General features: G+C 44.8%; 2 protein-coding genes and 1 non-coding gene across 7 annotated transcripts; all 3 read left to right on the top strand.

Annotated features, from left to right (window-relative positions):
- Positions 1-73079: 73079 nt before the first annotated feature.
- Positions 73080-315292, top strand: CHST8 (carbohydrate sulfotransferase 8). The gene is made up of 4 exons (XM_028739348.2): positions 73080-73869; positions 133976-134198; positions 308434-308471; positions 311826-315292. The coding sequence occupies exons 2-4, from the start codon at positions 134087-134089 to the stop codon at positions 312972-312974; spliced, it is 1299 nt and encodes a 432-aa protein (XP_028595181.2). The 5' UTR covers positions 73080-73869; positions 133976-134086; the 3' UTR covers positions 312975-315292.
- A 33866-nt stretch (positions 315293-349158) lies between these two features.
- Positions 349159-416119, top strand: KCTD15 (potassium channel tetramerization domain containing 15). 5 transcript variants are annotated; one of them, XM_028739351.2, is made up of 5 exons: positions 349159-350485; positions 357055-357233; positions 394602-394746; positions 404352-404657; positions 412355-416119. In XM_028739351.2, exons 2-5 carry the CDS (start codon positions 357070-357072, stop codon positions 412508-412510), a joined length of 771 nt encoding a protein of 256 aa, XP_028595184.1. In that variant the 5' UTR covers positions 349159-350485; positions 357055-357069; the 3' UTR covers positions 412511-416119. The 5 variants fall into 5 exon arrangements, with proteins under 5 accessions (XP_028595184.1, XP_077787933.1, XP_077787934.1 ...); XM_077931807.1 differs by lacking the exon at positions 349159-350485 and adding an exon at positions 350977-351069; XM_077931808.1 differs by lacking the exon at positions 349159-350485 and adding an exon at positions 351162-351183.
- Positions 416120-427094: 10975 nt separating this feature from the next.
- LOC114603648 (U6 spliceosomal RNA) lies at positions 427095-427201 on the top strand. The gene has a single exon (XR_003708122.1). It is a non-coding gene; the product is annotated as a U6 spliceosomal RNA (small nuclear RNA).
- Positions 427202-543548: the final 116347 nt, after the last annotated feature.

The following is a 543548-nucleotide window of genomic DNA, read 5'->3' as shown; positions in this document are numbered from 1 at the left end:
TGTTGTTGTTTTTAAAAAATAACACCAAAAAAGGTTTGCTGGGCTGGAGGTCACTTTGTCAAGATATATATGCTGCATTCTCCTCAATCTGTAAATATATACAGTTGCACGACAGAAACAAAATGTCACATTTGTTTTGCAGGCAAGAAAGGTCCAGGTTCAATCCCTAGGATCTCCAGGTAAGACTCTGGGAAATGCTGCCTGAAATTTTGGAGGGCCATTGTCAGTCAGCATAGTATTTAGCTAAATGAACCAACAGCTCAATGCACTGTAAAGGCAGTTCCTTAAACTCTTACTGAAGCAAATTATTCCTGTCCCTGTAAAACTTGCAATTGCTTGCTATTCCCTGAACTAGGGTGAGTCTCATTTCAATGGGAATCACTACAGAATATTACAAGAGCAGCAGACATATTTCCATAGAAACAGGGTGCATCATCACTGGAAGTGTTAGTTGAGAGGCTCTGCCACTCAGCGCAGAGCAGGGGTGGTGAACTCTTTGGCCCAAGGGCCATATTCCCTTCTAGGTAACCTTCTGAAGGCCACATACCAGTGGCAAGAAGGGACAGAAACAAAATAGGATGGAACAACAAATGCAAATTCTACCTTAATGCAGTAGGCTGGTGTCTACACTCACACACCCCTATCTAGCCTCTTCTCTGCCAGGAAAAAAACAAGAGAGTGCAAAGTAGAGTTGGTGACAGGTGTGTCCTGGTGCTGAGGAGGATGTGTAGCCTAGTGAGAGCCCCATGGGCTGGAGAGAGAGAAATGGAAATCCGCATTTGACCCCTAGGCAGATCTTGAGGCACAGGAGTTGGTTAGGTGCCTGTGTGGAGGAAATTATTTTAAAAGCATCTCCCTCGCCCACCCAACTTCTTCCCCAAAAAGGCAACTGGGGGTGATTCAGGACAGTGTTTTGGTACTAGAGACGAGTATCAGAAAATCAGCACTGTCATAGTGAACAAGGGCAGTTTGAGCATGTTCTGGTATGAGGAGCAAATTGATCCCGCACAGTTCCTTCTTTTTAGATCAAAAGAGAAGTAAAAATAATTCAACTGAATGTTTACACCCTTGCAACATCTGGTTATTTGTCTAAGAATAACTGCAACTCAAACACACTCAGTAGCAGTTATTATCTGGAGAGACCTGCATGTTTTTCCAATTAGGACAAATTGCAGCTTGTGTAGGCGAGGGAAGTTCAGAGGAAAACAGCTTGTTGGTGGAGAGTATTACTACCTGCACACACACTGTATCCCATTCCAGATCTGGACTGCTTCCAACATATATAAAAATATAACAAAACATTAAGCACTAAAAAACCTTCCCACTACAGGGCTCCCTTAAGATGTCTTCTAAAGGTTGTATGGTTACTTATCTACTTGGCTCGGGGGTCACATAACTCCATACCCTCCAACATCTCTCCAATGAAAATAGGGACGTCCTAAGGAAAAGCGGGACATTCTGGGATCAAATCAGAAATGGGACGGCTTCTGTAAACCCGGGACTGTCCCTGGAAAATAGGGACACTTGGAGGGTCTGGATTTAACCAGCAGTCCCAGGCAGAGCCAACCTGCCCATGAGGCTCAATGAGGCAGTCACCTCAGGCGTCAGGCTCGAGACAGCTGGGGGGCCAGCAGATCTGGGGCCCCGAGCAGCATGCCACTTGGGTAGCAAAGCGTCTTGGGCTCTCCCTGGCCAAAGAAAGGTCTTAGTAGTTATAGCTGCTGCACCATCAAACAAACAAACAAACAAACAGTACTTCAAAAAATATTGTGTCAGCAACATAAAGGGAGAGATACCCATTTAAAAGTAACCTTATAAAGAAAATGTGGGTTTTTTTATTTAAAAGTCCATCTATTATCTTCCCAAGAGACAGCAACAACAGTAGCTGTGGTTTGCTGAGCTTGTACAAGGAAGTGGTTTAATCTCTGCCAAATTTACAGAACTGCTTTTCCCTTTTACGTCTTGCTGGTTAAGCAAAAGTTAATCTATTTTCCGATTCACCGACATCAGCCAGAAACAAAGCACTTGCTGTTCCCAACACACCCACTTTAAATCCAAATGTTGTGTTTCTTTGCTGCTCCTGTTCTTTCGGTGGCTTGTGGCACCTGGCCTGGGCATTTTCTCACATGGCATTAGGCTTATATTGTATTGTGCATAATAGAAATAGAAATACTTTATTGTCACTGTACCACTTGTTTACAGTGAGATTAAATGAGCCCCCCCCCGCCCCCCACAATCTCTCAGTCCTTGTTACACTCTGTGTGCTGTCATACGACCACCAACCCCAAACATCAGCAATGCAATGTTGCTGTCTTCCACTCAGCAGCCTCATGGCCCACAGGTAGAAACTGTTCTTTAACTTGTTGGTGTGGCTTATCATGCTTCTATATCTCCTGCCCGAGGGCAGGAGATTAAAAAGATGCTGGCCAGGGTGTGAGTCATCCCTGAGAACGTTCCTCGCTCTTCTGAGGCAACAGTCTCCTGCGATAACATCTAGCAGACTCAGGGGACAGCCCACGATATCATGTGCTGTCTTCACTACCCTCTGTAGGGACTTTCTGTCCATGGCTGTCAAACCAGCGTACCACACCGTAATACAGTATGAGAGAATACTTTCTATCGTGGACTGATAGAAGGAAATCATCAGTTGCTGTCTAACATTGTTCTTTCGCAAGACCCTAAGGAAATGAAGTCTCTGTTGGGCCTTCCTAACCACCTGGGCTGTATTGACCTTCCAAGTAAGGTCTTCACTAAGATAGACTCCCAGGAATTTAAAGGAGGAGACTCTCTCCACACAGCCCCCCATGATATACAACGGGGCTAGCTCCCCTCACTTCCTCCAAAAGTCCAACACCATCTCCTTTGTCTTGCCAATGTTTAGGTGAAGATTGTTCTCTGAGCACCATGTGGATACCTTTTGAACCTCCCCCCTGTACGCAGATTCGTCTATAAGAGCCTTTTGCTAACCTGGTGTCTTCCAGATGTTGTGGTCTGCAACTCACATCAGCCCCAGCCAGCTCAATGTATAACGCAGGCTGATCCTGTGCCTGATTGCTCATTATAGGCGCACATTTAATTGCTGTGGCATTTTTTAACAATCAGGTTGATTGCAGGATTCTTTTCGTATTGTACCTTTCAACAATTCATATGTATGAGTGAAGAGCGGATTTAATTAAAAACGGTGCGGAGGGAGATAAGTGAATGAATGAATAAGTAAATATTTGTTGCTCATTAATTAATGCAGTTACAAGGGTCTGGTCTTGGGTACGTAATTCTCAACACTAGACTGTGGCAATGCACTGAGGGGGTGGCTGCTCCAGCTGGTGCAGAATGCAGAGGCTAGACAGCTGATGGGGACAAATGGGCGAGAGTATGTGATACCTCTGCTATAACATCTGCCCTTGCTGCCCATATGCTACTGGGCCAACTTCAAGGCTCTTGTGTTAATATACAAAGCCCCAAACAACCTGGATCCATGATACTTTACGGACCACCTGAGCCCTTATTTCCCAGCTCAGTCACTGAGATAATCCAGAGGAGTGCTGATAATTCTCTCCCATGTTACCGAGTCCCCACTGGCTTCAACTAGAAGTTGGGCTTTGTGGGTTCATCTATATTGTTGCTTAATCATAGAATCATAGAGTTGTAGAGTTGGAAGGGACCTTGAGGACCATGTAGTCCAACACCCGGCAATACAAGGAATATGCAGCCCTGCAACATTGGCATTCTCAGCATCACAGTCTAACTCCAGGCTGACAGTGAGCTTCCTGTACCCCTATTCATTCTTCATTATGCACCAGATATTCTCCAAATCACCCGCATCCCACACTTTCCCCTTCCCTTGGTCTGGATTGTCTCACACTAAGGATGTTCTGAAAAGGAGAGGGCATGAGAAAATCCAGACTGAGGGAGGGGAAAGTGTGGGAAGGCAGGGATTTAGAGGAGAACATCAAATGAGCAATGGAGAATTAATGGAGGTGCAGAAAGCTCTCTATCCACATTAAAGGACAGTGTGTATGAGCACCATTTGTCCCCGATCCCATTCTGTAGAATACTGCTCACCAGAGATTTGGAAGGCATTGCCGCTTGCTGATTTCCCAACATCTCTGATAGACCTTTTTATGCCAACAAGCCTAGTCAGCCTTTCTAATAGGAGCCATTCAGTTTTATGATTATTCTGTGTTGTTTTTATGATATTTTATGTTTCATTGCCCTTGTATATATTATTGTACTCTGCCGTGATATTTTATGTGAGTTGGTGGCGTATCAAAAAAATATTATTTTTGTAAAAATAAAATAAATAGCACGAGGAGCAACTCTCCAAATACTGCCATGAATTAATAGTCATGTTAGTGCCCAGAGTGTGGTTCTCCAAGTAAATGCCACCTCCAGTTATCAAAGGTGCAAAGTTAGCTGGAGATGCCCATTTGTGCAGAGAACACAAGCACAGGAGAAGAACCCTGCTGAATCAGGCCAGGGGCTCATCTAGTCTAGCATCCATCCATCCTGTTCTTTTAGAGGCCAACAACCAAATGCCCAATGGGAAACCCACAAGCAGGACCTGAGAACAAGAGCACTCTCCCCTCCTACGATTTCCAGCAATGGGTAAAACCTGCACAGAGTTATGCACATATAAATGCCATTGATTGTGGTAGCAGTTAAGGATGAGATCCCTTATTTGCATGTTGAATGCTCCAGATAAAGCAATTCTAGGCATGTGTGCATCATGCAAGGCTGGATCCAGTAAGTATTTGCAATTGTTCATCTCAAGGCTCAGAAATCATTTGGCAGGAATCTCTCCTTGGCAAGAGTCCCCCAGTAATTGACAACAAAGTTCTTAGATCAAGGCAGATGCTTCCTCTGAATAGGCCGCAGGTGATGAGGAACAGCATCTGTACAATTAAGGAGCAAAGAGGTCCAGAGAATGTCATACAAAGATTAAACAGTTATTCATGTCCTGTCAGCTCTGAGGCTGCTTGGCAATCAAGAGGGGGAAATTAATTTTTAAAAGTCCTAGAAGGACTGTATAAATCAGAGCAAATAGAAAATACAAGGGATGATAAAGCAACTTAATATATTTATATACCACTTTTTCCAAGTCAGGGAAACCCTTCTTCACCAGTCATCCTTTTAACTGTAGTTCTCAAGCTTGTGCAAGAGAACACAGGTTTGCTGCAAGGGGATGGATAGCGTGCTCCTGTAGGCCCAATTTATTATCCGCCCTCAGAGGAGGAGGAGGCTGCCTACAGCCTCTCTGCATGCCACTGGTTTGACCTTGCCCCCTTCCAGTCAGCTTCCACTGGGAGCAGGGAATCCTGCATCACCTCTGCATCAGGTAAGATTTGATTTAAATTGAAGGCAAAGGCACAAAAGTGGTGCCTGTGTCTCTGCATAGATCATTGCTCTGGTCCATCTCTAGCTCAAAGTTGTAATTATGGGACATGAAAGACTGGAAACCAGCCACCTATGATTAGCAAGCACAAGCTGGCCTGTTGTGGACCTGGAAGAGCACACTTGGATTTTCAATCGCTCCTCAATCTTCAACTTGACCCACGTTTAGCAGTGTCGTACATTCCAATCTTGGGCACTTTTGCAAAGGCACACATATTAATACGCTATCAAAAAAAGAAATAAACGATTGCTGAAGGACCGAGACATGTCCTACATCTAGCTGGTCAAGTGGCCACAAGTCAAGCCTTTTAATTTAAAATGGGGGAGGAAAAAGCTTTTTCATCCAAACTGATTGAACAAAAGCGGTTGCCTTTGGCCTCTTAATCATGAAGCAATTTTACACTAAATGTATTCTACTGCATTGATTGTTGGGATCGTGAAATATGACCACGCTTTCCCCAAAGCCTAAATTATTATAAATGACAAGGGATATAAAACAGTGTTACCATTGTCTTATTACTCACCCGGATGAGTCTGGTTTCAGTTTCAAAAATCGAAATGCCCACTCCATCCAAGATTTGAGCACCCAAGACAGCTCCTCACCGCATTGATTGTTTATTATGAATGCTTATTTTTCTTCTTATTGAAACTCTTTCTATTTATATTTTACTGCACAGGAGGAGGGATCCTCTCAAGAGGAGAGTGCTTCGTAAATTATTTCCCAAAGTTGCTTGGAATTTTTGTACAAAGAGTATTATCTATTGCGGAGACTATACTGATGTTTCCCTGGCACCACTGGGTAGCTTTAGGAAATCAATTGTATATAAATTATAATACACTATATCCTTGAAGTAGAAAGGGACCCTTCAACGATTTCCCATAATTTCTTCAGAAGCTGAACTGGCTTTTTCTATGGGTGAGAGTTCAAAGCTTCAAAAGTCTGCTTCCTCTACATAAGCTGGCTGTACTGAGCCAGCTTGATTTTGATGGTCAGTTGCCATCAGTGATCTCCAAAGCTTTGTATATAGTATTCTGGGCAACTTTCCAGGGGCCACAGGCCAAGGATCAGCAGGGCCAGAGAGAAAAGTAGGGAGAGCAACAAATACAAGTCTTACCTTTGCCCAGTGGGCTAGTTTCTACATGCACTACCCCCCCTTTCTGTCCTCTGTCCAGGCAAGTGAGAGCTATGGTTGGAGCTTCCCTAGAACCCACATGGGGAGGCAAGATCTCTGGGGTGTTAATGCTCATCCTGTGCTCAGGTTGTATATATGTGTAAAGAATACCATATATCCTGAAGACAGCACAGTCTCTGTTGACCTTGAATTCTGGGAAAGGGTAGGCACCCCTCATGTCTCTTGCTGCTGAGAGATTGGGGTGCCTGCAACATGCCAGCAGGGCATGTGTGGAATGTCTACCTTGTCATATTTGTCTTGGCCCTCAGTGCAGAGACAGGTGAGGAGGAAGACCTTCTCTTCAGGAAGAGAAGATCAATGTGGCCAGCCAACCAGGCAGGAGGGATTTTTAACAGAGTTCTAGGCCACCATTCCAAAACCAAGCTGGTCCTCATGGCAGCAAGCCAAATGAAGACAGGATAATTATGGGACCAAGTACAAACAGCAGCCGGGTGACTGAAGCAAGCCTTCTGCTCTCCTTATCTCCCATTGTTCCTCCCCTCCCCACCCCAGTGTACGACAATGAAGTGAGAGCCTGGTTGCCATGGATCCTTGATTGCTACAATATGTGAGCCCCTCTAATGCATCTGAGCCTCGCCATAAGCCATGGATGCTCCTGGCCCTTGATGAATACGAGGGGCACATTTCTCAGCTCCTGACTGCCACATATTAGAACACAACTTCTCATTAATGTAACTTGAGCACCTAATCCCCTTTTCATCTGATGGAAAAAATTTTAACCCAGCTGCCTCCCAACTTCAATTTAGAAACAAAGTGGCAAGCAACTGCCCATAAGATGGTCTAATCATATTTTATATTTTCCTGACCAGAGCAGCCATTCCACCTTGGTCCAAAGCAATTATGCCTCCCTGTATCTCTCTGCAATTGTCCCTTGAGACAAACGGTAATGCGAGGAGGCAGCCTGCAAGGAATCAGAGAGGACGGTGTACAACATCTGGTACGAGGTGCTGTGACTAACAAAAATCCTTCTGGATCGGAAAATTCAATTTTTTCCCCCTTTAGCAAATTTCCTTAGATAACTTACCGTTCCCCAAGCTAAACCATGGAAATTGCACTGTGGGGAAGGGCAGATGGAGGAAAAGCTGAGCGGGTCTCTGTTGCAAAGTGGGGAGTGAAAAGGTCCTGGGACTGGGTTTGTGCAATGGCCACATGTTGGTTCTGATCAAGTCAATCTTTTATTTTTATTTTTTATTGTATATTTTCTTTCCCCCTTTTTACTGCTTTTCCTCAATTGATCACAGCACTGTTTAAAATAATTCAAGCAACAGGAAAGCAATGTGTGACACATTCAGAACCAGAGGAACAACACCACAAAGCTATAAACTTAAACACTAAAGCAGCAGAGTGTGGAAACTCAACAAAATGTAATAAAATATATGCCATTAAACATACCTAAAAACACTTGAGAATTGTTTTTAGAAGTGTTTTCCTAGTACCTGAACAATAGCAAAGTAGATGCACTCTCTTGGCGCAGGAGTTTGCTTTATTTTATTACAATCACACACCCTATTTCTTCCATCATGGAACCCAGGGTGGAATCCCAGGGGTTAACCCATTGAGGCCCAGGCCTCCTGCCCTGGCTCCATCCCTTGGAAGCAGTACCTGGACTCTTGACTCAAGGAAACCTGAAAGCATTATCTAAGAAATCTGCACATGGTCTCAGCATCCACTCAAGATACATGGTGCATGGTTCAGAAGTCTACAACCTGCGTTCTAGGATGTATGGTGAGGCATTGGCAAAGACATTGTCCCAATGTTTGACACACCCCTCCTGCTCTACTTTTAAAGAGTGGGGCAGGACCAGTCACTTGCACAGTTCTCCTCCCAAGTGAGAAGACTGGTAACAAGCAAGTGCTCTTACGGGGGGACCTGTTTGTGGCACTGCACATAGTGGCACGTCCTTGGTGAAGAGACCTGAATCCAGGCCTCTGACTCTCCTTCCACCTCTTCTTCAGTTTTCCAGCTACATCCTTGACTACTGCTGGAGCTTCTCTCACTGGAGACAGGTTGGGAGCCTGGAGGCTCCCTCTTCCTTACTGTGACACCCTTAAGCACCCTCTTCAGTGCTTGAGATGTCCCCACCCCAGCCTTGAGATCCTCCTCATCTGGCAGGTCCTGCCATCCTCAGTCTGTCCCAATTGGTGCCAAAGGACTCAAGACACCTGTTGAGTCCAGGTGGTGACTTTGTGTGGCTTCAAACCACACCCCAGGATCAAGTGTCATAAATGCCCTTGCTCTGGTTGCCAAACTTCTCACCTATGCTGGTGGATATACCAGAAGGAGACCTTCACCAAATGACCAATATTGGGACAGGTGTTCCTTTAGGTAACTGGAGCCCCAAGACTCATAGAGCTTCATAGGTAAGCACCAGATTCATTTTCAGGCAATCTTCAATGTCTGAACCAGAGGTTCCCAAACTTATTACACCCAGGGTCCACTTGGGACAGTTGTAAATTGCTGTGACCACTGATCACAAAATGGTGATCGGCCACTCTCAGAACTGTGGAAGGTGGAGCCAATTTCCCCGCCAGCTGGCTTCCTGATGGAAAGGGCCACTCCCTAAGTCTTTCTTGCCTACAAGGGAAAACATATGAGGACCTCATCTATTTTTCTCTGCAGGTGGAAAAGAGGGACTAATTTTGACCGAGAAATCAGTCAGTGCAGAAAGGGTTAATCAACCCCACCTCTTGCTCTGATCAAATGTTCAAGCCACCACAGGCAAACAACAACAACCTAAGTTGAAGAGGCACACATTTCCTGCATCTCCTCTGAACTGCCTCTGAATTTCTTTAAAACACAGAAGTATGGGAACCTACTTGGTGACTGTCTTGTGCTGCTGTTTGTTTGTTTGTTTGTTTGTTTGTTGTTAATTAACTGGCTAAATTTCTTTGTCTGCATCAACACTTTGTAAAATGTGGGAAGTCTCCACTTTGGAAAAGGCTTTTCCCACTGCTTCAAAATCCTCTTTAAAATCCTGGCATCCAAGTTGAGAGAGGCAGCTGATCCCAGCCTCACCATCTCCCCCCCCACTCCCCAATAACCTGCCATCAGTTCTGTGCCAACTTCAGATGCTAGGAGAGCAGCATGGTGGAGGCCTATTGAGAGGCTTAATTTGATTAGGGTGGGGAAGGATTTGGAAGGGAACCTGAGACAACATTTGCAATTTCAAATTTCACTTTTTCACTCTGTGTGTGCCATTCCAAAGCATCTTCCATTTCATGTGGCATCTGTCGCACACGTTGATTTAAAATAATTCAGAGAAGGTTGTCCATCTGTCCCCTACCCTTTCAAATATGGCAATGCCTGCCAGGTGCCATTCTCCCACTTTGAGCTTTGACAAGTGCAGTTTGTTTACTTTTGTGTGAGCAGGAGCATCCCTTGAACTGCTCTCTGGCGCCATTCCATGCCATTCCCCCCTTGCCCAAAAGAGTGAATTTGTTTATTTGCAGAAGACATGCTTACTTCTGTGGCCTGGCTTTCCTTGATAAAAGCTGTCTCTTTGAAGTGGGTGCCAACAAACAACAAGGGACCCAAAGGAGCTGGTGTGGTCCAGCAGGCAATTAGAACAGGCAGGAGATTATGGAACATGCAAGATCCATAAGGACTCAGCAGGTGGGTATGGATAAGGCAGAGAAAGCCCACCAACACCGCCAGCCCCTGACTATAAACACCGGCAGAGGCAAAAACTGGCTGCCCTGAACCCTTGTCATCTTGCATGCTTGACCCAGCAAGATCACCACGAATTTCACCCCCATTACCCCTTTTGTTAGGGTAATGATGCATAGGCAATATTGCGCCAGTAATTTCATGAACATAAGAAGAGTCTGCTGGATCAAACCAAAGGGGGACTCATCTAGCGCAGCACCCTGTTCTCACTATGGGCAACCAGATGCCTAATATGGGAAACCCACAAGCAGGACCCAAAATTCAAGAGCATTCTTCCCTCCTGTGGTTTCCAGCACCTGGTATTCAGAGGCATATGGTCTCTGACAGTGGAGTCACAGCATAGCCATCATGGCTAGAAGTCACTGATAGTCTTCTCCTCCACAAATTTGTCTAATCCTCTTTTAAAGCCTTCTAAGTTGATGGCCAACACTGCCATATATTTGCCACCATATATAGCTAGGCAGAAGGTATCTGATCAGGGATGGCTGATGTCACAGGGGTGGAACTCTTCTCAGCCAACTGGTTTAGTCCCTCCCCTGGATCCATCTCTCCACTCCCTAACCTATTGGCCTCCTCCCCAAACTCAGGCATGTATTGGGGTATCTAATTCACACCCCCACCATCCTACTAGGACCCTCTCAAGGGATATCCAGCTGCAATTCCCTGAGCTCCTCTAATCTTCCAGCATTCAGCTTTATTGGATGCCCCTGAGTTCTAGTGATATTAGAGGGAGAAAAATTGTCCATGTTTCCCACACCTTGTATAATCTGGAATCCCCTACCCTTAATTGTCTGCAGACATGTCCCCTCCAATGTATTTAGATCAGTTTTCTTCAACTGGTCCAGACCTGAGAGCCACCTCTTACTCCTAAGCTGCAACATGGGACTCACTTTCATGTTTTCACTTTTGATTTATAATAGTGCTAACAGGGCACAGCCTAATGGCAATTCACTGAGCAATATGTATAGTGTTATCTCAGCATTGCTACTAAATGAAAACCAGTGCTGCAATATGGCAAGAGAAAGGCATGAGCATGTGTTTGGCCAGAAATATGTATCTTGTTTTTTTTAAAAAAAATGGCTTGTGCCTTTTTCCTGCCACATTGCACCACTTGTGCATCAACAGAAATCTAGTGTCCAGGTCAAGGGAAGTAATAGTCCTGCTCTATTCTGCCTGGGTCAGACCCCACCTGAAATCCTGTGTCCAGTTCTGGGCACCACAGTTGAAGAAGGATATTAACAAGCTGGAATGTGGGCAGGAGAGGGCAACCAAACCTTATGAGGAACAGTTGAGTGAGTAGGAGATATTTAGCCTGGAGAAGAGAAGACTGAGCAGTGATATTGTAGCCACCTTCAATGTCCATCACATGGAAGGTGGAGCAAGCTTCTTTTCTGCTGCTCCAGATGGTAAGCCCTGAGACAAATGACAAGAAAAGAGATTCCAAATAAACATTATGAAGAACTTTCTGATGGTAAGAGCCCTTCAACGGTGAAATCAGCAACCTCGGAAGGTGGTGGACTCTCCTTCACTGGAAGTTTTAAAAAAGAGGTGGGGGGGGGCATCAGGGATTCTTCAGCTGTGAGCCCTGCATTGCAGGGGACTGGACCAGGTCATTGTTGGGACCCTTCCAGTTTCACGATTCTATGATTCTATGTGAACGTTTCATCAGGAGAATGTGTCTTAGTTCAGACATGCATGCAGTGCTCTGTAGGTCTGGTTAGCCAAAGCTGAAATCCAACATGGTGGAAACAGCTTTGCTGATACCCATGTGGTGTGGCCTTGTGACACACTTATCCTGACCTACTAGTTGAAGTCGTATGAGGCAACAGATTAAATACACTTTATTAAAAAGCTTATCAAGTTTTTAATGGTATTTCTCTTTATTGCTAGCTGTCGATTCAGTCTGTCTTAGCATTTTAGCATTGGATTTGTTTTCATTAGCCAGCCAAATCATACTCAAAGTAGACCTGCTGAAATTATTGGACTTAAGTTACTTAAGAAAACAAAGAACAACCAGCAAAGAATGGAATTTGGGGAAGGTATCCAGCTGCCCTTGTAAGCCAATATTTAAGAGCAGACCCCGTCAACAGCAACGTAGCAATAATCTGCTGTACCTGAACTAAAGGTTCCATATTTTTAAAAACAAAGAGCAGAAAAGTACGGCTTCTTTCAAGGGAAACGGCTCAGGGGACCCTGCCAGGTGTTTATGAACTAGATGTGTGAACTTTTGAACTGCATTTCTGGGTTGCCACATGTATATATGAAACAGTTACAAATGATACCAGCTTTGAAAGCCACATTTCAAAATTTGCAGATGAGATCAAATTACAGCAAATCAACCCCCATCTCTTACAGTCTGGAGGTGTTAGATTGATTATTATGCTCTGGGACTAATAGTTGGCAATTGCAGATAAATGAAGACTTTAAAGTCTCAGAGCTGGGAAGCAACAGAAGGAATAGCTATTATATGAAAAGCTGTGGCAGCAATTCTTCCCGGGGAAGATGAATGAGAATCACAATGGGGATATCGTGCCAGTTCGCCAGCATGCATTCAGAAATGAAAAATTCAAACAAGATCAGATTGCTAAAGGGTATGGTAAATAAAGATAAACACACTGGCAATTTTGCTGAAGGCCTCTGGCTGGGTGTCATGGACACTCTGAAGAGTTGTGTGTGTTGCAGGAAAGTATTCCCAAGGTGAGTGTTAGTGGAAGAAGGCTGGACTGAACTTGAGGGTGAGCATGTATCTCTAGCATGTGCAGAGGGCATAATTTTCTCTAATGCTGGAGCAAGTCTGAGCAAGGCAGAAAGGTTTCATGAATAAATAAAAATCCCATCCCATTAAAGAAAATGGCAGAAAATCTGGTGAAAACCCACTTTCTTAAGTCTCAATGAACTTAAGAAAGACAATGTTGTATAGCGGCTAGAGTGTCAGATTTGGGGAACCAGGCTTCAAATCTCAAGTCTCCATGATGTTCATTAAGGCAGTGTTCCCCAACCTTGGGCCTCCAGCTGTTTTCGGACTACAACTCCCATCATCCCTCGCTAGCAAGACCAGTGGTCAAGGATGATGGAAATTGTAGTCCAAAAACAGCTAGAGGCCCAAGGTTGGGGAACACTGCATTAAGGGACCTGGGGCCAGTTACAGTCTCTCAGCCTAATCTACTTCACAGGATTATCGTGAGCATAATCTGGAGAGGGCAAGAAACATATACACCTCCTTTGAGGACAGGTGGGATATAAACACAGTAAATATAGAAATAAATAATCCCCTTTGAGTTGAAAGACAAACAGAGTGAACATATTCTGGAATGCCCCCCTTTGGGCAAGTCTTGAAACATGCAAAGGAGCCCCACCAGAGTGGATTGAACCTGTCAAAGTTCAGGCAGATCCATGCAGGGAACCTTTTAACATTTAGTTATTTTAATGAAAAAACCCACCCCACTCTGACTTTTATATTTTCCGCCAGAACTGGTTGCAAATTGCAGGCACAATCTGCTTCATTATTTGGGGTACACACAAGGCCAACGCACAGCCTTAGTAGACATTGCCCTTTTCCTCCAGTAAATCGAAATGCATGCTGGAACGGCTATGTGACACTACAACCCAAATGACTTTTACAAAAAAAGGTTATTCTCATTAAACCATAAACTCTTCCACAAGTCATGGTTTCTCCAAGACTGTTCCTATCTTTAGCGGTGATTATGCTGTGCATGTTCGCCGAAAGCAGCAACATAGCAGCAATCAAAATATTTCCTCCTTAATTGAGACCTGTCTCTGCTCCCTCACAAAAGTGAAAATGCTTTTGCTGAAGAGTTGACCGAGCAAGAAATAACACACACAAATGGAATCTGAATCAGAGATTACCTGCATTGGGGGGGGGGGGGGAGAGAGCAAAAGAGTTTCCAAGCAGGAACCAGGAACCACATTTACAGGGGGGGGGGTGTTTAAAAGGTTGCAAACTTTTGCAGTGATGGCCACCGGTTTGGAGGGTTTCAAAAGGTCATTAGACAAATTCATGGAGGCTGAGGCCATTCAATGGCTATTAGTGTGGATGACTTTATGTCATCTCTGGTACCAAAGGTGGTATGTTTCTGCTGGGAATCACGAATGGGGAGAGCACTCTGGTGCATATGTGCTGCTTCTGGGCTTACACAGCAAACAAATGAACATTGCATTGTTGCCAGCATTTTGTTTTCAAATCCTCAACTGTTAAACAAGCTGCTGTTTGTTAACAACAACAACAATCAATTTTTCATATTTGTACCATGTTATGTTCCCATCTCTTTTCTTTTTCTCTTCTGGAGGCAGCTGCCATTTTGTGTTAGGCCACACCCCTGGCAGTAGTTATCTTGTGACTGGTGCCCTCGGCGCTTTTTCAGAATTCTAAATGTTCCCCCAGACCCCAAAAGGTTTGCTACTGTGGGCCTAAGGCAGGGGTCTGCAACCTTTAAGACAAAAAGAGCCACTTGGACCCATTTCTGAAGAAAAAAAAACCTGGGAGCCGCAAAACCATTGCGACATTTAAAGCATGCACGCCGCTGCCCTCCGATCTGACAGCGGGCGGGAAGGTGACGTCGGGACAGTGCGTGACTAACGCACGCACCGCCCCCATGCGACGTCACAGCCAGTACAGCGCCCGCCACAGTGGGGAGTGTCGGGGCACAAAATGTGCCTCCTCCCCTCGCTAGAATCTGTCCCGGAGCCGCGGCAAAGGTGTAAAAGAGCCACATGCGGCTCTGGAGCCGCGGGTTGCAGACCCCTGGCCTAAGGGATGGCAAGACTGCATTTTGCAAAGGGCCTGTGGAGAGCGGAGGTCTTGGAGGTGGTGATTATATAATTTGGGAACAGGTGGGTTCCTTTTGTAGGTGGAATGGTTGTGGAGATATGTGGGTGGTTAGCTGCTACATTTTGATTTGTGGGCAGCTATGTACTTCAGCATCTTATTGGTTTGTCTGTGTCATTTGTTCTGTTATATTTTTCTTGCCTCTGTTTCCTTTTTTTCCCACATCAAAAGCTGGACAGCAGGAACAACGGTAATAATGTTCTATGCACTTGTTCCCTAATGCTGCCACTTGCTTCCCTTTTCTATGAAAATATCAAGACTATTTCAATGCTTTAATAAGAACTTCAGAGATACCATTTGCACAACGGAATACAAGCTGGAATCTCGGAAGATTGACTTCATATTTTTGCAATGAGCAGAAGGTAAGTAAGGCAGGGAATATGCACGCTGAACATAATTGACTCATGCATTATCTTATCCAGACTAATGTAAATGGGAAAGCACCCTCTGCATCCTTGCTCTGTGCCTGGTCCAATTTGTATTGCCATCTCTGCAGTGTCTTTCGAAAGGTGCTGTGATGAGGTAATTACTAAGCCAATCAAATGGATGGGGAAGACTTTCAATATCACCAGAAGAAACTGGCGGGCCTTGTTCATTGCTTGCATATATTGTCAACCAGCAGAATACCAGGCTCTGCACACACAGATTGCATTCTTTGTGAGATCCCAGCAAGACCAGCCCAATGCCTTTTGCTGCCAGAGGCAGAAAAGCAAATAACACTACCCCTTTCCCCATCCTGCCTGTCTGCTATGTCAAGTCAAGGTTGAGTGTACCCAGAGCCAGTCAAGCTACTTTTGCAACTGAAACAGGGGGGTGGGGTGGATTATTTGTTTTAAAACAACCACTTTTACTCCAAGGAGCTTAAAGTGGTGGGCATGGTTCTCCTCCTCCCTGTTTCATCCTCACAGCAACCCTGTGAGGTAGGTTAGGATGAGAGATGGTGACTGGCCCAAGGTCATCCAATCAGCTTCATGGCCAAGTGGGGATTCGAATCCTGGTCTCTCAGGTCCTAGTCCAACGCTCTAACCATTGCATCACACTAGGAGCTTGTAAATCAACATACATTCCTCCCTCCTTGAAATTTAAGCTTGGGAAAGAAGGAGAGCAGCAGGCTTGGCAACAGAGAAGACTGGGGGTGGCTGGGGTCAACATGAGCCACTTAAAGATGAAAGTTTCTTGAAAGAGAAGGTTGGCTCAGCTTGTGATTGATCAATTTTTTCTGAGAGCTTGTTTCCAGATTCCAGAGTTTAGGAATTCGGCTTCATCCTGACCCTTAGATTGCTTTGCATTGCAAGCAGCATGCAATCCCTCTCCGCACACTGCAGGGACTGGCAATGTGACAGAAAATATCCCTCAATTTGTTTTATACGCAGGCAGCTCCTAATCTCCCTTTGGATTCCTGCAAACAGGGAAGAGAACATATTAGCAGCATTTATTTAGCAAGAAAGTACCGTATTTTTCGTTCTATAAGACACACCAGACCACAAGACGCACCTAGTTTTTGGAGGAGGAAAAAAAATATTCTGAATCTCAGAAGCCAGAACAGCAAGAGGGATCGCTGCGCAGTGAAAGCAGCAATCCCTCTTGCTGTTCTGGCTTCTGGGATAGCTGCGCAGCCTGCATTCACTACATAAGACACACACACATTTCCCCTTAATTTTTAGGAGGGAAAAAGTGAGTCTTATAGAGCAAAAAATACAGTAAGTTCTCTCTTGATATGCATATGTCCCCAGGTCTGCATTGGCAGAGGCAATGTGAACATTCCTTTCCTGCACGTATAACACACCTTTCTCTAAAAATAATCACTGTGGTGTGAACTCAATAAGACAATGGTAAAATCATAGCTGGTGACCTAAGGAAGCACTTCGGTGGAAGTTGTAAAAGCAGCAGCAAACAATCCCTTGTTGCAAGCAAAATCCATGGAAATGACTTTGCTATTTGCAGGGAAATGAGTGGCAATGGGGCCTGGCCAAATCCCTTGGGGAGGTTGTGGGTGCCACAGCTATCAAGGCCCCGTTGCTAGTGCTCAGCTACCACACCTGTGACAGCAGGGCCTCTGAAATGGAGCAACATGCCCAAGAAGGTTCCTATAGGGGGAGGTAGTTACTGAGATAGTCAGGTCCTATAAAAATGTGAAGAAAAGTGCATGTGCATTTTGCCTCGTGTCTCAAGTTCTGCAAATGCTAGAAACCTAGGACTTATCAGTGCTTCCTCTTGACCTGTTGCTTTTCCCCTGGGGAAACTGCTCTTTAGTGCTCAGTCGGAGCAAACAGCAACTGGGTTTTCCGCAGATTACCATTTGATTTGACTTAAAGCTTGTGGGTTTTCCCTGGGAAAGGAGAAGACTGCTTGGACCTGTGCTTTCTAGGCACAGGACAAATGAAAGTGTGGATGAGCCCTTACTCCCTATTTAAAAAGGAAGTTAGGAATCTGTGGAACTGAGGGCAATGCCCTACTTGTGTCCCCCACGTTCCCACCTTCATGTGAGCTTGGGGACCTTATGTTTGCCTCCTATAATTCTGCCCTTATTTGAGCAGTAAATGGGGCTTTTATTCAGCTGGAACTTGCCAAAACTCAGTTTCTGCACCTTTCAGGTGGGCGTCCATTGCCATTATAAAAGAACAAGGTGAGTATTCATGGTGAGTTCCGTCACCTCTTTTTCTAGAAAAATAGCATTGCTTTTCATGCGGAAGGATGAAGATTCAGTCTCCGATCAAAGATCTCAGATACCAGAGTTACAAGAGATCCTGGGAAGCTGCTCTCATTCAAAGGAGACAAATCTGGTTCAGGTGATGGTAGAATAAGACAGTTTCTCATTTGTGCCACTATAAAGAATTGTGCTGTAGAACACAGCCCTTGAGTGGGCTTTGCCCATCTGCATATCTCAGATTTTTAAGTGTTTGCTCCTCCATAATTGTGCTCTTGAATACGTTTAAGTGCCCATGACAACAAACTACACAGAGATTTGGATGGAGTTGTTCTTTATGTAAGCGCGCATGGGGAGAGTAGCAGCATAGAATATCCACACAATGGAAAGATATTTCAAATGCTGGATGACAAAGCATCTGGGTCTTCAACACAAAGGATAACCTTGCCATATCACTCTGCATAGTCAGTCCCATCTGCTAAAGTGACTTTCCATTTGTCCTATAAATAAATCATTGCAGTTCACAAGACTCATCCAATGAGACAAAGAAGGTGCCTGGTCCTCATAGCGAGGAAAGGGCAAAAGTATGAGTTGTTGTGGAAGCCCATAGAGCTACAGATCTAGCAATCCAATCCTACCTGTGCAGTTGTTGTCTAGCAGCAGGAGGAGGGCATGTGATGTGGCACAAGGCTTCCAGCACCCACACAGAGCAGAGTTGTGTCATACAACTCCAATGCTGTACCCCAACACTGGGCCTGGGGGACATGGTGGTGCTTTGGGGGAATCATGAGAAGCTAAATTCACATGCTCTGCCCCCAGCTTCTCTGGATGCAGTTCTGAGACAGAGAGAGACTGTCCTGGCTGCTATCCCAAAACACAACAGAGGTTCTTATGTGTAAGAAAAACAGCTTTCTTTGAGGCTTACAATGATTCAGATCCATCTACAGTACACATTGCCAAAGGCATGACTAAGAGTTCAAGAATGACATCAGGGATCCAAGCCAGGATGACAGCTGCAAAGATGCAAGGGGATTTGGGAAAGGCTCAGTTGTACCTGTGTTAGCTTTTTGATGTTAGCTAACATGTTGTACGCTCACTGGAAGGACAGTTCGTGAAGCTGAGGCTCCAATACTTTGGCTACCTCATGAGAAGAGAAGACTCCCTGGAAAGACCCTGCTGTTGGGAAAGATGGAGGGCACAAGGAGAAGGGGATGACAGAGGACAAGATGGTTGGGCAGTGTTCTCGAAGCTACCAGCATGAATTTGACCAAACTACAGGAGGCAGTGGAAGACGGGAGTGCCTGGCGTGCTCTGGTCCATGGGGTCACGAAGAGTCGGACACGACTAAACGACTAAACAACAACAACAACATGTTGTACCTTCTCTGCTATTTTGCCTTGTTGAAACCTTGAATAAAACCCTCAGTGTCTCCCCTTCCCAACCCACTCAAACACCTCCAATTGTTTTAAACCTGCCTTCTCTTTTGCTCCCCTAGTCTGCCCTGACTTCATACAAATCCAAGATTGTGATGCAGCACAACAAGCACTCCAGTGCAGACTGTGTGAAGACAATTTAGTGTAAATACAGTATAGAGAGGAAAAAGCAAAAGTGGGGGTGGTGAAATTCCAGCTTGCAAGCATAACTAGGCTCCCACTTTGGCATGTATGAGGCCATTTTGTTCAAGCCACACCACCTGCCCTTCCCCTGGCACCATATGTGATGTGAGTCTGGTAAAGGTGGGGCTTTGGGGGAAAAGGGAGCTTTGCAGACATCACCAATCATCTAACTGGCAGTGCCTGCAAAGCCCCTTGAACAGCCCCAGTGTAATAGTTTGAGTGTCTGTGGCTGAGGGTTACAGTCTGGAGAAATAACACTGTGCATACTGCCCAACTTTTTCATACCCCAAACCAAGATGCGCATATTCCAATACATGTTCCCGGCCCCCAGGGCAAGAGTGCAGCACAAGAGAACATGAGATCATGGCAGCCAAAATGGCCGCCGTGATCTTGTGGAGAAAAATGGGGTGCCTCTTTTTTTCCGAGGCACTTGGCAGATATGTCTGTGGTGTGTCTCCTTTAACCAGGGTTCAAACCATCACAGATCGGAGGCTTTCCTCCATCTGTCCTTATGAATCTCAGCCAGCAAAAGGACCCATTTCCCCCTAGTTCACTCTTGATAGTCTAGATAGATCCCGTGTTTCCATGTTTATGTGTCACACAAAAAGATGGAGCTTTCCATGCCTCAGGCTTTGTAGCGAAACCAGAACCTTTGAAGGAAGTCAAATGTCTCTGCAAAATAGGCAGGAAAATAACCAGTGTTCCTGGGATGACTCAGCCATCTACTGCCCAGAATAACTTCTCTGTGTTATACTTTGCAGATGAAAAGTTAGTGGAGAAGAATGGTTTCTTCATCACTGCCACAGCATTCCTCTCTCTATCTGCCTGTCTTTCTCTTCCAGATTCTGTGTAGCAACCAGAGCGGACTTGTTTGCAGGATATCCAACTGCTCTGCTGGTTCACCAACCTTCTCCTCCATTAACTCCACTAGTGGAAGTCAGCACAATGACTCCCACTAGTGCAAAGGGGCTTCCCCCGTCTCCCCCCGACATACCCCCCTGCACCTCTCCCAAATCTGCTCTGGAGGGCTGAGAGAACCCCCTAAAGGATAAGGGGGTGGAGGAGGAGAGGGAAGATGGTTCTGTCAGGCCAGCAGAAATGAGCACCCTAACAGACATATCTCCTTGGTGCTACATTGAATTCCACCCAGTGTGTTTTTGCTTCAATGAAGAGGTACTTGCCAAAATAATGGGTCCAGCTTTGGGATTCTGCAGCTTGGTGCGTCGTGCCAAAGGTGAACTGCTCTGGAAGTTGTACGTATGTCACCTTGGCACTCAAGATAACCCTATAATTAATTGCTATGGCTTTGAGCTCAAATATATATATATGCCTACTTTGATACACTAATTGGCCAGTTTTGATGGCACTCTTGTCTGTGGGTCTGAGATACTGGACTCTGAGCCCAGACAGGGGAAACATTGGTAATGTTTTGAGTACTGGCCTCTTGTGTTCCCATCCAGTTAGGCCATGTGATGTACAGTATACCGCTTCAAGGCACCTGGCAGATCTCGAACCCCTCTCCCCTAGCTCTGGATTCTGTGTTCAGTTCACAACACTTGGTGGAGTGGAGACTAGGCACGCTTTGCTCCTCTGCCTCAGGCTGTCTTGGGCCGGCCCTGACTGCAGCCTGTGGGTCTCTTGAGAGTCTCATACCTTTTGCCTTGCTGAGTGAAAGAGAGAGCAAATGGGGGAGGTTTATCACACACTTTAGAGAGCCATCCCATCTTGGGATGAATTTCACCTGAAAGCTCACAAGTCAGACAGGCCTGAGGTAGGGCATCAGCAGGGGAGCCATCAAAGTTACGGAATCACTTTTCCTGAAGATTTGAAGAGGAGACTGGGTGATGGACTTGGGCATCTGATGGTGGTGAGGATAACTGAAGCCAATATGTTCCCCTTGCAGCTGGATGGGTGTGAGGTCCCTTCCAGCTCATGACTTCCACATTCCGTATTTCACTCATATTTCACAAAAGAAGCTCACAGCATGAGCACACACAGCAAACATTTATAATTAACACAGAGAAATACATTGTGAGCTGTTGGAGATTTCACAACAGCTGTCCTTTATTCAAGCATTGGATCACAGGCTTTTTAGGGTCAAGGATGTAGTTCTCTGAAACTATATATCATTTCAAGAATATTATTCACAGAGCGGCTAAACAATGATGCAACAGTTTACAATCTATACCCCATAAAGCCCAGAAGCCCCTGATGACACAATAATGACCAGTAACACAATCATATGTGTATTTACTCTGAAACAACAACTCCTTTGTTGAATAAAGCTTACTCCCTTGTAGGGCTGCAGACAATGTTTCTCAGTAGGATTCTTTTTTTTGGGGGGGGGGAGAGACTATTATTTATTTAACCTAGAAAAGGAGTCCTTTGCCAACCTGGTGCCCTCCAGAAGTTTTGGACTACAATTCCCATCAGCCCCAGCATCATGCTGATGGGAGTTGTAGTTCAAGGCATCTGGAGGGTGCTGGGTTGGTTAAGGTTGGCCGAAACCATCCTAGTCACTGGAATAAATATGATAATGTGATGTTCATACACCTCATCTTCAAAATATAGGGTTAAAATTGGAGCTCCAAATGCTTATTTCCTGGTAAACCCCTAAAACTGAAATTTAGCACACATATAGTTGAGGGCTCGTTGTTGATTAAAGGGTGGGGAACCTGTGACCCTCCAGGTGTTGTCGGATTACCATGCCCATCACCACCCCGTTGCCCAATGCTGGCTGGGGTCGAGAGGGTTTGGAGTCCAACAATATCTGGAGGGCTGCTGGTTCCCCAGTCCTGATTTACAAAAGGAGTCTGAATTAGAAGCCATTTCCCTGAGTGTCCCTGCAGACACTTGATGGATCCACAGAGAAGGGAATAGGGATGTGTGCCAATATATTGTCTTGATCCACCTCCATCCTCTGCATGTTTGATGGAAGGAGTGAAGGGGGAGTTTGGATGTGGGGTTAGTCATCACATGGTGGAGTCAACCTCTGGAGGGCTCTACATGTGTTGACTTTGCCCTTGGAAGCCTTGTAAGAAGCTGCTACAGGAGAGGGACTGTGAGCAACATCATGGGACAGGTGTTTCTAGGACTAAGGTGAAGCTGTGAAGCTGCCTGTTATTTTTTGCTATTGGATGCTGCATGTTGCTTAAGTAATCTTGTTATATTTATAGTGCTGAAATTGTGGTTCCTTGTATCTTATTAAATTTTCCCTCTGCTATGTTATTGTGAAATTGCTTTTGTAGTGTTTGTTTGAAGTGTGTTCCTGTTTCTTTGCAGTAGCTGCTCAGAGCATTGTGTGTGTGTGTGTAAAAGCAGCATACAAAATGAAAATGAGTGACTAAGCTCACTGTTAAGACCTTCTTCCAAATATGCAGAGGTCAAGGGGCTGAGTGCATTGGCACTGGGCAATGGGGGCCAGTAGGCACAGACCTCGCCCCCGTCTCTCACATAGCAAGTAAACATACGAGGAAAGAGCTGGAGATGTTTGCAAATCTCTCTCCAGGTGGCTAGAAATACCCCTTCCAAATGTTGTTTTGGCACTTCCACAATGCTAAGATTTTGGAATGAGCATAGCTCAGGATGCATTGATTAAAAAGAGAGTCTGAAAACCAGATATTTCGGGACATGACAGTAAAAACTGGAAGAGTTGAAGCCCAATCCAGCAGAATGCAAGCCAAAGTTGCTGAAAGGATGGAAGGTCAGTCTGTTGGAATTTTGTTGCTTCATAGAAGAGGGACTCCTGTGAGTTTGCAGATCGGTCATGATCCTGCTCACATTATTCAGTAAGGTGAGGTCAGGAGGTTACATGCAAAATTTGGCTGCCAGTGTATTATTGGAATCAACTTGGCATGGCCCACAGTGGCAAGGACCTTACAGGAGGATGGAAGATGTCTCCATGTGCTGTGGGGGTCCGTTCAATATGCACCCGCCCCCTCAGATCTGCCCATTGTGATGATTGATCATATGTATTCAGCATGAATGTTGAAATGGAAGGGAAAGTGAGGCGAGTCTGTCAGCCAGGACAAGTAAGAGTCACAGTCTGGCTTTAAATTAGAGAGGAAGACAAGCATTCTCTAGAACTGCCTGAAATGCAGCAGCAAAACATACAAATGAATTCTGAAAAGCTATTTTCCTTAATAATGAGCCATCAGTTCATCAGGACAAGCTTTTACAGTTCTCCACTAAGAATTAAGCAAAAAAACAAAAGAATGAGGAAAAAATAGGCATGGCTAGAAGAAGCCAGTTACAATAAATTGCAGTGCAGATAAAGCTTTATATATATAAAAAATAGAATATGTGTATGTGTGTGAATGTGAATGTGTGTGAGAGAGAATGTGAGTTTTTTATATTTTAAGCAAACTGTCTGCTTTCGAAAGATCTGCCAAGGGCATAAATTAAACCAGACACTTTTGGGAATAAAATGCAATACAAATGACATGTGTCTCGTTGAAGGCTGGCAAAACAGTAGATAAAATAGAGACATTTTAATGCAAACATATCTAAACAATTTATGGCATCCAGGCTGAAAATGTAAGTGATCAAAAATTTTCTTTTTGCGTGCTGCACATCAGAATGAGCCCAAGTGAGTTGGTGGAGGAAGCCAGCGGAGATAACCGTGGTCTGCATGTCTTTGTGAAATTATTCTGCACCTCTGCACCACTGTCAAATAGCAGGAGAAACACCTCTGCACACTTTGACAGTTTATTATACCATTTACTAAGTTTTCCTATGAAGCGTGCAAGTTTTCCATGAGTCACATTAATGAGACTCCACTGTTCTTGCTTGCTTAGTGACTGTAGCCTTCTTCGGGTTCTATGCCCCTCACATGGTGAGTGGTGGTGGTGGTAAAAGAGTGCAATATCTGCACCTCCTCTATTGCATCACTCTGCCCTTCCCTATTGCCCTTCACACACTACAGGGCAGCATAGGAAACTGCCTTATAGCCAAGTCAGACCACTGGTCCATCTCGCTCAGTATCCTCTATAATGAATGGCAACATCTCCCTAGGTTTCAGGCAGGGGGCTCTCCCAGCCCTATCTGGAGATGTCATTGGGGATTGAAACCAGGAGCTTCTGCATGCTGTCAGGAATGAGCCAGCTCCTAGTGTAACTTCACAGCCTGCTGCAGAACAGAGAGAGTTAGATCTGACACAGGCTGAACAGCGCTTAGTGCACAGTGCAACTCCCCTGCCCCTTGGAATGCCAGTTGCAGAGGAAATGACAGAGAACAGGCTGGAACCCAGCGAAAGCTTTCAGGAAGTTCAGACAGGTGTGAATAGGAAAGGAGACAGTTCGTCGGAGCAAGAAGAGGTGGGAGCTAATCCAATCAGTCCGAGGAGTCGATGAATGGGAGGGTTGCTCGATAGGAAGCAAAACAAGAGATGTAAGGAGTGAAAGTTCAATATATTCTGTCGACATCGGAAACAGTCTTCAGAAGGGTCATCTCAAGTAATAATGCTGGAGGCTTTGTCAGAGCCGTCCAGAGCTATCTGTTTGTTTTTGCAATAAATCCTCCTTTTTAATTACCTACGCTTACTGTGTTATCAAGCTGGGAACCTGGACTCCTGACACATGCCAATTGTGTGTTTTACCTGTTGGAGTTTGGTATATATGTTGCATCTGTTGGGAATTGCAGGTGAGATACTTGTGCAGTGGAAGTTGCTCCCAGTTCCACTCACCACACAGAAGCTGAGAAAGGTTCAGATCATTTACAGTAGCAGAAGATAGTTATCAGTAAAACAATTCTAGACATAGATATATACAGCTTGTAGGCTTTTGTAGATACAGATATATACAGATATACAGGTACAAAGTATCTCTGTTGCTTTAAAAAAGTCCATCAATTCAAGACGTAACACCGAATAAATAACAGTGACTGGTTAACCAACTAACCAACAGACAAACAGCAGACTCACAGACTGACACACAGAACTGACATATATTAATCACAGATATAGTAGGGGCACTGGGCCATTACTATAGCACAGGCATAGGCAAACCTGGCCCTCCAGATGTTTTGAGACCATAACTCCCATCATCCCTAGCTAACAGGACCAGGGGTCAGGGATGATGGGAGCTGTAGTCCCAAAACATCTGGAGGGCCGAGTTTGCCTATGCCGGCTATAGCAACTGGCTTGGTTGACTTTATACCTGCGATTTATGCTCATGAAGGAAATTAATCCCTTCTCGTGTTGAGTTACTCCAACACAATGTGCGGAAAGGAAGGGAATGGAGGAAAAAATATATAAGGAAAGGTTGCTGTATTTGGGACTTTAGAGGAAAGTCAAGATATGATAGAAGTGTAATTATGCATAGCATGGCATGGAGAAAGCTGATAAACGTGTTTCTCCCTCATAACACTAGAACTTGTGGACATTCAGTGAAACTGAACCCTGGAAGATTCAAGGCAGATAAAAGAAAGGCAGTTAAACAATAGAAGTCATTTCCACAGGAGGCAGTGACGGCCATCCATTTGGATGGCTTTAAAAGAGGATTAGACAAATTCATGGAGGAGAAGGCCATCAATGGCTACTAGTCGTATGACTTGGCTGGTGAAATAGATACAGTGCCATGAACTGCTTTAAAACCAAGGCCAAGCCCTGGTTTCAATATGGCAGGACCCTACGCAAAATGAAGGATCTCAACTACAGACTTAGAAATTATCTCAAATTTAGCATGTTGCAGTCCTTACATCCATGACATGCTGATTCCTCAGGAAACACTTTGAAAGCCAGTGGCGTTTCCTCCTGTCAACATCCGATGACTATAATTAGCATTTGGTAGCTGACAGCTTATGGGGTCTTGTTTCCATTTTGGCAGGTGTCAGGGACAATCAAGGGATGCCAACGAGACTAAAGCATTCACACTTCCCATTTTGAATTATTATTATTACCATTCATTATTTCTTTCCTGCCCTTCCTCCTGTAGGCTTTAATACAGCATCACAAATGCATTTCCTTACAATAGCAGCTTCAGTTTGCATCTAAATGTCATCAACGCAGAGAGTGAACTCACTTCCTTGGAGAGGGCATCCCACAGCTGGAGCACTGTCACAACAAAGCCTAGCTTCAAGTCACTACCCTGTGAGCCATATCAATTGGGGGCATCCCCAGTGGGGTCTCAACACGGATCTTAATGTGCAGGTCCAGTAGAAATAGCAGGAGATGTTTCTTAAAATGTGTGGGCAGGCAGTTAGTGACTGTGCCGTATGCCAACCCCTCCGTCAACCTGGGGAGTTGTTCTATCAGCCACCCCATGGGTCTCTGGCTGATGCTAGGTCAGCTCTGAATAAGACCTCCCTCAGCCATGATCTGTGTGTGGACGAGGAGTTCAATCTGGTCTGTATCACTGAGACCTGGGTGGATGTGCCCTAGAACAACATTGCCCACTTTGCCAACACTTTGCAACCAGTTAAAAGTAGCATTTGACAGTCAATAGTGCAACTGCTATGAGGCAGAAGTTGCATTGGGGTGCTGTACGGAAGAATAATGTGTGTAGCTGTCTAGGTAGGCAGGTGTCAAGACACAATGGAAAGTGACACGGAGGGGGGAATTATTCCAACTATTACATGGATTAGCTACAGTAAATGGGAGTCGGGAAGATTGAGATAGGGGCTGCGAGTGTCTGACACATATTAGCAGCAAAGTGTAAATCTTTGAAAGATGTAGGAGATAATGTCAGTAGCTAACACTAAAGTGCCTATAGTGCAGGAATATGAAAACATTAAACACCAAGAGTAAGAACTCAGAGGGGACAGGTGTGAGTTAGTGGGTAGACTTGAAGCAGTAGACTCTTGGTCCAGCTCTGCCTGTAACATTTCTCCCCAGGCCATCAACCATCCAGTTACTGCATTTTGCACCAGCTGGAGCTTCCAAACCAGACCCAAGGGCAGCCGCACACAGAGCACATTTCAGTAATCGAGGTTAGCAATGCATGGACTACAGTGGTCAGGCTATCCCTAGCCAGGAACAGCCATAGTTGGCAAACCAGACCAAGCTGGTAAAAGACACTCCTAGCTGCAGAGACTTCAACCTCTAGTGACAAATGCATGACATTATGAAAAGCACAGTAGGTTCCCACCCTATCCCAGCTGCAGCGATAAATGTAGGACAAGGAGGCACTCAGTGTGACATGCTGCATATTTCAAGAAGTTAGCCTTGCAAAGTCAGTGGTGCTAGGCATGAATTTGGAAATGTGAGTGCTCTTCAAGAGGACTCCCATAGCCACGCCCATTCTAAGAGTCTACAAACAAAATGAATTTTTGACCAGAAAATACATTGTACAGTAGCTTCAATACCAAGCTAGAGACTTCTCAACCTCATCAGTCTAGCCTGATTAAGAGTTCTAGTGGATGCAACAGCTTGCTCACTATTTTGTGAAGTCTTGGTTGGTCGTAAAAAATAGTTTCTGAACTTTTCTCTAAACTAAAAAGTCCCAAACACTGTAAATATTCTTCATAGGGGAGTTTCAGTGCATCTTCTACAAGGGAGGCAGAAAGAAAGAATGATTTATTTCTAACCTACTATCTGACACTATGGGTCTTATAGTGCTATGTAAGATACAACCCACTTGCCAGTTTTAACAGCTAGGAATAGGGTTAGAAGTTAGAAAACCAACATTTTATATGTTTATTTGGCCACACTTCTAGGTTCTGTGCAGTATTTTAACTAAATCTGACTTATTGGCTAATTAAGTTGGAGTAGATTGTAATCAATTTTATGTCACTCTCATATCAATACCTTGGCCCTCTCCGCCAAGTTACAGAAGCAGAATGCAAACTGTCCTCAAACGTTGGCCGCATGCAGGTTGGAAGCTGGCAGAGCAGTAACTCAGTACCCCAATGAGATGTCTTCCCCAGAAGAGTCCAGCCATTCTCTAAGTCGGACCATGACAGTACCTATTGGTTCCCTGGGTGTTTTAGAGCTGATGAAGCTGCAATGATGCAGCTGTAGCAAATTGTCTACTCATCAAATTTGGCTTATCTTAGGATCCTCCTGGGATGCGGGTGGCAACCACTGAGCCTAGGGCTTGCCGACTGGAAGGTCTGTGGTTCAAATCCCCGCAACGGGGTGAGCTCCCCTTGCTTGGTCCCAGCTCCTGCCAACCTAGCAGTTCGAAAGCACGTCAAAGTGCAAGTAGATAAATAGGTACCACTCTGGCAGGAAGGTAAACAGTATTTCCGTGCACTGCTCTGGTTTTGCCAAAAGCGGCTTAGGCATGCTGGCCACATAACCCGGAAAAACTGCAGACAAATGTCGGCTCCCTCGGCCAGTAAAGAGAGATGAGCCCCGCAACCCCAGAGTCGTTCGCAACTGGACTTAACTGTCAGGGGTCCTTTACCTTTACCTTTTTAGGGTCCTCCTAGGATGCCAGACTAAGAAGAGGGGAATTGCCCCAGAGACATTGTATCATGGCTCTTCAGAGGTTTATCACTGTTCCTTTAATGGCAAGATGAGATATGGTGGACAAATCTCTCTAAATGGCAGCTCCACTTCTACTGCTAATTTCCCCTTCACAATGTGCATCTTGCAGAGGATTGCTTGGGCTGTGTTTGAGGGAGCATCCTTCATTCACAGCAGGTAATGGTGAGGTGCCACAGAGCCTTGGGTGACCAGAGTGTGCACCCTTAAATGTGTTCCTGAGTCCTCTGCATGGAGGTGACATGACAGATGTGGCAGGGATGATCTTGGCAGATAGATAGGTCCAAGTGTTTCCTAAAGGCTGGTATTTAGGCAGAGCCTTTGGGAGAGAATTTGTTTTAGCTCTTCGTGCCTATGAAAGAGTTAATGCATCTGCCAGCCCATAATTCCTGGCCCTGTTGAGTATGGGGGGGGGGCTGGAAGAGTAGCAATCACACAATCTCAGAGACCATCACATTGAATATGCACCGAACGCTTTAGGCAAGGCTTAACTGATCTCCGAGAAGTCTCTCATTGCCCGGCAATAGAATTTCATTACTCCCCAATCAAACTTTAGAATCAGCCAAACTGTGAGCATTTGAAAAGGGCTCTCTGCCAGGAACCAGCCTGGCTTACTCTCATCCCAGCAGGACCGGCCCTGTCATTAGGCAGAGTGAAGCTGCTGCCAAGGGCAGCAGATGCTGATTTCGCCACAGGGGGCAGCAGCATGATACTGGAGGGCAGAAACTCCATTTTTGTGTCCGCCCCCACTGCATAACATTTCCTCTCAGAAGAAGGGAAGTGCCACAACCACTTTTCCCATGGGACCTGGCACACATGTCCTCCACTGTCCTGAGAAAACCACTTAATCCCTATTTTATTTTATTCTTTGATAGATTTACAAAAAGAAAAACACACACCAATATATTTTAGAAAAGGTCAAGATTATTATTATTATTTATTTATTTGATTTGATTTTTTAAAAATACAAACATACAACAACAAAAAAACAAATCAGAATAACATATTGAGGTTACTCTGAATCTCCTGACTTCCCCCCAGCCCTTCCATGGGTCCTAATGGTAATACTTACAACTGCATATTGAGGGCACAAGGAGAAGGGGATGACAGAGGACAAGATGATTGGACAGTGTTCTTGAAGCTACCAATATGAATTGGGCAGGGCCTCTGCAGCAGCAACCTCTCGTCCTCCTCGCCCGTTCTGCAACAGCCACTACAAACTTCCCAAGGGAGGAGGCCAACAACAGTGGCCATGGAGAGCCATGGAGAGGCAACAGGATGCTCCTTTGCTGCCAACGTTGCTCAGGACAAGCACTGCCTCCTCCTCCTCCTCCTCCTCCTCCTCCCTGAGCTTGGCAGCGGCAGCATTGGCAGGAGAAATAGGGGCATTCTGGGATCAAATCAGAAGCTGGGATAGCTTTTGTAATTCTGGGACTATCCTTAGAAGATTGGGACATTTGGAGGGTATGCTGGTTGGCCACTCTCAGAAGAGGACAAGAACTGGCGTGGTTCCGCAATTTCTTCTGATGTTTTTCTGAACCCGAAGCAGAGGTCAAAGCAGAGAGAACACAGAGTGAATCAGAAGCAGCATGGATTTGGGGTTTTTAAAAACCCATATTTACAGATACAAGGAATATATTGGGAGTGGCACATGCACCTAGTAACCTCTGGTGTCACTGCCTTACTACTGTAAGGTGCCAGCTTACATTGCTCAAGAGATTAATTTTGAATCCATCTTAATTATGCAAGTTCTTATGTAACAGGTCACTGTTTCCTCTTCCACTAAAAGTTTTGCAATAACTTTTTGGAAACCCGCTGTTGCTGTTGTTGTTTTTTGGGAGGGAGGGATACTCCCTTAGCTATGAATATGCAAATATCCCTTTGGGAAGGAAAACTGAGTGTGTGCGTGCGGAAGACACTTGTTAAAGAAATTAACACCTCCAACAACAGTGTACAAGCTGGGAAAAGAGGAAGAAGCTGATCTGCTGAGCCTCTCACTTGACGACCCAGATACATTCTCATCATGCTTTATCATATGCATATTAATGCCCTTAAAAAAAAAAAAGAGTGTTTTCATTTAGTTTCAAAGGGAAATGCATGTTGGCAAGGCTGGTTGTGCTTTGTGCCAAAAATCAGATGTCTATGCTCCAAACATATTATGCAAACACACATGCATTGACTTGATTTGCATAATGCCTTCTGATTACACCCCCCCCCCTTATTTTTTGCAGAATTCTGAATATATCAACAAGGACTGGTGTGTCCTGTAGAGGTCTGGAGCATGCTGTTGGACATGTTCTCAGTCTGGCTCAGAGAAAGTATCTGGAGGGGAGGAGACATCTCCTGAGGGAACCTGATCACCTCCCCCTCCAACCCAGCACTCTCTTCAGGCCTTTACCTGATTCCCATGCAGTTCTCACCACACTGACTCCATAGGAGCCAGCAGCTGCAGAAGCAGGCTGTGGGCCTTCAAGAAGCAGGTGGCCCCTCAGAGGGGGTGGGGTTAACAGGAGGTCCAGATCTGCCACAGAATCATAGAACTGTAGAGTTGGAGGTGACCCTGAGGAGCATCTAATCATTTTTCATAAGGTTTCAGCAAGCAACTGAGACAACAGTTATTCTGGATGAGTTTCCAACCAGCGGCTCCCACTGTGACCAGCCTGGGTTCTGACTAGGGATAGGGGGAGAAATTCATTTCAGTTCATATGTATTGAATTTGCACTTTCTGAAACAGTATGAGAACCAAAACACAGCCATCCTTTGAAATTCACACTTATCTGAATTTTGCAATGCTCTTGTTCAGCCCAACGATGTTTACAGAAAAGCATATATTAGCGGAAAGAGTGCATAAACCAACACAGTGAAAAATAGCATACAATAAACCATTGTATTAGTGGAAATTGCTTCGCGAAAATGTGTATGCTAGTCAACACTACATACAAAAATGTGTTTATTATGAGAAATTTGGACTGAAATGCTTGGGATAGTTCAGCTGGTAGAGCATGAGACTATTAATCTCAGGGTCGTGGGTGTGAGCCCCACGCTGGACACAAAGGTTTCTGCATTGCAAGGGGGCTGGCCAAGATGGCCCTCGTAGTCCCTTCCAACTCTACATTTCCATGATAATGAATAATTTTCGCGAGGATTTCAAAAAAGAGAGAGAATTTGCAAATTACTGCGGAGATTTAGGGAACTGCATTTGCAACTGAAAAAATGAGAAACTGAGGGAACCTAAACTGACTGATCCTACCAGCCCTGCTTCCGAGTAACTGCATGGGATTGCAGCCTTGGAAGTGACTTGCTACTAAACATTTGCAGAAATTGGGAAATAAAAACAATAGCAGGAGAGACTGTGGGACAGGCCAGGAAATTGGAGTCTGCTGTTTAAATATCAACAGGACACGGTGACCCTGTGCAAGCAGATATACGCTGAGCTACTTTAAAATTGCTTTATTAACCACATTCACCTTGGAGACTTGTCTTTGTTTCTCAAGGTGGTGAGCAAATAATAATTTGAAGATGGAACCATAATGGTTTGCGTTACACCAAGGTAGTATTAGAAGGGCAAAGATGGGCTGCCCTAAAAAATTGAAGCTGCGATTTTCAGAAACTGGGGTATTATGAGCACTTCATCTGGTAGGACTCGGTGACTGCTTAATTGTTACATGAATCTGCACCTTCTATTTGCTCTGGAAGGTTGTTGTAATCTGCAGAGCTCGGAAACCTCAAAAGCATCAACTAGAGCAAAATGGCTGGAATCTCCTTCACCCACGATGAAGATGGCAAGAGGGGAGAGGGACATAGTTAAGGGATGCAAAGGCACACACCACCAAGTGGTGGGACATCAAGACCACATCCACACCGTACATTTAAAGCATTATAGTACCACTGCGACTGTTTAAAGTGGTATCATGGTGCTTTAAATGGATGGTGGGTGGGTGGCCTTAATCAGTTATCTCTGAGTCTTCATTCTGCAATCTATTACACCAACTGAGGATGAGCACATGCATTCTTGGTTGCTGGGTGGAGATTTTTAGCCCAGAGAACTCTCTCTCTCCCCCCCCCCCTTCCTCATTCCATAAGGGTACACACACATAGAAGCCCACTGCCATACACATGCAGACCAAATGCACACCATTAAAACAGTATCATATCACTTTAAACTTGTCATAGATTCCCCCAAAGAATTCTGGGAGCTGTGGTTTCTTAAGGGGGCTGAGAGTTGTTAGGAGACACCCCTATTCTCCCCAGAGAGCTCAATTTCAAGTGGGGTTTAGCGATTATTCATTGTTCACAGGGAACTCTGGGAAATGTAACTCTGTGAGGGGAATAAGAGTCTCCTAACAACTCTCGCAGCGTTTTAAATGTCAGGTGTGAATGTGACCCCTGAGAAAAAAAGTGGTTTGATTCTGCCACTGCAATTGAGTGTTGCTTCTTGCTCCACCCCATTTTGAACCAGTAGTGACATTGCACACACACACACACACAACTTCATGTTCAAATAATGATCATGCACCAAGTGGTGGCAAGGGAACAAATAGCTGGCATTTGTGCAGAGAAAGGTTTAAGCTCTGATGTTGCCTCTACCCCTTTCCTTTGGGTCCCCATTCTTTCTTGTTAGTTCACAGATGGCCATGAATTTTTATAGGAAGCCAAACCTCAGAGATCAAGACTGTGACAAGAAGACTGAACGTCCTTGGAGATTATGATGAGGCAGACATAGCAACCGATTGTTCACGTGGTTTCTCGATTCATTTGCAAATGTCAATCTTATCAATGCAAGAGCTCTTTTGTTTTGTTTTAAAAGGCAGTTCACTGTAATCAAATGTGGGAGTTTGCAGTGCCCACTCCGGCCATGAAACACGGCAGGCTTTCCCTCCTTACTTATCATTATGTGTGGCAGCCTCCACCAAAGCTAGTACCCTCCCTCCAGGTATTTTGGACTGCAGTTCCCAAACATCTGGAGGGCACCACTAAATTGATCAGTTTGACACAATTGCTCAGCATGGGGCAGTGAGCAGCTGAATGCGTGACCTGTTAGGGAAGAGCCCTAGCTCAGGGGCAGAACAGCTGCTTTGCACAAAGAAGGTCCCGGTTCGTTCCCCAACATCTCCATGTAGAGCTTGGGGGAGACCTCTTTCTGAAACCCTGGAAAGTTGCTGACAATCAGTATAGACCAAGGGCGGGGAACCCTTTACACTCCATGGACCAATTTGTAAAGTGGGCAGGACTACCTACGTGTCACTCAGCTGCCATCACAATGATGTCAGGTGATTTGGTACTTTGGAGTCCCAATGTCAGGACTTCAAAGCATCACACACAGCCCAGGCATTGGTTCTCCATGGGGAATTCCAACACCCGTTTGATCCATAAGAACAGAAGAAAACCCTGCTGAATCAGGCCAACGGCACATCTAGGCAAGCATCCTGTTCTCATGGTGGGCAACTAGATGCCTGTGCAAACAGGACCAGATTGCAAGAAGTGTCCCCTCCTGTGGCTTTCAGCAACTGGTATGCAGAGGCAGCAACCATGGAGGCAGCACATAGCCATTGTGGCACAGAGCCATTGACAGCCTTATCTTCTATGAATTCATCCAATATTCTTTTAAAGTCTGGAGACCACCACTGACTCCTGTGAGAGGGAGATCCACAGTGTTATGAGAGAAGGAAAATAACTTTTGTCTATCTGCTTTGTCTGTGCCCTGCATAATTATATAAACTTCTACCTAACTTCTACCTAATAATAATAATAATAATAATAATAATAATAATAATAATAATATTTATACCCCACCCTTCTGGTTGGGTTTCCCCAGCCACTCTGGGCAGCTTCCAACAAGAGATTAAAAATGGATTAAAACATCAGTCATTAAAAACTTCCCTAAACAGGGCTGCCTCCAGATATCTTTTAAATGTCAGATAGTTGTTTATTTCCTTGACATCTGGTGGGAGGGTGTTCCACAGGGTGGGCGCCACTACCAAGAAGGCCCCTTGCCTGGTTCCCTGTAACTTGGCTTCTCGCAGTGAGGGAACCGCCAGAAGGCCCTCGGTGCTGGACCTCAGTGTCTGGGCAGAATGATGGGGGTGGAGACTTTTTCTCTAAAGTAAGAAGTCCCAAATGCTGCAACCTTTACTCAAAGGAGTCCCTCCATCCCCTGATCACTTTGCTTGCCCTTATTGGTACCTTTTCCAACTCTACAGTAACCTTTTGGAGAGGAGGGGACCAAGGCTGCACACAGCATTCCAATGCGGTCGCATCATTGATTTGTATAATGGCATTATGATATCTGCAGTTTTATTTTTAATTCCTTTCCTAATGTTCCCTAGCATGCAATTTGCCTTTTTCACCATCGCTGCACACTGGGTCGACATCTCCATTGAGTTAGCTGCTGTGACGGTAAGGTCTCGTTCCTGGTCAGACACTGCTATTTCAGACCCAACGAGCGTATATGTGGAATTTAGATTCCCACCCACCCCCAACATGCATCACTTTATATTTGTTTACACTGAATTGCATTTACCATTTTCAGAGATCCTTTTGAAGCTCTCTGCAACCTCTTTTTGTTTTAACAACCCGGAACATTTTAGTACATACCCTCCAAAATTTCTATGATGAAAATAGGGATGTCCCATTCCATAATGATAATTTTACTATTTATACCCCACCCATCAGACTGGGTGGCCCCAGCCACTCTGGGCAGCTTCAAACATATATTTAAAAACATAATAAAACATTAAACATTTTAAAACTTCCCTATACAGGATGGCTCAGGGGTTGGATAACTCCATACCCTCCAACATTTCTCCAATGAAAATATTTTTATTTATTGAATTTATATACCGCCCTATACCTGGGGGTCTCAGGGCAGTTCACAAAATAAAATCAAGATATAAGACCACATAATACCTAATAAAAATAAAAACAACAACCCAATAGCCCCCCCCCTCCTAAGGAAAAATGGGACATTCCGGGATCAAATCAGATACTGGGATAGCTTCTCTAAATCAGGGATGTCCCTGGAAAATGGGGATACTTGGAGGGTCTGTTAGTATCCTCAGCAAACTTGACCACCTCATTGCTCACACCTAACTCTAGATATGAGCAAGTTTAAAAGCTCAGGATTCAGCAGACTTTGGCTCTGTAGCCCATCAACAGTAATGTCAAAGCCTGCTTTCTCTGCCCAATGCACAAACAGGGGCACACTGGCTCCCACTTGTGCATTGACAGCCACAACTCTACCTGATGTCACATGAAATCTCAAATGTGTAGTAGGTGGGTGTGATTTGGGGGAAATGGCCTCATGGGCCAAATTTCGACATCAATAAAACAGTTGAATGAGCTCAAAGCAAAAAGAAGGAAATAAAAATATATATCTGGGAAATCAATGGAAAAACCCCTGCCAGAAGTAAAATATCCAATGGCGGTATAACAGTGCAATAGTATAATGGTATTGTGCTTTCTTGAAAGTCATGGTTTTCAGAATGTATTTCTAAAATAGGGTCTTTTTTGAAAATGGTGGGAATTCCTGCAGCCAGCCAGAAATGGCTTGTTCCACCACCAGAATCTCTAATGGCCTTTAGCAGGAGGGCATGGAAACACAAGGAAGATGTGGGAGGAGATCCCACAGACCCCTTGGAAATCTTGAGAAACCCGTCCATAAACAGTTTGAAAACTGGTTCATGAAGTGGAGCAAATCTGTCTTTGGATTTTCTGTGCACCAGGCAATTTCGGATTTTCACAAGGAAAAATTCCCCACAGCAGCAGAACATAGTGAAAAGCTCCCAGACACAGATAAATCAATGGGAACACAAGCGGCAGAAAATCCACATTAAGCCAAGGCATGGATGGGCCCTGGTTTGCACATAATCATAGATAGCTGCTGTTAGCTGGTTGCATTGGATATTGTTTAGATGGTTGCCATGGAGACTTCCAATTACAAGCTTTACACAGCTTTCTCCCTTTATACACTATGCTTAAGAAGGTCTTTATTTAGGGATCCTGGGCCATTAAGTTCAAAATTATGAAAAAGGTGTAGAAATTAGCTGTAGTCTAATGTGCATAAATACCTGGCTGTAAAAATCAGCAGCCAGGTTCCAACACTTCTCCACTGCTTGTTGTTAGCAAATATTAAAGTACAAAGAAATCCAGCCACACCCTTTCCAATAAAACTGACTTTTACTTTGGAAAGAAGAAGACATGTGAGGCAATGTGGTACCTACTGAGAACTTTATATTGTGTTTCATTTATACTAGTTGAGTGATCATTGCAAAAGCTAGATCATGGACCACCAATATTTTCTTCCAAAGACTCCCCGAAGCCTATTCATGAAGGATAAGGCTACACACAAGTCATGATGTCTACAATCTATTTCCAGAATTGGATGCAATATGCCTCTTAATTGGAGGTAGAATTGAAGGTAGTATGCTGGAACCCAACAGGCAGAGAGAGTGTTCTTGTGCATAGGATAGATCGTTTTCCAATAGTAACATTGCAAAATATATTAAGAAATCAGAAATTGAAATGTAAACAGGATGCAGTGAATTTGGGGAAGTCTCTCTGCTTTCCTGTTCATAAGGAAGTCTGTCCTGCTGCCGCAGCTCTAATTTTCAGGAAGTCCCTTTTCATATTTAGGCAAATCATGCTTTACCTCTATTTTGAGCCACCCAATACAAAGTGCTGTGTCTACAAAACCTCCAGTGCCAGATCAGGCTGAGGAACAGCATGCGCAGCACCACTTTGCATGCCTGATTCCCCATCCAGATAGGCACGTGTTCATGGAAGCCTGCCTGTGTCCACATGTTCCCATCCTTCATTGGTGCCAGAGTGTGGCAAAATGGCAGCCTTCAGAACTGGCTTTCCGCAGCATGAAAATGATTAATTTCTTTGCTTTGCAAATTGAAATTTCTATATTTATTAAAATGTATATCCTTCCCCACATAGCAACCAATCTCAGGGACTGGCTGGATGAGGAAGAGCGGTGGGAGCTGCCCGCCCAAGAGCCCTCCCCCCCACAGATGGCACAGATGATGATGACTTAGATACCGTATCCTGGTGGTGGGATACTGAAGAGCAGTCTGCAGAAGGGATGAGCTGGGAGGTGCTGGGAGAAGGGGATTTGTGTGATTCAGGGGAGTCAGGAGAAGGAGGGCCTTCCAGGACAGGGTTAGAGGCTGAGAGTCACAGTGTGAGCACAGACTCAGATAGAAAGGAGTCAGAGGTTGGCCCTGCTAACCAACACTAATGCTAACACAGCAACCGGACAGTCCCAGTCCTGCTGGCTCACCACCTCTTCTGACACCCCGCTTGAGGAGAGTTGTGCATGTTGCTGAGCAATGGGCCAGACAGACCCAGAGGAGGAGCTTGCCCCCTTGTTGCAACCTTTGCCTGCTTGGGAGGAATCTAGAATGAAAGGCTAGAGGGGGAATGGCGGAGCTAGTGGTCAGTTTCAGCAACGTCTTAGCTGGATTAAGGCAAACCAGAGGACTTCACTGTGTTGTTATTTTCTGTTAAGAAAGAGCTAATTGCATTCCGTGCCTTCCATGTGCGTCCCTGCCCTGTGGTTGACCTGGCTTGTTGACAGCTCCTTGACAGTGGGCCGGATTAAAATAAAACAACATACAAACATATAGCAAAGTGAGTCAACATAATAATAAAACCCTATCCTACCCAAATCTTGCAATCTGCTTCCCACAGTAATGTCAGGTGCGATTGAATGAGTCAGACCACCAGACTATACCATTTAGGTATGATGTGGCTTTATTATTTTGAGACACATTTTGTTATATTTGCGGAGTAGCCCCCCCAAAGGGTATGTCACAGGAAACTATTTTCTATACTGAGTCAGACCAGGAGTTCATCTGGCTCAGTCAACATTGACTGGCAGCAGCTCTCCAGAGTTTCAGACAGGGAATCTCTCCCAGTTCCACCAGGAAATGTTGAGGACTGGATCAGGGACCTTCTGTATGCAAAGCAGATGCCCTATCATTGAGCTACAGCAAATGGATGTGTCCACCCATGCCAGATCTTAAACCCACTGCCAGCCCCACACTGCAGGCGCATAATTACACCAGGATTGAGGCAAGCACAAGTTACTTCCCATCTGCTGTACACAAGAGGAGAGCAAGAACTAGGCTCAATGCAAAACAATGGAGACATGAATTTGGTGGAGCTGCCACAGTCACACCAGTGGTGGAGCTCAGGGCCAGCAGGTTCCAGGGTATAGGATTGCTTTGGCCTGGCTGCAGTCACATATACTTACCTGAGAGCATGTTGAACTCAGTGTTGAACTCAGTGTTGAACTCATGTTGAACTCAGTGGGGCTTACATAGGATTGTGCTGCATTTTTCATAGAATCATACAATTGTAGAGTTGGAAGGGATCCCAAGAATCATCTAGTCCAACCCTCCTGTAATACAGGAATCACAGCTCAAGAAACTCTGGCAGATGGCCATCTAACCTCTGTTGAAAAACATCCAGTGAAGGAGACTCTGCCGCCTTCTGATGGAGTCTATTCCACTGTCCAACAGCTCTTATAGTCAGAAAGTTCTTCCTGCTGTTTAGCTGGAATCTCCATTCCTGTCATCTGAATCCACTGGTTTGGGTCCTCCTCTCTGGAGCAGCAGAAAACAAGCCTGCTCCATTTATCATGTGATATTTGAAGGTGGTTATCATATCACCTCTCAGTCTTCTCTTCTCCAGGCTAAACATACTCAACTCTCTCAATCGCTCCTCATCTCAGATCCAGATAGTGAATATTTAAATATACTATGTTGCATAGCCATTTATCAAATGCAGACCTGGGATGGAGTTTGGAAATTGACAATTAGGAGGAGCTGCTGAATTTGTTGCATTCTGGGGGTTTGTAATTTTTGTTGTTGTTTATTGTCACTTACTTCTTTATAGTTTTATTTTTTCATCACATATTTATGCAAACCCTTGAGTCCGGGCAAAGTGATATAAAAATATTTGAAATAAATAAGCAAACAACTTTAAATTTTTACAAGTACGGAACTTGGTTTGAGAATCCTACCTCCCCATCCCTCCCCCCCCCCCCCCCCGATCTTCCTTTCTGTTCTTCTCCACTTACTGGCCAACTATCCCCAAAGCAGATCCTATGTATGTTTAATTTATTATCTTCTCCATGGAGACGCACAACACAGCTGACCTTTCCAGATTCAATAAAAGTGGATTGTGCTGCAGGTCTCCTGTCAACTGCTGCAATAAGCAGCAGAGGGTTCTAATATGCAGAGTTTGGGGAGGGGGGGGAACCATAGCAACACCCCCCCATAACGTTAAAAATAATCATTTTGGAAAGGGTCATGCATGAAATCATTTTCAGCAAGGGCACATCAGGCCATGGTTGAAGAACCTGCAATGCAGCACATACATAAAGACGAATTAGCTCCATTCTGGTATTAGAGCAATCAGGAAACAGCACATGGGAGTGGGGAGGGCATGGGTTGAGTATGCTGACTCCATCCCATCAATCTCCACAAATTAGAAGGTAGCTGTTGGCAGCAGGGAACCTCCAGTCTTTGTGGGGTCCTCAAACTGAGTTTCCAAATCACTCAAGGAGCCTGCTTGAGAGTTCTAGTCTCTAGGAGCCAGTGTTGCATCGTGGTTTGAGATTCAGACTAGGACCTGGGAGACCAGGGTTCAAAGCCCCACTCAGCCATGAAGCTCACTGGGTGACCTTAGGGGCAAGTCGCTGCTTCTCATCCTAACCCATCCTGAAGGAGCGTTTCCACCCCCATCGTTCTGCCCAGACACAGAAGTCCAGTGCTGAGGGCCTTCTGGCGGTTCCCTAGCTGCAAGAAGCCAAGTTACAGGGAACCAGGCAGAGGGCCCTCTCAGTAGTGGCACCCGCCCTGTGGAATGCCCTCCCACCAGATGTCAAAGAGAACAACTACCAGACTTTTAGAAGACATCTGAAGGCAGCCCTGTTTAGGGAAGCTTTTAATGCTTAACAGACAATTGTATTTTAATATTTTGTTGGAAGCCACCCAGAGTGGCTGGGGGAACCCATCCGGCAACATCTGGATGGCACCAGGTTCTGATTACCTGCCTAGAACTCTACTTTTGATCATGTGTCCTATTAAGTTTTTATATTTCTTTATTTTAAATAATTTTATACCATCTTTCATAAAAAATATCTCAAGGCAGTTCACAATAAAACAGGAAAAATATAATAAAAAGAATAACTGCAGCAGCAACAAAGGCCCTGTCTGCACTATACATTTAAAGCACTTTAAAGAGTCATCATTTCCCCCAAGAGATGCTGGGAACTGTAGTTTGTTAAGAGTGCTGAGAGTTGTTAGGAGACATCCTATTCCCCCCTTGAACTACCATTTCCAGAGTTCCATGGGAAGAGGGATTGGCTATTAAACTACTCTGCTAACTGTAGCACTGTGAGGGGAGTTTAGGTCTCCTAACACCTCTCAGTACCCTTAGCAAACTACAGCTCCCAGGATTCTATGGTGGAAACCATGGCCGTTTAATGTGTTGTTTGTTTGTTTATGAATTTATAATCTGCACTTCCATTAACATACAGTAAGGCAGAGTACACAAGATAAAATCAACAAAATATCCATACAAAATAATAATTTAAAAATCACCCCCCAAATTAAGAAATATCAAGAAATACTGATTAAAGTAAATGTTATATTGTAAAGGCCTGTCTAAACAAATATGATGATGCTGTAAATGTATCATGCAGATGGAGCCAAAGTCAAAATGGACCCCTATGCTGGTATTCATGGCCAGAACAGACTGTTAGCTGTATTGATTCTCAAGGGGGAAATGGGAAATAAAAGTTTGCAATAAAACACACATACACAACACATTTTGTGATGCCGGACATTTTGCTAACAATACCAACAACAAGGAGAACAAGAATGTATGGCAAGAGATGGAGCGGAGAATATATGTGCACAGAACTTTCCAGTAAGCAGAGAAATGCTTACAGGTTTGTAGGCACATTAAGATGCTGTCTTTGGCAGCTTGACAAAAGGCAAAGGTTTGGCATGCTGCATTTTCTGCAGAGAATTTTTCTTTTTTTGCTCATCTCAACAGCTTACTGCATAATGGCTAATGGGTGGGAAGCAGGTCTGGGAAGAGAGGCAGCTAGCAGGATGCTGCTGCAAAGAGCCTCACGGTGTGTGGCTCATATAATGGCATCCAAATGTCTTTTTGGGTGTGGCCCCAGGCCAATTGTTAGACTCCACTTGTTCAGAGCCATTGAGGAAAGGGGCTGGTCAACTGAAAGGCAGCATTCATGAAAAACAATTTATATGATCATATGATGCATGAGAAAAGGGACCCGGGTGGTGCTGTGGGTTAAACCACAGAGCCTGGGACTTGCCGATCAGAAGGTCGGCGGTTCGAATCCCCGTGACGGGGTGAGCTCCCGTTGCTCGGTCCCTGCTCCTGCCAACCTAGCAGTTTGAAAGCACGTCAAAGTGCAACTAGATAAATAGGTACCTGTGATGGCCTGGGATTCCGATTCGGAGGATGAAACAGAGGAATCCCAGCCTGCACAGGAGTCCCCGCCTCCAGGGCCGGCTGAACTGGGGCAAGGCCTAGATGCTGAAGAGCCTGCACCTGTGGCAGTGCATCAGGAGCTGGCCCCAGGTGAAACCCTTCTGGCCCCAGAGAGGCTTGACGACTCAGTGGCCACAGGTGAGCCTCCTCCAGGGCCCAGTAACCCTTCGGCCTCTCCTGATCTGCAGAGGCTTAGGGCAGAGAGGCGAAGGGAACTGGTTGCCCCCAGGAGGAGTGCTCGCCTTAAGGCCAGAGGAGGCGGGGCTCCTGGGGGCCGGGACCGCCCCTGGCCTTAGAAGAGGATAAAAGCCCAGTCAGCCCGGCCCCAGGTTGCGGGAGCAACGTCGTTGTTGGCTTCGGACCTTCCTGTGTTCCTGATCCCTGCTCGGCCTCCTGTTCCTGACTATCCGGTACTCCTGTTCCCTGCTCGGCCTCCTGTTCCCGACCATCCGGTGTTCCTGTTCCCTGCTCAGACTCCTGTTCCAGCGTTCCTGTTCCCCGCCCGGCTCTCCGCCTTGGACCTCGCCCCTCTTCGTGTGGACTCTGCTACACCCAAGGTACCTTACCCCCGGGACCAGCACAGTTTGCTCCCGCCACACCCGCACTCCCCCTTCGTAGGGGTGCGTTCGGGAAGAGCCAGAGGCCATGGCTGAACAGGCGGCTGCACTGGTGGCTTTGGCCCAGGAGAACCAGGCCTTGACTCACACCGTGCAGCAGCTCAGTGACGCGGTTGTGGCACTTCAGCAACGCTTGGAAGCCCTACCGGCTCCTGGGGCCGACGCCCCGGCTCCGGGCAAGTACCCAGTGGCTTTGCCTGAGAAATTTGATGGAGCCCCGGCCAGCTTTCCCATGTTCCTGGCCCAGGCCAAGTTGTATATTCAGGGGCGAGCCCGGAACTTTCCTGATGACCGCACCAAGGTGCACTTTTTGATTAGTTTGTTAAAGGACCAGGCGGCCAAGTGGGCGTTGCCGCTACTCAGGCAAGACTCCCCCTTGCGGGCAGACTATACGGGGTTTTGCAATCGTTTGGAGGCCGCGTTCGGCAACCCCCAGAAAGGGAGTCAAGCCAACCGGGCGATTCGGCGTTTGAAACAGGGCAAGTCCACGGTGGCCGCATATACCACGGAGTTTCGGCTGTTGGCACAGGACTTGACCTGGAATGACTCGGCACTGCGGGACCAGTATCTCGAAGGGCTTTCGGACGAGGTACTGGACCAGTTGGCCACAATGGTACGCCCCACCACGCTGGACACTCTCATTCAACGGAGTCTACAAATAGACGACCGGTTGGAGGATCGTCGTCAGGCCCGGGGTCGCCGACACTTCCAGTTCACGGCACCAGCTTTTTCCGGCAGCCCCACGGTCACAACTGATTTAACGGAGGAGCCTATGCAGCTCGGGGCAGTGCGGCCACGCCTTTCCCCCGCAGAGAAGGTGCGGCGTCGGGAGGGAAATCTCTGTCTTTACTGTGGCGGAAGTGGACACTTCGCTCGGTCCTGCCCTGAGAAACGCCAGCCGCAGGGAAACCGCCAACCCCAGTAGCTGATGGCCCTAGCTACCGGGGGTCCCAAACCGTACAGAATGGGCCCGCACCAATGGACTTGCAACATCTTATGGTTTCGGTACGTTTATACCCTCCAGGTGGGCCCTGGATCCTCACCCATGCTTTGGTAGATTCAGGGGCAACCCGCTCCTATATGGACGCTGCTTTTGCCGCCCATCATCAGGTGCCACTTCGGAACAAGCCAGTACCAATCCAGGTGGAAGCGATTGACGGACGACTTCTGCGTTCAGGTGCCGTTACTCAGGAGACCCAGCCCCTGGTCCTGTGTCTCCAGCAGCACCGGGAGTTGCGAACTTTGGACATTGCCTCTATGCCCCGCTTCCCCCTGGTGCTCGGGATGGACTGGCTGGAAGCCCACAACGTTCAGATTGACTGGGTCAAACGGACCGTGCACTTCCCAGACCCATGTTCCCATGCTCAATCCGGAACGCTGGCGGCCGCGCCCTCAGAGGAGGCAGCACCCACGCTCCCAGCCGTGTACCAGGACTACCAGGACGTGTTCGAGGAACGGGGGGCAGACCAGCTGCCGCCGCATCGGCCTTTTGACTGCGGCATAGACCTCCAACCCGGAGCGCCTTTACCAGTGAGTCGCTTATATTCTCTAACAGAGCCAGAGCGCGAGGCTTTGCAGGACTTCTTGCGCAAGAACCTGGAGCGTGGGTTCATTAGGCCTTCCACCTCGCCTACCGCGGCACCAGTGCTTTTCGTTAAGAAGAAATGTGGGGAACTCCGCCCTTGCCATGATTACCGAGCCCTGAACAAAATTACCGTCCCAGACCGGTACCCCTTGCCCCTTATCTCGGAGTTGCTGGAGCGGGTGCAAGGGGCACAGGTGTTCACCAAGCTGGACCTCCGAGGGGCCTACAACTTGATTCGGATCCGAGCCGGGGATGAGTGGAAGACAGCGTTTGGGACCCGGTACGGGCAGTTCGAATATTTGGTTATGCCTTTCGGTTTGTGCAACGCGCCTGCTGTGTTCCAACGCTACATCAACCACGTGTTTCAGGACTTGTTAGACAAGTACGTGGTGGTGTATTTGGATGACATACTGATTTACTCCCGTGACCCGGCTCGCCATGAGGGACATGTCCGGACCGTGCTGCAGCGCTTGCGTGAGCACCGTTTGTACGCAAAGCTCAGCAAGTGCGAGTTCCATCAGCGGACTGTGGACTTCCTTGGTCACCGGCTCTCTCCAGATGGGGTGCAAATGGACCCGGGGAAGGTGACAGCGGTTCGAGAATGGGCGGCACCCCGGAACCGCAAGGACCTACAGCGTTTCCTGGGGTTCGCCAATTACTACCGGACCTTCATCGCTGATTATGCTCATCGCACCACCCCGTTGACCCGGCTACTGCGCCCAAAGACGCCGTTTTCCTGGGACAAGGAGGCAGAGAAGGCGTTTCAGGGGTTGAAGGCCTGTTTCCAGAGGGCACCAATCTTACAACATCCTGACCCCTCTCGACCCTTTGTGGTGAAGACCGACGCCTCCAGTACGGCTCTCGGTGCCGTCTTGTCTCAACAGATTGGTCCTGAAGCACCACTCTTACCCTGTGCCTTCTATTCCCGCCAGCTCCTACCAGCGGAGCGTAACTATACTGTGTGGGAGCGGGAACTACTGGCCATCAAGGTAGCCTTTGAGGTCTGGCGCCACCATCTTGAGGGGGCACGACATCCGGTGGAGGTGAGAACCGACCACCGGAACCTGGAGTACCTCCAGACCACCCGCAAGCTGAACCAAAGACAGATCCGGTGGGCGTTGTTCTTTTCCCGGTTCCAGTTCCGGATCCGCTACATCCCTAGCTCTCAGAATCAGAAGGCGGATGCCCTGTCCCGGAAACCTGAAGACAACGCAGACACGGTACAGCAAGCAGAACCCACCACGATCCTACCTCCGGCTGCATTCCTGGCCACCCAGGAGGCGCAGCCACTGCAGGTTCGGGTGCGGGAACAGCAGCGGGTCGACGCTTGGGCCCAGGATCGACTCCGGGAGCTGGCTGAAGGGTCCAGCCCACAGTATCCGGGGCTGGTCCTGCATCAGGGCCTCCTGCTGCATCACGGTCGTCTGTACATCCCGCCAGGGCCACTACGGCTGGAGGTTCTCCGGATGGCCCATGATGCCCCAGCAGCGGGGCACTTTGGACGGTATCGGACCACCCATCTGGTCAGTCGTGAGTTTTGGTGGCCCCGCCTGAAGGCTGACGTGGCTCGCTACGTTGCTGGTTGTGATGTCTGCCGGCGCGCCAAGGGACCTACCGGGCGACCCCCCGGCCTACTTCAGCCATTGCCAGTTCCACCGCGCCCTTGGCACACGGTTTCGTTGGACTTTATAGTGGACTTACCCTCGTCTCGTGGCTGTACCTGCCTTCTGGTTTTCTCCGACCATTTCACCAAGATGGTGCACTGCGCTCCCTGTCCATCTGTACCCACAGCCAAGGAAACTGCTCAGCTGTACCTTCAGCATGTCTTCCGCTTGCATGGCCTACCTGAGCGCGTGGTGTCCGACCGGGGCGTTCAGTTCACATCCCGGTTCTGGCGAGCATTACACCAGACCCTCGGGACAGAGGTCTGCCTCTCGTCAGCCTACCACCCACAGACCGATGGCCAGACGGAACGGGCGAACGCGGTGCTGGAGCAGTACCTCCGGTGTTACTGCAGCTACCAGCAGGATGACTGGGTCGACCACCTGGCATTGGCGGAGTTCGCCTATAACAACGCGGTGAATGCGTCCACCCAGCAGACCCCGTTCCAGGCCAGTTATGGTTATCATCCACGGCTGTTTCCAGAGGTGCTGCCGGCATCCGCGGTCCCGGCGGTGACGGAGTGGCTTCAAGAGCTCCAGTCCCAGCAACAGCTTTTGGTGGAGCAACTGCACCAGGCCAAGGAAGCGTACAAAGCCCAGGCCGACCGCCACCGCCAGGTGGGGCCGGAACTTCGCGTCGGTGACCTGGTTTGGCTCTCCACTCGCCACCTCCACCCCTCTCGACCTTCGCGGAAGTTGGACGCCCGCTTCACCGGCCCGTTCCCTATCGTAGACCAAGTCTCTCCGGTGGCATTTCGTCTCCGGTTACCCGCAACCCTGAAGGTTCACCCGGTCTTCCACAGGTCCCTTTTGAGTCCGGTGGCCCCACCCGACGAGTTCCACCCGAACCGTCCCCAACCGCAGCCAGTGTTGGTTCGGGGAGAGCCTGAGTACGAGGTGGAACGCATCCTGGACTCCCGATACCGCAGGGGAAAGCTGCAGTATCTCATTGACTGGAAGGGGTACGGACCGGAGGACCGTTCCTGGGAACCAGCGGCCAACGTCCACGCACCTGCCTGCCTCCGAGAGTTCCATGCGACGTACCCCGGCAAGCCGGGTCCGGACCCTCGGTTGAGGGGGGGGCCTGGGAGGGGGGATGGTGTGATGGCCTGGGATTCCGATTCGGAGGATGAAACAGAGGAATCCCAGCCTGCACAGGAGTCCCCGCCTCCAGGGCCGGCTGAACTGGGGCAAGGCCTAGATGCTGAAGAGCCTGCACCTGTGGCAGTGCATCAGGAGCTGGCCCCAGGTGAAACCCTTCTGGCCCCAGAGAGGCTTGACGACTCAGTGGCCACAGGTGAGCCTCCTCCAGGGCCCAGTAACCCTTCGGCCTCTCCTGATCTGCAGAGGCTTAGGGCAGAGAGGCGAAGGGAACTGGTTGCCCCCAGGAGGAGTGCTCGCCTTAAGGCCAGAGGAGGCGGGGCTCCTGGGGGCCGGGACCGCCCCTGGCCTTAGAAGAGGATAAAAGCCCAGTCAGCCCGGCCCCAGGTTGCGGGAGCAACGTCGTTGTTGGCTTCGGACCTTCCTGTGTTCCTGATCCCTGCTCGGCCTCCTGTTCCTGACTATCCGGTACTCCTGTTCCCTGCTCGGCCTCCTGTTCCCGACCATCCGGTGTTCCTGTTCCCTGCTCAGACTCCTGTTCCAGCGTTCCTGTTCCCCGCCCGGCTCTCCGCCTTGGACCTCGCCCCTCTTCGTGTGGACTCTGCTACACCCAAGGTACCTTACCCCCGGGACCAGCACAGTACCGCTCCGGCGGGAAGGTAAACGGCATTTCCGTGTGCTGCTCTGGTTCACCAGAAGTGGCTTAGTCATGCTGGCCACATGACCCGGAAGCTGTACGCTGGCTCCCTCGGCCAATAAAGTGAGATGAGCATTGCAACCCCAGAGTCGGCCACGACTGGACCTAATGGTCAGGGGTCCCTTTACCTTTACCTTTATGATGCATGAGAGAGATGGAGAACAGACCCACAAATGGCTGGTGATGGGGAGGGGCTGTGCCTCAGGGATACAGGACCTGCTTTGCATTCCAAAGATCCAAATTTCAATATAAACATAAGCAGAAACTGCTGGATCATGCCCAAGGGAGCTCATTTAGTCCAGCATCCTGTTCTCACAGTAGCCAACCAGATGCCTCAACGGGAATCCCGCGAGCAGGATTTGAGCTCAAGAGACCTTCCCTATCCTGTGGTTTCCAACAACTGGTATTCTGAGGCATTGCTGCCTCTAGCCATCAGTAGCCACCCAAGTTGATAGACATCACTGCCTCCTGTGGGAGTGACCATAGTTTTATTATGTGTCGTGTGAAGAACTACTCTCCATAGGTACAGCCAGAAAAGTCTCCTCTCTGAAATCCCAGAGGGTTGCTGCTACCCCATAAACTCATACCCTGTTTTTTGTGCTTGAATTCCCTGGATTCCTGCTTTACAGTTGTACCTTGGTTCTCAAACCCCTTGGTACTCGTACGTTTAGGGTCCCAAACACAGAAAACCTGGAAGTAAATGCTCCAGTTTTCAAACGTTTTTTGGAAGCAGGACATCCAACGCAGCTTACGCTTGAGTGCAAGAAGCTCCTGCAGCCAATTGGAAGCAGCTCCTTGGTTTTTGAACATTTCAGAAGTTGAATGGACTTCCGGAATGGATTATGTTCGAGAACCAGGGTACGACTGTATTTATTTTCATATGTTTTTATGCTTTGTTGGTTTCAACCTATATTTTTGTTTTAATGATGTTGCTTGTTTAGAGATTTTTCAAAAAGTCTAAATGGTTTATATTTTTCTAAAAAATGATGTAAATGAATACAGTGGCCATCCTGGTTGGAGCTGATGGAGATTTGTAGTCCAAAACACCTGAAAAGCACCAATTTGGGGGAGGCTGGTTGCAGGCAATGCTTAGGAAACAGGGCGACTGGCCTGATTGAGCCAAAGCAGCTTGCTCCCTGCCACATGCTGATAAATGGTTACATCCTGAAATCAACCACAGCTGGCAAATGTGCCAATGTTTCAAAAGACTAACCCGGAGAAAACATGGCATGAAAGTTTCCAAAAGGAGACGTTTTGAGAGCAAAGTTGTATCAGCACTGCTGGTCAGGGATCTGCTCCTGACTCCTGTGATCCTGAAACAAGCATCCAACTAGCATTTTTGCCCTCTACAGACTTTCTAATGAGCTGTCTGCCACCACCACCACTGCCCCATCTCTCTGGAACACATTCATTAGAGATAATCCAGTTCCTAACAAGGGCTCCTGGCACATCGAGTTACCTATTCTTCATTGGTATGGGTGGGAGGAGATTAAAAAGTGAACAGAATAAAGCAGACCTTCAATAGAGTCTACTCAAATATCAGGGTGGTGGATTAGAAAGATGTTCAGAGACACCAGCTGGATGGAAGCTCAGCTGAGCAGCCATGAATCTATTGGCTTCTAATCAGCTGCCAGGAAAGAGGACAAAGGACTGAATGTTAAGAGCAGCCTTTAAAGGCATTCGAACATTAAATACATAAATAAATCAGGGCTGAGCCACATCTGAAAGAAGACAATGGCAAGCAAATGAAATGTGGAGCAAGAGAGACAGAAATCCTGCAATGGGTGAAATCATTTTATCTGAATCTTTGTCTCCATGCACAGGAATCAGACAATGGTCGCCTTTTTGTGAGGGGAGATAATTGAGCCCAACACATTTTAGAGTTCTGGTGCTGAGACCTCATTCTCATCTGTCTCCCAAATGGTCTTTTGAAGTTGGCTTGATCATGGCAAGCCAGCCTGCAATTGCTCAGCTTGCATTCTCGAAGAGTCTGAGCAGTTAAGTTGCAAAGCGAAACACGGGCAGGCAGGTAACACAACCGGGAGATTGAGTTTGTCATGCTTCATGCCTCCAGATATACTGTCTTTCTGTTTTTGCTCTAAAATGAAGGGGGGAAAACACACACCCCAAAATGCTAGGCAGAGCAGCTAGAAATGGATGCCTCAGGATCGCTGGCCTCCCAAGCCCCTTAGGGCAAGCCATGACTACTCTGACAGGGTGAGAGTTTGCTGGGCCAGTGAAGCAGTGCTTCTGGGCCAATGAGCTGCTGTGGGAGGCATGGGGTTCCTCTGGCTCATGAGAAGATGCCCAGGAGCGTCTTGTTGTGGTTCCAGAGGCCCAGGTCCTAATGGAGGCTGTTCTGTAGACTATCAACTTCAGGCTCTGTGGTCTCCCCATCTCCAGCAGCACTGTCAGATCCACCATGAATGTAGCCCAGGCCCTTAGCTGCAGCCTCTGACTCTGTGGTCATATCCACACCAGTGCTATGATAGCACTTATGGCTTCCCACAAAGAATTCTGGAAGCTGTAGTTTGCTAAGGGTGCTAAGTATTGTTAGAAGGCCTGTATTCCCCCCAGAGAGCTGTAATCCCCAGAGTTGCCTGTGAAGAGGGATTGAGTGTAAAACCACTCTGGGACTGAGTACAATCGTACCTTGGAAATCAAAAGGAATCTGTTCCGGAAGTTCATTCGACTTCCAAAACATTCAGAAACCAAGGCACAGCTTCCAATTGGCTGCAGGAAGCTCCTGTAGCCAAACAGAAGCTGCGGAAGCTGCATCAGATGTCCAGGTTCTAAAGAACATTCACAAACTGGACCATTCCCTTCCAGGTTTGCAGCATTTGGGAGCCAAAAAGTTTGACTCACAAGGTCTTCATCAAAAAAAGTACAGATGTAATCTCCACAGATCATGTGTATTACCCACAATGCCTTAGAAAGGGGTTAGGCTAGATAACCCCTGCGGCATTTTCCAACTCTATGATGATGCTTCAAAATGTGGTCCTCCAACCTTGCTGCATTTGGGGGCCCTCATGTTGCTGAATGGAGACCTGGACTCTTGCCTCAGAGTCCTGCCCTGATTTGGATGCTTATTACTCATTCAAGAGGAGAGAGAGAGAGAGAGAGAGAGAGAGAGAGAGAGAGAGAGAGAGAGAGTCCCCCTCCAGAAGACCTGACTATTCAGGCCCTGGGCTTCCCCAAAAGCTTCAGTTTCAGAGAGGATAATAAGAGTAATAAAGAGATAGCAGCTAATAAATTGTAATTAATATTTAAAAGTGAAGTGTCACCCAGTGTGGGAGGCATCAATTAACACATAGCAGAGCTCCATTCAGGCTGCTAAGAACTTGGGATACAGGAGGGAGCCAGAAAACACAACCCTCTAAATATAGAAGATGCTGGATAGGATCCAACCAGCTACTTTAGGCCTCCTTTGAGGAGCTTTCTGTGGTGGAGGAGCAAGGCTGTTAGGGACTAGCAGGGCTCTGAAGAGTGTGTGGCAGAGCCAGGGGACCAGAGGAGAGACCCAGGAGAGGGGGCATTGATTTGTGGGCTGTCACGCAACCTGCAAGGGGGGAGGGAGAGTCAGGGCAGTCCAAGGCCAAGGAAGGCACACAGGATGTGGCCACGGAAGGAGAGACAGTCCCACAAGCGATCTACGGGTTAGTAGATCCCGCACCTTCTCCTATCCCACTGTATCCTAGAACCAGAAGGGGCTTCTATATACCCTCCTAGAGGGTATATAAGCCAGAGGAGGGGGAGCCCCTCCCCCAGTTACTGCAACTGCTCCATAGGGCCCAGACCTGTGGACAGCTGTCTAGAGGCTAGAAGCATGTGCGTGTGTAAGTGTTTCTCTTGCTAATAACAATAACAATAATTCAATTATTTGTACCCCGTCCATCTGACTGGGCTGCCGCAGCTGCTCTAAGCTGCTTCCAAGAAATATAATAACAGCATAATAAAACATTGAACATTAAAAACATCCTTATATAGGGCTGCATTCAGATGTCTTCTGAAAGTTGTATAATTGTTTATCTCCTTGACATTTGATGGGAGGGCATTCCACAGGGTGGGCGCCACTACCAAGAAGACCCTATCAGTGTCTTCCTTATCTGGGACATTCCATGACAAAGCCCATAGTGTGCCATTCCTACATTTGGGCACTACATTTGGGAACACACATGGGAATTGCTGTTCCCTCACCCTCCCTCACCCTCATCTCCAAAGTACTGCCGCCTTAGTCTGCAATCCTAAGGACACTTTTCTGGGGGTAAGTCCCACTGGACTCTGTGGTGCTTGCTTCTGAGTGGACATGCTTAGGATTGTCCTGCTGGTTGCCTGTTACTTTGGATCTAGTCCATTATCTCAGCCATGTGTCAGCTAGGGATGGGTGCACCTGCAAATGTTAGTCACAATTTCTCATTTTTCAAATCTGTTCACCACATTTCTCCATCAATTTGTATTTAAAAAGTAAAAAGGTCTCTGGAAAACTTATCAGCTTTAGTGCATATTAATAAACTTTTATAGGCAGCTTCTCCCCAAATATGCACATTATTTGTGTATAAATTGCCCCTAATATAATGTGTGCTATTTTCCCTGCTATTTTCATTAATATACACACATTTTTGTTCACATTTGTTAATTGGAGAACTCCACTGCAAAAATCAGAGAAGTATGGGTTTTAAAACACAGCTGCATTTCAGTTCACATATTGTTCTGGGAAATGCAAAGCAGATTATCTATTTATTTAACATCCCCAGAGGGTGATGAGGAATTCTCTTGCAGTCCCAAAATGATACAACCCCCCAGCTGTCAGCCTTTTGGCTCAATTCTGACTGCTGAAGCCCAAAAACCTTTCAGTGGAATTTATATTGGATGCTAGCAATATGGAAGACAATAAATGAATAAATAGACCCGATTGACAATTCATTATAATAATCTAATCTAATCTGCCCTTGCTTTGGATAAAGAATTGATTCTATATTTATTATTAGCCACCAAGGTGGTTATCACAAGAAAATGTAAATATTTAAAGAGATTAAGGAAGGATTTATGGTGTAGTCAAATCTGGTCCATAGCTATCACCAAAAAATTAAGTAAAAAAAAAAAAGGTATATTAGAGGACAAAAAAAGATTTGTCTTCAAATAAGAGGCAAAACATTATTTTATACGTTAATGGTAATAAAAATGTTTAAATGCTTCCAGTGAAATATGCTATTATTGGGAATTCTTAGTAACTTCAAGTCTGTGTGAGAATAATATTATGAGTTTTTGGGTGCCAGCTTCCCCTAAATTCTTGGGTTCAGTAGATGTTAGAAGTTAATCAAGAGTTAACCAGGATGCCAGACTCCTAACCTCTGGACTCAGCTTCTCATGTTCAGGAGATTGCTTGGGAGATGAGCCATTAAGAAAACAAAGGAAAGGTGATGGGCCATTAAGAAAACCAAGGAGAATGGGTTATGTGTCAGACAGCAGTTGGGTGGGACCACCCTCAGCTCAGAGTTAGTTAGAAGACAAAGCCAGAGTTTTGGGGGACTGTGATGTGACCTAGAGGGGGAAAGGTTGCAGGCTAGTAAAGGCAGCAAGCTGGAGAGAGAGTCAGAGCATAGTGGTTGATTTCTGTTTGAATCCAAAACTATGGAAGAAACAAAACCCTCTTGGGATGTTAATGCTGTCAGCACCTCCATTGTAGGCTCAAGTTGTATATATGTAAATACAGTGGTACCTCTGATTACGAAATTAATTTGTTCTAGAGGTCCGTTCTTATCCTGAAACCATTTTTAACCTGAGGTACTACTTTAGCTAATGGGGCCTCCCACTGCCACCGCACCACCGCCACACGATTTCTGTTCTCATCCCGAGGTACTACTTCTGTGTTAGCGGAGTCTGTAACCCAAGGTGTTTGTAACCCGAGGTACCACTGTAAACCATATATCATGAAGACACCACAGTCTCCACTGTGCCTCATTTCCAAAAGGAAACATAGACCCTGGGTAAGTGCATTGAACCCCTGGAATCTTACACTGCTGGGAGATTGGGGTGGTGTGCAACAATATCATAAGAACTTGAGAACAATACCTTGATATTTATAAATAAAACAAATATTCTTTAAAAATGTTACTACCCCAGCACTACTACTACTTCTTCTTCTTCTTCTTCTTCTTCTTCTTCTTCTTCTTCTTCTTCTTCTTCCTAGGGGTGGTGAATGAAACGATCGTAATTTGTATGTGTGTTTAATTTTCATTCAATTGTATTTTTTTCTTTTCTTCTTATATGTCAATGAAGTATATGGTCTTCATTAAATAAATAAAAAGATTTTTTTAAAATAATAATAATAATAGTATTCTGTCCTTGCATCTAGGCTCTGTCTCTAAACAGATAGCAGGAGAGGGAAGTACGGGTGTAAGAAGGGTGGGATGCAGCAAAAGAGCAAATCTAGTCTCCAGAATCCCCCTTTGCAAGATCTGTCATGCATCAGGCACTTGCAAAGGTGAGAAGAGCACCAGAGTAGGGCTAGACTGCCTTTGTGCACCAGACAAAGCTTTGCAAGGGAAGGCAATAATTGAAACCAAAAAAAATCCACACAGACACACCTCCAGATGCCACATTTAAATTGTTTCTGGTTAAAACCCTGCACAATCACATTTTGCAAGATTGTGTGGTGCGATGTACCCATCCTGCTCCTGTTGTAGTTTTTCTTTTCCTGTAAGGTGACCTCATGTGGCCAGATTTATATTTCACTGTGATTTTTTTGATGACTGTAAGAAATATAAGTTGCTAAAGAGGACATGGGGAGGGGGAGATCCACCTGACTCTCCCTCTCTCTGGCATCTTCTCAAGGAAGCTGAACTCTGGACCTCAGGAGCAGGAAGTGCAGATGTGCTTGTTGGTTTGTGCTGAGATTTGTGCATTCTCTCAAATGGGGCACCATGAGGACCCCCCCCCCGCCAGCAGTCAAGAATGCAGTATCTGTTTAAATTAGACATACCAGAAACACATCCAGAGCAGCAGCAAAAGATGACAGAGAAACATTTATTAAGTTAAAGAACTATTGCAAGGAAAAAAGAAAGATTTTTATTTTTTAAAAAAACAACATTATAACGCTATGGCAGCTGAGATCACACATTGATAAAAAGGGGGGGAATGTACCATCCTCCCAAAAGGGGGGCACCTATTTGCATCAAATTTGCATATGCTAATTTACTATTCATCTGTTGTTTTTGATGGCTTTAATCTGTGGGGGGTTTTTTGATATTGTGTGTTCCATTGTAATTTTTGTTTTTGTTTTTCTCCCTCCTAAGTAGCTCTGAATGCTCAGTGAACAAAAGTGCGGAGTAGAAATAGTAGTAGTAATAATAATAATAATAATAATAATAATAATAATAATAATAATACATTATTGTTATTGTTACATTTTTAAAAAATGGGTCTTTGGAGTCCTGGCATCAAAGAAATGAATAAAAATGGGAAGGTTAAGGGTCTCTTCATTTGTGAAATTTTGGGGTGTTGTTCATTTTCAGGATGCTTCACACATCAACCTGGCACCAAACAGGCAGGTGGTCCAGCTGCTAATCAGGCAAAGTCAGGAAGACTCGATTTATTCTTCACAGGTTTTTTTTCCTTTTATTAGAAACATCTAATCCATTCTCCAAGGAGTACAACCCCCCCTTATCTCTGACCACTGACCATGCTGGCTGGGATGGGTAGAAGCTACAAGTCCAGCAACATCTGGAAGGCACCACAGTGGCAACAGCTGGGAAAGAGACTAAAAGACTGCAGTCACTTGTTCCAAAGAGTCTACGCTAATGTATTCGCTAGGTAGCCAGAGACAACCTCTCTCTCTGCCTCTCGCCTGTAGTATGGCAATCATAATGCTAACCTACTTACATCACAGGCTTGTTGCAAGGATTACTAGAAGGCAACGTCTGTCAAGCCTTGTGCAGGTGCATACGTTTCACCAAACAGAGAAACTTTCCTGTACCATGGACAGCAACCGATTGGAAGCACCCTTGTTCTTCTAGGCAGGCCGTGTGAGCAGAACATGAAATCACTAGCTGAAGAGCCAAATGTCCTGTAGACAGATGTGAGAGCCTGTTCTCCATATCGATCCTTTGGCTAATGAAACTATCTACGGTCTTTTGATCTGGTGATGGTGGTGAGGTTGTATTATAAACTTCCTTGTGATCGTCAGATGAAGAGTGGTATAGAAAACAAGTAAGTAAAAGTAAGTAAGATCCACCCTCTCACGAGGCAGCCAGTATTCTGCCCCCTGCCAAAGAATTTTGTTTTCATGCCCAGAGCCTGACATTTCCCCACTACTTGTGAAACCAGCATGCAGAGATGAAATGGAATGCTTCCACAGATGTAAGAGAATCTTTAAAACTGTACTCCCTCTGTGCAATATTATTTCCAGGGAAAGGCATTTCCAGATATCTAATACTTATTGATTTTTGGTGTTTTTTAAAAAACACTCTGTGGTTACTTTCCTTCTTGCATCTTTCCTGTTCCTATGAAAGGAAATATGGAAGCTTCTGGTGGGGATGGAGCAACTGAGAGTGCAAGTCTTTGCCATCTTGCGCACACAAAGCAGAGGAACCATGGGAAATGTGAAGAATCATTGAAGAGTATGATGTGTGGGGTGGGTGGAGAGGGAAAGAAACACATCTCCCATTGACTTGCTTGGCTGAGATTAATTAAAATGATCCCCCCCACCCCCTTGCAATCCCTACAATCTGTTGCCTGCCTCTTCTTGGTGTGCTGATTTCCATTCAGAAGAATGATATTCTCTAATGAAATACAGTTTTCCCAGAGAGAACAGACTTCTATGACATTAAAAAAAAAAATCAGTTCATTTTGTTCTGGCAAGTCTGTGAAAGGTGACTGTGCAGGCATTTCTCTCTCTATGAATCAGAGACTTCTGTTCTTATTGAAATGCGGTTCCTATCAATATTTGATGCAATGGTGTTATCAGTGCAAAAGGCCTGCACTCTGAGAGTGGATGGCTGCATTGAGAGAGATGACATGGGCAGCAACACATCTCTGCTTGTTCCAGAGCTTGAGGTTCAGTGACCTCAAGCATGGCAGACCACCCTTTTGTCACTTTGTGTTCACTAGCAGTGGGTGCTAAAGACCAGGCCCCCACAATTTGTGATGCACCAAGCTGAATGCATCTCACAGCCCTATACTGTGACCTGTCCAATGCTTAGCATATACTGTTTTTGGAGCCTCACATGGGAAGCAAAGCCAAGAATCATAGACTCATAGAATCGTAGGGTTGGAAGGGACCCTGAGGATCATCTAGTCCAACTCCTTGCAATGCATTAATATGCAGCTGTCCCATGCAGGGATCGAACTTGCAGCCTTGGCATTATCAGCACCATGCTCTAACCAACTGAGCTATCCAGGCTGACATAAAGAGGCATCCTGAAATCTGGTGAGAGGTCCTGACCCACTCCTTTCCTGGGTGAACTGGTCAGTTTTTGGTTTCTCTGTTTCCCATTTCCTCCCCATCTTCATTTCAATTCTCCACATTTCCAGGTTAGTTTGTCTATATATATATCTGTCTGTCTGTCTATCTATCCATGTATCTAGTGTGCCATTCAGATTCATCAGGATTTTAGTACAAATTGCTCCTAATATACACCTCTGTATGCATTTTTGTCTAGTATACATATTTTTGTAAAGTAATATTCATTTTCACTAATATAGGCATTCCAGTGCAAAGCAAAAACAACAAAACAACCTATATTTAGATGAGTACCTAATAAGAAGATCCATAAAAACAACTATACCAAAAGGAATTATTTGAAAATAGGAAATATGGCAAGAGGGTGCAAACTATGCCCTTGCTCAGGGCACCATATTACCAAAGTCTGGCTTCTTGTTCTTGGAGGCCTCTGACATCTTGGGCTTGGGGGTTTCTGGTTCATTGCACCATTGGTCTCTCAACCTCAGAGTCTGGGCGATTGCTTAACTTCAAAGAAAATATTGTAGAGTTGAAAAATGTTAACAAATAGACAGCCAACATGAGGAAAGGTTACATTATTTGGGACTTTTTAGTTTAGAGAAAAAGAAAGGAAGAGGTGACATGACCTGGCATCTTGTTCATGGGGATTCAACGCAGTTCCACAGTAGAAATAATTATTCAGACTGGAAAGACAATCTTCAGCTGCGCCGAACATTTCAAACACTTCCTTTTCAACCATTGGTTGGGTGAGTGGCAGTGGCAGATCACACAGAGGCAGGAATATCCCCTCTTGAACTTTTGGAAGTGGGTTGCTTGCTTACTTTACCTTTTTTGGGAGAACCCTGGGGTTTTCCATTTGCTACTTGCTTTTTAACTTTTAAACAAGGCCCCCTGCTGTCCACAGCTGTGCAAAGCTCTCTCCAGACACAGTAAAGTAAGTGGAAACCCTCTTATGAACATTTCAGATAAATCCTCTCCCACTTCCCAAAGTATTAGAGAACTGACCCTTTTTTTTAAAAAAAGGGGAGAATATTTTCAGGAAACCTGGGTAGCAGGGAAGATCTCAGTCCAGCTTTTATTTCAGTGTGTGCGCACTAAACTGCAAAATGGGTGAGACATTCAGTTCAGTTCCAGAAGGGTTTTTTGTTTGTTTGTTTTGTTTTGTTATACTAAAAGAGAAATGTCATTGTTCCAAAACCAGGAGCATCTATCTAGCACTGTATCTCAGTTGATCAAAGAGTCTTGCTCACCTTTGGTAGAGGAAACTGGACAGAGCGACCCTTTGGTTCTTCCTGCTCCTGTGTTCCTTCAAAGTGTGCCATTGAGCAAAGTTGGTGATGACATAAGAATAGGGTGGCTGAGCTGAATACAGTTGCCCTTTAGAGGGGAAAGACACTTTACTAGGCACCTGAGCAGTATGGAGGGAAATAGCAAAAGCAACATTATTTGGTGAATTTAGAAGATTGCTAAACTGAAGCACAGTGACTGAATTCAGATGTAATAATGAATGTCATTATGAGGATGTACTTGTGGTGAGTCTCTGGTTCATATGCGCCAAGCTTCCAGATCAAATTTGAAGCAAAGAATAGCTGCCTTGTTGTTTGAATCCTGAGTGCTGCTTTGTGCAAACTATAATTTGTAATGAAAGTACAATGTGACATGACAATTTGGCTCTAGTTTTAGGGTCCTGGTTTGACTGCATACCGGTAGTTCAGGAACTTATACTGCCTTGGGCTTCTGACTTTTTCTGAACATTTAACATTGGCAACGAAGGTGGGATCAATGAGCTTCCGCTGGCTGCCAGAGGCCCAAGACCGCACCACAGCACTTCGGCAGAATTCAAAGAATTTGTAACCAAGAATGGAATACGCCACATTCATTCCGCTCCTTTTCACCCAGCCACTAGCAGCCAAGCTTAATGCATGGTCCTTACTACCAAAGATGCGCTTAGGTGCATAGTGCATGGAGACTGGACTCTCCAGTTCTTATTGGCTCAACACATCACCCCAAGTGCAGTGACTGGCCAGAGCTTATGGGGAGGAGGCTCACTACCCTCCTTGATCGTATGCACCCCGGGACACTGTGTACGTCCAAAACTATGGGCCCGGATAGGGATGGGTCCCTGGTATCATTGCCCACTGTACAGGTCCGGTTTCCTACGAGGACAGGGTTGGAGGGGGGACTGGTTTGGAAGAGACATCTCCACCAGATCAGAGTCAGGGCACCTCCGAACACGGAACTTCAAGCGGAACCAGAGGACAGAGAAATGGGTACTTCAGGAGATTCTGTGCCCAGGCCAGGGTGGGAACCAGATGGGTTGATGGTGACTGAGTTACCCCAGCAGGGCGACTTCAGGCCGGAATCCTCAGTGGCTCCATCGTCAGTGACCCCTTCAGAGCTGGCCTTGCTGACCGCCCCACTCAAACCGTGGGTACCGGAGGAACCTCCTGGGTCACCCACTTAGGCACAGGAACCACGACGGTCCCAGCGGGAGTGGAAAAGGCTGGCACACCTTGATGACTATGTTTGTTCCTTTTGCTAGGAAGTTGGGGGAGGAGTGTTATGTATTGGGTTTAACACATTTTGTTACAAGCCGCGTTCTAACCAATCGTATAAGCGTTGGTAGCCAAACGTTCTAATGGCAAGTAAGCACATGCACTTTCAACTGTCAATGGTCAGTTCATGCTCGGGTTCATTACTGTGTTGTCCAGTCAGTTTGGTTCTCGTGTTCCTATGAGTGAGCTGTTGTCACTGACAAATGTTGAATAAACTTAGTTGAGGAACTTATACTGACTTGTGCTTCTGACTTTTTCCGAACATTTAACACCTTCATTTGCAAGGAATCGTACAAAACAAAGTGGCACTAATAACGAAAATTTCCAGGGTGGCAACATAAGGAAAACTACAAATGCTTTTGCAGTTCATCAAAACTATCCAGCAATATCAAGTTATAGGAAAACTGGTGCTATTAACAGTGATACTTCTAGTTGGTTAATTGGTTCAGCAACTTCCATGCACATGATGTGTGATGCTAATTATTTCCCCCAAGAGTTAATGATAACTAATCATAGTCAGCTACAGGAGAGCTATGAGATTCAGGTGAGGGTCAGATGCCTTGTCAATCCCAGCAGGTATATAAGAGGATGACCCGGCCTGCCCTACTCTGTGAGTAGATTGCAGTCTCTGGGGAGTTGGCCACCCTGGACTAGATGACCCTCATAGTCCCTTCCAGCTCTAAAATTCTATGATTCTGAAGTGTGTCACTCTTCGAACTTCCTCCTTTTGATCTGTTATTTTGAAGTGGGGGGGCACCTCATGATGATGGGGAGTATGTGTGTGTGTGTAGGTGTCGGATGCTTCGGGATTCTCAAGGGTGCCATTGCATCCAAGGTCACCCCACTGGTGACCTCAGCCTTAGCTCTTTGCTCAGACAACTCTCTTCAAAGCTCAGCCAACAGGGCCATGGGGAGCTGTCCAGGGTCCTGACCTGCTTAGAGAAACTTGCCTCAACCTTTTCGTCTCACCAGACTTGACCCGCTTGACCTGTTTCTTGCTTCTACTTCCCCTGTGAGCTCCAAGTGCCAGAAGAGCAGAACAGGCACCATGTTAGGGAAAGCTGCTCTAGTGCTTAGGACAGAAACACGGCCAGTTCAGGCCAAAACAACAGCTCTTCTCCCCTTATTGGGAAGGTTTCTGCTACAAACGGCCATTAACGGCCTGTGTCTGAGATGCTGCTGAAATGCACTTTTTTATTTTTACCTTGCACACCCTTCGCATTTCATTACGTTTCTTCCTGTCAGATTATTATGAGTGACACAGAACTGCTGATGTAATAATGTAGAGATGTGGGGGAGAAAAACACCAGGCTCCTTTACCTTCCAACCGTCCTTGTAACCTGAATATTCCAAGGAAAGAGGAAGGTGGAAGTGACATACCAAATGCCTGTAACAGAGGCTATTTGTGTCATCAGACTTCTTTCACATATTATAAAGGGTTCCTGGAGATGAACACAAAGTGACATGGATTGCCATAGGACTAGGCAATCTGCTCCTCCATCACTGCAGAATCACAGACGTGGGAAGGACCATGGAAGTCAACCATTCCAGCCTTGTGTTCCATGCAGGATCTGCAACTGCAGCATCCTTTACATCAGGATGCGTGTGTGTCTCCAAGATTCATCTTATAATGGGGCAAGGCTTTCCAAACTATGGGAATTCATAGTCTGAACTCCTGCAGCACAGAGAGATAACATCTTTCTTTCCTGCCTTCTTTTAGTCAGACTCAGGGGAATAAGCAAACCAAACTGGCATTTATTTTTGTGGCTGAGTGAAACAGTTTGACAATCCAGGGAAGATGAATAGCAGCGCCAACATGATTCATTTCTTTCTACATGTGTCACACATCGGGTGTGTGTATGTGTGAGTGTGTTGTGAAATATAGTCTATTTTCCCATTTGTAATAGAACCATAGCATTAGAGAACATAAGAAGAATCAGGCCAGTGGCCCATTTATGTGGTCCATCATCCTGTCCTAATAGTGACCATCCTAATGTCTACAGGAAGCCTGAAAGAAGGACCAGAGCTCAGTAGCATTCTCCACACTTGTATTTTTCATTGACAGGCATTCAGAGGCATACTTGTTCCAATATCGGAGGTGAAACATAGCCATCATGGAGAGTAGGAGGGCCAGCTCAAGGCAGTTTGGCACCAGAGGTGAACAGCAAAATAGCACCTTTTCACCAGGAAAAAGGGGTAAGTAAAGATTTACATCAGCAAGGAGAGGAGGATAAAAACTTACACTGGGATATGATGCCCCTGTGTTGCCTCACCGAGGCTCATGGCTGGGCCAGCTCTGGCTAGTGGGAGAGCCTTATCTTCTGTAAAATTGTCTAATCCTCTTTTAAAGCTATCCAGACATTAAACTAGTTGACGTAGTTCCCAAGTGCCCCTCTGGATCCCTCTTTTAATAACTGGTGTTACATTGTCCACTTTACAGTCCTTAGGTACATAGGCTGATCTTAGGGGAAAGTTGCATCTTTTTGGTACTAGACCAGCAATTTCACATTTGAGATCTTTAAGAACTCTCAGGTGGATGCCACCTGAACCCTGCAATTTGTTGGTTCTTATTTTGTTTCTAAGCCCTAGAACTTCATTACTCATCACCAGGATTTGCCTCAGTTTCCCCTGAGAAAGTTAGCCCATGCAGAGGGATGTGCCTTGTATCTTGCTAGTCAAAGACAGATGCAAAAACAGCTGTGTCCAGGCTGAGCACACCCAGCTCTAACAATCTTTCCTCAATCTTTGTTGCACTCCTTTGGACACAATCCAGTCAATATCCTTCCTATGGTGTGGTGTCCAGAAATGGGCACAGGACTTCAGGTGGGCAATGTCTATTTACTTCTAAGCTCCCCTCCCCCCCACCTCCTGGCATGTGGAGTTTATTCTCTATCTGGCTTTGTAAGAACCTGTTATTTCTAAGCCCATTAACCTTTCCCTTTGTTTCCCTTTGTTTCCATTTTCAGATTTTATTTTATTTTCCCCCCACCAGCCAACTGGCAAAAATATGTTTAGGTTCCTCAGGGTGCAAAGCTTGCAGCTCCATCTCTAATGCTGGGTATATTTGGAAATTATTGTTTGAAAAGTTTACTTGCTAACTTCATCAGAAGTATGATTGTATGTGCTAGCTGCTAACAAAGTTAGATGTATTGCATTTTATGTTCTGAAAGTGGAAAATGCAATTTAGGGCAGCGGTCCTAGAATCAAAGAATTGTAGGGTTGGAAGGGAATCCAAGGGTCATGGGTCATTGCCTGAATGGGTCAATGCCCCATTGACAAAAAGATTGTTCCATCTACTACACCTTCAGCTTGGGGACGCGGGTAGTGCTGTGGGTTAAACCACAGATCCTAGGACTTGCCAATCAGAAGGTTGGTGGTTTGAATCCCCGCAATGAGGTGAGCTCCCGTTGCTCAGTCCCTGCTCCTGCCAACCTAGCAGTTCAAAAGCACGTCAAAGTGCAAGTAGGTAAATAGGTACTGCTCCGGCGGAAAGGTAAATGGCGTTTTCTGGTTCGCCAGAAGCAGCTTAGTCATGCTGGCCACATGACCAGCCATACGCTGGCTCCCTCAGCCAATAAAGCGAGATGAGCACCGCAACCCCAGAGTCGGCCACGACTGGACCTAATGGTCAGGGGTCCCTTTACCTTTACCTTTACACCTTCAGCTCCCTTCAGACTATTGTCTGCTTCTGCTGTAGCTTGTGGGTCTCCTTTTGGGGCATCTGGTTGGCCACTGTGAGAACACAATGTTGGACTAGATGGGCTGTTGGCCTGACCCAGCAGAGCTCTTCTTGTGGACTAGGTGTCAGGGAGAATTTGGAGGAACAAGTGACAGAAGAGGCGGAGCAGGGGCTCGGGGATGCTGTGGAGCTCTTCAACCGCCCAGAGACAGAGGAAGCGGAAGAGAGGGCGGAGATTAGCCAGGAGGAGGAAGGGCTCAGGGATGCTGCAGAGCCCTTCAACTGCCCAGAGGCTCAGGAAGGGAGCTCAGACTCTGGAAGGGAGGGGGTTTTCAAATCAGCACAGACAAGGAAGGAAATGAAACATAAGGGTCAAAGACATCTCGCGTGATTCCCACGCCTACTTTGTTGGCGCGGGAATCGAAGGAAGCCACTCCCCGAATCTGATTCAATGGGTTCAGACGCATAATCCTGAACTGTAGCTGTTTCTTGTACATATGTGATAAAGACAGTAAATATCAAGCTGACTGTGCCAGGGTGTTAATGCGAAGGGGAGACACCACCTCTACACTAGGTGACAGCAAAGTCAGCACTGTGTGGCTGCACCAGAGAAGGCCATCTGGGACTCCTGCACTGACTGGGCTTGATGGGTGGTGGGAGTCCAGAAATCTGGAGAGTAGCAGGTCAGTGGAGGCTGGTGTAGATGTTGATGCTGAGCTAGATGGACCTGTGGCACCTTCCCATGGACCACTGGTTCTCTCAGCTGCTTGCCCACAGCTGTTCCAACTTCGCCCCCAGCGGTGGTGAACTTTGGGCACTCCAATTTCAGTGGTGTCCTATGTGACGCTAAAATTCAGCATGCCTCTACCTCTTGCGCTCTGTTCTACAGCATTATTGTGGCTCCCCCTGCAGTGCCTAGTGCAGCTGAACCAGCCACCTCTGACCCCAGAGTCATGGCCAGTTGTTATAGAACTTCATTGCCTGCCTAAGGGTGGCTAGCACTTCAAGCACCTCTCATTTGGGCCTAACTCTTCAAAAAAACTGGGATATATGTTCTTAAGTTTTGGTCTTGATGGATGAAGTCCTTGCAGGGTTTCCCACCCCCTTCTTCATATCTTTCTTTGTGGGAGCATTACACGGATGAGGCTCCAAATGGCAACTTTTAACATGAGCGAGATCAGAAGAGCAGGGGGGAATTAAATGAAATTCTGTCTGCTTAAAAGGAGATGCAGGATGCTACAGAAGCCCTTGAGACTAATGATTACATTCCACTCCTCAGTTTCTGTCTGAGCATTTTCCCTGCATTAAATAGGAGTGGGCAGGAGGTTGCGTCCTATCAATATTTCAAGCTTAGTTATCAGATCCAGAGGAATCCAAGCCTTTTCTGTTCCAGCACTGCGTTCTCGGGTTTCAGATTTTGTTTTGACATATTATCCCTTTTCTGTGCATTTCTGAGTGCCTAATGTTTTATTAAGTGTTATGTCAGATGGACGGGGATTTTAATATTTATTAATTTAATGAAGAACCAACCAGGTTTTTGTCTTTCCCCCAATTAGAATAAAGAGCCGCACTTATCTGCTATTGGTGGGTTGAAGGTGATGAAGCGATGCACTATGTGCTCCACCACTCATAAAAAAGAGGTTATGGTTAGTTTTACTTGTATCATGCATGAAGAAAAAAACTGCCCTAATAATAATAATAATAATAATAATAATAATAATAATAATAATAATAATAATTTATTATTTGTACCCCACCCATCTGGCTGGGTTTCCCCAGCCACTCTGGGTGGCTTCCAACAAAGATGAAAAATACACAAAAATGTCACATATTAAAAACTTCCCTGAACAGGGCTGCCTTCAGATGTCTTCTGAATGTCAGGTAGTTGTTTATCGCTTTGACATCTGATGGGAGGGCGTTCCACAGGGCGGGCGCCACTACCGAGAAGGCCCTCTGCCTGGTTCCCTGTAACTTGGCCTCTCACAGTGAGGGAACCGCCAGAAGGCCCTCGGAACTGGACCTCAGTGTCTGGGCAGAACGATGGGGGAGGAGACGCTCCTTCAGATATACTGGACCGAGGCTGTTTAGGGCTTTAAAGGTCAGCACCAACACTTTGAATTGTGCTCGGAAACATACTGGGAGCCAATGTAGGTCTTTCAAGACCGGTGTTATGTGGTCTCGGCGGCTGCTCCCAGTCACCAGTCTAGCTGCCGCATTCTGGATTAGTTGTAGTTTCCGGGTCACCTTCAAAGGTAGCCCCACGTAGCGTGCATTGCAGTAGTCCAAGCGAGAGATAACCAGAGCATGCACCACTCTGGCGAGACAGTCTGCAGGCAGATAGGGTCTCAGCCTACGTACCAGATGGAGCTGGTAAACAGCTGCCCTGGATACAGATTTGACCTGTGCCTCCATGGACAGCTGTGAGTCCAAAATGACTCCCAGGCTGCATACCTGGTCCTTCAGGGGCACAGTTACCCCATTCAGGACCAGGGAATCCTCCACACCTGCCCGCCTCCTGTCCCCCAAAAACAGTACTTCTGTCTTGTTAGGATTCAACCTCAATCTGTTAGCCGCCAATATGGATGTCACCACCAAATAGCATCTTCCTGGCCCTTACAGAGGAAAAAATCATTTTAATGATTTTGTCTCTCAGTATTTCCTAATCCTTGCATACGCATGGGACACCTGTGGCTGTTCAGATGCTGATGAATTCCAACTTGCATCAGCCCCTGTCATCACGCCCAATGGTCTCAGATAGGGTGGGGACTGTAGTCCAACAACATCTGGAGGGCCACAGGCTCCCCATTCTTGTGCTGGCAGACCCTTTTATGTTGACTGCAATATGTAGGTAACCACTTGGGCCAGTGCCATTCCTGTCCCTATGATGGGAGAAATTCCCCCTCCCCCCTTTAGAGGAAGAAGTCTTGAAGGACCTCCACCAAAAGAGAGGGGATGAGAAAGGCTTCCTTCAATCCACTGAACCAATCAGCAGGCAACTAGGGGTGGTAGCACCCCCCCTATCCACCCTCAGGTAGTGTGGACTAAGTAGGAGATTCGGAGGCATTTTTAAACAAAGTTTGGATGGCCATCTGAAAAGGATTCTTTAGCTGGAGTTCCTGCATTGCAAGGGGATGGGCCATATGGGGTACCTTCCAAGTCTATGATTCTATTATTACCAGCAACTGGTATTCAGAGGCACATTGCCTCTGCAGGAGGGCAGTGCTATGTATGCTTAGATGGCTTCTCCTGTAGGTTGCAATCCTTCCACTGTGCCTACAGTCAGATTCAACTGCCATAGCTCAGTTGGCTTCTGTATGTGGAATGGTAAGGGGCACCATCTTGCCCTTTGCCTCAGGCATCAAAATATCTCGAGCCGGCCCTGAAAGTTGCCTTGTGTGAAGTTCAGATGCATTTTTACTTTTTGCTAAAGCAACGCAGAGCTCCCGCTGAGAAACAGGAGAACAGCTCACCATGCCAGGAATGGATTTCTTAAAAAAACAAAAAAAGGTCCACCCATTTAGATGAAAGCTGTTGCTATAGATCAAGGGCAGAAAGGAGGACTTGATGTACTCAGAAACTCGTAGAAGACTTCTGAGCACAGTTTCAATGATGCAACACATTTGTGGATCACCTATGCACATGTTGAGGCTTCCAGGCCCTCTCTGTGGATCAGCCTCCACCAACCTGGTGCCCTTCAGATATTTCAGACTACCCCCAGTCCTGGCTGAAGCTGAATCACTGGTGAGGGCTGCCTTGGAGGCAGTGCTGCTCCTGGGGAATCCAGTGGTGGCAGGAGCGGGCTGCTTCAGGGCATTCTCCCTATTTTGAGTCAAAACCAGAAACCCATGATTAGAATCTTGCATAGTTTTTGCTTTGCATCCCCAAAGGATTGCTTTGAAAATGATGACTAAGTGATCCAGGAGGCCCCCAATGTAAATCCCCCTCCACCCCAATTCTGCAAGGGGAGACAGACAAGCGTACCATTCTTTTATTTCCCCGGTGGTCCTTTTGCAAAGTTATGATGGCATAATTCTTCCGCCTGTCTCCACAAAAGATTTGCACTGGGTGTGGGTGCATTAAAATGTCCACTTAAATCCAAGCAAGTCCCATTGGTTTTGATAGGGCTAGATGAGACTAAAAGGATTATGGACAGCAGCCAGTTTTATTACGTGATCTGATAATAATTCTGTTCTCCTTTGGTTTGTCTGTCCCCTGTATCCCACCTCACTCTGCTCTCAGTTCCTCCTAAAGGAGACTCTCTTCTGCATCCCTTATAGAAGCAAATGCAAACACAGCAGTGGTGGAACGATGGGAAAGTCATCAGGAAGCAAAGTAGTGATCGATCTACAATTACCGCTGGGTCTGGCAACAGTGGAAGCAAGACTAAAAATGGCAAAGAGGAAGAAGGGAGGGGAATCAAGCTTGGGGGGGGGGGATAAATAAGGGAAACCAGGAGACTGATGCAACTCTGAAAGCTGCTACAGGATGGACCAGTGGTCTGAATATTCATAAAGGAGCTTCCTATGGCCATCACTGCTATGTTGTGGCCTACCCTGGCTGGCTGGCTGGCTGGCGGTTAGGCTAAAAATGCCACTCTAAGCTCCTTGACAAAAGGGTGTGATACAAGGCTAACAAACAAACAAACAAACAAATGTCAGGGTGATAGCGCTTTAAAAGTGTTTTTAACTGGATATTGCATGGACTGATAATATTTTTAAAATTTGGAGACTACACTGAAGTACATTTGAGCAGAGTGATAAATGAAAAATATGATCAGTGCATACACACATGCCGCATAAATGCCATTTTCTATCAAATCAATGTGGATTATTAATAGGGATATAGGAAGCTGCCTTATACCAAGTCAGACCATTTATTCACCTGGCTGACTACTGTCTACAGCAGGGGTCAGCAAACTTTTTCAGCAGGGGGCCAGTCTACTGTCCCTCAGACCTTGTGGGGGGCCAGACTATATTTTGAAAAATAAAAATAAAAATGAACGAATTCCTATGCTCCACAAATAACCTAGGGATGAATTTTAAATAAAAGCAGACATTCTACTCATGTAAAAACACCAGGCAGGCCCCACAAATAACCCAGAGATGCATTTTAAATAAAAGGACACATTCTACTCATGTAAAAACAGACTGATTCCCGGACCGTCTGTGGACTGGATTTAGAAAGCAATTGGGCTGGATCTGGTCCCCGGGCCTTAGTTTGCTTACCCATGGTCTAGAGCTACTGACAGTGGCTCTCCAGAATTTTAGGCAGGGAGTCTGTTCCATCCCTTCCTGGAAATACCCTTGGGGATTGAAACTGGGACCTTCTGCTTGAAAATATATTGCAGATTATTAATATGTTGCATGCTGCAATCTAATGAAGATATTTTACTGTTCTATATGTTCCCAGCAGGTGCCTGCAATCTATAGTGGCAAGCAAGATTCTAAGGATGGTGCAGGAGAGCAAGTTCATTGCAGCTGCACCCTGGGTACCAGCCAGCTCCTGACAGATCCCTTTGCTGGGACCTCTGACTTGCAGAAGCTGCAGAATGTGGCACCAGGGCCAGCTTCTGCAAGGATGACAGGCCAGGGATCCAGCTCCAGTGGGAGAAGCTGATGGGCACTTCCTGTAGCCATGTTGCACAGTGTTGGCTGGTTGGGGCATCCAGTGGGCATGTGACAGAAAGAGGTCATGTGATTGCTTCAGCATGCATGCCCTGCCACACAGACCATGGCACTCTCAACAGCTTTGCAGTGGCAAAGTTAAATGTGGGTGGGCACATATGGAACCCCGTGTTCACTTTCTGCCACACAGGCTGAGCAGAGGTACCAAAACACCCAACCCACACGTATTTGATGCACCTGTTCAGTTGCGTAGAGTGACCTCAGGTTTTGTCGGTAACATGCACTGCAGGATAGAGATAATCCATTTATTTGGCATCCCGAGAGCAATCAGCCCATGTGCTCCTAGCTGAACTGATCCTACAAGGCATATTTCACTGTGTGAGGCCTTGTATTAAAGATGAGACATGAATCAAAGTCTCCTTTAAACAAACTTATTTACTTTATGACATGTTTTCCTAAAGCAGCTCCTGCAGAAAAAAACTGATAGGACCCTCCATAATCCACAGACCAGTTAAGTGACAGGTCTGTTGTTTCATCAAGGCCATGTTGAATGCAAAGGAGATGGGCTGTAGCTCCTTGGTAGAGCATCTGCTTTGCACGCAGAAGGTCCAGGTTCACCCCCCAGCATCTCCAGGTCGGGTGGGGACACCCCCAGTTTGAAACCCTGGAGAGCTGCTGCCAGTCAGTGGACAATATGGAGGCAGGTGCTCCAAAGGTCTGACTCAGTGAGATTCCTATACAGTGGTACCTCGGGTTAAGAACTTAATTCGTTCTGGAGGTCCGTTCTTAACCTGAAACTGTTCTTAACTTGAGGTACCACTTTAGCTAATGGGGCCTCCCTCTGCCACCATGCTGCTGCCATGTGATTTCTGTTCTCATCCTGAAGCAAAGTTCTTAACCCAAGGTACGGTACTATTTCTGGGTTAGTGGAATCTGTAACCTGAAGCGTCTCTAACCCGAGGTACCACTGTAATGCTGTAGCATTGGGGACTGCAAAATGATGCTTCTGGTGTGAACAGACTTGCTTGTGCATCTTATCTACTGGGTTATAATTCTCCATTGCTACCTGTCCCAGCCCAATGCAACCTGCAAAGGATATGGAAATATCAGGACTATGCAACGTTGCAGTTAAGGCAAGGAGGCTGCTTTTTCTTCTTCTTTACATGATCTGCCAGTGACATTACATAAGAACATAAGGAGAGACCTGTTAGGTCAGGCGAAAGGTTCATCTAGTCCAGCATCCTGTTCTCACAGTGGCCAACCTGATGCCCCTTCAGGGAAGCCCACAAGCAGGACCAGAGCACAGCGACATGTTCTCCACTAACGGGCATTACTCAGAGGCATATTGCCTCTAACAGTGGAAGTACAACACAGCTGTAGTGGCTAGTAGCAACTGAGAGTCTCCTCCTCCTCCTCTGCCTCCTACATGAATGTGTCTGAGCCCCTTTTAAAGTCATCCAAGTTGGTGGCCATTGACGCAATATTGGGGGAGTGAATTTTGGAACAGGACTGTGTGGAAAAGTACTTTGGTTCATCTGTCCTGGATCTTCTAACAATCAGCTTCACTGAGTGCAGGATGGTGGGGCGGGGAAGGGAGGTGGGAAGAGAAATCATTTCAGAACTTAATAGGCTGCCAGATGAAAATTTGTCAGGCAGGGTTCGTGATCAGCATCTCCATCCCTCTCCCTGCACGTGCTAACAGGGGTCACGATCCAATGGAATTTGGGAACCCACGGATGGGTAATCTCTGTATGCTGCCCATTCTTACCCACTAAATGCCACCCTATACCTGGCACCTAAAGCAGCTGCTTCCACCTTCATTGCTGCCTAGGTCCGTGGTTATTCATTTGCAGTGAGGGGCATCCCAGGTGACCTTGGATCCTGCCCCTAGTCCCCACACTTTTGGGGCTGGCAGGGGCCACTCAGTGGTGGTGAGAGAAAGTTGCTCTGTTCATGGTCAGAAGTAGCTGCTCTCATTATTATTTCACAACCCACAGGGCTCAGCTGCATCCTACTACCCCAATGAAAAAGCCCTTTGGGGGTGTCCCCTTGGGGGCTGTTATAGTAAGCCAGGCCTTGGACCACACATCCCAACCCAGCTGCATTCACTCAGACAACAATAAACAAGAAGACACACTACAAGCAGCTCAAACTCCTGCAGGCAGATATCACACAGGTCAAGCAACTGTTGTAGTGCAAACACACTTGTTCCCAGGGAGAGCGGACCAAGCCAGGACCAGGGCAGTGCACAGCCAGCCCTTCCCTGTTTGTCTGTAGGTCTGTGGGTTTGCCTGCTGTGTTCCTATTATGGGAAAGGCTGCAGCTCAGTGGTAGAGCATCTGCTGTGCATGAAGAAGAGCCCAAGTCCTGTACCTGGCATCTCCAACTGGGAGTGCCCCTTGTCTGAAAGCTTGGAGAGCTGCTGCCAGTCCGTACAGACAATACTGGCTGACTCTGTATAAGGCTGCATCCGATGTAGTTACACTGCTGGTGAGTTGAATGCCTGGAAAACGAAGTTGCTTTTCTGTAAAAGGGAGAAGAAAGTCTGTCAACAGGAGCTGCCCATTCTCGATTTGCTTCCTCCAACTTGCCTCCTTCCATCTCTCTCTCAGCCCCACAAATCTGGCCTCTTCCTTTTGTTTCTGCTGCCTTTGCCTTTTCTTTTCAAGGCAGCTAGTCTTGCCTCCGCCCTTTGGGCTCTTACTCACCAACACGCCCCCCCCCCTCGAGGGACAGATCCGGCCTTATTTGGTTTCATAACAATAAATCAAAATTTAGTTAACCGTTAAACTGGGAGGTGGTATTGCGAGGAGAGTTATGTCTGGAATAAAGCACAGCCCATTTGCTGAGGTTTTTCTGCTCCCAGCAAAGACATATTTTTCTGCCCAGGTAACCAGAAACAAACTGCAAATCCACCTGGGATTGCCTTCCTTGGGATTTTAAAATATTTCTTCCATCAATGCATTCTGGGTTATTTTATTCGGAAACCGAGTGGTGAGCCAGGCAAGCAAGGCTACAGATTTTTTTTTTTTTAAGAACAGAACACAAACAAAACCAGCAACATATAAATGATACCACCTCCCATCAAAATTAATTTCCTCTATGGGGAATTAATAATTCAGTAGTTTCTTATATACTGTGTCACAGGGGAGATGGGGGTGGGGACTACACTACAGTGTACACACACACACACACACACACAAACACACACACATATATACATATTTTAAATGTATTTTTTTCTTAATAAACAACCACCCCGCTTTGATCAAAGTTAATTTCCCTGGCACATAATACATAAAAACAGTTCAAGCCCTGTTAATATCTTTTTTGTAATAAGCAAGCCTCCCTCTTTTGATCAAAATTCATTAGATTCTGCTGTAGCCAGTGCGTTGGAGAGTGCGATGCTTCACTCTAAACACTGAATGTAGATGTACAGATAGAATCTGCACATCACTCCGTATGTTAATCCCTCTCTCTTTCTGGATACAGGCAGATGTTTCCTTTGCACCTGCCGAGCTGAAGCCTCTTTATAGAGAGAGTCACACGGACTCAGAGGACAAACTTTGCCTGCATATTAACTTCTCCCAGACCCCCTCCCCGGAATTAACGCCCCTTTCTAACATCTAGTTAAGTTCTTGGCAACTTTGGGTTGAGCAAGACCTAGTGTGTGTGCAAGCGTCTTCTTGTGTGTGTGCAAAACTTTAGAAGAGGAGGGGAAATGCTGCGTCTGTCTCTCCCCGCCGCTCCCCGCCCCCAAGCAGGGCGCTGTCCGAGGTTCTCCCCGCAGGGAACAAGCCTGCTGCCCCGCGTGCCCTGTTCGTCGGAGGGGCGCGTTGCGCGGCGGATTTCTCCGCACCTGCTCCTCGGAGGGGCGCGGTGGCGGTCGGGCAGCGGGGTGGGGAGTGCAGACTTGCCTTCGTCAGATTTGCATGAAGAAGGGAGGCAAGGAAGTCGCTTTCCAGGCGCGGTGCTGCACCATCTTAGCCATCCTGGGCCCCGGAGGACACAGAGCCGCATCCCAAAAGCAGGAGCTTGCATTTTTTTGCGGGGAGGTGGGTCTCAGCGTCAGCCCTATCTTTTCCCTCCCTCCCTCTGGGTGCGGGGGGGGGGGGGTTTGGCAGCTTTCCTACCATGTTGCTATGGCGGAGACGAAGAGGAGAGGGGGGGGGAGGAGGAAGCCTCGCCTCGGTTCTGCCCTGCAGGCGGGGGGGAGCATCACTTCGCCGGGAGCCGCGGAGAAGGAGCAAGAGCAGGAGGAGGAGACGGGGCGGGCGCAAAGGAGGCGGCGGCGGCGCCGAGGAAGGGAGGGACGGCGGGCAGCCCAACCCAGCTCGGGCTCCGCTCCGTTCCATGCGCGCCCGGGTCTCCCGCGGAGTTTCCCCACTCGCTGAGCACCCGGAGGCCGGGCAAGGAGGAGGAGGAGGAGGAGGAGGAAGGAAAGCAACGCGCTGCCCGACGGAGCCAGACCAGGTTGTTGCTGCCGCTCCTCGAAGACGTCCGGGCGCTCGCCGGAGATGCGCGGTTGAGCGCGGGGCTTGCGCGAACAGCGGAGGCGCACAGCTCAGGTCAGTGGCAGGTCCGGGTCGCGGGGCTTTGGGTGCATGGAGGCGCACGCGGACTTCAGGGCAAGTCCTGCGGAGTGTTGTGGAGCTTGGTTCCGGGAAGCGCGCAGTCGGGCGGGCAGGCAGAGGCGCAAGCCCGATCCTCTGCCTATACGAGGTATGCCTCCCTTCCCCCCCCCTCTCTCTATCTCTCTTGAAAAGGATAAGGCTGCGAGCCGGTACCCACTTACTTGGGAGCAAGCCCTTTTGAATTCAGCAGGTTGCGTTACGAGCCCCGTGGGTTTTACTCCCGCGTAAACCACACGTAAGATCCAGCCGGGAAAGGAGAGGTAACGGGACTCATGCTTAGGAGCGAGTCGCGCCACCTGACGCCGGGATCCCTCCGGGAATTGGTGTGGGGGGAGCAACTCTGTACGAGTCCAGAGGCTTGATTCTTCTTTACCCTCTCCCTCTTCTTATTTCTTCCCTGCCCTCAGGGGCTTCCTGGCTCGGGGCGGGGGGGGGGGGGAGAGAAGTTTCTGCAGCTAACGCTTGAGCTTCCAGGGCTGCCCCGCGGCTCTCTCGCGCAACTTTTTTTTGCTGGAAGGCAGAACCGCGCGAAGTGCGCGCAAGACGGTTTTTGCGCTTGGGCGCCCGTTGAAAGGAGCTGGAAGGGGCAAGGAATTTGTTTGAAAAGAAAGTTTGCAACGGGAGCTGGGAAGGTCAGAATGCCATCTACGCATGCTCAGGGACTTTGCGACCATAAATGTTGGTGATCGCTTTATCTCGAGATGTAACGAGCCTTTAGCTCAGAAGGGTCCGATCCATGCCTGCCGTGTGCCCGAGTCTGTGGTGAGGAGGAGCTGATGTTCGGCAACCCGAAAATCTGTAAAATGGGGATGTTCCTTGATGTCTCCAGGAAATATTATTATCCAGGCCTTGGACGAATATCCAGGATCTGAGGGGAAGGCTCCCATTCCGGAGTGTTTTCTCATGGGGTAGAAATTCATTCCCAACCACCAAACGGAGGAGGCAATGCACTCTGATGCTCCCCAGTACACAAATTTGGGAGGGTTTCCTCAAAAGTGCTTATGTCCAATCATCAGAATACTTGGCACCTGTATAATAATTACAGGTAGCTATTTTGCTTCGTTGTGGAAAGGGTTGAAAAGATGGGGGCAAAAGTTTATTTGGAACAATAAAAATGTGACAAAGTAATGGCATTTATGTACTGCACTTTAGAATGTACAGCGACTGTGGTCTTGTCACCCTTACAACAATCCTGTTAGGTAGGTCAGTGTCATTAGCCCCATGCTGCAGATGAGGGTGGCTTGTCCCAAGGCCACCCATTGTAGTCTCTTCCCAAGTTGGTGCTCTCCAGATGTTTGAAACCACAACTCCCGCCAGCCCCCAGGCAGCATTGCCCTGTTAACTGGAAGTTGCAGTTCCAGGCATCTGGAAGTTGTGGAAGACTGAACTAGTGAATTCTTGATGGAGAGTGAAGATTTGAAGCATGCGCTCTTCCCGATTCATCCCTCAGCCTCTTGGCTACTTTGCATATATAGGACCTGCCAGCTAACAGCTGGATCCTAGCGGCATTTACTTAGAAGTAAACCCAGCTGTATCCCAGCACACATGCCATCTCCATGGCTGAGCTTTTCATTCCTAGCCTGTAACCATTCTGAATAAGACATTCCATTGCAACTGTCAGCCTTTTGAAATTCACAGCATGCATCAATGCAAGGATTCAAAATATCTGGGTTCCTGTAAGATGCTTTTTGCAAAAGGGGTATGTCGGAACTTTTAAGGGGTCAGGGCACAACTGGATGGGTGCTGTTTCTCCACCAAACCCAGGGAAATGAATGGGAGATGGGCACAGTGCTCTTGCATAGATTTCACTCATTTCCATAGGGCTGGCACGGGAGAATTTGGGGTGGGGGGGGAGCCTCACCTGACTTTATCCTTCCTTTTAAAGTAACTTCCCTGAATGTGTATTTGCAGACTGCAGCCTCTCCTATCCTATAGGTAGATTTCCCCCCACGAAAAATATGGGCCTAAATCAATACACATTATTTGCAAATACATGTCCCTGAATCCCAGCTGACCTTTCTTCCCTTTTTCCCTCTAAGAAAAGTTGCTTTAGGATGGGGCAATTTAGAGCAAAGTGTTGAGGAGAGGGTTGCTCAAACCCTTTCCCCCACCTCTCTGCTTTGGGTGCAAACAATGTGTTTGGCCTGCATGTAGACTTGGAAAAGAGATGAGGTGGGGAAAGGGTTATTGTGTTCCCTCCTTTTGATGGCTCCGCACTCCAAAAAATGTTGTGTGTGCATTTCATAAGGAGCTGGCTTTCCACTGGCTAACTAGAGGAGAGTTCAGCAGGTTGATTTCAGGAATGTATCTCACCACTGGAAGCTCAAAGCACATAAATCGTCTCTTTTGAGAACAAAGTAGTGTAAGAATTTTTTATATGATCTGGATACATTTATGAAAGGTATTGTGGAGCAAAATGTACAGGGCGTCCAGCTGGAGAGCTGCTGGAGCGGATGAGAGTTGCAATGTATTTATTTATTTGATTGCATCTATATCCCTCCTTTTCCTCCCAGGAACTCAAGGCGGCACACACAATTCTTGCCCTCCCCACTTAAACCCCACAACAACCCTGTGAGGTAGGCTAGGCTGAGAGTGAGTGACTAGCTCAAAGTCATCCAGTGAGCTTCATGGCTGAGTGGGGGTTCAACCCCTAGTCTCCTGGGTCCTGGACTGGCGTTCAGTCCAAAACAGCTGGAGGACACCAGGTTGAGGAAGGCTGTGATAGACTGACAAGTTAGGGCATGGTGTTGGTGCAACAAGCATTGTTGCTTCAATTCCCCCCCCCCCCGCATCCCATAAAGCCCATACTTAAACAGTCTTGCTGCATCATTCAGACTCCTGTCCTTGCCTTCAGCTATCTCACCATGCCCTCACCCATTGCAGCCTTCGCCCTAAAAGATGGCTAGGCTGGCCCTAACCACAGCATTTCTTGTGAGTGGAACCTGAGCGCTTTTATTTGGGGTGTTCTTCTGTTTGTTTGGTGACCACATGTAAGGCAAGAATGGGCAAAAAGTTAGAGTCCTACTTAATTCACTCTTCCAGAAATAAGAAATACAAAATGCAGCCATCCTTTGAAACTCACACTCCTCTAAATTTCACAGTGCAGTTCTGCAGCCCCCCCCCAATGTGTATTGTAGTGAAAAGTATGCACAAAAATGCATGAATTAGTGAAAAAATAACATATAATGGGCAGTGGATTACGGGAGGAAATCACTGCAAAAATGTGTGCATTAGACAAAATTACATACACCCGTCTGTTTATATTAGGAAAAATCCACACTTAAATCCTGACAAATCTTCACGAGATGCTGATGATTTAATTGCAAATTGCTGCAAAATGTGGAGAACTGAATTTAAGATTGGGGGAAAGAATGAAAAATGGAAAGAATCAAAACGGACAAATCCTAAAATGCTGGTGAATTTTCATGAAGGCTTAAAACGAATATAACAAATAGATGCAGAAATAGGGCAAACTGAACTGAAGACAGAAAATGAGATGCCCTAATGGACATGTTTGCCTACCCCTCAGGGAAGCCTGCCTCAGCTCTATGTTCAATATGCAGAGGGGCAGCTCAAGTGTATGGAAAAGGCGCGCCTCATAAAAGGGAGCATTACTGCAGTGTTACCCTTTGTACACCAGAGCCCGCTTGCATCTGATGCATGAAGTTACATCAGTTTTGTTTTTTAGATCTGTGGGGTTTTTAGAGGCTTTTATTGATCGTGTTTATTGTAATTGGTTTCTATTGTATCTGTAACTTGCTTTGAGTCATTTCCATGAGTCAAGGTACACACACACAGTTTGGAATAAAAAATATTGTTGTATTTCATTAAAGAAAAAAAATCCAATCGTTTACTATTAGGGTGCGCTGATTTCATCAACATGATGTTTTTCTCCCTAGAGATATCCAGGGATGGAGATGGATAGTGGGCAAACTGAGCAGATATCAAAAAACTAGGATGGCACTTGTTCCTCAAGTGTCTTGGTGGAGAGATTCTGTAATTGATACTTAGGGTTAGTTGAACATCTCCTAAGAGTTTCCTAGCTTGAGTCATGTGGAGTCTGTCTCATCTAATCTCCCCAGTTGCATGTTTACATGGGCCCCTTGCATTTATGTCTCGTTTGTTCATTTTGTCATGCCAATTAATTCTACTATGTACATTTGACATCTCTCCTGTCTTTTATCCAGCGTGAACAGTGCTTGTGCATGACACAGATAATAGAGGAGATGCATAGCTTTGTTGCAACCTGAGATGAGAGCGCTGCACTGATTCGGCATCAAAAACAAGAGCAGTCGTGTCCAAAGGATGGTGCAAAATATATTTATTTGTTAGAAAGCCCAGTGTGGTTCAAATAATGTGGCTCTGTCTCAGACATTTCCTTCCTTTCATCCTAAAAACATCTTCACTCAAACACTGTCAAGTTTTCTAAATGTAAAAAATACTACAGTGGTACCTTGGGTTAAGAACTTAATTCGTTCTGGAGGTCCATTCTTAACCTGAAACTATTCTTAACCTGAGACACCACTTTAGCTAAGGGGGCCTCCCGCTGCCACCATGCCACCGCCACACGATTTCTGTTCTCATCCTGAAGCAAAGTTCTTAACCTGAGGTAATATTTCTGGGTTAGCAGAGTCAGTAACCTGAAGCATCTGTAACCTGAAGCGTCTGTAACCTGAGGTACCACTGTACTCTTTTTCTCTAGCAGGGACAACCAATGTAGCCCTCTGCATATGTTGTTAGAGTACAACCAGCACAACCCATTGTCAGGGAGGATGATGGGAGCTGTAGTTCAGCAGCGTCAGGAGGTGGAGACAGCAGCGTAGCTAGCCGCTTGGGTGCTCGGTGTGGCGCTCGCATCCAGCAGCCGGCAGCGGGGCGAGCTGCCCATGGGGGTGGGGCGAGCCAAGGCTGCGTGGAGCCTCTCCACAGCCTCCCCCTCACCTGTAGGGCAGCTGAGGTGGTGGTCAGACTCAAGCCCCGCACTGCTGGAAAAAGCAGCGTGGAGCTTGCAGGTAGTCCACCCACCGCCTCCTGCTCAGGAGAGACGCATGGCTCAGGTATGCTGCAGGCCCTGTGGTGTGGTGCCCAATGCCCCCCACATCACCTAGCTACCAGTGGCACAGGAAGGGGGGTGCGTGGGTTGCAGGAGTTATTTTTTTTAAAAAAGTGTTGTGAGCCCATTTTCAAATAAAACACGCCACACATATTTTTGCCAGGGTGGCTGGGGAAACTCAGCCAGATGGGCGGGGTATAAATAAATAAATAAATAAATAAATAAATAAATAAATATTTTGCCACCCCCCTCAGTAATGACACCTGGGGTGGCCAACACTCCACTGGGTGGAGGAGGCACTTTGGCTACACCCATGAGGCTTGGTGAGGTAACTACCTCAGGCTGGGGACAGCTGAGAGGAACAATAGAAGACTGTGCTGCTTGCCGCCTCCTGCCATTGCTGCTGTTGCCACCTCTTCCTCTTCTGGCCACTGTCGCCTGTTCTTCTCTGGCTTCCTTTTTTCTCCCTCACCACATTCAGCAAACCAGGCCTTCCTCAGGCCACTTCCAGTCACCTCAGCCAGTACACCTCGGATGTAGGGGGGAGGGTGGGTGTTATTTTCTGTTTCACCTCAAGTGGCAAAACGTCCTGGGCCAGCCCTGGTTGGCTTTTCCTGTTCCGTAGCATCTTTGGATAAAACTCCTCTTCTTTGTAGTGTGATAGATGGTGGTGATGGATTAGTTTGAAATGTGTGGCATTTGGATTATCAGGGAAGTGATGAGTGGGATCTGCAATGGGACGTTGCAGTGCAACCCCCCTCCTACAAGGCACTTGCAGCCAGCCACTCTTTCCCTTGCCCCAAATTCTATTTTCCTTTCCCAGCTGCCATTCTACACCCCATGGCATTCCACACTCCGTTCCTCCCATCCACTACATGGCTACTTTTAAAGTGTACTACTGAAAGAGCCAGATGGGGTCAGAGGGTTGCCATACAAAAGCTTCTCTCTGCCTTCTTTTAATGCCACCTTAAAGGCATACCCCAATAGGAAGCCTTATTTAAAGGGCAGGTATAAGTAACACGGGTCTAGCAAAGGACTTTTAATAGTGCTGTGCTCTTTTTATTATTTGTATCTTAATAAATATGCTTTTATTATGTTTTAATCCTATTGGAGTTTAATTACTTTTGAACAATTATAAATATGGAAAACGGTGAGGCAGTTCCCAGGGGCAATGTGAGGCAATGTGTTTTCTGAGGGGGCTGAGCCCCCTCAATATTCAGGCTCTGCCCCTGCCTCCTCACGGCATTGTGCACACAATGTGAGGGCATTGCATGACATCATACGCATGACGTAATGACATCACATGGCATTGCAACTCCCCCACCCCCAATTCTATTAAGAAGGTGGCGCCTCAGTATGGAACCCTGCATTATGGGGTGGGTGGCATTTCAGGGGCTTTTGGATACACTTTCTCTTTTTAGTTTGCTCTGAAACAATAGAGTCACACTGACTTCCTCTGTCCGGGTGAAAGAGACTATTGACTAGATGCACAGTAATTTTTTGTTTAACAGTTTCCCGAACTTCTGAGAGCCAAGGCAAAGCTTTCCTACCTGCTTTGAATAATAAAAAAAGGGGGGGGGGAGAGGAGCCCATTGTTGCAGGTTTGCTTTAACTGTTTGCTGTGATTCAGTCAGACACAATGGGCAGCCTCCTCTACGGCAGACCCTCCAAGTGTCCCTATTTTCCAGGGACAGTCCCAGATTTACAGAATCCAGTTTCTGTTTTGATCCCGAAATGACCCACTTTTCCATAGGACATTCCTATTTTCATCATGGAAATATTGGGTGGTGTCTTAAGGCATCCCTATTTGTATTGGAGATATGTTAGTGGAAATGGAGTTCTCTGACCCCCAAGCCTTCTGAAGGCAGCCCTGTACGTATAGGGAGGTTTTTTAATGTTTAATTTGTTAGTATGTTTCTATATATGCTGGAATCCACCCAGAGTGGCTGGGGCAACCCAGTCAGGTGGGTGGGGTATTAATAATAATAATAATAATAATAATAATAATAATAATAATAATAGATAGGACATCCCTATTTTCACAGGAGAAATGTTGGAAGGTATGCTAAGGGCAGGTACTCAATCAGCCGGGTCTTTGCAACAGGGCCAACTGAATGATAAAACCACAAAGATTTTAGCAGGGCTGCCTGCCCTGGGAGAAGGCTGGCTGGAAGGAATCCAGGTCAGAATTGGGTCTTTGTTCAAAGAGGCAGTGTGCCAGTTCGGGTGTGCGTGTGGTGCTCTGGGCTCGCAGGACCATTTAATTATTTAATCTCTTGATTTCTCATGGCACACCGGCCATTCTCTCATGCCACGCTAGAGTATGCACTCGCTAGCACGCAGCCGGGGGAATCACTGACCTAAGCAAAGCTCTCCTAAATTAGAACAGTCCTGGCCAAATCCTTGTTATTTATTGGTGGCGCTGCCATTTGATGAAAGGATCTCATTTTGTTCGACAACCACCTTCTCATCAATTCCCTTCATGTCTGTGGGATTTGCTCTTTATTCCAGGAGAAGGCCTTGAAAAGCTCTCTGTGCTGGAGAATAAGCTCTTTGGAATTCATGGGTTTCCAAATTAAACTTTGGCTGACACCTGCTACCTCACCCAGGAGAGGAGAATGTCACTGTGAGTGTGAGACAGACTGGGTCTCTCTTTCCTAGCAAAGTGCTTTTAAAAAAAGAAAATTAGGCAATTATTCAAAGCAGAATACATACAGTAAATGTTTGAGGCCTAGAAACCAAACACAAGATTTAACAGCTGTTTCAAGAAAGAAATTGAATTGGGGAATGCTTGGAACAATTAACCTTCCTGGATGCCTTATGCAGAGATGCCTAATCGATAGTAATCCAATAAGCTAAGTAAAATCAAACTTATTACAATGTATGTATAAATGAATATTGGCAGCTCGTCCTTTGTCTTGTCTCTCTGACATGTGAAAATTTAGTACGCCTTAGTTCCCACAAGCTCTGAAAGAATTTAGACAGCACCATAACATAAGGTCGAAGCTTAATTATTTACGGGTGGGCATCAATCAGCTCATATGGATGATTTATTTATACATTGCCAGGGCCATAAAGTGAAATGGTGAATTCTGATTTTGCCTTCTTGTTGGAGCAAGGAGGGGCGAGTTCCTTGGCCTTTGAAAAGTGATGGAAGTTATTATTGTTGTTATTATTATTATTAGTAGTAGTAGTAGTATTAATTAAATATGTATACCACCGTATATCCATAGATCTCAAAGCAGTTCATAACATAAAATTACAAAATAATAATAATAAAACACATAATAAAAATAGAAACAAAAACAAACCAATAATCGTCCCACTTTAGGATCCCAATATGAGGGCATGCGGGTTGAATCCTGCCTCTGCTGCCCTCAAAGCAAATATTGAAAGCAACTTACCAGGTGGCCAGCTGTTTATCCAAGAAATAATAAAGACTCCTTAGAATCCTAGGATTAAAGAGTTCAAAGGGACTCCAAGGGCCATCAAGTTCAACCCCGTGCAATTCAGGAATCACAGCTAAAGAATCCCTGACAACTTTTGATTAAAAATCTCCAGCAAAGGCGAGTCTACCACCTTCTGAAGTACAGTAGTCCATTCCGCTGTTGAACAGTTCTTACCCTCTAAAAGCTCTACCTAATGTTCAGTCAGAATCTCCTTTCTTGTATTTTGAATCCCTTTGTCCGGGTCCTATTCTTTCGCAGAAGCAGAAAACAAGCTTGCTCCTTCTTCCATGTGACAGCCCTTTAGAAAGGTGAAGATGGCTGGCATATCACTTCTCAGTCTTCTCTTCTGTGGGCTAAACATACCCACCTCCCTCAACCGTTCCTCATTAGGCTTAGTTTCCAGACGCTTGATCATCTTGGTCTCAGGGTGGTTTAACAAACAATTTCCAGAGTGGTTTAATAATTATAATCACTCCCTCTTCCAAGAGAAATCCGGGAACTGCAACTCTGTGAAGAGAATAGGAGGTCCCCTAATAACTCTCAGCATCTTTAAGAAGCTACATCACTTTTGAGAAAGTGATGACTGTTAAAGTAGAATTATAGTGCTTTAAGTGCATGGTGCAGATGTGACCCAAGTTGGGGAAGGCTAGATGACACAAGGAAGGGAGGAAGAGGAGATCCAGGGGTGCTCTGTTGTTGTAGCCCCACATTTGCCAGAATGCGTCGTTGTTCAACCCATATCATCAGAATATACTGTCTAAAGCCTTATGCAACTCCTTTAAGAAACCCAAGAAGCTGCTCCGTAAAGAACATCAGAGCATTGCTGGAAATCAGCTTTGAAAGACTGACCTGGGGTTTTCTTTGTCAAGAGGTGAAGACACAGCCAGCCTTTTCCATCTCACAATTAACACCCCCAAATCAATGGCTAGCCTCCTTTTTATGCTTGCCTTGGTCGTAAGCAGGAAGGCTCTGTAAAAAAAACACCTTCGTAGCTATCTGGTGAGAAAACAGCATGTAATAAGCTGGCTTTGCCTTAGAACTGCCTTTTGCACAGGGAAGGCTAATCTGGCCAGGCCTGAAGCTGCTGAATCCCACCACAATTTGTTGATTACCTGGGTGCAAGGGTACCCCCATGAGATAGTCTTTAGTTTTTGCTTCGGGGTCATAATTAGTCATTTGAATGAGGTTGACATAGAAAACTGTCTGGTATCCAGGCAGAACATTGGTCTTACAAAGTGTAAGAATATAAGGAAAGCCCTGCAGGGTTAGGCCAATGGTGCATCTATTCCAACATCCTGCTCTCCCAGTGGCCAACCAGATGCCTGTGGGAAACCTGCAAGCATTCTCTCCTCCTCTGGTCTCCAGCAATAGGTATTCAGAAGCCCTACTGCATTCAACTGTGGAGGCAGAGCATGACCATCATGGCTAGTAGCCATCGATAGCCTTATTCTCCTCCATGAATTTGTCCAATCTGTTTTTGAAGCCACCCAAGTGGTTGGCCATCACTGCCTCCTGTGGGAGTGAGTTCCACAGTCTAACTATGTGCTACATCAAGAAGTCCTTTCTTCTGTCTGTCCCGAATCTTCCAACGTTCAGCTTTGTTGGATGTCCACGAGTTCTAGTGTTAGCACGCTGACTGGAAAAGGCTGCCCAGGATTGCAGATGGAGATATGCCCTGCCCAATATGGAGGTGCTAGAAATGGAACCTGAGACCTTCAACACTAAGGTTACCAGATTTTTTTTCAATGAATCCAGGGAAACTTCCTACTAAACAGATGGATTTTGTCAGGGGACTGATTTGTAAATCCGGGGAAGGACGCCTGATAACCTTATTCTACACACAAAGCAGGCGCTCTTTTCCTGGGCTGCAGTCTTTCAAACTAAAAATATAAAAGATTCTAGGCCTCATGGGTCTGAATAAAGAACATGGGAAGGTCTTTTTGTTAGAATTCCTGATCTATGATTGCAGTCATGGGATTTTTGTCTTTCACACGATGTGATATGTTTTGACTCCACAGAGTGGGAAGTGACGAAGACAGGACATTTGTGTTACTGTGTTCCGTGAAGTGGGACTATTGTCCTTTGTTCTTTTCTCTTTGCTGTCTGATGCTAGAGAGAGAGGGAGCCATGTTGCAGTGCTCCGTGTGTGTTTATATGTAAATAAAAGTAGATTAGCCAAAATGCTGAGTTGCTGAGGTCTGTTTCGCAACTGCGCAAACTCTGCGGATCCCTAAGTGTGCCGACGTCTGTTGGCATCAGTCGCTGTGATGTTCGGGCTGAAGAAAGCTTTTGAAGTTCCCGAACGATTGGCCAGGAGGGAGAGAACATGCCAGTTGAGCATGTGTCTCTGCCAGGGTCCTATTCGAGTGTAGGCTGAACTCCTGACAGTTTTATACTGCGTTTTATACCAGAATTTCAAGCAGGGAGACTGTTCCAGCCCTACTGGGGATTGAACTTGGAACCTTTTGCTTTCAAAGTGGGTTCTCTTCCATTGAACTGCAACCCATTTGCTCTTAACATGGAATATAAGACATCAAAAGACATTTCCTCCAGTGAACACTGTGTGAATATTGACTTTCCTTTAATCCCATTAAGCTCCATTGTTTGTCCTTGCTGCTGCTGATACCTTGGTATGGTTTCACCCCTGGCTACTCCTCCATCCTTTTTTCCTGGTTTCCTTTGCACATTTACGGTACCTAGGAGGAAGCCCCATTAAGCTCAGTGGGACGACCCTCTGATTCACCTTGTGTAGGCTTGCCTTTGGTGGTCACAGGTGTGATCCTAACCAGTCAGAGACCACACAGTAAATGGGGTGGCATTACAATGCTATATATCCAATCAGATTTGGCTGTGTGATGATGTCATTGAGGACAAGTGAAGGCAGCTGAGAGTGAGCAACAGAGCAAGTGAGAGAAAAACAAAGGAATGGATAAACATTTTTACAAGGCGGTGGAAAAATCATTTTAAAAGAGGGGGGTTGCTTTGGCAGCCCCCAAAATGTTGAAAAACATCTCCCCTGCCTTCAAACCTTCTGAGGGTGTGATGGGAAGATCTCAAGAGCCACTTCCCCCAAAACATTTTCTTTTAGGAGTGTCACTGGGTGTAATTACAGCGCAGGATTCACCCAACTATCCTCAGTCAATTTGAAATGTGAGCTGCATCTTATTTATTTCCTTGAGCTCCAGAAATGTCAAGATTAAATTAGCTGTGGAGGAGAATGAAACGTGAAGAAAAACCAGGGCAGGAAAGAGGGGGAGACGCCAAAGAGGGAAGCTAGGAAGAGGATCTACAAAGAGAAACACTCTGGTCTGCGCCTCATTTTTATAGCATCGTAAAGCTGGGAGGGATCCTGCACGTCGTTTCATTCAATGAAACACTCATTGCAGGATTGCCGTACATGTCATCATCTCAGGGATGGCCAACATTGCCATTCAGTATGTTGTCCTCCAGATCAATAGTCCAGGGACTCCAAGGACCATATTGCAGCAGGTGGTCAAGCTTTAGAATCATCTAGCACAGGCATCCCCAAACTCGGCCCTCCAGCTGTTCTGGGACTGCAATTCCCATAATCCCTGACCACTGGTCCTGTTAGCTAGGGATGATGGGAGTTGTATTCCCAAAACAGCTGGGGGGCCGAGTTTGGGAATGCCTGATCTAGCACCACCCAAGAGAAATGGCTTCATGGGTCCTTGCTGAGCCATTATTTTGTTTACAAAACTTTTTAAAAAACAACCCATACCCTGCCTGTCATGTCATATATGGCATCAGGTGTGGTAAAGCCGAGGTGTGGACAGAACATGTTTTGCAAGCCCCACTGATCAGCTGGTGGTGCCTGCAAAGTCCCTTGCATAGTTCCACCTGGTGATTGATAGGTGGACAACCTGCAAGGGGGTACGAAGATAAGGATCTGGCGCATCTGCCCAACCCAGTTCTGAATTCATCATGCACATGTATGAATTTTACACAAATAAACTGTGTATTTTATGGAGATATCTATAGACTCGGGGCGGATGCCCCCACTCGCATTACTTGTCAAGCTGCCCCCCCCCATTACCAGCCACTACACCCTAACTCTTCATCTCCTCACGAATTCTTCAACCCTCCATTTCCTCACAGCTCCTTCAGCCCTCCTGATAGTCTCAATTGTGCTCTGTGTCTCTCCATCTCTGCTTTATTCAAACATCTGCTATTGTTTGAAACCGCCATTTAAAAACCTTCTTTCTCTTGTGCTCCCATTCAGGACTTCATGCAAACCAAAGGTCATGATGAGACAGTACAAATCCTCCAATGGAGGCTGTGCAATGACAGCCATCCATTTTTACGTCCATAGGAACCAAAGTTTTTGGGATGGACAGAGGTGGCACTGGGACAAAAGAGTGACCAGGTAGCTCCATATCACAAAGGAAATGGGTGGGCAAGATGCCATGCCATCAGATGAAGAGGCAGAAGCCAGGGGCAGCTTGTGGAGCCAGAATCGCGACAGCAAACTCTGCATGGTGTCTGCCTGCATGTGGGACACTCAGACCTTTGTAGGCTGATGCAGCAAGCCTGCCCCTACCGTAGTAGTGGCAGAGCAGTAACATTATGGTATAGTTTTCACCTGTAAAGGGTGCATCAGAAATGCCTTTGCAAGTCCATATTTCGAGATAAAATATGTTTGGAACTGCACATTTTTAGCAGAAATGTGTTTTAAAATACAAAGTCTGAGGCATATTCAAAAGGATTTTAAAAACAAACAAACAACCCAAAACCAAAGATTAATGTGGAAATGGGATGGAACAGATTTATGATGATTTGTCCATCTCTGGTTCTAAGGAATGTACAAGAGCAAAGCCCAACGCAAGAAGTCTAACTCAGCGCTGCACGAAGAAGGACTTCCTTTTCTCTGACCTGAATCTTTCAGCATTCAGCCTCATTGGATAGTTCCCAAATTCTAGCATTATGAGAGAGGGCGAAAAACTTCTCTCCATCCGTTTCCTCCATGCCATGCACAATCTTAGAAACTTACATCACCTTTTACCTTTTCTTTAAACCGAAAGGTCCCAAACACTGCAGCATTTCTTCATGGGCGAGTTTTCCTACAATATCCGATGCTCTACCACCGAGCTACGTCCCTTCTCCAAAATGTACAGAGGGGTGCCCTGTCCTGTTTCACCACCAGAGGTGGAATGGGAAGCTGGCACCGGCCTCGTGGAACACTCTGTCACAAGAGACCAGGGCCCTGCGGGATTTGACATCTTTCCGCAGGGTCTGCAAGACAGAGCTGTTCTGCCAGGCCTTTGGTCCGGGCCCAGTCTGACCCCCTTCTTTCCATGAAGCCCTGCATGTAAGTGGCCCTTTCTATCGGCCCATATGGGACCAGCACAGGTGACCGGGCTTGCAAATATTTAATATTCCTACCTTCATGGCTGTGATTCGTGGGTTGGCCACTTAATTTTATTTTGATTTTACTGTGATTTTGAGCTGTGTTTCAATCAATTGTTTGATTTTGTGTTTTTAATGTATTATATATTTGGTGTTAGCCGCACTGAGCCCGACCTTGGCCGGGGAGGGCGAGGTATAAATAAAATTTATTTTTATTATTGTTATTAATCTGCCACCACATATTGCCTGCTGTACGTCAACAGCCCCTCTTGTGTCCCCACCAAAGCCTTGCTTACTGGAGTCACACAGCTGAAGCTTCTGGCTTACAGTGAGTTCTTTCAAGAGCCCCATAAGATCACGAGAGCCCTGCAGGATTGTCTGCAGGCTTCTCAGCAATCTCGCGTGTCTCCTGCCTCAGGGACAGGACGGCCCTGTGCCTCCTCCATCCTGCAAGGAACAAAGGGCGCGTTCCCCTTTTTTGTCCTGTTCAGCTAGTGACACGATGCTGTTCAAAGCGGGCATCAGGCAAACCAAGGCTCAAGATGGCAGATTCTGTGGATTAGTCATGGCCCAAACAGAGGATTTCACACCTCCTGCCGAACAGGCGTTAAGGGATGAAACACCACCAAGTGATTAGTGCTGTTCTAATTGAGTGGAATAATAAATGTGCGAGCATTAGTCACCGGCAGGAACTGGCATTTCTGTCTGCCTTCGGATGAGCAGAGACACATACACAGAGAAGTATATTCCAGTCAAGCTGGTTTTTCCAGCATCAGCAAAGGTTTGGGCAAGGGGAGCCCATTGAGAGGGAATGTGTAAGGTTGCACGGCAGGTCTGCTGCAGGATTTGCCTCCTGGGGCAATGATAACCCTGGCTATGTACTTTAGGGCAGCGATTCCCAGCCTGCTCCCTCCAGTTGTTTTGGACTACAGTTCCCACCAGCCGCCGGGCAGCACAGCCATGCTGAAGATGTGAAAGCCCAAATCGTAGCTGGGGTTAAAGGTACATATAAACCGCACTCCAGGAGTCCCCACCAGCTGATGGTCAGTGGAAGGGAGGAAGAGAAGCATCAGGGTGAGAAGGCTTCTTGCCATCATTCTGTGGAGCGGAAGACCATAGCTCAGTGGCAGAGCATCTGTTTTGCATGCAGAAGGTCCCAGGTTCAATCCCCGGTGTCTCCAGGTAGAGCTGGGAAACTCCTGCCTGAAACCCCGGAGAGCTGCTGCCGGTTTAATGTAGAGGCAGTTCTGAGCTAAATGGACCAAGAGTCTGACTCAGTAGGAGGCAGCTTCCTACGTTCCCCAGTAGGAATTGGGTCCTCTGCCTCTATGCTATTCTTCAGGAAGTTGGTATCATATAATGGGTTGTATATATACATACATTTATTACAAATTTCATTTTATTTATATTGAAAGCCACTCGGGGGAGAGGGGGAGTATTTTTGAAGGTTGCTCTACAAAAAGGTAAAATAAGGATTTTCCGTTATTCTAGATCAATTTCTTGGAGATGTGTCCCATCTTTCTGTTCAAGTATTGCAATTTGAGCAAGAGCTTTAAGCTCCAGAAATGATGGACCATCACTATTGTCTTTTAATATTTTGTTGGAAGCCGCCCAGAGTGGCGGGGTATAAATTTATTTTTATTATTATTATTATTATTATTATTATTATTATTATTATTATTATTATTATTATTATTATTATTCCTGAAGCTGGGATGGGCTGTACTTCACTCTCCCTCTGCCCAGCTCCTCCTTCCCACCACTTTTCGAGAAATTAACACATCTGATTGGATTTCTGGCAAGTCCCAAGAAAAAACTGTCTGGGAGGCTTGTCTACATGTATATAAAAAGAAAAGCCCTGGATTGATCTGAGAACTTGGCATATTTAACAAACCTTTCAGCGCCATTTTTCAGATCAGTGATAATTTGATGCCCTGGATGGGTGCCTCAAGCCAAGCTTGTGTCAAAATGATATGAACCAGCCAGTTTTCTGACAAGGTTTATAGCCAAAAGGGCCATTAAATATGCCAAATTGATAACTGCACTACACCTTTCACAACACTTCATTTGAAATGGTTATCTCAGGCCTAGTTCTCATATAGGCTATAAAACTTGCCATAACAATACTTAATAATTTTTGATCCGATGCAAATGGATCTGATCCGCCCCTTTGGGTCATTTTACTCAGAGTAGACCCATGGAATATGAATAGACCTAAGTTAGCCATGGCCATTAAGAATTTAAGAAGAACCTATTGGATCAGGGTTGGGACGCGGGTGGCGCTGTGGGTTAAAGCCTCAGCGCCTAGGACTTGCCGATTGAAAGGTCGGAGGTTCGAATCCCAGCGGCGGGGTGCGCTCCCGTTGTTCGGTCCCAGCGCCTGCCAACCTAGCAGTTCGAAAGCACCCCCAGGTGCAAGTAGATAAATAGGGACCGCTTACTAGCGGGAAGGTAAACGGCGTTCCGTGTGCTGCGCTGGCACGCCAGATGCAGCTTGTCACGCTGGCCACGTGACCCGGAAGTGTCTGCGGACAGCGCTGGCCCCCGGCCTATAGAGTGAGATGGGCGCACAACCCTAGAGTCTGTCAAGACTGGCCTGTACGGGCAGGGGTACCTTTACCTTTACCTTTATTGGATCAGGGTAATGGCCCATCTAGTCCGGCATTCTGTTCTCACAGTGGCCAACCAGATGCCTGTGCGAAACCCACAAGCAGGATTCCAGCATTTTCCAGGAACCTGTTGATTTCAATGGGTCTACTCTGTGTAGCACTAACATTGGAAACAACATTTTGGACTTGTGTGCAAACCGGCACTCGGCCGTCCCACCAAATTTTGCAGTTGTGCAAACATTGTGACACAATTCAAATGCAGCAAATGCGTTTTAAAGTAAACATTGTTGAGAAAAAGATACATTTAGAAATGTGTGCTTGGAAAGAATATGCAGTTGGAGATAAGTATTTAAATGTAATTTTCTGTGCGGTTGTTGCTTTAAATGGCAGATTAATGTAGTAATGGGATGGGGGAATAAAGTGTATGTGATAATACGGAGCAGGTCAAACAAACTGCAATTCTGACACACAGCTGCATTAGAAGGAAGCAGGAAAAAGGAGTCATATCTACAGGATGCTGCTGATATAAAACTACATTCACTGACTAAGCTAAGAGATGCTGGAGGAATAATATGAAGAAGCAGAATTACAAAGGTCTGTCAAATTAGAATTATTTTAATTTCCTTTACTACAAAGAAGGCACAAAGATGACAATCATCAACAGGGCCTGTTTTTCCTTCTTCCCTACACCCATGGGAAACATATATTCATTATAGCATCCTTCACCATCCTGTTGCCTTCCAGCTCATTTTCAAAAGGGCAGCAGATTGGCGGAGGCTGCCTTGGCATAGGAGTCCTCCCGAAACACAAACGTGAGAGAAGGGAGCATCAGATAACTGCTGCATCCCTTCTTGTCATAGGACCCCATTCACCCTCCGCCATCACTTCTGCTGCTTCTGCCTCTGGACAAATCAATAACTGGCCTTATGCCAACACTCGGTGCCACAGAAATAAAGGGAAGAGCCTAATGAGAAGAGGGTCTGCTGCATCCCAGCCAATTCTTGGGCCTGCTGGGTCAGTCTACTGACAAATATATAGAGGCAGGGGGCAAACTGTGGTTTGTGGACTATGATCTTCATTTAGAGCGTCTGCGGATTTGCAGTTAAAGATGGGAGGTGGCACATCAATTGCATTCGGTATTCATATAGTCCCCCCAGTATAATTTTTATTGAGGGAGGTCAAACAAAGCAATATAGGTGACATTCCAGGGATGGTGCATTTATGCAAAAATGCATATGCAGTCGTACCTTGGAAGTCAAACGTAATTCGTTCCAGAAGTCCTTTCAACTTCCAAAATGTTTGGAAACCCAAACACAGCTTCTGATTGGCTGCAGGAAGCTCCTGCAGCCAATCGGAAGCCCCGTTGGACATTCGGGTTCCAAAGAATGTTCGCAAACCGGAACACTCACTTCCAGGATTGCAGCATTCGGGAGCCAAAACGTTTGACTTGCAAGGCGTTCGGGATCTAAGGTATGACTGTACTCAAACCAGCCCCTTGGAATAGCCTCCACACGAGCAATCTTACCTTCTGAAGTCAGTGCGCCAAACGGGTCTAACCCACCTGCCCAAACTCTCTGTCTTGCTAACTGGGCTCTGGGAGGCTCTTCTGAGAGTTTAAAAGCCCTTTCTGTGCTGGAAGAACCCTGATTTTAAGCTCTCTGCTTTCCTTGCATTTAATTTGTGTGAATTTAAGCAGCCAGCCTTCAACTGCATAAAGCTGAAATCACACATATTAAATGCACATAAGCTGCAAGTTAACCTGTACAACAAAAATAATAGAAATACAAATACCAAAAAGAGCAGTGCAGTAATACTTGGAAAAGACATAAATCAGGTAGGTAGAGTAGGTAAAGACCATTAGGGAATGCAAAGATCACGTTGTACCACGGAGAGGGGGGGTCCTGAGTATCTGTATTTGTTGTGTATAGGAAATTCATATTGATTTTTAATTGTATTTGTATTGCTTCATTTATTTTTTTATCTTGTATTTTATGGAATTCAAACTTTAATGCAATACAACAGAATTTTAAAAAATACTATACGATTGCTACAACAGGCAGAAAAATCAATAAGTGGTTTGGCAAGACATGCAGTATTTTTCATGGGGTCAAGCAGATGTTTTCCTCTAAGCGAGTAACACATATATAGCACTAAACTTGCGCTATATTCCACTACATTTCTGGAATTTGCTTTTAAATCATGTGAAAGGTTAACTATAATATGGAAATTAAGTTAGGGAAATGGAATAAACTGAGTCGAATCAAAGTACCCCTCTTTTTCTTGCTGAGGAGCACTATTGTGGGGGATTGGACTAGATGACTCTTGGGGTCCCTTCCAATTCTACAATTCTATGATTGTATGATCGTGGACTTCATGAAATCTAGCTAGCTAGCTCAAAGACTGAAGAACCTTCTTAACCTTCCAAACAGGCGCCGTTCTATTCTTGCCGGAATGTGCTTGTGAAGCTAACTGGAGATTATTTTAGAAGGCTGAAACAAAGATCACCCCTTGACTGCCACATGCTGCCCCCTCAGGCAGGGAGGAACGGTGGGGTCTGATTGGAACAAAAGATCAGATTTACAAATCTATGTAGCCATTTTCCTTCGATGTAACCCCTAACACCCCAGCATGACACAGACTTTGAAAAAGAAGAGATTATTTGCTATGAGATGCCCTGAGGGCTCTTGTGAACCATGTTGGCAGGCTATTCATCCCCCAAATAGATAAATAAACATTTGCCAACAGAACACACTTTTGCAAAGGACACATATACCAAGGAGGAGAAAATCCCTTCCCCGGTCGGATAGATGATACATGATAGTTGCCAACCTGACAGCCATCAGTTTCTATGTGGAACAACTACGTTCTAAAGTACTGTGTTGCTTCGTAAGAGAGATTTCAAAAGGTCTCCGAAATAAGATGCCTTAGGTGAAGGTGGCTTGGGTTTCCCCCGACACCTGGCACCATCCAAGAGGAATGGGTTAATTTTGAACACCACTTTCTGGAAGCCATAAGAGGGGAGAGTGCTCTTGTGCTGGAATCCTGCTCACAGGTTTCCCATGGGCATCTGCTCGGCCACTGTGAGAACAGGATGCTGGCCTAGGTGGACTTGATCCAGCCACCAACTCTTCTTATGTTCTTAGGCAGTGCCGGATTTATGTATAAGCTAAACAAACTATAGCTTAGGGCCCCACTCTCTTGGGGGCCACAAAAAAATAAAGAAAAAAATACCTGGATGTACATTTCCAAAATACAAGATAAAAAACAGAGAAAATAAAACCTACATACAGCAGCAGTGTTTTGTGTTGTGTAGGCTCCTATGATGTAAGTAATGGGCCCCACCTGCTAACCTGCTCCCTAAAATATCACTGGTTTGCTCATTTCTATATATAGGATGCCTAAATTCTGCATGGACTGGTTGCATGGCATATATTCAACACAAAAAACAGCAGCAATTTGTTGATGACAAAGGACAGCTGGATATATAAAGGGCCCCATTACCTTCAGTAGCTTAGGGCCTCATCAGACCTAGATCCGGCCCTGTTCTTATGTTAATGTTGGGGATAGAGTGACTAAGCAAAAAGATTCTTATTAGCCCAAGTTCACCCACTTAGCTTCATCACTGCACAGGACTTCGAACTCAGATCCCTTAAGTCCAAGCTGATACACCCCATTGGCAGGACCCCACAAGTGGTGTAAGAGGGACTTGGTGGTTGGAACTTTGCTTGGAAGCAGGTGCACTCCTGTCTTTCTTTCCTTTGGCAAGAAGCAGCAGGCTGATGTGCGGAGGATCTGCCATTTCCCACGAGTGATAAAATAATTAATTTAGGAAAGGACAATAATTTGACACAACAAAAAGGGAGAAATGGGAAGGTGGAATCCAGGCCAATAAAAGCACTTGCGCCTCGAGGCCCCACCAGAGCCAAGATGTTGCCGTGAGTCCCTTCTTTGTGCTGGGATTTAGAACTGTAATTATATTTTTTTCCTTTTCATTTGTCCAGGTGCTGGGAAAGAAAACAAAAGACTTTTTCATAACACAGCTGCTTGGGTTCCAGGGAGCAAAGCAATATTGACTTGGTTGCTCAAGATGGAAGATTCCTTTAGAACTAAGTCTGGGGGTTTGTCACAAGAGAGGACCCCCAGAATAAGGGGAAGAGCAAGAGGGGAGGCACAGACTGTGGATAGATTGCAATCCTGGACAGGGGATGGATTTGGCATGAGTCTGACAAGGCAGAGAGAGTAAAGGATGCAAGCAGCGAATGAAGAATACCTGAGATTTTTGTGGGGTAGTCAGTGTTTAATTTTGAAGGTGTTAAGTTTGCTGTTTTCAATATTATTTTTCTGCACCTTTCTTTCTAGATCCTATGTTTTGTGTGGGGGTCATTTAATTTTGCTGCGTAGTTTTGATACATTTTTCTTTATTGCTTAGGACTACTTTTGTTATGGGACGCAGGTGGCGCTGTGGGTTAAACCACAGAGCCTAGGACTTACCGATCAGAAGGTTGGCGGTTCGAATCCCCGCGACAGGGTGAGCTCCCGTTGCTCAGTCCCATTGCTCCTGCCAACCTAGCAGTTCGAAAGCACGTCAAAGTGCAAGTAGATAAATAGGTACCGCTCCGGAGGGAAGGTGAACGGCGTTTCCGTGTGCCACTCTGCTTCTCCAGAAGCGGCTTAGTCATGCTGGCCACATGACCCAGAAGCTGTATGCTGGCTCCCTTGGCCAATAAAGCGAGATGAGCGCCACAACCCCAGAGTCGGTCACGACTGGACCTAATGGTCAGGGGTCCCTTTACCTTACTTTTGTTATATTCTTGTAATCAGTGCTTTTTTTAAATAAAAATAATGTTTAGGGGTACTTTCATTTTGACTCAAGAAAATCACCATTTTATAGTTCAAATCGGGGAAAATAAATACAGTAAATGGACAAAGATACAAAGATTCACAAGATATGCGTACCCCTGTGCACCCCCGGAAAAAAACACTGCTTGTAATTATGTAAATTCTTTCATGTTGTAAGCTGCCTTGGGCATGATTTTAAGTATGGAAATGTGCCATTCAAATAAATGATGATGGTGATGAAGGATAGAGTAAGGTGTCTGTGTGTCCGACTTTAAAGAGGGCAGGCCTCCCTCTTTGAAGGTCCTGTTTCCCCTTCCCCAAGACGATGGGCCAAGCCCCTAAAAGTGTCACCCTCCTCCCCTCTACCCTAGTGCAATTCCGAAGCATGTCAAGAGGAAACTGTGAACGATATTTCAATCCAGATGCACCTGTAACAGATTCCATTCAAATTCCATCCAAAAGTGAGTTAAGGTTTCATCCTGCCGTTCCCTGAATATGCTAAGTGTGCCTTCCCCAGGGCTTGGCTGCCATCCAGTCCTTGGCAATTTATAGCTCTCCTCGCTGGTTCTGGCAGCGACCTTGGCACCACAGCACCGTCTAGGCTTTTCTGTGAGCTCCCACACGGTTCTTGTTCGCATTCTTTGATGAAAATTTCAGCAGAGAATCCCCTCTTGATTAGGCAGCCTGCAACTAATATGATGACATCCCCTGTTAAATAAACAGCAAACTCCTCAGGCTACAAGAACTGAGAACAAGACTGGAGAATTATTCAATTTTTTTCTCTCACAGTCCGACAAGTCTTATGTCAGGTAATGAAATAATGAAGCGTGGTGGTTAAGTGCCAAAAAATTACAACCTATATCTGAATTATGAAACGCTTCTGTAAAAGAGCATTTAAATTATACCCGGCTGCAGGATTTTCCTATTGAAAATGCTACAATGGAGCTATAATTTTGACCTCCCATCAACTGCTGTGGCTAAATTTGCCAGAAATGAATGAAGAGGTTTTGGGGGGGGGGGGGATTGATAAATCACACTGTATTATTTGTCTTGTTTATTTACCTGGCACTGTAAGCTGTGGATCTGCTGGAGAACTGAAGTCAACATGACCTCTTTGAAACTCCAGACTAGACTGTAAAATTAAATGAACTGGCATGGGCTGTTGGAGGTTGTAACCCGAAAGATCTAGAGGACACCAGGCTGGTGAAAATGGTTCAAAAACTATGTCCCGGTGGGGCAAAAGTGTGTGAGTGATGATCACACCTGTTCAGCTCTTTCTCCTAGATTGCACAGCAGCCATTGCAGGTAGGACAGTTGTTGGAAAGCAAAGAGGGCAAGGAAAGTAATTATTTGGGGGTCGCTTGTGACCCCTCACCTGGAAAATATCCACCAGTGCTCCATCCCCTGGGAACAGCAGCATTGAAAAACTAGCTCACTGCACAGTAAAGTGTAGTTGTGACTTCAGCAGCCAGTAATCCAACCCTGTATTTTTCTCCCCACTCTTCTGTTTATCTATTTTTCTGCTCGTTATGGCAAACAAAGCTCCCATTGGTAGCAGGCAGTAGGGCAGGGCAGTTGTGCTCACCTGACCTCTGGTCGCTCGTGTCATTGCTGCATACCAGGACAGAGAGGGAGAAAGCCAGTGCCGCAGGTCAGTGTGGGGGCAAACCCACCATCTGCTGTAGCCACTGGTGTGTTTGCACCACACCCACCCCATCATGACTTCTCGTTCTCTGCATGCAGTGGAGATGTTGGTGGCCAGAGGTCAGGTGAGTGCTGCCACTCCACCCCACCATCCACTACTACCTGCCATACAGTGAGCTGAAGCAAAGTGACTCATGCAGTACCTCAAGAGGGCATGAACTGGTATTTGAGTTCTTCCCAGTCTTCATGCATCAAACCAGATGTCTCCTGCTTTTATTTATTGCAGCTCAGAAGGGCCCTCATGCAAATGCGCATGAGTACAATGGTAGAGGCCTGGCCAATGCATTGAAGAAATGGAAATACGAATTGGCCCCACCCCATAGCTTGACCAATCATGGCTAGGAATGGCTAGGAGCTAGGTGGAGTCAGATCTAAAGGAAAGTGTAGACTGGCACACACTGGCCACCTTCTGTTTTGACTCGTTTGTTTTGGGCTCCTCAGAAATACTGGTACCTCAAGGCAAGAAGTGGGTGGGAGGGGCAGCAGCCCACAATGGCACCCACCAGAGAGCAGGGGCATAGGAAGGGGGGGTAGACCGCCCTGGGTGCCCTCACTGAGGGAGGTGACATCTGGCGTGCCACCCACCTGCGACTCCCAAGCCTACCCCGAGACATCAGGGTAAGGGGAGGAGCTGTGCCACTTTGCCAGTGGCACTCCCGCCTTCCCCCCTTCATTTTGACAGCTTGGGGGAGGCTTGGGAGTCGCAGGTGAGTAGCACACCAAATGTCCGCCATGGTCGGCTTGCTCTGCCCCTGGCTGCAGGGCACGCACGCTGCTCTGGCACCGGAGCGGCTATCCCACACCTGGGAGGGCACCCTCTGCACCACGCCCCCCTTGGGAGCATGCCCACCCTGGGCAGCACAGGCATATGCTCTGCTGCTGCCTGAGAGGTGCTGGAACTGTGCTGCAGCATGCTCTGGCTGGGAAGAAAAGCACTGCTCATTAGAAATGTGATCTGAATATCCTCCCTAGATTTCTTGGTATCATATTATTAAACATTGCTCAAGTCTTGGAATAAGGGGGTCAGAGGAAGGAAGGTGGCTTGCAGGACATGTTCTAGGAATAGAGGCCATCCCACTGTTGTTTAGGAAAACTGTGATTTGATTCAGTGTGGCAAAGCACTTGTACTTGGCACCATCTGCATAATCCTGCTCCACCTCACTTCAGATAGAGAAGGATTTTGGGAAGACGCCAGCAGCAGAGTGGCTGAGATTGGCTGATTTTGTCACATCAGCTGTGTGGTGGGGACCTGCGGCCTCCCAAAGGTAGCAACAGGATCCCCCAAGTTATACCCACATGTGTTCAAGCCAACTGGATTGTTGCTCTTGGGGACCCTGAGGAATATGAGCGAATTGTTATTTACCGTTGATATGCCAGGCAGTGTGCTCTGGGCTTCCTGTGCAGCTGTCCAGCAGGCAATGGGATTCTGCCGTTGAGTTGGCTGGATTCCACTCCATTTCTAAGGATAGCAAGGGATGTTGTGCTGGGGCGGAGGGGCGGAGGGGGAGGGATGTTGCATCCAAACAGGTTCTGGAATCCAAGTTCCCAAAACATTAGTCAGTTGTCCTACAGAGATAGCAAATGTCCTCAACAGGAAAGAGGGCTCCATCTGCTGCTTTTTCACCCTTGAAAAGCCTGGATGTTTTCGGAAGATACAGTTCAATGGGCTTTTGTGTGTCATACATCTGTGGAATGCTGCTTGAGGGCCTCCCCCCAAACTCTGCCATTGGGTGGGCCCAGATATTAAGCTTTTCTAGACAAAACAGTCCCACCATTTAGTTGACTCTGTGTGTGTGTGTGTGTGAGAGAGAGAGAGAGAGAGAGAGGGAGGGAGAGAGAGAGTTATTCATGCCCCCAGAAGAGCTTGTAGACCCAGTGGGACAACCCAAATATCAGAAAAGTGTGGTAGCACGTACACTTTGGAAGAAGAAGATGAAGAAGAAGAGTTTGGATTTGATAGCCCACTTTATCACTACCCGAAGGAGTCTCAAAGCGGCTAACATTCTCCTTTCCCTTCCTCCCCCACAACAAACACTCTGTGAGGTGAGTGGGGCTGAGAGACTTCAAAGAAGTATGGCTGGACCAAGGTCACCCAGCAGCTGTATGTGGAGGAGCGGAGACACGAACCCGGTTCCCCAGATTACGAGGCTACCGCTCTTAACCACTACACCACACTGGAACTCCCTGCCTATTGACATCAGGCAGGCACCTTCACTGTAGTCTCATAAGGCTGTGGCTTATGGGAGTTGTAGTCCACCACATTGGGAGGGCACCATGTAAGCTATCCCTGCTCGCTGGGAAAGCTGCATTAACCATATTCACACTTCAAAACAAAAACCTTGCAGCAGAGGAAGGGGAAAAAGGTATTCTTAACATATTCTTATGAAGGTATCCTGCCCCCCTTCCACTCTTTAAAATAAAGGTATTCAGTGTTTCACCAGTCTCGTCACACTTTTTATATGCAAGCACGTTCCACCTTCCTCTTCCTGCCCCACCTGATGCTCCTCTCTGGTTGCCACTCGTTTTGCTTGAGGTGCAAAGTGGAGGTTTTTGTTAGAGGATGGAGGATGGAGAATGAAGTGGTTGCCTAGCAACCAGGGGTAGGGGGCCGTGTGTTTACAGAGCTGGACAGGATCCAAGTTCTGGGCACCCTGTCTTTTACCCAGCTGGGAAAGTATCCGCAGCTTTTCACCTCCCCTGCCCCTGTTCCATTTTGGGTTTTTGCAGTCGATGGCTTAAGCATTCTGATTTCGCATTACTGTCACATGGTCTGCAACGTACTGTGAATTTAGGCTAGGGGTCCTTAATGTTTGGTAGTATTCAAATAAGATACTGATTTGCCAGAAGCCTGACATTTGGTATGGAAACATAGGCACACCAAGAACTGTTTCAATATTCCTGAGCAGCTTACAGAAAAGTGAATCATTCATCTGAATATGTAAAAGTTATCCTAGTATTTGACATTTTCTGGAATATTGTACAGATTCCTTACCAAGTGATGTGCATCACAATTTGGCATCCCCATGACTGAAACAGCTTTCCCTGTCTGCCCCCATCCCTGATCTCTTGGATTGGGAAAATCTGAAGGTGGATTCTAAGTAGGTTTTTTTTTGGGGGGGGGGGGATATTTATATTTTAAGTTTCCAATAGATACAAAACAAGAACAGCTTAAAAGAACAGCTTAAAAAGAGAACGAGGTGGAGGGCGGGAAAGAGTCCTAGGCATGAATAATAAGTGCAGTTGTCTGTGGGTTGAACGTCAGCTTCCAGATTAAGAAAAAAAGCATGAAAATCTTTCCTGTGTGAAGCAGAGTGTGAAGTTATCATTTAACCATCAAGTGTAAGTCCAGATTTGCTGGACTTGTGATGATGGTTGTCTTGAGAATGACAGTTTTGCTGGATAAAAGAAGGATGCTGCACCACAGAGCCTGGCGATTCTTTTTTTAAAATTGTTATTTATTGTTATTTTTAATGTTATTTGTTATTTGTTTTTTAAAAGATGCTGGTGATTTTTAATAAGTGGTTCCACCTATCTAGTGTAAGATCTTGGGCTGATTCTAAGTACTTTTGCCTCAATGTGGTTCAGTCCTTCATGCAACTGGGAACCCTGATAGTTTATCCAAACTGGTACCCATTTGTTCCAGTCAATGTTCATGGGAGAAGGAGGCATCTCCTAGGACATGGTTATGGTTACCTAATTCTCAGCTTCATGGAGAACCTACCAGGCATATTGACAAATCTTTTTGAGACTAAGGAACACATTTACAGTTTGCTGGCCATTTGAAGTTCATGCAGCTGTGATGCACAAGGCCAACACATGCATACTCATTCTCCCTGGTATTCATTCACCCACACCCATACATAAATGCCCCTTACATACAATGCACACAAGAAGCATACAGACAAACTGGTGCAAATGAGCTGGAGGGCAACCAAGATGACCAAGGGACCGGAAACTAGACTCTAAGAGGAAGGGTTGAGGGAGTTAGGGATGTTTAGCCTGGAGCAGAGGAGACAGAAGAGGTGACATGATAGCCATCTTAAATATCTGAAGGGCTGTCGCATGAAAGATGGAGCAAGCTTGTTTTCTGCTGCTCCAGAGGGTAGGACTCAGACCAATGGATTCACGTAGCAAGAAAGGATATTGCATTTGAACACGAGGAAGAACTTACTGAGCGTAAGACAATGGAATGGACTCCCTCAGAAGGTTGTGGACTCTCCTTCAGTGGAGGTTTTTAAACAGAGGTTGGATGGCCCTCTGTCAGGGATTCGTTAGCTGGATTCCATTTGTGGAATGCTGCACCCGGGGAAACATACCTGGTGCCATCAGTATCAGATTTCATACGACAGGCTAAAACCGTATTCATTCCCCATGCTTTTGGTTGCAAACATGGATCATGCTTCTGTACAGTTTCTGGCCTGATTCATAGCATTCATTTTTTAGTAGAGTGGGATAGGATTTGTCCTTTTTATACTTCTTGCTCGATGAGAATTCTTTTCTATTGTGTTTTGGCTATGTATTTAATTTTTAAATGATTGCCAAGCCCTTTTGTATTTTATGGATTCGTAAGTCACTTGGAGACATCTTCTTGTAGAGATGAAATAATAATAATGGTAATAATAATAGTAATAGTAATAGACAGTCACTGGAGTACTAGACACATACTAAAGACTGTGATACGAAAGACCTCCCCACTAAGCATTCAGTGTTTTTATTCATCCCATAATAACTCTGCTAACCTACCTGACTCTAGGAATAATTTCAAGGCAAGTCTTGCCTGTCTTCCTGGTACTTGATTCATATTCGGAGGCAGAGTATAAATTGTGGCTATTGAAAAGAGACTGGTGGAAGGAGAAAGGATCCAGTCTAGGGTGGCAAAGTGGACCTGCCTCATAATCCCTCTTCGATGTTTGTGCTAATGATGTATTGATTATTGATTAGAAGGTCATGGAAGTGTATTCCTTTAATCCAGTTGGTGGGTCTTCCATTTCCAAACATCTCTTTTACATATTTCCCTCTTTCTCTCCCAGTTCTTTAATATCAACAAGCTGCTTCATATTTTACACCTGGGAGGGGGGGAAATTCCTGAGTATCAAATGCACTCGTGCATAGAGTAATTTGTTAATGTTGTGTTGATTTTATTAATATTACATTGAACAGCTTGGCTGTGCCCAGTGGAATGTTTGACTTTTCCTTCTTAAACAGCAGACCTCCGAGCCAAATGGCAAACTGCTTTTCACGCCCCTCCTTTGAAATTTCATAAGAACAGAAGAAGAGGCTGGATACTGGATCAGGCCAAAGGTCCATCTAGTCCAGCATCCTGTTCTCACAGTGGCTAGCCAGATGTCTGTGGGGAACTCACACACAGTTTCAAACAACTGATATTAATAAACATTACTTCCCCTGACTGTGGGGACAGAGCATAGCCACTGTGTCTAGTAGCTTTCAATAGCCTTACCCTCCCATAACTAAACAGTACTTACATCTGGCACCATGGTCTGTGGAGAGCTGGCCTTAAATCTACAAGCATTTGAGGTTTTTGCATTTGTTTGTACACATAGTAATAGTTTTGCGCTTCTTTAGATCCAGATGATAGTATCTTGGGTGAACTATAATCTATAGACCTTCAGTTTTCATTTTGTAATAAAGAGTAAGTTTCTAGCATTTGTAGAACCTGAGATATGATGAACACTATTATTTTCAATTAATTTATTTTTTTGTGAGAAATTAGTCTGCTCCCAGCTTTCATTGTTTTACTCCCACCACCACCTCACCACCACCAAAAAATCTCTATGGGTAGTATTTAAGTTTGTCACAGATCTGAAAGAATGGAGAAATAAAGTATGGCATTGGACTTCCCCACACTCCCTTGACCAGTGGATGTAGAAGGTTATTTGAGTAAGTAACAGCCACAGGTAACTGATCTGCCTGGAAAATAGCAATTTGGATGAGGCCTAATGTCACTAGGGATGACTAAGGAAATTGATTTCTGTGGATTCTAATACAAAGTGACATCCTAAGTTTTTGTGTGGATCAGAACTCATTTATCAGATTTCACTCTTTCCAAATGTTCCAACACCATTCTTGGCTGAAAACTCTCTTATACTGAGAGAAAATATGGTTAGAAATTTATATTTTGAGAGAAAGTATTTTTTTTAAAAAAATACATATTAATGTAATATTGAAATGCAAGTTGGGTGTGTGGCTTATATATATATAAACAAATAAATACATTGCAGATTCATACAGAAATGGAATGGCAAGGGCTTATGAGTGTGAAGACATGAGGAGGTGACGTAGCAAAAAATATATAAATAAAAAATCCATCCCTAAATGTCTTCGGTGGGGAGCATGTCTCATCTCCCCACAGCAGAAGACACCCTGTTCTTAGAGTGGCTGACCAGACGCCCCAATGGGAAGCAGAAGCCGAGTGCAAGAGCATTCCTCGCCCAATCAGGTTTCTAGCAACTGTTATTCAGAAACATTACTGCCTCCAAAAGTGGAAGCAGAGCATATCCATCATGGCTAACAGCCACCAATAGCCCTCTCCTCCTCCATGAATTTGTCTAATCCTCTTTTAAAGCCATTTAGGTGGTAGCCATCATTGCCTCTTGTGGGAGTGAGTTCCATAGTTCCATTGCTACTTTGCATTCTAATCTTTAATTCTACGTTCTTTGCACAAGAGGGGAATGAGGTCAGCCACTGCTTCATGATCCATCCCATGGCCTTGGCAGGATCCATGCCTTCTGAAACTGAAGTCGTTTAGATGTTTTAATCTGTCTGTTCCCTGCATTCCAGCCCCTTTTCTGGACTGTGTTTTTCTTCCTTAGCACACAGGGATGCAACCCCCCCTCCCAACAAGTCTTCGTGCCTGCGTGCGAATTAAGGGTTGAGTTGTGCCAAATTGTTCCTCCAGCTTGTTCCGCACTCTTTACATTTCCTCCGTGTTTCCCAGCAAAATGAAATCATTAAATACACAGCGCAAATTACTAAACCTGTTCCATAATCACACACACACACACACATAATTGACAGAGTAAGAAGCTCAGATTGCAGCAAGGCATGCAGCAAAATGTTTCTGGCTCAGTCTTCTCCTCTTCCCCCCCCCTCCCCCAAGTTTAAAGGTCAACAAGAATATTTTTCTATAATTTGACAGGCACACGAGAAGTAACGCGACTCATTTGTGGTCAGGTAATTCACAAAGAAATCTATAAATCAAGCTAAGAGGAATATTAGATCATGCTCATATCTGAACCCATCTGGCTCGGTTCAAGAAAGAAATCAATAAGAGACAGGACGCTCGGAATTACCAATGATTTATGCCCTTGCATCCTGGGAGAGGAACATTTGCAGTTTGAGAGTCTCCTCCTCTGAGGGATGGCCTCTTTGCCCATGCAGTCATTTGGGGGAAGGAAATATTTTCGAAGGCACCAGTGATGCCATGTGACATCCCAAGTGGTGTGCCCCAGGAGCTCCAACAACATTGCAGAGGGTTTTTGGGTACTCCTCTCAGATCATGTGGCACAGCCATTTGGACAGCATAATGTCTGCAACTACGCTCACAGGGATAGGGTGTGGGTGGGTGCAACGGTAACTGTGCGGTCTCTTACAGCAGGGGTTAGCAAGCTTTTTTACGAGGGGGCCGGTTCACCGCCCCTCAGACCTTTTGGTGGGCCGGACTGCACACATGCGGCAGAGGGGGGCTTCTCTTCCCCCTCTCTCCCAGCCCCTCCCCTCCCCCTGCTTTCCTGCCTCCTCCGCCGCTCTGCCTGCAGTTGGGAGCGGGCGGTGGTGGTTTCCGGGCCAGCTTTCCCAGGCGCCAGGCACGGGGCCAGCAGGCACACCAGGCTCCAACCGAAGCCCCGTGACATGCCCATCATGATGCCCACAGCGTGGCCATGGACAGAGAGGCTGGCGGGCAGGTGGTAAGTCTGGGTGGTAAGCCTCAGCGCATGGGCGTCAAGACTTCAGATTGGCTGGCACCAATCAAAGCCCAGCTCCCTTCCTCCGCAGGGCGGGGAAAAGCCAGGAGGGAGGAGGTGCCGCTGCAGTGTGTGTGTGTGGGGGGGGAATTGCACCCGAAAAAAAGCAAAAAATAAAATAAAATGGCACAGCCCAAATGATCGTGTTGATCCAAGCGGTGATTCCAGGACTGTCTGCGGGCCGGATCCAGAGGGCTATTGGGCCTGATCTTCCCCGCAGACCTTAGTTTGCCAACCCATGCCTTACAGCTTCTGGAGGAGCTGAGCTTGCCACTCTCTTTCTTCAGCCCTAAAAGGCTCTGAGAGTGGCTTACAAATCACTGGAGTAGGGTGGGGTCCTTCCCTCAGGTTTACAATCTGAAAAGACATGACACAAAAGGAAAGTGAATCTGGAGGGAGGAGGAGATAAGCAAATACTGAATGTGTGTAGAAGCTTACTAGGGCCGGGCCATCAATGAGGTGAGGTGACCTTAAGCAGCAGTTGTGGCCACCAGCTGTTCCTCTCTGGCCTCTTTTAACTCTCCTGCTGACATCATGGCAGACAGGGTCTGTGGAGGAGGAGGCTGTGGCAGCAGAAGGACTGTGGAGGAGATGATGGCACAAGCTGGGTGGAGCAGTAGAGGAAGAGGTAGTGTCAGGGGGCTGCAGAAGAGAAAGAGGAGGAGGGTGGCACCCCCCCCTCAAGTCGCAAAACATCCTGGGCCAGCCTTGATGCTTACCCATTTGCAGAACAAGGATGTAGTTTTTCTCAGTGCAGAATCATGCAAACTCATCCTTAATATGCTGCTCTCACTATGGATGGATTCTAGGCCCACAAAGGTAGGTGTGGTTCCTTGATACACATCTGAAAGCCTCTGGGAGGAGGTGTGTGATTCCTCAGCTGGATTAGGCTCAGGACAGGTGAGGGTCACCTGCCTCATCAAGCCCAGATGCTGCAATCAGCATGGAAAGTATAAAAGGGTAGCAGAGCTAAGGGGCTGTGTTTGCTAAATTAGCCACATTGATGGACCTTGACTTGGACCTCCATGGGAATGTGCTTTGGGTTTGACTCTGGACTGTATCCTGACTGCTGGACTTTGCTACTTAAATTGACCCTGAACATAGTTTCCTGTCCTTTGGACTTTGCTTGTGTGGATCAACCCTCAGACTTTGAACTTGCCATACTGACTTGCATCCAGGTAGGCCAGGAGTTCAGGAAGACATGTCACAGATGAATGAAGAAGGAAGTGGCAATTGCAATCTTGATATTTACCCCTTCACAATGTGGACACAACCCCTATTGCTCTGGCCACTTCCATCCATTTTCACACGGGGGCATAATGCGGAATCAATTTCTGTTCAGCTTTTATTTCCAGAATGAAATTAGCTCATGAAAAAGAGCTTATCAAGGGCATAAAATATGCAAGAGACCCAGGTTATGTGTGGACTAGGTAGGAAAACCAAGATCTCAACATGCATTGAATGCAGAATATCATGTATGCAGTCTCAGGTTAGGCTTCTTTAGGTAGAAATTCATCTAATGACCAGCTGGGGTTCAAGGAGCAAAGGGGTCAAAAAGTGCTAGTCTTTCAGCCTGGACCAATGCAGCCACACTGGGTTCCCATATCTCCTCTGCTGCAGCCCATATGCCTTTGTGTGAGGCTGGTTCCCCTCTTTCTTGCCTTGTAGGTGGGCTATTGTCATGCTGAGGCATCGGTAGGGCTGGGAAAGGAGGCTGTCTGACAAGAGCTTGGCATTTACAAATCTATGGTGTGACCACATTTGCAATACAATAGCTCTGTTCACCCCACTTTGAAAATGATACTGTAGCATGGAAAAGGTTCAGAAGAGGGAAACCAAAAGGATCAAGGGTTGGAGTTTTCGGTTTAGGGGAAAGGTGAGCATGGCATGGAGAAAGTGGATGGAGATACCACAGGAGGGAAGAGTGGTCCTGCGCTCAGGTCCCGCTTGTGAATTTGCCACAGGCCTCTGGTTGGCCACTCTTAGAACAGGTTGCTAGACCAGATGGGCCACTGGCCTGATTCAGCAGGGTCTTACTATGTTCTTATCTTGCATATTATTCATTCATTCATGTATTTAATGCATTTATATACCACCTTTCTCCCAAGTTGGGATTCAGGCTTAAACTGTGATGTGCTTATGCGACTATTCAAATATATCTGAGATGAGACGTGATATCACTGGTGGGGGGAGGGGGTAGAGAAAGAGAACACTCTAATTTTGTGGCAAGGTTAGAAAATGTGGTTGGCAGCTGTTCCTGCATCCTGAGATGAGACATTTTTACAACGTATTCACAGGGAAATAAATTTAAAGAGCAGTTTTTGATTACAGTTGCTGGAGAACAGACCATTTGTGCTGTGCCATTCTTTTCTGAATGACTCGGTGCTCTTGGGGCCAAACTGGATGTGACTGGGGAGTTCTGTGACTGGATCTCCTGAGTAGAGAAGGAAGAAAACTCATCCAGTTGCCATTTTAATACAAACTTAGAGAATTTGCATTTCCTGAACCAATATACAAACTGAAACACAGCTTTCCTTTCACATCCCCACTTCTCTGAATTCTGTAAGATTGCAAAACCGTGTGTAGTGAAAAGTGTGTGTAAGAGTGGCTATATTAGTAAAAAAAAAAAAAGCAGAAAAATGCATTCTATGCTTGCAAAAAAAGCATTTATTAGGCAAATGCCCATAAAATACACACACATTTTAAAGCAAACTCTGTTTTCAAAAAAGCTTTCCAATTGATGTAGAAATGGGACAGACTTAAGAGTGGGAAAATGAGAAACTGAAAGAAACTGAAATTGACAGATTCATCCTTCCTGAAATGAATAGGTTCATCCATGCCTAGCTGTAAGTTTTTGTCCCACTTATAAATGGATCTGGCTCACAGAACAGAGCAACGGAGTTTAAACCTTTCTGCCTTCCATTTTCCCAATGAAAACTCACTCCCCACAACCGGCTATTTGTTATAGGCACATCATACCTATGGGGGGGGGGGGAGTGCAGACATTTTAGAAAAAAGGTGAGTGAAGACTATGAAATTATACATGGTGTAGAGAAAGTGAATAAGGAGATATCCCCTCACACTAGTCCTAGAATCCCAGAGTCATCCAGTGATTCTGGTTAGGCAAAAGGAATCACTTATTCACACACTGCATAGTTTAAACTGTGACATTTGCTACCACAAGAACCATTTGGATGGCTTAAAATGGGGATGAGACAAATTTGTCATAATGTCACTAGTCACAATGGGTATAACCCAATCCCAGTTTCAGAGTTGGTATGCTGTGAATGCTTGTTGCTGGGGGTCCTGCTATTGCCCTTCATGTTTTGCTTGTGGGTTTCTTTTGGGACAGGGTGAGGAAAGCCAGGACCACAGGTCAAATATGTGGTCCTCCAGGCTTTTCTGTGTGGCCCACAGGCCACACCCCTCATCAGCCCTGCTCTGTGCCCATCTTTAGTGCTGGAACTGTGATAATTCAGGCCTGAGGGAGGATGCGGACAGCTATTTCTGTGTGTCTTTATATGCAGAAACCTGATCCTTTTGTGTGGCTGAAATGAAGCACGTTGTACAAAGGCACATCCCTTGCTTAGCCCTGGGGATGGAAGGAGCTGGCCATTTTGGTCCTCTCTATTTCTCGTTCTTCCAATCTTAAATGCAGTTCTCTGCATTTCTGCAACAATCTGTTGGTTTCTTTAAAAAAAAAATCCTCATGAAAATTCTTCAGAATTTCAGTACAAATTTCTCCCAGGGAGCACATTTTTAATTCAGCTTAACTGATATATACGGTTTTGCAAATTGTTTTCCCTAACAGGACAATTTTTTGCACATTGTTTTTACCAATAAATGCATTCTTAGGTACACTTTCTTCTATTATAAGCATTTTTGTAAATACTGTAGTGTTTGGCTGGAGAACAGCACCAGAACATTCAGATAAGTGCAGATTTCAGAGGATGGATGTGTGTATTATTTCACAAATCTGATAGATTGAGCTTTGTATGTGAACTGAATCAAACTTATGCCCACTTTTGCCTCTGGAGCCATGCACCACTGGTGTGTGATTCCTGGAAGGATGCTCACAAAGAACCATTGGACTGAAAATGGCCTCAGTCCAGTATACCTGAAGGAGCATCTCCAACCCCATCGTTCTGCCCGGATACTGAGGTCCAGCGCCAAGGGCCTTCTGGCGGTTCCCTCATTGTGAGAAGACAAGTTACAGTTACAAGTTACAAGAAACCAAGCAGAGGGCCTTCTTGGTAGTGGCACCCGCCCTGTGGAATGCCCTCCCATCAGATGTCAAAGAAATAAACAACTATCGGACTTTTAGAAGACATCTGAAGGCAGCCCTGTTTAGGGAAGCTTTTAATATTTGATTAATTACTGTATTTTAATATTTTGTTGGAAGCCACCCAGAGTGGCTGGGGAAACCCATCCAGATGGGAGGGGTATAAATAAATTGTTGTTGTTGTTGTTGTTGTTGTTGTTGTTGTTGTTGTTGTTATTAGTTCCCCTTCTGTGCCATATGAGTATGTGACTGGCCACTGTCAAAGCAGAATGCTGAACTAGATGGTGGGCCTTTGCTCTTAGAAAGCTGGACTTACTTGGATCCTTGCAGTATATTGGCTTTTTTTCTTTCAGTTCTTTTCTTTTTTACTTCAGAGTTGCTTAAAAACAGAATCAGTTTCTATAGGGTGGCAAGGTCAGATTCACACACATACCCCCACTTCAAGCAAAGGGTCCTCCTCCCCAATAGCACAACCCTTCTCAGTTTTAGTTTGCAGGGCACCTAAAAAGGCCACAGGCAGTGTGAACCAATTCACGATTTTCATGTCTTGCTTGTTCCAGGTTAAAGGGGAACCATGGAAGCTACTTTGTCTGAGACAGGGATGGAGAAAACTGCCAATTTTGCTTTTCCTTGCTTTCTTGTTTTTCCAAGCTTCAATTCAGTTCATATTCCAACTTCAGTTTGCCTTAAAAAAAAAGTCCTCACAGAAATTCACCAGCATTTTTTAAGTGTGCCTTTCTCTCAGCAAGACACATTTACCACTTTCCTACAATCATGTGACATACAAATTTTGTGAAATAAATAAGCTTTCTGTGCAACTTGGCCTATGTTCCCTAACAGCGAAAGTTTTTGTATGTTACTTTTGCTAATTTAAGAATTATATGTACACTTGCCCCAGTATACACATTTTCTGGTCGGAGAACTGCTTTGCAACATTCAGAGTACAGAAGCTTTGGGAGGAAAGCTGGGTTTCGGTTTTAGGAAGTACAAATTAGTTAGACTTACATTAAATAATAATACTACTACTACTACTACTACTACTAATAATAATAATAATAATAATAATTTATTATTTGTACCCCGCCCACTCTGGGCGGCTTCCAACAAAGATGAAAGATACACTAAAATGTCACATATTAAAAACTTCCCTGGACAGGGCTGCCTTCAGATGTCTTCTGAATGTCAGGTAGATGTTTATCGCTTTGACATCTGATGGGAGGGCGTTCCACAGGGCGGACGCCACTACCGAGAAGGCCCTCTGCCTTGTTCCCTGTAACTTGGCCTCTCGCAGTGAGGGAACCTCCAGAAGGCCCTCGGAGCTGGACCTCAGTGTCCGGGCAGAACGATGGGGGAGGAGACGCTCCTTCAGATATACTGGACTGAGGCCGTTTAGGGCTTTAAAGGCCAGCACTAACACTTTGAATTGTGCTCGGAAACGTACTGGGAGCCAATGTAGGTCTTTCAAGACCGGTGTTATATGGTCTCGGCGGCCGCTCCCAGTCACCAGTCTAGCTGCCGCATTCTGGATTAGTTGTAGTTTCCGGGTCATCTTCAAAGGTAGCCCCACGTAGAGCGCATTGCAGTAGTCCAAGCGGGAGATAACCAGAGCATGTACCACTCTGGCGAGACAGTCTGCAGGCAGATAGGGTCTCAGCCTACGTACCAGATGGAGCTGGTAAACAGCTGCCCTGGATAACAGATTTGACCTGTGCCTCCATGGACAGCTGTGAGTCCAAAATGACTCCCAGGCTGCGCACCTGGTCCTTCAGGGGCACAGTTACCCCATTCAGGACCAGGGAATCCTCCACACCTGCCCGCCTCCTCTCCCCCAAAAACAGTACTTCTGTCTTGTCAGGATTCAACCTCAATCTGTTAGCCGCCATCCATCCTCCAACCGCTTCCAGACACTCACACAGGACCTTCACCGCCTTCACTGGTTCTGATTTAAAAGAGAGGTAGAGCTGGGTATCATCCGCATACTGATGAACACCCAGCCCAAACCTCCTGATGATCTCTCCTAGTGGCTGCATGTAAATGTTGAAAAGCATGGGGGAGAGGACAGAACCCTGAGGCACCCCACAAGTGAGAGCCCAGGGGTCTGAACACTCATCCCCCCCCCCCACTTTCTGAACACGCCCCGGGAGGAAGGAGTGGAACCACTGTATGACACTGCCCCCAGCTCCCAGCCTCTCAAGACGGTCCAGAAGGATGTTATGGTCGATGGTATCAAACACCGCTGAGAGATCCAGCAGAACTAGGAAACAGCTCTCACTTTTGTCCCTAGCCCGCCGGAGATCATCAACCAGTGCGACCAAGGCAGTTTCAGTCCCATGATGAGGCCTGAATCCCGACTGGAAGGGATCCAAATGGTCCGCTTCTTCCAGGCGTGCCTGGAGTTGTTCAGCAACCACTCGCTCAATTACCTTGCCCAAGAATGGAAGATTTGAGTCTGGGCGATAATTGGCCATCGTGGCCGCATCTAAAGATGGTTTTTTAAGAAGCGGTTTAATAACCGCCTCTTTCAGCAGGTCTGGGAAGGCTCCCTCATGGAGGGAAGCATTCACCACCCCACAAAGCCCATCACCCAGTCCTTCCCAGCTAGCTTTTATAAGCCAGGATGGGCAAGGATCCAGGAGACAGGTGGTTGGCTTCACTCGTCCAAGCAGCCTGTCCACATCCTCCGAGGTAACAGATTGGAATTGATCCCACACAACTTGACTAGACAGAACTCTAGCACTCTCCCGCCCTGGCCCTGCTAAAGGTTATTAAAACAACCTTTTTGGGGGAAGGTGGAGAGGGTAATGGCAGAGCAACTGCCCGTGTTTCTGGATGACACATAATATCTGGATCTAGTTCAATCTGGGTTTGGGCCCAGTTTCTGGACTGAATCCCCCTTGTTCGCACTGATGGATGACCATCCTTGGTGACCTCTCCTCCTACATTGGGAGAGGGAACACTGGGAGTGTGACCCTGCCTATCTCTCAGCAGCCTTTGATACCATTGAGCATTATATCCTCTTCTGAATGGGATGGGTATTGGAAGCAGTATTCCAGTGGTTCCATTGAGTGGTTCCAGTAGCACTGTTCTAGAGTGGTTCCAGTGGCATGGTTAAGTCCAGAGAGTATCTTTGGGGGAGTACTGTTTGACCCCTTGGCCCTATGAGGTTTTGCAGAGCACTAATTTGTCCCCCATGTTATATAACATCTATATGAAGCCATTTTCAGTGATCACAGTGGAAGAACAGTGCCATCGCATACAGCTGTTTCATCTGAATCAGGAGAGGCTGTGCAAGCTTTGGATCAGTGCCTTGATGTAGGGGTCATAGCTGTCAACGTTTCCCTTTTTTAAAGGGAAATTCCCTTATTCCGAATAGGATTCCTTGCAACAAAAGGGAAAATTGACAGCTATGGTAGGGGTGCTATGGGCAAGGATCAATAAACTGAGTTTGAACCCTGGGAAGACGGAGGCTCTCTGGGTAGCTGGTTCCTGTGTCTGGAAGATAGGGCGGCCGCCTGTTCTGGTTGAGGTTGCACTCCTTCTCAAGGATCGGGTAGGTAGCTTAAGGTAACTTCTTGATACATCTTCGTCATTAGAGGCTGAAATGACCTCTGTTTCTAGAAGTGCCTTTTATGGGCATCTGGTACACCAGCCGGAACCATATCTGCGTCAGGATCATGTTTTAAGGTTGCACATTGCCCTCATATATTATGATATGGCAGCGCATAAATACTTTTATGAATAGAAATAAGTGTCAAATAAAACTGAATTCTTTTTCCAAGCCCCCACCCCCAAAACCAGGAAGCTAGCACCATGTAGAAATCCATTAACCTAAATTTTTACATGTCTGCCTGCGATTTTGGGTTGGGTCTTTTCCAGATGCAGGGCTAACGGTGTAAATACAACGATCACACGAGGCCGGCCAGCCTCCACAGTTTGCCATTATTGGTTTCCCTAATCCCCACACCTGAAAAATGTACAGTCCAAATTTAATCCTACCCCATGTCATATCAGACACTGAAGCCTTTTGATCCGCTTCAGAACATACAGGATTTATTTGAAAGCTTTTTGACATACGCTTCACATCTCTCAACTTAATAAAAAAATCTCCAGCTGGCCTCACGTTCAGCCTTCCCAAGAGGCAAAATGAAAAATGCCAAATTGCCTTGGCATATTCTGGTCATGCCCAGGAGACGAAGGAAGAAATGGGCTGGCAGAGGGTGAGAAATTATTCCAAACATTTAGCGTACGCAGGAGGAGGGTGTCTATGAGCTATCATGACAGGGGGAGACAGACAGACACCTGAGAGAAGAGAGTATTCGCATTGTGAAAAAAGGGGAAAGCTGTAAGAAAAAAAATAACAGAACTCTCCCTTTTAAGAAGTGTAAGTTGAAAAAGGAATTAATTCTGATATAATCTTTTAATAACTATTTTAGCCTGGTTTGGGAGTTAAAGTCATTTAACAATTTGATTGTAACTAAGAAATAGTGCCCAGGTTTTCTTCTTTCCTCTTCCCTTCCCTTCCTTTTTACATTTTGTGCCATTCACTTCAGATTGTTAGCTGTTTTCTCATTGACATTTATAAGCTGCTGCCTGGGAGCTACTTATAAGCTACTGTTCTCAATAACCAGGCCTATGCCTTTAAAACTGGGGGGGGTGGTATTATTTTGTTATGTTACGTATTTTTATACCGTAAACCACCTTGTGATCCTCGGATGAAGTTTATATAAATCTAAATCATCATGATTATCATCAACGGGCCTTTGGTCTGATTCAGCAAGGCTACTTACATTCATGAGTTACATGACTCATGATGAAACTCATGGGGCTAAGTCCTTGAAGGGCTGTTCTCTGTAAGCCTTTCAGGTATAAGAAGGAAGTGTTTCTCCAGTATCTCTTAGTGTTTAAGAACATAAGAAGAGCCTGCTGGATCAGGCCTATAGTCCATGTAGTCCAGCAACCTGCTCTCACAGTGGCCAACCAGATGCCTGCAAACCGCAAGCAGGATTCGAGCCCCAGAGCATTTTACCCTGGCATTCAGAAACATCGCTGCCTCCAAGTGTGGAAGTAGAGCACAGCCATCCTGGCTAGTAGCCATCAATAGCCAACCCCCCCAATGAATTTGTCTCATCCTCTTCTAAAGCCATCCACATTGGTAGCCATTACTGCCTCCTGTAGGAGCAAGTTCTATAGTTTAAGTCTGCACTGTGTGAATAAGTCCTTTCTTGTATCTGTCCTGATTCTTCCAACATTCAGCATCATTGAATGTTTGTGTAATGTGAGTGCATGGGGGGGAGGGGGAGGGAGGGAGGGAGGGAGGGAGGGAGAGAGAGAGAGAGAGAGAGAGAGAGAGAGAGAGAGAGAGAGAGAGAATACATCATCTTTCAGATGTTTGTGAAATAATGGCCGTGTCTTTTCCTCATACCTCTTAGGATCAAGATACTTTTTTTTCAGAACACACAAAAAATGTGCTTGAATACAAATGTGGTTCACCTAGAGAGATTTTTTAAAAATGCAATTCCATTTCCTTGGACTCTTGGGATATTTCCAACATATTCTGTCAGGCATGGAAGCTCCAAGTGTCTCTTTCCTCAAAGTTTACAGAAATTTCTCAATTTGTTTCCAGTGTAATGAATACTGACTGACTCTTGAAACGACACCCAGTTCCCTGAGACAGGAGAAGGGCAAGATGAATTAAAGAAGCATCCGTATGTACTGCTCATTTCCTGTAGAGGAGATGATGATCCTGGAAATGAATTGTGCACTTTCCCTCTAGCCCCAGTGCCCAAAACAATCTGTGCGCATCTTTACAACCACATAAAGCCCTTTTCTCTGTGATGCTGCCAGTTGTATTGTAAATACATTGGGGATGCAAGCATGCAAGGATTTGTGGCTTGGGCTGATTGTATCTCTCATACACACACACACACACACACACACACACACTTATATATATATCTACACATACTTTTGTAGGTCAGCTCAGGGTATAAATTTTTATTAGGTCTCTTCTTAAGAATATATTATGGGCTCTGCTTGATCCTATTATTATGAACCCCTTAAGAACAGTGTCATAAAGATGTAACATGCTTCTCTCTGCCCCCTCTCCTGTCAGTTCACGCCAAGGACGCCATCCATCAGAAGGTTTTCCTGGACAGTCCCCACTGATATGAATGAAGTTCTGCAAGAGGTGTGCAGATCCCATTTATTTCAATGGCAATTGTGCAGGAAAGCTATCTAGTGCACTGTATGCTAGCATCATAACTATTTTCTTACCTTTTCTGCCCAGAGAGATGTGAGTTAAGGAACTTGGCATGGCTGTGGAATTGTTTCGGATCTGAAATGAATCAGAGGTGCTTTGTAGAAAGCCAAGCAGAGATGAAGTGGCTGGAACAGAAGGGCTCAGAAATCGAAGCTTTGTTGCTCTGCAAACCATCTGCATTTTAGATGCTGCCCTTTACCTTACCTCTGCCTATTTTGTAAAGATTTCCAGTGGGCTGACTCTGGAGTCTTTTCCTAATAAAGATACCAAGAAGTGGGGAGGGGGACTGGAGGCAAGTGAGAGCAAGCCAGGAGTCAACAGACTAATGTCTGACATTACCTACATCTTTACGCCCTATAGATATTGCTGAACTCCAGCTCCCATCAGCACCAGCTGATGTGACCAATGGTCAGCGATGATGGGAGTTGCAGTTCAGCATGATCTGGGGGACCACAGTTTAGCATTATCGCAATTGGGCATACAATATGAAGCTTACCTGAACTTTTGAGGGCAGGATTTGGCATAGTGATAAAGCAGGAAGGGCTGTTTGCCATGGAGGGTGAGGGATAGCGTATGAAAACCTCCCGTTGCAGCAAGCTGATTTGAGGAAGTAGTTGCTAGGTTTAGAACCAACAAGTGGATTCTGCCAGTTGTAGCTTCTGCCATTGCAGTTTTGACCTGGTATTCTGTTCTGCTGGTTCCCTGGACTCACTAAGTGGAAGCATTAAACAAAGTGGAATCATTAAACAAAGCTTCTTTCAAATCACTAAACTGGTCAGGACCCTGGACAGTTCCCAAGGGTCCCCTTGGCAAATTTTACATATTGATTTGAGCCAACCATTGAATTCATATATGGAGAATAAATGATGTCAAAATTCACAGGAGATAATGTTAAGTGTGTTTTGTTTTTGTTTTTAGTCCAGGGGGCGGGGAGGCACTTCCTTCAGCTCTGCCGTTGCAGATGCCACTGCTGCGGTGAGCTCTCACTGCTGTCACATTCAAGGAAGAATAATTTGGTGGCCCTCAATTGGAATGGGATGCTATTTCCCCGACGGAGAGGTCATCCTTTCCATCTTGTTCAGCCGGTGGTATTTGCTCAGAGCACAGAGATTGGCAGGCTCTTTCCTAATGACAAGGTCTCTCTGCCCTGGAGGGCAGCATCATTATATCTTCGTCAGGCAGCTCTTTTATAAAGGTTTGCCTGTTTTTAAGGGTCGCTATGTATGAAAGGTATATGAAAATACACCAATGAACTTTGGCCCTTCCAACAGCAAAACAAATCTATGTGTTGCAAGAAGGTGAGATGAAGATGAAGAGGAAGTTGGGGGTTTTTCTCCATAGAACTAAAGGTGCTAATTAATTAGTATTTTAATTAACTAAAACTTGAGTGAGAGCTGTGCAGGAGAATGGGGCTTGTGCAGGAGAATTTAGAGGGAGGGAGCATCTGTCATCTCAGATGTTGAGGGACATCTGTACCCCTCCAGATGTTGTTGGACTCCAACTTTCATTAGTCCCATCAGCGTGGAAAATAGTCAAGGATAATGGGTGTTGTCCAGCAACATCTGGACAGCTACAGATGCCTCCCTACCACCCACACACTGCAAGATTGTGCCCTTCAGTTGCTTAATTAGTGGCTACCAATTTAAATAATTATGAGCTAAATTCCGCTGGTTGGGCCCATGCGTTGAGAGCTTCACCTTTTATACCTGAAGTTCTGGGGCATTGCAATAATAGCAAACCATATTCAATATGGCTTTCCCTTCTTGTCCATGGTTCTGTTCAGAAAGCACATCAAATGATGGTTTTCACAACTGAACAATAGTGAACCAGCTGCTTTTGCTCCCCATCTTCTCAGTTCACTCCTTTCCCTGTAGCACAGCAGCCTCTGGACTTTAGGTAAGAGTCACAGCTGTGGTTTGCCAGTCCAGAGACCATACAAACCATGGCTAAGCTTCTCTAATTGTGGTTTGTCACGATGTATGATGAGTCCAAGGGCTCTGTAAATGGCAAGTTATCTTACATCTTACTTTCTCAGAATGTACCTTACTATCTTACACCTTAGTGTCTCAGAAAGGCACTATTATTGAGGTATTATTAATATATATGTGCGTTTGCATTTTTAAGAATAAGGTAATTGATTAATCAGTAAAATACAAGTGTTCAAAACTAAAAGCTCCATTTTTTCCCCTTGCATGAAATCTTTCCTCCACTATTCTTGCACTTCTGGGAGACTCATTAATGAAATATAAAAACTGGTATCTGGGGGCTCATGGTTGGTTTATTTTGGATTGTGGACAAAAATTCACACTCTTCAAAAGCCGATAATTCTATTTGCTAGTTTTGTCTATACTGTATGCTCCAGGATAGGTGCTGCCGTCCTCATTGCGCATTTATAGTGATGACAGTTTCCAGATCGTTTCGTTGGCAAGCTGTGGCTGAATTTTCCTTCAGGGCTTCCTCCCCATCCTCTGCAACTGTCAGGGAACAGGAGGGGCTCGACAGCTTCTGCTAGGCAGGGACCAGAAAGCCTACATGATATTTTCCTCACACTTTGCTCTCTTGCAGAGGCAGTTTGAGAAATGACTAAGATCACATCTGCACCAAGCATTTAAAGCAGTGATGCCCCTTGAACAGTCATGGAAACTTCTGGGAGCGTTGGTTTGTTTAGGGTGCTGGGAAGACTGGCTCTGCGAGGTCAGCACCCTTAACAAGCTACAGTTCCCAGGATTCTCCATGATTGTTAAAGTGGTGCAAGAGTCCTTTAAATGTATGGTGTGAATGTGACCCAAGGAAGGGAGGGCCAAGGATGCAATCCTCACTCCTCACAGTAGCCTTCTGCCCAAGACACCCCACATTTTCCTGGTGTTATAGGACTAGGTGACACTTCTCAGGAGGGTCTCCCATTTGCTGGAGCTTACCACAGCAGAGTATCAACAGCTAGCAAATTCCAAAGGGCAAGTTTGCAGTCTAAGATCCGAACAGTATCCAGCTGTGAGGAAGCAAAGCACAAGTTCTCCAGCTCAGGAGCTTTGAGGTCAGAAGTTGAAGCAAGCAGAGTATGCAACTCTGCTTTGACCAGGTGAGGCAAAAAAACCAAAAAAAAAACAACCAACCAGACAGGCTCCTGCACTTGATTCCAGGCCTGGCCAATCCAGTGTAGTGTAGTGGTTAAGAGCGGTGGACTCGTAATCTGGTGAACTGGGTTCTCGTCTCCGCTCTTCCACATGCATCTGCTGGGTGACCTTGGGCTAGTCACACTTATTTGAAGTCTCTCAGCCCCACTCACCTCACAGAGTGTTTGTTGTGGGGGAGGAAGGGAAAGGAGAACATTAGCCACTTTGAGACTCCTTCAGGTAGTGATAAAGTGGGTTATCAAATCCAAACTCCTCCTCCTCCTCCTCTTCTTCCTACTGTCTGCCAATTACAGGGCTGGATCTGTACATTGCTGTTCCCCTTTTTGCTTGAAGAAGTCTTTCTGAGGCCTGCACAGTCCATGATATAAGTCACCCAAGGGCTTCTGGCTGTGGGACCCAAGTCCTGCCCTCTGTTCCATTGTGAATTTGCCAGAGAAGGAAGCTCCTGGCCCTGCCCTTCAGCGTGGTATTGCAGTGACCAGCTCATCAGTGGCCAAGTGACTTACTTGACCCTTGTGTCAGGTAAGGCTCCATCTGCCTGTCTCTGGTAAAGCTGGCTCACAGCCCCAGAAAACAATCAAAACAGAAGTGGCTAAGGGATGTGGCATAGAGTAAATCAGGGGGAAAATTGGCCTTCAACAGCCATGATCCAGATAACATGCTGCATTTGTTCTGCATAGCATGGAGAAAGTGGATAGGGGAAAGGGTTTTCTTTCTCCTTATAACACTAGAACTCATGAACATCCAATGAAACTGGATGTTGGAAGATTCAGGACAGATAAAAGGAAATGCTGCTTCACGCGGAACATTGTTACACTGTGGAACTCAGCACCACAAGAGGCAGTGATGGCCACCAACTTAGATGGCTTTAAAAGAAGATTTGCAAATTCATGGAGGAGAAGAGTGTGGATGGCTACTAGCCACAATGGCTTTTCACTGCTTCCACAGTCGGAGACAATAATGCTTCTGAATACCAGTTGCTGGAAGTCACAGGAGGGTAGAATGTTCTTGTGAACAAATACTGCTTGTGTATTTCACATAGACATCTGGTTGGCGACTGAGAACAGGATTCTAAGCTAGATGGGCAATTGGCCTGATCCATTGGCCTGGCTCTGTGTTCTAATATTCACAGCCTTTTTAAAATGAAAAAAGAAAGCTATTCTAAGCCCAATAGAACTGTGCATGCTTCATTGCAGCTTTATTGCAGACAATGCAGTAGGAATTGGAGGGTGGGATTTGTTATGTTTGTATTTGAACGTGAACCTAACAAATTCATGCCTCCCCCCCCCCATAAAAAAAGGTAAACCAAAATTCAACTATGCTTTCTCTGACTTTTGCAATTCAGGTCTCCAACCAAAAAAAATGTGCACAAAAAGTGTGTATCTTGGTGAATCTAATAATGGCATTGTGGGGGAAATTATTTCAAAAATATCAAACAAAATGGCAAATATTCCCCCCTTTAAAAATGTGCATAAAAATGGGTCTCATTTTTTTGTGTTGAGGGTTTTGTTTTCTTTCTTTTTTTAAGCAACACCCTCTAAACAGATGCAAAAATGGGGTGAACTAAAGGCTGGGGGAATGAAGAAGAGAGAGGGAGAGAAACCAAATGGACAGATTGGTCCATCCTTAATTGTGCATTGCATGTGCCTGTCCACCTGGCACATCAGAAGATGCAGCCATCCAGTTCAAGGGGGATTGGGTGGGCAGATGAATATTGCAGTGCACATCTGCACCCACCAGTGGCTCCATGTGTGGCAATCTTCCAGCTGCAGGTCTTCCTTGGAAGAAAGGGCATGGTGGAACATGACCTGTTTGTCCTCCTCTAGTTCTCCTCTGACTGCCTCTCTAACTGTGTAGCTAGAAGTCTGTGAAGTTGAGTTGCTGTTTGCTCAGTTTCCTGGGATTTGCATGTGGCTGTGACTCTGCATATAGTGGGCTTAGCAATGGGATGCAGAGTCACACGGCTCCTTGAGCGCCTGGCTGTAAAGTGAGTGTTCAGCTCACCTTCTTTTCTTTGTCCTCCACCATTAATTAAATCTGCTCTTTCCTCCTGGGTGACAATTAAACATCTGCAGGATGTGGGGAATTTTAGCACCGGGCAGGGAAGGAGAACTCTTTGCCTCTTTCTGTTCTTAGCATAATTGCTTGCTTTTTAATGAGGAAGGTGGTTTTTTTAAAAAAAACAAACCCAAATGCCTAACTATTGCTGCTTCTGTATGCAGGATTATTTGCATATCACTTCATCAAGTTAAAAAGGGTGTGAAAATGCCACACTCTTTTTCTACCCCTCTGCTTGGTTTTAATGAAGGATAAAGTTTCTCACTAATGACGGTAGGGAAATTAGTTTCAAATCCCCAAGGACTCATGAAAGAAGCACCAAGGATATCAAAAGGACAAAGAGAAGGGAAAGGAGTGGGGGTGGGAAATCGAGACACCAAATCTCACGAAGGCCTTTGGGCGTTGTCATCCAAGAGACGGCTAAGTTTTCCATTTAATATAAGTATCAGGGAGCTCTACGAGGCTGCTCCGAAGGGAATACTGATGATGAACTGACCAAGAAGTGATGCTCAGAAAAGCACCATATGTAATCAATCTCCAGCATTGTTGATATAAAAATGGCAGTGTTATTCTTCTTATCTTGTATTCAGAAGAAACATGAGTTCTGACAATCTAATATTTTGTTTGTTTACAGCCTGGTCCTTTCTAACTTAACTAAGGGCCAACCCTGACATCATCCCATTCACACAATTAGAAATACCCTTTAATAGTAAATGGCCAGCATAGGACCCTCCAATCCACATCAGGATCCTGACTGGATTGGGAGGAACAAGGGGCTGTTCGCTTTTTCCCCACCATGCTGTCATTTTTGTTTGGTTCCAATCAAGGTATTGCATTTTGTGTTTCTTTCAGGATTTTCTTTTTATTCTACGTTCTGTTTAATGCTACCCCTACCTGCTCACCCAGTGGTCCCACTGATGATGAAGGGAAGTTTAAACCTCTCCACACACCCCAGTGCCATGCCTACTCTTCCTTTCTGCCACTATTGAGAGCCAGTGTGTTGTTGAGAGCCAGTGTGGTGTAGTGGTTAAGAGCGGAGGTCTCGTAATCTGGTGAACTGGGTTCGCGTCTCCACTACTCCACATGTAGCTACTGGGTGACCTTGGGCTAGTCACACTTCTTTGAAGTCTCTCAGCCCCACTCACCTCACAGAGTGTTTGTTGTGGGGGAGGAAGGGAAAGGAGTATGTTAGCCGCTTTGAGACTCCTTCGGGTAGGGATAAAGTGGGAAATCAAATCCAAACTCTTCTTCTTCTATTGGCAAGGTCTTGAGGAAGTAGGGGGGAAATGGTGATGGGGAAGGGTCTGACCCGCCACCCCCTTGTTCCAAGCTGAGGCTTAGCCATCGCTGATATACAAAATTATGAGCAAGGGTGGTTCCTGTCTATCTCAGGAGGCAATGGAAGAGTGTGCCTTTGGGGGTAAAGTCAAACCATTGGAGAATTAAGGTGTGTGCAGCAGGTGCAGAGACTGATATAGGAGAAACAAGTTTTATTGGAGTTGGGTCAGATGAAGGTGTCCGGTTTTGCTGCTACAGGTGCATGGTGGCATTTCTTCTCTCTGCACTCCTCCCAGCAGTCATTCTTCCTGTAGTCGCTACTGTGCATACATGCCCTTACTATCTGTCATCAGGCACTGTGATCATCTGTAAGGCGTTCCCACATGATGGGGTTAATATTGTCAGCCTTTATGTCAAATTTGCAGACATCTTTGTAATGCAGAGCTGGTCTGCCAACATGCCTAGTGCCTGAAGCCAGCTCCCCGTAGAGCATATCCTTGGGGATCCTGCCATCTTCCATTCTGTGTGCACGGCCAAGCTAATGTAGAAATCACTGAGACAGAAGTGCAGACGTGCTGGGAATATGGGCTTGGGAGAGCATATATTTGTTTGAGACTCTGTCCTGCCATGTGATGCCCAAAACCTTTCTGACACAGTGTATATGGAAGCTCATGGTGGGTGTAAGTTGCCTATGGCTCACTTCCATAAAGCAGAGTGCTCAACACACAAGCCTAGTGGACCTTCATCTTTGGTCCAGTATATCTGAAGGAGCGTCTCCATCCCCATCGTTCTACCCGGACTCTGAGGTCCAGCGCCAAGGGCCTTCTGGCAGTTCCCTCACTGTGAGAAGCCAAGTTACAGGGAACCAGGCAGAGGGCCCTCTCAGTAGTGGCACCCGCCCTGTGGAACACCCTCCCACCAGATGTCAAAAAGAACAACAACTACCAGACTTTTAGAAGACATCTGAAGGCAGCCCTGTTTAGGGAAGCTTTTAATGTTTGATGCATTACTTTATTTTAATATTTTGTTGGAAGCTGCCCAGAGTGGTTGGGGAAGCCCAGCCAGATGCATGGGGTATATTATTATTATTATTATTATTATTATTATTATTATTATTATTATTATTATTATTATATTGGCCCTGGGGCTATAAGGTCATAGAAGTGTAGAGTTGGAAAGGGTCCCAATGGACTAAATCACGACTAAATAATTCCTGATAGATGGCCATCCAACCTCTGTTTAAAACCTCCCGTGGAGGAGAGTCCACCACCTTCTTAGGTACATTAGTTTACTGTGGTTTTGTGGATGCAATCTAATGTGTTGATCTTCTGAATGCATAACATCCTGGTTTGCTCTGAGCTCTCCATTGAGAAAGCCTCCTGTTTGGAAATTGGGGGTATGATGCCTTACACCTCACTCTCTTTCTCTCTTCCCTCTCTATGTGACAATGCTTCGTATGCAAGAGGGGTCACTGCAGTTTATTCCTGAACGAATCATTTCAACCCTTGTCTATGCTGCGTGGTGGGTGTGCAAGGGTTCTCTCTATATCAGCTACATATAAATGCCTTTTGAAGATCACACTCAGGGAAAGGTTTTCAAGCACAGTTGCAAAGATGGATAAATAGAGGGTCAGATTCAAAAGCAAAACACACACACACCCTTACCTACCTGCTGTGCTCAGTAGGAATATTATACCTAGTTATGTGGTGGAATCTCAGCACGATTCTCCAGCCACTCCCTGATGTATGCAGGAAGCTATCTTCAGGATAAAGCTGTAATTTCCACCCCAGGGTGCATGCCTGACTCCAGTCATTGTTACCCTCTGAAAAAGGGTACTCAGCTGGCACACTGCTATCTGCAGCCACAGGAGTTCCTTTAATAGCATCTCTGATTTGTGGTATTAAACAATGTGCAGCAACTCACAATGCCCAACTGCTGGATATCCAGGTTGGTCCACTTCACAATGCATTACCAAAGGCTGATAAACGGAGAAAACTGACAGATGAGTGGAGTAGACAAGCTTCCTACAGGAGCAGGCATTGAGGGTGTGACTGGATTCTTCTGCAGGGCAGAGCCCCGGGGAGCAGAGAAATGCTGAAAGCTCCAAGTCAGGCCATAAGAACTTAAACCTACTGGATCAGGCAAATGGCCTGTCTAGTCCAGCATCCTGTTCTTGCAGTGACAGACCAGATACTTGCAGGAAGCCTGCAAGCTGGACAGAAGCACAACAGCGCACTCTCCACCTGTGATTCCCTGCCCCTGACTGTGATGGCCTTGTCTCTCCTTCCCCTTGAATATCTTGGTCGCCCTTTTTTGAACCTTTCCCCAGCTCTGCAACATCCTTTTTGAGGTCCCCTTCTTTGGGCGGGAGAACTGGGTCAAAACTAACAAAATGAATTTCAATAGGGACACATGTAAGGTTCTGCCCTTAGGTGGGAATAAAAAGGTAAAGGTGCCCCTGCCCGTACGGGCCAGTCTTGCCAGACTCTAGGGTTGTGCACTCATCTCACTCTATAGGCCGGGAGCCAGGGCTGTCCGCAGACACTTCCGGGTCACGTGGCCAGTGTGACAAAGCTGCATCTGGCGAGCCAGCGCAGCACACGGAACGCCGTTTACCTTCCCGCTGGTAAGCAGTCCCTATTTATCTACTTGCACCCGGGGGTGCTTTCGAACTGCTAGGTTGGCAGGCGCTGGGACCGAACGACGGGAGTGCAGCCCGCCGCGGGGATTCGAACCGCCGACCATGCGATTGGCAAGTCCTAGGCACTGAGGTTTTACCCACAGCGCCACCCGCATCTAGGTGGGAATAATCAGGTGCATAATTATAAGATGAGGGACACCTGGCTTGCCGATAGTACATGTGAAAAGTATCCAGGTGTCTTAGTAGACCAGAACCTTAACATGAGTCAACACTGTGATGCAGCAGCAGCAGCAAAAAAAAGAAAAGCTAATGCTATTCTAGGCTGCTTCTGCGGGGGGAATTAGATACTATAGATATTAGTTCCAATTAACCCCCATTTGGTAGTTTGAAAAGAATGTGTTGGATACCTATATCCAGAAACATGGGGCTAAATCATGCTCTTTCCAGTAAGAGAGTGCCAGCAGAAATTTAAAAAGGCACAAGAGCCGGTGACATGGTGAAACATGGGGAATACAGGTTGTTAGACCTTTAAAAATACCCCATTTAAAAACAGGTCCAGTGCTTTCCCCCACTCTCCTTCCCTAGCAGTGAACAGACCACATAATTTAGTAAGTTTAAATGGCTTTTATTTACAAAACCTCTTCAAAGATTCCTGCATTACAGGGGGTTGGACTAGATGGCCCTCACAGTCCCTTCCAACTCTGCGATTCTATGAAATGTCATACAGTATTCTTATGTTTATCCATGCTTCAGTAAGCAATAACAATGGTACAAAAATCTTGGGTGTGCAGTGTAGTAAAACCAGTGTGGTCTGACCCAGCAGGTTTCTTTTTTTAATCATTATTATTTATTAAATTTATATGCCGCCCTATACCCAGGGGTCTCATGGCAGGATATTCTGCTCCGAGGGCGGTATATTATGCTCTAAGCCTCAGGGGTCATAGTTAGGGTTCAAACATTTTCCCTCCAAATGACACACACTGTGCTCTGCCCCAGACTTTCCTCAGGCTAACTTGGACTTTATAGAGTATCCAAGTCAGCTTCCTGAAACTTTTACATCGGTCCTTGAACAATTGCCAGGAAGGATGGGATTGCAGTTAATTCTAACATAATTTTTTGTCCAGGGCTGACCTGAGGCATTTTTCTGAGCAGAAAATGACACTTGCAACCTCTCCCCCTAAAAGCATCAAGGTTTCCAAGGCCAGCCAAGTTGCTTTGGCATCTGAGACAGAAAATCCCACAAGTGCCTCTCCTGAGCTGAGAAAATGCAATAGTAATAAATTAAATAGCTAACTGTTCATGGCACCCCAAATCAGCATCTGTCTCACTCTCCCTAATGGTAGGGTCAGGTTTTTTTTTTTGGTTTTTTTTTAGCGGTGTATGTCTCTCACTCCTTTTGACTGAGCACAATCAGCAACAGAGTGCAGCTGAAATAATTTTGAATTCCCTATTACCGAAGCCAGCAGCAGTCACCGTCCTATGATTCATGGGAGGCAGAAGTTTGATCTGAGTGGTGGGAAGAACTGAGACTGCTGCACTGATTTTAAAAATAACCTATGGCTGTAGATCACTTGTTAATTATAGAATAATGCACTGAAAGGCTTAAATTTAGCCTCTCCTGGGAACTTTCCAGCGTATGTGATGTAAGCACGATAGAGTCACGCGAGCTCAGCTTACATTCAGATTTTGGTTGGTGCCAAGTGAGCAGTCGAATCAGAAGTCCCTCACAGCACAATAATGTTGCATGAAACCTTGGAGAGCCACTTCCAGTCCCTGTAGACAATACTGAGCTAGATGAACCAAAAGTCTGAGTCTGTATAAGCCAGCTTCCTATGTTCTGTGACAGCAAATTTATTTACTTACTAAATTTATTTACTTATCATTCAAATAGTCATGGTTCCGTAGCACAACCGGTACTGCAGTGTGAAAATGATGTTAGAAAATAGGACAGAAGCGTTTGCATAATAATCAGGAAAACTAGTGCAATATTCCCCATATCTGTGTGCACTCTTGGTGGAGACATGCACTAGTAGCTGAAACTCTCACGCAACTTGCCATTAGGACTGAGCAGCACAGACAACTCCCATGAGAAACAGGACCAGAGGCAGCCTAGGAAGTAACTGGCAACCAGATGTAGTTGTAGCTGGGTAGAGGGAACTTGCAGAGTTGCTGTGTGCTTGGAAGAGCAGTAACGCATTGTGCATAGTGATAGTGGAGAAAATTCAGTTCAATTCACATTTTAATGTGAGCCTACCTAATATGCACTTACTGAAACTATACCCAAACCAAAATGCCATGACATTTTGTGATCACACCCACCCCAAGGAATACTTGAGACAGTGCTTTAAGTTGGGGGAAAGGGTTATATTTACTATATATAACATTAAGGGGATATTGAGGATCTGCAGATAAAACCCATGAACCCAATTTGTTCCAATGCAACCAAACCAAACAAAGTCCAAGCAGGAAAGTTCCCCAGTTAGAGGGGAATCATCTCCTTCCCAACTCATGAGGTGATGAAAGTGCCCTGCAGTAAAGATTGGAAGGAGTTCTTCCTCCTTGCTACATCAACACTGGACAAGCTCCCCTCGGCCCCAGTGGTTTGGCATTTACCCCAATGTACATGCCCGGTCCCTTCTGAGTTTCAGATACCTGGTCAAAGCTGTCTTACTTCCAGAAGTCTTTGTGTCCTGAATGCTCCTCAGATTTTTACTTGCTCTTTCTTGGAGATTTTGAAATTATTAAGGTTTAAGATTTTTGAGGTTTGATTTAAACACACGGACACACACGAGAGAGAGAGAGAGAGAGAGAGAGAGAGAGAGAGAGAGAGAGAGAGAGAGAGAGTCTGAGGGTAAATGAACTATCAAGAGGGCCTCCTCTGCCAATCTCAGCACCCAAGAAGGTCTGTAGGGAAGGAGGAGATCTTTCAGGTATTTGGGGTCTGAGTTGTATGGGGCTTTCAAATCAGTGCATCTGTTTGAAAACAAGGGTTATGAGATATAAGTGGAACCACAGTTAATAATCTGGTCGCTACATTTTGCACCAGCTGGAGTTTCTGAGATAAATGTCTCATCTCAGAGCTTTAAAAATGTGTGTGTGTTTAAAGAATAATAATTCTATGGGCTTATTATTATCAGTACAGAATAAACAGCAGCTCCCCACCAGGTTTTTTGCTGAAAAGAAATTGAGTGTGCAACAAGTCTTTCATCATAATCACCTTGGCAATGCAAAGTAATTCATAAAAGAAGTAGGGATGTATTGAGATCCAATATTGTTTTAGTCTCGATCAATATTAATAATTGTTTTGCATTTTTAGAGTGCAGTATACAACTGAAAAATGTGCAAAGACCAGCCAGCGGTTGCCAGCACAATAAATCCTCTTATTATACTTAAAGGCACCATAATTTAACTTTCAAATGTTTCTATAAAAAAATATTACAGAAGATGCCATTGATCTGTAGAAGAAAATTGTTATCTTTTATTTATTTGCAAAATGTTAGGCCCTGCTTTAATTATACATGAGCTAAAAAGGTCAGTAACTATTTTATTAAGATCTGCAAAGTGGAACTCAAGAGCTTCATACAAATAATATTTCTGCAGCGCCAGCCTGTGAGGGTCTGCCAAACCTTCAGCTGCTTATGAAGGCAGAAGGTTATGCACACATTAGCAAAGGTTAACTCTGGAGTACCAAGGGGAGTGAGACCTTTCACGTCCCTGACAACAGAAATTGCATTAGAGTTTTCAGATGGGGATTTTTCAATTTGCAATTATGGAAAAATTCTTTACAGAGATGAGCCTTTGCTTGAAAATGCATGAGGAGAATGGGTACTTCAAAGGTTAAGATTCAGCAACTTTTGCTAGTGCTTCAAACTTCAGAAGTTTTATATCTGGGGCTATTTCCTCACACTCTGTTTCAGGCATGCCAGCTTGCCCCCGTGACTGGCACTGCACGATGTGCTGGGGGGGGCAAGTTTCTCCCCCCCCCCCCACAATGACGCCCCTGCTCTGCTTTCAAGGGATGTTGCTGGTTGGCTTGTGAAAGGGCAAAGGCAAAGGAGGACCCAATTGGAAGACAGTTAGTCTCAGTTATACCCTGTTGAAATCCATAATTAGGAAGTGTAAAGGCTAGGGCTTGGGCTTGTTTTCCGTTTCAATGGCCGTGTGGCGTGAAAATGGCCTCCAAAGATTGTAATCCTTTCTAGGCCTTGTTAGATTCTAATCGTCTTTTGTGGGGAGTGGTGTACAACTACTGTTGACAAAGATATATATGCAAAAGTAGGTGGGTTGGTCCATAAGGAGGATTCCAAAATGCAGCTCTTTTCACAAAGCCAATTGCAGCCAATTGCAGCCCAGCCCCCAAGAAGAGAATTTGATGTGGCTTCATATATGATATAATATACTGGGTACTTGTATACATTTAACATTTGCTTCATGCTTTAGAGATCTTAGTATCATGGTTTGTAAGGGGCATTGCCATATCTATTTCTTTTATTATTTCTTTATTGCCTTTACAGTGGTACCTCTGGTTACAAACTTAATTCATTCCGGAGGTCCGTTCTTAACCTGAAACCATTCTTAACCTGAGGCGCATTTTCGCCAATGGGGCCTCCCGCTGCCACTGTGCTGCCAGCACGCAATTTCTGTTCTCATCCTGAGGCAAAGTTCTTAACCCGAGGTACTACTTCCGGGTTAGCGGAGTCTGTAACCAGAAGTGTTTGTAACCTGAGGTGTTTGCAACCTGAGGTACCACTGTATTAGCCCACTTTTTTCTCCAAGGAGCTCAGTGTGGCATGGGTGGTTCTTCCTCTCCTCATTTAATCCCCACAACAACCCTGTGAGGGAGGTCAGGTTAAGAGGCAGTGATTGACTTGCAAGGTCACCCAGTGAACTTCAGGGCTGAGTGGGGATTTGAACCCTGGTCTCCCAAGACCTAGCTCAGCACTCTAACCACTATGCTACACTGGCTATATATCTGACGGTCTGTCTGTAACATATGCACAGTTATTCCACTGAATGTTACTCAAGCAGGAAGAAGCGAGTGCTAAACGTGTACAGGTACTCGTGCTTCAGACTGCCAGTCACTGCCTCTGTTCCTTATTAACTCGTGGGTGGCTGATGTGTGAAAGGCAGAGTGTGTTTTCCAGAGCTCTTTTTAATTGGAGGTTTCACGTTAACAGCTCAAATGAAGATTAGCGGGGGATAGCTCATCTCAGAATAATGCATGCGAATTGAAAATCACCTTGACAAAACAGATGGAGCTCTCAGTCATTAGGGAGAGAGTGTTTGTGCTGTTTCAGTGACAGGCAAATTACTCACCATGACTTTAAAGATTAAGAGGACTAGTATTGGGTGAAAGCAGCCTTGATGCATTTGGGTATGAAAGTTGCTAAGATAATGCAAGGAATTGTACTTTTCTTACTGGTGCCTATCGTATTGCTTTCTTGAAGCTTAGGAAAGCTGTTGCCTTCCCTCTGTGCACACCCCACCTCCCCTCTTGAAGTAGGATAACATAGTGCAAAGGAATATAGGAATATATCCGATAGGATATAGGGTTATATCTGCTTGGAGCAGCCTATGTTTCCTCCTCATCTGTATTTTCCTGAGGATAGTGCAAGGGGCAGGGGTTTTGGGGGAGGTGTCCAGCGGTGGAGCAAGCCGATCGGGCACCTGGGGCAGCGCTGTTAGTATTGTAATGTCTCATTCTCACATTGCATAATGTTGCGGGTTGCCTTTAATTACTTAATTGATGTATGGGTATGGGAACTATTTAAATGTCTCCTCTCTCTCTCTCTCTCTCTCTCTCTCTCTCTCTCTCTCTCTCGCTCTCTCTCTCTCTCTGCTCCTCTGCTGAAGAAGATGGATGTGAGAGTTGTCTTGTTGTTTTGTTATTTGCTTTATAAATAAAACCTTTGATGTTACCATTCAAACCACAGTTGCTTCTGCCGCATTCTGCTGTAAAGGACTGAGTTTACTATCTGCAAATGGGCGTTTAATGCTTGCAGGTGCATGTGTGTCCTGTGTCCAGGGGCAGGACCAGCCACCTGCAGAGTGGGACAAACTGGGGCAGGATGCTCTGCAGGGCCTTGGAGGAGTCTGCCTGCCTCCTCCCACTCAGCCACCCTACAGGTGAGGGGGGAGGTGGCTGGCAGACTGTTTGGGGCAGAGCGGAGCCTGCAGGTGCCCGAGCCACTGTGTCACTCCCAGGAGAGACGCACGATGAGTGCCACCCGGCATCTTGTCACCCCCCTCAGTGGTGACCCGCCCCCACCACACACCCCTTCCTCTGTCCCAGGGAGTGTCACAATTTGAGACCTGCCTTCCTTTGTAGTTGGTTGCAGTACTTTGAAGATGCTGTCGTAGTATTGCAGGTCCACTTGGAAGAGGATGAGCCAGCAGTGAATCTCCTCGAACAAACGATCTGCTGTTCCTTTCCAAAGGATGGGATTGACAATGCTTTGAACTATGCTTTATATTGACAGGGCTACACTTTAGCTGCCTCAACCCTCTTCTGTACATGTTGTGCACATGTTTAAATTTAGGAAAGAGTTGTGCAACAAAGCCCCGGGACTAAGATTGCGGTCCACGAATCAGTGTAATTATTTGCTCTGGGTGGGGTAAAGTTGCTTCAGGAAGTTGCAGTGCCAAACTTGGATGGCATTAAAAGATTAGGCACATTAGGGGATGCGGGTGGCGCTGTGGGTAAAAGCCTCAGCGCCTAGGGCTTGCCGATCGAAAGGTCGGCGGTTCAAATCCCCGCGGCGGGGTGCGCTCCCGTTGCTCGGTCCCAGCGCCTGCCAACCTAGCAGTTCAAAAGCACCTCCAGGTGCAAGTAGATAAATAGGGACCGCTTACTGGTGGGAAGGTAAACGGCATTTCCGTGTGCTGCGCTGGCTTGCCAGATGTGGCCCGGAAGTGTCTCCGGACAGCGCTGGCCCCCGGCCTCTTAAATGAGATGGGCGCACAACCCTAGAGTCTGTCAAGACTGGCCCGTACGGGCAGGGGTACCTTTACCTTTTAGGCACATTCACGGAGATTAAGGCTATCAGTAGCTGCTAACCACAATGCTCATCCTCTGCCTCTGCTGTTGGAGGCAATGTGCCTTTGAATGCCGTTGTGAAGAAAACTGTTGAGCTCCGGTCCTGCTTGTGTTCTTTCCACCGGAATCTGGCTGACCACTGAGAGAACAGGATGTTGGATTAGATGAGCCACTGGCCTGATCCAGCAGGATATTCCTCTTATGCTCTTATGGTGATTAGGGGCAGGGATGCTGGCTCCTGGCCCCTCTGCTAAGCATATCAATGTGTTTTTATGGGGAGACCATGAAAGGGTGCAACATGAACAATTATTTTTTCACATCATAGATCGAAGGTTTTGGTGCCACAATAATCTTTATTACTTTTAGTTGTGACATCTACGGGTTATGTAAGCTTGGGAACAAAAGGTGTGCATGACCCTCTTACCTACTACAACTGCTTAACACAAATACTACATGGAATAGTCAGAGGCATTTTTTTGTAGTACACCATCTGTTCACCTAGGTCACTGGGCAGGCTTACTTGGGCTCAGTTTCACACCACTGCTAAGCCCTTAGGAACACTGAAAACACAAGGCACTTTGGTTTCAAGAGACTGGGGTGCACGTTCTGTTATGTACAATAGAATTTCACAGAAAACACAAGTTACACAGAAAAAAGGTAGTGTGCCACTCCAAATCCTTTGCCCATGTAAGTGCACAGAAAATAGTAGATCTAGCTGAAATGCAACACCTAGAGAGCTGTACTGACCATTGCAATGCATCTCTAATTATTATATAATTAAAAGATTATTGCAAAATCTTAAAAAAGTTGTATAATGTTGGGAGGAGTGTGGCTGTGAGCAGGCATGGCTGTGACCATCATAAAGGGATCCTGCACTTCTGAATTTGCCATTTCACTTCTCTTCTCAACTGAAGAATGTTGCTGAGAGTCCAGACTAACTCAGGACTCCCCAGAACACAGTTTGAAAGCCACAACTGCAGGCCTCAGTGACCCAACTTAACCATAATTTGGGGACTCTGGAAACAAACTCTCATAATTCCAAGAACAGTTTTGGAAACATTTGCAATTCAGATATGCCCTAGAATGGTTCTAGTATTTGTTTATGCCCAAAAGGTTTTTCAAGCATGGAAATCTCCCAATATGTGCCATTCTTATTTTCGTATAATAAATGCAAACTCAACCCTCAAACCCTGGAAGCTACTACTGCAAGTTTAATTTCCATTAAACACAGACAACAGATGATGAAATAACATTCTGATAACATCTATCCTGAACTATGCCCCCAAATGAATAGTGCATTCTTGTTTAATGTGGACAAACAAGAGCAATAAATGTAGATACTTTATTTTCTTATGAGTATAATATTGAGTGCAAAAAAGCTGTAAATTCCTCCTGCAGCTGGGTTGTCCCTTTTTATTGCTGCTTAAAACAAGCCTTGGGATTCCCACTCCCGAACTGCAAAATGTCACTGGTTGCTTCCATGGCCAGCATTAGAGGTGAGTGGGGTTAGGCAATAGCTGTGATTCTTGCATTGCAGGGAGTAGGGCTAAATTACCCTTGGGGGTCATAGAATTTTACAATTCTATGATTCTATTAACTGCTGGGTCTGGAAGACTTTTGAGCAGACCCACTTCCAATCCTCCTCCCTGTCTGTCCTCTTATATTTTATAACTGAGATGTTTTGCCTATGAGTAGCAGGTTTTGCCCAGGTGCTCCTCCCTCTGACCTCCTCATGTTTAGAGGCTGGCTGTCCTAAGTGAAAGCACTTTGTTGTACTTTATCCATCCACCCACCCATAGCCAGGGACACAATGGAACCAGGATGGCGAGGGCCCAAGAGTTCATGAAGTTCTGGAGCGGACTATGGTTGCCTGTTCCTAAAAGGGTGCAATCAGCTTCCACTCCCAAATTGGCAATTCTCAGCAAGGTGAGAGTCCTGATCCTGTCCCTCTGCTAGGACAACAATGAACAGATATGAACTTCCTATGCCTAGAGATGCATATGCAATATTTATTAGTTTTGTCTAAACTGGGGCTGGGGAATCTGATTCAGCCCAAGGGCTACAACATCACGTTTGAAAAATGTTTAACTAAAAGGAAAGCACAACCTTGCAACAAAATGGTATTTGTCTCAATGAAGGACAGGCTGTAAACTGTTTAAATAAATAAGCAAACTCAACCCTACAGCCACCAGAATTATAAAGAAAAAATAAAGCAGCATGAGAATGGAAACTTTTCTAACAGGGAAAGGAGTAATTGGGGAAATTGGAGGACAGGTTTTGGGTATGGCGCTAGGAGAGATTCAGAGTCTTAGTGAGTGTATGCTTCTCTTCTCCTCCCCTCCCAACCCACAGGTGGCCTTCGAATGGAAAGGCAGCTGAGATAATGACCCTAATCTCTGCTTTGGAGGCGGAGCACATTTTCTTCTTTCCCTGGTCCCAAACTGGATTGATTTGAGGACGTCAATGATGAAGCTGACCTGCATGTTCTCCTTCATCCTGCTGTTTGGAGCAGCTGGGCTGGTTGTCTTCATCCACCTGCAGGATCCAGAAGAAATTGTTCATCAGCAAACACCAGGTTAGACTTTGGTTTTAACATATTATCTTCTCATGTTTTTTCCCCCACCTGAATTGTTTGTTTGGACAAAATCATTCTCCTTGGTGAGAAATGTTCATGCTGACCAAGAGGTCTGTATTTGTCTGTTGGAAATGTTCATATTGTCAAGTGAAGGAAGATTTCTCTCCTCCCCCCCCCCCCAGTTAAATATGCCTGCAGCGAGTTTTCATGGAGGGAGAAGGTGCTTCAGAAAAGCACTGTCTGAAGTGCTTCCACCCTCTTTAAAAGGGATTGGGAATTGGAGTGAGCTGAGAAGGAAGGGGCGGGCAAGTGGTGAGGGGATTTGCAAGAAGGTGGGTGAGATGTCAAGGGAGGGGGTTGCTCAGGCATGAGGGAAAGTTGGTTGGCAGTGGGGTTGGTAGGTAGGCAGGGTTGGTGAATGGAACGAGCAGGGTCCGCAGCCCCTTGCTCAGTATAAAAATGAAAACAGAAAAATTCAACACAGCCTGGTTCTCACTTCAAACAGTATGATCTGCCACTTATGCACTACCAAAGCACACAATTGTTCTCCATCAAGTGATACCGGTTTAAAGGAGGCTGATGTGTATGAAGAGACCCAGTTATCCCCTTGTATCCCTCCTTCGTAGCTGAACAGATTTGCACCACTTCCAGATTGCACCTGAACAGCTGCCTCAAAACTAGATGTGTCCTCGTTCTCCATGCATCCCACCTCCTCAAAAGTAGAGCAGAATTATACTCTGGAGGAGAGAGTCATTGCTCATTGTTAATGCATTCAGTCCAGTTTAATTTGGGATAGTGTAGCTTATAAAACAAGGTTAATAAAAGATGGTCTGCTTCCTTCACATTCTCTGTCTGCTCTAGAAAGTGTTCTTTATTGTTTTTAGCCCGAGCAACCACGATACAAAACCCTTGATGTACTACTTAAGCCAGAATAAAACGAGAGTCATAAAACTTTAAGTAATGCTTACATTACTTTCCGTCAGCAAAGTGCTCCTGACAGTAGCTGTTTGTGTTGATTTGTTACCATTCATTTATCCTTTCCCCGTGCTTCACACTGCAACCTAATTGTAATCCTGTACTGAGAAAGCAATATCAAAGTAATTTTCCACAACATTAGTTACAATTTTCTTCTGATCTTTCAAGTGAAACAATCCCATCCTGTTGGCTTCTCTGAGCATATAAACCTTGATTACATTTATCTGTTGGAAACGAAGGCTTACTATATAGATAGATAGATATTCCCCAGAATGGTGGTGGTTGTACTTGGAGCCTCAGCCCGCCCCCTTTTCTGGTAGTTGACAAACATCCTGATACTTAGACTTTGGTACCTGACATTCACTCTTAACAGGAACAGTTTTTGATGGACAGCACTTTGCAAAGAACAAAACAGATTTTGTGAATGTCTGCATTAACTGTGGAACGTATTTTGTTGGCTATGACAAGCGTAGTAGCTTCACCGAGAGCAGATACTTGTAGGGATGTTATTACAAAAGAATGGCGGAATGAAAATTTATAGGGCTGCTCTGAATGCTCTGCATTTCCAGTATTTGCTTCAGAAGCAATATATTGGAGGGAGCTAAAAAGGCTGCCACATCCCACTCCCACCTTTCCTTCTGAATATTTGTATCCTTCTGTCCTGCTTTTCTGGGCTTGCTCACATCTTACACTTACAGAGGTGCGAGCTGTTTCTACACACGTGCAAGTGTTTGTGTGAAAGGGTCTGTATTTGTTGATTTGTACAGCTCAGCCATTGCATGCAAAGACTGTGCAGCCATTGAGTGGAATGTTTGAGAACCCCAGCTGTCGTTTCCTGCCAGTGGCTGCTGTTCTTCCTTGGCCATGGAGGCTCTTGGCTTCTTTCTCCACCCCGATGCTGAATCAAAGGGGCTGTGGGCTTGTTCACAGGTGCCCACAATGTTATTAGTTTAGATCCAGTGCTGTGACATTATCAGCAAAATCTTGGGGAATGCCAACAGAATTAAGTGGCAAATGAGGTGAAGGACTATGAGGTGAGGAAGAAGGAAAATGGCTTCAAGGAGAAGTGCTGTACCAAACCTATGTACATGTCTTTGTAGCTGAGGACATGAGAGAGGAGCGGCGGGGGGTGGGAGGTGCTTTTCAACATGAAACGAGGTAAGACAGCCTTTCCAGTGCTTTCCTAGAAATTAGTTTTGACACTGGTATATATGAGATGGTAATGGAAGTGAAGGGAGTGAGAAAGTAGCATCATTGTGACGGAGGGGGCATTCAGACGTGGGGAATATTGTGTCAGTTTTCCTGGTGATAATGCAAGCACTTTGCTGATGTTCCTTTCACACTGCAACACCTGTTGCATTATGGAATGGTGGGGGTTTTTTGACCGATATACTGGCATGTTGCATGGGTGCAATGCAAAGCAACACCAAATGTCACTGTAGAACATTGCTGCTCTCTCGCTCTTCCCACATAGGTCTGCTTCTGGTCCTCCATTGATTCTCCCATGAAAGCAGTAGAAAGAACTGTATGTGGCTTTACCACCCCACAATTTTCCAGATTAAGGGGGCTGCAAATGTATTTTTTTCTGGAATCAAATTACACAGAAATGAATGCTCAATGTAAGCTAGATTCCATTAGTTTTCCGGAACTGTCTTTTACATCTTGTGAAAGCTCAAATACAATTTTGAAATTAGCCGTTTGGTAAACCTTAGGGAAATGGATTAAATTGTTATGTGAATGCAGCCAGATTTCTGTAAATTCTCCTACCTGCATTGGGAGTCCTTCAGTCCAATGCATAACTATATTAAGTGTCTGTTCTTAAATTTAAAACTGGGGGTTTAAGCCTGTATCTTCAGTGGTGCCTTTCCTTAAAAAAAAAAGGAAACTTTCCTTCCCTTTTCCTTATTTCCTCCATACTTTATTTATTATATTTCCTTAGGTTCAAATCCCACTTTCTTCCATCATGGAACCCAAGGTGGTATGCTGGTGGTTCCCATGCAGTCCTCCATCTACATTACTGAGCAGACCCTGACCTGCTTAGCTTTAGCAGCATGGTGGTTTCATATGGCTTCAGAAGACCTGTAGGGACAATGTCATGCAGTGGTTAGTGTGTTGGAGACTCTAGCTCAGTGTCAAGCTTCAGGGAACTGGCTTCCTTCCCTGCTTTGGCAGAAGATAAGCAGAACGAAAGGAGCCTCTTACCAGTTAGAAACTTTAATGATCACAGCGAGAGAACAAAGAATTCATTCCTAGGAATGAAGCTCCCAATAAAAGGTCCCACCCACTTTCTCCCTAGTCACCCACATCACCCCCGCGTCTTGTAACCTGATCTTGCAACCACTGTGCTTTCTGTGCTGCCACCTTATCTGCTCTTCGTGACCTTGGGCTGAGTGGATGGACACTTTCAAGCGGCAGATAGTCAGTTAACTCCCTCACATTTCTCCTCTTCTTAGCTGTTCCCCAACCAGTACCTCCCAGCTTCTGCCTTCTGAACTATGTCCCTCTGCAAACCACTGTTCCAAATCTATACTGTCCTCCTGTTCCTGGGAGGATTCAGGATCCTGATCAGGAACAGGGGGAGGGGGAGGCTCCCACCGTTCCTTCTCACTGCGGTCCTCCTCAGCGCAGTCCCTGACACTCAGATTGACATTCAGCCATGACTCACTGGGTGGCATTGAGCCACTGTTGCTAACTCTCAGCCTAACCTACCTCACAATATTGTTGTGGAAGTTTGAAACAAGGGAAAGGGGGAATATATCTATACCAACTCAAGCTTCTTGGAAGAAAGGTGGGATATCAATGTACAAAGTAATAAAAAGAAAATGCTTCATGGACTTCATTCATTATTGACTGCCTTCAGTATAATGCACCTCCACCTTTCGTTACTACTCAGGTATTCCATGCATTTGGGGATCAGGCTCAGTGCCTATGCCTATGCCTATATGTATACGTATGCCAAATTTGCATGCAGCAAATTAGACATTGGCTAAGTGGTGGGAAATGTCTAAAAAGTTGTCTAAGGCTGGACAGTTTTTAAAAAAACCTCTTTTCTAAGGAGCAATGAAAGGGCAATTAAGCAAAGTCAGGGTGGGGAGGCAATGAAGTGACAAAGAGGTCTCTGGGGTGGAGAGAGATCAATAGGTGAATGTGCAGGCAGATTTCCCTCTAAGGTTGAGGGAGAGAGGCAGAAGAATAAGAGGAGTCAGGAGCAAACATTTGCCCATGCAACCTACTTGCAGAGCTAAGGAATGCTGCATTCAGGTTAATACCTGTTTTCTAAGGCAAATAGTCTAAAGTTGGGGGGAGAAATTTACCAAACAAATTTGACCTTCCTGTAATGTTTCACAAACTGAAACACAGTGAATCTTCAAAATTTGCCCTTCTCCAAATGTTGTGATTCAGTTCCAAACAATGTATAGAGAAATGTGTTTGTGTACATGTGCACCCACACCCACCCACCCACTCACACACAATTCTGGGAATATTATATATTACTGGGAGTAACATTCAAAAATGCATCATATCATCAGAGGAGAATCCTTGCAAAAAATGGGCATATTGGGTAACATTGTCTACAATGCAATAATGTGCATATTAGCAGAAATGTGGGGGTAAAATGCTGGCAGATTTTTGTAATGACTTCTTTTAAAAAAAATAAATTGTGAACTGATGAGGAATTGTGGCAAGGCCCTGCGACGGCGTGAGCTCCCATTGTTCGGTCCCAGTTCCTGCCAACCTAGCAGTTTGAAAGCACATCAAAGTGCAAGTAGATAAATAGGTACTGCTCTGGCGGGAAGGTAAACGCCATTTCCGTGCGCTGCTCTGGTTTGCCAGAAGGGGACTTAGTCATGCTGGCCACATGACCCGGAAAAACTGTCTGGCTCCCTCAGCCTATAAAGTGAGATGCACACCCCAACCCCAGAGTCATTCACGACTGGACATAACTGTCAGGGGTCCCTTTACCTTTATCTTTAAACATAGATTGTGGAGTGGAATGAGAATGCATTTCGCATCCCATTAGTGTGGGAGTGGGATTTTCCACATCTGTGTTCCTCCAAGAAAAAGACGTACTTGGTTTGACACGGGCTTGGGGCCTTTTCATCAGGTGCTGTCTGCTGCCAATCAGAGAGGGGAGAGGAGCTTGCCTTCTAAGCTAACTCCACACCCTAAACGTTGCAGTTTTCTCTTTGCTGCACCCTCCCCAATGCAGTAGATGCTCTGCTCATTGCCTGTTCAAGGGCTAAGCAGGAATCTTGGCAGGAGTCCCTTCAGTTGGCCTTGGCCTCTTCTTTTTTGCCTACTTCCCACTGCTGGGAGTCTTGTTTGGAGTGGCATTGTTCAACTGGTTCAGTTGGTGGTTAGTATGAGAAGTCAGGGTAAGAGTTAGGGAGTAATCAAATGAGGCAGTGTTGGGTTAAGGGCCCTTTTGTCATCGGGAGGCCCTTATGCTTGACATGCATTCTGTGGTGAATGCTAAAACAGTGATGCCACAGCAGTGGCGTAGCGTGGGGGGTGCAGGGGGGCCAGCTGCACCGGGCGCAACATCTGGGGGGGCGCGCTCGCACTCGCAGCTCTCTGCCCCTACCTGGCTCGCTCACTCTCTCTCACTGCAGTGCTGGCTGTGCGAATCCAATCCGAGCCGCCGGGTCGTCGCCCACTGTGGGGGGGGGGTGCCAGGCGTGCGGTGCTAAAATCCACGGGTTAGGGGGCGCAAATTACTTGCCTTGCCCCGGGTGCTGACAACACACGCTACGCCACTGTGCCACAGTGCATGCCAAGACCAGATTCCCAGGGTGTTTGGAGCAAGGAGGAAGGGTTCCTGCCAATTCTTTCTTCTAACATCACAGGTGAAGCCAGTCAATCTGCCCATGACTCCTAAGGGAATTTAACCCTCCGCTATTTTGATTTGGTTAATTTGCTTATTGGTTTTATTATATTTCAGTAGATACACCCTTTCCCCAAATTGCTGTTGTGTGAATTTCCCCCCAGGTGTGTTGGTAAAGTGGGAGAACCTGGAAATAGACACATTCACCCATCCCTGCCAGGACAACATGGAAGCTTTAGCTTCGGAGTGCATATTTTTCTTCCAATGTTTTCTGGAACAAATCATGTGAAAATCCATCACAGAAATTGTTCTATAGTTAATCCCATTGAATGCACACTGTAAATCCTTAGGGTTAAACCCATATTCTCCTTTGTAAACATTTGGTAGAATGGGCTGTTTATTCGTTCATGCATTAGAGAGCTATTGCCTTCTGTGTTGCTCGTTCTGATTCAAAAACAATGGTAAGGACATGGATAGGAACTTCTGCAAAATAGTTTTCAGGTAAGGTGGAAAACTTGTTCTATTAGGGGTATTAAATGTTGCAGTTCGCACATCTCCTAACAAGGTATTTATATAAGGACATCTTCTGCACAATGGGAGGTTTGGTGCCCAAAGATTTTACATTTATAGCATAATTCTTGGTAATTGCCTGCACTGTTCTCATCCAGGTGTCACGAAACCAGCTAGCACTCTGGACTGGTCATGATTATTGCACTCAGCAGTGAAATCTCTCAGAATAATGACTATCCCATTATAAACAGGGGGAATTTATAATGAATCAATCAACACCTCTCCTTTGCCAGCCAGCTCTGACCCCTTTAGCACACAGACCTGACATGACTGCTGTGCTTAGAGCAATCTGAACAAGTCAAAGCCCCGCTAAAGGAAAGTGAAGAGTTGATGCAAATAATGAAAAAGTGGTCAGCCAGAAACTTTGTCTCACTTTTTAAAGGTTTATTGAGACTCTCGTCTGTCTCGGGTCTCAGCAGGGATCAAGTTCCAAACTCAGCTGGGTTTGCATTTTGATGTGAGCCTACCTGGTGCTTCCTAAAACAACATGTAAACTGAAATTCAGCTCTCTGTTGAAACTCAATTTCCAAATCTTATGATGCATTTCTTGGCCAAGAAGCTGTGCAAGAAAATGTGCACATTAGGCAAAGTATGCAGAAAAATGCTTATCATGTTGAAAATAATATACAGATTGTTGGCTGGTTATAGGGATCATGCAACTCCCTTGCTATAACAGCCCCAACGGTTATCAGTCTGTTTCCGAGCATGATTCAAAATGCTGGTTATCACCTATAAAGCCATATGTAGCTGAAGTCCAAGCTATCTGGAAGACTGTATTCCCTCATACAAACCTGCCCACGTTTTGAGATCTTTATGGCAGGCCCTTCTCTTGGTCAGATATTGCAGCCAAGGCTTTGTCAGCTTTATCCATAAAGTTACAATGCAGGAAAAATGCACAGCTTTCCATGTTCCCAGCATCAGCCTGCATTTTGGTTTTTTGAAGTACTGAGTCAGCTTTCAAGATACATATTAAAATGATATATCTGTGAGCTTGCAGGAAGCAAACAATAAACTCAAATAACAATGATTAGCAAATACTTTGAGCAGGAAATGTACACATCCTATGTTGACTGAACCATAATTCAGAACCCCTATTCATGAGCAGTTGTTTGCACATATGAGTCCCCTTGCAAGCAGCCATGCTCAGTGTGTGGAGCTAGCACAGTGATCTGATGATGCCAGGGGTGGGATGAGGAGTGTGGGCCCACTCTGGTTTAAAATTTTGTGTGCTCTGCACATGAGCAGTGCACAAATAGGGCTTATCTCCAGCTAGGATATCAGCTTTTGCAAAACAGAATATCTCTTCAGCAGACAGTAAGAGTGTGCCCACTTGTTGCAATTTCTATACAACATAAAACAACCTTGGATTGGAATGGATACCACACTTTGTTTGCCCATCAAAAATCTGCAGCATCCTGTGTAAGCCTTTCAAAGCAAGCCAGATGAAAACTTCTGGCTTTAGGTCAGCCTCAGGTCAGAAGGTTAAAACCCTTAAATGTCAAGTATAATCTTGATACATGTCTAAAGAATATAAATCTAGGTTCAGGTGTCTATCTCTGCCCAGTCTCAGATTTGTGTGTGTGCATTTTTCTTTTTGGTTGCCTGTTTATGAATCAATAACTTTAGAGGTGTTTTAAAGTCCATGGAGGTTGAATTTTGTTATCAGCAACCGTGTGCTGTCCTGCCTCATCCCACCCCCAACTCACTGGCTTTGTACAGAATACTGTACTGTAAGAGATTATGAGAGGAACACCTTGGGGGGGGGGGAATCTGAATTACCATTTAAAAAGTTGATTAGAGAGGACTCTTGATTGACTTTATATCCCACTCTCCCTTCTGCCCACAAGGAGCTCAGAGTGGCAGACACAGAGCTGAAAAAGGAAACATTCTAAACCAGTTAAAACATTCTAAAAACAGTTGCAGTTAAAAACATTCTTCCATTCAGTGGCAACTCATGGCCAGGCCTGAACCCACATTGGAGTGGAATTAAATAATCCATGTAAATTAAGAATGCCTGCAGCAGCCTCACTACAACTTTCTCCACCACCATCACCCTAAAGGGTGACTAGTCTTTGTGACTAGTCAATAGTTATTGCAGTCCAAGGCGTCCAGGGCCAGTTGCTTTAGAACTGGCAGTGCCACCACTTAATGCAAGCATGGACCACTCTCATGCAATGAAGCATTAATCATGCTCTGGAACCAACCAGCCAACCCCCTACTGCTAGCCAGGAGGGACAGGGAGCAGGGGAGCATGTGGTTGGGCATGTAGCCTCCAGCACTGTGTCCACATCAGCTGACTGCATCTGCTGAAACTGATCCCACAATACATCACCGACTCTGACATTGGTTACATCATCTGCAACTGCAGTAACAGGTCATCCAGAAGTCCGATGACTTTATCCTCAAAGTGTGTAGCCATATAAATTTTTATGAAACAAACAGTGAGCGTAAGAACATAACACGAGTCTGCTGGATCAGGCCAATGGACCACCTGGTCCAGCATCCTGTTCTCACAATGGTCAACCAGATGCCCTGTTGGGAAACCCTCAAGCTAGACATGAGCACAAGAGTGCTCTCTGCCCAGATGCAATTGCTGGCAACTGGAAGAAGAAGAAGAAGAAGAGGAGGAGGAGGAGGAGGAGGAGGAGGAGGAGGAGGAGGAGGAGGAGGAGGAGTTTGGATTTGATATCCCGCCTTTCACTCCCCTTCAGGAGTCTCAAAGCAGCTAACAATCTCCTTTTCCCTTCCTCCCCCACAACAAACACTCTGTGAGGTGAGTGGGGCTGAGAGACTTCAAAGAAGTGTGACTAGCCCAAGGTCACCCAGCAGCTGCATGTGGAGGAGCGGAGACACGAACCCGGTTCCCCAGATTACATTACTACCGCTCTTAACCACTACACCACACTGGCTCTCTGGTATAGAGCTGAGAGGCCTCCTTCCTGTGACAGAAGCTCACTGCATTCAGGTGAACCTGAAGCAGGTGAACCTGCAAGCAGACCTGGCCCAGGTATTATGCTGCCTGAAGTCAAGGACCAGACGGTGCCCCTTCCCATTATGTGCACAGCATCCACCAGAACTGTCAGTTGAATCTTCTTCTTCACACTGATGAGGGGACAACATTCTCCACTGTACCTGAGGGCAGAAGGCTGCCTAAGGAGGTATACAGCAGGTTAACTGAGCGACTTAGCGGGAAGGGTAGGGAGGCTGCTGCTGCCACCCCCAGCTTCTGCCACCTGAGGCAGAGGACTCAGTCTGTCTAACAGTAGAGTCCATCCTGAATGTCAGCTGTAAGTCTGTACTCCCTCTGTGGGTACACGATCTGTGGGGACCACTTTTAGAATGTAATGTCCTTCATCCTATGTCTGATCAATCAGCCTAGTCTGGTCTGCCTATGAGAGAGAGGGAGAAACAGGGCAGGGAGATTGTACTGAGCCAGGTGACCAGAGATCGGCTCCCTTGCATTTTGCTCCTCTCAGCTTATCAGAGCTGCTTGAGCATCGAGATCTGCATCAGTGCCACTCTGCGATTCCTTGCAATTACTTATTCCAAACACATGCACACATCATGTTAGGTACAAATTACAGAGTGGTGTACACAACTCGGCGATAACTGCTCATCTCCATAATGCTCTCCCACTCTACAATGCACAGCTTGTTATCTTTACAAGGAACTTTAAAAAAGGAAGAAGAAAAAAACATTGACAAAGCAATTGAGGATAAATGGGAAAGCTATATGCAGTTTAGAAGAAAGCTTGTACCCTTTTAAGCTATCAAAAATAAAGGTAACATCATGTGTTGGCTAATGCCAACAATGCGAGTGACACTATCTAGAATGTTCTAAGATACAATAAGAAAGCAATCACTTTTTTATACACAAATCTTATGTTTGTGAAACAGCAACATAAGGCAAGTTTTGGGTAGGTCACGTGATTATTCTTCAAGCACAAATGAAAATCTGCAGGATTAACAGTGTCCCAGAAGTGAGCATGCAGATCCATCACAAGCAGATACAATGCAAATAGTTCTGGGTATTGATGGCAGCTTAACAGCAAACACTTAGTCCAGGGTTTTAAAAACTTATTTAGGGAACCTTGGCCTCATCAGTTGGACTAACTCCACATTGGTGAAGACTCTGTTGAAGAGTCTGCTGCACATTAAGTCCATTTGGGGCACTGACCAGACCTTCTGGGTCTCACTGTTGCCTGGAGAAAACTTAAGAGTGTGCCTTAGATGTTCTGCTCTGACCACAGTTGAGAGTTGACTGGCAGACACAACAGATGTCTGAGAGTGGCTTAGAAGATGGATGTCAGGCAGCATCTGGATGTCAGGCTTACACCTGGATGTCAGGCTTACAGGACCTTGAACAGCTCCTATCACATGGTTTGCTTGAATGGAAATCAAACTTAGGCCTTTTATTGGTGGGTGGGATTACCCTTTCAAGGCTCTGCCTCCTTCCTGAAAAGAGGGAAGTCTTAAAGTCCTCTGGCATGGAGCTTAGCATCCCATCACATCTCAATCACTTGTAAGTTGGATGTGCAGCCCACGGGGAGCAAGAGACCCCCAGTGCAAAGAGGTCTACTTCCTCAGAGAAATCTGGTTCAATGTGGTACTGTCTCCTGGTTTTCCAGTTTGGAGGTCTCTGGCTCAAAGTGATCCTTGCTGATCAGCTCAGCATCGGTGTTCAGCATTCAGCTATTGTTTCCCCGTCTTATGTGCCAGCATCTTAGCTGCTGCTCTGTACTGGGGTCATGATACTGGAACACATACAATACTCTATTGAACTTATAGTGACTGGGAATTTGTCTTTTTGGAGAGATTGCCCACCTACCTTTAAAAAAACTACTTGAGGGGCATCCTTGTAGTTTCACTGCTTATGAATGCTGAAAGTGGCAGCATTTGTACACAATAATATATATTGGAGGGCCCCGTTTCCCCTCACAGAGCTACAATTCCCAGAGTTCCAGGTGAAGAGGGATTGATTGTTAAACCACTGTGGAAATTGCAACTCTCTGAGGGGGAGATAGGAGTCACCAGACAGCTCTCAGCACCTGTAAGAAACCACAGCTCCCAGAATTCATTGCGGGAAGCCATGGCTTAAAGTAGCATTGTAGCACTTTAAATGTATGGTGTGAATGAGGCCCTGGTCTAACAGTGCTCCTTTCTGCAGCATTTTATGCCAGTAGTCAGCTGAAGCGCTGTTGTTGAAAGGCCTGGCGTAAGTTTCATTTGAGGCTTCCCTGCACATTTTTCTCCTTTCCCTGACAGTGCCCTTTGTCTTTTCGACAGAGATTTGTTAAAGAGGTGTTTGTTTTCTTCAGACAATTCTATTTTTAAAACCTTCAGAGGCTGACACCTCTTTGTTGTTCCTGGCAAAATCAAAAGCAGCATGCTGTCAGGCAGCTCTATTTCTGATCGGGCACTAGGCAAGATATCACAGAGAAGAGAAACAAGAGTGCTGTGATGTGTCAAGAAAGATCAACAGTCTTGACTTAGAGGCTTAAAGGAAACATCCGCCTCAAAAAAAGCACCTGCCTTCCTCGCCCTTTCATACTGGTAGTCAAGAGACCTGTGGGGCATTTCTCCTTTTCTGTCTAAAATGCTGGACAAGACCCCTTCACTGGATGAGGGGATAGTATGGATGTAGGAGGCAGGAAATGTGATGAAACTAATACACTGGTACCTCAGGTTAGAAACTTAATTTGTTCCGGAGATCCGTTCTTAATCTGAAACTATTCGTAACCTGAGGTACCACTTTAGCTAATGGGGCCTCCCGCTGCCGCCACCACACGATTTCTGTTCTCATCCTGAGGTAAAGTTCTTAACCCGAGGTACTACTTCCAGGTTAGCGGAGTCTGTAACCCGAAGTGTTTGTAACCTGAGGTACCACTGTATAGGCAACTTCCAATTGCCATGGGGGTTACATTCCAAGGCCCCGCGCATGTAAGCGAAATCATGTGTGTTTGAAACACCATTGAAAAGCCTAGAAACACCTGGTTATGATGTGAATGTGGCCTTAGTCAGGCCCACTAGCCCATCTAGTGCACTATTGTCTATGCTGATTGGCAGCATCTCTCCAGGGTTTCAGGCAGGAGTCACTCCCAGCCCTACCTAGAGATGCTGTGGATTGAACCTGTGGTTTTCTGCATGCAAAGCAGATGCTCTACCACTGAGCCATGGCCCTTCCCCAATTATAGGGTTGTAGGCCATTTAATGCTTAGTGCAGGAGATCCCCAACAGATAGCTTCCCCACCTCTGCTTGAGGAGAATCTTTGCATTTATTCAACATTGCTGCATCAGTTAAATTCAAGAAGAGACTTCTTTTAACCTGAGGCCATGTGCATACACAGATGGGTAAAGAGCTGCTGGGGGCTGGTTGGGGTGGGTGGAGAAAGATGCAAGTGAACTGAGTGAAGCAAGAGCTATAGCAAAGTTGTGCATGCTCTGGTTCCAGAATTAATTTGAGTTAAACTGAAATGGAGTAAGAGTTGAATTCAGAGCCAAGACCACCAGAGGAACAATAAAGAATGGATCAGGGGGCATTGGCTTACCCCTGGCCCTTGTTACCAGTAAATTATTTCCAATATATCTTGTTTTATGACTGTGCTAGTTGGGGCTAATGGGGTTGGACTAGATGATCCTCAGGGTCCCTTCCAACTCTACAATTCTGTGGTTCTATGATTCTATGTACATGAAAATGTACCGTTTAATGGAGCTGTTGCTTCAGCACAACAATTTGTCAGGGGACAGCCCCAAATAAGTAAAGTACCCATATCCACCGAGGTAACCTTTGTGTATGTTCATGCTCAGGTTCTTAATCAACAGCTTTTTAAAAAATCTAATTAGCTAGTTAAGCTTGTTTGATGGCTTCAATTTATTTTGTTCGGGATATGGTTATTACCTTGTAAACAGGAGGCAATCTCTAGGAGTTACATAATTAACACTGGGAGAGAGACCTTTGCGCATATGTAAGATGGAGCTGGATTTCTTTTCTTGATGGAAACTAGGGGTGGCAGGATCTCCTAGTGCCTCATTTTCCCAATCTTAAATTCAGTTCTCAAATCTGCAGCAATTTGCATTAGAGAAACGGAATTGTAAAATTCAGATGAGGGCAAATTTTGAAGGATGGCTACATCTATTGAGGACAAACCTGGTTCAGAAAAAGGAGCACAGTTATATTTCATTTTTCACATTTCCCTGAATCCGCAATAGTTCTCAGCTTTAAAAAAATGTGCATTTTAGGATAAAATGCATGCAAAAATGTATATTTTGTGAAATAACTTTAAAAAGAAAGTTAAATTGTGGGCAGTTCTATATATTTTTAAATGCAGATTGATGCATGAATGTATGGGCAGACTTACAGATAAAATGTGGAAAAGTCATGGACTAGAAATCGACAGATCCATCCCTACTATACACTTTATGAAATGGATATTTCACTCCATTTTCTCACTTAATAAACCACTCTGTGTGAAGTGGCTCTAAGGATAGTCCCTGCAAGTGTTTTAATACTTCAGGGCAGCATGACAGAATATAAGTGTGGACCTTGGGCACCTGTCACGGGAAACCTGAGAGAGTATGTGCAATTCATCTGTCTACATTCTGCACCCTGAATTAATACAGATAATAGATTTGATACCCACCTTTGCAGAAGCCACAGGGCTGTTTACAACAGACAAGTAGATAAAAATCCATAAAATCACACAAAAACACATAACTCGCCACTAAAAACAACTACTAGCAGCAGCAGCAAGAACAACAACAATCAGGTCTCTCCTTCAAATACCTGCTAATAAAGCCACCCAAAACATGCCAAATGCACCTCAGAGGTCAGGCCAGATGCATCTCACAAGGGACAGAGTCCCACATTTGAGGAGCCACCACTGAAAAGGCCCTTACTGGGGGGGCACACACCATATACTTCTGAAAAAGAAATAGGACAAAGTGGGACATGCCATTTTGGTCCCATTGGCCACCCCATCCATGTGAAAAGGCACCTACATCAGCCACCACTGCCCTCACTCACAGAGAGTTATTTCCATGGGAGCATCCAACTCCTGGCATTCAATGAAATATTGGGTACATGTTCAATGTTTGAGTGGCTAATTTAATACAGACAGAAACCAACCAACCAGGAAGAGCAAACAGTGTCTTGAGCATTCCCAGCTTGTGTTTTAATTGCATTCCCAGCTTTTTGACCCTCTAGGAGCTCTTGGAAGCAGGAGTCCTAAAGAAGGTATTGGCTGGATCTTAGATTACAGCTGAGACAAAAGTGTATGTTGTATAGATCGGGATTGGGCCGGTATAATAAAATTTTGAGCCCATCGCTGTTTCTCCTCTTTTCTTCGTACTTCAAATGTAGTGGGATATTGGCAGTGCCATGACTAATGTGAGGAGTAAATCAAGTGTGATTCAAGCTTTGAAGTCAGAGATGGGAGAAAGAGCAAAATTCGGCTTGCTTTTCTCCTGCATAAATTCTATAATTTCATGGAAGAAGGAAACCGTGTGACTGATTTCCCTTCAGAAGATAAGCGTGCTTCAGATGCACAAGAGCTTCAGATGCTGTTATCCTTCCCGAATAAACAATGAAAAGCTCACTTCACAGTGGAGGGGAATATTTCCATAGATTGGGATAATCTATTTCCCCTCTTAATGCCTCAGTTGTGGCTTTTGGGGACAGGAAACATCTTGTTCTCAGCACACGGTGTTCCTTCTCCTCTCCTCCTTCTCCAGTGCATGTGAAAGTGCCACATATCAGGGTACGAAGCTGTGCCCGTGTGTTCCACATTGCACATGTGGAAGTGAAGCAATAAAAATATTACTTAGTTTTTACCACTTGGGACAGTTAAATGGTTCTCCAAGGGGTGGAAATTCCTGGACTTGGAAGACTAGCATTTCAAAGAGAGAGCAAGGTTAGAACTCTTCTCCCTTGCACGCTGTGTGTGTGTGTGCATGCACACATATGTGCAAATAGTGGCACTTGATTATGCAATCCCACACTCATAAATGGTATACTGACAACTGCTGTCATTTACAGGCTATGTACCAGGGCACACTAGTGAGCTGCAAGAGAATTGTCATTATCTTGTGAGAGATACTTCGCTTCTTACGAATCGAATATGGAGGAAGAGCCTGTGCCTTGCTTCTCTGCCTAACTCAGTGCTCTGGTCTTGACTCCTTCTAAGCATCCTGTACTGGGATAGGTACTTCTGCCTATCTCTGCTTCACTTGCAATTGGATTGTACCATTTCTAAATGTACAGATACAACAGTTACGTAGAAGAGACAGTCAGTCAGTCGCATCTCTGCATAGGTCAGTGCACTGAATGCATACCCACATCATGCAGAAATGCAGGTGGCTGCCTCCTTGGAGGGCAAGGACTCTTTCTATGACCCTCTAAAAACAAGCCTTTTAATGTGTAAGACTGAATATGTCTTTCCAGTTTTAATTGATGGGGGGGCATGCTTCAGCTTGCCAGATGTTTGCAAAACACAAATGGAATAAGCTGCTTGATCAGTATACATATTTTAACTCAAGAAGGAATTTTGTCCCAGGCCTAGTTGGTTTGTGGGCTTCTGTGTTTTTGTTTTTTTGTGTGTGTGTGTGTGTTCTAAAAGCCCTCTTAATATGGCTCATTGACTCCCAACATCTTGCCCTTAATATGACAGGGATCACTAGTGTGGCCCCTATTTATTCAATCCACTCTAAGCACATGGACAGATGGATCTCAAGGATAGTCTGCACATCTGCATTCAGAGAATCTTGGCTGGTTCACATCCCATTCCCCATTTTTACCTATAACTTGAATTATCCTCCTACCCTTAAAATAATTGCTCCAGTGCCCTAACAAATCATGGCCGCAATTGAAGTTCTTACCCCATTAGAAGAGGCAATGACACTTGGTGGACCCTGCAAATAACCTGCATGCAGGAGGAACATCAGAAGAGCCCTTCTGGGTCAGGCTGGTTGCCCATCTAGTCCAGCATCCTATTCTCACAGTGGCCAACCAGAAGCCAGTAAGAAACCCACAAGCAGGACCTCAGCATGAGACCACTGTCCCTGCCTGTGGTCTCCAGCAACTGATACTCAGAAGGATGCTGCCTCTGGCCTCCATAAGAACATAAGAACTTGCTGGATCAGGCCAAAGAGGGCCCATCCAGCTTCACATTCTGTTCTCACAGTGGCCAAACAGACGGGCATCATACAAGTGGGACCCAAGCACAAGAGCACTCTCCCCTCCTTTGGTTTCCAGCAACTGGGATCCAGAGACATAGTGACTCCAACCACAAGGAATGACCCTAGGCATTGCCGCATCATCACCCCTTACCACATGTTTTCCACATGTTAAATGGGAGTCAGGTTCTTTCCCCTAGCCCTCGCTCCCAGCGACATCGCAGGCATGAATACGATACAGATTATAAACTCCCTTTGCACATTAGCATTCTTACAGAAAATGATAAATATTAATAATAATGGTGATGATGCCCTTTATTTCCACTGGGCCTCAATTAAGAAGTGAAGCCGAGCGCCTTCGGAGTGCAAGCGACAGGAGCACAATTGAAATATACTGAATATATAATAGGATCTGTGGGTTCCAAACTAGAGGAGGAAGAATGTCGCAGGCATTAAAACTGTTTTGTGTCTCCAAGATTCACACGCTATAGAAAGTAATTGGATCATTATATTGCTGGGGACATTTATTGCCTGCTAAGATTGAGGTTGGCTGTGTTGAAATTTGCATTGGTTCCACTTCTCCTCCTACTGTCATCATTTCATCACCCGTGGGAACTTTTAGCAATACAGTTTTCTGGGCCCACGGTCTGTTAACATTAATTTGGGGATTGCAACTATTAGGCTTCTGTAGCCTAATTTAATTAGGTGGGGTTTTTTCCTCCCGGTTTTAGTCATTGATTTAGTTTTCTTTTAAACATATTTTAATGTGTCTGGCAAATCTAATCTCTATGGATGTGTGTGTTTTATTTTAAAAAAAACATTTTTCTTCGTGAAAAACAAATATTCACAAAAACATTCATTATAGAGTAACAAAGACTGAGGAATATAATGCATGGTGCTTGCAGAGGTGTTTAGGGGATGGATGGATTTGCTCATTTCTATTCCGTGTCCATTTCATCTGCACTCAATCACAGCTCTGTTCTGGGTTTTGTAGATTTATTTATTTTTTAAGGCAAGAAAACAAGCGTTTATATTGTATACATTTTATACCCATTCTTCCCATAAAATACACACTGTTGTATATGCATCCTCCCCACAAAATGTGCACTTTGATGCATTTTTGGAACCCAAACTGTTTTGCAAAATTCAGAGACATGCATGATCTGATGGATAGTTGCATTCCGATTTATATTTAAGCCCAGACCTGGCAAATTAAGTTGGTTCACTCAAGAATGCAGACTGAATGAATTTATCCAGCTTTCCTAGAGTGTATCTTGAACCCTGATATTGCAGAGAGATTAAGCACACATGGAGAACAGAGTGAACAGACGCCTGTGGATTCCCGCAAGAGACATGTGCCTGTGGCCCTTTTCATTGGCTCTGCAGAATTCTCAACAGTTGCAGTGGGTAGGGGCTGCCCACATCTGAAACCAATTGGTCACCTAAGAGTTGGCTGCAGCAAAGCATTGCTCAGTGTTTTCAAGAATGGCATTTTGTAGATAGCAGGGTACCTGTTCATTTCATGATGGTGTTGTTCAACAGCAAGCTCTCCTAGCTCTGCAGCAGTCCAGGACAAGCCTTGCGGCGATCCTGCAAAGCTTCTCTCCCCAGCTATCTGGTATAACTGCAGGCACCCCTAAACACGATCTGAAGCATAAGCTGCCATCACTGCATTTCAGAAGAAAATTCAAAGGGAAGAACTGTTCAATAAACCCTACATGTACACAATCAACTCTTTTCCTCACACATGCATCAGATGTCACTGCAGTGTAACTTGTTAACGAGGTTTACATACAAGCCCACTTGAAATGAATGGAGTGCTCTGGTTCTCAGGAGCATGCAGTCCTGCTCGCTTCTGGAAACAATGATGTTCCAACCTTGGAAAGGAAATTTGTAAATGTAGTTCATTTCCCTCCCAGGCTGGACATAGGCTTTTAAGAAAGGTGATGATGATGATGATGATGATGATGATGATAATTAAAGCCCGCCCGTCTGGCTGGGTTTCCCCAGCCACTCTGGGTAGCTCCCAACAGAATATTAAAAACATGATAAAACATCAAACATTAAAAACTTCCCTAAACAGGGCTGCCTTCAGATGTCTTCTAAAAGTCAGATAGTTGTTTATTTCCTTGACATCTGATGGGAGAGCATTTCACACGGTGGGTACCACCACTGAGAAGGCCCTCTGCCTGGTTGAGGAGTGACTGAAGAGAAGGATCACTTCCCAACATCCATATTTCTTGTCTCCATCTGTTGCCTCTGGTCAAACAGGCTGGACAGGATTTTAAAACAAGACAAAAACCTACTAACTGGAGGTGAAAGTGAGATGGTTGTGTACACATCAGCAATAACATTCCCACCCACAAACACCTTCAGGTTCAGACATCACACCAAACCATGGTTAAGGAAGCTCAATTAAAGTTTGGTGTGAGGTCTGAACTGGCAGACCACCACAACTGTGTTTGCCTCAACATGTGAACAATCAAAGTGGGGGTACGGTAAGACAGGGCTTCCCATGAGGCAAGTTGCCTCAGCCAGCAGATCCAACCACCAAGGAGTATGATGCCTGCTCCTCTCTGGCCTCCTTTTTACTCCCCTGCCATAGGGGTGGGATCTGTGGCAGTGGCAGTGACAGGGGGCTGTGGAAGAGAAGGGGGGCTTGCCTTTTTTTGTTTGCCTTAAGTGGCAAAAAGTACTGGGATGGCCCTGGGTTAAGGACACATGTGGAAGCCTGGACCCACTGTTATTTATAAGGCTCCCTCATTTCAGGGACAGATGTACTCATATTTTAATGAACTTTAATATAAGCCCCCTGCAGACCTTTCCCACTCAACAGAGCCATTGTCTGAGTGAATGAGATGTACAGGGATGATGGGGGTGGGAAGCCATGATTGTTTAAGGTGTTATTGTAGCACATTGAATGCATGGTGGGAATGTGGCCTAAGAGAGAGAGCAGAGGGTAGGACTCTGCACCCATAGGCACCAACTCTTAGGGGCCCAGCTCTTTTGCCCCCCTCCAGTAATTTCTTTGGGGGCTGCTCCCCCCAATGTTCAGAATGACCAGGGGGTGGAGGAGGCCAGGCATGGACCCAAGTGTGGCATGGCTTCAGTGGCCGGCTCCTCCTGCTGCCATAGAGGAGAAGGGAAGGAAGCAGCCCCCAGCCAGTGGCAGTAGCAAGAGAAGGAAGAGGAGGCTCATCCTGGAGCCGAGCGGGGCACGGCATGATGTGGCTTCAGTGACTGGCTCCTCCTGCTGCATAAGGGAAAGATGGGGGAAGCAGTCCCCAGCCAGTAGCAGCGGGAGGAGGAGGCCAAAAGTAAGAGAGGAGGAGCTGCCAGCCATTGAAGCCCAACTGCCACTGTGTTCGGCTCCGCCCCTGGCTCCTCCCAACATCCTGACATCACGCATATGTCATGGCACCCCAATCTTCTGTGCAAGTTGGCACCTCTGTCTTAAGAGCAGGCTGTGTTCTTCATGCATGAGCTCGCCAGAGGCAAGAAGCAAACAGAACCACCCATCCCACCGATGGCCTGACTTCTTTCCTTTTTTCTAGAGAAGTGGAAACTTCCCAGCAAACTGCTGAGCTGCCTGGTGTGGTGAGCAGAAGATGGCTCTAATGTGACACTGATAGAGACACTCCTCTGTCTTAAGTGCTATCCAGCCCAGGAATGGGTTAAAAAACCTTGAGGGGAGAGCCAGCAGGGAAGGCACAGTGTATAGGGGTGTAGGAGAGAGAGGGAGAGAGAGAGAGAGAGAGAGAGAGAGAGAGCGCTACCTTTAGATTGAAAGGTCCATATTAACAAGGCTATTGTATAGCAGTCAGAATCCAATGAACAAAATTGGTCCAAAATTTACTAGTCACCCCTGGGGTGATATAAGAGCAATTCAAGCATAAGAAGATAGTTACTGCAGCAGCAATAATATGTGAGAGTTTGTGGGCTTTTTAATGGAAGATTTATTTTAACAACATCGTCATTTTGAAAACATATTGACTGAGATGCCTCTTAAGAGTGATATTTTTTGCAAAGTGCAGATATATGGGGGGTAAGGGTCCCCTTCCTTGCCCTATTTATACTATATTTAGAAGCATCGTGAGAAAATTGACACAGTAATGATAGCAAAACAGTAGTGACTTCAGCATTTTTTATATCTCTGAGCTCCCTGGACATGGCAGGTTACAAATGATGATCACATAAAGAAAGAAACCGTTCTGGAACTTTAATCAGAACTGTAGGGGTGGGGGTGGGGTGGAATTTAATTCAGTTTGCATTATGAGGCAAATCCACCTAATTCATGCGTTCCAAAACAATGTGCTAACTGAAACACAGTGCTCCCTTGAAATTCACACTTCTCCAAATTTTGCAATGCAGTTCTGTAACCAAAAAGGGTACAGAAAGTATGTTTATTACATGTGAAAAAATAATTAAACACCATTCCTATATATGAAAATGAATGCAAATGTCAACAGGAAAGGAGTGGTCTTCTGCATTGCTCCAGCAATGGATTCAAACAACTAGAAGGGAGATTCTGACGAAACACCAGAAAGAACTTTTTGACAGTAAGAGCTGTTTGACGTTGGAATGGACCACCTCATAAGGTGATGGAGTCTCTTTCCCTGGAGGTTTTTAAACAGAGGTGGATGGACATCTGTCAGGGACTCTTTAGCTGGGATTCCTGCATTGCAGGGGGTTGGACCAGATGACCCTTGGGGTCCCTTTCAACTTTACAATTCTATGATTATATTATTATATCAGGATGGTGGCAGAATGGAAATGGTTACACTCCAACCCACATATTGTAAGCTTAGCAGGGGGGCCCTCGATGTGGTTTCACTACCCTCAGAAGCTCAAGGGGTGGTGACCCAGGAAGATGGTCTTCTCAGTGGTGGCCCAGAACTCCCTCCATACAGAGGTGTATCTTGCACCTTCATTATACAGCTTCCAGAGAATGCTGTAGAAGCACCTCTTTGCCCTAGCTTTTGACACTTGAGAGGTATGTTTTTAGGACTCACCTTATTTCTGTGATTATAAGTTCTTCTAAACCAGGGGTCTGCAACCTTTAAGACAAAAAGAGCCACTTGGACCTGTTTCCGAAGGAAAAAAAAACTGGGAGCAGCAAAACTCGTCATTATAAAAATAACTTTTTCGTCACTTTTTTATTATTTCTTTGTTTGACCCCTCAGAATTACTCCTCCTCATAGAAATAAACGTTAAATTAACAAGTTACCTTTTTTGTGTGTGTGTGTTCTTCACTCCCCTTCAAAACAGTGACCAGCGTACATGCCCCCTTTCAAAGCAGTGACCAGCGTACATGCCCCTTACAATGTAGTGAGCGGGCGGGCGGGAAGGTGACGTCGGAAGGTAACGCACGCACCGCCCCCATGTGACGTCACAGCCAGTACAGCACCCGCCACAGTGGGGAGTGTCGGGGCGCACAATGCGCCTCCTCCCCTTGCTAGTATCCGCCCTGAAGCCGTGGCAAAGGTGTAAAAGAGCCACATGCGGCTCCGGAGCCGCGGGTTGCAGACCCCTGTTCTAAACTGTTGGTCCTGAGGGAGGAGGCAGGTGACTTTCCCTGCCTCTAATATTTCATGTCATACAATAAAGGCTGTATTGTCTGGGCTGTGTCCACTCATCTCAGCATCCTCTCTGTTAAAAGTTTTTTTCCTGTTTTTTGTAATGCTTCAAACACCTGCAAAACCTGTTTAAAGCCAGAAGTAAAGTTGCACCTTGGCTGTGGAACTCCCTCCCCACAGAGGAACAGGTGGTGCTGACATTGTCCGTCTTTTGTTACTGGCTGAAAATGTTCCCGTCCACCCAAACATTTTGGGAATGGGGGCTTGGATTTAAGAGTGTATCCGTGAATAGATGGCACTTGGCCTGCTCTATTAAGTATTCTAATTGCTGCATTTTGCTTATTTTAGCGGTTTTATTGTTTAAAATGTATTTTATTATAAGTCGTGCTGTGATCATATTTTGATGAAGGGAGGGATAGAAATTGCTTTTATAAATAAGTAAGCGCATCATCGTGGTACAGTGCTGGTAATCTAAGCTATCGCCTCCGCGCCCTTACAGTGCAGGATAATATATTACAGCGATGATACCTTTAAACACATCTGAACTAGAATCAGATCAGGGCTGTTCACATGCTGCACTGCATTCAGACACAAGGCATCTGCACCCATGTAAGGAAGTTTGTGTGAATGATTGTATATGTGGTGAATTTCTTCCTATATATAGCTAAATGTAAGGCTGTCATCACACAGCCCCCATTGGAGGATCTGAAGCATCTCATCACAATCCTGGATTTGTTTGAAGTCGGGGGGGGGCAGGATTAAAGGAGAAGGCTGGTTTTAAAAGGGTGGTTTTAAACAATAGCAGAGGTTTGAATAAAGCAAGGATAGAGGGACGCAGAAGAGCTGTGAGGATCTGGAAGGAACTGTGATGAGATGTGGAGGCCTGGGCATGTGGGATTGGCAGGGCTGACGAGCAGTAAGAGCAGGGGCACCATAAACATAAGCAAGTGGATGAAATTCCTCAAAAATGTGGAGTGCAAATTGGAAGTACAGCTACCCACATGTAGTGTGTACCTATGTACGATTATGAGGAGTCTTCTGTTATAACATTTTAGGATAGTGGGGTGGTTGGTTTTTTTTACTATAATATGAGTATTTCACGTGTGTTTCAATGTACTATAGTTGTAATGTATTGTTTTCTTCTGTAACACTCACTACTTTCCACTTACATGGAGTGTGGTTTTCGTGCTCTTTGGGGACCCTCTCCTCTTTCTATGCATATTTGATTGCTCATCAGTGCCTTGCCTGGTCCATGGCTAACAGTATGTGTCCATCCCCATATTTCATTGCTACCCAAGTCAGAGGTCATGCACCATCGAAGTTCAGTACCATCCCACCACCAATGGATTTCATTGTATATTTTTTCTGAACAGTTGCTGCATATTTTATATCTAGATCAGGCCTCTGGGGGCATTTATTCTTTCATCTGGCAGCATCTACTGCTTGGTGGCTTACTGGTTCTTCCCCAGCCTCAAAGCAACTCACACCAGGTTGCCTCCCCCTTCTGTCTCTCTGCAACTCACTTGATGCTTCATGTTGAGCCCCAGCCGAGCATCCTTTGGCTGATCTGGAAGAGGATGGTGTTGTGGTTGCTAGGAGACTGCAGGTGGTAAGCCCCAGTCATCTCCAAGCTGACCACAATCTGGTGGGGAAGATGCCTTGGAACTGCTTATCAACTGCATCCCAGCCTCTTCCTCCCCCAGAGAAGCAAAATGCTAGCCCGGCCAGGCTGTTCTTCAGAGGAGATGCCAGCCACCTGGCTCGCTTTGGCACCCCCTGTTGGAGACAGATGCCCAGGCTCAGCTGTTTGATGAATGAGATAGTTCTACAAAGGGTTTCAAGCAATAGGAGACTCAAGCCTATGAGGTATTCACAGCGTCCCCAGTACACATTTAATTATTACAGGATGGATTCTGTAATTCACTTTGTCTGGATTTGTCTGCTCAGAACCTTCTAACTTTTAAATATTGGGTCTTGAAGAAGAGAAGAGTTTGGATTTGATATCCCGCTTTATCACTACCCAAAGGAGTCTCAAAGTGGCTAATGTTCTCCTTTCCCTTCCTCCCCCACAACAAACACTCTGTGAGGTGAGTGGGGCTGAGAGACTTCAAAGAAGTGTGACTGGTCCAAGGTCACCCAGCAGCTGCATGTGGAGGAGCGGAGACGCGAACCTGGTTCCCCAGATTACAAGTCTATCGCTCTTAACCACCACACCACACTGGCTCTCAAGTGCATAAGAAGACTTAGGAGCAGGAATCATGTAACATGGCAGAACCACGAAGCACACCTGAGAATCAGGATAAAAGATCTTGGCAAAATGATTACAGAGCAACATTAATTTCCCAGAACTGTATAGTCTGAAATTATGTTAGAATCAAATAAACTGGATGTACTGTTGCCACAGTTTCTGGCTCTGCGTGCAGGACAGAGGGAAGGCAAAGGTTCAACAGGTGCAGCTTTCCCTTGTGCTGCCTCTCCATGCTTTATGCTGAACCTCTCTACATCAGAGCTGAAGGCACAGAACTTGTCAGAAAAAAATGGCGACATCCCTCCAGTTGCCCCTTAACCAAACAACAGGCTCTCACATGCATTGACAGTATTAACAATTCATAAATGCACCAAGGAGAAATAAAAGGCTTTAGCAGCTCTGCTGAGTCTTGGAGGCATTGATTAAGCCCTGGACGTGCTGGTCTGTCATTATAGCAGTTACTCAATAAGCTCAGGGTTTGTCTGTCTCTTCCCTTTGTCATTGTCCTGGCTGCCCCGCTCCATCTCAGGCTGGCAGCAATTCCGGAAAATGAACTGCCGCTATGGGATAATCAATTAATAAAGCCGTGGACTGCTTGACCGAGCCTTCTAATGAATGCTAACATGAAAACACTGGTCTGACAAGCTGCAGGCCATGGTGTGTTATGCACTCACTACTTTATGAGCTTGTGGGGGTGGGGGGTGGGGGGGACGGCAGTTGCGGCAGAGGCACAATGAGAAAAGGCTGCCTCAGGTGGTGGGCTTTGCCTGGAGATAAGAGTGGCAGAGTAGGAGACAGGGTTGGCCTGATGGTGTAAGCGGTTAAAGTTTCTGAATAGGACCAAGGAGAGACCAGGGTTCAAATCCCAACTCAGCCACAAAGCTCACCTGGGACAAGCCATTGTCTTTCAGCCCAACCTACCTCACAGGGTTGTTGTGGGGATTAAATGAGGGGGAGAAACACGCAACCACTTTGAGCTCCTTGAAGAAGAAGGTGGAATATAATGTGATAAAGAAATAAAAATAAAAGCACACTTGCTATGGAAGCAGGCAGTTAGATAACCTGCTCCCAAGCTGCTTAGAACTTCAAAGGACATCAACAGCACTTCAAATTCAGGGACACGTCTCTTCCAGTTGAGTTTTTGTGGTTTATTTTATTGATTTTCCAGCTAGTGGGTTTGGAGGAGCCAAGGCCGTGCTTGGTGTGGCAGTGCCCCATTTTCCCAAATGAACTACTTTCCACCAGTAAAGAACTTATTGGCAGATTGTGCTCCATGTTGAGTTGAGTTGTGTCTGTGCTCTTGTTTTATTATTTAAAATTTCTCCTCCCACCCCAGTGACCAAATAAGCTATTCAAGGGTTGTTGATGATGACGACAACAACAACAACAACAACAACAACACACTATCCTCAGCAGCTGAAACCTATGCAAAACCAGCACAATAACACTAGAAAATAAAGTGAAATTCACAAATAATTAGCATTTGCTGGGTTTAATCAATCAAGCATAAATTTGCCCCAAGTAATTGTGCAGTGATTTAAAAACATATTAATATTAATGCAGCTACTTATGATAATAACTGCAGGTATCTTGGAGGAGCATCTTAGGAACCCAGAAAGCTGCTCTATACAGTGTCAGATTGTTGTTGCGTCTAGCTCAGCTGACTGCCAGCCATGGCTCTCCAGGGTTCCAAGCAGGGAGCATTTCCTGCCCTACCTGGAGATAGCAGAGAATTAGGCTTCAGGGCATTGAGACCTGCAAGGCTTCTTTTTCAAGCACAGTATGTTTGCTGGGGGAATTGGCTGAGAGGCGAGGGATTTTGGGTGGGGGTGTTGTTTTGTTTGAAAAATGAGAAAGTACCGGGTTTTTCTTAGGCAAGAAAATGAACTGGGCTCATTCAGCTATTTTGTAGAATAAATTGCAAGAATCAATCAATCAATCAATGACCACTGGGACAACAGACAGCCCTATCGGAAGGGCACACACATCCCACAATGTCAGAAACAGGCCCATTATCATGTAGCATTGTCTGACTTCCCCACTCAGGTAGATGCCAGGCAAACCTGCTGCAATGCCAGAAAAGGTCTTTGTGTTGTTTTCTTTCTGGGTATGCAATTTACTTACCTGTCCGAATACATTATTTGGACTGACTTATGCATTGGCAGAAAGTGGTTTGTTTTTTTCCCCTAAAAGAAATAAAATATATTAGTAAATCCAATTTTGGATTTTCTGCGTGTACACAAAGTGGACTGCTGGAAAGTCGCCTTTTGATTTTAATTGAAATTGATTTTTTAATATCATTGCCACCTCTCTGGAGTTTATGGAACTCTATGATTGACGCAGCTGTGGCCCATCTTTCATTCATCTCTCAGAACCCAGATTTGCAAAGTGTTGATTCATGAATATTTGTGAAATCTAGATGCAGAGGTAATAGTGTTTCCTTCTCCACAAATGAGGTGAGTTTCTGTTACATTCACAATATTCTTTCTTCATCTGATGCATTTACGAAATGGCCACAACTGAAGATTAGGTCTTGGATGGCATGGAGTGTGGTATTTTAAAAGGGTTTTCAGGGGCTACTTTTCTTCTTAACAGCAAATAATAATAGTACCACTTGTCAACATATTTTAAACCCTTCCATCTCCAGCAAAGGGGCTTGAGCCTTTCATATGCAAACCTGAGGAAGATTATGATGATGAACCAAAGGCGGAATCTCCAAGTGACCATTGCAAAACTGACCATTTAATGCTTTATAATCAATCACACAGAGCCTAGTTAAACTATGGAACTCGCTTCCACAGGAGGAAATAATTGCCACCAATTAGATGGCTTTAAAACAAGAAATTTATGGAGGAGAAGGCTATTGATGGCTACTAGCCATAATGGCTATGCTCTGCCTCCAGTGTTGGTCTGGAGGCAATAATGTGTCTGAATATTAACTGCTGGAAGCTACAGGAGGGGAGAGTTCCTGTTGCCCTCATGCCCTGTTTGTGGGCTTCCCAAAGGCATCTGTTTGGCCACTGTTAGAACAGGATGCTGGACTAGATGGACCGCTGGCCCGATCCATGGAAATCATACTTGGAAATTTGCATTTAGAGATGTCTTAAAATGCATATTTTTTCTTTAAATGTATATTTTGTCTTCCCCGCGCAGATCTACAATTCCCAGAGTGGTTTAACAGAGTTCTTCACAGAGAACTCTGGGAATTGTAGCTCTTTGAGGGGAATAGGGGTCTCTTAACAACTCTCAGCATTCCTAGAATTCTTTGGACGGGGGAGTCATGACTGTGCAAAGTGGTACCACAGAGCTTTAAATGTATAGTGCAGATGGGGCTGAATTGTCTACACCTCCAGAGCCTCTCATCTGGGCAGATTCCTAGACACTGAAAGAGGGCTGGAGTCTAATGCAACCTATGCAAAAGGTTATGTTGCATTAATCCTAGAAAGGAGTAGAAGTTTTAGCAAATGTCTCAGGTGTGCTCCTCTGTGTTGCTTTCAATTTTGTGCATAACTCTTCATTCCCTTTCATTCTTAGGAGATGGAGGTCAGGGAGAAGAGCTCCATACGCCATAGCCAAATTTACATTTTGATAACTTTTTTTTTTTTTTTTTTTTTTTTTTTGAGAATTGTACTGGAATATTTGGAAATGTGAGAGTCACCCGTAACTAAGTTCTGTCAATCCAAAGGTGGCAGGATATGGTCATTCTGTGTTGCACTTCATTGTGGGAGATTCTCAGTCAAACCTAACAATGCAAGTTAGTATGTGAAGGAGGTAAGGACCGCAGAGTTCTAAATTACTGGAGTAGACTCTGTGATGTCACAACCCCTCTTCTCCAAGGAGGGAGGAAGTGGGACTTGTTTCCTGTTCCTTGCCCCCCCCCCCCTGCTTGGGATGGAGTTAGGCATGCCTTAACTTAGCTTTGTGCCTCATATATGTATCAGAGGATGCATTACTGTACAGTAGTACCTCAGGTTACATATGCTTCAGGTTACATACACTTCAGGTTACAGACTCCGCTAACCCAGAAATAGTACCTCGGGTTAAGAACTTTGCTTCAGGATGAGAACAGAAATCGCACAGCAGTGGCGCAGCAGCAGTGGGAGGCCCCATTAGCTAAAGTGGCGCTTCAGATTAAGAACAATTTCAGGTTAAGAACAGACCTCCGGAACAAATTAAGTTCTTAACCCGAGTTACCACTGTACTTTTCCAGAACATTTACTTGTGTTTTATCATTGCTCCTAAGGAAAATGCAAGCCTGAGACCTAGTAGCTATAAGTAAAGAAATTTAAACTTATGTATCTTGCAGTCTGTTGTCTGTTTTATTGAAAAAGGGGCGAGGGAGCCAGCTGCCTTAAAGAGCTGGAACATAATAAAAAGATGGTTTAAAACCCTATTCCTATGCTTTACCAAATCTGTCTAACTGTCAGATTTAAACTCTGCTACTGAGGCTCTTTATGTGCGAGCCCTGTATTTCAAAAACAGGCACAAGCTAAACCCCTCACATGAGTCCCTAGAGGATCAAATATAATTAATATATCCTCATGCTGATATCCATCATTCACAGATACTGACTTCCTTGGTCACCCTTAGGGGAGTCAAAGTGGGATACTACAGAGACTATTTGACACTTACCTCACATGATGTTACTTCTCCAAGTTGATTTTATTAAAATACATAACCACCTCTGGAAGTGCTACTTCACTGTGCCAAAATTCCCAGAAATTGGAAACGGAATGTAAATACTTCCTTTATTCTTGCTTTAACAATGTCTTTGGGTCTGACTCATGTTCTTAAAACACACCATTTGTCAGTGGTAGCCAATCTGGTACCCTACAGATGCTGGCTAGACTACACCTCCCATCATCCCTGACCGTTGACCTTGTTGGCTGCAGCTGATGGGAGTTGGGGTCCAACAACATCTAGTGGGCCACCATGTTTGCTACTCTTACCTTAGATGTCATTGTTTTAGAAGTAGGCAACCACTCTCTTTTGCCATAATACCCATACAAGGAAATTATATGCCGCCCAACACTTGAAACTGACAAGTATCTCATTGCTCAGTCTTGCACAATTACTTCTAGGCCATTTTGCACATCTCTTATCACATCTGAAAGCAACACAGTTATTTTTCTTCTTGTATCTTTTAAGCTCTGATCACTGACAGGTCTGCTGCACGTGAAACGTTAACAGTGGAGATAAAACATGTCAGTCATTCCCTTAGTGAGCGATTACTCAATGAATGGAATCATTTGGTGTAACTAAAGAAAAAAAAGGCATTCTGCTTTAAAACTGGAGGGATTTCCTCCTCCTCCCACCTCTCCCCAAGCTCCCCAAACTTCTAATTGATTCAACAAAGCTTTCAAGGCTGTGAGAAGTATGTCTGCCCACTGATCAAGCTACCATTTCAGCTCCAGAAGTTTGTGAAAACAGTTCATTCTTTGGCCCCCTTGAAGTAGTCTTTCACCCCACATGATTAATCTCAGGTAAAGGAGAGCAGGGATGGGCTGGCTATGTGTGTCACCTTATTTGTAGATTTCCATGAGTTGCGGCATAAACCTTTGTAGTGGGAGAGCCTCCTACGCTCAAGAAGGCTCTCTAGCTATGCTTACGCAGAATCCCAATTATGATTTGCAGGATCAGGCCCCCCTGCTTAACATCTCTTAAGCAAGAGGATCTGATCCTGTGTGGTACTGTGCACCTCAATCTTTCATAAGGGTTTAAAAACCATTCTAAAGACCTTTAGCCCTGCCCCCAAATTGTTTCAGCAATGGATCAGGGTGAGGGAGCTGGCCCCTGGGGTGGACACAGTGCAAAATGCCCTGATCTGGGAGCCACAGGTCAAGGCTGCAGGGTGGATCAAGGGGGAATCTCCCTGCACAGCCCTTGTAGACATGACAGTCCATTGGTTTGCGGCATTACATGTTGCTCCCCACATGTTCTACTCAAGAACCATGTTGCCCAAATGAGTGGAAAGGTGGGTATTTTATCTTTACTTTTTTATTAAATAATTCACTTGATGCTTATTTTTTAACGTCCATTTCTTTTGTGGCTTCTCCAAAGCAGTAAACAAACTGGAAAACCCCTCTGAATATTGACTCGTAGTTTGGTGCAATGCCAGCTTGGAATCTATTCTTCCGCCTGCCCCCGTCTCCTCTAGATTCTCACATTTTTTTCAGCAGCTTATATTCTTCATGTGTTTTGTGTTTTTCTGTGGGTGATGCTTGCAGCCCCTCTAGTTACATGCCCAGTCAAGCCCTTCCCACCCCAATCCATTCAGCAGATTTCAGCCTCCTCTGTGATTAAAGTAACATAAGAACTGCTACTGTGAAACTGGCCATCATCAGGCTGGGGAAAGTGTCGGAATCAAGCCTTATCAGAGGAATTGGCCACTCCCTAGGCACCCGGCTTGAGTTCCTTGTTGACCTCCCCGTCTGCGACTCCCGGCAAGATACGGGCGAGATCTCTATCGGCGATCCTCCTCAAACGTGAGAAGAACACACCACTCTTTCCCTCTCCTCCCTGCCATCCCCAGGGAGGGGAAAGAGACAGACAGAAATGTATTTACATGCCTTTATTTCTGTCTTTTGCAGCAGTACAGAGAAACATGTCTGCACTCTCTTAACACCAACTGCAGAGAGAAAAACACCACCCCTGTACTTCCAGTACAGGTCAGATGACACTCTGAGCTAACATCCGGTGCTCAGTACAGTGAATAGACTGTCCCTTTGTTCCCACGGTACAGTCCCAAACATCAACATCCTGTCTGGCTCTCCAGCCAGCTGGAGCTCGCTGCTGCATTGCTCCTTTTTCGTAACAGAATGTGTCCTTCTCAACCTGCTCTCTGTTTAGCCCCTCATTTCTCCCACAAGCTGGAATGGGAACTTGCTTTAAACAACAACAACAACAACATATTTACATCATCATTGCCTACTGTCCTTGCTCTCTGTTGGGGATTAATTCATAGAGACGATATCCGTTGTTGGGTTCCATTAAGGTGTGAGAATCCCTTTATTACAAAGGAATATATTTTCTGGAAGGGATTGGTGATAGCTGTTATGGCTTGGCCTCCTCTCTGCCTCTTGGATGCATGATGCTTTCTGACCGCCGGCTTCTCGTCTCATTCCCATTGTCTCTGTATTGTTACTTAATTACTTAATTAAATGTCAATCCCACCCTACCTTCCTCCAAGTGGGGCCCAATGGGACAAACAACAAAGCAAGAAAATTAATGAAATGTTTAAGAACACCCCAAAACATTTAAAAACAATTACATATCCAGACTGTATAGCTTAAGCCATCTCTGTGTTTCTATACAAATAATTTAGAAACATTTCTCATTTTGGAACCTAGGTTTTACTGCCTGTGTTTTTCTGACTGCTGTATGGAAATGCCCATGACTCTCACCTTTGAAGAGTTTCTAAGAAAACCATTTTCAACTTACAAAGTGTGTGGTCTCTTTCTGTGCTAAGGGAAGTGGGGAACTTTGGAAGCAACATAGAAGGGGGTATTTTAAAGGTCTAACAGCCTATATTTCCACCCTTTGCTTTGCTGCATATTTTAAAATCTTTGCCCCAAACTTGGATCTTAGGCATCCAGGAATTCTCCTTTATGTATACATGTTTTTCTTTTAACCAAAATTCCAACAACACAGAGAATGCCCTTGTGCTCTGTTCCTTTCTTCATGTTTACCAAAGGAAGCTGTTTGGCCACTGTGAAAACAGGATGCTGAACTAGATAGGTCCCCTTTGGCTGATCCAGCAAAGCTGTTCTTAGGTTCTTATGTTCAGCACCAAAGTAATGAAACAATTCAGCAACTAGAATAAAAACATCCTCAACATTTAGTAGCAGGTTCTATGATTTGCGGTGAATTACACATTAGATTTTCTCCAGTCTGTGAAGATGCAGATCCTGTTATTGAGATGCCACTGCATGTCCCGTCGTATTTTCCCCCTCTTTGCAAGATGACGTGTAGCGCTGTGCTCTCAAGGTCTAGGGAGTCCCAGGAAGGGTTAAAAAGAAGCTTGTCCCTCCTCATCCTCCCCCACTTATTTTGTGAGCATGAATCTTGTTCACGGAAGAACTGTCAAGTCAGGCAGCAGCAGAAGCTTGCTTTGGTCCCTAGATAATCCCCAACTGCTGTTCTCCATGTATCCTGCCTGACAGCAGCAAGATGAAAATCGAAATGAATCGCTCAACAAATGAGACACTTTTCGGCTTCGACTTTCCAAATGTGACAGTGGTGTTTGTTTTCTCTGTCAGCAACATTTAAAGACTTTCACAAGCTCAAGCTGGTGTTAAGAAGGGGCTTTGGTAAGAGGGGTGCCAGGGTGAGGCTGTGTGTGACTGAAACACTGCAATCCAGAGTGTGCGTCTACACTTTAAACTGCTCTCCGGCATCACTGACTTTCAAGGACCCAAAGCCTCAAACTCTCCAGCCTTCTCTCTGAAGCACCTTTCCTCATTATGCAGTGTGGTATGGGCTTTTCTAGTCGCTAGTCTGGGGGCTGAGAAGGAAGTTTGTGGGGAGCCTCTGATTGGTCTTGAGACTCCTCCTTTCTGCCCAATCCACCCTGCTGGGAGTCCTGTTCTTGGAGTGGCATTTTTTATTGGTTCAAATTGGCTTTCAATCTGAGCAAGAAAGACAGGTTAATATCTGTTGGGGTCAATGGCTGAGACATTATTGCATTAAGGGCCCGCTTTGTCACCCTACATTGCTTGGTATTGGGTCCTTTGGGGTCCACCTTTAGGCTTGGCAGGCTCATCGGAGTGAACACCAACCCACTTTTCAGGTTCACCATTCCAAGCTGCTCATAGCAAGGAGGAATAATTCCTTCTAATCCTTTTTTGTGGGGCCACAAGTGGAGCCTGTAAACATGCCCAGGAATGGGAAGGGATCCAATCTCTTCCACCTTAGGGAACTTTCCTACCTGGACTATGTTTCAATTCATCTAATTACTTTTGTTTGGTTGTTTGCAGATCCTCTGTGCTGTTATATTTGAATAAATATACCGTATTTTTTGCTCTATAAGACTCACTTTTCCCCTCCTAAAAAGTAAGGGGAAATGTGTGTGCGTCTTATGGAGCGAATGCAGGCTGCGCAGCTATCCCAGAAGCCAGAACAGAAAGAGGGATTGCTGCTTTCACTGCTCAGCGATCCCTCTTGCTGTTCTGGCTTCTGAGATTCAGAATATTTTTTTTCTTGTTTTCCTCCTCCAAAAACTAGGTGCGTCTTATAGAGCGAAAAATACGGTAACTTTTCCCACCACAGTTATGGTTTCTTAAGTCTTTAACACTTGGCAAGTGTGAATTTCAATGGATAGCTGTGTTTCAGTTTGTGTATTGGTTCAGGAAGTGTGAATTAGGTAGATCTGCATTAACAAATTTTAATTTGAACTTAATTTGCATTTGAAAACAGGAAAAAAAATATTTCCCCTATGCTTAAGTAAATGTTGGGAGTAAAGCAACAATGCTTGCAATAAGCTGCCTGCACAAGCAGGGAGGGAGTGGGTGATAGATGGAGAGGCAATCTGTTCTTGCTCCTCACTAATTCCTTCTCTTTTATTAAGTACTTATTAAGTTGGTAAAGGAGATTATTTCCTTTCAGACTTTATTTCTTTCATGCTTCTTCTCCAAGTCCAGGTAGGATAAGCTAGCATGTGCTACTGTTAACTTCTTGGCTCCATCTTGGCCACATGTGAAACCTAGACTTAGAATGATTTTGTAAACTTTAAACTATCATTATCACTTAACCTCAAGTTAATGACTTGCAAACCTTAAGTTATCTTTATCTCTTCAGCCAGCAGCCTTTCCAAACCATTTCTTTTTGCACACCACAGCAATATATTTACCAAACTCCAACACTGACATCTCTCATTCTACCATCTGCAAAGCCTCATTGGAATGATGCTTGGTGTGTGTGTGGGGGGGGGGGGAAATGGTAGCAGCAGCGGAAACAAGGTAAAATAAAAGGGATGGACAGCTGTTGTATGGATCCCACAAACTTACTAAAAAGAAAAAAGAGTTCCTTCTGAACCCCCCACCCCCCTTTCCCCCTTTAACTCCCTCCCAGTTTAATTCAACCCAGAAGTTCTCAAGTGATAATTACTCTCCCTCCTCAAATTGCTACTTGCTTCCATATGCATGCAAAAAGGAAGGGAAAGGGTCTGCTTTTCTAAATTCCCCTGAGTCACCTGAAAACAGTGCTACTGTTTTCTTTTGAAAAACCAAAAGAATAACATTTATATATATAAAAAGAAAACAGTGCTTCTACAATTGAAATACAAAATATTGCTTTGTAATTTAAGTCTGCAGAAGACAGCAAGTTATCCTATGTTAGAATTAACGTCTATCAAATCAGCACTACCACCTTACATTTTCCCTTGGGTATCTAATATCCAATATGTCCCAAACTTCTCCCACTGTCTGTTAAGCATGATGAGTGTCTTTCCCTTTATAAAGAAAGACCCACAGAATTGTGGGTGTGCCTTGCTAAATTTCAGGTGATCCAGGCTGCCTAAGAGTGTTTCACCAAAAAATTGACCAGAATTGTCTGCTTCACTCCCAAACTCCCATAGATCCCCCTTGTCACCCATCTTGAACACCCATAGAGAAGCTCCTTTTGCTTGTTTTCACATGGAAGAAATAAAACATCCATTGGTGAAGATGCATATTCAGGCAAAAGACCAAGCAGTTGGAGATCCTCAGACATACAGTATTACATTGCGTAGGTGATTGTTCATTTCGAAGCTGCACCTAAACCAGACAGAGACAAAACTCGTTTGGCAGCTTCCCAATATCAGCAGTTGCCATGAGGCTAATTAACTCACTCACCTGTAGATTCCTCAATTCATAACCTGCCAAGTTTCCCAGCCAGCTGCAGAGAACCTTGCTCATAAAAAACACCAAGGTCAACAAGTTGGATGTGATTGCTATCCAGGTCCAGAGAAACACAGGATCGCTTTATTGTTTGGAGCCTAGTGAGAAAACTTGTGATGAGCAGAAGGATGTCTTTAAAAATCAATTTATAAAAACAACAATACAATACAATATGTGAAAACTGAAAAGGGGGAGAATACAAGAAAAGGGCATGCATAATATGCAAGGTGCATCATGATTTCCTCAAGGGATAAAAAGTTCTACAGTTCATGTTACTGGTGTCAAATGCTCACAGCTGCCATAAAAGCCACTCCCGTGCCCATGAAGCTCTTTAAATATTCCACACACCAAAATCATCCCCCAGTTTCAGGTGGTTTAACAAACACACACCCTATTTGGGCCAAAAAGGTCTTATTGGAGAATGTTTAGCTCTGCCTTAGCCCAAAGGCTCTTTTCTGTATGTGATGTGAAATGGCTGCCCCTTTGGAAAGTGAAAATATGTAGAGATAGGTTGGTATTCTTGCCTGCAACCTGGTTCATGATGTTATTCAGCAGCATACGGGAATACATGTTTATCTGACTCATTAGCTCGGTGCTCTCAAAGATGCTGCTTTCTCTAAGTAATGCGTTTATTGTCTCTCGAGCTGCTGTTAGAGATGTTTAAAAAGAACAGAAGCACAAGCACAAGCACACTCTTTGGCCAGTGTTTTAATAATTTGAACATTAGTGTGAGTTATTAAAGAAGATTATGAACATCAGTTGCGCAAAGAAGGGTGAAGAGAAGTCATTCTGCATGGAAGATAACAAGGAGGCTTTATAACAGTTCTGTCCCTGCCTCCCTGGTTTTCCCCCCCTTTGATGTGTGGCTTGTGAAAAACTTTGCATGAAAAGAGAGAACATTATAAATGAGCTCCTGCCTCGAATCCATACATCAAATGCATCTTCCTCTCATTTCTTCATATTCAAAGGAAGAGACTGTGTGTGTGTGTGTGTGTGTGTGTGTGTGTGTGTGTGTCTGTTTGCAAGGCTTTGTGCATCTCCCCCCTCCATTCCCAATATTTCTGCTGTTGAGCTGGTAGCCTTATTGTTTCCTTATTCAGGAGAGGAGGGGTGCATTCCCAATGCAGAATTCTAAAGATACTAGGCCCTTGGGCAGAAGCAGGAAAGTGGTGGCCATGTGGCTCTCTATTGAAAGGGCAGTGATAGGACCAACCACTTGGTGAAGTGTTGACTCATCCAAGGCCCTTGTAAAGGTTAGGTGCCCCAAGAAGGGAGAGCAGGAGAGGGCCTAAAGATGTCTACCAACAACCAGCACCTGGACAGCCGATTGAGCAGGCACTTGGGTTCCCCTGCTCACCGTCTGCCCCACTACTGTGAGACGTACCACACTTCTATTTAAACCAGGCATGTCCAAAGTCTGTTTCAGGGGCCTAATCTGGCCCACTGGTCAGTTTAATCTGGCCCCTGTGGCAGTTTATATCCTAGGGTAAAATAATTATTTAAAAAAGCTCAACAACTTCAATCCTAAGAAAAGGTTAACAACTTTGGTCGGCCCTCACAGCCCTTCACTTCATCAAATCTGGCCCTCTTTGTAAAAAAGTTTGGACACCACTGATAATAGAAATTACTTCTAATTTGCATCTATACATGTATATTTGCATATGTAGATTTTATGGAAATTTGTGCCCTCTTTTGACATCTTTGATAAGGCATTTCCTCCTCTTAGAAGGCAATGTTGCCGTAGCTATCACACAGGGACCTTGCACTTCTGAATTTGCCACTACACTCCTGGGAATAATGGAAGGAGAATCTGAAGGGGGTTGAAGGCAAACGAGGTACAATTGTGGGCCTCAAGTACAATTTCGGTTTTGTTGGTGTTTTAATTTCTGTTCCACTTCAAAATGCCAGAAGTTAAGCTAGTCAGGTTTTTTTGTTTCCAGAATCAAAGCCACACTGAATGAGATAGCTGGGATGTGCTAAAAATAGGACACCCCACCCTCTCCCTGCCAGACCTTTTGGCCTCTTCCCCCTACACCACAGGGCCTAATTACCAGCCCAGCTCTACGTGCATCATCTGTTACTGGAGAAAGTTTCACTCTCTTGCATTGATATAACAGCTCTTTGAATTTGGCACCTGCCATTTGGAAACCCTCCTCTAAGCCTCAATATTTGTGGATCTCAAAATGCTAAGCAGATCGATAAGATCTGAGGCTTTGGTTCAAGAGGAATAGAGGAAAGGGTGTTCCAGCATTAATTGAGTCATATGATGGACAGCTAATCATTGCGCATGCAGTGCTCAGAATTCCACAGATAAGCTCATCTTGTTTTCCAGCTAATCCTAAGCAGAAGAGAGATGTTGCATCAGAAATCCTCCTCTTCAGCATGTCCTCGTTCATCAACTAATATTTGGATAGATGGAACTGAAACAAATTGCACCCACCCCATTTCTCTTCTACCTCCCCCATCCCCCAATTATCATTTGTGAGTGTAGCTCCAGATCTTGGTTTGTATTCAGCTATGTCCTGCACAGAGCAGACCCACTGAAATGTTTTAAATAAAGGTTTTTTTATTAATGTTAAATCAAATTTACAAACAAACAAAAGTATAATAAAAGTTACAAAACAAGAGCAGTACAGAGTTTGCATATAAATAGAAGGCAGATAATGCAGAAAAGTAAGACCAGCGTAACACATCATGAAAGCCAAATTTTGCAAGTCTGGGGGTGGGGGGAGAGAGTTTTGTGTATCTGAATTTGACACATAGGAAATGAAATCCCACAAATGGCATAGAAATGAACTGGGTGTCCTGTACCCTTAGAAATATGTAATTTGTGAGTTATTTTCCCTGTAGTAGCCAGAGTCGACATATTATTGTACCACAACAAGGCCCATTGGAAGTAATGAACCTAAAGCGAGTCATGTCCATTAATTTTAATGGCTCTACTCTAAGTAGGACCAGCATTGAATACTATTATCTCAGGACTCAAATAATTATGCAATATTTACCAGATATTTTCTGTGTTTGATAACATATGGAGTAGACATATACTTCTGTTTAGTATTGACATATTTAATAGCTGGCAAGCAATTACATTTATTTTCTAGCAGGGTTATAATTTGTGCTCCCAGCTTCAGGATTGGCCTATGAAACAGGGCACAGCTTTCATTCTCCCCCCTCCCCCCAAAAAAGAGGAGTTAGCGATTTTGGGAGCTTGGAAATTGAGAGTGGGGTGATTGGTCTAGCTTGGGTAGAGTCACTTACCAGAGCAATTGTGTAGCATCTGTGTTTCTTTTTAGGTGATTTTAAATATGTCACATGGCAACCCAACTCTCAGGTAGGAGTGGACAGAACAGGCCAAGTCTATTCTGTGTCTGTTCCACAGGCACTCAATCCTAGCTTCTTACTGTCCCATTTTTTGTTCAAAGAATCATAGAATTGCAGAGTTGAAAAAGACCCTGAGGGTCATCTAGCCCAATCCCCTGAAATGCAGGAATCCTGCCAACAGCTGTCTGTGGGTAGGCTCAAACCACCAACCTTTTGATTAACATTCCCAATGCACTGACCCATTGTGCCCCTGGTGGTTCCAATCTCCAATGGAATTCCCCCCAAAATCAGCATGTAAATTGTATGAATTTTGCATTCTTTTTGCACGCACTTTTCATAAAATACAGATTTTTTTCCCAATGGTTCTCCCATTTCCAATTTTATTACACATTCACACACACTATAAACAAAAATGTTTTCTATTAGGAAAAAATTGTATACAAACATGTTTACAGTGGTACCTCGGGTTAAGTACTTAATTCGTTCCAGAGATCCGTTCTTAACCTGAAACTGTTCTTAACCTGAAGCACCACTTTAGCTAATGGGGCCTCCTGCTGCTGCTGCGCCACCGGAGCACGATTTCTGTTCTCATCCTGAAGCAAAGTTCTTAACCCGAGATAATATTTCTGGGTTAGTGGAGTCTGTAACCTGAAGCGTATGTAACCCGAGGTACCACTGTATTAGGATACATTTGCATGAACATGCACAGAAGGGCCCCACATAAGAGGGGCCCTCTGGGCATGAACTGCCTTCCCTACTGTGGCATGACATATCCCCTAACTGAGGCCAGAGACTCAAAGAAGAATCTGGCCAAATCTCCATCAGTCGTCTCTCAAAATAAGCCCTTTATATTGGCATCAGTAAGAAAAAGGGTCGATCCACTTTGTTGCAAATATAGTGCTTGGGAAGAAATCTGGCTCCTACCATTTCTGTTGCAGCAGTTAAAAGAGAGAAAGAGAGTCTGTTTTATTTGCCATCAGGCTATAAACAAGGAAATACGATTCTGTACCAGTCACATTGCTATAGGTTATACATAATCTTAAATTATTCACTCCCATTTAGGATTATTTTTTTAAAAAAAGAAAATGCTACCCAAGCATAGCGCAGTTACCATAGCAATAAATTTTTAGGAGGGGGATACATTTTCCATGAGAACATCCTCAGGAGATTTCCCTTTGGCTCTTGGGCTCCTCATTAAAGCCAGGAGCAGGAGTTATGGGGCTCTACTTAGCCACATCTTTCTGGATCCTGACTCGCTCGACAGGAACACTCCATCTTTGGGCAGAAGCAAAAGGGCAAGGAGGGAATAAGGGGCACTTCTGCACCACTGTTTTTTGGCAGACACGACCGGATCCGGGGCCAGGATTGCTGGAATGAGCCCATTGAGATGCTGGCAGCGTGTCATTGTCAGAAGAAGAGGCAGCAGACTTTGGCACATAACACACTGGGCTTGGGAGACTGAGGGGAGCCTGAGGAGAGGAAGGCCACAGTCACACCATACATTTAAAGTGCTACAATGCTGCTTTATAAACAGACATGGCCTCCCCCCAAAGAATTCTGGGAGCTGGAGCTTGTTATGAGTGCTGAGAGGAGGCAGCTTCCCATTCCCCTCACAGAGCCACAATTCCCAGAGTTCCTGCGAAGAAGGATTGATTGTTAAACCACCATCACAAGTGTGTTTTTGTACTCATGCCCTGTGTCAGGATTTCACTCAGGCATCTGTGAGGACAGGGGAATGGATTGGCTTCCAACCTAGATGGCTTTAAAAAGAAGATTAGACAAATTAATGGAGGAGATGGCTACTGAAGGCCACTAGCCCTGATGGTTGTGCTCTGCCTCCAGAGCTGGAGTCAGTAATGCTTCTGAATACCAATTGCTGGAAACTACAGGAGGAGAGACTGCTATTGAGCCAAACTAGATATTATGTTGTTTTTATTAGGGCATGGGGTCTGCAAGGGAAGAAGCAGGCCAAGTCATGCAGAAATAGATGGAAGTCAGATCCAGCCAAATATGTCTAGTCCAACCCAATGCAATGCAGGAAGCACAGCTAAAAATTCTATTGGAGATGCCCGTTCAGCCTCTGTGAAAAACCTTCAATGAAGAAGAGTCCACCACTTTCAAAGGATTCTGTTCCACTGTCAAAGTACTCTTACCGTTAGGAAGTTCTTCCTAATGTTTGTTGTAACAAACAACAAACTTTGTTGTAACTTGAATTCATAGGTTGGGGTCCTACTCTCTGTAGCAGCAGAAAACAAGCATGCTCTCTCTTCCATGTGAAAGCCCTTTAAATATTTGAAGATGGCTATCGTATCACCTCTCATCCCTTTCTTCTCCACACTAAACATACCCAACCTCCTCAACCATTCCTTACAAGGCTTGGTTTCCAGACCCTTTGTGTTGTAAGGCTATGGCAATGTAGGTCAAGACAGGTCCTATTATAGCAAGTTAAAGGTAAAGGTAAAGGTACCCCTGCCCGTACGGGCCAGTCTTGACAGACTCTGGGGTTGTGCGCCCATCTCACTCAAGAGGCCGGGGGCCAGCGCTGTCTGGAGACACTTCCGGGTCACGTGGCCAGCGTGACAAGCTGCATCTGGTGAGCCAGCGCAGCACACGGAATGCCGTTTACCTTCCCGCTATAAAGCGGTACCTATTTATCTACTTGCACCTGGGGGTGCTTTTGAACTGCTAGGTTGGCAGGCGCTGGGACCGAACGACGGGAGCGCACCCCGCCGCGGGGATTTGAACCGCCGACCTGATGATCGGCAAGTCCTAGGCGCTGAGGCTTTAACCCACAGCGCCACCCGCATCCCCTTATAGCAAGTTAGGTCTGGTCAATGAGGTCAGCCCAAAGACAGCAGGGTTGAGGTCTTACAAGTCAGGGGAGGCAAAGTTTCAGTACAGGCTTTGTCAAGGCAGGTCCCAAATCAGGACCATGGTTAGCTCCAAGTCACTGAACTCTAGAAAAGGACTATCTCAGCAAAAAACCACACCTTAACAAGTCCTGTAACTCCATGTTTCCTTTTGGGTGTTACAGTTAGACTGTCACTCACCCTGCTTTATCTGTGTTTCAGATAAGCAAGTAAATGCATCAACAGAGTTCTTGTCATTGTGACTAGTTTGACACTTGGGCTGAATGGTCTGTTCCATAGCCTGGATGGCTCACTCTTCTCCTGAGTTCTGTGAAGTTGTCTCAGGTGATTTTTGCTGAGGAAGAACTTTTAGGATTAGTGCAGCAAGGCTCATTAGTTTTGTTTTTAAGTGGTATGTTCTGATGTAGAACTGATGGATGGTTGTGATGACTGCAACTGTGAATATTATATGTTGCAGAAATTATCCAATATTTGGAAAAGCTCATCAAAGCAAGAGTTTGAAAGAAGACGTGTGTGTGTGTGTGTGTGTGTGTGTGTGTGTAAGACAGAACTGCTATTGGAGTTGCTAGGAAAATGGCTTTTCAGAAGGCCTGCCTCCTGTAACTAGGGGTGGAGGAGAAATACAATTCAAGTCACACTTAAAGGCAAACTTACCCAACTTACCAAATTCAGACTTTTCAAAACAATATGCAGACCCAATGCAACCATCCTTTGAAATTTGCACATCTCTGATTTTTGCAATGCAGTTCTCCAGTTAGGTAATGTGTACAAAAATCCATATATTAATGTAGAGTTTGTATAAAAATGCACTAGTGAAAATAACAAAAAATGCATTATTTTAGGGGGAATTGCTTTGCCAAAAAATGTGTATACTATGAAAAGTTGCAGAGAAAAATAGATATATTAGGAGAAATTCACCCTAACATTCTGAAGAATTTGAATGAGGACATTAAAAAACTGTTTTATCATAAACTGATATGGAAATGTGGAAATGTGGAAAAATGAGAAATAGATAAACCTAAATAAACAGATTAATCCAGCCCAACCCATAACACCGAGAAAGGAGGTGAAGGTGAATTGGGAAAGAGCATGCTTGGATTTCTGAATTGTTCTCTGCCCACACCCAGTCCCAGAAATCAAATCCATGAAATGATCCCATATTGCATCAAGTGGCTTGATCTCTTTAAAACAAGTCAAGTGGCTATGAAACGGCACAAAATCTGCATCGCATCCAAAACCCAACAAATGCAGCTCTATGCAGCTTTGCTGGGGTGGTGGGTGAACTGCAATCTATTTAAGGAGGATGTGGGCTAATTAAGGATATAATCTCATTAACAAAACTCATTTTAAAGGGTTTAGCATGTAAAATAACCAGGAGGGGACTTAAGCAGCTGGGTATGAGAGGTGAGTCTCAACGGAAACAAACAGAAATACAAAAATTAGTGTGATTAAATACAGGGGGAAAGGTAGCTTTAAAAATGGTCCAATTGCATAAGCCACAGCTAGGCAGTCTGATTTGCCACTCCCCCTTAAAAAAGAAACCCACATCTTTTTTTCTGATTCCCCCAAGACCTTTGCCAAATTGGGTGGTCATGGCAAAAAAAAAAAGTCAGAAAATAAAAAAGAACAGATTGGTAGTTTGATGAGTGGAGAGAGGGCAGTAACGTCTTTATAAACGACTTGGATGAAGGAATTTAGGGGATGCTCATCAAATTTGCAGATGACACCAAACTGGGAGGGGTTGCTAATGCCACAGAAGACAGAATCAGAATTCAAAATGAACTTAACAGATTGGAGAACTGGGCGCAAGCTAATAAAATGAATTTCAATAGGGACAAATGTAAGGTTTTGTGTGTAGGCAGGAAGAAACAGGTGCACAGATATAGGATGGGGGGCTCCTGGCTTACTAGCAGTACATCTGAAAAGGATCTAGGGGGTCTTGGTGGACCACAAGCTTAACATGAGTCAACAGTGAGATGCAGCAGCAAAAAAAACCAAGCTAACGCTATCCTAGGCTGCATCAACCGAAGTATAGTGTCCAGATCAATGGAAAGTAATAGCACCACTCTATTCTGCTTTGGCCAGACCACACCTGAAATACTGTGTCCAATTCTGGGCACCACAATATAAGAAGGATGTTGACAAGCTGGAACATATGCAGAGGAGGGCAACCAAGATGATCAAGGGTCTGGAAACTAAACCTTATGAGGAGCACTTGAAGGAGCTGTGTACATTTAGCCTGGAAAAGAGGAGACTGAGAGGAGATATGATAGCCCTCTTCAAATATATTAAAGGCTGTCACATGGAAGAGAGAGCATGCTTGTTTTCTCCTGCTGTGGAGGGTAGGGCTCGAACCAATGGCTTCAAGTTGCAGGAAAGGAGATTATGACTAAACATTCGGAAAAGCTTTCTGACAGTAAGAGCTGTTTGGCAGTGGAACAGATTCCCACAAGAGGTGGTGGACTCTCCTTCCTTGGAGGTTTTTAACAGAGGTTGGATGGCCATCTGTCATGGATGCTTCAGCTGAGATTCCTGCATTGCATTGGGGTTGGACTAGATGACCCTTGGGATCCCTTCCAACTCTAAGATTCTATGAGGAGGGGTGTGCACATGTGAGTGCCTGCCAACATTGTGTCTGTGTACACCCCAACCCGCAATGCTGTAACTGTTTGTATGTGACCCCTGAGATGTTTGGCTGAGGGTGAATCCTTAGGTCAGGATAGCATGACCATCCCTGCTAGAGTTAAGAATGTTGTATGTACCACTGCAGAAGCATTGTGGTCACTGCTGTGCAAATATACATATACCCAATAATTGTGCAGGGGTTTAAGATTTAAACATTCATGTCTATTTATGTGGTACATTTTCTGCATTTTGGGGGACTGCCAACTGGAAATGCTCACCAGTAAGTTTTTGTTCTGGTTTTTTTTTTAAGGATTGTTGCTTACCATTCTCTCCTCCTCCTCCTCCTCCTCCTGCTTTTCAAAATCCATCACTCCAAAAATGCAGCATGTAATTTATGAGCTGGAGAGGGCATATCTGTGAATATTTTACTGTGTGGAAGTGATTGGTTGGAAAAGTTATGTATGTCCAGGATGCAAAAAAAGTTTTATGGTTTGTATCTGGCACAGTTCACTCATTATATCACATCCATTTTTTTCTGTTGAGTTATTTGCTGAAGATTCATTTCAAGGGCAGCAGTTTATGGCAGCACCTGTGGAACATCCAGCATTATGGGGGTCTGCTTTGAATGCTGTAGTGAAGAGAGGTAGAAAATACGTTTTTTGGAGGTGGGAGTTGTCCGTATGGAAATAAAACTCTCTTCCACATGATACACACTCATCTTAATGCTTTACAGGGCACGGGCATTAGAATTAATGACCACCTGAGCTAATTCAAGTCTCCGTCCATTTCCTATCCCAGCTTCCAGAACCAGCAGGAAGAGGTGTGTTGGGTTCATTGCTGAGACAATGAGAGCTAGACTCTGGCTGCCCCACTAGCCTGGGACAGAGCAATGGGCCAGGAGCATGCAGAAAGGAAGTGTAGTGTATTAGTTGGACCCAAGACCTAGGAGACCAGGGTTCAAATCCTCACTCAGCCATCAAGCTGACTGGGTGACCTTGGGACACTGCATCTCTCACCCTGATCTACCTCACAGTTTGGTTGTAGGAAAATAAATGGGGAGGAGGAAAACCATGAAGCCCACCTTGAACCCCTTGGAGGAAAGGGGGGATAGGAATGCAATAAATCAATGAAGACAGAGCAAAGCAGTTGTCTGGAGAGAGTTTAGAACTGTTGAAGAAGAGAAGGGTGAAGGATGATGAAATACCCCTCCATCTGACCAATGGTCAACAGAATCAGTTGCAAACACAACCAAAGTTTGTTTATTTTAGGGGGGGGATATTTTTTTTCAATGAAGTATCTTTTACCCATAGATAAGCTGCCCACCACCACCATCATCGTTTTATTTGTTATGCCGCCTTTCCAGAGCTGAAACTATGCACAAGGCGGCTTACAACATGACAAGATTTACATAATTACAAACATAGCAGAAGGCATAATAAATAAATAAAATGCATCAAAAAGTACACAACCAAATGGAAACAATTTCCACAAAAATCATAAGATCTAAATCTAAAGATACAACAATAATATAATAACAGAAACAAGCTCTCTCAACCCCCCCCCCCCATAAACAATACTCCAGCCCAAGAATTTGTTTAACAGCCTCAGCTTTTGTAGCTGGAGTCAGTCAGCACTCCACTCTCCCAGGCCAGATGGGGGAAAGTCAGCAAGGCAGGGTGGAGGTCTTCCAGGGCTCACAGCCAACCAAGATGGTCTCATTTAAAACAGCACAGATAAAATTTAAAAGAGGAGCCCTCTCTGCTGAGCAGAAGCCACAGTCCTTGTGAAGCATGTCAAGCCAGGTGGAGTTCAAGAGTCAGAGCCAAAAGTTGCAGCACCATTGCATGACATCTCTTTCTGCCACCCCTTTCCCAAGCCCCACACTGTCTCAGTTGGCCATTACCACTGCCACCCCAAGTATAATTAAATGCTCTGGTTAGAATAAGCTCCAAATCTCCTAACAACTGAAAGTTGCCACAGATTAGGGAGCACATTTTGGTGTCCCTTTACAATTCCAAATATCTCAGGAACATGCCCTCTTAATGACACTGTCCTTTGCCTGGTTCATCCAGCAAGGGAACCCAAAAAAACTGTGGCTCTGAGTGGGACCCCACCAACACCAGCAACACCTGTAGAACTCCTTCCCATTGAGGCTCTACAAATCAAGAGCCAGAGACTTGCTTCTGTGGGGTAAAGCTTTAAATTGGGAATGAACAGGGAAATCTAATTCAGTTAAACAAAATTGTATTATTTCGGGGAGGGTTGCTTTGTTACACATCAAAAAAAATTGGGCACAATGGCCTAGCTGTAACCATGGTGGGAACACTTCCCCCCATCCCAGCACATGCATCTTTATGGTTGACAGAACAAATTTCATGTGCAAACTTTATCTTTCCTCCCCAAAATAGAATGTTGAGGCTAAATATTTGAATTTTTGCTGCATTACGGCTTTGAAGTTCAGCAGTAATGAGTGCAATCAGGTGCCAAGTGATTCAGCTCCTGGGGGAGCCATAATCTAGCATGTACAGTGGCAAGGCTCCAAAGAACTGAATCTATAATACAATTAGTATAAACCCACATTTTTAGCACAACGTAGTAATTATGCAATTTGCTCAATTGGCTTAGCAGAGAGAGCTTCCCATAAAACACTTTTAAAAGCAGCCTAATTTGATCAAAATTAGAACTGAATTATCTTTGCATGTAGCTGTTCAACATTTGATTTGCTGGAAAATACAAATCACCCTCACAAAGAGGGTGGTTATTTGGGAGGATGTTGCTGCAACATGATTTACAAATTACGGGAAAATAAACAGAGAAATGGCGTGATACCAGTGGTGTGCTCTCCCTTTGTACACAACATAAACACACACTCTGCCTTGCTTTGTGTCTAATAATAGATCAGTTAAGAGCCATTACAATATTGGCGAACCTTATTGCAGGGGGTGGGGAAAGCTCAGTGGGAGGGTGCACAGCCTCCAGACAGAAGGTGTCAGATCCAAATTCCCGAATCTCTCCAGCTAAAAAAAGAAGACTAACCGAGATGCCTGAGAAATGTGTGCTAGTGATGAACCAATGGCCTGAGTTCAGTACAGGTTTGGTGGCCAGATTGTTGACTGGAGCTGGGTGATCTGAACAAATAGCACCAATTCTGGCATGACTACACTGGCTACCAAGTAGTTTCTGGGCTCAATTCAAAGTGTTGGTTTTGACCTTATTCAGCTGAGGACCCCAAGGACCACCTCTCCAGACATGATCCAACCTGGACCCTGTGTTCATCACCATCATCTGATGCCCTTCTTCATGAGCCTCCTACATGGGAGGTGGAAGGTAGCAAACCAAGATTTGGATTTTCAGAGGAGGTTCCTCACTTGCCGAATGCTCCCCCCAGGGAGGCATGCCTGGTGCCAACTTTACCTACTTGTAGGCACCAGACAATGACTTTTTCCTTTACTTGGGATATTAAACCTTAGTTTGAAGGGTGGTTCTGTGGCCTCTTTTAGTAGATCCTGATCTGTTTCATCTGTGTTTTTAGAGTTTGATCCAATGTTTGTAATTGGTTTTAATGTAAATTGCTTTGGGTCGCTCTGTGAGAAAAAGGACTTAGCAAATAAAAAAACAGGTGGTTTCAGCTGGAGTTGGGAAGACTGCTCTGGGCTCCTGTCAGAGTGAATAGGGACAGGAGATAAATTCAGTTCAGTATACATAAAGCTGGATCTATCAAATTTGCGGTTTCTAAAACAATATGCAAACCAAAACACAGCCATCCTACAAAATGCCCACTTATCTGAATTTTGCAATTCAATGCTCCAACCAATGTTTACAAAAATGCATAGTTTATGGGAAAGTGTGCATAAAGATGAAGTTATTCATTTGTACAAAAATGTGTTATATTAGGGGAAATTGCTTGAGCCACATTCCACCTGTAATAGATTGTTTTGTGAGGGTCTCCCTTTTTTTTTTTACAATAAATATTGGGCTTCCCCTGAGCCTATTGATACCTCTGCTTTCTCTACAGGTCATGCCATTTGGATACTTAATGTTCCATATGCAGATAATTAATCTTGGAGCTCCACTTTTTTCATTCTTCTTACCTGGTCAAAAATCCTTCCTTCTTTTGCAGTGGCAGCCCAGAGCTCGACGGAGCAAGCTCCATATGGTTTCAAAAGTGCTCCTCCTCCCGAGAGCATTTCAATTTCATCTCAGATTGCACACAGCTCCTTATGGAAGATAATAAGATGTGCAGCGGCCTGGCTGCCTTCTGTGTTTCATGCTTCTTTATTCCTTAATGCACAGGTGTGTGTCTTTTGCCCATGTGGAGATGGAATGTCAGAGAGGCCCTGCATCCATGAGTTAACTTAGAGAAGGGGATGCCTGGGGACCCGTGGGATGTGGTGGTTGCTAAGACAACCGCCACACTGCTGCTTACCAAGTCCGTGATCGCGCAACTCATCCTGTCATTTGCTCACTGGTTACTCATTTATATAAACAGGGAGGAAGAGTGGGACCCCTCCTGTGCCCCACATGACAATACCTGGCGCAAGCAGGTAGCAATTGCTAGTGCCGAGGGATAAATGGATGTCTCATCTGGTCAGGAGGAATAGAAATCCCAGGTGCTGCCTCCTGCAGGCTGCCCAGGTACAAATGGCAGACTTTTAAAAGTGCATATTGGGTGTCGGGGGCACTGGACAGGCAAGGCTTGTTCTTTGCATTCCATCTCATTGGTACAGGGCAGGAAAAGGGGTATTGCTGGAAACTGAGGCATGACACAATCTGTTTCTCAAAGCAGAATAAAATCAAGGGGCATACAATGTGGCATCCTCCAGATGTAACTGGAAAGGGATGATGGGAACTGTGGTCCAACATTCATCCGGAGGGCCCTGCGTTGCCTACTTCTGGATTAGATTGAGCATCCTGAGTTGAACAGTGGCCACTCAGGTGCCTTTGGGAGGAGCAAAAGCAGGGCAGAAAGGCAACAGGCCCTCCTATTGTTTCACACATGACACTCAAAGGTGTACTATCATGTCAAATAATCGCTGATATCTGCCTCTTCCTGCATCCTTTTCTTCCTGCATCCTTTTAAAAACAAACAAAATGCTCATCTTCACATCTTGTGGTTGAATTTTGGTGGTGTTTGTTTTATTTTATCTGCTGCTGGTGTTCTTAGTTATTTGTGTGTGTGTTTTGTTTTGTTTTGTTTTGTTGTTATTTCGGGCCTTATTTGTTTTTGCAAACAACATGAGGGTCCACCCTGAGAAGTGGGTAATTAAAAACATGAAACAAATACAATGGTAAGGAGTAAATTTCATATCTTCCAAGTGGATGATGCATTGCATGAAGGAGGGGAGGGTGGTACATCGGGGGGGGGGGCATTGTTTGTGAAATGACAAGGGGAAAGGAAGGAAAGAGGAATATCTGTGGCTATTCAGTTGTAGGATATACTAAGAATTACCAGTTCATTTCTTTTGGCTTGTTTACTTCATTTCTATCCTGCCTTTCTTCCGTTGAAGAACTGAAGGCAGCCTACAGAGAGGAGGGCTAGGTTTCATTTTGGGGAAGATGTTTACTCCCTGCAATATAAGAATCCTTTTGCCCCACCACCTCTTTTCTGTGGAGCAAGAGAACTTTGCAAAACAACATATCATAATTTTGCAGGACCTCGCAAAGTGTTTGTGCGTTCACATTTACCTCTTGTAGCTTAAAGAGGTTGCCAATGAGGGGTCTTCCTTGAATCCTAAAAGCATTTAGGGGCAGCCCCGTGCTCGCTCCCGGTGGCAGGGAGCTCTCTGACACCAGCTTCTAGCCAGGCAGATCTTCCGGGAATGTTTATAATCGAGAAATTTCACCTGGCTTTCTGAGGCAATCTTTGCTTTGCTCCCACACTCCCTTGAAAGGTTGAAAAAACTGCTGTGTGAAATTTTGAAACAGGACATCTCCCATTTGGACACGGACTAGGCATGGCCACACATTGCTTCAACAAAAGGGCTGCATCATCCAGGCCAGTTTTCTAACACACTGCCTGCCTTCTGCTATATAGGTGGCTGATTTAAGCATTTGGCCAGCTATGCAATCAGTCTATTCACTTGGTTTACACAGGAGGGTTCCCATCTCATTCCCACACTAATCTGCATTAAAACTCACATTTGAATTGCATATATCTTAAATGTGTTTTCTCTCAAAACACACATTTCTAAATGTATTTGCTTTCACAATATGCTTTCCAAAGTGCATTTGGCTTGACAGTCTGCTTGGCATGTTTTTATATGCCTCCATATGTCTACAATGTTACGAATGATGCTTTTATTGTTTAAGTGTATTGGATTTACGAAGTGTTCTGTACATGCTTCTGTACTGAACAGGGGCATCTGCCTAGAGGAAGAGTGGCCCAAAGTCATTTCTAATAAAAATATATATAAACTCTACAATTCTATTATTATATGAGTGCCCACTTGCTTGCCCAATCCCAACACTCCATGCTAAGAGCTATGTCCACCCCACTCTTCAAAAGGGAGGTGCAAGGTGTGTGTCACTTGTTGGATCAACATCTTAGCTTGCACTTAGCCATGCAGTTATACCTCTTGTGTACCTGCCGCTCCATGTAACCTGACCTTGCCCGCACACCAATTTGCCTGATGCATTAAACTATGGAAACGGAGTCCACAGTTCAAGTTCCTCATCCAGCAGTAAGGGCTGGGAAAAGCTGGGCTATACTGGCGGAAGCTGTGATCAGAAACCATTAAAGGGCAAAGGGCTGCTGACGAAAGGTGTAGATCTCACCTTTCAGGATCTCACAAGCTTTCATCCCCAAGGATAACCCATCCTCTGGTGTCTTGGGATGACTTGTAAAGGGCACCCGCACCTTGTTCCTCATTCCGTCTTGCATCATAATAAGACAGCCTCCATGTGTTTGAGGGATAATTAGTCCAAACCAGACGCGTCTGCGTTGCCGCTGATAACAAGCATCTGCAAAGGGAAGACTGAAAGGGTGTCATGGATTAGAGCTGTAAAATCCTTGTAGCAACAAGACTGCTCCTCTTAATCCAGAGCTTGCGTTTGCAGATCATGAGCAAGGAGGGAGGCAATAAGCAAGGACTTTGCTTCTTCCCATGTTTTCGTTTGGACAGCGACAAAATATGTCCTCTCATCCGCCCCCCCGCCCCGCCCTGCGAGGAACAGCCAAAGAGATTTGCTCCCCTCATTACGATGCCCCTCTGCAACGTTCCACCTGCTTATTTTCCTTACAATGCGAGTGAAGCTTACAGGGGATATAATACGAGGGTAACATGCTTTGCATTATGAATGATGCATCATCAGGTGCAGCTCTGAAGTCTGAACGGTCCCAGTGACCTTGTTTCTATCTCCCCCTTATTAGCCTTGAAGAATATGCTATCGGGGTGGGACGTGGATGTGCAGGGGCCTAGTTTGCCACAAGTGCACATGGAAAGAGAGCTGGAATTCCTCCCCCAGCCCCTGAAAAATTCCCACCTGTGAATCTGGATCATGGATACGCATGGAAAGGCAGGGAGGTGGATACCATTGCTTATAAGAAACTGTCTTATACTGAGGGATGGACAAAAGTGTAGTTCTGTCCTGTTCCAATTCCTCATAGATGCAAAAGTGGGTCTATGATGCCCTATCTATCTATCATCTATATATCTATATCCATCCATCCTTTGGTCCATCAAGCATAGTGTACACTGAGTGGTGGCGGCTCTCTGGAGTCTTCAGACAGCAGTCTCTTCCAGCCCTAGCTGTGGATGCCAGGGTTTGAACCTGAGGCCTTCTGCATGCAAGACAGATGCTCAGCACTGAGATACGACCCTTCCCCCCCCCCATGGGAAAGGTTGTGCACAGACTGCAGCTCACCTTTCTCCCGATACGGTTGTTAAATGGTAACCCTCGCAATTGTAATCACCCTCCGCCGCTCTGGCAGCAAGCCCTGTTTATTAATAAGCAATACAGCAAACATGGTTCCTGCCGGTGCTCGGAATAAATAGGCTGCTTTCAAAGTGAATAAAGGATGCCTTCTGTGCCCCTGAACCATGTGACTGGTTTCCCAGAGGAGCAAGCTCTGCTCCTTCTACCTGGCTGGCAATGTGACGGTGATGCATGTTGTCACAGATGGTATTAATGACTGTCTATTTTTGTATAAAGACAATGGCTGAGCCTCTCCTTACCTGCCCCTCGAGAATTTGGTCTTGGCCTGCTTTCTTTTCCAACAGACACAGCAAAACACGGCATCCCGATTCCCTCTCTCGTTTTGTAGGTGTATAAAGCAAACCAGATGCAGCTTGATGCAATTTGTGTTTATTAGCAAGTTTCCTGCCTTCCTAATTTGTTATGCTTAACATTCCGCCGTGGAGCAGGAGCCCTAATGCAAGCTGGCACTGCGCGATCCATTTAAGATACACCGTCACGTCTTGCTAATACCCTTGACTGGCAGCTTTACAAAGAAAAGAAGAGCAGAGTAGAAAGAGCAGCATCCACCTGAAATTCCTCCCCTCCCACCTCTGAAATGAAGTGAAATGAAATGTTTGGCAAAAGAATCATAGAAGTTGGAAAGGACCCCGAGGCTCGACTAGTTCAACCCCCTGCGATGCAGGAATCACAGCTAAAGAAGCCCTGGCTTCCAATCCATGTTGAAAATGCTCCAATAAAGGAGAGTCTATCACCTTCCAAAGCAGTCTGTTCTACTGTCAAACAGCTCTGACCATCAGAAACTACTTCCTAATGTTTAGCTGGAATCGCCTTTCTCGTCATTGGAACCCACTGGTCCTGTCCCTTGGAGCAGCAGAAAACAAGCTTGCGTCATCTTCCACGTGGCAGCCTTGTCTTCTCCAGGCTAAGCATACCCATCTCCCTCAGTCATTCTACATATGGCTTATTTTCCAGGCCATTGATTGTCTTGGTGTGAAAGGTATGGTATAAACTGATGATGATGATGGATAATTTATTATTTATACCCCACCCCACCCACCTGACCCATCTGACTGGGCTTCCCCAGCCACTCTGGTAGTTGTTGTTCTCTTTGACATCTCGTGGGAGGGTGTTCCACAGGGTGGGTGCCACTACCAAGAAGGCCCTCTGCCTGGTTCCCTGTAATTTGGCTTCTCGCAATGAAGGAACTGCCAGAAGGCCCTCAGCGTTGGACCTCAGTGTCTGGGTAGAATGATGGGGGTGGAGATGCTTCTTCAGATATACTGGACCGAGGCCGTTTAGGGCTTTAAAGGTCAGCACCAACACTTTGAATTGTGAATAATAATAATAATAATAATAATAATAATAATAATAATAATATATTTGTACCCCGCCCATCTGGCTGGGTTCCCCAACCACTCTGGGTGGCTCCCAACAGAATATTAAAACAGAATAAAACATCAAACATCCCTAAATTTCTCCTTCAGCATCAGTGGTGAAATTAGCAAGGTCCCTAAATTGGAATACCAACTCAAAATTGTTTTCTTATGCCCCCTCACTTCTTCCATTCTCAGGTTTTAACCTCCCAACCAACTACTTGCTTGGTGGTAGAAGTGGTGTCAGTGGCCGCCTCGCTGCTGCTCTTCTCCTCCTCTGTGGCAGCTGTGCCAAGGGTGGGAGCAGCTCTCCTCCTCCTTCTCACGCTACTTCTCTCTGATAACACTAGAACTTTTGGCCACCCAATGAAGCTGAATATTGGGAGAATAAGAGCAGACAAAAGAAATTACTTCTTCACTCACTACATCATTACACTATGGAACTCACTCCCACAAGCTTTAAAAGAGGATTGGACAAATTCACGGAGGAGAGGGCTTTCAGTGGCTACTAGCCATGATGGATATGGTCTACCTCCACAGTTGGAGGAAGCAATGCTTCTGAATACCAATTGCTGGAACCATAGAAGGGGAAAGCGCTATTGTGCTCAAATCCTGTTTGTGGGTATCTCCACAGGCATCTGGTTGGCCGTTGTGAGAAGAGGATGCATGACTAGATGGTTCATTGATCTGGTCCAGCAGGGTTCTCATGCTCTTGTGTTCTCTTCTTTCCCTTTCTTGATACTTGGTGCCTTGCTAGACTAGCATTCCAGGTGCCTGGAATCCTGTGACTTGCAAGTCCTCACCTGGGGGAGCATTTGCCCAACTCATCACTAATTGAAATGAATAGGAACCAGGCAGGTAGATGGCAGCAAAATGAAAGAGTATGATCCGCCCAGCACCTCTGAGATGACTGGACACTGCAGAGGATGCAAACAGCTTAATCCACATGGAAATCCTTGTTCGTTACATTAATTATTATGAGGTTTGTGCTGGAGGGGTGGGCTCAAGCCCCGTCTCCAAATCTCATTTTCATTAGCAAGCCCACTGTAATAATCTCCTGCCTGTGCACCCCTTAAGATGACCTGCTTTTCACCCAGACGTGTTCTTAAGTGGTCAGAGATGCAAATGCCTCTTTCCTTTGTTTGGGGAATTAAGTCTGTTCCCTCTTGCTAAAGTGCTTTCCTGTCAATCTCATCCATTTGAAGGGAAAAGGGGTCATGAAAATTCATATCCGTCTTGGGTATCCTCTGTACTGGATGACATTTATCTCCGCCGGGTCAGTTGAGAAACAAGTTGATATGAAAGTGAAATAATGTTAGGAGCTTCAGGAAGGGCAAAGGGGGGAAAAACTGCAAAGGGAATAAGATAGCGGAAATGATTCTGTTAAGAAAATGCTGCTCAGAGGCATCTATCTTTGGGGAACTGTTATGTTATGAGGAACAAAGGAGCTTAAAAATGCAATTAACGGTTCCTGCCATCCCACTATTGCAAGGAATAAAACTTTTGGAAGCACGAGAAAGTATTGCAGCCACCCACTGAATCTTGCTGACCTTGATGAACACGACTTGGAAAGGCAGCATGTAACTCAGGCAGATTGTCAGCTGAGCCTCAGAAGCCTGGTGAGGTGGATGGCAGCTGTGGGTGGGGCTGGAAGATAAGAAGAGCCTGCTGGCCAATGAACCATCTAGTTCAGCATCCTGTTATCACAGTGGCCAACCAGATGCCCCAATGGGAAACCAGCAAGCTGGACGCAAGCACAGGACCACACTCCCCGCCTGCAGTTCCTAGCAACTTGTATTCAGAAGCATTTACTGCCTCCAGCCATGGAGGCAAAGTCACCAGAGCTAGTAGCTATGGATAGTCTAATGCATCACTGTGGGAGGGTGTGATGCCCACCACTTTGAAGGAACCCCTCCTAAAGATGCTCACTCCAAATCTAGAATGGTTGGATAGCTATCACCCAGTTTCCAACATGCTTTTGGGGGGGGGGGGTAAAGTGGTCAAGAGCACAATGGCCATCCAAGTTTAGATGTACCTAGATGAAGCAGGTTCTCTAGACCCATTTGGTATGACTTTAGGCCTGGGTGTGGTACCAAGACAGTCTTTGTCACCCTGAAAGATTATCTTTATTGGGTGAGAGGTAAGGGAAGTACTACCTTGTTGCTTCTCCTTGAGCTCTATGTGGTCTTCAGTACCATCTTTCTGGAATGACTCCAGGTTCCGAAGACCACATAGAGCTCAAGGCAATGTTTTGCAGTGGTTCCACTCCTACCTGCAGGGCTGTTAACAGAGAATAGCATTTGTAGACTATTCTTAGGGTGAATAGCATTTATGCCATGGGGTCCCTAAGGGTTTGATCTTGTCTCCCATGCTGTTTAACATCTATATGAAGCCAGTGGGAAGAGCCGTCTGGAGTTTTGGAGCATGGGGGCATCAATATGCAGGTGATACCCAGTTTGATCTCTCCATTCCATCTGAATCAGGATACCATCTGTTCAGATGCCATGCTAGGGTCTAGAGGTAGTGATAGGATGGATAAGGCCAATGAAATGAAGCCGGATCCTGACAATGATACAGTACGTGTGAGTCAAAGTCCTGTTGCAGCTTATGCACAATGACTGTAGAATGCAGAACATTAAGTTGATTTATACACATGGTCCAAAACCTGCTTGAGATTATGTACATTGACTGGGAAATGTGCACACTTCCCTCTTCAAGGCCAGATGATGTGCATATTCTCCATGAGGCAAAGGGAATGTGCACATTGCCAATCATTTTGCACATCAAGCACTCATCTTACATTCCCCTCAACATGTACAGAAACATATATATTAGGATAAATGTGCACTAAAAGGCTGATGAATTTCAGTGATGACTTTTTAAAAAAATGCAAACTGATTCACAAATGGAGCAAACTGAATCTAAGGCTGGAAAAACAAGAAATGGAGAGGAACTGATATCAATAGATTTGTTCGTTCCTGCCAAAGAGGAAACCCTACTCCTGGTGAAGATGAACCTTGAAAATGCAAATGAGTGATCCCTTCTGGGTGGCCTTGAGTAAGCACTGCATTGCAAAGGAGCTAAAACAACTGAACAAAGAAACAATATATGTTTTACAGGAAGCCAATCTTGTGCCAATGTATTTTCATAGGCAGTGTCGTCAAGAGACTTTAGAAGACAATCTGTCATCTGCCTATCATAGCATGGGATTTTCACTCCTTCTTGCAGGTTGCTGTGACTACATTAATCACACTATTTTCTTTAGGAGTCCCCAGGAGTCTTATTTCAACTCGAATCCTTTCCCTTCTCTGCTGTGGTTCTGAATGACTTCATTCTTCTGCTTCTAGCACTGGCAATTTTGCATATTAGAGAAAGAAGCAGCAGAAATCAGCATTTAAGGGACTACATAAAAGGAGGCAAAGAAAAAGCAGGCCATGTCTCTCACCCTCATTCATAGAGTGAAATCAACACACAAGACACAATGCGTCCTCTGCCAAGAAGGTCACCCACTTCCTTCCCACCAAGCTAACTATGGTCACCTGGATGGCGCGCAATCCACTGAGGTCAATCCTGCCAACCCAAACTCCAGTGCAAGAAAGGAAAATTACACAACTTGATGTATCAAGCAATTAGCTGTGGGGAATAAGGGTTCATGCCACAAGACATGTGCAACTCCAGCACTGTGACCCTCTACAATAACAAAGGTGAGCACTATGACCATGGGATCTCCCTGCTGAGTACGGTGGAGAAAGCCTTCACCTGTGTAGTTCTCAACAGATTACAGTCATTCACTGACAGGATCTATCCTGAGTCCCAATGCAGCTTTAAAGCTCAGAGGTCAACAGTCAATATGATTTTCTCACTGCGTCAGGTTGTACATTGCTTCATAGACCTGATGAAGGGCCCCTGTGGGCCATTTTGACCAGTGGGTGGGGCTTTCCACCTGCCAATCACATGGCATCATGGTGACATCAGAGAAAGTGTTTTCCTTGGCCTGCATGATTTCAAATCAAACTGTTCAGGCAAATGCACAAGGGTTTAGAGGTGCTGCCACCTGCACACCCCACTTTTGGCAAGGAGTTGCATCTTCATCTGCCCCACACCTGGCACTTATATGGGGGGAAATAGCCTTGTGGGTTTACGCTGGGCCTAATTAGCCTCATGAGCCAGAGGTTCCTTCCTGTTGTTTTACCTGGAGAAGACTCCCAAAGCTTGCTTTAAATGTTGCTTCGGGTGAACTTTCAGTGGTAATGGGCTCAGTGAGCATCACAGTCAGGCAAACAAATAAAAACAAAATCCCTAACCCTCACTGATCTGAACTTTGCTTTGTTTCCAATAATGTCCATGACAAGCTTGAGCTGGTTCTGCTACCTGAACAAACCCTTCCAGGTTCATGTGGACAGTAAAGGTAAAGCCCAGCTGTGGGCTATTAATTCAAAGCTGGCATTGGGAGAAAAAGGTTACTGGTAAGCGAAGCACATGCTCACATTTACACAAAGTGAATGCTTAGCTGTGGATGCCTTCTGGCTCTGCAATGTGCTGATATTTTATGGAAAGTAAATAAAATGGCCTGCTATTTTTGTTCGGCTACCAAGAAGCAGTCCGTTCTCCATCTTCGATAGGCTTTAGCTTATGATTGTTGTGATTATCCAGTGTTTTTCTGCGTCCTGTATTACTGGAATCACTCCCCCACCCTCTGATTTACCAAAGAGCACTTGAGGGTTCTTTTCTATGGATTTTCACAGGCATTTCTTCTTGCGATTGTTTTTTTTTTCGGTGTCAGGTCAATTCACATGACTTACTAACTCTGACAGTGTCACTTTCCATTATGGGCAACCCACCAAGTGGCTGCTTTTGCACATGTTCCATATGGGTCATTTTAAATAAAAATTGACATCCTCAGCAAATCAAGCCGAGTGACATGAAAACAGCCGCTGAAAGGCCCTGGTTATAGGCACGAAGCAATTTCAGACAGCAGGAGCCAGGAGGAGAAAGGACGGCGAGAGAAAAAAGAACAGAGGGAATTTTCACTTAGTGGTGCTGGACTCCCCTACTGTTCCTAGAGTGGAAAATATAGAAACAAAAAGGCCAGCCTAGTACGGGGTCACCGCCAGCCACAAAAGCCATCCATTAAAAGAAAAAATCAGCCCAAATTGTTAATCTTTAATACCTCAGAAAACTGCTCTCAGACTCAGATCAAGCAGATCCAAATTGAATAGTGAACAAGCCAGGTTGTTTTCAAGGCTCCCCCAAAACCAGTAGTTTTGTGGCAAATTCAAAAGTGCAGGGTCTCTTCATGATAGTCACAGCCACACCCCCTTATACAACTTTCTAAGATTATGCAATGAACTTATAATTATACAGTAATTATACTTAGGGATGGATTGTGGTTGATGAATGCCGATCTCCATGTGTTGCATTTCAGCTAAGTCTACTATTTTCTGTGTGCACGTACGTGGGTAAATGATTTGGAGTGACTTGTGTTTACTGTGAAGTTCCATTGCATGTAACCAGGGGCACCAACTTGGAGAAAATATTGAAGACAATGTTGGGGGGAGGTGACCAGACAAGGACGGTGATATGGGGGCAAGGAGGGACAGCAGAAAAGAAACTTGAAAGTAAATGGGTCATATAACATGTTGCATGTGGTTGGAATTGCAAATGTGGGAGGGGTTTAATTAAGAGGAGCCTCCAGCTGGGACTGTAAATGGGAGCTTTTCTTGTTGTTGGAAACAGTGCATTTTCGGGGGGGGGGGGAATGTCAGAAGCTCGTCCTACACTCCATTAGGACCCTGGCAGAGACACATGCCCAACTGGCATGTTCTCTCCCTCCTGGTTGTTCATTTGGGAGCTTCAAAAGCTTTCTTCTGCCCAAACATCACAGTGACCGATGCCAACAGACACCGGCACACTTAGGGATCCGCAGAGTGTTCACAGTTTGCATAACAGACCCCAGAAACTCAGCATTTTGACTAATCTACTTTATTTACATATAAACACACCTGGAGAACTGCAACATGGCTCCCTCTCTCTCTAGCATCAGATAGCAAAGAGAATGAACAAAGGGCAATAGTCCTACTTCACAGAACACAGTAACACAAACATCCTGTCTCCATCACTTCCCACACAGTGGAGTCAAAACATACACCGTCATGTGACAGACAACAATCCCATGACTGCAGTCATGGAGCAGGAATTCTAACAGGGGACACAGGGGTACGCATACCCCTAAACATTTTGTGAATCTTTGTACTTTTGTCCATTTAATGTATTTGGTTTCCCTGATTTGAACTGTAAAACTGTGATTTTCTTGAGTCAAAATGAGAGTACCTCTAAACATTTTTTTTTTTGGGGGGGGGGGATCACTGGTTGGAAGTATGTGTGGCAGGCAGACTGCATTATACCTCCGACTACCAGTTGCTGGTAAGGAGGCAAATAGACCAGAGAGGCTGGCAATGGTGGCTTGTGCCCATTGAGACTGGCAGGGAAGAAGGCAAGGAGGCCCAAGCAGCAGGTGGAACCAGAATCAGTGACAGGTGAAGTCAACTCATTCTCATTTTGTCCCCCATCCTCTCCCCTTCTGAGTTATTCAAGGGCAACCTTGAGACTACAGAGGAAGAAGCTGACAGGCAGCCACTCTGTCGCCAGAAGGTATGCAGGTGGGGGCTGACTGAGAGCAGAATAAGGTTGGTGGTGCAGTACCCCAATTGTTCTAATGGACAGCTTCCACTGGAAGCTGGAGAAGGAGAAACACTTGCTTGGAGGGGTTTGTTGTGTTGGTTGGAAGTGAAGGTGAGAGAAGAAAAGGGGGCTGGGGAAATATAGGGACTGGGGGGGGGGAGAGGCACAAGATGCTCTTGATTTCCCCGTTCAACTGAATTAAGTAGTCACATGATTGGCTGTCTCTCCGCATTGTGCTTCTCTTCTTTAACTGTCAAAAGAGTTTTCTACAGATGCTTTTGGTTAGAGCTGAAGCTGATTGCCCCCAAGGAAATGAAAACTCTGAATCTTCCTCTCTGAATATTCCTCAAATATTCTCTAGGTGTGCAGATATTCTGAGAATACTCGATATTCATCATTTGACCTCAGAAGATTTCAAAGTGACAGTCCATTGATGAGAGTATATGATGGGTTAATTGCAACAGAATTTGGCAAACTGCACATTAACTTCATTCATTCATTTGTCCAGTCATAACAGTTAAGTTTCAATGTAGTTTTGGAATTTGAGTATAGAGCTCCTGCATAACATTCCTTTACACCTAGTTGTAAAGCTTTTGAAAAGTTAGGGGCAATATCTGGGAGAACCCTTTTCCATCCCACACACAGCAGATACATATAAAAATTAGTCATCTGTTGCACCTCCAGCAATTTAATTCACTGGAAACCCATCAATACTGTATCTAGTACCCTTCATAATTCTGATTTAGTAAGGTTGTGTTTATGTCATACCTTTCCTAAGTGCTCAAAGCACCTCACAATCACAAACATTATCACAATAATCTTCAGCCTCATATTAGTATCTCTGCAGTGAAAGACCCATCGTGATGGCAAGTGTGAGGAAGGTCTATATATCGCAGGAATCCATGTAGACCTCCGTGTGCTTTCATGTCCCTTTTGCTCGAGAGCCTGGTCTTGGTGTCCCCCAGTGTTTAGAAAGAGCTCCAACTTTTGACTTTCAACTGAGCTTCAGATTGCAGCCCATCCACTTTGTCCTATAAAAAATCCAAGGTGACTCTTGCTTGATCAAAGCATTAGGAGGGATATAAGAGATCTAAGATGCAAAAATAGTTTCAGTTAAACTACTGGCATTTCTTGGGAGATGTTGGAAGGACAACATACATCCTCTTCAGCCATAACCAGTGCCTTCTAATTCACCTTCATTTCGAACTTATTTAGATGCTGGTGCCCACCAGTGCTTTAACTTGCTGTTTCTAATAAATACAGTGTAGGCGAATGAACAGATTGACTGCAAAGGCTGTTGCAACCAACTCTGGTGGTAAGTGCTGGAACAGAATGTTTTTCTACATCCAGCCAAGGATTCCAGCCACCTCTACATTCTAATCAGAATGTGCTGCATACCAGGTTTTGATTTAGCTAGGTTTGCAAATGGTCTTCCTCTTCTGTCCCTCCGAAGTTATTTTTGCTTGCTTTAGAAATTATCAAGAATTTACCTGCAATATGAATCAGTTGATAGCTCCGAATCTCCTTGCCAGGCTTTTTTACCGATTAAAGTAAGGACAGTTTCTATTTAAGGCTTGCTTTTATATCCTGTTATCAAAATGATGGATTTGTTGCAAGCAAACAGACAAGACTTGGCAAGAAAGAGACGTATTTTGCAACAGGCTGAGCTCTGTTAAAGGAGGAAAAGTTGGTGCATGTTTTACCACACGCTGCTGCTGCTGCTGGAAGCAACTTTTTTAAAGAACACAAGAAGCAAAGTTTGTATCTCTTGTCATTGAACAAATTTTCTAAAAACGAAGAAGCTGAATATAGCCTTGAACCGTTGGAGCACATGAGCAACACCGTATTAGTAATAGCAGTATTTAAGATTTATATATGGCCATTTTTCAAAAGACTACAGGGCAGTTTGCAACACAGAACTTACTAAACAGAATGGTATAAATGCATATCATAAGATCCAGCTGGAAAGCCTGCAAGCTGGTGTATAGTCTCTGCTGCTGGAAGGCCCTCTGTTCTTCTGAGGTCACTTGGACTTTCATAGAAACAAAGCTGGGTCTCAGAGTGCAACCCCATTCAGAAAAAGTTGAAAATACACCTCCCTGGGCAAACAATAATCCACCAACAGTATGCTCTGGAATCACTGAGCTTCTTGGGCTTGCCAATCGGAAGGTCAGTGGTTTGAATACCCATGACGGGGTGAGCTTCCATTGCTCTGTCCCAGCTCCTGCCAACCTAGCAGTTCGAAACCACACCAGCACAAGTAGATAAATAGGTACCACTGTGGCGGGAAGGTAAACGCCATTTCTGTGCGCTCTGGTTTCCATCATGGTGTTTCATTGTGCCATAAGTAGTTTAGTCATGCTGGTGACATGACCCAGAAAGCTGTCTGTAAACGTACGCTGGCTCCCTTGCCTGAAAGCGAGATGAGCGCCGCAACCCCATAGTCACCTTTGACTGGACTTAACCATCCAGGAGTCCTTTACTTTTTACCTTATGCCCAGAATTGTCAGCTTAGCTTCAGGTGATTGGCCCTCATCCCAATCATTTTGAAATATAGACAGGCACACTCAAATATCCACCCCTTGCTTTGCAGACTGCAGAATTGGCGTGAACTGAATATCCATCACTGGACACACAGAATATCATTGGGAATGATATTCCCAATTTCTGCACTAAACAGATCCAGATGAGGGGAGAGAGAAGCTGAAATAAGGCTGCATGTTCATGGTCTTATGCTCTGCACTATCTGCGTCCATTGTTTTGCCTTTTCATTGGTTAGTTCTGCTTCAGTGCTTCCATTGGCAGAGCAGGCTAGTGTCAAGCAAAAAAAATTCCCCTGATAGGTACGCTGAAGATACAAGAAGAACCAAATTAATGTGATCCAGTCAAGCAGTAAAGACCGCCATGTTTGTGCCTGCTAAAAGTTAAGCCAATATCTTCCTTTGCGAGATTTGAACTTCTTAATGTGTAGCTTAACAGTGGTTTGGGGTCATTGTGGGGTGAGGTGTCTATGGTGTCTTTAGGATAAATTGTTTTATTTGCACATATACAGAACCTAAGCATAATATGAAGGGGCTCGCAGCATTAACAACACAACAGATTTTGCTTCTCCATCGGGCACAACTTTGGATCCAGCACAGAGCAAGCATGTCTCTGGGTCCCCAGCCTCCAGCCTGCTTCCATCTCTGCTCACATATGCAACTCTGGCTATTGTTCTACCTATCAGCTAGGTGAGGGAGGAGAGACACATCCATTGTTTTACATCACAGTGTAACTTCTTTTGCTATGCTAATCACCAACCCAAACCATTACCTAGACAAAGGGACAGATTTTGCAAGCTGGCTCTCATACATTCTACCCGCACAGATACAGGATCCCAAGAACTGGAAGTGACTCAGGGCATCATCCAGACTGACCCTCAAACTTGTAACCATACTGAGCTAGATGGACCAAGGATGTGACTTGGTATAAGAAGTTTTCTGTGTCTCTCCCAAGGCACATTACTTAGTAATGAAGGGTGGAGTGGAGTGAGGGGAATTGCTTCTATTGTTTGAAATATCGGAGACCTTCTTTTCTTTTCTTTTCCTAGGTTCACTGTAGTGGTGAACCAAATTGTGCAATTTAGTTCTGCCAGGGAGAATGAGAAAGCTGGTGGATGGATGGCTGTACCTTGCTGCAGGATTTTGACTAAATGGCCTTTGAGCCCCTCCAACCCCATGGTTCTATAAAAGACACTGAAATATTAATGCCATATCTACTGCCTGTTTCTCTTCTTTATTGCAGAGTCTGTCAATAGTTGCATATGGAATTGCAGAGGCTCTGCCTGGCTAAAAATAGTTTTATGGAGAATTATTCTGACCCTAGCAACACTGAAAGCCAACAAACTGGCTCTCAACATGCAAAGCAGGAACCCTGAGAGATTTTTATCTGAAATTTCTAAGCTGTTTGGTACCTGTGATGGCATCTCCATCCCCAGCAGGTAGAAAGAGCAGATGGCAAGCAGTCAACAGCTTTAGCTATTCTAAATTAAATGAATCAAGATTCCACTTGCTCCAAGTAAGTGAGTGGTTAATCACATCCGTAACTTTAGGTCGCTGACAGATAATGCACATTTTGGTAATAAGCAAGCCCAGGAATGCTGCAGGATATGAAAATCAGTTTGAAATTCAGGAGGAGTGGTCAGCATAGCATCTGGAAACTCTCCCAGCTGAAGGTGCTATGTGCAAAAAAATTGAGACCAGAAGAAAGTAAAGAGGAAGGGGTTTTGGTGTATTTTTGCAGCAGAGCATGCTGGATAAGGTGGTAAAATTTCATTATTGTCCCTGGTCCATCGAAGTGCGGGAATCTGAGTGGTAATGTGGTCACAAAGCTGGTATTACGCTGCCTTTTCTACCCTTGGCCTCTGCATCCTCTCTCTTTCCATCCCTGGCCTCTGTCCCTGGTTCCTCTGATCCTGCACTGTCAGTCCATTCTAAACCAGGCAACATCTGTGCTGGTTATTGCTCCCTCCCGAATGTCCATATTGACTCCCAATCATTTGTTTTCAGGCCTGTTCCACAACAATATTTGCCCATTTCATTACAGGAAGTGTGATGCTAACTAAGCATGCAAGTAGGCCTGAGAAGAAAGAGGGAGTTGGAAAATGGCTGCTGGTGTCACAAAGCCAGTGGGGCATCTCTCAGGTGGAAGGACAATTTGGAGGGGCTTCCTCCTAGATGAAAGATGTCAAGTTCTCCTCCAATGCAGCCAGTTACCTCCCCCTCTCTCACCTTTCGGATGGCACCTGAAGGTTTTTCTGCCTTTTGTGTAATACCACAATTGGGACCATCCAAGGAAGCTGAGTGTTGCAGGATTCAGGGCAGACAAAAGGAAGTACTTCTTCACACAGCACATAATTAAACCGGAAGTTGCTACATAAGACATGGTGAGAACCATCTACTTGGGTGGCTTTAAAAGAGGGTTAGACAATATCATGGAGGAGAAGGTTATCAAATGGCTACTATGCATGATGGCTATATATTACTTCCAGCATCAGTACCAGTTGCTGGGGAGAGTGCTGTACTCAAACCAGCTTTCAGGTTTCCCATAGGGGCATCTGGTTGACCACAGCAAGAACAGGGTGCTGGACTCCATGGACCTTTGGCCTGATCCAGAGGGGCTCTTCTGATGTTCTTGCCAACAAAGCAATTCAGCAGGAAAAAGTAAAGCAGTCAAACCTTCTCACAGAAATATGGGACAGGAATAATTCAGGGATGTTCATGAAGTAGGATAGGAACATAAGAAGCTGTCTTGTACCATCAGACCATGGTCTATCTAGCTCAGTATTGTCTACACTGAACTGGCAGCTGTCAAAGAACGGGACTCTCTGACAGGCAGGACAGAGACAGAGACAGTGGAAGAATAGAGGGAATTCCTTAGAGAAGGGGGGGAGCAATTAGCCACAGGAATTTGACCTTTGTACTCGGGACACAGGTGGCACTGTGGTCTAAACCAGTGTTCCCCAACCTTGGGCCTCCAGCTGTTTTTGGACTACAACTCCCATCATCCCTCGCTAGCAAGACCAGTGGTCAAGGATGATGGGAATTGTAGTCCAAAAACAGCTGGAGGCCCAAGGTTGGGGAACACTGGTCTAAACCACTGAGCCTAGGGCTTGCCGATCAGAAGGTCGGCAGTTCGAATCCCCATGACAGGGTGAGCTCCCGTTGTTCAGTCCTAGCTCCTGCCCATCTAGCAGTTCGAAAGCACATCAAAGTGCAAGTAGATAAGTAGGTACTGCTTTGGCGGGAAGGTAATCGGGATTTCCATGTTCTGCTCTGGTGCTCCAGAAGCCACTTAGTCATGCTGGCCACATGACCCAGAAGCTGTCTGCTGACAAACACCAGCTCCCTTGGCCTAGAGAGCGAGATGAGCGCCGCAACCCCAGAGTCGTCCGCGACTGGAGCTAACGGTCAGGGGTACCTTTACCTTTACCTTTACACACAGAGGAAGGAGAAACACAGAGAGCAGGAATACAGCTGCAGAGCTCAGATAGTAACGCAAACACAAATATAGTGGGAGTACAATTTCCCAGATCTCGTAGAATCATGAGATTAAACGAGAAGCAAGAAACTACCCGGAAGAGAAGGTGGCATTTTTCCTGTTGGGGGAAAGGGGGCGGAGCTTAGTTCCTGTGCAACTGTGTCATCAGAGGAAGACTGAAATTAGTGTAGCTCCAACTAGGGCTTTTAAAAGTGCCAGTAAATCTGAAATAATTAACTGCTAGAGCCATCTTGGGGGGGGGGGGAGAGACCCAAGCCTTACAGCAGCAGTTCTCCAGGATTTCTGACAATAGTCTCTCCCATCCCGATCTGGAGATGCTGGGGACTAAAATTGTGGCCTTCTGCTTGCAAGACAGATGCTCTACCACTGAACTATGGCCCTTGCTGGCATGACACCTAGAGGTACGCTGCAGCATCAGCTCTGATATGCACTTCCTTGTGGAAACTCAGCAGCCCTGTAATTTTCAGTTTGCACAATCACCATCATAATTAGCATATAGTATTCTGCTAGATTGATATCTTGCCCTGTGGCCAAATAGGCAGCTCATAATTAGCACTTTAGAGTGATGAAAGTAGATCTTGGATGCTCCATCTAACATTTGTAAATAATCCTGTAGGACCAGCCAGTATTCTTATTCCATATTGTGTGGGTGCAGACTGGGGAGATGGATGGTGGGGTGCCATCGTGGCTGCTCGCCACCCGCACTGGGCAGCACGCCATGCCCCCAGGACGTGCATCACACCTCTGTGGGTGGTGTGCCACGCCCCCGGGACACGTGCCAGCCCCGCCCCCACCTGCTCTCTGCCCCCCCCCCCCCAGTGCCGGAGCATGAAGCTGGGTCCCCCTACAGGTTGTCCCCTACAGGTCCCCTACAGGTTGTATGGTTCAGGCAAGATTTGACTCTGGGGCTTCCTTGTTCACAACTGAGTTATCTTAGCTGCCACGCTACAATGGAATAACATCACAGAATGGGCAGGACTTAAAGGTGAAAGAGAATAATATTTTTGAAAGTTCCTTTCTGTGAAATAAACTCCTCCACAGTAGAAATTTGGCACAGAGGAAGCAGGCGGGGCTATAATCTAGCCCAGGGGTCAGCAAACCTTTTCAGCAGGGGGCCGGTCCACTGTCCCTCAGACCTTGTGGGGGGCCACATATATTTTGCGGGGGGGAGGGATGAGCGAATTCCTATGCCCCACAAATAACCCAGAGATGCATTTTAAATAAAAGCACACATTCTACTCATGTCAAAACACCAGGCAGGCCCTACAAATAACCCAGAGATGCATTTTAAATAAAAGGACACATTCAACTCATGTAAAAACATGCTGATTCCCGGACTGTCCGCAGGCTGGATTTAGAAGGCGATTGGGCCGGATCCGGCCCCCGGGCCTTAGTTTGCCTACTCATGATCTAGCCTAAACTGCATGAGTTACAAGATTCAGCAACAGGATATGATTAAGATACAAGATTAAGCAACAGGCATGCATATAAGAAAATGTGACTAGGAATGAATCACATCCCTCCCCTATGCACACATTAAAAAGAATAAAATCAGAAAACAAATGTCATCCATCTAATCTAGACTCAGAAATCTCCTGAGCATGGAAGTATTTTGAGAATTCACTGTTATAACTCCCTCTCTTGCAGTCAGACTTGTAAGCTGTGTCGGGCATCTTTTCACATGAAGTGGGATTAGCCCAGGAAACTCAAATGTTCCCTTTCCCAGTCAGCAACAATAATAAAACGCAGTTACAAGGAGTATGCAATTGTCATGAGAGAGAGATGCTTCACTTGCGTCTGAAAATCAGGCTGGTTTTTGTCAGGTTTCCCCACCGGGCTCTCAAATCACTAGTGTGCTGTGTTTTCTGCCCTCGTTTTTGTTAAACATCCCCACAACTGAAGTGCAAAAGCTTGGAAGTCATAGACAAAGACAAGGGGTGAATTTTCACATGGCCAGAATTGGAGCAATTACTGCATGTGAAAAGATACATCAGGATGATATGCTCTTAGAAGTTAAATCCAGCTCACACAGCATATTTTACACAGCACATGAGTTAAACCATTCCTGTATGTAATGATGGCCACCAAATTGGAGGGCTTTAGCAATAGATTAGACAAATTCATAGAGGATAGGGTTATCAGTGGCTACTATCCATGATGCTGGGTTCTACCTCCACTGTCAGAGGCAGCATGCCTCTATATACTGTATGTCATTTGCTGGGAATCCTTGTGGACTTCCCATACGCATCTAGTCAGTCATTGAGAAATAGGGTGTTTAGAAAGGGATGGTCTTATGGCCATCTTCCATGTATTCAAGAATCCCATTTGCACATATGTTTGGGGGTATACCATTGGGCTTTGTGCAAAGAGGACCCCTAAATGACTAAAGGTTTAGGGGGTAGTAGGTTCAATCTCATTTGGCTGGGACTGATGGGATTTGAAGTCCAAAACATCTAGAAGGCACCAGGTTGTGGAAAGCTGCAATTCAGCTTCCACTGCCCAGTGCAATGTTTTGGTGAAGGGGAATGATTTCACCATGAAGAGGAACTGTGTATTTCTGCTCATGCCTGCTTTGTGCCATGGAATATGAAGCCTGGAACCCACTACCATAAATGCTCCTTAAAAAGCTATTGTCTGTTTCCAGCTCAAAGCTACATGACTGTAGAGGAGAGCCGGTGTGGTGTGGTGGGTAAAGTGCCAGGACCTAGGAGACCAGGGTTCAAATCACGGCTTGGCTAGGAAGCTCACTGGGTGACCTTGGGCCACTCACTAACTCTCAAGCTAACCTGCCTCACAGGGTTGTTGTGGGGATTAAATGAGGAGAAACTGAAGCATATACACCACCTTGTGGAGTAAAAAAAGCTGGGTACAAATGCAATAAATAAATAAAGCCAATTGTATTAACTCTTCCCCATGAAAGAAGGTTGAAAGAAAAAGACAGATCAGAACTCAGAGGCACTACTAGGTTTTTGTGATAGATGATAGATAGATAGATAGATATAGATAGATAGATGATAGATGATAGATAGATAGATAGATAGATAGATAGATAGATAGATAGATGATGTGCTTTTTCTGGGGGGGGGCTGCAGGGGTACGCATACCCCTAAACATTTTGTGAATCTTTGTACTTTTGTCCATTTACTGTATTTCTTTTTCCCAATTTGAACTATAAAATGGTGATTTCTTGAGTCAAAATGAGAGTACCCCTAAACAATTTTTTTTAGAAAAAAGCACTGGATAGATGATAGATAGATGATAGATAGATAGATAGATAGATAGATAGATGATGATAGATATAGATAGATGATAGATAGATAGATAGATGATAGATAGATAGATAGATATAGATAGATAGATGTGTGTGTGTGTGTGTGTGTGTGAGAGAGAGAGAGAGAGAGAGAGAGAGAGAGAGAGAGAGAGAGAGAGATGTTGATGATAGATAGATATAGATAGATGATAGATGATGATAGATGATAGATAGGTAGATAGATGATTGATAGATAGATAGATAGAGATGATAGATAGAGATGATAGATAGATAGATATAGATAGATAGATAGATAGATAGATAGATGATAGATAGATAGATAGATAGATAGATAGATAGATAGATAGATGATAGATAGATAGATAGATAGATAGATAGATAGATAGATAGATAGATGATAGATAGATAGATATAGATGATATAGATAGATAGATATTCCAGTCATCTCTGTCAGAGTCATTTGGGATCTTGATCAATCAAATTCAGACATAGACCAACGTCTGGAAAGGGAATTACTGCATTATAAACAATGCTTGATATCTGCAATTATACATGAGGGGAACCAACAGGTTTCTTTGCATTTGTTTTCAAAGTCTTCCTGCTTTCTCTTCTTTCTCTTGTAATGAAGAAGCGTCCCCCGCCTTGAATGCTTTTAGCCTGTCACTTTGCTTTAAGCTCAAGAGCCGTTTGAATAGCTTCAAAACTTTTATTTCCTGAATATTTTAGTCCTCCCCTACATTGGGAGCTTTGTAGACAATTCAAAGAGGAAGATGTTATCAGCTTTGCAATAGCATCCGTTACATTAACTCCAACAGAACATTGAAAGTAATGCGTTCAAAAAACACAGGAGAGGTGATGATGCTGGGGATAACTTCCAGGTGCTCCAACTAAAGAGGGGCCAATTTGCCATTTAGATGCTGATAAGCAGCAGCAGGTAAGATAGGATGAGTAGCAGTATGATGGCAATGGAGGAGATGATGATGACTGGACCCCAACAGAGTTGGTTGCAAATGACCTCTTGAATATTTCCATCCTATCTGAGGGCAGTTAAAGTGCGCAGAGGAGAGGGAACCCTGTATGCAGGCTGGAGCTGGGGATTGGCAGGCACCCACATTGTTAGATTGCATTGGTGTGGGGGTTTTTTCAGTCCAGCAAACCTACCAGGTTATATATTTTAATGCTAAGCACATTTTTGTTTAGGCAAGCCCTTCCAGATATGTCGAACATCGACTTGTGTTTCTGTCTGGTTTTTAGCTTATACCTTGCATGCAGAAGGTCTCTGGTTCAATCTGCACCATCTCCAGTTGGTCTGAGAGGCACCGCCATACAGTGAAGACACAATTAGACTAGATAGACCAATCATCTCACTTGGTAGAAAGCAGCTTTTTGTGCTCCTATACTATCCAGGGCTCAGGAAAAGGGACCACAAAGGAGTATCACTCCATTTTATTGTCAAGATTTGTTATTATAAGTAATACAAGAATCTACAATGCATAATTCAATAAAGTTAAAGCAAGTGGGAAACCAGCCATAAACAGTAGCACTAAGCAAGCCAGTATCATTTGTCATAGTTACACTAATCATCTATATCATTTTTGAAATATCTGAGATGATGTCTCCTCTTGCTGCAGCATTACTGAGGCTTCTGTTTCCATCAGGAGCAGATGGACAATTTTGTTTTGAATTGGCCAGAATATAAACCAGCCTTCTTCAAGCTAGTGCCTGCCAGATGTTTTGGACTACAGCGCCCACCATTCCCAGCCAAAACAGCTAGGGGAGTGTCCCAAGGGACAGGTAGAGAAGTCTAGAGGATTGTAGGCATGAGTTTCCCCAACCCATGTTGTAAAAAATGACACAACAAGTTTGAGGAGGTGCACTCCTCCTGTGGGGAGGAGACCTCATTATTGCTTTAAGCTGGTATCTGATATCGTATTTTCAACAAAGGAATCAGAAACAAGCAATTTGTTGCATTAACCTGAGAAATCCTGGTGTTATTCATGGCATTCATTTTTATTGGAGATTTTGTATGTGTTTGTAAAACATTTGTGTTGCTGGCCTTTTATGTTTATATACTGCTTGCATAGGTTTCAGTCTCTCTATTGATAGTGTGGATTGCTGGGAGACCCGATGGATCTTTGTATGCCATATGGAACATAGAAGTACACATGGCAGGAACATGTGTTCTAGCTCAGTCATGGACATCAGCAGTGAGTCACCTACTCAAGCCTTGGATTGCTGCTTTGGAGACATGAATGGTTTTTTGTGGCCATGTGGCCTCACACTGCAGCACTTTCCCTATTAAAGCAGACTCCTCCTTGTCCTCCTTGTTTTCTTTATGCAGTGTGATTGTGCTATTGTTGACAACTTCCCACCATCACTAGCCTTGCAGTTTGGAACAGCTTGTACCCCCTCCTCCACTCTCCAGGATATCATCACATAAGCAGGAATGGCTGTCCTGGCTCCCACTAGATAAGGAACTTGAACTCAGATTGCATTTTCTACCCAAAGCTTTAATGCTTGAGTCAGTCTGGTACATGGGCAAGCCATGCATCATATGCATTAAAGGTGTGATGCATGGCTAAGCAACCTAAGATGTTGATCCAGCAGTCAACACACACCTTGGACTGCTGTTATAAAGGGGTGGAGGAAGGCATGCTTTAGCCCAGCAAGCAGGACACATCCTTAAAGTGGACGAGCAAAAGAAAATTCTTCTATTGAGTCATTTGTTTACATATTGGCACAAACATCTCTAGGTGACGGAGGAAGGGACAGTGCCAGATTAGATTTAGACTTGCCACCTACCACCTCCTCTATAGGTAGGAGCTCACCAGCAAGAAGGGGAGGCCCATTAGCAGGAGTGGACAAAAAGGACGGTCCACCAAGGCAGGAGGTGTAGTAGGGGTTTGGGCAGGATGCTGTTGACTGGCCCAGCAGCAGTCCCTAGGATCAAACTTGCTACCCACTAAGTCCTCAGACAACTCAGTTTCCTCACAGGGCCCAGGTGCAGCCTGCTGGGTCCCTCCCTGGTCTAATTCCTCAAACTCTTCCCACTCACTATCCTGGACGGACCAGTCTCTTCAGGATGTTTCCATGGGACTCATGAAAATGGCATAGGATGGGGTTGCACCAGAGCAGCAGCTTACATATAGAAAGCATCGGCCTCAGGACCATGGACAGCTCCCTAGTGGCCACAGAAGCAATTCTATTCATTTGAAAACGTGACTGCTCACATTTTATTATGCATGACTGTTGCAAGGGACACCGCTGTTATGACGGTTTAGATATGTGCTCCAAGAGCCACTTCATACATTACATTTGGACCATTTCATTGGTTTTAGGGTGTGTGTTTGTGTGTTTCTGTTTCCATTTTTGCAAGCAACCAAACTGCAGAGCCACAAATGTTCTGCAAGGGCAGTGTCTGGATTCATTTAAGTCAAATGACAATGGATACAGTGTGCTCTCCTTCTGAATGTGGCTTAATAGTTGCAAACAACAGTGACTTAAAAAACAGATACTGCTTCTAACACTGGCATCTGTCAAAAGGAGAAACACAAGGACTTACATCTTCTATTAGGTTAGGGACTGAAGTGTTGGAGGAAAGATCAGCCCAGAGAGATGGTGTTTAAAAATACATCATTAATATCTTTTATGCAAAGTTGATGCAACCCATAATTTATGCTGCCTTCTCTCTCTGAGGTACTTCTTTTACCTTGAGTGTCTGACACTCTTTGAGTAAGCAAATAACTTTTCACCATTCCACTGTCAACAGTTCAGTTCAACATGAATACCAAATGAGGGAAATACCATTTCTGCATAACTTGAATTCAAAATCAGAAAATATTGGGTACATTGCAGTAGGCAAGATTCCTGCATAAGGTCTCTTAGAATGAGCGGGGACTGGAAACTGGTAGGGATTCTTCAGTGGCAAAGTGCCAGTCAGATTCTAACTATTTTTCCCTGTTTAGTTCCATTAAAATATATATATATATTCTGAGAGATCCATTTTGGGAACAACATTCAAAATATTGAATGTATTTCAATGTGAAAACTTGAATGTTCATTTTGAACCATTAATTGGATATTTATTGGTAGTGGCCAGGTTGGCAATTGCCAGATTTTGGAAGGGGCAACAAGGTGTGTTTTTTAATGGTGTTTTCTTTACCTGTTAAAAAAAATTAATAACATTCTGATAGAGACTCTCCTCCCTGCAAGAGAGGGGAGTGGTTGTGGGCGGGAGCCGAGCACCGCCCCTAGCAGGGGGCATTAGCCCCCTGCCTCCATCTCACCTGGCTGGCGCCCACGCCCTCGGCAGGCATCCAACCAGGTGCCTGAGGGGGGGCGTGTTCAGCAGCCTTTTGCTGCGGCGCCAGCCTCTCCCAGGCCTCATTCTTTGTCGTCTCGCCGCGAGTCACCCACCCTCCACTCCCTTTGAGTTAGGGCTTAGGTCATTGGCCTTGCTATGGACCTTAGGTTGTTCGCCCTGGTTGTCTAGGGCAGTGTTTCCCAACCTTGGGCCTCCAGCTGTTTTTGAACTACAATTCCCATCATCCCTGACCACTGGTCTTGCTAGCTAGGGATGATGGGAGTTGTAGTCCAAAAACAGCTGGAGGCCCAAGGTTGGGAAACACTGGTCTAGGGGGCCTGGTAGGAGTTTTTCCATTTGGCATTACGCTTTTTGGTTTTTTCGCCTACCTCGTAGCAATCGTCACAACTTTTGTGGTATTGGTGGGTAGGTTAGGCATTGGAATAATGTGTTGTGGTGTGTCAATGAGCTAGGTGTGGCCATCGCCTAGGCCTTCAATTTAGGGGTATTCCGTTAAAGGAATCTGGCGGTCGTGTATTCTGTCCGATGCCTGCTTGGCGGGAGGCCATGGCACGACCCTCGGTGACATCAGGGGAGAGCCTATAGTTGGATTAGCATCAACAGGATCCACCTACTGGTGAATAAACCCACTTGCTTGAGAGATCCAATGCCTAAGCCAATACCTTTTCACTGCTGTAATCAATAAAGTTGTGGCCTTTCCTTGCCCATTAACCTTATATAACGTGTCCTTGTGTATTCTTTCAACATTGCGGGGGTCGGGTCCTCGAACCACAACTGTAAGTTACATGGCGTTTGAAACTCAAAAGATTCGGGGGCTCTACAATTGTGGAGTAAGCTAGAAGTGCTGGGGCACAGCTGGTCTCATCTGTACAGAACAAAGGCATCTGAACAAGAGCCACACTTTATATATAAAATTGTGATTCACCTCTAAACTTTGCAAATGTCTTTAAGGAAGATGGTGGATCGCAAGGGTAAAGCAAAGGATATAACATTCTATACAAATTTCAATGTCAGGTGAACATATCCCTTTTAATCAGGTCTTTGGCTATTAACAATCAATGGCCTTTTTTGCATGGGTGGAATGTTTGTTTTTATCCTGGTTTTAATATATGTATGGGGTTTTTTTTCTTGAAATATTGTAAGTCGCTTTGAGTTGCTGTGGCAAAAAAGTGACTAATAGATTTAAGAATTGATAATGATGATGATGTTGAAATAAAATTCAATATAAGGGGGAGCAATAAAAACACAATTAAAAAGTGTGCAATATCAAGCACACAGCCTTACATTTGCTACAGCAGGCGGGGGGGGGGGGAATTAAGTGGTCTGCTGAGACTCTCAGCAATCTTTTCCATAGGAAAAAGAAGTTTGGGGGCCACTTTCCTTTGTCTATAGAATCTGTGGAGGTGGTGGTTCTTTTAGCAAGGCCAGAGTTTACACTGTTGCATTCTCAATTCTTCCTACCTTGTCCCTTCCTTGAGAGAATTTACATGCACCTATAACTCCATTGCTGCTTGAAGCGTGGCAATGAATACAAACCTGCAAGACGAACGGGTGATTTGTTTTCACCCATAAATTGCATTTCCCTTAGAAGTTTCATATTTACCAAGTCAAAAGATGGTGCTGTTAATCATTCACTTTGTAGATGTTCTGGAGTAATTCTGTTGCTAGGGAGCTGATCTCGGTGAAGATTTTCAGGGTGCCTTTTCCATGTGAGAAGATAAGGCAGTGCACAGAGCATGAGAAGTATCATATGAGACCAAATGACATGGCCAGTAGTGGCCTGTGGGACACCATAGGTGGAGCACTGATGTTCTCCAAACAAAGTGTGTCATTATTTATACAGAGCTGATACTCACCCCTAACTCTTATATTCTGTCCAGCCACACATTCTTGGCATGGGGAAATCCAGCATCACAAATGTCTGCGTTAATGTATTTATATCCAGCCTTTCATCCATTGTAGCTCAAGGTGATGTACTTGGCCCCTCTCATTTTATCCTCACAATAAGGTAGTGCAGGGTTAGACATTAGGTTAGGATAAGAGACTGTCCCAGGGTCCTTGGAGCCAAGTAGAGACCTGAACCTGGGTCTTCCCCAAGCTTTGAATGATTTAATAAGCACATATTTTAAAACAAGGAACAAAGAAGGTTACAGAGGGAGATGGTGGAGGAGAGAAGAAGCACAGTTTCCTGTACTGTGGGCAAGGATTATGGGAAGCACAGTTTCCTGTATTTTCCATGATCACAGTTAGGTATGATGGCTGAGGGTCAAGTTGCTAACATTCCGGATATTGAAATCCTTCGCTGAAAACATGACAAGCAACTTCAAGAGACTGCAGATTTGATGTGAGGTATAGATGGACTTGACCCTTCCCCCCTTCCCCAAATTGGGCTCTACTAATTGGTTTTCCAACCACAGGGGAGGAAAAAAAACTTTCTCTTCTGGCTACATGGGTTGAAAGAATAGACTGGGAAGGCCAAATTTGATTTGAGTTCGAGGAATGGCAGGAATGGAAAGGGTAAAGTACCTCCTCCCCTCAGTGACTTGCTCCTCTGATCAAATTTGCAGCCTCCTTACGATACCTTTTCATTTAAAAAAATATATTGGGAGACTGTTATGCATTGTAATTTCTTGTTTGAGCCAAAGGGGTTAAGCCTCATGGGAAAATGTGAATTTTGAGAAGGAATGTGAAAGGAGAAGGAAAGCACTCATATGGATATTCAGGAGGAGAGTTCCATGCAGAACTACATGACCGAAAAATCTGCACCAAATTGAGATAAATGATGCCAGCAGTCACAGATACGCCACTGAGTCACCTTGCAACCTTTCTGAGCACTCAAATATGAGTGCTGATTTTTTTTATATATTTAAAAAACCTCTTCTTGTAAAGCATAAAGACCACGAGTCTCCTCAACTCCATTACAAAAAAAGGTGTTACAGAAAGGGTATTAAAACATGGCATCATTCCTTGGGATCAGACGAAACTGGGATCTCTGCTCTGTAATAATTTGGCACCTGCACATTTTGAAAAGAAGCAATCCTTAGTACCATTGAATTCAATTCAGTCCAGTATAACAAACTCCCCAATTAACTTCTCAGCATCACAAAATTCTCCCTGCCCCATCCCAAAGAACCCATTTAATTCAAAGTTGTTGGGTGAAGGAGAACACCATCAAAGGCAGCCCTTTAAAGATCCTATTCAACATGTTACACAACTTCCAAGGGCAAATTATCTTGGTTCTCCCAGTTCTTAGAAAATACAAGATGGCATTTTGTTAATACACTAAAGCAAGGGGACAGATTCCTCCCCCCAACAGCATATGTTACAATATTCACCAGCTGGTGAGAAAGCATCCCAAAATGTGGCCATAGGTGGCCATGTCTCTTCCTAGCTGTGCTTTCTTGCAACTGTCTTTCCATTGGCTCAGACACTTTGAATTTATTTTTGTAGTCACTGCAGATAATAGAATCACAGAAGTGTAGAGTTGGAAGGGACCCCATCTAGTCCAACCCCCTGCAATGCAAGAATCACAATTAAAGAATCCATGACAGATGGCCATCCAACCTCTGTTGGAAAACCTCCCATGAAAGAGTCCCCCTTTGTCTTTTCTATAAAAAAGGATAAACATACACATGAATAAACATGTGTGTATAAAGACCATGCATGTATAAATTATAAGACTGGCAGGTTGCCTAGAACATGGATAGATAGCAGAAAACCATCTGAAACAACTGCTGATTCACTGGGGTGCACATCTGTCATGCCAACTGGGGAGCCACAATGCAGTCAGGACAACTCTGTGGGTGAAGAGACTCCTGGTCCTTTTCTTGTCTTGTCACATTTCCCCTTTATTCCTATGGCGCACAGGTGACAATGTATTCAGGGTGAGTGACTATACCAAATGCAACATTTGTGTGATCTTTCTTTTTAACTTGGAAAGAAATTGTGGTGTAAACTGAGATCTGTTGAGTATACAGAAGAGCTGCAAAATATATGCATCTGTGCCCATGTTTTGGGGTGTATGGGGTATTAGGGGGCAGGCAATGCCTCTGGTGGGGGACACATCATGCTCTTTCAGGTGTAGTTTGTCCACCTTTGGTTTTCATCCTGCACTTAGCTCTCACGTGAGGCTCCTAGAAGCTGTCAGCATGCAACAGCCGTTACACCCTAGGAAAGGCTTTGACTGGCTGGCTAAATCAGCTGTGGGTTGCTAATGGGTCTCAAACCCACAGTGAGTTAGGGACTTCCCTTGCATGTGAATACAGGCTCTGGTGGATTGAGCAGATGAGACCAATAGCGGGTCCAAGGATCTAGAAGGCGATTTCTGCACTTGCTGTAGAGCAGAGCTTTCCAAACTGTGTGTTGCAGCACGTTAGTGTGTTGGCTGCAGTGTGTAGGTGTGTTGTGCAAACACTCCCCACATTCCTCCTAGGGCTGGAAAGGAGTTAGTTTAACCTCCGGTTTGCTAGTAAAACTGAATTACTGTGTCACAAAATAATGCATGTCTAAAAAGTGTGTCACCAACATGAAAAGTCTGGAAAGCTGCTGTAGAGAGAAGTGAGGGACAGATGAGGCTTGTCAACCTAGGAAGGTAGCCCATCTAGGAATAGGAAAACTGTGGTCCTAAACCTTGTGGGATATCTTCAGGAGAAGAAAAGGATAAGGGGTAAACCCTTCACAAATCCACAATGGAGTCCCTAAGACGGTTGGATGGTGCCATGTACACTTCCTTCCTGCAACTCCTACAGCCAAGCTAGTGCCAAACATATTGCTCTGCTTTCCTTTGAACCATGTCAGAGAGGCTGAGAGGGGGGCCTCTGGGCAGCTCAGGACCTCCATACACACTGCTCAGATTTGGTGCTGCTAATTCAGGGGTTTGACTTCACCTCTAGAGGCACACTCCATTGTCTCTCAAGACAGACAAATGTCAACAACCAACAACAACAGTGCCCACATTCCCCTAACATATACATTTTAATATTTGGTTGAAAAACTGTGCTACAAAATCTAGTGAAATGTGGATGTTGAAAGATAGTGGAGCTTCTGTTCATGTATTGTCTTGGGAAGTACAAATTAGGTAAATTCATATTTAAACAATAACCTAACCAAATCCTGCAGCCCAACCTGCCCTAGCGCTGTCCCCCTAAACAGGAGCAGCCAACAGTTTTACAGGCAACTGACAATCAAATTTATATTCAGAAGTGGGGAGGGAAGGAAATAACCAGTTGCTGATGGCTTTGGGGCAACTTTCAGACTGTGAAATATGTAAACTGCTAAACAGACTCTCCGCAGGAACTATAGCATTATCTTTTCCAAATTAGCAGACTTTGCCATTGCAGCTCTTTGGTATTTTAGATTTAATTAAGACCATCACAAAGAAGACACTAAAGCATTCCAGATCTAAAGCATTTTGAAATGTGGCAAAAAGAGAGAGAGGATAAAACAAACCATCGTTTCTTTTATGTCTATTGATGCCACAGTCAAAGCCACAAATGCTTTTGTGTGTAGCTTTTCTTCTCTTCACAGTTTTAAAATCTGGGGAATCCCATATCTTACATCAGGCTTCTCTCCCCTTTGTTGGCGCGATAGCAAGAAATGGATCACACAGCGCTCACTTTCAAAGTCTGTTGTGTCTCCTTTATGTTAATTTGCTGTTGAATTTCAATGCCTGGAGCCAGAAGGCCTGAGGCAGTATAGACTTTAGCACTGAATAAAAACCTATCATTTTTTTTTCTTTGACGTGAACTCCCTGAGGTTCAAAACATTCGTTTATTTTTAAGCCACTATTCCCTGTGCTCCCACAGCACCATCCATCAGGAAAGGGGCATAATCCACCAGGGACTGTTCTCTTGCACTGTTCCACAGTTGTTGTTGTTGTGAGGTGAGAAGAAATGAGCCAAAATTGCTCCCAGTTCCCTCCCCCCCAGAAGTGCCCAAATCACAGGCTTTGCCAGTGATTTCTAATTTGCAATACCAACCCTTGCTCTCACTCAGGGTGGACAAATCTGTCAATTTTGGTTTATGTCAGCTGCTCCTCTGAATCAGAGAATGGTAGAGTTGGAATGGGCCAAAAGAGTCATCTAGTCCAACCGCCTGCAACGCAAGAATCACAGCCAATCACACTCTTAACTTAGATTCACCCCATTCCTGAAGCCGTTTCAATCTGACTTTTGTCCAGTGGTTGATAACTGTTCTGGATCTAAACCTCAACAGTGTTGTGGCCATGAATGCCTGCCATTGGAAGGATTAGCAGCAACAGCAGGAGTTATGTTCCATGCTTATGGTAATATTTTATTTTCTTGCTAATTATGTTATTTTAAATGTACATTTTATATTTGACTTTCTCTTGAAATGTTTAAGATAATTTTCAGTTAACTTTGCTGTGTTAAATGTGCATTCTGTAGTTGACCTCCTTTGTAATGTTCTATTTTGAAATCTTTAAGATAACGTTTTAGTTTCCTGTTAATTATGTTGCTTTGAATGTATGCTTTATATTTGACTTTCTTAAGTAATGTTTTATTTGATGTTTTGAGACTTTTTTCTTTAAAATATAAAGCAGTGTATAAATTAATAATAGTAGCAGTAATAATAATGAAAATATAACAAGATTACATAAACATTGTCCAGCATCCAGCAGGAAAAATAACAAGGGAGCTTGACAGTTTCACCATGGCCCTAGGAACACTCCTCCCATGATGTTACTCAACTATAAAGGTAAAGGTAAAGGTACCCCTGCCCATACAGGCCAGTCGTGTCCGACTCTAGGGTTGTGCGCTCATCTCACTTAAGAGGCCGGGAGCCAGCGCTGTCCGGAGACACTTCCGGGTCACGTGGCCAGCATGACGGAGCTGCTCTGGCGAGCCGGCACCAGCGCAGCACACGGAACACCGTTTACCTTCCCACTATAAAGCGGTACCTATTTATCTACTTGCACTTAAGGGTGCTTTCGAACTGCTAGGTGGGCAGGAGCTGGGACCGAAAGACAGGAGCTCACCCCGCCGCGGGGATTCGAACCGCCGACCATGCGATCGGCAAGTCCTAGGCGCTGAGGTTTTACCCACAGCACCACCCGCGTCCTGTTACTCAACTATTCTTACCCCCAAATGCCAGTTTCACTGGGTAGTAATGGGGGGGGGGGTGTTATTGCTTGGAACTAATTAGCGGAGTTCCCCAGGAGTCAGTCTTGTCCCCTGACCATGCTTTTTAACTTCTATTTAAAGGCTGGAGAGCTTATAGCCCATGTGTCTAAGCAGAGCCCACCCATTTGGAGCATTAATTTAAGGTGAGGATTGTATCACAAAATTCAGAGAACTATAAAATCTGAAAGCTAACTACCTTCCGGTTGTTGTATTCATCTGGGACGTGCCAATTAGGCTAGCCCACTTGTATCCCTAATAGAACGCCATTAAGACTTCACAAGAACAGTTTTTAAAACCATCTTCTAAATTGTGGATCAAACAAAATTCTCCTCCACCCTTAATTTATAGTAGTTGTCCATATGCACAATCAGCAAGTTGGATGAAGCCATGAGACATGGAAAAAAGGGGGCTCTCCCTATTGCATCCAGGTTAAGCGGAATATCTAACACTGCTTTGCTTTGGAGGGGCAGAAAGAGGTGGTGTTGGTCATATTAATTCAAAATGAGCAGAGAGTGGGGTGGACTGCTGACACTCATGTTGAAGTACTGCTGCACCTGTTGCTGTTGTTGTTCTTTTAGAAAGAAAACAGCAGCGCAAAAGCATAAGCATGTAAGAAGAGCCTACTGGATCACCTCCATGAATTTATCTAATCCTCTTTTAAAGCCATCCAACTTGGGGGCCACTCCTGCCTCCTGTGGAGGAGAGAGCTATTGATGGCTGCTAGTCATAATCTATACTCTGCCGCCACAGGTGGAAGCAATAAAGCTTCTAAATACCAGTTGCTGGAAACCACAGGAGGGGAGAGTAGTCTTGTGCTCAGGTCCTGCTTGTGGGCTTCCCACTGTGGTATCTGGTTGGCCACTGTGAGGACAGGAAGCTGGACTAGATGGAACAGTGGCCTGATCCAGCATGGCTTTTCTTATGCTCTTATGAGAACGTTCTAGCCATTTGGAGCACAAAGACAGTAGCAGAATTAAGAAAAAGAAGCCAAATGCTGCACCGCCCACCTTCTATCCTCCCTCCTCCTGCATTAACTCAGAAACCATTAGGAGTGTGAGCCTGATGAGATATGGAGACAGCAGCCTTGCCCATTTGCGTAATGAGATGCCACTAGGGAGGGGATCACAAAACGCAAGCTTCGAAGAGAGACACCTGCCAGACATTATTAAACATTTTCTTTTGACTGCTGTCTGAAGAACCTCCCCTATTTCTTCATGCAATGAAAATTTAAAAGAATGTGATTAACCTTCGCTGTGTCGTTAATAGAATAGCTAATCTGGGAGGAGGTACTGATGAGTTTCCACAAAGCTGCCTCACCTTCCCTAGCCATTGGGCATTTTCCATTGACGGATGCCTGTAATAAAAGAGAAAATGCTTTAAAATCCAGTGGATATGTTTCACATGCATGTGAGACCTCTTTTCCACTCGTCACATAGAAGAATGACAGCAAATCGCTATCTGTAGATAACAGGTTGGAGAGCAGCGTCTAGACATATTCTGTGAACTAACCCAGAAAAACCAAGGGCACCTCAACCAGGGCATTCAGCTGATGAATAATACAAGGCTCAATATAAATCCTTTTTGGAAAAAGCATCTGCACTCCATTTAATATATACCAGATCTGAGGCAAACCAGCAACAACAACAAAAATGTTTGTCTAAATATGAAATCACAAAACTGGCATTTCAGATCCATATTTTTTCAAATTCTTAAGAATGGGAGAGTTATGTTTTGAAGAATGATGGGATCGGTAGATGGTTCACTGCAGCCTCCCCTAATCCTGGTGTCTTCCAGATGTTTTAGTCTACAACTCCCATCAGCCAGCTGCTGGGGCTGATAGGAGTTGTAATCCAAAACATCTAGAGGGCATAAAATTTGAGGAGCGGCTGGTCTAGCTGCCAAAGTCTTAGCTTGCCAAGACAACCATCTTGTTAGCAGTGCCTTATCTGAGTGATGCTGATTCCCCAATTGCCATCTTGACAAATATTTTTATTGGTTACACAGCTATTACAATTAGAAGTCAGAGGAGTATCCATCAGGTGGCAGCATTAAGAAAAGCTGCAGAATAATTTATGATACTCTCCCAGAGTACATTATAATGCTGAAATATTTCTAGAGGTGCGCCATCCATTACTCTGGTGCTAATGCAACCCACTGATCACTATAAATCACGAGCTGGTGTTAATGAAAGTTTTTGCAGGCCATATAACTACATGGAAATAAATGACACAGGTATGTTTCAGGTACATAAACTAATTGCAATAGCTTTCCCTTTTCCCCATGCCATCTCTCCTTTGGAGCCAAAGTAATGATCTGTGTTATCACTAAAGTGCCGCCACTAAATCTTTTGAAATGTCAGACGAGAGCTAATATTTACATCAGAATAATAACTACAATTACTTACCCACTTTCCAATTCATTTGGAGTCAATTATTCCTTAGTGCAGTACGAAATCAAGCTTTACTGGAATACTGGAATGAGTTTAATTAATCCTGTTCCACATAGGGCAGGCTGATAAATGAAATTCAGCTGGTAATTTGAGAGCTTGGGGGGAAAGTATGATATGAAGGGGTGCCCTGAGTGATTGACAGTTTAATTCATTACTGAGAACAGCTCTTTTTCTGAGTGTGGCATTTATCCCACTTAACGATTTTAACTGGGGGAAAGATCTCGGTTCCTAGAAGACTTGTCCTGCTCGATTTTTATGGACTTCCCTTTTGTCATCTCCTATTATTTATTAAACACTGCTGGCTTTCTCCTTTCATAAAAATGTGGATTAAAGGAAGGACTGTAAAATATCAGAAGTTGTGTTGCAAAGTTTTTAAGGATCTGAGGGATATGATAGATTTATCGAGTGGCTCTTTCTCCTGGCTGATATATTTTCATCATCAGGGAGGGGAGAGGGGATAATTGGATTTAAATGTCAAGTTGCTCCCTTGGTAGAACTGAAGCTTCACATCTATTTTCTCAGCTACTGGGGTCATGTGAGAGGGAGGTGTTGCATTTTTGTTTTGACTTATGTTTATGAAAATTGGAACCACTTATTGCTCAAGAAGATGGGAAGCAATGCCCTCCCCAGCTGTGCTGAATCCAACATTATAACCTCAAGGCGTCACACGCTGTCACAATTGGAATCACCTTACCTTTGTCTTTCTATCTACTCTAAGGATACAGCTACATATTGCACTGATGGTGTCATAATCAAGCACATTGTGAGTTATTTGAAATTAAATACTAAGCGTGGGGTGGAAGGGATTTAATCCTTTCATCCTCAGCTGTGGTCTTGGCAACTCTACCATCAGCATGGCAACCAGCATTACATAAAAAGAAGGACTTCTTCACACACCCCATAGTGAAACTATGGAACTCACTGCCACAGGAGGAAGTGATGGGCACCAGCTTGGATGGCTTTAAAAGAGGACTGGACAAATTCATGGAGGAAGGGGCTATCTATAGCTACTAGCCATGATGGCTATGCTCTGCTTCCACAGTGAGAAGCAATAACGCTACTGAAAATTGGTTGCCGGAAAATGTTCAGGTCTTGCTTCCAGGTTTCCCTCAGGCATTTTGGAGGATGCCCAGTTTGGCTTGGAGTCTGAAACCAAATAAGCTTCAGGAAAAATGAAGCTTCAATTCTCCCCATTAACTATTATGGGGAATAAAAAAAAAATGGCTATATAGATTTTTCTTTTTGACAGAAGTGGATTGAATTTTCAGGCATTGTAGCCCCTCCAAAGTGGATAGAGCTTGCCAAACCACAGATAAAATAACCAGGGACTTTTGTGCTAGGGATCTGGCCCACACAGTTTTGCAGGGAATTGGTCTGAGAATTACATAAATGCAAAAGGTAAGAAAATCGTCAAACTGCAGACAAATAGATTCAGTGGGTTTTTGTGTTAGATACTTCAATGTCTACCCCCTGCCCCCAGAAATCTTTTTAAAAATGGGAAGGGGAAGAATTTGATAGAAATTTCAGGTGTAGTCCCTCTTCTCAGGAACTGAATCATGCTTCTTCTAGGATACTTACCTGCTGCAGCCAGTGAAAAGAATAAGCATTCTTCAAAACCAAACCAGAAAGACCTCACAGCTTTGAGTGAATGGATGGGAGCTAAAAGCAATCAGTCATTTTAAATTGGCAGATTTGCTCTCCAGCAGAATTACCCACATGGCCAGGGTGTACCTTACCAACTTCCCTTTGTATTGAACCCCACCCCCACCACCCCCAAAAAAGTCACTGACATCTCATTTTTTGAATATCCCAGCAAGCCCCTCCCTCTGCAGAAACTTTACTCTGGCATGCAATTCATGTGCAGGGCAAGAGCAGGAAGATCCATTATGTGTTGTTAGTAGGAAGGGCAAGTTCAGTCTATGAAGGACTTAATAAAAACTAATCATGTTTACCAGTCTGTCCTTTATTGAGGTGTCCCAAATGAAGTGCATGGTTGAGAGAGGCATGTTGTACATCTGCTAACCATGACCTTTATCTCACAACAAGCCCCCGTGAAATGGATTCACAGGTCATTCTTATAGCTACATTTTTGAGTCTATTGCAAGGCGTAATGTCAGTCAGGTGTTTATTATAGTCAACTGACCAATCAGAGGATAAAATAAAACACATGAGTTCAGTGCTAGGTTCCCCCACCTCCCCCTGTGTGCCCCTGGTTTCTACAGGGGAGAACCCCACCAGAAAAGTGAATGGGGGGGGAGGAAAGGGGAAATTGTTCCACCATGCAAGCAGAAATCCTTGCACCAGTGGCACAAACTGCTTAGCGCTACACTGAATTCTTCCCATAGCCTCAATAAAACCAATTACTAAAAAAATGGCAACCTGCTATCTAACAATCACAGGAAATGATAGAGAAGCGTCAACATTCAGATATCTCCCCCCCCCCCTAAAAAAGAAGGTACTCTGAAGGGTCTCTAAAGATTGACCAGGAAACCATCTCATCTGACAATCTGTTACACATTCTCTAACCTCCTGAGGAAAAACTGCAGTAACTGAAGAAGGTACTTTGACCTCTGAGTGGCTCCATGGACAGTATCTGTCTTCAATGTGAGCTCTAGCAAATCTCCAATCGAAACGCTTTGAAGGGAAAATAAGGGCTTGCAGTACAAATTAAAAGTTTGTTGGAGGAATGCAGGAAATAAAAAAAAAGCATATCTTTTTTCCACTTTCACTTTTTGGTTCATGGGAAGTTTATTTTTGCAAGAAAACACTTGCAGAAATCCTCTGATGCTCTGTAGCCACAAGTCTTCATTCACAAGTCTGCTGCACCCTGTTGCTGGATTAATATGCAAATTTTCTAAATGAAAAAACAGCATGCAAAATAATATCTAAATGCATGTATTGTTTTTATTTCTAAACATATTTTATCATAAAACCCACATACTCGTTTTTCTTTTTGAGTTAAAAACTCCATCACAAAATTCAGAGAATGGAAACACATTGAGGATAAGAATGTCGTGATTTTGTATGTTACCATAGGAAGTTTAGAGAACGTCAGTTTATTCCAGAGCTTGATCCCTCAGGAATCTCTACCTGCTTAGCCTTCTGCCTATGGCTGATTGACAGAGCAGGAGCTTCTGCCTGCTCCATGGCCAGCTCAAGCAACTCACCTCAAGGACCCTGTGCTGGAAAAGACATGCCATAGGCATGCCTGTGAATCTCTCTACCCACCCGCCATTCCCCAGGCCACCTACACCTCTCCACCTAGGAGCTTGTTTCCTCTTCTCTCCAAGAGAGCTGTCTCTGCAGAAGAGTGAACATTGGCTCTGACATGTTTCCCAAGTTGCTTCTGTGCCTTTGATCAGGCAAAATGGATATCTGGTCTCAAGCTTTTCTCCCTTGAAATTAGCAGGAAACCTCTGTAGCAGAGCAAGTCAACAGACATCTAAGGAACAACAAACTCATTTAACTCTAATTTCATGCTTGCCCCTTCTAGGCGGCTCATTAAACAACTGCACGGTGTCTCAACTTCTTAGGTTTAGCAAGAACATCTGTGTAGCTCAGAGTAAAGGTCATTTTGCAGGTCATCTTTGCTCTGAAAGCTGTCTCTGATGCGGCCAGCTGTTCTGTTTCATTTTCCCCAAACTCAGAATCTGTGGCCTTGGTGTTGTCATTGCCATGCATATTTGTTCCCCAGAATCACTTCTAGAGTGGTTTGTCACTGAGTTCCATGTCAGGATCGTGTTTGCAAACTGTACAGACTTCCCTTGGGTCAGTGCTTTGGTCAGAATCGTCTCCATTCTCATTATTAATAAGGCACCAAGGCATCCTCAAATGGGGATGTAAAATATTCATGTATTCAGTATGTATTGTTCAGCTGTTTATTACAAATGATGGTTCTTCTGTCCCAAACGTCATCTTCTCTGGAGGTGGTAAATGTGATCAGACGGCTTAATAATCAACCCAGACTTAATTCCAATAAGACTGATCAGTCGGGGAGTTTCTGTTTGTTTATTTGTTAGGCAGCAAATACTACACAGCATTAAACCTTTAACACATGCACACACCCTGAAAATAGTGCTTACACATCAACCCTTTTAAAAGTAACTGCCTTGGGAATTCTGCACTGATTATACTGCAAGTGCAATTACTGTTCAGCTAGATCCTCTTGGAAGAATTAAAGGTCACCCTCCTGGTATAAGACACTGTTCCATCTGTTCAGCAGCAGGTTGTGCAATATCTGGCTTGAGGCTAATGGGAGCATGTGGTTCTTGATGATCTCTGAAAGGCAAGATGACCAAAGCAGCCTTCGCTAACCTGGTGCCCTCCAAATATTTTGGACTACAACTACCACCAGTCCCCAGCCAACAGATGGAGGGCAACAAACTGGGGAAGGCTAGTATATGGGATTATACAGTCACAATTATCTGAGAGGGGCAAATGCCAAGGTGGCAATAACCAAATCTAGAATGTAACCATTTAGCATTGTCAGCATGAGGAAAAGAAGGGCATGCAGCATGGGCCATGGTAGAATTGTAGGTGACTGTGAGCTGGTTTGCATGTAGTGCTAAGCCAGAGAGAAGGTTCAGCTTGCTGCAGTCCTCTTCTCCTCCCTCTGCTGCTGTGCTGCTGAGAGCTAAGACATAGGGCTCAGCTACATTAGCAAAGAAAAGGTGCTTTATATGAGTTATAACACTGTGACACTAGATGGCACTCTGGAGTTCTGCCTTTCGCCAACGGGATTTCCCTCTATGAAGTTTACACCACGTTTAAGTGAATCGCGTTTTTGATGTGTCTAGATCCAGCCATAGTTTGGCTTCGCATGTCCTGTAAACCTGGGCTTGTGGGTTGTCTCACTCCAGACAAACCATGAGCTATAACCAATGTTTGTTCTTGGGCTTACAACTCATGGTTCGTTTGAAGGACAACTCTCAGTCAAACCAAGGCTTAGCTTACAGCAGCATTGGAGAAGGAGTGCAGTGGCTGTGATGTCTCTGAGAACCCTCACACTCATGCATTCATGCTAGCCATAGTTTGCATAGTTATATCCAAATTCGCTCTGTGTGTCTTGCATGACATGTACACCTGCTAATCTTTTTGAGGTAGAATAATATTTATTGCAAGGTGACTTCATTGCATGTATAAACTGAACATTAGAACATAAGAAGAGCCTTCTGGATCAGACCAGTGGCCCCATCTAATCCAGCATCCTGTTCTCACAGTGACCAACCAGATGCCTTCAAGCAGGAGCCAAGCACAAGAGCCCTCTCCTGCCCTACAGGTTTCATCAACTGGTATTCATAAACGATCCTGTCTCCAACTGTGGAGACAGAACATAACTGTCCTGGCTAATAACCATTGATTGCCTTACCCTCCAGGAATTTGTCTAATCCTCTTTTAAAGCTATCCAAGTCTGTGGCCATCCATATGTCCTGTGAAAGGCCCCCAGATGGCAAACACACAAGCTGCAACATCCTGAAAACATATAAAGTCAGTCCTTTCACAGGATACCAAGAGGGAGCACTTTCGGAAAGTATTTCTGAGAGCCTTCAGTTCAGGATGTAAAATGAGAGCCATATTTTTGTGAGCTTGGATTTTTGTCTTGAAACAGTCAAGTCCAGTGATGGAGAGTTTTTCCCTGAACACCGTTTCTCTGTTTTTCATCCAAGTCCTGAATGCTGACCAGAGCTCACAAAGAGGTGTGCAAAGGCCCTCTGCCTGGTCTTTGCACAGTTTTGGAGGTGGTCTACAATACACAGTTGGGGGAGTGAAGGAGCTACACAATCCCTGATCTCATAAGAACAAGGAACTCCCAAATGGATGGAGCGAAAGCTGTCTGCTGTTGCATCATCAGGGAGAGCATGGAGGACTTACAAAGCAGCTCCGCATAGGATTTTGGTGCACAATCTTGGAGGTTGCCCCATTCCCCTACTCCCAAGGTTTGGGGCTTCTCTGAGCTGTGTCCTTGCCAATAGCACAGGGACTGCATCATCAGAGCCGGCCCTGCCATTAGGCAGAGTGAGGCGGCTGCCTCATGCAGCAGATGCATGGAGTGGTGGTCAGTGCCATTAGGGTTGCCCTGTGCTCCCTAAACTAGCCTGCTACCCTCAGTGATGGCAGAGGACACCACCAAGTAGTATTCAGCTGCTAGTCTGATTGGCTACCACACATGGAATGGGGAGGGCATCATCTTGTCCTTTGTTTCAGGGAGCAAAATTTATTCCTGTGCTGCATTCCCTGGAACTTTAAAAGCCAGACTCTGAAGGCACATCATAAGATGAAATTGATTTTCAGTTGAAATGGTGCTAAACATATGTTTTTTGGCTCAATTCTAGTTAAACTCAACTTTAACAAGTTTCCATTCATGTGACAGATGAGAATTATTATTCGCTTTTAATAAAGCTCATCCCACCCCAATGACTCTTCCCATGGTTTCTTGGCATTTCTAGTAGAAATGTTCACTTGATGCATCAAATTGCCCTCTGATGTCCTCACCCTTAATTGGCTTCTTGTCTTATCACACAGCCAAGCCTGATTGGTTATGTAGGGTTGTGACATCATCTGAGTCGGATCATTAATGGGGCAAACCCAGGAAAGAGCAGCAACATAGAAAAGAAACTGTTGCTGAAACATCATCCAGAGAAAACAAGAGCAGCAAATGAATATTTGCAAAGCAGGAATTTCACACCTCCCCGTCTCTCCCTCAGTAATTAGCTTCTAACCAGTAAATGAAAGTAAAAAATGTCTGTTGCAGTCCCAGTTTTAGCTGCAGGTGGAGGATGGGAAAAGGAGAGAGCTGGCCTTTGAACATGGATCGGTGCTCAAAGATGTGTTGAAGGCATCTCCATCACATCTTCTGTGCCTTCTTTGTTGCCCTGGAGAGAGGCCACTCAAGGCCTTTGCATGGAAGATCCAAACCACAAAAGGTAATAGACAAGGCCTGATGACCTGAGAGGGTGTCCTCAGTCTTCACACACACAGAGAGGGGGGGGGGAGAAAGAGAGAGAGTATTAAGCTGATGAGACTCCAGCAGCATTACCATGGATATGCTCCCGCTTCTTGCCATTCAAAAGCTAAAGGTCAAAATAGTGTATTTAATGCCAAATGGGTTTTGCGTCTGAATATTTCTCCACAGTATCTGGAGCTGCTTCTCTTTTAAAAAAAAAAAAAGATAAAGTTCTTTTGAGTAATGCTTAATGAATTTTTAAAATGTGTTATTGCTGGAAGCTCATACCAATTTATTTTCGTTGCTCTCGCTATTAGCATGTGTCATGGTCTCTCTGTTTCAAACCGATGTTAAGTTTGTTTGACTGTGCTGGTATCTTGGCCATGGTTCAGTTACTCTTATCTCTATGAGGGGATGAAGGACCAGGCCAAGCTTGGAGTAGCCTGAGCAGTGGATAAGGAATATTGCTGGCTAGATAGCTTGAGGGCTGACACACTTTTGGGGTCATTAAAAACACTTAGAACATGATATGATCTGAAGATGCCCATGAGTCCTTCCTGAAGCTGAGTCATAGAATTGTAGACTTGGAAGGTATCTCCAAAAGTCATCTAGTCCAACCCCACCTGCAATGCAGCTAAAGAATCCCTGACTGATGGTCACTCAACCTCTGTTTAAAAACCTCTGATGAAAGACAGTCCACACCACCTTCCAATTTAGTCCATTCCACTGTTGAACAGCACTTACCATCAGAAAGTTCTTCCTAAGGTTTAGCTAGAAGCTCATATGAACCACGTGCACGCTGTCTTGGGTCCATTATTAAAGAAAAGCAGGACATGAATGTCAGGATAAAAAAAATAGCATGCACATCTAACTTGAACCAGGGGTGCTTTTGCTACACACCTTGCTAAGAAGGACAATGCAATGGAATTCTGATTGGGAGCTGGATTCCATCATCCCTGGCTTTATGTGGTGGGTTTTATATTCCAGTGCCACCCATTATCCCAACCTCATCAGTTTGATCACTGTAGCCTATGCATTAGTAACCCCAAGACTGGATTACTGCAATATGCTATGTGTGGGGATGCCATTGGGCCTGGTTCGGAAACTTCAGCTGGTGCAGAATGTAGCGACCAGGTTGCGAATGCGGACACAGTTGTTAAAATATCTGCACTGGCTGCCCATCTACCACTGAGCCAGGTTTGAGGTCCTTGTGTTAATTTACAAAGCTCCGAACAACTTAGATCCATTATATTTCAGAGACCACCTGAAGCCTTATATCCCAGCTTGATCACTGAAGCTCCAGACTTAGCTTTGGGTCCAGCACAGAGCAAAACATGCCTCTGTTTCTCCATCTTCCAACATCAGCCAGAACACACACTTTGCCTATTGCCCTCCATCCTATTGCCCTCCTAGAGTGACAGTTCTCAGAGTGCTTTAACAATCAATCCCTCTTCACAAGAAACTCTGGGAATTGTAGCTCTGTGAGGGGAACGGGCCTCTGAACAACTCTTAGCACCTGTAACAATCTAGAGAAGCCATGACTGTTTAAAGTGGTACCATAGTGCTTTAATGTATGGTGTGAGTGTGGCATTAGCTGAGTATCACCCATTGACTCTAACATGTGAACACTCCTTGTTAGCTCTGAACGTGGTTACATACTTGTAAACGCAGATGCAATTAACAGCTTTTAGTTTAATTAAAATTATTCATATACTTAGGTATGAGAATATTGAGTGTCTGGAAGTATTTCCTGAAAGCTTTCAATTTCCAAAACAACTTAGGAACCTGCCATACTGAGTCAGACCACTGGTTCTCCTAGCTCAGGAATGTTGACAAGGACTGGCAGCACATCTTCAGGTTTCCAGACAATCCACCTTCCCAAACATTTTTTTTAAAAAAACCTAAATCAGAATAAAGAAACACAAATAGTCTTTCTGTTAGTTCAGACTGGATAAATGAACCCTGTTTCTGAACTGCAGAAAAATCCAGATATGGCACGATTTAAAACACTGGAAGAACAGACTTCCCTAACTTGGTGTCCTTCAGTTGTTTGGAACTACAACTCCCATCAGCCCCAGCCAGCATAGCTGAGCTTCTCTGGGCTGATGGGAATTGTAGTCTGACTCATCTGGAGGGCACCAGGTTAGAGAAGGCTGCTTTAGGTTTGTAACTGGAGAGAGAAAGCATTAGAGACTGCAGGTGTGCTTCTCTGAGACTGGTTAATGAAGTCTGCCAGGTAATCTCTTGCTAAAACAATTAACCTGTCAGCCTAGGTAACACAGTTGAAATTCCACTGATGAGAGGTGTTTTCAAAATGTGCTTCAAAGTTCTGTATTCATTATGGTGCATTTGCTGTAATGTCAAAGGGGTGGGGTGGGGGGAACTGACATGGAAGAAGACACAAGCATACTGCAATGAAAAGTCAAAAAGAAAGAAAACAACAACACACAACATCTATTCCACATTCCATGCATAGCACTCAGTATACATGTCACATTTTCTGCTAAAAATATCTAGTTGCCGAACAGTGCTTCTTGAAAAATGATTCTTTGATTTATCCCAGAGTATCCCCCTAAATCTCACCCAACTTCCTGCTGAAACCTTTTTGCCCCCCAGCTATGAATATCTGAAATGCCCCTTGTGCCCTTTAGGCAAAGACACAGCGGCTTAGCAGTTGTTCCTTGTGAACCATGAATCCAAGCCTTGTTCTCTTCTGTTTTCCAGTCTTGCATTTCCCTTATCTAAACACAGATGCTTTCCTGCCCTGTGGAAATCCTGCACTCTCCATTCTGTGTGAAACTGTGCCCCCCCCCCCGAACTGCATAGTGCATTTAAAGCAATATCATGACACTATGAACATTTCCCCAAAGAATCCTGGGAGGTGTAGATTGTTATAGGGCACTGAGAGTTCTTAGGAGACTCCTACTCCCCTCATTGGGCGATGATTCCCAGATTTATCTGTGAAGAGGAACAGGCAGTTAAACCACTCTGGGAAACCACCCTTTCCAGACCTCATTATGGTGCCCCTTTTCATCAGAGCATTTCCCATTTACACATGGAGGGGCTACATCTGGAAAGGGCTGTTTCAGCCTTCTCTCCAAGGGTCTTTTTCTTTCGTTTTGTTTTAAGCACATCAAAGACAATGGTGGGTTTTGTTGTTTTTTTTGCATCATTTGCAAAGTGCAGCTCAGTAACAAAATATCTGCTAAAAATATTCCCACCTGAAGTGCTGGTTTGAATGGCTTGCACAGTCAGGACACCTTTAATCTGCCCCTCTCTCTCCATACACACAGACACACAGCTGCTCTGCCACAGAAGAGAGCACACTTGTCACATCATTTGAGCATCACTCAAGGTGATAGCGAGGCTGTGAACTTTGAGCAAATTGGTAGCTGCCCAAGACCAATTCCAGATGCCTGGAAACTGCAGGCAGTTGACTTTTCTTCAATGAAGAGAGCAACCTGCAAGAGCTTCCAATCCCAAACGGTTCATCTTATTTTTTTTTCCATAGGAGGAGATGATTCTTTCAAAGACAGAAAAAAATGGTCTTCTGTACTCATTTTGTAGTGTGGTGCTTGCTGCCCTGCCGACTTCGAGAGCACTCCTGCCCATCCTGCTCACGGGTTGGGGGGGGGGGCTTAAGTGCTCCATCGACTTTTCATTAATTCTGATGTCAAGAGCCCCAGTCAGCCCCAATGGAAACCTGTGTGCTGCCTTGAAGACAGATGTGCATCTACCCCAGGCCTAGAATTTGACTCCAGGTATCAGGTGATTTTGGCAGGTGACAGAGGTGACATCTATGATGCATTAGCTGAACGGAGACTAGCAGTTAGGATGCAGCTGGATTGCTTTGCTTTTGAAAGTTGGAATGTGGAGTGGGGAGGTCTGGTAAGATGGGGTGAAGGTGACAGAGGAGGAAAACACAATTCTGTTGCTTCACTGAGCAGAGAGCTTTTAAGTCCACCTCCCCTTCCTGGAGCATACAATAATTGCAGTTTGCTGGAGAAGCAGGAAAAAGAGATAAATTAGAAGTAAGTGCTACTGCAAAGGCAAAAGAAAAAAGAAGGCAGCTTTCATGTGCCAGGCTCTAATTCATCAGGAAAACAATATGCAAGAAAAAGTCTTCTCCCAACATGACAAAAGCCACAAATACATTTCCACTGCATTCTCAATTTAGAAAAATGTTAGTATTAATGTTGTTATTATTCTGCAAATGATACCATAGTGCCAATTAGTTAGCTAGCTTTTGCATTTTTATCCTACCCTTCCCTCACAGAGTGCAGGGGTGGCTTATAAAGTTCCTCTTCCTCCCCCTCCCCCCCTGCAACCGCCCATTCAGTCAGCACAATCCTGAGAGGTATAAGAATTGTGCAGGCAGGAGGGTGGCTGACTGCCATTTCCCCAGATAGGGTCAATGTGACACAGTCCCTTTTGTAGGCTTCCAGACTGCAGAGAGAGAGGGCTTAGGTGCTCAGACTCCGAATGCACAGAGGGGAGTCCAGAGGTGCAATTCCATTTCCTCTTCCATCCGTCCATCTCTATACTGTATGTTAATACTGCTGCTGTGACTGGCCTGAGGTCACCCAATGAGTTTCAAAGCAGAGTGGGGATCTGAACATGGTTCTTTCTCCTGTAGTTTCCAGCGGCTGGTGTTCAGAAGCACACAGCCTCTGAACGTGGAGATAAAGTATAGGCATTATGGCTAGTAGCCAATAAAAGCCTTCCCCACCATGAATTTCTCTAATCTTCCATTGTAGCTATCCAGGATGGTGGCCATCCCTGCCTCCTGTGGCAGTGAGTTCCGTAGTTTAACCATTCACTGTGTGGAGATGTTATTTCTTTTATCTGCCCTGAAACTTCCAACGTTCAGCTTCAATGGATGTCCATGTTATGTGTTATGAGAAAGGGAGCAAAACTTTTCTCTGTCGACTTCCTCTATGCCAGGCATGTCCGAAGTCCGGCCCGGGCACCCCCAGGCAATTTTGAAAAAGCAATCTCCTGCAGCCCCCAAGCACCTGCCCACCAATGCCATTTCCTTTTTGCAGGCTCATCACAAGCTCTCCCCTCTGCACGGGGGTGGGGGGTTGGCGAGCCCCCGTGCCATTAGGGAGTCCCCAGCTGCATCACTCCTTGGGTCGACCAATCTGGTTGGCCGGGGGCGTGGCGTGGCTAAATAAATAAATAAATAAATACTACAGTACACGTTCGGGACATTGATGCTGCAGCAATGGCGGTGGCAGAGGGGTGGCCACCGCCTTGATGCAGTGCCGGATTTATGTATAGGCTAAGTAGGCTGAAGCCTAGGGCCTCTAAATCTAGGGGGCCTCGCCAGCCCGCCCTCTTCCCAGCAGGCAGTCTCCCCTCTCCCAAAATTGCAAACCCAAGACTTCATGTGAGGGCAGGGCAACTCTAAATCTAGGGGGCCTCGCCAGCCTGCCCTCTCCCCAGTGCCGCAGTCTCCCCTCTCCTAAAATTGTAAACCCAAGACTTCATGCAAGTGCAGGGCAACTCGGGCCCAGCAACTATGAGACTCAGGGCTAGCCAGTGGGGCCCAATTTGAAGCAGTGGGGTGCAACTTTGTTTGTTTGTTTGTTTGTTTGTGTAAGGCCCCAGTTCACAGCCAAAGTCTGCAAAATCTTAGATATAAATAAAATCCATCTAGATTGCCCTGCTGCGGGGGGCCCCTTAGGAGCGGCATGCGGGGCCCAATTTGGCCAAATTGCTCCAATTGGCTTAAGGTCAGCCCTGATGAGACTGTGTAGGGGTTGGACTGACAAGCCCTGCACCTTCTAGGTCCCTGGTGTCACTATTCAGAGTACAGCCGCAAGGACTCAATCAGCTTGTCTAGCGGTTATTTTGCTTTATTAGCAGTCCGCAGTTACACGTGTTAGAACATTTTTGTGCAACTTGTAGTTAGAGCAAAATATGAACCAAGAAAATGCCACACATACCCCTTTGCTACAAACTTTAACTGCTGACCTTCATTATCCTTAATTCCTGGAGCCAAACTTTGTTGATTTCTCTATTGAAGACCATTCTCTTCCAACAAGCCTTTTAAGTGGTAGTATTTCATCCAGTCAGCATCTGTTCCGGAAGTGTTTTCCTATGTGGAATTATTGTTATATAGGGAATTGTTGTTAATTATTTCATATATGGGACCATCTTTCATAATTTTCACACGGTTTAATGGCTGTAACTGTTTTACGATTGAATATCCATTATTGTGACTTGCCCTGGGACCTTATGGTAAAGGGTGGGTAAATACTTTTATAAAATAAAATAAAGGAAACAACACAAAAGCATTCCCATAACAACATGTGTAAGAATATATATGAAGATTCTGCATTTTAGGCAAGCTCTTCATAGGCATTTGGTTTCTTCAGAGTCTACTCGGATGCACCAGCCCTCTTGGGGCTTCTGATGCAATGGATTAACTTCTTTATGTACTTAGAGCTTCAAAATAAATGCATCAATAATGTAGTCAAAGAAAGTTCATAGCTCTTTTTGCCTCTTGGGCAGTGGGAAAGATATCCCATCGCCCCCACATCTAGAGGACTATAGCAATGATGTGTGATGCACTTAACTTTGCCTTTTCTTTGTTAAAGTGACCTTTTGCAATCATCCAATGCATGGGGACGCCTCTGGATTCAATTCTTGTACATATTGCTATGGGAATGCTATTGTGTTGTGTCAAGCGAGGAGATAACCATCTCAGTCTAAGCTTTTGTATAACTTAAGGAGCAGCAAGTACTTCCAGCATTGCTGGAAGTTCCAAGAAACCAAAATATACTGCGATACATGAATGGCTTTGCCCCTCATTTATTAATGAATTGTTCTTATGTATTTTCATTCTAATAATGTTGAGTAACGTATAATACACAAGTGTACCAAATTTGGTTAAAATCATTGCAGTTTTGAAAGGTTCAGTCTGCCATCTTGATTCAAAATGGCATCCAGAATTTCCTCCTTGTTCTCAGGAACCATCTCTATGACAGAAACTGGAGACTTTTAACCCCATGCCTTCAGAACCCCACTAGAGCACTGCTGTAGACCCTCTGGATTGCCTGGGGAGTTTGGGCCACTCATGAGGAGCAGTTTACTCCAGAATAGCCCTTATTCCCAATGGGCACTCTGGCATCCAGTCTTCACCTTTCAGAGCTCACACTCTCCCAAACTTGATGGTGGCTCAGCCCACACCTTCAAGGCTGGCAGAGCCCTCTGTGTCTTGTGGAGAAGGTTGAGGTACCATTACCCCTGAAGGCCCCAGCTCCCTCTGCTCTTTCTCTCTGCCCACAGACAATATGCTCCTCTGTAGCATTTGCTTTGAAGAGTATCAGGTCCTTCTGTCAGTAGGATTTCTCCTGAAGGGGCATGAAAGTTGTGATAACTTAAAAGTTGTCCAAAGCAGAGGACTTAGGAAAGTTTCGGTCTGTCATCTTGATTCAAAATGGCATCTGACTGTATCCACACATAGACCCAGGCCTGCTCCTCAATCTCCACAACTGTCATGCCAAATTTGGTGGTGATGTCTTCAGAGGTATCCAAAGCGGTGTGGTCTGGAATGGTTTAGTCCATCATCTTGATTCAAAACAGTGTCTAATGTAATTGTATCCAAACATAGACAAGAACCTGCTCCTCAATCTCAGGAACCATCATGCCAAATTTGCTGACTGTATCTGAAGAGGTGTCTGAAAGCATAATTGTATGTACCTAGATAAGAACATAAGGCCTGCTGGATCAGGCCAAAGGAGGCCCATCTAGTCCAGCATCCTGTTCTCATAGTGGCCAACCAGATGCCTGTGAGGAACCTGCAAGCAGGTTTCTAGCACCTCAGGTATTCAGAAGCATTGTTGCCTCCAACTGTGCTAGCGCCAACTGTGGAGGCCAGTAGCCACTGCTATCCCTCTTCTCCATGAACTCACGTAATCCTCTTTTAAAGCCATCTAGTTTGGTGGCCATCACTGCCTTCTGTGGGAGCCAGTTCTATAGTTTAATTATGTATTGCAATAAGAAGTACTTTCTTTTATCTGTCCTGAATTTTCCAACATTCAGCTTCATTTGATGTCCACAAGTTCTAACTGATCCTCACTTCCCTTTTTTCTTCTAAACTAAAAAGCCCTGGATGTTGCAACCTTTCTTCTTATGCAAGCTCTTCTGACCCCTGGAGCATTTTTCATGGCCGTTTTCAGAACTTTTCCAGCTCCACAGCTCACTTGTGGGTCAGAGTTTGACATACAGTGTTACCTCTGGTTACGTATATAATTCATTCTGGAGGTCCGTTCTTAACCTGAAACTGTTCTTAACCTGAAGCACCACTTTAGCTAATGGGGCCTCCCGCTGCTGCTGCTGCTGCGCTGCCGCCGCCACACAATTTCTGTTCTCATTCTGAAGCAAAGTTCTTAACCCGAGGTACTATTTCTGGGTTAGCAAAGTCTGTAACCTGAATCGTATGTAACCTGAAGCGTATGTAACCCAAGGTACCACTGTACACACCCAGTGGAAGTCCACTGAGCCAAAAATATGACCTAGTGTTTGTTGCTTTCCTACTTGTTCTCCCCTATAAACATCCAGTGTCATGCCGAGTTGTATCCAGTTATTAACCTCCATACAACCCCACCCAAATCCTGAAACAGAGTATAGATTGCAAAACAGTGGATTGACTCATCTCCCCAGGAGCAGGAAAATCCAGCTGCCATGTAAAAGTAGATCGTCCCCAACTTGTTTTCCCTTGTTGGATCAGGATCTGTCATTTGGCACTGCGAATTGCCTCTCCTCCCCTACCACGAATATTAATAACATCATAATCTTCATTAGTATGCAAATCTTTGCCATCTGACAACCTTCTCTTTTCTTTTAGTAGCTCCTTTGTTGTTCCAACTGCATGAATTTCATTATGGAACTAGATTATTATCTAGCGCCGTGTGGGTGAAGGAGGGAAGAACCGAGAGCGAGAAAAGGAATGTCATGGAAATTTCAATTTGTGCTTTTAATAATGTATCCAGTTACACATTGCAGGGCTGTTTGTTGTTTTTCCCCCTTCACAACAGGTGGGCCCAATAGAAATTGGGGAGGGGTGTGTGGAATATGCATATATATGTGCACAGAGATGCAAAACGTTTCCTTTTTTTATTATTGTGAGACATTCACGGGCAGATTCCCTCAAGATAGTCTCCTGCAGGAGTCTCATTGAAATTAATAGGTCATAATTTCCAACAGGTCTTGTGTAGGTGAAAATGGAAGCGTCCTGGATTCCCAAGCATTTGGCTCATTAAAACTGAAAATGTCACTCCAAATATCCTTCACCTCCTCATAGGAAGGAAGAATGGATTGGTCACTCTGTGTCCTGTCTGTCTCACTTCAGCATGTACAAATTCCTGGGTCCGATCCATTACAGTTCTGTAGTTATCTGTCATTTTAAAACCCAACAAATGCACACACAGAGGAAAAGACTACTTTTATTATCACAAGGTGGTCTGAGGCCTGCTGGTTTTTGTTTTTTTTTAAGGTTTACATTTTTTAAAAGTTTACACTTAAAAGTTCAACCAATCTGCATGTCATTGTAGTCAGACTTCAGTGGGCAATTGATTGCTTGATTTGGCCCATGGGGAGGAATTTAAGACTGACCTTTTCTGCAAACTGAGAGGAATGGAGGGTTTTTGACAAAGCATCCAAACCACTTGTAGCCACTGGCGGAGGAACGGGGGGGGGGGGGTGGCAAGGGGAGCGTACTGCCCCCAGCACCATTGGGGAGGGGGGTACCATCATGGGCGTCCCCTCCGGACACGCACCATGCACCCCCCCCCCACCGTGCTGGGCGCCACTCCCCCAGGACACACGTCACACCCCCAGGACACATGCCACACCCCCAGGACACACGCCACACCCCCAGGAAACACGCCACACCCCCAGGACACAGGACACCGCCCCCAGGACACACGTCACGCCCCCAGGTGGTGGAGCATGCAGCTTCACCACTGCTTGTAGCCTGACATCTGACTTGCAATATTAACAGAAGCCCACATTTCAGGGCTGCTGTAACTTTCCTTCTCCCTACCTCTCGTATTCCCAATGTGCAACAGGAGTGTCAACCCTCTGGGCAATACTGCAGGGTTATTTTAAATCACTCAGAATCTGACTTGCAGTATTCCTAAAGAAATCTCTCCCGTGCACCAACCTGCAAGTCTTTTATATGCCAATCTCTCTCAACCACATCACCTTCCAACCTTATGATGGAAGAGGGTCTTTGGGGCATAAAGGTACAGAAGGGTGGTTTATACGGAGAGTGTTTGATTTGAAATTTGCATTTGCATTTAAACAAAAAAAAAATCCCATTAAACATTCATGGCACCACCAGCAAAATCTGTTAGGGCTCTGGTGTTCCATTAAAAACCTGCCGTGCAGGTTCACCCCACTCACACTCCTCTGTCTTCAAATTTCCTGCTTTTAGCCCCTTCAGTGGTGAGGCTTCTTGCAGCTACATTTCCTCTCCTAAGGCTTTCTAAGTATTTCCCACTAATGGCTTTAGATTTCCACGTTTTGTTCCTTTCTCTTGCTGGAAAGATTCACCACTGAGACTTAGATGAGATGCTTTGATCAGCCTTGACCACGGCTTGGCCAGCAGGGGTGCTCATATGTCCTGGAGTGGTTTTCATCCCTGACATTTGCAGTAAAGGTAAAGGGACCCCGACCATTAGGTCCAGTCATGGCCGACTCTGGGGTTGCAGCGCTCATCTCGCTTTATTGGCCAAGGGAGCCGGCATACAGCTTCCGGGTCATGTGGCCAGCATGACCAAGCCGCTTCTGGCGAACCAGAGCAGTGCACGGAAACACCGTTTACCTTCCTGCTGCAGCAGTACCTATTTATCTACTTGCACTTTGACATGCTTTCGAACTGCTAGGTTGGCAGGAGCAGAGACCGAGCAACGGGAGCTCATCCCCTCGCGGGGATTCGAACCACCGACCTTCTGATCGGCAAGTCCTAGGCTCTGTGGTTTAACCCACAGCACCACCCGCATCCCCGACATTTGCAGTAGGCTTTTGTTTTTGTTTTGTTTTTAATAATATTTAATAAATTTCCCATTTTAACAATCCAATAAAAGCCACATTAAAAACATTCCAAATTATAATATAATCAAACAATCCAAATTTTATGCCAAATAATAAATCTTTGGTTGCAGTAGGCTTTTGGTGGGGCTGCGCCTTCAGATTGTAGAAGAGAGACTTATGATTTTCCATAAATAAATATTTTTGCCTTTCCACTGTAGTGCATTCTGAATATTGCCATCAGTGTGACAGTTCGTCTATCAAGCTCATTCAAATCAGCATCAGATCAATTAATTAATTATACAGAGCTGGGACTGCCCAGGTGTTAATAAATGTTATTAGCAACTACATAGAGACTCATCAAATTGTGTGACTGGATGGAAGTAGCTGTTATCAGAGGAGGAACCTGATCCCTTTAATCCTGCAACTAGTGTGGGCACCAGGGATATTGCTTCCTCAACCATGGCACTGAAACTGTGTCCTCCAAGGTGGCACAATGTGGCACACACAGCTCATCTGCTACTGTTTCCTAGGATTAGCCCTCTGAGGTGGCTACCTCACAATGCCCAGTGTTAGGGTTGGCCTGATTCTCACATGCCAAAGCCCCTTCCACCTGCTAATTCTCCCCTGCATGCACCCCCACTCCATCCTCTCATCTACCTTATCTTAGTAAACGTGAATTTGTAACGCATACACTTGATAAGACATCATGCATTCAATTACTTGTTTTTCCCCCCCACAAAATTTATACACCACTTGACTGTTAAAACAAACAAACAAACCCTGAAAGCAGTTTACCAAAAAGAAAAAAAGGGGGGAAATTAACAACAATAATTTAAGTCTCAAAAAGTTAAAATAGCAATAAACTAAAAACAGTAAAAGACTCCCTGGAAAAGACCCTGATGTTGGGAAAGATGGAGGGCACAAGAAGGGGACGACAGAGGACGAGATGGTTGGATAGTGTTCTCGAATCTACCAGCATGAGTTTGACCAAACTGCTGGAGGCAGTGGAAGACAGGAGTGCCTGGCGTGCTCTGGTCCATGGGGTCACAAAGAGTCGGACATGACTAAACGACTAAACAACAACAAAAGCAGATTAACACCAGCTTTCGCAACATCTGGACCATCTTATGTAAACTTTTTTTATCTTTAGCTGGTGCCGAAAAGGCTACAGTGAAGCTGCCTGCCTGATATCAATAGGCAGGGAGTTCCAAAGTGTAGGTGCCGCCACACTAAAAGATCAAGTTCTTACAAATGTGGAACAGGTATTGTGTGGCACCTGTAGCAGGGCCAGTCCCACAGTTTGAAGTGGCCACATGGGCATATTTGGGGTAAGACAATATTAACTGGTCCCAACTTGTTAAGGGTTTTATTTGCTAATAGTAACTTCCTGAGCATAGCCCGGTAGCAAAACAGCAACCAGTGCTGATCTCTGAGCACAGGTGTTATATGCTAGCAGGGTCTCGCTCCTGTCAGCAATCATGCTGCAGCATTCTGCATTAACTGCAGCTCCCAGATCAAGCACATAATTCCGCTCTTAGGCCGCAATTCTGTACACTGTGACTTGGTAATGTGTTCCACTGAACACAGCAGGACTTAAATTACTGGAATCGCTCTGCTATTTTCTTGTCAATGGCTAAGCCGGGTGACAAAATAGAAAACTATCCCTTTCATTTTGTAATTAAAGTAGATTTTAATGATGGAGAAAGGAATTTCATGCCAAGGGTATCATTTTAATATGTGGGGGAAGGGACATTCTCATTTGAGGTCTATATTTAACAACTATTACACATCACCTTTTCAATAAAACCTTGGTATTAATATCCTGCAGTCTGAAACTATGATCATGTTTCACATTTTTAATATCTAAAAGTATATGATGAAATTGTTAATTATTCAGAGACCGTTATCGGCTGGATTTGTAAGGCCAGGCAGAGGACTCGTGCGGAATTCTGAAAACGCATTGTTCCTAGCACATTTTAAAACAACTTAAATAGGAGTTGGCAGAGAGCTGAAAAGGATATAGACATGTACGCTTTCGTGTCATTCCGTAGTACCAAATTAAGCTGAAATACTTTATTGTTCATTCCAGAAACATTTGCCCCAGTCAGGAAATTGTGCTCAAGTGCAGGAGTTCTGGTGCATGCAAAAGAGTTCCCTCTGGAGAACACACTGAAGTTTGGTCTGCCCATTTAAACTAGGAGTGGGGAATCTTTTTCGCTCTAAGGACCATGCTGCCTTATGGAAAACCTTCTTGGGTTGCATGCCAGTGGTGGGCGGAGCCAGAGGCAAAAGTGGGCGGAATAACAAATATGATTCTTACCTTTGTATGGGAGGTTATATTCCAGCCAAGCAAAAGTCAGAGGTTTCTGCACATGGAAAGATACACCTGATTTAAACCAAGGGTTGAATGTATTTTTTGTAATTTTTTTTGTTTATGAGCAACGTTTATTAGCTGCCACACAGGTTCTCTGAATGTTGTAGAGATTTAACAGTAAAAGTATAATCAATTACTAAAACAGAGTGGGGAAACCTGATAAAACTATAATTGGTTTGGTCTATGGCCTTGGACAAGCTGGAGAGTAGATTTTCACTCCATGCCTGTTGGGAGTGCACATATAACTTTGAGCCTCCTCCTCTTTCTCCTGGATCCAGGTGCCTGACTTTCCATTTGAAATTGTTTCTCTTTGTGACCCCATGGACCAGAGCACGCCAGGCACTTCTGTCTTCCACTGCCTCCCGCAGTTTGGTCAAACGCATGCTGGTAGCTTTGAGAACACTGTCCAACCATCTCGTCCTCTGTCATCCCCTTCTCCTTGTGCCCTCAATCTTCCCCAACATCAGGGTCTTTTCCAGCGAGTCTTCTCTTCTCATGAGGTGGCCAAAGTATTGGAGCCTCAGCTTCACGATCTGTCCTTCCAGAAAGGTCTGGTTACCCTGAACTTAACCCTGACCAACAGAGAAGAACTCTTTGGTAAAGTTGAAAGTGGAGGGTACCCTTGAGGGGAAGCAAATTTGTGGTAGCAAGAGACATGAAAACCGAGTGTAGTCAGACACATACACCAGACTTTAAGAATATTGATTTCAAAAACTCAGGGAGGAAAAACCTGGATAGGAAGTTTTGAAGGCGAAAAGAGTTTGAGTGGAAAGGCAGGTTTTGAAATACCCATGGCACAAACAGAAAATATCCCATTGAGAAGGGAAAATGGGACACCCTTGAACAAGCTGCTGTGGTTGTGCAGGGAGTTCTCTGATGAGCTGAAATGGAAGGAAGGACATAGAACCAAGAGCAGCACAATGGAGATGGCTGAACCTGTAATGATGGAGGGTAATGCAGTATAGAGACCTGAATGAGCTGTGTGAGATGTTAAAAGCCACAAAAGGGGCTTCTTTGGCTATGATCTCAGCAAGAGGAAGAGCAAGAAAGGGCTGTAGCCACTCCTCAGGGAAGATGGTGAAGTATTAACAGGTGGCAGAGAGAAGGCAGAACTATCCTGTTTTGCCTTGATCTTCTCTCACAAGGGGAACTGTGTTCGGCCTGGAAATAGCAGTGCAAATGATATACAGGGAGGCTTGCGGCTAAGGATGAGGGAGAAATTCAATTCAGTTCACATTTAAAGGCTGGGTTACTGTAATTCGCTCTGTGTCAGGCTGCCCTTGGGTCTGGTTCAGAAGCTCCAGTTGGTACAGGATGAGACAACCAGGTTATTGATGGGGACATCCGGCCAAGAACGTGTGACACCATTGTTAAACCTTCTGCAATGGCTGCCCACTTACTGCTGAGGCAGGTTCAAGGTCCTTGTATTAATTTACAAAATCCAGAAATAACTTAGGTCCAGGGTACCACAGGCATTGCCTGAAACCCTTTATCCCAGCTCAGTCATCATCTGCAGGGCATTGTTGGTTGTTCCCTGACTTGGCAAGGCTCACTTGAGAACAATAATAATAATAATAATTTATTATTTATACCCCGCCCATCTGGCTGGGTATCCCCAGCCACTCTGGGAGGCTTCCAACAAAATTTTAAAATACAACAACAAATTGAGCTTTTAGTCATCGGCCCAGTCCCGTGGGATATTCTACCAACATAGATTCAGCAGGCACCTTCTGTTTTAACTTTTAAATGCCTGCTGGAAACTATTCTATTCTGCCAGGTCTCTGCAGGCAATTAAGAATACATCTTTCCACTGTGGTTAATTGATGTCTGTTTTTTAACCTTTTAATATGGTTTTTACCATATTTTTGTATTTTTATTGTAAACTGCCTTCATATTCTTTATGAAATAGTGGTCTATAAATACTTTTTTAATAACTAAATAAATGTGAAACTTTCAAACGCAGCCATCCATTGAAATTCACATTTCTCCAGGTTTTTGTAAGGGAATTCACCAGCCAAGTAATGTTTACCAAAAAAAAAAATCCATATGTTAGGGGAAAGCTTGCATAAAAACACATGTATTAGTGAAAGTAACATACAAAAATATGTGTTATATTAGGGAACGTGGTATACAAAAATATATATTAGGAGACATTTGCATGAAATTGCAGCTTGGGGCTTGTGAGAGTGCACCTCATTATATTCTAACCTGCCGGTGTCTTAAGATCTTCTACAGAGGCCCTTCTGCTGATACCTCCTTTAACAGAGGCATGCTATGTAATAACATCAGCCCAACAGCTGAGGAGCCCGTATTGCCCTGGTGGTTTGAATTTAAACTGCTAAAGTGGAGGGGGAAGCATCCATTTTAGCAATGGTTTCACTGCTAATAACCTCTTTGTAGTGGGACGCGGGTGGCACTGTGAGTTAAACCACAGAACCTAGGACTTGCCGATCAGAAGGTCGGCGGTTCGAATCCCCGCGATGGGGTGAGCTCCTGTTGCTTGGTCCCTGCTCCTGCCAACCTAGCAGTTTGAAAGCACGTCAAAGTGCAAGTAGATAAATAGGTACTGCTCCGGCAGGAAGGTAAATGGCGTTTCCCTGCACTGCTCTGGTTCGCCAGAAGCGGCTTAGTCATGCTGGCCACATGACCTGGAAGCTGTACGCTGGCTCCCTCGGCCAATAAAGCGAGATGAGCGCCGCAACCCTAGAGTCGGTCACGACTGGACCTAATGGTCAGGGATCCCTTTACCTTTTACCTAGTGGGCAGTGGGAGCACACTTTTCTCCAACAAAGGAACAATCAGGAGCTCACTTCAGGCTCCCCATTGTTCCTTTGTAGCCACGTTGGTATCTACACCATACCTAACATCACCTGGTGCCAGGTATGGGGCAGATGGTCATGCTTTGGGGGAAATGGACTTGTGGGCCAAAATGGGGACCCCTGCCTGGCCAGGTCCCCCACCCTGCCTTAAGAGGTGAAGGCATGGAGTTTAGGCTTCTGTCTTAAATATGGCACAGTCACAGCACAGAGGTTACATTTTGGGGATTGTGTTTATATGCAAAAATGTGTGTATACTTGAATCGCCACTGTGGGAGCCTCCTTACCTTCTACGCAAAAGATGTGATTGTACTGCATTAACTGCAGGAACTGCTCAATGTTGCTCATTCTGGCATCAAGAAGTTCCTCTCCATGTCTTATTATCTTAATTCTACCCCCAAATAAATTGTTTTCTAACCATAAAGTATTCTCCACTTCAAACCTTGCCACTCAGATGTACCATTTTCTCACATCTTCCTATTAAGTAAATCCAGATATTTTGTCAGATGGAAGTCAAACAAAAAGAAATGTATACGTTCCCTTTGTTCTGATACTCATTAAGGAAAGAGCTGTCATTAGGCAGATCCATTTAAAGCTGGCATGGAAATGTGTTTGGACTTTGATTATGGCAATTAAAAAAAAGCGGCTATTCATAGGCAGTGGGTTTTATTATTTAACAAACATTCCCCATTCCTGGAACACATTTTTACTAAGGGAGACTGTTAAATTAGGTGATAAAAGGTTACTTTTGTCTTTGAAGTTGAAATATGTAACCATTATTTCTTATCTGTCTTGAATTAGAAAGGCTTCCGTACCGTATATTTTAAAGCGCTCATTATCAAAATTCCCCAGACTTCATAAAACAAACAAATGCTTCACTTCTTGGCCTTGTTTAATCCCAACTTGATGATTTATTTTGTTTTGGTTTTTTGGCTGGGGGGGTGCAGCTGGAGAGGCGGGGGAGATGACTTTTTGAAGTTTGACAGGGAAAAATATCTTTTCATTTCAAAATTGCACAAAGTGAGGTTGGGAAACTGTAGCAGCTTCCTTTTCATACCATGAGAAATGGGGACAGTTGCCAAGGATATATTTTAACAGAATCCGTACATAAAAAGGGAAGACAAGCAGGGCTCTCTAGTTTGTTTAAACTCAACAAGGCTGGGATGGAATTGAAAATTACCAGCTAGGTCAAGTGCCTGATGCAACTATTCTAGATGTCAGTCCATCACCTGCCTGCCTCTGAATTTGCCCCGGAGAATAAAGGCAACTGGTGATAGATGGCCATGTGCTGGGACCTAGAGTTTGTTCTGCCAGTCAACTAGATTTGTCTCTGGAAGACTCTGGTACAGGAGAGGGAAGCGACACAGAGACGCAAGTTGAGGCAGGAATGCCAAAGTGAGATGTTTATGCCAGATTACATGGAATGAAGGGGGTTCTACTGGATTCTAAAGCCAGGGTAGGAATTGGCTATTGTTGGTATGCAGCTCCCATCATCCCTGACCACTGGTCACGCTGGCTGGGGGTTGGGATCGAACAATGTCTGGAGGGCACCAGGTTGAGGGAGACTGATTAAGAGTCTGGGGGGTGTGTGTGTGTGTGTGTGTGTGTGTGTGTGTGTGTGTAGAGTTGTGTTTGGCAGAGACTGAAAGATGTGTTTTGGCCAAAACTCCAAGTTCCTCCTAGGAGAGGTTGGTGGGGCAGGCTGAAAAAAGGTGCTGTGTGGTAAGGAAAAGAATGGAAGCCCAGAGCTCCAGGGGCTGAAAGGAGGGTGCAATGGAGAAGAAGGCTTGAAGTGAAGGAAGGAAGAAGGCAATGAAAAGAGATATGTGGCAGGGCAGAGTTAAACTACGGCACTCGCTCTCACAGGTGTCAGTGGCGGCTTTAAAAGAAGATTAAACAAATTCCTGGAGGAGAGGGCTGTTGATACCTATGAGCCATGATGGCTGCGCTCTACCTCCACAGCTGGAGGAAGCAATGCTTCTAGATACTGACTTAGTGAAGCCAGGGAGTTCATACATATGCAACCTGAAGCTGCTCCCACAGCCCTTAGACCCCAGCTTGACTTGGACATGTAATGGGTAAATGAGGAGGAGGTGGAAGCTAAGAAAGTGAATAATGGTCACTTCCTGGTGCCAAACAACCACCTTAGAATTGGCCACGCAGGCCACAAAACGATAAGGATCCAGTCACAAGGATCACACACAAGCATATTTTCAGCCAGGCTCTCTTGGGCAGGTTGACTTGGAAGCAACACCCACAGTGCTCCTAGGGACTGACTCCCAGACGAGGATGCCAGCCTCAAAGTGCATGGGTGGCAACTAACAAATTGAGGTTGAATCCTGACCAAGGCAGAAGTATGGTTTTGGGGGTACAGGCGGCAGGTGGGTGTGGGGGACTCCCTGGTTCTGAATGGGGCAACTGTGCCCCTGAAGGAGCAGGTGCGCAGCGTGGGAGTCCTTTTGGATTCACAGCTGTCCATGGAGGTGCAGGTCAATTCTGTGTCCAGGGCAGCTGTCTACCAGCTCCATCTGGTACGCAAGCTGAGACCCTACCTGCCCGCGGACTGTCTCACCAGAGTGGTGCATGCTCTAGTTATCTCTTGCTTGGACTACTGCAATGCGCTCTACTTGGGGCTACCATTGAAGGTGACCCAGAAACTACAACTAATCCAGAATGTGGCAGCTAGACTGGTGACTGGGAACGGCCACTGGGACCATATAACACCGGTCCTGAAAGACCCACATTGGCTCCCAGTACGTTTCCGAGCACAATTCAAAGTGTTGGTGCTGACCTTTAAAGCCCTAAATGGCCTTGGCCCAGTATATCTGAAGGAGCATCTCCACCTCCATCGTTCTGCCCAGACATAGGGGCAAGCTGCCCATAGGGGCCTCCGGAGTCTGCCTGCCTCCTCCCACTCAGCTGCCCTACAGCTGGTGGAGGAGGCAGTGGGCAGACTGTTTGAGCAGCGCTCCCAAGCCACGTGTCTCTCCCAGGAGAGACACATGGCTCAGGCGCGCTGCAGGCCCCATGATGAGTGCCGCCCAGCATTTTGTCACCCCCCCCAGTGGTGACACCCGGGGTGGCTCGCACCCACCATACCCCCTTCCTCCACCCCTGCACTGAGGTCCACCTCTGAGGGCTTTCTGGTGGTTCCCTCACTGCGAGAAGTGAGGTTACAGGGAACCAGGCAGAGGGCCCTTTCAGTAGTGGCACCCACCCTGTGGAACGCCCTCCCATCAGATGTCAAGGAAATAAACAACTATTTAGGGAAGTTTTTATGTCTGATTTTTTATTGTGTTTTTAATGTTCTGTTGGGAGCCACCCAGACTGGCTGGGGAAACCCAGCCAGATGGGTGGGGTATAAATAATAAAATTATTATTATTTATTTACAAGGCATGGCTATTTGGAAGTAAGCCACCTTGGATTTACAGCCTAGCAAGTTAGCATAGCAATTGTGGGCGGGGTGAGGGGATATGCATGAGAGTGAGTGTTATGCAATCCTACAAACTCCTGATTGACTTTTATCCTGGATATAGGACAGACATGACTTTTCTGCCAGACCCGGTTGCCTCTGTCATTGCAGAATTGTTATCTGACAGCCAGAGGTGTTGTTGAGACTGGGCTGGGCTGGGGGAGTGCTGAGTCTGCAGGAGACCCTGGATCTCCGGTCCCTGTCCCCTTGGTAAGCATGAAAAAAAATGTTGTTTTTTTACTGTGCTCATAGAGCTGCCTGGCACACTCACTGCACAATGCAGGGCATCACCCACCTTAATTTTTCAGAGGTTTACATTTAAAGCTATCCAATATAGGTGCAACTTTAGATCAGCCTGCACCATTTTATGCAAATTTGTGTCACGGGCCTATGCCTTGAGCCCTCAAAGTACCTTGCAGTCCTGCTGCTAATTATAAGGTGGCAACAAGAATCAAGGAGCTGTTCTTGGGGCTGAGCATCTGAAAAATTTGCATTGGTATACATTAAGCAGCCAATTCTCTGGCTGCAGGATTTCAGCACTTTAATATTCTACGAGGAAATATTCCGCTAATGTCATATTATGCAAATAAAGCCACATTTACATGGACGTGGTGCCTTTCCCTATATTTGTGAACATTGTTTAGTTCTTTAAAGCAGGCAAAATTAAAACAATTTGCAACTCGTTTTTTATTGCTGTTGAAGTACAACATTGCTCTTAAATAGACCATTATAGCAAAGATTATAGTGTGGTGAAGATTTATTGTTTGCAATAGGATCCAATGCAAGAGTCACATCTTAATTATTTCTCTTTTTGTTTTAAAGTGCAGAAAATTCTCCAAGCCCAACATATTTCATCAAGAGGGTGACTTTTTTGCTCTCAGAATATATTAAATAAATCAGCACAAATGTGCTTGCTTTGTGTAAATGTCTCCCCATGCTAATCTTGACTTTTGAGGTTTTGTAGTATGGGGATGGAGGGCAGGAAGTTTTCCGTTTCTATTTTCCATCCAGGAAGTAAATGTATAGATGTTTACATAAAACAACAGGCGATATGAGTGTTGGTTAAGGGGTTGTAGCTAAAGGGTATCATGGAAAGACATGCAGTATGAGGGGTGGGTTAAATGACGCCCTTACATAGTGAAAGCATCCATGACAGGACCATTTGGTCATGCTTACTAGCCCAACTCCTGACAATGGCAGTCCTGACAGAGCCAATTTTGAGGGGTAGGGGGAGCAGGGGGGAGCCCCAATGCTCTGGCAGAAGTCCTCGCTCAGGCTTCTGTTGATGGGACTAGTGAGTTGAATCTGGCCCTCTATGTGTCCACATTGGTATGTAAACAGGGCCCCTTCATACTGCTTCTGAATGGGCAGCCTGTACTTCTCACTGCAATCTGCTCCTGCTGGAAGAAAGTAAGCATCTTCACATTCCTTCCTTCTGATAGTTTAGCAACAGTAATTAAGTGACCCAGCAAATCTGTACCTGCCTAGTAAGCTTTTTATAATGTTGAGTCCACATTTTGTCTTCTAACTTTCTTTACAGAGATTCAATTGACTTTTGAAAAAGAAAAGCTAAGTGTCCAGGCCTCCTGCTGCTTATGAACACAAAAGGGAACTAGAAATCTACCCCAAAATGAACTGAATTAACCCAGAAATTAGGGGAACTATTTCAGCAATTTCTTAACTAGTTCAGCAAGGCTTGTTCTAAGACAATGGCCCTCCAGTAGAGAAGATCTCCACAATGTCCAATAACCACATTAACTTCCACCTCAAGTTGAGTATGATTTGATTTGCAAATGACATAAATTTGCATATGACTCAAAGAAGTGTGAGTTACCCTCTCCCAGACCAACTCCTAAAGCGGTGATGGAGAGCTTCAAACCCAGGGGCCAAATATCTCTATCTGGCCCTTGGGATTCTTCCTAAGACACACCTCCTCACTGATCTTACTTTACAGCCTCTTTGAGGGTTTTTTCCTGACTGGAAATGGGACCTTGGACTCTGATAATGCCTGTGGCTTGGCTGGACAGAGGTACAAGAAGGGTGTATGAGAGCAAAGAAATTGGCCTACTCTGCAAAGGTAAAAATCTACATTCCGCTCACTTTTGCCTTCCTCTCTTCCTACCACTGGCATGTGGCCCTCATAAGGTTGACTAGGAGGGTGAGCTACCGTTGCTCGGTCCCAGCTCCTGCCAACCTAGCAGTTTGAAAGCACCCCCCCCCCAAAAAAAAAGTGCAAGTAGATAAATAGGTACCGCTCTGGCGGGAAGGGAAATGGCGTTTCCGTGCGCTGCTCTGGTTCGCCAGAAGTGGCTTAGTCATGCTGGCCACATGACCCGGAAGCTGTCTGCTGACAAAGCTGGCTTCCTTGGCCTATAGAGCGAGATGAGCGCTGCAATCCCAGAGTCTTCCACGACTGGATTTAACTGTCAGGGGTCCTTTACCTTTACCTTTTTCCAAAGGTAAAAATCTACATTCTGCTCACTTTTGGCTTCCTCTCTTCCTACCACTGGCATGTGGCCCTCATAAGGTTGCCTAGGAGGGATTGTGGCCCTCAGGCTAAAAAAAAACCCCTGCCTTAAAGTCACAGGCATTGTTATGGGACCCTGAGCGCTTTGCACTGTTCCCTCCATTGTTGTTTTTTAATGCTGTTCTTTCTTTTTTTTACAAAAAGAATCACATTCCTTCCAGGGCAACTGGGGACACTGCACAATTATATAAAAATTACCTCCTCCACCCCAGATAACCTCTATTCATCTAAATTAGCATATGTATGTTTTATGCAAATTTGTGCCATGGACTTGTGGCTTCTAATTCCTTGAGAGAAGAAGTCAATAGTCATAGCTTTTGTAGCCTGGAAAGAGAAAGGATTTGGTGGGAAATGCCATTTCATTGATGGCTCAGTTCATATTACAGGAAGGGAAAATGGATGTGAAGGCTCATTCTGTGTTTCAAAGGCAACATGTTTAAGGAGATTATACTCCTTGGCATCACACTTCAAAGAGAAGTCTGCCTTCAGAGCCTGTATTTATGACCCGAAGCACCTTATAGATTTTCCTGCCTTCGGTTGTCGCTGAATTGACTTGTCACCCAACTATTCTGACCTCCCCCCTTGTTATGGTTTCTACTTTGTCTATTAGGCACTTGAGAGAGGACAGCTGAGGATGATGAACCATTCAGAATGGAGTGAAGGCAGCAAGCAGGTCAGCATTAGAGGCACAGCTCAGCTGCATCTAATTCCTCTATGTGCCACATTTGAAGGCACATAGGTTTGTCTGCATGAGTTTCATGTCCAAGGACTCGCCTTCTGCATCCTTGATGCCCACACTGTTCCCCAGACCAGTCTTCTTCAACCTGCTCCCCACCAGATTTTGGACCACCACTCCAACTCCCACCAGCCTCAGCCAGCATGGCCAATGGTCAGGGATGATGGGAGTTGTGGTCTAAAACATCTAGAACTCACCAGGTTGGGAAAAGCTGCACTGGACAGTAACCTGGGAGTAGGCTGCAGGAGAAATTAATCCTGTTTGCATTTTAATGAGAAGCAATATAATTTGCACTTCTAGACCCAATACACCAAGTGAAGCACAAATATCCATGGAAACGTGCATTTATCTGAATTTTTCAATGCAATTTGGTGTCAAAATATCTCTTTAAAGGTAAATTAGAATACATTTATTGGGAATATCATTTAATATGCTTTATATTTTAGGAAATTGCTTGTAAAGATGTGTGTTTTAGTATCCAATGCATACAAAAATCGGTACATTAGGAGAAATTTACACTAAAAATCTTTGCAAACGACTGTGGAAATATGCAGAACTGAATTTAAGACTGGGGGAACTGTAGTGAGAGATTTGTCCATTCCTAAATAGAAGGAATAGCCAATCCCTTTCTGGCTCTTTGGTCAGCATCACAGTCATGGGACATGGGCCCTTTGGCTTTTCAAGAGACCACTTATAAAATAAAATAAAGGAAATGTGTGGGACATCTCACTGTCTTACAGCTTTGAAAATAATATTCTTTTCTGTAGAAGCAAAACCATCTATAAACTCTGCGCTCCCACCTTGAATAAAATTTGCTTGGATTGCCAGCAGCCAGAACAACTTCCCCCGGGGACAGATCCAGCCTGCAGGCTGACAGCTGGCCATCTCTGTCAAATCCAAAAGCAGCTGGATATTTTGACTTGATGCAGAGCTTGACATGTTGCAATATATTATTTATATGTTGGTCGGCTAAGTGCATATCCTACCTTTCCATTCATGTATGTGGAGAAGCATCTTCTAGGCTAACTACTTGCTCACGTCATGCGTAACCCAAAAGGTAACTGGGTTGGATGGGCTGCAGGTGAGTAAGGGTGGGGCTGTTGAGAGACTTCAAGCTTCCAGACTCCTCCTGATGACTTATAAAGACTCAGCAGTTTATACACCATCTCGCACTCATGCATACACACCACACAAAAACCTATGTGTGCATATCCTCAGTACACACACCACATCCCCATTGCAGGACTGGGCTGAAATTTTGTATGGGGGCTGGTGACTCACCTGAAGTGACTTGGTGGGGTGGATCTGGCCCACTAGCCCTGGATTTGACACCCCTGCTGTAGAGTAAGGAATTTGCAGCCTCTTACGAGCTCTGTATGAAGGAGCTGTGTTGCAACATTCTGCCTGGTAGTGGATTTGCAGACTAGGATGTGCTGCAAGCTTGCAACAGCCATTTGATTATGACTATCTGGTTGAAACCCAAATATTTTCAACATAGACTCCTTCAATTTTCCACAGATCCAAGAGAGACAAGGCATTGGAAGTTCTTTCTAGCTGTCTTCCCTGCCTTGGGCCTTGTTTCATTCAAGCTTCTTTCACCCTCAGAGTAAGATCCTGTTCATTGTCTAAGCAGGTGGAATGGACACAAGAAAAGTGCATGCAATATTGTTTTGCCCTGTAGTAGAACCAAGCTGCGCACTTGAAACAGTTATCTAATAATTCAGTGAGCAGAGATGCGTTTCAAACTGCTGACTGTCCAACTCCAGAAGTGGCTAGATGTATCTTTTCCAGAAAATAAAACAGAACATTAAGTATTCATGCAGCAGAGCTCTTTAGGAGCACAGTTTACTCTTGTGTGCACAAAGAGTATGTTGAATAAGGTCAGTGCTGCTGAGCCACATCTGGAATTACAACCATCAGGACTGAACCAAGGTAAAACCAGAAAGCTCCAGGAGCAGCACACCTAAAAAACAAAGCAGCCCACAGAACAATGATAGGCTGCGATTAATGTTATAGAGACATCACCTTGCCAACAAAGGTCCATATAGGTAAAGCTATGGTTTTCCCAGTAGTGATGTATGGAAGTGAGAGCTGGACCATAAAGAAGGCTGATCGCCAAAGAATTGATGCTTTTGAATTCTGGTGCTGGAGGAGACTCTTGAGAGCCCCATGGACTGCAAGAAGATCAAACCTATCCATTCTGAAGGAAATCAGCCCTGAGTGCTCACTGGAAGGACAGATCCTGAAGCTGAGGCTCCAATACTTTGGCCACCTCATGAGAAGAGAAGACTCCCTGGGAAAGACCCTAATGTTGGGAAAGACAAGGAGAAGGGGACGGCAGAGGACGAGATGGCTGGACAGTGTTCTCGAAGCTACCAACATGAGTTTGACCAAACTGCGGGAGGCAGTGGAAGACAGGAGTGCCTGGCGTGCTCTGGTCCATGGGGTCACGAAGAGTCGGACATGACTAAATGACTAAACAACAACAATGTTATAGAATTATGCAGTTTAACTGACCAGCTGGCCCCTTAGCACATTCACATTCACCAGGCCTTCATGGAGAATGTGCCCATAATCCATCCATGAGAGGGGATTGTGAAGAATTAAAAGTAGTATTTACTTACAGCAGCAAAATGAAGGTAGGTTAAAACTATCTAAGTTACAAAAGTACAAAATCTAAGTTCAAAATGGTGTCTGAGCTGCAGAGCTCACACATGCACATGTGGTCAGCTTGGAGGCAAGCTAAAGAGAGAGCAGTGCCCAGGCAGGAATCAAGTTTGTAGTTACAGATAGGTAGCCGTGTTGGTCTGCCATAGTCAAAACAAAAAAAAAAATCCTTCCAGTAGCACCTTAAAGACCAACTAAGTTAGTTCTTGGTATGAGCTTTCGTGTGCATGCACACTTCTTCAGATACACTGAAACAGAAGTTGCCAGATCCTTCTATATAGTGAGAAGGTGGGGAGGGGTATTACTCAGAAGGGTGGTGGGAATGGGTGATTGGCAGATAGCTGTGATGAGCCTGTTGACGACTCTTAACGACTGCAATAGGTCTTACAGGAAAAAGCAAGGGGTGAGAAGGTGAAAAATGGCTTTGTCATGTATAATGAGATAAGAATCCAATGTCTTTGTTCAGACCAGGTCTCTCCATGGTTTTAAGTTTGGTAATGAGTTGCAATTCAGCAGCTTCTCTTTCCAGTCTATTTCTGAAATTCCTTTGTAGTAAAACAGCTACTTTGAGATCTTGTATAGAATGTCCTGGGAGATTGAAGTGTTCTCCTACTGGTTTCTCTGTCTTGTGATTCTTGATGTCAGATTTATGTCTGTTTATTCTTTGGCGTAAGGTTTGGCCTGTTTGTCCAATATAGAGAGCTGAAGGACACTGTTGGCATTTGATGGCATACACAATGTTAGACGATGAGCAATTAAATAGTCCCGAGATGGTATGTGTGATGTTGTTGGGGCCAGTAATGGTGTTGTCCGGGTGTATGTGGCAGCAAAGTTGGCATCTGGGTTTATTGCAGGCTCTGGTGCCAGTGTCCGTGTTAAGTCTGGTTGTAGTATTATTGTGGGTTAGGAGTTGTTTAAGATTGGGTGGCTGTCTGTAGGCAATGAAAGGTCTTCCTCCCAGAGCTTGAGAAAGAGAACTGTCATTGTCCAGGAGAGGTTGTAGATCTCTGATGATGCGTTGTACTGTTTTAACTTGGGAGCTGTATGTGATGACTAGAGGTGTTCTGTTATTTTCTTTTTTGGGTCTGTCTTGCAGCAAGTTCTCTCTGGGTATCAGTCTGGCTCTGTTGATCTGTTGTCTAACTTCATCTGCTGGGTATTTTAGTTCTAAAAAGGTTTGCTGTAGATCTCTTAGGTGAGAGTCTCTGTCTGTAGAATTGGAACAGATACGGCTGTAATGTAGTGCCTGGCTATATACAATGGACTGTTTGGTATGTTTGGGATGGTAGCTAGAGGCATGTAGATATGACCGACAAACATACATTTTTTTTGTTTTGAAGTTTGTAGTGTTACAGCTTCCTGCTGAGGCAGACAAAGGAAGTGTTCTCACAGAGCTCTCTAGCAAATTTTACAGGAAAGGTCTGTGAGCCTCAGTCCCTTCATGTGCCTATCTAGCAAAACATGAATTGTTGGTTTGACTGCAGTAATGCTCCACAGGCAGGCCATGGCTGCTGTAGCAATGCACCTCTCCTGACGTGCAACTGGTCAGCTGAAGGCATGAGCAGGCAGGGGCCCAGGCCTCTGAACATGAGAAGAGTTTGGTGCATCAGGCCAATGGATCATCTAGTCTAGCATCCTGTTCTCATAGTGGCCAACCAAATGCCTGTGGGAAACCCATAAACAAGATTTGAGCACAAGTGTGGTATGTGAAACACAAGAGCAGTCAAGTACAACATTCCTAGAGTAAACATGTTTACACATGGGGAGGAATGTTTGTCCAGCCAGCAGGTAAACTTCCTGTTTCCTTCTGGGCTGGGGCAGACTTCCTCTGCATGTGACTAGAGGTGGACGTGGCCTGACCTGTACAGGTAAAGACAAAAGCACAGGACAGGACAGCCATCTCTCTCTCTATGACTATTTTCATTGAAGAAGCAACATCTGCTTAGCCAAAGATGTTCTCTTGGCTCCCAGCCAAGAGAGGACAAAGGGACTGTCTCTTTATGGGATAGTTTCCAGGTGTATGTTACTTTTCTAAGATAAGTCCGCCTTCTGGGATCCGATTGTGAACAGAATGTGAGTAAACTCTTTTTATACTTTTATAGAAGACAGTGTTGTGTCTTATCTTTTATGAGGGAATAAGGGGAAAATACCAGAACAGTTATTATAGAGGCTTTAGCGAGCCTGAGCAAACGCATCAGCTGTGAGTTTAAAAAGGGGAATGTTACTCTGCTAAATTGTGAGCTTGTTAACACAAGTTGGAAAGGCTATAATCAAACAATATATCCTCTCCTGGATCCCTGAAAATTCCCACAACAAGCACACTCTCCCCTCCTGTGGTTTCCAGCAGCTGATATTCAGAAGCATTACTGCCTCCAGCAGTGGTGGTAGAAAATAGCCATCATGGCTAAGTAACCATCAGTAGCTCTCTCCTCCACAAATTTGTCTAACCTTCTTTTAAAGCATCTAGATTGATGACCATCACTTCCTCCTATGGAAGTGAGTTCTGTTGTTTAATTATGCACTACATGGATAAGTCCCTTCTCTTATCTGTCCTGAATCTTCCAACTTTCAGCTTCATTGGATGCCCATGCTTTCTAGTGTTATGAGAGAGGGAGAAAAACTTTTATCTGTCCACTTTCTTCATGACACACATAATTTTGTAAACTTGTATCATGTTACCTTTTCTCTAAACTAAAAAGTCCCCAACACAGCTGGTTCTGCATGTTGGAGGCTAGAATAAATCCCCCTCAAAAATAAAAAAAAATTCTGTCTCTGCTCCTGTGGCTATAATGGCAGCCTGGCACATAGCAATTAAGTGGGTGAGACTCTCCTTCCAGGAAAAGCTTCCCTTGTTTAATGTGAGATGAGTGACTGAGAACTGAACATGCTGGAAGGGAGTCTCCTGGAAGGGAAAGTGTCACATTTTACAGAAAAGAGAGTTTGTGACGCCTTCTCTGTGTTCTTTTCGAGATTCATTTCATATTGTTCTGACAGCTGTGGGACTGGGTGTGCTTCAAAGGAAATGGGAGAGTCATTCATATCACAGTGTCCCTCTGTTGCAGCACAGACATACAAACAGAGACACACACAGCTCTGCAAAGATGGCTCTCCATGAAACCAGGCTGACACAATATTTACTAAGCAATTCCTAATTTTCAGGATTTGAGCTGAAAATTTCACGGTGGAAGGCGAAGCAAAATATGCACATCGCTTTGGATTTCCACTCCCTCCCTCTCTGGGCAGAACAGCTCAGTCAGTGTGATATACATTTATTTTAAGCATTTCTTGCCTGCAACTTTACAGCAGGCTACAACTAAAATGTGTTGATTGGCAAACAGCGGGTTGAGGGGGGAGGGAAATCAGCAGGTGGAGTGCTGATAGTTACACCTGTTGGGTTTCTGCCTATCACCCACCAGCTAACGGCATAAAGCCATGGTGGCAACCAAAACCTCCACAAATGAGAGCTTTAAATGGTGTTCAAAAAGTCTGTCCTCTCCAAGGTGGAGGCCCTTTGCTGTGTCCTTTATCTTCACAGATTAGGCAAGGGTACCAGGGATTAGGGATGGGGAAGAAATTTGATTTTGTTTATGTTTTAATGAGAAATGAACTAATATGCACTTCTTGAGCAAATACATGAACCCAGCCATCCTTCAAAATTTGTCTCTGAATTTTGTAATCCAATCACCAGATATGTACAGAAATCCATATATTAGGGGAAAGTGTGAGTGAAAATGCATCTATTAGTGAAAATAACACGAAAAAATGTGTTATTAATAGGGGAAATTGCTTGCAAATATGTGTATAGGAGTCAACACTTCATACATAACTGTTTATTAAAATAGATCCACACAAATGACTGCAGAAATGTGAGGAAGTGAATTTCAGGTGGGGAAACTGAGAAACTGAGAGAAACTAAAATTGCCCATCCCTGCCAGGAACAAGGGCTTTGACTGCCAAACTAGGAGAAGGAAGAGTGAGGCCATGGCATCAAATGTGTCATGCAGCTTCCAGTGGATACATAGTTCCCCCCATTCACACACACATCTTGCCCAAGAGATGTTGCCTAGGCTCATACACTCCCCCCCACCACACACACCCCAGCCATCATGGGATGACTTGTTCATGTGTTTCTCAGTCACATGCTTTGTTATCTTGTTCACAGAGTGATATTAGTTCTATACAGAGGTGTAGTGGTCCAGCATCCCCGGCGGTGGGAGGGAATCCAAGACCCATTGCTATTTCTCCAGTGTCCTAGAACCACCCAATGAACATGAAAGGGGAGCTTTTTTTGGCCGCTAAGAAAAAAGTCATCTCACTCTTTGTTCTAATTGGAGCCAATCAGAGTGAGTCAGCCAGTGAGGATTGGCTCCTAGGGTCACTCTGGAGAAAGCATGTGGGAACACTGGAAGCTCAAGGTGCTTCACTTTCAAGAGGACAGTGTGCAAGTTCTGGACGTACAGTTGAATTTCAAGGAAAGCACAACCGCAACCCAACTCTGAAAGAAGATATTTGAGCACACCATTTGCCCGTGTTTGTGCACAGAAAATATAAGATCAACTGAAAGACGACACATGGAGATTTGCACTGATCACTGCAATGTACTCCTGATTTTTATTGTGCAATTATAAGGTGAATGGGTATGGCTAGGAGGGGTGCGTCTGTGATGACCAGGAGAGGATCCTGCTAAATTTGCCACTATACTACTGGTCTCTTGCCACCAGTTGTGTTCCAATCTTGCAGCAGCCTGGCTAGGCACAGTCCCTGGGAGTTCTGAACTTGTACCTCCAGCCAGTTTTGTTTTGCATTGTTGGGAATACCAGGCTTTGTGAGGAAGCTGGTGTTGCTTCTTTTTCAAAAGCTGGGTGCTCTTTTTTTATGCTAAAGATTCATTCCTAGCTCACACCAATTGATTCATATTACATTCATCCTCGTCATCATCATCATCTGTTTATTCATAGCCCACTTTCCCACAAGATTGTGCCCAAAACAACTTGCAACATAGTAGATGAACAATAACAGTTCGAAAAGAAAAGCATGTTAGGAACATTAGAAACAATCGTAACGTCAATAAGTAAATACAAAAAAAAATCAATTCATACAACATTGTGGAAAACAATACTCAGTAGCTAATTTAACAGCTTACAGCTAAACATGTTATACTAGCGGCATGAAAGATGGCTATACTTTGAGGAAACTAAAAGTACAATATTGTAGAAATGTAAAAGCAGCTTATAAAGAAAACAAAGGCATTAAAGACTTTTTGTAAAGAAAGAACATATATGAGTACGTGAGTACATTGCAATATAATTTTATTTTATTTTATTTTTGGTAAACCACTTAGGGAGCAATTCAGTGCACAAGAAGCTGGCATAAAGCACGCCGGTGTGAATTAAGCCAGTGTAAAGTTACACTAGATGCAAACCAGAGCTAGCAGGGTGTAGTGTTTAGATTAGAGAGTGTTGGGCTGAGACCTGGGAGACAAGGGCTCAAATCTCCACTCAGCCTTGAAGCTCACTGGGTGGCCTTGGGCCAGTCACTGCTTCCCAATCTAACCTACCTTGCAGAGTGGTTGTGGGAATTAAATGAGGAGGGGAAACAGCAACCTTAGAGGAAAAGGTTGGATAAAAAATACAATAAGCCTGATTCGGTAGCAGGATGGTGGCTGCTGCTGCTCTGACTGGCAGAGGGGAAACAAGCCTTTAAAACAGTGTTCTGTGTTGGGTTGCTGGGTCATGTGACTGATCTAAATGCGCTTAGGATCCAGCCTAAGTTCCCTCAAACCTTCCCCCCCCCCAGTCCCACCACGTCCCCTCAATTCCCCTTCTTTGGGGGCTTACTCTGGACAAGCAAGTTACATTGGCATGCCTTCAGCTGAGCCAGGAATCAGCCAGCTGGGCTGGAGATCCACTGCACCACAAGATGCTCATTCTGACAGATCAGGCCACAGGATCACTTCTTTCGAGGCTCTACTTACAACCAAGCAATATAAAAATGTTGTTAAATGAATACATGCATATTTTTAAAAACATACTTAAAAGTCACGCCTGTTGCATCACCCACCACAGTCCTGTGGCCCCTAGAAAGTTGCCCATTGGTGAACTGAACTGAAAAAGGCCCCCCAACCCGGCTTGCATCTTTCAGACATCAAAGAGGTCACCAGGGTTGCCACCTCTTTGCACTGGCCCTGCTCCTGTGCCTTTAACTGCAGCCTTCCACATAGGCTGCTTCTTAGGAAGAAAAACTGGAGAATGTGGACAGCTCATTGGGCAAACCTGTAAGAATTTGAAAAAAATAATTACAGTATTTACTTCAAATCAAAATTCCCTGGCTGCCTTTTAATGGGCATATTTACAAAGCCATGAATAATAATAAAGTTATCTGTAATGATGTTTGGAAGTGATGTCTTTAGTGTTTGGAGATTTGTCTATTATATCTCCTAATAGATTAAGTCTAAGCCACGCTCGGGTTTGAAGCAGCCAGAAAAGGGGCTTTATCTGTAAGTAGATTCTGTGATGCATTTTGGGGGTGGGGGAAGGGGTGCAAATGAAAAGAGGCTGATTGGCTGTTACATTTGGGTGGGGAGAGGTATTTCTTGTTTGCTCTGTTTTCTTGGCTGGTGTCCTGTTAGTGCTTTTGCTTTTCCTATCTCCAGGTGTATGAGGTGTAACCCTCAGTAACTTGGCAGGCAATTTAGAAGTGTTTCTTAGTTATTTACTCCATTGTTGCTCCTCCCTTCCACCTGAAAGCTTAAAGCTATGTAAATAGTTCCTCCCTCTTTCTTCTCAGCAACCCTGTGAGGTAGGCTAGGCTAAGAGATATTGACTGGACCTCCCTGGTCCTAGCCCAACACTCCTTCCCATGAAAAAGCTGTTTACTTCGATTTCCAAACTCCTCGCATCCCAGCAGGGAGATAAACTGGACTAGAATCTTTATTTCTGTTGGGCTGGTTTTCTCCATGTTTGAAGGTTTGATAGCTGTCCTCTGTCATCCCTCCCACATTCTCAGAAACAGCAGCACAATGTATTTAAGCAACATGGCACAAATCCTGAGCATTGAATTATTTCACCCAAACATTTCTTTGCTTTCAAAGCAAGCACCATGGATAATAAGCAAGACAACCATGAAAAAATATAACAAATTGTATTGCAAATGGAAGAAGATGCACGCATGATGGAGAAAAATAGGCTTCTTTTGAGAGGCTCCAAATGAGCTGAGCGCCATTATCCCACCATTCCCCTTTCAGCATTAATCAGCCCCCATCACCTGTTTGTTTTGGCTGCTTTCTTTCATGTGGGTTTTGTTTTTCCTCCCACCCATCTGGCTTTTAATGGCAAGAATGTTGTTTTCTGCACACTGCAGCGATGTGTCAAGCATGTGCCTGACTCGACGTGCTCACAGAAACCTGGGCAGATCTTGTGCAGCCCTGTTAAGAAACCAGCAGCTGTTGCATCAACTCTCTATTCCACAAGGAGGACTGTATCCAGACCACAGACACCTCACACTCTTGATCTTTCCCCTACAAAACAACTGACTTTTCCCTTTCTCTGAAGTCTCTTCCAGACATGAATGGGTGAATCTGACCATTCTGAATTTTCTCAGTTCCTCGTTTTTCAGATCTGAAGTTCAGTTCTCCCCATGTCCACATCAGTTTAAAATCATTATGTTTTTAATTCCTCATGAATATTCAGCAGCATTTCAATTCACATATCTCCTAATGTACATTTTTTATGTAGTTTTGACTGATATGCACTTTTTTGCAAAGCAATTTCTCCTAATATAAGGCATTTTATATATTTCTACATATATGCATTTTATGCACAGTTTGCCCTCATACTGTTTATGCATTTTGCACCCTTTTTAATGGTTAGAGAACTGCGTCACAAAATTAGGAGAAATGCAAATTCCAAAGGATTACTGTATTCCAGTTTCTGTACTGTGTTGGGAAATGCAAATAAGGTAGTTTTTTCATGAAGATTCTAGAGGCCAAGCCTTATGAGGAATTGTTGAGATAGTTTGGGATATTTAGCCTGGATAAATGAAGACTGAAAGGTGATGTGATAGCCATCTTCAAATATCTGAAGAGCTGTCATATGCAAGAAGGAGTAAGCTTGTTTTCCCCTGTTCCAGAGAGTGGGACCAATGGATTCAAATCAAAAGAAGGAAGATTTCAACTAACATTAGGAAGAATTTTCTGGTGGAAAGATCTGTTCAACAGTGGAACGGACTACCTCAATAGGTAGCAGACTCTCCTTCACTGGAAGTTTTTTAACAGAGGTTAGATGGCCATCTGTCAGGAATTCTTTAGCTGGGATTCTTGCATTGCAGGGATTGGACTACATTACCATTGCAGACACTTCCAGCTCTACAGCTCTATGATTTTATGAAGCCCCTACTTCTGCCAAGTCCACAGTCACCACAGGCAGTTGTGAGATTGTTGTTAAAGTAAAGTTGTGCTCACCACCACCACAAAAGGCAACAAACACTGAAAACTGGAGTGATGGCACCCAAATTCATCCTATGTATACAGAGCTCATCTGCACTATACATTCAAAGCAGTATCATACCACTTCTTAGCTTCCCCAAAGAATCATGGGAACTGTAGCTCTTTTTGGGTGCTGAGAGTTTTGAGGAGACCCCTGCTCCAGCCCCCTCACAGAATTACAATTCATTGTTTGTATATAGTCATCTGACTAGACTATTCATCACAGTTTTTAAGATTTTAGAATTATATAATCCTCTTAGCTGAATGTATTTGTTTGTTTGTTTGTTTGTTTGTTCATTTATATTCCACCTTACCTCCAGGCATGTCAAGGGTGCCATACATAGTTCTCCCCCATTTTATCCTCACAATGGCCCTGTGCCGTTAATTAGGGGTTGAGAGGTACAAGGTCCCTGTCTCCCGAGTCCTTGTCCAGCATTCTAACTCCTACACTGTACTATCAGGATTGGTATTTCTTTTATTGTGCCAGGAACAATCTTCTTCTATGTATTGTGTTTATAACAGAGGGGTTGGGCTGCTTTGAGATCCGGTGGTGCATTTAAATTTATGGTATTTGTGATTCTATACGTTTTTGTAAGTCGCCTACAGTTTCCTGCAGAGGTGACACATGAATCCGATAAATAATAATTAAATAATAATAACACTCCCACTTTCACTGATGCAAATTGTTCCCTTTTTAGCAATGGTCTCAGCAGTACAGAAGAAAGACTTCATTTGTACCACGGACAGCTCCATGCAGTGCTCAGGCTGGAGAGACTCCACAGAAAGCAAATCCCTGATGTTGCTTCAGCACCAGCCGTCCTCCAAATGAGCCTTAAATGGGAGCTGCAGATCTATCTCAGTTGCTAGCTCTGCCTTCGGTGACAGGAGTCTCTTCATTTAAAGGAGTCCAGTCTGCTTTAGCAGTTATTGAGTCCCGCAGAGCAGAAGAGACTGTGGTTCCACTAGGGCTTCTGAGCTGCAGTGCTGTCAGATAGAGAAGGGCAGAACTGCATCCTTGATCTGGAGAGGCACTGACGCAAGGGTTAGGGTTCTTGCACAAATGCTCCTCATCATGCCACTTCTCCATAGCTAAAACTATTCTCGAGGTAGCTTACTACATAAATGGATTTACGTAATTACAAAAAGATGACAAAAGTAGTCATAGCCAATCAATAAAAACATCGGAATGTACACAACAATATTAAACAATCCCCATATAAGTCATAAGGTAAAGGTAAAGGGACCCCTGACCATTAGGTCCAGTTGTGGCCAACTCTGGGGTTGCGGCACTCATCTCGCTTTATTGGCCAAGGGAGCCGGCGTACATGTGGCCAGCATGACTAAGCCACTTCTGGTGAACCAGAGCAGCGCACAGAAACGCTGTTTACCTTCCTGCCAGAGCAGTACCTATTTAGCTACTTGCACTTTGACGTGCTTTCGAACTGCTAGGTTGGCAGGAGCAGGGACCGAGCAATGGGAGCTCACCCCGTTGCAGGGATTCGAACCACCAACCTTCTGATCTGCAAGCCCTAGGCTCTGTGGTTTAACCCACAGCGCCACCTGCGTCCCTTTATATAGGTCATAAGGAGGTTTAAAAACAGGGATACAAAAAAGTAATATCAATAACAGCAAAATTAATATATCCAGAATTAAATCTTGACCACAACAAAAAATGCTAAACGACACTCCACACGAAGAGTCTGTAGGTAGGTATTGATGGACTTGCAGCAAAGATGGTCATCATCTTTGGCTTTTTCAATTGTCTCGCTGGTTATGTACATCTGAAGCAAATTCCCCCTTTCATTCTGAATCCCCAGCCTTATCCTCTGAAGGTGGGGAGCTTCACCCCAGAGCCATGGCACTAAGCAGATGTTGTAGGTTTTTACATTATTTCAGAAGTAATTGTTGGACAAAAGAAACATGTCAATCTTCTGTCAGAAGTGTAACTTCTCTCAAACCACACCACTCTCATGAAAACCTTTCCCTGTCTGAGAGCCCAAATGGATGGGTCCCTTCTTGCCTAATCATACTTTCCAGACAATATTCATGTTTTTAATCATGTTAACAATGACTCCTTTTTGCTCTCAATGGACTTTTAAAAGCTTTTATGCCAGTTTGCCTTTCAGTGTTACCATAGAAGAGTTATGCAGGGAGGGCATGGAAGTATGCAAACGTTGTCCATTTTTCTGAGTCATTACCGCTGCAGCAGCAGCCATTAGGAACGCCTGTGAAACTATTAAATAAGGTTTATATTTATCTCCTGCATCTAAAGGATTCTGGTGGATGTATTTGTTTATTGCTCAGCTACACTTTAAGGGCCAATGTTCCGGAAGATTCATTTTATATTCAGATCACTCACTGGGGCTCCTGCCATTTTCCATCAATTTCAGTGGCAATACCCCAGCAATTAGCGTGGTACGATGGAGTCACGCATGTAATGTGAATGCTTTACCCCTTAATATATTCAGAGTAGTTAAAGATGAGGAAAAGGCTAGATTTCTTTTTTAAAAATAAAAATAAAAATTAACATAGCCTTTTGGTGATATGAGGATCTAAGTCTGCTTTCTGCGGTGTGCTCCCACCCTGTAGGATATTTCTTGCAACCACAGCAGCAGATTGTGTGAGTCTCACCTGTTCAGCCGACACTGGAAATGCCAGCACCAGGTCCAAAAAAACAAACTGCAGGGAGTCATTAAAGTCCACCAAAATGAGTTATCCAAGCCCCAAAATTGGTTTGGTTTTTGTTCTGAGCCAGAGGTGAACTACTGAGTTCTCCACTTGCTACTTTCACCTTTGCCCAAATGTGACCCTCCAGACGCCTCTATCCAGCCCACAGGACTCTCCTTTTGCCACATACACCAAGATCACATCTCTCACTAGCCTGCTGCAAATTTGTGCCCATCACTGTCTCCTGTTTAACTATGTGCTGTGTGGCATATGTTTGGCTCCGAGTTCAACTCCAGGAGGTTTTGCTCATTAAGCTGACACCACTACAGGTGTGTGATCTTGTGCACTGATTTCATTAAAAAGTGACAAACAGACATTGATGCTAAGCACGGCCATCTGAAAAAAAAAATGCATTAGTCTGTCCATGCTCACCATCCCAGTATCTACTGAGCTGCTCAGATGATGATTTTCACTTTCACACCATTTTTTTATTGACTGAAGTACACTTTCTTGTGTGCAGGCAGAAACGTGGCCACATTAAAACCTCATGAGAGAGTTAGGAAAAATTAGTTTCTAATAGTATTCTTTGTCCTCATCTCAATTTCACATAAAAGCAAGCAACCTAAAATGAATGTTGTCAGGCTACACTCCCAAGGCAGCTCTTAAGCAGTATAGAGGTTGAAATGTGCTGGTGTGTATGTGTGCAAATTATTTTGCTCAGACTTTCTTCTACGTACTCAAGAAGTGATTCAGACTCCCCAAAAGGTCCATGCATCTATAAATGTTGCTTTCCATTTTATCCCTGCTTGAGGATGTAAGTTTTTAGCAATTTAAACTCAACCTAAAGACCAATTGTTCCGCACCTACATATGAGCTCTATCTTTGAAGATATAATGTTCTCTCCTATAAGACCTCTCACTGCTTGGCGTAACATTTGTTCCTTTTTTTTTCATAAATGAAATTCTGCTGGCTAGTCTGAACATGGCAGAGGTGAGGAGAAGGAAGGAGGAAAATCACGCAGTATGGATATTTGGGTCCAAATTAAGAATGGGGAATAAATTTGATTCGACTTTCATTTAAATGGGAACTTACCTAATTCACACTTTCCAAAAGCAGACACAAACTGAAACAGAGCCATACTACTCTGAATTTTGCAGCATAGGTTCTCCAGCCAAGTAGTGTGTACAAAAATGCAAGTCTCTGAGGAATATGTGCATATGTTGGTTTAAAAAAAAGCTCATAAAAATGCATTATGTTATGGAAAATGGGTTTGTAAATGCTATATATTAGGGGAAATTGCATGCAAACATGCATATTAATTTCCATGAGATTTTTTTTAAAAGTCAAACTGATGTGGAAATGTGGAGTACAGGATTTAAGACCGGAAAAATGAGAAACTGAAATAAGACGGGTTTGCCCATCCCAAATTCAAATCTAGCATTGTCTTTTGGATTGAAGAGCCAAGAACTCACAAGAAATGGCCCTGTATTTGAGAGGCCTGTATGCAGAAGATTCTTGACTGTAGCATCCTGTAATCATCCCTGTGGTCACCCCTGGAAAGTTGTGCAATAGGGAATACTGAAAAAGGACTCTCCCCGCCCCCCGCCCACTGCTGTATTGGATATGGATGAAATTCTTCTTATACGGCTGAGCTGGGTTTGGGAAATAGCCCTAGGCTGTGTGCCACTAGCCATTCCTTCCCTTGAGCCAAGCTGTTTAAGCTTAATTGGAATGAGCGGCACTCTTGCGGCATTTCTCTGCAGTAAACATTTAGGAACAGCCGAGTCGCCCCTTTCAGCTTGACTCATTCATTTCCATCGTGAACTTGATCACTGAACCCAAGTAGAAGTGTGAGGAGCGGAACCGGCTCTTTGCAGTCAGTAATTCCAAAGGTGATAGTATCCCTTCATCCTCCTGCTGGAGCAGGAGCTTGTAATGGGATTTGAGGCCTTTAATCTATCAGGTCAGTGGTTCAGATCCAAGGCAAGCCTGCAGTAACTGCCAGCCATTATCACCCGATAGCTCCTGCAGAACGTTATTTCAGTCTCTTCTGCAAGGAGGTGGGGGAGCTCTGCTGACCCACACACCCCACCCTCTCCTTGTGTATGACATGAGTTTGCATCTGAATCGCCTGCGATATTGCATAGGGTTGTAGGGTGCATCTCAACCCCTTCATCAGCACCACCACTTTAAACATCCTCAAGTAGGTGACTGGTGTAATTGTGGCAACCCAGGACACATATTTGGTGGGGGCATTTTCTGTATTAGAGCAATGGGCTTTAAATTCTGTTCCAGGAACCACTGGGTTCTTTGAGAGCTCTGCAATGAAAATATCAGTAACGGTGGACATACTGTTGAAAGACAGCTGGTCTTCATTACTGATCATTCCTTATAATGCATACAGAACCTGCACAGAAAGCAGCTGAGGCTGAATAGGCATAACTGTGACGCTTCTATGAACAGAGCATGTACATTATAGAACTTTTCCCAGCATGCCTTGCAAGCTGCAGGGGTTCTGTAGCGGATACATCAATGTGGAAAGGGATATCTGCAACTAGAAAGTTTGAGAACCACTTGATGGTGTCATTTTGCCACACGCAAAGATTCGTTTTGATAATTTGGGGTGCATACAAGCTTTTGTTGTGCCTTTGATCTTTTCATGGTGGGGGTGTTGAGGGTGGGGGTGTTGAGCTGTCACTCTTTCTTCTCTCATTTGTTGCTGTTCAATATGTTGCTGAACAACAAATGATCGAATTGCCATTCTCTGCATAAACCATGTCCTCCACTAATTAAAGGCAAAGGTATTGCTTGTGTTGTGTTCAAGGTGAAGAATGCCAGTTATTTTATCTGAATGTGCAGCAAAGTTGAGTGATTATGGCAGCCCCACCACCATTTGACCCCAGTCTGGAAGGGAAGATTTCCAAACTGAAACCCCCTTGATTCCATATTGCAAATCAGAAGAAGTCCCTGGAATCTTTTGTTCAAGCAGAACCAAAGAAGGAGCAACAGCCAAAGTGGAGATAAATGCAAAGGTGATAAGGAATTAATGGCACATGAAAGCATGCCTCTTTGCTCTGTGACACGAGCCTTAAATCAAGGGCATCAGTCAGGCATATTGCTGGAAAAAAAGAAGGGGGTGATATTTTGAAAGAGAGAAGCATCTAGGGAAGGAATCTGCAGTGGGTTGGAGACATGGAGGATGATCATAGCTCAGAAAGCTACACATGACTAGATTGACTCATGACCCAGAAACAGAATGGGGAAACCTGACCTAGGTAGGTTATACCAGTGACATTGTCCCTTTAAAAGTGGGTGGAGGACTTTTTTTTTTTTTACCACTGATTGTCAGAAATGCAAATGGAAAAATAACTGTGCTGAATTTTATCTGTCCTGAATATTTTATCTGTCCTGAATCTTCCAATATTCAGTCTTCATTGGATGTTTACAGGTTTTCGTGTTATGGGAAGGAGAGAGAGAAAATTTATCTACCCACTTTCTCCATCCCACGCATAATTTTATAAACCTCTATCATGTTACCTCTTATGTTTTCTCTCCCAGAAGTAAAAAGCATGGAGACTTCCTGTAGCTTGGTGTGTGGGTGTGGGTGGGTGTGGGTGTGGGTGTGGGTGTGGGTGTGTGGGTGTATATATATAGACGTTGAAAGACGGGGCCTCAAATACCCTCAGAGTCTAAACAAAATATACAGGCACTTTTCTTCTCAGTGTTTGGTGTTTTACTCCACCCATTCAGCTAGAAGGATTCCTGTGACCCGCCCCCACCCCCATGATTTAGGCTAGGCATAGGCAAACTCCGGCCCTCCAGATGTTTGGGACTACAATTCCCATCATCCCTGACCACTGTTCCTGTTAGCTATGGATGATGGGAATTGTAGTCCCAAACATCTGGAGGGCCGGCATTTGCCTATTCCTGATTTAGGCATTTCTCTGGGTTACCTCTTCCAACTCAGCTCAGGTGGGTGGCTACCTGGGGAAATGCAGATGCAGATTGTCATGCAAATTTCTTTTTTAAAAAAATAAATGAGTAAATCACAAACTGATGCGGAAATAGGGATAACTGAACGTTACATTGGAAAGATGACAAGCAGAGAACAACTAAACTTGGCAGATTTGTCCATCCTTAGCCACACTCCAAACTGAGTTCTGAAATGAAGTCATGGTTATCATTGTCATCTATGAGGAGCAAATATATTTCCTAAAAGGATGTATGTCATGTTCATTCTGGTTATTTCCTCAATGCTAGCTCGTCTGGCTCTGTGGAAATGGAAGGCAAAAACCAGGCCTTCCTGGTTAAGCCTCAGTGGTCCCAGAGGATAATACCGAACCGGCGCTGAAATTATTTTTAGTAACTTTAATACTTCCTTCTCTAGACACCTCCACAGGGTACAGCTGGGAAAAGAACAAAGTCAGTTCAGTCTCTTTTTGGATTCATTATTTCCATTTTCAAATAAGTATCTTGTTGCATTCTCCGGGGCAGCTGACAGCAAGAGCCAAAAGCTACAGCTTGAATTTCTCATAAGAGGGGAGATCAATAACCGGGCTGTGACTTAGACACAAGGCACATAAGCAACCACTGGATTTCAGGCTAGTATTTTTGGACAAATTCTATACACTCTTTGTGCAGAATGGATGAGCAGAGAGACCCATTCATAGAATCATAGAATCTTAGAGTTGGAAGGGACACCAAGATCATCTAGTCCAACCCCGTGCAATGCAGGAACCTCAGCTAAAGCATCCATGACAGACGGCCATGCAACCTCTGTTTAAAAACCTCCAAGGAAGGAGAGTCCACCACCTCTTGTGGGATTCTGTTCCACTGTTGAACAGTTCTTACTGTCAGAAAGTTTTTCTGAATCCACCTAACAGTAACCTCGTTCAACCCACATTTTACCAGCTTCCTCAAAAGAATATCATGGGGGACTTTGTCAAAAGCCTTACTGAAATCAAGATACACTATGTCCACATTTCCCTGATCCACCAAGTTTGTAACAGCGGAAGAAGATTGGAAAAAATTTAAGGACTATTTAAAGAAATATTGCAAAATTAATGAATGTTAGAATGATGCTGGATTAGAAAATATGTGGTTATTAGCGGTAATGGATAAGTTAAAAAGAAAAAGAAAGGTCAAAATTAAGTGAAAAATAAGGGAAGGATTTGCTGAATAAAAAATTAGAAATTGGAATACAGAAAGGGGAGGTAAGAGGAAGTCGGGGAAGTAAGTTATAAGAAAATAAGGGTTGAAATTATATTTGTTTTTTATATTTCTTTTTTGTTTGTCATTTTTATTGTATTGTTTTGTTTTTGTTGTTATAAAAAACTTTGGAAACTTTAATAAAAAAAATTTTTTTTTAAAAAAAAAAAAGATCCACCAAGTTTGTAATTCCATGAAGAAGAAAAAATCAGATTGGTCTGGCATGACTTAATTTTTGAGAAACCTATGCTGGGTTTCAGTAATCACAGCACAATTTGCTAAATGCTCACAGACCGACGGTTCTAGGACCTTCCCTGGTATTGATGTCATGCTGACCAGTTGGTAGTTACCTGGGTCTTCCTTTTCCCCTTTTTGGAAGATGGGGACAACATTTGCCCACCTCCAGTCTGTAGGGACCTCACCTGTTCTCCAAGAATTCTCAAAGATAATAGACAAAGGCTCTGAAATTACATCCACAAGCCCCTTTAGTACCCTTGGATGCAGCTCATCAGGCCCTGGAGATTTGAATCCATTTAAAGTACAGTGGTACCTCAGGTTACATACACTTCAGGTTACATACGCTTCGGGTTACATACTCCGCTAACCCAGAAATAGTGCTTCAGGTTAAGAACTTTGCTTCATGTTGAGAACAGAAATCGTGCTCTGGTGGCGCAGCAGCAGCAGGAGGCCTCATTAGCTAAAGTGGTGCTTCAGGTTAAGAACAGTTTCAGGTTAAGTACAGACCTCCGGAACGAATTAAGTAGTTAACCCAATGTACCACTGTAGCTAGGTGTTCCCTTACTACCTCTTTTCCTATCTTGGTCTGCAGCTCCCTCCTTACATCATTTATTCTGTTATCACCAGGTTGGGCATCACTTTCCTTTTGGGTGAAGACAGAGGCAAAGTAGGTGTTGAGTAGTTCCACCTTATTCCTGTCACCCAATAGCATTTCTACTTGTTCCCCACACAGGGGACCTACTACTTGCTTGCTCTTCCTCTTACTTTGGACATAGTCGAATAAACCTTTTTATTATTATTTTTAACCTCTCTTGCAAGCCTGAGCTCCTTCTGAGCTTTAGCCAGCCTAACTTCCCCCCAGCAACTGTTGGCTACTCGTGTATATTCCTCCTTTGTGATTTCCTCTTTCTTAAATTTCTTATACATGCCCTTAACTCTCAGTTCATCTGTAACCTCTTTATGAAGCTACACCCATTTCCTCAGATGCCTCCCACTTTTCTTTCTCGTTGGTATTGGGCCTTCAGTATTTCTCCTTTTATAAACTCCCATCCTTCTTGGACTCCCTTCTCACTGAGTATTTCTGATCATGGGATCACATCCAGTAGCTCCTTCAGCTTTTCGAAATTAGCCTTCTTAAAGTCCAGAGTTCATGTCCAACTACACTCAGTTTTGCATGTCAAGGCCCCCAAGCCACCCCCAGGAGAATAAAGGCACAAGGACACAGAAATTTAGGTTAAATGTTAATGGGCAAAATTTAGGCCACAACTTTATTGGTTACAGAATGTGAGCGGTATTGGCTTAGGCATTGGCATCAATAGACTATATCTGACTCCTGCCTTACTTGCAGGAAGTCTGGTAAGGGTAAACCTCCAGTGGGGGGGGGGCGCCGATGTGGATTGACTCGAGCATCCCCTGGGTTCCCGATGGGGTCGTGGCATGGCCCTAGTCCCTCCCCGGGCTTCGGACAAGATCCACGCCCCTGGATTCCTTTAGCGGAATACCCTTAAGTATGGAGGGCCAGGTGATGGCCTCCCCTCCCTTCCCCGACACATTGCTATTCCAATGCCTAACCACCAAACCTTACAAAGTTGTGATGATTGCTACGAGGTAGGCGAAAACCAAGTGGCTGGTGCCATTTTGCCAAGTGGAAAAAGTCCTACCAGGCCCCTCAATGGCGACCAACCAAAGTCCATAGCAAGGCCAATGATGCAACCTGGAAAAAAGGGAGGGAGGGCAGGAGATCCGTGGCACTCGGCCAAAAGAGGAAGTCTCAGAGTCGTGCTGAGGCTTAAATTGTCCCCGGCCACGCCCCCCAGGCGAGCTGATTGGCCGCCTGGCATCCTGACATGGCTGGGGTCTCCCCCAGCGTGATGTGGGACACTGTCCCGCCCCGACACTGAGAGGAGTGGCTAGGGGGCCGGACTGCAACCCAGCCCCACCAGAAAGTGGACCTGATTTCCCTTGCCTCTGTATCTTGAAACCCAGGAGAACATGATTACTTCCTCCCAAGTTTCTGAGCGCTGCCACTTCATCATTCGTTTGCTGCTTTTCCACAGAATTGTACCCAAAGAGACTCTCAATATGTCAAATGAGCAACAATATAAACATTACAATTCAAAATACCTCTTTGGAACAATTGCAAATAATCCTAACTTCAAGAGGCAAAATACATCATTAGAAAGGTTAGATCATTGTATATAAAATGGAGCAGATAAACTAACCCAAAATAACAACCTAAGACTTAACAGGATAGAGAGCAAAGCCTGGTGCAGAAATACAGTGGTATTATGTGGGGGCAGTGGGGTGAAATCCTTTAACAGGGTGCTGCCATAGAAATGGATGGTGCTGATCCTACCATTAGGCAGAATGAGGCAGATGCCAGAGGGAGGCGGTAGCAACCAGCCCAGCCATTCTTCTCTATCAGAGAACAGAGTCCTGTCCTGTCCCACCTAAACTAGCTTGCATCCCTCAGGTGCACTAGAGGGTGCTATGCCATTGCCATTCTTGGTGTGAGATGCACCTTCCCATCCTGTCGGCCTCTGTACCTGGAATGTGAGCCTAGCAAATGTACACCCCCAGTGCCAATGCATGGGAAAGGAAGCACAGCTATCCTTTCAAATTTGCACTTCTCCGAGTGTGGTGTTACAAAACAGGTGTACAAAAAACGTTTTTAACAGAAGAAAGAATGCACGGAAATGCTTCTATTAGTGAAAATAATGTGCAAAGGGGGTAATATTAGGGGAAACTTCATAGAGAAAGTGTTCCCATTGGGTGAAATACACACAAAGTTCTATACAGATTTTCATGTGGACTAGATTTTAAAAGTTAACTGATGTGGAGATGGGGAGAACCGAAGAGAAGACTGGAAAAATGAGGAACTGAGAACACCAAAATGGACAGAAACCTCCTTCCCTGGCTACCACATCTTACCCCAGGCATGGATCCTTTAAATCTCCAGCTGAAACAAGGGTGATGGGCAGACATGGTCCTCTGTGGCCTTTCCATATAGGTCCCTCTTCACCTGTTGTGTCAAACAGGCTTCCAGGTGTGCTGCATGTGAGGCAGGCGGATGGAAGCATGATGCACACACCAAAATCGCCAAATGGGGAAAAGGGGGTGCAATGAAAGAACACTTTCCATGCAACTTGTTATAAGGCTTAAAGCATCCACCTTTCCTCAGGAAAAGAGTCTGGAGGAAATTCTTACTCTCTTTGGTGCACCAACCCCCCCCCCTCCTCTCTTTCTCTCTCTCTCTCTCTTCCCACCTGCTATTGGGAGCATGGAAGCAGCATTCAAGTACTGAAGTGCCATCTCTGAGGTGCCGTTTTCCTTTCCCTGTTAATTGCAGGCAGCAGAGGCTTGTGCCGTAGTTTGAAATTAAAAAGAAGGTCATGACATTCTAGGGGGCTTTTTGCCATTTATGAAACTGTCACGGGCCTTTCAAAAGTCAGATACTTGAGTCACTAGGGGGGAAGAAAGCAAAATGTGTATGGGGCTTCTGGGGGAAATTGCCTTAATTTTTTTTTTCATGGTGGAAGTCTTTTATGGCACACTTTGAGACAGCCGAATGGTACCCACAAACGTCAGTAATTGATCCATATAGTCCGGGCTCTCTGACGACTTGCACAGTGTGCAATGCATAGAAAGCAGCTTCCGTGCCTGTGATTACGTTGCTGCCTCCATGCAGAAATCATGTAATGAGGAATCCATGCTGTGAACATCCAACTCTTTCATTGACGGGGATGGCTCTGTCACATTTTTTTAAAAAGTGACAAATTTGCAGAGAGAGTGTCAAAGCATCCCTCAGCCACAATGCCTGGCAGTTGTCCATGTTGCTATTTCTTAGCAAGCTCTGTGTGGATAAATGGCAGAGGAATCACGTGAGTTAAAGCTGCATTTTCTTCCGTAAGGGTAATGAAGCAAATCATATTTGGAAGGAGGAGGGGGAAAGCAAACTCAAGTTCAAGTGCTTAGTTAAAAATATGGATGGGAAAGAAATTCAAATCTGTTTGCATTCACTCACTTTCAAAAAGAATGTGCAAACTGAAACACAGCCACCCTTAAAAATGTGCACATCTCCACATTTTGCAATGCAGTTATCCAGCCAAGTAACGTGTACGTGAATGAACATACAAAGGAAACAGTGTGCATTAAAATGCATATGTTAGTAAAAATAGCATGCAAAAAATGCATTATATTAGGGGAAGTAAGCTTTACAAAAAGTATCAGTTAGGCAAAAATTGCATTAATAATAATAATAATAATAATAATAATAATAATAATAATAATAATAATTTATACCCCACCCATCTGGCTGGCTTTCCCCAGCCACTCTGGGTGGCTTCCAACAGAATATTAAAATACAATAGTCTATTAACCATTAAAAGCTTCCCTAAACAGGGCTGCCTTCAGATGTCTTCTAAAAGCCTGGTAGTTGTTTTTCTCTTTGACATCTGATGGGAGGGCATTCCACAGGGCGGGTGCCACTACCAAGAAGGCCCTCTGCCTGCTTCCCTGTAACCTCACTTCTCACAGTGAGGGAACCGCCAGAAGGCCCTCCGCAGATGATAGATATATAAAGACATTCACATTAAATTGCTGATTAATTTTCATGAGGACTTTTAAAAATAAAAAAATCATAAACTGGTGTGCAAATGTGGAAAACTGAATACTGGAAAAATGAGAAGTCAAGAAAAATTGAAATTGACAGTTTTTCCCATTCCTATTTAGTTACAAGTTCTTCTAATGCTCAGCTAAACTGGAAAAGTTCAAGGACAGGAGACTTCCCAAATGGCTGGTCTCTCAGTTCCAGTGATTTATTGGCCCTGCATCCCTTTCCTTCCCTCCTCTGCCGCAGACTGATGGAACGGTTAGAGTGAGGAAGAGCCTCCTGCCCTACCCCCAAGGAACCGTTATGACATCGCCTTCTGGGCCAGGGATTGTTTAGAACAGAGAAGGTGGCTATTCAAGGATCTTAAAATGTTATGGCTGTTTGAACAGAGAAAGCACACTTTAATACGGGCCAAAGGTTTATTTTCATCAATGCATGCATTTCCTGACTTTTAAGCAGAACCAGCCTGTTCTTCAAACTATCCCAGACCTGGCCTGGCTATCAAACCTTTGGAGGAACACCCTGAATCCTGATTTGTATGCTTTTCACCTCTATATATTTGGGGATTGGGGTGCTTTGGGATTTTTTTTGCTTTCTTTCAGACATCCACAATAGCCATTGTAGTCATCCATTCCTTGAAAACGAAGTGTGTTTGTGTGTGCGTTTCAACTGTTGTTTTTTGTTGTTTCTTCGGTTTTTTGTGTTGTTGTTTTTTTGCCCTCTCTTTTCACACCCACAGGAACAGAAATAACAAATCAGTCACCCCGAGTAATTCCAGAAAATGAACAGGAAACAAGCACAAAATTCAGACAAACATTTTGACCTTTGCTGTTGGAAGCCCATTTTCTCCATTTATGTCCAACTGCTCACTTAGCACACCCACTATGCTCCTATCCTTCTTTTCTTTAAATATGTGTGGTGCATATTTGGGGGAGAAGGATCTGAACATTGACTGGTCCTAAATACAACATCTAAAAAGCTGGCATATATATATGTGTGTGTGTGTGTGTGTGTGTGTGTGTGTGTGTGTGTGTGTGCGTGTGTGTGTGTGTGTGTGTGTACATACGCACACACACACCCTCTTTCAAGGCCTGCCCCCCCCAGGTTAATACACTGTTTGCTTATAACAGCAAGTCACAGCAATAAGTTTTACTTACTAACTAACTTTGAAAGATTATTCGTGGCTGTGCTTTCACAAAAAGGATTATTATCAAAAATTTACAGGATATTGACGGAGTTGCAGGGTATTGATCTTCTGTAGACATCAAATGGGGAAATAATTCTAGGCATGAACCTCTAATGTATGGTGGTTGCATATCTGTATTGATGGGTTTCATTATTCTATTGAAACCAGTTCTGGAGAAAATTCCTCAAAGCTGTTATATATGTGGTATCATACACCATTAAGAATTCAGTTCATATCAGTCAGTTCATAATGACAGATCTGTAATTCTATCAAGGCAGACTTGAAGCTTATCCAATGGTCACGTGAAGACAGTAGGTTGGATCCAGGCTAGGAGAGTTACACATGGCTCCTACTAGAATCAGTGAAACTTATTTAATCATGATTAACCACATTTATTTCAATGACACCTGGGGACAAACTTGGTCTGGACCTGATTCACTGAGAAATTCTGGAGAGACATAGCTGTAAGTACAAAACAGAGACTGATCCATTGTAAGCCAGCTCCAAGGGTCTTTTGGCGGTTCCCTCACTGTGAGAAGTGAAGCTACAGGGAACCAGGCAGAGGGCCTTCTTGGCAGTGGTGCCTGCCCTGTGGAACGCCCTCCCATCAGATGTCAAAGAAATAAACAACTACCTGATGTTTAGAAGACATCTGAAGGCAGCCCTGTTTAGGGAAGTTTTTAATGTTTGACGTTTTATCGCTTTTATTATTATTATTAATCTTCTGTTGGGAGCTGCCCAGAGTGGCTGGGGAAACCCAGCCAGATGGGCAGGGTATAAATTATTATTATTATTATTATTATTATTATTATTATTATTATTATTATTTGCATTACCAAGTTCTGGGGCAGGCTGCCACTAAATATACCATTACCTGGAGATGGAGGTGGTTGCCCCCATGTCCTGCTTGTGGGCTATCAGAGAAAACTGATTGGGGACTGTGATTGGCCAGAGATTGGCTGGCCATCTGTCAAGAATTCTTTAGCTGGGATTCCTGCATTTCAGCAGCTGGACTACATGACCCTTTGGTTCCCTTCCAACTCTACAATTCTTTGAACATCACTGGGATACTAACAGTATTTATTTTAAGACCCCAGCCCACTTCCCCACCCTAACCCCGAATCATTGCTAAATATTGCTGGCATATTAAGAAAAGATTTGATCATTCTGCAACTCCATATGCATCCTAACTAAATTTGCTATGCTTCATTAGCTTTCTTAAAAGGGGGGGGGAGCTACATTTTAGAACAGATTGTGTTCACTGTATACTGAAGAATTCAATATAACTTTTAAAAAAGGAAAGAAAGAAAGAAATCCAACTACATTAATCCTTTACAGCAAAAACAATCACCCCTCGTTGCCTGATTTGCGTGGGTTATGGGCAAGAGGAGGTGTGATTGTTTTCCAAAAGGGAAATCCTAGAACTCAGCTAGGATCTAATTTCCCTGCAAGGCAGCATTAAGCAGCTCTCATTTTCCTAGGAGAACTTTCACCAACATCCAGCTTATTTTCTTTGGGAAGGAAGATGCTTTGAGAGTTGATGCTATTATAGTCTCAGAAATAGTGTGTGCTATTAAGCAAGTACCACTTAAATCCTAGGCTGGGCGAAAAGCCAGCTTCTGGGCTTTAATCATCCCGAGCACACCTGCAGCACATAATAATGAGATGTAAAGTCACCCCAAACAATAAACAGGAAGTTTAGGAAATGGGGACTGAGGTAGATGGGGAGCCGCTTGTCTGGAAGCAATTATTTTACGACAGTACGGAAACGATATCCGGAGCACTTTGTATTGCAATGAGATGTAGCCCTGGGTTGGGGGATTAAAGCTGTCATTTTCTAAAATGGCACCTTGCCTGTAGACTGGTGTATCCATCTGCAATAACTGTCCATCTTCTAGCTGCACCCAATTAAAAGCTGTTCTTAATGCAAATGTGAGCCCCAGGTTCACGGTATCTGCATATTACAGCAACTCCCCCAAACCACTTTGTAACCAAATGCCACCAGTTTGTAGAGAACATTCCAAAATTCTCCGCATACAGATCTCTTCCTAGATTTTGGAGTTCTGAATTGCAAAGCAGACTTGTCCAATTAGGAATTTTCCACTGTTATTATTTCAACAGATCTCAATATTGAATTAGAAATTTTGCACTGAAAACCAGGTGAGAATAGGGGCTGTGGCAGTGCTTTTTTCTGAGGGAATGCAAGGGTATGCATACCCCTAAACGTTTTGTGAATCTTTATACTTTTGTCCATTTACTGTATTTATTTTTCCTGATTTGAACTATAAAATGGTGATTTTCTTGAGTCAAAATGAGAGTACCCCTAAACATTTTTTTTAGAAGAAAAAAAGCACTGGGCTCTGGTAAATTGTGAATTGACAGACGTTTGGAGCCACTTCTTTTTGTTAAGGGCCTATCCTTGTACCTAATTACTGGAATTCATGTTTCACAGGTCTAATTTATGTGGTCTCAGAAAGACCACAAAGAAATGAGGCAAATTGAATTCAAGCTAAACTCTTGCTGCTGTAAGGCTCGCAACCTCCTCTGTTTAATATCTTCCTCCCGCAAAAGGTTAAGAATTATTTCTTCCGTAATTTAAGCATCAGTTTACCTTAAAAATGGAGCCTCATCTTGGGGAGTCGTCTGCAATTTCCAGCCAGAGTTCACCAGCACATGGGGGGTACAATTGATCTGCTCAGCTGTAAGAGAAAGTGGAGTCAATAAACCCTACAGGAGACCATTTCAGTGGCCAGCAGGACAGGGCTCCTATGACTTTGGCTCCAGAATACTTTAGCAACTGAAATCCATCAAAAAAACACAAAGGGTTGGGCAAGAAATAGGATTGAGTGAGACAGAAGATGCCAGAAGGGTATGTACATGTCTCCAAACTATAAAATGGTTGCAGTGCATTGTGGGTGTTTTGACGCTTCAGTGGGGGACTTGGTGAAAACCACTCCATCTTCTTGTGTTCCAGGTCTGCCAAATCCAAACTTTGAACTTTGGACAAAAATGATTGTTAAATGTGTTTTCTGTGGGACATGCAAAATGAAGTACTTATTCAAGCAGAGCATAGTTAAATTATAGAACTCACTCCTCCAGGAGGCACCAATGACCATCAACTTGGAAGTGAGAGCTGGACCATAAAGAAGGCTGATGGCCGAAGAATTGATGCTTTTGAATTATGGTGCTGGATGAGACTCTTGAGAGTCCCATGGACTGCAAGGAGATCAAACCTCTCCATTCTGAAGGAAATCAGCCCTGAGTGCTCACTGGAAGGACAGATCATGAAGCTGAGGCTCCAATACTTTGGCCACCTCATTGAGAAGAGAAGACTCCCTGGAAAAGACCCTGATATTGGGAAAGATGGAGGGCACAAGGAGAAGGGGACGACAGAGGACGAGATGGTCAGATAGTGTTCTTGAAGCTACCAACATGAGTTTGACCAAGCTGCAGGAGGCAGTGGAAGACAGAAGTGCCTGGCGTGCTTCCTGGGGTCACGAAGAGTCGGACACGACTAAACGACTACAAAACAACAAATGATCTGCCTCTACTGTCAGAGGTAGTCTATCTCTGAGTACCAACCCTGTCAGCAACTGGAGGAGAGAGTATTCATACCCAAATCATGCTTGAGAGTTTCCCTGTGGCATCTGGGTGGCCATTGTGAGATGCTGGACAAGATGGGTCATTGGCCTGGTTCGGCAAGATGTTCTTACATTCCCCAATATCCCAATTGCATGGGAAGCAAATCTCCAGACTATGTGAAAAAGGCTGATTATTCAGCTCCTCCTTGGCAACACTCAAATTTCTGCCTTTAATTGTAGTTTGAATGTTTCCTTTCTTTTTCCTTTTCTTTTAAGTGACAAAGAGAGGTAGCAAACATGTCATAACAATCTTAGCATTAAGAATAAACGACGACGGGCGGTGGGGGACAAAGACACATTTTCAATGATTTATTATTAAATTCTTCACTAAAAAACCAGTAAGTTGAATTTTCCTATTAACGCAATTGAGAATGTAATGAGCTTCTTAATTTATGACTTCAGTAAGTTTCTCTGATTTGAATTATAAAACTATCATGCATGCAACATTCTAATTGCCCGAGTGTGTCTGAAGATGACAGTTTGTTTGGTTTTCATTCCGGCATCTAATCTAAATAAATTAACAAATAGCAGACAGTCTCTGCCGCAAGTCATTGTGATATGTGAATAAATGGGTTTGCTTTTTTTTTTTTTAATGGATAGATTCTAAGTTATTAAAATAAGAATAGTAAACATACCTCTTTCTTAGACCTCAGAGAGTTGTTCTTCTTCATGGATGACAGCTTTGGCCTTGTTTTTAGCCACAGGGGTATCCCTAAATCAAAATAGATGAGGAGCATTTTTCAGAAGGTTTCACCCCAAACGACAGAAGTTGTCCTCCTGCACCCCACTTCAGAAGATCTTAAACAGAACGCAAAAGGAAGCTCACCTGATTCAACATCCTATTCTCACCATGGATATCCAGGGGCCTGTGGGAAACTCACAAGCAGCATCCAAGCACCACAGCACTCTCCCCTCTGGTGGTTTCCAGAAACTGGTGTTCAAAGACGTACTGGTGGCCTCCAGATGTCAGGAGCTGGGCAGAAGAGGAATGGTGGAAGCAGCCTCCCCAGCCTGACCCTTCCAGAGAAGAAGAAGACACTACAGAATAAAACAGGGGTTGAGCGAGGTCACAGCTCAGAGGAAGATGAGAGGAAACATTGGGAAATAATGGGAGAGGGGGAGGAGGAGACAGAGCCGGAACAGCTGGCTGACAAGTTATCACTAGAAAGCATTCCAGACCCACCATCTCCCAGAACCCGGTGAGCCTTAAAAGTAGGAGAGCAAAGGGCTTGGAGAAGGATGGCCCTAAGCAGCAGCCGTAGGTGTGGTGGTGCTGTTGACAAATGAAGAAGTGGAAGAGAAGGGGGGTGGAGATTTACACAGGACAACGCCATTATTCCAAGAGGCTGCATTCCCAAGCCTCTCTCTGTAAATATTGGACAAAAGCAGATGGTAAGGACTTTTCCTTGTCTTATCCATTCCTGGCAACCTCACATGGGGGTTGGTTCCTATGCCAGATTGGGGGCCATCAATACCTCCTGTGGGAGCAAGAGCTCTACTGGAGTCAGGGCCAGTCTTAGCATTGGGCATATTGTGACAAGCGCCTCAGGTGAAAGAAGCTTGGGGTGGGGCAATGACAGCTGCCCCCTGACTCCTCCTGCTGAGTTCCTGGCCATTCCCTTCTGTTGGAAGAGATGTGTTGCACAGTCTGCCCTCCCTCAGTCTGCTTGTGATACAATTTTCTCGTACTGAAGTAAGATTCAATTGTCATCTCAATCAGCTTCTGTACATGGAATGGAGGAAGCCTCTTTTTTGGATTTGTTTTACAGTGGTACCTCAGGTTACATACGCTTCAGGTTACAGACTCCGCTAACCCAGAAATAGTGCTTCAGGTTAAGAACTTTGCTTCAGGATGAGAACAGAAATCGTGCTTTGGCGGCGCGGCAGCAGCAGGAGGCCCCATTAGCTAAAGTGGTACTTCAGGTTAAGAACAGTTTCAGGTTAAGAACGGACCTCTGGAACGAATTAAGTACTTAACCCGAGGTAGCACTGTATTATAATGTAGCATAAAAAAACTTCCTTATTTTTCCATTTCAAAAATATATATGGGTTGGGTGTGTCATCTTGTCCTTTGCCTCAGATGGGGAAATGGCTTGGTGTGGCCCTACATAAAGGTAAAGGTACCCCTGCCCGTACGGGCCAGTCTTGACAGACTCTAGGGTTGTGCGCCCATCTCACTCAAGAGGCCGGGGGCCAGCGCTGTCCGGAGACACTTCCGGGTCATGTGGCCAGCGTGACATTGCTGCTCTGGCGAGCCAGAGCCGCACACGGAAACGCCGTTTACCTTCCCACTAGTAAGCAGTCCCTATTTATCTACTTGCACCCGGAGGTGCTTTCGAACTGCTAGGTTGGCAGGCGCTGGGACCGAGCAGCGGGAGTGCACCCCGCTGCGGGGATTCGAACCGCCAACCTTTTGATCGGCAAGCCCTAGGCGCTGAGGCTTTTACCCACAGCACCACCCGCGTCCCATATGTGGCCCTGCATGGATATGGCCAGAGGACCATCTAGTCCAGCATCCTGCTTTTCACAATGGCCAGCTTGATGCTTCTGGGAAGCTCCCAAGTAGGGAAGGAGAGCAGTTACCTTTCTGAGGGCAACAGGCCCTTCCCTGTTGTACATCCTCAAGCATCCGGTGTTCTGAGGTCTGTGCCATCTTTGAACAATAGCACCTCAATTAGCAAAAAGCTTGTTGGCAGCTATTCGGGCTAATAGCTTGTGCATAGACCCCTCTTCCTCCCTCGGTTTGCCTCATCACCTTTTAAGCTGGTGATAGTCTTGTGACAATTTCATGGCTGCTCTTGTAATCCCCTCTAATTTCCCTCAGGGTTCAGTCAAGAAGGAACAATATGAACACAGCTTTAGACCAAATGAACACATTTATCCATCAAAATGGATGCAGCAGACCCTCAAAGTTTCCCTGTTTTTCAGGGACAGTCCTGGATTTACAGAAGCTGTACACCTGCTTGCTGGGGCTGATGGGAATTGTAGTCCAAAACATCTGGAAGGCACCAAGTTGGCAAAGGCGGCTTTAATGCTTCTGAGATTACTCCAAGACACCCTCTGCCCCATCACTTTCAACAGCTAAGCTTCTGGTGCTGCTGATCCGAATGGCTCTTTCCTTGGCACAGACCAATGACTGTCCCTTTTTTTAGAGGACAGGATAATGGCATTTGTCAAGAGCAAACTGTGGTGAATATCAGGCCTCCTGCCCCTACATAGGCAGAGAGCGAGCCGGCAACCTGAGGTGGCCAGATCAGAGGGAGAGGAAACCACTGTGTCTAACAATGCAATTTGTCACTGCCTAGACTCGCCGGCAATGTGGGATTATAAAAGAGTACATCCGAAAGGTTAAGGATTTGTCTGCAGCATTGGAAAGTGATATCAAATTGAGATCGCTTGGGGGAAATAAACATTCACGGCTGCGAGGAAAAGGAGCAGGCTTTTTGCTACAGCCAGTTACATCACCACTTGTCCTTGCTATGAGTGTCCATCTGCATACCCACAGTTGAATGCTTGGGGAGGGGCTGATCTGGTGTCCGTGGGTGGCCTGCGCTTGGCTTGTGGATCATCATGGGAAGCCAGGAATAGCCTCATTCAAATCTCATCTCAGACACAAGGAGGGATGAACGGATCTGCCAATTTCAGTTTCTCATCAGTTTGCAATTTATTTATTCAAAAAATGTTCCCAGGGTTCAGTCTGCAGAACTGGCACTGTTGCAGGTGCCACATAATTCTCATGTCACACTTGTAAGAAATCAACCTTTTTCCGTGGCAACATCTATACTTTGGAACTCTCTGCCTATTGACACAAGGCAGGCACTTTCACTGTACTCTTTTCTGCGCCTGCTAAAAATGTTGCTGTTTAGGCAAGCTTACCCAGATAGGTGAAATGTTTACATGTGTTTTAATCTCTTTTTAGTTTATGATTGATTTTAAGTATTTGTTCAGTGTTTAAAATAGTTAATTTAACTTTTTTTTACTGAGATATCTAATTGTTTTATTCTATTTGTAAACCGTTTTGAGATTATTATTTTTTATAAAAGAGCAGAATATAAATTTTATAGAATACTAAGAAATAAATAAATAAATATTTTATAGAATACTAAATAATTAATAAATAAATAATGATAGTCTTTTAGAGCACTTTTTCCCCTAATACAGTGGCACCTCTGGTTGCGAACGGGATCCATTCCAGGGGCCCGTTCGCAACATGAAAAAAATGCAACCTGCAGCAGCGCATCTGTGTCGCGTATTCCACGCGGCGTTTTCAGCGAAGCACTAAGAGTTCCAGGTTTTTCAGTGCAGTCCTTTTAATGTGAGCTATATACAGGTATTTACAAAAGAAACAGTCCATACAGAGTACTTACAAACGAATACTCTCCACCACAGCACCACCACACTACAGCACAACCACCAAACCACTGTTAAACAGGCTTTCCTTTTAAAACAGGTGATAGCCAATCACACTAATCACACTCCTGCTGAGTCACTATGACCCAGCAGAGTATTGCATCATCCTGTTGAAGCCTGCAGACTTATCCAGTATCCTGCGAATCCCAACACTCCTCCTTAAGTCAAAGGCTTGAGACCTAATAATTCTCTTAAGTCTCGAAATTTAGGAGCATCCAAACATTTTGTATACAAATCTGCCACATTACATTTTGTGTTACAGTGCTGTACCTTTAACACATTTCTTTCCAAAGCATTTTTCACATTTCCGTATCTTATAGCAATATGTTTACTCTTGCTTTTAAAGTTCTGTTGGTTGGCAAGCTGTTGTGCAGCCATGTTGTCACTTAACACAGTGATTGGCATTTCTGAAGGTATTCCAAGCTCTTTTGTTAGGCAAGCAAACCATTCTATTTGTGATACACATTCGCTTATGGCTGAGTACTCTGCTTCACAAGTACTTGTGGCAACAAATGTTTGTTTCTGGGATTTCCACTGAACCAGGGCATTTCCAATATATATGGCATAGCCAGTGGTAGACTTTCCATTTTCTCTGTCCCCCCAGCTGGCATCAGCATATGCATACACTTGCTGATCATATCCTGTATCCAGCACCAGTTTGTAATCTTTTGTGCCTTTTAGATACCTTAGGATTCTTTTAAGTGCTACCCAATCTCTCAGAGCCGGGTCTGCACTTCTTTGGCTTAACATGTGCACTGCCAATGTTATGTCGGGTCTTGTCCAACAACTTAAATATAACAGAGAACCCAACAGAGAATGAAACGCTGTTGCATTCTCACATTTTTGCCCTTCTGGTTCATTTTTGTACTGGGTAGTTATGGGAGTGTCAACCTCATTTGCCCTCTCCATTCCATATGTCTTCAGTAACTTTTCGATTTTTTCCTTCTGACTCAGAGAGTAGACGCCCTCTTCATTTCTCTGAACCTCTACTCCTAAGTAATTCTGAATCTCTCCCAAATACTTCAGTTTGTATTTGTTACCTAGGCTGTTTATAAACCAAGACACTTGCTTTTGTGCAGTTGTTATTAGACAGATATCGTCAACATACAAAAGTAAATAACAAACACTTCCTTGCACCATTGCTGAATATAAACAGGAATCAGCCAGGCTTTGTTTGAATCCCATCTTTTTCAAAGTTGTGTCTATGCATTCATGCCATAGACGTGCACTTTGGTGTAACCCGTATAGTGCCCTTTGCAGTTTTAACACCATGCTGTCTTTTTCCAGCTCATAACCTGGTATTTGCTGTAAATACACCTCGGCATCAATAGGAGCATTTAAATATGCTGAGGCAACATCAAAATGATTAACTTTTAACCCTCTCAGACTTGCCATTGCTAAAACTGATTTTACTGTTTCAGCCTTTGCTGTTGGGGCAAACACTTCATCATAATGTATCATTTTCCTCTGTGTAAAGCCCCGTGCAACCAACCTGGCTTTCCTCCGACAACTACCATCAGCCAGCTTTTTCACTTTAAAAACCCACTTACAGCTTATGGGCTTTTTACCTTCAGGCAATTCTGTAGGTACAAAGACATTGTTGTTTAGCAGAGAGTTATACTCTGCCTGCATTGCCTTTAACCACGCCTCTTTCTCTAGAGTAGGTAACTCTTGCACTTCTTCAAAGTTTTCTGGCTCAGTTACACAAACCTGGTTTATGGTGGCTGGGAACCCATAACGGTCTGGAGGTTGACCTTTATTACTTCTTGCAGACCTCCTTGGTTCATTAATCTCACCCCCTGGGCTACCTTCAGGACTGCTTTTGGGGTGGATTGACTCTGTAGATCTACCTCCTCCTGTCCCTGTTGCACTTTCTTCTCTCCCCTGCTCCATGCTAGCAGCTGGAGAAAAATGCTCAACCTTTACCTCCTCCCTTTCAGTTTCTCTGGGAGAGCTGCCAATTCTCAGCTTTGTTTCAACTGCCTTATCAGGTATGCTCGGCAGTAAAACTTTTTCTGGCAGCAGGTTTGCATGTATTTTGGGCCAATTTCTTTGCTCATTAAAGCTGGCTGATCGACTATAACTCAAAAGATTTTTATCATCTTCAAACCTGTAGGCTTTTGTACCACTTTCATACCCAAGAAACAGCAACTGCTGTGCCCTTTCCCCACCTTTTCTTCGGTTCTTTACAGGTATGTCAACCCATGCCTTTGTCCCAAAGATTCTCAAATGTTGCAAACTGGGACTTTTGTTATAGAGAATTTTATAGGGTATGTCATCTAGTACCCTTGACCACAAGCGATTCCCAATATAATTTGCGGTCTTAATACTCTCAGCCCAGTACTTAATTGGAAGATTTGCATCTGCTAACAATGCTTTCATTTGTGTCTGCAAGACACCTCCCCTATGCTCTGCTACCCCGTTCTCCTGAGGCGTCGCCACATTGGTAAGCCTATGTTTAATCCCTTGGGAACGCAACCAGTTTCTTAGGGAGCTTGCCATAAACTCTCCTCCCCTGTCTGTCTGAATAGAGCACACCTTTTCGCCAAGTTGCCTTTCTACCCTTCTTACCCAGAACTTCAAAGTTTGGGCAACGTCAGACTTTTGCTTTAATGGATAGACCCAGCCAAATCTAGAATAGTCATCCACTAGGATCAAACAATACTTATTATGGGAGACACTTGGTGGAAAAGGACCAGTTACATCAGCATGAATCAACTCCAGTGGTTTTTTGGTTTCTCTCTGGCTTGCTCTTGCTACTGGGCAAGCCCTGCTTTTAACCTCCTTGCAGATATTGCAGTCTAAGTAATTATCACAACTTTTAATGTTTTTCATCCCCCCACACAACTCCAATGTTTTGTTCAGCACCTTATAGCTTGCATGAGCCAGACGCCTGTGCAGGAGATGAATACACATATCATGGGTTGGGACATTTTGCACATTCGCAACCTTAGACTCACACTGCAGTACATACATATTAGTTCTAAGGTTTGCATTTGCCAACACTGCCCCATTTTGCTTTATCTGGCACTGATCTCCCACAAAGTTTACTTCGAAGCCTGCTTTTGCCAAGTCAGGAATGCTCAGGAGATTGTTTTGCAAACTAGGCACACACAACACATTCCTGAATGTGTGTCCCAGCTGTGGGAACACAACCTCCCCCTCACAAACCACATTAGCTTTCTGGCCCGTAGCAAGACTTACATGTTTTTTGTTTGAAGCCCTAGCATCAGTTAGCAGTCCTTTTCTTTTACAAAAGGTTTGAGAAGCTCCACTGTCCAGAACCCACAGCTCTTCATTTTCTTGGCCATCTGCAGACACCCAAGCGGTAGACTCTCTCTGCTGCCTCTTGTGCTTCTGCTGTTTTTGTTGTTTTCTTGGGCAGTCCCGCAGCAGATGTCCACTGGACTTGCAGCAAAAACACCTTTTTACTTTGTTGACCACCGGCTGGTCTGCAGCAGCTCCTCCTGGCTGTTTCTCCGGCTCCCGACACCTCTGCTCTTGCCGGCTGTTGTTCCCTCTGGGATGCTCCAACAGCTGGGCTGAGGTCATCTTTCGCTCTGCACGCCTGTCCTCCTCTGCATACAACCGTCCGGTAACGTATTCCAGAGTCAGCTTATCAGTCTCTACCGACTCGAGGGAGTTGACCAGCATATCATAGCTGTCATCAAGGGAACTCAGGACTATAAAGACTTTGTCCTCTTCCCCCACAGGCCTCCCTCTTAAGGCTAGCTCCTGGAAACAGCCTGTTAGGAATTTTAGGTGGTTTACCAGGGAGTCCCCCGGTTCCTTCCGACACCGGTACAGTCTCCTGGTCAGTGTTATCAGTGAGCCAGCTGTCTCTCGCACATGGACAGCCTTGAGCGCATTCCACGCCTCACTTGCCGTCACCTTATCAGCTACGTAGACTAGCTGGCTGTCGTCCACTCCAAGGATGATCGTAGCCAAAGCTTTCTCATCCTTTTCATCCTCCTCAGAGGGCTGCGGTGGATCTTCCACCACCTTCCACAGGCCCTCACGCTTGAGGAAGTGTTGCATGCGGACCGACCAGATGCTGTAGTTTGTGGCCGTCAGCTTCTCCAGCAACACGCCAGTTCTGGACTGCTCCATCCCTGCAGCTCACCTCCAGCACCCACGGCTAGATAACTGCCACCTGTACTCTTGCGCAGCGGAAGCGTGCTGGGCCCATAACCCTGTCGCGTATTCCACGCGGCGTTTTCAGCGAAGCACTAAGAGTTCCAGGTTTTTCAGTGCAGTCCTTTTAATGTGAGCTATATACAGGCATTTACAAAAGAAACAGTCCATACAGAGTACTTACAAACGAATACTCTCCACCACAGCACCACCACACTACAGCACAACCACCAAACCACTGTTAAACAGGCTTTCCTTTTAAAACAGGTGATAGCCAATCACACTAATCACACTCCTGCTGAGTCACTATGACCCAGCAGAGTATTGCATCATCCTGTTGAAGCCTGCAGACTTATCCAGTATCCTGCGAATCCCAACAATCTGCGCACACCCGGGTGGTGGTTCGCCGCTTCTGCACATGTGCATGAAGTCATTTTGCACTTCCATGCATGCACGAATGGCAAAACCTGGAAGTAACCCTTTCCGGTACTTCTGGGTCGCCACGGGACATAACCTGAAAGAATGTAACATGAAGTGGACATAACATGAGGTATGCCTGTAGTTGCCATGTTGCCAAATGTACATACACGTTCCAGCAAGTTCTGCTGATATGCTGCATTTTGTGTGTTACAGTAATGTGCATTTTTGTACACATTACTTGGCTGGAGAACTATTTCTAAGTTTGGAGAGGTGCACATTTTAAAGGACGGCTGTGCTTCTGTTTGCATGTTGTTTCAGACTGTGGTAATTAGGCAAGCTCAGCTATAAATGCGAACCAAATCCAATTTCTACCCCAGACCTACCTGTGAGATGCATCTGTCTCACTCATTATTGACTTTCAGGAGGAATCTGAAAAACATTCCTGCCTACCTAGTCATTTGATGCCTGGATGATACTGTTCTTGGCAACCCTGAAATTACTGGATGAGAGAGCAGTTTTAACGTCTTCTTAGAATGTTTCTGTTTTTGGAATGTTTTTCATTATGTTGTTATTGATATGTTCGCCACCCTGGGAGGAAGGGTGAGGTATAAAATTGTAGTTGGTTACAATTAGTTACAGTGGTACCTCAGTTTTTGAACATCTCCATTGGCAAACATTTTGGTTTTCGAACGCCATAAACCCGGAAGTAAATGCTTCAGTATTCAAACACACCTCAGAAGGTGAACATGCCACACGGCTCCCCCAAATGCAAGACTCTGAGGCCTAGCTGTCGGCTATTGAGTTTTCGGTTTTCAAATGTTTCAGAACTCGAACAGTCTTCCAGAATGGATTACATTCAAAAACCAAGGTACCACTATAGTTAGTTACCGGTAGGTAGGTAGGTAGGTAGGTAGGTAGGTAGGTAGGTAAGTAGGTAGCTAGTTAGTTAGTTAGTTTAAAAATATTTCCACACCGCTATCCATTAAAAATATCACAGTGGATTACAACAATAGTACATGAAGCTTTACAATAAAAACCATATTAAATAGTTAAAATAAGAGATTGACTAACTATTATGGAAAGGCCTTCTCAATTGCCTGCATAGGCCTGACAGAATATAAATGTTTTCAGCAGAAATTTAAGTATTGGAAGGTGCCTGCTGAATATTGACAGAGCATACCTTCTAACATATTGAGTCCCAAAATCAGGACACACGTCTTCCTGTCCATGCTCCTGCGCGAGTCATGTGACCAGCACAAGATCACAGAGCCCAAAAGTTGTGCTTTCTCTCAGGGCCACACTCGCATGGCACTGCACAATAGACTTTTTTCAAAGGGGAGCACTTTTTCGGGGTGAGATCTCGGCACAAAACTGTGCAAGATCACAGCACCCAAAATGGCTGTGGTGCTCTCGTGTGAGGAAACAGGATATCCCATTTTTCCCCAGGATACTTGTGGGGTATAATAGAGTATTCCACAATACTGGGCACTTTCCCCTAGTAGACACACCTCTTTACACATTTTTTTCATTGCAAAACTAGTTTGTGAAAGCCATAGAACTTTGAACAATATCTGAATTTTGGTTTAGGTATGGTTTTGGGAAGGGACGCGGGTGGCGCTGTGGGTAAAAGCCTCAGCGCCTAGGGCTTGCCGATCGAAAGGTCGGCGGTTCGAATCCCCGCGGCGGGGTGCGCTCCCGTTGTTCGGTCCCAGCGCCTGCCAACCTAGCAGTTCGAAAGCACCCCCAGGTGCAAGTAGATAAATAGGGACCGCTTACCAAGCGGGAAGGTAAGCGGCGTTTCTGTGTGCGGCTCTGGCTCGCCAGATGCAGCTTGTCACGCTGGCCACGTGACCCGGAGGTGTCTCCGGACAGCGCTGGCCCCCGGCCTCTTGAGTGAGATGGGCACACAACCCTAGAGTCTGTCAAGACTGGCCCGTACGGGCAGGGGTACCTTTACCTTTTACCTTTATGGTTTTGGGAAGTGCGAATTAGGTAAGCTTGCGTTTTAATGCAAACCAAATTCACCTCTATGAGCAACGTGCTGATGAGGAAGCTTTAGCCAATCTCCTATCTCTCAGCCTGAGCCTAGGCCATCTGCACTATTATTTTTTTAATTGAGCATCATTACATTTTTACCCTGCAATTCCATCAAGGAGCTCAGCCTTTTGCTCATAGACTCCCTCCACTACTTTACCCTCATGACAACAATATAAGTCAGTCAGAAAGACTATGACTGGCCCAAGGCCACGCAGTCAACGTATTGGCTAAGCAGGGATTTGAACCCAGGTCCCCTCGGCACAAGGAGAAGGGGACAACAGAGGCAAGATGGTTGGATAGTGTTCTCGAAGCTACCAGCATGAGTTAGACCAAACTGCGGGAGGCAATGGAAGACAGGAGTGCCTGGCGTGCTCTGGTCCATGGGGTCACGACTAAACAACAACAACAACCCCTCTGCTCTAAGTCCAACAAGCCTGGGCACTGTAAGAGCTCTCTTGAGGCAGAGAGAGCAACAATAGTGGTCTACCTTACAGCACTGTTATAAAGATTGCTTAGATAATGTACCTGAAACACTAGGTATGTCTGTGGCCAGGGAGGCCTTCTAAACTTGGAGGAATTGGTATGGTTTGTGGGGATTGCTGAATGCAGCAGAATGACGAGCCCCCTCTACTTGCGATACAAAAAATTTATTTTATTTATTTATTTTAAAAGCTCATAGTTGGCTGTACGGGTAAGCTGAGCTGTCGTCAGCATTTTCCTTTTTATATCCACCTAATGACATTTTAAAGAGCTGTAGATCTGCAAAAATCAATAAAGAAATAATGGGCTACAAGTGAAAGCATAAACCCACTTGGCGCCTTCAGATGCAGGCCGTTAAAGTAATTTGAGCACATTACCAAAAGTTGACTGTAACCGCAGATCAAAACTCAATGCAATTCATCCCGCCTGGGGGGCGAGGGGCAGTTGTCGTTTTTTCCTATGGACAGCACCGCTGCTGAGCTGCCTTTTCTGTTGGAAGTGTTGGGATGTAGCTCAGCTTGTATTAAGGCTGGTGGGTTTGCATGGGGGAAAGGTGGATAGCAAGTGGAACCTCCAAGCTTCCTAGACTGCCTTTCTGACCTAACCAGTGCTGACCTTCCTTCTGAAATTTGACTGCTTAGGACTGCTGACCTCGTTTCCAGCTCCTCCCTTCTCTGTCCTACCATGAGAGAGGAGACATCTCTGTTGAGTTCATGGACCAAACATAGTCCCCTGCTTCACCAACTTAGACAGAACTAGGAACTCTTTGCATAACTCTTAGGTCAGCTTCCAGGGCTGGGCCTGTTGTCTAGGGAAAAATTCTTCTTATACTAAGTTCTGGCACTTTTGAGGATCTGCCTCAGTAGGATTTACCTCCTCCTGTAACCCCTCAACTGAACCATCAATCAATCAACAAAGCAGGCATTTCTTTATATTTGGGAATAGCCAAGATAACCAGGTCAAATAGATTTGTGACAACTAAGGAACATGTAGAGCCTGGAATGATGCATGACAGCGATGCATTGGACATGAAGCTGCTTTTGAAGACAGCCCAGAAACAAGGAATAGCCAAATCTCTTGATTTTGGTTTATGACAGTTCCTCATTTTTCAAGTGGAAATTCATAGGCATTTCTGTGTCTCACGAGGCTTTCAAGAGCATCGTGGTCAGACTCACTCTCCAGGTGAATTACCCATTCAGTCAATAAGAGACATCAAGCTAGATATATAAGTGTTCAAGGTAGCCAAACTCATAAAAGCAGTACTGTCAGGGTTCAGCCCTGTCCAGACTTCAAGCTACCTCATGAGCCTTTCTTGGGCAAAAGGCAGCATAGAAATAAATTACAGGAAACTCTCAATTTACACAGTGGTTACGGTTTCGGAATAGTGTATAAGGCCAAAATCATGTGTGGTCAAAACACATTGGGTTCAGTGGCGGGTGGGATTGCCAAATGTGTGGTTTTTTTCCTTGATGCCCATTCCCTGTTTGCCCACTTTTATTTTATTTTTTAAATTTGCCAAATTCATAAAGCTGAATGTGCACAAGTTAAATGTGCATTAACTTGTGAGTTGCCTGATTAACGAATAAGAAATAGAAGCAAGGGATGGACCTCCAGCATCTATATCAGTTCCCAGTCTGAGCTGCTTCACTGCTAAAGCAACGTCTCATTCAAAGTTTCTCCATGCCACACTTTCCAGTTGACACTTCCTTCATTTGGTGAAACTGCCTGTGGTCTTTGCAAACATGCCACAATAAATTTCCTAGTCTTTATGATGCTACAAGATTATTATTTTTGTTTTGCTGCAACAATAGTTTTATTTAGCCAGTGTGGTGTAGTGCTTAAGAGCGGTAGACTCATAATCTGGTGAACCGGGTTCACATCCCCGCTCCTCCACATGCAGCTGCTGGGTGACCTTGGGCTAGTCACACTTCTCTGAAGTCTCTCAGCCTCACTCACCTCACGGAGTGTTTGTTGTGGGGGAGGAAGGGAAAGGAGAATGTTAGCCGCTTTGAGACTCCTTAGGGAAGTGATAAAGCAGGATATCAAATCCAAACTACTACTCCTCCTCCTCCTCCTCTTCTTCTTCTTCTTCTTCTTCTTCTTCTTCTTCTTCTTGCTTTTAGTTTGCTAAATTTGAAATCTTTTCTATTTTATCTTTTTTCTTCTCTTATCTTATTGTACATCACTTTGGTAACTTTCCCTGTGAAGCAGTTTATCAGTCTGCAAAGATGGCAAATACCTCATAACAGAATTTTATGGGGAGGGGAATATATTCCATTTGGAACACTCATCCTCACGTTACCCAGAAAACAGAATTCTTTCCATTTTGATTCTAGTTCTATCTCTATGAAAACTTACTTTATGCTGGATTTGAAAGCTGCTCTGCAACATTAAACAAGAAAAGTTCTAAAAACTGGCACCAAAACCAAGTATTCTACCAAGCAGAGAGAAGATTTGGAGTCTTTTCCCCAAGACCACAGTTGGGGAAAGAAGGAATATGCCTGTTTCATAGATATAGCTGAAGAAGTCATAAACTATCAGTCCAAGCTAACAGCCAAGCTGGTTTTGGAAAACAAAGACGCTCATTTGATTTCAGTTAAGAAGGAGCAGGAATTGTTCTCTTAGGAGAATTGCAAAGAAAATTCATGCTTTGTACAATCACTTTCTCATTTCCTGTGATCAAACTATTTAAATTTAAATTGGTGGGGAGGGGACAAATTATTTCTTCCTTGTATGCAAATCCTGTACATCTTGATGTATTTGGGGGCCTCCTATTTAAGGCATTCTCCAGGAGCTTTCTAGGAATACTGACACATATAAACAAGGCTTTCCCTCGGTGGTTTCCAGTTTTTAGTTTGCAGAGCTTGGCAATCACGTCTGAAGTTCCTGACAGTCATTACAAGGCTCACCCATGTGGCATTTGCCCAACACATTGCTGTCAACTGGGTGGTTATTACCGTCTTATTAATGTAGGGGAAATGAGGAAAATTTGACATCTTTTTGCTAGTAAATTTCTATATTTGAATTTGCCATAACTCAGATGCAAGGAGAACTAGCAAATGCATTAACAAGGAGGTTGGTCAGAGTTTTACTATCTCTGTATCACATGTTTAGAATGGTACTTTCCAACAACAATCAAGTTATTCTTCTAGCAATTTAAATAGCACTGGCAATGAACATGACTGCACATGTGCCCCAACTCCCCCAGAATTCAGGACAGATAAAAGAAAGTCTGTCCTCAAGCAGTGCATAGTTATGGAACTGGATCCCACCGGAAGTAATGATGGCCACCAACTTGGATGGCTTTGAAAGAGGACCAGACAAATTCATGGAGGCTGTCAGTGGCTACTAGCCATGATGAAAGCTATGCCGTTTTGCACTGTGGAAGGCAGTATGTCTCTGATGACCAGTTGCTGGAAACCAGAGGAGGTGAGAGTGCTGTTCTGCTTGAGTCCTGCTCTCGGGTTTCTCACAGGCCTGTGGTTGGCTACTGTGAGGACAGAATGTTGGCCTGATCTAACAGGATCTTCTTATGTTCTTAGAAAGATCGACTTCAGCCAATATAGCCCTGTATGTAGCAACACAGTCATATAAAAACTTTATTAGGCCTAGTTTAGACAGGTTCAGATTCATTCAGTGTAGACAAGTAATTCATCTCATAATACAGTGGAACATTGGGTTACGTACCGTCCTTCTTATGAACGCTTCGGGTAACAAGCTCTGCCAACCCGGAAGTAGGTCTCCTGGTGGCGAACTTTGCCTCAGGATGCGAGCAGAAGCCATGCGCTGGTGGCGCGGTGGCAGCAGGAGGTGAAAGCACACCTCAGGTTAAGAACGGTTTCAGGTTAAGAACGGACCTCCAGAACGAATTAAGTTTGTAACTGGAGGTACCACTGTAAAAACTTTAGGTGGCAGAGAGAAAGTTTCAATGTTCTTCATAGAACATGAAGTTCTCCATGCATAAATAATAGCATTCCAGGTAGAAGCATATCATAGTAAACTGCTTTGATGTTATTTTTATGAATTTGGATCTAAGAGAAAGAGAGAGAGAGAGAGAGAGAGAGAGAGAGAGAGAGAGAGAGAGAGTAGCTATGCTTTGGTATAAAACCAAAGAAACAAACATTGATATGCAAACATCCGTAATTAAAATACACATTACAGCAATCCCCTTAGAATGCTAAAATATAAACATCCATAATTAAAATATGTAGTGAAACAATCCCGTTAAAACAAGACAGCAATTAAATTATTTACATTATTTATATAAATGATTTACACAAGGGGTTTCAAGATATTCTTCTGAAGGACTGTGAGGTGAAATGTACACACATATAAAAAACATTCTGAAAGTGCTTTTTTAAAAGTGTTTTTTAAAATACATTGAATTTTCCATAAGGCTTACCATCTAGTGTCGCATTGTATATTGCACTTATAACACACTTAAAACATTTTATTTGCAGCTGTATAGCTGACTCCTGAGTTTCACAACTCTTACATTCAGAGCAATATACTTATTCACTTTTTTGCACACCCATTTCAATACCATTTTATATTTCGTGTGAGCAGTGTATATCTCCCTTGCATTTCCTGAAATTTTATTTATTTATGTATTTCACCAGCTTTATATACTGCTTGATTACATTAAAAAAAACAAAAACCTCAAAGTGCTTTACAGAAACTGCTCTACCCCAGGTATTACACATTACTCCAGGAGTGGGGACGCTTTGGCCTCCAGAGATGTTGCTGAACTACAACTCCCATCAGCCCCTGCAGCAAGCATGTTTTCATTGTGATTATCATAGATGATGATAGATGATAGATAGATGATAGATAGATAGATAGATAGATAGATAGATAGATAGATAGATAGGTGATAGATGATGATAGATAGATAGATAGATAGATAGATAGATAGATAGATAGATAGATAGATAGATAGATAGATAGATAGATGATAGATAGATAGATGATAGATAGATAGATAGATAGATAGATAGATAGATAGATGATAGATAGATAGATAGATAGATAGATAGATAGATAGATAGATAGAGATAGATAGATAGATGATAGATAGATAGATGATAGATAGATAGATGATAGATAGATAGATAGATAGATAGATAGATAGATAGATAGATAGATGATAGGTGATGATAGATAGATAGATAGATAGATAGATAGATAGATAGATAGATGATAGATAGATAGATAGATAGATAGATAGATAGATAGATGATGATAGATAGATGATAGATGATAGATTAGATAGATAGATAGATGATAGATAGATAGATAGATGATAGATAGATAGATAGTTAGATAGATAGATAGATAGATAGATAGATATAGATGATAGATGATAGATGATAGACCATTAGCATTTAATTGCACTTTAATTATGTTTGTTTTCTTTGTCTTTACCTATAAGCTTCCTTGAGTCCCTGTCTAGAGTAAAAGTGGGATATGAATAAATATACAGTGGTACCTTGATTCTCGAACGGCTTAGTTGTCGAACAAATCAGCTCCCAAACGCCTCAAACCCGGAAGTAAGTGTTCCGGTTTGCAAACATTTTTTGGAAGCCAAACATCCTACGCAACTTCCGCTTGAGTGCAAGAAGCTCTTGCAGCCAATCGGAAGCTGCACCTTGGTTTTCGAACCATTTCAGGAGTCGAATGGACTCCTGGAACAGATTAAGTTCGAGAACCAAGTTACCACTATAATAATAATAACAACAACATCTGGAGGGCCAGACATTCCCCACATATTCTCCACCCCGAGTCAAATCCTGCCCCCAACACTCATTTATTTATTTTACAGACTGCTTTACATCCTGAAGCCATGGAAGCACTAATCATAAATATAATAAAGATCAATTGTTTAAAACAAATGAGGAAAAAACATCAAAACTGCAAATTCTAAAACAGCAACATCCATCTCTACAAATGCTAAAATCAATAAAACTACTTCTAACGTAAGAACATTAGGAGAGCCTGCTGGATCAGCCCAAAGGGGGCCCCTCGAGTCCAGCATCCTGTTCTGACAATGACCAACCAAACGCCTCCATTGAAAACCCGCAAGCAGACCCTAGCCCAAGAGCCCTCTCCCCTCCTGTGACTTCCAGCAACTGGTATTCAGAAGCATTGCTGCCTTACTATAGAGGCAGAGCATAGTGGTTGATGCTAGTACCTGTTGATCTCCTTATATTCCATGATTCTACCCAATCCTCTTTAAAGCCCTCCATACTGGTGTCCATCACTGCCTCCTGTGGGAGCGAGTTCCCTAGTTTAATTATGCACTAAGTGAAGAATGACTTTCTTTTATCTGTCCTGCCTTTTATCTTTCACATCAACAGTTGTACAATTGATATTCAGTAAGTGGCTGGGTCACACTTCAGGGAAATCCTGCTTAAGCAACCTTCTTCAGTAGGTGCCGAAACATCACATTTTTCCAGCACGGTCCGCTCTGCTCCCTCCTTCCTCCCTTGCAGAGGATGCTCTGAAGTGCCCCATTAAAAGCATTTAGCTGAACATGCTTAGAATCAGATAGCAAAGCTGGTTCCTGGTCATGGAGAAGCTTGTACGTGTGTTCAGCCAGGATTTAGGTGCTTTCTTCTGTGGGGTGGGACTAGTCCTGCACCACCTATTCCTGTTGTCATTGCTTGCTCAGGCATCGTGCCCAAATCCAATCCTGTACAGTCCTCATACACCCCTTTCTGCAGACATTTTGGCACCTGAGGTGAACCACAAAATGGTGCCCCCTTCCCCACCAGGGAAGAAGGGGTGCGTGAAGATCTACATCGGGAACAAGAGGGGAAGAAAGATCAACATCTTTGTGAATCCAGTGGGTTCTGCTATCTGAGGCCCTGCCTTTCTCGCTTCGATATGGTTTGTTTGCTTCCAGAGCAACCAACCCATGCCTCCACCTACTTGGGGGGCATTAAAAGAAAACTGGACAAATTCATGAAGGAATGGTAGCTATCAGTGGCTACTAGCCATGATGACTATGCTCAGCCTCCAAGGTCAGAGGCAGCAATGCTGTCTTAAGCCTTCTTGTAGGCATCTGGTTGGCCAGAATAGATGCCAGACTATATGGGCCAGTGGCCAGATCCAGCAGGGTCATCTTATGTTCTTGTGTTCTCCTTGTCGCTGTATGTTAGGCATTCCAGAGCAGCTGAAGCCAAGGCAACATGGTACATTTGTTTTCAATGTGACCACAAGGTAACAAGACCACAACTTGTGTTGGGTCAAAGAGGTGGGGGGGGGGAGTACATCGCAAAGATGTGGACTGTATTGACTGGCAAATGCAAGAGAAAATATTTATCAATAAACCTAATTGATGCACTGTAAGTAAAGGAACATTATAGATTAAATGTGTTGGGAACAGAACATGAAAGTTAATCTATCACAATTCAACTCGCTGTCTAACTCTGATCCCTCTAACAACATCAAAATTAACCTGTGTGTATCCTTTACTGTATATCAGTAAGCATAAAGTAGGGTAGCAACCCATTTTACTCTGCAACTTTGGCCAAAGATAGAGTTCTACTTATTTCTTAAAACTGGAACGTTCACACTGTCCCTGCATGCAATCAATTCTGAGCTGGCTGCTAATTCAACCGTTGCAAACCAGTGAAAATGGTGAGCACACCCTGCAAGAGATTATTGGCTTGTACTCAACATTGCAAGTAACCCTAATCAAGGAAAAGCTGAGGGTTGATAGAAGGAGGATATCCAGGTTTTTTTCCTATTATTATTATTCATATTCATATTATTAAATTTATTACCAGCAGGTCTCAAGTTGGGTTCCAACAACTGAAAACTGAAAACAGTTGGAACAGAATACAGTCACCAAGGATTGGGTGGCTACTGAAAACACATCTTAGACTGATAACCAGACACAGCTCCTTATGTACACAAGAAGCAGGCATCTTGTTCCTGGCAAAGAGAGAACAGACTCAGCAAATCTCTATTTGACAATATTAAACCCAGAAACCTTAGCACAGTCTCTGCCAACCATCAGCTCCCATCAACTACAGCCAGCACTGCCTTGCTGATGCCAAGCATTCTGCATGAGGGATTCCCTCCTGCAAAGCTTGACAGAGATGCAAAGTGATATTGTTGAAAAGCTGATACAGATAGGTGTTGATTGACCTCTCTGAGCTGCAAGCTTAGGGGGCTTGTGATGCGTACCTAAAAGGAGAATGAGAGCTTTACAAGTCCAATATTCTTCTCTGACTTGGATTAAAATCTGAGCCTTAGAGGAATACCCAATTTGCCCTCCAAGCCACCAAACCTCACTCTCTAGCCATGGCTGGGCTTACCATTAGGAGGAGTGAGGCATCCCTGGAGAACCCTTGAAAGGGAGGTAGATCGCTGGAGAATACTTGAAGGGGAGAGAGCCCCACCCTGCATTCTAAGTCATCCTGGCTGCCCTGTACCATCTATTTTTAAATAAATCCCAGGCACTAATTGTCTCAGAAATAGCTCAGACACAACTCCTCCCTCCGGAAGATTTTGTAAGTCTTCAGAGAGTCTGAGCTCTGACTGAGCAGCAGTCAGTGTCCAGGACTTGCTCAAAAAGTAGAGTTGCATTTAAAAAACACTCTGTACATATGCGCAGGATGTTGTTTTAAATTCCAGGCGGTAGGCGAGTTTTCTGAAAGAAAATACTGGTTGATTCATTCTACACCAGGGCATTACAAGCTGAGCAAATCCATATTTCAAACAAGGTTATAATGAGGTTTGGAAACTTGTATTTTAAAACAAAACAAAAAAAATGCTTGCCATGCCCTGCCACAGCCACTTGGGCAGCAGAGCTGTGATACACCAAGGTCTCTCTTCCTCGGTGCTGGGCTCCAGGTTTGCAACCATACATTATTAGGTAGGTATTAGGTAGGCCTCATGAGCACCACGTTGCCACAATCAGCCTTAAGGTTTAATCAATATTCCATTGCATACCATGAGGAGGTATTTTTAAAAAGCAGCAATATTGAATTGCCTTGTGTAAAATACACACTCGACCAATGGAGTGCTTCATCTTTTAAAGAAATATCTCTGCCTAGGAAGAATGTCTGACTGGTAATATAGTGTAGCAATGCAAATGGCATTCGGGAGTAGCATGCAAGAACAGAGCTTCTACAGGTAGGAGCAGTACAAACAAGCCATTACCATAATTACCATACAGTGACCAACATAATAAAATGTGAAAGCCATGTTACTTTTCTATAATGTGGAGGGGCGGGGAGCCTTCACAGGCACCTGGAGACTAAATTTTACAGGCTTTTTGCTGTGAAATGGGCATAGGCTTTCATCCGCAACAACCTATTTAATCAGATGTGAAGTTGTAACTGGGGGAAGTGTGTGTGCTTGCCATTTATCTCAGAGCAGGAATGGACAAGATTTTCTCCATCAATAATCACTTGGTGATAAGTAGTGGAGAGAGGGACACAGTTTTCTTTCTCTCTAAAATGGGTCCTATCATTTCCCCCTTATTGCCTATGTGAGAGGTGAAGACTTCATAGCGTGTTCGTGTCAGAGAGGGAACCTTTGAACTGGCCAGGACTTCCAAATTCACAGCTCCTTCCTCAAAGAAGGAGAATCCGAGAGTGACTGTCTAAACCATGGGTAGGCAAACTAAGGCCCAGGGGCCATATCTGGCCCAATCGCCTTCTAAATCTGCCCCACAGACAGTCCGGGAATCAGCGTGTTTTTACATGAGTAGAATGTGTCCTTTTATTTAAAACGCATCTCTGGGTTATTTGTGGGGCATAAAAATTCGTTCATTTCCCCCCCAAAAATATAGTCCGGCCCCCCACAAGGTCTGAGGGACAGTGGACCGGGCCCCTGCTGAAAAAGTTTGCTGATCCCTGGTCTAAACTGTATAAATACAGTTGCTCTAGAGAAAATGCTGTGCTGGCTGGTGCTGATGAGGAGTCATAGTCCAAAACCGCTGGAGGGCACCAAGTTGGGGAAAGCTGGTCCATTTCTCTCTTCCTAGCGAGTGACAGTCCCACGGGTGCTTAAGCAAGGGGCAGGTGCTTTCAGCTGGACTTATTCACAAACAGATGGGCACAGGCATGTAAAATATTCTTGTGATTACATAGCCGAAGGAGTCTTAATGGGGAAAATCTATCACGCACCAAAGGCTGATAGCTTTGAATTCCCCCCAGTATTCTCCTTTGCAATGGCAAAAAAGGATGCATGTTTCACACTTGGCTGAGGACGCTAGGGCTGGATTCTGCCTCTCTTCATCTCACAGCTCTGGCCCAGCCTCCTTCTTTATCTCTGCATCTGTCTGGGCTCTACTTTGATGGGCAGTTGCATCTCCCTGAAATGGATTGCTTGCAGCAGGTGAACTGGATGGCAATGGGCCTTGGAGGCAAGTACCTGCTTGGTACTTGTCAGTCCAGAGCTTGGGACTGACATTTGCAGAGCAGAGGCACCAATGCAGGGGGAAGGCAGCCAGGAGGATGAGGATGCCTCCCGGAAGAGGCCTTGGAGCTGCCACCTTGGTGATGGAGGCCTGCCTGGTGATGTGCCTCTTGGCCCCAGCAGATGTTTGGGAAAATAATGACATCTGACTAGTCTGCGTTCCAGCTAGCTTTGGCGTTCAGGGGAGGCTCTCACCACCCGGCTCATCTCGCTCGCCCTGCTTTCTCCGTGGCAGAATACCAGCCAACTCAGCTATGCAAGCAAACACCTGCAAAAGGCTTAGGCACCGGAGAGCAGGTGCTGCCAGCCAGAGTAGGCGATGCTGCACTCGATGTGCAAAAAAATATATATTGTCTGACCTGGTGTAAGACAGCACTTCACATTTCTATAGGCCAAAGTACTGGTGCAGAGCAGCTTCAGGAGAGAGTGGTTTGTAGAGGGGGTGGAGGAACAGAGTAGTAACCCTTCCTTGTCTGCTTGTCTGCTACTACAAGGAACCAGCAGACAGAAGGAAAGCCTGCAGCAGCCAGGAGGTCTTGCTGGAGGGCATAGGCAGTGGCGGAGCAACATGCTGCAGCCCCCGGAGCAGAGAACAGGCAGGGGCGTGGCTGGCGCAAGTCCCAGGGGCGTGGCACATCATCCAGGGAGGCATGGTGAGTGTTGCAGGGGCGTGGCATGTCACCCGCGGGGGCGTGGCAAGCGGTGCAGGGGCATGGCGCATCACCTGCAGGGGCGTGACACATGTCCTGGATTGCGCAGTATGTGGCGTACGTCCCGGGAGGGTGCAGTATGCGTCCTGGGGGAGTGGCCGTGATGGCAACCTTTCCCCAAATGGTGCCTGGGGTGGTGCGCTCCCCCGCCTCCCCCCCCCCTTTGTACGCCAGTGGGCAAAGGGAGGACTTTATGCCATCATTGCCCCCTATATCTCTAAACCCTGCTGGAAAGCCTAAAGTACATTGCCTTCAAGCTGACTCCTAGTATAGGCCACAAGCATCTGGGGCCCGTGAGAGGTTTTCAGCACTCTCCATGAGGACAGGACACTGCCAATGGGTCAGTAAGGAGTGAGGCAGAGCTCCTCTAGTAAGTAATATAAAGACATAGCTAAATCTTTCCAGTCTTGCTGCAGACCCAGGTCTGAAACAGAAAGAGCCTTGGTAAGTTTGGTGGGTGACTTATGCTGGGGAATGCATGCAAGTGGGGAGTCTGACTCTGTTGGTTCTCCTGGGGCTCTCAACAACTTTGACAGCATCAACCCTTTGGATCTTTTTCTTGTATCCTTTTGTCTGGTTTGGGACTGGGAAGCATAGTGTTATGGTGACTCCGATCCTTCTTGGAGAACTGGTCTCAGAAGGCCGTGCTGAGGAGTATCTGCTGGACCACAGAAAGTAGGGGGTATTGGATGCCCAGAAGCAAAAGGTGGTGGCAGAGGTAGCTTTTACACTCGCTTCTCTGTGCAGCTCCTTTCCTGGCAAGAAGCCAGGCTCATGACTCCGCCCATTATCCCTGCCTGTACCAAGAAGGGCCAAAGGGGAGCATTTGCTTCCTCGCCCTTCCAAGCTGTGCCTCCACAAGCCAGTCTAGGCTCTGCACAGGTTCCAGTTAAGACCGACAGTTGGGTAATAAAAATAGTAATAACCCGAAGGAAGGCTGGTGCCTTGTTAGAGTCATGCTTTCTCAGAAGGCTGTCTTTCTGCAAATATCAAATGTGACAGTGGAGAATAACTGAAATGTGTTAAGTACAAACCCCAAGTACGGTAAGTGCTGACAGAGCTTGAATGCTAATGATGCTAATTAGTGATATTCCCAGAGATAGGGCCATGGTGGGACTGGGGGACAGAAGAGCCTCAGCCTGGCTTTTCAGCTCTCATTGCAGAATTCTTAGTAAATATCAATTAAGTCTAGGAAATGTCACTCTCTCATTAGGATGCCTAAAAATGTAAGCAAGAAAAACAAACAAGCTGTGGTATCTGCCAGGAAGCTTGTCAAAGTCTTTTAATTAAACTTGCCCATGTATGTTTTGAGTAGTCCATCTTTAACTTGTGTCATGTATGAAATACGCTCTGTTTTCAGGCAGAAAATAGCAATTTTGATGGGACTGAAACTTTTCTTTCCCCTGTTAATCACATTGGTGAGCCCAGCCAATCAAGGATCACACCATGAATAGGATTGTTGTTGCTATTATTATTAATTACTCGCCCTTCACCCTAGGGTCCCAGGGTGGGTTACAACATTTAAACACAATATTAAATAAATTATGTTTATAGTATTATAATGTTGATTACTAATCAGAGTTGAATGCCTAATGGCATGATTGGGTGTAATTAAGTGCAAGGGAAATTTAACTGATTCCCCCCCCCCCAAAGAAATGCTAAGAACAACATCAGTGGAGCACCCATTACCAGCTTTAGTTTGTTCACCAGCTGCAACCAGTTAGTCTTACCACAGTGGACCATGCATTCGTAACCTTACATTTAGATGGTTGCAATGCACTATACGAGGGGCTACTTCTTGCATCTGGTTTAGAAGCTGTAGCTAGTTCATATGCAACTGCTAGAAGCCCAGGGGGTGCCCAGTTTCTCACACATTGGTTTACTGTTGAAAGAACTGCACTGGTTGCCTGTCAGATATGGAACCTTCTTCAGAGCTTTGCTGTTGAAATCTAAGGCCTTAAGCAACTTGGGACCACTGCTTCCCTCAGCACACACCAAGATGATTTTAAGATTATCCAAAGAGACATTGTTGGTCAGTCTACAACAGAAGTATATCTTCTCAGTGAGAGCACTCTGGGATACCCTTGAGAAGTCAGTAACCAGTTTTAAACAGGTTGATGGGGCTGATGTGAATTGTAGTTAAGCAAAAGTTGGATGATCCTAGTTTAGCTATCCCTGGATGAAAGAGTCCTTCTTTGGGAAGGACCTCCATCCAGGAGGCTGGGCTGGCAGGATCTTTCTTCTCCATTGCCCCTGTGGTCGTATGTGCCACTGCTTGCCACTGAGCCTAACACTTAAGTCATATTTGATGCCCGTTGCTGGTGCTGTTGAAAGCCCTTTGTAGCATACCACCTGTCAGTGGATCTGACCAGCAGGACTGGTACCCTCCCATCAGCTCTTTGCCTCCATCATCCCCGCAAATGCTCCCATTCCCTTCATCACTTCTGGTTTAGCGGTAAACTATATTTTCTTATTACAACCAACCCACAAAACTAAGCTTTACAGAAGCCATAATCTGTCTGCAAACCAAGCCTGCAGACAACACCTAATCCTGCTTTGTGGGTAAACTATGGTTTGTAGAAATCATAACTTGCACAGTTTGGCTGCAATAGCAGATGGTGGTTTGTCAATAAATTGGAAGGACATCAAATCATGAAATGGGAGCTGGAGGTGAATAAACTGAAGGCTAATTCACAAGGCACTTACCGTATTTTTCCGTGTATAAGCCGTAGGTTTTTTCCCCTAAAAAATAATGTCAAAAATTAGGGGGCATCTTATACACGGATACATCTCCCCCCATTTTCTTAAATCTGAGTCCCCAAAATTAGGGGGAGTCTTATACATGGGGATGTCTTATAGACGGAAAAATACGGTAATTGTGGGTCAGTGTTGCTTCTGAATAAGTAAAGAAGAAGAAATGAGTACCCTGTTTCAGAAAAAAGAAACCAGATCTTGGGTTTGAAAAGGTTTGACTTATTGCACTGTGCTCACTGTTGCAACTTAACAAAATATTCCTGGGAGGTTAGTCCCATCCACTCAATTGAGCTTGGTCCCAAGAAGGATGCTTTGGACTGTAGCCTAAATATTATTATTCCTGCCCTCTCCACTTTTCATCAGCAGAAAATGCTCCTAGATTCCAATTCAAATGTTAAGTAAACTCTATTAAAGAAAGAAAAAAGATCCTCCCCAGCGTTTCTCACAGGAAGAATGCAATAAAAAGGAAAGCCTCTGTGAGAATTACCAAAAAAAGGAAGCTGTAAAAGCCTTGAGTAAACAGCAAACATTAATAACTTGCTCTGAAAGGAAAACAGCCGCAGATTACATCTGCTGGACAAGAAGTTCTTTGGGGCCGGCAAACGTGTTTCAGGACTTCCTCAACACTGCTGCTGCTTCTGCACAGGGAAATAAGAGGCCTCCTCATCTGTGATCATCTTGCACTGTTAATGTAATGTGTGCACAGGCTCAGGGACCATAAATGTCTTAGGGGGCAGCGGGAAAATCCCATCACAGAATCTTAAAATAAAAGGGTTCCATTGCGACATGCAAAGGACCCAAACTATAGACCTGTTCTGCGACACCCACCAAGCCGTAGGAAGTTGGTGGCTGCTTCAGGGTCTGTGCCCCTGGAAAGAGAATACTTACTCAGAGTAGACCCCTTGAAATTGATGGGCCGTGGCTGGAAGCAGTAATGCAGCTGAACCACTTTCTGGAAGCCACAGGAGGAGAGAGTGTCCTTGTCCTCCAGTTCTGTTTGCGGGCTTCACTTTATGGCATCTGGACTAGATGGACCACTGGCCTGATCCAGAAGGCTCTTCTGGTGTTCTTCTGTTCAGTGGAAGCTGCCTTCCATCAGTTTCTCCTGAGGCATTTTTATCATTATTTTAAAGACACATTGTGAAACAGCCTCTCCATGGAAATGTCACTGGCCACTTGAAATGACACTGAAGGGTGGAGGAGATGCAGAAAGCACTTTTTCCCCTTTCCTCTGATGAAAGCTCTGTGCAGGCCCTTCTGGATCCATTAACCTTCCTTGCTTCAGCCCATTAATTTCCTCTACTGCATCCAAAGTGGGCAGCCTGCTGGTGGTTGTGACTGCTGGGTTTCTCCTATCAGTAGAGTGGAGGGCTTGCTTGTCAAGGACTAGACTGGCAGGTCAAACACAAACCAAGTCAGCGTTGGTCATTAATCAAACCTGCTTTCCAGCATGTTGAGGTCCAAAGGCTGTTGAGTCAGTACCTGGTTGCATTGAAAGGACAAGGTTCTGGCATGACTGTTCCCCCGGACCAAAGACGAGCAGAACCGGGGGAGATATACCAGACAGTGACACACAACTGGTTCTCCAGTAGCAACTGATAAGAGCATAAGAAGAGCCTGCTGGATCAGGCCAATGGCCCATCTAGTCCAGCATCCTATTCTCTGGGTGGCCAACCAGATTCTTGTGAGAAACCTGCAAGCAGGATTCAAGCACAAGAGCCCTCTCCCCTCCTGTGCCTTCCAGCAACTTGCATTCAGAAGCAGCTGGTCAGGATCATCACTGGCGCAGGGGGATTCTGGGAACTGTGGCAAACTTTGGTCTTTGAAGTAACCTGTGTGTGGTCAAAATTTGGTCCCACCACCGCCACCTCTCACCTTCCATTTTACTCAATTCACTAAGTTCTTGTTGCAGAGCTCTGCAGCACCCTCTGGTGTTGGCTCCCAGTGCAGCAGAACTGGTCACACTGCCCAAAATCTGCCTCTGTTAGGTGTTCTCGCTTCCTCCTCCAACCAGTGGCACGGGAAGCCTGATATGCCATACCCCTGCTCCATGCCTTACCTCACATGATAACTACAACCTTATCCAAATCATTCCCACCTTTCCACAGTCTTCAAACATTCCCCAAACTTGGAACGGGGCAGTGGCATCATGCTGGCCTCCAACGTTTTTAAAGCTTCAGGGTATTGTTATTTTAAAAAAACAAAAACCCAAACCACAATGCTTTTTTTTCCCCTTTAAGCAACCAAGTACAGTTTCCTTCCTGCTGCGGGACTGTTTGTTAAAAGAAGCCAGCCTTTCTTTTTTCGAAGGGGCATGCTGTGATATGCTAGAGAAATTCAGAACTAGGGGGAAAATGCAATCTATTTGAGTTTAAGTTAACTTCTATTGATGTTACCTTGTTTTACTTTAATTCTGTTAATCCTTTCTTTTGTGAGGGTGGCCGCATACACAGCCTACATTTAAAGCACATTTAGAGCACATCACACACACACCCTAAATAATGGTGGGAACTGTAGTTTGCTAATGGTTCAAGGAATTGTACTCTGTAAGGGACAAATTAATGGGATTCTTTGGAGGAAGAAATATGCTTTGAGAGTGTGGTAGATAAAAATAAGATGAAAATAAATCTGACTCCACTGTGGGTCTTGGGGATGGAAGGATCTCCTGAGACATGTAAAGGAAGCCCATTTCATTATCCCACCAATGGGTTTAGCCTTCCTGAAGCAGCATGCCATTAATGGAATTCCTTCCCCTTGGAAGTATGGGTGGTGGCTTCATTTCTGGGGGGTTCCATCATCGCCCGAAATATGTACTTTTTGACCCAGATCTTTGATGAAAACTGGAAAGACCTGCTGCAAAGGAGCTTACCCATTTGCTCTGACAAGGTGGTTGTTTATATTCCGTGTTTGTATCAATTATTTAAATGGTTGTTTTATTAATATGCATCATTATTGCTGAAATGGGAATATTATAAGGTACCCCAGGAACCTGACTTACGGATGGCACTTTAGAAATGGAACAAATGAATAAACACATTGAAGGCATCCATGGTAAAGGGTGGAGACACCCATCCTCAAAACAAATGCCTCAGAATGCCATCCACTTCAGAATGGGTGGCTGTCTTCATGGCAAACAAGGCTGTTATTGAGCAAAGCTGTCAAGAAACCTGAGTGGCCAAAAAGTAGAGTACCATCTACTACACTGGCTCCCAGTACGTTTCCAAGCACAATTCAAAGTGTTGGTGCTGGTCTTTAAAGCCCTAAACAGCCTTGGCCAGTATACCTGAAGGAGCGTCTCCACCCCCATCATTCTGCCCGGACACTGAGGTCCAGCGCCGAGGGCCTTCTGACAGCTCCCTCACTGCAAGAAGTGAGGTTACAGGGAACCAGGCAGAGGGCCTTCTCGGTAGTGGCGCCTGCCCTGTGGAACACCCTCCCACCAGATGCCAAGTAAATAAACAACTACCTGACTTTTAGAAGACATCTGAAGCAGTGGCGGAGCTTCATGCTCTGCCACCGGGGGGCCAAGAGCAAGTGGGGGTGGCGCTGGCACGCGTCCCGGGGGCGGGGCGCATGTCCTGGGGGTGGGGCGCACCACCTGCAGGGGCATGACGCATATCCTGGGGGCGGGGCATGCTGCTTACAGGGGCATGGCACCCAGCACGGGCGGGGGGCAGCCGCGATGGCACCCTACCGGGATCACGCTGCCGGGGGCGGTGCACTCCCCCTGCACTCCTCTTCCTCCACCAGTGATCTGAAGGCAGCCCTGTTTAGGGAAGTTTTTAATGTTTGGTGTTTTATCGTGTTTTTAATATTTGGAGCCTCCCAGAGTGGCTGGGGAAACCCAGTCAGATGGGCAGGGTATAAATAATAAATGAGTAGTAGTAGTAGTAGTAGTATATCTGCTGGTGCTTTTTCAGTAGATAGCCAGAGTTTCTGACTCCCAGAAACTTCTGCACACTAAAATGCTGCTGGGTTTTTGTGAGGACTCCCCCCCCCCCCCAAAAAAAAAAAACTCATGCAGAAACGTGGCAGACTGAACTTAAAGAGTCGAAAAATTAGAAACCAAGAGAAACGAAGATTGACAGATTTGTCCCTCCCTCCCAGGGGAGCTCTCAGCATGGCAGCATCACCTGACACCCAGCGCACAAGGCAGACCTGCTGCTTTGCATGGGAGCCACATATGTGTCGCGATGCTTAATTCCAGACTCTGTGGTTGTGGGGGGTGCAAGAAGTGGAAATAAGATCAGAAAGAAGCATGGTACCATCTGAGGGTATCTATCTCATGGAATGCAACACTGGGTGCAGCTCCCAATTTGTAGCCACACCCTAGGGTCATCCAGATTCATGTGGCTTTGGAGGGGTAACAGGTGTGATCTGCCGCTGGTCAGGTTTCACACCCACAGCAGCAAGACCAAAGAAAAGTGCCTCCAATTAAAAAACGTCTGATAGGACTGAGCTGCAGCCTAGCTCTTCCATCAATAGGCTATCATGCTGTTGTGCAACAGCGCGTTGACCCGCGGTTCTCCTTGTCAAAAGTCTAGAGATTGCAAAGCCCCATTAATTAAACTGAAGCTTGCTCAGGCAGCGCTGACAGTGACAAGTGGCCGTATCCTTACCAGAGAGATGCATAAAGAAGCCAGCCAGATTGCATAATCCTCAAGCAATTTAAGTCACACATTCTCTCCATCTCTCTCTATCTCTTCCTGCATTCACTTCCAAGCAGCAAATAAGGGATCTTGGCTTTGTTAGCACGCTCCATGCCTGCATTGTAATAGACTAGCAGCCAGCGAAGCCGAATAAGTAGAGGAGCGTTGCCTTGTGTGATGCTGCCACTGCGTGATAGACATTTGTTGGCACAATATTATCCCATTTATATACAGGCCAGTTTGTGTCTTTGAATGGCCCTGGATGATGATCCAGACTCTGGGATAATTAGGTGCAGGTAGGATGGAAATGCTGTTTGCAAAGAGATGCAAAATGACAAGAGGCTGGGTGAGAAATGTGCTTGCAAAACAAGGGGCTTTCTTGCATTTGGAAACCTCGGGAGTTGGTGCAGCATGCCATGCAGGGCAGGAAAGAGGTCCCCCAGTGCCTTTAGTCGTCCCCCCTCACCACCACCAAAAAAGGTTCCCTTTGGTGCTAATAAAAGCTTTCCTCCCAGGGCTAAGAGTAGTGGGGGGGCTGGCAGCACTGGTGGAAGAAGAGGAGTGCAGGGGGAACACGCCACCCCCAGCAGTGTGATACCGGTGGGGTGTCATCTTGGCTACACCCCCGCCCGCACTGGGCACCACGCCCCCAGGACGCATGCCACAGCCCCAGGACACGCACCACGCCCCTGCAGGAGGCGCACCATGCCCCCAGGATGCAGGCCACACTCCTGCGGGCAGCATGCCCTGCCCCTGGGATGCTCACCAGCCCTGCCCCACCTGCTCTCTGCCCCCTGGTGCTGGAGCATGAAGCTCCACCACTGCAACAGAGGGTGGGGAGGGGGAGGGGCCTGGACCTGCAGAATCCACTGAGAAGTCTTTCATCCTTTGTACTGATTGGAACCAATCAGAGTGAAAGGAGACGAGTTGGCCACTGAGAATTGGCTTCTAGGGTCACTCTGAAGAAGGCGCTGAGGAATTGTTCTGTATGCGCCAAAGCGAAGCATTTAGGAACACTGGAAACAAAAAGAGGCTTCCATTTCAAAAATAGCGCACACAAGTTGTATTACTTACAATGCAACTTCAAGGAAAACACAAGTCACTCCGAAGGAAAATATTGAAGCACCTTTCCCCACGTACCTCCACAGAAAATGGTAGATCTAGCTGAAAGGCCGCACATGGAGATCTGAACTGATTGTTTCAGTGCATCCCTAATTATCATTATTATTGCATACTCTTAAAAGGGGCTGTGGCTATGAGGGGGCGTGGCAGTGACTGTCCTGAAGGGACTCTGCAGGGCTGAAATGGCCACTAAACGACTGGTCACTGATCCCATGCTGCGGAATACTCTTCCAGCAGAGATTCAGCAGACATGCTTGAAGCTCATTTTTAGATGTGTCTTAAAAACCTCTTTTGTGCTTTTCAGGATGAACCAGTTGTCGTTTGATTAATTTGTATTGTTTTTATGATATTTTATTATTTCATTGCCCTTGCGTATTTTCTTGCACACTGCCTTGATCTTATATATGAGGGAGCAATCTGTAAATATAGATTCAAGAATAGTTAATAGACGTAATTGTGAATGAGTTTTGATTCAGTGCCATGTTACGGTGTCCACACAGCCTATTTAGGGAAGTTTTTAATGACTCATTTTTTAATATATTTTTAATCTTTTGTTGGAAGCCGCCCAGAGTGGCTGGGGAAGCCCAGCCAGATGGGCGGGGTATGTATATGTGTGTGTGTATATATAAAAAAAAATAGGAAATTTGTAAAGTAATAATAACAACAATTCAAAATTTACTTTAATTTGAAGGGGGAGGAATTGATACACCCCACTGACACAGCAAAAAGAAGTTGTACATTTCTTGGGGTGTCTTTGTAATTAGATGTGTTTGTTATTGCTGGGACCTCCGGTTTCTTTTTCACCTGTCAGTTACCCACCCTATAGGTCTGTTATGGGGTGGGCACTTCCAGAGTGTATCATGTCCTCTAACTGCGAACTCTCATCAAAGGCAAAATGAGGTGACTGAGAAACAAGAGGAAGGTGCCAGTGTGTTCAGGGAACCCACACTGTTTGTGGAAGTGCAAAAATATATTTTTTATAAAATATATTTTTTAAAAGGGGGTAGCCTAATACAGGACTGAGCATGCTCAGAAACCACAGAATGTTGACTGACAGCTGAAAAATAAAATCAAAAGTGGGGCTGCAGGAGGAAGAGAGGGATACGCCTGCTGTAAGGGAATGGCAATCTGGAATCCTGATCACACACACTCTGATTAGGCACGAGAAAACATTTTGTTGCAAGTTCCTGCTTGTAATAATACTTTTCTTTCTTTGTTCAGGTTTGAGATATAACACGGGATCACAGCAACCCAAAAAAGTAAGTTGCCTCTTTTGAAAGGTTTTTAGGGAAGCTGCATAATCTGAATCATATCTGAATTACAGGGTGTTGGGAGATGCACGCGATAGCCTTAGAGACGACAGAATGATTGGAGGAAGAGAGATTGAAGAAGGCAGGAGGCGTCACAATTCCCCAGAATACAGATGTTCTTATTAAATTCTCTCGATTTGTTAGGCCAGTGCAATGCAGCTTTGTTGGTAGCTTGTTAGGATGGATAAATCTGATGCACTTTGCCTGGGAACATTTTGCATATCCACATTATGTATCAAACTGAACTAATAAAAATCCACTTTTAAGTCCTTTAGAATTGCCGGCATGAAAAACCTTGGAGAGATTGCTCCATCTAGTGGCTCTTAGTTATTTGCAACGGCATGAGCTGCCCTGTAAAAACCCCTTTGACATTTATGGGAGCGTTGCGCAGATTTTACCGGCACAGGGAGAAATTCAGTCGCAGATATCTGCTGATCGTGACATGCTAGCGGTGGGTTTATAAGCAGAGTCATGATATATTGCAAACCTGAATGCTCCTGAACTCTGCATAATGACCAGCTTATGGTGTCAGTAGGTGTCAATTTGGTTAAAAGCCCGTCTGCACAGATGGCTCACATCTTTCTAGAGCAATAAACTGGAAATGCATGGGAACTCTGGCAGAGTGAGCGATTCAAGAAAAATCAAATGAAACGAGGCACAGGAGAGGGACCAGACTGCACATGTAAGCCTGCAATCCTATGCCCCAACCCTTGCCAACCACCAGATGTTTTGACTATGACTGCCATCGACCTGACAGCTGCTGTACACACACATAACCCCATTACTGCTGTGTTGTCCACGTTTATTAAATACCCACAAATCTTCAAGTTCCATAAAACAACTGAGTCCATACAACTGAAGGGGAAAGAATCTTTCGAAAACACAAGAAAACCACACTGCAATTGCAACCCTAAAGGGGAAGGAGAACCACCAAGGGGAGCTGAGCCTGTTTTCAGAGCCCTGCTGGGTCTTGTTGGCAAGGTGGGCAGGAGGGCAGAGGTCCTCCATCCATTTACACTTCCCTGCTCAACGTACTGTTAAAATTGTAAACCATTTGTCTTGGGTTATTTCATTGTGGTTCCTCCTTTGCAGGGCATTGCACTAGAAGTCCTTTGGGACCCCTTCCAACTCAATGATTATATGATTCCATGAATGATCACAAGACAAATAAATCTGAATTTCTTGTCTCTGTAAGAATTGCACAGTGGTTAACACATGTAGTAGTTTCTAACTCTTCACTGTGCACACGAACAAGCACAGTTCTCGTATGCAATGCTATTCAATCTTTCTTCCAAAATTGCTGAGGAAAGTAAGCCCAACAGAACTTGACTGGTCTTAGTAGGCATGTCTAGGATTTCAGAAGGCAATAGCTCAGCCTAGTGGTACAGCTTTCCCACAGTGAAGGTGTCTGGGCAACTCTATGTGTGGGTGAGTTGAATATCTGAGTCATGGTCTAGGGCAGTGTTTCCCAACCTTGGGCCTCCAGCTGTTTTTGGACTACAACCCCCATCATCACTAGCTAGCGAGACCAGTGGTCAGGGATGATGGGAATTGTAGTTCAAAAACAGCTGGAGGCCCAAGGTTGGGAAACACTGGTCTAGGGCTCCGCATATGCAAAGGCTTCCCATTTTGTTTCACAAGAGGTATATTCTCCATGCACAAAGTCACTTTCTACTGAGTTGAGTGCAGCCCTCCTTATTGAACAGAATGAATGGCAGCAGGCACATCTGGTAAGAGCAGGCATAGGCAAACTCAGCCCTCCAGATGTTTTGAGACTACAACTCCCATCATCCCTGTTAGCTAGGGATGGTGGGAGTTGGAGTCCCATCTGAAGGGCCGACTTTGCCTATGCCTGGGTAAGAGCCACCAAATCATGGTGAGGTTTCTCTAGTCTTACTGAAGGTGCTTCATCCAAGCAGGAAACCCCAAATTCACCTTATAATTAGAAATAAATAGGAGCAGCACCATATCATCCAGCTAGGCTTTCCCAGTACTTGCTTGTGTTTGGGAGCAGATATCCTCCAGACTGCATCTTCAAGGTGAGGCTGTCCTGAATGCTGCCTGTGGGGTGCTGAAGTGCTCTGAAGGAATTAGCTTGGTTTTTTTGCAAGCAGAGCAGTGGGTGTTGTTGTTTTTTATCTACAAGTTAAAGGAAGCTTTTCCGTTGATTTTTTGTATTTAAAAAATCTGCTGCTACTCAGCTTGAACAAAGCAAAAATTTAAAAATTACCAAGCACTCCTTGATGGTCCACCAGGAGCATTTAGACAGCCTCGCTTCTCACAAAGCCCATGGACCGAGAGTAGAGAAACACAGAGACACAGAAAAACATAGAATTCTAGTGTACAAAACAGAAGAAAGTATAGAAAAACAGAGTGGGAGGCTTGGGAGGGGGGTGCTCATCTGACTCAGAGTGCTTCATTGACATTGCTGTTTGACATAGATAGGAATGAAATTACCCCATTCATCTCATCATTCAGCCCCAATACAAAGTGGTTCTACACTGCTAGTATTTACCGTATTTTTCCGTGTATTAGACGAGGATTTTTTACTCAAAAATCATGTCAAAAAACTGGGGTCGTCCTATACATGGATAGTGCTATAGGGAGGAAGCTGTGGGAGGCCCATGCTCTAGGGAGCTTCCCGCCCACAGTGCTGTGGGGGGAGCGGTTGCCCACTTTGCCAACCCCCAGCAATGGCCCTGCTGGGGTGATGGCGTGTGTGCAATTCCTCCCCAAAAAGCTCAACAACTTTGGGCCATCTCCCCTCATTTTCTTTAAATTTAGTCCCCTTATACATGGGGGCATCATATACACGGAAAAGTACGGTATTTCCACTTCAGCACTGAATCAGTGTCAAAGCATACCTTGGGATACAACTGTGAGCAGGTGGTACCCTCTAGAGGAAAACCTTTTGCAGTCACACACAAACTTACTTATTTATTGAATTTCTATACTGCCCTTCATCTGAGGATCACAGGGCAGTTTATAGTATAAAACCAGGGGGAGAATCTAACATAGTAAGAAACAATATTAAAAAAAAAAAAACCCCAAAGCTGTTTCCTAGCTGAGTCTTTCTGGTTTGCCCCTAGAAGTGATGCTCAAGTGAAGAAGAATACATTCAAAAGCAGAAAGGTGAAAAATAATTACTGCAGCGCCAAAGCTGCGTGCAAGACAATGCATTTCCTTCCATAGTTAAGCTGAGCTAAAACGGTACAAATAGCATGAGCCATTAAACACTGCAAGCTGTCCGTGGTGATGAATGCTCTCTCATTTAGTAATTTCTTGGGCCTTTTCTTCCATTAGGACTGCACATCCAGCAACAATCAGGACGGGAAAATGCCTCTGTATGCTGCTGACAAATTCCCAATCGCGAACCAGAAGGCTTCGCTACACCCCGTGCCCAATGGAGCTGCCCTGGAAGAAGGCACAAACAGAAAGCAGAACATCCTGGTGGTGATTAAAGACCATTCCCAAAAAAGCGCAGGAGCTAATTCTGCCCGGACTCATAAACGGAGGAGGAGGTTTGTGATCAAAAAGAGCCCCATCCTGATAGCCGTCAACAGCTCCTTCCACAACCTGCCCATTTTGAAATCGGAGGACAGGAATGACGTCAAGTGGAAAAGCCTCTACAAGACCCAAAGGGAGCGAAAGCAGATCATGAGAGAGACTTGCTCGAAATACAAGAGCAACAACAAAAGGATCATCACACCTTATCACGTTTCCAGGATCTTCGTTGAAGATAAGTACCGAATTTTATACTGCGAAGTCCCCAAGGCCGGTTGCTCCAACTGGAAAAGGGTCCTCATGGTCCTTAATGGACTGGCCTCCTCGACCAAGGTCATACAACACAACACGGTGCATTATGGGAATTATCTGAAAAGGCTGGATGGGTTTGATCGCAAAGGGATCAACCACAGGCTGAACACTTACACGAAGATGCTCTTTGTCCGTGAACCTTTTGAAAAATTGGTCTCGGCGTTTCGAGACAAGTTTGAGCATCCCAACAATTACTACCACCCAGTTTTTGGCAGACCTATCATTTCAAGGTACCGCGTCAATGCCACGAAGGAGGCTCTGAGGACAGGTTCTGGGGTAACCTTTAAAGAGTTCATTCAATATCTTCTTGATGTCCACCGGCCTGTGGGCATGGATATTCACTGGGACCATGTCAACAGGCTCTGTAGCCCGTGCTTGATAGACTATGATTTTATTGGTAAATTTGAAACCATGGAGGAAGATGCTAACTTCTTTTTGCATTTAATAAATGCGCCACAAAATTTGACTTTTCCTAGGTTTAAAGACAGGCATTCTGATGAAGAGAGAACAACCACCCAAATTACACAGCAATATTTCAAACAGCTCTCCCCTTCTCAAAGGCAACGTAGCTACGATTTCTATTACATGGATTATCTGATGTTTAACTACTCAAAGCCTTTTGAAGATCTGTATTGACAGTGGCAGAGGCACTGGGAGCTACTGTTGTGGTTCCCCATATGCAAGTCTGTGTAAAATAAGTTCCAAATAAACTGTACCCATTGGCAAATAAGCTAAGGACATATCTACACCACAGGTACTTACACTGGTCACACAGGGGAACCTGGGAAATGTGTTCAGAGAGGGTGGGAAATAGGGACTGTTGACAGCAGGGACCCCAGACTACAATTCCCAGGATTCTTTGTGGCAGAAGTCAGGGAAGTTAACCTGTTATAACACCAAGACAGGTTTCTAATGTAGAACCACCCTAAATTTACTCCCACGTTCAGGACAATCGTTGCTACACTCTGGAAGCACAACGTGCCCTTATGTTTTTCAAGAATCATCAACCTTGCAGTAATACTCCTATCCATGTTGTTGGGTTTTTAAAAAATGATTTTGGAATTAATAAATATAAAGAAAAATTGTCACCTTCAACTTATTCTTCAGTCTGCAAAGCTTGATGGCACATGCTAGGCAGAGCTATGGAACACTCGCAGCATAAAAAAAAGAAAGTAAGATAGGACATAGCTAACAATTAGGGAAGAAAGACAAATCGGATTTAAATGGGTTTACATACAGAATTTAGAGGTTCTGATCCAATCAAGATTTGTCCCCCCAACCACCTCTTGCATCAAGCACTCACCTATATCCAAGCCACTAGTGCATTGTTGGGTTGTGAAGTGCATTTTTTTTATATATAAAAAACTCTGGCTAATTATATGCAAAATTATACAGAAAATTATATACATATGGAAGAGTCACATTCCATGTGGTGCTATATTATCTGCAGCATAATTTGATAAGTATCCATACATAAGTATATTTATATAGTAGTATGTTTATGTGCCGGTTGCTATAGAAAATGTGTATATACATATCATATTATATGTATAATAATGCATATAGAATTGTAGAATTGTAGAGTTGGAAGGGACACTGAGGATCATCTAGTCCAACCCTCTGCAATGCAGGAATATGCAGCTGTCCCATATGGGGAGCAAACCTGCAACCTTGGTATTATCAGCACCGCAGCCTAACCAAATGAGCTATCCAGGCTCAGTTTTTTAACCAGTGATCATTGTTCATATCTTTAATGGAACCAGTAAAACAATTTGTTCACTTTTCATTGAGATGAAGGAGCAAGACAAAAATTAGAAAAAAGATCTGTGGATAAGTTTGATACAGACATTTTCAAATCATTCCACCCCTGCTTGCACTTGGTTATATATACACCCCTTAATTGTCTCCATCCCATTATAATTTTATCTATTATTTCCCCCTTTGGTATATTTCTACATCCAATGGCAGGGCTTTCGCACATGGGGTTGAGGGGGGGGGGGAAGGTTCCAACAAGAGTGTAGGTGTTTGTTTGCATCACACAGATACAAAATGAGAAGGGGAAAATATAGATGGTTTTGTGATACTCTTTTTTGAGAAGACAGAGAAATAGGATTTTACAAAAATATGGTTAGTAAAAAATAGCTTTATGGAGCTGTTTTCAGTTGCCTTCTGGGAGTACAGAGGGTGAAGGGAAATCTTTCCATATTAAAGTGTGATTTCAAGGATGCACGAATGGAAGGCAACTAATATTTAATGAACACATGAGTGCAAAATTAAGCCAGATGTTACAATTTGCAGGATATGAATACATTCTCTTCCATCTACAGCTCCCTTATGGCACATTCATCTGCAAGAAAATGAAACACAGCACATTTACATCTTTATGCACACTATTAAAATTCTTTTAATCCTTGGCATTAACATAAATCTTTAGTTTAATCTATGTAGTCTCAGGGAATATCAAATGTTGCCTTTAAAGTAGCAAATAAATTTAGATTCCACTTCCTGCCCATCAGGGTCCTTTATTTTTAATGGTTGCAAACAGTTTATTGCCCCCTTACAAGCCTCGGAGCACAGTTCAAGGTGTCACTTTTGTCTTATAAAGCCGGAAGAGATTTGGCGAAAGCCTCTTAGCACATCTGGGTTGCACACCCACCTAACACCCTGGTTAAATCAAAAGCACGCGATGACTACAGATGGCTGGATCTGTCAATTCTGGTTACTCTCAGTTTCTCATTTTTCCGATCTTCTGTTCAGTTTGCCACATCTCTGCAGCGGTTTGCAAGTTAAGAAACAAACAGTCCGCTGACAAAAATTCACCAGCATTTTAGTGTGCCTATCTTCCGATAAGCCATTTTAATGCAAATTTGCCTAATAAACACATTTTTGGCGAGACATTTCCCTAATATAATGCATTTTTAGGAGTTCCTGTTTCCAGGTCCCAGGCCAATTCTAGATCTTCTTGGACAAAGATGACTTTACTCCTTTACTCCATGTTATAGCTGCCATACATCCATTACCTGGATTTCAAAGGCAGAATTGACACCGGGGGGGGGGGGATTTCCAAAATGTAGAGCTTTGTCCTGTATCTTAAGCTACTGCCGTGCCCTCTATATGGGGCTTCCCTTGGAAACTGTTTGGAAACTGCTGTTGTTGCCGAATGCAGTAGCCAAGATTTTGACAGGGATGGATGCAAGAATGCATATGACATCTGGACTGAAGAAACTGCACTAGTTGCCTATTAGCTTCCAGTCCTAATTCAAAGTGCTCACGTTGATATTGAAAGCCCTTAAAAAATCTGGGCTCCAAATATATGAAAGAGCATCTCCTTCCTTATAAACCAGCCCAGGAATTAAGATCAGTAGAAGAGGACCTCCAGGCGGTTCCGATATTTTCAAATTTGGGGGGAAGAGTGTTGTGAGGGGGCCTTCTGGGTGATGGTCTCAAAAATGTGCATCTGTCACCATCACTTTGCAGCAGGAGTTGGGAGCTGGGACCTGCCTTCTTATTTCCACCCCACCCCCCACCTCACACACACACACACATGCTAACTTTGACAGGTGGGCAGAGCTGCCCATCCATCAAAATTCAGAAGGGTTTGCTGTAACTGTCAATACAGCAAATTCTTTTTGAAGCCCATTTACAGGAGCAGTTTGAGTCCCAACCGAGGCTGAAAATCCAGCAGAGCTCTCTTAATGCTCCTCAAACAATCCAGAGAAAAAAAAAGAGAAATGAACCCCTTTAGAAGACGTTTGTTGTTGTTACGAAAAGAAGTTCTCTAATAAAACAGCAGCAACAGGACTGAAGAAAGGAAGTTGTGTTTGAGTAGTGATTTGAGTACTGGGCTGATCCTTCCAGGTGCTGAGTACCTTCAAGTCTCTTCATGTTGGGGAGAGAGAGAAGCTCTGCAACCTGCAGAGCTGGGCCCTCAGGGGAGCAAAGAAACATGAAGATATACAGTGTGGAGGATTTGTTTTAATGGGAAGAGCTTTCATGCAGACGCTGATTCCTACATCCCAAAGTTGTGTTACTTGAAACATAAAAGAGCGCAGGGACCCTCTACTGAAGCAGTAGCCACAATAGTCTTATAAAACAGGATGTTTTATGCATGTGGTTAGATGTTTTTATCCATTTTTTTTACCTACTTTAGGAGATTCAGTTAGGATTGCATGAATTTAAACTAAATATATTATGCTGATTGCTGACACTTGTGGAAAGAGATTTCTCTTACTCTTTTTGCTGTGCCAGCTCCAGGTTGGTGCAGCAGAAAGGCCTGGATGTTTGAATACTCCTCCATGGAGTAGACAGGGATGAAGGATCTGGCAATTTCAGATATCTCAGTTTCCCATTTTCCCCAACTTAAATTCCATTCTACACATTTGCTCATTAAAAAAAAACCTAATGAAAATTCATCAGCATTTTTGTGCAAATTTCCCCGAACAAAAGCATTTTTGTATGCAGTTTTGTTTCTGCAAGTAATCTATTCTATTACTTTCCTTAATATATTCATTTTATGCACGCTTCTCCCTAATATATGCATTTGTGTAAACATTGCGTAAACAGTACACAAAACATTGTGTAAACACCGTATTGAAAAATTTCGATAAGTGCAAATTTCAATCGATTGTTGTGTCTCGGTTCCCACGTTGTTTTGGAAAGTGAGAATTGGATATATCGACTTTTAAATGAGAACTGAATCAAATTTCACCACCATCTCTAGCCCTGTATAAATTGAATATTAGCGCACTGGAAGGGGGAGGAATCTATGGTGCAACCTATTGACTCCCATTTTGTACATGCAGAAAAACAAGAGGGTTTCACACAAACCATTCCTTCCCCCGATCTTTCAAATGGGGCTGCCGTTGCCAGGACAGCCAGGTTCTGCCACCATTTTGTGCATCCCCTTGGTTGCAAAAGGTTCCAAAGGTGAGCAAGGAAGGATCTGCCTCAGCCTTTGCCAAGTACCAGAGGGTTGCTGAGGACTGAGCTGGCTGCTGCACAGAGCAAATCTGCTTGTCAGTTCAGCACAGAAATTCTCCACTGACATGGTCAAGAGAACTTCCTGATCAAAATCCCTGAGCTTTCATCATTTCTATTGCCACTGGCGCCTGACCTTGCTTTCTGGAAAGCTGCCTTAACAGCCCTTTCATCTCAAAATGTTCCTTTCCAGCAGCACCTTCTTATCTCTGTGAAAATACATTTGGGTCCCTGCTTCCTGTCCTTGTTCTTGTTCTGAGATGGTCAATTTATCATGAATGCAAGGGAAACTAAAATGAGCATTAAGTTGTTTCTGGCATGATATATTCCACAGTGAAGAATAATGTACACCCAGGACTTACTGAGGCACAGCTCCACACGTTAAAGCAGGGATTGGCAACCTAAGACCCATGGGCCACAAGCAGCCCATGGGGGTCGTTTAACTGGCTCATGGACCCCTGCCTCCTCGGGGACCCCCACTGCCCCCTTGGCCAGCTCCTGTGAGCCACGCAAAACCGTTGCGGAGCAGAGCAGGGACCGGCTGGCCGGCTCCTGCAGCCAATGAGAAGCTGCGCATGCCTCCTCTGTGCCAGAAGGAGCGCTGGAAATAGCAGGACCGTGAACCGGCCCAAGCCACAGAAACTTTGCCAACCGCTGCATTAAGGCTTTGTGTCCAAACACTCTTTTCCCCCCTTTTTGCTGCAGAGCTTTCCACACACAAAACTCACTCTTTAACATGGAGCTTTAAGACATGGAATGTGCCTGGAAAGCATGGAGGACAGGTAAGTGTGGCTAAGCCCTTGGTGTGTTAGTCCTCAACAGTTTGAAAGACCCAGCAACTGGAGGAGAGAATAATGCAAAGATCTCGCTGCCAGGAGATGTCGTTCCTAAAACTGTTGATCATTAGCCAAACGGCATAGATCAAGATCTTTTTAACCAGCAGCGCTGCAGTAACTGGAGAGGGCGACTAAAGTCAGCGATCACAATTTTTCCTGTAATTACTGCATAATGAAACTAATTTCTTTTCACCCCAGATGCCTTTCACCTCTTGCCAGCAGCACATTCCTGTAGAATATGAATGCTAATAATGAAGTGGCTGGAGACAGGCAGTGCTTTCAGATTGGAGAGCCTGACTTTTTAATAGTGTTCTGAGCGTGATGCCAAGAATGCAGGGATCGTGCTACTACTGTCCCTCGCAGAATCGTTTGGGGTGGGGAGAAACAGGTCACAAAATGAATTTAGGGCTCTGCGGCATTTTTCTATATGTTCCTTTTCATCTCTGATTTTGCATTGCAGTGAAGGAAAGGATAACGTTCAATCTGAGCCTTCCCATTAGATTTTCTCTCTCTCCTAATTGCAGTGTCTTGGGAACTCCTTTCAGTGATGAGCCAGGAGTTCTCTTCAGATGAAATGAATTGAAAATGGGAAGATGTATATCATGCCTCACTTCTTAAAATCATAGAACTGTAGAGTTGGAAAAGGTCCCAAGGGTTAATCTAGTCCAAACCACTGCAATGCAGGAATCACAGCTCAAAAAACCCCTGACAGATGGCCATCCAATCTCTGTTCAAAAACCTCCTAGGAAGGCGAATCCACCACCTTCTGCTCCACTGTTGAACAGCTCTTACTGTCAGGCAGTTCTTCCTAATGTTTAGTCAGAATCTCCTTTCTTATCATTTGAACCAATTGGTCTGGGTTCTCCTCTCTGGAGCAGCAGAAAACAAGCTTGCTCCATCTTCCATGGGACAGACCCTTTAGCTATTTAGATAGCCATTTTTAAAATTTTAAAATTTATTATTTATACCCCGCCCATCTGGCTGGGCTTCCCCAACCACTCTGGGTGGCTTCCAAAAAAATATTAAAATGCTGTAATACATCAAACATTAAAAGCATCCCTAAACAGGGCTGCCTTCAGATGTCTTCTAAAAGTCTGGTAGTAGTTGTTATCTTTGACATCTGGTGGGAGGGCGTTCCACAGGGAGGGCGCCACTACCGATAAGGCCCTCTGCCTGGTTCCCTGTAACTTGGCTTCTCGCAGTGAGGGAACCGCCAAAAGGCCCTCGGTGCTGGACCTCAGTGTCCGGGTAGAATGATGGGGGTGGAGACACTCCTTCAGATATACTGGACCGAGGCCATCACATCATTTCTCAGTTTTCTCTTCTCCAGGCTAAACATACCCAAATCCCTCAACTGTTCTGCATAAGGCTTTGTTTCCAGAACCTTTATCATCCTGGTCACCCTCTACTGCATACATTCCAGCTTGTCAATATCCTTCTTAAATCAGTGGTGATGGAATTTGTTTTCTGCCACCATTCAATATCCCAACATACCCACTGGGACTGACAAGTTTTTACCAAGGAATTATTTTAAGGTCTGCTGACCCAAATCTAGTGATGCTCAGAGAATCCCCACCCCCCAGCTCAATTTTTCCACCTAGCCTGAGGTTCTATATGACCTTCTCTTACTGATAAATGCACATTGATTCAGCTGTCCAGCAAGTAAGCACTTAGCCCCTCTTCTCTTTCCCAATTTCCTGTCTTCCTTCAGACCAGCCTTTGCTAACCTGATTACCTCCAGATTTTTTGGACTCCAACTCCCACCAGCCCCAGCCAGCATGCCCATGCTCCAATCACACATGCCAGCTGAGGCTCATGGGAGTTGTATTCCAAATCATCTGGAGGTCACCAAGTTAGCAAAGACTGATACATGTGGAGGTTGACGCAGCTTTCAGCTTGTGCCTTTTTTCCCATTATTGATATGCAGGAGTGTCAGTGTTGATTGATTAAAATGCCACCGGAAGAGGAATCTTTATGTGTGGGTTTTATTAATAGGCTTCTGCAAAGATGCAGCCATTTGTAATTGAGTTTGATCTCTTGCATTGAACGCAAGAAAACTAGGGATTAGCCAAAAGAAATTCAGCACAAGTTTCTGCTTGAAATTAGTGATTTCATGGTGCTGAGGTGTAACTCCCCCAGGCCCCTAATTTCTACCTTTTTTATGGCTGTTCTCCCATGTTCATAGCCAATTTCCCCACACACACCTGGTTCATTCCTCCAGAAGTGATCCCAGCTAATCAGGGATCATATACAGGATGGCATGATGTCATGCTTCTGTGTAGTCGGAATAATATTTGACTGTTTCCAGATACCAATAGAAACAAAATGAGCTTGGGTATATTGAGGACAATACAGTCCACAAAGGTCACACAAATGATCGAAGCCAATAGAGGATACCAGAAGAATCATTTGTGTCCAGCTCTTTCGCAAAGATCCCTGAGAAAAAGTAACGACAGGGGAGCCCTTTTTCTATTATTATTCTACTGAAGATTTTCGTGAAATGCCCCCTACTTTGCTCAGCTTTAATAAAATCTTTCCTAAAGCATTTTGAACCGGTGCGTTTCTAATCCCTTTTTAGAGATAAGAATAGTTTACAAAAACTTCTAAGTGGAGTTGAGCCCGCTCCAAAGCAATTATACACATGTTCTAAATATGCACTTACAGAGATGGGGCAAAAGTGTAAACAGAAGTTTTTCCAGTTATGAATGAAAAAAGTTAATGGGAAACAGCGAAAAAATTAGAAGTAATGAATATAATGGGAGGGGGGAAACGTTTAACTGTTTTCAATGTACAAATAGCAGGTTTTAAAAAATTTCAGATGTTATAAAAATAAAATTTAAAACATCCCAAAGTTAGATGGCGACGTATACAATCAAAATAATGTTGCATTTAATGTAAGGTTAAGATGGATGAGGCCACCCTAGAGGATGGGGGGACAACATAGCCAAAGGAATGTTCCACTTTGTGGGGCTGGTGGCAAGGCAGACCAGGATTGCATCTTTGCCAGAAGATGACCCTCCAGCAGGGGCTTCTCTGACAAGTGCTCCCTGGGCTGCCTCCCCATTTGCAGCCTGCATATTGTTCACTCACCTCTCACTCGTGTGTGTGAGTCAATGAGAGGGAGAAGGAGTGTGATTTGGAATACAGTCGTGCCTTGGAAGTCGAACAGAATCCGTTCCGGAAGTCCGTTTGACTACCAAAACTTTCAGAAATCAAAGCACGGCTTGTGATTGGCTGCAGGAAGCTCCTGCAGCCAATCAGAAGCCGTGGAAGCCACGCCAGACGTTCGGCTTCCAAAAATCATTCAAAAACCAGAACACTCACTTCCGGGTGTCAATCGTTCAGGAGCCGATTTGTTTGGGAGCCAAGGGATTTGAGATACAAGGTGTGTCCAGTTATGGTCACTTCAAAAAGGATATTGTAAAATTGGGAAAAGGCTCAGAAAAGGGCCACCCAAACAATCAAGGGGATAGAGAGAATCCCTGTGAGGAAAGGAGGCAGTGTTTGTGACATTTTAATTTAGAGAAAAGGGTGAGGAAGAGGCAACATGAGAGAAGAGTATAAAATCATGCATGGTGTCATGGCTGGCTCAAGACATTTTGCTGCTTAAGGCAAAACAAAATCTATCTATCTTTCTTTCTTTCTCTCTCTCTCTCCCTCACACACACACACACACACACACACACACACACACACACTGCTGCTGCTGCTGCTGCCTCCTTCTCTGCCTCTCACTGCCCTACCACCACCCAGCTTCCTCCTCCTCTGCCCTCGCCAACACCTGAATCTACTGGAGGCAGCAGGGGGAAGCCCCGATGTGCTGAAGGTAGCAGGGAAGAAATGAAGGAGGCCAGAAAGGAGCAGGTGGCAGCGGGAGATGAAGGAGGTGGGCAAAAAGTGCAAGAGTTGCCAAGAGGAGTGTTCCTCCAGGACTCAGGTGTACTCCAATCTGCTGTCTCCAACCTGCCTTGCCAAGCCTCATGGGTGGGCAGCCCTGGATGGCACATTGGAAGTGGATAGAGTGCTAAGCATCTGGGTGCTTCGTTTTCAAGAGAACAGGGAGCAGGTTCTGTTACACTTAAGTCGTTCAAAAAGAATATATTGGAGCACCGCAAATCATTGGCCCATGTCTTGTTCTTGTTTTTATTATGTATTTTGTGGTATTATTCTGTATTTTTATACTGTGAACCACCCTGAGATCTTCGGACGAAGGGTGGTATACAAATTTAATTAATTAATAAACAAATAAACAACAATAATAATAAATCCTTATGTAGGAAACAGTAGATCTAGCTGAAAGGCAACACATGGAGATCTGCATTGATCATTGAAATGTATCCATTGTTGTTGCTGCTGTTGTATAATTCTAAGATGATTGCATAATTTTAGAACGCTGTATAATCTTAGAAGAGGGTGTGGCTGTGACTACCATGAAGGGGCTGTGCACCTGAATTTGCCACAACACCTCTGCAGGTGGGTCATTTGGTGTTCACTGCCTGTACCTACATTTGAGGATAATTTTGGAGCCCAGGGCAAGGAGCAGGAAAGGTCCTCCCGCCACAGAGAAAGCCAACTCAGGTAAATTGTACCACAGCAAAGCTGCCTGTTCTGTGGAATTATTATCCAAAATGGTTCCTCTGTGGAGAAAGGACTTTTGCTTGTCCTGGGTTTCAAAGTGCATCTCTTCTTGCTCTCCCTGATAATTTATGGAAAGACTAATAGACCAAGATCTATGCCACAATAAATCTGTTAGTCCTTAAGGTCTCACAAGACTGGGTTTGACTTCTTCCTCTCTTTGCCTCAGAAACCGGGAGAAGCAGGTGAGAGAAGTGACTGGAGAGCAGGGAGCCTTGATTCCAACCCTCCATTCCTTCCCCAGGAGTTGGAGGGCTGTGGCAGCAGCTGAAGCTTTTCCTCCTACATCCTCCACTAGACTTCCTTGCCTGAGGGAAATGCTGCTCTTGTCTTCTCCCTGTTTCCATGGCAGTGCCAGAGCCTTCCGGCTGAGTCCGTGCTGTGTCTGAGGGGCCTCTCGCAGCTCTCCGGCAGCTTCCCAGGCAGAGCTTTTTGTGCGTCTGTGTGGTTGTTATTGTCCTTCGGTCTCTTCATCTCCCTGTCAACACCTGAAAGAGCACCTGGATTGCTCTGTGTTTCTGACAGCAGCAGCCATAGATCCCCCAGATTAAAACAACAGGGGGCGAGTTGGGTAATAGGAAAATGCAATATGATGCGACCATTTCAGAGATCAAAAATGCTGATGACTGTGAACAGGGGAGAAGACACTCTGTAAGTTGCTGTTATTTCTTGCATTTATATCCTACCTTTTCCTGCAGGGATCTCAAGGTGGTTCTCCCCCTACTCATTGAATCTGCACAATGACCCTGTGTGGTAGGTTAGGCTGAGAGGCAGTGACTGGCTCAAGGTCACCTTGTGGGCTACATAGCTGGGCAGCAAATTGAACCCTGGTCTCCCAGGTCCTAGTCCAACACTCTAACCACTATGCAGCACTGCCTTTCTAGGGATGGGTGAATCTGTTTTGGCTTATCTCCGTTTTCCCACTTTATATTTGGTTCACCACATTGTCACATCAGTTTGTGAACTTTCAAAAAAAATCCTCACAAAAATTCACATGCAATTTTCGTGCCGATTTGAGGATCACAGAATCGTAGAGTTGTAGCGCTGGAAGGGGTCCCAGGGGTCATCTAGCCCAACCCCCTGCTTTGCAGGAATCTCATCGACTTGTATTATTTATTTATTCAGACATTCATTTTATTTACATCCTGCCCTTCAACCTGGAGGTTCCCATGGCGGCACACAACAATTCATCAAATGCATACATCAATACGAAGACCATGAAGCCGACAACTCAAATAAAACAGAAATTAAAACATTCAAACAGCAAGTCAAAAGGGAATCCAACAACACTCACACATACTTGCATGCAATTTTGCCTAGCTATGGGGTGCCTGCTTGCTCCACTTGCCATACCCCCATCCCTCCTCTTCCTCCATTTCATTTCACCCCCACCAATGATATCAGCCCCATCTTTTCTTCCTCCTTTTTCCCTTTGCCCAAGCTTCCCCCAAACCACCTCAGCTCCAAGGGGAAGGCAAAGAAATCACTACGTCAACTGCTCTTTCACAGTTCCTGGAAGAGAGAAGCGCTTGATTTGCTCCGAAGCCAGAATTTTCCCTCTTGGGGAAGTGTTGCTTGCAAATAAACCACCTGAAGATTATTTTAGGTCATCCCATACACACTTCCACCACAACTGACTGGATAGTCTCTCCTACCAAACACCAAATAAATCCCTTACTATGATATTGGGGATCAAAAAAGGAAGCAGATTTCTAAGGAAGGAAGGAATATTAAGACATTCTAGTGTTAAACATGAAGCAATAGTGGCATCCAGTGGCACAGTTTCATTCATAAAACACCACACAAAACACTCGAAATGTTACATTTTATTGAGCCACCTGTTCTGACAAGGCCATTGGTTCATGAGCTGGCCTGGGTACTGTTTCCAGAATCCCTGAAGAAACATTTTGCTTCAACGACTTAACTATTAATGGGTCTCAAAGGGGAGGTGTGGGCCTCCTGATAAAAACACAGGTAATGATGCTCACTGCTTGTGCCACCACAGCTGTTCAGCCATCAAGATAACTGCAGCCCACCAGATATACACAGGCCTCGCTAGGTGTTTGGTTATGGTGAACCTCTTCTTTTGCTTCCTTCTTTGTTTGACAGAAATAGGGTGCTGTCTGTCAGGCAAGGCTGGCGTGGGCTGTGCTCAGCTTTCAAGCCCCAGGCCCACCTGGTGTTCCAACCCAGCTTTCGTTGGACTACAGCTCCCATTATCCCCAGCTAGCAGGGACAGTGGTCAGGGATGATGGGAGTTGTAGTCCAACAACAGCTAAGGACCCATGTTTGAGAACCACTGCTATAAGGCCTATGAGGAGCCAGTGTGACCAAGAGGCCCCAGATCTTGGCCTGGGAGGAGCTTGTGAGAAAATGATGATGATCACACTTAGGCTGCCTTCACATAGCAGTTTATTCTGTTTCCCCAACATTTCCCTAACTGTTAGTTTTCGTATCACGTTTCACGCAACGTAAAAGCCGCTTCTAGAAATCTATCAAAATGCAGTTTGCATTCAGCTTGAACTTCTGTGTTAATTGCTTCCAGAAATTATTTCCTTATTTCGTAAGATTTAGACACTGCTCAATTGTAAAGAAAAACCCTCAAAGCAGTTTACAAATATTTACAATAAAATTATCAATACAAAAGAATTAACAGTAGTTCAAAACTTTCGAAACATTAAAATAACAGTAGACTAAAAACAGGTTAAAACCTACACCAACATTCTAAACATCTGGACTAGCTTGTTGAAACAAGAATGTTTTTAGCCAGCACCAAAAGAGTACAGTGAAGACGCATGCCTGACATCAATAGGCAGGGAGTTCCAAAGTGTAGATGCAAAGTGTAGCTGCCACTACACTAAAATATCGTGTTCAACAGCACTGATAGCAGTGCTAATTACATTGATTGAAGTGGTCAAGTTGGTGTATATAAGGTGATCTTGTAGGTAAACTAGTCCCAAATTGTTAAGGGCTTTAAATACTAAGCCCAGTCGCAAATGGGCAGCCAGTGCAGAACTCTGGGTGAATGGGTGAATATTTAGTGCAGCCCTACACTGCATGTTTACATTCCTGCCGCTCCTCTAGATCTCTGCAAATCAGAGCACGTCAGAAAATTAACTTCCGTTGAAACAGTGTCTGAGCCAGTGTCTTAATAAAATGTTGGACTTTCTTTGCCACTAAAGTCCACAAGATGGCAGCAGATACATTGTTAGTACTTGTAAGAAGTGGGTGAGCAATAGAAGAAAAATGGTTACCGTAGGTTAAAAGTACCTTCCTGGATTTTCAGGGAGAAGAGGATTTTTTTTTTCATTTTTAGATTCAATATCTCCAGTCAGTGAGAACAAGGCTTCCCTTCCTGATATTGCTAAGGAGCTGGCATGGAGGCTGGTTAACTTACGTCCATTTCTTCATTGTCACTTAAAGGCATCCAGTCACTGAAATAAAGAAATAAACATCTCTACTCCTAGCTCTTGTGAGAGTGGCTTAGGCCTTAAGATTAGATAGAGAATGGAGGCTTATTCTTGTTACTCTGTAGCTTCTTGAGAAATGCTCCTGTTCCATGCGCTTTCCCTCAAACCAGCTTCTATCCGATTTGAAAATGCATCGCACAGTTAATCTGAGGTGTGTACAGTTCAGGCAGTCATCGCACATGCCCAGATAACACTTCAGCTAATTGGAATTTTGCATGAGGAAACCAATCAGGTAATGGGCACTGGGCGAAGACATCCCCTCTCTCCCTGAGCAATCTGAGTCAAGAAGGTAAAAAAAAAAAGTGTTAAACTTGCATTAGATGCTGAAGATATGTTTTCTCCTCCAAATCGGCCTTCATAATCTAAGCAACTGATGTCAACTTCAGTCAATTTTACTGGCACATTCCAGCAGATTATAAATGCAGTGGTGCCTCGCAAGACGAAATTAATTCGTTCTGCGAGTTTTTTCGTCTTGCGAATTTTTCGTCTTGCGAAGCACGGTGTCGGGAAAGTTTTGGAAAAGCTTCAAAAATCACCAAAGTCTTCAAAAAAGGCTACCACACCGCGTGCTATGAGTTGCTCCTCGAAGTCAAGTCGCAACTGTATTAACGGTTTTAAGAAAAAGGAAACAAACTTGCAAGACGTTTCCATCTTGCGAAGCAAGCCCATAGGGAAATTCGTCTTGCGAAGCAACTCAAAAAACCAAAAACCCTTTCGTCTTGCGGGTTTTCCGTCTTGCGAGGCATTCGTCTTGCGAGGTACCACTGTACAGTGGTACCTCGGGTTACATATGCTTCAGGTTATATACGCTTCAGGTTACATACTCCGCTAACCCAGAAATAGTGGTTCAGGTTAAGAACTTTGCTTCAGGATGAGAACAGAAATCGTGCTCCGGCGGCGCGGCGGCAGCAGGAGGCCCCATTAGCTAAAGTGGTGCTTCAGGTTAAGAACAGTTTCAGGTTAAGAACGGACCTCCGGAACGAATTAAGTACTTAACCCGAGGTACCACTGTAATGGTGAACTCATCCTTGTGATCCACTATAGACCTATAAAAGATTATTGATAAAGAACCAAAATGGACCAAGGATGGGAAAGTCCTTGCTGAAACAACTGCCACAGGATTCAGTCTTCCTGATTTGGGTGATGCAGTAAAGACCCTCATAGATAGGAAGCAGAAATACAAGAAGCTAAGGAAGACTAAGGAACAATTAATTCAGAAATAAGTTGGAGTGAAATTGAACATGCAGGTGGTGGTTGTTGTTTTTACTATCACAATCATCTGTAACATGCCACATAACGTTCTCTGGTGGATTGCAAGAAATGAAAGAATAGAATACAATATTGAAATACAAGAATGGAACAAATAAATAGCAGCACAAAAACTTTCAAATCCTGCAATCCTCCAGTCCCTAGGAAGCATATTTTCCTCTCCAAAGGCCAACAGAGAGACCCGATGTGAAACACTGCTCTCCTCATTGCAATGGAAACTACCTGTTCTAAATGAGAGGGGATATAGTAAATGAAATAAGTGCTCTGCTCTTACTGCCTCTCTGCCAGCAGCACTCCAACAGGGGATTGGCCAATGCAGTTCCACCACCTTAGGTTCCCCGTCTTCTACTCTTCAGGATTGGATCATAATCCTCAGAGTAAAAGACAAAACCAGTTATATATCAGACACATCAAGAGCCCAGGCAGGCATAGGCAAACTTGGGCCTCGAGATGTTTTTTGGCCTACAACTCCCATGATCCCTAGCTAACAGGACCAGTGGTCAGGGATGGTGGGAATTGTAGTCTTAAAACATCTGGAGGGCCGAGTTTGCCTATGCCTGGCCCAGAGCTTGAGTTCACCATTTAAAAAGAAAACACCCTCCAATTTTTCAACTCCACTTTTTGGAAATTAGTTCAGATTTGGTTGCCCTGTATTTCTGGCCAGCTGTCTCGCAAAATGAGATCACAAAGCTGTGATAAGGCACTTAATGAAGCCAGAATTCTGGCTTAACACATATAAAGGCAGCCTCACTTAGTGGATTCCAGGGATTAACTTTTGTAATTCTACAGGATGGAAGTGCCACCATTCCTATTTACAAGACGGGAAATGGAAACCATCCTTGCAATGATTCCCCCTTTACTCAAAGGGTAACATAATCACAAATTGTGCTGAATTCCTACTACAGAGAGTAGAAGACTTGAAAGCAATAAAAAGAACAAGTTGGATTTCGTGTGGGCTTCTGCATCACAAATAATTGCTTTATTTCGAATCATTTTGTCATCAAATGTTCTGTGCTTCTGTGCTGCCTTTCTTGATCTGAAGGCTGCCTTCAGTTCTGTAAATGAGGAAAGACTGCGCTCCAAGCTTCTAAACACCAACTTGGATACTTGATGCTGGAGCTGACTTTAAACTGCTGCTGTTGCAAGGCAGCAAATGGGCTTCACAGGTGGTGAAGTGGGGTGCTTATTTCGCACTCTCAAACTAACAAACCTTTTGGAAGCGAAAGATGCAAACGTGCCTCCCGTTTTAACCCAGAAAATAAGAAGAGTCAGCTTTTAGAAGTTTGGGAAACACTGCGAAGGTGCTCTGATAAGCAGCACGACATCTGCTGTGAATACAAACCATATTATAGGCTGGGAAGGCAAAAGGTTTAAAGGGCAACCTAATCGCATTCCTTATTTTCAAAGGTATGAAAACAAATGCAAATGAGCCAGATGATCGTGTGCCAATTTGAAAAGTCATCCAAGTTTGCAAGAGAATGGTCTTGAAGATGTCCTCCACTGATTATCTCTCTCCACCAGATGTCACACTTTTCTTTTTTGCCTTTCTTTCAGCCTTGATCATTTGCTTTTGCCTGCATATCCCATTCGTAAACGGAAGGGTACAATCCTTCTGACTCCACCTGATATCTCTTTGCGCTGGCAAGTACTTGAAAACAGCCGTCCTTGTGTTCCAGCCTTACATAGCACCCCAAACACCACAAGAGCAATTTGTGAAGGGGAAGGTTTTCCAGCTGAAGAAAAAAAGGGTTGTGCTAAACAATTATCTGGAGAGAGAGAAAATGAGTGGTGAAACCTCTTGAAAGGCCATCCCCGGAATCTGCCCAATTTCATTACTGCCGGAGAAACTGTCCAGCAGGGCGGCAGAATCACAAATACAGAATGTTAAGCAGGAGGGATTTTGTAACTTCATCCAAGGGAACAAAGAAAGGAACTAATGTGGTATTTTATGAAAGAGGATATTTTGTTCTGATACCTCAAATGAAGCCAAGAAAGGGGGGAGAGTTTGTTTTCTTGAGCTGAAGCCCCTTTCCAGGTGTGGGATATTTTATTTGCTCCTGACCTGTTTCTGGGCAGTAAAACGAGGATGAGATGAGCGGGGATGCAGTTAAAACCATAGAGACCCAATCCAGAAAAGTTTATTTGTGGACTGACTTAGGGTGGCATTCAGTGCTAGTCCTACTCAGAGGAGACCCACTGAGGTGAATGGCAGTGACTTGTGTTAATCTCAGTGGGCTTACTCTGTGTAGGGATTAATTGCATAAGAACAGAAGAAGAACCTGCTGGATCAGGCCAATGGCCCATCTAGCATCCTGTGCTAACAGTGGCCAACCAGATGCCTCAGTAGGAAATCTGCAAACAAGGCCTAAGCACAAGAGTTCTCTGCCCTCCTGTGGTCTCCAGGAACTGGCATTGGGCGGCATTAGTGCGTCCGACCTTGGAGACAGGGCATAGACACTGCAGGTAGTAGCCATCAATAGCTTTATCCTCTGTGTACTTGTCCAGTCCTCTTTTAAAGGCAGCCAAGTTGGTCTCCATCACTGCCTTCTGCGGGAGTCAGTTCCATGGCTTGAACTATGTGCTGCATGTAGAAATACTTTTCCTTATCTGTCTTGAAGACAACCCTTAGTCACAGTTTCCTTAAGAATATTAGGAATCTTGCTGGATTGGACCAAAGACCACTCTAGCCCAGCATCCTGTAAGCCACAGTAGGCCTACTAGGAGAGAAATGTGCACAGTATGACATGGAAATCTCCTCCTATTTTTGTGAAGTTTGATGTTCTGCCAAATACATTGCTAAAGTCTCATTGCTTTGGATGGGATGTCCATCAATGACCAGTGAATCCCTCCCCCTTTGTTCAATGAGGCTTAATCTCCAGTAGTCCTTTTTAGGACCCGCTCTCGGCAAAGTGTCATCCTATGCATAGCATCCTCTGTGGTGGCCCCTAAGCTGTGGAACTCCCTTCCCAAAAGTGCATCTGGCACCTTCATTATACATCTTCCGGGTGGTTCTGAAGACACAACTCTTTATACACCTGGCTTTTAACACTAGAGGTGTGTCTTTTTATCACTGTAAGTTGTTTTCAATGGTTTGTAAAGTTGTTTCATTTTGTTGGTTATTTAATAAAATGTAAGGTGGTGGCGCTGTGGGTTAAACCACTGAGCTTAGGATTTGCCGATCGGAAGGTTGGCGGTTCGAATACCCGTGACAGAGTGAGCTCCCGTTGCTCGGTCCCAGCTCCTGCCAACCTAGCAGTTCGAAAGCACGTCAAAAGTGCAGGTAGATAAATAGGTACCGCTCCGGCGGGAAAGTAAACGGCGTTTCCGCGTGCTGCTCTGGTACGCCAGAAGCAGCTTAGTCATGCTGGCCACATGTAAGGTGGCCAGTAAAGCGAGATGAGCACCGCAACCCCAGAGTCGTCCGCGACTGGACCTAATGGTCAGGAGTCCCTTTACCTTTACCTTTAAGGACTCCAGGGTTGTGGCACTCATCTCGCTTTCAGGCTGAGGGAGCTGGCATTTGTCCACAGACAGCTTTCTAGGTCATGTGGCCAGCACTTCTGACACAATGGAACACCATGACAGAAACCAGAGCACACGGAAACGCCATTTACCTTCCCGCCGCAGCTGCTTGATTGTACGAGAAACCTCACAGCAGTTTACAAAACGGGTAAAGCAATAGAATTGTCACTAAGAACAATTTACAGCAATAATTTAAAACGTACAAAAAGTTAAAGCGCCACAATAGACAAACAAAAACTCGCATCAACTTTCTGAATATCTGGGTAGGCTTGTCCGAACAAGAGCATCTTCAGCAGGAGCCAAAAAAGGATACAGTGTAGGCGCCTGCCTGATATCAATAGGCAGGGAGTTCCAAAGTGTAGGTGCTGCCACACCAAATAATCAGGTTCTTACAAATGCTGTGCAGGTATTATGTGGCCCCTGTAAAAGTGCCAAATCCACCAATCAAAGTGGTCAAGTGAGCGCATGTGGAGTAAGGTGATCTCGTGGGTCCCAAGACTTTATATACTAATAGTAACACCTTGAACTTGACCCAGCAGCAAACTGGCAACCAGCACAGATCTCTAAGCAGGGGCATTATATGCCAAGGCCCCACTTCTGCCAGCAATTGTGCTGCAGCATTCTGCACTGTCTGCAGCTTTAATGCTGCAACCTGCCCTGGGACTTTAGGGTGAGGGGGGGGGGGTGAGTCAGAAAGTAATCATAATAATCTTTACTCAGAGATGCGGTCCAATCCACTCAATCAGGCTAACTCCCAGGTAAAGCTGCATCGGCTTGGGGCCCTTAAGGATGACCTTAAGGCAAGCATGAATAAGACTCTGCTGGTACCCTCCTCATTTCCTGGTTTCTAACTTCACATGCTTCCTTTCCCAGTTATCTGACAATGACCTATTTTTAGACACACATCACCATGACTGGGAATGTCACTTGATAGAATACCATCCTGAAGATTCAAGTCTGTCACAGATAAACACGCACAGCAGACTGGTACGTGGAAGTTGCCTCTGAGACCTGCTTTCCTGTCCGTTCCAGGATGCAGGAGATGAAAATCATTTCAAATGAACAGCGACTGGTCCCTGTCATGTCTCTTGAGTGAAGACTGAACATTATATTTTAAAAAAAACAACGAAAAAGAAAAGATGAGCTTTTTTCAAACTGACAGTCTAAGGAAGGTACCCGAGGAGCAGGAGAAAGCCAGACCTTTTTCTCAATGTGGCTTGATATCGATGCTTTCCTCTGCTTCCATCCTCCAGTCCTTGCAAGCTGCAGGTCACCAGAGTGTGTGAAATGCCATCAGATTCATCTAAAACAGACACACACACACACACACACACACACACAGAGAGAGAGAGAGAGAGAGAGAGAGAGAGAGAGAGAGAGAGAGAGAGAGAGATTCCATTTTAAAATATGTTAAATGCATTAGTATTTTACATGGAGGTTGTCTTTTTCTGCAGAATCAGTGTCCTACTATAGCAATAGTGACTCCTACAATGGACAAATTGCTTTATCATGTACAGAGCAAGATCTGGCTGTTTGCTACCATTAAGAGTTTTCCCTGTCTCTCTACTTTGTCACTTGCCATCCAAGGCCAGCTTGCCAGAGGCTCTGGTGGTTCTGACCTCAACAAGGCAATTTTCTCACTGTCTGCTTCAAAACATTACTCTCCCCCTTCCCCTCTCACACACAAATATTGAAAGCTTTGATATATCTGCAAGTTCCATCTCTCTAAATATGATGTGTTTGCCATCAAGGAGGAGATTTTCCCCGATTTGCCTGGCCCCACCCTCCAGCCTGAAGCGAGTTGCTTAATATATATATATGACATAAATGTTTATGCATGTTAAACGTACTGTTCGTTGCTGATCATCTTTTTATTTTAGTTTATTTTGCCGTGATATTATATGACTTACTATGTATTGCTACTGCATTATTGTAATTTTGCAGACTTCGTGTGCATCGTGAGCACAGTTTTACTTGTGGGAAATGAGGTATGTTGATAAATTAACCATTTATTTAGTTATTTCATCACATTTACACCCACATTTTACTTCAAAGAGCTCAAGGGCATACATGGTTTTCTTCATCTTCACAACAACCCTGTGAGGTAGGTTAGGCTGAGAAGCAGTGACTAGCCCAAGGTCTCCCAGTCAACTTCATGGCCAAGTGAGGATTTGAACCCTGGTCTCCGAGTGCATAGTTCAACACTCCAACCACTACACCACAGTGGTTCTCAGTGACAAAAAGAAGTGGGGGGCAGATCAGGATGTGGCTACCAAGGAACCTTTGAGAGCTTAAAGGTAGCTCCAAATTGTTCTATTCCAAGCTGGGTTTACTGGCAGCAAGGGATGAGCAAGCAGAGAGCAGATGAGTTCCCTCAGTGTGAGAAGTGAGGTTACAGAGAACCAGGCAGAGGGCCTTCTCGGTAGTGGCACCCACCCTGTGGAACGCCCTCCCATCAGATGTCAAAGAAATAAATAACTATTTGACTTTTAGAAGACATCTGAAGGCAGCCCTGTTTAGGGAAGTTTTTAATGTCTGATGTTTTATTGTGTTTTTAATATTCTGTTGGGAGCCGCCCAGAGTGGCTGGGGAAACGCAGCCAGATGGGTGGGATAATAATAATAATAATAATAATAATAATAATAATAATAATAATAATAATAATAATAATAATAATATGTTGTTGTTGTTGCTGCTGCTGCATGTGGCCATTGACCAAATTCCATGTGGGTCGCCAGGACAGCATAAAAGGAGTGGTGGAAGGAGAAAAGTCCTTATGTTGCATTTTGAACACTAGATGTCTTTCATTATTTCTTTCTTTCTTTCTTTCTTTCTTTCTTTCTTTCTTTCTTTCTTCCTTCCTTCCTTCCTTCCTTCCTTCCTTCCTTCCTTCCTTCCTTCCTTCTTCCTTCCTTCCTTCCTTCCTTCCTTTCTGAAGAATAGCTTAGTTGGTTAGTGTGTGGGCTAGCCAATGTTTTTTTTCGGGGGGCACAGGGGTACGCATATCCCCCAAAAAAACATTTTGTGAATCTTTGTACTTTTCTCCATTTACCGTATTTATTTTTCCCAATTTGAACTATAAAATGGTGATTTTCTTGAGTCAAAATGAGAGTACCACCCAAAAAAACTTTTTTTTAGAAAAAAAGCACTGTTGTTGTTGTTTAGTCGTTTAGTCATGTCCGACTCTTTGTGACCCCATGGACCTGAGCACGACAGGCACTCCTGTTTTGGGGGATAGCTGTATATTCCTGCATTCCAGAGGGTTGAGCTGGGTGATCTTCAGGGTCCCTTCTAACTCTACAGTTCTATGATTCCATGAGCCCTGGTCTTCTGGAGCCAGACTCGGCTTGCTCTTCCATCAGTTCCATGTGTTAAAGCATCTTAAACAGATGGAGGGAGAGGGAGAAATGCAAACAACTTCACAATTCACAATTGTGGTGGCTGAGGACAGAGCATCTATTTCTGGGAAGCCAAGTGTCAGTACAGCTCGAGCAGCCCTCCCGAGAAATTCAACAGTTGAAAGAGGTTCAGTGCACTTTGCAATGCAGCGTGAAAACCCAGAGCTGGCTGCTGTGGCGTTGAGGTTGCTGGATGTTTTCAGCCCTTTTTACAGGCTTCATTTGGGTCCTGAGGTCTCTTCACTGTTTCCCTGCTTCTGTGGAGATCAGAGGAGAAGGAAAAGAGAGCTTTCTATTAATTACAAAATGGAGAGTTTCTAAAATTAATTTTATAAAAAAAATATTTTAATGAGCAACGCATTCTGCATAGCTAGCAAGTCATTGTCACTCAGTAAAAGCCCCTCTCATTCTATGCAATGAAGAGCGCTTATAAATAACCCCTTGAATGCGCGTTGAGGGAGGGGCTATTTTTGAAGAGCAGCGCAAAACTGATATACAGGAAAATAATAAGACTCCGGTTTAGCTGAATGTTGGGAGATTCAGGACAAACAAAGGGGGAAATGCTTCTTCACATGGCACTTAGTTAAAATGTGGAATTTGCTCCCACGATATACAGTGATGGCTCCCACGTTTGACTGCTTTCAAAGGGAATTAAACAAATTCGTAGATGAGGATCCGATCAATGGTTACTAGGCTGTAATTTCTGCATTTCAGAGGGTTAGACTAGATAGCCCTTGGGGTTCCTTCCAACTGTACAATTGTATGATGGGTATATATAGTCTCCAGTATCAGAGGTCTCTGAACACCAGTTGTGGAGGACCACAAGTGGAAGAGGGCTATTCCATTCATGCCCTGTTTGTGGGCTTCCCAAAGGCATTAGAGTAGCTAATGTGACAGCAGAATGCTGGTTATGGTTTTCATGATCACATTTCTCTTTCTTGCAAGGAGCTCAAGCTTGGCTTAGACTGCGAGACGATGACTGACCAAAGGTCGCTTCAGAAGGCTCTGGTTGCCAGGTGAACAGCCTGTACATTCAGGAGGTTGATATGCTTTCACCTGGTGTCTGGGGGCCAAGTAGCACTTATTGTATGGCCCAAGCAGTGTGTGTGTGTCACCAGCCTGAGATGGATGGGCCAGTTGTATCAGTGATGTTGTGTTTGGAAGGGGTCATATTCCTCCACAATGGATCACCGAAACCCAAGCACATGTCGTGTGAATATGGTGTCGTGCTTAGAGTGTTGGCTTGGAGCATGGTTCAAATCCCCACTCACAGAGCTATGGCTCCCCAGGTGGTTTAATGGTCAATCCCAAGGAAAGGTAGCTCTGTGAAGGGACTAGGAACCTCTGAACAACTCTCAGCACTGTTAACGGAAACACAGCTCTCATAATTCTTTGAGAGGTATGATACTGCTTTCAATATATAGAGCAGATGAGGTTCTGGGTGGCAGACTGAGCAGGCAAACAAGTCACCTGGGCTCAGTTTTCTCCACTAAGATCAGCTTTTTATTTAAATTATAGCGATGATTTCCAAATTTGCAACTAACTCTGTAGATAAATTGGCATATGCATGTTCCATGCATTCTTGGGGGCAATGAGTAAGCTGCTAACCCTGACAGTTTCTGAATGATGAAATTGTCAAGCACACTTGCTTTTCTGGTATAGACATCGCTAGCTATAATGGAGGGGGGTTGTGTTGTCCCCTCCTTTCCTTCCTCGAGTGCTTTCTAATTAATGAAACCCAACAATAGAGCTTTTGCTGTATATTTTAATGAGAGGTCACAGGCAGATGACCCATTCTGCTGCGGAACAACTGCACTTATCAATTAAAAATAACAAAAAAGAAAGATTCCTTCCTATCCCCCGGAGGCTGGTGCCTTGATCAGAAGGAAGATACTGGCAAGGGGCGAAACAGCAGGAGACCCTCGTTCTCAGCCGGAGCCGAACCGCCGTAGTGCCATCTCAGGCACAATTACTGCCACCATCAGGTATAACTGCTAAAATATTCCTCCCTGAGCAGGTAATTTAATCTAAGCAAAGCAGCTTGACCTACAAGTGACCCCTGGATTCTAACTCTCCACACTGCTCCTGTCCACAAAAGCCAAGATACTGAGTTGCGAGAGCCACCCACCTTCGTAATGTGGCACTAAGGCTTTGTTGTGGCTCAAAAGTTGGACTCGGGGCTTGATTTCAGTCCAGGCTGGCCCACAAGGGAATGGACCCATTTTTGCTTGTCTTTAAATGCCAGGGTTCTCTCTCAAATACATGGAATAAATTGTTGTTTCATTGGGACAGTAGGCCATTCCAGCACTGACTTCTTTTGGATGAGAAACAATGGTGGTCTCACCATGGGTGAGGTCCTCTCAGCTCACATGAGGTCTCAGTCCCAGTCACCCACACCCAGTGGTTCAGTGGCCCATTCAAAAGTGCAGAGTCTTTTCATGATAGTCACAACCACACCCCCTCACAACCACACCCCCTTCCAAGATTATGCAGTACTGTACTAATAATTGGGGACATGCTGCAATGATCAGTGCAGACGTCAATCTGTTGCCTTCCAGCGAGATCTACTATTTTCTGTACCTGGGCAGATGATTCAGAGTGCTGCAATATCTTCTTCTGGAGTGACTGAAATTGTGCTTTCCTTGAAGCTTCATTACAAATACAGTGGTACCTCGGGTTAAGAACTTAATTTGTTCCGGAGGTCCGCTCTTAACCTGAAACCGTTCTTAACCTGAGGTACCACTTTAGCTAATGGGGCCTCCTGCTGCCGCCACGCGATTTCTGTTCTCATCCTGAATCAAAGTTCTTAACCCGTGGTACTATTTCTGGGTTAGTGGAGTCTGTAAACTGAAGCGTCTGTAACCTGAAGCATCTGTAGCCCAAGGTACCACTGTAACAGAATTTGCATGCCATCCTTTCGAAACCGAAGTACCTTGTCTCCCAAGTGTTCCCATATGTTTAGCTTTGGCGCATACAAAACCATTCCTCGTTGTTGTTCTTCCTGAGTCCCTTTTCAAGGGTGACCCTAAGAGCTAATCCTCCGTGACTGACTCGCTTCCTCTCACTCTGATTGGCTCTCACCAGTGCAAAGGGTGGGAAGACTTCTTCTTGGTGACATTAATGCTGCCTGGTTGGCTCTAGGACACTGAAGACAGGGACCCTGCTACAGAAATAGTTATAGGACCTTGGCCCCCTGTAGACCAGACCACTACGCTTCTGCCTCCACCTTCAAGGGCCTGATTTGCCCCATAAGGTTGGGGGGGGCATAACTCAATGGTAGAGCATCAGCTTTGCATACAGACAGTGCCAGGTTCAATCTTTGGCAACTCCAGGTAGGACTGCGAATGTCTCTTGCCCGAAATCCTGGTGAGTCACAGCTAGGGATAGGGGAAGAAATTTTATTCAGTTCACATTTATAGGTGAGTGCACATTCTCACCTATAGCACATACTGAAACAACATGCAAACTGAAACACAAGCATCCTTAAAAATGGGCACATTTCTGAATTTTGCAATGCCGTTCTTCAGCCAAGCAACATATACAAAAATGTATCCACTGAGGTAAAATGTGCGTATGAATGCTTATATTAGTGAGACTAACGGACAAAAATGCCTTATATTTGAGGAATTGCTTTTCAAAAGTGTATATATTAAGAGAAGTTAGCACTGAAATTCTGTTGCATTTTCATGTGAACTTTTTAAAAAAATAAATTAATCACAAACCAATGTGGAATTATGGAGAACCAAATTTATGATTCAAAAATGATAAACAGAGAGAAACCTAAATTGGCATATCCTCTCATCCCTAGCCACTGCCAATCAGTATAGACAATTCAGACCCAAGTGAATTGAGTTGAATTTCTTGATGAATTGCAATTCTAATGTTTCACACTGGAGCTTCCATTTTAAATTCTAAGCAAAGCTTCCTTCAGATCAATGGCAAAGTGTCTGGGAAGACTGAAATGTTCTCTTACTGGTTTATTAATATTGCCATTTCCTGGTGTCCAGTTAGAAGGAAAATGGAACCTTCATTCATCAATTCGTTCATTCATTCGGCCATTCGTTCGTTCGTTCATTCATTCATTCATTCATTCATTCATTCATTATTACAACCCCAGACCTTCCAAGTGTCCCTATTTTCCAGGGACAGTCCCAGATTTACAGAAGCCATCCCAGTTTCTGATTTAACCCCGGAATGTCTTTTCCTTAGGGTAACCCTATTTTTATCAGAGAAATGGTGGAGGGTATGGTGTTATGCAACCCCCGAAACAAGGAGATAAGTAACCGTAAAAGCTTTAGAAGACATTTGAATGCAGCCCTGTATAGGGATTTTTTTTTTATGTTTAATGTTTTATTATGTTTTTATATATGTTGGAAGCCACCCAGAGTGGATGGGACAACCTAGTCGGATGGGTGGGCTATAAATAATAAAATTATTATTGTGGTTATTATGGAATAGGGCGTCCCTATTTACATTGGAGAAATGTTGGAGGGTATGCCCCACTTTTCACCAGCAGGTCCCAGGGCGCGTTACAACAATTTAAAATTAAAGCAGATCATAATCACGGGAACAGGGTGGGTCTTATCAACAAAGGAACCCTGACTCCAGCCTGCTCAGCCCTGGGCAGCTCCAAACGTCTGCCAGCAAGGAACATACAACAACACCGCGAGATGACTGTCTTGGCACAACTGCAAAGAAAATAAGGCATTATTGATGGAAAACAGACAACATTCTAATGCGATACTTGCTCATTTTAAACGTGCCTTATACATAAAGGAAGCTCTTTGTGTCAGAAAATCAATTTCCATTCGTATCCAACAGGAAGTCGAAGGAGCAGAATGTTAAACTGAGTAATAGTTCACCGCATATTAAGTTTTGCCTCCGCCACAGAGAAGGGAACTAGTATAATGTTGCTAAAATGGACATAAACATTAACGGGTAATTGTTACCATAAACTTTGTTTAATAAGCGGGCTGTATTGCACCCAGTAGCACCAAATCATTTTTATTTCAAGCTAAATTTACCTGCTCTGTTTATAGACTATTACTGAGCTCCACATTTCAAGCATTGATTACCGAGTTAATGCAGAATATTAAAATGGTTTCTTGTTTGAATAACCTTCCAGGTAGATGGCTTTGATTGACAAGAATGCCCAGAGAGTGACATGAGAGTAAATATATATGTATATAAAGGGCTAGAAAGAAAGCTAGGCAAGCAGGCAAGGGGAGGGCAGGAGGAGGCAGACTACTCGTCTGCAAGACATGATGACCTTTATGTTTTTTTCTCTGCCTGTGCTTGGCTCCCAAAGAACGCTAAATAAAACCAGGTACATGGAGCCAGGTAAGAAATCCATGTGCATATTTACAAATACGTGCAGGCAAGAGAAAATGAAGAGTTTGCTCTCAGATGCATACATATTAACAAACAATAGATACTTACAGGTCTTGTGTGCAAAAAAATAAAAATTGTGTGCATTTTTGGAAATATTTATTAAACGAAAGCATGAACAGAGTCTGATGCTTACAAGCCTTGTTTTGCTCTATAGCGGTGGCTCCCAAAGTGGGCGATGCTGCCCCCTAGGGGGTGATAGGATTACCTAGGGGTCGTGCTAAGAGGTGAGTGGGAGGCAGGGGGGCACTGAAGGTGTAAATGACTATCAGTCTTTGAAAAGCTGGCAGCACTGGATCAAGTTCATTCATTTTGCTGAATTAATTAAACAAAATAGCTTTAGTTGAAATTTGAATAAATGTGCAACTAATTGTTAACTGTTGATTTATTTATTTATTTATTTATTTATTTTTAGATTTCTATACCACCCTTCAGAATAAGATCTCAGGGCAGTTCACAGAGTAAAATACAGGATAAAAACATGACTAACTGTTTCTCATGTGGGCACAGCTGAACCCTGATGCCTACAGACACAAAAACACTGGCCTGAAGTTTATGAGTGTGCACTCGGTTTGGACACTGCATGGCCTCTTCTAGTTTGCATTGGCTTCTTTGTGGTGTTTAGATGTTTGCTATCCATCGCAGAGGTGCCTTTGGCTGTTCTGAAGTGTGGCAGATGTTGCCAGGGGTTGGTTCTCTAAAGCATGATGCCATACTTTGTAGCGTTGATGTAGCCTGCAACATACATACTTTTATTTTCTTATTAGTAGTAAATTTCTATACTGCCTTTCCTCCGAGGATAACAGGGCAGTTTACAATGTAAAGCACAAATACTGTACAGTGGTACCTCGGGTTAAGTACTTAATTCTCTCCGGAGGTCCATTCTTAACCTGAAACTGTTCTTAACCTGAAGCACCACTTTAGCTAATGGGGCCTCCTGCTGCTGCCACGCTGCCGGAGCGCAATTTCTGTTCTCATCCTGAAGCAAAGTTCTTAACCTGAAGCACTATTTCTGGGTTAGCGGAGTCGGTAACCTGAAGCGTATGTAACCTGAGGTACCACTGTATACCGGTATATCATATTGTAACAAAAAAGATACCCGCCCCCTTCAGTTTAAAAGGCCATTGATTGTTTAATTTGTGAAAGGCCTGGGAGAAGAACAACGTTTTTGCCTGGCGCCTAAAGATATGTAACAAAGGCACCAGGTGAGTCTCCCTGGGGGAGAGCATTCCACAAGCAGGGAGCCACCGCAGAAAAGCCCCTTCCCACTGGTTTCCCTAGTATCTCGACTATTTTCATGAATATATCCTTTGAAAACTTGTGAAGAATTTTATTAGGCACTTTAATCTTTTCATCACCTCCATTTTGGTTCTGTAAGAATTTGTTACTTAAATTGGTTGTACTGTTCTCCATTTTTTACAATGTGCTTTTTTCCTTCTAATCTATACTCATTTAAAAAAAATGTCCACTGGTAGATCTTATTTTGCTACTGATAAAATATTTTGCAGCTGAGAAATGTTTAAAACAAGCAAACCCCACTCCTAGCTGCCTGTTCTGTAATATTCAGAGCATCCTCTGCCAGCAACCCATCTACAAATTTCTTATGTCTGCTGGGGCAGATTGATAGGAGTTATAGTCCAAGACATCTGGATGAATCCAATCTGGGGAAAGCTACACCAGTCCCAAATCCTCAGCAGGAACGGCCAATTCTAAGCATTCAAAGTGGATAGGGAACCCACTTTTGCAGAAGTTCTTAAGAAGTAACACAGAGGGATTCGTTTTCCTTTTTTTGGTCCTTCTGCAATGTCGTCTTTCAGATCTTTGCAAGAAGAAGCAAAGCATACAACTCACTTCAGATGTGAATCCAGCAGGGAACCGGCGTCTGCCTACATGGGATTTTACACATAATTTGGCTAAGTCAGCAATCCAGCTGCAGACTCAGGCTTCGAAGGAAACCATGTCGATTTGTGAGAATCCCTGGAGGACACAAGTGTCTACAGTAGAGCAATGACTAGATCACACCCTCCATGTTTGCACTTATTTGATTGTGAAGATGTGTATATGTTGTGCAAGTATATTTGTCTATAATCATATATGTTTTTAATTATAGCAACTCTTCATTTGATTAACACAGGACTCAGGCGAGGCTTCCATTAAAAGTCACTCATAGGAATAGAAACTTTGGGGCTGCATTAACAATTGCAGATCAAAGAACATGGAGCAGTTTCGAGTCAGTACAAGGCTAGGAGCAGCCAAGATCACAAGCTCTAAAGTACAATGCCCAGTAGAATAATAGAGTTGGAAGAGACCCCAAGGGTCATCTAGTCCAACCCCCTGCATTGCAGGAATCACAGCTCAATAATCCCTGAAGGATGGTCATCTGACCTCTGTTCCAAAACCTCCAAGGAATGAGAGTCCAACCACTTTCTGAGGAAGGCCGTTCCATTGTCAAACAGCTCTTACCATCCGAAAGTTATTCCTAATATTTAGCCAGAATCTCCTTCTTTGTTATTTGAATTCATTGGTCCAGGTCCTACCCACTGGAGCAGCAGAAGTCAAGTTTGCTCCCTCTTCCATGGGACTGGAGGGCTGGAGGAGATCCATGTGAGGATGAAAACAGAGGTAAAAGCTGAGCCTCTGGTGAGGACCAGATGCAGAAGTGGACAGGGCAACAGGTGTCGTACCTTTTGGACAGTAGGTTACATTCCAGCTATGCAGAAGTCAGAGGTTTCTACATATCTCTCCAACCTTCATCCATCCAAAGAAGAGGCACCATCATCACCGTTCAAGGACACTTTGCAGCCAAGGAAAAGCAAGGAAAAGCATGGCGTGGAGCAGGGCCCTTAAGGGGGCATAGCCTGGAAAGGGGTGCGGCATAACAAGAGTTGCCAAGGGCCCCATCCGTGTAGAGTTGCGGTTACTCCATCTCAAAAAAAAAGATGGCATGGAGGTAGACAAAAAATGCAGGAAGAATAAAGCAATCAAAATGGTCAGGGTTCAGAGCACCTTTTTTTTTACTAGAAGGGATGAATGATCAGTCTGTTTCTGGTCCATGCAGACTTGCATGAGGCCATTCATAACTCCATTCCAACCCATGTCCATATTAATTTCAGATTTATTTTTAAAAAGCCATATGGATGTTCATATGCATTATCATCTGTATGAATTATTGTATGCTTATTTATTTATTTATTTATTTATTTATTTATTTATTCCCCGTTTGCTGCATTTTTGAGCTGAGAATTCAAAGAGAAAACTGAAAATTCAGAGAAGGGCAAAATCCAAAGGATAATTGTGTTTTGATCAGTGTATTAGTCCAGAAGGTGCATATTAGGTCTACTAAGCACAAGGAAAGTCTAAAGGATTTGGGGCTTTCTAGTTCGTTTGTTTTTAGAATGAGAACTACAAGGGCAGAGTAGAAGTCTGTGAAATTTTGGGTCATAGTATGGAGCAGACAGGATAATTAACACTATAGTTTTGGGATCAGGCAATAAAACAGATTAGTGGTACTTCACACAAGAATTCATGGCACAAGATGTGATGAAGGCCATTAGCTTAGATCAGGGGTGCCTAAGCTGCAGCCCTCTGTATGTTGTTGGACTCCAACTCCCATCAGCATGGCTCAATGGTCAGGGATGAAGTGTGATGCAGCCTAACAACATCTGAGGCTGCAGGTTTCCCACATGCAGTTCAGGTGGCTTTGAGGAAGCGATGAGGCACATTTGCAAAAAGGGAGTTCTGTCAAAGGTCATTAGCCATGCTGTCTAGAGAGATTCTCTACTGTTAGAGGCCTCAGACCTCTGGCTCCCAGGTACTGGGAACAAATGGTAGAGGAAAGCCCATCACTGCTTTCCCTTGCATAGAGAATTTTAATGGGCATCTGAGTGGCTTCTCCGGGAAAGAGAATCTATTTATAAAAATATTTGTACTGTGCTATTCATAAAATAAAATAAAAAGCAAAGTGGTTTACAAACATATGTATACACGATATAAAAACCATGCAAACATTTAAAATCAGAGTGCAACTAACTATTACCTATACTGGCCTCATCCTGTCCTTAAAGTCAAACCTTACATTACACTGAAATAACTTATTTACAGCAATTCCACAGCCTCATACAAGTGCAAAAAAACTTTGGAAGGGGGGAAAAAACAACTACACTGAAAGATGTTCCTATGATAACATCTTTCATGGTGATATTCTGCTGCTAAGATCACAAGTTTCAAGTCATTGTGAATTTGCATGTATTTTCTAAAGGACATAACAGTTCTGCTCGGAAGTAACGCTTCCTTTTAAAATTGTTTCTTTTTTCATGGTTGCGACATAATATTTAATATTTTTCCTTTGTACAGTTTTTAAATAGTTGGGCTTTAAATTAAACTCTGGTAGAGGGGGAGGGGGGAACCTACAGCACTTTGAGAAAGATTTTATTTTTCAGGGTCACAAGTACCACAGTGCGATTTCTTTCTTAAAACAATGACACTTTAGTATCTCTGTAGTTCTATGAATACTTTTGAAGTGTCATATTAAAACCAATCTCTTGGCCTTCAGGCAAAGAGAAGCAATTAGTCTTCGAGTTGTGAATAAATAAAAATCCATTTATATACCCGTCCTTGACATGTACCTTGCAAATCTTAGAAACTTCATCTAGTGGGAAAAGAAAATGTTACCGACAGAAAACAGCAATACTGAATCACATTGCAACGCTGCTTCCTGGTCTCATTTAGTTTGTATTGCGTCTTTTAAGTATTAATTCATATGTATGTATTCACACGTACTGAAACCCAGCCACAGAAAGACCCAGACAGGACTCAGAAGAAAGGAAAATCACAGAATAATATATAGGCTTGTATTGCAGGAAAATATGCATCATCAGATCATAGGAAGCTGTCTTGTACTGAGCCAGACCATGGTCCATCTAGCCCAGTACTGGCCGGCAGCAGCTCTGCAGGGCTTGAGGCAGAGGTCATTACCAGCCCTGCCTGCAGATGCCATCAGAGAATGGACCTAGGACTTGATTCAAGCAGAGCTGGCAAACTACCATTTTCTCTGAGCAACTTTCTTTCTTTTTCTTTTTCAAAAACCCCCCACTCCTTTATTGTGCATCTGGTTTGTTGCAAATACCTAAGCAATTTTGCATAACACATATTTTTCAAAACCAACTGCTCCTGTGTCCAAAAGCTGTTTATGTTCACTTGATTCTAAGTGAGATCAACTCGCCCAGAGGGTTAAAATACTGTTTTATTACTAGTTTGTACGACAGAGGTAAATGTAATTTTTGGAAGTGGCATATATAGGCAGAGACGTGTCATTGGAAGCAAATCTCTTTTCCATCGCTGCCTCCTTTTTTTGTGCCGATGGCGACCGCTCGTAAAGTTTAAATCTCTGTGTGGCTTTTTGGTAGCCGCCCTTTCAATCTGGCTGTTGAGATAAGTAGCCTGAAGTAGAAGCCAAACTGGCCCAAGGCCATTTTCTCTATGTTACCCATAGGTATAAAGGGAACTTACCTTAGAGGGAATCACAGCATAGGGCAATCCAGCTCAATAGTTTTTACACCAGCCTTGGCCAACCCAGAACCCTCCAGATATATTGGAATACAGCTCATGCTGGGGCAGGGGCTGCTGGGAGTTGTAGTCCGAAACATCTGGAGGGTGCCAGGGGTGGCCAAGGCTGGTCTCCAAAGATTAGCAGAGGCTTTCCAGGATTTCATAGAAGGAACATCCCCATCCCTACCCTGGGGATCAAGCCTGGGACCATCCAAAGCAGATGTTCCTCTATCACTGAGCTTTGCCATCACAAACTTAGAAAAGACCCAGAAAGGCCAAATCAGCAGCCTTGTCTAATTGCACCTAGAATCTGCTGGCAAGCAGGATGCTGTTCAGAATGCAATTCATGTTTCAGATCGGATCCTGCCTTCGAGTGCTGCATTTTTTTTTTCCTTTCTAAGTCATGCCTCTAGGGCAGGAATGGGGAACTTTTGGCCTGCCAGATGTTGTTGGACTTCAACTCTCATCAGTCCCAGCCAGCATGGTTGGTGTTCAGGGATGATGGGAGTTGTAGTCCAACTATCTGGAGGGCAAGGCCACCGGTCCTCTTCATAAGGTCAGTGGGCAGCTGATGACCACTGACTGTCTCCCAGAGCTGGTTGGGATGGACAAAGCAGAACCAAACAGGGAAATCTTGAGCTGGATGCAAATCTCTCCACTGACCTAGTTCTTTTTTTTCTTTTCTTTTCTTCTTCCCCCCTATTTCAGAAGCTGAACTAAAAAAAAATCCATAAATTAAGGAAATTAACTGATGGAGCCTCCAGCATCTTTGTAAGCTATTTAAATCTTTAAATTTACAACATCTTCTGCATATATCAAGTAATTGAACTAACTGCAGGGATGTAACTTTAATGAGAAAATTTCCCTCTTCTCCTGTAGTTTGTACTTGGGAAATAAATAAATAAATAAATTCCCCTTAGGAAAAAAAAACTTTCTGTTTATCCTTGTTACAGAAGATAACTTTTTTTTAAAAAAGCCAAAAAAAACACAAAAACCCTGAACCCTCAGTATTAAAGAGGCTTTGCGTCTTTTCCTTTGTATCCCTTGGTAATGAGGAGAAGGATCAGGAAAACCAAGAGTGGGTAGACCAAAATTATGTGGCCTTGACTTTTGTTGGAAAAGTTGAAACAGGAAAGGTGATTCTCATTTTCCTTAGCCATTTCAGAACAATAGCAATGATGGGGGGGGGGGGCAGAGATTGCGTAGTTTTTCTGCAGTTGCTCCTCCTTGTGGCTAGTAGGCGCTAAAGTTTAAACTTAGTTTAAATCCAACAGACATATTTCTTAAAATTTATTTATAAAAGTATTTGTATACCGCAATGTAATAAAAAATAAAAAGGTTTACAGCGATAAAAACATTAAACCATACAATAAAATCATAAAAAATTAAAAGCAGACATCAATTAACCATAGTGGAAGAATGTGTTCTTAATTGCCTGCACAGGCCTGGCAGAATAGGCCCAGCAGGCATTTAAAAGTTGGCACAGAAGGTGCCTGCCAAATCTCTAGTGGCAGTGTGTTCCACAGGACTGGGCTGATGACACTAAAGGCTCAGTTTCTCATTGTTGTCAAGCCAGCCTTGACAACTCAGACCCTCCAGCAGATGATCTCAGTGATCGAGCAGGGATAAAAGGGATCAGGCGATCTCTGAGGTACCCAGGACCCACGTTGTTTGGGGCTTTGTAAATTAATACAAGAACCTTAGCCTCTGAACATACAGTAAGGTTGCAAATTCCATGTATTTAACTTGTGCATATTCAGCTTTATGCACCTGCCAAAAAATTTAAAAAGGGGCAGAGTTCCAGGAAAAAATACTTTTGGCAATCAGTGCACCATTGAACCTGACAATACACAAGTTTTGCTTTAGGAATGATCCCTAGAGTATAAACCCCGTGTAGAGTATAAGTTGAGGGCTTACTGTACAGTGGTACCTCTGGTTACGAACTTAATTCGTTCTGGAGTTTGGTTCTTAAGCTGAAACCATTGTTATCCTGAGGCACACTTTCACTAATGGGGCCTCCCGCTGTGCGTGCACCTCCAGTGCGCAATTTCCATTCACATCCTGGGGCAAAGTTCACAACTGGGAGCAGCTACTTCTGGGTTAGCGGAGCTCGTAACCTGAAGCGTTCGTAACCAGAAGTGTTTGTAACCGGAAGCGTTCTTAACCAGAGGTACCACTGTACTCAAAAAAAGATTTGGAAAGTGAGAATAATATTTGGAAAGTAAGACGGGGGAAGGTGGTGGCAGTCAGTAATACAAAATCTCAAGAGAAGGAATAGGGGATCAACATCCCAGTTAAGAACTGCTACAGAACTCACTGGAATTGCAGAGAGGAACACAGGAGAGACTTAACATGCTTGAAGGTGGAGGCGATGCAATGTGCTCCAATAGACCAGAACTGTTCCCAAGCTTTGCCCTCCAGATGTGTTGGACTACAATTCCCATCAGCCTCAGTATGGAAAACATCTGGTTGGGGAAGCCAGGGTCAGATGAATGAATACACACACACACACACAAACAAACAAATGGATATTTTTCTTAAAGTTCTCTGCCCCCATATTTTAATTACTGTAAGTGAATAATTGAGGTCTCCTAGTTATGTCTGTCAATTTCTTGAACTGCTGTATTCTATAACACTGACACACATTTTAATGTCCTTAGTGCAGATTTTACAGTAAAGCTAAAAAGAAGGATATTCTGGAGAAATTGTACTAATAATGGAGACTTGCAGTTAACCATTGTAATTTGAGAGGGCAGCGAAGGGTGGGGACGCACGTCTCCCATCAGTTCGGCTTGGTCTAATTGGAATGTGTGCGCATGGAAAAGTGGTTAATGGGAACTTCTGGAGGGGGGGCGGGGCAGTGGAGAATGATGTGCGTTTTAGTTTGGATGATTGGCCGACAGGGATGCTATTTGTTCCTTCCAGGAGAGGAAATAAACGTCTGCAGTTGCAACTGATCACTGGCAAGAAAGGCTGGAGGGATGGCGCTCATATCTGTGAAATTGACAACGTACAGGCTATCAAATAGGAACTTCCCAGGCCAACCCCCTCTATCAAGAAATGCCTCTCCAATAATTTGGAAGGGGGGAGAAGCCCGGGGTAAGATTAGTCGTTTTGCCTGGCTTGAGTGCAATCCCGCGCACGTCGAAGCCGATGGAGAGTCCATTCTTTCCTTCCGCGGGAGCACATTGAGGAGTTTGGGAGGCCATGAATGTTAGGAAGAAAGCAAGACAGGCAGGCAGGCAGAAAGTTGCTCCTGCCAGCCAGCCAGCCAAGGGGAGGCAAGCGCGCTCCTCATTGGGGCGCCGAGGGCTGGAGGCGGTTTCCCCCGGAGGGAGCGCGCTGCACAAACGCTTGGCCCGCAATCCGACCTGCTTTTGTTCAAAGTTTATGGCGAAGGCTGGAGGCGCAGGGAGGAGGCGGAGAGAGAAAGCTTCCAGCAGGCGGGGAGGGGGGGGCAGAGGGAGGAGGCCCGGCCAGGCTGCTGCGGCCGGGCCGGAGGAAGCAGGAGCGCCCCTGGAGCTGCTCGCCTGCCTGGGCAAAGCCTCGGTGGCGGCGGCGGCGGCGGCGGCAGACATCTCCATCTCTCGCCGTGCGCCATCAATGGAAATGGCGCATTTGGCCCGAGGCGGCCTGCCAGGGCGCTTTTCTCCCGCCGCACAATGCCTGGCCGCGGACGTCATTCGCTTCCAGTGGCCTGCGGGGCATTGGGGGAGCGTTTGCAAGCCGAGGCGCGGGGGGGGGGGGGGGTCGGGGAAGAGAGAATAAAACAAAATCGGATCCCCAAAGAAGAGCAGAGAGGAGTCATCGAAAAGGGGAGGGAAGGCTTATTCTGCTTGGCTCTCCGTTTGAGCCCCTCGATCGCTGAGCTCGTCTTGTAATTAAAAGAAGGGGGGAGAACCCGTCTCCAAAACTTGCTCCAGTTTATCAACAAGTGCAGCAGCGGCCCGGGTGCTCCCCTCGTTGTAACGAGGGAGGACTCTAACGATGTGCAAAACGTGCCCTGCCTGACTTATTTGGGAGCTGCAAATTTATGCCTAGTTGGGAAATGCCCCGGGAAATATTACATCAGACCAAATGACAGTGATTAAAATCAGCTTTGCGCTCCCCCTCGCGCGCGCTCCCTCCCTTTCGCGCCCCCACCCCCACCTTTTCCTTCTTTTGCACTAAAGTCTCTCTGGAAGGGACGTGGCCCTGAGGACTCCGGCGGCGCCAAACCGTTATCCTCCCCCCCACCCCACCCCCAGCCAAGAAAGACGAAGAGGCAGGACCGTTAGCAAAAAAAAGAGGCGAGATTTCGACACAGGACCCAAAGCTTGGTGCTCGCGAGGAGAAAGGGGGGGGGGGGGGAGAGAGCGATTTTGCAGGGGGAAGTCGGTGCGACGGGGAGGAGGCAGATTTGCAACAGGATTTTTTTTTCTTTTTAAAAATTAAAGCAAGACACAGAAAGAGTTAATTTAGAAAAATAAATAACAACAACAAAACCGGCGGTGGGGAGGGCCGATTTTGCAGAAGGTTGGGGCCAAGATCGGCTTTTCCTGCGAAACTAGCCCAGGCGAGAGGAGAGCGAAAAGGGCTGAGCTAATTGCAGCCTAACGTGGCGGCGGAGCCGGAGGCGTTTTTTCAGAGCCCAGAGCGAGAAGCCGCTGCTGCCGCCGTCTCCCTTTCGCGGTTTCCTTTCTCTCTCTCTCTCTCTCCCCCTTCTTTTTTCCCTCCCTTTCCCCCCTCCTCTCCCCGCGTTATTTAGAGAGGAGATTATTGCCTTTCTTCTCCCGAGCAGCCTCGGCTCCTCTGTTTTAAGGCTCTTCTCTCCCCGATCCCCCCCTCCTCCTCCTCCGCCACCCCGCTTTCCTCCCCTCCCCGCGCAGACGAGGCAAAACAAACAGAAAAGAAGAAAAGAGAGAGAGGAGGAGGAGAAGAAGAAGCCTGGGCAAATAGATCTACAATAATATTGCATCGCGGCAGGGTCGGAGGCAGCTCAGCCAGAGGAACCTACAAAGGCGCCCCGAGCTCCCTCCGCCTCGCCAGGCGAGCGGCGCGCAGCGCGGAGGACGGGGGGCTTGGCCCAGCTCGTCGGCGTTTCTTCTTCGCCGCCTGCGCTCAAGGTAAGGCGGGCGACCCGGGCGGGCTGGCGGGGGAAGGCGGGCGGGCGAGCGGGCTCCTCCTGCTTCTCCCTCTCTCTCCCTCTCTCTGCTTCCTCCTTTGGTTTGCACCGTGCGCGCCTTCCAAAGCAGGGGATCCCCCCTCCCCAAGTGGTTCTTGCAACTCAACTCGGATCTTGGGTCTTGTGTGTGCAGCTGCCTTTTTTAAAGCTACAGTGACACTTCCAGCCAAACCCTTCCTTTGCACCGTGTGTGTGTGCACGCGTGTGCACGCATGGCTCCGTGCGCGCGCTTGTTCCGCGCGGCCGCGCGTATGTGTGTAGCTTTGCCTTTTATTATTATTTTTTTCTCCCGTTAAAAAAAAAGAAAGACAAAAAAGGCAGGAGGCAGCAGCGATGATGGCCAGCTTGGCTGGAGCCCCTTCGCCCGAGGCTGCTCGCCTCTCGCTGCTGCCCTCCTAGCATCAAGCTGGAGAAGCGGGAAGAGGGGTGGAAAGGGGAGGGGGAAAGGATCCGGGGCCAAGGGAGCTGCGGCTAGCGTGGAGGGAAGCGCGCGGCGCTCGCTGGGGCCCCCGCGGCGTTTGAATGGTACATGCACGAGCGAGCGCGCCTTGACAGCCGCCGCGGCTTTGGAGGGGGGGGGGGATAGGTGGTTGGGGTGACGATGAGGGGCGCCAGAAAGGGCTGCCGGCTGCTTTGGGGGTGAGTGCGGGGCGGGGGGCAGCATTGGCGCTCCTGGTGCTTTCCGTTTTCTCCCCGGCTGGGGGAAAAGGGGGGGGCGTCCCTTCTTTAGGAAGCCCCCTTCCCCGAGGGCTGGTTCTGCACAAAAGGCCAAAGAAATGGTGAGGATGATGAAGGAAAAGCGCTTGGGGGGAGCGGGTGAGAGGGGGAGCCAAAGCCCCAGGCAGGCAGGCGGGCTGTGAATGAAAGTCTGGCGCCAGCGATTAAGAGAGGGCGGCGAGCCGAGCCGGCTTGGCCCAGGACTGCCGGCGATCGTCGGTTTGCGCTGTCGGTACACGCCGCGCGCGGGGCTCCCCAAGCCCTGCTCTGGGGCTGGAGCTCCCCTTTCTAGAGGGGGGGGGGCACTACTCTCTGCCTCTTCCATCTGCCTGCTTTGCTGCTTCTGTGAAAGAAGAAGAAAAGGCGCCATGTTGCTCTTTTAATTTAATTTTATTCTTTGATTTTTGTTTGTTTGTTTGGGGAGGGGGGGCTGCTTCCCGCTACTGCTGGGAGCTTTTCTTTGGCAAAGCCAAAAGTTTGGAGCGAGCCTCCCTGAATGCTGTTTAGAGGATGACCAGCACTCAAAAAGGAGACCGGCGCGGGGTGTTTGGATGTGTTGGGCCACTTGCACTCTGGCGAGTAGATGGGGATGCCTGCTTGAGTTTGTGCAGAGATTTAGTCTTAAAGACCCCCAGGCTGCTCTCTGATACAGAACTTAACCTGGGGCCCATTCAACATAATGGGATGGCCCTCCAGGTGAGCCTACAGAAGACTGCACTTTCAATATAGAGGGAAGTTTCAGCTGGGACCTGTGCAACTTCTTCCTGCGGAGGAAAGTGCAGGCTTGTGTGTTGTGTTTGTTTGTGTGCACACATAGGATGGAGGGACAGAAAGCACCTTGCAGACCAAGTTCTGTGCTTAAGTGAGCTGGGAAATTTTTTAAGGAAGCCACTTCCTAGCAATAGCTCTGGCTGAACTCTCCATCCACTCCCATAAAAAACCTAGGCAGATAATGACAGGAGGCCATGAACTTGCACCCCAATACACTCCTAATGACCAGATTACACCTCAGCTGTCAACTCCCTGGCTGTGCAGTTGTTCCACCTCCTGCATCCCTGGCTTTTTAAGGCTCCCAACTGTGGAGAGATGAGCATCTTTTGCACAGACAATGGTCCCAGGCCTTCTATGTCTTAACCCACGGGCACATTTTCTATGGAAAGGTTAAAAGACTTTTGCAAAAGGGAGGGGAGCACTAATATTCTCCAAAAGCTCTTGAGGACAAGGACTTACGGGGCAGAAAAGGTGCTGTGAAAAATGCTTATATCCAGCTGCTGCCCTAGACCTGCCTTTGACCAAGAGAGCCCAACGTAGGGATGGTCCAGAGAGCAGGTTTTAGATTTGACCTGATAAAAGGCAGGAGGTGCAGCCCAGGAAGGTCTCCTGCACAAGCTCCCTTGATTCATTCCAGGAGGACTCCTGCAGACTTCCCTGCTGGACTCTAGTCCTTAGCTAGAGTAGTTTGGATGCACTTGAAGCTTTTGATAAGCGGCTGGCTGGCTGAAAGGAAGATGTCCCTTTTGCATCCTAGAGAAGGGCGGTGTGTGGGGGGGAGTATATTGCACTGTTTCAAGGCATCTCTTAAAAACCCGCAGTTTTCATTTCATCTCTTAAATGGGCATGAAAGAATTAAACTGCATGAGTGAATAACAGCATTAGTTTCAATTAATTTTTTTTATCCTGGCAACAATAAACTTTGGAAACAAAAGCGTTTTTACATCCTTAATTAGTCTGGCTTCCCATCTGTAGGCTTTTAAGTGTCTGTGTGCCTTGATTTAAACTTTGTCCCTCTTTTGGAGCTCCTTTCTTTGCCTGCTTTCCCCCTTTTTGGTTTTGTTTTTAATCCCTGCATACCATTTGCTGTAGTTTCCTATTGTTTGCAACCTCTCACCTTCCCTCCCTTGGCCTTGGCCGGCTTTGCCTTTTAGTTTCTGCAGTTGCTTTCAGGTATACAGATCTATATATATATATTTCTCCCCTTCCCCTCCAAAAAAACACAACCCCACCCCATCATCAGCAGTATTGGTTACTATGGCCCCCCAGGGTGCGTATGTACAAAAAAGGGAAAGTTTTATCCATCCCAAACTTATTTTGCACTTTTGAAGTCTTTTTTTTTTTTTACTAGGATTTCAAATTGTAGCATCTAGAGTGTATATTAAATGAATAATATTCCTGTAGGCTTGTATGTGTGTGAGAGAGAATGAAGACAGAGGCAACACCCTGGAAATTTCTGCAGTCTTTCAGCATTCTCTGCCCCAGGGTGATAGCCCTGGGCATGGAGTTGAATGGAGCTCTTACAACTGCCTTCTGTTTACCTTTTATGGTTAAAATAACAGCTTAGCAAAGAAGCAACTTCATGGGGAAGCGATTCGGTGAAATCATTGCAAGCTGTAGCAGCCTAGCTAGTTTAATCACCCCTAGAGAGCGGAACAACTGTGAGCTCAATGGGACACAAAATCATTTTGTGTGTAAATGAGCATAGGATGGTGGTTATTTCACTTTCCACGGGCAAATAGTTTTTACAAGCAGCACTTAGGCAGTTAGCACAGGAAGGCGGGAAGAAATAAGCTGCCTTTTGGAAGATCCTGGTGAGAGATGCTAGAAAGCTGCTCTGCACACCAACATGGAGGCAGTTTGGGTATCAGGTCTGTTGGTTGTTGGCATCATCCAATGAGATTTCTTTTGAATGAGAGCATTGCAAGACTGCCCATTCATTTCAAGCAGGGCTGGCGCAGGAGAATTTCCCAGTGAATCAGTGTCTCTGCCTTCAGCAAACTCTCAGAGATCCTCTTCCTGTGTAGACAAACCACACAGGGATAATTTGAACTAATACAGTGTGCTTAGTTTACACACACACACACACACACACACAATTCTTAATTACTCTGTAAAAACTTTCACTTGAGACTGCCTCAGAATATGTCAAAAGTTCATTTCAGAAGCAGTAAACCAAAATACAGTTCGATTCTTTCAGTGTATTCTTCAGATACAAATACAAAAATATTTACCTTTCTCTGAATACTTTTTGATGGTGTAGATACAGTGCTTGAGAAAAAATGTCATCTTAAGTGAATGAGAGCAAAAGAGTCAGTCACACGTTTACAGTTCAGCTCATAATATCCATCTTCTGTGACAAAAACAAACAAAAACCTGGGTGGTGTTTTTGCAATCTGCGTACCCATCTTTCTAGTCCACTCTGAATTCAGATCTGGGTCCCCATTAGATTTAGATTAGCATCTGCTCAATTTTGTGGACTGCAGACTTGAATATATTTTTTTCTGCATCTAACAAGTGAGAGACAGCAACAGTGCACAGAGGTAATTCAAAAAGCCATGCAAGGGAATAGTATAAATTGCTACATTGCACAGTTGACATCCAGGATGAGAAATTAATGTTGTAGCCCTATGCAAAATTGCTGGAAAGTGAAGCCCATTGGAAACAGATGGACTTACTTCTGAGTAAAAATGCTTGTGATGGAGCTGTGAGCCTGCAGTCCTAATCCCTCTTACCAGGGTTATGCCTCAGAGTGGAACTTGATTCCAAGGAGACATATTTTGGATGAGGGACCCTCAGACAGAGATGTTGCTGTTGTAGGTTAGCTAGAACACTTGGACTACACTCATTTCTGTAAATTCAGTGGGAATCCTGCTTCTGCAAATCGGAACAGTCTGCGCCTTCTGCCTTTATCTAGCGGCTGTCATTTCTTGCCAGAAGTCTCTATTGCAAGATAAAACCAGTGCAAAGTAAGAATTGAAGGGCTTTCTCTGTGCTAAGATTTCATTCTGAAGGAGGAGGAAGGCAGAAAGGTGATTATTCACGAAGGAAATTGCTGCCTTTAGTTATAGGGACTTCCTAGGCAGCTCCTGTAACACTATTATTAGGGGATAATAGGCTAGCTGGGGTCAGAACAAAGACAGGCAGCGCTGACATCAAGCTTCTAGCTGGAGACCCCCAAAAATTTAAACCCAGGAATCTAGTACGTATAGGAGCTTATTGTGTTCTTTGGTGTTGGGATAATTTGTAGGCATCTGGGGAGATGGGGCATCTACAAGCAGGAAGAAATGGCAGAAGACAATGGGGCTGACACTCTTAAATTATTTGTTGAAAGCAAGTAGTTCCCTTGATGATGTGAAATAGTTGCTTAAGATGGCTCAGGGCAAGAAGCAAGAGTCATTTGCTCTTTTAAAGAATTCAGCCCCTCTCCTTGAAGGTGGTGCTATTGTCAAAATGCTAATGATGATTTCCTGCCAACTGGCTGAAGTTTCTGGGACAGCACTAATCTTTGGGGTAGCGCTCAGGTTAGATGTCCGTTCTGCACTCCTGCGTGTCAAGACAGAAAAGGATGTGGATCCGTAATGGGGTGATGTATTTCTGGTGGCAAAACAGTCAATTAAACGTGGAGTTTATATTCCTTGTACCAATCTCCCAGAATTACTTTTCAGTCAGTTTCTATGCAATTCGGAAAAGCAAATGTTTTCTGCCTGTTGGGGTGATTTTGTCCAAGCTAGTCGTATTGTTGCGATGATGTTAAAAAGGGAGACTTTGGATTCTGAGAAGTACGGTCAAAGGAGTCTGTAAGAAATGGAAATTCACTGTGAAATATTGCATAGGGTGTGCCTGTCGGATGTTAGCAGAATATAGATGCTCTGTGTTGTGACTGCAAATAAAAATACCAAGTCAATTAAATTATTCTCTGAAATGTTTCATAGCTGTAATATTTGGCATATTTTGCTGTAATGAGTGGGTGGGGGGTGTTTAGAAATGAAGTTTATAGGCTGTGCCACTTGGAATGTCTTGCAAGATTTTGTGTTGGTTGCCTATATGTGTGACAGTATTCTTTTATCCAGATTATTATTTATTAATTTATATACCACTTACGTGTCGGAATAGCTTCTAAGCATTAAAGCAAACTGAAGTACCTGCTGCCTGTCAAAGTTTAAAATCTGATTGTTATTCTCTCGAAGGCTGAGGGCAATCAAAGTTTCTTGACATTTTCATAGAAATCTGAATTTTAGTGAATAAATTTATGGAAAGAAAGTCTTTTGAGTTTAAACTCCTTTTTTATATATAAAAAAAAGAACTGACTATAAACAGGATTGTTGTCTGTATGCCTAGATAGGTCTGTAATATATGACTTCTGCTGAGAACACAAGATATTTGGAAATGGTATACAGAGGGTAACAGTGGTCACTTTTTAAATGACGTTTTTTGTTCTAGCCTCCTCTTCAGCTAGAAGGCTTTTCCTCTAGATAAAAAAAATAGGTATTAGTAGTTGTGTTGTGTAGGTAGTTTTTTTAAAAAAAAATGTTCTATGTTTGATGCGAATTTTACTACATGTCTAAATGAAATGCCTTAGGTACTGAGGAAGTCACTAATTTAGAGGTGTCTCGTTACTGAGACAAACTTGCAAAAACCCCTGAATCCCAATTCACAAATTGGTTATTCGTTTGTCAGGGGATATTTCACATCTAACACATAAGCCCGCGACCTTTAATTAGAATTTTGCAGTTTGTTTTATGCCCCTTGAGGCTGACACCTTGAAAAAGATCCCCACCCCCACCCCGCTTGATTTCTTATTGCTAATAAGCATCTTTTCTCTTTGCCCGCTGGTCCTTTGAAGAGTATGATGCAAATACACTTAATTACGAAGGTGGCAATAATTTGTTAGCTGAATATGTGATCAGGCAGATGCAAAAATGATCTTATTAGATCTGTGATCTCATTGGAATCAAGGTAAAGCACAGCTGTGCTTAAGAGGATTTTTCTTCTTCTCTTTTTTCTGTCGGGGGCTTCTAGGAGGAAGGCAGAGCGATGTCCCGGCTGTCTTTAACACGGTCTCCGGTTTCTCCATTGGCTGCCCAAGGAATCCCTCTCCCAGCTCAGCTCACCAAATCCAACGCCCCCGTGCACATTGATGTAGGAGGACACATGTACACCAGTAGCCTGGCCACCTTGACAAAGTACCCAGATTCCAGGTAAGGTCAACACTTTTCCTGGCAGCGTCCAATGCATGGAACTTAACACTCTTTGATAGCAGGAATTCACCCGTAAGACGAGTAGAGTCGGAAACTGAGAAATGCTTGTGCTGTTTCCAGATTGAACCCTCCGATACATTCCCCGCCTTCCGTCTTGCAACCTTGTGTTTGAAGCACCTGTTGCGATTGCTGTCCGCCCTCGCCAGTACCGCTGCTTTGTAGCTAAATAAATGTGCCCGTTGAAAGGTGATTTTAACCCAGGTGTGTGCACACACTTGACAGCCCCAAAGAGAGTTCGCAAAGGGTTGTGCCTTTTCAGTGAATTTGTCACCGGTGGGAATTTGCTCACTTGTTCTCCAGTCACTTTTGTTTTGAAATTGTTTCGATGGAGCTTAATTTGCAAGTCTGTTTCATCTGCAGTAATCCTGAGCTCAGAAACAGAAAAAAGGAAGTGCAGCTGAAAGAAATTGTATTCATATGCGAATTAATGTGCTCAAGGTTGACTTGAGAGACAGTAATTTGTTGACGATTCTCCACTGCATTGTCATTTCTTGGTTCTTCCAGTTTATTTGGAAATAAGTCCCATTTAGGTGCAATCTTTGCCTCTAAGCACCTTCTTACAGGCACACAAGTCCAAAAGAAATTAATAAGCAAACGTGCAGCATTGTACTGTTTGCTGGTGCCTTTCAGGGCAAACATCTTCTTCGAAGCTGCGCATAAGTTTGTTGCTGCACATATCTGAATTGTGTACCATTCTAGAGGTTAGATGCTAAGGACCCACCTATCTTGTAAAGCTTGTTGTCAAGATGCTGAGTTTCTGGGGAAGAGACTGTCCTGGGAAGGTGTTTAGATTAAGTTTTAGGGGTTCTCCCCAAAAAACCTGAATGATGGATGGGATTTAATTTTTATGTGCATCAGAATATGTTGGCTTCAGATAGAAGGGGGTGTGTTGCAATTCACTGGTCCAGTTGTGTGGTGTAATGGCAATTAACAGAGGCTTGGTTCATACTTTATAATGATTCAGAGACTCACAGTTGAAAAGAGAGGGAGCTATATATGCAAAACTTTCAAAGCTCTCATTATAAAAGAAGATCCTTCAGGTCTCAAAATTGGTACCAGGTCTGCAGACTGAGGGATAAATCTGTTAGAAAGATTCCTACGCAAGCCCAGTGCATGGTTTCTGTGCTGTTGAAAAAATCCTCAATTGCTTTTTGTAGGTTCATTGTGCAAGAACTTTCCAGTGAATGTCTTCCTGGGTCTGTCGATCTGACTCCATGTTTGCCTTGGCTGTCAGAGGTTCTGCTTCACACATTATAAGTGTGCACCTAAACATGCAGCGTATGGGTGAGACAGGCACATGATTGCTAACGTAGATCACATAGGTTCACTGCTCAGAAGGCCAGGATTGTCTGCAGCTTCCCTGTCACTGTCAAGAGTACACTTGGTAGCAGGGTTTGTTTTGGTGCATAATGTGTTGGAACACCTAAGTGGAGGTCTTGCTGGGCTACAACTCCCATCATCTGTGGCTATTGGCCATGCTGGCTGGGGCTGATGGGAACTGGAATCCCAACAACATTTGAAGGGGCACTGGTACCCCGTCTCTGCCTAAGCAGTTAAAGTCTGGCTGTGAGATAATACATGTATAATACATGACCTTTACTTCTACAATATGGAAATAGGATTTCTCCTCAGAAAGATAAAGTGTTTGCTGAAAGCTCAATTTTTTTGTGCAATTTCTTTTTGAATGTGAGTTTTTTTTGCATTGATTCTGGCAAACCTCTAAACTCAAAGTAGAGATATCCTGCACTATGGCTGCGATTTCGTTCCGGGGTAGATGGAGTGGAATACTTTAATGACCTGTAGAAAAGAATCATGGCCTGAAATATTTATCATTTAAACTACGAAGATGATTAATTATGCTCCCCTGCTGTCTGATTTCTAAGGGGATGTTTATTTGAAGGTGCTGATTTGAAGTTTATTGCGACAGCATCAGCCCAGTGCATAAATACGCTTAATATAACAGCGCAAGTGAGAGATTTGGGTTGTGAGGCTTTCAAACTGGGTTCTTCAAAAACTCTTCTGTGTGGGGGTAGCAGACCCACAGGTCATATCTGCCCCCTACAAACGTGCCTCCCTCATTTGCCTTTTTTGCAAAGAAAAAAATTTTATTTTTGTTGTTAATCTGTGTTCAGCTTGCTCCTCTTCCTCACCCTTCGATAGCTGTTGTTGGGCTTTCTTAGGTGTCCAAAACACCTCATGTCTCTAAATCAGTTGCCTCTTTTTACCTTTAAAGGGGGCCTTTTTCTCTCTCAGGGGTGCTGCTATTGTAGGAAGGTCTTAGGAAGAAGGGCTCCTTTCTGTTTCCCAAGATGGTGGAGACGCAGAAGAGGGAGGAAAGGTAAAGTGAGGACTTTCTTCCACCCCTGAACTCCATTCTGCTTCTTTGCTAATTAGCAAAAGAGTGCTGGGGTCTGAATATTGTGTGTTCGTCCAAATGTGTGTATGCACATCTGTGTGTTCATGCGAAGGAGGCATACAGCCTTCAGGGTTGGCCAGCCCTCGTTGTGGTCCTTGGGTCAGTAAAGGTTAGCCACTCCTGATATAACTGGCCACATTCACATAATACACACAAAGTGCTGTGATATCACTTTAAACGGTCACGGCTTCCCCCAGAGAATTCTGGGAGCTACAGTTTGTTAAGGGTGCTGAGAGTTGTTAGGAGACTCCTATACCCCTCACAGAGCTACCGTTCCCAGAATGGCTTAACAATCAGGCCCTCTTCCCAGGGAACTCTGGGGATTTTAGCTCTGAGAGAAGGAATAGGTGGCCTCCAAACAACCCTCACCCAGCTTAACAAACTACAGCTCCCAGGATCCTTTGGGGGGAAGCCATTTCTGTTTAAAGTGATAGGACACTGTTTGAAATGTATAGTGCATTTCATTGGGGCCTCATAGGGCAGCCTTTGTCGACCTGACACTCTCCAGATGCCTTGGACCACAACTCCCATCATTCCCAGCCACAAGGAGACCAGGAAGATAGAAGGGAGCAGAATGATAGCTTGGCCCATGTCGACTATGGCTGGTCTCCTACCAAGTCATACTGAAGGGTGTATTGTAGGACATGCTTTTAATTCATGGTGCTAGTAAGGGCCAACTGTGCCCTGCCTGAACTCTACATGTGCTCTGGAACACTTCTGTAGCTCCATGAAAGCACATGCCTCACCTAAAAAAGGATATTGTAGAGCTGAAAAAGCTTCAAAGGGCAACCCAAATGATGAAGGTGAATGAATGAAAAAATTAAAATAAAGGTGATGGAGTGACTCCCTTATAAAGATAGGTTTCAGCATTTGGGACTTTTTAGTTTAGAGAAAAGGCGAGGAAGAGGCAACATGGTAGAGGTTTATGAAATTGTGTATGGCACTTAGGAAGTGGATAGAGAAAAGTTCTTCTCCCTCATAACACAAGGACTTGTGGACATCCAACGAAGGTGAATGTTGGAAGATAAAGGACAGAGAAAAGAAAGTACTACTTCACACTGATCAAACTATGGAACTGGCTCCCTCGGGAGCAGTGATGGCCACCATCTTGGATGGCTTTAAACAGGATTAGACAAATGCATGGAAGACAGAGCCACCAACGGCTACTAGCCATGATGGTTATGCTCTACCTCTGCAGTTGGAGACCTCAATGCCTCTGAATACCAGTAGCTGGAAACCGCAGGAGGAGAGAGGGATCTTGTTCTCGCGTACTGTTTGTGGGTTTCCCTCAGGCATCTGGTTGGCCACTATAGGAACAGGATGCTGGACTAGAGTAGATGGGCCAGGCCTAATCAGCAGGAATGTTCTTGTGTTCTTATGCTTGGTTGTACAGAAGGTCCAAGGTTCAGCCTCCATCATCTCCCTGTAGAGCTGGAGAAGGCATTTTCCTGGAGGGCGGCTGCTTGTCAGTGTGGTCAGTCCTGAGCCTAATGGGCCTATGGTCTGATTTAGTGTAAGGCAGCCTGCAGGATTCCCATAATCCCCGGCAGAATGCAGTCCATGTCCATTAGCTGCAAAGCCAATGTTGGAAGAATTGCTTGAAGGCAGAAGGTTTGGAAGCCGCTGATATTATGTACGCAGAAGTTCAGAGAAAGTGCTGCAGCCCCAAACATCTGTTTCATGATTAAAGGAAAAAGCGGGAGTGGGGAGAAAGAAGAAAGAAAGGAGGGAAAATAACAACTGGAAATATTTAAAGTATTATCCACACTGGAATTGTTGAAGAGAAACGAGTATGAAACATGGAAAAATGAGACTTGAGGAAAATTAATTCCTAAGTTTAATTTAGGTGTGGTGAATCATAGAATTGTAGAGTTGGAAGGGACTCCCAAGGATCATCTAGTCCAATCCCTTGCAATGAAAGAATCACAACTACTAAGTTTACAGTACAGACCTCTGGGGGAGGACCAGTCAAAGAGGATGATCTGTTTGTCTGAATATCACAGTCAGAGAAATGGCAACAGGGAGTGGGACCTAGGGCATGCTGAATTTTTCAACTTTCAAATTCCAAAAACGAGGGGTTCTAAAAAGTTGTAATATGACTTGGGAAGTCAAAAGATATTTTGATTACATTAATTTTAATTTAGCTTTGCCTTGATAAGTAAAATGTGTGTAAAATTGCATAGAAATCATTAAAAATGATAGCCAAGAACTTGCAGTATTATATTATATTATATTATATTATATTATTATATTATATTATCATAATATATTATCATATTATATTATTATAATTATTTAGTATTACTCGACATTTCAAAAGGTATAATGAAAATGCTTTGGTTTTCCAAGAGCAGTTAATATGCTTTTTAATCAAACATAGATTTACCAAGCTAAATGTTGTCCAATCACAACAATAATAGCAGATTTGAATAGCCAGACTCCTCACTGAAGAAATTTGCAAAAATTAAATTTCATCCCCTAAAATGACACACCCTAGCAGGACGCTGTATCTTAATATTCATGGGTAGCAGCAGGAAGGGCATTTGCAGGGCCAAATTGGTGGTGGCAGTGCAGGGGGAGCTTAACCCTTCCACTGATTCTTCCCTAGAGGCTCCCCCCCTTTTTTTTCTTGGTTCCAAAGTGGGAACTGGGCCCAGTTTTTGAGTAGAGAGAGGGAGGTTTAAGAGGGAATCACAGGGCACTGATACTCCCTTCCTGTCTTTGCATGATGGCTAAGTAGCAGACTTACTGACAATGTAATTTGATGTTTGCACTAAGTGTAGCAACCTAAGAGTTCATAGAAGTTCAGAGGTGGTTTGTGTACTTCCTTTGTTCTCTTGATACATTAGCAAAATATGTTGCACGTTACCCACTCTGTACTTTGCTTTTGTTATTGGGAGCTAAACGATGAAGGATGAATCTTTCTCACACGATACCTACGACATCGCCTTACCCCATATATGCCCACTTAACCTCTTCAGCAGTTGTACTGGAACTGATATAGGTGCCACAAAATACCCATTCTGCATTTGTAAAAACTTTGGAACTCCCTGCCTATTGACATCAGGCAAGTACCTTCACTGTACTCTTGTCATGACCTGCTAAAAGCTTTTTCATTTAGAGAAGCCTACGGAGGTGTTGAGAAAGTTGATGCAAGCGCCAGTCTTTTTTAGTCTGTTGTAATCTTAATTACTGCTGTTAGTTTTTTCTTATTGATTATTTTACTGTTTTACATATTTTTTTTGTAAGCTGCTGCTTTGATGGTTAACCACCACCCCCTCCATTAAGCAGTGTATAAATTTTTATGAAAATAATAATAATAATAATAATAACAACAACAACAACAACAACAACCACAACCTATTAGGATGTTTGTGAGATAACGTTATCTCAGGAAACAAACCTTCAAGGCAGGTCACACTTCTTACCCTTGTGTCGGGTTGGATGTGGGCTTGTCCCAGCGAGCTCTGCATTCAAATCCATCCTTGGGCAAGCCATACTCTCTCACCCTAGCCCACCTCACAGGGTTGCTGTGAGGAGAAAATGAGATCCCTCCAGCAATCCAGATCTTGCTGGGCTTCCAAGCCCCACCATCCCTGACCATTGACCTCGATGGCTGGAACTTATGGGAGTTGGAATCCAACAACGTTGGGAGGGCCACAGGTTCCCCACCACTGGTATAAAGCACCTTCTCAGTGGTGACTCCCCTCTTGTAGAATGTTTTCCCCAGGGAGGCTCTCCTGGTGCCCTCTTTGTCTAGTTTAGGCACCAGGCAAAAACTTCTCTGTTTACCTGGGCATTTGTTTTGGCCCTTAGGTGAAGGGGCTTTTATGTGAATTTGGTCTTTTTTGGTGGGACAGGATCTTCTAGACCTGCCTTTTGTTTGTATAGATGTGTCCGTTTAGATTTTTTAGGCTTTTGTCAATTGCATTTATTGCAATGGCTTTTAATATTTCTCTTGTGGTTGTAAGTTGCTTTGAGTCGTTTTGGAGTAATGCAACGAAAATAAATTCTTAATGATGATCATAACAGCAACCAATGCAATAAAAATAGTAACGCATACAGAGCATTGAACCCAATTGGCAGCTCTGTCGTTTAAACTCCAGAGGCAGGGGTGCTTGAAGTTAATAAGCAAGAGGTGAGAGAGAAAGAATGGGGAAGGAGCAGCGATTTGAGGATAATTCAAAAGGAGAGAGCAGTGACCCTTTAGCCAAATAAGGAAGAGGAGGGGAAATGTACAGTGGACATAAAAGCCAGCAAATTGGAGAAGTAAAAACATTCTAGGTGCAAAGTACATCTAACCAGGGTAGCGTGGGAAATCTCATTAGTGAGGTAGACTGAGAGGTAAAGAATGGGTTAGCAGCAGGTGAGAGAGGAAGAGCCAGATATTTTGCCTATTCCAGAGGGGAGCATATGTTTGTATCCTCTTTCAGTGGCTCTTAGAGGCATTGATACACTTCCCAGATGCAAGGGTAACAAGAGGAACCACTTAGCAGTCTCCCTTAGAATTAGGTAGCCGAAATACACCAGGATTCTCTTGACTTCTCGCCCTGATCATCTAAAGGTGAAAGCCAACTTGGACTTCAAGGCAAAGGAATCTCCTCTGTGACAGGGAGCTGAGGGGAACCTATTCTTTACTGGGTCCCCTTGAGCCTTAACTGATTAAGTATAAAATTGATAAGTACTGAGGGGGGCAAAGGAGAATTAGGGGTGCAGGGAGGTGGAACAAAGCCAGTATGGTGTAGTGGTTAGAGTGTGGGACTAGGGAGACCAGGGTTCAAATCCCCACTCAGCTATGAAGCTCACTGGGCTGACCTTGGGCCAGTCACTGTCTCTCAGCTTGACCTAGCTCACAGGGTTGTTGTGGGGATTAAATGAGGAGGAGGAGAATCATGTACACCACCCTGCACACTTTGGAGGGGGAAAGGTGACACATAAATGCAGTACAGTGGTACCTCGGGTTACAGACACTTCAGGTTACAGACTCCGCTAACCCAGAAACAGTACCTCTGGTTAAGAATTTTGCTTCAGTATGAGAACAGAAATCGCGCGGCGGCAGCAGCAGGAGGCCCCATTAGCTAAAGTGGTGCTTCAGGTTAAGAAGAGTTTCAGGTTAAGAACGGACCCCCAGAACAAATTAAGTTCTTAACCCAAGGTACCACTGTAAACAAACAAACAAACAAACTGCTTGCGGTCTACAAGGCCTCAACATTGTTTTATGTTTGGGGTTTGGTCCTCCAGAGTTCGGAAATACGAGAGAAGGGGTTTTCCTAGAACAGGGGTGGAGGGAGAGAGGACTTGCAGGACTTCAGGCTTCTCATGGGTGGTGATCACAAAGGTGTGTGGTATGCAAATAGGGTCTTCAGGCAAGCATCTTCTCTTAGGAAGCAACAATGCTCCTGAATACCAGTTGCTGGAAACCACAGGACGGGGAGAGGTTTCTTGAGCTTGAATCCTTTCACATTCCTCACAGGTTGGCCACTGCAAGAACAGGATGCTGGAATAGATGGGGCATTGGCCTGACCCAGCAGGCTCTTCTTCTGTTCTCCACCAGAGCTCTATGACAGCCAATTAGCAGATACACACTTTGGCTGGCTTTGTATCAGGAACCAGGGAGGGAGGGAGACCTCAGCTTATCCTGAGGTTTTCTCATACCTCTTGGCACAACAGACGAGAGTCACTCCTGTTAATAATGCAGAAGCAGATGTGGGGAACCTTTGGGCCTCCAGATGTTGTTGGACTACAACTCCCATCATCCTTGGCTGTTCTTGCTGAGGTTGATGGGCATTGTAGTTCAGTAACAGCAAGAGGACCAGTGGCTCCCCACACTCATTCTAAAGAATGGTCTTGCCTGCGTCCCCTAAACCTTGGCTTGGTTCACCTTCCCAGATAAATATGTAGTTGCTAGAGGATATTTAAAATGTCTTGGAGACTAAGCTTCTTAGCAACACCTTTCATGACCAAGATGGAAGCCAACTCGTTTTCATTGAGACCTACAGTGGGTTTAAATGACAAGAAAGGAGATTTTTTTTACTAAAGTGTAGGAAGAACTTTCTGGCTGTCAGAGCTGTTCAACGGTGGAATGGACTCCTTCAGAAGTGGACTCTCATTCATTGGAGGTTTTTAAGCAGAGGTTGGGTTGCCGCCTGTCAGGAAATCTTTGGGTGTGATTCCTTCATTTCAGGGGGTTGGACTAGATGACCAAGAGGTCCCTTACCATTCTACGATTCAATGATTCTGTCACCAGCTTTTGTAGACTGAAAGAAAGGTAACAATGCTTAAGGTTCCTATGTGGTTGGTGGAGGCGTCTGTTTGAAGAAATAAGGTGGGAGGGATTCTCCTTACTTTTTTAAGTTCTTACGCACATGCACTTAATTGGGCAATAAGGAAAAAGCCCTCTGGGAAGTAAAACTGGAATACATGCAGGTCTTGATCCAGGTCCAGGGCACTTAACTTTCCTCCCACTCCCCACCTACATTGCTCGCCCTCTCCATTATAGCCTAAATTTCAGTTAGAGTGCCTTGACAGTTAAAAATATCCAGCCTGAACTGCTTGTAATTAAGCCCTGCTGAGCTGAGTGGGATTTTTATTTTTCCCCACTGGGGACAGATGCATTGCCTGTAGCTGCAGTCCTTATATATACTCATCCAGGAATAACTCTTACTGAACTCCTTGGGTTTTACTTACAAGTAAACTTGTATAGGACAGGAAATTATCTTTCCAGTAAAGTCCCAAGTAAATCTTGGGTTTTTGGATTTATCAAAACCCTTAAAAGAGATGGCATGCTCCTGGTCTTGAAAGGTGTTTTACGTCCAATAATTTTGTTTAGTATTTAATATTTTTTAAGCATGTGTAACTGAAATAATTGCCCATCCTTGCCTTCATTACCTCTATCTCTACCTATCTCCTTTTTCTCTATGGTTTCCCTTGTGTCAAATTTTAGATTGTAGGCCCCTTGGAGCTGGGACCTGACTTGTGTACTCTGTCAGGCATTGTGCACAACAATGGCAATGTATAATAAATTATAATGTAGGGCTGTATGCAGTTATGCTCTACTCAGGGTAGACCTGCTGGAATTACGGAACCGATGTTATTCATGTCCATTGCTTTCAATGGATCTACCCTGAGTAGGCCTGGCTGTAGATACAACCCAGTCATTCCCTAATCTCTCTAAATGGCAAACTCATGAAATTCTATTTTTAAAGAATTCATCAGCCTGAAAGTGAACTGTGAGCTGAGGTAGTAATAATAATAAATAACAGGAGCTTTAAAGAACAATAACTGTTAACAACATTAAATCTTACATGTATTACCTTTCGTACAAAGACAGCATTTTTACGTCACAGTAAACAATGGTTAGTAGTTTACCATCAGAGCAACAGACTATGACTCCTGGCTTAGCATTACATCTGAACCAGGGGTTGTGCTTTGCTTTTCTTCGGCCAAACCACAACATTAAGCCAAGGTTTATACTTGGCTTGCCAGTCATGATTTATCTGAGCAAACAGTTTGTTGCTCTCGGAAAGGATCTCTGTGTTTGGTCTATCCCATTGACCACAGTTTACTGTGATGGGCACCTATCCTGTAATGGTTGCCCAGCCCCAGTGTGACCCTATGCATGTTTACTTAAAAGTAACTCTGCACAGTGCAGCTTATTTCCAGGAGTGTGCATGCAGGATTGCAGCAAGAAATCGGACTTCCCTCTCACATCTGCTTCGTTCTGTTTTCTGTGTCTTCTGCCTCTCATAATGATTTATAAAGCACAGGCAATTGGCCCCTTATACTTTATTGATCCATTCATAATGCCTTCAGAGATGTTAGTTAGTCCATAATCTCAATGTTATTATTGTTGCAGATCTCAATGTTATTGTCAGATGTTTGCTGCAAAAATAATATTTAGAGTTCTGAGGGCCTTTCTCCATTTTACCTGATTTCTGTTAATCAGATCTTCCAGTTGTTACCTGCTATTAGATCATACAGCATAAAGGCACTGCCACTTTGGCATATCAGGATGAAATTCCCCTAACCAACCTCACATATTTAGTCCATCATCCCCTGAAAATTAACCCAATCTTCTGGGGTTTGGAGGTGAGGGGGAGGAGGAGTCGAATTTCTGAAAATATATGGAAATAGAACCACAATTCAGTAAAACAAAGCAATTAATAAATAAGCAGTAAAGATCAATAACAGCCGTCTCCAGTTAAGAACCGCCCTGAGATCTTCACATGAAGGGTGGTATATAAATTAATTAAATAAAATCATGTTCCCCAACTGGTTTTTGCTAATTTCCTCAAAATTGAGAGTGAGCTACTCTAGAGGAAGAGGTAACCCATGGTAACCCATAATTGATGGCTCTGGAATATTCAAAACACATTTTGGATGTGAATGAACAGGTCCATCCCTCAGTCTGTTCCCCATAACGTACCACCTTTGTCAGGCTGTTTTGCCAAAACACGCCAGGTTGGCTTATCATACTTCGCCAGGAATGAATTAATTGTGTCACAATCAAAGCACAGTTTGGCTGGTTTGACCAGATTTTTAAAGAAGCTAGTTCCATTGCATTAATAGCAAGTGAAGCTACTTTTCATGTCAAGAATGCCAAGCTTATCATCGTAAGGGACCACTGCTCATCCAGATGTTGTTAGACTCCATCTGGCCACTGCTCAGCACGAAGGACAACTGGGGCCCCACAAGTTTAAACCTCTGGTCCAAGCCATTGCTTCTTCCGATTCAGCCTCATGTGGGTGTCAGAACACCAGAAACTAAGAATCTGGTGGAAGATTCATGGCAGATGAAAGAAAGTACTACTTCATTCAATGAAGAGTTAAAACTACGGAACTGCCTCCCACAAGAGGCAGTGCTGGCCACCAATATAGTGGAGGAGGAGGAGGCTATCAACAGCCACTAGCCACAATAGCTGTGCTCTGTCTCCACAGCCAGAGGCAGTAAATGCTTCTGAAAACCTGTTGCTGGAAACTACAGGAAGGGGAAGTACTATTGTGCTCACATCCTGCTTTTGGGCTTCCCTCAGTGATCTGGTTGGCCACTGTGAGAACAGGATGCTGGACTAGATGGGCCGCTGGCCTAATCCGGCAGGCTCCTCCCTACGATCTTACCCATCAGTCAACGTTCTGGCCTACTTCACACATCACGTTAAACCATGGTTTAAAACAAGCTATGATTTAATGTGAAGGGGGAGCGTACTGATATGCGCTGCTCAGAACCTCCCACAGCACGTCTCCCCAGTTGCTGCTGTGCAGTGGATGAAACAAGCCACAATCTGGCATGTTGTGTCATCCAGGCTTGTGGTTTGTGTCACTCCAAATAAACCACAGAGTTCGTTCTCAGCTTGCCGTTCATTGTTTCATCCAAGCAAAGCACAAGCCCGGGTTTGGACAGCAGAATAAGGTTTGTTTTGTCTGTGGTATGGCGGCAGCAGCAGGGGAGAAGCACTGTGGGAACTTTTGAGCAGCCTGCACCAGCGCACTGCTAATTCACGACCAACTAATAGTTTGTTTTCAGCTATGGTTTAATGTGGAATTCCCAAGATGATCTTAGTTGAGCCATAGCTAAATCTACCCTCATGTCCAAGGTGGAGATGATAATATGGATCTGCCTTACAAGACTGTTTTAAAGTTTTACCTAGATAAAGGGCATGAGCTCTCAAAAGTACCATGTAAAGATAGTAATTTGCTACATTGGTTATTCCTTTATGCTACAACTCTGAATTACTTTTTCCTCTGTTACATTTTCTTGGTGTCTAATATTATTATTATTATTACGTGCTACATAAATAATAATCATTGTAACATAAAGCACCAGAGCTGAAATCTCAACATTTCTGCTTTCCTCATTTAAAGTGGTGGCTATCAAAGTTTCTACCTTTGGGAAACATTTCTCCATTTACCTGTCAGGCAGGTAAATGGGTCTGCTGTAGGACCATGGATGGTGCAGAGGTTTCTAGGGTTAGGATGGGTCCTACCACTAGGCAGATTGAGGTTACTGCCTCGGGGTATGAAGGGGACAGAAGCGGTAGCCCCCCCCCCCCACCCAGGCATTCTTCCTGAGCTGGCCCCACCCATGGCTGTTTCCCTTTGAAGGGGTCAGAGCTGAATGTGCTGTTATGTGCAGACTGCCTTTGTTCTGCCCCCATGTTATCCCGATGTCCTCAGATGTAGTGAAAAAGCTGTCCTATCACCAGCAGTTGAAGTAAGAGTTAACTCCCAGTCTACTTGGCTTCTGCAGATGGAATGGGGACAAGGCATCATGTAGCCGTGTAGTGTAAGATTCATCAGTGCAGAGTCCCTTTGTGATAGTCACAGCCACACACCCTCATAACCACACCCGCTTCTAAGATTATACAATCTTCTCATTGTTGTTGTCTTATCTGTCTTGGGAGACAATGGAGACGCTGGCTTGGTCATGTCTACAGAATGGAAGATGGCAGGCTCTGCTCTGGCTTCAGGCACCAGACCCATTGGCAGACCAACTCTGTGTTACAAAGATCTCTGCAGACATGATGAGACAACCTTCTAAGATTATACAATAATAATAATTTGGGGTGCATTGCAATGATCAGTGTAGATCTCCATGTGTGGCCACTCAGCTAGATCTACCATTTTCTGTGCACGTACATAAGCAAATGATTTGGAGTCCTCCAATATCTAACTTTGGAGTGACTTAAGTTGTGTTTTCCTTGAAGTCCCTTTGTACTTTACAGAATTTGCACACCATTTTCTTGAATCTGAAGCCCTTGTGTTTTTAGTGTTCCTAAATGCTCCGTGTTGGAGCATACATAGCTTTCCTCCTCAGTGTACTTCCCCAGAGTGACCCTAGTAGACCATCCTCAGCAGCTGACGCATCTCCTTTCACCTTGAGTGCCTCCAATCTTCCTGACAGTAAGAGCTGTTCGACAGTGGAATTTGCTGCCAAGGAGTGTGGTGGAGTCTCCTTCTTTGGAGGTCTTTAAGCAGAGGCTTGACAACCATATGTCAGGAGTGCTCTGATGGTGTTTCCTGCTTGGCAGGGGGTTGGACTTGATGGCCCTTGTGGTCTCTTCCAACTCTATGATTCTATGATTCAATCAGCACAAAGGGTGAGAAGAGTTCTTCGTGGCTAGAAAGCGCCCCTTTCATGCTGATTGAGTGGCACTAGGATGCTGGAGACAGGGAGCCTGCTGCAGAAACACACACACTCCGACCTGGGCAACTGTACCTCTGAAGCCATGTTGTCTTTCTCTAAATCCAGCTACCTCTATTCTAGAACACATATTTGGTTTACACAGGGTATCACGTTCCCCAGTCTAAACTGAAGGTGCGTCAACATTCCGCAAACTTTCTGCAACTGCAGAATCCAGGAGACCCTCATAAGTTTCTGAGGAACCCCAGAGTTCCCCTGCCACCCCGTATTATGGTTTGAAGACCTTTGCTTTAAAAAGCAGTATCGCATCTGGGGGGGAGGGGGTTTCACCATGCTTTCCACAAGGATCTAGTTAAAATGAATGAGCTCCATTCCGCTTGAGGCATCATCCAGGCCACCAGGAGCCCACACCTAAGCAAACCCCATGGAAATGAGTGGAGATTTCCTCTGGGAAGGGCTATAGCTTAGTGGTAGAGCACCTGCTTTGCATGCAGAATGCCTCTGGCAGCATCTCTAGGTATGGCTGGGAAGGCTTCTTTTTCTGAACCACTGGAGAGCTGCTGCCCACCTGTGTAGACAATGCTGAGCTTGGAAGGCCAAGCATCAGACTCTTTTTCAGGCAACTTCCTATGTTCACAGGAGGGTGCCTATTCATTCCTCCCTTGCTAAACTTGTGCACATTCATTATCCAGGCACCATTCATTTCAGTGGTGCGCACAAAGAGGTTCCAAGAGCTAGTTCTGGCCTCTCTCTGAGTTCAACTCTCCCAAGAGTGTCTTTCTAGAGTTGCCAGGCTAATGCTGTGTTTTACAAGGCAACACATCAGAGCGTTGGTGTCTCGGAGCCGTCTCCTCTGGGTTTCTCATTCATGTTTTCACCCTTCCTAACACAAAAGAGGCCATATTACACATTGACACCTGGGTGGAGATTTACATGACAGACTGTGATTGCTCTGAGAGAGAAAAAACCTGCGAAGGCTCTAGCAGCATCAAAGGCGACATTTTAAAATAAAAAATAAAGAACCCAAACCCCACAAACAACTCAGCGCATATTACGAACGCACTCTCACACATATGATAATTTATCTAGGTGGATAAATTCACTGGTGGCAGTTGCTAAATAATTGCAGACATGCTCTGTGTTTGTGTTGCTGTTTTATTATCACATATTCCTAATGTTTTTTAAACCAATCTGTAGCCTGCGAATGGGACGGGAGGGACTTGGAAACCTCGGCAGCCAGCTTTCCGAGTCTTGATTGCAGTGCGGTGTAACAAGTTTAAGTTGAAAGGCTTTATTTTTCATTTTTAAATCGTGATGCATCTCTCACACATGCACACACAACTCCCGTTTCTTAGAACGTGCTTTTCTTGAGGAAGCCATGTTCTGTTTCAATAGAGAAGGGGCTGCGGAGGACTCGATCCAATTCAAGTTGAGGGAGAAAGCCTTTAGGGAGTTCTCATGTAAAGGTCAGCAATGTAAAGAGTTTCCTAGAGGACAATAGGAACGAAACATGGGAGGGGTGGGCAGGCAGTTAGGCAAAAGGGTAGAAGGGGAAATACAGAAAACCTCAATTTTTTAAATTAAAACAAACACACATTCCATTTCAGTTGCTTAGTAGCATCACCTGGAAATACTTAGGTAATGTATATACCTGTGCAATTAGTATCTGAGAACTCCAGAAATATGAAGACAAATTAAATGACAAAAAACCCACCCTGTTAAGTGCAGAGTTAAAAGCACGAGATTAGGACAATTTGAGTGCTGCAAAGGCAGGCCGTGCTGAATGGAGCAATTCCTGCCCCCAGGGCCAAAGATGGCCGCCCTTGCTCCGTGCTGCAACACAAGGAAATCAGTGGAATGAGGGCCTCTGGAGAAGCGAGAAGAGGCCAGCTTAGCCATCATAACAAACATGTGATTTCACACACACTCACACACCATTTGTTTAAACCCAGTTGGGGGGGGGGGGGGGAGCAAACACACAGGCACATCACAGTGCATTGGATTTTGAGTTTCTGCTGTTCAAAGGTCAGAGAAAGGTAACGTGGCTCAGTTTCAGATTTATATTATTTTGGCAATAAGGTCGCACTGTCAGACTCGTGCATTTCGTTGTGGAACTGGTTTTCTAGACTGCAGATCTGTTAATTTTAGGTCTGGGGTTGTGGCTTCTAAGGCAGCCTTGCAAATCAGACTTCCCCAACCTGGTGCCCTCCACACAGCCAGAGGGCACCAGTTTGTGGCAGCTGCTGTAGATAAGGCCACAAGAATGGCTAGCTTCAATGGCAGACAATTTACTCAGAAGGAAATTCCATTGTATTCAGCAGGACTTGAGCACTGGGGATGGGGGCGCATTCCTCTCCCTTTTTCTGGCAGATGGGCAAGGGCTTGCAGGAAGAGAGGGGCTGATGCTGCTTAGTTAACTGGTCCTTCATTCCTGATGCGTCATCATCCTGGCCCAGGAGGCTGGTGCCTGTGGCTGGAAGTTTCTAGCAGTCTGCACTACGGCCATGTCCGTGCCTGGTTGCTGCCCTTCTGGGCCACCTGAGCCTTGAAGGCAGCAGGAGGTAGCCACTGTCAGTGGGCTCGGCGTCTCTCTGCCTCTGCAGATTCTCCTGGATTTCAAAGGGCAGCTTTTGCTGTGCCAACACCACTACCCCCAGGCTGAGGCCTCTGAGTGGCGCATGTGCATCCGCTTCTGCCTGCCTTGTTGCCTCCCATGTCCATCTAGGCCAGTGTTTCCCAACCTTTTTTGGGCAAAGGCACACTTGTTTCATGAAAAAAATCTCGAGGTACACCACCATTACAGCCCCGTGACGTCAGCGCGCAGCGTCACGCCGGGAGGGACGCACGAAAGTGTAAGATTCAATTTTTTCCCCTCCCCCTTGCCTTCCTTCTGTGCCAACCGCCAAAAAGCCAAGAATCGCGGGACCGCCGGCGGAGGGGGGGAGGGCGAGCGGAGGCAGCGGCGAGCCCCGTTCCTCCCCATCCGCCCCATTCCGTGCAAGGAGCGCGAACAGGTGTGAGAAGGGGGTCAAACCTGCGGGTCGGCGCCGGGGAACCTCCAAGCTTTGGGGGTGGGGGGGAGGAGGCAGCAAAGCGAGGCAGGAAGGAGAGCGCGGCTTGGCGAAGTACTCGGCGGCGAAGGCCAGCAGGTTCGGCGGCCGGTGCCGCAGCACCTCCACCGTGTAGCCCTGCAGCAGCTCAGTCAGACCCGGTGGGATCTCGATGCTCATCTTGTAGCCGAGGCGCGCGGGAGACTCAACGGACGGGCCCGGGAGAGAGAGAGAGAGAGAGAGACACGACGGAGAGAGAGCGGGAGTCCCTGCTCGCCGTCGCCACCGCTACAACTACTGTGGCGGTTGGTCGTGGTCGCCGCCGCCGCCGCCCACCTCTATCTATCCCCCTCAGCTTTCTACGCGGGCCTCGAGCCGGAGGTGGGGGGTGGCCGCCGCCGCTTTCTCCGCCTCCACGTCCTGCCTCCTCCTCCTCGAGCCCTCCGTCAGCCCTGAGGGAACCGCCGCGCTCGCACCGCCACTCTCTGACACGCGAGAAAGAGAAAGGAACGGAGCGGCGGGGTAGTCGGGGGAAGGAGGGGCCGGAATGGAAGTGCGAGGCGAGCTGCGCATGCCCAGCAGGAAGCGGCAGAGAACGCCACAGAGAGAGAGAGAGAAGCAAGGGAGGGCGGGGAGTGGGCGGGAACACGCTTCATGCGTCACAATAACGGACAAGAGGCGCTCGAGGGATAGATTAGGACCTAATTTGACTTTTACAAAAAAAAAAAATCTTTCGAATTTTCCCCACGGCACACCAGGCAACATCTCGCGGCACACTAGTGTGCCGCGGAACAGTGGTTGGGAAACACTGATCTAGGCATCCCAGTCAATGCTCCCCACCATCATCAAATTCCTCACCTGCCCTTCATGCCAAGCCAGGGCAGCTTTCAACAATTAAAGCACAACGTTCAGAACAGTGGGTCCCAAAATGGGCAGTGGGATTACCCAGGGCTGCTGGGTAGTGAACCAGTATGATCCCCAATCTGTCCCGATTACCCAAGGCCACTCCACATCCCCCACTGTGTTCCAGCATCACACCTGAACAGAAAATGCCCTCCTGTGCAGGAGCCACAATTGGCACTCACCAGCCCTGCTTGCTTAGTTTCCCACCATCCCTTATTGAGCATGAAAGCGCTAAAGGGGCTTTAGCTTGAGTTCAAGTGAATATGTGGCAAAGTCAGTGGGGTGATGTACACCAAGTTACCAAAATAAATATATATGTATAAGTTGTTGGGGGACTGTCCTTCCATGTATGTCCCCATGCTTGATGATTCATGTCTTCAGGTAACTGCCAGAAAGCATCTACTCTGAGCAAGGTGGATAAAAATCAATGATTTAAAAATAAAAAATAAAAATCATATTTTTTAATTTAAATATGATAAATCAGATTTTTTTTATTTAAATCGGATGTTTAAAATAAAATGCTTTTGGAGGAAAAATCTTTCTAAAGATAGTTTTCTATTTGAGTTACATTATAGCCCAAAGGCTATAATCAGGAAATAAGGATTTGTTTAATTTTTTTCATGTGTGCTAAAAATCAGTCAATAAGTTTTTTTAAAAAATCGTTTAACCACATCAGTTAACAAACATGGATACATATGCTATGATGTTATTGTTTTAGTTAAATAAATTGTTATTAAGGAAATGATTGTTTTTCTCCTTCCAATAAAGAACAGCAGAAAAGTTGTCCAAATATAAACAATAATTTCAGAATTACCTGTCTTTGTATGTCTGATAGTATAACCAAATCAGTAATTTTTGATATACCGGAAGTGAGTGTTCTGGTTTCCGAACGTTCTTTTGGAAGCCGAATGTCCAACAGGGCTTCCGCAGCTTCTGATTGGCTGCAGGAGCTTCAAACGTTTTGGAAGTTGAACGGACTTCCTGGGCGGATTCCGTTCAACTTCCAAGGTATGACTGTATTCAGGCTTTGACATGGCAGAATGTTGTTTGACGTAGCCAAACTGTCCTTGTCTCAGTGATAAAAGCCAAATCCCTAACAGTCCATCACACTCTAAGCCAGGTGACCAAGCTATGGAACCTTGGTCCTGTTATGCAGATAGGGGGGTGGGGCTATGCAGATAGGGCGTGTCTCACTTCTCAAAAGGTTCCCACCAAAGCCCCTTTCACCCCTCTCACCACTGCTGCCTATTCTCCTCTCCAAGGGTGTGAGCAATGTTGAGAATCAGAGGAAGGATAATCCTGCTCCCGCCCTTGGTTTCCATTGATGTCTCCTCCTGTGCCGTGCTGGGGACTGGGTGCATAGTGAAGGGGGCATTGAATGGGCAGTGGTGGAAGTGGCAAGGAACGCAGGGTGGTGCTTGCCCAAGAGCCCTGCTTCCCTCCCCACCCCCAAAACAATCTGGAACTGATGCTTCTGGTGGAAGCAGATCAGGTTTTTTTTGTATAGCAGGCAAAGCCAGCTGAAAGTGTTTTGTCGGTGTGTTCGCTTACAACAGCCGGTTTCTGCTCAAAAGGAAAGGGCTTCTCCCTTATTGATTTTTTTGTTTTAATCCTTGCATCTGGCAGTCTCCTGGAGGAGGTATAAAGAGAGAGAAAGATAAGGTGCACTTTGCTGGAAATCATGTCCCGAGGTCACTGTAAAAATGCAAGAGACGCAGCGTTACCGCTTGATAGTTGGGCTTTGAATGTGTTTTGCAGCAAGACTGTCTCCTCCACAAGTTGGGTTTTTGATAATGCACAGAGCCCTTCCGAGTGCAAAGTGTGGGTGGGGACTGTGAAACAGAAAGCGGTGCAGACTCTTGCAGCGTTTGTAGGACATGAACATCTGGGTGCTTGATGTGAGATGACGCAAATAAACCCATGCCGGTCCAGACCGTGGGTCTGCCTGTTCCAGCACTCTGCTTTCAGGCAGAGCAGGCCGGATGCTTCTGGGGGCCCCAGCAACACTATACATTTAAAGCAGCATGACACCGCTTTAAACAGTCATGGCTTCCCCTGAAGAATCCTGGGAGCTGTAGTTCATTAAGGGTGCTGAGAGTCGTGAGGTGATCCCTGTTCACCCATTCCTCATACAGAGCTGCATTTCCCAAAGTTGTATAAAAGCAAGTCTCTCTTCCTAGGCAATTATAACTCTGTGAGGGGAATAGGGGTTCCCTAATGTGTCTCAGCACCCATTGCAAACTACAAGATTCCTTGAGGGAAGCCGTGTAAATTTATTAGCGATGATTTTATTGTTTTATCTTTTTTGTAATCTGCTTTGAGTTTTTCAGGCGGTATGTACATTTTAATTAATAAACAAATGCCTGTTTAAAGTGGTGTGATACTGCTTTCAATGTGCAATGCAGACCAGGGCTGGGAATTGCACAGAGAGGCAGTGTATGAGTGCAACCATCTTCCCCCGTTATTTGAGGTAGCCTCTCTGCCCAGTAGCCCTTGAAAGCTTGAATTTGCCTAATCTCCCTTTAAAACCATTGAAGTTGACAGCCATTGCTACCGAAATGCTTTAACCCAGGAATGAAAGCGCCTTTTCTACCCTGGGGGCCACATATCTAAGGTGGGCATGTCCAAGAAGAAGTGAACATGGCTATACTCTCAAGCCATGTGTGTGTGGACATACAGTTCATACACATTCAGATGATACCTATATACACAGTCTTGCTCACATGCACTCTCCTCCCTCTGGCCAGACAAAAAGAACCTTTGCTTTCTTTTCAACCCTGGTTGCTTGAGAGGGAAGGGGCAGTCATACCTTGGTGACAGAGCGAGCATCTGGCTGGGAATAATGGGAGTTGTTGTCCAATGACAAGACTGCCATGGAGACATAGAGGAAAGTAGAATGTTTTAGGGGAGCAATGTGGAACTTCTTTGCTACTGCTGCAGAAGAGGGGAAATCTGGAGAGAGAGCAATGAAATAGCAATGGGATCGAAGCAAGAAGGGGGACTGTTTGAGTTACAATTTTCAAACGGATGAATAGTGTAGGCTGATCCTTCCAGGTGCTGAGTGCCTTCAAGTCTCTTCATACCGGGAAGAGAGAGGAGCTCTTCCCCCTGCAGAGCTAGGCCCTTAGGGGAGCCAAGGAACACGAAGATGTTGGTTGAGGGATTTGTTTTAATGGGAAGAGCTTTCGCTCAGACACCAGTTTCTACATCCCAAATTTGTGTTACTTGAAACATAAAAGAGCGCAGGGACCCTCAGCAGCAGCCACAATAGTCTTCTAAAACAGGATGTTTTATAGATGTGATTATATATTTTTTAATCTTTTACCTGCTTATGTGATATTCAAATAGGACTGAGTAAATCCTCATGGAAACAGGCGTACTTGTGCACAGGGCCCCCATGTCTACGTGCGGTTTCTGCTACTCGGGCAGAGCTCATCTAAAGGCAGCTTCCATGCCACTGTGTGGGGTGAAAAGGTGGGCCCAGATGGAGCTGTGATGGCTAAGGCAGCATGCATAGGTGGCATCAACTGTTTGGGATGGAGGGAACAAGCCTGGGATACTGAGCACTTCCCCAAAATGGGAACAGTTGGCAAGCCCTGGCCACAGAAGGGATGTCTCATTTTATTTATGAACATAAGGAGAGCCTGCTGGATCAGGTCAGTGGCCCACCTAGTCCAGCATCTTGTTCTCACAGTGGCCAACCAGACGCCTGTGGGAAACCCACAAGTAGGAGCAGAGCCCAAGAGAACTCTCCCCTCCTGTGGTTTCCATCAAGTGGTATTCAGAAGCATTGCTGTCTCTAACCGTGGAGGCAGAGCATAGCTAGCAGCTGTTGATAGCCTCCTCCATGAATTTGGCCTATCCTCCTCCCAAGCCCTCCAAGTTGGTGGCCATCGCTGCCTCTGGAGGGAGTAATTTCCATAGTTTGCCATGCATCATTTTATAAATGTCGAATCATTTCACCTCTTGTTCACCTCTTCTATAAACTCAGGAAGCGTGTGGTGCAGGTCCAGTGAGCAGTGTGTTCTGGGGAGTATCCAGATACAGAGGCCTAGAGGGCCTGAAGTTCCCCAGTCCTGTTTTGCCCCTTCTGACCTGCTACCCAACCATCATCCTCTCTGTCTCTCACATTCCAGATTCTCTCCCCCTCCCCCTTGGAGTTTTGTTACCATCTACAGTACATGTGTTTTGAGTAGGGATAGGTGGATCAGTTTGTTTGTGATCTGTGCTCGGTTTTGCACCTGCTCATCCATAAGTCCCTCATTAATCTGCAAAGGAACCCACATGAAGATGTGTATTAAAATACACATTTTAGCTCCATGCATATGTTTTTGAATGTATTTTATTCTAAAACTACACAGTTCAGTGTTTTTATGAACAAAGAACTGTATTGCAAAATTCAGAGGAGTGTGAAAATCTGAAGAATAATGAATTGGATCAGCTTCCGTTGGAATTTCTCAAACATTCTGTTTTGGCATGTGGATTTCTTTCTTGAACATATGAAACTGCCCTGCTGAGTTACACTAGCCCAGATACTCTTATCCAAACCTGCATTGTTTAAGGAAACACAGCTTTCTGCAGTTCTCAGCCAGGGGGTTTCTTTCGTAGCCCTACCTGGATTGAATTTAGAGCAAAGCCTATTCTCTAGTACTTGAACTTTGCCATATTAGATGCTTCAATAAATGTGCTAAGTGTCCGTTTTGCAGATAGAAGTGGTTAAGTGGGCATATATGGAGAAAGGCGACCCCACATGAAACTGTATTGATAAAAGGTGTTCTGAGCATGAACATGTGATGCTTCTGTTGCCATTGAGTAGCCAGAGCCTATGCCAGCCTTCCCATCCTGATGCCCTCCAGATGTTTTGGACTGCATCTCCCATCAGCCCCTGCCTGCACGGCTGTGTGATGCTGAGGGTTGATGAGAGAGCTGTAGTCCCAAACATCTTGAGGCCCCAAAGGCTGTGTCTTCCCCAAGTTTGGGGCCTGAGTCTTGACCCTTCTTATTAGATAAATCAAGCTCTCTTTATGACGCATGCATACATCTGTCTCCTTTTCCTCAAAGGAATGGCCTCTCAAAAGTGGCCTATTATGGATGATTAGTATGTTTGATGGTTCCCATCTGTTGTCCACTGTCTCCGTGGTGCTAGAATTGTGGGGTATTTTTCTGCTATTTATTTATCAAAACGTTTCTTAACCTCTTTGCATGTCAGGTTTCAAGGCTTGTGTGCAGTAACTTTAAAAGCATAAGCAACTTTTAAAAATCAATAAAGGTTTTCTAAAAATGTAGCTGATGACCCATAACAGAATTAAGGTCACAACAGCACACTAAAATTAAGCACTCTCGAAGGCCCTGGAAACATAAATATGTTCTTAAGAGGCACAGCGATGTCATCAGTGTTTCAGTTTATTTGAATGCCACCTCCCCACCCACCCTAAAATGTGGCCAAAGTATCTCACAGTTTATCAAATGAACAATCTGTATAACAATTCAAAACACATTAGGAATGGCTATAAATAAGTACCAAAAATAATAATACATAGTGTTGTGTAAAACAATACAGATAAGCTGAATAGCTTAAATGAAACAATACAAAGAAGCCAATGTAACTAAATAACTGAAGCTAAGCAGAATACGAAAACGGAAGGCTAGCATAGGATGCACCACTCTGTTCCAGATGATACACCTGTATCAGGTGGTTTGGTTCCAAGACTGCATATTCAGTATCCCAAGGACCTCACCCCCATCTCCCACCTGGAGTAGTGCAGACACACACACCCTGGCTTTTACCATGCGGCAGCCAGCAACTTTCCTTCCACACTCTCCCACCAAGTGACACACATCGAACCAAGCTGGGGGTTGTCATGAGTCTCAAGGTGTCTCCTGGCTCAGGAGTGGAGTGTCAGGCAGCGACGGGTACGGAGGGGTAACTGGAAGATGACATGGGAGGGGCTGAGAGTGGGGTACAGAGGCTGGAGGAGGTGGATACTGTCCCCTCTTCTGTCCTGGAGAGAAGAGAGCACCAATAGAATCCGAGGGGCAGTGGGAGGCATCAGTCCACCACTAGGGATGGAGAGTCAGAAGGGAGGGGCACAACCTGGTCACCCAGGACCCAGCAGTACTCCCATTGCTGCGAACAGGCACATCCTCCCTGATGCAATGAGCTCCTGCGCATGTGCAATCTCACAAGGCCTAAGAGTCTTGTGAGTAAGCGCAGCTTGGCTTGGCTTTCAAAGCTTGGCAGGTGGGTGTGTCAACCCATTGGAACAGCTTCATTGCTTCTGTGCCGCTCTCAACTCATTGACCTGATCTTAAATTTGGACCGCTGCTGCTTGTCCAGCTAGCCTCACCTCTGCCTGTTGTCAAGGCCTAGCATAGCGGCTGCTGTGACCCATTGCCCGTTGCTGAGCCGAGATGTCTTCTCTGCGTCTATCAAGATCTCTGCCTTTTTCTCAAGTCAGTGCTTCCGTCATCTTGGTGGGAGCTAGGGCAAGGGCTGTGAAAATGGGCTCAGGGTAGTACCTCACTCTATTGGCGACCCCAAAGTGGCAACCTCAGAATGGCATTTCACAGCAGGGATTCTCCACCCACCCACAAGCCAACCACTGCCTGTACTGTGCAACTGGAGCTTCTAAGAAGAAGACTCACCAGGATGCAACAAGGGGGGCATTCAGATGTGGGGAATGTTGCGTTAGTTTTCCCGGTTATAATGCTAGTGCTTCTGTCCCATTTTCTAATGTCCTTTTCACACTGCAGTACCTGTTGTGTTATGGAACTGTGGCTTTTTGAATGCTATGCCAGCATGTCATGCTAAATTTCATCCACACCAGTGGCTGTGATGTGACACAACAATGAGCATCACTGAACTGCATCACTATTCTCCCACCCCTTCCGCACAGGCCTACTGCATGATTTCCCCCATGAAAACAGCAGGACAGAACTGCCTCTCCAATATACTGCCCCAACTTTTGTCACTTTAACTCCTGCGATTTTCTGGATAAAGGGAGCTGCAAACAGGTATTTTTTCTTTCTTTCTGGAATCAAATATCATGGGAATGAGCACAAAACAAGCACTGTATTCCATTAATTTTCCAGAAGTGGCTTTTGCATCGAGTGAGAGCTCGGCTATGATATGGAAGTGAACAGTTAGGGAAACATTGGGGAAATGGAATAAACGGTTGTGTGAATCCGTGGTGTCTTCCAGCAGGGCTGGTGCACTCTGCCTTGTAATTTCTTTCATTGCAGGGCCTGCTCACCCCAAGCCAAACCCCACCTCTGCCATCCAAAAGTGCTTTAATAGCAGAGACCTGCCCTGTTTGATAGCTGGCAAACGTTTTTGTCCAATTTTCCCACTTGATTTGAGTTGGATCAGCATTTGTATCAGTCATGGAAAAAACCCTAATTGGATTCATTATTCAAATTCAGGAGCGCACTGCGTATACTTCTCAATTCTCTTTCATCCCCTCATCCGTTGTTCCTGGAAGTTTGACACACACACACACACACACACATATGCATGGGGAACTTTAAAAGAGATTTCTCAGCGCAGCCTCTCTTTGGTACATTGACTTTTAAAAATATGTCTTGATTGCATACAGCCAGCTCCCATCTTTGGCAAAAAAAAAAAAAAAGATATTCTCATCTGCACTGAAAAATATAAAAGTATTAAATCTCGGCGGTAGAAATAGATCCAGTCATTCCTCCAGGTGCTTAATAGTTAGTGGATGTAATATCCATCAAAAGCGCTGAAGAAGTAACATGCTCCTGTGGCACTCCAGCATCAAAGTCAAAAGGTAGGAACACAGTGTTATTACAGAAATTAGAGATGGAGAAAGCCTATTATTTTGTGGGACCAGTCAGGATTGCAGTGGCTCTTAGAACGCAGTCTCTGCTCCTCTGCATCAGCCCACGCTGCCATATCTGACTCCACGCGTTCCAAGGTCTTGGGTAAGAGAATTTTCACCTTCCCTGTCCCCATCAGCCTCTAGATATGTGCGAAAAGGAAGTAAGCATCCCCTTTATGCAAGGGCAGCCCACATGGTGCCCACCAGATGTTGCGGGAAGCCATCGCTGTTCAAAGTGGAACAATACTGGTTTAAATGTGTGGGGCGGGTGAGGACTTTCTCTTAGGTATATGTGCAAGGAAAGGAAGTTTTCGACTGTCAGGCAAGGTGTAATTTATTCAGTGGGAGAAAGCCCCATTAAGTGCAGAGTTTGTGCATAAGGTTGGGATAATTTTAAAGTTCCTAAAGCAAGGAAATGCAAATTGAAACCATTCCTGCCCTTGGGGGGCGGGGGGCAACCAGAGAAGTCTTAACCTTGCACGGTGACACGCAGGAGTGAAAGAATCCAGAGCACTTTATATCCTACCATTAATTGGATCACTACAATTAAAGGTCACAAATCAGGAAATAAGGTCATGGTTTGAAAGTAGGCAAACCCAACGCTATTACTGCCTGATAATTTCAGCCGAAGCACACAAGGCACACTCACATATTCATGTTTGTTTGACATCTGCCCTTAATTTTATCAAGGGGTCCTTTTATTTATGTAAGCAATTTGTATTCCACTCCTCTTCAGCAGACCTCAGTGCAGATGAACAGGGTTTGGCATACAAAAAAATAAAACAAAAATCTAAGCATAAAATCACAATATAGCAGTCAGTCTAAATAGCTCTAGTGCCCTGCATATGGCCAGAGATATCTAGGGTGGGGAAAACTCCACTTGCGTTTCTTGGCTTTCAAGAGAAGAAGTGATCAAGGGTCATTTGAAAGACACACTTTTTGTGGCTCCGATGTCTGTGGAGGTGGGGACCACGTAGCAGGTACACAATCCATACCTGAGCCCTTTGCCAAAGAGGAAGGCGAGATACATCACTTTAAAATGTTTAGGTTACACCTGGCAATAATTATGCGCAAAATAGACTCATAGAAATTGATGGATAGGACTATGCCACATCCATAGCATATGCTTAAAGTTCTATGATACCAGAGTTTCACCTCTCCCCCACAGCCCCCAAGAATTCTGTGTGGGAATGTTCAGGGTGGCAGGAGAGGATATACCGTTTACTAATACCCTTCCTAACTTGCGCTAGCAAGTTCCTTTACTTAGCAGAGTGCATTCCCCTTTACACAGCAGAAAACTAGTTGCAAACCCGTGTGAGTTTCTTAAGACAATACGCAATTCAATCTGGCTTGTCCAGATTGAAATGTGTTCTATTATTTTCCTGGTGAGACCCCTTGAATCTCTCCTAGAAGAATAAAGACACCACAGTGTTATGCATAAGCAATAAAAAGAAAGTTTACTCATGACCAGTCAGAGCACAGTGTGATCCCTGAAGGCAGGCTTAAGGCTTAAAGTTACAAATGTATAAAAACAGGTTTACCCCATAAGGGGGATGACCTGAGGGACTGCTTGGCTGGCAGCCAGCAGTTCATTCCAGGAAGTTCACAGGACAAAAAGAAGATGGAAAAGAGGGAGAGTGGCAGCATGGCTTGGCCTTTTACCAGGTCTGGAAAGGTCACACCCACCCACTAATCACATGCAAGGAAGGATGCTCCAGCCCAGGAGGAGCAGGAAGTTTTGACTGGCTGGACCAAACATCCCCTTGCATGTCCCCTCTAGGAAAGCCAGGAATGTTGTATTTGACTGCTCCCAGTGGATTACATCCCACATTCTGTAGTTTGTTAAGGATGCTGAGAGTTGCTTTTGAGACCCCCTACTCCCCTCAGAACTACAGTTCTCAAGAACAGTTTAACAATCAGTCCTTTTCCCAAGGAACCTGTAAGGCTTTTTCAACGTATGGTGCCAGTGTGACCTAACTCAGGTCCATTCATTTCAATGGCTCTGCTGTGAATATAATTTAGGTGGCTGTAGCCCTGCAAATCTGAATAACTATTTGGGGAAGGGCTGCAGCTCAGTGGTAGAGCATCTGCATTGCATGCAGAAAGTCCCAGGTTCAATCCCCAATGGCATCTCCTGATAGGGCTGGAAGAGACCCCTGTCTGAAACCCAGGAGAGCCTCTGCCAGTCTGTGTAGACCATGAGTAGGCAACCTAAGGCCCGTGGGCCAGATGCGGCCCAATCGCCTTCTCAATCCAGCCCGTGGACGGTCCAGGAATCGCGTGTTTTTACATGAGTAGAACGTGTCCTTTTATTTAAAATGCATCTCTGGGTTATTTGTGGGGCCTGCCTGGTGTTTTTAGATGAGTAGAATGTGTGCTTTTATTTAAAATGCATCTCTGGGTTATTTGTAGGGCATAGTAATTTGTTCAATTTTTTTCCCCTTCAAAATATAGCCAGGCCCACCACATGGTCTGAGGGACGGTGGACCGGCCCACGGCTGGAAAAGGTTGCTGACCCCTGGTGTAGACAATACTGAACTAGATGGACATATGGTCTGAGTCACTATAAGGCAGCTTCCTACATTCCTAAGAGCAGGCAGCTGGGTCTGGATTGCTTTTGGGTGCAAGCAGACTCATCATTCACACAGTCGCTGGTCCTTAAATCTGATGGAATCGTGCACCCCCTTCGTTTATTTTGTTGGTTAGGCATGCCTCATACTTAACGATTTGCAGGCTGCGGTGAGATTCAGAAAAGAATGTTTCATGCAAGCAGTTTGGAGCACATTTCTTGGCCCCAGGAAAGCCCTGTGGCAATTTCTTCGGCATAGCTGGGAGCAGGCGTTGTTGGGAAAGTCTCGATAACTGATAAAACTGCTGCTGCTTCCTCACTGGTTTCCTTGAGGCAATTCGCCTACCCTTGATCAGCACCAGGTTTGGGTTGGTTTTTTTTAGTTTTTTACTGAGCAACTCAAGGTTTCAGAGATATGAATGAGAGACTTGGGGATTTGAGAGAAGAAGGCCAGGGGCGGAACCGCTGCTTCTGTCATTCCAGTTCCACCACCTTATGAAAGTTGGGTTAACCGTTTTTGGAGACTGAGAGCTGAGGCCCAAACCATTTCTAATGCAGCCTGGTGTTGTTGTCGTCATTATTATTATCATTTGCCCACCTAAGGTCCCAAAACGGGTTGCAGCCATTATAACACAATTACAATTACTGGGTTGCAAAAATACACATCTTAGGTATCAAATTGTTATTCTTTATTTATTTATTTATTTATTTATTTATTTATATCCCGCCTTTTTACCAGATGAGGACTCTGGGCTGTTTTGCCACTTCAAAATCCCTGCAAGAGTTCTCGGGGCACAGCTCTCCAACAATACAGTGCAGCTGACCTGACTTTGCAGGTTCATTCACAGGCTGTGGTGTTTCCCATCTTCCGTCAAGCCTTTGAGGAGAGCTTTCAAAGGCTGTGAAGCTCATTATTTGTTGGGAAGGGAACAAGGAAACTCATTCCTGCATTGCTTAGAACACACTATTTTTCTCCCTCTCCTCACACACTCTGCTGTGGAATCTCTCAGCACAGCGCTGGAAGATAAGAGGAAATACTGCTACATCGCTCAAGCAGTCGGTGGCTTCTGCGGCTGTGAAATTTGTGAGCGGCCACAAAGGACAGAATGAGATGATCGGGTCGGGTGGAGGAGCATTTGTTTCCACAGTCCTACAATATTTGGCCCATCCCTCGCTGGTGTGAGAGGTAGTGTGGCATATAGGTTAGCGTCTCAGGCTTGGACCTTGGAAGGCAGAGTTGAAATCTCCACTTGGCTGTGAACCTCCCTGGGTGGCCTTGGACCAGTCACCATCTCTGAGCCTAACCTACCTCACAAAGTTGTTGTGGAAAATGGAGGTGGGGGGGACCACATATGCCTCCATTTTCAGCTTCTTGGAGGAAAGATGGGATAGAAATGTAATAACAACAACAACAATAATAAGCATGATATAGCTGTTGGGCCAGCCTTGTGTGGCTCTCAGACGACAATGGAAAAAAGCCCCCTGTGTTTCTTTTCCCTGGCTTGAGGGGGGGTGCGCTTTTCCTCCCACCGAGATCTTCTTTCCAGCTTGGCGATGTCCTGATTTCCTACCTCTGCCGCTTGAGCTCCACGTCTGAGCCGAAGAGCAAAGCACAATTGACAGACTCCATATCAAGTGCCGAGAAGGCCTCAGAGATCTTGTCAACTTCGCTTTGCCCTTCCTGTTGTGTCTGGGATCAAACAGCCGGAGTGTGGAGAAAAGCACCGCGGAGCAGGGGGAAAGTGGAGCGACAGAGCCATGCGAGAGCCCTGCGCTCGGGGCGCCCAGACAAATCAGAATCCAAAAGGACACCTTTCAGGGCATATTTTCCATAAATGCACAATTACGAAACAATTTGACACGGGGCAAGGGAACTGTCTACAGCATCCATTTTTAATGAGTGTAAACAGATAAATTATAAATAGCACAAATATTACGAAACAGTTAAATATTAATTGCCAAAATTAATGTTCTCGGTGCTTTCTTCTCCAGATGCCGACTTAAACACTGCTGCCATTCCAGCAGACTGAGAAGCTGCTAGTAAAAGTGAGCAATGTGAGCAGGCTATTGGGGTGGGGGCACGAGGGGAGGACCAGAGAGGAATGGGGGTTTAGGGTTGCCCTTTCCTGACATATCAGGGAGAGCTGAAACATTTCCAGCCACCCAACCCCCCACAGAGGTGCTGCTGGAGTTTAGGAATGCAAAGATAATATTTGTCCTCCACTTTGTCTGGCAAGTAAAACTGTGATGTCCTCAAGGGATTTTCTTGTTATAATTCTGGTGTAGATAAAAGAGCCTAAGAAAAGCCTGCTGGATCAGGCCAATGGGCGATCTCATCCAGCATCCATGTTTCACAAGGGCACTGTCTCCTGCAATTTCCAGCAGCTGATATTCTGAAGCATCCCTGCCTTTGACTATGGAGGCTAGTAGCCATTGGTAGCCATAAATGTCAAAGTGGTCATCTGCACAGCCAGCACAAAATATTTTTCCACCCTCTATATAGCATGACTTTAGAGGTGTGACACAACAGCCTCAGGGCTATATCAGATTCGGGGGGGGGTATATACCTGTCTGAGCACACACTGATTCATTGCTCGGCACCCGTAAAACAGTCACCAGCTGACTGCTTGAGCATAAGAAGAGTCTGCATTACTTTTGAGTAAGGCCTGCCCCAAATGCAGATCAGCTTCCAGAGACACTTATCAAGTAATAAAACTTCACCTCTCTGACTTTCGTTGCATGGTGCTGTTAGTATGGCCATTCACACAACTGCTGAGATCACATTGTAATGAGTGGGATATAAATTCCCAAAATAAAGAATATAAAATTAAAACCTTTGCACACTGGCAAGTCAAGTTGAAGATATGTGTGCAATCTCTCTCAGTTTGGCATAATTGCTCTGCAGTTATTGTCTACTTAATTTATCCCCAATTTGTTAGTCCGGCAGGGCCCTGGGGGCTGGGCCATGAATTCTTGCCCCCAGTCACTAGAAATCTTTTTCAGGCCCATCTCTGGCTCCAAGGTTCCAAGCAGGCATTGACCCCACATTTTAAATTAACACCTTCACAACTGTAAGGGCTTAAGACTTTGGATTTTAACATCAAAAGCGAGAGTTCTTTGGATATTGGATTCTACTCTGTTCTTGGCCAGTTGCTGCATAAATTCAGCCCTGAGTTCCTCCCTGATAATCCTAACCTTATATAGCCACGATCAGATAAATTGAGCTTCAGGAAACAGGGTTTATTGTGTGTGTTTTACCCATTGCTAGTTAGAGAACAGGGGCCGTATCAATCCAACCCTTTCAGATCAAACAGTCATGTAAAGATTCCCTTTTCCTACTTCCTATCTCCATAGCATTGAAGGCATACAATTCCACACGGCCACATGTGGTTTTCCTAAATCTTACACTCTATAGCTACAGTAAGTTGCTTTTTTGGCAGCTGAGGCTGTCTGGATTTGATTTTACATCTATATTCTTCTGGCTACTTTGCAGTTGCAAGCATTATCGTATATTCCAACAATCTGCAACCTAGTTTACATACACGAAATGTTTGCCATAAATAATAAAGTCCATTGTTTGTGGCAGAATTTAAACCCATCAAATAACTTGCAGTTTTGTATCCAAAATACTTTGCCTCTTCAATCATCCCACTCAAGAAGTGCATATTAAGAAAGGGAATACTTTGTCCTCTGTTCTAGTCATTTGCAAACTGCTTCCACTTTTCATAATGGTTGCTTATTATGTTTGCCGTTTTATATCCTGGATGGAATTTGGCCAAAGGTGTCTATTTAAACGCCAAAAGGAGCGTGCCCAACCAATCTACTGAATGGGAACGTACAACATTTCCCCATATGTTGCTGATGCTTGATAGGTTTCTCCTAGTTTCTTATTGTAATGGTGTTCATATATATGTCATTGGGGACACAGGGTGGGTGAGTTATTTGGAATTGGCTTCTGGTCACCTCACTTCCAAGCAGATACTATAGGACTGGAAAAGGTTGAAAAAAGGGGCAACCAGCATGATCAAGTGGGTGGGGCAACTTGCCCCATGAGGAAATGTTTCTGTTTGGTTTACAGAGAAGGCAAGTAAGAAGTTTGTAAAATTAGACATGGAATGGAGAAAGTGGATATAGATTCTCCCCCCCCCCCTTGCAGAGGGCGTGTATTGAAGCTGAAGATTGGAAGATTCAGGACAGGAAAAGTTCTTTTTCCCCACTCAGTGCACAGTTAAACTATGGAACTCACTCCCGCAGGAGGCATTAATAGACACCAGCTTGGATGGGTTTAAGAGGATGAAGCAAATTCATGGAGGAAAGGGCTATCTACGCCTACTAACTTGTAACTGAGGATCGTTAAAGGTTTTTGGAAATAACTGATCACAGATATGGGGGTTGAAGTGAGGATGAATGAGCTCACCTGCATGGAATTTCTGGGCATCCGTGGCTTTAATACTGAGTTAGCAGGGATCTGGGCAGGGCATTCTCAGTGGTGGTGCTGTATCGTTAGAGTTCCCCTTCCATCTTTGGGGTGGGCTTCATTTCTACTTAGGTTGTGTTTCGATCAACCCTAACATTCTTGTTCCACTGCCAAGCTTTGGCTTGATTTTTCTTCTTCTTCTGCTTCTTCTGTGTTTTGAGATTATTTTGATCGCAATGTTCTTAAACCTAACTTACTTTGAAAGTCGCCTGGTGAGAGCTCGGCCCTAAAAGGCAGGACTAATAATAATAATAATTTAGAAATAAGTAGACAGAATACTTTTGCTTTACTCGGTTCTTCAGCACACAGTTGAGGATTTTTTGCAGTGAAACCGAATTCATAGAATCGTAGAGTTGGAAAGGACTCAAGGAGTCATCTAATCCAACTCCCTTTCTTGAAGGAATCGCCACTAAAGATGATACAACACCCACAGGTGTGAACTTCCAGTTTGCCCTGTTTGGTTATTGGGTGTTTGGTCTGAAGGTACAAGAGGCCATCACCTTGCTGAAGCTAAGCAGGTCTGGATGTGGTCAGTGCCTGGGTGGGAGACTGCCTGAAAACCCCCTGGGGTCCATGCTGGAAGAAAGGTAGGAAAGTGTAAGAAAACGTAAGAAAATAACTAAGTAAAAAAATAAGTTTCCTGTCCACCCAATAATGACTTGACTGGAAAGCTTTCAGCCATTAGACCTTGTAGAAGATAAAGCTTGTCACTTCCTGAGTGTCCTTGGCCATGGTTTTTGGGGGGCAGGAGTTTGACAGAACTGAGTTCCTTTACCCTTTTTAATTAAATAATAATAATAACAATAATTTTTTCTAGGGAGCTAGAACAGATATAAACCCAGTGTCTGAGCAAAAAATCCACCCATAGTCGTAATCAATAAAGTTGTGGCCATTTCTAATCCAGATCATTGTCTGCTTGAGTTTATTAATCCCATTTTACATTTAGCCACTGCCCAGCAGGTGGGGAGCGGCACTGCGACTGGGCCCGCAATAAACAAGCAAACTTGATGGTGAGTTTCCCCCACCTTTCTTTCCAGAAAAAAAACACTGGCCTTGCCCCATTTCAGGCTGTGTGCAGTCAGTCGGTAGGTTGCCTTGAAGAAAAATCAGGAGGAAGGAAACATCTGGAGATGCATGGCAAAAGGAGGCAGGAAAGGGCAGGCACAGAACACCAGCAAAACAGCTCGCCCACATTCATAATTAAAGTCGTAACTTTATGGGAGTCCCAGCAAACATCTAATCTACTTTCATCACTACTGTAAATGTTCTTGAAAGCTACAGCATTGCTCAATTAATTCAGTACAAGATTGAGCACAAGTCTTATCAGTGTATCCCCCACTAATTGATTCCAGTTTTAACCAAAAGGAAGAAAGAGTCAGTGGAATTCCAGTTCCAGTCATGCACATAGTTAACCCTTTCCTGACTCTCAAGATCTAAGGCAGTGGTTCTCAAACTTTTTTCTCTGGGCTACACTTTCAGAATAAAGAGTTACTTGCACCACACCTTATTTTTATTGGTAAGAAATACATTGGAAAACAAAAAGCAACAACTCATAGTAGTTGCTTGATTTATAACATAGAAAGCAGAAAACAATGGACATGAATCACTCTCAAAATATAATTATAAACGAGCCTCTGACATACATACCTTTACGTATGTATAGAAATTCAGTGCAAGGTATGAGGTTCCACACTGAAATGTTTAAATGTTTCTTTGATTGTCTTTGAATCTTCCCTCCACACTTGCCATCCTCTCTTGCCACACTCTTTGAGAACCACTGATCTAAGCTGGCGTTCAATCTTCAGGTTGCTAAAACAACAGAGAAGAATCTTTGGGGATGCAAAGTACTCGGATATTTCTGAATGTGAAGATCATTTGTTGGTTAAGTTCTTTACCTAAAAAATAATGCTGTTTTGTTTTGTTTTGTTTTGTTTTGTTTTGTTTTGTTTTGTTTTGTTTTGTTTTGACAATGTCATCCCAAGTCAGCAGAGCAATAGACCTATGGCCTAAGGGCTTCCCCTGAGCTGAGAATCAGACAGAAAGCAAATGATCTTGAGAAAATAAGGATGGCTCCAGAAACATTCTCCATAGGCAGCACATCAAGTGACATAATCCTTGTCTTGAAACCTGCATGCGCATGCTGGGAACTCCAACATTCCCGGGGTTGTGAATGCAAGTCACAGGCAAGCCATCCACACAAGCTGTTGTGACGGAAGGCCGCCGTGCCGAGTTGGAGCTGCCCATGTTCCAGGGTGCCACAGCAATTGCTGACCCCGGCTTGTGTAAGAGGAGAAATTGTCACCGAGCTGCGGAAGGGCTGTAGCTCAGTGGCAGAGCAACCACTTTGTATGCAGAACCTCCCAGGTTCAGTCCCCGACATCTTCAGGTAGGGCTGGGAGAGAATCTCATCTGGGACTCTGGAGAACCACAATTCTGAACTGGGCGGACTCGTACCTGTGTTCCATGTAGCATGTGAATGTGCCTGACATTCTATACAGGCGGCAAACATTTTCTGTGCGGGTTCCACCCCTGGCTACCATGCACATAAGCCTGCCCCATTCTGCCCTCTTCCAGGTCCAAAAGTACCAATGCATTTGTGGTCACACATCAATTACGAACAAAATAGTCGCTACCTATATTCCTTAACTGAGTTGCTTTATTTGATACTGTTTCATAATAGCTGTGGCTTAGTGGTTGTGGTGGTGAGGAGAGGGAAGGGGAGCAGGAGAGAAACAGACTGTGCACTGGGATTTGCAAATACATATTGGACAAGTATCTAATTAATTCAAATGCAAAACAATTCCATGTATGTGTCACCTGCCTCGGTTCTGGGGTGGTGGATCCGTAAACAAGACAGGGAGTGACCAGCCGCAAATGGTGGGTTCCAGAGAAGGGTGGGACCTTCCGTTGGCGTTCAGCAGGGAATTGTGTGAGCTCCAGCAACTTCTGCTATCTCTGTAATTAATCCAGAAGAGAGTAGATGGCACACTAATGAAATCTGCAGATGATTACTAAATTAGAAGGAACTGGAAACACCAGATTTAGGAGCGATAGTGGAAAGAAAATTATACATGAAGTGGGAGACCAGCGCAACATCAAAAAGAGCCTTTTCCGATCTGGGCCATGCAGGGAGGCAGGCAGCTGCCTGTCCCCAAACTACCCGAGTGGAAAAATCACACCCCAAACTCTAGCGATTCTGGTGGGACCTTTGTGGTTCCTGAGAGATGCAAACAAATTAGGAGGGGAAAGAGAAGGAACTAGAGGGATTCCTTCTGCAAGGAAGGCAATGTAGTCTGAGATGAGGGCTCTTTTTAGGATTCAAAGCACGCTTTGCAACAGCGCGACTGACAGGAGAGGATGACAGATTCTTTGAGGGTGTGCTTTTACAAAAGTGAATACTTTGGGGCTGTCTGGGTCATGGCTGTGGTGCAGAATTCGGCGGCCAGGTTGCTCACTGGGATGTGACGGTTTGAACATACAGTGGTGCCCCGCAAGACGAATACCTCGCAAGACAAAAAACCCGCTAGACGAAAGGGTTTTCCGTTTTTGAGTTGCTTCGCAAGACAAATTTCCCTATGGGCTTGCTTCGCAAGACGAAAACGTCTTGCGAGTCTTGCGATTTTTTTCCGCTCCCCCCCCCCTTTTTCTAAGCTGCTAAGCCGCTAATAGCCTTTTAGCCGCTAAACCGCTAATAGCGCTAATCCGCTAAGCCGCCAATAGGGTTGCTTCGCAAGACGATAAAACTGCTAGACGAAGAGAATCGCAGAACGGATTATTTTCGTCTTGCGAGGCACCACTGTATTGTGCTGATCCTGACCCAACTGCAACCGCTGCCAGTTAGTTTCCGGGCCTAATTCAAAGTGCTGGTTTTTACCTATAAAGCCTTAAACAGCTCAGGACCTCAATACCTCAAGGACCGCCTCTCTCCATATGAATTCACCCAGACACTGTGATCATCAGCTGAGGCTCTTCTTTGGGTGCCTCTCTCACGAGAGGTCTGGAGGGTGGCAGGCCTTTTCTGCAGTGGCTCCCCATTTGTGGAATGGCTCTCCTGGCACCTTCATTACATATCTTTAGGCGCCAGGCAAAAACATTTATCTTCAACCAGGCATTGGCTGATTAATATTCTGTGGTGTTTTAAATGTATCTGTATTGTTTTATTTTTGTTTTATTATAATATTTTATGGTTTTAATTTGTATTTTAATTTGTATTTTTATATCATGAATTGCCCTGTGATCTTACTACCACTACTAGGTAAAGCTAAGGGACCCCTGACCATTAAGTCCAGTTGTGGACAACTCTGGGGTTGCAGTGCTCATCTTGCTTTACTGGCCGAGGGAGCCGGCGTTTGTCCACAGACAGCTTCTGGGTCATGTGGCCAGCATGACTAAGCCGCTTCTGGCGAAACCAGAGCAGCGCACGGAAATGCCACTTACCTTCCGGCCACAGTATACTACTACTAAAAATAATAATCATAATTTTGTGGGTAATGGGCAGCCTTCCCCTTGTGGGAAATTTGGGTTAATCTTTGGGGTTACCCTAATAATGAACTCACCATAACAAAGATAGTGTTGGTTAAATGGGGGAGTGTGCTATACACAGTTTACTGTGCATTGTGAACTCTATTTCTGTCAGCTCCTGTCTTGGAGTTTGAGGTTGGACTAAGCCACCCTTGGCCAGCCTAGTGCCCCTCAGGCATTTTGGACTATAATTCTTGTCAGGTCCAGCATCCAAAATATCTGAAAGGAACCCTGATGGCAAAGGGTGGGCCAGGTGACCATAAAAGAGCCTTCTGAGATTCAGCAACAGATCTGCTAAACTACTGTCTTAAGATTCTGTGATTCTCGCAAGATCATGTGACCATCTACTCCCATTTTGTGCCCACCCCTTTTCCTTTTTCTCCCCCTCCCAGAATAAGCCGTCTGTTTAATGGCACGGAACCTATTGTGTTGGACAGTTTAAAACAACATTATTTCATTGATCGAGATGGTGAAATTTTCAGATACATCTTAAGCTTCTTAAGAACGTCGAAACTGCTGCTCCCAGAAGACTTTAAGGTAAGACAGGCCAGAAACCTGTAATCAGTTTGTTCTCTTATTAAGCCATTTATTTCAGAGTGAGTTTGTATTCTCCGGTGTACTTTCCCTCACTATGTTGAGGCTGGAAAAACGCTGCCTGCATGCGTCTGTGGTCTCCTCCCCTTTCCATCCCTTTCAGTTTTGGGAACTAACTGTGGTTTACTCTCGGTATGCACCAATGTTTAGGTTAGCCATAGTTTGCTGTAAACCAGATTAGAACAGGGTTTCCAAACATAGTTAGGAAACTGTGGGGTTTTGTCTGCACATGACCCAGATGTTGCTGGTGTTATTGTTAAAGGGACTGCTTTGCCAAGCCCGACTTATGTTCGGTTTTTCCTTGGGTCTGATGTTGTTAGAGCAACAGGAACTTGCATGCTCTGTCAGAGGGTGCCCTTTCTGTTCTTTAAGGTGCTTGTCGGATGCTAGGCTGCAGATGCAACAGCTTAAGAAACAGGCCCACTAGTTGTCATAGATACCAGAAAGGGAAAGGCATCGGCAAAGCACCAGGCAGGATCAGTTTTCTAAGCCAATTTTACTTCCTCATTTTTAGCTTATTTATCAGGATCTAACAATTAAGAAGAAGCACCAGAAGCTGGCCACATACTGCCTTTTTTTAGTGGTTTTGGTTTGATGGAATTCAGAATGTGCATAGCCTGATCTAGAACCAACTTCAAATCAGCTAGAAAGGTCTTGGTGATTAATGCCTCTGTGTAAAAAAAAAACCCCAGTGAATTGAAATTACATCTGGATTTTTCTGTTTGACGAGTGCCACCAAGCCTCTCACATTCCCTGTCACACACAATGCTCCATCCATACAAATTCCAGTACAAGAACCCCATGAAATCTTTTTTTTTTCTTTCCCCCAAATACTCAGACAAGGGTTGGAAAATATATTGTCCTCTGGTATGTTTTGCTAGCTCGTTGCAAAGCAGGAACTGTGTAATTATTTCATCATTGTGAATGAATCTGACAGAGGCAAGCAATTGTGCTTTTCCAATTATGCCAGTAGATTCATAAACTTGAATGGCAAATTCAGAATTCCTCATACTTTTGGAAACACAGTTCTCAATAGTAGTTGACATATCAACTATTCTTCTGCAAATTGTCTCGTCAGACAAAAGGAATTTCCATAACTTGTCATTCAGCATCATCACCAAACAATTTTTTCCACAATCAAGCTGCAGGCAAGCTTAATCAATTTTTCAGCTATTACTGTTATGTAGTTTTGTCTGTTGAGCAATCAAGTCAGCCACTTGGTAAGGTATAATTTACATCTTATCTGAGACTTTTACTCATTTTTTAAAATAATAATAATAATAATAATAATAATAATAATAATAATAATAATAATATGGTCGTTGGCATTTCTTCTGTTCCAAAGGCCTTTCAAACTATTGATGAAATATTTGCCAGATTTCCATGTTTTAACAACAGGTGTATTTTCATATTGTTTGGGGCCATATTGGAATTGGAAAGCTTCTCACCACAGATCAAACACATAGGCTGAGGGACATTTTCATGTGAAACTGAGACTCAGATAGCTCTCCACATATTGCCGACCAACTTTTTTGGGGGGAGGTTTGCTTGGGCCTGCTACTGGTGTTGAATTAAACGAGTCTTCTCCAGCACTCTGTTTGAACGGCAGTTCTGAATCACAACTAGGATTGTCCTCAGTATCACTTGATGTTCTTGCTCTCATTTTGCAAAGGTACCTATCCATATTCTGCAAATAATTTCCCCCCCTTTTGATACTGTACTATCTTATGCTACACTATGCTACACTGAAATGTTTAAATGTTTCCTTGATTGTCCTTGATTCTTCCTGCCCGACCAATGGGACATACGGCACCCTTTGAGAACCACTGTCCTAGAGAAATGGTATCTGCAGTAGGATCGTGCAGAAAGCAGTTATCCATTGGATATATAAGGAGTGAGGCAATCGTTGAGGCATCAAGGTCCCAGTCTATGCCAGCACTTTGAATCCAGCCCAGTAGCTAATTGGCAGCCAGTAGTTTCTGAAACATTAGAGAGTTAAACAATACAAAAAGAGAACATGCAGTTATACCTTAGAAGTGGTGGAAAGTTTATATCCAGCTAGTCAGGCCAATAATACTCCCCCTCCAGCACCCTGGACAGCTTTCCCAAGAACAGTGGGGGAGGGGGAGAATGAGAGACCTTCCTCCTTAACTGCAGAGTGACCTGAGGGCTGCTACTGCTGCTCCCACCACCAGCTCAGATGGGTAAGGGGCTTTTACAGAGGAGGGGCTTTGTGGGGAATCGGAGGAGCTGAGGTTGCTGAAAGGGAGGGAGAGGAAGGTGAGTGTGGGACTTCCAAAGTCAGAGGGGGCCCCATAAAAAAAAAACCTCTGCTATTTCCATTTTTTTGGAAGTCACCTGTCTCCACACAGAATTGGGTTGCCCCAGGCAGGGAGCCAAGCTGCACAGTTACGTGCTGGTTCCCCATGGCTCCGATGATCCATATGAGTTTGTTTGTTTGTTTGTTGCATTTATATCCCACCTTTTTCTCCAAGGAGGCCAAGGGGGCTTACATGTTTCATCAAGCCCACACCTCAATTAATCCTCACCATGATCATGTGAGGTAGTTTAGGCTGACAAGTGGTGACTGCCCCCCAAGGTCACCCAGTGACCTTCATAGCCGAATGGGGATTTGAACCCTGGTCTCCAAGATCCTAGTCTGGCACTCTTAACCACTACACCACACTGGCTCTATTTTAGAAATCTGCCTGTAGTTAGAAGTGCAGGAGAGAATTAAAAAACGCTGAGACCAGAGGACTGCAGAAGTATTTTTGTGTTGGCTAGGAGGCAGAACGGTGTAAACCACACAGGAAGTTGTTGATCCTCAGATTTCGGCGGGACCGCTTCCAAATATATACTTTGAGAATTTCTGCCTCTGAGGATTGCAATTTTTAAGTGTTGTTTTCAGGCTGAGCTACGGAGGCAGCTGCATATGTGTTCCTAGCTAGCGAGTCTCTATTATCGCATCTGACTGGTGTGTTTACAGTGAATATTAACTACAGTTCCAGTTGCTAATAAGATGAGACTTGAAAGTGCTCTACCTTTGACAGCCTCCCCCCACCCCTTGAGAGCACCTTTTCCTAATATCTAATACAGTTTTCATGGGCTTGTGAATTGTAAATACAGCAGCAATTACTGGCTCAGGGGTCCTTCCTGTCGCTCACTGCTGTCGCTCCATTGAGTCAGAGGAGTGCGAAGTTGTTTCATGTAGCAAGCAGAAGGTATGGGGTGCAGGCTTGGTTCTATAGGCTTCTCTGTTCCCCCACCCCCTGCAATTCACCTAGCATGCGCCAGTCACTCTACATGCGCTGAGACCCAGGCACAAGCCTGCCTGTGCAGAAAGAGTATTGTTAAGTGCCATCCCAGCCACCGAGTTGTAAGAGGCTACAGGAGTTCCAAGCACTTCCCCCAGGGTTTGGTTTCCTTGGAACGAAGGTCAGGGGAGACTGTGGTTTCTTTAGGACGCATGGTTTTATTTCCACATACAGTGGTACCTCGGGTTAAGTACTTAATTCGTTCCGGAGGTCCGTACTTAACCTGAAACTGTTCTTAACCTGAAGCACCGCTTTAGCTAATGGGGCCTCCTGCTGCCACCGCGCCGCCGGAGCATGATTTCTGTCTCATCCTGAAGCAAAGTTCTTAACCTAAGGTAATATTTCTGGGTTAATGGAGCCTGTAACCTGAAGCGTATGTAACCTGAAGCGTATGTAACCCAAGGTACATAACCTATGCATTGGATGGAGAAGCTGACAGCATTGAAACCCCAACAGATCTTGCTTCTCCATTTGATTTCCAGAGAAGCCCCAAAGCTCAGCTTAGGCCTACCACAGAGCAGGACATGTCTCTGTGTCTCCAGCATCCAGCTTTCTACTCTCACGCACAACAACTTATCTAGCTATTGTTCTTCTACAGGCCAGCCGGGTGGGGAAGGCCCAACCCTTTATTTCTCTGACAACGGAACTCACTTAAGATGCAGAAGTTGGGTACTTAGCTTGACATAAGAAGAGCCTGCTGGATCAGGCCAACGGCCCATCTAGTTTAGCATCCTGTTCCCACAGTGACCAATTAGATGACTGTGGAAAACCTACAATTAGGACCGGAGCGCAAGAGCAGTCTCCTTTCCTGTGGTTTCCAGCAACTGGTATTCAGAAGCATTGCTGTCTCCAACTGTGGAGGCAGAGCATAGCCATCATGGGTGGTAGCCACTGATAGCCTTCTCCATGAATTTGTCTAATCCTCTTTTAATGCCGTCTAGGTTGGTGGCCATTGCTGCCTCCTGGGGAAAATGAGTTCCATAGTTTAGCCATGCACTGCATGAAGAAATAGACAAAGAGACGGGTTTGACCAGTCCAACAGGTTCCCTCTTATACATTCTAGCCTCAGAGATACAGGATTGCAGATTTGGAAGGGACCCAGGGTTTCATCCAGGCTGATCCCCCCCCCCCAATTGATAATGTCTACTCTGAAGAAGAAGGTCTGTCCCGGACCTACAAACGCCCACAGAACAGCTTCCCTGTAGAGATTGCATGATGCCTCCAGGTACATTTGCCCTCACACATGGACATCCTAGGAGTCCAAGACAAATGAATATGGGGCTGCCATACTCTTGTGGGGCTTCCATTCATTTCAGAGAACAGACTGGTGCATCCAGCCCAATTGGGCCACCCTTAGTAGCCCCCATTATCTGTTGCTCAAAGCAGCTGTTTTTCTTAGCCTCCTGAACAGGGATGTCTCTGGGCAGGTAGCCCAATCCCAAGAGCAACCTAGAGCCACAGGAGTCCCATAGCCCACACTAAGGACTGGTGGCTGTCTGCATATTACAGTGGCCAAATCTGCCTGGCCACCCTCTTGTATTTAAGATTCAGTCATTTTTAGTGTAACTGGTGGAGCAAGCCTGGGCATCTGTTTCTTACACAAGATCCATTCAGGTTTTCATCTGTACATGAGAGGGCTTAAATTTGGGGCAGGGGGAGGTGGCAGCCAAGGTCTCCAGGTGCCTTGATACTTGTGCCTGTTGAGTGTGAAGGAATATCTTTGCAGGGTTCCTTAGCTGCACTAAGAAACCCTGCACAGACCTTCGTGTTAAACACAGGAAGGCATAAAGCAAGAACATCTCTCAGCCAAGAGCCATATTCAGGGGAGCACCATTGGCACTGCTGAGAAGGCTGGAATGGAGGGGCTCCGGATGCCTGTAGCAGCTGATAGAGCTACTACAGCCAAGCAGAGGCTTCTGTGAATGTGTGCCTCGTATGCAGACTCCTGAACCAGAGAACTGTTAATGTTAGCAGCCACTGAACACATCTCAGCCAGTTGGACTCTGTTAGTCGATTGAGTCTGTGGGTTGCCATTTGCCCCTTGCAGGGAGCTGCAAAGAAGGTGCTTCAGGTTTCCTTGCCATTTCTTTCCATGTCAGCACTTTTCCAGGCTGGAGTCTGTCATTTTCTGCCCTAAGTCATCAGAACAAAGTGGGAGTGAAATCATGCCTGTATCAGATGAGCAGCATCAGATTAGCAGGGGTGTTAGCAAACTCCCGGGTGCAGCAAGGCTGGGAACAAAATCTCTCACCTGCCTTTCAAGACTGTTTTGGGTGCTGCCCTGTCAACATGGACAAAAGGCCCTTCTCTTGGGTGAAAGGACAAAATTAAAAGTCACTGGTGTGATAATCAGGCATCCGGCTCCTTTTCTGAACAGTGGGTGTGGCATTAGGCAACTGGTCCTCAATGGGCATGTGGGGCTCCTCAAGGAAGGGTGTAAAGTTCCAGGCCCTCTGTTCTGCCCCACCACCCTTCAAACCTCAGATTAATGGGGCATTTGAAGAAGGGTCTGCTCAAAGGACTGTAAGCTGCAGCTAGGTACATATGGAGAAAGGGAATCCTTCAGGAACCAAGGTCTTCGTGGGTCAAAGCAAGTTCTTTGAAGAGGGGCCAGAAACAAATTGGGAGCAGCTTTGAAAACTTTGCATTACTGGGAGAGGCTGCAACTCGTTTGCGCGATCAGTAGGTGAAAACTTTTGAAGGTATACTGAAGGGGTTTGTGGGGGTGGGCATGAATTGGCAGACTATTCAACCAAGAAACACCACCTTCAAGGAAAGCGTCATATATATATATATGTTCTCAAAAGGAATGTTGAAAAAGATCAAAATGAGGAAGTCATAGAATTGTAGAGTTGGAAGGGACCCCAAGGTCCAACCCCCTGCAATGCAGGAATCTCACCTAAAGCTTCCATGACAGATGGCCAGTCAACCTGCTTTAAAACCTCCAGTGAAGGAGAGTCCACAGCCTCCTGAGGGAGACTGTTCCACTGTCAAAATCTCTTACTATCAGAAAGTTCTTCCTGATGTTTAGTTGATATCTCCTTTCTTGTCATTGGTTCGAGTCCTGCCCTCCAGAGCAGGAGAAAACAAGCTTGCTCCATCTTCCATGGCTGTCATATCTCTTCTCAGTCTCCTCTTTTCCAGACAAAACATACACAGCTCCTTCAACCACTCCTCATTAGGCTTGGTTTCCAGACCCTTGATTATCTTGGTTGCCATCCTCTGATTTTCCAGCTTGTCAATATCCTTATTAAATTGTGATAACCCAGAACAGGACACAGTATTCCATGTATGGTCTGACCAAGGCAGAATAGAGTGGTGCTTTGGATTCCCTTGATCTGGACACTATACTTCTGTTGATGCAGCCTAGAATAGCATTAGCATTTTTTGCTTCTGCATCACACTGTTGACTCATGTTAAGCTGGTGATCCACCAAGACCCCTAGATGCTTTCACCTGTACTACTAGTAAGCCAGGTGTCTCCCATCTTATATTTGTGCAGCTAGTTCTTCCTGCCTAAGTGCAGAACCTTCCTTCCTTCTCATTTTCTACCAGGACCCTAAGATTGGCAGGGTCTTAACAGGATCCCAGAATGTAATATATCTGATGCACAAAGAAAAGCCACCAGAAATAATTTGCACATTTTTCTTTACCCCAGAGAATGAAGGAAAAGCCAAGTTTTAAGACAGGCTTCTGCTAACTTAAAGCAGGCTTCTCTCAACACACTCAAAAGGAAGTCGGATGCTACATTGGACTAATGATAAGAGTTGCAGTCCAAAACTTCTGGAGGGGTTAAAAGAAAGCCCAGTGAGCCCCAGTGAGATCTTTGGCTTTGCAACTGACTCTTATCATTGTAGATATTAAGATGAGACTTCCTGTACTCTGTGGGTGTGGTTAAGTCAAGCTTCATTCAAGTTCTTGTCGTGCCGTAGGGCTGGCTGCCAAGTATTTGAGGAACATTGTGAAATGCTTTGCCTGAACACTGTCCTGTAGTGGGGAATTCCAAAGGATGGCTTTTTTTGCAGTCAGCTTGCTTGCCAGATTTCCATGGGCGGATGAGTGTTCTTTTTCCATGAGAGCTCATTTAGCATAGTAACCAAAACACACACAGCTAAGAACCAGGAAGTTTCAAATCACACCTGTACAATGAACCTCCTTTCAGCAGCTTCCCTTTCCCCCAGCCTCAGCCCCCAACATTCAAGGCATAGTAGCACCTTCCCTTAGGGGGATTGTAAAAAGATCATGAGAGAAACGGTATTGAATTGTGCTTGTAGCCGTGAAGACTGTGACGTGAAATCGTCAGTTGTTCAGGGAATGATTGCTGTCCATCTTCTGTGAGGAAAGGAGAGTTGCCAGTTTGGTTGGGATTGAAATATTTTACTACGAACAGAACTGAAAAGAGGTTCCCCTGGGACCCAAGGAATTGAAAGGATGGCACTCAGAGGCAAGGAAGTACTTATGGTCAGGAGAGGGGTGTGTATGTTGTTGAGGGAAGGAGAGAGGAGTGCTGGGGAAGTTGGTCAAGAGAAAGGGTGGCTCAGGAGAGTGGGACAATTTAGGAAGGGGCCTGAGGACACAAGAGATTGTGGAAACTTAAGAGTTTTTGAAAGGAGAAGCCAAGGTGCAAATTGAACAGGAGACTATTAGGGAGCTGTGTGTTGTTGCCAGGAAAGATGCAGGCAGGCAAGGGGGAACTAAGGGGGCTTAGGGTGGCTGGGTTTGGAGTCTAGATCTTGAATTCCATATGTTGACTTGAACTGAGCAGCCAGCTCCTTGGCTTCAGACATCCAGTGTGTTGCATTGGAATAGTCTTTATTAAGCACTGTTATTTCTGCTACGGGTACAGTGGTCCCTTAAGGTCCTCCCATTTCCATGGTTTTCAGAGCTGCGGTGTGCATTCAAGCAGGGGCACCATCCAGCTCAAATGGTTACAGAAAGGGCTGGGGCAAGGATAGCCTTCAGGCAGGCTGTTTCAAGCAGGGCTGTGCTTACCTCAATCCTCTCCTCTACCTCAAGGCCCAGGTACTTCCCTTGGAGCACAAGAAGGAGGCAGCTCCTCCCTGGTGGAAGCGATGCATTTCCCAGTACTTTTTCCTGTGTGGGTAACCCTTCCTGGTGAACTTTTCTTTCCACTAAAATCCCCATGATGACGGATTCCATGCTGTGATTGAGCTTTTACCTCAGTTTAATAGCAGCATGGTGGAGGGGGGTCGTTTCTGTCAGGTTTGTAGGATGGGACGGGTCACATTTTTCTTCTCCCTGCAGCCCCCCTTGTGCTGCTCAGATGACTGAGGAACAATTGAGAGTGGTGGGAAAAGGCTGGACTGCCAGAAAATAACATTTCTGGAAAAACCGCCCCTTCTTCTCACTGCTTGGCTGATCTGTGAAGGGGGTATTGTGATACCCGTAAGATCAGGAAGTGGACAGAAGCAGCCTGCAGGATTCAGATTGCACAGTTCTGAACTAGAGATGGAGGCAATGCTTTTTTTTTTTTTTTTTTTTTTTTTTTTTTTTTTTTTTTTTTTTGGAGACTGCACATTGACCAGAAAATGTACAAAATTCAGTTGAGATATGCACATTCCCCAAAGCCCTTTGGAGATTACATGCATAATTTCCTCTTCACAGACAGATTATGTGTATAGACAGGGTCAGCAAACTTTTTCAGCAGGGGGCAGGTCCACTGTCCCTCAGACCTTGTGGGGGGCCGGACTATATTTTTTGGGTGGTGGGGAATGAACGAATTCCTATGCCCCACAAATAACCCAGAGATGCATTTTAAATAAAAGGACACATTCTACTCATGTAAAAACATGCTGATTGTCCGTGGGCTGGATTTAGAAGGCGATTGCGGCGGATCTGGCCCCCGGGCCTTAGTTTGCCTACCCATGTGTATAGATATAGATACAGCCGTACCTTGGATCCTGAACACCCTGGTACTCAGACGTTTTGGCTCCCAAACACAGAAACCCGGAAGTGAGTGTTCCGGTTTGCGAACATTCTTTTGGAAGCCGAACGTCCGACGGGGCTTCTGCAGCTTCTGATTGGCTGCAGGAGCTTCCTGCAGCCAATCAGAAGCCATGATTTAGTTTTTGAACGTTTTGGAAGTCGAACAGACTTCTGGAACGGATTCCGTTCGACTTCAAGGTACGACTGTATAGATATAGATTTGGATTTAGATATATGAAATCCATAAGTGCTGAGATACATAAGCTCTCTTTCTCTCCTTTTTTAAAAGGATTTTAATCTTTTATACGAAGAGGCCAAGTACTACCAGCTGCAGCCGATGATCAAGGAGCTGGAGCGATGGAAACAGGAGAAGGAACAAAGGAAGCACTTCCAGCCCTGTGACTGCTTGGTTGTAAGGGTCACTCCGGATCTCGGGGAAAGGATTGCACTGAGCGGAGAGAAGGCATTGATCGAGGAGATCTTCCCAGAGACAGGGGACGTCATGTGCAACTCGGTCAACGCAGGCTGGAACCAAGACCCCACCCACGTCATTAGGTTTCCTTTGAACGGATACTGTCGGTTGAATTCAGTGCAGGTAATGGGCCTCATCCGTTCTATCATTTTCTTTTCACGTTCAGTACTAAGCAGATGAGTCCCTTCTACCCAATTGCCTCTGTGTCACTGGAAGAAGGAGGCATTTTTTGCCTGGTGAGATCATGGGCGTTTTTCCTCTCTCTCCCTTTCCCTTTTCCCTTAAGTCTAAGTTGTTGGTGGGGGAGAGAAAGAGAGATTTAGATTTTTGTGTGTGTTAGCACCATGCTGATCTCATAATGGCGTTAGGCTGACAAATGCTAATTTTTTTTCATCAGCTCATACCCCGCAGTCCTTTCTTCCCTCCAAAGTGCCCCTAGGAAGAAAAAAGAGTGTACCAAAACTACAAAAAAGAAGAAGAAGAGGGGAAAGGAGGAAAGGAAGGAGGGGGAGCCGCTTCTCCATGCCACTTTATAGAAAACGCAACAATGTGTAAATGCATAATTTATGTCCCACTCATAATTAAATGATAGAGCCTCCGGGATGGACTTAAAAAAATGATCTCTGCACTTTTTTTCCCCTCCAAGAGGATGTTCTATAAAAATTGCCCAGAGTATTTTAAACAAAATGTGTTCCACTTTATACTCAAAGGTTTTTATGGGGGTTTGATTGAGTTAGTTATTTTTTTCCCCTTTTATTTCTTTTTATTTTTTATTTAAGATTTTAAAATTAACATATGAAACAAGGAAAGACGGATAGGTGGGGTGCGGGAAATGTAAGTTTGTGATTTGGCAAACCCCTTTGAGCAGCTTTCTCCCCCCTCCGCCCCAAATAGGGGAGCTTGCCCATGGGAGGGCTACCCTACAGCAGACCTTGGCACTGAGCAGCCTTCATGGTTTGACACTCATTAGCGAGGACCAGAGCAATGAGGGCATTTTCATTGGGAGAGTTGAGCATCCAGCTGCCTGTCTCTGGATGTTTGGCAGGGGGCACGGGCAGGGGGGAGTGAGCGTGGAAAGGCCTCCATTGGCAGAGGATGTTTTGGGCAAATGGGCTTCAGGCTACAGCGAGAAACCAAGTGAAGTCAGTTGCACAACATGTCACTGTGGCACTTTGGGTGGTTGGGATTTTATTGCTCTAAATAACTGGCCCAGGTGAAGAGCAGTGTGCAGTTCAAAAAGCTGGCTTATGGCCTTTAAAAAATAAAATAAAATAAAAAACATTGTGGTTTTGTCAACCCAAACAAGGCACATCGTTTCTCCAGTCTGTTATCCTTTATGCAAGAGCAGGGATTGCCAACATGGCACCCACAGAAGCCTTCACTGGCACCCATAGGGCCCCCCCCCACAGAAAACACCTTTGAAAGAAGTGTTTTATTGCAGCCAATAGAATAGGTGGGTGGGGATGGTGCCCACAACAGCTTCTCCAGCTTACACCTGTACCCACATGCCCAAAAAGGTTGGCAACCTCTTGGGCTAGACCATGATAGTGAGGTCTCTCTTCAACAAGTTGTAGGGCAGAGCTTCTTGTTTTATACCCCGGGGTTGTTCCCTGCCCCATCTAAATCTAAATGGTAATTCATTTCAGGTTAACAAACATCCCAACCCTCCATAGTGACAGAGTCTTCAGTGTTAATCTCTGGCTTGCTGATATTCACTCCTATTTTGATGGTTAGGCAGGGGATTTGAAATTGTGACAGCAATCTGTCCTCGAGGTTCAGGACAGCCTTTGCCCACACAGTGCCCTCCAGATGTTTCAGGTTGCAATTTGGCTGGCAGAAGTTGCTGTCGAAAACATCTGGAAGGTGCCAGGTGTTGGCAAAGGCTGGCTTAGAATTTTGAAGGTCCACATTCTGCATCTGGATACTTGCTTAATTCTGAATTCCATTTTACGATTTTTAATTGGGGGGGCGGGCGGTAACCAGACAGGCTTGAATTCATAACTGGAGAGAGAGGACTCGCCCCACATCCTAGTCACAAATGCTTTCTCAGAAAATGGAATCGTTAAGCCCTGGACGACCTTTTTAAAATGCACGGCTCTTGAACGAGAACAGAGGATGGAGTTCGTGCTGTTCTGTTTAATGAAGACGCACAACACCCTCTGCTATGTATAGACTCTTTCTCGACGACACCTGCAAATTTTGTCTGCTGCAAACATCAGGTGTTGCAAATTGTGGTGTCGCAGAAGCGGGTGCTTGCGAGCTTGTTGTCCATTTTAGCTGAAAAATAATTCAGGATCTATGTTACATTATCCCGTGATGCATTTCAAAGACTATTTTCAGTGGCAAAGTGGCAGGCACACCTTACAGAACATTGCAGGGCAGAGAACTAGAAAGAAGGCGTTTTCTGCCATTTGCCCTTCCCTGTGGGGTGTCCTTCCTTCTGATGGAGGCAGCGTCCATCAGTTGCGTCCCACATCATGTGAAGACATATGTCTTGGCACAGACTTTCCCTGGCCAATGAGATTCAACCTTGTTATTTGTGAATTCCTATTTTTACATTTTTTTATAACAAAAAATAGAAGTGCTTTTAAGTAAATAAAACCAACAAGGCTGATGAGGTAAACTTACCGCAGCAAAGGTCGGTCCATGTTTTAGACCGGGGGGACATTTTGAAAGAGTGCTGTAGACGCCAGTCACAAAATGGCTGCCGTGGGGGACATGACATAACACAAAACCAGAGAAATTGTATTTCCATGCTAGAAAAGACTTAACCTATAGGGTTTTATATTCCACTTCTTTCTCCAAGGAGCTCAAGGTGACGTACACAATTCTTGCTCTCCTCATTTAATCTGCACAACAACACTGTGAGGTGAGCTATGCTGAGAGGCAGTGACTGGTCCAAAATCATCCGGTGACCGAGTAGGAATTTGAATCCCAGGTCCTAGTCTGACATTCCCACCACTATACTACACTGGCTCTTAAGAATTATGGGGTCAGGGCTTCACATTTTTGTTGCTAATTCATGACTTATTGTCCTGAACATTGCTAATGTTAATGGCTGGAAAGGACCCTTTTTCTTTTTTGGTGCAACATGCATCCCTCCCATTGTAGGTTTTCTGTTAAAATCACAGATACCAGAAATGCCATTTTTCCTTGCAAAAACATAATGACCGTAAGCATCGTTACATCGATAGCAAATTCAGCCATATAACACTGTGGTTTAAAAGGCCAAGACCTCCCCCAGTTTATGACAAGAGATGTTCTGTTTCCAAAACTTGGGAAATCATGCTCAGCTCGCCACAGAGACGATCTCTTTTAGAGTGTTTCCTTCTGGGTAGCAGCACACTTCAAGAAGGCTTTGAACAAATTGGGAGAGGAGAGCTATGAGAATGATTCTAAAGGGATCTGTCTTGAAGGCAGTTTCCGGGAGGGAAGACTGGCAGAATTGGAGATGTTTAGCCCCAGAGAAACAACGGGAGACGTCTCAGTTCTGAACACTGTGAACTTGGAAATTGCTCCCATTGATTTCAGTGAAACATGCGTCAAGGGGAAGCGTGCTCTGGGTTGCTTGCAGCCTAAAAGTGTGGCAAGGGAAGGGCACATAAGAAGAGGCTGCTGGATCAGCCAAATGGCCCCTGCAGAGAGCATCCTGTTCTCACATTGCCCAACCAGATACTTCTTCTGGGAAACCCACAAGCAGGACCCAATCAGAAGAGCACTGTCCACTCCTGTGGTTTGCAGCAGCTAGTATTCAGAAGCATATCTGCCTGTCTGTGGTCACAAAACATGAATTAAAGTATTCAAATGCCCTGAGTTGCTGAATCAGCCATATTCATTCATAGGCCAAGGTGCAGTTGGGGGAGGTCCTCAACCATGTTCCTTCTTGCTTACAAATGAAATAAAATCAGACCAAACAAGTACGGAATCATTCTTCTTTCTTTCACATCTAAGGACTCTCAGCTTATTAGTTAGTTTTTCCAGCATGTACCAAGTGGTAAGGTGGGCCACGTCTAATTTTCTCCAAAACTGTGCGATGGTCATTCCAGGTGCTTTAAGCAGGTGCACTGTTATCTCTTCTCCCCACCCCTCCTTTCATTTTTTTAAACTTTACAAAAAAAAGGGGTATTTTTTCTCTCTAGGCCTTTTGCTCGTTCTCCCTCGGGTCCTTTCACATTCTTGCATTGCAAAGTGATACAAGATCAGGGCAGAAGTCGGGGGAATGAGGCAGGGCCAGTCTGTCCCAGGGCCAGTCAATGCTCGCAGGGTTCAAGAGAAGCCATGAGAAGAGATCAAAGCTCAGCTTTGCCTTGCATGACTTGGGAAGCCCAAGTGGCTGGCGGAAAGGAGGCCTGTCTGTTGCCTACCAAAAGAAAGTGAAAAGGAGACTTTGGAATTGAAAGCAGGAGGGAGAACAGAAAGGATGGAGGAGTTCACCGAAATATTTATAATCACCTCAGGCAAACCATATAATCTGTGCTCTGTAAGGGGATTCAGTAGCTCTAGGATTCTGGGGAGAGCACTGAACCTATGAATTTAAGAAGAGTCCTACTGGATCAGGCCAATGGCCAATCTAATCCAGCACCCTGTTCTCTCAGCAGTCAGCCAGATGCCTGATGGAAACTTGCAGTCACTAACCTTACACCAGCTGGGAGCCTACGGCTTCCTTGCCCGTCCTCCCCTGGATGGAAGATAGAGAGGCATGCCAGTGCGTACAAAAGCTAGCCTGCTCTACTAAGGGACATGTATTTTCATTGCCCAGCCCTCAAGTGCAAAAAGGTTCCCAGCCTTCCTGCTTTAGTATATTGGCAGCCAGGGCAGAGTTGGGGAGGCATGGAATGAGGTGTATCACTTTTGACACAACGACAGCTTGTATTACTTGATAATCCCCTTGTCGTGTGTCGCTACGTTGCTTATGAATTTTGTATTCTGGAGTAACTGAATTGCCTCGTTTGTTCTTAAGTTGTTGAACCAAGCATTTATTTATATGCCTGTTGTAGCATTTTATTGTCAGAGAATGTTCATCTTGCTTGGCTGTCCTTTGAAACAGTGACATTTGCGCTTCGTATTATATTTCTTCATTCAGCACATAGTTTAACAATGGGACCCACTGGAGGGAGTAATGGCCACCAAAAGAGGGTTAGATGAATCCATGGAGGAGAGGGCTATTGATATCTACTAGCCACGATTGATATCTACTGCTATCTTCACGGTCGGAGGCAGAAATGTTTTTGAATACCAGATACTGGGGACCACAAGAGGGTAGAGGGCTCTTGTGCTGGGGCTCTGATTGTGGGATTCCCAATGGGGCACCTAGTTGGCCACTGTAAGAACAGGATGCTAAACTAGATGGGCCTTTGGCCTGATCCAGCAGGCTCTTCTCATGGATGCACGGGGGAAACACCCAGTTTGGAGCCAAGTAGGAGCTTGCAGTTCTGCTGGGCCATGGAGGTGTCCTTGAACCCCTTCAAAGCTCAGGTTGATATCACAAACCAGGTGGCATCCCAGAGGTGGAGTGCTGAGCAGCCATTAGCAGTGAGGACTTACTTTAGGTGCCTGGAGGGCACAGGCAGGAATATAAACACAGGCACATTAACAGCACACATACACCCTGAATACCCCAACCTGTTTGGTAGGAAAATCCCTTAGCGGCCAGAATGGTTACACCAGTAAAGAAGATGCTCATAACAGCCTGCTGCTTTTTCTCCCCCCATCTAGCACAGCATATTAATGATGAGTTATGGCCTCATTTTATGATGACTGAAGCCCCAACGTTGCTTTTCCTTAAGAGGTAGCATCAATATCACTACCAGCCAGTATTTTACTCCATAATGTACTGAACTGCCCTGCAGAGTGCTTGTTTGTTTGATTAATATTTGGGTTTTTCTGCAGAGGTTTGCTGTAAGCAAGACTTTAATCACGCTGCAGTCATTTAGGAATAAGTTATAGAATTATCGCTGCATAATATGCTGGGAGATCCTGAAAAGACCAGAAATGTATCATGCAGAGTCTAGCTGGCTCTCGGGGGCCCTTTTCACCACCTCTGGACCACGAGACCAAAATACTTTGCAGGGCAACACGCACAAATGAAATAGTCCAGATAGCGTCCATCTGCAGGAAGCTGAGATGGCTTTGAAAAAGGAAAGCCAGTGAGTAGGGCTGGACACAGAAGGCATGAGCTCAAGTGCGTCTTCAGCTGTGGACAAAATGGATAGCAATTTATAAGTCAGACTCCATCCCTGAGCATCACTTTCCTCCTAAAGTTGGCCTGTTTCACAGGGTTGTCGTCTGGCTGGACAAGGAAACATTGTGCATAGAAGGCCATGGGGAGACCAACCTGGCCCCACCCATTAGCCAGTGGAGCTCCAAGGCTGCTTTCCTCCTCCCACCCCATTCCTATTTCCTTTCGTGTCGAATCTCTTAGATTGTGAGTCTGTAGCCAGTGACAGCATTTGGAAGAAATTCAGGTAATTTCTTCAAAGTTAGGTAATAATACAAACCTTTAGCCACAGGGGGAAAGTTGAGCTACAAATCGCCTTTGTCTAACATTTTACTCCAGTGACAACTTTACTGTATAATGTGGGGCTTTCCTAAGGGTGAAATTAGATGTGATGTGGAAGCTCCAAACATGGAGCTTTCAAAAAGCAGCTGTGCAGAGTGTTGCATCCAAGTTAACTCACCCCTTCCCCAAAACTGCTATTAGCCACAGGCTTCTTCTCTTCAATGTGTGAACTGCCCCATCTCATCTGGAGGGAGCACCCAGGGCAATTTTGATCAGGGCCACAGTGCAGCAAGAAACCCCCTTTTTGGACATGCTGCACCCCTGATCTATTCCCCCACCCAAGGCTGCTGTTTTGGGGGAAAGAAAAAGAGTCGGAACGTTCGTTTTATCACCCTTATGTCATCTCTGCTTTGATCCTTACCCCGAGTCTGACTGCTGGTCCATCGTATTTAATATTGATTGTCACTAGCTCTCTAAAGCAGGCTTTGCCAACCTGGTGCCCCCTGGATCTTTTAGGCTACAAGCCTCAGCCAGTGCAGCTGTTTGCCTTGGGCTGGCTGGCCATTTTCTGTTTTCAGAGTCTAAGGCTGCATTCACATGGCAGTTTATACCATTTCCTCACCGTTTCCCTAACCGTTAATTTCTGAATTATATTTGCACTTTCACACAGCAATACAAGCTTAGCACTCATTTCCATGTTACTTGATTCCTAAAAAAAATTATATGCTTGGAGCCCCTTTAACCCAGAATATCATGGGAGTAAAGTGATGAAATTTAGGGCCAATTAGCGGCATACAGTTTTTCTTCCTACTGCTTTAATGGGGGGAAGAGAAGCACACATCTGTGTGGAAAGGGTTGGGGGAGCAGCGACATTGTCCAATGTGGTTTGCTGTTGTGCCCCCCCCCCCACGCCCACTGGTGTGAATGAAACTTAGCTCAACCTGCTGGTGTATCGGTAAAAAAATAATCATAACACAATTCACAATTTCAAAACACACCAGGTGTGAAAGGACCACAGGACAGAAGCACTAGCATATTAAGCAGGAAAACTAATGCAATATTCCCCATGCCTGAAATGCATCCCTAGTTGACACGTGCGGAATCTTATATGTGGGGCTGCACAGAGACTTCAGCAAAGAAGTAACTGTGTGTAACCTTTGCACTGTCACCCATTAACCTCATTGCATGTCCTGGCTCCCACGGGTGGATATAGGACTCGTACTTTCACTTCAGTTCAGTGGCATTCCTTTGGTTCTTTCAGAGTCATGAGCACATTTGATACGGAGCCTTCTCCAACATTCACTGGTGTTTTCCCCCTCAGGTGCTTGAACGGTTGTTCCAGAAGGGCTTCAACGTGGCGGCGTCCTGCGGAGGAGGCGTGGATTCCTCTCAGTTCAGCGAATATGTACTATGTCGTGAGGACAGGAGACTGCAGCCCAACACCACAATCAGGATAAAGCAAGAGCCCCTGGACTAAAGACACCTCCCTTCCCCCCTTCCTTTGTGAACGTAGAAGTGTTTTTAATAGTCTCGTGTGGAAACACTAAGGATTTGCAAGACAGTATTAACCTGGGCGATGTTGCCCGAGTGGTATCTCTCTGAAACTACCTGTCACCATTGCCAGCCATGAACTCTTTATCTGGAAGCAAAAAGACAGCATACAAAATGATAATGATAATGATAATAATAATTTCATTTGTTTTATTAGTCAACTGCTGGGCGGCATGCCCAGCGTCGTGAAGTTTTGTGGGATTGTCCTCTCGGCAGGAAAGCGTGCGGAATGGAGACAAAGCTTCAGTGAAGAACTGGCCTTTGATTGGACTTTGGTAGAAGGACCAATTTAACGCAAATCAAATATGCCCATTGAAGGAGTGCACCATCCGACTTTCTTGGGGACCTTCTCCTCCTCCCTTGGTGGGATCAAGGACAAGGGAGCTGCCCAAAGGGAGACGGTATCGTGCCAAGTGTCTTCCCCGCCCCCCTGCCCCCGATGAATCCCATGTCCTTTCCTGTCTGACAGGCTTTTGCATCGCCATTTGTCCACCCCCGTTACCCTTCTGTGGTTGCCTTTGCGCATTGTATCAAATGGCTTATTTTTCTACGACGCTTCCAGTTGTCTGTGTACAGAAGCCACCCCAAACAGGGACCAATTTGTATTCTTCTGGTGCTGAATGAACTCTTTGCAAATTCTTTTCAGTCCCGCACAACCCACCTTTGAGATAAATGCAGTGGTTTGAAGTTTGCTGCCTTGTCTGCCCACAACTGACGAGATTGAATTGCAGCAAAACATTTGCAAAAAAAGCAAAACAAACGGAAATGGAGACTCAAAGCAAGTTCCTAAATAAGATTGTTCAGCATTAAACAGGCACTGCCATGGAACTTGAGTTAAGGTTGTGGCGTTCTTTCATTCATCTCAGATTTTAAGTTTGGAGGTCATCCAGAAAGTGGAAATGGGCCATGCAGCTGCTATGACCTTTCTTTCCTCACCTAAAACCCAATGTTATTGTTGCTTTGAGAATATATAGGACACAAACAGAACACCTTTTCTGCCTGATTGTCTCATGAGCTCATTTCTCTGTGTGATGCATTGCAGCAGTCTTCACCAATCTGGTACCCTTCAGATGCCAGCCATCCAGCAATGTTGATAGGAGTTGTTACCCAAAGGATGGGGAGCCTAGTAACCTCCAAATGTTGTTGGACTTCAACTCCCAGCATCCCTGATGTTGGCGGTACTGGCTGGGGCTCATGGGGTTGGAGTCCAAAAACAGTTGGCAAGGGAGCACAGCTTTTCTGTTCCTGCATTATAATAAATGTTTTAAAAACTAATGTTGTTTGGGACTCCAGGTTCAGAGGATGTTAGCTTTCCATCACTCAGCAGAAATTGCATTTCAGCATTGCAGATCTGATGACAGAAGCATGACAAATGAATGTGCAATCAACATGTGGGTGAGGAAAGCAGAATCACACCCATTGGCCCCACCCCTGACTTCCATTCACTGATTGTGGCTCATGAGGACTGTATATCCTGCACAGGCTTAGTTTAAAAGACAGTAGGCGGATCCCACAGCTGTGATCCTATTGATCGTATCCTGATTGCACAGGGCTCTATAATGGCGGGATTGACGTTGCACCGGCAGATTAACTAAAAAAAGTAATTGGAATTGCAACACCCTTGGAAACGTTACAGGAGCTTCAGTGTCAGCAGGACAACAGGAGGGTGGCTGAGTCCAAAGCCTTCCCAGTCCTACAAGGTTATAGAGTTATTTAGTCACACTCTTGACTTATGGGAGGAAGGGTGAAAGAGGAAAATTGCAATGTGAAGCATTTTTCTGCTTGAACCTGGCAGAGCATTGGATAAGGTGGTGGAACCATCTTGGCATCTCATCCATATGCCTTAGGATTGCACAGCAAGTCACATTGTTCATAGGACACATTCGAACCACATGATCAAAGCAGTATGAAGCTACTTTAAACCATCACGGCTTCCCCCAAATAATTATGGGAGCTTTGGTTTGTTAAGAGTGCTGAGAGTTGCAGGGAGACCCCTATTCCCCTCTCAGAGCTACAATTCTGGGAGTTCCCTGTGAAAATGGATGGATGGGTGTTTAAGCCACTCTGGGAACTGTAACTTTCTGAGGGGAATAGGGGTTTGCTAACAACTCTTAGCCACCCTTACCAAAACTACAGATTCCAGGATTACCTGCTGAGAGGAAGCAGCCGTTTAACCTTTTGCAGCTTGTAGCACAAATGTACACTGCCTATGATACGCAGATTCCATTCAGAAGAAAATACAAAAGTACTGATAAGTCACAAATATAAAATTACATCTTTTCTGTAGTATGCACAGAAAAAAGGTGTTCTGGTGCAGTAGACATGGCTGTAGCCAACCAAATTCTACTCACTGATGAGCCTAAGTTAGTCATGTCAATCAATTTCAATGAGTCTACAGTGGTACCTCTGGTTATGAACTTAATTCGTTCCGGAGGTCCGTTCTTAAGCTGAAACCATTCTTATCCTGAGGTGCGCTTTCGCTAATGGGGCCTCCCACTGCTTGTGCGCCTCTGGTGCGCGATTTCCATTCTCATCCTGGGGCAAAGTTAGCAACTTCCAGCTTAGCAGAATTCATAATGTAAGGTTACCAGACCTCCCCGTTTCCCAGGGACAGTCCCTGGATTTACAAATCAGTCCCCATACAAAATCCATTGAAGTTGAAAAGTGTCATTGAACAAAATCTGGTAACCTTATCGTAACCTGAAGCTTTTGTAACCAGAGGTACCACTGTACTCTGAAGAGTATTAATACTTGATCCTCCCCTGATTGTTATGATTCTGTCCTTGGAAGTTGAAGGATATGTTGTAACAAGCTACCAGGAACCTCCTCAGGACTCACTGGAATAAACAGGCATTGCTCCAGAGCTCAGCTGAGCTCTTGGATAACTCCCTCCTGTTGATTTCAGGGATGCTTCTACAGAACTGCACCAAGGAGGTGCCAGTTCTTTGTACAATGTTGGGTTGCCAACCTTGTAGCTGCACTTTTAAGAGCAGTAGTTATAATATCAATCTTTCTATCTCCATCCTGTGAAAAGCCTCACCTGCTAACTTCTGTGGATCCAGTTGTTAAAAGACACAAGAACTGAACAGACCTGGGGGTGAGAGTGGGGTAGGTCAGTTGACAACTGTAGGTAGGTGTTCTGAACACCAAGTCTTATTGATGCAGCTAAAGTTGAGTCTCCAGATCCAGTCATCTCTTTTTCCCAAATCTCCCCAAAAGCTATTATTGGTCTACGTTACCTATGCAGAACAATTGCTGCACCTGCAGAGAAACCTGCCACTGTAAAATGCATTTAATTAACATCTTTTCTACTTTTATGGCACTCTGAATAAAAAAAAGACTACGTCCTAAGGCCATCATTTTTGTATGTAAGATGCCTGTTGAATTGTATAGTACTGTATACACTTAATATTGTATAACTTCCCTTGCCCTTACCTCAAGATTTTTGCAAAACTGAAGATCATTCTGTGAGTTTATAAACAATTTCTTTGCTGTTTATTATGTCACAGACATTCCTATAAAGTCAAAGATCAAATATGCAGAAATCTTATTTTACTTTTACACATTTGTCAGCAAACCAGGAGTTCAGCTTCTTTCACCTCAGTACCATCCGCTGAAAGTTTCCCTCCCTGGAAACGAGAAGAGTAACTGCTGTTGCACATTCCCTGTTCATCTCCAGTGATCCTTGAGTAAGAGAATTTGGGAGATCATCCCCTTGTGTCTTCGTACAAAACTGAGGAAAGCTTCAACCGTCAGCAACCCTTTCCCCAGAAAATTACAGTTGTTCATTTTTTAATGGCAGGTTCTTCAATTTGAGGGTTTCCCCCCCAGTATACATTCTGAAAAAAGTGTCCTGTTTGGGAAACTAAAAACTTGTAGGCGCTACATGATTTATGTCTCTCATCACAGAAATTTGGGACATCTGGGGGGTTTTTTAAACAAAAGGATATGTACTCAAAACTTCCAGAGAGGTAGCCCTTGCAGAAAAACAACAACAGAGAGTCTTGTGGCATCTCAAAGATGGTATGAGCTGCTATTGCTTCTAGTTATTACATTTGTGTCCCACTTTTCCAATAAGGATCGCCCCCTCCCCATTTTTATCACAACAGCCCTGTGAGGCCAGACCAAGTCACCCAGTGGTCTTGTGCCAGTCTGAGGATTTGAACCCTGGACTCCCAGATCCTAACCCAGCATTCTAACCACTACACCACAGTGGTGTAGTGGATCAGAGTCCACTTCAGACTCAAGGTAATACCCCATGCATCTAATAAAGTGGACTCTGGTCCACAAAAAAACTTTAGGCCAACAGAAATTTGTCTGAACAATCCTTATTGGATAAGTGAGGGTTTTCGTTGAGGAACTTTCTTTGCATCTACAGGTGACTTTCTGTCAAGACTAGTATGCAATTTGTGCAGCGGTGATGGTGGTGGGGAATCAGAACTGTTGCACTATATTCCGTTCAAGTCCTGGGCACAAACTCCTGTGAAAATGTTGAGGCAGCAGTAAAAAAATAGATTAAGCATGGAAGTATGACTGGGGGCGTGGGGCGTGGGAGAGAGAGACCAAGTGAGATGGATCCTGTCAGCTGATCCAGAAGCAGAACTAAGGCTAGGAAATAATAACCTGCCCAAGTTTAGCCAACAAGCCCATACTTTATTTAGTCACTTAGGCCAGCTCTATATGATCTCCCAAACAGGCACAGGATCCATCTGAATCAATCAGAATCTGGCAGAATCTTAGCTCTGTATTTGCTTATAGATGCAACAGGGAAGATACATTTGACCATGTGTGAAGATCTGTGTTTCTGGGTGTACAAGCGCTGAGAATCTGCTCCCAATTACAGCTCCCAACATGAGATGCGCATCCAACCTCGTCATGCGATACCTTCCCTTTCTCACCATTTAGGTAAAACGTCATGTGTGAAGTGGCCCCAAGCCTTCATACTTTTCTCAGAAGGCCCTTTCAAAATATTTGCAGCCCTACTTTATTTAATTTTGATGTCCTCAGGGTTGTTTGGGGGGTGTTTTTTAAAAAAAGTATTTCCATGAATCAGCTTCAGTTACTTGTTCAGTTTGGGGAAGGTGGCACCATAAATGGTTCCAGCCGATGGAAAAGTTTGAGCCATGACATCATGGCACTTACTTGCAAAACAGCAGTTTAAAAGGGGGGGATGCCATGTGGAAGCAATCACTGCGCTGAGAGACGGAGGCCCTCCCTGGAAAAGAAAACTTAACATTGGGACGTCTTTTTTCACTTAGAGATTTCAGGTTGCCGAATTGAAGTTTGTTTCAGTTGCATGTGATTTTTTAAAAAAATAATGTGCATTTTCGAACAGCAATATCAGTGGCAGCTGCCCCCATCCATTTCTTCCTCTCCATTGTTACACCGCAGCAGACTGCGCCCTACAAAACAAAGAGAACCGCCAGGCTGTATCTCTAGCCCAACTGGTGCTCAGAGAGCAGAGGCATCTGAGTTTGAAGGGAAACAAAGAGTAATTGAATCCGACTTGGAACCATGCAGATTGGATGCCTTTTTTTGCTGAGCACGAGGTCCGAAAAACAGGTATTCCACCACCCCCACCCCACCCCCACTTCCCTAGGTCCTGATCTTCAAGCTGTTGCAACAGAATGAGCACCTCGAATGAGCACTTTGGGTGGCAGCCCTGTTAGGAGTACCAGTGATGTGCTGTATTGTTCAAGAGCAACGGTCCCTCGCAATGGTGTGACAGATGTTGGACACTGCTTTCTCCATATGCACAGAAGCATAGCCAGCTCCTGTCTTTGGGGGGGGGTCTTTGGGGAAGACACCCTCCACGGACACCCTTCCCTCAACAAGGTCTGCCTCCTCACTGCCATGATCATTCTCCGTTGCTGCCCCTCCATTTGCTCATTGCTACTGCCAGCTTTCTGGCTGGGCAGAGAGCTAGTGAACAGGGCAGGGTGCGGCCTCCACTCCTCCCTCCCAGCGCCAAGCCTTATCTGAGCCAGAGCAAGAGCCAGGTGAAGAAGCAAGTAGGTTGCAGTGGTGAAGAAAAGGAGTAAAACTAGGTTGGCAGTGGGGCTCTTCTCAGTGGTCCAGCTGCCAGGGTGTGCCACCGACTTCCCACCCACCCTCCCAGCCTGTCCATGTTACCCCTGCATAGCCGTCTTGGGTAAGAGCATCACTCTTCCCCATTCCCCTCCTCTTAAGATAAAGGAAAAGGAAACATTTTGCTGGGCATCTTGGGAAAATCTGCTTTAAGCCAGAAACGGTGGGAGTTAATTGGCTGTGTAAACAGCATCCATGTTTGTTGACAGCTTTACGGCATGTTTGGCAAGAGCAATGGCAGAACGTTCAGAGCTCCGAGTTATTAATACATCTTTGTGGGTATTCTGTTAATATTTTAACACGAAATGTTTTTGATCATTGCTTATGACTACACGACAATGTGAAGCGAGTCACTTCCGATGAATTATTTGTCACTCCAGTGTGTTCTTTCAGTAAACTGTTTTATTTCTTTGCCAAACATGTACAGACAAGGCGTTTTAAGTTTACTCCAAATGGAGGCATTTCCAGTAATGTAAAGGAAAAACACATCAAGACAACTTAAAACTAATAAACAGAAGGAGTTTGTAAACGCTATGTACAAACAATCAATATATTTAAAGGAGAATTTTGTATTTCCTGGTCATACGAAGCGTCATTTGGGCAAATAGACGTTTCTTCTACTTTTCCCTTTTCTGTTGCTTGTCATCTGTTTGTTTCAAGCTGTAACAAAAAAAGCATACTACTTTCTCCACAGCCCTCCTGAAAATTAATAATGATGGGGCCGGTGCACCTCGCTATGGAGGGCATCCCACAACCTGGGAACTGCAATCAAAAAGGCCCTGTGAACCATCAATCTTATTCAGCAGAGCTCTTTCTCTGCTCTTTAGTAGTTAATAATGTTATTTTTAATTTATTCATTACCTGCTCTTCACCCTAAGGTCCCAGAGCACGTTACAGTATTAAAACACAATGTTAAAAGCAATTTAAAGCAATTCACAACCATCAAAATAAGGTGCATCCTAAAAACATACACCTCAAGTGTCAAAAGCCAGGGTAAAGAAGTGCAGCTTCAGCATCCTTCAGAAGCTGTACCATGAAGGTGTTGGTCACAGCTCTGCGGGGAGGGAGTTCCACAGCTTAGGAGCCACCACAGAGAAGGCCCTTTCCCAGGAGACCACCTACCATGCCTATGAGGGCAGAGGAACTATCCCTGAGGATTTCAGCACATGAGAGTGTCTGCAGGGAATAAGGAGTTATTTGAGGTTCTGCAGAACTACCAGCCCTGTGCCACAGCCCCCTGAAATGTTCTCTCCCCCCCCCATCATTTATCTTTCAGTCATAGTCCCCCAAGATTGTGGTCATTCTATGCCAGCCAGCAAAGGGCTGGGTTGGTGCTGCCCTCAATAGGTTACCAGCCAAAGCTCTGCACAAGATGGAGGCTTGTGGGCTGGGCTGGCTTCACACATGCCCTCCAACATTCCCCTGATGAAAAGCGGTATGCATATCTTTTAATGCCACACTGTCACACAAGTCAGCTGACGCATGCGAGAGCACAGCACCACTGCAAGCATATCCCCAGGACATTGCAGGATCAAATCAGAAGTCCGGGTGGCTTCTGTAATTCTGGGAATGTCCCCCAAAAATAGTGATGGTTGGAGGGTATGGCTGCACAACCCTCATTGGCCACATCCCAGCAAGCCCCATCCAGTTTTCGGGCAACACAGCCTCGCCCCTCTTCTTCTCGCCTAAGGAGGTGAAAAGCCAGTTTTATTGTGTCCATTGGAGAAACGATGGCTGCAGTTTGGAAGGAAAGGTGAGTGGAGCTCTATTGGCCTTCAGAAGGGCTCCACTATCAACAGTTACTAGTTAATGAATAATAGAAATTCTGCACACAAAAATTGTTGATTTCTGTAGCTGGAAATCCTTGTGCCTCCTGTGATTTCACCCGATAAAAACCACATGCTTTCAAGCTTATATTTGCAGGACCAGAAGAAGAAGAAGAAGGCTGAGATTCTTGGGAAACTGAAATCTGTGATTAATGACAGGTTTTGGCTTCGTGCATAGTTGTATCTCTCACCAACATAGCCATCCCTCCCAGTAGTTGTTTGCCCCAGCATTCTCTGAGCTGCTAGCCCTGGATTTTAATGGAGGGTCCACCCTAGATTACGGGCTATGGGGAGCATTCCCACAAATCAGGTGTGCCCTGCATTTCTGCTTTTGAAAGCAGATCTCAATACTGCAGCTTGGAAGATTCCAGCCTTCTTCAGGCATTCAAAAAGAACACGAGAGCTCAAACTCGCAGGGGTGCACACATTGACTGTGCAGATCCAATGTGCAGGAACATTATGAGGAGGGGCAACCATGTCCACTCCTCCTCCTCCTCAGTTTGAGCATTAGAGAGCTTCTGAAACCCCTCCTTCCTTCTGTTGCCTTGTTCTCCATAGATCCCAATCGTGTTGCTGCTTTCAGAAGACACAGCACCAGGGAATAATACTATTTTTAAAAATCCTATTCATTTGACTAACCAGCTGCTCCAAATGTGCAAAAGGCTGAGTAGCTTTGGAGAACAATTGGTCACGACTCAAGGTAATTCAGCTGGGACGCGGAAGCACACATTTCATGCGCTTAGGATTTCATTCGGCATATGAGCACCAAGCTGCGCCTGGAGAAGTCCCCAGTGGAAGTCCCCTGTTGTGGGACCTCCTTTGGCTCTCTGGAAGAAAAAGAAGAGTCAAGGAGAGGATGCTTATCAGAAATCGTATCAGCTATGAAAATAGACTTCATTCCGGCTAAGTGTCAAATTGGCTAGCAATAAATAGATATTTTAATTTATATGCAGCTCTTGGAGATAATTTTTTTCAGTGATTTTTTTTTAATGCATTATTTGCAATTGTAACTTTTTAAACTGTTCTAATGTAACATGCCCTAGAACCTTAGGTTGAAAGGCAGGAAATACATACATACATACAGTCATACATACATACATACCAGAATAAAACCACACAAGAATGAAATACCGCATTGGCCTGAATATAAGCCACACCTTTTTCCCAAATTCCGACCATGAAAAGTTAAAGTGTGGCTTTTATTCGCAACCTTACGGTATGCAGCCAGGAGCAGTGAGGAAGGAAATGGCTTATATTCAGGTTTCCCCCCGCCCCCTCCAATTTTAAAGGTGCAGCTTATATTTGGGAGCAGATGATATTTGGGCCAATACAGTAGCTGGATAAAATGAAACATTAAAAATGTCTCATGTGAGAGGAAAGCCAGAAGTGAGCAGATGATGCTCCCAGATCAGACCACAGGTCCATCTAACTGAGTGATGCCTGGAGACTTTGAGGAAGGGCCAGAGGTCAGTTTGTGGAGCATCTGCTGTGCGTGCAGATGGTCCCAGGTTGAGCCTCCGGCATCTCCAAGGAGAGCTGGGACAGTCCCCCATCCATAAGCCCGGAGATCCACCACCAGTCAGCTTCTGATGTCTCTCTTGACACTGACTGGCCAGCGCCTCTCCAGGGTTTCAGACAAGGAAATGTAAGGGATGGAATCTTTAACCTAAGATCTTTGCCTGGCACCCAAAAGTACATCAGCATGTATCAGGTGGGCCTCTTCTGAGTCCCTGGCCTAACGCTATAACCACTAAGCAGCACTGCCTCACTGTCGAGCTTGTCACAGTGGAGAAAAATCATGGTTTGCATGAAGCACTGAAAACTGCTGCTGCTGGGTTAGTGCAGCAAAGCCCCCCCCCCCCCCCCAGAAAGGATTAGAGCACAATCCATATCCTGATTTTATAGGCTAGTGGGGGCAGGGGGAGTGGGGAGGGAGAGAAGGTGCTGTACATAAATGAAGAGGTTTTGATTGCGGTTGTCGTAATAGCTTGGCTGGATGGGTTTATGAGTCCAGAAGAAAGCCTGACTTCACCCTCGGGGCTTTGGAGACAAAGGCCTAATGCGGTGCCAGATTAAAGCAATCTAGCTGGAGGCCACGCAACAATCCACAGCTGGTAGATGGACAGAAAAGAGGGGGGAGAAAGAGAGAGAATATGAATCAGGCATGGGAGGAATCGCCCAGCACTGCTCCAACATTATCCTCTGAAGCTAAACAATGCTTCTGCGTGTCGGGTTGGCCCTTTACAGAAAGGAATTTTGCTTTTTATCCTGGTATTATTTTATTATTGCATTTATACCCCACTTTTCCACCACAGAGACCAAGGTGGGAAACACCTCTCCAACAACGCTGAAGGTAGGTTAGGCTGAGATATGGTGACTGGCCCAAAGCCACCCAGTTTGCTTCATGGCTACATGGGGATTTGATCCCTGATCTCCCAGGATCTTGTCCCAACGCTCTAACCACTATCCTGCCACCCTCTCAGACTGTCTCAGGGTCAGGATAACACCCAGTTACATTAAAATCAGTGCAACTGGCAGCATTGGAAGTGGTTCGAGGAGATTTCGTGTGGTCTGAACACTCATTTATTTTACTTTATTTTTTATAACAAAACATACATGAACAAGCATTCAAAATATAATTAGGGATGGAAAGGGATATGCAATTTGTGTTCTCTTAGTTTCCCAATCTTAAATTCAGTTCTCCACATTTTGCAGCAATCTTGAATTTATTTCTTAGAAAATGATCCTCATAAAAATTCATCAGCACCTTAGTGCAAATTTCTACTAATAAACACATTTTTGTGTGCAGTTTTGAATAATGTACACATTTTTGCAAGCAATTTCCCCTAATGCAATGCATTTCTGTGCATTATTTGTGCCAATATAGTCGTTTTTATGTACACTTTCCTTACTACATGCCTTTTCGTAGGCATTGTATGGCTGGAGAACTGCTTCGCAAAATTGAGATAAGTGCAAGTTTTGAAGGAAGTTTGCGTTTCAGTTCTCATCTTGCTTTGGAAAGTGGAAATTTATTAGATATGGCTTCAAATGAGATCTGAATCGAATTCCTCCTCCATCGATCCATTCAATACAGTTGTCATATTTGAAAACAAAAAACCCCACCTATATCATTAGTTTCCTTTAGTTCTATATGCATAAATGTATATGAAATCCATTATAAAGTTCCTTTTATCGCACCCATTTCTCTCCTTTATCACAGCTCATTGAACAGGTTTCGCAGGGTTCTGGGGATGGTACAAAAACCTGCAGAACCGATTTCCCACAGCAGCCAAGAGCAAGAAGTGGACACCCCATAAGCAACTCACTTTCAACTCTATTGGTGGTGAGGAAATGGCTCCCTCTTTTTCATTTTGGGTTAGTGCAGCAAAGCCTCCAAATCCATCAGAAAGCAGGTTGCTCCATTCTTGGATCTTCGTGAATCAGGATAATTATTCGCTCAAGGATCTGCACGCAGAACAGGGTCCTGTCTGGCCAGGCAGTCTAAAAGAGAGCAAAACTATTTTAATGCACAGTTGCATATTTTCATCTGGTTTTTAATGTAGTGTTACACTGATATTTTGCATTGTATTACTTGCACACCAATCTGGGACCCAATAGGATGAAGGACAGCCTAAAAGTATAGTGAGTTAATTTATAGATTGGATGGAGCAGATTGTTGTCCATGAAAACGAATAGACTTTCTTTAGTCTTTCAGATGCTTGAGACTGTGTAGTCTTTTTTTAATCCCCAAAGGTTTAAGAACATACAAAGAGCCCTTTTGGATCAGGCCAATGTCCCATCCACCCCAGCATCCAGCTCTCACAGTGGCCAACCTGATGCCTCTTCTGGGAAGCCCAGGACTGGAGCATGATAGCATTAAAAAAAGAAAAGGGAAACACCAGCCAACTTCTTCTGAACAATGTATTTGCCCCTGGAATGAATTCCTTGCAATCTTCTATATTGTAAGCAATTGCTCTATGCAGGGCTGGCCTGAGGCTGGCCTGGAAGGTGCAGCTAGTACAAAATGTGGCAGCTCAACTGCTCACTGGGGCAGAATGTTGCACTGCTACTGAAAGAATTAAACAGGCTGGCAGTTAGATACCAGGATATGCTCAAGATGCTGGTATTGGCATGCAAAGCCCCACACAGCTTGGGACCAGATTACCTAATCGATCATCACACACCCCTTATATACCCAACTGATCACTGTGTGCTGCCAGAGAGGGCTTCCTGCAGATACCAACTCATCAGAAGGTCCATTCTGTACAATACAGGAATCTGGACATAAGAACATAAGAAGAACCTACTGGATCAGGCCAATGGCCCATCTTGTCTAGCATCCTACTCCCACAGTGGACAACTAGTTGTGTCTTTGGGGAAACCCACAAACCGAACTCTGTGGTTTCCAGCAGCTGGTATTCAGAAGCATTGTTGCCTCTGACCATAGAGGTAGAGCAGAGCTATCACAGGCATCATCACAAGCATGGAGGCACCGACTGCCCACTGGAATGTCCTCTTCTTACATATCATACATGCACTGTTTTGGTTATATTTCTGCCTATTGAAGATCTTCTGTTTCCAGCATGCCTTTTAAGTGGAGAATTGTAAATCCAAGTCCATATACAGTGGTACCTCTGTTTACAAACTTAATTCCTTCCGGAGGTCCGTTCTTAACCTGAAACCGTTCTTAACATGAGGTATCACTTTAGCTAATGGGGCCTCCTGCTGCCGCTGTGCCGCCGGTGAGCGATTTCTGTTCTTATCCTGGGGCAAAGTTCTTAACCTGAGGTGCTACTTCCGGGTTAGTAACTTGATTGGACTTGAAAACTGTTTCTATGTATGTTTTAATGGTCAGTGGGGGTTTTTAATTGTTAAATTGCTTTGCGGCATTTTATGGGAAGCAGTTTATATATGAAATAAATGAATTGAAATTAACTAATACAATTTTAACGATCCAGGAAAAAACAAACCTAGTTTTAAAACTGTCAAGAAAAGCAAGCTGAAACAATGGTTTGTGAAAATACATACATGCATGTGTATCCATTTTTCATTAAATGCATGTCACTGTTTTTTTCTGTTACCATAGCAAGTAATAAGAGCAAATATATATATTGAAAGCAAATGACTGTAAACTGTTTACGTTCCATTATTTCATTCTCTGCTGCTGTGCTGAGTGTTTGATGGAATCAGATGTGGAGAATATCTCCCACCCTTTCTTTAAAACCTCAGTGGAACCTTGAGAGACAGGACTTGTTCCTGAGTGGCCACCATCTCGGCCACTATGGCACAATTTTCTCACAAATTCCCTTTCATTTCAGTGGGGTCTCCACCAAAAAAACTTCCCTGCTGACTGCATACTCCAAGGAAAGGAAAGGAAAAGGAAACCTCTCAAAATCGGCAAGCTGGGGAGCAGAACATTTTTGGTGAAAGTAGACTTGCTCTGTGACTGATAGAAATGATAAAGACTTGATCAAAATTTCATGGGCATTAGTATGGTGCCCTGCCTCTCTGCTGAAGCCAAGAGTTTGGCTCTGAGAATGTGTTAGATGAATGGAATAAGTGTCACATTCTGACTGGCAAGGTAAAAAAACTTAACCTGAAATTTAGCCTTAACAATGGTCAAAATGTGTGTTTCTCCTTTTAGGAAGCCAAATTACCTCTAACTGCTCATAGTTGCAAAGTATTTTGATTAATCCAGAACGGCTGGGCTCTTTTCATATGGTTAAATGAATGTGCATTACTTTCACTTTCCACCTCTGAGAAGAAAGGGAGAAAAATCTATGGTTTAAAAAATAATAAATTAGAGAACTGTGGAAATATGCTGCAAGATTCTTCTTTCAGGAAAAACAAAAGGCGAGGGCAAACAGGAGGCTGCAGTTAATATTTTATCCATCCTTCCGTTACCAGAAAGAAAGTCAGTCTTGACATCTATCCTTTGAACACAATCTTGAACTGAGGCTATTGCTTCTCTGTGACCCAGAGAGACAAGGCAATAATGATAAAACAGACTGGCTTGTTTCTTTCCAAGCTGCGTGGCCCATTCTCATGGCAGATTTACCACTTCCAGCAAGAGCCCAAAAGCAAGAAGCGTGCAGCCAAGATGCAGAGATACCTCCCTGGATCTTGGTTGTCATGTAGCGGTTGAAGTTCAGCCCTGCCTTGCCGCATACAGAATGTAGTATTGGCAGGAGGGGTGAGCGAGAGAGGGAGGGAGGGAGACGGAGAGAAGGTAAGTATTCCTGACATATGGAGGCCATGAGGGGAAAGGTAGATGGCAGAAAGTTACAGAGAGCATTATCACTTCATCTTCCCATACGCCCAGGTGGAAGGAGGGCAGGCCAGTGGGATTGCTTGTCTGGACCCATCAAAGATGCAAAGGTACAGGGAAGACAGATGAAAGCTCACACAAGTTCAAGGGGCCTCCAGTCTGCAGATCCACAGACGAAAAAGACAATAGGACGGCAGGTGGGGGAATGTAAGAAGAGCCTGTTGGGTCAGGCCAATGATCCATCGGGTCCAGCATCCTGTTTCCACAGTAGCCAAGCAGGACCCGGCCACTGTGGTGTCCAGCAACTGGGATTGAGAAGCATTTATTATGTGCTTGCTTCGGCAGCACTTATACTAAAATTGGAACGATACAGAGAAGATTAGCATGGCCCCTGCACAAGGATGACACGCAAATTCGTGAAGCATTCCATATTTTTGCTCAGAAATAAACAAGCAGATACTGTCTTTCTCAGTAGAATCTTTATTAAAAGTTTATTTTTATTTTTTTTAAAAAGAAGCATTTATTGCCTCTGACTATGGAAGGAAACAGAGCATAACCATTGTGGCTAGTAGCAGATTCAACTGCATGATGAATACCTCATTTGCACATTCAGGGCTCGTCCACACTTCCGCTTCTCTTGCTGCTTTTCTCCAGGAAAATAATCTGTTCTTTACTGCTGAATTGGAGCAAACATCAGTAGGGTTTTCTGCGGAGTGACGTTTGCTCCAATTCAGTGATAAAGAGCGGGGGGTGGGGTTCAGGGAAAGTGGTGGGGCAAATGGAAAACCACTCAGACCCATGCCTAGAAAGGATGGGACAAGTGGGACCAATGTTTTCTAGGCAGAGGACAAGCAGAAGTATGGATGAGCCTTTCGTTTGTGATTCAGAAGTTTCGTGAATGTCTTCCACATTGTCAGATTAGTGTGACTTTTTAGGACCATTCAGATAAGGCCTAGGACTTTTATCTTTTTTTTAAAAAATTATATTTTATTAATTTTCTATCCAAAAAAAAAAAAATACAATTCACACCACATTACAACTTCTACAAATTTTCTCGTTTTTAGACTTCCTTCAGCCTCTCTGCCAATCATCCGAATTAAACTTTTTTAATTACACATTTCCAAATTTTCCTAGGCCTAGGACTTTTATCAATCAGAACAAGAAGCAATCTTGGCTCCAGGTTTGGGGGAGGGTTGTGGGGCAAGGCACCTTCCATGGGCCGCCTTGCCTCACTGAATCTGCCTGCTTACAGCAGTAGGCCCAGGGAGCTCTTCATGTGAGGCTATCCTTGACGACGGTGTGGAAACTTCAGGATGAATCAAAGCCATGCTCATAGCCAGCTCCTTCGATTTCAGTGGGTCTGCTGTGAGTATGACTTAATTGGATACAAACTTTCAAAGAGGGCAGCACACAGCAGCCCAATTATTATCTGAGGCCAGTGGTCAGGAGCTCATGGCTCCCATGAGCCCATGTTGCAGGACTGGCACTCCTTGCCCACCTGTTTGCAGTCTCAGTTTGAGGTGCTGGTTTTTGGCTTTTAAAAGCATAAGCAGCTTGAGGTGCTGTTCACTTAAGGGATGAGCTCCTCCCAGGCAATCCGCCTTAGATCAGTGATGGTGGTTGTGGGGCATGCATGATTATTATTATACATTTATTTATACCCCACCTTTTTCTCTGACAGGGACTCAAGGAAGCTTGCAGATAAAATAGGAACGGCTAAAAACATGGGGGTGGGGTGGGAAACAACTGTAATGGTTCTAGGGGTTGCTCGTGCGTAAGCCGGTGCAAACACCTGGCTGGGTTGCCTGAGTGAAGCTTTTCTGTCCGGACAGCCACTCACCCGTGGCTGTCTCAATCGCTGGCAGAATCCGTCAGTGGGCGTTTCTTAAACTTCTTCCAGCAAAGAAGCTCTTTGACGCCTAGTCTCCTCCTACTCTCTCTGCGCGAAAGCCTTCTGCGCAAGGAGGGCGTAGGCAGCGGAGGACCCCTACTCTCCCCGCTGGTCCCCGGCAAGGAGTCATGGGACCGCCTCGCCGCTTCCCCCATCTGCCCCCCTTCTCCACTGGTGCTACGCTGATTCTCTTCCCCAGAAGATGGGCTGCCTCTCCCAATCCCGGGACGCTCTCTGGAATCCCTCTGGATCTTGCTCTCTCCCTCCGGCACTGATGGCAGTTCCCTGACAACAACCATCAAAAAAAAATTTTAAGAATTTATAGAATTAAAACTATATCTATCTATCTATATGAGATCTATTAAAAAACATGCAGGTAATTACAATATAAACAGCATGGCACCAGCCCTTTAATTAAAAGCAGTCAGTTCCCAAAGCTTGTAGGAATAAGAAGGCCAGCAGAAGGACAGCAAGGAGGGAGCCACTCTAACTTCTCTAGGGAGGGAGTTCCAAAGCCTAGGAGCAAATACCGGGAAGAAACTTAATGGGTCCAAACCAAAGATGGAAACACTTCTCTTTCGGGATGCATTTGCAGCTGTGTAAGATCAGTTTTAAGCTACGTTGTTTATGGGATTTAGGGTATTGCTTGAACTTAATTTATGTTTATTATTATTATTTCATTTTTTACTTATTCCCATCCTTTTTTTTAAAGGCAGGCTAGAAATGGAAGTTAATTATGACTGAAAGCACTTTGACAGTGTGATTGAGGCGTGTCTACTCAAGAAGTAATTCCTAGGGTAACTCCCAGACAAGTGTGCCTAGGATTGCAACCCCAGTAGCTTCAGAGAGGTAGTGCCCAGATTGCAAAATGCTCAGCTCATAAAAGAAATAACAATCGGAAGAACGCAGGGTATGGTATGTTAATTAGCAGATTCTGCAGACAACGGAGATGATTCCAGGTGATATTTTTGTAACATTCTCTTTTGAATGGAAAAAAATGCAAATCTCGGTTAGCAGTACTTATGTACAAAACTGGTTCAGTGTGCAAGCCTGTCCTTTCCTGTTGCATTGACTCCTCTACTGTGAGCAACTGCTCCTAAAGACTATTTTGGCACACACTCTCTTACTACACCCTCTTGGATGCAAATCCACCTCGCTTCCTCTAGGCATAGGAACACACCCATCACCCCGCAGTCAAATGATCATGGGGGGGGGGGGGACTGATTTGCACGAGTATTTACAAGTGCCTTAAATACCAACACCGTTGCAACATTTCACAGATGTGCTGCAGTCATTTTTAATGTTATGAAATGTGGAGAAGGCTAGGCGTGCTGGAGCCACAAATACACACAAAGAAAGAGAGAAATCCCTCATTAAATTTGTTCTGGAACACTTTTCTGTTTGTATCACATGATGTGGCTCCGCCGGAGTTGATGCAGCGAGAGAGAGTATTCCAGAGTGTTGCTTCCATGTGAAAGACAGATGTGAAGTCTGACTACAACAGAGGCAATGTGTTTCACAAAGCAACTTCAGCCCAATGAACCTTCACCTGGAAGGATGTGCTCTATTGTGTCTTAAAAAATCATTGCCAAAATCGCCTGCAGGGCCCAGAAACAAAAGCGAAAACCAGCTGATGAGCTGAACTCTAAAGGAACACTAGCAGGACTAAAATCTTGAATTTCTTTGAGGCAGGGGCAAGTCCAAATCCAAATCCAAATCTCATTTCACTTACAGTCCACCAACCAGAAACAAAATGTAATAGTTACAGAATATTAAAAAGTACATTAAAAGGCAGGGGGAATTAAAAAGCAAACATAAACTGTCAAAGTGAAATTGCTGCATTTAGGAATTTTTGCAGCTTGCTGTGCCATTTAAAAATAATAATAATAATAATAATAATAATAATAATAATAATAATAATAATTACAGATTTTCTAAGATAACCTGTTTCAAAACTCCCGAAGCTTTCTTATTAGGTATTGTAGGTCAAGATTTGCCAAAAGACAAGAATCTATTTATGTACATGACAACAGCGGCCAGAATGCTACTAGCTCAAAGATGGAAAAGCGACGAAATACCAACAAAAGAACAATGGCAAGAAAAGTTAATGGAATATGCTGAAATGGTGAAGTTAACTGAGAGACTTAAAGATAAAGACAATAATGACTTTTAAAAGGATTGGGAACCTTTTAAGATATATATACAGAAGCAATCTGTATATATATCTTAAAAGGTTCCCAATCCTTTTAAAAGTCATTATTATACAGAAGCAATGGGACGCGGGTGGCGCTGTGGGTAAAACCTCAGTGCCTAGGACTTGCCGATCACATGGTCAGCGGTTCGAATCCCCGCGGCGGGGTGTGCTCCCGTCGTTCGGTCCCAGCGCCTGCCAACCTAGCAGTTTGAAAGCACCTCCGGGTGCAAGTAGATAAATAGGGACCGCTTACCAACAGGAAGGTAAACGGCGTTCCGTGTGCTGCGCTGGCTCGCCAGATGCAGCTTGTCACGCTGGCCATGTGACCCGGAAGTGTCTGCGGACAGCGCTGGCCCCCGGCCTATAGAGTGAGATGAGCGCACAACCCTAGAGTCTGGCAAGACTGGCCTGTACGGGCAGGGGTACCTTTACCTTTACCTTTACCTTTACCTTTATACAGAAGCAATGCATTGAAATGAACTCACTTGCAGGATTTGAGTAATACACTTAACAATGAACAAATACAAACAGTAAACACAAATGGGGACTAAGAGGTTAAGAATACATTAGGAAAGAAACTTACTTTAGCATAGAAGGTATGCAAAATTATATGCAGAACAGAAATTATATACTCTAAACCAGAAAGGGAGGTTGGGGGGAGTCGGGGGGGTGTAAATTGAAAATGTAATCTGAATTTTCTGAATATGTTAAATTTTGGTGAAAAATCTCAATAAAAATTATTCACAAAAAAGAAAAAGAAATAAAATTACAGATTTTCTCTAAGATGGGAGAATCTGTCAATTTTTGTTTCTCATTTTTTCAATATTAAGTTCAGTTCTCCACATTTCCACATTTTTTTTAAAGTTCTCTTGAAAATTCATCAGCATTTTAGTGCAAATTTCTATTAATATGCACATTTTTGTATGCAATTTTGCCTAAATTACACATTTTTGCAAAGCATTCATTTGCAGGGCAGTTATATGGCAATATGCATTCATCCCGATTTGCTTGTGCAGTGTTTATGCATCTTCATGTTAATCATTTATTAATCCCACACTTTCCAGTACTCATCGCCGTCGCTTTCTAACCATAAAAACTATCTGTTTCCCCCCCGAACATGAAGATTTGTTGCACTAAGGGATACATGTGCTTTAATCCCTTTTAATTGTACAAACCTAAATTCCAGTTTGCCATTGAATCCCTCCTGCAAAACACTGACAGCTGTAGGCACCCTGGCTCCAGTGTCATCTGAATCACCATAGGTTCTCCATCATTTGTTAAATATTTATTTTACTTCTTAAATTAAATAATATCAAGGCTTAGATGTATCAAATTATTTTGAATTGCTCCCCAATGACGTGTATTATTTTTTTCTGATTTATTTGTCGCTTGCTCCATAAGGAGTAAGGGACTAAAATGCATGGCACTTTAGCTGAAGAGCGCAACGCTCTTATTCCATATTTCTGCATTTCTCTCATCACTACTGAGCCATTTGTTCTCTGCTTTCTCAGGGTGTAGCATCCATTGGATGACTACAACTTTGGCTACCAAGGGAAGAAACTTCTTCTTCTTCTTCTTCTTCTTCTTCTTCTTCTTCTTCTTCTTCTTCTTCTTCTTCTTCTTATTATTATTATTATTATTATTATTATTATTATTATTATTATTATTTTATGTATTTATTTATTTATACCTCACCCATCTGATTCAAGAAATCATGCCCTTAAAAATATAACTTTGAAATACTTAGGTCTCACTTTTAGAACAACAGTTAATACATTTGATACCATTTAATTGTTGTGTGTGTTTTAGCAGAAGTGTGCTGCCTAGACAAAGAGCTATATCCTACCAGATGAATTGTGTTATTCTGGAGCGAACATGAAGACAGTTGGAGGTGTTCCTTCTCCCTTTGTCTCTCTAGCCCTTTCCACAAAGACCTTCTAACACCATTAACAGGAAAGGAACAGCATTCTCAGAACTGTATTAACTAGGGACAGCCCCCTTTTCTGGATTAAGAGGGTCAAGTCACTTTAAAATACTTAGGTGTAGGTAGGTAGATAGGTATGAAGCTCAACTGAGAAAGGGACCACTTGGGCCAAGTGGATGCCAGCATACCTAGTGAGCAGTAAGAAGCTATGAGAGATAAGGCTTCCTTCAAAAAATGGAAGCTCACATTTAAAGTCAAATCTATCAAATCCACACTGGGAGGGGGGCATCCTGTTTCACCACCTGAGGCAAAATGGGAATTTTAGATTCCCACCCTCCCAAAACTAATAGATTTCCATTTTCCGAGACAATATGAAAACTCAAACACAAACAACCTACGAAATTTGCACATCTGAATTTTGTGATGCAGTTCTCCAACCAAATTATTTTTTACAAAAAGGCATATTTTAGTGGAAAGTATGCATAAGAAAGAATATATAAGTGAAAATAACTTACAAAAATGCATTATATTGGGAGAAATTGCTTGCAAAAATGTGTGGATTATTCGAAACTGCAGACAAAAACATGTTTATTAGGAATAATTTCCAATAAAATGCTGAAGAATTTTTAATGATGATTTTTTTAAAAAATGGAAATTGTCACAGAAATGTGGAGAACCGAATTTCAGGTTGGAAAAAATGTGAATCTGTAAGAACCAATACAGACAGATCTTTCCATCCCTAGTTGCTGTTATGCACACTGGAAATTGTACAACACTGAATTTCCCTGGGTTGTTCCCTGAAGGAAGTTTTCAACATTCTCAATCAGATCCTGAAACTAGACATTGGAGTTATTTTCAGGTCTGCACCTGCTTATTTGCTTGATTGCTTGCTTGCTTGCTTGCTTGCTTGCTTGCTTGCTTGCTTCTAAAACATATATCCCACCCATTGTCACAAGACCCCCCCAAGGGAGGTTTCAACATATAATACATGATAAAACACGCAATTAACAAATGAAATGAAAATCTGCTGGTTTCCCACCACCCAGACCAAACTTACAGTGTTAAAAAGGCTAAACAGAAAGGTAGGCTTAAATTTAAATTGATTTCTTTATGTCTCCATTTGCTGGCGCAATTTCAAGTGTGTTTGTGCTCCAAGATTTGCCCTTTGCAAACCTCCATTCATACATCTGCACAATATAAATCTCACATTGTTGCATTCATATTTCACCTGGCAGACAGCTTCAAACTCTTCAAGTATTAATGAGGCTCTACTCATTTTGGAGTGCTGATCATGCAAAAAAAAAAAAATTACATTTAATCTTACTGGATTGTGCTAATCAATCTACACTTTCCTCTTTTTCAATGCTATTTTCTTGCCCACTTCAATCCTGTTCAGGCACGCTGCACAATGATGCTTATCTCCCCAGCCACCCATGGGCATAATCCAACAGAGTTAAGTGTGTGAAAAAGCCCACTGGGTTTCCGTGGGCTAAAGCCCATTTACCTCTATGTTGGATTGCAGTGAATGAGTCCAGTGTTCCCCACCACTATGACTCTCATTGGGTTGTTCCACCTTGGAATATTTCCCTGTGGAATTGTGGGCGCTCAATGAAGCTGAATGTTGGAAGATTCAGGGCGGATCAAAGAAAGTCCTAGTTAGTTAACCTGTGGAACTTGCTCCCACGGGAGAAAGCGATGGCCACCAATTCAGATGTCTTTAAAAAGAGGACTGGATAAATGCACGGAGAAGAAAGCTATCAACTAGCCATGATGACTATGCTCTGTCTCCACTAGCAGAGAAGACCAGTTGTTGGGAGGAGAGGCTGCTCTTGCACTCAAGTCCTGCTTGAGGGTTTTCCACAAGCAACTGGTTGACCACAGTGTGAACAGGATGCTGGACTAGATGGACCTGATCTAGCAGGCCCAAAGGTCCACAGGCCATCTCCTGCAAACTAACTGATTTTCTGCTTGATGAAAGAGTTTGGTGAGCAGATTTCCAAGGGTACCATTGGCACTTCATCCACCACAGCAACTGATACTGCGTATCCTGATATCTACAGCCCCGGGAGGCTCTTGGGGGCAGCTTCTGCAGAGCCCTTTGACTGCCTTTGAAAGGAACCTTCGGAGGAGACATTGAGCTGCTAATGAAAGGGCTGCTTCTAGTCGCTGTCTCTCTCGCTCATGGAGGTTTCTCTGAAAGCAAGACAAATGAAGAGCATCACGGCTCCAAAGCCTGCAGGCAAAAGGAAAGAAGACGGACTACCCTGGGCTTTCAAATTTCCAGATTTCTGTGCTCATCTCATGATTTAAAAGGGTTCACTCAGAAACACACTGGAGCCATAAGGCTCTCCCTCATCCAGCCTAGGTCTAACAGCAAGCCTTCCTTGGCAGGAGCTTACAGCTGGTGGCAAAGAGGAGGAAAGAACTGAAATGATTGGGATGGTAAACCATCCATCTTTTTTTAAAAAAAAAATCACTGCCAAAGCACGGCCACATTCAGCAAGGAGTGCTGCTTCTTCCATGGAACACCAGCATGTGGGGTTCTTCTGGAGTGTGGGGTTACCCTTGTTCCAGGGGGCTATGGGCAAAACTTTGAAGGGATCTCATCCTTCACTGGGGGGCAAGCCTTCTCTGGATGATAGCTCCACCAGCTCCAGAAAGAAGAGCCCCCAGATCTGAGCCAAAGGGAAGCCACCAAACTATCTTCTGCACGAGAGAGAAGCTCTGGAGAGGTGAGCATGTATCCTATGGAGCAGGAAACTCAATCTTCCAGAGTCTGCCACCTTCTATGAGATTGGCTTCAGAATTAGAGGTGGGCAGTTTCCGTTAAAAGGGCAGTACATCAGGAAAGAAGCCCACTGTGGTTTTAACCAGTGAGGTGATGAATGTCAGCCAGCAAGCCAACCTATGCACTGCACACCTCATTTCTATCTTAAGGGAGGGGAAACAACAATGCTTGCAATAAGCTACCTGCTCCAGAAAGACAACCAACCAGTTCTTCCTCCTGATTCCTTCTCTTATGGTAAGAACTTGTTGGTAAATTAAATCACTTCCTTCCAGGCTTTACTTCCTTCCTGCTTCTTCTCCCAGTTCAGGCAGTATATGCTAGTGTTAACTTCTCAGCCTCATCTTGGCCACATGTAAAACCTAGGCTTAGGCTGCCTTTGTTTGCCATGACTAATAAACCTGACCTTATCCCTCCAACCAGCAGTTTTACCAGACTCTTTCTTTCTGCACACTGCTGCAGAATATAGTTACTGGAATGACCAGCAGTCAAAGACACTCCCTTACACAAGGAAAGGGGATAAATTGGTGCTGTTCTCATTTTAATACAAACCTACCCAAGTTGGACTACAAGAATCAATACTTGCACCAAGAGGTAGCTATCCTTTGAAATCTGCGCTTTTCTAAATTTTGTGATGCAGTTTTCCAACCCAAAATTGCATTATATGAGTGGAATTTGCGCACACACACACACACACACACACACACACACACACACAGTGAAATAAAACATTAAAAATGCATTGCATGAGAGGAACCCCCTCATTTTGCAGCTGTCACTCGCCTGCCTGGAATTCCTGGTCACCTTTGGCAACCAGGCAAGTAGTCAAATCCAAGGCTGGTCTAGACAAGAGACAGACAACTCTGTTGCTTTCTATGGCTATCTTTATACCCTTTTCACAAAAATTCTGCGCTTATGGCGTCTGAAGGAAAAGACCTAAATTTTCACCAGTGTGTGAAGACATCAGCTCATGAACTACAATTCTAGTTTTTCACACACGAATTGTTTGAATATGTTATTCAGTGTTATCTTGAGGCACCGACATAAAGTGTGTAGATAAGAACGCTCGGAAATGGAGCCCAAAATAGAGGCTGTTCTCAAGTGATTTTGTTTAAGATGCAAATGGCATGTGGAAGTCTGTGACTTGTACAAGTAAATGCCTATAATGCAGGTTGCCAAGCTTATATGATGAAGCCTTTCCCCACCTGAAATCCTCCATATGTTTTGGACTGAAACTCTCAGCACAGCCAGGACAGGTGCAGTCCGAAACCTCAGGAGGGCAGGAAGTCTGAGGATGGGTCACAGCTCAGCAGTGTTATTTGTTCATTTATCAAATGTATATCCTACCCTTCCACAGGCAGCAAGGGTGGCACAGAAGAAGTGACAAAACAATAAAAACGTCTTGGAAACAATTCCAATACAGATGCAGAGTGGGATAAGGGTCCCAGCTTAAAAAACATGGTTGGAAGAGGGCAGTCAGTGCAGACAATACCAAACTAGATGGGCCACTGTTCTGACTTAGTATAAGACAGTTTCCTATACTCCTACAGGAGCCAGTGTGGTGTAGTGGTTAGAGTGCCAGGCAGAGGACCTGAGAAACCAGTGTTCAAATCCCTGCTCATCCATGAAGCTTGCTTGGTGACCTAGGGGGCCAGCCACTGCCTCTGGGGTGGTGGAGGTGTACACCGTCTGGCGTTTTGGGGAGGAAAGGTGGGATATAATTGTAACTAATTAATTACTTAATATGTTGCAAAGGTTGAGCTTGTGGGATGTATTTCCATTTCATCAGCTCTTGAGCCCGGGTAATCCAACAGGTGCTATATCCACATTTCTCTAAGATGAAAGGGTCATTCGAAGAGCCAGGAGTGCCTATTGCAATCTCAGTGATAGCACTAGTCATCTGTTTGGGGCCAAGGATGGAGGGGTGTGTGTGCTTAATCTATTGTGTGTGTGCTTAATATGTCCCAACTTAAAACAAAAAACAACACACACACACACCCCAATTCCCTTCCACACTCTTCCCCATCTCCACACACCAAATAAATTATTTGGTGCTATGGAAAAGCACTTGATCAGGGCAGTGTTTACACAGCTTTGGATTGTGGACTGTTTTTGTTTTTCCAGTTCTGGAAGAACATTTATGCTGCACCCTTTCAAAGGCACAATCAGGAATGACAATCTGCAGCAGTAGGATGGTGAATGAACCGTAGGAAATATCACGCATATCCCGTTGCCTCTGGCTCCCCCAGCCTCTGGTACAAGCAAGTTGTGACTTATTTCAGCCATACACACTATTAATTGCTTGCTTTGTGTCTACTTACCTGCATGTGAAGAAGAGGGAGAGGAGGGGGAGGGGTTAAAGGATATTGCAGTTGGAAAAGGTTCAGAAAGGGGCAAACAAAACAATCAACAGGATGGAAAGGCCGCAGTGTTTGGGAATTTGGGAATTGGCAAGTAAAAGACAACATGATGGAAGTTTATAAAATTATGCATGGCTTGGAGAAAGTGGAGAGAAAAGAGCTTTCCTCACACTCTCATAACACCAGAACCCGTGGACATCATCCAGTGAAGCAGAACATTGGAAGATTCAGAACAGATAAAGTCCTTCTTCACACTGTGCATAGTTAAACTATGCAATTCACTCCCACAGGAGGCAGTGATGGCCACCAACCTAGGTGGTCTTGAAAGAGGATTAGACAAATCCATGGAGGACAAGGTTATCTATGGCTACTAGCCAAGATGGCTATGTTCTACTTCCACTGTCACAGGCATCTGGTCAGCCACTGTGAGAAAAGGATGCTGGACGAGATGGTCCTGATCTAGCAAGCTCATCTTATGTTCTTAAAGGAGGAAAAAGTGGCATTGTTCTTTGAACTCACCCCCAACCTATTCCAGGAACAGCCCCCTTGTTGCTTGAGGGTGCACCAACCTGCATCCTCTAGGTATGCATGAGCTGAAGAGGAAGATGTTGGTTTCCAGAAGTACCAAAATAAACAACCCATGCACTCAGAGCACCAGCAAGTTCTCTTCATTCCAGTGGGCTTCTATGAAAGAGGAGGTGTCCAGCAGTTCAGAGGCAAGAAGTAGTTATTAATTTGGAGGGGGAACAGACATGAAAATCCTTTTTCCAATATTTAACGTGATGACAAGCTTAATGAATAACAGATCTGATGCATACCTCACTGTATAGGTAAAGGGAACTTCAGTTTTTCATTTTCTGCAAGTTCGCCCCACCATGTAAACATTCTTCACCCTCGATTAAAATTACTCATAGTGCAGTTCTACAGGCTCTTCTAGATTGGCACCCCGGAGCTGAATCCCGATTCACAAACAAAACAAAGCATCTAATTACTGGAGCTTCATCATTCTTCTACTACTACTGCTAGCCTTTATTGGCATAAGTGAAAACAGTAAAATCATACAAAGTCATCCAAATACCGGTACATTGATAATCCAAACACATATAATATATAAAAGACTAGATAGCCACCATTGAATAAATCAGGCGACTTTAAATTTAGCTTTAAAGATCTTCGCTAAGTACCCTGAAACAATCTTGGTAGTTTGGGAGTATCATCCCTCAACAAATATTGGATTGCAGACTCGTCTTCTGAGGGAGGTAGACATTTACCAAAATTACCAGTTGGTTATTCATAGTTAAAAGGTAAGCCTGGGCTAATAGAAGATAAATGCCAAGAGGAGTTGCTTCAAATGGCAGAGCAGATCTGATTAAGATCAATAGGCCAGCTTTGTGGCGCCTTTGGAGAATTGTCTATGAGCAGGTAAGTTATATGAAGAAAACCCAAAAATGGTTACCTCAGTTGCTAACTCGGGTCCTCCCTTAAGGAGGGTGCGTATTGCGGTGAGAGCTGGACAACCGACACCCTGTGTTGTGGGTGGGTATGTTTGGACAGCCACAACACCCGATTGGTAGGTCCCTTGAAGCTGGGTGCAATCTGGCCAATGGGATGCAATCCAAATGGTTCGAGGGACCTATTTATGCCCATGCACATGACCCAGAGCTTCCTCTTTCAGCACGTGCATTCAGAACACCTGCCCACCTCTCCCTACTTTTAGGGCTTTGCGCTTGACCTTGCTATGCCGTCGTGTGTCATCAGGGGCACGGCAGGAATTTCCCCCACTTGGCTGATTGGCTGTTGCCATTTGAGTTTCACCTGCCACGTAGCAAATCATCACAACGTGTAAGGTTGCGGATAGGCTCTGGTTCAGATAATAGAGATGGGAGAACGCTCTCGCCATCCCTATGTGAAGAGTATTCCATTAAAGGAATCCAGGGACTCGATGGTTTGCTCAACCCCTGAGAGGGAGTTGTGCCCGTGCCTGAGTCCAGGGGGACATTTGGGTGGCGGAGTTAGCCCATTCCCAGCTTTCCGCTTATCCAGGTGTTCACCATTGGCTGACATATGCTGGAACCCTGGGTCAGCGCTACCTGCATGGCAGGGAGCTAGTCAAGCCAGAGCCTATGCAACCAAGTCACTTTCTGTAATCAATAAAGTTGTGGCCTAAATTCTGCCAAAAACCAAAACCAAAAATTTGACCCATGTGTTATTTAGGAGGGAGGTTTCTGGGTCTGAACAGGCAACCAGGTTTTTTGAAGTAATATACAATAAAAGCTTTTAAGATATTCTATGAAGTCTGGGTCACTGGCTTTCTGCCCCTCATCCAGCAATATTCCAGGAGATGAGGCAAAAAAATCCCAATATGGGCACCTGCTTATTGCCAATCAGGTTCTACAGTTTGATCCAAAGGTCTATGACCATCCAAAGGGACATAGTCTTTTATATCAGGGGCACTAGGGAGGGTTGCGGTAAGTTCCATATCCTCTGAATGCAGGTCTATCAGTGGGGTTTGAAATTTCCAGTTCAGTTGCGGGGATTCTTGGTTTTCAAGGAATAAAAACTTGGCACCATTGCTTTCACCAGTTTGATTTCCCTCAATTATTGAGGGTATTAAGTTAAGTGTATTATCTTTAGATCTGAGAAAGATGTTGTTCTCAGTTTGAAGGGCACTGCTGAGATGTTCTGTTTAATATTTGAGTCACAGATTGGTCGAATCATAGATGGCTTTAGAGGGTTTGGAGATTTTTCTTTACTCGTGGGTAGGTTTTCCTTTAACAGGTCATGTTTTGCTATAATTCTCTGCTGTTCCTGCCCAGAAAGGGTCTGTGAAGGTTCTTGGAGATTTTCTTCCAGGGTCTCATTTTCCAATGGCATGTTTATACCCAGGCCTGGGTCATCTGGTTGACCTGCCCAGGGAGCATCAACCTTTTGGGCAAATTCTATAGCACTCACCTTATCCCTGTTAGTAGTTTCTGGAGGGTAATCTTTGTCCCTTTTGGCTGGAATCGCAAAGCAGTTGGAAATAAAAGTCTGTGGTGGGTAAAAGTCTTCAATTCTTAGCTGTTTAGCAGCAGGAAGGATGTAATCATCACAAACTTTCAGGCGTTTTAATTTAGCTTTAGTTTTGTAACGATTTAATCCATGTCAGTCCCAGGGCAATGCATTTTTTTTAAGGTTTGCCCATTTTTGTTGCAGCTCAATGTCATTATTTTTTGCTGTTTCATTACTCGAGGTAGTATCTGGATATCCAATGGTTTCAGTCATTGGGTATATTATATTCACATTTGTAATCACTGAGCCTCTCCTATCTAAATTGGCCACCAGAGTAATTTCCTTTTGTGTTGATCCAAATTCCTCCTCATCTAGGTATCTCATTTCTGTCCAGAGCTCAGGATTTATCATCTGCTGAATTGTTTATGTTGCAGGAGGAAGTAAGTTTTCCTATTTTTTACTTCATACATTATTTTTTGATAACAGATTTATCTCTGCCATAACCCTTTGCTGTGCTGGGTCATTTTGGGGAATGATCTGGCCATTCACTGTACCATCATCCATCTCATCTCTGGGTTTGACTTTCCTGGGACTTGTTCTCCCTTTCCCATTTTTTATCTCCTTTATCACTTGTAACTTAAATTACTTTAATTTTAATCCCATTTCTTCTTCTGCGCTGCACAAATTAAGTTCTGTTAAACAGCTTCTCGAAGGGGTGAGCTCCCGTTGCTCTGTCCCAGCTTCTGCCAACCTAGCAGTTCAAAAGCACACCACTGCAAGTAGATAAAAAGGTACCACTGCGGCAGGAAGGTAAACAGCGTTTCCATGCACTCTGGCACTCATCACAATCCTTCGTGCACCAGTAGCAGTTTAGTCATGCTGGCCACATGACCTGGAAAACTGTCTGTGGCCAAATCCGGCTCCCTCGGCCTTAAAGCAAGATGAGCGTCATAACGCCATAGTCGCTTTTGAATGGACTTAACTGTCCAGAGGTCATTTACAGAGTCCTGTTAAATAGCTTCTCAATAAGTCTAGCCTTTCCGGGATTTCTATTTGGGCCATGGTTGGCAAAATCCAGTATTGATGCATTAAGGCTTTCTCTTCTGAAGTAAAATTTTCTATCCACTTGATAGCTGAGTATTGTGGGCTGTGTGTAGGTGGTATCTTCCATTCTGGTTTTGATGTAACTTGGGCAAGGATTCTTGGGTCCAATTCAAATCTATAAGGTTTTCATCACTTTGGTTTTGAAAAATCTTTATCTTTGCACTCGACAGCCACATCACCGCTGACATGGGCACTGATCTAGCAGATTTCACCAACTTGGTGCCCTCCAGATGTTTTGGACCACAGCTCCCTTTGGCCCCCAACCTGCATGACCAGGTTGGCTAAGGCTGTGCTGTAGTATGATGAAGAAGGATCCTTGATCTGAGAACAGAAGGATGCTCTGGGCCAGCCAGACTGCCTCGAAGGAGACAGACACCTGTCCCTAAGATAAGAGGAGAGTATCCACTCAATAGTTTCTCAGATTGATTCTCCCTTTAGGGAGGCCTGGTGTCCCAGCCCATACATGGGAAGTCACTTGACTCTACATCTCCAGTCAGAAAAATCACCATGGCTGACCACGAGCTTGTGGGTGCCCTTCAAGGGAAAGGCCATAGCTGAGTGGTAGAACATCTGCATTGCATGCAGAAGATCCCAGGTTCAATTCCCAATGGCATCTCCAGGTCAGGCGAGCAGAGAACCCTTCTTGAAACCCTGGAAAAGTGCTGCCAGCCAGTGTAGGCAAGACTAAGGTAGATGGACCCAATTGTCTAACTTGGTTATAAGGCAGCTTACTATGCTCCCACTGTCCAGCTCTGCCTCCCCGCCCAACACTTCAGCAGACGACAACAATTCTCACACAACACAGCAGCCCAGAGCAGCTGAGTTTCTCAAGTATGAAAAATCCATGCCAGACATGGTCACTGCAGACAGAGGGAGAAAATGTCACCGTTAATCATTAAGAATAATGCCCTCCTCGAGCTCCCCACATCTCCTGAGGCAGTGGCTTCGTTGTTTGTCATCTTGCCAAGGTGCTGGGGGGCTTTCAGGACCGTTTGTGCAGAAGGACGCTTGCCACAGCCGGCTCTAAATGGAGGCCATCCGACTGCCAAACAGGGACGAAGAAATCTGCCCGTCCCAATTTTTCATTTTGCCAAACCTATGTTCAGTTCGCCACAATTCTGCAGCAGTTTATTGTCTTCCTTTTTAAAAGGTTCCAAAATTTTTTTTTTAATCCTCAGTATTTTAGTGTGCAAAGTATTTCTTCCTCTCTCATGACACTGGAATTCGTGGACATCCAATGAAGCTGAATGTTGGAAGATTCAGGACAGATAAAAGAAAGCCCTTGTTTACACAGAGCATCATTAACCTGTGGAACTCACTCCCACAGGAGGCAGTGAGGGCCACCAAGTTGGATGGTTTTAAAAGAGGGCTGCACACATTCATGGGGGATAAGACAACCTTCTGCTTCTGATTACCGGTTGCTGGAAACCACAGGAGGGGAGAGGGCTCTTGTGCTAGAGTCCTGCTTGTGGACTCCTCGTTGGTTTCAGGAGTTCAGCCTACACTCAAGTAGGACCCTGGCAGAGACACATGCCCAACTGGCATGTTCCCTCCCTCCTGGTCGATCGTTCGGGAGCTTCATAAGCTTTCTTCTGCCTGAACATCACAGCGACCGATGCCTACCGACACCGGACACTTAGGGATCCGCAGAGTTTGCGCATCATGCGTGTGACAGACCTCAGCAACTCAGCATTTTGGCTAATCTACTTTATTTACATATAAACACACACGGAGCACTGCAACATGGCTCCCTCTCTCTCTAGCATCAGACAGCAAAGAGAAAAGAACAAAGGACAATAGTCCCACTTCACGGAACACAGTAACACAAACATCCTGTCTCCATCACTTCCCACTCTATGGAGTCAAAACATGTGAAAGACAAAAATCCCATGACTGCAATCAAAGATCAGGAATTCTAACAGTTGAGGCATCTGGTCAACCACTGTGAGAACAGGATGCTGAACTGGATGGGCCCCCTTTGGCCTCATCCAGCAGACTGTTCCTGGGTACCGGTACTTTTCCTAATGCACACATCTTTGTAAGCAATCCCCCTAATATAACGTATTTGTGTGTGTTATTTTCACTAACAATACAAAACACACCACTAACAAGGTATGCACCTTTTCCCCCCAGCCACCCTCATATATATATTTTGTGCACATTTTTTAGGTTGGAGAATTGCAGGTTTTGAAGGCTTCCTGCATTTCAGTTCATGTATTGGTTCCAGAAGTGCAAAGTTCATAATAAAATGTGAACTGAACTTAATCTGCCCCACCATCCCTATTGGTGAGTACTAAATACGAGACTTCCTCAGTGATCACTGAGGCTTACCCTTTGCCCCACTTTTTCTAGGCGCAAGTCCGTGCTTAGAAGCCCCATGTCCAAGTGTTCTTTCTGTGCCCCAGCGCTATCCATGCAAAAACTCGCTGTTTAAAGGAAAAGCAAAACGAATGGCATTTCAGGTGTTCCACGGATTGCTGCTTGTTCCAATTGAGCTTTAAAGAGCAGGTTTTTGCAGGAAAAGCTCCAGAGCAAGGGGGTGGGGAGGCAGGGAGGATGCTCCAATATGGAAGTTTAAAGCTTGGACCATTCCTGGAAAGAGCAAAGGAAAGCTAAGTGTGGCAAGCCCTGAAAAATGTCTATTCCCAACAACAGAGGTACCAGACAGTCTGCAAAGCTAAACCTTGTTTGTTTGGGGAAGTGGCTGAGCATCTGCTTTGTGTGTAGAGGGTCCTGGGTTCTGTCCCTGGCAGCATCTCCTGGTAGGTCTAGGAATGCCCCATTTGTAACCCTAAGAGTAAATGTCTGCCAGTAAACATTGACTGTACAATGTCCATTGGGTAGCTAAGTCAGCTTTCTGTGTTGGATGTTTCAAGAAGGCCTCGACCGGATGTTTCAAATCATAAAGATGAATTAGCTGCACAGTAAAGATTGTGATTCAGTCTTTCCAATAAAATAGAATAAAATAAAAATCAGACAGAATCTGAAAGGGGGAGAAAAGGAGCAATGGCAGGTTTAATCATTTCTCTCTGCCTCAGATCTTCTTCGCATGTAAAGGGCAATTATTAATTAGTTGTCTGTGACAAGTTGTAATGTCGCTCTCCTTTTAAGTGCTGGTGTTAGAATCCCAGATCTCTAATAACTACGGGTTTGACCTGGGTTATCCCATTGTATGGCTCATGTGGTAGAGCAGGTGATGGTGACTGGCTCCATCTAATGCTGTGACTGACTGGTGGACATTATTATTGTTATTATTATTATTATTATTATTATTATTATTATTATTATTATCAAGGCAGCTTATACAGATTAAAGTGACATAGATAAAAAGCTAAAAACATATTAAAGATAATAGTTAAAACACAATTAAACTTTAATAGAAGTAAAACAATGTAAAAAATTCTATTGGAAATACTGATAGTAAAAACAGCGCAGTACTATTAAAAACTCTTTCCTTAAAAAAAACACACACACAAAAACACGTTCAGTTCCCAAAGGCCTGTCAGAATAAAGCAGCCTTCACCTGCCAGCAAGACAACAAGCAAGTATGGCTGTTCTGGCTGGGACTGATGGAGCTTCTGGTTCAAAACATGTGGATGGAACCAGGTTGGCAAAGGCTGATTTAGATGCTGCAGAAATATAGTTATCAACAATTCTCCACTTATCCCCCGAAATGTTAAGATGCACATACAATTCTTTCCCATTAAACAACAACAATAACAACAAACAGAACATCCTTACAATGATTTGCCTGCACAGGCAATCACGGAGGCTGCTACTTCTATCTATTTAAAATCAGGCACAATTGTATTGCACCAACTTACCAAAGTATATAAAAATGATTTCCATTTAAGAATAACAGACTGAGAGGTTTGGCAAGGGAACCGAGGACGGGCAGAAGATTTAGACAAAACCAGATTCGCCTTCCTGAGGACATCTCCACGGCTATTTCATATACTTCAAGTAGTAATTAACAACAGAAACGTTTGGAACCCAAGACTGAGGCTCGGGCGTTTGAGAAAGAGCTAACAGATGTCCTTCAGAATTCCTCCTGGCCCTAAGAGCAGAGCTGCAGTAATTTACTTGATGTGGTGTTTATTTAGCTGCTGCAGACATATAGAGTTATCATAATCATGAACAGGCTATATTAGGCATAAGAAATGCTGGGCAGACCATTGTCCAAGCGGTATCATGTAAGGAATGCATTAAGGCAAGCATCTGCAGAAGATCTCTCCAATACCTACCTGAAACACACAGAGAGAAAGAGAAAGAGGGAGGGGGAGAGAAACACAGATATAAAGTGCCGCAGATAATTTGAATGATTTGGGGATATTTTTAAAAAGAATAATTGTGTCTCAAGTTGTGTGTGTGTGTGTGTGTGTGTGTGTGTGTGTGAGAGAGAGAGAGAGAGAGAGAGAGAGAGAGAGAGAGAGAGAGAGAGAGAGATTCGAATCAAATCACTAAATCCTGGCATAGCTCAGTAAGCTCTCAGTGCAGCATAGCTGCCTCCCCACCACCTTTGAAAAATGAAAGAATTAGATTCAAAAACAAACAACTTCAATTTAACACCAAACTACAGGATCACCAATCTTAAAAATGTCAGATTGTAATGGATCTTAATACCCATATAAAACACAGGCGTGCTCACACGCAGGAAGGGGAAAAAGCAGCCACATTGTTCCTTTGGTAATCTATAGCAACCTCACAGAATTTCAGTGAAGGGGAAAGCAGGGAAAAACACCTTATTACTTCTAACTCCTGCGAGCCATTTTGGTCTCCAAAGGTTTTAGACAGCCGGAGGCCATGTGTCTGCAGTGTTTCGGGAAATGACTTGCCTTCGCACGAACACTGCTCTGTTCTGAAGCACTCCTGCCCCCCAGCCATCCCCCGCTCTGCTCCCGGTTAACTCTTCCTTACCTGCATCGCATCATCATCATGCCAGCTGCCTTGTTGGTTTTGTAGGATTTCAACATGGTTTAACATGGAGAAAGAGGCAGCCCTCCCTCATTCTCTCTCTTGCTCTTCCCGCTCCTATCTCAGAGATACAAATCAACACAGAGGATGCACCTCTCAGGGAAATGCCCTTCCGATATTTTGACTTTACTAACAAAGTTTCCATACATCTTGGAAGTGACCAGGTTGTGGTTTTTTAAAAAAATCTAAGTAGAAATTGGGGGGGGGGGTGTAATTAAGTACAGTGGTACCTCAGGTTACATATGCTTCAGGTTACACGATTTCAGGTTGCGCACCGCTCCAAACCTGGAAGTGCCAGAACAGCTTACTTCTGGGTTTCGGCGCTCGTGCATGCGCAGAAACACTAAATTGTGCTTTGCGCACGTGCAGAAGACCGAATTGTGACCTGCACGTGCACAGACGCGGCACTGTGGGTTGCGAATGCTGTGGGTTGCGAACGTGCCTCTTGCACAGATCACGTTCGCAACCCGAGGTTCCACTGTAGAAGCATTATCACCAGACAGATGAGGAAGGGGGAAAGCGACAGATTTCTAGAGGGAAATGTATTCAACAATATTTTGTCTAGTTCTTTCATTAAATGATAGTGTTTTAGGAGACTGAGCTATGAACTGGCAAACCTCTCTACCTCCCTCTCCGCCATCTGCAGGGGTGTCGTAAGGATACGTGAGATTTGTAAAGCACTTTTTATAGAACTATGATTAAATTTTTCACTTTTATCTATAGTCCAGTTTCAAAATAACATCCCCTAATTGCTTAAGTGCAGAGAGAAGTGGACATCCCACAGCGAGAGATGTAGGAAATCTAGAGAATGCCGGAAGGGAAACAACTTATTCAGAGGCGGATTTCGGGAGTGCAACTGGTTCGGCCGCAATGTGCGTGGAGTCTTGGGGGCACCACAGGGGGTGCTGCAACTATGATGTAGAATGGAAGGTGAGAGGCAGGGGGCACCAAATTTTGGTGTCACTCAGTGCGCCACTGAAATTTGAGACCCTGAGGTCCGCCATTGGCTTACTTCTCCTTTATTGTTCCCCTTTCAAAGAAGATAGCAAAGAGGGCTTATCTAGGGACTCATCCACACTGTTGTTTAATGTGGAAAGGGAGCTTCCTGTACCTCTATTAATTCTCTGTTGTCCGCATTACATTCTTCCTCCAAATCACTGCCATTCCACGTTTTCCCCTTCATCAATCTGGGTTGCCTCAAAGTGTGAGAATGCAGTGATTTGGAGGAGAACGTCGTATGGGCAATGGAGAATTAATGGCGGTACAGGGAGATCCCTATCCACATTAAATGAAATTGTGGATGAGCCTGAATGCTGGTCAAAGTGCACAAGAAATACAGGCAGTCTCTTTGGCAGTGACCATAGCACTAGGCTCACCAGTGAAGAAGTGTCCAATCCAGTGCTATGTTGGAATGCTGGGCATGCAGTTGAAAACACATTCTGCAACATGAAAAGGCATCCTTCCTGGGCACCCTCTCAGTTGCTTGAAGCAGCAAAATGTCCCCAAAACAGCCCTAAGAACAGATACAGTATCCTCACTTTCTCTCCCCAACTGCAGGGGTGTGTGGGTGTGCGGGTGTGGGTGTTCAGATACTGTATCAGTTTCACAGCTCTTTAAAACCTCTGGAAAGTTCTAAGTCAAGGTCACAGCCAACAGACTAAAAGATGTGTGTGACAGGCCACAATGTTTCTTGGTGTCAAAGCAAACAGCACTAAGACAAATAGAAATAAAACCCAGCACTTCTGAATGAGAAGAACTGAGGAAAAAACAGAGAAATGAGTTTAGCGGCTAAGTGGTTAATGCAATTCCTAAGTGTTCAACAATCATTGCAATTTAGTGCCATTTCGATTATTACACAATAAACAGACCATGTTGTCTGGAAGCAAATTTTTATGAGAATAGCTGAAGGGCCTGCAACTTATTTAGCTGCTGAAACTCCAAAGGAAGGAACAATTCTGGATGCTAAGACTACAGATCAAAAATGCCCAGGTACAAGAGAGAGGTGACTGTGGGGTCAGTACTATGGTAACCAGCCACCCAAAACCTTTTTTTAAAAAAAATTAAGTGAGTAGTTAAGATACTCTTTGCATTCAGCCATTTTAACAAATGAAGTTACACGTTCTGTACCGCAAAATATGTTGCAAAGCTGTGAGTTTTTGACAAGAACATCACATACATGGTACGTTCAACCTGTGAAAACATGTAAACAATTTTAAAGTTCTGATTTAATAACAAAAAATGCACATTTCATTAAGGAGCACTGGTAACCAGCTAAGAATTCCTAAATGTGATGGATGGAGATTTAGGATAATTCCATTCCATTTATTTTATAAGCAAATGCATAGTCCAGTACGCAGGCAGATGACAAATAAGAGAAAACAATGCCAACACATAGCCAAACTTGTGTGTATCCTGCAAGTCTGTATAACCCAAATGTGAGTATGAGGTGTAACAGCAACTGGGTTCTGCAGCAGAAGTAGTATGTCTACCATCAAAATTCTTTAAGGCAAAGAATGGGGGTGGAATTGGGATTGGAAGATTAGAACATAAGACGAGCTCTGCTGGATCAGGCCAATGGCCCATCTAGTCCAGCATCCTGTTCTCACAGTGGCCGACCAGATGCCCCAATGGGAAGCCCACAAGCAGGACTCTAGCATAAAAGCTCTCCCCCTTCCTTTGGTTTCCAACAACTGGTATACAGAACTATTTCTGCCTCCAACCATGGAGGCAGATCACAGCCATCACGGCTATCAGCCATCAATAGCCTTCCTTCTCCTCTATGAATTTCTCTCGTCTTCCATTATGGCTATCCAGGTTGGTGGCCATCACTGCAAAGGCAGTTTTAGGATGGTGCACCTGTTGCAACTGGGTGCCTTCCTGCGGGGGGCACCACAATAATGCTGTAGAACGGAGTGGGAGAGGTGGGGAGGCTACCAAATTTTAGCATTGCGCAGGGCACCACTGAAATCTGAGAGCCCAAAGCCCACCACTGATCACTGCCTCCTGTAGGAGCGAGCTTCATAGTTTAATGATGCGCTGCATGAAGGAGGGCTTTCTTTTTGACTGTCCTGAATCTTCCAACATTCAGCTTCATTGAATGTCCGTGAGTTTTAATGTTATCAGGAGGGGGGGGAACACCTTTTCTCTCTCCACTTTCTCCATGCCATGCATCATTTTATAAACTTCTATCATGTCACCTATAATGAATGACAGGGTAATGAAAAGAGGTCATGGGCTCATTCCAATGAAGGAAAGCCTGCAGCAACACTCTTTTTGTGATTCCACCCAACCATCATTTACCCTACTTGACAATACCTGCAACCTCCCAAGCTGCAGGTCTGAAGGCCATGCGGTAGAGGTTTACTGAAGCTAAGGAGGTCTGCGTCTGGTCAGTGCCAAAACAGGAGATCACCTGGGGCCCCTTGCCTCCACTCCCAATCTATACTGCCTGGAGTTTCATCAAGGAAGGAAAATGGGATAGAAATGTAACAAATCGTAAATACATAGCTTGTTTTGGGAATGGCTTAGAAGGCGAAATGACAAAAAGCCAATTCGTGCCTTCAATAGCAATCACCTAATAGAAAACACCCAGGCCGTAATACGCTCCTCTAGTTCTAGAATGGCTCTGAAGATTAGGTAAGTGCCTTAGGTCATGAGAGGCAGTGAGCCATTAGGACCAATGAGAGCAATTTCAAATTATTATGTGATAACTGCAATTATCATGTGAATACCATAACATATCTATTAGCAACGTGAAATCTCCTTAAATCAAGATGGCATTTAAGAAACCCAGTTATTTTCTGCAGGTCCAGATGCTATTAAAAGTATGGCACCCCAGGAAACCAGACGTGAAGATTTTTTAAAAGATGGTTCGATGGGCACATGTGCCATAGGGCTTTCCCAAAACAAACGAAAGCAAGGTTCTGTCCAATAGTCGTGCAGCTGTTAATCATTTGCTGCTTGCCACAAATCAGTCTTCCTCAGCCTGGTGATATTTTGGACTACAATTCCCAACAGTCCCAGGAAACATGGTTTGTATATTGCTGGAGCTGATGGGAGTTGTGGTACAGAACATCGGGATTGTTCCAGGTTGGGACAGGCAGCTAGCAAGGCAGAATCCTTCCTCAAAGTGATGCTTCTGTTGCAATATCATTGCCTTCTCCCAGAACTCAAGACGTAATATTTTGTACCAAGGAACACTTTCCTAACTGGCAAACCTATTGATACTTGGAGTGGTGGTGTGTGGGTGAAATATCATGATTGCCTGTTATCACAGGACAATTGTCAGGTAGGAATATAGGAGCACCCTTGCTGGATAAAACCAAAGGCCTATCTAGCCTGACTCTCACTCCACGGTGGCATACCAAACACTTCTGGGAAGCTATTCATATTATAGAATCATAATATTATAGCTCCTGTTGGGAGGATGGAGCTGTGCTCACCACTCAGCCTGACCTGGGACCCTAAACTCGCCTGCTGCAATGGAGGACCCTATCCTACCACCAGTGCTGAGGTCACGCTCAACCACCAGTCCAGTCATCTTCTGGAGTGGGGAGCAGGGCACCATCTTGTCCTCTGGCTTGAGCAACAAAATATCACAGACCAGACCTGCCCACTGTGACACCATTCTCTGTGAAACTTCGTAAAATGATAAGTAAAAAGACCATTGGTCCATCTACTACAGGAGTCTAGAGTACGAATTCATATTTTGAGAGGAAAATACGTTAAAACGCATGTTTTAAATATGGGTTTCCTTGCAGATTTCTTTTTTAAAAATTCATGGATTGATGTGGATCCAGAAGAGACGTATGTGTGAGCACACGTGAATGGAAGCCCAGTGACCTCCTGCCCTTCATTCTGCTCATGGAGAGGGTGGGTAAAGGGTCAACAGCTTAGAAAGCCATATCGCTGAATGGGGCTCTGCTCACAGGCAAATTCTTCCATCAACACTTCAGTTTTTCCAAGCTGAACTTTACCAGCTAATCATCACCTTTGCTAACTGAACAGAGAAAATCATTTACTTTGGTTCAATTTGCTTGTTTCAATTTTTCCTTTGAAAATTAATCCAACTCCTACACATCACCTGCATCATATTGAATGCAACTTCTTGAATGCCAAGAGTGTAAAATAAAAGAACTGGAGCCTTCGCTGTTTTGAAAACCTCCAGTCTACAAATTAGTTTATATTTAATTAGATAGCAGTGAACAGCTCTCTCTATATATATATTAAAAAAATTACTAACAGAAACAAAATGGCATTACAACATAAAACAAATATATTTGTACACTGCTATCAGCATCCCTTAATAATTCAATTTTTCTATTCTGAAAGTTTGCTAATATGCAGAGGACCACACCATTTATTCTTCGTGTCCAAGAAAGATTTGGACTTGCATTTTTGGATTCTGTGGTCTCCCAAGGTGCATGGCAAACCACTTTTGAAACTGAAGGGTTCCTAAAGGCAGTTTGCAGAGCAGCAGAGCAATCAGTTGTTCAAAGACAAAAGGTCAAAAGTACTCCTGCACTCAACAGGAGGGACAGTTGCTCAGTGGGAGAGCACATGCTTGCTGTGCAGGTGGTCCCAGGTGGTCTCTGTGGCAGGGAACATGCCCGCTAAACAGCAGGCACACCTTCACTTAATGGACCTTACACAGCGGGCAGAAAGAGGCCTTCTGCCTGGGACCAGCTAGAGAGTCACTCCCAGCTTTTTAGAGAGCGCACGGCAGTGGCGTAGCGTGGGTTGTCAGCACCCGGGGCAAGGCAAGTAATTTGCGCCCCCTAACCCGTGGATTTGCGCCCCCTAACCCGTGGATTTGCGCCCCCTAACCTGTGGATTTGCCCTAACCCCAGATGTTGTGCCCGGTGCAGCCAGCCCCCCCCCTGCACCCCCCACGCTACGCCACTGGTGCACGGTCTAGGCAGACCAACAGTTGGAGCTCCATATAAAGAAACCCTGCTCAAAGAATGCACGAGAGCAGCAAGTGAGGCAGGGGACTAGAGGTACATGTGCTGGCCCCACCCCGGAATCATCCCAGTTCTGAGCCGGTCCACCTTCTGGTCTTCCCTTACTGAGCAGGAAGATCTGAAGGGTCTCTGAGCTAGTGAAGCCATCTAGGCATCACACACACAAACACCCTGCAAAAAAAAATTAGGGCAAAGAGGGCACAGATTTTCATAATGCATATCCTGATTTATATGTCTAGGTGATGTACACAACATGCATTTTAAGCAAACACCTGCAAAAAAAGAACTGCAGTTCACCACATATGAAGTTATAGTTCCCAGCACGCTTATTAAACTACAGTTCCCAGTGTTCTTTCTTGGGGGAGGGGTTCACATCTGCTTTAAATGCATAGTGTGTACACACCCTTAGAAATAATGTATCTGCATAAATAATGTAATACTTTCCTGCCCCACCCCTGCACTGCGGGAGGTTGTGGCCTGGTAACTTGCTGTGTTCCTGTTCAGTCTGCTCTCCTGGTGCTCCTTGCTAATTGGCAGCTTCCAGGCCACCCCTGTAGGTCCTGCCTCCTTGGGGTTCTTTAAACTAGACTTGGACCAGACAGCCCTGCAAATAGAGGGTGGCTTCAAAGAGAGATCTGCGATACGGGACATTTGGCCCTGTAGTTGTAAGGCACGCTTGACAGAAGTCACTTCAAGTCTTCCTACAATCAGGAAGAAAGCATAGAATCCTAGAATTGTAACGTTGGGAGGGATCCCAACAGTAATCTAGTCCAACCCCCTGTAATGCAGGAATCACAGCTGAAAGAATCCCTGGCAGAAAGCCATCCAAGTTCTGTTGAAAGATCTCCAAGAAAGGAGAGTCCACCACCTTCCAAGGTCATCTGTTACCCTGTTGAACAGCTCTTACCACCAGAAAGTTCTTCTTAATGATCACAGTGGTGTTGCTAAGCAAATTCAGGAGACGGGCCCCTCTGGCCCTATTTGTTTTATGACCGGTAGCTAACATGGCTGCCTCTGGATGTTGTGGGGCTCCAACTCCCACCAGCCCCAGCCAGTATGGCCAAAGGTCGATGGGAGTTGTAGCCCAACAATAAACATATGGAGGGCACAGAGTTGGTCGTGACTCCTTTAAGCAGCCGTCCATACTTTGGATGCTTGAACATGGATTAAGGTGGCTTCATATGTTCATGAGTGAGTTTCTAGATAGATGAAGACTGTCTTTGGACACCATTCTCTGTGAAACCTTGCAAAAAGATAAGAACATAGAAACACAGAAAGCTGCCTTACACCGAATCAAACCATTGGTCCATCTAGTACTGTCTACACTGACTGTCAACAACCGATGTCAAGATGGCTTCCGCCCTAAGTTTTGATCCTCTGCTGGTGCTTTTCAGAATTGCTTCCCTCCATGCACTCAGTCATGGAACACTTTGGTTCCTGCTATCATTAAATCAGTCTTTTTGGTCTCTTCTCTGATAGTAGAATAAGTGGGCATTCAAAATTGAGGCTATCTAAGAAGGTTGGGACATAATTATTTCCTTTTCTGGGTTCAAAGGGTTCCCCCCCCCCCCATAAACTGGATGACTTTTAAATACTTCATAGAGCTATCACCAGCCAAATCATTTTGTAGAAGCCAACAAATAAGGGTTTTTTTTAAATCACCTTCAAAAGAATTAGAATGTAACCATTTAACATGTTCCTGTCATACAGCCTTGTCCAATGAAGAGGGGAAAATATATCAGGAGAGGCAGCAGTTGCAAGATGGGCTTCCTAATAATTAAAAAATCTGAGAGTAAAATAGAAAATATTCACTGTAAGATATAATTTCTACTTCCTGTAATAAGGTGTAAGAAAAATTAAAATGCTCTGATCATTAAAATAGATACAGAAACAGATTTCAACACACTCCCCCACCCCCAAGCTGGGCATAGATCTCTTTTAATGCAACAAAACAGCATTGCAAATCATAAAACCTAAAAAGGATTGTCAAATGCACAAACTTTTTTTAAAAATGTAGGTTTTTTATTTTATTTTATTATTAGATGTTATTCTTAACTTGTTAAGATTGATCAAATAGAAAGCTCCGAATAGAGGGGGGGAAATTAAGCCGACTAGAAAAGTGTGACTTGGGTTTAATATTTTATAATTGCCAAGGGACATACTGAGATCAATGAATTTTTGCCCAAGATGAACGTCAGAAAGAGATGTACTTCAGTCTTTTAGGGAACATTGGTCTATTTAATTCTTCTGTCTGATGCATGTGAAATATGCGTGCCTTGGCCTTATTTTGGCCCTCGAGGCTATGCCTGAGGTAAGCATTACCACTTTTAATAGGCCGCCATCTGAGGGAATGGCAAGGGATCCAATAACCCATCGACTCTAATGGATTTTCCTGTTTATTCACTTCCACCTTTTTCCCCCCTTTGCAGCTAATTTTAGTTTTGCATGCTGAGTTGCTTCACTTTAAATTAAATGAATAGAAACAAAGGGGGAAAGACTGTGCAGCTAATAAACCATGATTATTTGTGAAGTTCTTCTCAACAGGATCCCCCATATACCAAGGTATATCATTTGTGAATAGAGCCACTGCTGTGCTTTTCCACTTGTTGTCAAAATTAACCGAGCTGCTTTCAAATCGAGTGCAGAAAAGTAGGTTATGGTAAACTCTCGTTTATATTGTGCTGCAATTAGCTTCTAAGAGAGGATCAAGCCATCCATAATATTTCTAGGCCCCTGAAAAGAGAGGCAGGGGGGAAAGACCACAAACTATTGCAACATATACTATTGCACATATACATGTATGCATCCAGGTCCATGTACATGTCAGTGAGTATAAACATCACATTTATAGTCCAAGACGAAACGTTGCTTGATGAAGAAAAACAAACAATGTTGATTAGATAAGACACAGTTAATGCTTGGGGGGAAAACAGATTTCCAGGAGTGAAGATATTCTGAATCATGGATTGAGGCAGATATAACCATGGTTAGTATTCCTTGGCCATGGATGGCAAATCAGGCCTTCCTCTCCCACAACCTCTCCTCTCTGCCATACAAATTTGCTTTACTCTAAGCAAATCCTGCTGAGGAGTCATCTTTGATGAGTGATAACATTTACATGATTGACTGAACTGATTGACGGAAGTGGGAGCCTTTTAAGGCATTATTTCAGGGCCACATCCTCCCCAGCATATAACAACGCAAAATACTTAATCAAAACACTTGTAATATAGCCCAAAAGAAAAGAGGGGGAGTCCCTCTTCATAACAGTAAAACAGAAACAAGTATAGCCTTCCATCCAGCATGGTTTCATTACAAACAGATAAAATAATTAAATTACTTCAGCATCAGTTTAGTCAACAGCTGCATAATTTATTTTAGGAGAAAGTGACTCAAAACAGGAAAGTCTCCAAGACTATTTTGAAGACCACTAAAGATGGGGCCATATGTACCTCAGTTGGGAAAGCATTTGACAAATGTGAGGCCATCACCAAGATCCCCTTCCATATGCATGCCAAATGGATTGATCACATTGGGTTGATCACTCCTGAGGCTGATCTCAAATGTCAAGCAGGTTTGTGCTGGTGAACAGGGCTCTTCTAATAGCCAAGTCCCCAAATGCTTTATGGCAGGCATGAGGGACCTGTGGCCACAGGGTGGCCGGCAAAAAAACCTGGTGCAATATTGGTGTCACATTATCTGACTGACCTCACCCCCACCATCACCCAGACAGCCATGTTCTGCATCAGTTGAAGTTTCTGAACTATCCAAAGCCAGCCCCAGTTAGAGCATGCTACAGTAGTCTAGCTCGGGTGTCACTAGTAGTAGTGCCAGGGTAACAGAGACCTGCGGGTATAGGGTGGTATACAAATTTAAACAACAACAACGAGACAAGCTCAGGCGGGTGTAGAGTTGCAGGTGGCTTACCAGCCTAAGGTGGTAAAAGGCACTTTTTGCCACTGCCACCACCTATGTGCTCACTGAGAGTGCCAAATACATGAGAAAACCCAAATTGCAAATTTGGTCCTTCAGAGGAGAGCAACCCCATCTAAGAACAGTTGCAAACTCATTCGGAGATATAATGTTGCTGCAAATACAACAACTAAGTAGCCAATATTAAGGCTAGTTGGGGAGACATGGGCTGGGGAACCTATGAGAGTGCTGCTTTCTTAAAAACTGGGCAGCACAATGTCTACACTATTCCCACCAGGTAAATCTCTTGGAACAGTCCCTATATGTTTTTAGAAAGTGGTTTCTGCCAATAGTGTTCCTGGTACAACTAATCCCTCCCCTGCTAAGACGGTTTGGAAACTTCAGCTAGTGCAGAATTGTGGCCCAGGTTGTTCACCGGAGCTTAATACACCAATCCTGGTCTGACTGCACTGGCTACCAAATAGTTTCTGGGCCCAATTCAAAGTGCTGGTTTTGACCTATAAAGCCTTAAATGGCTCAGGACTGCAATACTTCAAGGACCGCCTCTCTCCATACCTACCCAGACCCCAAGATCACCTTCTGAGGCTCTTCTTCATGTGCCTCTTCCACAAGAGGTCTGGAGGGTGGCAAAACAAAAATGGGTATTTTCTGCAGTGGCTCCCCATTTGTAGAATGCTCTCCTCAGGGAGGTTTGGCTGGCGCCTTCATCATACACCTTTAGGTGCCTTGAGAAAGCGTTCCTTTTTAACCAGGCCTTTGGCTGATTGACATCTAATGCACTTTAAAAATGTGTTGTGGAAGGGGAGAATTATTGAGTTGTTTTTGTTTTTATTTATTATGTATTTTGTGGGGTTTTTATATTGTAATTCTGTGTTGTGAACTGCCCTGAGATCTACGGGTATAGGGTGGTTTACAAATTTAATAAATAATAAAATAATAATAATATTCCTTTTTCAATAATATAGATCATCTCTGCATGATACCAATATGTAGGGATGCTGACGTTCAGGAATGCATTCATGATTTGGTCCTTGAAATGATTTTCCTGATAGCAACTTACTTATTGGTGTTGAACAGTAGGCGCCCTTACTCACTAGGTCTCAAGCAACTACTGTTTTTCCAAACTGATAACTTATATTGACCTTGGGTCTCATTACAACAATGCTTCCATCTTAAGCTTGAGATGTCATTGCTTGCGTGGGGTGATTCCCGCCTGAGACAAGAGGAAAGATTTAAACTTACTGCTTACTTACAGCCACCCATGTATTAAAAAAAATATGTCAGCTTGTGCCTGAGAAGGCAGCCATGTCGTAATGAGACTCAGGGTAAAAATAAGTCATCTGCTGAAGGTTACAGTTACAAATCCATTTTTAAAAAATCAAAATTGAAACTCTTGGGCATTTCAATTCAGAGCAAGGGATACCTGCATGGGTGAAGACTGGCTTCCTCTTGCAAAGGCTGGGTGACAGAGCCGGCGGTGTAGATTTCACTCTGAGAATGACCAAGTACTGCATAACTGCACCTTCCATGTGGCAATAAAGGCAGTGAAGAAGTCTTAGTTTGCTGATTCTATTGCATCCTCAAGGAATAATCTGGCAGAGTTTTTTGGGTTGTCTGCAACCTGGTCTCTCCCTGGAGGCAACAGAAGGCTGCTGTGACCATCTAGCCCATCGTTTTGAAAATAAAGTCACTCAACTCCACAGCAATTTTGATGCTACCATCATGGCTATAGTCCCAAATGAGGTGTCCAGTGTTACCTCTTTGCTGACTTTTTGTGGGATCACTTTCCATTTATGCAGCCTGTTGACATGGACAAGGTGCTTGTGTGGATGTGCCTGACTACTTGCCTTCTTGATTTCTGCCCATCATGGTTGGTGAAATTGAGCCAGAGGGGGTTCAGGGTGACCAGGTGGGTTCAGGGTGAGGGGAATGTGCCTTTCTGTGAGCAGGTGGTGCCTGACACCTTAAAGGCGGTGATGGTGTGGGCACTTTTGGGGGGGAAAGGCAGCCCTGGACTCACCTTTCTGGGGAAGGTGATTATGTGGGTAGTGGTGGAGCTGTTGCAGATATTCCTGGATGAAACTGATTATCTAGATCCATTCCAGTCTGGCTCCAGGCCTACATTTGGACCAAATACACCTGGGATGCCCTGATGGATGATCTTTATAGAGATAGGCAGAAAGAGGGAGTGCGACACTGTTCAATCTCTCAGTGGCTTTTGATACCATGGTGTCCTTCTGAGTCAGCTCTGCAGAATGACTCCATTCTTACCTTCAGGTTCATGTCCAGAAAGTAATATTGGGAGGTCGCCCCTTGGCCACGCCGCAGTTTAAACAGCCTGCGACCATGCCTATCGGACAACCGGAGGTGTGACGTGGTCAGGAATCCCCATGGCGTGGGCGGCATCCCTCTGCCCCCAAGCCGGGTCACTGGGGGTCCAGGATGCTGGTCCGCAACACTGCCCCCCCCCCCGGGAAGGGGAGAGGACGTGCTATTCAACATCTACAGGAAGCCATTGGGATCGGTCATTAGGAGTTTTGAAGTGCCAGAAATGTGGAGGACTGGATTTCAGACTGGAAATATGAGAAGCAGAGAAGCCAAAATGGGAATTTTCCTCCATTGCTTCTGAACAAGGCTCATTGTTAACTAAGGCTCCAATCCTAAGCATGCTTGAATTGGGGTGTGTGGAATTAATATGATGTGCTTCTGAGTAAAAACAAATAGTTTAAATTTTCAGGATAAAGTATAAATGGATACCTGAAACAAACTTTGGAGCAGCCAAATTGTTTCCCAATTAAAACTGGAATTCCTGTGTTCATATATGGCTGTGCAAGGCATCCCTGAGGAAGTGGTAAGACAGAAATATAAAGAAATCAATAAGATTATATTTACAGGCAGTTAAGAACATCCACCTGTTATAATGTGTGTGTTTTTTGCAAGCGCATGTTAAATCTGAATTATTTCTCAGCCAAAAGCCACCGTTAAGTCTGCCAAATCTGAGGCTATAAACTATTTTCTCTTTTTAAAAATTCCATATCATGTTTGCAGACCTGGATGCTAAACTCCCAGACACCAGTGAACAAAGAAAAATGGGAACAACAGTCTGAAGTTGGGATTGATTTACTTCATTAGCTGGGATTACAAGTTTAACTTACAAACCAGAGGTCAAAATTTCTCATTAACAAGGGGGCCATGGATGGCTGCAGGGCTTGGTTCAAGAGGAGACCACTCTTATTACTAACTACACATTTCAATCTGTCTTTGATGTTCTCCTTCTACCCTCCTCCCTTTTATTTTTTGGCAGAGGAGTTGATTTTAATTGTAGCTATACAACACAGCTCAGTATGCCTGAGAGCCACCCTCCACATCTGCAGTGTGTGCTGTTCTAGTGATATTGGGTGCAGTCCATCGCTCTGGGCTAGTTTTAATGGCTCCCCTTTTCATACAAGGCTCAGATTGTTTTCCACGTGATTCCGGTTAATTTAGCTGCAGGAAAGGGCATCAGTTTTCCTTGTGAGTTTCTGATCCATACTCCTCAACTAGGGGAAATGTATTAAAAGAAGAGAAATGATCACAAAAACGAGAGAGATTTGCTTCTAACTTCTGAAAGGAAAACACCAACAAGCTATCTCATTTCCCCAGCACTCCAAAGTGGGGGGGAATAATATGGTTTAAATAGCTTGTTTTTACATCATCAACGTATATTTTGATGTATCTTTTTTATTAGGTGAAATGCTGCAGTGAGGCTCTTAAATATACTTACGGCTTTCCTCTATAATCTTAAGGTTAGAGCAGGAACAAAGGGAGCGAAACTCATGGGGGGGGGCAGCTGTTTTTCATCACCTCTGGACACAGGCTAAGATTTTGAAGTGCATTTTACAGAACAGCAAGAAACAGGGAAATAGAACAACCCTGCAATCCTATACATGTCTCATGAGAAGTAAGCCCTGTTACCTTCAGTGGGACTTACTCCCCAGGTAAGTGTGGGTAGGATTGCAGCCTAAAAACCTTCCTCCCTTAAAAAAAAAATAGATGGAAGCTGAAAACTGAGGTTTCTTTCACACTGAATACAGTATTATTATTCTTTAGAGACCAAAAGGCAACAACAGAGAAACTATTGAACAGTCTATATACTGCCGTGAGTACAGCTACTTTAACAAGCAGGTATCTTCCTCTCACGATTTGGGCACCAAGACATTTCCAGATGATTGCAGAGTATGTGTGTGTTGGGTTTGCAATTGCACTTTTGCTCAGTTGCTACTCATTTGTCCTAATCATCTTCCCTGAAGGCAATGCTTCCGCTGGAGGAATCACATTTTCCCGGCACACCAATCGATATATGTTGATACTAAGAAAGGGCAGCTCTTACCCCAACAATGAATGGAGCCCCATACATCACTATTGCAAGCATTCTGTGGAATGGACATGTGTGACTCTGCCCCATGCACCCAGCTAGAGGGAGCCTGTGATATCCCACTGGCAATGAGGGAGTGGCACAATTCATCTTCCCTGTTCCCACAACATTCATTGACTTCCTTCCCCACCCCAGTGGCCATTTTATTTCACATTTCACTATTTTGCTTAAGCTGATGCAAGAGTTAAGGGCTCTCCATGTACCTTTCCAACAAAAACAACTATCTTTTGACTTTTTTTAAAAAAACCAAACAGCCCAGAGACCTTGGTTGAATAGGCAATAGCCAACTGTAAGAAATAAATAAAAACAAGTAGCACCAAGCATACCTCCTATCTCTACAGCAATTACCCCTTTGTTTTTTCAAAGCAAGTGAAGGCATTGTCTTGTTATTTGAGGATTCTCAAATCTCGTGCACTCTCCATCTTGTGCCTTGCGGCACTTACCTTCCACAGTTTGTAAACTGCTTTAATCTAAGCATCAAAATCGAGTGGGGAAACGTTTTCAACCTGATAGCCACATTCCCTTCTGGGCAGTCACATGCTGGTGGTGGGTCAGTCCAAAGGGAAAGGTGGGTGGAGCAAATTAATATGAAATTTTCTTTGTACAGTAGAGTAGATTCTGCGCGCACACACACACACACACACACACACACACACCTGCCCTTCTCTATCCTCCATCCAAACAAGAAAGAGGCCTTATTAGATTTCAAGGACACCTCTCATTGAGGTGAAAATATTTAGGGTGCAAAGCAGACAGTGGTATAAAAGGGGCGGTTGCCCCGGGCATGAAATTGTTAGGGGCAAAAAATTTCAACACCCAGTGCTGCCTCAATACAGCTGCACTTTGCTGGGCTCCACTGAAAATGGCTTCTCCATGCGAACCAGGAAGTGACTTCTCCTGACAACGGAACAACCCTGCTTTCCTTATCTCTGTGGCTGCCCCCCCAAGGATCCTGGGAATTGTTAGGAAACCCCTATTCTCCTCACAGAGCTACAATTCCCAGAATTCTCTGGGAAGAGGGATTGACTGTTAGACCACTCTGGGAATTGTAGGTCTTTGAGGGAAAGAGGGGGGTCTCTTAACAGCTCTCAGCGCCTTCAACAAACTACAGCTCCCAGGGTTCTTTGAGTGAACTCATGACTGCTTAAAGTGGTGCAATGCTGCTTTAAATGTAGGTTGCGGGGGTGGGGATAAAGGTTGTCATCACACCAGTGCCACAGATACCCCTTGTGCTTTCCATTCAGCATCAGAAATCCTGCTTCAGTTGCCATTGACAACTAGAAATCAGGCAGTATCTTCCAATGATGGTGGCACCATGCAATACCCTCCCCAGCAAAGTCTGCCCAATACTGTGTGTGCTTTTCAGATGCCGGTGGACCATTTATTAAATCTACAAACTCAACGTATACAGAAAGTTTGGCAATCACATGTTTTTTTGTTGCCTTTTGTTTCTTTATTTTACCTTTTCCTGCACCTCACTCTTTTTGTCCCTGACGTTAGGCTATTTTGGTGCTGAAATAAATTTTTTTACTATTATTATTATTATTATTATTTTATTATTATTATTAGCAGACACATCACATGGAAAGAAAGAAAGAAAGAAAGAAAGAAAGAAAGAAAGAAAGAAAGAAAGAAAGAAAAGCTTAAATGAGACATGTTTTCTTTAAACTATAATTATGGTAATTCAGTCTAAGTGTTGATGATTTGGAGAAGCTTTAAGATTCTAAAGACGAGATATCCAGACTTTTTTATTTGAACATCCCCAATGGGTTCCCAAGGTAGAACACTTATATTAAAGGTTAGGCGTTTGGAAGAGGATTAGCCGTGCTTAGCCAACTGATACGCTGAAATCAGAGTGTGCCTTTGTATAGACCTCTGTCATAGGAAAAAGGAAATTGGGTTGGATCTGCTTTGCCAAAAGAGATAAAAAGCATGTCTGAGTTGAAAGGCGTAATAGTAGTAAAAAAAGGGAAACTCAGCTCCAGAATGAAACAAGAGAGCTGGCTGCCTTGGCACTGTCCTCCTGCACTGCTTCGTGGTGAAACTAACCCTTTCAAAAAATTGAATTCTGTAATTTGCATGTTACATTATTATAATTCATATTATTACTAAAAGGGCAGCTGAAGAACAAGGAAGTTGCAAATCTCCCCTTTTTCTTCCCCTTCATCTGCGTGAAGATTCATTTCCAAGCCTCCCTTTCTTCCTCTGAACGTCGCCTGCCTTTTGTTGTTGTTTTGTTTTGTTTTGCTAAAGAGTAACTTTTTCTATTAATGCTGCTCAGAAATAAGGATGCTTTAACGAAACAAAAAAGAAAAGAAGCACCCAAAAAACTCTTTCAGGCGCAAAAGGAGATGGCTTTCAAGAGATTATTTTACATATTTACATATTTTACCTTAAGCATTTTGTAGTCACTGCCTACTGGTGAATCTATCCGGTTTTTACACACACTTTCAAAATGAAGCTTTCTTTCTTTCCTTTTCTTTTTTTTGCTTTTGAGTCTCTGGCAAAGGGAGGAAATGAATTCCAAGTTTTTTCACTTCATTTTCACATCCTCACATTTCCTTATTTCACATGATTTAAAACAAAATGCCCGTAGCGCTATTTTTCCTTTCTCAAGAGCAAAGTGAATGTGACTTTTCTAAGGGGGTCACAGGATGCCTGTAAGGCCTGTGGGTGTTGCTGGACGGCTGCCTGCTCTCAGCTTAACTGAAGGGCTTGTCAGAGTTTTCATCTCCTAAGAAATTAGCTGCAGGCGCTGGCCAGGAGCGGGAGAAGGCAGCATTATGAATCCCACGCTGCTTCTTTCCCACTGACATCAAATCCTGAGGTTTTTAAATTAATCCCACACAAAGGCAACCCTTCATTTTGGTGCCACTTTGAAATTAGACTGGAGTAATGACCTTCTTAAGGCATCTCCTTCTTAAGATAACCGCCTGTTTAAAAGGACAGGTAGCCATTGAATGCTTTCTGGGCTCTTGAGATCTGAGAGGAATGGTTTTTTAGCGTTGGGGGGGGGGCAGGGGCAGTAGCGATTCAGGGGGAAAACAAGGTAGCCAATAGGCAGCCCAGTGCCAGCATCTCAGAGTTCATCTTAAGATCCCAAAGGAAACAAAGACACTTTTTGAAATTTGCAGCTCCCCAGTTAGTTAGAAGGCAGGAAATGGATCCTTCCACGAGGAAGGGGCCTGACCACTTCCAGAACAGCAGTAAAGATTCATATTGTTCAGCTTGCAAATGCGGTCCTCTCATCACGAAGTGCTTTCATGCAAGAACAAAAGGGAAGTTAAGCATCAATAGCAATACTATAAATCATTGTATTGTAAAAATGAAAATGGGTGCAGGTCTGAATATTTGTTTTTTAATATTTAAAGCTGGCCTACCTTTTTAGGTGTGCATATAACAGACCCTCCAAGTGTCCTTGTTTTCCAGGGACAGTCCCGGATTTACAGAAGCAATCCTGGTTTCTGATCCCAGAATCCTTTGGATGTCCCTACAGTGGTACCTCGGGTTAAGTATTTAATTCGTTCCGGAGGTCCGTTCTTAACCTGAAACTGTTCTTAATCTGAAGCACCACTTTAGCTAATGGGGCCTCCCGCTGCCGCCGTGCCGCCAGAGCACAATTTCTGTTCTCATCCTGAAGCAAAGTTCTTAACCTGAAGCACTATTTCTGGGTTAGCAGAGTCTGTAACCTGAAGCGTATGTAACCTGAAGCGTATGTAACCCGAGGTACCACTGTATTTTTATTGGAGAAATGTTGGGGGGTATGGAATTATGCGACCCCCACCCCCCGAGCCAAGGTGATAAGTAACTATACAACCTTTAGAAGACATCTGAAGGCAGCCCTGTATAGGGGATAATTTTAATGTTTAATGTTTAATTATGTTTTTATATGTTTTATATACAAGTCAGATAGGCAGGGTATAAATAATAAAACTGTTGTTGTTGTTGTTGTTGTTGTTGAATAGGGTGTCCCAATTTTCACCAGAGGGTATGCTACTGGAACAGGGCCATGCAATGGCAGGAGGTGCCTCAATGTTTAGAATCATAGAATCATAGAGTTGGAAGAGACCACAAGGGCCATCGAGTCCAACCCCCTGCCAAGCAGGAAACACCATCAGAGCACTCCTGACATATGGTTGTCAAGCCTCTGCTTAAAGACCTCCAAAGAAGGAGACTCCACCACACTCCTTGGCAGCAAATTCCACTGTCGAACAGAACTTTAGTTTTTCTAAAGTTCTACGTGAAATGAATTAATGTAATTGTTCCTGCCCTTCCACCTTAGGGTATTGTATCATAAGCCTGCATGCATTCACCACAGGCAAACTTGCTTTTCATTAAAATAATAAATAGGTTTCCATCCAGAGATTGTATCTCTTTTTTTTTTTTATAAAATTTTTTATTGGTTTTACAAAATTTTTAAAAGAAACAAACAAACACTAAAAATGACAAACATACACGTATAGTTTCGAACATATTTTCATAAACCTCTTTTCTTGGACTTCCCCATACCCCCCCTCTCTGCATCCCAATGTCCATAATTCAACTAGCAACTCCCCATTGTTACTTTCCATTCTCTATCATCTTAGTCCTCTTTTATAATTCTAACCTTATATCCCTGTACCCCTTTGTTTCTGGGAACCACAACATTTTAACATTCATTAAGTTTATAGTAGTCCTTAAGATAACTTTTAAATTTTGTCCATTCTTCTTCCACTGTCTCTTTTCGTTGGTCACGGATTCTGCCTGTCATCTTGGCCAATGTCATATACTCCATCACTTTCATCTGCCATTCTTCCAGAGTGGGTAGATCTTGTGTCTTCCAATACTTTGCGATGAGTATTCTTGCTGCTGTTGAGGCGTACATGAAGAAAGTTCTATCCCTCTTTGCCACCAATTGGCCGACAATGCCCAAGAGGAAGGCCTCTGGTTTTTTAGAAAAGGTACATTTAAGTACTTTTTTGATTTCATTATAGATCATTTCCCAGAAGGCCTTAATCTTCGGGCATGTCCACCAAAGGTGGTAGAAGGTACCTTCAGTCTCTTTACACTTCCAACATTTGTTATCGGGCAGATGATAAATTTTTGCCAGCTTGACTGGGGTCATGTACCACCTGTAAATCATTTTCATTATGTTTTCTCTTAAGGCATTACATGCCGTAAACTTAACACCGGTGGTCCATAACTGTTCCCAGTCAGCAAACATAATGTCATGACCAATATCTTGTGCCCATTTAATCATAGCTGATTTCACCATTTCATCCTGTGTATTCCATTTCAGCAACAAGTTATACATTCTTGATAAATTCTTAGTGTTGGGTTCTAGCAGTTCAATCTCTAGTTTTGATTTTTCCACCTGAAAGCCAATTTTCCTGTCCTGTTTGAAAAGCTCCATTATTTGATAATATTGAAGCCAGTTTTGTACTTTATGTTTCAATTTGTCATAGCTTTGTAATTTCCACTTATCTCCATCCTGTTCCAAAATTTCCCAATACTTCGGCCATCCGACCTCCATATTGAGTTTCTTTACTGCTTTAGCCTCGACTGGTGACACCCATCTAGGGGTTTTGTTTTCCAACAGATCTTTATATCTCATCCATACATTAAACAATGCTTTTCTAACAATGTGATTTTTAAAGGCACTATGCTGCTTAATTTTGTCATACCATAAATATGCATGCCAACCAAAAACATTGTTAAAACCTTCCAGATCCAAAATGTCTGTGTTCTCGAGGAGCATCCATTCCTTCAGCCAGCAAAAAGCTGCTGCCTCATAGTACAATTTTAAGTCCGGCAGGGCAAACCCCCCTCTTTCTTTGGCATCTGTCAATATCTTAAATTTAATTCTGGGCTTTTTGCCCTGCCAGACAAATTTCGAAATATCTTTCTGCCACCTCTTAAAACATTCCATCTTGTCAAGAATCTGCAAGGTCTGAAACAAAAACAACATTCTAGGCAATACATTCATTTTGATCACTGCAATTCGGCCTAACATTGACAATTTCAAATTTGACCATATTTCTAGATCTTTTTTAATTTCTGACCAACATTTTTCATAGTTGTCCTTGTACAAATTCAGATTTTTAGATGTTAAGTAAACCCCTAGGTATTTCACCTTCTTGACTACTGTCAAACCTGTCTCCTCTTGAAATTTCTCCTTTTCCATGTCTGTTAGGTTTTTCCCTAAAACTTTAGTTTTTTGCTTATTCAGCTTAAATCCAGCTACCTGGCCAAACTGTTGTATTATTTCTAGAACCTTTTTCGTACTAGTGTTTGGCTCTTGCAAAGTCAATACTAAGTCATCTGCAAACGCTCTTAACTTATAATGTTTAGCTCCGACCTGCACTCCTTTGACCTGCTGGTCATTTCTTATCATATTCAGCAACACCTCCAGAACTGAGATAAAAAGTAATGGGGAGATCGGGCACCCCTGTCGTGTTCCTTTTTCTATCTTAAGTTCCTCAGTCACAACATTGTTTACAATCAGTTTAGCTTTTTGTTCGGAATATATTGCAGCCATACCATTCTCAAAACCCTGGCCTACCCCCATCCCATGAAGATTCTTCCTCATAAAACTCCAAGAAATATTGTCAAAGGCAGAGATTGTATCTCTGCCACACAGTCAGAAAAGATGTCTGTTACAGAAAGGTGAGGAAAAAGAAAACTAAAGCAAGCTTTTTTCACAGAATTTTGGTTTGCATACTTTTAAGTCAACATCCTCCTCCCTCTCCACACCCCACAATATCTTTACTTCACTCCCAGGGCAAAGGCAGCTCTATGGCACAAACCTCAAGGGTAAGAATGTGGATGAGGCTTTAAATAAACCAGATAAACCATGGTGAAAAATGACTTTTTGCCAATTTCCCCCAAAATATTATGTCCCCAATAGCAAAGAACAAAGTAGAGGATATGGGGTAGGCTGGGTGTTTCCTGCCTATCTCCAAGGCCCCCCTGGCATTGCTGGAGATGCTGTGATGTCACAGAAGCCTGTAGGTCAAAGCTGCTGCCAGTTTCAATTTATTTAGATGAGGCCCTCTGGCAGTTGGCTGAGCTGCAGTGATGCCATGGGATACTCACAAGTATTTCAACAGCTCTGGAGTAAAATGTGAGCACAAAGGACCTAGGAACAGGGGGTAGGGCTTTGTGGTGTCATTCAAAGGCTTTACTGCCTCCAACTGTGGAGGCAGATCATAGCCACTGTGACTAGTAACTATTCAAAGCCTCTCTCATAACATTAAAACTTGAGGACATCCAATGAAGCTGAATGTTAGAAGATTCAAAACAGATAAAAGAAAGTCCATCTTCATGCATAGTTAAATTTCGGAACTTGCTCCCACAGGAGGCAGTGATGCTTCTGAATACTGGAAACCAGAGGAGGGAGAGTTCTCTTGAGCTCAGGTCCTCCTCCTTTTTTCCCCATTGTGAGAACAAGATGCTGGACTAGATGGGCCACTGGCCTGATCCAGCAGGCTCTTCTTATTTCTTATGCTTTGGCCCCACCTACCAGTGGCCTAGGGACATGGGTGGCGCTGTGGGTTAAACCACAGAGCCTAGGGCTTGCCGATCAGAAGGTCGGCGGTTCGAATCCTTGCAATGGGGTGAGCTCCCGTTGCTTGGTCCCTGCTCCTGCCAACCTAGCAGTTCAAAAGCACATCAAAGTGCAAGTAGATAAATAGGTACCGCTCCGGCGGGAAGGTAAACACTGTTTCCGTGCGCTGCTCTAGTTTGCCAGAAGCAGCCGGAAGTTGTACGCCAGCTCCCTCGGCCAATAAAGCGAGATGAGTGCCGCAACCCCAGAGTCCGCCACGACTGGACCTAATGGTCAGGGGTCATTTAACTTTACCTTTACCAGTGGCCTACTGCTCCAGAAGGTGAGCTATGAGGGGAATGTTAACTAAGGCTGAAAAAGGTTCCCCACTTCCAGGCTACAGGATAACTTTAGCGGAAGCTAAATCACTAGCAATATACAAGGATGAGGTAGATCACTAACCTCAGTTGAGAACCGTGAACTGAACAAGGGTCAAATACGCTATACGAGGCAGCTGGTGGTGTGGGTTGAGAGCTACATAATAAATTACCTTTCCCTGGATTTGGGTTGTAGCTACAACAGTTTCTAAACGTGCTTGATATCATCCAAGTGAACTTGGCATTCCATAATGTCTCACTTTTGAGAGTTTGATTTGCCCAAAACACATCCACATCATGGTTCATCATTAAGTTTCAGAAAAGTCACATGGTGTCTGATTAGCTATATCAGTGGTATTTATTAAAGTTGTCCTGGGGAAAGTAATAGTCACAATGCCAGAGGGACATAGTATCATAGAAATGTAGAGTTGGAAGGGACCCCAGAAGCCATCTAATCCAGGCCCCTGTGGGGCTCCACATCCACAGCTCTTGTAGAACAACAAAACAGGCCACCCCAGACTGGTCTTTTATTTCAGGGAATGTGTGCATGACACAGTAATAGTGCTTTCATGATAGATTTATTACACTTTAGTTTGGTTTTGCAAGGTTCCCCAGTGCTATCTCATTACAGTGGTACCTTGGTTCTCGAACTTAATCTGTTCCGGGAGTCTTTTAGACTCCCGAAACCATTTGAAAACCAAGGCACGGCTTCTGATTGGCTGCAGGAGCTTCCTGCAGTCAAGTGGAAGCCGCATCGGACGTTCGGCTTCCGAAAAACGTTTGCAAACCAGAACACTTACTTCCAAGTTTGTGGTGTTCGGGAGCCAATTTGTTCAGGAGCCAAGCCGTTCAAGAACCAAGGTACCACTGTCCTACTATTTGGAGGGACAAAAATAAAGCAGAACATTTGTGGTATAAAGAATTGTGGCATTTCAGCAAGAAGTTGCAGGATCTGCACTGACTGGAAGTGAAGCAGTGTAAAAGCCCCAAAACCTTTGCAGGCGGAAACAGTATTTGATGGAGGGTCAGCACCAGAAGCATCACGAGCACAAATCACCACAAATGTGCAATTAAAAAGGACATCTGGAGGGGTTCATAGTTCAACCTAAAAGTAACCCCTTATTCCTATAGATGCTCTGTATAAACCTATTTCCCTGTAGTTGAAAAAAGAAGAGAAGGCTTTGAAAGCAAAATTAAAAGTGCTGGCCTCTTGCTTCAATGGTCCCTTTGTATTTTCGTTCATATCAACAGGCATGGCTTCATGAATGAGAAAATGAACAGAAAAACCACTTGTTGGGTACGGCCATTGCTAGGGGTGGGCATCTGCTATGTGCATCCCCTAAATCATGAGGAAAATCAGGGTGATTGCAGTAGTGTTTCATGTTACCAAGCTGGATTGCGCTGTTTACAAGGTGCGTCGAGGCAGCACAGGGGGTGAGCAACTTTTGTAGCTCTGTTACCTCAGTTTTACCATAAAGGCACGTCCATAAGAACATAAGAAAAACCTGCTGGATGAGGCCATGAGCCATCTGGCCCAGCATCCTTCTCACAGTGGCCAACCAGATGTCTGTGGGGAACACATAAGCAGGACCTGAACACGGGACAGGCATTCTCCCCTCCTGAAATTTCTAGCAATTGGTATTCAGAAGCATTTCTGCCTCCGATTGTGGGGGGCTATTAGCTACTGATAGCCTTATCATAACTTTGTCCAGTCCTCTTTGAAAGCCATACAAGTTAGTGGTCCTCAATGCCTCCTGTGGGAGAGAGTTCCACTATGCACTTTCTTTTATCTGTCTTGAATCTTCCAACATTCAGCTTCATTGGATCTCCTCAAGTTTTAATGTTATGAGAGAGAGAGAGAGAGAGAGAGAGAGAGAGAGAGAGAGAGAGAGAATATTCTCTACTTTCTCTACCCTGTGCATTATTTCATAAACTTCTATCATGTCACCTCTTAGAAATTCCCACCCCCCTTTTTTCCCTGAGAAATTAAACCCGGAGCTTGATAGCACTTGAGAGGGGATGGAAAGGGTGACCTTTCATTTTGATGAGCTGATCTAGTTTTTAATCATAGTGACTTCATTTCCCAGTACATTCCAATTGCAGTTATTGGGGGGGGGGCAATGTTGAAGTAAACCCACGGGTTGTCGTTCTCCCCTGAGCTTTGGCTCTGAGAGCAGGGCATGAGCAACAGAGCTGGAGCAATTTTCAACCACACTGTATATGAATATGGGGAAAGGAGTTTGCCATTTTTAGATTCCCCGTTATAATCAATAGGGGCAAAACAGTGCTTTGGACTTAAAATATCAGATTTCAATCCCAGTAATGAAGTGAATCAGAGCCACACAGTCTAGCTTAACTCCATTAATTTCAAGGGGGCTTCTCTGAGCATGACATACAGTATAGCTAGATAGATCTCAGATGATTTCACACTGTTTTGGAGGTTTTTAAGCAGAGGGTGGATGGCCATCTGTCATGGATGCTTTTGTTGAGATTCCTGCATTGCAGAGGGCTGGACCACTAGGTATCTTTTCCAACTCTATGATTCTATGAATGCAAATTCAGGTCACTTTATTAGTCAATGTCAGGGAACTGCCATCAGTACTGGAGGGGGAGAGCGAAAGCCAGAGGGATTCCAGAGAGTGTCCAGGGATCGGGAGAAGCAGCCCATCTTCTGGGGAAGAGAATCAGCGTAGCACCAGTGGAGAAGGGGGGCAGCTGGGGGAAGTGACGAGGTGGTCCCATGACTCCTTGCCTGGGACCAGCAGGGAGAGTAGGGGTCCTCCGTTGCCCACGCCCTCCCTGCGCAGAAGGCTTCCGCGCAGAGAGGGTAGGCGGAGACTAGGCGTCAAAGAACTTCTTTGCTGGAAGAAGTTTAAGAAACGCCCACTCACGGATACTGCCAGCGATTGAGTCAGCCACGGGTGAGTGGCTGTCCGGACAGAAAAGGTTCACTTTGGCAACCCAGCCAGGTGTTTGCACCCAGCTGGGGAGATAGGCACCTGCTTACGCACAAGCAACCCCTAGAACCATTACAGTCAACAAACAGAGAGGAACAGGGTCCAGAGTTTTGGTTTGCCAGCATCTTTCAGGTTCTTGCACTTTGAAAACATGATGTCTTGAAACTGAGTAGTCAAATCTTTTCATGGCATCAAGATGTGATGGTGGGAAACAATTTACATTTGGACATTCTGCCTGTAACTCAGGTATCGAAAGCACAAGAGCTGCTGGAAGAAAAGTCAGCATCCATAGAACAAAAAGTGCATAAGCTCTGAAAATATATTTTCAACGTAAAGACAGGAATGAAATACTACATATGTTGTCTGTATCTGTTTCATGGTCCTGTTTGCCTCCATATGAAGAATGCTGTGCAGCTTTTCGTCCAAACCAAATTCTCAATAAAAACATTTCCTGCATATTTTCTCCCCACTGCCATGATTAGGACATTTTTTCAGTTCAAAGATTATGATTTCAAGCTAATTGTGAAACTTTTATCCTGGATGTGCAATGCACAGCTGGACAGCATGGAGCCAGCTCTGTCTAAAAATTAGCAAAGGCAGCCAACTATTACATGAGGCACATTAATTTAAAATACAGTACTTCACAATCAATACTAATCACGACCTTTTCTCCCCCCTTCCAATTCAGATTTCAAACTGTTCTTATAACTTTTCTCTCTCTCTCGAGGTAACAAACCAGCAGCACCTGAATTCATTACAACCTCATTAATTATGCTGCTTATATAAAGGGGAAGAGACTTCAATCAGATGTGGTAACCTTCTAAAGTACCTGGGCAGTCACTTCCCAGAAAATCAACCCCAAGAATCACACATCATCTATCCTCTTAGAGATGGCTTTTCAATTATTTAGCATAAATGAACAAAACTGCAGCTGATTAGGACAACTAAAGATTATTATGCTTATTTTTGAAGTGGCAAAGACATGATGAGATTGAGGTGGAATAATTTTGCAGAGTGGATACTTTTCACTAATGCATCATGGGTGACGACTGATTTTTGCCATGCCAGGGAGATTGTTTGGGGATCAAGGTCACCCTGCATGTGACAAAAATGTATTGCTGTCTGGGATTTCCATCTAAATGCTTTTGGCTCTGACTATTCATTTATTGTGGTGTTGCCCAACTGGATAAAAATGTGGCTAGCCATAAACTCAGGGTTGTCTAGCTAGATAACCTTCAATCGCACCTTTAGCTGTGATTCCTGCATTGCACTAGAATTGTTGACAGGTGGCTGCCCAGCCTGTTTAAAAACCTCATACGAAGGAGAATCCACCACCTTCTGAGGTACTCCATTCCACTGTCAAACAGCTCTTACCATCATAAAGGTCTTCATTTTTTTTTAGTCAGAATCTCCTTTCTTGGAATTTGATTCCATTGGTTCAGGTCCTATCCTCTGGCGCAGGAGAAAACAAGTTTGCTCCATCTTCCATGTGACAGCCTTTCAGATATCTGAAGATAGCTGTCTTCTCACCTATCAGTCTTCTCTTCTCCAGGCTAAACATACTCAACCCCTTCAACTGTTCCTCATAATGTTTGGTTTCCAGACCCTGTATCATCTTGGTAACCCTCCTTTGCACATGATCCTGTTTGACAATATCCTTCTTAAATTTTGGTGTCAAGAACTGGACACAAGACTTCAGGTGGGGTCTGGCTTCCCTAGATATGAAGCCTTCCCTAAGACTTCCCTAGATATGAACATTATACTTCTATTAATGCAGCCTAGGATAGCATTCCCCCCTGACTCTTTTGACTGTGATGTTAAGCTTGTGGTCTACTAAGACACCTAGATCCTTTTTCACATGTCCTGCTGTTATAGAAAAGTTGGCCCGGAAACATCACATTGCCATAAGAGAAACATGTGGAACCCTTTGAAGTAATTGAATGATGCTGGTTTGAATGAAAACGGGTGGACTGCTAAATCTGGGGACTCTCTTCTTCTGTAGTTTATATACTTTCACTCAGTGTAAAATGTGCCCAATATGGGGACACAAAGGTTTGAAGTTCCTGAAATGTAGTTTCCGTGACAAGATGAAGAAATCAGAACATATTGGGAAATGTCACATTTACATTTTAATTAAAAAATCTGAACTAGGTTTTTTCCCCCCTTCCATTCTTTCGTTCTGGTAGAAACTCAACATTTAGCCAAATCAAAACTGCACCACGACTTGGGATGTATACTGAGAAAGAAATACCTTTCAGAACACGAACACACACACACGGTTTTGTTTAAGTGGGGTGGCCAGTCTACTCTGCTCTGTCCACTCACCCAGTCCGATAAATTTCTATAATGACTTATCCATTTTAGATTTCCCATCTGCAAGTTCTTACTGTCAGTATGAATTATTCTCTATGATGCGATTCTCCCATCAACTGAGACAAAGTATGCCTGTTGTAGTGTTCTGTTAACATGACATGCTTCTCATATATCTGTATTCCAAATGTCAAGATGATGGGCTACAGCCAGCCAGAAGTGTTCCATTATCAAGATTTAGGGGAACAATTCACGCTGAAAGAGTGGGGTAGGTGAAACCTTTTTGTTTGATCTGCCATCTCTAGCGCAGTGTCAGTTCTGAACAAGTTCTTTATGTGATGGAAGCTTTCCTTGCAAGTAGACTCAAAGGTGTTTAGGATAATTTACTGTATCTGAGGCGGTTTGACTGGTCTGTTTAAGGTGATGTTCATTCCAAGAAGGGTACCTTCGTCCCGGAAACAATGGCCCACTGGAAGGCATTTTTTCCCCAAGAGGAAAATAGTGTTGGTAGGTTGATAGATTTATTTAAATATCTATGAACTGTATTTCCATAGAAAAACAACAAGGAGGCTACAACAAGAAAACACAATACTACAGTCATAACACCACTTAAAAGCATTAAGCACATATTATTAAAAATGATAAGCACTATAATTCTCAAGATGTTCACAACCATGCTCGGCTTACTTAATTGAACCATCCCATAGAGAAGTAACTGTTGCTTGGCAGATCTTGTACTTTAGCAAGATTTATAGACCACTTTATAATAATAATAATTCTAAGTGGTTTACATAAAACAATACAAAATATTCATTAAAAGTAGTGATAAATACAAAATTTTAAAACTGCAGACATAATAAAAGTATCAAAATATAGACAAAAAATCAATCACTTTAAAAGCAAATGTACATAATAAAATTACATGTCAAGGTAGGCATGTCTAAACAAAAAAAAGGTTTAAGCAGGCATCAAAAACAGTACAATAAAGGCACTTGCCTAATATCAATGGGTAGGGAGTTCCAGAGAATAAGTCCTGCCACACTAAAGGATTGCCTTTATTATAACATCACAAGGAATATAAAGTTACAATCCTGATCTGAGTGGCTCCTCCTAAATATACATCCTACTTTCAAACAAAGGAAGAGTGCCACCAAATTACATTACAGTGAACTTCCAAGCTTTGATGAATGTTAGCTTTCATGCCTGAAGAATAGCAATCCCATTCGCAGATGAATTCCACACACACATCCAAAAGAGAGAGAGATTTTTCACACTCTTGAGTTTTCAGACTTCATCTGGGGCTGCCAGCATGCACTAAATTTCAGACGTTCACTGTAACGTACATGTTAATTAGTTGGATCGAAGGACGAGAAAGTTAGAATAGATGCTTATACCCTGCTTTTTTATTACAGTAATGCACAAAATGGCTTACAATACAAAACAGAAATGCAATATAAAATACTGAATGCAATACAAAATATAATACACAATAGACTAAAGATTACATAATAAATACAATAATGTCAAGAACAATTATCTTCCAGCTGCTGGGTTTTTTTGTTTTTGCTCTCCTCGGTGCAGCAGAGGATCCCACACTTCAACCCAGATCCCCCACAAGACCTCCCCAAATACTTTCTCCCCCACCCAAAGTCAGCATTAGCCCCGCACATCTGGGCGTCTCCCAGCCCACCCATCTAATGTTCCAGGTGATCACCCTTGGTCAAGAACCTCCATGCAATCTGAGAGAAACTGTATTATAGCAGTCTCCCCCAACCTGAACCGCAACTCATATCAGCCCCAGCACCATGTAATTGTGCTGGCTGGGGCTGATGGGAGTTGTGGTCCAAAGCATCTGGAAGGTACCATCTTGCAGGAGGCTGCCTTATAGCATTGCAAAGGATGCTGGGATGCCCCCAGCCTTGTCCTATGCCATGATAACACAGGGTAAAGGTTTTGCTCTTTTTCCACATTCATTGTCTCCATTTTCAGATAAATCACAGGTGTAGTCTGTTACACACATGCATTCCACTTCTGGGCAGTGAGAAGTTTTAGTGGTGCCTTTTCCTTGGAATGGAGTTCACTGGAAACTGATGGCGCTTCTATGAAAAAAGGTTTTATTTATGCATAAATACATAGTAAGGATCAGATCGTGGCATTAACACTCCACTACAGTGGTACCTCAGGTTAAGTACTTAATTCATTCCAGAGGTCTGTTCTTAACCTGAAACTGTTCTTAACCTGAAGCACCACTTTAGCTAATGGGGCCTCCTGCTGCCGCCGCGCCGCCGGAGCACAATTTCTGTTCTCATCCTGAAGCAAAGTTCTTAACCTGAGGCAATATTTCTGGGTTAGCAGAGTGGGTAACCTGAAGCATATGTAACCTGAAGCATATGTAACCCGAGGTACCACTGTAGTTACTTCTTTCCCCATTACATTTTAGGAGGCCACCAGCACCGTCAGATACTTCCAGGGATCAACTAAGCCTATTGTATTTCTTTGTTCATCTCAGAATTACAGGGTTAGTGTCAGGGGTTCAGGAGCAGAGGGACAGGAAAGGGAGGAATTAGAGACCGAGGGAGAGGGTTCGGAGGGAGAAGTCAGCGATGATAGCCATCCGAGGTCTCTAAGTCTCTCCAGTGAATCAGAGGATTCACAGAAAGGGGCTCCAGTGGTCAGAGCCGGGGGGTTGCCAGAGGGAACACCCCAGGAAGGAGGGGCCAGAGGGGACTCAGAGAGCAGCAGCTGGAAATCGGGACCAGCTTCTCCACCGGAGAGCAGTAAGGGGGAGGAGTCCCAAACATCGGCAGCAGGCAGCATTCCGTCAGCGGAAGGACAGGAGTCAGGGTTGGCCACGCCTGCATCAGAGAGCGAGGTAACGGTCAAAAGGAAGGTCAGGGGCAGCGCGCGCACGCCAAGTTCAAATGTACAAGAGGGGGGCGCAATGGGCAGTCCGGAGAGAGAGCCGGGTCCCAAAGCCCGCCAGAGAGAAGGGGAGGAGTCCAAAGGGTCCGCTTCCGAGGCATCCAGGAAGGAAGGCACCCAGGGGGGTAGTAGGACCCAGAGGAGGAAGGAGAAACGTAGAAGGTGGAGTAAGGCTAGAGTCTTAAGCTGGTGTACAGGGGGCGGAGACTCAGACGAGGCTTCGCTGGTCTAGGGTCTAGACGTAGAGACGCACGCTAGTGCTTGAAAATGGAAACTAAATGTCAATAAAGACTTCTGTACAGTTCTACTGGCTAGCGTTGGTCTTCTGTGAGCTGAGACCTGGAGGCAGTCTCTGACAGTAAGCCTCGTCTCACGTATCATCGGTTTTCTTCGCCTCAAGCATCGCTAAGGAAGCGAGGCAGGGAGGGTAGAAGACTGGTGCCTTGCGAGCTCACAAGAGTCAGGCAAGATGACTACAGAACAGAAAATAGCTTCCCTGCAAGAAGCGGTGACACTACTCAACGCTGAAATAATCGCATCCAGGAAGAGAGAGGAAGAAGCGGCAGCTGCCTGCAGAGATCTTCAAGTCAGGTTGGAAGGGCTTGTAAAGCAGGGGATCCCAGTACCCAGATCCGAGGGGATCGGTTTGGGGAAGAGAGGAGGCAGCATTGTATCTCATTTTGATGGGAATTTGCAGCAGTACCCCAATTTCCGAGCAGATGTGCTGTTTGCGCTGCAGCTGCTGGAAAGAGACTTTAGAGATGAGCGGGAGAAAGTGGGGTTTATTTTGTCTCATCTGCATGGGGACGCGAAAGGATGGCTGCGCAACCTGTGGAGGGATAAGGATCCAGCGCTCCAAAGCGCAGATGCGTTCATTAAGGCGATGGACTCCTGTTTCTTATCCAAAATAGACCTTGACATTGCCCGGAGGGACATATTTGGGCTAAGACAAGGGAAAGCCAGCGTAAGGCAGTATCATTCCCGGTTTTTTGCATTGGTCAACGCGCTGAATTGGGATAAGGATTCTCCGCCGGTTAGAGACCTTTTTTGGGAGGGTCTGAATGCACAGATCAAGGATGAGATGGCAAGGGGAGAGAGACCCACAACCACTCAACAAGTGGTTGAAAGAGCGTTGTCTATTGGGGTGAGGCAGGAAGAACGCCCGTGGAGCAAAGAAGAAGGGCGTTGGGGACGCTCACCAGCGAGAGTGCCCTCCCTCTTGCCCAGAGAGGCAGCGCGTGCGCAGTCCACGCCTCCACAGGGAGGGGGCGAGGAGCAGATGGAGATTGGCGGTGCTAGGGCTCACTCAGCTACCAGAGCCTTAACACCGGGAGCAGTAAAATCGAAGCTGCCTAGAAGGAACAGGAAGTGTTATATATGTGAGAGTGCAGAGCACATGGCGAAAGAGTGTCCCCAGAGGATCTTCAAGCACACTGCAGCTTCAGTGACAGTATTGGAAACAACTCAGCAGAGAGCACCACAGCAGGGAAACGACCAAGTCTGGCTGGAAGAGGAGGCACTGGGGCCCAGCCAGACGAGTCAGTGAGGAAGTCCCCAGAGATTTTGCAGCCCACAGACCCCCTCCCACCCAAGCCAGTGGTGCAGCTAACCGCATCGCTTCAGCTGCCCAATGGACTCACCTTAGAAGTGCCTATTACAATTGACTCTGGCAGTAACGCAGACTTTATAGGATTGGAGTTCATTCAACAACACAACGTAGCATTACTGCCAGCCACACTGCCCCTGAAGGTTGTCACGGTGGATGGCAGGGAACTGCTAGGGGGGCAGGTGGTGCAGCAGACGCCGCCTATGGTGATGCAAATTGGGAATCACCGGGAAGTCATCAGTTTCAATGTCACCCAACTGTCCGACACGCCTATAGTATTAGGCATGAGTTGGCTGCACAGACACAGCCCAGCATTGGCTTGGTACCAGCGCCAACTGACTTTTGGCTCCTCCTACTGTGCAGAACACTGCATTATACCCAGCCCAGAAGGGGAAGAGGAGGACCCGCAGTTACAGTTGGGCACGCTGCAAGCAGTACCCCACAAGTATGCGGAGTTTTTGGAGGTATTCTGCGAGAAGGAGGCGGACAAGCTACCCCCTCACAGACCCTATGATTGCAAGATTGACCTCCTGCCGGGGGCGACGCTGCCAACTGGGAAACTGTACTCCATGTCTGAGGATGAACTGCAAGAACTCAGGGAGTTCATAGATCACAATTTGAAGCGTGGGTTCATCCGGGAGTCGAAAGCGGTGGGAAGCAGTCCCGTATTCTTTGTGAAGAAGCGGGACACGCCCCAACGGAGGCTGGTGGTGGACTTCAGAATCTTAAATTCGAAAACCAAGCCCTCAGCTTTCCCCATGCCCAAGATAGACGACCTGCTCGCGACGGTGCGGAAAGGACGCGTTTTCACCAAGCTGGATCTACGTGGGGCGTACAACCTGATTCGCATGCGCGACGGCGACGAGTGGAAGACGGCCATGTTCACGCCACTGGGCACCTACGAATACAGAGTTATGCCCTTCGGATTACAAAATGGCTCTCACACTTTCCAAGCCTTTATGCATCACGTGCTGGCGGGGCTCCTTTACAAGAAGTGCGTATGCTTCCTGGACGACATCCTGATTTTTTCAGAATCGCGAGAGGCGCACGAGAGGGATGTCAGGGAAGTTCTGCAGAGACTGAAGGAGCACAGGCTGTACGCCAAGCTGGAGAAGTGCCAGTTCGACGTGACGGAGGTGGATTTCCTGGGCTACAAGTTGTCGGACAGGGGGCTCGCCATGGACAGCGCCAAGGTTCGCGCAGTTTTGGACTGGAAAAGCCCACGCAATCGGAAGGAGGTCCAGCGGTTTGTCGGCTTTGCCAACTTTTACCGCAAGTTCATCAAGGGATTTGCCATGCAGACAGCGGCCATCACCGACACGCTCAGCTCCAAGAAGAAGAAATTCATCTGGACGGAGCAAGCGGAGCAGTCCTTTCAGAAACTCAAGCGTCTCTTCGCGTCCGAAGAGCAGCTGCTGCATGTGAATCCCAGCAGACCCATGAGGGTGGAGACAGACGCCTCAGACAGAGCCGTGGGAGCTGTCCTGTTGCAACAAGACCAGCAGGGGGACTGGAGGCCGTGCGCCTTCTACTCGAGGAAGCTCAGCAAGTCGGAGCAGAATTACACTATCTGGGACAGGGAGTTGCTAGCCATACATGCAGCATTCAAGGCATGGAGGCACTTCCTCATCGGAGCCAGACATACAGTGCAGGTCCACACGGACCACAAGAATCTGGAGTACTGGCGCACGGCTAGGTTCCTCAACCAGAGACACATTAGATGGGCAGAGTTCTTCGCGGACTTCGACTTCAAGATAGAGTACATCCCAGGCGACAACAACGTGATGGCGGATGCATTGTCCAGAAAGCCGCAATACCTGGAGGAGGCGGCACCGTCGGCGGCCAAGCACATTTTCGCACCGGAAGCGTGGGCATGCGCGTCGGCAACCGTGGACCTGGACGCCGTACGTCGCGCGCTGCGGGAAGACCCCTTCGCACGGGCCAAGATGGAGGAGGTGCACAGGGGCACTGCGAGGGCCGACGAGTTCCAGATACGCGATGGGTTGCTCCTCCACAAGGGAGCACTCTACGTGCCGGGAGACGACCTCCGCGCAAGGGTCCTGCAGCAGCTACACGACGCTCCCACCGCCGGGCACTTTGGCAAAGAAAAGACTGTCGAACTCGTAGCCAGAGACTTTTGGTGGCCCAAGATGCGGGGGGAAGTAGCGGATTACGTCTCGAGATGTGACACCTGCCAAAGGGCCAAGTCAGTTCACAGACCGCCGGCGGGACTGCTGGAACCGCTGCAGACACCGTCTGAACCGTGGGAGAGGGTGGCCCTGGACTTCGTCACGGATCTGCCCAGCTCGAGGGGAAAGACAGCAGTGCTAGTGGTGGTGGACATGTTTACTAAGATGGCACACTTCATTCCGTGTGCGAAGGTAGCCACGGCAGAGCAGACCGCCAAACTGTTCATAGACCACGTGTTCAAAGTCCACGGTCTGCCACGGTCTATTCTCTCCGACCGGGGGCGACAGTTCATCTCGAACTTCTGGCAGAAGCTGATGGGCATTCTGAACGTCAAAGTCAATTTGGCGTCGGCGAGACACCCACAGACCAACGGGCAAGCGGAGAGGGTCAACGCCATCATGCAGCAGTACCTGAGATGCTACGCCAATCAGCAGCCCACGACATGGGTGGACTACCTGCCGCTCGCCGAGTTCGCTTACAACAATACGAAGCACGTGTCGACGGGGGTGACGCCGTTCTTCGCCAACAACGGGAGGCATCCCAGAACCTTCCCGGGTTTAGAGAGAGTGGGGGAGGGGGAGCCACAGGCAGCGGAAGCCTTAGCGTCGGAGTTGCAGGAAGTCCACGAACAACTCAGGAGGCAGTTAGAACTAGCAAAGCAAGCATACAAGGTGCAGGCTGACAGACACAGAAGAGTTGGGGAAGACATACAGGTGGGAGACTGGGTCTGGTTAGCAGCGCAAGCAGTGCCGACCAGATCGTTAGCGAAGAAGAAGCTAGGGCACAAGCAGCTAGGACCTTACCAAGTCCAGGCACAGGTCAATCCAGTGGCCTTCCGGTTGGCTCTTCCGGAGGGTTCCAGAATGCATCCGGTGTTCCATAGATCGGTGCTCACGCCCTACAAAGCACCTCATAGGTTTCAGGAGCCAGACACAGCACCAAACCCGCTCAGAGAAGGGCCCAGAGAGGGGGGGTCGCCTAGGAGGGGGCACATCAACGAGGTCACAGAGATTTTAGACTCGAGATGGGGGGAAGAGGGAGTAGAATATTTCCTAGCCAGAGAGGGTACCCCGGCCACTGCCAACAGCTGGGTACCGGACTATGCCTTGGAGGAGCCTCTGCTCAAAGAGGAGTTTCATGCCATCTTCCCGCACAGGCCCATGCCAGCAGAGTATTTCGACGACTGGCTCTTCACACCCACTCTTTCAGCCAGCACATTCCTGGGGTTCGACTCGGACGAGGAACAGGCACCAGTCCCCAGCTCCCAGGTGGGTTCGCCACCGGGGTCTGCCTCAGACCACTCGTATTGGTGGGACGATCAACCAGAGGAGCAGTGGCGCAGGAAGTGGCTGAGGGGTCCTTGGATGGGACCACCCAAAGAGGGGGAGAGGGGCGAGACGCATATGGACGTGTTGGGGGACAACGTGGGGTTCGAGCACGAAGACAGAGAGATGGAAGCAGAGGAGAGTGACGTTGACGAGTACATGGGGGACGAACTGTATCCTGCAAGCACCCCCGCTACGACGGAGCACCCAGTACCCGCACCGGAAGAAGGGGAGGGGGGAAGGGGGGGCTTCGAGGGGGGGATGGATGTCAGGGGTTCAGGAGCAGAGGGACAGGAAAGGGAGGAATTAGAGACCGAGGGAGAGGGTTCGGAGGGAGAAGTCAGCGATGATAGCCATCCGAGGTCTCTAAGTCTCTCCAGTGAATCAGAGGATTCACAGAAAGGGGCTCCAGTGGTCAGAGCCGGGGGGTTGCCAGAGGGAACACCCCAGGAAGGAGGGGCCAGAGGGGACTCAGAGAGCAGCAGCTGGAAATCGGGACCAGCTTCTCCACCGGAGAGCAGTAAGGGGGAGGAGTCCCAAACATCGGCAGCAGGCAGCATTCCGTCAGCGGAAGGACAGGAGTCAGGGTTGGCCACGCCTGCATCAGAGAGCGAGGTAACGGTCAAAAGGAAGGTCAGGGGCAGCGCGCGCGCGCCAAGTTCAAATGTACAAGAGGGGGGCGCAATGGGCAGTCCGGAGAGAGAGCCGGGTCCCAAAGCCCGCCGGAGAGAAGGGGAGGAGTCCGAAGGGTCCGCTTCCGAGGCATCCAGGAAGGAAGGCACCCAGGGGGGTAGTAGGACCCAGAGGAGGAAGGAGAAACGTAGAAGGTGGAGTAAGGCTAGAGTCTTAAGCTGGTGTACAGGGGGCGGAGACTCAGACGAGGCTTCGCTGGTCTAGGGTCTAGACGTAGAGACGCACGCTAGTGCTTGAAAATGGAAACTAAATGTCAATAAAGACTTCTGTACAGTTCTACTGGCTAGCGTTGGTCTTCTGTGAGCTGAGACCTGGAGGCAGTCTCTGACAGTTAGCTTGTCCCCTCCCCCCAGCCAGGCGAGGGGACAAAAGGATGAGTCTTCCTCTCTGCACAAACACATACACCTCTCTCTTCCAATCACAAGGGTACAAACTGAAATAATAACCACAAGCTAACACTGGACATGCCTGGGCACTTAATTGTCAGTGCAGTTCCCACACTCTTGCTGCATCTAGATATTTTACAGTCAAGAGTCACCGGGTTAGAAGAGACCCTCTTCTCATTCAGACCTTTGGGATGTGAGACAAGACCTTCAGTTCACATTTTTAGGCAAACTAGTACGCCAACCAAAAGATACCCTTTGAAATTTGCAGTTCCCTGAATATTGCAACGCAGTTCTCCAACCAAGAAACGCATGCCAGAAAACATATGTTGGGGAAGAATAACAAACACAAATGCATATGTTTGTGAATCTAACATACTAAAAATGCAATATATTAAGGAAACATTGTCTGCAAATATGTGCAGGGGAGCAAAACCCAAACTGATGCAGAAATGGGTCAAGAATTTCAGAGTAGAAAAACGAAAAACTGAGGAAAATAATAATTGACAAGTTCATCCATCTGTGTAATCAGATCCACCCTCAGACCCACAACACTACAATTAATCCTTTCACAGGCACCTATGATCAGCAGAAGGGCTCAAGTGTGTCCATTTCCTTCTGGGGAAAGTTTTCACTCCACTGCCTTGAAGATGTCCCAAGTGCCCACAGCCTCATCTCAGTTCCCAGGTCAATCTTCTGGGTCCAGAAGGCAATTACCTCTCTGTATGTATGTCGTTTGGTATTTCGTCTTAGCTGATAGCCAGGGGGGCTGCTGCAGTGCTGTCACGTTCTCCAGGCTTCTGGGTTAAGAAGCAGTCTTGGGAAAGTCAGCTCCCAGGTACCTCCCAGGCAACCCCAATAGTTCCTGCTTTGGAACTTGGTCACAGCATGGGAAGGCAAGTCTCGTATACATGTGAAGTATTAGAGCATGCTTTTCGACATATAAAGCTTGGGACCCAGATATCTGGAAGTCCACTTGCTCCCTTATAGACCTGCCCAGCCCCTAGAGGCACTGGGGGATGCTCTTCTCATGGTGACGCAGTTCTCTCAGGTACAGCATGTGGTGACTCGTGAGAGGGTGTTCTCAATAGCAACAAACACATCAACTATGGAATGCCCTCTTCTTTCAGGTGTGAGCAGCACCACCATTGATGACAATTAACCACCAAGGATTTGACTAAGATGGTGCCCCTGGCTTGGTTGATGCGGTTATATTGCTAGTACACTGTCTGTTTTTACACTGAATTGAATTTACACTTATTTATTTCATTTATTTATTTCCTAAAATTTATACAATGCCTGATTGTAGAAAGAAAACCTCAAAGCAGTATACCAAAAGATAAAATAAGAAAAGCAAGAAAGATTTGCAGCCATACTTTTAAAAACACAGAAAGGTTATTACTAAAACAGATTAAAATTACCTCAGCTTTCTAAGCATCTGGGTAGCCTTGTCTAAACAAGAATGTTTCAGCAGAAGGGTAAAGTGAAGGTACCTGCTGGATTTCAACAGGCAAGGAGTTCCAAAGTGAAATACAATTTTCTTGTATTGTTTTCATGGGTTCTTTGCTCTAGAATGGTGTAAATCAGGCTTCCTCAACCTCGGCCCTCCAGATGTTTTGAGACTACAATTCCCATCATCCCTGACCACTGGTCCTGCTAGCTAAGGATTATGGGAGTTGTAGGCCAAGAACATCTGGAGGACCGAGGTTGAGGAAGCCTGGTGTAGACAATGAGTAGCATATTATATTTTTTCTTTTTTAGGGTGAAGGGCAGAGGGAGGACAAGAAGATTCTTCAACTCCCACAGCTCTGCTGCCATCACCAGAAAATGGCAGCCGCCTCTTTGGGCACCCTGGCTCCAGCAAGTTGAGTTTCCAGAGATATTCAGGCCAACTCCTCAAAGAGAGGCTTCCTAATGGCTCCAAGCAGCTCATTTGCAGCACTTATTTATTTTTTTCATTTTCATTGGAAAAGAGCATAAATGAATAAGCAAGCCTATCTCCCTCCCTTGCTGTCAGGAAGAAGAAAAGCCCATCCTTTCTTACATAGGGAAGTGACACTGTGGATTAGCCCCATAGCCTAAGAAGAAATCCTCCTTGGCTGACATCACTACTCCACATAAAGCAGGCTGCAATGCCGCTGTCTTTTTGATCAGGGGGAGGGGGGCAATCCCCCACCAAGGCCTCTCTTCCCCTGACAGACTGCTTGTCCTTTTTAATGCTACATGAGAGCACCAGCCGGAGTTTTCCTCCCCTCGGAGCTAGTGGCACTGATTAGAGAGGCTGGTGGATGCCTGGGGGGGACTCACTTCTCTGGCCAAAGCAACTCACTCTGTCAGGCTCCCTTCCCTTTTCACATTATTGTTATTATTATTATTATTATTATTATTATTATTATTTGATTGAATTTATATACCGCCCTATACCCGGAGGTCTCCTTTATAGGCTGGGCTCCCCCTCACAGGTCTCCATTGCTCGGCTGACCCTGCAATGCCAGTTCTCCTAAATAAGCATCCTCTCCGTGCCTCTCAGGTCCTCTCCTTAAACCGCTACCCAGTTTTGTCCCATCCAGTCTGGGAGCATCCTCTTTGACTGCAAGACTTAGAGTCCAGCGGGGTCAATATGTTAACCTTCCAACAGATCTTGTTTGCCCATCTTGCCCATTAGATTTCCAGGAGAGGCCCAAAGTCCAGCACAGAGCAAGTGTTTATTTTGACTCACTAGCATCCAGCATCAGCCAAACTCTCTCTCTCTCTCTCTCTCTCTCTCTCACACACACACACACACACACACACACACACACTGCTCACATACACAGTCCCTCTTGACCTATTGTTCTGTCTCCTGGGATAATGTGGCATCAAGCCAGCTGAGGTGAGAAAAGGCTCACCCATGTGTCTCTATGGCAACCTCTTTAGGCTTGTGAATCGCAGTGCTTAACCGGCCAGCCAAAGACATTAACAAGGAACTGGACTGGCCGATTTCCTCTTATAGATTCTAGCCCATATACACAGGATCGCAGCATTGGAAGGAACCCAGGGTATCATGCAGACTGATCCTCCAAGCTCATATCGATACACTTCTAGATGCTGGCAGAATGCTCAGATTGTTATGTAAGCGAGCCAGGGTAGTGGTAGAGAGAACCTCGTGTCTTGGCAAATTTGATGTCTGAGCTTGCTTCTTTTCTTCTTCCCTTCCCATCCCCTTTTCCTTTCATGTCAGGTCTTTTTAGATTGCAAGCCTGAGGGCAAGGACTATGTAATCTTTTATTTATTTGTAAGCTTCTCTAACTGTATGCTCTGAATGAATGAGTAAATAAACACCAAGTTACTTCACCCAATCTGCAATTCCTCACCACAGAAAGAGCAATACTATACATTTCACTTCTTAAACTGTCTAGCTTTCCCCCTTATATGGGACCAAGAAAGCAGCTGCAATTAGATTAAATAAGTTAATCAACTAAAGTGATAGTTGATTAACTGATGAAGCTGATGTTAAATGGTGAGGGAATGTTTTAATCAGTGTGTGGGTACAAATTAAAAGTACCCGTTTATTTTCTGAGATTTTAATCCATCTGAATTACTTTAGCAAGAAATAAAGAAGGAGGAATTATAAATGGCTATTTCCAACTTGTATTTATTAAATTGCAAGTTACCTTTCACATACCAGGCAACTTTATTTAGGGTTTTCTTCTTGTTTTGTAAGATGCAGAGCCATTTCAAAATGATTGATTGATTAATCAATGACTTGATTGCACAGCAGATGATTAATCAGTTAAAGTTATTTCATTCTGCTCACTTTCCACATGGATGTTCTCTTTGCACAACAGAGCCCTGGCCAACAATGCCTAGTTGTTGTTTTTATCCAGTATTTCTTGAGAACTTGTTCCCTACTGAGGCAGCTGTGACCTTAGCTAGTGAAAACCAGCTTCAAATCCTTACACACAAGGACCCAAGAAGAACCTGCTGGATCAGACCAATGGTTAATCTATTCCAGGGGTCGGCAAGCTACGGTCCCCGGGCCAGATCAGGCCCACCTGGGTCCTAAATCCAACCCACACCGCGAAGCCGGAACCCACCGCGATTCCGAGTCTCCCGGCGATGGTGATGGGAGGAAGAGGCCGAGCGACGGCAGCTCTGTCAATCAAACGCCACGCCTAGTTTACCTCAGTGTGGTGTGGGGACGTCTCTGCCAATCAAACACAGCACCTGGTTTACCTCAGCGATGTTTGATTGGGAGACATGCCCGCACCATGCTGAGGTAAACCAGGCATGGCATTTGATTGGCAGAGCCGCCACCACTTGGCCTCTTCCTCCCTCTGCCGCCACCGCTGCCGCCACCCTGGTGCTCCTGTGGGCCCGAGAGTGGAGTGGACGAGCTCACTCTGCCTACCCACTTCACAAGAAACAGCAGCAGCAGTGGTGGCGGTGGTGGTGGCAGCAGCAGCCCCTGGGAAGGTAAGTGCAGCGCCTTCTTTCTCTAGGCAGGGAGGAAGCCCATTTTGTGCCACCACCACCAGCGAAAGAGGCAGGCAGCAAACTGAGAAGGCTGCTGGGGCTGGGGGTGGCTATGTGCAGTATGCATAGGAATTCAGAGAGAGAAAGAGAGAGAGAGAGTCCGGCCCTCCACAAGGTCTGAGGGACAGTAGAACGGCCCCCTGAGGAAAAAGTTTGCTGACCCCTGATCTAGTCCAACATCCTGATCTCACAGTGCCCAACCAGATGTCTGTGGAAAACCCACATGCAGGACCCGAGCACATGAGCTCTCTCCCTTCCTGCAATTTCCAACAACGGGTGCTCAGAAGCATTAATGTCTCTGGGCATGGAGGCAGAGGATAGCCATTGTGGCTAGTAGGCATTGATAAATTATCCATGAATTTTTCCAGTCCCTTTTAAGCCATCCATGCTTGTGGCCATCACTTCCTCCTGTTTAAGAGATGGAGTGAGGATTAAATCTGTGGATTAAAGTACACCTCCTATCCCACGTGTGTAAAAGAAATACAGTATGAAAAGTAAGAGGGCTGTGAAGCCTTTTTAGCAGGGTAAAACACTTCTATGTTTTGCAGCTTACTAAAGCTTAGGAGTAAGGCAATTACACCTCTTTATCCCATTTATTTGTGCTCTCCTGACCTGCCCCTCTTCCCCTCAATTGCAGAGAATGAACCACGTGTTTTTGTAAGATAAACAACATCAACAAAGGTTTATCTACATTTCAATGCAGGCAGCAAATACAATACAGGTAAGAAAACCTCTCAGGTACAAAATACCAAAGTACTGAATTTGTTGTGTGTATCTGGAGCCCCAAGACACTCACCTGATTAGCTTGGAAGCATGGTGGAGAGACAATTTCCTCAGAAGCAGTAAAAAGTATAAAAGATTATCTGCTTTGTTGCAGAATTCTTCTTTGTTACAGAATTCCTGCCCAGAGGAGGAAGGGGAAGTGACCACACAGAGGATCTTCTCTAGGAAGCTTAAGAACTCTCCATGTAGTAGCCATGCATAATTTCATAAACTTCTGTCATTTCACCTCTTTGGGGCTTTTTCTCTAAACTGGAAGGTCCTATATGCTGCAGCCCTTCTGCACAGGGGAATTGCTCTGCTCCCTTGATCAGCTGACCTTGGCTGATCTTGTGAAGCTCATAACTTCTTGGCCTGACCTACCGTCCTTGAGGAAAAGCTTGTAGCTCTTCGGGTACAGCATCTCCTATACATGTAGAAGGTGCCAGAATTGATCCCTGACATCTTCAGGAAGGACTAGGAAAGCCTCCGTCACCTGCTGCCAGTTAGTGCAGACAATACTGTGTCAGATGGCACCAGGGTCTGACTCTGTGTTCAGTAGCTTTCTCTGGTTATACTGGGACAGAGCTTTGCCTTCAGAAAGTCCCAGGTTCCTTCCCTGGCATCTTCAGGTAGGAATGCCTGGCACCCTGAAGAGAGGCTGCCAGTCAGTGTAAGCAATACTGAACTAGATGGATTGGTTTATGTCACAGGGTGACAGAAGAGGAATGGCACTTTCAGGGATTTGCAGGACATGCTACTTCTTTCCTGTGGATAATTTTTCTTCTTCCTATCCCCTGAAACTAAAACATGGGTGTTGTTGTTGTTGTTGTTGTTGTTGCTTAATAAAAGTGTTTGCTCTTTGCTAAGCTTCAGCTGCAAATTCCAACAAAATCCCTATGCCAAGTAGCTGGACAGAGCCAGGCTGAGAGATTGGGTAGCCCTTCCTTTGGTATCCTAGCAACTTGCCTCTGCCTGGAGGCAAGAGGTAGTTTTATCCCAGATGTCCACCAGCACCCCAATACACACACACCCTGAGGGGAATGGACCAGACTGTGGATCCACCATGAAGAAACGGCATTTTAAAACGTTTGCCAATCGAGAGAAATCGCAGGGAGAAATCTTATTCCCTCCCAAAGTATAACAACTTCTGGCATAGGAGATCGACTCTAAAACGCTGTTTCTAACCTCATGCAAGTGCATTTGATCTGTATCCATTCATGGCGATGCCTTAAGAAAGAAATGCTGGAAGAAGCAGAGAAAGAAATCCTCTCTGCCCGTGCCCTGCTTCTGGGTTGTAGGTCAACTCTGCTGTGCAGTCAGATGGGATCAGCTCCTCTTGCCGCCGTCTCCACCAGAAGAAGGAGCCCACATGGCCTTGGCCAATAAAAGGAAATGATTAAGATCACTGAACCCCTGTCAGAATGCTTTGCGCTCTGCAGCACAGAAGCAGAAAGACAAGAGGCAGACCTGCTGCTCCAAAGGGGAAGGAAAGAAGGCAGGGGCTGGCACTAGGCTAGAGTTATGGGATTGTAGAGTTGGAGGGGACACAAAGGGTATGCTAGCCCAACCTCTGCAATGCAATCACAGCTAAAGAATCGCCATGGACAGTTTCTAGCACAGTAAACTGACCATTGCTCCTAGTCAGAGGAGCACTACGCAAAAACTGCTCCTTACTTACTCAGAAGTAAACTCCATAAAGGGTTGCCATACGTCTGGAATTTTCCGGACATAGTCAGGAATTGGCTGTCGGAAAGTATTCAGGCAGAAATCACTGAAATATTGGGGAAATATCCGGGGAAATTTTGAGATTTTGCAGAAAAAGTTCAACAACTTTGGGCACAACTAAAAAAAAAAAAAAAGCTTAGCAACTTTGCCCTTTTACCCCTCCAGGTAGTCACATTTTAAAATATGGCAACCCTACATAAAGTCCCATGGAGCCTCACATAAATATGAAGCAAGGCATACCCTCAGAGGAGGGGGGAAATGCAGATTATGAGGCAAAACAGTTGCTGATTTATTTTGCAAAATTTCAATCAATCAATCAATCTTTATTATGGTCCAGAAACCCAACAGATCATTACAAAGCAATACACAATTCAGACAGCCTACCTCCAGGTTAAACCAAAATTTTGTTCAGATTTAAAGATAGGGATCATTGGTTCTTGCAACCACCGATAAAAACTTCACCACTGCTAATGTTCTAGCATTTGTCCGGTCTTCCAATAGGAACCTGACATAACAAGCCTCTGATTTTCCCTGGAAAGGTACCAGCAAGGGTAATATCAGTTCAGCCCTGGCTTGCTCGTATTTTGCAAAAATTATAAAAATTATAAAAACGCTTCACAACCCAAGATTAATGAGATAAAATGCAAAATAAACCAAAAGCATCAGGCAGGATTCAACTAATGAGTCCTATCAGCAGAAGCCTGCACAAGCTTTACACCCTCTGCTGCCCCCACTCCAGTTTATTTACTTATTTATTTATTACCCACCCTTCACCCCAAAGCACTTCTTTTCATCTGTCCTGAATCTTCAAACATTCAGCTTCATTGGAGGCCCACAAGTTCTTGTGGTTATGAAAGAGGGAGAAAAAAATTTCTCCACCCACTTTTTCCACACGAGGCATCATTTCATAAACTTCTATCACATCACTTCTTAGTCAACTTTTCTCTAAACCAAAATGTCCCAAACACTGCAACCTTTCCTCAGAGGGGAGTCACACCAACACATTGATCATTTCTGGCAAGGAGTATGTCACTGCAATCATGCATGTTGTTGCCGGGATTCCAAAGGATGGTGGAATGTTGGGGATGGATAGATGAGAGGTAACTGATGGTCAGCATCTTCTCTGAATGTTCTGTGGGCCAAATTAGATGGGACATGTGGTTTCCTCTGATGCTTGCTGTTCTTTTTCTTTTTCTTTAATTAAAAGCAGCCTTGGATACAAAAGTGGTCACAAGAGGGACGGTTTAACCTTTACAAAGCATCCATAATCTTGCTCTGCAATTAGACACCCAGAGGGACACTATTTCAGTAGGTGGGGATGAGATCCTCAACACAGTTTAAAAGTTTCCTCTTCAATATATCAGAGACCAAATTCATCGAATCATAGAATCGGAGAGTTGGAAGGGACCCTGAGGATCATCTAATCCAACCTCCTAAAAAACAGGAATATGCAGTAGTCCCATACAGGGATTGAACCTACAACCGTGACATTATCAGCACCATGCTCTAACTAAGATTGCTGTTGTTTAGTCGTTTAGTCGTGTCCGACTCTTCGTGACCCCATGGACCAGAGCACGCCAGGCACTCCTGTCTTCCACTGCCTCCCGCAGTTTGGTCAAACTCATGCTGGTAGCTTCAAGAACACTGTCCAACCATCTCGTCCTCTGTCGTCTCCTTCTCCTTGTGCCCTCCATCTTTCCCAACATCAGGGTCTTTTCCAGGGAGTCTTCTCTTCTCATGAGGTGGCCAAAGTATTGGAGCCTCAGCTTCACGATCTGTCCTTCCAGTGAGCACCCAGGGCTGATTTCCTTCAGAATGGATAGGTTTAATCTTCTTGCAGTCCATGGGACTCTCAAGAGTCTCCTCCAGCACCATAATTCAAAAGCATCAATTCTTTGGCGATCAGCCTTCTTTATGGTCCAGCTCTCACTTCCATACATCACTACTGGGAAAACCATAGCTTTAACAATACAGACCTTTGTTGGCAAGGTGATGTCTCTGCTTTTTAAGATGCTGTCTAGGTTTGTCATTGCTTTTCTCCCAAGAAGCAGGCGTCTTTTAATTTCATGACTGCTGTCACCATCTGCAGTGATCATGGAGCCCAAGAAAGTAAAATCTCTCACTGCCTCCATTTCTTCCCCTTCTATTTGCCAGGAGGTGATGGGACCAGTGGCCATGCTCTAACTAAGCTATCCAGGCTGATTGCAGGGAAATGGTATCCTTTAAGCAGATGCATTGCATTTACTGCTCGGAATAACTTCCAGTTCAGTTCTACCATTTCTGATGGGCAGCAGCTCTCCAAGGTTTCAGGCAGGACCTTCCGCATGCAGAACCAACTGCTTGAATCGCTCCTTGACTTGCAGAGAGGCTCCCAGTTCTGAGGGCAGAATGAATTTTTTTGCCCTGTTCCATCTAAAGGAATCCCACTCCCTAAGAGGAGGATGCAAGCGGCTTCTCTGAGCCCTGACGAGAGGCAGGATATCAAGGCCATGCCTTGCTGCAGCTTTTATTTTGCAGGCACAAAAGGGAGGATTGAAGTCTGGGTTAAGGGATTCGGTTTGAAAAGCTGCTGCACTCCCTTTATGTGAGGAGTTCATTGTCTTTATATCTGCAGCGCTCGTCTTCCGCGGATGGCAATTCAATGAACTAGCCCCGGAGCTGCAGATTGGAGCTCAGCATTCAAAAGCCATCTGTGCCGGCAAGTACCAGAAGCAAGGCCTTCTCTGGGCTGCCGGAGAGTTAAGCCAACTGTTATCCTCTCAGATACTGTCTTACATATGCTGGGTTTCTCGTCAGCCTCACCAAGTCATTGCCTGTGGAGCTGGACTGGTATATGCACCAGATTCATAAGAGCATAAGAAGAGCCTGCTGGATCAGGCCAAGGCCCATCGAGCCCAGCATCTTGTTCTCACAGTGGCCAACCAGATGCCTGTGGGAAATCCAATAGCAGGACTCCAGCAAAACAGCACTCTCCCTTCCTGTGTTTTACAGCAGCTGATATTCAGAAGCAATGCTGCCTCTGACAGGGGAGGCCTAGCAGCCATTGGTTATATTGTCCTCCATGAAAATGACCAATCCTGTTTTAAAGCAATCCAAGTTGGTGGCCATCTCTGGCTCCTGTGAGAGTGGGTTCCATAGTTTAATTATGAGCTGGGTGCAGAGGTGTCTTCTTTTGTCTGTCTAAAATCTTCCAGTGTTTAGTTTTGCTGCGGGTTAAACCACAGAGCCTAGGGCTTGCCGATCAGAAGGTTGGCAGGTCGAATCCCCGCAACGGGGTGAGCTCCTGTTGCTCAGTCCCTGCTCCTGCCAACCTAGCAGTTCGAAAGCACGTCAAAGTGCAAGTAGATAAATAGTACCGCTCTGGCGGGAAAGTAAACGGCTTTTCCGTGCACTGCTCTGGTTCGCCAGAAGCTGGCCACATGACCCGAAAAAACTGTCTGCGGACAAACGCCGGCTCCCTCAGCCAATAAAGCGAGATGAGCGCTGCAACCCCAGAGTCATCCGCGATTGGAGGGGTTTCAGCTCTTGGAAAAGTTGGCAAGGCAAGGCAACAAATGAAGGAAATTGTGCACAATCAAGAACCTTGTGAAAGGCTGCAGGTAGGGATGGAAGGATCTATCCATTTCAGTTCTCTCAGTTTCTCCCCTTTTTTCAATCTTAAACAAGTCCTCCACATTTCTGCAGAGATTTGCATTTTCTTGGTTTTTTTAATCCTTGTGAAAATTGTTCAGCGTTTAGTGCAAATCTCTCCCAATAAACATGTTTGTAATTTATCCTAATATGCTTTTTTTGTATGCTTTTTTCATTAATACACCGCTTTTTATGCACACCTTCCCCTAATCTATGCATTTCTGCGAACGTTGGGTGGTTGGAGAACTGCTTGCAAAATTTAGATAAGTGTGAATTTTGATGGATGGCTATGTTTTGGTTCCCATATTATTTCAGAAAGTGCAAAGGTGATAGATAGACATGTCTATAAATGTGAACTGAATATAATTTCTCCCCGCATCCATCCCTGGCTATAAAGTGTTCAGGCAGGGTGAGGAATAAGCACACCATGATGTAGTGGTTAGAGTGTTGGACTAGGACCTGGGAGAGACCAGGGTTCAATTCCTCACTTGACCATGAAGCTCACTGGGTGACCTTGGGCTGATCACTGCCTCTCAGCCTAACCTACCTTACTGGATTGTTGTGAAGATTAAATGAGGAGGGGAGAGAACCATGTGAGTCACCTTGAGTTCCTTGCAAAAAAAAAGGTGGGATATGAATGCAATCAATCCAATTTTCAGCCCAAAAATCCCTCTGAATGTTCCCATTGATATTTCTCAAAAGCTGGGAAAGGGGTGTGGAAGCAAACTCCTCCTTAGCCTCTCTCCCAGAAAAGTAGAACTTTCAGAGCAAACTTTCCAAAAAATATCACAGTGAATTTGCTTAGCATGGAAGATGAAGAAAATGTTTGGGGTAGCACTCTGCTCCCCCCCCCCATGGTAGATAACAATCCAATGTACCCCTGGGCAGGTTACCTTCTCTCTCAACAGAGGTGTGATAAGCTATAATGGCTGCCCCTTTTGCCTTTATTATTAGAAAATACCCCATTGTAATATGAAAAGGACTGTATTCCATATTAATGCCTAATGTGCAGTTCCAAGCAAAGCAAAACGAATTATGTGAAGAAAGAAGCCCAAGCTGTACTGTAGGCTGGCGGTGGGATCAATTACCATAACCCCCCGTGAATACAGAGTATTTTCTGCCTTCCCAGAAGCAATAGATCTTTGCACTAAAGATTCTCACCTCAACCCTACTGTTATACATCATCTGCAAAACATGCCGCTAATGTAAGCATCTTAAAAAACACTTACATGTACACAAGTAAATACTGGAAGGAAAAACAGGGAACAAACCAAAAAACAACAACAGCTGATGTCTGTGACAGATCAAGAAAAGTCTAACTTTTCAAATATATGAAGAATGAACTTCGGCAAAGGGACAGGCTAAGTCTTCACCCTGTCCTCGGAATTTGTAGTCAGTGCATCCGATTCATTCTGCCTAAAGTGACAGCGTTGCAGAGCAAGGACCGAGGCATCAGCCCATCTCATTAACACCAAGCCTGGGTTTCTTGCACTTAAAATCCTGCAAAAGACTTCAAAGGCTGTTCACCTCTTTTAGCAGGTCTGAGTGGCTGATGTGCCACAAGTAGGTTTAACAAAGGGACAACGGAGAGGAGGGTAAACACATGCTTTAGGCATGCATAAAGGTGGTTTATGTGTACACCTAAAAAGGTAAACTCTGAATGCAACATCCCACATGTACTGTATTTCAGTCAGGAGGCAGGGAGCGACCATCTTCAGGTCAAGCTGATCCACCTAGACTACCCAAGTCATCCCTGTTCTGAAACCAGGGTGAACACCAGATTTGGGAGTAGGGGAAATGTAAGCTTGTTCTGCTGCTGTTTCACATGGCTTCTCTTACTAATTTCAGCATGAAGAATGTTTATATTATGCTAAAAAAATAAATAAAAGCAACCCAAGAAGCCTCAGGGAATAAAATAGCAAAAACACAATATGGGTAATACATCTGTAGAAAAGATGGCCAAACTGCGGCCCATAAATCACACCTGGCTACTAGGAATGTTTTAAGGAATTAAAGAGTAGTAGCCTGAGTCCCTGGTATACACAGAGGCTACAGCGGAAACTTGTTTAATTACTTTTATTTATACAGGTATGTGCTGCTTCTAAGGTGTGGCTCCCAGACCCTAACCAGACCGAGATCTGCTTAGCTTTAGAGAGATAGTAGCCCCATGGAACTTCAGACCATGTCCTGCGGCAAATTTTGGATACCAGTAATTACTAAATGCAGTCGTCTTAAAAACCGTTTTAAAATTTGCTCCTCTTTCCCTCCAAACACTTCTCTCAGGAACACTGACAGAAAATACAGATGTCCCACGAGGTAAATTCCAGCAAGATTCCCATGCCCTGGCCATATAGTTTAGTACACCTTATTAGGAAAAAAACAGGCTCATTGTGTTTCAAGGTTTCCCTACTCACAACTATCCTACTTGCAGCTATCCTGGGGGCAGTGGGGGGAGGAAGAAAGGAAAATTAGGTAGTTTTGTGGTATCAGGCCCTATGCAAGATTTTGGAGGGGGACACGGGTGGTGCTGTGGCTTAAACCACAGAGCCTAGGACTTGCCGATCAGAAGGTCAGCGGTTCGAATCCCTGCTACGGGGTGAGCTCCCGTTGCTCGGTCCCTGCTCCTGCCAACCTAGCAGTTCGAAAGCACGTCAAAGTGCAAGTAGATAAATAGGTACTGCTCCGGCGGGAAGGTAAACGCCGTTTCCGTGCACTGCTCTGGTTCGCCAGAAGTGGCTTAGTCATGCTGGCCACATGACCCAGAAACTGTACATTGGCTCCCTCGGCCAATAAAGCAAGATGAGTGCCGCAACCCCAGAGTCAGCCACGACTGGACCTAATGGTCAGGGGTCCCTTTACCTTTACCTTTAAGATTTTGGAGGGCAGTAAAAGAAAAGCAGCTGCTGTTCTGCTTTGAGCACTGGCTTCAGCACTATGGAAGTGTGACGTAGCATTCATGGCACCCTGGACAGCTACAACGGTTCATAAGAACAGAGCTTGGATGTTGCTTCAGCAGCAGCCACCCTCAAACTGAGCCTTAAATAGGAGCTGGCTCCTTCTTCTGTGGGAGGAGCCTCTTTAAAGGGGCCCTGCCTGCTTTAGCAGCCGTTGGCTCCAATGGGGTGGAGGAGGCTGTGGGTTCCATTAGAGCTACTGAACTGGAGATCAAGTCAACCTCTGCAGACCGGAGAGGCAGGCACACAATGGACTCCTCTTGTGCCAGTGCCCATGGTTCAATATGTGTAGCCGGGGCCAGCAATTTCTTCTCTCCCCACACCTTGGAATCTCTGGTGCCATCATCTGGAGAAGGGGAGCCTGGCCACAGGGTCACGACATTTGCTTCTGTTTTGTCAACTCTCAGCCACCTGGGATTTGTGGCGTGTGGCTCTGGAGGCTCCTGGGGGCTGGCCAGCCTGGGCTCTCAGGCAGCGCAAAGGTCTGCTCGTGCCCTTCCCTTTGCCAACTCATATTAGGTTTTTAGCTCAAATATCTTTGGCTCTTTTCCAGATTAAATGCCAGTTAGACAGACCTGCCCGCTTACCCTTTCGAGGAAGATAGCAACAGTGGTGAGCTGTAATCATTTACAAAGGTCATGATCGGAAGCTAGCCCGTAAGCAGTCATTTAAAATTCGATTGATCCCTATTTGTAGGCAGGGAAGGAAAATGGACATTTCAGCTGTATTGTAATTATGAGGCTTCCAGGCAGCTGTAAATAGATGTGTGAATCCCTGGCACTGTCCAACACCTGCGAGAAGAAATTATTGCCATCCTCTAACATAGAGATGAGAAAAGGTTGGAGATAAAAACGGCATATAAAAAAGATGAATCATCTTTTCTGCTAATTTGCCACAGTCACCAGCCTCAGAAGGTTATCACAATTATCCCAAGTCAGCTGAACAGCTAAGCCAGGGCCAAGTGCCTTGGAACCATCTCAGAAGAGTGGGGAAGACAGTGTGCATAGAGGAAGAGTTTTAATTTCCTGGGAGGTGAGGGTCAGAAACACAGTATGAAAAGTGAAAACATTGACAGGCCCTGAGTGGAAGTGGTTCTGGCACGATTCACCCAACTTGGGTCATGCCCAGCTCTTACAAAACACAGCATGGGTGGGCAAGAGGAGTGGGGAGAGACATCCTCACCCTCTACTTGTTTTCCTTACATAGACCACTGATGGTCAGTGGGGTGACTTCCAGTTTTACAGCCCCACCTGGAGAAAAAAATGACTGGTGGAAGGGAGCAAGAGCAGGAGAAGATTGGGGTTGCCCCTCCCATTGCTAGATATCACACATTAGATGACAGCACAGCTGGCTATTCCATGAAGCGGTCTGAAGTTACCTCAGCATGGCACCCTGAGAAGAGGGAATGAAGAAGCCACCACACCCAAAGCAGTGAGGTGAGTTGGGGAGCTGCACACCCTGCTGCCTCACAGCTAACGGCACCACTCCCCATAGCATCATGCCTCCCCACTTCACAAGAGTAACCAGCACCTAGCACTTGCCACTGTGGGGCACTCACCACCACTGGGTATTTGCCACCTTGTGCTTCTCTACTTTGGTGGCTGCAGCAGTGCACTCATGGAGGGCGGTGGCAGTACGTTCCTTCACTTACCCCTGGTCCGCCATCTTCCTCCTGCTCGTCCTCTTCAGGGCAGCCCAGGATTGAGTAGAGGAGTGTACCGATGATATCCATGACCACGCTGCCACCAGGATCAAGGAGCGAGAGGCAGCAAGCGGCAGTGTGTGCCTGGCGGTGGCAAGTGCCAGGTGGCAGAGGACAGGAGGTGTGGGGCAGTGCTGGAGGGGTTGCCTCTAGCTGCAACATGGCTTCAACTCAGCCCCAGAAGGGCCATTGGCCTGATCCAGCAGGCTCTTACGTTCTTAAGATTGCTTGTACAACTGTGCCAGCCTGGATATACTCTAGTTTATCCCCATTCCTCCCCTCCCTTTACCTCCTATTCCACATCCTCTTGAACTGTGGTCTTGTTGACATTGTCCTCTGTGAGGACTGCTCCTTGCAGCGCTTCTTGAACAGATGCAACATAAGTTTGTAAAGCAAGCACCAGCTAAATTCACTTTTGAATATGTTTTCACAGCCAGAATTAATATGTTGACCTGTGAAAGGAATACACCTATTAGGAGACGTTTACTGAACCAAAACAGGTAACTAATTGAAAGAACCCCCTTAAATAAATGTAGTACCTGTTAACAACACACAACAGATAGAATAAATTATCTGAGTAATGATGTTCTGTAATTAGCAGGTTTTAACTATTAAAACAAGAGCTACTATATCAGCCAGTGCGATAGACTGACTTGACTATCAGCATGGCTACAGGAATGTGATCCTGCCGCTCCCCTGAGCTCCTGTTTCAGAGTCAGCGAAAAAGTGAAGCAAACTCTCAGTAGGTTCCTAGTCTTTGAACAACTGCACATTAAATATGAAAACGTGAATCACCGCTCCCAATAAAATCAGGAAATAGACTGTGCATTTCAGTACCCTCATCCCAAATCACCCCTCCATCCCTACCACACCACAGTTTGCACAGGGCTGGCCCAAGACGTTTTGGCACCTGAGGAAGACCCCCAAAATGGGGCTCCCCCCTCCCCACCAGGGAAAAAGGGGTCAGGGAAGAGCTACATCAGGAATGGGGAGGGGGGAGAAAGATTGACATTGGGATCTGCTGTGCCAGTCACCTCACCTTGCCTCACAGGTAGGCCAGCTCTGAGTTTGCTCTCTGACCAGCTCTCTAGCCATACAGAAATAATGTTTTCCCCTTTTCTTCCTAATGTAGCACTAATGTCTCAACAAATGAAACTGATACTGTAGAAAATGTAATTTGAAAAAAGAGACATTGCACATACTTTTGTAAACCAAGAAATCTTTAATAAAAAAGATGTTGTTAAAAAAGGGGGGGGAGAAAAATCATGTTTGTTTGTTTTTAACTTACCTAAGCACTGCCTTCCACTCAGCATCACTTTCACAGTTCTGCCCATCGCGGGGAAAAAATGGGTACCGAATTTCTTTAATTTAAACGGTGATAGCCTACCTTTCAATCAAATTTATGCAGGCACCTTACAGATGACACTGAAAATAGACCTCCCCAACAGCCCAGCCAGCAGCGATGCCTTTCCAGAGAAGAGGACTGGGGCTGATGGGAGTTGTAGTCAAAAACATCAGGATCACACCAGTTCAGGGGAAGCTGTTTTTAAGTGCAGGCTGTAAGGTGCCTGGATATTATTTTATTGAAAGGTGGTATATAGACTTTTGACGCAGGTGGCGCTGTGGGTTAAACCACAGAGCCTAGGACTTGCCAATCAGAAGGTCGGTGGTTCGAATCCCCGCTACGGGGTGAGCTCCCATTGCTCGGTCCGTGCGCTGCTCTGGTTCGCCAGAAGTGGCTTATTCATGCTGGCCACATGACCCGGAAGCTGTACGCCGGCTCCCTTGGCCAATAAAGCGAGATGAGCGCCGCAACCCCAGAGTCGGTCACGACTGGACCTAATGGTCAGGAGTCCCTTTACCTTTACCTACATAGACTTCTAGAATTTATAAATAAACAAACAGTTCTCATGCTAATCGGCCCCATGGCAGTAGTAATTTTAATACAAATTTATTACTGCAACATTGTGCTTTTATTTTGTTTGTTTTTTTAAAGTTTAAAAGCTGGACTGAGTGACTTAGGGCCAGTTCACCATCTCTCAGCCCAGCCTACCTCACAGGATTGTTGTGAGGATTAAATAAGGCAAGGGAGAACTGTATCCTTGAGCTCCCTGAAAGAAAACAGTGATTGGTTAAGGGCAGCTGGCTTCTTCCTTTTCATACTCGGGATTCACCTTTAATCCCAAACCACAACATGGGATCCACTTCAAAAAACAATCACTCCCAGATATTCTGACATGACAGCATATCTCCAGTTGCCTCTTTCTCTCTTATGCAGAGAGCAGAGCCAGTCTCTTTTTAAAGGGCTGCGCAGAAGAGGGCATTTTGGCATATATATATATATATATATATGCAGGTTTTGGTGTCCTCGGGTATCTTCCCGTGTAAAAGTTGGGGTGTCTAGGCGACGTTTCGACGAGGTCTCACTCGTCATCTTCAGGCTGGTGCTTTCGGCTTCTTGTTACTGGAACAGAGCAGGATCTCAGTGTTTGAGTTCCTATAATATATATATATATATATATATATATGGATTAAAATATTCATTGTGAAGTAAGAAACACACTTCGTTTTTACATACACATGTACAGTGGAATGATATTATTATTGTATTATTGCAGTTTTGATTGATGTGAACCAAGTTGGTATTCCCTGAATGAAATGTGTAATAGTAATAATAATGATAAGAATAATAATAGATATTTCCTCCTGTACAAAAGAGGGAAATGCCCCTTTTAAAATGGTGTCACTGCCATCTGCAGTTTTTATATGTAGTTGTATTTTAAAAATAAAATAATGAATTGGTCAATTTTTTAAAGATACAGTCTGCATCTGTACGACAATTGTTTTAAGTAAGTTTTTTTATTATTTGTTTACTTTTTATTTGCTGACGGGCTTCCTTTAGGAGGAAGAGTGGGATATGAATTTGATAACTAAATAATAAATGACACATTTTAAAAATTGATTAATCCCCCCCAAGTTGGTTAAAAAATTGCAGCCCCAGTAAAACACAAGCAACCCAATATCCTGATGCTTTAGCCTTGTCTCCCCCCCCCCCCCATTCAATATGCACATAATTTATGTAGTATACAGATGGCAGAATTCAGCAGAAGGAAGTCATACTGGAATCAATCAGATTGTGCAGATCAACCCCTTTTTTTTTTTACTCCCAAGTCCTGTTGAATCCGTTGTGCAATTCAGGATTTTTCTGCAAACTTGAGTTCAATTGATTTCAATTAAAACTTTGCATCATGACTAATGCTTGGCAGACTGTAAGAGAATAATCATGTTTCCCCGTTCCGAGTAGGTTAAATCTTGGGCTATACCAGGTGAGACTCTGTCCCCAGGCAAAACTTGCATGCTCTGTGACATTGTGCATCTGAAGGCTCCATAATAAACACACACACATACAAATAAAATCTTCCTCCAACCCCAACAATCAAAAGCATGACAGCTGCTGAAATCTCTATGGCATGCGGATGGTTTTCCTCTTCAGTGATTGGGAAAGCAAATCCCCAGAGAGAAAAGAACGAAAGTGCATTGAGATCTACGAAGGTTTAATATGGGAAATGACAGAGGTTCTCAATTTAGCAGTAATTCTAGAATATATCTCTTCCATCTCGCACATACACAATCTAATTACAATATATCACTTTTTGTTTTTTGTTTTTATCTCATAGAATTGCACTTCTGCATACATTCAACATAGCTATGGCACAAGCTGCTTTGACAAGAACAATCTCTAACTATCTCTCTCTCTCTCTCTTGTGTTTTCTTTCATGATCTAGAGCAGTGGTTCCCAATTGGTAGATCACTAAAGGCATGTTTGAGTTAAAAGTGGGTCATGGGTCTGAAAAGGTTTAAGATACCTAAACTTAAGATAGGCATTCACTATCACTTCTGTATCCAAACTCTTGACTGGAAACAAAAACATGCTTAGAACATCTGTCTCTCTTTCTGTCTCTCTCCCCCCCTCCCGTTTTAAGAAGATCTACCATTTTTCCCCCTTTTCTTTTTTTTGGGGGGTGGGGTGTGTGGCTGAGGAAATAAGAAGGGGTGAAGGAAGTTCTATCGTTTCCTAATCTTAAATTGGTTTTCTTAGCCACGGTTCTTGTTTTATTTGGGTGTGAATGGACCTTTTCTCGTACGCTTTTGTCATTAGTCACCCCCCAAAAAATCTCTCTGAGACAGGGAAGCTATGATGCTGAGGAATCTTTTCTCTCTTTCTCTTTCTCTTTTACTTTTAAGTTTGTGTCTCCAAGCAATTACAGAGACAATCCCATTGTGCTTCTTCTCCGTCGCTTCCTCTCGCTCATTATCATGCAAAACAAATGATTGCATCATGTAAAGACATGCACACAGAATCTGCCCATCCACACGCCAGCGGTCTGTTTCCCAGAGCGGCTGCTCACACTTCTGCACAATAAGGCATCCTAATCATAAATGGTTTGACAGCTTGGCAAAGAACATGCTCGGTGTATAATTATTAGAGGCCACTGGGTCCAAATCTCAGTTTGCTGAGATCAAAAATCGAATGCTTTTCTCCCCTTACAACTGATAGACTAAGACAGCCTATGCTAACCGCATGCCCTCCAGATGCTTTAGCGTGCTGGCTGGGGATGATGGGAGCTGTAGTCCTAAACATCTGGAGGGTGCCAGGTTAGCAAAGAATGTGGCCGTAGTCCCAGTTCCCACTCACAGCAGCCCTCCTGCACAGTCTTGGCCTCTGCAAAGATTCCTGTGTGGGAAGGACTTCCCATTCTGCCCCACAAGCCAGCCCTGGGCCTCTGTGGCTCCTTCATGGATGCTGCAGGCTGGTTTTCCCACCGCCTGCTCTGAGTCCTGGGAGTGCCTCGCGGGAGCACTCCTGTAAATAAAGACGATAATGTCAGAGGCAGCCCTCAGCCAAGGCAAGCAGCCCTCAGCCAACCCTCTCACCCGAACATGGCTATAACAATGCCGCCTTGCGAAGGTTGTTTCTATGACAAATAGGAAGTTTTCAAACTTTAAAAAATGAGGACGGCAGTTCTGGAAATATCAGGCCCATGGAGGTCGTTCCTCCACCCGCACCTCTGGCAACGCAGCCAAAGACACAGCCCCAGACACACACACCTCAGCTCTCAAAACATGATGATTGCTTGGCGCGCTTGTGCTTTCCCCGTTTTTAAAACCACCTTCAGGCAGAGACTGGGCTGGGAACATTTCAGCCCCCAGGGGGTTGTTTCACAAAGTAATGAGCATCTGAATATTGTTTGGAAGCCTCCGCTAGGGCAGACTCGCTTCCCAGCAAAAGTGTCTGCTCCCAAAGTGCTCTGCTCTGCCTCCTCCTCTTTCCTGTACTTAAAATGTGAGATCAACAAGGCTTTGCAGACCTTCTGTTCTCTTGCTTGGAAGGGCAGGGCTCTACGACACCATCACAAGGAGGTCAAAGGCTTCATTAGGCTATTTGGGAGGCTCTCCCTTCAAAACTTGGGGCTTGGGGAATGAAGTAGTTTAGCAGATTAGGTTCTGAGAATCCCCAGACTGGCTGTGTTTGGCAACTTTAACAAGTTTGTCTCACCTATGTTTTATTGATGGCTGCTTTCCTAAAGCCACACCCATGAGCTCAATTTTGTTATAGTTTACCTTTGACAAATTTTGAAAGAAAAAGATTAGTAGCTGGGCTGCAAAGTTTCAATGGCTGAGTTAGGTAAATTTATCAAGTGAAGTTCTGTCTTATTTCCACCGGTGTTAGCATGTTTGAATCACTGTTAATCCTGCTTTTAATTGGTAGTGATGTGAGTTCAGAGCTGTTGTTGATTGTTGTTGTTGTTCTTGTTATGGCAGCAGCAGCAGCATTTTACAGCTGTGTTGCATGACCCAAGTCAACAAAGCCAAAGGACTATTCTGCCAGGCCTATGCCGACAATTAAGAGCACATCTCCCACAATGGTTTATTGATGCTTGTTTTTTTTACTTTTTTGCATTGAAATTGTTTTTAATTTTTTTAATGCTTTGATTGTATGTTTTTTATCTTTTTAATGCTGTAAACTACTTTGCTTTGTGTGATTTAGTAGTGTAGAAATCATTTTATAAATAAATAAATAAACTACAACTCCCAACTCTGGAGATACGTATCTTTAACCTAAAAGGGAATGGGAAAGCACAGATCTCCAGGAACTCAATCAGCTGAGGACCTAGTGGATCCATGGGTAGTGCAGTTCTGCCCCACCCCCATAATGCTCCGGCGGGGGGGGGGGGGCTCTGTGATGGGACCATCACCATCAATAGCTTATTTACCAACTGCACATTAGGCAGGAGAAATGGTGGGCTCCACAGATGCAGAATCACCACCACAATCACCAACAAAGTCGCAGCAGAGCAACCCCTCTGGCCTAATCCTAACCCCTTCCAAGAGAAGTGATTGGGGGTTAGGATCGAAGTCTAACAACAGCAGCTGAAATCAGCCTATCCACAGAATAAAACAGACCCAGGATCATTCAAAAGCTGGCCAGAATAAAAACGCAATTAGGGTTCTCCTGAAAACCAACAGAGCAGGAGCCAGACATATCTCCAAGGGGGGAGATTTCAAAAGTGATGGGGCCAGTGCAGAAAGGGCCCTGTCCCTGATACTTACCCACTTAACAACTCTTCCTGCAGGACCAGAAAGCAGGGCTTCAGAATCTGAGGACAAGGCTTGGGGAGATAGATATGAGTGCATGTTGTCCTTCAGATGAACTGCTCCCCAACCATTTCCTTCAAAGCACGGCAAGGCAGTAGTTGCATTGCAAATTTCAAAGAGCTCACTATCTATCTCTAAATAATTCCCAAATCGCTTGATAATCCCAAGCAACCTTTTAAATTGCTTGTCTGAGCCAGATGCTCAACAGCAAAGCAACTACTTTGCATGCAGAAGATCCTGGGTTTCTGCCCAAATCTTTAATGCTTAGATCAGGCCTGAGCAGTTTGTTCATGCTGGCGCTGCCATCTCTGTGACCTCAGAGACGGAGGGGGAGTCAGTGCCCACTTGGCTTCCAAGTTGACATCAAACACCTTTTCCGGAAGAGACGGCTCACGTATTTCATATCTGAAGTGCTTCCCACACTTTTGAGTAGGTAGCACAGTTCACCCAGTTAAAGAAATATTTGTTCATCGGCTCTTTAAGGTAGCTTTAGTGGATTAATCAATGAATTAATCTACAGAATCTGCATATGCATCTGAGCAAATTTCTTTGTTTTAAAATGGTGTAGGCGGGTCCCACATGCTCCAACAACTTGGCTTCTAAAATATTAGCTATGTTGACATAAAAACGGCAGAAAAGGCAGGGAGCCCCAGGCAAATGAAGTGTATAAGAAGAGGCAAAGCATCTGTATTTAAAACTCCCCGATGAAGGACCTGAGATGTCCCAAATGCCTGGGATATTACACTTTCTCTTCTACCCCTTTGCTTTCTGATATAAAAACTGCCGGGACTTTCTTTTTTATTTCTGCCCTCTGGCTCCCAAGGGACCTCTGTGTCTTGCTTGGGGCTGGAGACAGGTCCAGGCAATGGCTGAGTTTTACATTTTCACAACTAAGAGATCAGCCATAATTTGCTTCTTTGTCCCAGTGATTGTAAGCACAACCTGAAATCTCTACTGAGCCTTAAGAGCCTAGTGAAATAAGGCAGCAATCCTATAGGCCAGGGGGAGGGGATCTTTTTCGGTGGCATCCCCTTCTGGGTGACCTTGGGGGGGGGGGACATGCCAGTTGTCTGGTGAGTGACCGTACCTTTGCACGGTCACTCACCAGAAAAGTACAGTGGTACCTCAGGTTCAGGTTACATACACTTCAGGTTACAGACTCCGCTAACCCAGAAATAGTACCTCGGGTTAAGAACTTTGCTTCAGGATGAGATCAGAAATTGTGCTCCAGCGGCGCAGCAGCAGCAGGAGGCCCCATTAGCTGAAATGGTGCTTCAGGTTAAGAACAGTTTCAGGTTAAGAATGGACCTCCGGAACAAATTAAGTACTTAACCTGAGGTACCACTGTAAAAGCCATGATCAGAATTCAAGGACAGGCAAAAGCACTCAAGGATAATGAAAGGTGTTGCCTAGATGTTGAGAGACAACACAAATACCTGGAAGTAGGCCCCACTGAGTTCACTGGGACTTACATCCGAGTAGATATACATAGGCCTGTGCTGTTAAGAGTGTGAACTTGGCCTGGATAGCTCAGTTTGTTAGAGCATGGTGCTGAAAACGCCAAGGTTGCAAGTTCGATCCCCATATGGGACAGCTGCATATTCGTCTCTCGATTGCAGGGAGCTAGAAGATCCTCAAGGTGCCTTCCAACTCTATGATTCTGTGTCAACTCTGCAGTATGCCCTATGGACCTCAGAGGGTCTTACTCTCAGGTAAGTGGGTTTAGCACTGCAGTCTTCATCTCCTCATATGCTCCATTGTAAGACCGTGACTAAACAAGGACTAAAAGAAAGTGCTTATTCACGTAACTCATTGTTAAACTATGGAACTCACTCCCACTGGAGGCAGTGATTAGACAAATTTCCACATCCTGCCACATGGACTGAGGTATGGTTCCTTGGTCCTGCAACCCTTTTCTGGGAGGATTGTGATGGTGTGTTTGTGATTCCTGCATTGCAGGGGGTTGGACTAGATGACCCCTTGGGTTCCTTCCAACTCTACAATTCTCTGATGTTATGATTGTCTGGTATGGATTGTCAAGCTATCTACAGGAGGAGCAATTTCAAAAAGTTTTCACAGGGTCATGCACCTCAGGAAAGCCCGTCCTTCTTGGAGATGACGCAAACAGGCACCGACCAAATCAATGTTCTCAACTTGCACGCCTATGCTCTTTACTTTCAGGAAGCGCTTGCAAACTAAGGTTGCTTTGAGATGTCAGTGCACTAGATCTGTTGCACTTTAAAAACAGAGAATGGAGCCAGAAAACACACAGTCTCTTAAGCAGATGCTTCTTTCGAACAGGAGAGCTTCTTTTCCTTTTACTGGGAGGTGTGGGTGTGTGGCAGTTGGGAGCCTTGATTTATTGTGTCATTATTTATGTCTGAAAATAAATGAGGCATAAGCCTAAAAACACGAAAAAAGAAAATTAGATTCCACCTAGATTCTCTGACTTTTCTGTAGCGTATTTACATGAAATGTACAATTTTCTGTTGTGTTTTTTTGTCCGTGACACGGGGGCTGTGCCTTTGTTGACCGTGTCTGTCCGCCAGGTCTGGGTGCTTGTTTCCACTGGCTTGTCATGTTCACTAATTAGAGAGCTGCTGCATGATTCACCTTGTTAATTAGAGGGACTCGCACACACAAAGCCCCTTCGGGCAGTGCGAAAAAAGAGCCTCGCACCAGTGCCCTGAGAAAGCTGCAGCCTGTGAAGTAATTCTTCTCATCTACCTTCTATTTTTTATTTGAAATGAATAAATCATTGAGATTTTCCTTGTGGAGTGAGAATGCAAGAATTCACATCTTTGTAAGATGTAAATTATATGTGATCAATAGAAGGATGACTACTATATTGTACTTAACAAGCCTCCCTAATTTGCTGCTTGTCAGTCTATGAAAAATTACTTGAAATATTTTGTCCCGATACTGAGGGTGATTTCCCCACCACCACCCTATCTTGTCTGCCCCCCCCCTTTTTCTGCCCTTGATGTATAAAAGAAATGAGTGATAGCCAGTTTCGTATAGTTGAATCTGGACTAGAAATTATGTAGATTATTTAAAACTCAGGCTAGCTTTGCATTCCAGGGAAGCAACGGGCACTTTGCAAAATGGGACCCCACTCCAAGGCAACACTCACCCAGCTCCTTGTTTGTGGCGTAAAGGGGTGGGGGAGGCTGTGTGTGTGTGTGTGTGAGAGAGAGAGAGAGAGAGAGAGAATTTTTGCCTTGTCTCTGCTCTACTTTTGCCATGTCTTGCCAGGTCCTCCAAAATCAAACGTACTCAATGCAATAAATTAAAATTGTTTTTCTCCTGCCACCGTGACTTGATCAAACCATCATCCAGACTGCTAAGGAGCGTGTGGCACTAAAAACGGCGCTTGCCACATTTCCCATCTGTTTAGGAGGCTCTCAGAAATGAGCTTCTGTGGCTTTCTCTATAACTATTTGATTAAAATTACTTAATAAAGCCAAATGATTTTTAGTGAATTGCTACACTTTTGTCATTTATGCAAATGAGGTTTGATGCTTAGAAACTCAAGCAGTCCATAAGAATAGAACAGAATTGGGAATAACAATAAACCAAACCCTCCCAGTCTTGAAGGAACTGGGCAATAATAGTTTTTCACTGGGACGTCATAGCCTTTATGCTCAACTCAGGCCCACTTTGCACTGGCATGTAGATGGAAAGTAGGGCAGGGAGCGTTGAAGCCCCACGAGGGCAGCAGGTGCAGCCCAGCAGCAAAGGGGGGAGGCCCAATCTTAAAGAGGCAGAATCCACGGGAAATATAATTAGAAAACTGGAAAATATAATTGACGTATTATTGAAAAAATATCCCTCCCTCATAACAGCAGAACTAGCGGACATCCGATGAAGCTGTATGTTGGAAGATTCAGGACAAATAAAAGGAATGTCCTTCTTCATGCAACGCATAGTTAACCTGCGGAACTCCCTCCCACAAGAGGCAGTGATGGCACCAGCTTAGGTGGCTTTAAAAGAGGACTGCACAGATTCCTAGAGGAGAAGGCTTTCAATGGCTACTAGAGTGGGAGGCAGCAATGCTTCTGAGCGCCAGCTGCTGCAACCACAGGCGGGGAGAGTGCCCTTGTGCTCGGGTCCTGCTTCAGAGGCAGATTTAGGGGAGCACAACCAGTTCGGTCATATTGGGGGTGGAAGCTCGGGGACGCACTGCAACTATGGTGTGCAATAGAAGGCAAGAGGCACCAAATTTTGGCGTCACACAGGGCACTGCTGAAATTCCCAACCCCAAAGCCCACCACTGCCTGCTTAATGGCTTCCTACAGGCATCTGGTCGGCCACCATGAGAACAGGATAGGCCTGATTCAGCTTAGGCTGAGACCTCTTTCAGGGACCTGCCTCCCCAGTAACATCCACTTGCATCCAAAACACGCATGAGCAAAAGAAAACAAACCAGCAATGTGCTCATGTGGTGGAAGATGGGAGTGGAGGAGAGAGAGAAAGATTGCAGCTGGCAACTGGCCTAGAAGCAGGGAAATCAAGCTGGCTGCGTCTGCATCTGGAATGTAGGCTCACCTAAGGCCACTTTGGGGGTCCCCTCTTGCTTTTGCTCAAACCTCCCAGAAGACCCTCTGGAAGGAAGCAAGAAGAGGCGTTGGCAGCCTGCTCATTCACTTGCGCTGCATTTAGACTCTGCTTTTTGCCCTTTTGTTTTCAGTGTCCCTAAATGCTTCACTTCAGAACATACAATGGCCAAGAAGCTCCCCTTTCATGCTGACCGGGTAGCTCTAGGATGCTAGAGGCACAGACTCTGAGGCAGAAATAGCAAGGGGACTTCAACACCCCATGACTCTGGGCCACGACACCACTGGTTGTGAGTGCAGTAACCAGCCTACAAAAGTTAACATTCACATTTGTTCCTCTGCCCATTTTTGCCTCTGGCATCCTGAAAGTTTGCCCAGATGAGAATCAGGTTGGATAATGTTCCCCATCGCTACACTAAAAAGGTAAAGGTAAAAGGACCCCTGACCATTAGGTCCAGTCGCGGACAACTCTGGGGTTGTGGCGCTCATTTTGCTTTATTGGCCGAGGGAGCTGGCATACAGCTTCTTGCTTCCTTCATGGTATGGTTTCAATAACTTTCCCCTCCAATCCCTCTTTGTGAAGATCTGACCCTTTTCGGCAGACCCAGCCCTCGCCATTTTGCCATGCCTCCGTTAACATCACCACAGCAGAGGAGATAATCGGCCAGCAAGTGAGCAGTGATCTGCCATATGCACCAAGGCAGCGTTCTGCAAACCACCTGTCAGAACCTCTTATTATTTCGACGGCCATCTCAGGAGGGACTTGGCTTCTCAAAGCGTGGTGCTGACACACTGGCAACAGAGTCCCTCTCAGATGACAGGCAGCCGTAAGAGGGAAAATGTCCGGGGAGAAAAACATCAGATAAGATGACTGACAATTTCAAGGGGTAAAGACCTTCTCTCTCTCTCTCTCTCTCTCTCTCTCTCTCTCTCTCTCTCTCTCTCTCTGTGTGTGTGTGTGTGTATTGTTGTCTCAGCACCTCCAACAAAAAAAGGCCTCCAACACAGATGACAAATTAACACCCATTTAAACTGCCCACACTACGTCAATGTTCAAACTAAATCCCACTGTAGAAAAGAGTGCTTTAGTGTGAGATTTGAAATGTGCATCCCAGAACCACGTCCAACAATAGATAAACATTTAACACAACAAGCCTGTCCATGCCTACCTGGGAGTAAATCTCCTTGAGCATGGTGAGTCTTACTTCTTTTCACAATGCTCTCTTTGCAGTTCAGGTATATGGTTAACCTTTCATGGTTTCATGTTCCCGAGTCAGATCAAGGCATTCTGAAGACGATCCAGGAGTACCCATCTTTCTTAAAAGTCTCCGCTTTCCATGAAGTTAAATGCATGACCATCTCCCTCATTATTATTTTTTCTGAGAAAGGAAACAAAGCATGGCTGACTGGGGAAATGCCCAGAAGGGGAGGAGAAGGAGAGGGTAGAGGGATGGACAGTTGTAATCACAATGAATGATTTCCCCAGGGCACTCCCAACACAGTCATTTGTGGGTGGGATAATAATAATAATAATAATAATAATAATAATAATAATAATAATTTTTATTTATATCCCGCCCTCCCCAACCGAAGCCGGGGTCAGGGCGGCTAACAACAATCAAATAATCCAACATTCTAAAAACATTTCATTATAAAAATTAATTAAAATCAAAGTTAAAGTCAACAAGAGGGTCATCATTTTCCTCTGAGTTTTCTGGCCATGAGCAGACAGTGTAGACTATTAGATGGATCTGCTTCTTTCCCAATCATTCTTCCTCCAAACAAACAATTCCATATCATAGCTCTTTCTCACTTTTGGGAGAAGGAGTCCTTCCAGAACGGGATGGGTGAGAGAGAAAACTGTGACTTCACCAGGTGTTTTTTTTTCCTAATGAAGGTGAAATCATAAAGCACAAAAGCCCTTGAATCTATTTATCTGAATTTTGGCAGGTTTCTCACCCAGAGGTACCTCCTTTGTGTCCCCAGTTTTCAAACTGATTTCCCCACCTCCCACAAAGAAAAACAACCACCAGGAGGGGGAATGTGATTTCCTCTTCCCCCATACCATGAGGTCTGCCCTTGTGGAAGAACTCACCAGTTTCGGTCTAAATTATTTATTTTTGTCATGTTCCATCTTGCAACTATATTGCGCATTGCACCTTTAAAAAGGACAAGGATGATGAGACAGAACCTGAAGTGAAATGTTTAAGTAACCATTTTATGGTACAGGCAGTCATTAAATGGTCACTTAAGATCAATTGTGTAGCAAAGTACCTGACAGAAATCCAAAAGTCATCTTCCTGCCTATAGCTAGTTTCTGAAACATGTGAAATATATAATGGCACTCAAGGTTGAAGAAGCATGCCCTCAGTTATTCAAAAGAAATTCTACTAGATGGAAGTAAAATGATAAAATTCTTGATTCTACAAGAGGCAGAATCACACTTTAGCAGAATGCCACTTGAGTCAGCATGAACAGGCAGTTCAAGAAGTCTGGATCCAGGCTGTCTGCATTGTGAACCACACGATGTTCATCAGTTTCTAGTCCTCATGGTCATGAAGAAAACCTTTAAACATGTGCCCAGCCCATATTATATTTGTAGCAGTTTTTATCTAAACTTTGCAGACTTTAAATATATTTGCATCTTACAGCAGCCCCATCTTAAATTTTTGTCTTGGTGCTGAGATGTCAAAGACATCCCTACTGTAACAACATCTGCAACACTGGCCACATTCACATCATACATTTAAAACGCTGTGGTACTCAGCTACTGCTTCCCACAAAGAATTCTGGGAGCTGTAGTTTGTTTAAGGTGCTGAAAGTCATTAGGCTGCTATTCCCCTCCCAGAGCTCCATACCTCAGAGTTCCCCATGAAGAGCAATTGATTGAAAAGTGATCCCGACATTAATTTTCACTGGAAACACACACACACATATATATATCCAACTTCCAAAATGATCCAAGTTATTTCAAAACAATAAAGTAGCATTTATTTAATTTTAAAAAACCATCAACTGTGATTCTCCGAAAACATAAGGAATTATTTCTGCATCAATCATAGTTCAAAATGTTAGGTTTGGGGTTTGAGCTTCCTTTTATTCGGGCTTCAATTCAGGCTATAAAGTAAGACATATGTTAGAAATTTAATAAATGTTAAAGCTAAATGATATGTAATACAATTTACAACGGCCCTATCAATCTCACCTTCATTTCATACATATTTCTTATTAACAGAACATTTTCTATCCTGACTGTCTCCCTGAATACAATTAGCACCTGATTTCAGATTTATGTTCAGTGCAATTTCCCATTTTGTATCTCTGACACCTCCCTAAAGCCTACTTGACTTGTCTGACACATTTTGCCAGATATTATGAGCACTTTCTTTTTTCTTTTTTCTTTTTTCAGGATGAATATTTCTTAATCTTACCTTTTGGGGGAGTCAATAGATTTTCATGTGATTTGACATGCGTATACAGCCTTTAGCCATCCTGGGGGCAGAGGGTGGGGAACCTTAAAATGCAAAGCCTCTGATGGCATGTCAGAAAGAAAAGATGGAGAACAGCCCCCCAGGAAGTGCTCCTGCACAGATTCATGTTCTTGTGCTCCTCTTGTTCAGCGGGATGGGAGAGAGACATGACAGGACTCTTCAAATACCTGAAGGTGCTGTCACAAAGATGGGGGGCAGGACTGTTGCTGAGAGAACAGCACCATCACTACAGGGCTTAAGTCATGGGGCTGAGTGCATAGATTCCAGCTGAACATTCGGAGAAGTTTCCTGATGTTAAGAATGGTTTGACAATAGAACCAATTAGCAGGTCCAGAGGGCTCCCACACTGGAGGTCTTCAAGAAGGCACAGGGCACCCACCTCTTGGTATATGTGCCACAAATCCCATGGAGATGCCATGGAGAAGCTGGTCAGATAACAGAATCATAGAACTGTAGAGTGGGAAAGAACGCCAAGGGTCATCTAGTCCGACCCTTTGCAATGCAAGAATCACAACTAAAGAATCCCCAGGCCATGCCCCTCCTCCAAATCTCCCCTGCACCTTCCTAAATTCACATTTATCCAAACTCTGATGCAGTTTGCCAACTAAACAATGTTGACAGAAATGCACATTTTCATAGCTGTCAACCTTCCATTTTTTGCGGGAAATTCCCTTATTCCAGCGCCCTTTCCCGCTGCTTCCTGCTGCTATCCCAGATTGTTAGATACTGTCCCCGGGATAGGTGAGGCTGCTGATCCCTTATTTTCAAATCTGAAAGTTGACAGCTGTGCACATTTTAGCGGTAAAGGTAAAGGGACCCCTGACCATTAGGTCCAGTCGTGACCAACTCTGAGGTTGCGGCGCTCATCTCGCTTTATTGGCCAAGGGAGCCAGCGTACAGCTTCCGGGTCATGTGGCCAGCATGACTAAGCTGCTTCTGGCGAACCAGAGCAGCACACGGAAACGCCGTTTACCTTCCCGCCAGAGCGGTACCTATTTATCTACTTGCACTTTGACTTGTTTTCGAACTGCTAGGTTGGCAGGAGCAGGGACTGAGCTCACCCTGTCACGGGGATTCGAACTGCCGACTTTCTGATCAGCAAGTCCTAGGCTCTGTGGTTTAACCCACAGCGCCACCCGCGTCCCTATTTTATTTTATTTATTTATTATTTTATTTTAGCAATAACTGTGCATAAAAATGAAGATGTTACTGAAAATAACATGCAGAAATGCATTACGTTTTGCTTGGATTTTAAAAAATGAGGATTTTTTTAATAAAAAAAATCAAATTGCTTCAGAAGTGTAGAGAACTGAATTTAAAGATTGGGGAAAATGAGAAATGGAGAGAACTGAAATACACAGATCCTTCCATCCTTAGTCACACAATAAGTTGCCAGCCTCTTATACGGTCTGCATGAGGAACTCCTCAGGGAGCAAGAGAAACAAATGTCAACAGGGAAGGCTGAAGTTCTGGATCTCGCTCTTTTATTTGTGATGAAGAGAAAAGGCTTGAGGTTTTTCTGAGAGCAGGGCTGAGCAGGGAACATGCCCCCCCCCTCCACACTGAGTGGGCAGAGGAACACAAGATGAGTGAGGTGTGTCCCAACCGCCCCGGGTGACGTCACATGACTCAGAGCGCCTGGAGGAACTGGGGGCAGATGAAAGCTGGCAGCTGTGCGCAGCCTGGAGCAGAGATTGCTGGCAGACAGGGCTTGCCATCAAGGCAGCTCAGTGCCAGAATAAAAGCCCCCCTGCTCCCCAGCCAACCTATGGGGCTGTTTTCCTCCCTTTCCTGTGCAGCAGAGGGGGCTGGGGAGAGAATGAAGGGTCATGGGCTGTCAGTCCCCAACTCAGTTCTTGACCCTTTTTCTCAAGGGTAGGAAAAGGCAAGAAAACACACAGCACCCTGGGCCACATTCAGGGTTTGTTCTGGATTTTAGCCCAAAGATGTGGAAAATACAGGCACAGTGTCAAAGGGCCACTGGCCCCAACCCCTGTCCTTGCCTTTAAGCCAAAGTCAGGGCCTCAGACTGGGGGGTTGAAAGTGGCCCTCAAGCCTTCTCTATCAGGCCCTCATGATTCTCCACAAGCAACACCCCTTCCACAGAATAGGGGCAGCCACACTGAAAGCCCTGCTCTGAGTTAGTGTAGCACATGTTGGTGATATTTTGGTACCAAAATAATAATGTGCTCAGAGATCCCAAGGCTTTAGGTAAAGGTAAAGGGACTCCTGACCATTAGGTCCAGTCGTGGTCGACTCTGGGGTTGCAACATTCATCTCGCTTTATTGGCCGAGGGAGCTGGCGTACAGCTTCCGGGTCATGTGGCCAGCATGACTAAGCCACTTCTGGTGAACCAGAGCAGCGCATGGTAATGCCGTTTACCTTCCCGCCAGAGTGGTACCTATTTATCTACTTTCACTTTGATGTGTTTTTGAACTGCTAGGTTGGCAGGAGCAGGGACCGGGCAATGGGAGCTCACCCCGTCGCAAGGATTTGATCTGCGACCTTCTGATCGGCAAGTCCTACATTTCTGCCTCGGTTGCTGCCTTTGATATAACCCAAAATAGAGTACATTGTCACAGGTAGGTTAAGAAGGCCATTATTAAAATCCTGGGGAGGGGGGACTATTTTTATTGATATCCAAACTTAATAGAAATCATGATAGCAGGTGCGAGCATTGTTTTTAATTGTATAACTTGCTTGTCTGTTATTCTACATGGTGCTTTTGCAACAAGTCTCATATTTATCACCAACCCCCACCCCCATGGGATAGGAATTTCTTGGAAGCCCTATAGTCCTAATTAACAAATTAATAGCAATGCTTAAATAAATAAAAATGTTCAAAATATTTACAGTACTTAGGGTGCCCCGTGTGTGTTCATTGAGCCACTTGACTTGGGGGGCATCCAAACTGCCTGGATAATCAGATATCCAGATAATTGGAGCCATTTCTGCGCCCGTATTTGGGCTTTCAAAAAGTTAAACCGATGGAGACTGTCTGTTCATCACTTTGACAGAAACAACTGGCACCTGCAATGACAGTCTATACAAATGTTTTCATTCTTAATCTAAATGCAAAGTACCAGACAAACAGGCTGCAATGCTTGTCGCACCGGATCAGATGCCCAAAGGGGGCATTCTGTTAATAATAATAAAAGTTGGGTGTGTCCATCTACCAAATGGTTAAACCCATAGACAACCTTGCAAGGTAGTAAGATGCGTTAATCACAGGCACCGACATGACTTTCCAGTAGTGACACAGTTCACCCATGATGCTCAGCCACTGCAAGGATGAGCCAGAGCGAGCCTCAGTCTCAGATACACCAAGTGTGAAAAGAGCTTTTAAGGTCTCTGGATTGCTTGGTGGGCAAGACCTGCAACCCCATGTGAAAAATGCAACTGTGCTGTATATGTGTCTGTCTCAGCCCTCAACAGTATGTATGTATGTATGTATGTATGTATGTATGTATGTATTTATTTATTTATTGGGGGGGGGCGCATTTGAGAACAAGACAGAATTAAGAAACAACTTGCTCTGCCAGCATCAGAATCACAAAAGGGAGCACTGGGTAGCTTCAGTGTAATTAAAGGAAATAATTGAATAACTATGTAATGTTATATTGCAACTGGTTGATCAACTACCTGTAAATGTATTTAGCTTTAAAGGCCAATCTATGGAAATGGGTATTTGAGGAGACATGCAGGGTGGACAAATTTCTCAGCCTGTTTCTCCCACATAACAGCAAGGCTACCACTTGTTACATTTGCAAGGTCCGCCCCATGCGATTCCTGCCCATTGTTTGTCCCGATAACATGAATTGTAAAGCTAAAACAAGGAACACTCCATATGACCCAAACATTGCGACACTGAAAAATGCTAATTTTAATATTTTGTAGTAAGAATTAATTTTTTAATGTTAAGTAATAGGAAAACAAGTGCAATAATGGCACTTCAGATACTCATTTTCACTTTTATTGTTCCAGATGTTATCCTGTTAATTGATACAACTTATTTATTCACAAATAAATTTATTCAGAGCAAAAATATGGATAATCAAATTTGATACATCTTCCTGCCAAAAATATTTTAACTCCACTATATAGGGTGTTTTTTTAATTAATAAATAAATAAATAGCCACAACTAGCTGAAACAAATCAATCTTAACTGATAGTGTTGGTTGTGATTTCTATACATTTATTGTTGTTGATGTTCCAGCAGTGGACAATTATGGGGCGAAGCCTCTCACGGTGATCTCAGTTCCTCATGAGATGCTGTCAGGGACTGGAAATCGGAGGAGGAATGGTGGAGACCCTCCCCTGCCCGGAAACTTCCAGAGAAGAGGGAGACGGTATAGATTTACAACACTGGTTTGCAGAAGGTCGCGGTTCTAAGGCAGAAGAGGGACAAAGCTGGGAGATAATGGAAGAAGAGGAGAGGGGGGAGCAGAGGTAGAGCAACTGGCTGACACATTATCATTAGAGAGCATTCCAGACCCCCCCCCCCTTTTCCCAGAACCTGGCAAGCAGTGAAAGTGGGAGAATAGAAAACAAAGAGGCAATTGGCCTTCACAGCCACCGTAAGAGGGGTAGTGCTGTTGACGACTGTGAAGGGAGGGGAAGATTACTTGGAGCAATGCCATTAACCTGAGAGGCAACATTCCTAAGTCTCTCTCTGTGAACATTGAATAAATACCTTGGAAAGAATCAGTGGCGGAGCTTCATGCTCCAGCACCGGGGGGGGGGGGACAGGCAGGGGCAGGGCTGGGGCATGCCCTGAGGGGGGGGCGCACCACCCGGAGGGGCGGGGCGCACATCCTGGGGGCAGGGCACCCAGCACAGGGGGGGCAGCCGCGATGGAACCCTGCCATGATAGCGCTGCCAGGGGTGGTGTGCTCCCCCTCCACTCCTCTTCCTCCGCTAGTGGTAAGAACTTCTTGTCTATCTATTACTGGCAGCCTGCCGTGATGGGGAGGGATTGTATTCCCTGAAGCCCGACAGATGCTTGGTTTGCACTGTGACATTCAAAGCAAGATGCAACTCTGATCCAGTTGTAATAGAATGAACAGCAAAATGGTTATAAGCCAATGGAGAGTGGGGGAACAGCATTCTGCCCTTGCAGCAATTAAGTGACAAGGACTTAACTTCAGAGTCAACTCGCACCCCCAGCAAACTGTTCCTGGACTATACTAATTCAGGTAAGGATGGAGGAGAAAGTCAATTCAGGTCTCCTCTGAAGCCGCATCTATCAAATGCACATTTTCCAAAACAATATGTGAACTGAAACACAGCCATCCTTCAAAATTCACACTTTTCCAAATTCTGTGATAGAAAACACTGTTTACAGCAATGCACATTCTAGGGGAAAGTGTGCGGGGAAATGAAGATGTTAGTGAAAATAACATGCAAAAACAGCCTGGCACCCAGAAATCTCTGTGTAGTCACAATTGGACCCACACCAGTAGCAAAACGTGCCTGGTGCCCAAGGAATTTCAAAAACTGCAACTATCTAAAGGGCTGTCACATGGAAACTTGCTTTCTGCTGCTCCAGAAGGAAGGACCCAAACCAATGGATTCAAGCGATGAGAAATAAGACTCCAATTAAACATGAAGAAGAACTTTCTGGGGATAAGAGCTGTTTGACAGTGGAATAGAATCTCCTTCACTGGAGGTTTTTAAACAGATGTTCGATGGCCATTTGTCGGGGATTCTTTAGCTGTGAATTCTACATTTGGACTAGATGAGCCTTTGGGTGCCTTCCAACTCCACAATTGTATGATTCTACCCTTCCCGACGCTGCCAAACAACCCTCATGCAAAAAGAGAGTTCTGTGGTCTTTGTGCATTTTTTCAGAAATCATTTTTTGTTCAAAGCTTACCTGGACTGTTAAGGATAATAAACACGATAGGGTTCTTGTGTCTACAAAGCAAGTGTGCACATGCATAAATTAAATGTGCAGTGTTGTGAATATGTTGCGATATACGCTTTTATCTCAACGCATCTCGGCTTGGGCAGCCACCCAACTGGATTGCTTTCCTGGTGTCTGCTCTGCGCTCCTGCAATGATGCAACATCCTTAATGCAGAATGACACGCTGCTGTCTCCAGCCAGCTGTGGGTTCATGCCAAGTTCTACAGCTACACAACTTCCAATCCACCGCAAAGGAAGATCAGGTGAGGCTTCTCTGACTTCGCCCCTCCAAAAACAGGTGAAAAGCTACAACTGGCAGCAAAAGCATCTGCAGGAGAACTGACCAACTCAAGACCCTGTAGTCAACCAGTCAGGAGAGGCACTGTATCATAATGGTTAGCCTTTTGGAAGGCCAAATTCAAAGCTTTTTGCTCTGTTGATTTATTTATTCATTCAAACATCTGGCCCTTCAATCCAACCAGAATCCTCAGCCTGACATTTGGGGGGAAATAAAACCTGAAATAGAAATGGATAACGCTAGAAACAATAGCAATCTAACTCACAGCAGGGTAGAGAGAGGAAATAAACATAGGATGGAACACTGGGGGAACGGGGCGCACACCCCAACTTAGCAGCTTCCATGGATTTGGCTTAAGAGACTCACAGTCACATTTTCTTAGGGTAAAGGATAATTTATTACTGGCCAGTCAACAATACTGGTAAGAACATACAAGCATAACAAGAGCCTGCTGGATCAGGTCAGTACCCCATCCAAATGCAGCATCCTTCTCTCAGATTAGCCAACCAGAGGCCCATGACAAGCCTGCAAGTCAGACCCAGGGATTCTCCCACTGCACAATGGTCCAATTCCACCACTCGTTCCTTCATAGCAGAGTCCTCTCCAGTGCCATGACCCTAATTAACCAAAGGCAAAGTAGTCTATGAAGTCTGGGACCATCTCAAGCTATGAGGCTAAAAAAAAAAAAAAAATCTGCATGAGATCAACCTCAACCCTCATCCCTCCTTCCATCCTCCATTCTTTTACTTTCAACTTTGTGATTCTAATGCCCTAGTTAATGAGCCAATTTAAGGAGCAATCGTTTCCTTAATTCTTTTGTAGATGACTTTTCATCTTTCCCACAAGCTGGAAAGTTTGATTTGAAGTCAATTAAGCCTGGAACATGCAGGGTAGACCATCTACCTCACACTAGTTGAAAGGATAATGCCAATGGATTATTACCATCTGGAAATTTAAGCAACGTATGAACAGCATTAAACCCAAATGAGCAGCGTTTTTTTCTTTCTTGATCTTGGGGCATCTACCAACATCACAAAACTGGCTCGAAATCAGCAAATTGAGGAAATTTGAGGGCTTGATTTGTGGCATGAAAAAAACGGGGATCCATAACACTTATTGATGGGTGGTCTGCCATTATTCTGAAACAAACCTAAACTAGGAAAAATAATTCCTAATGAGGCAGCAGCATAAAACCAAACAAAAAAAATCAAGAGCAAAACACTTTATGAACTTAAAAATCAGCCCAAAGAAAAATTCAAAATCCTGAAGATGTTAACAAAAGCAATCATGAAGATGTTAACAAAAACAACAACATAAAAATTGAGTTGAACCTTATGGTTAAAAAGGACAGAGACAAGAGTATGTATATCCAAAAAATTAAATACCATATATGAAAACTCTTTAATACCATAACTGAAATAGATGAATCCCAAAACAGAGCATGTATCAAAACAATATATCCATCCGAAGAACCATGCAATATTGTGAATAAGAAGAAACCCTTAAGCACATGAGATGTCCTTTAATCATTTTCTTTAGATAGCTGAAACACCAGCCCTCACATGCCTCCTGCACCAGAGAGTTCCACAGTTCAACTATGCCCTCTGTGAAGTAGTACTTCCTTTTTATCTCTCCTGGATCTTCCAGCATTCATCTTCACTGAATGTCCTCAAGTTCCAGTGTTAAGAGAGAGGGAGAAAAACTCCTCTCTATCCGCACACTCCATGCCATGCATCATTTTGTAAATGGTTAAACTCATATTAGTAGCTTCGAGAACACTGTCCAACCATCTCGTCCTCTGTCGTCCCCTTCTCCTTGTGCCCTCCATCTTTTCCAACATCAGGGTCTTTTCCAGGGAGTCTTCTCTTCTCAATGAGGTGGCCAAAGTATTGGAGTCTCAGCTTCACGATCTGTCCTTCCAGTGAGCACTCAGGGCTGATTTCCTTAAGAATGGATAGGTTTGATCTTCTTGCAGTCCATGGGACTCTCCAGCACCATAATTCAAAAGCATCAATTCTAGGTTTGGGGTTTTTTTTAGAAACCTTAGAAGGTAGGTTTCCTTTATGCTTTTTTGCTGGTGAAAGCTGTGAACATCAAATAATTCACATGAGCCTGTTTCCTGTCACTTGCTGGATCTGCAACTGTGGCTCAATTTTTGCGCCTTGGCAGACCAGGCCAAGAAGGCTGCATCCTTGACCTACCTGTGAGTCAGCATGGATATAGCCTTGCAACTGCATTTACAGATTTTGAGAGAAAGTGGGATGCTTTGAGCTTCTCAATTGCATTGGTATTTTTGTTTCTTTATTGGAATAAATATTCTTATTTGGCCATTTCTCAGGTGGGTTGGTGGGTCGGTGTGGAGAAAAGCTACCCAGGCATCCAAATTGGGATCCCAGGTTTACCTAGGTAGGGGTTTCAGCTCCAGTGGAGTAGAAGAAATAAAATATCCCCCAGGCATTTGCACCGGCCTACAGTTCTGGCTCAAGAGTTACACTTAACATAAAAGAACTTTGGTGTATACGCCTGCAAAATAGTTGGCTCTGGGCATTTTTCTGCTGAATGCTGACCATGCATGCATAAAATCTCATTTTACATAACAAGTCAGAGAAGAATTGCGCGGGGGGGGGGGGGGGGAGAGAGAGAAAGAAAGAGAGAGAGAAGGGTGCTTTATACATAATATACCAGTGCATTCTAAGCTGAATAATCAATGCCATGTAATAAAAATTTGGCAACATCATTTTCCATTATATGTAAACTTCACATTTGAAGTGTCAACATAATTGAGCAGATAGGACAGCTCTCCAACACTTGGTATGACACTGGTGAGTCACTAACATGTGAGCTCTGTGTCATCAGAAGTTCTGCTCTTTGGAAACAAAAGAAGAGCCCAATAGCAGTATAAAACCAAAGGCCTATGGCCAACCAAATTGAGCAAAATAGCATCCTCCCAATTCTGATACCCAGCAACTGGTATTCAGAGTTATGATGCATAATAGACAGCCATTGTGACTACTAGCTCCTGATAGTCTTATCCTCCATGAATTTGACTAGTCTCCTTTAAAGAAGCTACCTTATACAGAGTCAAACCATTAGTCCATTTAGATCAGTACTGTCTGTAGTGACTTGCAGTGGCTTTCCAAGGTTTCAGGCAGGAGGTCTCTCCCAGCCCTGTGCCTGGAGATTGAACCAGGGACCTTCTGGGTGCAAAACAGATGCTCTACCACTGAGCTACAGTCCTTCACTATGGTCTGTCAGCTAAGCTATGCTCTGCCTCCATGGTTGGACGCAGCAGTGTTTCTGAGTGGCAGCTGCTGCAAACCACAGGAGGGGAGAGTGCTGCTATTCTACTCGGGTCACACTTTCTGAAACAATATGCCAAACCCAAAAGCAGCAGTCCTTTGAAATTCGCTCACCAAATTTTGCCGTGGAGTTCTCTAGCCAAGTGGTGTAGGAAATACGTATGAAGCTGCATATATCGGTGAAAACAGCGTACGGAAACGCATGACCAAACAGGAAGTTGCTTAGCAAAAAGCGTGTATATTTGGCAAAATTCCATGGAGAGGTGTGTATATTAGGAGAGATTCACACTAAAATGCTGCAGAATTTTCATGAGCACTTTTTTTGGAGTGTGGATCGCAAACTGGTATGGAAAGGTAGAGAAATGAACTGAAGAGCAGGAAAAGGGCACACTGAGATGAACCAAAATTGACAGATTTGCCCTTCCCTAATGGCCTCATCCAAACCTGATACCACCAGGTAATGAACTTACCGTTTTCCCTGCAGTAGGCACCCTTCCTTCCCCACTTAGCGCTAAATCTGCCGCTGGAAGCTGCTGTCTGAGCAAGTCCTAAGAAGGAGGGATTACGGTTTGATCCAACAGACATTTTACTCTTTTTTTCACCCTAAGAAACACCCTTAGCACAGCAGGAGCCCACAGTGCTCCCCATCAAACTGAAATAAGGTATCGTACTGTATCAGTAACAATTCAGATGTTGTTTTATTGATTATCTTTGCACAACAAAGCTGGTAAGAAAAAAAACCTACTTAGACTATTACAAGAAAAACCTATATAACTTTAATAATTAGAGACACCCGCTGCTGAACACCGTTTAGCTTTTTAAAAGTGGCAGCATATCACTTGGATGTTGCATTTTACAAGACAAAGACAAAGGGGGCCCGTCTCCTACCCAAACTAAGCATTGCTGCCGTCAACAACCCAACAAAAGCGAAAAAGAAAGCTACCTAAAATGGAAATGGAAACATAATGTATGGAAATATGCTCTCATAAAATCTCCTTAGGCTTCACATGTATTAATGTATTAGTTTGCAAACATTAAGATCAAAGGCAAAGCAACAAATACATCCTAAAAAGTTTTTAGTCAGATTTTTATTAACGATATACAAGTAGCAAGGCATAAAAAATTAATATGTTCGAGCCTTGAAATGTCAAGTGTAATGATCTCTAGCGCTGCTTACCTCCTTGCTTTTTGTTTCAGTCTAGCTTGCTCTGGGTCTTCTTGCCTAAAGCAACTCTGCATTAAGAGAGAGAGAGAGAGAGAGAGAGAGAGAGAGAGAGAGAGAGAGAAGGGGGGAAAGTTTAACAGATGGTTAAAGAACCCCTCATCTGTTGCAGCAAGTTAAAAAAAAATATCAACGAGAAGTGAACAGGATAAAGGGTGTCAAAGATGGGGTGGTTAAATTCATAGAAGTGCAATCTTTAGCCTACAGGCCTCACCCAAGACACTGTTAAATATTCAGCTGTAAATAAAATCTACGAGAGACTTAAAGAGAGAACACTTGGGTTATTACTAACGTTAACGTTTCGAGACCCGATTGCATTCTGGATATTTAATGATCATATTTCCTCCTACTCCCAATATTGCATGTCTTGCAAAGCACCAAGCAAGCAAATTCACTGCAAACATGTAACTGGACTGTTGTTTTTTAGCATATGTGTTTTTTAACATTAACTGCAAGAGCCTTTCCCAGCCTGGTGCCTTCTAGACGTTTTGGGCTGCTGGGAATGCTAGGAGTTGTGGTCCAAAATATCTGGAGGGCACCAGTTACGGTGTCAAATTCTCACAGAGATGATAAACCCAAGTGCTGCTTTTCAGGCCTGTAAAGTGGCCTATAGCACTCATTTATGGAGTCTGTAAAGCATCATTCCACTTCTGGAGTTGAACAGGAGAGTTGGCCAGCCAGTCTGAAATAATGAGCTGTGCCTTCTTCTGGCCTGGGGAGGGGAGGCCTGCCATCCAGATTTTGCTAATATTCCCTGTGAGTGCTTACAAAACCCACCGAGGTTCCAGCTCACAAAATCCTGCCCTCCATTTCTCATGGCATAGGACCTGTAGCCCACAAGCATGCATTGCAAGCCCACAGCTTGGCTATTTCTGCCTTACATATCCATGTTTCCTATTATAGCATGTAATTGTAGCATATGCTAAAATGCAAGAGAGTTCCATGCCTTTTCATAGCTGGAGAAACAGCTTTTTTGCTGCTGAGCAGAGCTGAGAAACCAATGGTTCGCCAGGATCTTCTTTTTTAAAAAAATGTTTACCAGGCAAATATTTCTATTACGTTGGTTGTCTGCAGAAAACATGCGGGGTTCTTGAACAAGGCTTGTGAAAGGCAGGCAAAATAAAATGTGTGTGTGCGTGTGTGTCTCCCTTTTTATAATAAATAAATCTATTTTATTTTCAGGATCTCATTTTCTGTTTTCTTCCTCTGCGCTCCTGTTAAGAATGTTTGTTCAAAGCTGACAAAAGAAAGAAATGAAAGCTGTGTTCTGGGGGTGGGGGAAGCCCAGGCTCCAAGTCTGCAGCAGACATATCCTCAGGGAGCTGTGAGTAACTCATAATAACACAAATTATTTGGCACATAGCACCAAAGCTTGCTGTATTGCTTCTTCGGTGGGGTGACTTTCTCAGTAGGTAGATATTGCATATATGTAAGAACCAATGTGAACCTAAGGAAACGCCTGCTGGATCAGGCTACTGTCCCGTCTACAGGGGCGGAGGATGGTCTTTCAAATTTCATTGGCATCATGTGCAAAGCCAAATGTGGCGGCGGCAGCACCTGCCTCTTACCTTCCTTTCTGCTCAGTTCACTATGACATAGTTGGGGTGCCCTACGGCGCCCCCTAGGTTCTGTGCCTAGTGTGGTGGCCTAAATCCGCCTCTGCCATCTGGTCCAGCATCCTGTTCCCACAGAGGCCAACTAGATAGCTCTTCTGGGAAGCCCACAAGGAGGACCTAAATGCAAGATCACTCTCCCTTCTTGTGGCTTCCAGCAACTGGTATTCAGAAGCATTGCTGCCTCCAACCATGGAGGCAGAGCATAGCCATCATGGCTAGCAGCCCTTGATAGCTTTATCCTCCATGAATTTGTCTCATCCTCTTTTAAAGCCATCTAGGTTGGTGGCCATCACTGCCTCCTGTGGGAACGAGTTCCCTTGTTTAACTATGTGCTGCATGAAGAATAACTTTATCTGTCCAGGATCTTCCAACATTAATTTCCCCCTGCAATTTGAAAAACAGACTCTCAACTCTTTGGGCCTTTCCAGATAGTGGGGTGTGTGTGTGTGTGTGTGTGTGTGTGTGTACAGTGGTACCTCGGGTTAAGTACTTAATTCGTTCCGGAGGTCCGTTCTTAACCTGAAACTGTTCTTAACTTGAAGCACCACTTTAGCTAATGGGGCCTCCCGCTGCCGCCGCACCGCCAGAGCACAATTTCTGTTCTCATCCTGAAGCAAAGTTCTTACCTGAAGCACTATTTCTGGGTTAGCGGAGTCTGTAACCTGAAGCGTATGTAACCCGAGGTACCACTGTGTATAGATAGATGATAGATAGATAGATAGATAGATAGATAGATAGATAGATAGATAGATAGATGATAGATAGATGATAGATAGATAGATAGATGATAGATAGATGATAGATAGATAGATAGATAGATAGATAGATAGATAGATAGATGATAGATAGATAGATAGATGATAGATAGATAGATAGATAGATAGATAGATAGATAGATAGATAGATAGATATAGATAGATATAGATAGATAGATAGATAGATAGATAGATAGATAGATAGAGTGTTGGGCAACATGTTATTGACACAATAATAGTGCTAGATTTATTCTGGACTGTCCACACATTATTCTACTTTATCAGTTGTTCTTCAATGCCTCCTCAGTGTTATGGCCTTGTTGCTGCTTAGAGGGGCACACCTGAGCTATAGTTTATTTCAGCCTTCCCCAACCTGGTGCCCTCCAGATGTGTTGTCCAGAATGACAATTGGGCTGGTGGAAGTTGTAGTCCGACACATCTGGAGGGCACCAGGTTGGGGGCGTCTGGTGCCTAAGTGAGCCCTCCTCCCTTTGCTCTTGCTTTCAGTATTGCTTCAATCATGGTCATGCTATACGTTTTTTAAAAATATTATACCGGGTGATTCAGAAACCCATCTCTCTGACTAAATGAAGTACAGATGCCACTGTAGGTGACATACCTTTGAGAGTCACCATGGTTCCCTACACTTTTAATTTTAAGGCTGTTTCCCCCAATTGATGGCATTAGAACGGCACCCACGGCTGAAACGGTTTACAGTCTTCACTTTTAATTAAATAAGTTAAATTGGCAACATGAAACACTTTTGCTTTTGCATGGCTTTGTTAATAAAAAGTGTAAATTGAAAGCAATATAGCTGAAGGTCAAAGCCCCGGTTCAAAGTCACAGCCACATGACCAAGGAGTGCGCCAAAAGGAATGGAAAGCGCATAGGGGCCGCACACGCAGATTAAAATATTAGGATTGAGTAGAAATAATTAAATGACTAGAAGATCATGTGTTCACTGATGGCTGGCCCCTTTCTAAAATCAGTTTTGCTTCTCAGACTATACCAAATTTGGTAGATTTAGGATTCAACAACAGGAAGGTTAAACGCTTATTCTAGAAGCAAATGGAAGCCAGTCTACAGGAACGGCTGTGGATTTCTTTATTTACCTAAAACAGAGGTGGGGAACGACTGTCCCAGGGGCCACTTTGCCCGCAAAGCCATTTCCCCAAAACCACACTCAATTGTCCACCAGCTAATGTCACTGGATAGCAGCGCTGGTGAACAGAGAGCTCACTCTTGCCGGTGCTCCCTTGCCAACACCTTCCCTGTGAGAAGCGCAATGGTGAAGCGGGACCACTCACCTGTGGGTCACCTGACATTATCATCACATTAGCTGATTAACAAGGCAGGAGGCCCCGGTCACCTGCTAACATTTGCCCACAGGAGAGGCAGGCGATAAAGATCTGACCCCACCCTGACTTAAAATATTGAATTTGCACTTTTCCAAATTTTGCGACGCAGTTTTCCAACCAAAGAATGTGCACAGAAATGCATCTGCTGGGACAAAGTGCCTACAAAGATGCGTAAATTGCCGAGGTTGTGGACTCTCCTTTCTTGGAGGTTTTAAAGCAAAGGTTGGGTGGTCATCCGTCACGGATGCTTCAGCTGAGATTCCTGCATTGCAGGGGATTGGACTAGATGACCCTTGGTGTCCCTTCCAAGACTATGATTCTATGAGTCTCTAACATACCAAAGTTCATTATATATGGGGAATTTTCATGTTAGGGAAAACATGCAGTAAAATATTGAAAAAGAGGACTTTTTTCAAAGAGGACTTTAAATAAAATTGCAGAAATGTGAGAGCTGAATTTAAGACTGGAAAAATAAGAAAGTGAGAGAAAGTGAAGCTGACAGATTCATCTTTCCTTATCCGCAAGCAAGCAAGGATGCCTTTTGTTCTTCTCCCAAGTTCCGCTAACCTCTCCCAGTGTGACTTTTGACCTTTCATAGTCCTAACTTCCCTTTGCTTATATGTCCAAGAATACACTAGTCAAATATACTCGGATTCAACATCTGGAAAAGAACAGCAGGTTATAAATAGACACAGATGAAACAGAAATTTTCATCCTTCTCCCTTCAGATCCATTTTCCTTTTGTGTCATGTCTTTTCAGATTGTCAACCTGGAGGCAAGGATTGTCTTGCTTGGACAGATAGGTAAGCTGCTCTGGGAGTTGCTGTTTGTTTGGTTTGTTTACTGAAGAGTGAGATGAACATTCAATGGATTCGATTGATTTAATAGATGAAGAGATAGGTGAGTGGCTCCCCTTAGGAAAGGGCACTATTATTTTGTGAGCACAAATATATGAAGCTGTTGGGAGGGGTTATGAGTAGATTGAGGACAAGGTGTCATCAGTGCACTGGTGATGCACAGCTGCATTTGTCTTTAAAATACAGTTCAAGAGAGGCCCTGCAGGCCTTGAACTCAGAAGTGGGCTGGATGAGAGCAAACAAACTGACTGGCAAAATGGAGGCACGGTGGGTAGGTAATGCCAGAGTCTGGAATTGCCTGCTTCGTATAGGATCCTCCTCCCACTGAAAGAGCAGGCTCATAATCTGGGATTACTCCTGGATCCATTTTTATTCCCAGGGGTGGACTTTGGCAATATGGTGCCCTCAGCGAGGACAAAATTTGACAGCACCCACCCCACCCCCCTCCACCCTGGGGGAAAAATATTATTATTTTCATAATAATCTCTTTTGGTGCAGTTGCTTTTTATGAATCTTCTCTGTAAGTATCAATATAAATATTCTGTGCCCCCTTGGCTTGGCACACTGTACAGAGGAACTGCCCGCACGGCCCTAAATATGGCATGGCCCATGTCGGCAGTGTTATATTTGGCGATTTCCTTTTAAAAATAGCTCAAAAACTTCTTTTTTGCAAATTTTCCAAAGAAAGCTCAACAATTTTTACATCCGGATTTGAAATGTGGCAACCCTATGCACTGGTAACATCCAGACTGTTTGTGGGTCTGTGCTTGATGTTGGTATGGAAGCTGTAGCTAGTGCATAATGTAGCATCTTGGCTGCCCACTGGGGCAGGATATTATCGGGGGGGCATCAGATGTTGCCAAAAGCCACCCCAAAAGGTCTTGATGGCCAAATGCAGCCCTCATTGGACTATCCTGCTCTAAATGATGGCATTATGCTCTGTTTTAGTGTGAGAGGATCCGTCATGTAAAATTCAAGGAGGAATGTTGCTGTAGAATTGTAGCTATAAAGCATAGCCAAACTTTGCATTTCCTTCCTCTGCTTAAAAGCCAAGCTTTAATTCTAGAAGCACAAAGTTTCTCACCCTGAATGCTACAACAGCAGGACAGAGTTGCCTCTATACTACGGCAACACTATTAATAGGATGATTAACATAACTGTGTTATTGGGAACATGAGCCTGTGTTTTTGTAGGAAGCGATCGCTCCTGGTGAACATAGCACAGGAGGTGATAGAGTCTTAACAGAAATCTGTCTCTAGCTGAACAGCAGCAGCAGCAGCACCAGCAGCAAAAGCAAGGAAGAATTTTGTGCCACCTCCAAGACTAACAAATATACAGCTTCTGTGGGCTTTCAGAGCTGGGAATGGGGGAAGAAATTCAGTTCCGTTTGCATTTAAAGGCAACGTCTGCAACAAAAGACGAACCAAAACACAGCCATCCTTTGAAATTCACATGTCTCTGAACTTTGCAGTGCAAAAAAATCCAGCCAAAAATTGAGCACAAAGATGCAAATACAAGGGAAATGTGTGCATATAAATACATTGGTGAAAATAGCATATGGACATGGATTATATTAGGGGAAGTTGTTGTGGGTGAGAGGCTGTCAATAAGCAAAGACTGCACTTATACCCGAGAACTGTTGAGAAGAAAGATGGGCTGTATATCTTTTATGAGGTCCTGGAGAGCTCTGAGCTAAGAGTTGTAGGCAGCAGAGCAAGTGGGGCACTGCCCCTGTTATGTACTGAAGTTCTCACCCTGGGTCAGCAGGGGGATACTGTAGATATGCAAATGAAGGATCGAAAAGTGACGTTCAGTGATTGGATAGTTTTGTATGCAAATGAAGGATCGAAAAGTGACGTGCAGTGATTAGATAGTTTTAGAAAATGGCAACAGTTACAATTGTTCTGGAGCTCTATATAAGCAGGCTGACTGAGCCCCTCAGTTAGTTCTGTTCTGACATCTGAATAAAGAAGAGCTGTTTGAAGAATCGCTGTGTCGTCTGCTATGTTCGCCCACAACTTAACAGCCCCACAGAACTCAGGGCTACCAAGGGGGGGGTACAGAGAGCACATATGTACTAGGTCCCAAGCCAGCAGGGGCCCAGGCTCTTAACTTTCATCTAAAAAAAATACACATGTTAATTGGACTCTTATTTTAAAAAGTTATAAAGCAAAATGTGCAGGCAAGTCTTAAACTTCTAAGCAGCTTCTGAGATAAGCTGGCTTGGCTTCTCCTACCTTTCATTGTTTTTAGCCAATGAGTTAAGTGGAAGCTATTACTGATGAGTGAGTTGTATGGACACCAGGAATGTCTGGGGTCCTAAAGAGCTGGTGATTGTTATTTTTTTACCTGCACTTTTCTTTCTGGCTGGTGGCTTCTGTTTCCTTGTAATCTCCATTTGTGATCAGGTACTGCCTGGGTTATATTTTTGTACACATGGAGGGTAGCAGGATGCTGGCATAGTTGTATTCTGGTCTTTGACATCTAAAGCTACTGTTTAATGGTGGAGTGGAAATCCTTGGCATTTGCCAAGGGGATCTTTTACATGGCTCCTGAAGATGAAGATGTCAACAATGTGTCTTAGCAGAGAAGAATCTCTTGGGACCATAAGTGTTAGCATACTGTAGATCTGTGCAGATACTCATAAGCATGACTGTTTATCTGAAGGTACAAACTGTTCCCAAATCTGAAGCACCTGTGGGAAAGGACACTGTGGCCAAGCTTAGGTGTACCATTACATAATCAGCAATAACAGGCTGCTGGTCCCTTATTTTCAAATCTGAAAGTTGACAGCTATGTCTGGAACTGGTCACTTGAAGTAGGCTTCAATTCAGTGCACAACAGAGAGGACCCCGAGCGTACAAGCTTGGTCAGCTCTGATGTTTTCCCACCCTCATATACGAGGGTATAGTAGTGCTCCAAAAAGTCCCAGGTCCTCCCAGCAGCTGCACAACAAGCAGAGCACAGGCGGCAACTTGCTTTGCAAGCCTCCTTCTCCACAAATTTCCTTAAGCCTGCCCTGGAGGGATCCCCTCTTAAAATGAGGTAGGAGCTCTTCCATCTAAAGAGCTCGTTTCATTCCTGAAAGGTAAGGTGTCAAAGGGAAATGTGCCAAGATGAGCAAATGCCTGGAAGCAACTGGTGTATAACTGCCAACAATATAGGGAGGGCCTTGATCCATCCTCTGCATGAGAGACCACTATGGGCAAACCCTGTGTGGGAGCACTGAGAGCCCCATAGGAGGGTCAGAAATGGAATCATCACCTGCCAACCTGCTAACCAGACCAACTAGCCAGCCTTTATACAAAAAATAAAGGGACCCACACCTGACATTTGAAATGGAGGCAGACAGAACTCGCCAGAACTCAGTTCTGGCACCTCTCAGGTGGGCGCCATTGCCATTATAAGAGAACAAGGGAGGTGTTCATGGTGAGTTCCGGCCGGTGCTTTTCTTCTAGAAAAACGGTGTTGGTACTCATCATGAAGTAAGTGCCACATTTTTCACCAGTGCTTTTCTTCTAGAACAGAAGCTGCCAGTACTGAGTACCTTTGAGTACTCCCAGAAAAAGCACTGGTTCCAGGACCTCTTTTTCTACAAATATAGCAGCAAATATATTTATCTACCATGGACAAGATGGCTGGCTGGCTGGATCAACAGATAGACAGATAGATAGATACGGATGAGTACAGAGGAAAAATAGTAAACTAGCAAGGGCAATGATCTCTCTTGTTCTGTTCTGCCTGTTTCCTAGCTTGAGATGCAGCAATAAAGACTTTATCCAGTCTTTCAAATGTGGCCACCTCCAAGATTTACTTAATGGCATTATAGCATTTGACATTTGATTTTCCTTTCCTAATTTATTTATTTGTTTATAAGTTTTCTTGCTCAGTCCTTCACCATGGGTTCCCGAGGCAGGCTACAACAATCTGAAAACAGATAAAACCAATACAATTATCAAAACAAGCAATGCCATCCAAATTGAACAAAACACCGTAGCAAAACACTGGAGAAGCCTGCTCACACAGATGGTTGAGGTACAGATGGATAGATCACGGCAAATGACCTGCCCCTGTTCTTAATCCGCTTTGGGTCAAGTGGAAAATAAAGGCAACCACCTTTGTTTGAACATCTGTAGTTATTGAGGTGTTCGACAAAAACAAAGCAGGCAAGATCATAAAATATAAACAGCTTCCTCCAGAAATATCTGCCAGGAAAAGCTACACAGAATGTTAAGCATTTCCATGAAGCTTCTCTTTTATGAAAAGGGCCCAGATAGGGACAACGTGGAAGAACAAATATCCAGGTGAAGTTAATGAAAGCCAACTTTGTCAGGGCCACCCCAAGCCATTTTGCTGCCTGAGGAGAAAGAGAAGATGATGCCTCCTCCCCATCCTGGGGACAGAAGGCAACTGAGCTGGCAGCTGAATCTTGCCTCAGGTACTGGTGACGAAATAAGCATCCTCCATTGTACCTGAGGCAGCAGGACTGAGAAGGCTGTGTGGGAACAGAGGGGAGTAACTTGGGACTCAGGACTAACAGCCACAGGTTGCTGCTTCACTGCCCCAGCAGTTGCTGCCTGATGTGGTTACCTCACTCTGCCTAATGGTAGGACCTGCCCCAACTTCTGTGGGAGGTCACATCATAAGATGTTAAATAACCCGAAATGGAAAGGGCTTGCATGGTATGTCCCAATACCACGCCTTCTTCTCTAAAACAGGAATGTTCCAAGAGAACAAGCTCCCTAGGGTGTGGAGAGACCCTTGGGGAGTAAGGAATTCACCACCAATCCCAGAAAAAAGCTGAGGTGGCTTCAGAAAGGCTCTGCAGCACTCTCATCCTCCACTGGACATGTATTGCTCCAATAAGCAAGGCCAGAGAATCACATACTGGATGGAGAACATTTGCCCCCAGCCCACCACGCTCTTTCCTCCCAACTCAGTGCTACTACATCAGGTGTTGGGAGCTTTTGGCCCTTCAGACATTGCTGAACCTCAACACCCAACATTCCTAGCCACTGGCCATGATAGCTAGGGCTGATGGAAGTTGTAGTTCAGCAACAACTGGAGAGCCAAAGGCTCCCAAAATTGTGCTTGTATCTACATCTCTTGGCCACCTCTAAAGTGTCTTCTGCCTTCCTGATTCTCCCTGCTCCCTTGAAATCCTCCTGTGTTCTCTTGATAAGGCCACATGACAATGGTTTTTTTTTTCAATATTAGTAGAACCAGTGTGTGTTTTTTCGAGAAAAGTAGGTGCTGGAACTCACCATGAATTTATAGTAAGCCACCAGGCGACTTGGGGCAGCCCTGAACAGATGCCGGTTTGACAACAGCCATTTTCACCACCTGAGGAGCTGCTGAAAACTACCGCAAGCTGCTTCCCTAACTGGTTTGGGGGTTGCCACTGGTTCTGGTGCAGGTGAAATAAATATGTCCCCACCTTCTTTGTTCTCTTAGATTCAGGCGGATGGCTTAGGCAGCTTGCAAACGCACACATGGAGGCCTGGCCTAGAAAGCTTAAAGTCTACTGCCACTACACAGGAGATGGATTGGAGAAAATGAAATATGAATTGGCCCCTTGGCTTGACCAATCGTGACTAGGAACAGCTACAAGCTAGGTAGAGACATAGATCTTTTAAAAAATGTAGATTCACAAACACTAGCCAGCTTCTGTTTTGACTTGAAATATTCATTTTGGGTTTCTCAGAAGTACATAAAGGCAAGAAGCAGGCTGGGGGAGCAGTGGTCTGTGATGCCACCCACCTGAGAGGTGCCAGAACTGCGCTCCAGCGCACTCCGACTGAGTAGAACTATCTGGGGTACAAATGACTGTGTGGTCCTAATTGATCTAGGGAGACCCCCTAGGCAGTCCATGTCTCATGGGCAAAAATGGTCAGCAATTATAATATGCTTGTGACAATTAGGTAATTGCCTCGCTTTATCAAATGCGATGGATAGGCACTTCTTAAAATATGGACATTTAACAGAAAACATGCACCTGCACGAACATGGCATATGTGTTACTGTAATAGGTTCATGCCTATCTGAATTAAACCCAACAGAACACCCTCTGTTCTGCATTATTCAAGTGTGTAGATAAAGAAATGTTGTATCTCTTTCTGTGTTACCCACTGACAATAGTCTCACACTCCACACACAGGCACACAATCTCAAACACTAAGAGGCTTTTAGAAAGCCCCACATTCCCTTCAACTTGCCATGAAAACGGCAAATTTTGATCTGAGCTGGAGGTGGCAGGCTAATAAATATATGGGAGGTTTAAAAACAAATATTTCTTTTTTCTGGAGTGGCCATATTTCCTCAACTGGGCTCAGCAGCGGCAAAAGCATCACATGTCTAAAAAATAAAGAGGAATTGGTGAACAGTAGTTTTAAATTGATATATACTTCTGTTATTTTAATGATGTGATTTAAAATGAACTGGCAGTCTTCAGTATCACCCTTGGCTTTATGTCAGCAATGCGTTTGGTTCAGTCAATCACTGACATGGCTGAAAGAGTGAGCTGCCAGTCACCAGCAGGGGGCACTGCAGGGATTTCTTTCTTTAGGCAAGAACACAAAGGAAAGTCTCTTGATTATTATTATTATTATTCTTTAAATAAGGCATATTTTGAACACAATGTGAGGCTCACAACAATCATCCCCTAGCAAAGGAACTTTTCCTCTCCTGAACAGAAATTATTGATATTGGTAGAGGGGTGGGGGGTTCCCAAAATGCCAATTTTGAGTTCTACGTGGTAGAGGTACCTTGTTAGGCTGATGCTACAGCTTAGCACAGGGAGCAGATCACGTTCCTGAGAGCCATTCCTTACCACAGCTCTTCTTGGATTTCTGAGCCACACTGTCTGGTTAAATGTATCTCCTGTTACTTCACAATAGCACATCACTCTCACAGTTTCCCAAGCCACTGTACAGAAAATTCAGTGTGTTGCGCATTTCAGATTATTTTAACAGCAACGTCAAGCTATGATCCCTTAAGATTATATCCTGCTATCACTGTTTTCCTGTTTTCTCTGCTGCAATGGTTTACTTAAGAAGATGATTATTACTGTTATTGTTGTTGTTGTTACTATTCTATTTAAATTTATTAGCCATCCTTCAGCAGCAGTTCCCAGGGCAGATTACAACTGTTCAAAGTTCAAAAATTCAAAACAGTTAAAAAGAAATTATGGTCACAGGAATAGGGTGGGTCCTGAAAACAAACATCTCAGGGGGCAAAGGGCAAGGTAAGAAGCGTGTTTTCAGCACTCACTGAAAGCTGAAGAGGGAAGATGCTGGACGTGCTTAGGGGCTGCCACAGAGAAGGCTTTCTCTCGGGCCACCACCGCCCAAACTTCCTATTTAAAAATAATTTTATTAATGTTATATTATTGCAATTTGTAGCCCAAACCATTCTACATTGTATGAAATAAAGTGGGGGGGGGAGAGAAAGGGACATGTGAAAGGGGGTGAACAACATAACAAAAAACCTCTATAGATTAAAAAGGGGAAATGTCATCATTTACTGTACGTTGTCACTCAAAAAATGTAAAAGCAAAGCCCACCTCTCAATAATTTTTTTTTTTTATTAACATGTATTGTGTTACTCTCATATGTAAGTTTTATCATTAAGCATAGCTGTCAACTTTCAGATTTGAAAATAAGGGATCAGCAGCCTCGAAAATAAGAGATCAGCAGCCTCACCTGTCTAACAATCCGGGACAGCAGCGGGAAGCAGCGGGAAATGGCGCTGGAATAAGCGAATTTCCCACAAAAAAGGGGAAGGTTGACAGCTATGTCAGTAAGACAGTTTGCCAGGTTTTCCTTAACCAATCAGTTATGATAATGGGATCTTTATTTGTCCACTTTTGTGCAATACACAGTTTTGCTGCTGTTAGCAATGAGGTTGGTTGGGCTGAGAGAAAGTGACTGGCTCAAAGGGAGCTTTGTGGCCAAGCATGGATTTGAACCCTGGTCTCCCAGGTCCTAGTCCAACACTCTGGCCACTATGCCACACTTGATCTCAGATGTCTGCTGCTGCCTGCAAAGGAACCAGTACCTAACGGGAAGGTGTGTCGATGGCTTATGATTTTTATTTTTGCCTAATTGAATGCATGTTTCTGCAACTTATTATATACACATTTTTTTTCCGCCAGGAGAACTGCGTCACAAAATCCAGAGAAGTGTGGCATTTTGAAGAATAGCTGAATTTTGGTTCATGCCTTGTTTTGGGAACTACAGATCAGGTTCACATAAAAATGAAAATTGAGCTGAATTCCTTCCCCATCCTTAGGAAGGTGGTGACATAACCTTTGGAGTTCCTGCCAAGTGAAGGGCAGGCAACCCATCACACCACAGACTAGTGAGGAGAGAGAGAGAGAGAGAGAGAGAGAGAGAGAGAGAGAGAGAGAGAGAGACTAGGCATCATTTCTGCCTAGCCCATTCCTAATCAAGTGCCATGACAGGAGCCAGAATATGCTTGAACATGGAGCATGTAGCAGCTAGAGAAATTCAGCAAAAAGAAAGCAGAACCCCTATAAGTAAACTTGTGATTATTGCACATCAGCCCAGGAGGGCAGTGGAGAAGGTATTATTTATTAATAATAATTCAATTTATGAACTGCCCTTCTCTCTAAGATCCCAGGGCGGGCTGCCACAATTTAAAATGCAACATTAAGAGCAATTTTAAACAACTTACAATCACAAAAATAGGGTGGGTCCTAAAAATATGCATCTCAAATGTACTGCCAAAGAATATCATCAAAGAGTAATAATATGAGGCGAGGCGAGGAGGCCTCCTTGCTGTGCCGGATTTACGTATAAGCTAAACAAGCTATAGCTTAGGGCCCCACTCTCTTGGGGGTCCCCAAAAAAATTAAAGGGGGAAAAACTGAATGTACATTTCCAAAATAGAAGATAAAAAACAAATAAAATAAAACCTACATACAGCAACAGTGTTTTGTGTTGTGTAGGCTCCTATGATGTAAGTAATGGGCCTCGCCTGCTAACCTGCTCCCTAAAATATCACTGGTTTGCTCATTTCTATATACAGTGGTGCCTCGCAAGACGAAATTAATTCGTTCCGCAAGTTTATTCTTCTTGCGAGTTTTTCGTCTTGCGAAGCACGGTTTCCCATAGGAATGCATTGAAAATCAATTAATGCGTTCCTAGGGAAACCGCTTGCCAGGCTGGCGGTGCGGAGAAGGGCTTTTCTCCCCACCGCAAGCCTTCAGGACAGGTACGGGAACAGAGGGGAAGGCGCGCAGCGCTTTCCCTCTGTTCCCGGGGCTTGCGTGGGAGGAGGGTTTTTCCTCCCCACCGCCAACATTCAGAACAGCATTCTGAATGTTGGCGGTGGGAAGGAAAACCCTCCTCCCACCCCAAGTCTTCAGGAAAGCCATCCGAAGCCGGGCGGCGGGAGAAGGTGTCCCCGCCCCCCCGCCCGGCATCGGAGCTTCGTTCCGATGGCGGGCGGCGGGAGAACGCGTCCCCGCCCCCCCGCCCGGCATCGGAGCTTCGTTCCGATGGCGGGCGGCGGGAGAACGCGTTCCCGCCCCCCCGCCCGGCATCGGAGCTTCATTCTGATGGCGGGCGGCGGGAGAACGCGTTCGGCATCGGAGCTTCGTTCCGATGGCGGGCGGCGGGAGGAGGTCCGAGGACAGTGGGGAAGACACACTGCGCTTCCCCGCTGTCCCGGAGATTTCCCTATGGGCTTTCGTCTTGCGAAGCAAGCCCATAGGGAAAATCGTCTTGCGAAGCAACTCGCAAACGGAAAACCCTTTCGTCTAGCGGGTTTTCCGTCTTGCGAGGCGTTCGTCTTGCGGGGTACCACTGTACAGGGTGCCTACATTCTGCATGGACTGGTTGCATGGCAACATGCACAAATGGCTTTAGATACCAGTTAGGTCCATAAATTACCATATAGCATATATTCAACACAAAAAACAGTGACAATTTGTTGTTGACAAAGGACTGCTGGACATATAAAGGCCCCCATTACCTTCAGTAGTTTAGGGCCTCATCAAACCTAAATCCGGTCCTGCCTCCTTGGGTAGCAGACTCTGGAGAGTTGGGGGGGTGGCAGATCTGCATCCACCTCTGCCCACTGTCTGTTGCTGCTGCCCGCTCCCCTTCAGAAAAAGGGAGGCGCAGCCTTGAGAGAGGTGGCTGGTGGAGAAGGTGCTCAAACCTGTCAGCTCCCTCTCTCATCCCTGCATCTGTCTCCCTTGAGAGAGGGAGACATAGCTGCTGTGTACGAGACACACACACCCTTACTTAATGGGGTTGGTTCACAGTTGCTGCATTTCCCTCTCTCAGGGAACAGGGAGACAAGGAGATGAGAGAGGAGCACTGCAAAGAAGGGGAGGACTGAAGATCTGCCCAGCCTGTAAAGGAGACCTCCAGGTATAGAGCGGTATATAAATTCTAATAATAATAATATACACTTTTACATTCTCAGTGTTCGCTTCTTGGCCAACACTACGTAAGAAATGGCAACTTACACAAACACATATGCTACTGTTGATAAACAGGCAAGTAAAACTGTGGCGGCAGGATGCTTCAATTTATTATTTATTAAACTAATAGCAACTGTTCAAAGAAAATTAGACAGAAGGTCCCAAAACCCTCCTGGAGCACTTGGTGGAACTGGGCCAGTCGGAACTAACAAGCCTGCCAAAGCATTCCTCATTCTCACAGAAAACATTCTGCTTGGACACACACAACTTTTCAACTGTAGCGTTACACACTCTGGTTCCCGGGATGCATTCAATGCAATTTGAGAATCAGAGAGACAGCTCAGGACATTTTGTTGGTTTGGGTGCCTGAAACTGGCACACGCCCAAACGAAGTCGGAACATTTTAAAAGGGTACTTGTATGGGCAAGAATCAGCTCTTGCAGACAACAGCGGAAGTCAAGGATGGGAAGGAAATAAGCTGGTCAGGGTATGTTCTGAGGGTGGAGAAGAGTGGCTAAACTTTGGTCCCTAGGTAACTGGTTTCCTTATCCCCCCTACCACGAGCTACAATTAGAATGCTTTAACAAGCAATTCTTCTTCCCAGAGAACTCTGGGAATTGTAGCTCTGGGAGGAGAATAAAGGTAAAGGGACCCCTGACCATTAGGTCCAGTCGTGACCGACTCTGGGGTTCCGGTGCTCATCTCGGTTTATTGGCCAAGGGAGCCGGCGTACAGCTTCCGGGTCATGTGGCCAGCATGACTAAGCCACTTCTGGCAAACCAGAGCAGCGCACGGAAACGCCGTTTACCTTCCCGCCGGAACGTTACCTATTTATCTACTTGCACTTTGAGGTGCTTTCGAACAGCTAGGTTGGCAGGAGCAGGGACTGAACAATGGGAGCTCACCCCATCACGGGGATTCAAACCGCCAACCTTCTGTTCTGCAAGCCCTAGGCTCTGTGGTTTAACCCCAAACACCCTTAATAAAGTATAGCTCCCAGAATTCTCTGGGGGAAGCCATGATTGTTTAATGATTGATATCATACTGTTTTAAATGTAATGTATGAATGTGGCCACTGTCAGAATGAATCGTATGTCAGTATGAATGTCAATGGGCATGGAGAAAACTATTCATACCAGATAGAAATGTGTCAGTAATATATCAACACTTGTAATGAATGAGCAAAAATGAGAAGCAGCAAAAAATACTTTAAAAAAACAAACCTATAATGCAGATTAAACATGACCATTTAAAATGCACAAATAAAAATGTTTTTACCCAGTGTCCAAAAAATTATAATGTTGGCACCAGTCACACCTGTCTGCGGAGGTCATTCTAGATTTGGAAAGCCATGGCAGCAAAGGTCCTCTTCTATGTAGCTGCATAATATAGATCTTAAAACACAAACATGTTGGTTCCTAAGCGCAGAATGGGCACATGCAGTAAGCCAAAATTACAAGGAAAACTGGAAGAATCTGCTCTAGCACCAGATCCCTTTGAAGATGGAAATGGAAAGAATGTCTGATTGGCAGTGGTGTCCAGCAAGTGATCTTTACTCTCCTGCCCATGTTGCAATGAAAATATGAGCAAAGACTCAGTCACAATCAAGAGATAGATTTTGAAATAGTAAAGTTCCTACTCTCCCCACTGTGGTGGGGGGGAGGGTGATAAAACTGTCAGTAATCAAAAGGACAGGAAGCAAAATTATGTTGGAAATGGGTGAGAATGCCGTTTTTTTCCAGATGTGGCAAGATCGATAACCATATTGCTTACACCCAAAACAAGCTTTGGAGTGTAGTTCTGCCAAGTTTACTGTAGAGATAAGAATGTACAATATTTTACGAAGCAACCTCTATCACGGTAACTTTGAGGCATTTGGCTGGTGGTGACTGCCAAGGAGAAAGGAGCATCTGCTCTCACTTTAGGAGTTTATATTCTGGGTCTGGTGAAAGGAGGCAAAAAATCTCTGAAAGAGCCTTTGGGGAACACGACTGAGTTTCTCTACATAGCTCTAAAAGGGGGGGGGGGAGACTAATATTATAGAAAACTTGAAAGGAACGGCTTCTGAGAGAGGAGCGAATAACATCTTCCTAATACTGAACGTATTGCAAACCTTTGACTAAAACATTAAAGTGGTTCTCTAAAACTAGAGCAATTATTAAATATGAATAGCTTTAAAGATAGAATATAACCCAGCCTTTTTGTTTTCAATTCATTTGATACATCGAAAGAAAAACATGCAGCCTTCTCCCATCTTCTGCCAAGATGTGTAAGGGGAAGTGCATTTCATGGAGGAGGAGGGTCGTTAACTTGAGCCTTTTTCCTTAATCAGGCTCGAGATGCCAAATAGGGGCTAAGAAAATGTTCTGCAGAAATCAGATGGTTGCTTTGCAGTTCCTGAAAAATACGCCGCAACCATTTCTGTTCATGAAGCAGAATTGTTTTTTAAGTGACTAAGTGTGTCGACTAGAAACTTCGGGTCTCTGATTTACAATAAATTGTTGAAAAGAAGACCTTAATCTTTTTTCTTTTCTTTTAAAAATTTAGGAAGTAAATGCCCCAAATGCTGATGGAACCAATAGTGCCCCAATACCTCCCACATTTCATCATGGAGGAGATCTTGTTCTGCCCTTAGGAGAATCTCAGCTCCACCAGAATCCTCAGCACATCCCAGGACTGAGTGGGGGGATGGGCCTCTGTCAAGGGGTCTGAATGGCCTTACCTTACTGCAACAGCAGGTGCTCTGAACAGCTGGCTCTAAGCACCCATTCAGATTGATGCACAATCAAGGGCATTGTGGGGAATTTTAAGGGTGGCCAGATCCTGCCCCCTGCTGCTGTTCCATTCACCAGGGTAGAAGAATACAGGTTGTGGGGTTTTTTTGTAAACTATATCAAAATGCAGTTATTTCTTCATCCCCCTTCACAGCTTGTACCTTGCACTTCTGCAAGTTCCAAGGACGACTCATAAAAAATCAAAATTACAATAAAAACATTTTTTAAAACGTGAATTGAACTGTGAATTGAATTGTTTATTATAGTCGTGGGCCAATAAAATTCAGTACAAAATAGAAGATAATGTTGCAATTACGTAGAAATATACTTTTTTTCCCCTTCCCCAGCAGCCAGCAAAAAAAAATCTCCCCTGATCTACATTGAGATCAGGGGGGAAACTGGAAACTCTCTCGGTGATATAAGAAGACACACAACCTTAAGCAGAATACAAAGTTTTCAGGAGCTCTTTCCAGAAATTGTCTTAGTAGAGAGATGTGGGGAATATCGCACTGGCTTTCCTGAAGATAATGCAAGCACTTATTTCCTGTTTCCTAATGTTCTTTTCCCACTGCAGTACCTGTTGCGCTATGGAACTGTTGCTTTTTTTAACAATATGGCGCCATGTTGCACTAAATTTCATTCATAGCAAGGGGCGTGGTGTGACACAACAGCAGACCTCATCAGACATGTCGCCATCCTTTATGTGCAAGTGAACTTCTGTTCCCCCATAATTCACCCAGGAAAATGACAGGAAGATCTGCATTCCAGAACACTGCCCTGAATTTCATCACATGGTGTAATCCATGAAAACAACGGGGAGATTACAGCACAAAACCCCCATGATTTCCCAAATTAAGAGGGTTGCAAACACTTTTTTCCCCTTGGAGGCAATCCTTATGGAAATGAGTGCTAAACTGCATTAGATTCCACTGGATTTCCAGTACCCTTTCTGTCATGCGGAAGATTGCATCAAAAGTGGAAATTATCAGGTAAGGAAACATCGGGGAAACAGAATTCAAGTGTTGTCTGAATGCAGCAAGAGAACCAAATTGGTACATTTCTTTGAAACAGGGTAACGAAAGAAAGAGGTTGGTCATGGTCTATGTTGGGGTGGAATGACCTCCTTCAGGCAACATCATGGAAGATGAAGGCAGGCATCAGAGTCCGTGCCTGAATGCTGCAGCAAGGCTTTTGAAAGGGTGGGGTATCTGGCCTCCACTTCCAGCTCCAAAATATCTCAATGCGACACTGAGTTTGAGGTAAGGAGCTGAACGAGACGCCACAAAACTTTTCCTCTCAACGGATTCCCATCAGCGTCCACTCCTACTAGTTGCTTTCCAGCAGGTATTGGATGGAACACAGATGCCACCCAGTGGTAGACACCACTCCAGTGCTTCACCACATGCTGATATATCATCGCAACATTTCAA

This window comes from Podarcis muralis, chromosome 7, assembly GCF_964188315.1.
Source record: "Podarcis muralis chromosome 7, rPodMur119.hap1.1, whole genome shotgun sequence".
NCBI classification, from domain to species: Eukaryota; Metazoa; Chordata; class Lepidosauria; order Squamata; family Lacertidae; genus Podarcis; species Podarcis muralis.
The sequence above is the reverse complement of the archived record's forward strand: the minus strand, read 5'-3'. Positions and strand labels throughout refer to the sequence as shown.

Coding starts and splice junctions, on each gene's coding strand:
- CHST8 (XM_028739348.2), top strand. CDS start 134,087: ATGATGAAGCTGACCTGCATGTTCTCCTTCATCCTGCTGTTTGGAGCA. Junction 134,199..308,433: donor TGTTCATCAGCAAACACCAG/GTTAGACTTTGG, acceptor TTCTTTGTTCAG/GTTTGAGATATAACACGGGA. Junction 308,472..311,825: donor GATCACAGCAACCCAAAAAA/GTAAGTTGCCTC, acceptor TTCTTCCATTAG/GACTGCACATCCAGCAACAA.
- KCTD15 (XM_028739350.2), top strand. Junction 394,747..404,351: donor TGCTCCCAGAAGACTTTAAG/GTAAGACAGGCC, acceptor CTTTTTTAAAAG/GATTTTAATCTTTTATACGA. Junction 404,658..412,354: donor GTCGGTTGAATTCAGTGCAG/GTAATGGGCCTC, acceptor TTTCCCCCTCAG/GTGCTTGAACGGTTGTTCCA.